The sequence below is a fragment of the Chlamydotis macqueenii genome, chromosome 3, assembly GCF_036417535.1.
Source record: "Chlamydotis macqueenii isolate bChlMac1 chromosome 3, bChlMac1.mat, whole genome shotgun sequence".
In the NCBI taxonomy this organism is placed as follows: Eukaryota; Metazoa; Chordata; class Aves; order Otidiformes; family Otididae; genus Chlamydotis; species Chlamydotis macqueenii.
Window position 1 is genome coordinate 104,806,864 of NC_141558.1, and position 576,716 is coordinate 105,383,579.

The 576,716-nt window shown below is 39.2% G+C and overlaps 1 protein-coding gene across 1 annotated transcript; it reads left to right on the forward strand.

Moving 5' to 3' along the window:
- Nucleotides 1–28,434: 28,434 nt before the first annotated feature.
- On the forward strand, nt 28,435–385,023 carry UTRN (utrophin). Its single transcript, XM_086743718.1, has 75 exons — nt 28,435–28,551; nt 52,171–52,232; nt 65,902–65,994; nt 67,408–67,485; nt 70,963–71,055; nt 71,958–72,130; nt 75,802–75,917; nt 76,986–77,149; nt 77,689–77,892; nt 79,153–79,334; nt 80,044–80,194; nt 81,542–81,661; nt 82,628–82,729; nt 85,697–85,804; nt 86,383–86,562; nt 87,878–88,047; nt 90,418–90,541; nt 92,309–92,396; nt 94,901–95,136; nt 95,407–95,587; nt 100,163–100,308; nt 102,682–102,894; nt 108,438–108,551; nt 109,397–109,552; nt 110,502–110,672; nt 112,898–113,077; nt 113,758–113,892; nt 114,404–114,553; nt 115,939–116,100; nt 116,461–116,589; nt 117,068–117,241; nt 117,830–117,985; nt 119,552–119,722; nt 121,193–121,372; nt 124,624–124,752; nt 124,873–125,043; nt 125,618–125,767; nt 127,027–127,164; nt 127,975–128,127; nt 135,020–135,211; nt 137,046–137,218; nt 141,448–141,598; nt 143,037–143,212; nt 144,395–144,530; nt 144,655–144,804; nt 146,031–146,115; nt 147,908–148,113; nt 149,276–149,393; nt 152,850–153,055; nt 154,543–154,697; nt 160,203–160,392; nt 245,843–246,015; nt 251,629–251,785; nt 279,503–279,632; nt 296,873–297,141; nt 299,535–299,681; nt 301,096–301,174; nt 307,273–307,333; nt 317,554–317,615; nt 318,674–318,748; nt 324,958–325,159; nt 333,622–333,707; nt 340,693–340,850; nt 343,224–343,390; nt 345,853–345,964; nt 355,369–355,505; nt 357,121–357,159; nt 357,412–357,477; nt 360,644–360,709; nt 369,423–369,581; nt 369,987–370,230; nt 376,645–376,753; nt 378,279–378,365; nt 381,171–381,193; nt 382,818–385,023. Exons 1-75 carry the CDS (start codon nt 28,458–28,460, stop codon nt 382,824–382,826), a joined length of 10,452 nt encoding a protein of 3,483 aa, XP_086599844.1. The 5' UTR covers nt 28,435–28,457; the 3' UTR covers nt 382,827–385,023.
- The last annotated feature ends 191,693 nt before the right edge of the window (nt 385,024–576,716 follow it).

Below are 576,716 nucleotides of genomic sequence, written 5' to 3' on the forward strand. Positions count from 1 at the left end.
AACCACCTGATACTGCCTTTGGAAAGAGTAGAAAGAAAAGCTTACTTTGATTATTGGAACTGACTTGGGCTCAGCCCTGAGTAGAACCAAAAAAAAAAACCAGGAACAAAAATGAGAACGTTTGCAATTATCTCTTGTAGTCACTTATCTGTGGGGCGAGCAGTTGGGGCTGGTACAGTCGCTGGTGGTGACTCCAGGTGCATGGCCGAGCATCCAGACAACTCCGATGTGACTCTGGACGGTGCCTGGGGAGGCTGGGGCCGGGCTGGGTGCTGGTCGTCCATGGGGGAGGCTGCCAGAAGATGGTCAGCTGTAAGGGGGAGGGTGCGGGCAGTTGCGGTTCCTTCTGCTGAGGGCAGGGTTGAGTCTGGGTGCGTTATGGGCTGTGTCTTCCCTCTGACCGTGGGATCAGCTCTGGATGTGAGGCCCAGCAATGCAGGGGAGGCTGGTTATCAATGGGGACCCATCTACAACCGTGGCATCAGCCTCCTTGTGAAGGTTGCTTATGCTCAGAAATGTGTTAATTCTTTAAGAACTTGCATTTTTAGATGTTCATTAATCTGTTGAGTGCATGGGACAGATGCATTAAACATGCTGAGATGCTGGAGAGGCGTAATGTGAGCATTGCCTAGCTTCATCAATAGTTTCTCTTGTAACGATGCAGCCCCTGTGCTGGGGAAATGTTCTCTAGTAGCCTGACCCCTTTCGGTGTGGGTGTGGAAGAAGTGGTGAAGAGCTGTTGAGTCTTTAGCTGGAGATTGACTGTGTGTTTTGGTAAAAGACCAGCTTCTATCTCAAAAACACTGGATTCGTGCTGGTAGGAAAGGTTATGGCTGCACGACAGATTAGATATGTGTTCTTAAGGTTACTTTCCTGATCAGTATAGGGAATGTGCAGCAATACTTTGCAGCCATAAATTATTGGTAATGAAAGTCGTTTTTGGACTTCAATACCTTTTCCCCTCACCTTGTGGAAAACCAGGAGGACTCGCCATCCAAAAACTCTGAGAGATTAGGTCCAATTAGGCAAACATATAAGGACAGCCACTGGCTTATGTGTGTAGCTGTGAGGAAACATGCACTTAAGCCATGAAACAACAGGCTTTGGGTCTACGTAATTCATTCCACAAATAACTTCAGTTAGTTCCTTTGTACTCTGCTTTTATTGCCTAGCATGAAATGTGGGTTTTGCTCCCCTCCTAATTTAGATCATGGCAGAGGACCAAAGGTGGAATAGGCTTCTAAAATGTTATGTTACAAATTATTGATCAGGGAAGAGTGGTGTGATGGATAAGTTCTGAAATGTTTTGCTAGGTTTTTTTTATTGTTGTTAATTTACCACACTGTCCTGGATGAGCAAAGAAGAGTAGTCTGTGCATGAATGACAAATGGAGGAGATTTATTTGAACATTTTGCAGGAGCATGCTGGGTACAGGGTGAAGCTTTTTGGTTTCTATGTTATTTTAATAGTTATTTTATAAAATATGATTGTATTAAATGAAGAGAATAAGTAAAGTAGTATTTAAAAGCCAGCAGACCAAGACCTTTCTATTCCCTTTTTCTAGGCTTTTACTTCTGTTATAACTTACTAATGAACAACAGCTATGGTCAGCATAAATTATTTCCAGAGAGAGTTCATTGCTCTCTTTTTCTGGTTTCTACACATACATCTTGTTCTTGGATGAGGGTTCTTGTGGAAATTCACGGGAACACATTGCGTTAACACCGTGCCTCTTTCTTGAGAAAAGATTTTGTGGAAGTTGAAAGTCTGGTAGTGTCCTTCTGAATATAGTTTTGGTCTTTCTGGGATGGTAGTGCGAAATCTTTCTGCTCTGAATACTTTTCCTCTGTGCTCAGGAATTTTTCTATTGGACCTGGCTATAGTGCCCAATTTAGAGCTGGCTGGTTTGATTTACTAAGCTTTTTTTAAAAAAAAAAAAATCAATTTTTAGCTAATTTAACACACCGTTCATTCAGAATAGAGTTTATTAAGTTTAATCTAAGAGTTGTTAAAGGTCACGGTGCAGATATGAAGTATTTGCTCTGGTCTTCCTACTCAAAAATTACATTTGCACACTCTATAATCTGCGCAGAGGAATAGTCTGTCTGGCAGAGTGTCGGACTCATGCAGCGCCCAGGTACTTGCGAGCGAGGATGCCGTTTCTCTCTGGCATGAGAGAGGATGGGAGCAAACACTCCAGTCTACTGCAGGTTCATGTCAGACTGTGGACCGTGAGCCCTGTTGCATCCTTGGGACTCTGTGCTTCTGCCTCTGACTGTTGCCTGGGAGCCTCAGGAAAGGCTTTTTTTGTTTGGTTGGTTTTTTTCCCTTTCCCGCCTCTTCCTCCCCCACCTCCAATTAAGCATTAGTGTTTGAATATTGAGATAATTCGGGACAAAAGGACACTTTTTAAAAAAACATCCCAAATCTCATTCCAACCCCTCCCCCTGCCCCCACTCTTCTGGTTTCACTGGACATTTGGGAATTTATTAAAGCCATGAAAAATACTTTTGGATGATTATGTCACTACCTTGATATGTCAGATGTTAACCATTGCATTAATGTGGAACTGAGTTTTATACTGAAGTTTGCAACCAGCATGTCTAAAACTGAAAGAGGAAGGAAGAGTTCAAATGGGGTTGTGCCTGTTGTCACAGATGTCATACTACTCTGTGTGTGCCTTTTTTTTTTTTTTTTAAGGCTATTGAAACCCTATTCAAGTTCATTATTTGCCCTCTGAATATTAACAGGAAGTTCCTTCTTGATTACTGGAGAAACAGTATTAAAGGAAAGGAGAGTGCAAGCTCTCTCGGCTATCTGTAATTTTAGTGACGTGCTTTACAGAGTCTCTGTAGATGCCAGGCTCCTCACCTGGTGTTCTCACTGCTGCCTCACCAGATCTTTCTTTCCCCTCTTCCTTTCTCCTCTGGTGAAGAGCAACACACAAAAAACATGGAGTAGTGCAATTTTGGCAAATATACTCCAGCTCTAGCAAGAAGCTTCAAGTGCATCACACCACTACTGGGAAAACTTTTTTATTCTCTTTGTGTATGTTGGGAAACTGATGGCATCAGTTTGTGGCGTGTTTCTAGATAGATGCTTTTCTTGGTCCTTGCTGATCCAAAGAAAACTAGATCAGTTGATGCTCACAGAGCTGTTGAGATGCAGGGGAGGAGTACGTGCTGCTCAGCTGCGGTGGTGCATGTTACTTCTCAGTCCTCCCGGAGAGCCTCTCGTTGAATGATAGCGCTTGAGAGCTTGGAGGAATGCCTTTTTATGCCGAAGGGATTGTCGTACTGCCTGTGTTCTTTCTTACACATTCATGTGTGTGGCAGGAGGGCGCTTGAGAACCCGCTATGAGGTATCAGGACTGACTTCTTGGGGTCTTCATGTAGACCCTCCTCTAGAGAAGTGAGGCATGGACCTGAGAAGAACCAAATTCTAGCTTTTATTTTTTTTTTTAATAATCTAAAGCAGCTGTTTAGAAAGGTTTGAATTTAGCCGGTAATGAAGTAAGTGGTTCCTAAAACTTAGGAAACTTGAAATTAATGAATTTCATGTAAATTGTATCTTGTTGTTCATGTTTGTTTTAAGAGGGGAAATCATTCCCGTACTAGGTCATGAAGGCTATTTGTCTTTTCAAACCTTTCCCAGCTAAAAATTTCCTGACTTCTTTGAGGCCGCCTCCTCTACCTGTAATCTGGGAGCAGGTTGTCTGTCACTATATGGTAATAACCTCCTCTTCTCAGCAGGCAGTGTTAAATATTTCATCATTGTTTAAGGATAGTAGTTACTGTGCTTACACAGTGACTAACAATATTTGGGTGTGTTCATCTCCATGAAGAAAATGCAGAAACAGAACCCACTTTTTTTTTTTTTTTAAAAAAACCCAAACAACAAACAAACTCAAACAAACAACATCTTAATTGAAAGTCCTCAAATTCTCTCTAGTTTAAAAGATCAGTTAATTTTGAGCGAGGCACACAACACGGTTGTGGTGTGTGTCGTAGGGTACCACATCTGTAAAGAAAGGAAATTGCATACATGTAAACATTTTTCCTTCCCTTAAGTGAGGGAGTGCAATGGGAGGAAAGAACAGTAGCTGGTCTCACGAAATGGGTTACTTCTGGGAGGTGATCACCCCTTGATTGCTAATTTGGGAGTTGTATTCCCTCTCAAAGAAACAGTGAAGTTAATGCCAGGAGTGCGGTGGGGAAGGTGAGGTCCCGTGGTCTGGCCTGCCTGAGGCATCAGGTGGGACAGGGTCTCAGTGGTAAGAAGTGCTATTTTCATGTGTCACGCAGTATAAACCAAGCCATCCTCAGAACAGAAGGACCAAACTGGAAGAGCATGTATTGGACAGAAGCAAACTCTCTCCTCATCCATCTACTACTGGCACTAATGCTGGTCTACTATCAGTTATGAAACTGGGATGTTTATACTTCTCAATTTGAGCTTCCATGTTATAAATATAAAATATGACAGCTTGCTCTCTGCCTGAGTGTAAAAACTTTGCCTGGTTGGGCTGGCAGAATTCGGGGTTGAAAGAAGATGCAAAAATGCTTTGGAGTCACTGGAGTTAAAATGTGGGATCTTGAGTCCAATGAGATGTAGTCTGTTTCACACAGGAAAGGTGTTGTGGCACATAAAAACCAGGGATTCATGTAAAATGTGATAACAATATTGAAGGGCCACCTAGCTAATTTACAGCAAGGGCAATTTTGTAATTGTTTGTGGCATTGATTTACTATCGTTTGTCTTGTCTCTGGGGATGATTTGTGACGGAATGAATAATAGTTAAAAACAGATGTCCTATTCAATTCCAAGCACGAGGATAATAATTTTGGAACATGATATGCTTTTAAAAATAATTACCCAAAATAAACTAAAAACCCCCAAATCTTGCTTTTTGAAAAACATCCTCTCTTCCCAGCAATTGCTTTTTTTTTTTTTTTTTCTTGGTATGTGTCTGCTCTGTTCCTCCTCTACCTTGTTCAGCTTCGTGGCTTTTCTCCCAGGTGGGGGAAGACTGCAGTGACTGTCTCGGCGTTTGCTGTACGACGTGTGTGGGGAAGAGGAAAAAGGCCTCCCTAGCTCTTTTGCTTCCCGCTCCCATCCCGGTATGAGGGAAGGGTGGAAGGACTGCTGTGGCAGTGCTGGCTCCCACTGCCCTGGGACGTGTCCCGGCGCTTGGTGGGTCTGTGTGCCAACACCTGGGGACCCCTGTGCTCCTGTTTTTCAGGCAGCATCTCCTCTGCGCTGTGCACAGAAGGCAGTTTGATGAGATATTCTAAAAATCTAGGGGAACGGGTGGAAAAATGTTGTAATACGTTTGTCCTGCTGAACTCTTTTGCCTCTCTGGCTTCACCTCCCTGGCCTGGCAGGCATTTGCAGGGAGGGGAAAAAGGCGTTCCTCGAGGATTTAGCTGCTGCTCTAGATTATCTTCACAGAAGATAACTCCAAAAGACAGAGTTGTTTGCAGAGGTGCTTGTATGAATATTTGTGCAGAGAAGACTTAGTGAAAAATGCTCTGAGGGCAGTTACTACTGGGGTCTAGATCAGAACAAGTTTTGGGTGCTTGATGAGAAACTCAGGGGCCTGGTGCTGCCAGAGCAGTTGGGTAGGGGAAGAGACCCTTAGCAAAGGGTCTAGATGTTTTAAGGCATCTTCCTCAAAATTTAGTTGAACAGCTATAGTTTGCCGCTAAGGCTGGTGAGCGGTTTGCAAGAGCATTGACACGCTGCCTGGATGGAGGGAGCCGCCAGGCCTCTCTCCAGCTGAAGCCTGTGCAGCGCCCTGGTCCCATGCTGTGCCTGGGCCCTCGGATGTCGAGTGCCACAAAAAACGTGCAGGACTCACTTTTTCCAAAGCACAGTCATGAGAGTGGGGGAGGGGAGGGGGATTTGGGGTGCTCATCTTTCCTGTAATTGCCTCTTAATTAGAGCCCTCATGCTGACTTGTCACTCTTGAAGTGCCAGTTCCAATTTTTAAAGGGTTCAAACCACTGACCATTACCCTAAGCACCAGGCTGCAGTGTAGGGCGAGATGTGGCCATGTGGCCTTGTCCTGGTTCTGGCTAGGATAGAGTTAATATTCACCTGAGCTGGGTGGAGAACTGGAGCTGGTAGCCCCTATGGCGGGGGCACCCAGCTGGGATATTGCATGGTGACAAAATGTGCCAGGAGGAGTGTGAGGGGCCAGAGAACATTGAGGGCATTTCATAATAAGTCAGGCAAATCCCAACATGTTTCTGGGGGACAGAGTGTTTGTAAGCATTTTGCATTAGAGATGTACTGCTTGATGACCATATCTAAGGCTTAAGGCCAAAAAAAAAGGAGTTAAGATGCTTGTCCATCTGCTGAAGCTGACACTGAGACATCAGTACCAAAACCTGGTGCTGAAAGACACTGGTCTAAGCTGAAGAGCAGACTTGCGGTGATCCTTGATATTTTTCTCAGGAGAAAGACATTATAAGGTCATCAATCAAGAGCTGGGGAAAAGGAGTGTTGCTCTCCCTTTTCCCCCCAAAAAATAAAACAATCAAAACAAATCCTTGTGTTGCTGGTATTAGCAACCATCCAGCCATCAGCCCTGTCAATGGTTGCGAGAACATAGCGTTATCAGGATTAACTGTGGTGTTGCAAGGGGCGCTTACCAGTGCACAGGGACAGTTCTGATAAATTTTTAAACAAAAACCCACAGCAGGAAAAAGAGGAATTTCGTTGCTGTAATCATTTACCCCAGATGAGATAACGATCCTGAAGTTTATGTCAGTGTCACAGTCCAAATAATTGAGCTGTCCAGAAAGAAGGGGAGCTTAAGACTGTATATGGAGGGGAATTATGTCACCATGTAGATAATGAGATTCAGACTGGATATAAGGAAAAAGTTTTTTACAATGAAGGTGGTGGAACACTGGAACAGGTTGCCCAGAGAGGTGGTGGATGCCCCATCCCTCGAAACATTCAAGGCCAGGTTGGATGAGGCTCTGTGCAACCCAATCTTGTTGGAGATGTCTCTGGTCCTTGCAGGGGTGTTGGACTAGATGACCTTTAAAGTTCCCTTCCAACTCTAACTATTCTATGATTCCTTTTGGAGAGTGGCTTCGTCGATTTGCGTGGTGCTGTCAGCAGGTGCTAAGCGCTGATGCAGGGTACGTGCAGTACAGGGTGTGGCCCTTAGCTTGGGCATGGCGGTGCTCTGGCATCTGGCATTGAGTTGGCGAGTGTGCTCGCAGGGACGTTATGCAGGGTTATCCTGGTCAAATGCCTCCTAGCTTTATGATCTCTTCTTTGCATTCATTTATATGCCGTAGTCAATGACATGAAATGAACGATGGGGCATGCTGTAGTTGGAGCAATGGAGGTCTGATTCTTGGTGACTTCCTGGGTGAGGCTGGTGTCATTTGGGGCTCCTAAATTCCCACAGGAACTGCATGTGGTGTGCATTGTGTCAGTCAGTGCAGCTGAGGAAGGTACCTGCCCCACAGAGGAATGTGAGTGTGGTACTTCTGCTCCAGGGCACTTTCACATTGCAGTAGCTCCTGCTTCTTGCAGATACTTTAATGTTGCTCTTGAAACTGTCTCTCTCTGGCTCACTTGATGCTACACCTAAATTAGGGGTTACTGGGTTAGGTCAGGGATCACTCTAGCATGTAATGCCCACTTCTGAGGCAGAATAAATTTTCTTCAACAGGAACTGTGGTAGAAGAGGAAGAGGAGCACGTACTACCTGGAGGATCGCATAGTTTCTGGCTTTATGACAGGGGATCATAATTCAACACCAATGTATTTGTGGTGTTCTGGGCAAAATACCACATGTGATGTAGTGGTTTCTTTGTCTCTTTACTGGCAGGGTGCCTTTAGCATTGAGGAAACTGGCATGAAAGCAGTGAAGGGTCCCAGAAACCCTGACGTGTTGTAGGCATGTCAAATTTACTTTTACTCTGCCTCTTTCCAATGCGATGTTGAAGAGGTCTTGGGCTGTTGTATTCATTCTTAAAGGATTCAGTGGCCTTAGCTTAGGTGATTAAATTTTGATTCAGAATGAAGACTGTGGTTGATAGTGATGTTCCCTCTGGAGTAGTCCAAATGTATTGAAGAGCCTTTGGAGAAAATGGGACCTACTGCAAATCTCACCGCTGGAACTGGCTAGGAAGAAGTAATTCATGTTGGGTCATGTACTTGCATGGAAGTTTTGGTTCTACTGTGATCTGAGCAGAAAAAATGAAAGCTTGGAATTTGCTGCTGATTGTTGCCTTGGAAGTCCTAATGTGTCCTTTCCTCCACAGCACTACTCTGCTGCTGTTGGGCAGGGGGAGCTGGGATGGAGCAGAAACCATTATCCAGGTGGTAAAAATGGACTGAGAAGAAACGAAGACTGCTTAGAAATGTTTTGCTGATTTATTTATTTTCCACGCTAGTTCTTACCACCTTTTGTTATAGCTTCTTATTTTGGCCCTGCAGTCTCTGGTTTTAACTTACTCTTGTTTCCCGTATAATAAAAACAGATGAAAACGTAATGTTCAATTCAACTCTGTTTTGCTGCCTGGGGAAAGAAAGAAGGGGTTAAAGAATATGAGTTCTGCTGAGCACTGTTGAAAGATGCTAACGTATTGTAGCAGTCATCTGAAACAAAACTGTGTGGCCTAGGACTCGCGCAACCTGATTATGAAAGTGTTCTGCCTAATTTGTGTGGGTATGGGAAGGAGCAGAGAAATTGTGAAATAAATTGTAAGTTTTTAGGTTTGTTTCTTACAGTTTGAAAAGTCTGTCCTCTTATGGATTTGAGTCCTTATGTGCACAAAACTGACACTTCTTCTGCCCTTTATATCGAATGCACACAATTGTTTTTCTCTTCCTAGTGATTTGAGGACAGAAGGCAGAAAAAGGGTTTTTGTTCCTCATAAGATATTATGTCTGCCTGGTGTTCTCATTTGCAGTAAGGCTCCTTTCATACTATTCCAGCACTTGAAAAGGACCTTAACTTGCTCTCTTATTGAGAACCTCTTGTGCCGCCAGAAAAAATGTAAAGAGGTTGTAGACATTTGGGGCTCAACTCTCATCTACAGCACAATGAAGAAAAGGAAATAATACATTCTTGGCTCTCCTGAATTTAGCAGAGCCAAAAGGTTATCAGCTGATAAAGTAGATGAGTTGTAATTATGTTAACTACTGTTACTGGAAGTCTTTAAAAAGCAATTGAATTAATTATGTTTGATCTTGGTGAGAATCTGTGGCTGTTGGGATGGATTTTGATCTGGATCTATTAGCTGGGATGCAGTGTGGTGTAAGTGGGGGAAAAATAATGTATGAATTGTGTGGGACTCGTCTTTTTATCTGCTTTGTATCTGTATTGTGGCATACTTAGAAAATATATTTTTTTTTTTCCCCTTTTTTTTAATTCCTCTCCTTTTGGATGAATGAATTGAACTCTGCTACAGTTTGGAACCTGCAAGGTATCACGGAAGCCTTCTTTGAAAGTCTGGCAAATTGTACAATCTAATTTCAGTGAGGATTAGTGTATGATACAGAGTTTGCCCCTTCTGTGTAAGGTGGATATAGTTAAGCGTTACCAAACCTATTTTGCAGACTGTTATTTTTAGACATAAGTATTCAATTAATGTACAAAACAGGAATGAAAGAGAATTTCTGGTTAAATGACTATATTTTAACTAAGGTGTCCTTTGACTATCTTAATCAAGGGGGACAAGATAAAGTTTTTATTATGTACAGAATTCCTTCCTTAACAGTCTTTAGACATTTTTTTCTACTCCTTCTGCATGACTTGGAATGATGAGAGTACAGCTGAGGAGTGGGTGGGTCAGCCAGCTCACGTCTTCCAGAGTCATCCAGCTCCTTAAAAATAATCATCTGCTGTTTATTTAAATATCAGTAGCATAAATAGGTAACCTGCTGCTCTACCATTGCAGTGCAAAAATGAGGCTCTGCGTTTTTTGCAAAGTAAGAGCCAGCAGGTTTAATTATATCTCGGTAATGAAGGGTGGTGTATTAATATAAGGTGAGTGGATTTTTCTGTGCTAAAAAACTTATCAAGAGCTGATCTAATGATTATAGTTTGTCTTTTTTCATAATAAGTGGAACTAGTTAAACAAGTCCTCTCAGCTTTAAGTAATTTCCTAAAGTCCTATTTCAAATTTCCTTCTGTAGGATAACTAACTAAATTAAATACGAATAACCACGTATTTAATTTTGAAAAAGATGATTTATTTTAAATTCCTGTTGAAGTAAGAAAATATATGCAAAGGAGACTACTTTAAAAATGACATTGTAAAGGAAAATATACTTATCTAATGTAAAGCTAGATGAAATAATGGTGCAAAATACCACCTTGGCATTGAGTTCTTTGGTTTTTAATTTCTCAAATGAGAAGATTTGCCTCTTGACAACAAATGAAAAATGTGAACAAAATGGCATCTGATCTTTTTTTTTTCCGTCTTGCCTACTCCTATCTTCCAGACCCTCTGTGTTTAGTGTAAAACAAGCCTGTCCATTCCCAAACTTATTTTAGCTTTGAGCTGATGTGTATATAGTGCTTGACCTGGTCATCAGCTGTGGAAGATGTGGATGGCTACCTTTAGCCTTGTTTAGCTTCCCTGCTTAGCTGGGATGTCATGTCGTAAGCTCTTGCGATGGTCTTTTATTGTTTTTGTCAGTATTTGAGGGATTCTTGAAGTATAGGGTGATCGCCTTTCCATCTGTCCCCTTGCAACTATTCATACAGAAACTCATCCTGACATGAACTTTTCAGCTCTGTGTTTGGATTGTTGAGTAAAAAACCAAAAGCAAAGGGAGCTTTATGCTCCATCTCAAGAAAATTTTGGGGTTCCTGCTTTACTGTGGGCAGCTAAATAACAAGGGATAAAAGTGTCCTGAGGTGACCAGCATCACTTGCTTTTTCTTTGTTTTTCTTTTTTTTTTTTTTCTTCTTTTTTTTGCCTTAGTAGAACTTTGTTGAATTTCAGAAAAAATTGTAGAACCTGACCTTGCATTTCTATCCTAAGGCAGAGCGTTAGCACAGTGAGCTAAGCATGGATGTGGCCATGTAGCTACAGAAGAGAGTGTTCCCTTATGGCAGCTACTCAAGAATATCTTTGAATATTTATATGGTGAATTAACACTATAGTGTAGAGGAGGTCTGGCAGAAAATCTCTCAGGATCTTGCAAGCTGCTCCATGCAAAGTTAGTAGTTTCTCTGCAAAAGCACATATTAAAAAAAAAAAAGGCACATATAAAATGTGCTGAATAAGGATGTTGAGAGTTGAATCTGGCAATGTGTGATTCTGCAAAGGCATCTTGTGCTATAGATTGTCATTTTTTCGATCAGACCTTTATTTTAAAAACTGCTTACAAAGGGGAAAAGCTTTATACCTCCTCCAGTAGATATCTATGTTTCACTGAAACTGAAGTAGCTGTATTTTGTAAACCTTATTAAAGGTTTTCTATAAATTGAAAATTGACCTCAGCTTTGATAAATCTGTTGGTCTCTTCTGAGTTGTTATTGGCATTAATGTGCTGTAGAAGGAAAGGTTCTCACTTTCCAGTTGAAGTGAAATTCTTTGTTTCATGGAGAGATTTGAAGAGCGCTCACTTCCTTCCTTTATTTTTTTTCCAAGCTGACCTTCTTCTTAGAGTGGCCTTGTTCTCCTGTGGCAACCTACCTGGGCAGAGGGGGGAGCCTGTGTTGGGGATGAGGAGTAATTCACTTTGAAGAACAAAGTCTGACAAATCTAAATCTAAACAAAGTGTGATGGAGATTGCAAAAGTCAGAGCAACAGGACTGGCTGCTAGAAATGACTTGATTTACAGCAGCTGTGGCATTGCCAGGTGGAATTCTTCAATGGGGTAAGGGCAAAGTAATTCCAGCTTAGCACCCACCTTGGCTGCTGTGTGCGTGGGTCACACCTGACCCACTGCTCCACTCACCACAGGATGCATGGTGAGTAACTCACAGCAATGGGCTAAATGAAATGCCAGCTGCACTATGTAAGGTTGAGGGAGAAATTATCCATGCAGATCTTTTCAGGTGGGAAGGCAGGGCTAAGCTTAACCATCTGTAGGCAATTAAAATTCATGACAGCAGGTCAGGATATTATACCCTCCACCAGTCATTTCTTCATTAACCAGGCCTATGCAAATATAACATGGTCTGTTAAAATTTAACCCCAATAGCTGACTTCTCAGCAAGTTTTCTAGCCCACGAGAATCAGTGTTGATGCATAAAAATGGGTAGTAGGTGGAAATGCTTGAAATGCCTTAGAAGCCTCTTTGAACTTGATATAAAAGCACCATGGCTGAAGGAAAAAAAAAAACCAACCAAAAAGGCATTTTCTATACGTAACATAGGAAATGTTCAGTAAGCAATTGTGTCTAGCAGGTACCGGGCGATGGAACTGGCTGATAGAAGCTGTGTGCTTGTAGTGTGTTTAAAATACATGCTAATCAATTTGGATCCACTTTATTATTTAAGAATCACTTTGATTTGTTTAGTTAAATCTAATCTAGGTACTGAATTTCAGTATGGCTAGGTGGTGTGGTGTCGTGTGGTCCCCCCCCCACCCCCGAGTGTCGTGGTGTTCTTCCATCCCTCTACTACTTTGTCCTTGTCCTCCCCTGTTACTTCTGCTAGTTATTTCTGCTAAGAGATGGTAAGAGTAAAGAAGCAGCTGTAACTTACCATATGTTTAGTTCTCCTGAACTTGGCTCCCAGTTGGTAGAATTTCTTGGACCACTGGATGGCTTTAAGAACCTCCTTCCTTCAGTTGGGTGCAATCTGTCAGTACTATTGCACTAAGCCGACTGCTTGCAATAGTTCATCTCTCATGTTACCAGTCTGAGTGCTGTGTCTTAGGTTCCTTCAGCGAATGACCCTGCATATTTAAAAAATCTTAACATTTTTTCTTGACTGTGTTTTTCAAGCTATGCAGCCTAACATCAGAGCTGTCTTATTAAACAAATCTTTTATCCTGTTAAGGAAGGGTGTTCTTTAGGATACACATCCAGCTGAAATTTGAAGTGCTGAAGACTCTTTATGCTATAATTTTGGGTCACCATATCACAATGGTAGCTATGATTTTTAAGGAATTGTTTTCTCTGCAGATAAGGCCTGTTTATACGGCATAGTAGTTTTTTATTTTTCTTCTATCTTAATCAGAGGTGAAAACTGTAACATCGGTGTCGTCTTTACCTCTCTTCAGCATTATTGATTGTCACAGACCTTGGGCTTGACAGATGCATGCAATGTTCTGGTTATCCATAACTCAGATCTGTGCCTTTGTCAGGGGAAATATCAAGAACATCCAGGGAGATCAGCCTTGATCTTTAGCACTATAGCCTAGTCATCTTCAAGAAAACAAACAAATCATAAAAGAAAACAAACAAAAAAAGCTTACCCTGACTTCCTGCTCCTTTCTCAGTTTTCTCACTGCAGATGTGGACTGATGCCTTCGATGCTGAAATGAGGTAGAGCTTTTGAAGATCAGTATATTCCTAAAACTTGGGTTTTGTTATAACTAGTAACTGGGTAGGTAGGTGTCACCTGTGACTAACTTTTTCTCAAAGGCAACAAGATTTCTGTTAAGTGGCAAAAATGGTTCAAATAAAATACTGAATATTACATATGTTAGTCCAGGATAAGCAAGGTAATGGGTTGTACCCACTGAAGTTATTGTAAGGGTCAGGGAACGGAAGTAAAGAGAGTTCTAGAGAAGGAAAGACTGTTTCTGAAAAAACGTGTTTCATGAGTTTCAGCCCCCAGGGAATGACATAGTTTAAAAAATGCTCGTGTTTCTACCCCTCCTCCTCATAAAATGAATGGTAAAGTAAATACAAGTGTAATTACTCACCTCTAGCTTGGGTGTTTCTTCCTGATGTACAAAAGCACAGCCACAAAATAAGGCAGTGTTTTGTAAGTGATGGAACAAGATGCAATGGGGTTGGGGTTTTGTCATCTTTGTTGTGTATGCTTAACGATAAGAGAGATAGAGCTGTATGTAAATGTATATGCTTGTGCACACATATATATACATAGACCTATATATATATATTCCCTTCTGGGACTTCCATTTGGAAATGATGAAATTCCTGAGAAATTATGCAGCCCTTTCAAGTTGAGAATAATTATACAGCAGTATGCGGATCTGAGATTGTTAGAAGTCTGTCTTTAATGAGGTGTTTCCGGTTGGTTTCCTGGGAGGATGGTAAATCCTCAGTTTGTACTAAGGTGTACGTCTGTGCTTCTCCCATCTGGTGGCAGAGGCAGTTTTTCCACCTCCAGCCCAAGTTGTCCCCAGCTGGCAAGGGTGACTTGGAAGCAGCTAGCAACAAGTGCGTGTGTGCAGACTCGGGAGTGCGTCATTGACACAGCTGGATCAGTCCTAGGGAATGGATTTACCTCCTCGTCATATCCAGACTGTGCAGCGAGCTCCTGGGCTTTGGTGATATAGGAGATGTGTGAACAGAAGTGGCAGGCAGAGGACATTCTTGCTGCTTCAATTCATTCTTGCTACCTACCTAGTAGGTACAGATGAGAAAGAGTGCATCTCAGGCAAACAATTGAGGGAATTCAGATATCCAGCCTCTGTGGGATAATATTTATTGCCACTTCTTTCCTGCTTCCCCTCCACTCCCAACCCACTCCCCTTTCCTGGCCACCTCTGATACCTCAAATGAAAAACAATCTCAAAGACTTCTCATAGCTATTTATGGATGTTCAGTTCAGCTACTCTGTGTGCTCGCTAAGCTTAATTCCCAAGGTTTCTCATGGGTGTCTTCATTTTCTGACATCCATCACTTTCTCTTTTATATGTGCAATGTCTGGACATTGGCATCTGGACTCTGGAGATGCAGATAGATTCACCGCTTCCTTCTGACTCTGCTGGAGAAAAGCTGGTAATAGGTTTTTCTACTTGGTCCAAGATATACTGCGTCTCTTCTGATGGTCAGGATCTGAATTTGGAATTTCGTAGCTATATTTTCCTGTCTGTCTGTATGTTTCTGTCTCCTTCCTTGTCTGTGTACTTTCTTACTTGTGTATGCGAGTGTGAAAGTTGTTTGAATTGCTCGACTGAATGAGCAGGGATAGTGGTGATTTCATGAGCTTTCTGGAAAATCTTAGCTTCACTCTCAGCAAGAGGTCTCCACCCAGCTGGGGAGGCTTGTGCAGTTCTGCGCCGGTGGCTGCGCTGGGCTTGCTCCTGTGAGCTTGGCTTTGTTGAAATAAAAATTTAACTCAGCCTTTAAGTGTCATATATATGGTTTCCTTGTGGCTTCTGTTTGTACCATGTTGTAAACTCACTGCCATGTGCCCAGCTTTGTAGACGAGATAATTGCTTTATGATTTTTTTAAATTCCATTTCCTGCTAGGAAATCCTAGGATTTCATAAATCCTAGTCAAAGGTCTGGCAATAACTTGTTAGTGCAAACATGAGACACACAGTTGTTCTAGTCTGCCTAGCTTCCACTTTCATAATGGATTTTGTATATAGACACAGAGGACGTATATGTGTGGTGATCCATCCCTCCCCCTCCTTCCTTGTCTATCATTTGCTGCTCTTTGCGTTGTTCCAGTGCCAGGAAGGGAGGAGAGGCCGACTCTGGAGGGCTGAACTCTCTGCAGTGCTTAGTTGGCAGGTACTTGGATATTACAGTGATGCTGTCTAGAAGATCTTTTGATGAAGTTCTTGGCAATGCATGTTTTCTAACCTGGGTTATGTTAAAAAGACACTTGGCTTATTTCAAAATAACTTTGGAGAACTTCTGTTCAGGCTGACAGTGCTGAAACACTGCTGCTGCGTTTCTGTGAAGCTGTTGTGGATGAGATGGCTGTTTTGTACTTGCAATGCTTACCACGCCTTTCTAACATCATCCTGATATGTGCTGGTTTGTGGTTTTTTTTGTTTTTTTTTTTTTTTTTTTCTTAGATGATGCAGCACTCTTCAGAGTGGAATTTAGTATCTGTTGAACTTTTTACAGGTAGTGAAGAAAGTCTGTTGCAGCTGGCTGTGATTATAGACTACTGCTAGCATATTGGAATGGGAACTTCTAGGGTAGAGCAAGTTCAAGCAAATGTAATGGAAACTTCTTCATTTTTATAGCGTTATTAGCCATGAAGCTTAATAATTAAGTCTGACCTTTTTACCTTCAGAAAAAAGCCTGGCTGAGTCTGTGAAGCTTTGGATTCCAGCAGGAGCCCTGTCTAATTTCTCACCTTCTCCTCCATTTCCACCTCCCAAGCCCTGTGTGGTATAGTAATTGCTGCTGCTTGAACCTTCCTTCAGCTGAACCTGACCATGCCTTGTATTCTCCCAAATCATGACAAATCTTTCGGGTCTTCTGTTGTGTATCAGAAGATGGGACTTAGGGGAGGGGAAAACATACAAATAACCTCTGTTATCTGCTCCCTGCGTCTGTGATCCATCGTTTGGCTTTGAGGGACAGGTGGGCTGTAGGATCGGTTGTGGCCGGATGCCGTGGCTCAGAGGTGAGATGTGAGGAATTCCCTCCTGTCGTCACCGCTGCGCTGGCACGGCTTCCCAGCAGACTTCCTGGTTGGGGCAGTGGTTTGAGTTTGGAAGCAGGCTGCTGTTGAGACTGGTTGTCTGAAGCAGTGGAATAAACAGCAAACCAACTACATCATTAGCGTGCCCTCGGTGTTTTTGGCTGGAACTGGCTGTTGAGAGTGTGGGGAATTGAATGAATCGTCATGATAGTAACCGAGAGGAGCTCTGGCAGTTCCTGTAGTCACAAAGTTCTTGCTCTCTACAGCTGGACACATATCCTTGTACTGTCCTCCTCCTTCTCTACAAAATACTGAAATAGAGTTGGAAATGTGTTGGAGCAGTTCCACCTGGTTCTCAAGTGGGGCAGCAAGGACTGGGACAGGCCCTGAATGCTCCTCTGGGCTTGTTTGTCAGATGGAGCTGGCAAAGCTCTCTGTGGCTGAGCTGGGCTTAGCCGGAAACCTTGTGTTGGGGTTGGCGATGAGTCATGGTCTAGCTGGCTGCTGAAACGCCATTGTAGGGACACGTACAAGTTAGATTTATTGTGACAACGTTCTCCCCCATCACGTTTGCCTGTACGTGTTTTTGTGTTCTGGTGGGAGGACTTCAGTGGTCACACCTGGTGCTGACCCCAGGTGTGTCCTGTTCTCTGCTGCTCCATCCCAGTGGCCTGATCTTGCCTGCAAGAGACAAAGTGGGGGGGGGGGCACATGTGATTTATTTTCTGTATTGGTAGAGATTTATTCTCACTTCACTGGGATGCAATCAACTGGCCTGCCTCATTTGATTTTGACCCTCCTGATCAAGGGTCAAAAAACTGATTAGCAGCTCTTACAGCTCAGGGTGTAGAACAAGGCAAGGAGGATGAAGTTAATTATGGCACAGTGGGAGGTACAAGATTGTTAGTGTGACAGCACCTGATGATCATGTGGGAGTGAGAAAACTGAATAAACTGTCTTGTGATTTGCTTTGAGAGCTGATTATTTATTTTTTTTTCTTTCCCTAACAGCAGTGAGCGTTTTGTTGTTTGCCAGAGGAGTAATTGAGTATATGGTGGCAAGTGGGGAGAAAAGAGATGGTGGAAAACAGCAGGGCTACGGGCAGTTAGTTGGATGTAGAGGATTTAGGGTCAAAGTAGATTTCTGAAAACTGCTGGATAATGTAGCTTCTTGACTATTTGTGGTCATCTGGATGCATCTGCACCAGGGCTATTTCTCAATGACTCAGGGCCTCGCATGCACTCAGTAGCACAAGTTTTACCAAAGGTAGATAGTTGGGGGTTTTTTTATGTTATTAAGAACGTTACAAACAATTTAATTGCATCTGTATGAAGTTCTGTTTCTGAACCTTGCCACCCTTCTCCTGAACTGCCTTGTTTATGTTGCAGTCTAAGCTGTAAAGGCCTTTATTGTGGGGATCCCCGTTTTTTCCAAATATGTTTATGAAGGTAATAGGTAATGGGCTTCGACTCTTTTCTGTGGCTGACTTGAAGTACTTTTGTGATTAGAAAGTGAATTTTTGAGATGAACTTTCTTACAGGGAGTAGGATGTGTCAGAGCTCAAACTGATTTTAAAATCAAACAAACAAAAGTGCACTTACAAGCAGATTAAAGAAAACAAACAAGATTAATTCTATGATTGTGGTACAAAGTATAAAAAAAAAAAGGCAAAACAAAAACAGAAAACCAAACCAAAACAAAAAACCCAAAAAACCAAGCAGCAATGAAGCTGTTACAATGTTTCATCCGTGCAGCTGTCTTAAAATTAGTTAGAATAAGGGAACTGTGCACAAATAACACAAAAGTTTATATGACAGTGTAACTGTCTGTGGGCATACTACAGTTAGATCTTAATTTATTGGTAACGAACACAATCTGATGTTGTGTTGAATACAGGTGTTCTAGAGAACTGCTCAAATTAGGGTGAGCTGAAGGCAGAGCTACAAGGAGCCTGGAGGGCTGCAGACTCGAGTTCGAGTGAATTACAGCTTGCATACAACTTGTTTCTGTGTTTTGTTGTTCTCCTCCTCCTCCTTTATTTGTATTGGAGTTTTACCAACCTATAAAGACTTTTTTTTTTTTTTTTTTTAAAGTACACCTCTAAACAACCTTAATACAACTTGCCTCAGTATTAGCTTTGTGATGTTAAAGTGGCTTTTGCCTGTGTGTGGACAGGCGCAGAGAGAAAGGAGGCACCATTTTCAGTAGCACCCTGTTGCCACTTCAGAATGAGAAGTTAAGCTAGTAAGAAAATAAATAATGAAGAAAAACCTACTCAATGCTTGGTAGCAGCAACAAAAGTGATGGCAACTGTGGTGTGCCATTCGGAGCCCTTTGCTTCACGTGCTAGGGAGGTTGTGGGGTTATGAAAGCCCATCCGCTGAATGGAGCGGAACGAGGGTCCCGAACACACAGGATGGGGTGTGGTGTTTCAGAATGTCAGTCTGTCCACTTTGGTGTAAAACCTTTTTTCCAAAGTTACTCATGTTTCATACTTATGTTCTCATAATCGTGAGTGTGGTCACTATATACATATTTTTAAAATACATGAAAGCAGTTTTTGTTTAGTCAAATGGGGGAGGGCTAAAACACTTAAGAATTTGCTTTTTTTCCCTTTGAATTTAAAGGCTTCAGTTTTTAATTTTTTTTTTTTTTTTTTGTAAAAGTAATGTGAAATTTTATTGAGCCTGTTGTAAGGTTGTTGCAGTGTATATCAGATGGCTTCATAACTGCCAGTACAAAATGGGTGAGTGAGGGGAAAGAATAGCAGAAAAGCTGCTGTTTTGACTGTGGATGAGACTGTACGCCTGCTCACACTTCAAGTTTAAGGTGTGATGCTTCAGTAAGATTACCAATAATATTGTTAGTATAGTGTATGCATCTGTTTTTTAACCCTCAGGTTGCTTTAAAATCAGCTAGTAAACATGTATAGCATTGACATTAAATATTTATGTGGGAACGCTGTTGCATCACAGTCATTGTGAAGCAAGAATTGTATTTTGGGACTTCATTCTTCTGGCTTGGCAATGTGTGTGATTTGCCAGTCAGTCTTGCACAGGAACACTCCTTGGAACTTACTGTACCTGTGGCCTCTATCTAACCTTCACATGATTTAAACTTTAAATTCAACTAATACTTGGTTAAGTTGATGAAAAAGCCATACTGGTGGTGGCAGCAGTAGCAGAGTTCATTATTACACCATAGTACTTCGAGAGGTGCAGATGGAGTTTTTGGGATGGGTACTGCGTGATTGCAGGCTAACTTCTGCACAGTGTATGCTGGCTTTGCTGAGAAGGTTTCTGGGAGTTTTATTATGATATCTTAGTGGGTGGTGGCATTTGAAGAATAAAAGAATGCAATCCTTCTGTCCAGTGGAGCTTTGGTAATTACTCCTCCGCACACTTGAGCTTAAATAACTGAGCCCAGTGTTTTCCATTTGAGTTGGCAGAAGCCTGCAAAGAATATGCACTGAAAGCTTGCTGAAAATTTCTTGAAAACAAGCGAGGGTGTGAACGTGCAACCTTTTGCTGGCTTGCCAAACTGAATCAGTTACTGCCTCTCAGCTGCTTGCCGCTGCCTGGTCCTCTTTCCACCACATCTCCATGATGGCACGCACTGGTGTGAGCTTTCCTTAGCTAGCGTGGAGCTGAGTGAGGTGCTTGCTGAGCCAGCTGTTACTCAATCTCTTTGGCTGACCCGTGGGCTGGGCTGGTCCCCAGCCTCTGCTTGGGAACCTGGACGGGTGGCTCGAGATGGTGCACTTTATTTGGGAAAGGATGTGCACCTATTTCTTCACTGCTGTTGGATCTCTGCTTATGAGTATGTGTGTGTACCATTACTTTTAGAGAGGATTGGGGCTTTTTTTTTGGGGGGGGTGTGTGTGTGTGTCTTTTCTCCCTCTAAGTAACAATTCAGTAGTGCCATGTGCTTTGTCTCTCTTCCACACTCTTCTTCCCCAGTCCCTCGATACACAGAAATGCTGTGCTAAGCTGAAGAGCCCTCCCTCCGACAGCTTTAATTCTGCTTCTCTGGCCCTAAGAAAGCAGGTTGATGCCCTTTGTTGCTTTGCTCTTTGTTCCTATCTGATTCCCACTGCTAGTTGGCAGTGCAGCGTGGTGGCTCTGTGTTGGCATAGCTGCTGCATGATGGTCCTCTGTGAACTGGCCTCAGCCTCAGACTAGTTTAATAATCATTTTTTTGCAGGTTTCAGTAGGTTCAATATTTAACAAAGGACAAGGTTTTACCTCATGCTTTTTCTAGCCATGCTAATTGGTGACAAAGGGGAGAAAGAAGGCCATTAATTTTAACAATAGTTTTAATGATGCACTTCTAGCATCTAGCAACTAAGGTGCAATGATTTTTTTTTTTATATGGTCTTTGTAGAGTGTTAAACCTACCAAAACATCTGATGTTGGATTATCTAGTGAAATATCTGCTCTAGCCTTCTTGCAGTGTTGGCAACCTTAAACAAACACAACAATGATTTGCAATTTGTAGCTGTTAAAAGGAGATCAGTGGCTAAAGGTTGTGAACTGGTGTGGAAGCTTTTAGCAGTGAGTGCAGTTTTAACTATTGGGATAAATTAACCAGAGGTATAGTAAGTCCACAGTTAGCTGGAGGCTTTAAAGAGGGTTGAGCTGGAGCGTGTGTTTTGTGTGGCCTCTTTTTTTTTTTGTTTTTTTTTTCTTTTGGTAATGGAGCCTTTCATGAAAGTAAGGCCTCATACAGTGGCAGCAGAGTAGGTCATTTTAAGATGGGTTTTCTGTAGTTTGAAAATGTTGAGGTGTGGCTCTGGCATTGTGCAGGAGAAGGAACAGTGCGGCACCTGCCCTCATCATGCTGGGCAGCGCGTGGTCCCCAGGGGCTGTGTGCTGCTCCAGGACCCTGGGCTGGGTCCATGCCCCTGGGCTCTCTGCTGCATCGCTGTGCTGCATCCTGCACAGCTTTCCTGTACTGAGCTGAGTAGGTATGTTTTGGTGGGTCTTTTTTGTTGGGGTTGTTTTTTTTTTTTTTGGGTTGACTCTGATAATAGCAATGCTATTTAAGAAGAGGGATGCTTGCTTTGAGTCCTAGGCAGAAGACAAGCTTTCTCTCTGGGAGTGGAGTTTAACTGGAGATGTGTTTGTGTAACTCTGTCTTCTCTCTGTAGTTGCTATATTATTCTTAAAAGAATAACTCCAGTCAGCACAAACGTACTGAACTTCTCGTATGTATTTGTCAAAATGTGCTAATGGACAAGAGGCTCCTTGCAGGAAGGCTGCCCCTGAGCTGCCTGCAGTCAGCTATATAACCATAGAGAGCAGACTTTTTTTTTTCTTCGCTTAGATTTGGGGTACCTCTGGTAGTTTCTTTAGGACTTTTAGCTTTCTGGGCTAGGAAAAGACTGCTTTATTTAGCTTAGGGAGCTCTCTACAGTAGTACTCTTGCTGTTTGAGGAAGAAATGGGGAGTTCTGGGGCTCCTAATGCAGGCTTTCTGCAGATCCCTCTTTTTCTGGTGAGCGAAATTCCCTATCTGCAGTGAGGAGACTGTGGGAAGTCCAAAGGACCTCGGTAATGGTTTCTTCAGAAGGGAGGGCAGCTCTGCACAGTGCTCTCCCTCTCTTTGCCCTCTGTGGCTTTTTGTTTTGGGAAAAGATGAATAAATAAATTGTTGCAAACAGGAAGGGAAGTAGACTGTCTGGGTGGGAGAAATTTAATGTTAATTTTAAAAACACTAGTAAGAAATATGTATACTTGTGACAGCTTAGTGGCAGTACACAAATAAACAACGTGCTTTAAGTGGTACAGCTGAAGAGATGATGTTGATCTGATTGCCCATACGTTGTCACAGGGCATTAAAAAAGAAAAGCAGACTTGTAGACGTTAGAAGCTGCAGTTGTTGGTGGCACTCTGCAAAGTGCTAACTCCTCGGTCATCGCTCTGCCTGAACTGCAGAAGTGTGCCTGTGATCAATTTAACTGTGACTTATCTCTCCTCCTTCTCCCCCAGCACCAGGAGATGGGGGAGCGTGGTTTTAGCTTTCAGGATCAAGGCCGTGGTTGCAGCATTAGCTGGTAGAGGTGTCCTTGGCAAAGACCCGGAGGCTTTGGCAAGCAGAGGGCTGCGTGGTTGCTCTGGAGCTGCTCTCCTGGCTTCCTTGTGTCCTTCACCTCTGGCCAGCCCGAGGCAAACCCCAACACCTCTGTACATCCCTGCTTGGTCTGCATGGGGAGAGCTGGTAGGATTAGCTGCTTCTCTTGGCTTAGTAAGGTCTGTTGTTGTTTGGAGTGTGCATATATTGTGTGTGTGTGTGTATAAATATATGTATAGGGAGTGGATAGGAGGGTTGCATCTGGAGCTTTTAGCTCCTTATTGTTCTGATTTTGTGGTACCTGCAGTTAGAAGGTGGTTAGTACTTAGCTGCTGTAGCTGTTGGACAGGGAGGAAGAGACTCTTTCCACACGGGAGCTGCCTCCTGGGAGGCTCTGAGTATTTGACAGATCAACATACAGGCTTTGGAGTACTCCAAGTTGCCCTTGACGGAACTGTTCTTATGTGAGTATTCTTTCTAGGAATGTACCTTGACCAAGGTTTGTTAGCAGAAGTACGTTTAACTAACGTAAGCCAGAATGGTTACGTATGGAAGTGTGCTCAAAATGAAATCAACCTACATAACTGTAGTTAAGAATGAAATCCTATAGGTTTCCCATTCCTCCAGCCTACTCCTTCTAGTTTGAAAAGAATGTATCAGAAGACCTTCTAAGGAAAAATCCTGCCAAGTTCAGAAGGAAGCTTTGAGATGTTTCTATTACTGGAGACACAAACTGACATTTACAAAATGAGCCATGGGAAAAGGTACAAGTCAATTGTTTTACTCATATTCTTGTCTAAGTCATTGCTTCCCAAGCTTTGGGTTACATCCTGGCACATGGAGAATGGGGGAGCCAGAGGTGTTTTGGAGGCAGTGCCTCCTCCCACAGTGGTTCTTGATGCTACGGAGTGTGCTGAGGGCAGGGCTCCGTCCTGGATGGAGTTGCCCACCTCAGCTCTCGCAGCTGCTTGGCCACCGAGCTGAGATGGCTGCCTGGAAGGGCTGAGGCAGCAGAAGTGATGGTCCCTCTCCTGTGCCTGGGCTTGCACACTGATGCTTGGGGCTCAGCGGGGGCACTGGATTTCCGCCAAAATACAAGTTACACCCCAGCATGCAAGCACACAAGTGCTGAGTTGTGTATCTGTCAGAGATTGATCATGATTTGTTTTGTAAAGGTGCCCACGAATGGGCAGGAACCTTTTTTCAGAAGATGTGCTCAGCATCTTAAACAGGAAGCAAATGCAGAAGGCTCCTGTGCCGCCTGTGGACCTGCTGTCACCCCTCTGGGCTGCTGGAGCAGAGGTGGCCCAGGGTGTTTTGTGGAAGAGGGGTGCTGGTTGTGTGTTGTGGCTGGGCTTTACAGGTACAACTGTAATGTAAACAACGCCACTGGAAGAGTAATGTGCTCCACAGGTCTTCTCAGTAATTCAATTAGAAATATTCCCTTCAGTACCCATACAACAGATGGACTCCCCACTTTGAAGATAGAAGAGGAACTTTGAAAAAAGAGTAATTAAAATTGTGGAAATTCTTGAAAGGTGCCACAATTTGTTATCCATAGCTGCTGCTGCTACCGTTACTTCTTTTGCAGGACGAGCCAGGTGGTTAGTTGCAGCAGCAATGTGCTGTTTCACAAGAGCCATGTGTGTCAAGTAGCAGCATGGCTGAAGTGCTGTGTGCTGGCAGGGTTTGGTGTTGGAGCCACCTCTGTGAGCACTGAGAGAGTGTCTGCGTGTTATCGATACTGCTGTGCTCCAGCAACTGCCGTACTCAAAACTATGTTCCTCTTCGACAGTAGTGAGGGCAGTTACTGTACTGCTAATTCCCTTTTCAGGAAAAAGCTTTATGCTGACATAAACCTGCTGTGGGAAAGGAGGTTTCAATAGAAATGCTAAAAACTCTTTGTTATCCATCTGAAGTTGGCGTTGCTGTGGGTTTCGTGGAAGTAGGCATTACACTTATGACCATTTCTTGTCAAAATGCAACAGGCATTTGAAACATTACTTTCTGGTTAAGTTCTTGTGATGGCCTTTTCAGGATCCTTCTCTTTACCATTGCCCTCTAAGCTCTCTTGTTTGCTTGCTCAAGCAAGTGTTGTGTGGTCTGCTAATTCAAAACATGTTTGTCAGGCCAGTGAAAAAAAAGTACTGTTATGTTGTTGAGGTGAAATAAGACATCCAAAATAAAATTATGGAGTGTTAACGCCCCACAGCATGAGAAGTGCTTAACTAGAAGCTCATTATGGCAGTGTTTATAAAGGGTAAGCCTTTGAGGTGCAGTAGGAAACTTGCAGAAGAGTGCGCTCCACCTCTAGGAAGGAGAAGGTTCTTGGCTTGTGTGTGATGAAGAAGGAAGACCAAGGGGGAACTCTCTCTCCTTGATCCAATAAGAAATCCTCTAGGTTTTTTTTTTTCTTTTTTTCCCTGCTCCATTAAACAAGCCTTTCTTTGCAGGCTTGTCTGGAAGGTTGGAAGTTCAGAGCAGGGTTAACTAGGGCCTGCTTGGAACAAAGCTAGAAGGAGGGAGGCTGTGAAAAAGAAGCCAGTTTCCTCTTCTCAGAGTCAAGGCATTCAAGGCTTTTGGAAGGCTCCCAGAAGGCAAAAAAGAAATGGAAACCGATCTCATTCTAGACTGCTTGGCTTACAGGGGATTTTTATAATTAAAGGATGTTGCCCTCCACTCCCATTGTTGTTTGCCTCTGTGAACTTTAATTTTACTTTGAACAATGGTGCTGACTTCATATGTGCTGAGACTGTGATGGAGAAGTGGTCTTAAGTATTTAGGAGCTCATCTTCAGGCAAACAGATACAATCCTATGGGGTTTTTTCCCCCTCTCTTCTTCCCCCCACCCCCTTTTCCCCTACCTCTATGATTTTTCATTTTCCCATTTCTTGCTGTGTGGACTGAGCTGTTGATGGGTAGTGTTTCACATATGAAGTGTGGCATTCAGACCTCCTCTGCTACAAAGGACTGAGTTGTCAGCTAAGCTCCAGTTCTTCTCAAAACTGTTGAAATAAGCTGGTTTTGTGTTGAGCCTAGCCTTGTTCTTCTCTATGCTTTGCGATATATGGGCAAGCACAGAAATCACGCGATTCCTACTTACTAGACCTCTGCTTAGGCGTCACTCTACTTCTCCCACTGTAGTTTCAGCTGGTCTGTTTGGTCTTTTTTATTGTACGTGACGATAAGAAGGCTAGGCAGCCAGCCAGCTCCTGTTGAACTATAATAGAACTGGTGGTATGTACAAAATTTGATTACTGCTGTCAACACCAGAGTGAATAAAAGAGAGTATATACTCCAGTCAGAGAGCTGTTAAATAAATGGCCTATTGAATTCAGTGTAGTAGGAATAAGACCATCATCTTCTCCTAATGAGTGAAGTGGTTTATGGATAAAGAATGTGCTACTGTGTTGAACCTCTCGAGTTTAAAAAAAGCAAAATCCTCTTTCGCCTTCTTTGAAGATTACTTTCCCCAAAAGCTGCCATTTCTCTCTTGCTTATCAGCTCTTGTGGTTAACGGATTGATTTAGCACCCAATGCTTTAGACTTTGGCAGAGGCTGTAGCTTTACAATTTAATATTCAGCTTAAAAAAAAAAATCTTCTCATTCTAGAGCTAGCTTCTTTGCAGATAGGTTCTGATGTGAAATTAATTAATGTTAATAGGTCTATCTCCATTTATGCAAGAGATGCCCTTTGCTTAAAGTAAAAACAAACAAAACCTCCCTTTTTATTACGTTAATAAATATTCTTAGTGTATTTTCTTATTGTAATATTGGCTTTTCGAAGTAAAACTTGGTGTTAGATAAAAGCTGCTTCTTTAATGCACATGATGTAGTTGCTGATGGCAGGCCAAGCTTGAGAGCAGAGGTTCTCTGGAAGCTCTCTGGAGAATGAATGGTTTCCCTCAGCTGCTCCGATATCTTTGTGCTGATGCTCAAAAGAGTGATGCAGGCTGAGAGACTTTGGTGTTGCTCTAAATGCTCTCACTGACAGCACACCCTTTCTTTACTGATTAGTGGGAAATCCAGAAGCATTGTAACAAACTAGCTAACTCCTCAAACTTGTACATATCCTTCAGTCTTGGCAAGTGTCTGATGGAGAGTCCCAATTAATTTGCTTGTGGGCCTTATCTTGGAGCGGCAGGGACAGTCTGCTGTAGCTGAGATGAGGAATTGGATTGACAAGAGGGTGGTCTTAGGGAATGCAGACCAGTCTCATCAAGACCTGGAAAAAGGGAGTTTGGGTGCTGTCGGTGAGACTTCTGGCATATGTGCGTGACTGCCCGCTAATTGTCATCGTATGCTTGGTAGAGTTGGCAGCATCTTTTTGTTTGGTGCTTGTGAAGTGCTTGGCACAGTAAGGTTTATATTTGTATTTGCTATGGCAAAATACATCATTGTTGTTTGTTTCTAAAATAGGAATCCTAGCTTTAAAACTTTATTACCATTTCATGTCACTCTTGTTTGCGTGGTCCACAGAAATGTCTGGATAGAAGTGTCTGATTTAGCCCCCTGAATGTATGGGTGTCTTTATTCATAGAAACAAAACTCCTTTTGTGTACACTTTTCAGGCTTCAGCTTTGAGGAATTCTTAAAGTTAGAAGAAAACCAACCCAAAACCACCCCACACAACAAAGTAAGACCAACTCCTGCCCCCAATAAAAGTTAAAGAACAATCTTATCTTGATTTCTCCCCTGCCCCCAGTAGTGTCTGTCTGGTATGTGACACCGTAAACTCTCCCAGCTAAATATTAATGGCGAGATAAAAGCTGTATTTAGAACAGTTGTCTGATAGCATAATTAATACAGGACGGACAGGTCAAATAGCATCTGTCTTTCTGCTTTTGAAACCAATTCTCTTGTATGCAGCTCCTCTCTGATTGTAGTGCCTGTACTTCTGTGTTACAGTTAATTTCCTCTTGTGTTACTGGTTTGTGACTCTTGGAATTCTGTACAGTTCCGTCTCCTGAAGCATGTAATCTGGACTCACACGTCTTTCATAACGACAGAATTCGAAGCCCTTGCAATTTCATTATAAAGTTGGCAACAGGATGTTGAAGGTTGAGGGATCAGATTCCCCTTCTGTATTGGTGGTAAACACAGTTTGAAGGCCTGTTTATAAAATAACTCTGGTGTTATTTCATATGGTTATCATAGCCATATATTATTAACCTTCTGCTTTACTGGACGGTGGTCTGTCTCATTTGGAATTACTGCATGGTGGAAATGGCACACCTAACCAGAGTTTGACTTTTGACATGGAGGTTTGCTTGGAAAACTTCATTTTTTTTTTTATGCTCAAATCTTGCATTAAAATTTTCTTGTGCTCTTTTGAAACACCATTAAAAGATGTGGATGCTCACCTTGCAGAGTTGTTCTGGTTTCACATTCTAGTGAATGTGTGGAAAAAGTATTATGGTGGTGTGTGGCAAGCTTTTTGCAAAGTAAACACCAAAATATTTAGGATTTTTAAAATGAGTGTGGTATTTGACTGGAGAGGTTAATTTGAACAGAAAAGGAAAATTGCCACCTTCTTTCCTGTTTGCTGTATATAGAATTTAACTTGCTGGTGCTTTGAAAGATGTTTTCATAGGCATAGCAAAGCAGTATATTCAGCTGTTTTTAAAGAGGGGGAAAAAAAAAGTTTCAATTAGCTTGAAGCCTGTTACTTGTTTACATGCAGCCTTTTAAAAGGTTTGTTTCCTGAATGATTTTATCGGTCACTGCGTGGCTGAATACGTCGAACCCTCTGAGGAAAACCAGCGCTTCCCTCCCCCTCGAATCCCGGCATGCAGTTCTTGCACGGGTAGTAGCGTGTACTTCCTCTGCATCTTCACTTTCCTGTTTTTCAAAGAGTGAGCTTGATCATGAGTGTTCAAACAGGCAAAAAAGTTTTGTGGAAAAAGTACAAGGTCGCTGCACCTCGGGATACTGACAGGCAGACCTCTTACCCTCTGCTGGGTGAGTACGTGCTTACCTATATTTTTCCACGCTATGGCGGATAAAAGGATCTGGCCATGTGGGTCGATTTTTAGCTTCTACATCTGATGCAAGCTGGTTCTCTTAAATTTGTTCAAGTTTGCTGACTCTAACAGGAGCAGGTTGCGGAAGGCATGGCAGGAAAGAGTCCAGGGAAAGGCTGTGTTTCGTGGCTCTGCTCCATCACAAGTGCTGTGCGAGCTCTGGCTGCGTCACACCTGCAGCTGCAGGATCCTCTTGGTAGCACCGGTGTCGCGGGCTTCCCTTTCGCTGATAACATCTTAACTTTTTCATGGTGTAACTTTTATTGCTGTTCTGTCTGATTTAAAGTCTTAACGCCCTCAATTTTCTTAAACTATGAATTAAGTCACAGTGACTTCAGGATTTAGTTGTGTTTTGATTCCCTACAGTTCTGCTTACTGTGTCTTCTTGGACTTTTGAATGTACGGACTTAGAGCAGAGGCTTCACCCCTTGTACTTTTTTTTTTCCCATTTTGGTAGTATCTTCAGGGAGGACTATTTCCTGAAATTTGGAGATATGTTTTGGGGAGGGTGCTTTGGAGGAGGAGAAATTGGAGATGTTTTTCTTTCCTGTTCCCTTTGCTATCCTTTCCCACCCGTCCCAACTGAGATTTCATGGATCAACTATTCTGCTGTTTTGTGACCAGGCCCAAATAATATAGGCTAGGTTGTTCACAGCCCCATCCAACCTGGCCTTGAACATTTCCAGGGATGGGGAGAATTTGTTCGAGGCCAGATTGGATGGGATTTTGAGTGACCTGCTGTAGTGGAAGGTGTCCCTGGCCAGGGCAGGGGGGTTGGAACTGGATGATCTTTGAAGTCCATTCCAGCCTAAACCCTTCTATGAATATAGATAGACATGAAAAAGGCAATTTGAGGATTCCTAATACCTGTGAATTTGCTGTTTAGATACAGTAGTTGACAGACGTGGGCTGATTATTTTGTGAATTGGTGTCAGAACTTCAATGGAGAATTTGGTCCATTTGACTTGACTTTTGATGTAGTTTTTTTTGGTACAAAGATGAAATCTGAATATGAGTTTTTAGAAAGAGAAACCAAAATCCTCTTAAGATGTAGCAACGTAGTGGCTAACTTTAGAATAAAATGATGGGCTGGGACTCTGGTCTCACGTATGTTTGCTTCTAGAACAATGAGGTGGATTTGGATATACGCCAGTTCAGCTGAGAGCAGAAACTTTTCCTTTGTGGCCCAGTCTGAACTCTGTTAAAACTGACAAAAATGTCAAGAAAACCCGGTAATGTAAGTGGAGTTGCTTTCAGCTGACTCTGGAAAGCTCACTAAATTACAGGTTGGAGAGATCTGGTGTTCTTAAAAATCTGTGTATATTCAACCTGCTAATGAGGTTACAGCTGCAGTTGATCACTCTTGGAAAGTTAGAAGTAGGAGAAAATAGGTTTGCTTGGTTTTTAACCTGGGCCATTGTTCAGGGAAAATGTTTATTCTGGTTCTGTGTGTATTGGTGTGGGGTTTTTAGGACTATTTATCAGATTTTTTTTTTTTTCCTAATCCTTTCTTCTCTTATCGTTGTGTTTTTAGAAGCACATGCACTTGGAGCAAGTGTTATAACCAGCCATGCAGTTAACTGATGTACACTGCGGTTGTGAAACCCCTAGATGAACTTTTTAGAGGATAATAGGGGGCTTAATCTCTTTGAGATTTTCTGTCTCAGGCCTTCAGGTATTTTTAATGTGTAAGTACCAGTGTGTGTACACAGATAGTATCTGGTGATGTTTATGTCTATGGGTGGTATCTCTGGTGGTGCCTGCCCTAACTGGGGCTAGGCTAAGGTGTGAATCTCCTAGTTGAGTAGCAGCTACTTGGTTGCTCAAGTGCTTTATATGATTAAGCAGAATGTGCCTAGTGACTGTTTCTTAAGGCTTGTTTAACTCCCTATGAGCTGAGAGCCTTCTGTTTTTAAAAGCATGTCTGTTATGGCTGGTATATTGCAGTTACAATTGTTCTTAATCAAGCAGCAGGATTTTTCCAGGAAATTCCTTGCATTATAATGTTTCTAACGCCTCACAAAGTGTAGGACTGTAGATTTGCTTTCCAGGAGAGTGACAGTCTGAAATTCACTGTCATCTGTTCACTCCTTCAGATTTTTGAGGAGTTTAGGAAGCAGCCTGTGTGCAGCGCTCTGGCTAGAAGGCTTAGGGGTGATTTATTCGCCTGTAAATGCGGCAGTGTCGGCAGAGGTGCGGCTTTGGTTTTGTTGGTCAGCTCTTTGTGGTGAGAACTGGTGGGAGCTGGAGGAAGGGAAGTTGAAGCTCACATCTGATAAAGTATGTGGATGTGGATGGATTTAGTTTACGTGAAGCCTAAATGGATAAGACTCTTCTGTCCTCTGAAGCCTAAACAACGTGAGCATGGTTAGTCAGAGATTGGTTTATAGCCTAAAACACAGGAAATAACAATTTAGCTTTTCTAGTTGGATGTCCTTCTGCATAAATGTCCAATCTCTCTTAATAAGCTTTTAATCTCTCAAGTCAGTGATAGGTGCTGGGAGTGGGGTGGCACTGGTAGGCTGTGTGGTGCCTTGACTGGAGCTGAAGCTGGATCACTGTCTGTAAGGGGAAAAAAAGAAGGGATCTCATGCTTTCTTCACCTGTTCAAACGAACGTGCTCTCTTGTTCATTGCTGTTCCATGTCATGGGAGATAATTTATATTCTTCCAGGAAAACTTCTGAAACTGTTCCAGAAAAATCTATTGGGCTATTTCGTATTTATATATACACATACTCTACCAGTGTAGCAGCATTTGATGCGAGTATTTTTTAAATTATTTTTTCTACCTCAATTACTTCATTACGCAGATGGATGTCACCCTGTCTTTTGATGGGAGGCTGCTTACCCTATATTAAGGAGGTAGAAAAAGATGCTGGTTCTGTGAAACCTTCTGAAAGGGGTTGCCCTCTGGCACTGTCTGTAAAATGTCAACTCTTGAAGCCAATAAAGCACTCTACAGTAATTGAATAATCTATATTAGCTTCTTAGCTAACACTACATATTATTTTGTGTTTTTTTTTTTTTCATGCAGTTGTCAACAGAAGCAAGAGAGATCTTTTTTTTTTTTGTTGTGTGAGCTAATTGTTGTGCAGCCCCAACGCCAGTGATTAAAAGGAGTGGGATTTTTTTATAGAAGCAGGGAATAATGGCAATGACATGACCAAGGCGTTTTACAAACTGATAGTTTCTGTTCCCGTTTGGATCTCCCTTCTTGCTCCCATAGCCTCCCTTTGGAAATCCCAGGAGCACTCACCTATAAATGAAGTTTCCTTTCGGGTGGGAAGGAATTCATCTGTGTTCCTGCAAGATATATGCACTCATAGCAGCTTGAAATTATTTTATCATGAGACCACAAGCTGTTACAATAGTAAGAAAAAAAAATTTACTGTGTTATTCGTGTTACTGTAAGTGTTTGTGAAGCCCTGGATTGGTTAGTTTGCTTGGTGGAGCTGTGCTGGAGCTCAAATCTTTTTGATTTGAAACAGCTCTGGCTTTTAAACACATGAAAATGGTGTATTTTGTTTTTTGGCAGCAGGTGATGGCGGATGTTCTGAGACACAGCATAGCTGTAGATGAAATGCATAAGAACAGATTACATAGCAATTGCATTGTATTACATAGTCATCTTTTGAATCTCCACATGCACTGGTTTTTTTTGGGTTCTGAAGGACTTTTTTTTTTTTTTTATACTCTTCCTATATATATTAAACTATAAACTATACTGAGAAAGTGGAAAAATATTTTTCTTTTCTCTTGTAGCACAGTCTCTTTTGTAAACGGCAGGGGAGTTCTTTGCTGCTGGGTGCAGGCTGTGCCCCTCCACGTTGTCGGACGGAGCGGTGCCCGTGACTCATTTCTGCCATAGGGAGAAACCACCTTCCCTCTGGCTGGTGAATAATCTGCCGCTGGTTCACTTTTACATTTTCACTGAAATGTTCTGACCCTTAACTGGAGGGTTCCATATGCTTCCTGCCCTCGTCCCTGATGAATAGGGCAGGAATTGGCAGCGATATGATCTGCTGTGTGACCTAATTTGTGTGGCGTCTGGGTGGAGCGCGCTCTAATCTTCGCTAAGCGAGTGGCTGAGAAAGCGAATTGCAGTAATTCCCGGGCTGATCCTTCCAGCGGGTAAAAAAAGTGTGCTTGTGCTGCAGGCAAAGGAGATGCCTTGTGCTCTGACACTTGTTACGTGCGGAGATTAATTTTTTATCTAAGTGCTCAAAAAGGCAGGGAACAAACGGTTCAAGGGTTCTCCGCAGAAATTTGGAAATGTGGTGGCTGACTTCTGCGCTGCGTGGAAGGGGTGGCAGTCAACAGCTTTCCCCTTGTGTCTGCCCAGATCAAACCTGGCAGGCAGCAGTTCACTGACAGCTTTCTGTAATATTTGACAGTTAAAAAAGCATTTAGTATTGCTTGTGCAGATGGAAGCAGGATGGTTGTATCTGTCTTGCTGGATTTCACTGAAGTGTGGATTTCATACTGCAGTTATGAAGTTTCTCCTTTTGATTAAGATAAAATATTGTTCAGGCTTGCTTAGCAGTTCTGGGTCTGATTAACTTGAAATTAGGGCATGAGATCTACTAACTTACAGTGTATGGATTCAGTGTTCAGTTGTATGCAAAGAGGGTTGGGCAGATACTGGAACCATGACCATGTCAAAGATCACGTATTTCCCATTGTTCTGGCAAACTGGCTAACAGGGAGAGTCCAAGTTTTTTAGCTACAAGGCTAACGTCTTAAAAGAAATAGCCTGTGAGGACCAGGCAGGTCCTGTCCCTCCCCATCCCCTTTTATGCTGGTGACTGGTTCCAGCCCAGTGCTTCTGTGGGGTTGCCCCTGAGCTGTCCCCCAACACCAGGGCTTCAGGACTGCCTGTCCTGGGTCGAGAGAGAGTATCCTGCTGGGCTTCCTGAGCTGGTGAAGTCCAGCCTTTACTATCACTTTTTTTTTTTTTTTTCCCCTGTCAGATACAGTTTTCCCCTGCTAGAATTGTACAACTCAATCATTTTAAGCTTCAGATTATTTTAAAAGGTCCTTAGCTGGTTTAATACCTTGTAATATGACATATTTTTAAAGCAATTCATAAAACACTCTGTGCAGACCATTGAAATTAACTTCTGCTCCCAGCTCGGCTGTAGTAAAATCAATATTTACTTGGCCTGTGTGACCTAAGTCTTTTTATATATAAAGGAAAACATTTATTTCCACTGCTGCTTTTAAGGTAGCAGAGAGATAGTAAAATTGATGCTTTCTGAAAGTAGAACAATAGATCCCCTCTAAATAAAGCTGCTTTATCTCTCATACATACCATGCATATACAGATTTTTGTCGAATTTCTGTCAGGCATACCTCTTCATAAAAAAACTAGTTCTTATTTCTTCACTGCTAATGCAGAAAGCAAATCAATAAGATTATGATTTTTTTTAGTTCCTGAAATAAGTATGAACTTGGAATTGAATATTTGAAAACTAATCTGTATAAACTAAATAACATCTGTTTTCTTTTCTCTGATATTTTTATAATGTAGGTCTTGCATTATATTTTTCGACCAAATAATTTGTTACTAATTCTTGCTGTAGTTTTCCTTTCAGTTAATAACTTGTAAGCCTCAGCTTCATCTGAACGATAAATTGAGATTGAAGGTTATACACTGGGAACCTTGGTGTTCTGTGTAAGAAAGGCAGAAAATGCTATCACCTGATGTCTCACCATCATTCCTGTATCTGTTGCCGTGAAATCTCATGCGAACATTCCTTATCTAATCTACAAGAAGTAACTCCAGTAGCTTTAAAAAAAAGATTCCAAGTATGGGTTACATAGATAACTTTCCTGTGGAGACATGCCCCCAACCTTTTGTTCAGCATTCTTGAATGCATGTATTCTCCCCCAATGATCAAGCTCATTTCTCAGTTTAATAAAGATGAGAGAAAATGTTGTTGATGAACTTCAGTATCAAATTATGACTTACTGATAGTGTACACTGCTGTAGTAAGCAAGCAGTAAATGTGCTGGGCAGTTAAATGGAAGCAAGTATTTTATGCTTTCTGGTTTTGACCTGTGGACAGAACTGATTATACGAAAGTTCATTTTAGCAGCAAGAGTTGAAAGTGCTAACGCCTCAACAGGATTAAACCAATTGAAATATGCATCTTGTGGTTTTAGTTAATTCTGATGTAGTTTCATTCTTACTTTTAATATAGTCAAGTAGTATATTCTTGAAAATAATAAAATAGTCTGTTATTCTCACTTTAATGCACACTGCCGGCCTTCTATTGGAGGTGCTTTCGGTTTTGAGTAATTTATCTATCAGTGACTAAGGGGAAAAAAAAAAGTGCTTGTTTTAACAAGTCATTTTATTGGTTTTGTAATTGAAAGAGAGACCAAGATATTGCTGACAACGGAAGATATGTTATCCTTCTGAGATATTTAATTTTGTCAATGGATTCATATCCGAAAAAGGTGCTGTTTAGTTCATTGTTAGAATTAAATGATTTATGAGTGATAGCGTGCCACACTTTAACTCACTTTTCTTGTATGTAGAATATCCATCTTGTTTCTCTGGGTTGTTTTTTTTTTTTTTTTCTTTTTTTTAATGTATTTGGTGGTTTGTTTGGGTTGTTTTGTGGTTGTTTTATTTTTTTTTAATAGCAATAAAAATATCTTCAAGAGTGTTGCCCTCAGGAGTTGAGCTGGAATTATTTTATGGCCAGGTAAACTAGTTTGTTATCTTATCTGACGTTCTTCCCTGAGCTAAGCGGCAACATTTTTCTGTACAAATTGCAGTAAGTATGCCTTATTGCAGTTAATATTGTCCTTAACTCTGCAAAAGAAGTTTGCTGTTTAACTCCAGTGGTGGCTTGACCTTGGTGGCTGCCTGATGCCCACCCAGCTGCTCCCACCTCAACAGAACAGAGGGAGAAAAGAAGATGGAAAAGCTCGTGGGTTGAGATAAGGACAGGGATATCACTTGCCAGTTTCAATCGTGGGCAAAGCAGACTTGACAAGGGGAAAGTTCATTTAATTTATAGAGAATTAAAATAAAATAGGATGGTGAGAAACAAAGACAAAAACTAAAACACCTTCTCCCTTCCTCTCCCCACCGTCTCAGGCTCAACTTCACTCCTTCATTCCTGAATCCTTGCCGCCCTCCCTCAGTGGGAATGAAAAAGCCTGCTTACTTAAATTATATAATCAAATAGAATTCCTTTTTTTATTTGTGAGGAAAGCCGGCTATTCTTAGCAGACATGTGCAGTCAACCCTCAGTAAGAGCATGCGCTTAAAAACCTATGGCCCAAAAATTTCCAGATGATAAAAATGGATTCTTGGTCTGAAAAAAAACCCCTTAAGTATATCTGAAAATAATTCAAAATATGATTTAGCAAATACACTAGTGCTTGTGCGAGCAACAAGCTTGTGGTTTGGCTGACAGTTTCCTTGTGCCTTTGTTTATGGTGTGTGACTGTAAAACCAGCACAAACGAGACCCATGGTGAGGCAAGCAGCCTTACATTAAATATTTGCAGCGTTTTGGAAACAGTCCTGATCAACTACTAAGCAAGTGCAATGTTCTGCTGTTCCGTGTGTAAACGCTACGCTTGTTTTTAATGGCATCAACTGAAGTAGCCTGCAGGAACTTTAAGACTGGTTTACAGCCAGCATAAGCAGAAGTAGTGGATGTCTTCTTGCCCCTTTTGCTGGAGTTCTGGCATGGTGTTCCTTATTCCTGCACACTGCCCCGTCTCCCATCCGCTCTGCAGCAGAGACGAAACTGCGTGCCTTGCAATTGTCACTTACCAGAGTGGTAGAGTGTGAGTCAAGTCACAGTGACACAACTTACCTGGTTTAATAACATTGTCCTAGTGAGTATCCTTGAACACAGCAGTCATGGTCACAGGTAAATAATTAGCAGTCATATTTACCAGTCACAGGTAAATAATTAGCTGTTGTTTTGACAGTGTTAAGATGCTCTTTATCTGTAAGGTAGGAAAGTATTTGGCTAGCCTAAAAATATTCACTCTAGCCATCTGGGGAAAAAAAAACAAACAACCAAACAAAAACAAACAACCAAGCAAACAAAAAAAAAAAACCCCAAAAAAACCCAACCCAAAACCAAACTCACAAACAAAAAATAATGAAAACCCACCAAAACCAAACAGCACGAAACACCTGAGTGTGTACACAAATTATGAGGATCTGGAAGGATTTAGAAAAATAAGTGTTGTTCATCAGTTCAGTAGTTTAGTATGCTGTCCTGCCACAGCCACTGCTCCCAGTTCAGTTAAAAAATGAATGTGGTACTATGAATAAATCTGTAGCCATTTTATTTTCCATAGTGTAGTCCATGGGAGCAGAGGAAAGTCGCTGCTAGAGTCAGTAGAGATTCCTGTAAAATGGCTCAGGCTGTGAAGCAACAGGTGTTGTAGGAAATGCTTTACTGGCTTAGCAGTCACTGTTGAAGACTTTTGAGGCACCTAGATCATCTTTGATTTATTTGTTATTGACTGTTTTGCAGTGGAAGAGTACTCTTCTGTGTTTAATAATAATTTAATTTTTTAGTTATTTCTGTGTCTTTGTATATTCATTCTCCTGTCATGTTCCTGTGGCGGCGTGAGTGAATGATTGAGTCTTCACCTTTGCAAGAAACAAACCAAATGTGCAGTTGAGAGAGTTAAAACAAAGTTCCAAAATGGTAACTTATGTTGTCAATTAAATGTTTGCTTTTGTGGGGAAAGCTGTGGTAAGTGATGTGGTGTGTGTTTCCAACTTTGCACAAGTGTGATTTGCTAATACTGTGGTGTTTCTTGGGTGTGACCTTCATCTTTCCTCCTTTTCTGTAATACTTAAATACCTCTTTAAAGTTCTTTGATAAAGATCTTCCACTTCTCAGGCTCTTGTTTCATCCAGTCCTTTCTAATGTTACTAAGTATGACATTTCTGTATTTATCTCTTAACTCTAAGATTTTTGTGTCTTAACTGATACCTGCTTTCTGTCTCATTCTTTCCCCCCCCTGCCCCCCCTTCAAATTCTTTTCTGCTGTCCCGTGATTTGGAGATTGACATGATCCAGATGATGAACTTGTGTCATAGAGTTGGAGACAAGATGATAAATACAAACATCCATGTTTCATTCTTGCTCACTCTTAATCTTTTGTAATGCTTCTTCCTCTCCCAAGAATGAGTGTACTCACATACTACGTTCTTGTATGGCTTTTTCCACTCTGATAAAGGTAGAGAATAAAAGGTAGAAATTCATTATTTTCTAGAAGATCTCCAGTTTTTTTTTTTTTTTTTCCATAATGTTCAAGTCCAGGGGGTGCAGGTAGTAAAGCTTGGCAACTGGAGGTCTGGTTCATCTTCTAATGCTCCCTTACTGAGCCCAAATTACATTTGGCGTTTGAAGGGTGAGAAAGCTGGTAGGCAGCCTTCATTGCCGTACCTTTTTGTAGCTACGTAAAGACGTGAGGAATAATAGTGAAGCATTGTGCCTTGAATAGAAAGAGTGGAAGAATGTGACTCTGATTATAGACAAGACTAAAGCTTCTGAGGTTATTTGTTTTAGTTTTTGGCAAGTTGTTATTTTTTTTTTTTTTCATCTCTGCAAGACTGGAGACAAGCCTCTTGCATGTACAGGGTTGTACTTAAATGCACCAAAATTCAAACTAGCATAATAGTTTGCTAAGTCAGCTCTTAGTCACACTAATTCTTTTGAGAGAAAATATATTCATGTATATTCCTTTTTTTAGCTTTCTAAGAAGTCCTCTTTCTGACACTGATGATTCTTCCTTCACACTCTCCTCTCGCTCAGTTTTCACTTGCCATCTACAAAATCCAGAGATTCTGTTTCTGAATAAACAGAACTCATCAAAAATCTTCTTGTGAAGACAGTTGTGCCAGTTCATCATTGGACTGAAAAGATGCTGCAGGATAAAGCCATTATTCTGGTCCATGCTGCCTTTTTAGCACTTCTAGAGCCCTTGTTAGCTGGACTGTGTAACTTTGAGGGATGACAGCAATATTTAGTAGAATAACTGTATAAGAAAGGGGATACTGTAGCTTCTAGCCCCTTGAGTTACCCTTCAAACATGAATTTTCACTTCCAAACCTATTGGACAGTGAGAATGTTTCTTGTGCTGTTTGAGCAAGTAGCAGGTACATAGGTGACTGATATTCAAAATGTGTTTGGTCCTGCTATGCCAGCTGAGACGTGTGTGCGGTTGCAGGAATTCTTTCCTTGTGACTTTGATGTGGTAGACTTCATGAATACTTGAGTTTTGTAAATGATCCTACTTCTCCGTGGTCATATGCGTCAGCAGTGGACAATCTGAAATATGAACAGTGTATTGCAGCTTGCTCTGGGATGCTTCAGACAGCAGTGTGTTATGAGTGCATATACTCTTCCGTGCATCGTTACTACTGTTTCCTATTTCCTTGCTCCTTTGCAGCTTGATAAATTTTATTACCTGTTCTGTACTGCTGCTTTGCTTGTGTGTTCTGGTTAACACAATATTCTAACTTTAAAGAGTAGCCTTAATATAGCAGTAGTGTGGAAAATATAAGTGGTAGGAGACATCAAAATAAATTAGACATTTTTAGATATGAATCATAAAATCATAGAACAGTTAGGGTTGGAAGGGACCTGTAGAGGTCATCTAGTCCAACCCCCCTGCAAGGAGCAGGGACATCTCCAACCAGATCAGGTTGCTCAGAGCCTCATCCAGCCTGGCCTTGAATGTTTCCAAGGATGTGCCATCTACTACCACTCTGGGCAACCTGATTTTAACATCTAGTTCATATGGGAATTAAACTTCTTATGTCATTGTATTTCAATGAAAATATGTTTGTGGTGTTTCTTAAAAATCTAAGTGGTTTTGTGATTTAGTTTTTGCAATTCTTGTCCAAAGTAATAAACAACTGAAGAAAAATCTTGGAATAGCTGTTTAATATTGAGCCATTCAAGATTTTCAATTGTTGTCATATTACAATGGTTTAAAGTGGAACAACTTGAAGATCTATGTAGGTGGGAAATGCAATCTGACTAAACTGCAGGCATGATAACGTTAAGCGTTATAAGTATTTGGCAGTTACGAAGCAGCCAGAAACTAGCTGACTTTTTGAACATCTCATATGCCATATCCTCCTCTCTGCTTGTCTTTGAAGGCAAAACTACTGTCTGTCCCCAGCCAGTTTAATTCACCTGATTTTTCCCAATGTGTATGTCTGTATATCGCTGCGAATTCACATTGCTGTGAACTTGAGTAGGATTAAGAAAAAATGCCTGCCAATGAACTGAAGAAGTGGCAGAGTATTCCAGATTCATTGTGCCGCCCTTCTGAGTTTAGGTGGAGGGAGAAACCTTGGTGAAAGGCTGATTCAGGGCTGATATATATTTGGTCAAGGTTCTCTGACCTCTTTCTACAATAAGACCATCTGGAGAATGTTCAGAGCTGCTATCAGTCATCTTTATTTTTATAAAAACAAGATGACAACATTTGATGCTCTTGGAATTGATCAGGCACTAACTCAGTATATCTGCAAAATAAAAAGTTAAATGTCACAGCTTCTAGCAAATTTTATCGATTGCTCTTAGTTTTGCCTTGTGTGATGCAGGTAAGACTGACAGAAGTACTGAAGTTGCTTGTGATAGTTAAGAATGAAGAATGTTGGAACTAAACTTTTCCTGCTTTTACATTTGTAGAAAATGATATAAAATTGAGTTAAAAGTCATTTTTAGGTGCCTTCTCTGCTTTCTCCCCACACCTAATTTGTAGTATACTACACTGAAGATTCAAAGGCAAGTCATGTGAGGACTGCAGTGTCCCTAGGAGATTACTTGTGACTTCTGTTTTGTAGTTGCATTTCACCCTGCTCGTACCACTTGTTCTTTCTGCGATAGTAATGTTATTTTAATGTTTCAGAAAGAATAATCTTCCTTTTATTACCTCTGTTAGGGTGTAACTTCTATTTGCATAACCAGAGGAGGGTGAAATGTGTTGCTGGGTTTTTTGGTGTGTGGGTTTTTTTTGTTGTGTTGGTTTTTTTTTTGTTTGTGCTTTTTTTTTTTCTTTGTTTTTGTTTTGTTTTTTTACTTCTGAGCTTTGTAGTTTACTGTAAGTTAACTGCATCATTTTTTGTGGACTTTGAAATTTGAAATTCTTGTAAATGTCTATCAAGTTAATTTGTTATAGTCGCTTTCTCACTCTGCAAGGTGCGAATACATGTTAAATGGAAAGCAAGTTTCTCTTAATCCCATTGGGGAACCACATAAAAGTGTTTTGTTTTTCTTTGATAAAGAGCCAGTCTTTTTGCACGTTTCTAGGATTGCATTCCTGCCTTATCCCCGTGTCCTTTCTCTCCTTTATTTGACCCTTCACCTCTGAGCAATTACACATTAATCAAGACCCTTCGCAACCTGCCCAAATGTGTTGGAGCAATTGGGCTTTGCTTCACCATTGCTGGCTGGTACTTGGGAGCATTTACATGGGCAAGGCTGAAGAAACTGATGTGTGGCTGGCTCCTGGGAGAGCTGGGGATGTGCTAACAGCCAGCCTCAGACTGGGATGTCATACTGAACCTTGCCTTTAAGCACAGCTTTTGTTCTAGCTGTGCTGATCTCATGTATTTATTTTGGGAGATTTGGGAAATACTGACTCAGTACTAATTGCTTATAGTAAGAAACATTATTTGATGCTACTTGTGAATAATTTTTTCTCTCTGGGGTCGAGTGAGGGTGTGGATGTGCAAGCCTTGGAAGGAAATTCACCCTTGCATTATGTGACCCAGCAATGGTGATACTGGCCTGACTTTCTGGGGTGAGGGTTAAGTGCTGATCTTACTTTTAATCCAGTGTGACACTGGAAAGGCGTAAGTACTTTTATTGATGAAAATATATCAGATCAAATGCTCTGAGTCTCAAGATAAACCTTTGAATTGAGGAAATGATCATTTTGTATTGCGTCAAATGCTTTTGTCTGCTACAGAGGTTGTACTTTGTATTTTGCTTTGCTCTGCTATGTAACTTCCCTTTCTTACTGTCAGAGAGAGTTGATCTGCCACATAGTTGTACTCTTACTGAAAATTAGTGAATTAAACCAGCAAACGCTTTGACTGGTTTTTTCTTTGACACAGCTTTGGCTGTGCAAGAGGAGCTTTTGTTGTTAGTGATGTCCATGTGTGTTTTTTGTATAGCAAGCCAACATAGTTGTACCAGCAAAACTCAATAGTGCATGGCTGTGTTTAGATGCTGACTTACACCCATTGGTGGTAAGAGCTTTTTTTCAGACTAAACCAGATACTTTCTTCCTGTGTTGCAAGCTAGTTTTCATTTTAGAGGCCATTCAAAGATAAAAAGGCCTTCTGTATGGGGAGGAAATTCCTAAGCACTTGTGTTTAAAACATTGCTGTCTAGTCAAGTCAAAGTTGCATTGCAGGTCTGGTTTCAAAAGATCTTGAACGCTGTTACCGAACTAATCTATTAATAATCTTCTGTATTGGCTGTTTCAACATTGAAATTGGTCTGATGAACTGGTTTACGCTACTTACATCTCTTCAACCTGGGTGCTTGGATTCACAGTTTCTGTTGGATTTAGCAGTGATTGCTCAGGGGAGTGGGTTACTGTGAGGAGGGCTGTGCTGGGTTTAGCCTGGCATGTACCTGTAGTGGTGTCCACAGCTAGACACCATGTGCTTGTACTTCTTCCATAAGCACATCTTCAGTGGTGCTTCCTCTAGTATACCTTAGTGTCGAGTGCTCTGCAGTTCAGGGATTTCTTCAGCCATAAATTATATCCATCTTTTTGTGGACTTTAAATTCAATAAGCTTGTCTTTGCTTTTTTAGTCCATTTATGCTAGTGCCCTCATTTGTCTTACTTTCACTGGTGGTTACCGTTGTTAATTTGGTACTCAAGCTAGCAATATTCAGACCTCACTGAGGCATAGACACCACCTGCTCTGCTGCAGGGCGATTGACCTTCAGTGAAACAGAAAGTCGGGGGAACTGTAAGGTCTTGAGCTGCCTGCTGGGTAAGAGCTGTGTATCCTGAGCCATCCTGATGCCTGAATCCTCAGCACTAGGAAGGAGTGTAAGAGCCGTTTCAGAAAATGCCCCCAGGACAGGATTACACCCGTGAGTATGACTGATGTACTGGAGTTGCTGTCGGAGACACCAGTAATAGCCTGACTTGTAATTATCTGCTTTCTTTAGGTGATCTTTCTTTTTGTACAGCCAGTTTCTAGGAAGGTAAAGGTGACGTGTCTGTTCTGAATTTCACATGCCCTCCCAAAACCATTTGATGTGTTAGAGTGGCAGTACTCAAACCCCACATTTGCACAGGTTTCATCACAGTCCTCCTAAAAGTTGATAATTAAATAATAAAAGGGTGAGGATTGAGATGTGTATATGTAATCCATTGCCTGAACAGTTGGGTGGTGAATTCCTTTGGCTCAGGTTCTTCCAAAGTCTTGACGGGCTTTGAACTTTGGTTACTCTCCTTTTGACTGGTCTGTTCCTGTGTTTTCTCCAGTTTTGGTCACACTGTTTGGAGTGGTATGTCCTGAAGGAGCTTTCTGTACTGAAGTGGGAAGTCTTCTGTGGGCTCACAAGATTGGTCATCAGTGGCTTGTTTGATTGCATAAATACCTATTTTAATGCATTCCAGACATTTATCCTGCAATTGTCAAACAGAATTTATGTACTTCCAGAGCAGTTAATCAGAGAGGAGGTTCAGCTTTAGGGCCTAATTAATGACTAAGCCAGGGAAGGAAAAGTGAGTTTAATTAGGATATAGGACTAGCAGTGCCTCGACCTACTGCTGTTCTGATCAAATGACAAAAGAAAATTCCTGTGTTTGCCAGAAGCCATAAGAAGGTACTATTCATGGTACTTTACTCCAATTTCTCTTTTATTCTTTCCTCATTAAGGTGTCTCACTAAATACAAAAATTAAATAAGACATCTTTATGACTGCATTTTTCTTGCCTTTAGAGAAAGAATAGTAGTTTCTTCATAGACAGAGTGCTTAAAGCTTTGCTTAGCATCACGTTTTTCTGCACAAAGGTTCCCCCTTCCCCAGTGGTGCAATATTTCTTTTCCTTGCCCAGCAAAGGAATGTGGCTGGGAAATGAAATATTCAATTTATCTCAAGAAATGGACTTGCCTTTTGCTTAATCTTCCTTGCTAGGGATGAGTGACAGTACAACACACTTAACATACTTTGGGTAGGTCATGTGAAACAAAGAGCAGGTTAACTTATGGTGGTTGTTTCTATAGTGGACTTGCTGTGATATTTTAGGGATAAAAATTAGAGTATTTAATATGGTTTGCACTAACAGATATTTTGGATTTAAATTCTTTGGTCATCCTATTCATTCGTTTTGCTTCCTTTTCCTTTATGTTTAGAGCACCAAGTGAATTTTAGGGGCTTTCTTTAAACCTTCTGCACTTCAGATTTCATCTTAATAATTACAAAGGTTAATAGACTGAGGTAAATAATTTACAGGCATCAACATGACTCTCATCCTTGACAAAATAATGAAATAGCTAATGAAGCTCAGACTTCGCCTGTATGGAAACAAAATAAACAATTTATGCTTTTTAAAACCTTATTTGCCTATTTGATTTTTGTAAAGACTGGGCTGGACTTTGGTGCTGATGTCAGTATGCAGCAGCTTGAGTTAAGGAATACTTTGTATTTGGGGTTTGCTTCCCCCCTGCTTCTCTCTTCCAAGCATTGACTGCCCAGGAGTTCATAAGAGTAACATGACTTGATGTCAGTCTTGTTTGTGAAGAACTGAAATGTGTTAGTCTGTGGTTATAAATTGGCCACAGAAGAGTGTAGAGGCTTTCCAGTACATAGTGTGTTAAGTGAAATTGTGTCAGTGAGCAGCTTTGCAGCAAATGACTTGATCAGCTTTACATACTGGCAAGTTTGTGAAACAGGAGCTTCCCTCCTTTCTCTTCCATTCCTTTTCTTTGCCATGAGCATGCTGCATGTTCTCGGATGTGCTCCCCTCTACTCAGCTCTGATGAGGCCACACCTGGAGTACTTGATCCAGTTCTGGCCTCTCCCATATAAGAGACACGTGAACATTCTGGAGTGAGGCCAGTGTAGGGCCACTGCGATGATGAAGGAACTGGAGCATCTCTCCTATGAGGAAAGGCTGAGAGAGCTGGGACTGGTCAGCCTGGAGAAGAAAAGGATCAGGATCAGGAGGATGCCACCAAAGTTTATAAATACCTAAAGGAAGGGTGCCAAATCTCCTTCCCCACCGCCATGGGGAGAGGTGGATGGAGGAGCCTAGGAAAAAAATGTGGAGCTCTGAAGGGATGGATCAGGAAAGGTTTTAATATTTGGGAGTGAAAAGAAAGAGTAGGGGATGAGGAGGATTTGGGATTACAGCCTTTGGGTTTTTGGAAAAGGAAGATAGGAAAATCTCTGGCTGAACAGAGTTGGGATAAGAAACTCTGGATTTGAGGGAACAGAAGTTGCAGTGTTGTGAATAAGAACTTCACAGAGTGCTACTGTCTTTACCTGCCTGTCACAGAGGACAAAATAATCTCTCCAATCTGGTGGTTTTTAATTATCTGAAATATGGCCATGTGTCCTTATTGCTTATAACAAGTCAGCCTTCTCAGTCTGACACAAAATTGGAGCTCTGGCCAGAGCAGCACATGGAATATGTTGCATCTCTAACAGTACCTGTGAAAAGTTCTCTGGGATGTTACTGTGTTTCCTTCTGCCACATTGGGTCTGCTTTTCCAGACAATTATAAAAACTTTTGAAAAAGTTTACTCGTGTGTGAGACTTTTTTTTTTTTTTTTTTTTTTTTTTTTTAAAGGAAGTTTGCCACAGAATATGACATAATCATATGTGGAAAACAATGTTACATCTTTTGTCCCATGGACGTGGTTTCCTGAAGATGTTCAAACAATGTTGTTTGTGATGTCTGCCTGATTTGAAACGCTGCCATAACTAGCCGAGAGAGATACTTGCATATATACAGTTTACGGCTTGGCTTCCTTCTCTACCCGAACAATACAGCTTACTTGTGCCTGCACGGGGTCTCTGGCATCTGTTGTGTGTCTGCTTCCTGCTGGCATGCAGATGGGCTTTTTGTAGGGATCTGTTATGCAGGAGATTATGCTAGATGATCACAATGATCCCTCTGACCTTATATCCCGTGAATCACCTCCATGAATGCAAGTGAGCCTAATAAGAGTTCTAATTTGGGCAGGGAAAAAAAGAGCAGATGGCTAACACCAACTTGTGGAAAGCAATTCTGTTTTATTTGTAACCACTCAGAAATGCAAAGACCTAAACTATGTTCATAACAAAATGAGCTGTAGCACATCTGGTTTGTGATTCCTACCTTTTATTTTTGTGTATAAAGTTACTCTGTCTCTTTTGTAAGTGCCCTCCTGTTTACTTACTGACGAACATCTTAATCACCAGATTTTGGGCACGAATTATCCACCTTTCTCTTCTCTTTCCACGTGCCTATCGTGTTGGTTGGGAGCTCAGGGAGATGGCGAGGGCAACTTCCTCTCCCTGTGGGTGAAGCTTCTCCTTCGATATCTACGGGGTGCATGTAATCCAATCCGCTCTCTATCATCATATTTGTGATACCTTTATTTCAGTTATTTGAATTTTTTTTTTTCCCCACAGTGCACTTGCTGATAACTGAAACCCTTTGCTCTAACCAAAGATTTTGGCAGAAACTTTTCCAGTCTCAAACCTTTCAGTTTGTGAAATATGTGCCCAAATGTATTTGTATGGCACGCAAAGGCTTCCTGGGGCTGGGAGCTGATGCTGCCTGATGAGACCGAAGGTTAGGGAGCCTTTGCAGGGTATTGGAGTGAAACGTGGGCTTTGCTGGGCCCTGGCAACCCTCCAGAGCAGCCCCGTGTGGGTGTCGGGACACTTTGTCTCCAGTTCTTGGTTTTGCATTGTTGTCCAGTGAAAATAGCAGGGTTGCTGGCTGACCAGCGTGGGTCTTCAGGCGCAGTGTGTCGTGCCACAGCATTATTTCTGTCTCCCGAGAGCCTGCTGTTCTCTCTGGCTTCTTTTTAAGCATCATTCCAATGCACGGAGACCGACAGTGTGGCATGTTAGATTGCTTTTGCTTGGAAGTCTGGAACCAGCTATTTTAGCATTGGTTCAGCTGTGAGGATGCCTTCTTCGAAGTTATCAGTTGCTGGGGAATTTTTTTATTGTGAAGTAAATACAATTTACCTTAGGCTCACAGCACACTTCAGTACAAACTGGGAGGTGGTCCGCACTACTTGTTTGTGGTGTCTTGTTTTTGATGGTATCTGCTGTTTGGAAACACCATGGAGTGAGCTGCTGCTTAGTTTTGTGGGGTTTTTTTGTTTTTTTTTTTGTTTTTTTTTTTTTTTTAATAGTTTGGTCTATACAGAGAATTTACAATTTCTGCAACTGCATTTTGTGTGGCGAATGCTATAGGCAGTACTTTTTTTTTTTTTTTTTTTTTTTTTTTGGTTAGAGGCACTATTAATATAACTGTGGTTTTACCCAACTGCTGAAGTTTCATGGAGAGGGAAGGAGAAGGAATGAAGGAAATCTTTGTGCTCACCACTGATTGCAGAAATTAAAATTGCAGTGCAAAGGTGGAAGCTTACAAGCGATTTACTTGTTGCTGAAGCCATTTATTCTACCATGGTGTTGCAAGAGAAGGGAGGATCTGCAGAACAATCTTAATTTTTGCTTTCTATTTCTTTAATAAAACCAAACACCCTCCCTCCAAAAAAGCCCAATCCAAAACCTCAGAGCTGATAAAGATTATTCTGTGTTAATGAAGTCAGGGCCCAGTAGCCCTGATGAGCATCAGAAGTTCTTCTGTGCGCTCGGAGGTCACAAACTCTGGTGCTTTGTGGCTTGCTTGGCTTTTTGCCTCTTGCTAGCGGGGATAAAAAACACTCTGGTTTCCATCCTCAAATTTTAGATGCTTATTTTGTGTCTTTTTATACGTGAATTAGTCTGAGTGAGTTTGACAAAAAGATAGTTGCTTTTGAAATGTCTTTTCTTACTGGAAAATCCTGGACCCAAGAAGACAAAACTATTTCCCATCATGTTTCTGTCAAAGTTGTCAGGGTTTCAGACGCTCGCTAGTCCTGGGTGGGGCGGTATCTGTGATAAATACTCTTGCTTGCCTAAAGGCTTAGGCAAAGGGATGTTTCTGACTTTGTTACATTCCAAGTGTCTTAATTGGAACCCACAGGCTAATTCCTTCTTTTATTTCTAAATTCCTTTGCTGAGAACTTAAATGAGAACTTCAATAATGAGGTGGGGAAGGCAGATTTAAGTTTTTAAAATGTGAGATGACCCTTGGTAACTTGTGCTGGAATAGTTGGGCAATTTCTGCGCTTTGTTTGCCAGTCTAGACTGAACGCTTCTCCAGGGCACTTTGATTGTAGTGCTGCTCTGCCAGCTGGTTTGGGTGTGATAACTTTTGTCTTTCAAAGACTACATAACACTGCTCTGTCATGTAAGCATGTAATGCGTTTTGGGGAAATAAGAAGGCTGGCTCTCCCTACAAAGCAGAGGTTGAATAAAGGGCAAACTGCAATCCAGTGAGGCTTTTGTTATTACCTCTATTTTTAGATCATTTAGATTCCTTTCCGCTCCTGAACATGATATTCACAAGGTAATAGATTGGACTTGAGCTGCTGTTTCAAAGTACCCCAATACAATTAGGGGACAGTGCTGAGGTGGAGGAGGTACGTGCGGCTGTAAAAGCGGCTGCTGGGGGCGACTGAATGCCCAGGCGCAGGCTGGCATCCAATCACAAGAGCCGGTTGTTTTGAGCGTACTCCAGTTGTGCGGGCATCCATCATGTTGTATAACAGAAGCCGGCTTCAGCAAACAAGCATCCAGGATAGGAGGCTTTTCTTCTCTCTGTTGTCATCACAAGAGTTTAATTCTCTGTGTGTGTGTGTGTGTTTAGGTTTCTTTTTATTTCCTCTTAAAGGAACAAACTGTTCTGACGTTGGCCATTACAAGTCCATTCAGTGACTGGAGGGCCGGCAGAGCCGCGTTGCCCAGCGGAAACAGTCGGTAGGTGATGAAGCAGAATTTGGCCCCCAGTCAGTCCTTGGCTTTTGTTGTCAGGCTGTGGCAGTGTGAAAGGAAACACAAATGTTTTAGCGGCTTGGTGAATTTGTTTCTCGCTGGGCTGTGAGTTGCTGACATTTTTAATGTCTGGTGTGAGAAGTTGACTGGCTGGAGTACCGCGTGCTTTGCTGAATGGTAATATTGTTTCTTTGACGGGATGTGGCTAATTTGTTATCCAAATCATAATGACAGCCTCCAGGGGTTAGCTTTACAGACTTGTAGAAATCTAAAGAAAATTAATTTGAGGGATAAAATAACTTGTAACTGTTGTTAACAAAGCACCAGCATTTCAGTTATAAACTTCTTTCTGGAGATTTATAGCTGAAACCCCTAGCTATAATGGTCAATTACAAAAATCCTAGTTTCAGAGGCTTTTATAAAGCAAACATGAAAAGAAAGTGTGGCTGGGCAAGTGTCATCTATGGGTTTTGTAACTGAGCAGGATGTTTTGAGAAGATGGGGGTTGTGGGGGTTCTGGTTCCTTGCTTAACTAAAATAGAAAGGATGCTCAGAATGAAGAACTAGGAGGGGTATATACATTAATATTATTTCTTTCACCATTGAAGTGGGGTGTGTAGAGCTCCTAGCGCATAGGATTTATAAATCCATGACCCTTTTCATAACTGTTATCCTTTTTCACAATTTATACAACTATCTTTGGCCTCTGTTTGTGTTTTGCCTTTATCATCTTAAGGAGTAAGCATGCTAAAAGAATGGGAGACCTTGAACTTTTGGGAGTTACTCTTGATTCTCACAGAAGCTTAAGGAAGGAAAAAGGCAAGACTGAGCCTTAGGAAAGCATCCTGGTACATAGGTGTGTACTTTGGGATGTTGGAAGAAAAGGAATGGAAGTTACTGAATAATACTTAGAGAAGGGTGTTTAAATCCTAATACATTCAGTACAAATAGTATTTGCAATTAATGTAAAATTAATGTAAAAAAAAAACATTATCAAGAGTTGGACAGAATCTGGGACCGAGTTTTGCACAAAGCTAGCTTTTTGGTCCAACAGTGGCAGTTAATAATCTAGTCTCGTCCTGTTTCCTTAAAAAAAAAAAACAAAAACAAAAACAAACCAAAAACCAAACCAAAACAAAAAACCCCCAAAAAACAGACTTGGAGGGGAAAAAATGGATTAAATATATTCAGTGTATTTGGAGTTTAAGTCTTGACCCTGTCAGCCTCCTGTGAGATGGGTACTTGGCACAGAGTATCCTGCTGGTAGATCCTATCTGTCTTTGGCAAGGAGCTATCTTTCACTGAGGGAAGGGAGTGGGGTTAATGAGATCTTTTAGGTAATTATATTCCTGCAGAATAACACCTTGAATTTCAAAGAGCTGTTTTAAGCATGGCCTGCTGTGCACGCACTGTAGGTATCTTGAAGCTCTTTCAGAAAAAAATCTTTTTCTGCATTGAGCTATCTTTGATTTCTGGTTGAGCTCAAGGTGCATCTGATGAGTAGGCTGTGTTGGATCAGCTTTAGATGGCAAAGAGGAGAAGCACAGAACGGTGAAAGGGCGGCTGCTGGCTGCCACATTGCAGCAGATGTGCACTCTTTGGTGTGTTGAAAGCGGGTTTTTCAGCCATAGCCTAAAAGAACTGAGGTTTTATTTTACATTAACATGAATGTTTTCATAAAGCTTAAGTTTTTCAACTGTTGTGACAATCTCATTGGTGTCTTACTAATGACACCTCTTCTTTGGACTGAGCCTTAGCTGCTGCTCCTTGTTCGATTCTGTTATGTAAAAAACACCTGGTCACTTGTTTCACTGCCCCAGTAGCCCGTGTGTATCAGATCCGTGGCTAGGTATTAGACATGAATGGCAACACTTTCAGATGCATGTTGGGCAAGAAAGAGGAAATTTTGAGGTCATCTACCGAAGGGATTTTCTGTTAGTGTTCTGTGACTTTCTTTTTAATTAACATCTGGGTTTTGTAGGCAGAACTTAATGTACAACAGTCTCAGTTGTTGCTGTCTGAGGCATAGGATCTTTTAATCATGATCTGATTTACCTTCAGATTGTGTATATATATTTTTTTTTTTCCCGTTTTCATGATTTCATTAAATGGAACATCTGAATTTCAATCCACTTTTCTTCATGGCTTCATCCCAGTGCAGGGACAGATGGTCTGAATACCATGGTGGTATGCTTTGCTGTGGTAAGGGGCTTGGAAAAATTGGTAGCAGCTGGCACCAGGAGGTTTTGCAAGAGAGCATCCAGGGCAGCAGTCTGCTGTGGGTGCCTGAAATACATCTCCAGGCTGGTCTGTCAAAAAGCGCGTTGGAGTCCTGAAGGCCTTTTGGTGGTTATGATCCAGGCTGCAGCTGACAAACTGAGTTTGCCCAGTGGAAGGCACTGCCTACCGTGGCTGTGGTCTGCTGCATGGATTTGGAGGTTAAAGCCTTTTACAAGCTGTATGCATATCTTTTCTTCTTGGCCACAGCAAGCAGGCCTGAAAATCCATGGCGGGACAACTTCCTTTGCCTAGTCTATTGTCAGCAGGTAACTCAGTGTCATTTAAGTGCAGGTGATGAGACATGGTCTTGTCCTTACTACTGCTCAGTGCATTTTACCCAAGAGGCGTCCTGTGATATGGGCAGAGCTGTGCTGGAGGTGACTCAGCCTGGTTTAGTGGGACACTCTATAAAATTGTAGATGACTCCCAAATGGCTTCCTTCAACAACCTGGGAAGCAATCTTCCTTCTGTGCATCTGGAGGCCACTGCTCCTCACTCTGCTTTGGGCTGTAGATGCTCTCCTGTCCTTCCTCCTTGTCCTGCTGGGTCCTTTCAGCTGTCTCCTAGGCTGTAGATGGTGGTACTTCCAAGCCACACTGGTAGATGCCTGCCTGGCTGTTGAGCTCTTCCTACATGCTCGCTGAACTGGACTGCAACTGATCACTAATGCAGTTCCTAACCCAGATGTGAAACCAGGCTGAGGGTGGGTAAGGGTGCAAGTTCTTCAAGGGTTGTCTGAGCAGCTTTGCTAGCAGCAGTTGCTGGGCTGTGTGCTAAAGGAGGCTATTTTCTGCATCAGAAGCTTGAAAAAGGACCTCCAGCAGCTTTTGAAGTCATGCATCTGGGCAAAAGAGTGTTGACAAAGTCTGATTAAAAGCCCATGGTTTCATAGGTTGCTCTTCACCAGCTGGGAAGCCTGTGAATTTAATGCATCATTATCCTGCCCGGGAAGTGCTGAGAGACTGATTCTAATGCAAAGGAGATGTTGAGGTGGCTAGCAAAATTGAAACATTTCTGTGGCTCTGCGAGTACCAAAGTTTTGTAGGGGTTTGAACAGCTTTATTAACAGATTAGACAAAAAAATTGCCCACTGAGTCAGGATAGTGTTTAATATGGCCTGTTTTGAGCAATCTAGGATTAAGAAAAATGCATTTTCACTCATTGTTTTCTTCTTACTTTCTCTCTTCAGATGAACACAATGATGTACAGAAAAAGACCTTTACAAAATGGATAAATGCTCGGTTTTCCAAGGTAATGTTGGGTTGAAAGTGCTTCTTTATTTCGTTTGATTCACTGTTTAGAACAATATTGGTTAAATATATGTTGCTCTTACTCTTGTGGAATACTCCTAGTAAAATATGTCAATGTGTAATGAAAACAGATAAAATACTGTGATGTTTGTTTCCTCTCTGTTTCCCTGTGCACATAAACGTTTTGATAAACATGTCTTGTTTAAGAAATAATAAAAGATTCTATTTGTTAATATATTAAAATAGTTATTTGCATGATGATGTGTGTTTGTGTGTTAGTCCTCTTACTTTGTGCAGTTTATTTCTGCATGCAGTTTTCTGAGTGCATTGAGCAGATTTTGAACCCTGGTCACTGTGTTTGCTCTCAGTGCTGCTGTGTCAGCTTTACTCGTCCAAAATACTCTGCAAACCCCCAGTTGAAGCCACCTGGTGTTGCTACTTGAGTTTTGACTGTGAAGTTTTGTATAATTGCTTGCTCATTTTGAATTTTCCTTTGTTTTTATGCTGTATATTTCTTGTTTTAATTCTCTTTACTGGCTTGAAACTTACTGAGGATCTTGCTTAGGAATGAGAAAGGAAGTGGTGGTTGCTTTGGGACGCTATTTAAAGCCTGCTTTTTATGCTGTTCGGCTGATAGTGAAAAACATTACTTGGCCCAGGAGTACGGTGACCGTGTGGGAAGTTTCTCTAGTTTGTATTTTGAATGTGTGAAGGAACCTGGGCTATTATCAGAGAAAACTGATGGGTTTTTTTTTTCTGCCAAGTATGGTGCTGCAAGTGGGATAACTACTAGTTTGCACCTTGTTGGTGAAAAGGAGCACGCATGTGAAATCCTGAAAGAAGGTATGAATACAGAAGAAAGAATATGTGTGTGGAGTTTCTTTTTTAAATAAAGCAAAGCAGTGCTATAGCAATGAATGGCTGCCTCTGGAGCGCTGCCCTTCCGAAGTTCTTTGCCTTCCTTCCCTTCCTGTGCAACAAGACACTGGGCAATGCGAGGCTTGTGGCCTTGGTTGATTCACTTTGGCTTAGGTTTGTTTTGGCTGAAAGCTGATATCCGGCACTCTTCATCCACTACATACTTGGCTAGTTTGCTCTTCAGGGGAGGAGTGTGTGTGCATAACTGGCTGCTCCACGCTCTGCTTTTGACCGCCGCTGCGAGGAAGGATGGTCTCGCAGGAGGAGGGTTAGGCAGGGCAGGATCACATAGGGAGTGAAAAACATGGCAAGGAGGGAAGGCCTGTTTGTAGAGACTTACTCTGGCATAACCACAGAAATGACAGTGATACTGAGAATGTGCTGTGTGACTGGTTTGTACATGTTATGAACACTGTATTGAAATAGATAACATTGTTTTCAGTCTTTATACTTGTACACCCATGGATATATTTTATGAAGTGGCTTTTCCTTTTGTTATGGTCAGATACTTGTTGGATTTGAACTAACTCTGTAACTTCACGGCCCATTAAACCACCTGAAGCTGTGAGAGCCATGCTAATGATAAGAGACTTGTATAAAAGGACATACTCCCAACTGCTGCACATGCAATTCATGATCGTGGCTACTTTGCCATGACACGATGCAGCTTTATGAAGACTGACATGTTCAGATTGCAAGGAAATTGCTGGTGTTAAGTAGAAATCACCTTGTGTAACAAAGCCTAGTTTCAACTCTGCCTTGAAAATGTAAAGAGTCTGATTTCAGTCTCATTGAAGTTTTTACATTTACCAAGTCATTTGGATTGTTTAAAATTCCTTTTCTGTGAACTAGATTGATTCAGCTGCTTAGTGGGATAGAGAGGTTTTTAGAGGCTGAGTAAATGTAATCTGACTTACATGGCAGATTACAAAATGGTAACTGGAGAATTTTGTATGGAATTGCAAAGTTGACTCCAAGAATTGTACTTGTCCTTCCACGTTAATTATGTTGTAGTTGCCCTTCATTTAAACACATAAAGAGAAAGTAAGCAGCTGAGCCTCAGTAAACTAGTTTGGCATACAAAAATCCTAAAATGGCAATTGCATAATGTACTGAAGTGTGCTGTGAGGTACCCGTATCTGCTTTGGGCACCTACTGAGTGAGATGTAAGTTCTTGCTCTAGTTCACAATATGGTAACTTGTGTTTGTGCTCTTCATTTGAACTTGTGCTAGAACAAAATGCATCTTATTTGCATCTGTTTTTTTTTTTTTTTGCAATGAAGGCACAAGCGTATTTAAAGGAGATTTAGTCTGAAGGTCAGTAAATGTACTCAGCCAAGCCTCAGTGCTCACTGTAGAAATCTTTACCTTAGCAGAGCCATATGTGCTTCAACTCACAAGCCTATGGTGGTTCTGTAGTAAGGATATTATTTTAAAATTAAAGGGAAATTTTTTTAGATAAACAGTTTATTTTACCAAGCTTTAATCAATAGGGAAGTTTGCATTCAAATAAATATTGATAGACAGCATTTCCATTACTTTATATTAAGCCATGTGATGTTTTTCCTTATTGTATGTTTTTCCATTTCTCTGTCTGGTCTAATTTCAAGAGTCAGATTTAGCTGATTTCCTGTGGTATAGCCCCCCAGTTAAGGCATCTAGTTGTATGGATAGTTAATGTATGCTCATCAAACACTGTAAAACTGTGCTTTATATTCCTTTTTTCTATTCCTTTATCCTTTTCTATATTTTTTTCATTAATACTTAGTAGCTTGCAAATATTAATAGATATAATTTCAGAACACCTTTCTGCAGCACGAGAGTACTATCTTCTGTGTTTACAGCCACTGCAAATAAAGGTAAATATCAGAAGTAGCTACTAATTTTGAGTGCCCCATCTGAGACTGTGGTTAAATTATCCAGAGGATTTGACATTGCTGTAGTATCTTCATATAAACCAGAGTTCTTGTTGAGTCTTATGACAGAGCTCAGAGGGTTCATCTCTTCTGTATACTCAAGCAAACCATCTGAAATACGTAGTTGATTTTCAGATGGAGCTTGATCAGCACAGAGAAGGGACTTCAAGATGATGATGCCTGTGTCAGCTTAATGATCTAGGGAAGTCTCTTAATCTGGCATACAGTTAGTTATTACCTGTAAAATTGTGCTTTAAATTATTCCCATAAGTTGCAGGGGAACTCTTGGCTAAAACTAGAGTTTGAATTCAGGTCCACAGGATAACTTACCATTCCATTAACCATCCACTATTTGTTACACACAGGTAAAAGGGGAGTGAACAAAGTTTTTGCAATCAGCTCTGGTTTTGACTTTTCCAGGCTTCTAGATCGTTTCAATCTGTATCTATTTGCATGGTGTATCAGCAGACCTGGGGCTTTTAGATCCATCGTACAGACACTTCAGCTGATAATTCCATAGCATAGTGGCTGGATAGTTGCACTCGCAACTCTGGAAGGTTTCCAGAAGACTTGATAGGCATATTGAGGGATTCAGGAGTCTTGTGTCCCACTTTAGACCCTGCAAGTACAGTTTTTTTCTGCCCTGTTTTCTTTACTTTCTTTACTCCTACTTTATGACCCTATTTTAATTTTTTTTTTTTTTTTTTTCCTACTCCCTCACTTACTATTATGTGACACTTACTTTTGTGTCAGAAAGCTTGCCTGCCCAGCAAATCCTGGCAAATCTGGAGTTTTGGTCACTTTGTTTAATTCCCACTTCTGTCCTTGTCACTTAGTTGCTTATCCAACAAGACCCAGTTTTTCTTGTTAAAGCTCCAGACCTGCTCTATCTGTCCTTTCTTTCCCCTTCTGCCACTCCACATCTCCTTACCTTCCCAGCCCTTACAGGATTTGATGCATGTGTGGTTGGTCCTATTTTTGCATCTCTCTTTGTCTAAGCAGTCCTAGCCTTGCTCTCTCTTTATCTCCTTGCAGGAGTTGCATCTCCTTTGCTGGCTTTGATGTTCCCATTTTCCACAGTTTGCTTTCAGGTTGGTTCCTCTCCTCTTCCGCTGTTCCTGAACTTGGCAGGTAGGACTGAGAGTCAGCACAAGAAACATGATGCCCTAACTCTTAATTTAGAGCCATGGAGTCAGATTTGTCACAGCCTGTCGGAGCTTAGTGCTGTCACTCTAGAAGTAGTTCACAGATCCAGCATGGGCTAACGGAGACTCTTCCTTTTTCTGCAAAGAATTGTGTCTTTTTGTGAAGTTTTCCCACAGGGATGGCAGAAACGCTTGATTGCTAGGAAAGTTGTGCTCTGCAAAAAGAACATAAACCCCTGGAGATCTGGTGGAAAGGACACTGGATTTCCCTCCCTCCCCCCATCAGGTCGTAAGTTGTGGGTATGGATGGCTGTTGAACAGGAGCCAGCTGAGGGCATTGTTCCAAGATGCTGGGATCCACATTCAAAACCCTTGCGTGCCTCAGAGCTATGCCTCCCTCCGCTTTTTGTCATGTACTCCCATCTCTTTCCAATTCAAGCTCTCCATTTCATTCTTCTTATATAGGAAAGACTGTATGTCTCTTTGTTTGTTTCAGCATTTGCAGCATTCTTGTTGTGTATTTCTGTGATCCTGATCCTCCATGTCCTGTGTTGGTGCCCTGACATCTGCATTGGCCAGCAACTGCAGCACTGGCAGGGCTTGGAGCTAGAACCAAGCTCCTGGGGTAAAGCCAGACCTCTCATACTTTTACTGCATCTTAAGCTTGCTCCTGCTTTGCAGTCTTCCCAAATGGGTTTCAGTTTAGGGTTAAAGAGCAAAGAAGAGGCTGAGGTGCAGCTTGGGAGCAGACTGGTCCTCCAGGGCTGAGCTACAAAGCCTGTAAGAAGGGCGGGGGGAAGGAGAATTACGGAGTTGAATGTATGAGTCATGCAAGAAGAGAGACCAGAAAGATTGATTAGGCAATTTTATCTGTCCAAGGAGACATCACTGAAGATGGCCTGTAGTCCTTTTTCTCATTTAGTTTTTGTGATGTGGAAAAGGAAATACTTAACCACTGGTATTATCCAGTCTAATTGCTCTGCTGTTTTCCACTGTTGAATTAAACTGTAAAATGTAACCTCACTCAAAGATAGCCAAAGCATTTAAAAAATTTGGGCTTAACCTGAGGAACAACCTGAATGGAAAAGAATTAGTGTTTGTATGAACTGGCCTTGCAAAAATACAATTTTTAGTTTACTTTTTTTTTATAACTGGATTACTTAGTCCCTCCTTCTGAGAAGTTGTCAGACAAGATGTGAATTGAACAAGATGCAGGGAAATAAAACTTTTCTTCTCTAATGGGTATGATAGATGGTAAAGATGACTCATTTATAGCATAAAAACAATAATAGGAAGCAGTTCACGGTCTCTCCCAGATTTAGCTGCAGCATGAGAATTGCCATTTTTCTTGCCCTCTTCTCAACTACTGCTGTTTTCTGCTCCAAGAACAGGGTGCAGGCAGCATTTCCCTTGCTGGACTTCAATGCTTGGTGTAGTAACACAGACTGTAATTACTGCTGATTTTGGCTAATGCTCTGGGCTTTGGGTTAGAGTTTGACTCTGATTCATGGTCTCAGTTATCCCAGTTGTTGCAGTGTTTGTGTATTTGTGTTTGTGTGACCTTCTCAGGCACTACAGCTGAACCTGGTAAAGGCACTGAAGCAAATCTGTCCCTTTACCTGTTAGTTGCTAATGAGAACAGTAGTCAACCTGGTCAGCAGGAATTGTTTTTTTTGAAGCAACCAAGTTACAATCTGAAGTTAGCTGGCTTTAAAAAAAAAAAGTTGGGGGCGGGGGGAGGGTGGAAAATATAACCTTCCAGTCCTACAGGAGAAATAACTGACAGTGATAAGAAGTATGGTCCCAACTGCCACTGCTGGTAATTATACATAACAGGGCTTAATTGGAAGCTGGGATTAGTACTGTTACATTAAACATATTATCATAACGTAAGCTTATGTGAATGTGTTAACAGATACACTGGGGAGGAAAAAAAAAGATGCACAGAGAGTTGCTGATGCCTTGTGTCTGTTTTGCTACCTTGCTATGTCTAATATTTGCTTTTATCTGTTTTTCCCTCCTTCCATCATGTCAGTTAAGTATTTCAGGTCTTCTGTAGCTTTAACTTTTCAGCTTTGCTGCTCCTTAAACTCATGTCCGTCACCTAGTAGAAGCAAACTTTCTAGTGTATCTCAGTGATGAGTCTTACTTTTTTTTTTTTTTGCCTATTAGTCTGGAGTTTTAAATAGCTATTTAGTTGCTTGTAATTATTTTCTTTTTAAGCATCAGTAGTGATATTTAATTTGGTCTGTAAGGTGGTTTTCCTGCTGTGATTGTAACTTTTTATTAATTTCTTAATTGATACTTGAATTCATAGTTTTGCTACTTGTGTCTGGTAGAGATGCCACAACTACTCAGACATATTCAGCATAGAGTAGAGCGTACTCAACTAAAATACATCGGTCACAGTAGAGCTAGTAGTTACATATGCTGTCCTACAACTCCTGGATGTCAGTGGAAGGAGAATGGAAAAAAAAGTATCATGTTTTAATAAAAAGTCTTCTGTAAACAATGACTATAGTCTTAAATTAGAAATTGGCAAGATTATTTGTTGATGTGGTTGTTTACTTTTTGCGATGACCTTTTTGTTTTCTGAATTGTTTCCCACATTGAGTTCCCATGTACTGGCCTCCTGATGTAGCAGCACTTGGCATGTTTCTTACTCTGTAATTGGTCGTGATAAAGTGCAGTTCTTACTCCTTATGTTGTTTGTAGTCTAGTTTAAACTAAGTAGGTGATTACCATGAGTTCCCTAGGAATGTACTTGAACTTTATGAATGCTTCCTGTTCTAGTTTAAGTGCCCAACCTGTTCAATATTTTCCCCCTTCTCAAGAAAAAGGGGAGAAGGGGACTTTGCACCTCTATTACTGTTTTGAGCTATTTACTGAGCATCTTATTAGACATTAAAGTAGTCATCTGTTGGTTAAACATAATTAACAAAAGACGACTCTGACCTTCATACAAGTGACACTGGAAGATCAGAAGAATCTGATGGAAGATACTGCTTCCGATACCCTTTCCGGGTGTTTTGGTGTTTCTGAAGTGGCAGATGATCCAAGTGGCAACTAGGGCTTTTCCCAGCACTGCTCTGAGCAGCCAGAACTCGTCTACCGCATTCCCTTGGTGGCTGGTGAAGGTCATACGTATGCTTTTACAGTCTGCATTCCTTCCCTGGTGACAGCCAGCGTGCGTTACTGTGAAAGGGAGAGGACCTTTCATCCTGGTTTGAATGCTGTCACTAGGAGGACTGAATTGGTGTCACTGAGGAGGGTGCGAAATAGAGGTGACTGATCTCTTGCTCTCAAATATCTTGGGCATTCATTTATTGGAAAAGGTTTAATAACATACCTTCAGTAATTACTGATTTAAAGAATATGTAAGCTCTCTACTGCAAGTAACTATGATGACATAAAAGAAAACTGCACGTTTCTAGTTAAACAACTAGATAGGTGTTAAAATTTCTTTCTACAGTTAATGATTAACTTTGTATATAATCTCATGCTCAAGAAAAATATACAAAAAGCTAACTAGTTGTGATAAAATGATAAATAATACAAATAATATAAAAATATTGTATTAAAAAAGGAGGCTCTATCTTATTGAGAATTTGTGATTCCCTTTAATTCCCTGTAACTTGGCTCAGTTTGATACAGTTCCCCATTACTAATAAAGGAAAAGTTCAGAATGTTCTCCTGTAAAATGTATTCAAGGAAGACTGCTGCCTTGCAGCTGCCTGTGGCTTCAGTAGAACAAACTGTAAATGTTGATGGCTGATCTTTCTACTGTCAGTAGCGTTGGATGACTTTTAAAAAAATCTGGTCTGGATTTTGTTTATATCTTCCTCTATTTCCTGGGAACGCTTCCTGGCAAAGAGAAGGAATACTTTCTGCAGAGTCATATTGGCTGGCCTGGATGACCCTTCTTCTCAAGTAATCCTAGATGCACACGAGGAAGTGTGAGTCATCCTCTTAAACCTGATCAGGTAGAGGGGCTGAAAGACAGCCAGCGGGCACGCGGGGGCAGCTGCGGCTGCTGCGAGATCGCTGTGCGTGGGCTTTCCTTCCCAAATGGTGCTGGTGTCCTGCTGGAACATGCAAAGCTGATGCCTGTAGTAACCAGTCTAGCCACAGATACGCGGCTAGCATCTGCTCTTCAGCTCAAAGATCGTTCAGAAGGCACCACTGCTACTGCCCCATGGGGGATGAATCAACAGAAAAAGTGTTTTCTGCTATGGATAACTAGCAGAAGTTCGTTCTTTTTCTCCCCTCTGCCTCATGTTAGTGCAAAGGCTAGCACCAAAATGTTTGTTGGAATAAACTGAACAAGGTGGATTGGTTCTGATCCTTGTGCGTGAGTCCTGTGAATGTGTCACCATGCAAAGTTTGTAAGAGTACAAGCAGGACTGACCCCAGATTGCCTGCTGACTCCAGCTTTTATTTCTCTTGCTTTCCTCTCTCTTGCTCTACTTTCCTTTCCCTTTCCTCTTCCTTCTTGCTCTTTCCCTGATGCCTGTTTAAATTAATTGACTCCTTTCCTGCTGTCAGTGCTGGTTTAAAGCATTTGAGAACCAATGTGGCCTCTTTCTAAGTCTTTTAAGTTCTTTCATCTGTCTTGACAAGCCCTTGTCTCTACTACAGCAACTCTGTGTGTAGCTCTGTTGGCAAAGCCTTCTTGGGCAGGCTGAGGGAAAGAGGTCTCTGCTAGGTTGTGGTTTGTGTTTTTTTTTTTTTTTTTTTTTATCCCTGTCACAGCAAACATAAGCCAAGCGAGAAAAACTACCTTCTGTTAACTGATAAGTGCTCAGTGAGGAGGATCTGAATGTTTTACACCCTGAACTGGCACTGTTCTCCTGGTACGTGGTGTGTCCCTGTCTGTCCTTTATGCTATCTTTGTAGTACAAACCGGACCCTTTTTTATCTTTGAGAAAGGACCCATTATCTGCTTCGTATTTGTACAGTGCTTAGCACAATGTAGGCTGCTCCTTGAGCACTCACCAACACAACCATGAGTAGCAATTTGCCCTTGCTGAAGGGCTCGGTATGGTTTGTCCCTGTCACTCTTACACGGCAAACACTTACATTGCTTGATCCATTATGCCCAGTGATGGACTGTTTCTCCTTACGGGGTGCTGGTGGAGGCTGAACTGCTCCGTACTTGCGTAGTCTTTAAGTATGTAGAAAGTGAGTAAAATATTGCCAGTTCTGAAAAAGACAGATACATATGCTTTATATACAGTAGATATGTGTATTTTTGTGTGTGTGTATATCTGTGGGTGCAGACTTTTTTTTTTCAGAAGGCCAGATGGCTTTCTGGAGGCTAGGAGTGAGCAGTATGGGTGTGGGCAGGAATGGTGAGGGACTCAATCTGCAGAGCCCCATGCCTTACCCTGTAGGGTGGGAGAGGACTTCTGCCCCACCCCAGTGTGGCTGGGGGCAGTGCTGTCTCCATGGGGCAGCTCGAGTCCATGGTGGGAGCTGGGGTGGTGGGTCAGAGCCAGGGCTCAGAGTGTTCCTGGCTCCACTGGAACTTGGTTTGGATTAGGCTCCCTGACTAGAAGCACCGGTCCCGCCTTAGTGATTGTGCATTGCGGTTCCCAGATTGTTCCCAGATTGCCTCTGTGCTGCTACAGCAGCCTCCCCCAGTAGCCTCAGGGGTGGGTCGACGTGTGAAGAGATGGGGCTCTACATGTGTTTTCTCACAAGGACACGGTGGTGATGGCAGCAGCCTGGCCTGGCTCTGGGCTGGCCTGGGCCTGGTGCAGGAGGACATGCGTAACCGTTCTGCCAGCATTGCCCTAGAACTTTTCCTTGTCTTCTCTTGGGAAAGGGATGTATGGGACCATCCGTTGGGCTGACATTTTATAAAATTATTTTCCAGCTCCTTTCTAAGCTTAATCAACTTTGAGTCATACAGCTGTCAGAAGCTGGGATACACAGCTGTTTTGTCTGGAAAAGGAAGGTAAAAGACTTCCTGAAGCACAGCAGGTTGCTATCTCACTGCGTCCCAGGAAAGCTGGGTGGCATCCAGCTGCGCTGTGCACTGGAGGATGGAGCGGTGATGGTTCCTGACTGCAGACCCCGTGGCTCAGATAGCAGATCCTGGGTGGAAATGTGTGTCCAGGTGTGAGGAAAACACATGGGTGGGAGGGGACAGTGCGAGCAGAAGAGAGCGCAATGCATGTGAGGTCTCCGCTCCCATTGCGACAGCAGTGCTGTGGGCTGGCTCTGTGCCCTGATGGGACAGCTGGGGCTGCCTGGGTGGTTGCTGCCACCAGTACCTGCATGTCCCTCAGGTGGGTGTGTGGGAAGCAGGTGGAGCAGGTTTGCTGCAGTGGAGGGTGGTGATGGGTTTGGTGGGGTGGGTGCTGTAGCCCTTTCTTAGCCAACTTCAGTCACCTTGTGCTTGTAGAAGTGCTTTTTGTGAACTGACTTCCTTCCCATAGAGAGTGTTTTGCTAGGCTTCACTAAATACAGAGGCTTGGCGTGTTGCTGTGTCTCTGTTTTGTGGATAGTGGATACTTTAATAAACCAGGAAGGTGTAGCTTAGATTGCAGAAATAATTTAATACTCTTCTGCTGACTCTTTAAACTGACAGCAAGATGTGGGGCTCTGATGGCCAGTGAAATGGAAAAACTCTTCTCCTGAGAAAGTGCATCTGAATTACTTCCACCATCACAGCGGGGCATGTTGTGTAGGGCTGGAATGTACCATGACCTGCCAAAATGAATGACTGAAAGCAGGAAGTCATTCAGCTTGTTTTCATGCATGTGGAGTGAGGGGATGGGAAACGAAGAAAGAAGGCTGTATGCTCTTAATGCCCTTGTTGCACTGCATGAAACAAGGCGTCTTTCTGCTTTTGAGCAAATCCTTTTTCTTTTTCTTTTTCTTTTTCTTTTTTTTTTTTTTTTTTTTAATTTGTTGACTTAGGTCCAGAAGTTTTATTGAGGATATATAGCTATAGCATTCTCAGTTCTGGTGTTATCAGTCTGTTATACATGTGTGCATTGTTTTAATTATATAATTATAATTAATTATACAATTATAAAGGCCTTACTTCTGTAAGGCCTTTGACACTGTCTACCACGAGGTCCTTGTCACTAAATTGGAGAGATACAGGTTTGATGAATGAACTGTCAGAAGGAAAAGGAATTGGTGTCATGGCTACATCCAAAGAGTTGCAGTCAACTGCTCAATGTCCAAATGAAGATCAGTAACAAGTGGTGTCTCTCAGGGGTCCATATTGTGACCTGTAGTGTTCAATATCTTCATCAATGATGTGCAGTGGGTTCAAGTGTGCCCTCAGCAAGTTTGCATATGACACCGTGCTGGGCAGTGCTTTATGATTCACAAGAGGGAAGGGATGCCATCCAGAAGGACCTTGACAAGCTTGAGGAGTGGGCCCATGTGAACCTCATGAAGTTCAGCAAGGCCAAGTACAAGGTCCTGCACTTGGGTCAGAGCGATCCCCAATACCAGTACAGACTGGGGGATGAATGCATTGAGAGTAGCCCTGAGGAGAAGGACTTGGCTGTGCTAGTGGACAAGAAGCTCAACATGAGCCATGAATGTGTGCTTGCAGCCCAGAAAGCCAACTGCATCCTGGGCTGCATCCGAGGAAGTGTGGCCAGCAGGTCAAGGGAGGCAATTCTGCCCCTCTACTCTGCCCTGGTGAGACCCCACACTTTGACAGCTAACAAGTATTTGCTTTCACAGTGAGCATTTGAGTCATACTGCATCCAGTGAGAGCTCTGTTAGCTCCTCCTGTCTGCTTTCCTGGACATATGAACAATTTCCTCAGGCCCTTACCAACCTACTTTTAGTATCTTCCATGTGGTGATGCAAACCAAATTTTGATGGCATCTGGGGTAATTGCAGTGTGGATCGTCTCCTCCCATTATACACCATAAGCCGTACAAGAGGCTCCCTTGCATTTGCTCTTAGGTTTTGCTGTTCTCCTGCTCCAGCACGCTTTAACGGTTTGGTTCAGTTGTTACGCAGCAGCGACGCATCTGAATGATGTGTGGAAAGTGCATGCTCTGGGAGGAAAGCCTTGTCCCGCACTGTGCTGGAAAGGGTACAGCTGAGCTCGGGAAGTGGCAGTACATAATGGCAGAATGTTATCAAATGCTGATATTTAATGAGTTAATCCTGTTTGGGATTGGTCTGACAGCTTTCCGCACCCTTTACCTAAGTATGTGTCAACATGTGTATGTACACATTTTTGAGCACGACTTGTGTAAGTAATTGGAGAATAAATTTGTCAGGAAAAATTATTTGCCAGACTAATTTGGTATCAGACACTGGGGCTAGCATCTGTGTTTGAAGAAGTGACCTTAGTTTTATCATCACTCTCACTGCTGTTAGTTTAGCTGGATGATACACTATGAGTTACATTTGGGTATGTTTCTATACAGGAGATTTAAAATATGGCTCGGCAGCTATTCAACTCTAATTTCTTGTGAATACTTTTATTCGTATCAAACCTAATTAAAGTGGACAGTTAAGAAAAAACATTATGAATTTTGGGGAAGGACAGATATTTGCCAGAAAACGGGGTTCAGTGTTGAGTTCAGCTCTCTTTTTCTGATTTGTTACCTAGCATTTGGCAATGACTAGCAGCTGTCAGAGCAGGAGGAGGTAAGTGAAGGTAGAGGAGATCTGTGTCAGCTAATGCACGTCATGGAAGACGGGCTTTGACAGCCTTCTTTCTAAAGAGCAATGTTATAAAGCCAAGGTGTTAGAAAAAGGCAATACTGGAGTTTTAGGTACTTTTAAAAAAATATTTTTCTTCTAAAATTGGCACTTCAAAGGGACACCGAAAGCAGTAGCTTAATTGATCTTCTGGCAGCCAACAGATGAGTATTACAAAGCAAATGCACTTAGTTACTGGCTGCCTGGGTCTTCTGTAACACTTCGGCCCTGTAACACTTTCCCACATTAATTTTCTTAGGGTCTGAAAAGCAATAAGATTAAAAGGAAGCGTGGAAAAGGTTAATGTCATAACATCGTTCTGCTACGTGTACCACCATTCTTGTATAGGGTCCCTAAACCCCCCAAGAAAATGAATGTTAGAAATGTGTGATTTAAAGTAGCGCCTAGTTTCACATTTTGCTTCTTTTTCCAGGGTAGAGAAAATTATTAATTTGTTTCAAATATATTACACCTTTTGATCTACTAGTCTGTGTAGAAGAGCGGCAGGTCCTTACACAGGGCTCAATTCCAAGTCCTTTTTTGCCTTTTGTTTAAATCTAAGAGAGTATGTCCCAATAGTTTCTTCCTGAAAAGCCCCAGTTTCTTCCTCCTTTAGATGCAGCCAGATCAAAGCATTCTTCCTCAAATGACTCCTCAAACTTGCCAAGTTCTGTTCTTTTGCATCTTTGTGTGTTAAGATATCTACCCCAACGTGAGCCAGGATGTGCTTATTCTGTTTCTCTGGACCAGGCTGCTGATGCAGAGACATAGAGATGGAGAAAAAAAAAATGCTGAAGAAGGGAAGGATGCCTTGCTGATCACTGTCACAGTGTTCTGGCTCCCATTGCTGTGTTTAGTACTAAATAAGAATCAACTGAAAGATGAAAAGGAAAAAGTGCCTTTTCCAGGGAGGATTTACTTAAACACTATTTTTATTACCACTTTTCGTTCGTAATTTATTTGTTTGTTTGTTTATTTATTTATTTATTTTTACCTGCAGAGTGGGAAGCCCCTGGTTAAGGACATGTTCACAGATCTGAAAGATGGAAGGAAACTTTTGGACCTTTTGGAAGGTCTGACAGGGAAACCTCTGGTAAGAGAAATGTGTATGAGTCATTCACATTATTAAAAAAAAACCCAAATAAACAAAACACACAAAACCCAAAGAGTGGCATGTGATTTTTGATTTTAATTTATTTTAAAACCTATTTTGCATGTAATATGTACTTGCTCTCTACAGTTCTCGTGAAATTCCCATGAACTACACTCATGGGATACAGGGTCAGGCTGAAGTTAGGTATCTAACCCTTTCTTGAGGGTTAATATGCTGTTTAGCAAAACATGTAAAACCAGTGGTATTATTCACATAGTGTATGTTTTTAATAGAGATCTTTTAAAAGCCTGCTTCTGGATGATCTGGAAGAGCAGCCTTTAGCTAGATACCTGTGAACTTTTCCTAATAAGCTCATGAAAGATCCTTTAAAAAAACAGAAAAGAAAGAACGAATCATAACAACTAGTAGGCAATACCAAAATCTACATCTCCATTGAAAAATCCTTTGTGATCTACAGATAGAAGAGGGCCAAAATCTATTCAATTCTTGTTTGGGTGCGTGGGGCTGAAAACTCTTCCTCTGCTAACATTGAAGCCTCTTCAGAAACAGATGGGGCATGGTGAAACCTGTGCCATCCCGTGGGATTAAATTCTTGATTTCACTGTTTATAATAAATTTCAAATTTGTTTGACCTTGTAGAGAATCTTCAGCCTTTTGTGAGTTCCCCTTGCAAGCCTGCCTTGTTTTTTAAACAGATATATTTCACTAGTACCTCTAATAATTTGTGGTCTGATTTGTCTGAACACAATAGAGGTAATTTTGTTTCTAATTTTGTTGATTACCATGTTCCAAGCTCAACTCGATGCTCTTGCAGTACGATCATGTTCTGCCACAGGAGTTAAATTGCAATGACTAAAAGCAAATGGAGTGGCAGGTATTGTCAGGAGTTGCAGTGTTTTTTTCCCTCCTGATATTAAAAGGAAAGGAAAGTCAGGAAGCATAACTTCTTCCCACTATGCAAAGATTTAGCAGGCATTCAGTGCCAGAAAAACAAATTGCTGCTTGTTCCCTCTTGGGAGCCAAAAAATTTCAACTACTCTGGCAAATGTTCAAAATGCTCAGATTTTCCCCGGGAACTCCCACTTTGTTGTTGTATTGCCAGTTAATAATTTTGCAGATGCTGGGAATAAAAATTCTGGACTTGCTGAAGATGAACTGAAACATATTTTGAATCTAAGGCTTGTCCTATGCCTTGAATTGAGGAATATTTTTCTGGCCAGTTTTCATTTTGAAATTGTTGTGGATGTCTTATTTGTGGGGGTTTTTTTTCCTATTTAAAAAATAAATATGGGGAAAATTAAGACAAATTTCCTGTTGTTTGCTCTATCATTTATTTTGTTTAGTCTGTCAAGTTAATTCTGATGTGAACAGACTGTAACTTTTTATTTTCAGCCTAAAGAACGAGGTTCCACACGAGTACATGCCTTAAATAATGTCAACAGAGTACTGCAAGTCCTGCATCAGAACAATGTAAGCATGTTTTTCCACAACCTTTTGATAGACTGTAATTAATTCCTGTGTGTAAATGAGTTCAAAATGTAGAGAATAAAGGGGGTTTTGGTACCTGAAATAAGCATTCAGCAAGATGGCTAAACTGTTCTCAGTTTTCCTTAGCTGATGTAGAATTTCAGCGTCTGGCAGTTTTGTGAAATCTTAAAATGCTGACTTAATACTGCTATTAACTAAACAGTGTTTTGTTGAGAAGTATTCAGCTCTCAAACTCTGCTAGGCATAGCTCATGAACCTGGCAGGACAAAGAGCTAATTTCCAGTGAAGATGCGTAACTTGTGCAAAAATCTGTAAGGGTATGATGGGTTTTATGTCTCTCTGTGTTTTTCATGTCTCAAAATCCAGGAGGATCTTTCTGTTGACATCTGTCAGCTCTGTGTCAGATCTGCACTGAGCGTTCCTAATTTGGAGCTTTGGTAACTTCTCAGAAGAACAAACAAACAAACCCCAGTCCTTCTTAAGAAAAAATGAGAATAATTGCTTGTTTTATTTTGATTTTTGTACTGTTGTGGACTGGAAGCCAGTAGTGGTGTAGTAAAATGACTGTTTTCCCCTGAAGAACAATTTCTGATAAGTGTACTCTCTATAGTTAGAATTTCTATTTGTGAATGTCAGGGCACTAAAATAACTTAATAAGAGCATTCTGGCAATAAAATGCATCTAATGTAAAAAGGCACTGACATATTTAAACATGTAAACATGTAAACTTGTGATTGAAGAGTGATACGAACATGCTGTATAATACTGCAGTTTCCCCTCTGTTGGTGGACTAGTGTCATATTTCTAGGAAGCAGACAAAGTTACTGGTGAGGTGTTTGTTTTTTTTTTTCTTCTTTGAGGTACTGTAAATATTTATCAATTTTTTTTTTTCCTAAGGATAAGTAATGAGTCTTTACAGCTTGAAATTGATTTATTTTATGAAGATAATAAATGAAATAATATTGAATGACAAGAATTAATTAGTTCTTCCTTAAGCTGGCAAGATCTAGGTTTCTAGAAGTGAACAGATGGTGTTAGTTAGCTGAAGGTTGTTAAGGTTGTGTACATGATCTATACCTACTGCTGACCTTCCTTAGAAAGTGTATGTGTGTGTTAAGATGAAGGGAAAAAGCATCCACTGAGAAGCAGTTGTGTTCTGTTGCCTGAAAATCTGTGAGCTATACAATATTCGTAACTTGTAAAATAATTTATAGAAGTATCTAAATATATGTTGCAAAGATCAGACGAGCCTGAGGTGTAGATGTTCAACTGAACCTCATCAGAGGTGAGCAGAATTATTCTATGTAATAAATTTCAACTTTTCTGACTTGTAGATCAAGTTTTTAAAAATAATAATAAAAAATAATCCACTGGAAATCATTCCATATACCATATAGCCAGTATCAGTCTATGGTCAGTAGTACCGACTACTGTCAGCTTTCTTTTATGGATTATCTTCGCTTCAGTCTCAGTAGCCCACTCACCATCCTAGTGGATTCCTGTGTGCATTCTGCAGAGCACTGGTTTAGTTCAGAATCATTAAAATACAAAAATGGGCATGTGGAGTATTTCCTTTGATGTGTGGTGTAGATAGCAAGAGGAATGTGGTGGTGGTGGTGTTGTTACTGAGGTGCAATTAAAAACGTGAAGTGGTTTTTTTTTTTTAATAGCCATTCTCAGGAGTGTTTCTCTTCTATTACAGGAGAAAAAAGCTCTTGCAATGTAATAGTTTTGTTTTTGTACCCCTGACCTTTAGTCTTGCTTTCTACTCCTTGTGTTCTAGAGTGCTTTCCAGTGCACTGTTTGATGATCCACGCTGGTCATTCTTTTGGCTTGTTTTTGCCTATTTAATTCACAGTTATCTTACAGTATATGCCCAATATTTGCAAAAAGTATTGGAGTAAGATTCTGTTCCAGCTGCTGTAAAAATTGGGAGAGGACAATCTACAAATCCACAAGCTTCCTTAGTACTTTGAAGTATAATTTGTGGTTCTGTGTTGATCTCTCAACGTGGTTTTGATTTGATTCTCCTAACCAAGAGAGCTATGGGGAACTGAAAATTGTCAAGATGATATCTGGAAGCAGTGAGGTTACAAGTACATTTTGCAGAGTTGGAGCTGTTTCTGATTGTGTGATAAAAGGAAAAATATTCATGGAATAACATTTTATTCTTATGTATCAGCAATATCCTCTAAAACAAAATAAAACTTTGTTCTTGTTTATTTTGTCATTCTAGGACACGTTCACTGAGAGCCAGAGCATGGCCTCGGTTACTGTCCTGTGGTTGTCCATATTGTTCAATTGCTAGCCAACTCCTGGGTGCAGGTTCTGTCTCTATGACCAGTTCTCATCCCAAACAATGCTCAGATAGTCGTTGGGGTTAGCGTAAGCTGGGAGGTGCTTCTGGTAGGCACTGTGGATAACGCTACTTTGTTTTGGAGCAGAGGTGAGAAAGGCAGAAAGAAGCTTCACCGCCGAGGTGAAATGTATTGTGCCGCTTGCCCCTGGGGCTGGAGGATGCTCCTGGCTCAGGTTATTTACAAGAATGAAGCCCCACCATCTGCCTTGTGTGGGAGTGCATTGCAGCATCTGCTGTACGTGTAGGTACACCCAGGGGTGTATTTATCTCATCTGCCGTAGGCAGCTGCTCCTAGCCCAATTCCCACAGGTGTGGTGGTGACTAATGCAGTGTGCTACTGTTGGTTCTCTCCAAAAAGTGGTTCAGAGTTAGTGCTGCTTTCTCTGCGTTGCCTGAATGGAGACTTGATGCCCCAATTCGGGTCAGACTCTGAAGTAGCATCAAGTGAGTATCTGGTGGAGCGCTCGAAGATTTGCTGCTTCTGAGGGCTGAATACTTGACGCACGAGCGGGTAGCCTCTCTTGCCTTCTCACTTACTAAAGTAATCTCCTTGTCTCTGTGGTTTTATCTTTTTAATGATGTCAGTTAGAGTGGTGACCTTATGTGGGGTCCTATGCATATAGGAAACTTGAAACTTTTATTTTTCCCTTGAGCTTTTTGTCTCCTTGTAAAAACTTGTGCCATTTGGATGCTGGTTCATGCAGAGGACAAACCTGTTCTTAATTACAGAGTTTTCATGGCTCTGTCATATCTCTGAGTGTGTTTAGGAACAGGACTGTTTAACTTCCTTCTTTAAAATATTGGCTCCTTCGTGTTTGCATTTCTGTTGGTCAGTTTTGTCTGTTGGTATGTCTGTATATTAGAGGAGAGGATAAAACTGTCCAAGTGAAGCATCTTCTTTGGTGCCATCTTTTATTGTGTTGGAGCTGTTGTGACAAATGCAGATAGACAGTACCCTGTCATCTCCACTTCTCTCTTTCTAACTACTTTTTATTTCAGAGCACTTGATAATACATGGCTGGACAGCCAGGAATATGGGGTGGGCTTGCAACTTGAAGCTGTGATAAGTGTTTAATATTGAGTTGATCCAACTGCTGCAGGTGGAGCTGGTGAATATTGGAGGAACCGACATCGTTGATGGCAATCACAAGCTGACGCTGGGGCTGCTGTGGAGCATTATCTTGCACTGGCAGGTGAGAGGCTGTTGTGAGATCTCTTCCTTTCCAGGAACTGCATGCATCGGTCTACTGGGATTCTCACAAACCTTCCTGAGGTTTTGGTGGCGGAAAATATTGCTTCTATTTTGAGCTGGTAAATAAAGGCAGGCCAGTGTTTGGTTTCTGATCTCTGTCTATTGGCTGCCTCCTGTGAGATGTGTTCTCGTATGTAGCCAGTTGTACTCGGTCTTTCAGTTTCGTTCCTGCTGGTGTTAATTGCAGAGGCTTGTCAGGCTGAAGCATTGTATTTATATTCCTTCCTCAAGGCTTATATGCACTTCTACTAGCAGATGGTTTGGGGTTTTTTTTGGTGTGGGTTTTTTTTTTTTTTTTTTTTAGGTAGCTGTATTGGGCTTGCATCTTATATGCTGCTCTGTGGTTTTGTTTCACAGTCTCATAGATTGAATTGCTCTTGGTTTATCCAGGTGCCTGGGAGGATCAATGAATTAACTTAGTGGGACTTTGGCATACGCTTATGCATGGTATCCAAACAACAAACTAATTTTGTTGGCTGAGCAGGTATCCTCTTCTTGTGGAAAACCTGTGCAAGCTGTGATTTTGGGGTTTGCTTACTGGTGGAACTGCAGCACCAGTATTATACCCCACAATTAGTAAAGGCAGCACAAAGGACAGGAGGAGGATCATAAGAAAAGAGTAACATGTCATTCTTACGTGATGCATTACTGATTCTTCTAATCAGCAGAGTGCAAAGATGGCCTAACGACTCTTATTCCTGAATTTCATGTGAGGAGTTAGTTTGATTCATAGCTTTTCATGAAAGACCCTTTAATGATTTGTGAAATAGCTTGATTGAAAGGTTTAGTAAGTATGAAAAGTGGAGAACATGTCCGTAAGGTGTAGTTGCTGCTGTCTTACAGGTGAAGGATGTCATGAAGAACATCATGTCAGATTTGCAGCAGACCAACAGTGAGAAGATCCTGCTGAGCTGGGTTCGGCAGTCCACGAGACCTTACAGTCAGGTCAATGTTCTGAACTTCACCACAAGCTGGGCTGACGGACTCGCCTTTAATGCTGTCATCCACAGACACAAGTAAGTAGCAAATAGCTTATCTTAGACCGAGTGAAGTAAGCAGCTTTTTTTCCTCTCATGTCTTCAAGCTTGAGCATTTGACAGCTGCTGGCTTGTTTTGGTGATTCATTGTTTGTTTTTTTTTTTTGTTTTTTGTTGTGGTGGCAATAACAGCGGAGAGATACTGCCAGAGCCTTGTAAAGGATGGAGCCAAGGCAGCGGTGTAATGCTCTCAGTTCCTGCATATGCATGCACACTTTCTAATTGCAGTGGATTTACATCCCACTTAGTATGCGTTACACAGCCAATATGCTGAACAGGTCTCTGCAGGGAGGGGTTGACCACTTCCTTCCCCTGTCCTTCTTTCCTCCTGCCCTCCCTGCTCTGCAGAGGGAAACATTTCTTCAGTTGGAGTTTGCCATATCATTTTAGTAGGAAGATGCAAAACCTTCAAAGTGAAGGAATAAGGACAGACTCTGTAGCTTTTCTCAGTTTTTGAATGTATCTTGCTTGAAAGACAATTTATGCAGTTCTTTCAGGAGAACTGTTGAGCAGAAGACTCAAAGGGCAATAGAATGCTTCAGGTATCTGTAGAGTATTCATTAGTTTGTTCATTATACTTTGTAAGGAATGGTGTTAAAGCTTCTTTGCACAGATCTTTTGTGTTCTTTCTGATTTTTGGAGAACTCTTCGGTAGTTTAAAGAAATCATCGTTACAGACTCCTATGAAACTTGCATACAATTGTTTTACTATCTTTTTAAAAAAATTTTCTTTGAGATCTACTTCTGGGCAATCTATTCTAATCCAGCATACCTTAAATGAAGTCAGCTCATTGCTTTGCAAAGGCTGACTGTTCTGAGCCATAAATAACTGTTTTAACATGGTAATGGTATGGTAATTTCTAGAATTTAACCAGACGTCCTGGCCATCAGGTATCTGGCATAGCAAATGCTTTACAAACACCCAGAATATTTATACCCAGCAGATACAAAGTGTTCACAAAAGCGTATGTTCACTTTGAGCCTGCTGTTCTCTGCTCTTAAGTGTACATTTGGCCTGTGCTGACTGAAATAAAAGGCTGTCACAGGAGCATCAGGGCAGACCTGTCCTGAAGCCAGTGAGCCTGTGTGCTGTGAAGACCAGAGCCAGCCTGTATTCAGCCTGCACGGGTGTATGGGGAGTGTCTGCACCACGCTGAGGGCTCCTGAAAGTTTGGAAGGACTGCTCTGCAAAGGCAGAGCAATACTAGCAAAGGTCTCTCTGGAATTTATCAGAAGTATTACAGAGTCCCTTCTCTGGATGGTGTGAGGTGGTGGTTTTCATATCAACATGATTGCCTGTAGTGGTGTAGCTCTGCTGCTGGACATGTGAAGCTTTGTGATGGAGAGGGTGCCAGCTTTAGATACAAGTGAGACCTAGGTGACCTGAGGGAAGCAGGAGAGAGGTAGCAAAATTGTCTTCAGACTGTCTGTTGTCCTTACTCTTTGTGACTCTGTGCTTAAGCTTTGTGGGATCTGAAGTCTGTGAGTGTTGCCTTTTTCAGAGCACTGTTAAGGAGCAAAAGCCACTGCTGAAAACTTTAGCAAAGTAACTGTGCTTTCCTCTGGTTTCCTAAAATTTTTCAGTTACCCAGCTCTGCTGATCTCTGAGCCTTTTATTCCCTCTTCCTGGGACCCTGACAGCTGCCAGCGCCTCAGAATTCAGTTTTGCTGTCTCTGAGCACCAATCCTTTAGCCAGGGAAGCACCGTTTTCCCCACACTTCCAAAAAATCTTGAGCTGGGTTTGAATTTAGGTCGACTTTGAAAGAGAAACTTCAAAAGGGGCTTGCAAGGAACAAGGGAATTTGAGCATGTTGCAGAAGTGGTAGGACAACAAAGATGTTTGGCTTACCCAGAAAGTAATGCTTCCCTGCCTAAGGGGCATTTCCGATATTGCTTTTTTTTAATTTAGCTTAATATGACACTTAATATAGGAGAATTTTTGTGGATCCCATTAAGGGGTTTAGTAGCTTGCTCATCTCTTTATGTATTTATCAACAATTGTTACGAGTGCTCTTTTGGCTGTGGTATCTAGTAACTCTGTAACACTTGCAGTACTTAATTATATGAGGTAATAGGACATTTAACATTTTACTGTGCTGATCTCTTTCATTTCCTAATATCAGTTTAGTTCCTCTTTGAATTGAATTTTGCTCTTTGCTACGATTTTCCTGCTCATAGGCAAATACTTAGATTGCATTTTATTAAAATTTTTGTTACCACGGCAGAATGCAGGTGGTGCATATGCAATATACTCACTGCAATGTGTTTTTCAAAGTAAGAGTCTCTGTTAAAGCTTCATGTAAATCTGTGTGGTTGTCCTTGATGCTTCTTGCATGGAGGTACTGTATTCCACTAGCTTCTAGCAGGGTCTTCGCGTATATCTGTTCCGTGCTCACCCCACCTTCCTCTGGCTTTTTGCTTCTCAGACCCTGCTGGCTTATGGCCTGCCTGTTTCACAAAGTGTAATGACTCCACGGATGTTAAAAGGATGCTCTCAGGTCAATTTACAACTGAATGAAGTATTAAAAGAATTAAAGGCAAGCCCATCTCTTCCTCCCCGAGTTCTATAAAGCACAGAATCAATAGCAGTGTTTTAATGAGAAGCTGCTATTACAGGAGAAGGGAAAGTATTTTAGTGGCTCTGTGGTCTCGCGGCTGTGCTGCTGCAGCGCTGGTCGTGCCTCGTTGGTGTAGGTACCACTAGGAGGGGACCCCGTTTGCTGACCCCCCCCCCTTCCTGCTCCGTGCTCTGCTCTTTCCTGCTGGAACCTGCCGGTGTGTTTTGGGTGCACAGCTATGATTATATGTATCTGTATGTTTATATTACTTAGGTAGCTACCCTAACTTCGTATTCTGCGTAGAATGGAGTTCTTTCCTCAGATAAAGATGCGAGGTTTGGTTTGGTTAACGCCAATGTGAGATGAAGGCTGCTGGCACTGTAAATAAGTCAACTTGATCTGATTTGCATTGTGACTCTCATGAGTACTTGTGTTGGGGTGGTTTTTTGTAGTTGTTTTCTTTGTTTGGTTGGTTGTTTTGTTTTGTTTTGTTTTTTAATGGAGGAAAAAGGCCGTGGGGCAGGGTGAGTGAGCAGGGGTGGAGACTGCTGCTGCTCCTAGCTGTGGTGGTCTGGAGTGGTCACTGAGCCACATCACAAGTTTGGAATGAAGCTCTCCAGGAACAGCATGACTCTTGATTACGCACCAAACCTGATGCAGAAAACATGTAGTAATAGTAATGCTGTGGAAGAAACAGTTGAAGAAACCTGGTTCTGGAATAAATTTTAAACACAGATTTTATTTTCTTGTTAGTAGTTTTTAATCTCCTGTTGCAGTCGATGAGTGTATATATAGAATATATAGAATACATAGAATGGAATGTGGATGTTGCTTTGAATGTGCAATCAGTTAATTGATTTGTGATTGCTAGATTCTCGCTAATAAAAAGAAAGCACACATTTGTATTTATGCATTTGTATATATGCACTTATGTGTGCATGTATTTTGTGTATAAATATGTACGTATATATCCGTATGTTTATTACTTAGATAGCTTCCTTTATATCCATAACTTCATATTCTGCATGGAATGGAATTCTTTCCTCAGATAAATTTTACTGCTTGCTTTCCTGTTTTGTCTTGACTTTTAGACCTGAGCTTTTCAGCTGGGATAAAGTTCTAATGATGTCCCCAGTTGAGAGGCTGGAACATGCTTTCAGCACAGCCAAGAACCACTTGGGAATTGAGAAACTGTTGGATCCTGAAGGTAGGATACAGTTATTTTACTTGAAGCTTTTTGAGCTCTCTTGAAAGAAATTTCTTCTATTGACATTTACTATGAATACAAATTCCAGCAGTTTTGTGCCGTCATATTTTGTTTCAAGCCCTTAAATTTGTGTTTAAAAGAATGTAATTTGTAGGGTGAGGGTATGTCTGTGCGTGCATACACTTTGACTTCTTGAATGTTCAGGTTCACATTGACTTACCGTTCAGAGACAGTATACAGAAGGTAAAGTTAATACCCAGGCTTTGTTTTACTTTAGGCAGAAGTTCTACCACAAGAGTCTGTGCTTTTCAGATGAAGCAGAGCATTATTGTACAATGGGATAGTTTAAGAGCTCGTGATTCTTTCTTCTTTATGTATACACTGAGTAGCAGTAGCTGCCAGTGCTGTGAGTATTTACCCTGTAGGAATGCTTTCCAGGAAACTTTTATGACTCCTTTTTAAAATCCTGAGCTGTCGCTGTGCTTTGAAGTGAGCCTCCAAAGATTCATTCTGTAAGACAAGCTCTCAAACTTTATAGGCTCAATCGCCACCTTCTTAAAAAAACCCTGAAGTGTTAACTGAATGGATAGCACTCATAAACTGACAGATAAGCGAACCTGAGTTGGTGAAACTCTTTTCCACATGAAAAGTAAGAAAATGTACTACGACACCAGTGCTGGGAGTGGGGATAGATCCTAAGTGGAAGTGTTCGTTTATGCAGGATACTGTCCCTGAACTGCCTTTCTGCTTGGGAGATGCTCCAGAAGAATTCTCCCCAGACAGTTTTTATTCCTTAGTAACTTGAGGGTTGGGCTGTTTCTTCAAAAAGATCATGCCTTCTAATGTGAATTCACTTCTAAATGTAGAAAAGTTATTTTTAATATTTTTTTCTCCTTCATACTGCTTTCAACTTAGTCGGACCTGGCCTTTTAACTTAAAGCTTGCTAAAAGCTACTTAACAGGAGAACTTGTGATTTACACTATATGTAAAGTCTTAACTATATTCTAAGTAATGATTTAAAAAAGAACTTCATTTATTTTTCCTCATATCTTATCTTTTTGATGCAGATGTTGCTGTACAGCTTCCCGACAAAAAGTCTATTATTATGTATTTAACCTCTTTGTTTGAGGTTCTTCCTAAGCAAGTCACTATGGAAGACATCCGGGAAGTGGAGACACTTCCAAGGAGGTATAAGCAGGAATGTGAGGATGGAGAGTTCAACATGCAGCAGGTGGGTTGGTTGTCAAAGTCTGCCTGGCTTTTATTGAGTTGTAATTTTAGTTGATCTTCAGGCTTGTCAGTTATCTCTGGAACATGGGCAATCCAGTTGGGAAAATATGAAAAGTTGTAGCATCTTCTTTGTGATTGACTTCAGTTATTCTATCTTTCTTTTGTCTTCCTTTCTGATTCATGTACAAAATCCTGTGTGTTGAGGTATAAAGTTCCACCTGTGTTATGTTTTTTTCTGCTGCTTCTCTTTCTCCTTTGTTTTGGCAAGCTGGATAGGGTGGCCCAAAGTCTTTAACTGAGTTTGCCACAGGACTTGTGGTGCTAATGGGTTTTTATTTGTGTGTGTTATCCACTGTTAAATGAGCAAGATTAAATTGTCTTTTCTATCCAAGTTCTTTATTTTAAAATGGAAGTTCATTAGTGTCAATTGTAGCCCTTCTAATTAAAATGTACCCAAGGAATCTTATTCTATTTTTAGTATCTTTTGGGAAGACATCTTCTGTGCACTTCTAAGACATCACTTTTCTCTTGGCTGCCTAGGCTGTAGCACTTGAAGAAGAGCAGGGCGGTTCTAGAGCAGAGACTCCCAGCACGGTGACAGAGGTGGATATGGACTTGGATAGCTACCAAGTTGCTCTGGAAGAAGTTCTTACATGGTTGCTGTCAGCTGAAGATGCATTTCGGGAACAGGAGGAAATATCTGGTGATGTTGAGGAAGTGAAAGAGCAATTTTCCACCCATGAAGTAAGCATCTCTTGAAAACTTATTTGTTGGGTTGTTGGGTTTTTGTATATGTGCATGTAGCGGGGGGGGGGGGGGGCTGGAAGGGAAGCTGCAGAACTTCAATTTCCTAGTCCTTATCCAAAACCTGCTATTCCATTTCTTTTTTTTTGCTTTTGCTAAATTGAAAGCACCTCTAACTGAATATGATGAGTATGGGGTTTTTTTCTTTTTTTTTTTTTCTGTTGACAAATAAAATAGTTTCTTGAAGGTGAAATAGATCTTTCTAGGAGAACTTACAGTGGAACATGCTTTGAAACTTTAATGTTTGGGGGTTTTTTTTGGTGTGGTTTTTTTTTTTTTTTTTTTTTAATCAGCTTTCGGTGGCTGGCTTACTGGTGTGTACAATACAAAGACAGTCTGATCCAGGCTGATTTGTGCTTCGCTGCTGCCAACTACTAAAAAGCCTGGTCAGCCTTATGTCACTTGCTGTTAAATGAGGGCAATGCTGAAATTCGTAATTATGTTGATTTAATTCAGTGGTCTCCCTGTCATTATTAGCATAGTTTGTTGCAGAAACATGTGTGGGTGCTTCCAAATTACTGTTATTTCCAAATTATTTTGTTTTGGTTCTGTTCTAAGTCTGAACAAATGTTCTAATGTTGCTAAAAGTTTCAAGTGTCATGTTAGATGTTTTAGATTTCTCCTCTGTCAGCTTAATTTATATAATTGAATTTGAAATCTGAATCAATATGAAGAATTTTTTTTTTGTTGTGCTGCGGTTTTGAAGCCAAAGGAAGAGGTGTTCTGGATTTGTAGTAAATATGTGAATTTTTAATGTTGTTAACTCATAGGGTTCTATTTATTTTCCAATGATACATTTCAGATCTTGTTTTATGTTCTGTTGGCCATAGGTAAGTTTCTGTTTTATTTTCTAGGTGCCTTTGTTCAAAGACTGTCTTCTTACAAATAGCTTTTTCTCTGAGGTGGACAACTTTTTTTCCTCAATTAGGAGGCTCCAGCTCATGGAGAATCTTGTATCATAGAGAGGAACAGGTCTGCCTGTTTTTTACTGGCTATTTTACTGGCTCCAGAGTTTTTGTAGCTCGTGGAGAACCTTATATCATAGAGAGGAACAAGTCTGCCATGCTTATATATTTGATGGTGTCAGCTCATTCTGCATCACTGTTTCAAACATGACAATTTATTAGGACATTTACAAGTTTATAAACTCTTGTAGAAGCTCACAGATCACAGTGACATGGCTGGTTGTACTGTTTCCAGGGTTTTATGATGGAACTGACTGCGCACCAGAGCAGTGTGGGCAGCGTTCTGCAGGCTGGAAACCAACTGGTGGCTCAGGGGAATCTTTCGCCTGAAGAGGAGTTTGAGATCCAGGAGCAAATGCTACTGCTGAACTCCCGCTGGGAGGAGCTCAGGGTGGAGAGCATGGACAGGCAGTCCCGGTGAGTCATGCCGCACAACCTGTCCTAGAGCTGCAGGACTGACCTCTGTACTTACTGCGTCTTGGAGGAGTTGGTTTGCATCCTTTTGTAAGGTTGTTTGTTTTTTTTTTTTTTTTAAAGAATTAACTCTTCAGCTTGTGACATGAAATCCACCTTTTTCATACTTTCCAAGGTGAAACAAAATAAATGAATGTAACTGTGGTTTTTTTGATTCTTATATGAAAGTATTTTGTGACTATTATGTTATATAAATGTGCCAGACTAAATAAATAGTATCTACATGCAGTAGTATATAAATGTGTTTTAAATATTGTTTCAGTAGTTTAGGTTCCTCAATAAAGCATACAGTAGACATGGATTGCTATGTGTGTTTACACAACTTAAAAGCACTTGGAAGAATTTTTTCCTGCCTGTGGGATATCAAGCTAAGAGCTGCATTTTGTTGCAGCTCTCAGCAGAGGCTCTGTTAGCGGCAAATCCCTGTTGCAAGAAACAATCCCTAATATAAATTGCATAATTCACTTACTTTTTTGTTGAGAAACACACACAGTTAAGTATCCTAGTTACTTAACTTAATGGTGAAAACTTTATCTGATGCTAGCTAACTGGTTTATGAATGGCCTCCTTCCTTCCTGTAGGAACTAGAACTTAGTCTCTTTCCCTGGGAAAACTGTTTCTGAAATAACTCTGCCTGTGCTTCCCCCTGCAGCCTGCATGACATGCTGATGGAGCTCCAGAAGCAGCAGTTGCAGCAGCTGTCCGACTGGCTGACAGTCACAGAAGAGCGCATTCGAAAGATGGAATCTCAGCTCTTAGCAGAAGATTTGGAGTCCCTTCAAAAACAGCTGGAAGAACATAAAGTAAACCTTTTTGTCTGTTATGTAATACGTATGGAAGAAGTAGCTGAAAGATGTGTATGTTGGTGGGTTCCTTAGCTGAGAAACTTAATTGTGTCAGAAGCCATGTGTGGCTGTATGCTGAAGGGCTGCATTTGGTATTTGGAAAAGGGTGATGATTGGAAGTTTCTGGAAGCGCTTTCTTAACTGAACACTTGAGCACTTATTGCTATAGCAGAAACTGTTATCTTCGCTTCTTGCAGGAAGCGAGATCTGTAGGGGAAGTTATGGTATGCTCACTTTGTGCAGGAAATGAGGACTCTCCAAGTCATGCTTGAGACTTGCAGATTAAAATAATGCAGGAGTTAAAACTATCAGGCAGGGCCTCCCAAGTCACTGATTCCAGTCCCTACGTTTAGAGGGATTGTATCCTAAGCGGGTGCATAGACGCTGCTCGCTAATGTGTGCAGTGTTTTGGAGGTGGCTTGTCTCTCAATTAAGTTTCTGGATGGGAGTCCAGCCTTTCTAGCCTGCAGTGGTTTTTTGAAGGAGAAAGATGACCTTTTGATACTTGTCATGGTTGCAGCTTTGGTTTTCGTACTCAGTACTGAGGCTTGGCCTCCTCCCCAGCATGGGACATACCTCACAGGGCAAGAACTGCAGAGTATTTTTAGTCTGTGTGTAATTTCCTGTCCCACATTTGGATTCTTTCCTCTGTCTTTGAAGTCTGGGGAGTTTGAGGTGTGTTGTTCACGGAGCTGCTTAGGATGTTCTGGGATGAAAAGTGATATTTACAGTACTGTAAAGGTATATTGATCTTGCAGAGATATTTCAGAGGTAGGTTTAACCATGGAGTCTGTTCTTCTAAAAGTTGTACGAATATTTGAATGTACTGTTTATTTTCAAACGAATTGGAACTGTATACTGTCTGCAATTTTTGACTACTGCCTTTGAACATCATGGTCGATTGTGGCACTGTTGATACTTAGAAGAATTGTCAGCTATTAGAAGACAAATGTTCTTAGTGGTTTGGCATGCCTTATGATACTTGCTTATTAGCAGTAATAGCTTTTTATAGAAACACATAAGCTTTCTTACCTATAAGAGTAGACATATAGAAAGTCAATGCAGTTATCGTATGATTCTCCTAGTAAAGTATGGTGCATACAGCTTAAAGTGCTCCTTCATGTTTTCCACCACTTTAACAGAATGGTGCATTTATTTAAACTGCACGGTGATTCCCAGTGGTAAAACCTATGCTTAACTGTTGAATCTGAAGTACTTTCCACAGCAGTTTTGTAAGTCACTATGGCCAAATTAGCAGATTAGCAAATGTTTTCAAAGTTGGTAACCTTTGATTTGTTCCTCTAGAACCTGCAGGGTGACCTGGAGACAGAACAGGTGAAGGTAAACTCCCTGACGCACATGGTGGTCATTGTTGATGAAAGTAATGGGGAAAGTGCAACAGCTGTTCTGGAGGAACAGTTGCAGGTAAAATGTGAAAGCTCTTTTTTAACTGTAGTAGCAGGCACTTAAAACTTTTGCATATAATTGTTAATCAGCATTTTTTTTTAAAGACAATTTATGCTAGACAGTGATTTAAAGTAATATTTTTAATAGTATTTTTTTAGATATTAGGAAGAAATTTTTTTTACAATGAGGGTGGTAGAACACTGTAACAGGTTGCCCAGAGAGGTGGTGGTGCCCCATCCCTGGAAACATTCAAGGCCAGGTTGGATGAGGCTCTGAGCAACCTGATGTGGTTGGAGATGTCCTTGCGCCTTGCAGGGGGGTTGGACTAGATGACCTTTAAAGGTCCCTTCCAACCATAATGATTCTATGATAAGTAATATTAACATAAAGAATTATTAATAAAGAATTATTAAATTTGCTTAGGGTAAAACCTGCAAAGCTCAATTCCTGATAAGTAAAGTTATCCACATTCCCAGTGAATTAGACACTTTTGTAGTGTATCCTTTCAGCAGTTTCATTAAAACAGGATGATGCACAGCATACCTCTTATTTCACATAAGTAATTTTCATTGGGAAGCTAAAATATGATGGGAGAAATATTTAAGGACATGAGCGTAATTTATCTAGGGAATATAGTGTGGAGTATTTTCCCACTTTTGTCAGAAGTTAGACTCTAACCTAAAGTACAGAGAGTGTGAAGTAGAGTTTACTGAAACAGAATTCATGCTACTTTGTTTGCTCCTTTTGAAGTCAATCAGATAGCTCACTGACTTCAGCAAGAGCAGGGATAAGGCCATAGGTGAATGCTCTTGCAAGTTTTAACCTCCAGCTTTGTGCAATACAACAATGACAATTACTGGCAAGGAGGTAGCTATAATGTAGAAAGAGGTTACTATGAAGTAGAAATTATACTTTTGAGTATCTGATTTTTGAGTTTGCCTGTGCGGCTCATGAATATTCATGAGTGTTTCATGCTTTTTGTAGAGGCTTGGCGAGCGATGGACAGCAGTTTGTCGTTGGACTGAGGAACGACGGGTCAAGTTGCAAGAAATTCAGCTTTTATGGCAGGAGCTGTTGGAAGAGCAGGTTAGTAGCTCTTCAGTTGCCAAGAGTGACCAGTTGATTTGTGGAGGGAAAGAACCAAACAAAAACCCTCAAACCCCTTAGTAGGGTTTAACAATTCTCAGAAAAAGCCTTGAAAAACTAGATTTTGTGTTACTATTTGAGTTCCAGCATTTCTTGAGGATTAGAGTAGCTGTGCAGCACAGGAGAAGAGTTTTTGAAAGTTTAAGAAAGAAAATTTTGTGACTCCTTATAAGATAATTTCCAAGGTAGCTTGCAAAATAGCCAAGAAGTAGTAATGTCCATGATGGCGAAATGACAATGAATCACTAAGTATTTGGTGGCTTGGTAAATTACAGAAATTTTTCTAATTAAGATATGTGTGCACAGTACACATGTACACACAGATACATGTACACAGTTGTACAATCAACTAGTCAATAGATGTTGTTTTCAAAATCAGTAACATAAAACATTTGATCAATAAAGTGAAGCATGCAGCTTATCTCATTTTGCTAGGCAAACATTTGAATTGTGAAGATGGCATTATGACTTTTTCCTTGCTTTGATATCACACATTTTATGTACATATTTAAATACACTGCTCAAACACAAATTAACCGATGGCATAAAAAAAGAGTAACACAACTACATGTGTTAGGTTTACATGCCTGGTGGTAGAGCTTGTTTTGTGTCTCAGTTTAAAATATTTGATGGCTTTTCCTTTGAAGGTTTTACTGAAATTGTTTCGTTTTCTTAAATGATGGCATTTATCACTGTAAGCTATTGTTTAAACTATGCAGTACATGCAGATTGTTTAGACATTTGAAAGAAGTAGAACAGTGCTGATATAGCTGTTGCTGTAAGTTACAGCATGGTTTCTTTGATAGGAATGTTTTGTCTGCATTTTAGGGGGTTGCATATGTGTTTGTCCCTGACCCCTCCCATATCTATTTGCAGTATATTGATAAGTTGAACTTGCAGCTCATGTAACCTTGTTGTTAATATGGACTCAAGGTTCAGATTCTGGTTTATCCAATGCCAAGTATCTCTCTCTCTCTCTATATGTATTTCTTTAAAATGCTGCGTTGGCATATGTCTCTGAGTTGAGAAATGAGGATTCCTCAAAAATCTTTACTCTGTGTGTCAAGGTACAGACTTCAAGTGCTGTCAGTTTTGATGATCCTATGTGAATATGTTTCTGTTCTCTTCCACCCTCATTATTTGTCTGGGGAAAAGTGACCACTCATTGACTACTGTTAAGAGTGTCATCTTCTGTTGGAGTTTCTTTGTGTTCCACTTTTTTTGATTTGTATGTAATTATGTTGCTCTGTAAAGGTGAAAAAAAAAAGAGTGTTTATTTAATGTACAATGTCAGATAGCAGGTAATGAGGAAACAGAAGTTTATTTTAGGTGGTTTAGGTCAGCCTATGTTTGCATTCATTATTCGGCTCTGAACAATGCACTTATTACTAACGGGTTTGAATTACAATTCTCTGTCCTCAAAAATTATCAAGTGACCTACAAAAATTGCAGTTTGAAACTAATTAAAAACTTTAATACAAACACTTTGTTAACACAAAAGTAACTAAAACATTTAGGTACTATCACTTTCCATTTCATCCAACCAGATGGAGAGATGAGCAATAGCGATGCATCAGCCTTTTTGTGGCTGCCTAGAAAACATTTGGAAACCACACTGCCAAGTCGACACAATTCTTACCACTCAGGAAACAAATTCCTTAATCAGTGCCAGATATTTCTTAGCACTGTGATAATTATGTTTCAGTTTTCTAGGGAGAGTTATCTGACTGCTGATTTAGCAGAAATTAATTGAATACATTGAAGGGTTTTTAAGCTCATCTTACGCATAAAATATGTTGGCTGGGATGCCAGCATGATCTTTCCAGAGAGTATGTGGTGGTATAATTTTGTTTCTCACAGCCTTATGGCATTTCCACCACCATTGTATTAGCTGCCTGTACGTTTTGCGTGTTGGTTTACATTGGCAATGTAAACTGCCTTAACCCTTTGGCCCAAATGTTGCTGTAGTCGGTTCTGGGACAATGCCAAAAATATACAGCTAGACTGAGGAACCTAGTGGCTGTTGTAAAGTGTGTTATTCAAAGAACAAAAAAGCCTGCCTTTCTTTTCTTTTATTTATTTTTTTTTAAACACAGAGGGGTAGCAGTGTGTCAGTGGCTATGCAACAGAGCTTGACAGAGCTGGGTGTTCTAGTCAATGGAAATGGCTGTGCAGCAGCAGCAATATGTTGCAGTGTAATATAATGTATAAAATTCTTCCTGATACTCGATGCCAGTTATTGCTGGAGTTTCCATAGGAGTGCTGTGTGACTGAAGAGAAGTGAGACCCGGGACAAGTGGAAAAAGTTCAAGATCCCTGAGTTAGTACTATCCAGAGCAGAACACTCCAGCTTTCAGTAGTTAATGAGATAGTATTTGCTGAAGTTATTTGCAATTGGACGTGGGTGCAGTAAACAGAGAAGTGACTAATTAATATCAGAGTCTTTAACTGACTGCCTGGACTAAAAGAGCTCTGAATTACCAGTGCTGTAGCTTCTGAGAGAAAACGTTTGTAATGGCTGGTTTTGGGTCACAAAGAAGAGTGGAGAATAGAAGAAAGTGTAAATACTTTTCTGATATATTTAATACTAATATAATTTATAGGTCCTACATCAGCTTTATGGTGGATATCTAGTTGCTATAAATAGCTTTGGGGGGAAGTGTGCTGTGATATATTGAGAAATGGTTTTGTTGAAATTGTTTTGCTGGAAAGTATTGCTTAGTTCTCTGATCTGATTTTTTTTTTTTCCCCTTTTATGTACTATTTTTGTTAATGCCAACTGAAATGCCTGCATTGTAAAGACTGCAGAACTGTGCTTTGCGAACGCAAAGGACTTAAAGAAGGAATTGTCAATAGCTGTTTGACAAACGTGGTGTTTTCTTCTGCTATTTTTCTTATGATCTGCAGTGCTTATTGAAAGCTTGGTTAACTGAGAAAGAAGAGGCTTTGAGTAAGGTGCAGACAAGCAACTTTAAAGATCAAACAGACCTGAGTGTGAATGTTCGAAAACTGGCAGTGAGTATCACTACCCTGCTCTATCGTGTTCAAATCTCTAAGACTAAGTGAATGGCAAATTACCAGTTTGACCCCAGTAGGAGCTGTGAATGCATGATACTTTGGAATCCAGGCCAATATTATCTCCTTGCCAGATTCTTTCACTTGAATTTTAAGAATGTGTACAGCTTACGCCATGGCCTTTCCAGGTTGGTGTGCCAAACTTTGGAACAGCTATCCTGGGTTTTTGGCAGGGTTTGGAGTTTATTGCAAGGCACTGGTCAGCTGTGTTTTGTGAAGTGTGAAAGTGTGGGTTTATGGTTTTGGTACTATTTTTCAGTTGTTGGTGTTTAGTTTTGGGTTGTTGTTGTTTTTTTTTTTTTTAAATACATTGGATGCTACTGATTACTCTAGGAGCTGTTTCAGGGATGTGCTCTTTTTAAGAGTGTCTGTTAGTGCTTTGTTACGTAAGAGAACTATTTTGAAACTTGTCATGTATCTGACTCAATACATTTCTCACCCTCCCCTCTAATGGCATTAAAAGCCAAGGGGTAGCAGAATACTTGATGTTGTCTTTTAATGTTGTCTTTGAACTCCAGATTTTGAAAGAAGACATGGGTATGAAACGGCAAACACTAGACCAGCTGAATGAGCTAGGTCAGGATGTGGCCCAAATCCTTGGGAATGGCAGAGCGTCCAGTAAAATTGATCAGGATCAAGAAGAACTAACTCAGAGGTGGGACAGTTTGGTTCAGAAGCTAGAGGACTACTCTAACCAGGTACGTAACAAGGCTTTATTTCTAGATTACTATTATTAGATGTGTGCAATGTGTGCAAACCTCATTGATATAGTCAGCAAAATTGCCCAGACAAGTTCTTGGCATCAGACTAGAGAGTTAGGTGAGTGCTCTTTCACATGGGGCTGATTTTTTCTGCTGACAAAGCTATCTGTGTTTTTTGGTCTTCAAAACTCCAAGTTGTTAACTTGACAAGTACTATTACTCCTTTCTCACACAGACTAAGCTTCATTTTCTGATGAGTAAAGCAGGCTTGCCATGTATTATCAATCAATGCAAATGCTTTTAAACATTTTAAGTGTGCTGGCACTGGATTAAATCTGATACTAAAAGAAAACACAGACAAAACCCAAAAGCCAGAGTAGATAAATAAATGGGAGTCATACAAGCATTTATGCTCTGTGAGTATGATTTCTCATCTGTTGAAAATAGAGTAGTTATTTGTTTGATATATGACAGTGATAGCCAAGCTGGATTGTTAAATGTTTATTTTAGTATTTTAAGTGCTTGGTAATGTTTCTGTTTAGACAGAACTCCCATTGGCTTTTGTGAGAATTTTGTTTGACAGTTTTATGACTCATATGTCCCTTTTTTGTGATAATAAAATGTTATTATGGTGAAGGCTGTTGCACTGATTCACGATCCATTTAGCGTATAGTGAATGAGTTGTGCAGTCTGAGTAGGGGTCCGTTTCAGACATGTGGCTTTGATTTCTTTTTGCACTTGAGTCAAAGCAGTGGAGAATGCCAAATCCTGTCTTCATCTTTTCACTCCCCCTAAATATCAAGCACATACTTAGCACTTAGGGGTTGATTCCCATGGGACTCACTTTATAACCCATTAAAGAGTGTGGAAGATTTCTATTGACTTGAGTGGGTTTTTTAGGTCAAATCCACTGTGTATCAGCTCTTTCTGAGATCTAGGCTTGGTTTTATGGGGTATGAGTACAAAATATAGAGGTATGTGTTAATAAACCCAAAAGACCTTGGTTCTTTCTGTAAAACAAGCAATTATGAAAGAAAATAGATATAATGATTATGTTGTTGATTTAGATTCATTTGGACTGGCGTGAAATTCCCGTTGAACTGAGAATTTTGATGCTTGGTTCCCATCTGTAAAAAGAGAATAACGAAGTTTTTCTCTGGAGTGCATCTATGATAAAGGTGCTTCGGTGTGGTCATTTGTAAGACTGAATGAATGGGCTTTTATGATTGATTGAATAAAAGGAACTAAGCAAAAGCAACTCGGTTTGTGTTAAAAATGACATTTAACCCTTTTGCTAAATTGTTTTATATAGGTAACTCAAGCTGTAGGAAGTATAGGGATGTCACAGGTTTCACAGAAGGCTGCTGCAGAAACAATGCCATTGAAGGAACAGGTAGCAGTTAAACAGTCCAGACAGGAGTTGCCCCCACCACCACCCCCAAAGAAAAGGCAAATCCCAGGCGACAGTGAAGCAAAGAAAAAGTAAGTAGAGGTCACTGCCATTTTCCCTTGCTCACTAGGTACTACACAGACTAACGTCTCCTGGTCTTTGCTTTTATTCTTCTTTTATGCAAGTGAGGAATACTGAAGTTGTAGTTGTGAGGCTGGGTTTGGGGAATGAGAGGGGAATGTTATGTACAGTCTTGATTTCAAGAGCAACAGAAAGCCTGCAGCTTCCATTAATTTCGGTGGGGAATGGGAGGGTTTTAGTTCTCAAAAAAGCAGATCTTCAGTCGTTTGTACCTCGGCTCTTTTGCTGAAAAAGAGAATTCATTATATTTACTTTCTTTTGGAAAAACATTTTCTCATCTTTGGTTAAAAAGTGTTGCAAAAGTGACAAGTATTTTGATTTATTTATTATTTATTTCTAAACTGTATAAAATACATGGGAAAAATGGGACAAAGTGCACAAAAAAAAAAGGCTCAGAAATCTATTCCATCTCCCTGGTATTTAGTAATAAGAACAATATTACTCCTTTCAAAGTTATATCTGGAGTGTTTGACTGATTTGCATGTATAGAATCTTAGAATGGTTTGGGTTGGAAAGGACCTTAAAGATCATCCAGTTCCAACCCCCCTGCCATGGGCAGGGACACCTTCCACTAAACCATGTTGCCCAAAGCTCTATCCAACCTGGCCTTGAGCACTTCCAGGGATGGGGCATCCACAACTTCTCCAAGCAACCTGTTCCAATGCCTCACCACCCTCTTACTGAAGAATTTCTTCCTTATGTCTAATCTAAATCTACCCTCTTTCAATTTAAAGCCATTACCCCTTCTCCTACCACTACATGCCCTTGTCAAAAGTCCCTCTCCAGCTTTCCTGTAGGCCCTCTTTAGGTACTGGAAGGCTGATGTAAGATCTCCCTGGACCCTTCTCTTCTCCAGGCTAAACAGTATTTAATAACATGTGTTGCATTGCCTTTATTAAATAGCATACCTAAAAATAAAATATTTGTTTCAAGATAAATTAAGAAAGTAAATGCTGTTTACTCATAATTTTGCTTTTTGTGCTTGCCTGAGAAAATGAGCATTTATTCGAGGTGTCACTAGTTTAAACCTTTGGCAGGTCATTTAGGGAGAGGATAGAGGGCTGTGTCAAGAGCAGGGAGTCGCTGTGCTAGGTGCTGTCTATTTGCACAATGAAGAAGATTTGTTCTCTTCACGTTTCTGGAGGAGTAATGGAGGTTTGAAGGGATGAGGAACTTACCCAAACCCTCTTGAGGGCCCTGGTCAGACCATTCAAGCCCTGGTGTGGGTGGTGTGTGCATGTGGGTGTTCCAGAGCGATGAAGCAGTCAGCAACCCATCTGTCCCTTCTCTTTGTCTCACAAGTCATAGAAACTATTTCAGACTTTGAAAGCAAAAGTGATTTGATCTATTATCTTTTTTTCATAGAGTTCAAACTCTACTAAGGACAGGGTCAGTTAAAATAGGTTAAACTTTCCAATGCTTTTTCCTGATCCCAGTTACTTATGTTGAAACCAGCAAATGACCAGTAACTAGAATTTTGCAGGTTTTCCCATGAAAACTTTGAGTGACTAGCAGTGACTTCTGCATTTGTTGATAGGCTGTTATTCCATGTTAAGATTACGTAGAATTAAGTAGTATAATTGTAGTATGACCTGACTTGTGGTCTGTACAGTATATCTGTCCTTCTCTCCAGTTCTGTGCAGTATTGGTTAAGTTGGGAGGAGTTTGGTTTTTTTTGTCTGTTTATTTTTGGTTGTTGGTGGTGGTGGGTTGTAGCTTAGAGGCTTTAGGCATAAGAAAGTTATGTTAGTATAGACATGTCCACTATAGCCAAAAATATTAAGCTATAAGTTAATTTTTACTCAACTAAACATTCAAAAAGGTTTGTCCACTGTTGCCACCATGAGTGGCTTAAGCTGCTTGCTTTTTCTTCAGACTAAATAGTGTTGAAGACTTCTATGAAATCTAGAACTGTAGTTCTTATTTGTCTTGTTTCTGAGGTTTAGTTTATTACTTCCAAAATACTCAGCATTGAGAGGTATCTTTTGTAACATATTAGAAGAAACAGTAATAGTTTGCATGAAGATGTGTGTAAAAGAATTAGGAAATAAATTGCACCATGCATTCTCAGTTTGCTCCCACAGGCTAATACCTCTTTACTAATTTTACTAATACATAATTTTTACTATGGCAGGTTTTTGTAAGTCTGTCTCTGTCCTATTGCCTCTGAGTAGTAATATGAGAAACATGAATCTTGTGTGCAGCCTTGCTGTTTTGGGATGGAATGATGTGCTGAACTGCAAGATTTCTGATTTTTAAGACAGAGTGACTGAATAGGGAAAAATGACCAAAAAACCCAATTGTCTGACCTTTTAAACCAGGTTTGATGCTGAAAGTGCTGAGCTCTTGAACTGGATTTCAAAATCAAAATCTGCCATTCAGGCCACAGACATTAAAGAGTACAAGAAGATGAGAGAGACTTTGAACATGAAAGAAAAGTTGAAGGTAAAATGGGGAGAGCGAGAGTGTTCCAGTGAATAGTGTGTTTTGTCTCTCTGGCTGTCAGCTGGAGCTGTGGGCTGATCCACATGCTTTGTGGGGATTAAGTCCTTTAGTTAAATCATTTCGGAACTGGACATACATGGAAATCTCTTGCCAGCTGGACACGAATTTTTGCTGGTGTTGGGTTGCACAATCCACAGGAAAACTTAAAAACTATGTATTACTGATTATATCCTTTGGAGTTCTGATAAATGTCTGTCTTCAGTATTAATATCTTTTCCACTAAGCAGCATATTTTGGCTTCATGTTTCACAGTTGGAGATGGACTTGATTGACACCACTTTTATAATTTTAACATGATGGGCCAGTGGGCTGCTCAGAGATGCCTTGAATCATGCTGTGACATTCTGCACACATCATACCTCTCAGGGTCCTAAGTGGTTCATTGTTGTAATGTTCAGGCATGTTGTTTGCTCTATTAATTTTTAGAGAAAACCTGATAGTTACAACTCATGTACAATATTACTGACCTGCAAGACAGAATACATGATTTTACAGGATCTGGTGTAAGCCATGAAATAGCCATTTTGTCTTCTGTTCCTTCGGTTTCAGGAATGTGTTCTTGCTTTTTTTGGTCCATGAGCGTACTTTGTTAATGAAGGCTTACTGGAGCATTAGCAGGACCTGTGAACCTGCTTTCGGAATCAAAGACAATACTTAGAAGGAGTCTACTTATAGATATTTTTAAGTGCTGTAGTGCAAAATGGTGCCAGTAGGAATGTTTGGAATGTCAGTACTGTTGGAAATAAAACCCAAACAACCCTCCCAATAATTTATTTATAGAATTTAGGCATGTTTGTAGCCCTTTATAAAATAGGCTCCAAGATGAACACCAGGTTCCCATGGACAGCACTGTTTTTAAATGATTGGGCTCTAAGGGGATAGGACAGTGTTTGTTCTTCCCAACTGTTCAAATAAATGCATGCTTCTTCCAAATTCACTGTAGCAAGTCTAAACCAAAATCATGACCTTGGACATCAGTTTTGAAAACATTTTAATTTGGAGATAGTTTGTTGTGATCACAGAGGACACTGAAGTTGTGGTCTTGTGGCCAAGGAACTAATCTTTCCTCTGTGGATGTATTCTACCTATTGGCTGACATTGGTACATTCACCAATACGTGTAACTTGAGGAAGGAACTGGTTCCTCTAAAAATCTTGGTAGTCACATAGGATTTCCCTCACCATTTCTTTATGAGGGAGAGTGAAGCACTAGATCTTATGAGTGGAATACTACCGTGCTATAGATCTTGCTATTTGGACTTCTAGGGAACAGGTTGTTGTTCCCTTCTACTGGAAATCTCAATAGAGAGTGTAGAGATGAAGGGGCTATTTAAAAAAGGTCTTTTCTCCACTGGTTCACATTAAATAATTACAATTTTTGATCACAAGTGACTTGTTTTAGCTAGTGTCCCAATATCTAATTTCACAGAACAGGATCACATAGCAGGATAATCAGCCCTTTTAACAATATTTTATTCCTGATGTTGTTGTACTAGTCTCTTGTTTCCCCGGTACTTGTGTGAGCTAACTCTTTTTGCATTTGTTCTCCGAACAAACAGAACTAACATGCATCTTAGAAGGTGCTGTATCCAAGAAAACTGGAATATGTTTTGACTAGTAGTGGGAAAATACATGTTAGGACACAGAGGCGGGAGTCAAGAAAAATTACCCTCTCTGAAACTGTGTTCTCTTGGGGTTCACTTTGTAGGTGATTGAAAAAGAAAAAGTTGAAAAAGGCCAGAAGTTAGATGAACTGAAACGAAGTGGACATATTCTTTTGGAGCAAATGGGAAAGGGTAAGCAACTTGAAGGTTTTTTCTGTTTTGTGATTTATTCAGATGAGTTGCTGGGAAATAATACTGAAATACGCTATCTCCAGTTAAGCATAGCAATATATTCCTTCCCTCTCCCTCCATTTTCTTTGCTTCAGAGACACCAGTCATTGTTACCATTACTAATTATTGATATGTGTTTTGTTTTTATTAAAGCTTATAGAAAAGCAATATTAATATTCTTTGTTTACTGTGTGTGTTCATTTGAAACATTTTAAGGGTTATTTTTATAGAAATAAAAATAATTTCTTAAAATGGCAGTAACATGCGTTTGGGGGGAAGAATTTAAAAATTGATTTAATTTTAAACTGTGTGGAGATTTTAAGTATAAAATTTTAAAATATAACTGTCTTAAACAAGTGGAAATTTTGAAACCAAATTTAGGCTGTGTGTATATCTCTTTATTCATAGTTTTCTCTATTTTTGTAAAAACAGTATGTTTTGATGATACACTCACATTTTATAGCTCAAAAGCAAGAGAAAAGCCTACATTCTTGAGAAAATGATTGATTATCAATTAAAACACTTATCCCTGGAAACTTATAATTAACATCAGTGAAAGTTGGATCTTTAAGCATTGCCAAAACCTTGTTTCATAACATGTCAAAACTCCATCAGTGAAACATGAGTTGCTCCATAAAAGAGCTGTTCGTATCATCCAGAGACACTCTTTGAGATCTGCTATGCACTTGGCTTCTGGTGAAGTTGCTGTGACTGGTAGCATTCAGACAGGTGACAGGATGTTATCACTCTCCAGCATACTGACCAGCATTTCTTTTGGAAAATGTTGATTTCCATTGAATTTTCCAATTGTCACATTTTTTTTCCAGCCAGTCCTTTTGCCTGGCTGCCACAATTTGCTAAGCATTTTGAATCCTCCCCTCCTGGCCTACCACAGCTGGAGCTTTTTACAGTGGGTGCCATTACCCTGAAGCTGATGGCTGGAAGCCACTGATTGACCTGAAGTCTGGATTATAGAAATTTGTAGCGGTTCCTTGTCTTCAAACCTGGACATAAATCCTCCCTCCCTCCCTCTCTCTCTTTTATAAACCTTTCCAGCTCTGATGGGTCATGGCTGTGAAAGCAGTATCTGTTGATCATTAATGAGAAATGCATAGTCCAAAACCTGCTTTGTATCAGCAAAAAATAAGATACAGAATTTGCTTTCTTACTGTTTGACATCTTGAAGGTTGAGATCTGTAGAAAATAAGCAATCTACAGCCCCTGGCTGCTAGTATGTTTTGTCCAGCTCAGAATGACAGCCCTTTTCTCCAAAACTAGACCCAGCTACGCCTGTGTGGAATAGCGCACAGCACTGGCATGCATGTGTATACATCCATGTCTGTCTTGGGGCGTGCACAGGCCATGCCGTAATGGCAGTGACAGATCGTTGCGTGCACTCTCCTCTTGTGGGGCTGGTTGCAGCTGCTGTGCTTCTGTGTTGCAGGTGTGCCAGGTGTATGGCCAGTGTGTGAAACACAGGGAGGATCTATGGAGCGGAGACTCCAAGTGCCCTTGTAGAAGCTGTCTGGCTGCCCTGACCAGGGTACTGGGCTTCACTGATGCTAAAGCAATGCAGCAAAAAACCCCTCCGAGTGAACCCCTCCTTATACTCCGATCTAAGTTACAGAACTGTTCAGTTGAAATGCCCCAAATATGCCTTATATAAAGGCATGAAAGAGAATCTGCATCAGAATCTTGTAATGGCAAGAATGCATTTTGAATACACAATGCACTGAAGCTTCTTCATATATAGCAAAATCATCAGTTACTTCTGGCACTTGAGGAAATAAAAGAACAGGAGGAATGGGGGGGAGGTCTGTTCGATTCTGCTGGTGCCTCTTCAAGTAATGCATAGATTTGTCAAAAAGATGATTTAGCAAGTGCTTCATGTAGTCAGTGTGAGTGGGAAATAACCTCATGTTTTGCTGGGTTGCTTTTGTAACTAGTTGTATTATCTAGTTATTAACCATGTCTGCATGCTCCCTCTCTCTCCCAGGCCCACAAGATTTCCCTCTATCTTTCCAAAGAATTTAATACTGCCTTCCTACTTGCTGCTTCCCTTTTTTTTTCTGTGGAGTCTAGAATCATGAAAAAAAAAAAAATCACTGAAAGCTTGCTTAAATACAGCTTATTTGACTTAAAGCTACATATCAACATTTAGACACAAATCATGATGGTGAAGAGAGTCATGATGGTCAAGAGTCATTCTTATAAATTCAAAAGTTGTCAAAGGGAAAGAATGGAAGTGGAATATCTCACTCTTCATTTTACTATTAATTTGGAAATAAAAAGTTGAAATACTGTTAGCAGTAAGTACAGTTTTATGGATGGTGGACTTGGAATCAAAGCATTTTGCATGTTACTGCAAACGTGCACCGCCTTTATGTGAAGAGAGGAAAGGTTGAATGCCTGTTAATTAAAATGTGTTGCAGTTAATATAACAATAACTTATATAATCTTTTTAGAAGGACTTTCTACAGTGGATATAAAAGCTGTGATGGAGAAAATATTGTCGGGGTGGAAAGATGTTGTTCAACATCTGGAAGAAGCGACCAGAAAGATAAAGTATCAGGAAGATATAAATGCTTATTTTAAGGAAATGAATGAGCTTGAGAAGGTTGTAATTGAGAAGGATGGCTGGCTTAAAAATGATGCTGCTTCAGCATCCCAGCCCTCAGCAGTCCTGAAAGACTTATGTCAGGTAAGTCTGGCAAAACTTGTTAATTTTGGTTGGAAGCTGTTAGGAGCACAGAATAGCCCAGAGGAGCTTAGCTTAGTCAGTAAGGTAACTTAAAATTTCTGAGGTATCCAGGGCACCCAGTTTAACTGGAAGATTTTGGTACCTGTGTCACAGGAGTACTTTAATGTCGTTGCCCTAGTAATGTGGAGGAGCTCTACTGCATAAGCTTACTAAAATCTGTGTGTTAGCAAGGCAAGTGTGAGATTTGGTTTTGTTTCTGATTTTTCACAGCGGGAGTTAACTCATCTTGTAAGCCTGAGTCCACGGTTGGAACACCTGAAAGCCACCTGCAAGGCACTCACCACTCAGCCCATGCCTCCAAACTTCATTCAGGAGAGCTTGAATGGTTTTCTTGATCGCTTCAAGTTGACTCATCAGAAACTAGAGGAACGTCATCAGCAGCTGAAGAAAGGTAAGAATATATACATTTGTTTGTTTTTTTTTTTTAAACATAAGCCTTCCTGATACTTGTGTTGTGACTTTTTTAGTTTTTTGAGCTGATTGAAAACTCACTGAATTCTGGTAGAGTTTTCCTACTGATTCTGGAAGGCTTTGGGTCAGGATGACAAAAATCTTTTTGTTCACCTGAAAGAATATTCATATGACCTCCTTTGTGCATACTACAAAATATACCATTCCATGGTGTTAAAAGTGGTTATGCAAGGATGCAACATTCCTGGAGCTACGTTTAAGGAATTAGCAAAACATATTTAAGGTGAATAATAGAGTTTGAAAAGCTGCGTGTCTCTAATATGTACAGAAATAAATAATAATACTAGAAATGAAAAACGGAAGATTAGGAGAACCTTGTAAAATTGAAGTATGCATGTGAAATTTATTCTTTTTCGTAGCTGCTTTGAGCACATTAGTCATACATAATTCCTTTTGGAAATTTCATCTTTGAAGTGATTTGGAATCTGGCTTACTTTTCAGGCACTCTCTACTTGGGTTTTTGTTGCGTTAAAAATTCCATTATGAGCATTCAAACCAGTCATGCTGGCTTCTAAAGGATTTTAAATGTAGTGCACAAAATATGTAGCTCTGTTAATATTTTGCAGCTGAATAGCAAGAGCACAGATTTTTTCCTTAGTTTTCATTTTATATCTGAGGAACTCAAGGAAACATTTTGCTAATGACCCCAAATGGAAAAGCATTAACACTTCATTCTGTGTGTAATAAAAATAGGCTCAATTAATAAATTGTTAGGCCATCTATATAATGTGTTGCACCAGGCCTACATGCTTCAATTATATCCGTACAGAAAACTTTATGGATAACGTATGTGTCTGCCATGCTTAAATTACATTTATTGTAAACTGTGAGGAAGATTGTTTTGACTGTTCTGAGTTCACGTACTTTTGAATTATTTTATTGGCATTGTGTATTTTAGTAGTTATTACATGATATGTCAAATGCTTTGCACAAGTCATCTACCTGGACATATGCATTCTGAGTTCACGTACTTTTGAATTATTTTATTGGCATTGTGTATTTTAGTAGTTATTACATGATATGTCAAATGCTTTGCACAAGTCATCTACCTGGACATATGCAAAGCATTTGACATTGTCCTGCATGACATCCTTGTCTCTAAACTGGAGAGACATGAATTTGACAGATGGACTACTTGGTGGATAAGGAGTTGGCTGTATGACTGCACTCAGAGTTGTGGTCCATCCAATGGCTTGATGTCCAAATGGAGACCAGTGATGAGTAGTGTTCCTCAGGGGTCCATGTTGGGACCAGCCCTGTTCAACATCTGTGTTAGCGACATGGACAGTGGGATACAGTGCACCCTCAACAAGTTCACCGATGACACCAAGCTGTGTGGTGTGGTCATGCAGGAGGGGAGGGATGCCATCCAGAGGGACCTTGACAGGCTGGAGAGGTGGGCCTGTGAGAACCTGAGGAAGTTCAACCAGGCCAAGTGCAAGATCCTGCACCTGGGTCATGGCAATCCCAAGCACAAATACAGGCTGGGCGGGGAATGGATCGAGAGCAGCCCTGAGGAGAAGGGCTTGAGTATGCTAGTGAACAAGAAGCTCAACATGAGCTGACAATGTGCACTTGCAGGCCAGAAAGCCAACCACATCCTGGGCTGCATCAAGAGGAGTGTGCCCAGCAGGTCGAGGGAGGTGATTCTTCCCCTCTACTCTGCCCTGCTGAGACCCCACCTCGAGTACTGCATCCAACTCTGAAGCCCCCAACATAAGAAGGACATGGACCAGTTGGAGCAAGTCCAGAGGAGGGCTATGAAGATGATCAGAGGGCTGGAGCACCTCTCCTATGAAGACAGGCTGAGGAAGTTGGGGCTGTTCAGCCTGGAGAAGAGAAGGCTCTGGGGAGACATTATAGCGGCCTTCCAATAGCTAAAGGGGGGGCCTACAAGAAAGACGGGGAGAAACTCTTTAGAGCCTGTTGCGATACAACAAGGGGTAATGGTTTTAAAATAGAGGGAGGTAGATTTAGATTAAACATAAGGAAGAAATTTTTTTACACTGAGGGTAGTGGAACACTGGCACAGGTTGCCGAGAGAGGTGGTGGATGCCCCATCCCTGGAAACATTCAAGGCCAGGTTGGACAGGGCTCTGAGCAACCTGATCTGGTTGGAGATGCCCCTGCTCCTTGCAGGGGGGTTGGACTAGATGACCTTTAAAGGTCCCTTCCAACCCAAACTATTCTGTGATTCTATGATTCTATTGTTCTATGACAAAAATACTCCTTAATTTTTCATGCTACACATCACTTGAGGCATTATTACTATATTTGAACCAGTTATTACTTAGTAAAATCACCTTATGTATTGTAGTATGTTAAACTTGTATTTGTGTGTTTTTTGAATGACAATTTGTCTGCAGATTGTGTATTGCTGAAGAACAGAGGGAAATGTCAGTTCAGGATTTCAGTTGTTGTCTTGGTTTTGGCAGGGGTGGAGTTAATTTTCCTCTCAGTAGCTGGTGTGTTTTGGATTTTGTGTATGAAGAATGTTGATAAAGACACTCTGATGATATGAGTTGTTACGATTGAGATCAAGGACACCATCCTGCTTTCCAAGTGTTACTAATTTGCAGACACAGGAAGCTGGGAGAAAGACAGACAGATTAACAGACCCAAACGGGCCAAAGAGAGTATTCCATGCCATAAACATCATGCTCAGTATGTAAGTGGGGGTTGGCGAGGGCGGGTATCTGCCTTCCTGACATCCATCGTTCCCTCTACCTTCCTGCCTCCCTTTTGCTCCTTTGCTTGCCACTCGGTTTCGTTTGTGTGATCGCTACTCGGGACGGGCTTTATCAGTCATTGGGACATCGGGTGTGAGAAAACATATATTGTTCACTTTGTATATTTTAATATCCTTATATTCTGTTATTATTGTAGTTTTCCCTTGTTAGTTTAGTAAATTGTCTTCATCTCAACCCATGAGTTTTCCTTCCTTCCCAATTCTCTCTCCCATCCACCTGGGGAGGGTAAGCGAGAAACTGTGTGGTAATTTGGGTTAAACCATCCCAGTTGTTTGTTTAGAACATAGTTCAAATTGCTATAAGGTAAAAGAATATCCAGAGCCATGTAACTGGGAGAAACAGCTGGTGGTGGCACTTGAGCATTTGTGAACTTGGCAGGCTTTGACTGACAGAAGTCCAACTCCTCTCATAGCTCTTCTATGAGCCTCTGAAAAGTTCCCTCAGTGAAGGCTACTCAGTCTCATCTCTATGGGCATTTTTAATGGGAATTGTGATTTAGTTTTTGTGTCAATGGGAGGCCATTTTAGCTATTTTCTTCTCCTTCAGGTTTTGCTGTAGTTTAGTGACAGTGCACTTATTTGATTTTTACTGAATTCTTTTTCTTTCACCTTTAAGCTGATCCTGGCTTTTTCAGAAGAGGAAACTAGATAACTCTAGATTCTCTCTAGAAATGTTGACTCATTCCTTAGTTATAAATGGTATGACAGTTCTGACAGTAAGCTGTTGAAAAGCTACCTGGTGAGTCAGAACAAGGCTTAGATTAGTTTTCACTTGTGGCAATAAGGAAATTGCTTAGGAATCAAAGGCCAGCGAATGTGCATGCCACAGTATGGGTCCTACAGCCAAAATCCTGTTTGCTGCAGTTTTCTACATCTGACGTTTTCATTCTGAAATGCCAGAGTGAGGTGCTGCCTCCTGCCTGCGGTTCCACAGAGGGCTGGCTGAGATGCAGTCAAAGATTGCAAGCAGATACTCCATCCAAACTTTAATTATCTTTTCAGTCTCCCCAGGTAGTGTCTCTGTTCTGGCAACAGGCTGAAAGCTGCTGTTTTCATATATTTGTATGTGTATATATATATAGATATATATTTAAAAATGAAAAAAAACCACAAACCCTACCACTACACTAATACATATTTTATGTACGTGTGTGTATATATATATAAATACTATAATATATAGTTACTCTACATAGTGTGTGTATATTTAACTTTACATGTAATATGGCTATTATAGATGCTATACTTTATATTCTTTATGTAGTAGATATCTGTGTGTGTTTGTGTATGAATAGTAGATAAAGTATAAAACTTTTTAAAAAGAAAAATGCTGAATTGTGGGGATCTAGGCATGCAAAAGTTCGAGTTCTAGTGATTCCACCGCCCTGCTCACGCCAAGAGATTTAGGTACTTAGGTGTATAAGAAAATTCTAAAAATGGGATTGAGTTTTTAATATATTTTTTTTATTTTGGGGGGGGGGAAGATTGTCATTGTATATTTCTTATTATATTCTATATAATACTTAGTATATATATTTTTAAAGGTATAAACATTGCTGTCAGCAGAAGAGGTTTTTAGCTCTTGGAAGGTCTTAGGAGGATTCAATGTACCAGTATCTCATACATCATTTCTTGTTTCTGAACGATTCTGATACCTTTGATTATGTTTGTGTCTCTTATAATTCGGGTCTTTTGTCTATTTCCTTACCTTGTATTTTGTTCCGTTACTGTTTTTAATGATACCAGAGGCAGAAAGCCAGCCGAGCCAGGACTACGTGGACTCCCTGCAGCGGCTGAAGAACGTGCTGAGCGAGCTGGAGTGCCAGCAGCAGTCCATTGCCAGCGGACTGAGTGAACCCAGTAAGGTTGAGAAGGCCCTGCAGCAGGCAAAGGTAACCTTACCTTGGCACTGAAGCCAGGAGTTTGCTTATTCAGCTACCGTCATCCTCCTTTCTCCTGCCTTGTTTTCAGCAGGGTAACTAAGACATTCCTCAGATGGAAGGTGACCAGGGAGTGGTGTGTGGAAGCAGGCTCTGGGGGTTGCTTGCTGAAAGCTGGGTCACTGCAGGCTGCTGAGGGACGTGGCTGGGCGAGGGCTGGGTATCTCTGAGCCTGGAGACTTGACAGCTTCTCTTGCTGCCTGTGCCAGGAGACGAGGCCGAGAGAGCTGAGACTGCTTGGCCAGGCTCTTGAGGGATCTTCTCTGAAGTGCTGCTCAGATGACCTTGGTGGCCTCCCCAGGCTCTCTCCAGCGTGCCCGTGTCTCTCTTGTGTTGAGGAGCCCCCAAATGGATGTCAGGGCTACAAGAGCATTCCCCTCCTAGGAACTTGGTTGGATCAGGTTGGTGACCCAATCCAAGGTCTGCTCCTTTGCCGCTGAGTGCGGTTGTGAGGAAAGCCAGGAGCCGGGACCTGCCTTTCCCTCCCTTGGGAGCTGCCTTTCAGCTCTCCCTGCCCGAGCTGTACCGCAGCTGCCTGGCAGCTGTGCCCGTGCCCGGCCTTGCTGTCCTGGGGAGGCCAGGTCCCAGCCATAATTATCAGTTACTGGGGCAGAGCTGGGGTGAGGGGAGAGAATTGTGCATCTCTGGTACTTTTTCTTTTCTTTTTCTGCTTTAAAAAACAGTAGACAAATATTCCCTGCCACCTCCACTGTCCCCCACTATTTTGTGGAATCATGCTTAATTCAGAAAGGTGTATTTTTCCCTGTGTGGTGGTATAAGAGAGCTGCAGGTGACTCTGCAGGAGCTCTTGAGCTGGGTAGGGAGAGGCTGTGTATGTCTATATCCTTCCCTATTCAGTAGAGAGTGATCAAATAGGTATTTTTAAAAGCCCAGTAAACAGGGGTGTTACTGCTTTGGTTTTGTTTTTTTTTTTTGAACGAGCAGATTTAAAAAAAAAAAAAAGTCCTGAGTTCTTTGATTTTCTCTTCTAACATTGCTTCTATATTGTTTAAAGTTGTCAGATTTTCTGGTCCGTAGGCTGGCTGGATTGCAATGGCATTTAGTCTTTGGAGGCTTATCTTCTACTTCTACCTGAATCCCTCTTTCGCCTTTTCTTCAGAGACTAATGAACCTGAAAGGATATGCTATGCCAGTGTGGGAGCTTTAAACAGTGTGACAGGAGGTGGGAACAAACTGGAGATGATGAACTGCTTGTGGACCTGGGATTGTCCAGCTCCTTCTGCACTGCCAGGCACTTATCAGTGCTTCAGATAAGTGCTTCAGACCCAAGCCAGGGATTGACTCCGTCTGTGCCCACTGCACAGAAAATTCTTGTTTGCAGAAACATACATCCCTCTTCCCAGTCTCATTGCTACCTCGCTACCTGTCTTTTTAGAGGAAATAGTACACTTTATCCTGTTTCTTTCCTGTAAATACAAAGTAAAATTGAGAACATAAACGTATCAAAAAGATTCTTTCTCAGTAAAGTACAGTGAAATATATGTGCACACATCCCATGTGTACACGTTAAATGTATGTATTAGCAAAGTTAAATTAATAAAATTAGTAATAGCTTCAAGTGTTCATTCCAAATTTCTCTTTTAAACAAATTTTAAGCAGGATAACCAAAATGACCAGTTTATTGAAGTGGCCGTGTTTTTTCGTGTCTTGGCTTATACCTTCAGCTGTTATTTTTCCTTAATTTTAGGAGATGGGCTATTTCAGCTCAAATGAGTCTTCAAATCAGCAATGCCACAGTGAATATATTCAGAAGGTATCCTCCCTGTATTCCAGCTGGAAGAGTAGCTTTCAAAACTCAAGTATCCAGAGCTTTCCTTGCAGCTAGATGTTATAATAATTTTACTTTACAAAACTCAGAAGGATACACTCAGCCTGTTTGTGTGGGCTTTAAAGAAAAAAAACAAACTGTAGAGGGAATGAAAAAACTGAGGTCCTGGTATGTCTACATTGCAGTTTAGCAATGTAGCTAAAGTGTAGCCATTTCTTTGCTAATTTAGGTGTCAGTAGGGCACAGCACAGGAGAGGTGTAAGTGCCTAGGTGTGTTTAACTACCTGGGAAAGCTTTACAGTCCACTCTGTCCTATCTGCTACTGCACCAGTAGAGCAGCTGGAGGTTTTGCTCCTTAAAAGGTTGTTTGGACATCTCTGCTGCAACAACTGCAGTAACTGGAATATCGCTATTCACTGAATCCGTGCTCTGCAAAACAAAACCTTTGACATGCTTGCACTTGTACGTAAGTGTGTACCTGTTGTATGGCTAATACTGGGAACAGACATAATTTTTTGTTGTTATTGTTGTTGCAGACTGCTTGTGGGACACTAGAAGCCCAGAAGCCCGGGATAGATAAACTTGCTGAAGAAACAAAGGCTTTGGAGAGACGTGCTTCTTCGGATATTAAAAAGGTCTACGCACAAGAGTTCAAGCAGGTGGAGGAGCACTGGGACAAGTTAAAGCTCAAGTTTTGCAAGGATGTTAAACTACTCGAGGAAGTTAAATCCAAGTTGAGAGTATTTGAGGTAAAATGAAAGAATATTTTTGTTGCATAACTCAGTTGTTTTAGAGCCCTTTCTTTCACTGTGTTCCTGCAGGAGTCCAGATGATACTGATAGGGAAGTGAAATGTTGATGAGCCACTGGCAGAGGCTGGAAGCGTATATAGTGTATTTGTAGCAGGGTAGCAGAGGACTTTTAACACACCCAGGATATTATTTTATCTTCTAATAGAGTTGCTTTTCACTTAAAATTAACATTCCTCCTCTTTCAATACCAGAAGCAAAGGTTACAGTAAAGTCAAGTCTGTGTCAGCTGTGCTGTTGAAGGCTTGATCCCACCAGGGGCAGAGTGCCATCTCTTGCGGTTGGTGTCAGATGCTCAATGCCTTGCTAGTTTGACATCTAAAATTGGAATTCCGTACCTGCTACAGAAAACCTGCTCCTTCAAGTGGGATTTCTGTCAACAATAATAAAGAATTAATACAGCCCATTAAAAAAAAAAAAAGTAAAGAAAATGTTTAGGTATAGTGAGTTTTTCAGTTCCAACAGATGACCTCTGAAGTGTCAGGAAGGAAGAGTTAAAGAATTAAGATTAATCAGCACTCTTATATTTTATCTTTTATATGTATATATATATATACACACACACACACACACACATATATATATAAACACACATGTCAAATCCTGTATGACAGAAAATCCCAGTGCTTTAAAAATGAAGGAATGAAAAGCAAGGGTATTTAAAGGATATTTAGATGTTTAACCCATTGATAAAGAGGAGAGAGATAAGTGCTTAAGTAACTTAGACGAGGTTGACTCAGCGTTTACTGGTTAGATGGATTTCTTTGTATTTACTTTAAATCCCTTCTGTAAACTATTTATAATCCTCTGGGTAGAAAAAAAACCCACCACAACTAAATATATAATGATTTAACCCATGGCAATATTATTGTGACCCAGAATTTAAATAGGCACTAACCATTTTTTCAGTGTCAACTTAAAAACAGAAGCTGCTCAGAGCAGTATAAAAGCCCAGATATAGTGCCATTATTTTTTCTTAGAGTAGTGTTTAACTAGTCTTTAAGTCTTATATTATTTTTGTATTCATGTTATATTTTTAAACTTCGAAAAGCAAGAAGGTACTTTTAGAGATTCTCTGTCTTTCAGGATGAATGCACATGTGCATTAGCTAACAGAAACCTGTATTTTCACATATGTTAAATACATTTTAATGCATGGAATTCTTAACATTCTTTTCTATAACGTAAGCAACTTGCTACGTGCACCCTCTTCAGGACACTGGTGCCATGCATGCACACCACCACTTTTTCCCAAGTTTATTTTAATTATGCTATCTCCTCCCTCTGAAGAAGAAAATTGTTACTTTATTTGATAGTGGATTCAGACTTCAAACTCAGTATGTTTTGGTGGTTTTATTTGTATTTTAAGCCAGACAGGATCTTTAATGACTACTCAATACTCAACAGATGTGTGTTTAAACTGAAGTTTATATTAGTAAGGCCAGGTAATTGACTTGCATGATGTTGCAGTGAAAGTTGGACAAGCTGTTGCTGATTATGGTTCAGAACTAGTAAAAGCCTCAGGTCTGTCTTTTTTTCCTTTTTTTTTTTTTTTTTTTTTTTCTTTAAAAAAAAAAAAAAAAAAACAAACCAAAGAAGTCGTAGTAGGCGTAACAGATTGTAGCTAAATGACAATTAAGCTCAGAGTGCACACCCATGCTCCCGTGAAAAGTTTTACTTGGGGAAAAAGACTGGAGGGGGAAAACTTGCTCCTGCTCATAAAGTGTTATTTACTGATTATTTGTTTCAGGACTTGAGCTGCTCCTAGTCGTGTGTGTGTGTGATGTTTGTGTATGAATAGCATAGGTATGGTAGTCCAGTCTAGGCTGGTGAACCTGTAAACGGAAACCACAAACCAACCCATGAATAAGAGGAGGAATTGCAGGTTTTTGGAGGAAAAATGTGTATTTCTTTTATATAAAACTTTTTTGTGTAATATTGTTAGGCTGTATTACCTGAAGCATAAAGATAAAAGCTGTCCCTGCCTGTGCCCCTCTCCTGGCCCCTCAAAAAAAAAAAAAATTCCTCATGTTCAGGAACATGTGTAGTTGTGCACCTACACTTGAAAGAACTCCTGTTTTTAGTCTGGTTCCTTCAGACCCATCCTTCTGTAGCTGCTTGCAGCAGCTTGTGGGATGGTGTGGGGCTGCAGAGCAGCTGATGCTACTGGTCGGCAGGAGCCGACTGGCCAAAGTGAGCTGGCTTGTACACGACCTTAATTTCCTGTAAGTGCAGAACTCTTCTTTTTCTGCACTTGAATGACGTTCAGTTGAGTGGTCTGCACATGCACCTGCTTTCCTAAATCACAACTTTAACTGGGTGAAGAATGAATCCTGACAACTGAAATTCTCTCTCATGTTTAACACATGGCAGGTTTTTATTTAGTAATCAATGTTTCAGTTTTTGCAGCCAAAACTGAAGCACCCTGTTCTCCACCACTGTCCAAAATGGTGTTGGTACCACCATGTGTGTGAAGCACTCACTGGTGAAAGATGTGGATCTTTATGCTCATGGGAGTTTTGAAGAGCCATGGACAGCAGAGCATTGAAGCCATGCGCTCTTATGTAGATCTGAGAACAGAACTTTGTCCTGAGCAAAATGTTAAATACTTTCCTGTTAGCTTAAAAGAAGTACAGAAGCCGAAAAAGAAATTAAAGCAGAAGAAACAATGCAAGTAATTATTAAAGAATTGAAAATGGAAGAAATAAGTAGTGGTGCTATCTGTAGAAATATGGGGCTTACAGTGGGGGTATTTTCTCATGAACAGAATTTTTAAGTGCGTAGCTCCTGTGTTTTTTAAATATTTCATAAAGCTTTCAGTGAATGGCCAGTCATATATTATTGGATTTTTCCTTTTGAAGGAGTGGTACTAATCTATACAGATATTTTTGTAATCTAGCCCTGTATGAATAAAAAGGAGAATGTGGAGCAAGTTGAATAAAAATGTTATGGATGGCGTTGGACAGGTCAGGATGGAATTTACGCTACAAGAAAGATTGATATAGGAGACTGGGTATACGGTCCTGGTGCAGACACTGAATGGGTCAGTACTGGAGATGTGATACTGGAGGCACAAGATTAGTTGGGAGAATGGCTGGGCAGTATCTCCTTGGTTAAGACAGGAGATGAAGCATCTGGCAATTAAAGGAAAAAATAATTTAAAAGTAGGAGAGAAAAGGAAAAATAAAAAGTAAATAAGTGGCAGCCCTTGGAGAACATGTGGTCATGTGCAACTATGCACAAGTGTTGGTTTGTTTTTAATGTTTCTTTTTTTTTTTTTTTTCTAATTCACATTTAAAAACTGACATTTCCCAAAACAGAACTCCTCACATTTAGATTTTTGAAAAGAAACTGAACATAAGTATTTTCATTTTAACAGTGAGCAGACAGGTGAACAGTGCTTAAAATGTCCTTGTTAGTCTGATCAGCAAATAAGTGGCAGATCTGCCTGTGGGTCCTGCTGCTTGGGTGGCCCTTCTGTGATTTGTGATGTGACAGAGGCTCCCCCAAGCTGACAACACATGCATTAGTGACGTGATCTGCATTTTACTGTGAGTCTGTCTGTAATAGCCATGTGATGGGAAAAGTAGACAGGGCTCATTTTACCAGTTTTGCATCTTGTATTTTCTAGAGGAAAATTTCTGTATCTTGTATCCTCAGTTATTGTACCTCTAATGATGCGTGGCTTGCCATGTCTTTGATTATGTATCACCTTCAGTGCTTTCAAATCTACTGCATGGCTGTAGATCATGTGGTTTTTCTAGGAGTGAACAAGTTAAAATTCAGCACATTTGATCTCTGGAATAAATTTTAGAAAATGATCCAATGTTTTAGTTAATGTCTAAAAATTTTGAGCTCTTGTACATAAACAACCTGCACTGGGTATTTGACCATTGGTAATTATTTACCTGCGCAGTGCAGGAGCATTTACTTCATAAAACTTTTGTAGACTTGGCAGTGATTCAGCAAGTTATTTAAATCCGTGCCTAACTTTGTGAGTAATCCTGTTTAATTCACTTCAGCTACTTAGGCAAGTAGCTTACTGTAAGCAAGCTAAATTAGGTATATGCTAAAATGCCTTGTCAAATGGCAGCCTTTATAAATATGTATTTTTTTTACCCTAAGCCATGGTTAAGCCTCCTGGGGTCTGTTTTCTGGAAAATAATTTTCAGGCTAATCAGCTGCAGGAAATTCCCCCCAGATGGAAAAGGAATGAAGAAAATGTCATGACTTTGACCTCTAATGGTAGCATTGGCCTAAAAATAAATATGATCTTAGTCTAATGGGTTTTCATTACTGCAGACACTTTTTTGAGAAGTCTATAATATTTTGATCTTGAAAGAACTGTTATTGCAAGATTTTAAGGAAATGAAGTGTGCGCTTTCCTCCTCAGTGACATGCAGAGTAGAAGGTGAAGCTGATGAGCTTTGACTCGACTTCTCAATAACAGTACTCTGTGATGATGATTGCATCAGAATAAAAAGATGCTACCTATTAAAAAACCCAACCAAACAGTCCAAAAGTGTTGATTAATAAAAGGCCAACTACGTTATTAAAAAATGACTATCGCATAACTCAGTTGAAGCAGGACAAGTAAAAACTTTTTCCCTGCTCTAAGTTTGTGGTGGTTTTGTTTGTCAGAGTGATGGGGAACATCCACAATGGCATGGGAAGATGATGTGACAACCCTCCTGTCTCCTTCCCCACGCCCCTCACTCCACGATATGAGGCCAAATGTTAGGTCAGATGAGTATATGCATTTGTGTGTGTATTTATTTTTTTTTTTCCCTGTGCATTGCTCTAGTGAGTACAGTAGCTGCTATTGCCCTGAAACAGCTAGATTTTTTTTTTGTGATTAGTCTAATCCTCAGTGATATTTTCCTTTTATGCCTGTGTTTCCCTGTAGAATGAGTGGCTTTCCCAGCATAGCTTCTACCTGTCAAGTATGTTTACCATTACCCATTCCTCTTCTCTGCATATATATTCCTATAGGACCCTCTCTTTACCTTGGAGTGCAATATATCTCTTGAATGAATGTGATGGAAGCAGTTGTACATGGTTTCTGTCATCAGGAAAATGCTATTCCCAGCCTTCAGCCACATCCCTCTTGTGAAGGATGACCACACACTTATTGAAGCCATACTTACCTCCTTACTTGATCCTGTGTTTCTCTGTGATAGCTTGGAGCAGTGCAGTGTAATTAAAACATGCTGTGGCATGGATGTAAGAGTATCACTGTTGTGAGTTTAATTTTTCTTATAAATTTGAGAACAGATAAATTGGGAGGGGAAAAAAACCTAACCCCAAATGAAAAATGGAAACAAAGGTGATCCGATACAAAACCAAGGCAATGCTTGTAGAATATTCTACAACCAAGGCTTGTAGAATATTCTTTGAACATTGCTAGAAGCTGTTGAAATGCAACAGCTATACACTCTTCATTTCACAGCATTGTATCAAGTCTTCATTGTTATGTTTGATTTAGACTGATTTGAAAGTCGTTCAGAAGTGGATGGATGGTGTGAAAGACTTCTTAATGACAGAAAAGGCTGTTCAAGGAGATACTGAAGGACTTCAAAGACAACTTGACCAGTGCACAGTGAGTTTTACTCTTTTAAGGAATCTTCTGAAATAAATAAATACTAGCATCTCTTCTTTATTATTTTGCTTCTATGATTAAAATAGTGTCCACGGCATGTTCCGTAAAACCTGCCAGAAAAATCGTGTTATGTTTCTTCAGGGCACGCTTTAATTGGTTCCTTGTGTGCAGCCATAACACTTTGTACTTTCAAAGGTCTTTACTGTATTTACAAATACTCATCTACAAATTGACATTAGTTTCTCTGTGTTTATATGTTTCTCACAATTCTGTGGTTAGGAGATTGAATCTGTGAGTGAAAAGTGCTTTCCACATTGAACTTCCAAGGGCAATAAAAATAACAAGCAAATAACACTGTTGAAACTCCTAGGGTTTAGCAGTTGTACATGCCTTACAAGTAAGATTCCTTCCTAGCTAGTGGCACGTAATGGTCACAAATAGGTAGAATTTCATCTTACAGTAAGTGATTACGGTGTACCTTCACATGTTTGTTTCTGGGAGAATAATACGAGTCTGAAGTATGCCAGAAACATCAGGGCGTGTAGTGCGCATCATCTCAAACTTACATTGTTCCAGTGTTGATGTTCAGTATGTGAGAATGTTTGCACTGTGTATGGCAAGCTGGCAAGCTGTATTTTTTTTTTTTTTTTTTTAGTTGTATAGTTATGATGTTTTGGGCCATTGAAGGATTGTTTTAAGTGGTCTGGTATTGAACACAGCATCAGTCTGCTTTTATTATTAAAGTTTATCTGGAATAATTAAAAATTGCAAAATAAGTGGTATCCTATAAACTTCTGTAATGTCTTGCTAAACAAGAACATTCATTTTCTCTGCTGTGTGCTCAGATGTTTGTCAATGAAATGGAGAAAATTGAACCATCACTGAAAGAGATGAAAGAAGTAGAGTCTGCTTTGAGAGCTCAGCCTATCGTAGGCGTAAATACTTGGGCAAAGTCTAGGCTGGTAGACTGCCAGACTCAATGGGAGAAGCTGAGCAAACAGGTGAGTTCTCCATACTTTGCTAGTGCTTGCTTGATACTGCAGCTGTTTCTTCAGTTGTGTGGCACTGGTAGGATGATGAAGAGGTAAAGCAGTGAAACAGCAAGCTGAGTGTGTTTTACTTGAGTTAAATTGTCTGAAATCCAGCTTGGCCCAGTGAATCCTTCAGAAGTGCAAATATGTTAGGGGATACCTGTGCAACAGTATTGTTTGAATATACGCACTTCTTGACGCCTCAGAGATCACTGTTTTTCTTCCAGTTTAGTTGTTTGTAACTAAAACCTAATTGATTCACTTTGCCTCATGCTGCTCTTTCTGGGGTGGGTGGGAGGAAAGTCTGACCTTTTTGTTCTGTTGTTCCTGAAATCTGGAATATTCTTCTGGCCCTGTGTAATTTCTGCCTGTTTCCAAGCAGCTTTGAGAAATAAATGACTATAAATACACTACCACTTCAGTGGTAGTTTGCTTGTTTCTTTTGGGTGGAAGCTTTCTGCTCTCTGTAGAAGCATACTTCTTTAGTTGCAATGCCTGGCAAGGAGAACTTTGCTGTTGATATAGAATCCAGATTTCCTGGCAGTGGGAAGAAGTGAGGCCCAAAGGGGTTTTTAGTGCCACGCATAAGGCTATATCTAACTATATGATACTTGTGATCAGAAGAGATTTTTTTTTTTTCTGTCTGACTTTTTCCACGGACTGTTACTGGTTTACATATAATGAAAAAAAAAAAAGGCTATTTTCCTCCTTCCCTCACCTCTAGATATTGTTGATCTGCTAAAAAGGGATCATGAGTTCATGTGCGTGTGTGTAAAAGTAAAAGTCTCTTCTTAATTAAAAAGGCCTGAAAATGTTTTGGTAGAATTTTTTTTTTTTTAACAAAGACTTGTAGTTCTTCACATATACAAGGACATTTAAGCAATAAAACTTTTGTCTCTTTCTCCACCTTGGATTCTAGATTATTAGTCAGAAAAATCGCTTGTCTGAAAGTCAGGAAAAAGCTGTAAATCTGAAGAAGGATTTGGCAGAGATGCAAGAATGGATGACCCAAGCTGAAGAAGAATATTTGGAGAAAGATTTTGAATACAAGTCCCCTGAAGAGCTTGAGAATGCGGTGGAGGAAATGAAGGTCAGGAAATCCAGGTCATTGTGGAGACCTGATTAAAGAGAAATAAAACTTAACGGCTTTAAGGGTTGACCTGTTGTGGAATTATTATCTATCTGGAAAGGAGCTCAGGTCATGACAAGATTAGTGGTATTTTTCAGCTTTACTTTGTGGAATTTTTATTTTAAAGCACAAACTATAAAAGCAGATGTTCTATTTGGCCACGAGGGGTAGGGATTTCATAATGAATAGCAGCTTGCCCAGCTGTTGAGGTAGGCTTGCTATGTATAGCGTATTAAACACTAAGAATATGGAAACTTATTGCAGGAGATGAAACTTGAGAAAGAAAGAAAAGGTAATATACCTGTCTAAATTAATGATTGTGAAAACATTCTTCTGCTTCTAGCCGTTGGGCTTCTGTTTCTTGTCCCCTAGATATAGTAACTCCACGTTGAGAAAAGCAGTTTAAAACAATTCTGTTGTAAGGTTATCTTCTGTTCCTCATCTGTTGCACATAGTGATGCTGGTCCCTACTTCTCTAATTTGGGGACTGGTGGTCAAAAAAATTGAGAGGAAAGGAGCTATTTTTGTCTCATTATAAATTACCAGTTGAATAGGTAATTTTCTTGGATGTGTGTACAGAGTAAACAATAATTGTCTCTGCTTTTAAATCTGAGAGTTCAGGCATATCTTCACAAATGTTTTGACTTGTATTCACGTTATTTAAATGAACATCCATTACACTGTTACTCAGTGGAGCATAAAATAAAAGATTTTTTTTTTCTCCCTTACAAGTGCTTTGACAAATCCATTTGAAGTTTTGAATTGTTCTTTTTGAAGGGGCTTTCTGAAACAGTCTTTAACAAGTGTTTTAATATATTCATGTTTTGAAGCCATTTGAGATTACATACATAGTCTGACAGCCTGCTAACACAAGCCAATAAAAGAAAGAACCCTCTTTTCATTGGCAAACCTGGGAGACTTTGAGCACTTTACCTTTGTCACATCTGGATTATATTCTGTACTTTTAAATTTGGCAGATATGTCTGTGAGCCATTAAGCTTATTGTAGTACTTTCATATCCTCTTGCATTTGCAGTAAGAATATTATGCTGGAACTACTTTTAGGACTGGAAAAGAACACTCTGTATATTTGACCAGAAGCATTTTTGCATAAGGTTTTGAAAAACATTTGAGCTTGCTGAATTCTGCTCTCATTTGAACAGAGGGCGGAACTCCTGCTGATGTTTGAAGGAGTAGGTTTAAGATGAGGCTAGGTCATTTTTTATAATCCTGCCATAAAATAATATGTTCCCCAGTTTTTCTATTCTTTGCCCTTCCATTAACTGGCATTTTTTTTTAATTTTGGATTTCTATACACTTAGAAAACCACTTGAACAATATGTGTGACAATAATGCTGTCATGTACTACATTCTACCATAAAGTGCAGTGCCTTATATATCAGAGGTACTTCAACTTCATAAAACTGTCCTTGAAACCTGAAAAGAAAGAGATATGGGACAGTCTCTATTTCTTGAGCCCTCTAGTTGTCTCAACAGACTCAGGCTGGTCTGCGTGATCTGTTTTTCAGCTATCTTGCTGCCTGAGTTCTGGTTAGGGCAAAATTTGACAACTAATAATGTTATTTCTCCAGACCTGTGTGTTGGGAGTTGTACCGTGCTTATCCTGTATATTTGTTACCAAGCTCCTCTGAGTGCAACTGGGTTGTCCTTTTTGCATGTTCCTCTAATGCACCCAATGGCCGTGGGAGAGGTCCCCACTTTGTGGTTGCACGTGTCCTGGATAGTTATGTCATCTTTCCTGGATAACTTTGGGAGGTAGTTACTGAGCTCTGAGGCTCGTAACTTCTGTAAATTCACCCTACTTTTTTCTCCCCGACATGCTTTTTTTTGGCAAACTTATTTTTTTTTTCTGGTTCATTTCTCTTTTTCATATCTGTATGCTAGCATCTAAATAGCACTGAACTTAATCTCTTTTGCTTTGAGTCATGGATTTTTAATGAACAAACCATAAATGGTAAATATATCTGTATGTTTAATCAAATAGAATTTTTCAATGCTTGCTAACGTAATCTGAATTCCATGCAAGTTAGTGCCATATTTTGTGCTCAGACCCAAGAATGCTTTGGCAGTAACCCTTTCAAGGTTGAACTGCCCATCTTTGGTTTGACTGAATAGCTGACCATATGGCAATTGAGGGCTGAGCGTGTAATATATTTCTTCGGGCAGAGAGCGAAGGAGGATGTGTTGCAGAAAGAGGTGCGGGTGAAGATTCTCAAAGACAACATCAAGATGTTGGCTGCCAAAGTGCCGTCTAGCGGTCAGGACCTGGCGACTGAGCTGAACGTTGTGCTGGAGAACTACCAGTTACTGTGCAATCGGATCCGGGGGAAATGCCACACTTTGGAGGTAAGAAGGATGGCTCTCAGCTTTTAATAGAACAGAGACAGGTGGCACAAGAGGAATGTTAAAGGATGTGGAAAATGTCCAATTTTGTCACGGGATCCAGAGGCTTCAGCGTATATGCATTTTGCTGTAGCTCCTTTCCAAGATTACTTTCCCTTCAGGTGGCATCTTTGGAATCTATGATACACCAGCTCACTTTGCTTTAATAATCTGTATTGTAATCAACACTTGTGCAAATAAGTAACCTTGTCTCACAGCTCTGTTATCCATCTGTGCATCTTCCAAAAAGACAAAAAGAAACTTCTCCAAGATTAAAGGTTGAAATAGGATGATAATTAGAACATGTTGATTATAGTTTGGGGTAGGTTGTGTATGTCCTATCTTTCAAGAGAACTGGATGCATTTTGTTGCTTTCTTAAATCATTATAAGAATCTGGATATCAGTGATCATTTTAGCATGAGTTTAGAGACTTCTATGTGTATTTTTGCATATTTCCTTTTATCATGCTCCTATAGTTGCAGATTTTTCTGTCTAGAACTTACTGTGCCATGGCATGTGTTTTTGAATATTTTCTACTTGCCAATTTAGGTGAATGTCTCAAGCATATGTTTAAGATGTTCATAGAGTATATGAGCTATGCCTGGCATTTTAGGCTAATTTATGTTTTTTCTATTGCTCCTAGGAGGTGTGGTCCTGTTGGATTGAGCTGCTTCAGTATCTTGACTTAGAAACAGCTTGGCTAAACAATCTGGAAGAAAGGGTGCAAATGACGGAAAATCTGCCTGATAAGTTGGATACTGTCAGTGACGCTCTTGAGGTATTGTAGTCATTCTTTTGGACTGGTAACTTTTCAGATAGCTCTGTTTAACAAAAACCCATAAATTGTATACTTCAGTAGAATATTGAACTATGTGTTGAATATTCTGATTCTTCAGGTTAAATGAACATATTGCTCTGAATCTGGAATGGATATTTGTAAGATCCTCCACTAAAAGTTGAATTTTGCTGTACATGATTGTGCCACATTTAGTACCATGATAAAATTATATGTTGTCTCCTGTCTTGTGTAAATTGATTAATTTCTTCCAGCACTATAGTATGAAATGATGTGAATAGGCAAGAAGTGCTGTGAAATTTAATTGTCTAAAGCACAATGACAACTGTATTCACCTTGTGCCATCAGAGATTAAGCTATCACTAATTCATGCTTTCAGAGCACTCTAAAGACATTTGAAGTGTAAAACTTCTGTGCATGCAGCCACATTTCCACCTCTAAAAATGTAGTAATATTCAGCGTCCTGACCTTTAAAACTTTCTCTGCTAATTAGTCTCTGGAATCAGTCCTGCGTCATCCAGCTGATAATCGAACCCAGATTCGGGAACTTGGGCAGACACTGATTGATGGAGGGATTCTTGATGATATCATCAGTGAAAAATTGGAGGCTTTCAATGCCCGCTATGAGGAATTGAGTCACTTGGTAAGAATTTGGGGGCAGGGTTGAAGTAGACTGGATTTTTCAACTCAGTGGTCTGAAATGATTCCTGTTAGCAGAATTCATAGATGCAGGACTGCAATAAGGAAAAGAGGAAAAGCGTTCACAATGGTGTCAACTGTTTTCAATTTGGAGTAATACTCTAAAAGCAAGATTCACACATGTGCACACCCTTGCGCTGTGGGGACCCCCTGGTATTTTTCCAGGTAACTTCAACAAAAAGACAATTCCAATCTCAAGGGGGACAGCTCAATAATTGAGGTTAATACTCCTTTCCTACTGCCATAAATACTGGTGTGCTGCTCACTAATTGTAAAAATGAGGAACGTGAATAAATGACATTTGCAATCTTTGAAATAGCAAGGAAGAAGTCACACTAAAATAAGGAACAGAAGGAAAACATTCTTATTGCCCATCTATTTTGTTGTTCCCTTCCTCTTCTCATATTTTAGCTTAAGCTTTTCTCTTTTCTAGATTTAGTTAGTAAAGGAAGACTAGCTGTATTTCATGTTACATAAATTATAACTTCTGTTCTCTATTCTGGTGATACAGGCCCCTGCCAAATTGTGGGATGGGAGGTTTTTTCCTGTAACTGTCGAAGTGCAGTCATAGAAGGAATTCAGTTCATCCTCGTTACAGTGAGCAACATGAATTCGTTGCCCTCAGCTGGGGCCTACATGCTGTCATTTAAGTTAGCATTCGCTATTGTTTTTCTAGTTACAACAGTACTTCATTGCCATGTAAAAACTGTCTGCTTTGGCAGCTGCAGTGGTGACCCACTGGGCTGTTGACAACTTTCCCCACAGCTCTGTGTGTGTATGTATACACCCACTGGTCTCTGCATGTGTCGGTAGTGGGGAATTTGTGTTCCCGTGCAAGTAGTGACATTTCAGATGAAGTTAAGTTTTGCTGTTGGAGGGAGAGACAACAGAGGGAGGGAACTGTGAACCTCTTTTCATACTGTAACCGAAAGACAGAGTTTATTGTTTTGAAAGAACAAGTGCAAGTTTACAATCAAACAGTATTGATCTGTAGTATATTACAAAGTCTCTGATTCCCATTGAATAGCTAGTTTTTTAAACAGGTATGTTTTTAACAGAATACTTTATTCCTGAGGTGACAGGAGAGACCTGTTTTCTCTATCCTGTATGTTTCGCAGCAGAACTCTCCTTCTATGTCACTGTTTATCAGTTACCAGAGACTCACAGCAGGCTTCAAAAATTGCTGCCTTTTAGGGCCACTTCTGCTCTTTTTAGACAGTTGTCCTGGAATAAAATTTGTTGGGTCTCCCCCACCTTGTTTTGGGAAAGTTTAATATAATTTGTGTTGAATTACTGCTCCATCTTGTCTTACCTTTTTGTCCCACTCAGGCGGTGAGCCGGCAGATCGCCTTGGAACAGCAGCTTCAGACCATGCGAGAAACCGACCACATGTTGCAGGTCTTGCAGGAAAACTTAACGGAGCTGGATAAACAGCTGACATCTTACCTGACTGATAGGGTAGATGCCTTTCAGATGCCCCAGGAGGCCCAGGTATTCCAGTATAGTTTTTCACTACAGAACATTTTGAAATCTCTCATGATAGTGCTCAACCTAGACCTAGTGATTCATGAAGGCTTCGTTTCAGTCCTGTGCTGATGTACTAGGTGATACCTTTTGTAGTCCGGATTGTTCTTCTGTTTTAAGAAGGTTGTATTGAATAGCAATCTTAATAGCTTTCAATTTAGCAAGCTGTCACCAGAGCCAGAATATTTAAAATAAACCTGATAAGTGTTTAACTTTTACATTGTGGATTTGCTTCTGGTAGGTAATAGGTGGTAAGCAAGTTCCTCTTCCTCTCTCTGCAAGCAATTTTGTAACATATTTTTTTTTCCTGTTTCTATGATGTGACAGAAAATTCAAGCTGAGATTGCAGCTCATGAATCCACAATAGAGGAGCTCAGGAAAAGTGCTCGCTCTTTCCCTCCTGCTTCTCCCGAATGTAGGTCTCCCCGTGGTGGAACTCAGCTGGATGCTTTGCAGGTAAAAATATGAGAGTTGCACTAAGGATTTAAATGTGTAGAGCTTCTGGTTTTCAGTTACACACTGCTGTTGTCAGCCTATAAATTGCTTAGTGTGGTCAAACAAACCTTAGAATTAAATAGTATATGCTTTTACATGCTTTCATTGGGAAGCAAGCAGCACTAGATGAATTGAATAAGGAAGTTGAAATTTCATAAGTATCATGGGATAAATGCTGAAAGTCAGAAAGTCTCTGTATTTTAGTAGAATGTATATTTTGAAAGGATATGATACAGAATTATAGCTCTCTTGCACCTCAGGTGGAGATTAGGAATAGGGGATGGAATTTGGCATGGCAAATAGTGTTACCATGTATACTGAGTTGTGGTGGCAGGAAAGGTGAGTTAGAATCTGTGTGGAGAGATTCTGTGAATGTTATTTTTTGGAAGTGCAGATGTTAATTTAAAACAATCTTTTAACATAATGTTTATTAAAACAGAGAAAACTCCGTGAAGTATCTACAAAGTATCAGCTTTTCCAGAAACCAGCCAATTTTGAGCAGCGCATGTTGGATTGCAAGCGAGTGCTGGATGGTGTAAAAGCAGAACTTCATGTCTTGGATGTGAAGGATACTGACCCAGATGTAATCCAAGCTCATCTGGACAGGTGCATGGTAAGTATGCAGTGTTCTTAACTCATGCTTGCGGTTTTTCTTTCTTGTGTGATTCTTCTTGCCTAAACTCTCTCCTGAGGAAATTTTGCGGATAGTCGTGATGGCAAAATGCCAGCAGAACAACTGATAACTAAAACGCTCTAATTCTTCTGGGTGAGAATGTGGACATAAGTGGATTGTTGATCATAGATGTGGTGTAACAGCTGAGTTTATAAAAACTCCCTTCCCTGGCTTATCCTCCTGTTACGGAGAAACATCATTCCAGGAGCAAGTTTGCTTGGTTCTTAGTATTTGAACAAAATAAATACTATACATAAAATCAAGTACAGGTCACAATGTTAGCCTTGCCACATGTGGTGATGTTATGGAGTAAACTGCTAAATTATTGGGATAATTATTTTTGGGGGGTGAAAATTAAAATCAGAATAAAATATGGAGCATCAGAAGTATGAAATCTTCTTAGCAGACATTGCTCTTAATCCATAGCTCAGAGTTTAATTGCTATCAGAAGGTCAAGTCCCCAAATGAAGCAAATTCTGAAAATCTGCAGTACAAATTGATCACCAATATACATATTTGTGTTTTTAGAAACTCTATAAGACCCTCAGTGAGGTGAAATTGGAGATTGAAACTGTTATCAAGACAGGAAGGCAAATTGTACAGAAACAACAGACAGATAATCCCAAAGGGATGGATGAACAACTGACAGCATTGAAATTTCTTTACAATGACTTGGGGGCACAGGTAAGAAAAATGAATGTGCATATGAATATTTTTTTTATGCATATAAATTCCCTTCTCTGTTGTTTTGATGTCAAATGCTGTTTTAAAGTTTGAGTCTGAAGCTGGTACTGTATAGGCTAGTTGCTACATCCAGCAGCAATCAGTTGAGAGATTAAAGATTACACATAACAATCCTGTAATTGTGCAAGACCCCTGTGCTAACAGAGTGTTCCTGAAGAGGAGATAGCCTTGAAGAAAGGAAGATTCACAGAGCTTTCATCATTCTGGCAAAGCTGGCCTGCTATTCGTTTAAGTTTTTGAGCACTGTTGTACCTTCTCTTGTTTGTAAACCAGCCTGCAAGATAATTTACTATCAGATTGTTGTATGAGAAGTTTGAGTCAATGAAAATATTTTTTAGGAGATGTCATGATGGTTTCTAATTGTAATCCATCTAAAGGGTTGCTCTCAGTCTGAAATAGAAAATGCAGGCAAACATGGATTTCCCATGAACTCCATTAAATATTGATTTGATTAATTTTCTTGGTGATTGAATAGTTATTTATCCAAGTGAAGTGTTTAAAACTGATTAAGCTCTTACGGAGCAGAGGGGAAATAGGGGATTCTTTTCAACCATAAATTAAGGTAGAAGTCCAAGCAGACTCATGCCTTTTCAGTGCTCTGTGAATGAAGCTGTGGGTAAGTGGTCAGATTACATTGCTGGAATATCTTGAAATGGGCCCGAGGAAAAGTTTTATTGTTGTAAAGTGGAGAATGCTCATGAAGGTGTGGATTGTAGTGGAACTTGTACATCTATAGCTCAGAAAGCATGTAGACAAGAAATCAGGAAAGGGGAGAAAGGCAGAGTTATTTACAGGATAATGTTATGATTTTGTTTGTATCTGAATTTATTTTTTTTAGATCTTCAAAGAATGCATTATTTTGAATAAATACATACAAACACTAAGCTGAGACAGAGAACAACTTTTCAAAATGTCAATTGATTCTGACTGTTATGGTTAGATTTATTCTGAAGTCTCTGTTAAAGTTTGAGCAGACTAATTGTGTAGCAAGTGTGAAATAGAATTGATTATACTGCAGCAAACATCAGATTTCATATTCACTTTCCTGAGATGTTTTCAAGGGCAGACTAGATTTTCAGTGATTTTTTTTCTTTGCAGCTTTCTCCTAGCAGGTCTATCAAAATACAAAAAAGGAACTGAATTTTACCTGAGTGACTGACTGACTGGATTCTATATTCCCTTGAGTTTCAGTTAAAGGGTTATAATAAACAAAGATTAAACATCAATTTTGTGGTTACTGGTTATAAATAAGTTGGTACGCAGGTTTCTTTGTCTCCTTTAAGTTTATCTTAATTTAAAAATTATTCTAGTTTTATATATTCTACTTTGTATAGAAATATGCAGATGTTTATAAAAGATTTTTCTTTTCAGGGTTCTTCCCTAATGCAAGACAGTCATAAGATGCAAGGATTTTATATATTTGGGTGGATATTTTATCTGACTAGCACTTTAATTTTTGCTATCTTTTAAAATCTATTTTTGTTTTTTCCTTTTTTTTTTTTGTAGGTGACAGAAGGAAAACAAGACCTCGAAAGAGCATCCCAGCTGGCACGCAAAATGAGGAAAGAGGCTACATCTTTGTCAGAGTGGCTAGCTACCACTGAGGCTGAGCTTGTGCAGAAGTCCACTTCAGAGAGCTTGCTTTCTGATCTAGATTCAGAAATCGCCTGGGCCAAAGTAAGCATGCTCTAAATATCTGCAGAATAAATTTTCAACATTATGGCAATACTATGTAGAAGTGGCTGTGAATTTAAATCCCTGTAACTTGTTCCTAAATCTCTAACATAATGGAATTTTACTAGATTCAATAGATGATATTCAGTGCCTTACTGAGTCTGATCTGTTTCATCTCGGGCATCTTGCCTCAAAATGAAATGGCCAGGAAAAGAGTAAAGATATTACTACGTATTAGATATTAATAGGTATTTAAGTGACTTACTGTATCTCTAACACAGTTCTTAAGTATAATCTTAATTATCAGTAAATATAATTTTGGGCTAGGTCAAATATTTTACTGGTAGAGCAAACTGAAGGTTCACTGACATTTTAAATGAAAAATTGAGTTTGTAATCTTTTCATTGTGACTTTGCAAAAAAATAAAAGCTCTTGTAATTCCTTGTTTTCTTTGATCTATAAATTGGAACTTTTCATGGACACATGCAAATGTGTTATTCTGAAGCAAAGTATCTATTTTCTTACACCGTAGAAACTTGTATGTGTAATATTGGAGTTAGGAAGTGTCAGTTGATACAGTTCAGCAATACTGATCTTTCCAGCCATTTTCTGTCACATTCTGCTTTTGGAATAGGTCTGTGTACAATCTTAAAAAGTGAAAGCTTACAAAATTGCAAAACCATCCAATTATAATCTGTTCTCACCCATTTCACTCAGGATTAGCAATTATTAGCACTACACTTCTGCTGTGGCAGTATCCCTAAGATTTCTTTCCAAACAAGCTTGTAAATACTTGTTGAAGTACACTTACTCTGCATTTGTAAGCAACACAAATAGTTCATGAACTGTTATGCTGCACCACCAACAGGACAAGCCCTTTATGTTGCATGCAAAGTTGTCCTTCCTGCCTTAAGGTTTTCTAGAGGCAATTTTAAAATATGGTAACTCGAGCGTTTGTTTCTATCTCTAAGTTAATAAGTTCTGATAAAATAATGAATTAATTACTTCACAGATAATAAGATGTTCAAGGAGCTCCAGACACTAGTTGTGATTAACTGCATTCTTCCACATGCTGTACACTGAGATCAAAGAGCTCTCTAAATAGCCAGATGATATCATTACTAATTGGTGATCTTGTATGGCAAGAGGTGCTATTTTCCACATGGAAACCATATACTGATATTCAGGCAATGACATACTAATTACTTTGTATGTCAGTATGCCTTCTTTCAAAGAAGGTGATTTTTTTTTTTTCAATAAAAAACCCTATTTCAAATCAGAGATGACTTTGAAAAAATACTATGTGCGTTGTACTCTTGCTTGTGCTCTCAAAAAAAAAAAAAGAGATCACTATCTACAGAGAGAAACAGAAAGTGATTCTACTTGATTTGTTTCCTGTGGAGATAAAAATCTGGCTCCCTTACCCTTGTGGTTGGGAGCAATGTGCAGTGTTAATGGCTCCTCTTGTTTCAGAATGTGCTCAGAGAGCTGGAGAGGAGGAAAGGTGATCTGAAGAGCATCACGGAAAGCTGCACCGCACTCCAAGCTCTGGTAGAAGGGAGCGAGACTTCCCTGGAGGAGAAGCTGTGTGTCCTTAATGCTGGCTGGAGTAGAGTTCGGACCTGGACTGAGGACTGGTGTGACACCTTGTTGGTAAGTTACATGTGTGAGAAATAATCAGGGTGGTTCTCCCTCCGTACCCTTGGAACAGTTGTATTTTTTACTTCTCTCACTTTGCTGTGATGTGAAGCTGCTATGGTGCCTCATGGACTTAAAGGAATGGCTATCTGGTTACTCTGTAGATGGAGAGATGAGTCATGAGGTTACATACAATGAGGAAGGTCAGAAACCGCTTTGCAAGTGTTTTGGATGTGCTGATAGGCATTGGTGCCATGTGCTTGGTAATAGTGGCTATTGCTCAGTGGGTGGGAGATAAAAATGCAGAATCTGGATGTGAGAGTGATGAAACTGTGTAAATGTCCCAGGCAGACAGTTAACTGGACCCTAGTGGGAATAACCTGCTTAGGAATAACCTGTAGAAAATAAAACTAGGTTTATTATTTTTTTTCCTTTTGCCTTTTTCATTCTCCTGGCTTTGGTGCTAGGACTCTTCTGTGTTCTTGCTCTGCCTAGATTTTGTGGTGTAATTCCTTTTTTTTCTATAGAAAATCCAGCATATGCTTAGTGAACGCCTTTCACACATCTGTTGTTTTGATCTCTTTATCTTTCCTTTCTCCCTTCCGCTTTTATTTGTGTTGTGGCTTAGTCCTGGTCACCGCACAGTTGCTCACTCTCCCTAACCCTCCCCAGCGAGGTGCAGGAGAGGACTGGGAAGAAAGGAAAACTCGTGGGTTAAGATAAAGATCGTTTACTAGAATAGCAAAGGAAAATGACAAAACCAAAAAATATAGGGATACTAAAATATACAAAATGAATGATGTACAATTTCTCACTGGCTGACATCCCAATGACCGATACAGCCCATCCCAAGCACTGATCATGGAAACAAAACCGAGCAGCAAGCAAAGGAGCAAGAGAGACAGATGCTTCCCTCCCCCCACCCCCAGGCAACTCACACTGATATACTGAGCATGACGTTTATGGCATGGAATACTCTTTTTGGCCAGTTTGGATCAATTATTCTGTCTGTATACCTCCCAGCTTCCTGCACCTGCATGTTAGTAAGACCTGGGAAGCTGTACAGTGTCCTTGGTGACGTTAGCAAGAACTCGTATCATCAGTGTGTTTGTCAACATTCTTCGCATGCTAAATCCCATACTAAATCCAAGCCACATCAGCTACTGAGAGGAAAATTAACTCATTCCAGCCAAAACCAGGACAATGTGCCATCACGTTACATTTTAAATTTTTTTTTACCTTATTTACAAATTTATCTCCTTGTACATCTTATCTGTTAACTTTTTATCATTTTCTCTTTTTCTACACCAACAGTGCTAGGCTTTTGTGTCCACTTGTTATTTAGCTCTTAATACAGTTCTTGCTACCCTAGTGCATGGAAATAACTTTTTAAACTATTCTGAAAGGGGGTATCTACCATCTCACATAGACTGAGTAGGTTATGAGGTATACAAGCATTCATACAACTGTTAGTGGGTCTACTCATTACTCATTTACTCATTAACTGGTAGCAGCTGATTCTGCCAGCTTAGGGGAAAAAAAAACAAGTTATGGAAGCGGTGTTTTTTTCACAACATGTTAATTAGATCCCAGAGGTTGGATCTTGTGTTTTCTGTGTAACTTTCTGTGAGCTCATGAATTTATTAATGTAAGTAGAGAACAAAAGGAATTAGCCCAAAAGGATTGGTTTCCATGAGGCTGCTGTGTGTGCTGCTCTTTATTCAGCCTGAAAGAAACCTCTGTGCCAGCTCCAGCATGAACAGAGCATTCTTGTAGTGACAGATTTCCCCGAGACTCAGATGATGGCTGTTTAATGGACAACTGGTAACTCCCTGGTGGTGTTCAGCTAAGCTCCTGGGACCCTCTGTCAGCCTATTGCTCTTTTGGACAGCCTGTCACTGCAAGTGTTTAAGAGTGTGCCAACTCAGAGTTGAGGCCAACAGCATCTGTTTGGCTGAGTAACTGGAAAACTAAGCATATTATAAAGCCTAAAGCTGCAGATTTTACTAAATGGACAGGAAACAGTCTACAATTGATGCTAGTATCAGATTGATATTTTCAGATAGTTAAGGTATTTCTGTGTTGCTCAGCTACTTATGACAATCCACCTTCAGAAGGCCCTGATATGGGCTGAAATTGTGGAATCTTTGGTGTATACCTGGGTGGCGAACCTTGTGCATCCTGTCCAGTCGCTGTTGCAGGTTGTACTGTTTGTTTAGTAATCCAGTAATGTCCGTTTTAGGAGTAGTCAGGTAGTTTACCCTTATTTGTAAATGCTGTGAGGATGATCCACAATTAAAAATCTTCTAAACGATGTTCGTGTCTGGTGATGAGTATTGTCATTGTGCTGACTTCGTTAGGTTAGATCTTTCTTCCACTAGGTCAAGATCCCTGCTCCTCGAAGGGGAGGTGGACTAGATGACCTTTAAAGGTTCCTTCCAACCCAAACCATTGTATGACTTTATCTAAGTTTCTTGATATTGATATAAAGAGGCTGTCTCTCTCTTCCCCTCCCTTTTTTTTGATAGTCTATAAGATCAAAGCTTAGCTACCCTTTTTTTGGGTGAGAAGCTCCGTGCTTAAGCAGGATGGTACGTCTCTGAATCTGATAGCTTTGTTTTGTCACATAGAATTATATGTTTCTGCCTGCGGCACCTAATGTTAAAATTTCTGACTGCATATGAAAGCAGACTTAATTAACATGTCTGTAACATAGTGACTTTTCTTACAAGGAAGAAATATTTTAGTGTAATCACTAAAATATCAGAACTTGACTATTATAATTTGTAGATTTTTCTGTAATCCCCTTTCAATTAAAAAATTCCGACAACAACCACACGTAATACGTACTGTTGTATCTGCTAGTCATAACTGAAAAAAATTGTGGGTTTTTTAGTCGACTGAGATGTTATGATCTGGCTGTAATGTTGTAATACGTAGTTTGTCCAACTAAATAAAGACAATCTCAGCTATTTCTGTTTCTCTTTCTATGCATTAGGAACAATAATATTAAAAGGTCTAGAATTAAAATTGAATTCTTGTAAATACTTATTGAAGGTGAAAGGTACCATCAAATTTTCAGTGTTCCTTTCCAAGGTATATTGATAATGCTTTATACTATTTATCTGCTTTTTATTCATAATGGTGGTTTTGGTAGGGGTTTTTTGTTACTGTGTAGGTGTTTCTGAGTTTTGTGTTGGGGATTTTTGTGGAATTTTTTTTTTAAGTTTCTCACGCTGATATGCTTTTTAAAAATGTTTTTCCAGAATCATCAGAGCCAGCTGGAGATTTTTGATGAAAATGTTGCCCACATAAGTACTTGGTTGTATCAGGCTGAAGCCTTGCTGGATGAGATTGAGAAAAAGTCAGCAAGCAAAAAGGAGGAAACTGTGATGGTAGGAAATGTTGCTGTCAAGTAGCAAATGCTGAAGTCAAGTCAGGTTTGCTGCCTGTTTGGGTTTTTTAGTATTTTTCCCTTCCCTAGGGTAACCATTTAATTTTCTTTCACTTCTTAGCGCTTAACGTCCGAATTAGATGATGTTAGTCTTCGAGTGGATAATGTGCGTGATCAGGCTATCATCCTAATGAATGGTCGAGGGGTATCGTGCCGTGAACTTGTTGAACCCAAACTGGCAGAACTGAACCGTAACTTTGAGAAGGTCTCTCAGCACATCAAAAGTGCCAAGGTGAGAATAAGCGAGCCCCAAAACATGCTTGGGGGTCTATGACAAAATGATGGCAAACAACTTTAGGGGACAGATCTTTATGTATTAAAACAGCACTTTGCTGCCTTTGATTCTCTTTTAAGTGTAGCTAATTATATGTGAAAAGTGGACAGACTGATTTTAGACCAACTGCTTTTTTTCACCTGAGTAGCAAGTGATGACTTTGAGTTGCAAGGGAAGATTTACAAATAACTGTGTGTTATGAAGATTCAGAAAAATGTATGTGTTGCAGGACATATTTATATGGACTACAGAACAACACTGTAAGCTAATGTGACTGGAGATTTTTTGCTTGTTTTGAGACCAAAATGCTCATATTGAAGTTTAAAGGTAGAAGCTTGGTGTAATACCTATCAACACTGTGTCCAACAGTTAGATTAGGCAACTCTTGCAGTTTTTTTTTTAATGCTGATTGATCTCTGATAGTCCTACATACTGGTATGCCTGTTCATGGAGAATTGGTTTAAATCATTAAACTGTGTGTGATAACTCAGACTAAATTTTCAGCTTGAACAAAGTTTTATTTTGCTTATAGATGCTTGTTGGACAAGAACGACTTCCTGTCATGTCAGAGCCCCGTGAAGTCAGAGTAACTTTTCCAGACATTGAAAAATTTGAGAGTGACATACAGAATATGTTAAAAGTTGTGGAAAAGCATCCGGAGCTGAGTGGGGAAGATGAAAAGGTTTGTGAGCAATGAAAAAATTAAATAACTGGCTCCCTTTCTATTTTATCCATGTATTACATTCCTCCAGACTTTGTGGGGGAGGAGTTCTGAGAAAATCTTCTTAAGACAGGAGTAGAAAATTAAGGGAATTACTAGGTTGTTGGAAATGCTGCACAATTTTCCCATACTTTTCCCATAGCTGCTTCCTCTTGGCCGGCGCATTGAGAATAAGTAGTCATACATCAGTCTCTATTTTCTTCATGGCTTTATATAATTCAGGTAGTAAACTTTGATTTTCATTTATCTTCTCTTCTATTCAAAGTAGCTGTTTATAAGGAATCTTTCCTGTAAAAGCAATAGGGTGCAAAACTTTTTTTTTTTTAATTTTTTCATATCTAACTCTCTGAACTTATGTTGAAACGATGACTTAATGCAGCTGAGACTCTTACTATGTATTTGTAAATATAATACTTTTTTCACTTTAAATTTAAGCTGGTATGATAGATTGAATCACAGTGCATAGGTCAGGTCAGTGGATGCTTGTGAGATGAGGTGCAAATAAGAGTGTTGTAATGTGGCTTATAGCAATTCCAAATAAGAATATCAAACAAAATTTATCTTTTCCTGGGTTTTTATCTAGACTCTGCTGTTCATCTGTACAAAACTGTCATATTTTTTTTTTTTCCTTCTCTCCCCACATCTTGTCTAGAAATAGCCTTGTTGGCTATTGGGGTAAAATCTTGCCAGGCCACCCTATCTGCCTTCCTTTTAAACACACAAAATATTATAAAATGAGCTGGAAAGCTGAATGTAAGTCTGTGGAAAATGACATATATACTACAGAAAATAAATTTTAAAAGGCCTCTATGGAAGAATCTATTGTTATATAACATATGCTTCCCTTTGTGCTGTTTTAATATTTATTATGTTTTCATCTTCTTGCTATTCTGCTTTGAGCTTGCTTATTATTGTCAAGGAGTATTTAGAATAGGAATGGAACTGAAGTCATAGCACGCTCTTGCTGTGGCTGCCTATTGCTGGCTCATTGAGTGAGCTTCCTGCATGGCCTCTCCTTATGAAGTTTATGGAATGACCAAGTTGGACTTTAGGATTTGGTAGTTGTGGAGGAGAATCTCTGCTTTGATTTGTTTGGTTCACATTTGGGTAATAAAACAACAGTTTGGTACCATTACTGTTAATATCTAAGCAGGTAATAAATTAGTTTTTGAAACCGTACCTGAGGTTTCTGTAGATAATACAGACTTGTGTGATTTTAGCTGGATCAAGAAAGAGCTCAGATTGAAGAAGTTTTACAGAGAGGAGGACAGTTGTTACAGCAGCCTATGGAGGACCATAAGAGAGAGAAGATCCGCATACAGCTGTTGCTTCTGCAGAAAAAGTACAACAGTGTACAGGTATGATTATGATAGTTACTGTAGTCAAAGGTCATTTATGCAGTCTTCCATTTGGTATCTCACAACCTGGTTATGACTTTTTTATTGTGTAAGATTCTCTGGAGAAGAGCTAAATGTGTACACATGCAGTCTGACTCTCTGAGTCTTTGCAATTCCAAAATATTAGTTTCATCATTCCAAAGTTTTGAGGGAGTGGTTTTGATTTTTTGAAGTCCTTTTCACAGCTTCACAGAGGGCCACCCTGTATGTATTTACACAGGCGGGGGCAGACAGTTGGGTATTTGCTTCACTTGTCTTTGGCCCTCCAGCAGAGGTTTGTCTCCACCACCAGGCTGTGGGAAGACACATGAACACAAGCATGTTCATTGAGTTCTCACCTGAAGAGGTTTGAATATGAGTCTGCTCCTGAATTCCTCTTGCTTCCTCTAGAGGGTATTATCAGCAATTTCAGAGTCTAGTATGTTGCAGTGCTTTCATACACACACCGTAGGAAAAATGCTTTTGGGTAGAACAAAGGGGATCTGTATTCTTACACTCCTTTTAGCTCGCCTGTTTGGGTCATATTAGAGTCAGTAAGGTGAGGTGTAGCTCAAAGGCAGGGTAGGGCCCTCAGGCTGGCTTTGATTACATATCTGCACAGATAAATAGAATATAGCTGTTTAAAAAAAATAAATGGTTACTATTGTGTATTTTGGAATTTACTTCTTCAAATGAATCCATCAAGTATTTTGTTTTTCAAATAAAGAAGATCTATTTTGTTCACTACTTCCCTCTTCTTATAGCGTATTTTCCTAATACACTGAATTGTAGGAGTGCAGGTCATTTCAAAGGAGGCAGGTGGTGGAACTCTCTCCAGTGTTTTCCCAGTATAAGAAGGAACATGACAGTCTAATGAAGTGGCTAGATGAGGCTGAGCACCGTCTGTCAGGGCTGCAAGGAGTGGAAGATGAACAGAAAATACAGGTAAATGAGACTTCTTTTTCTTAGAGCAAACAGAGTGAATGTTATGAGCTATATAGATTCGTATATTAGGGTTTTGTGGCTGTTCTTTTGACACCTTCTTGGAAAGAAATGTTTTCAAAATGACAGCATTCATTTTTCATTAGGAAATTACTTGCATATACTAGTTTGGGTTTTCTACAGAGTCATCATAGGTCCAAAACATCCCAGCCATTAGGCTCAAGTCTTAGAGCATGATCTGGCCAGTTTGATTGAATTGGGACAGGTTTTTTTTTGCCAGTCTTACTCACAGTGATTATGCTTAACTCTTTCTAACACTCTGGCTCAAACAGCCTGATTCAGTGTTTGGCTGGTACAGGTATGGGTCAGGGTAATCCCAAGCACAAATACAGGCTGGGCAGAGAATGGATGGAGAAGCAGCTCTGAGGAAAAGGACTTGAGTGTGCTGGTGGACGAGAAGCTCAACATGAGCCAGCAATGCGCGCTTGGAGCCCAGAAAGCCAACCGCATCCTGGGCTGCATCAAAAGAAGTGTGGCCAGCAGGTCAAGGGAGGTGATTCTGCCCCTCTACTCTGCCCTGGTGAGACCCCACCTGGAGTACTGCATCCAACTCTGAAGCCCCCAGCATAAGAAGGACGTGGACCTGTTGGAGAGGGTCCAGAGGAGGGCCTTGATTAGATGATAAGAGGGCTGGAGCACCTCTCCTATGAGGACAGGCTGAGAGAGTTGGGGCTGTTCAGCCTGAAGAAGAGGAGGCTCTGGGGAGACCTTATAGTGGTCTTCCAGTACCTGAAGGGGGCCTACAAGAAAGATGGGTGGAGAGTGTTCAGTAGGGCCCATTGTTATAGGAAAATCGGTAATGATTTTAAAATAGAGGGAAGCAGATTCAGACTTGATATAAGGAAGAAATTTTTTGCAATGAGGGTGGTGGAACACTGGAACAGGTTTCCCAGAGGGGTGGTAGATGCCCCATCCCTAGAAACATTCAAGGCCAGGTTGGACGGAGCTCTGAGCAACCTGATCTGGTTGGAGATGTCCCTGCTTCTTGCAGGGGGGTTGGACTAGATGGCCTTTAAAGGTCCCTTTCAACCCAAACCATTCTATGATTCTATGACTTAAAGTCAGTGCCTCTGCATCCTGTGGTCAGGATGTTGTAATTACTCTGACACTGCCTTTCAGTGTTTCAAGTGCTTAGGGAGTGATAACTCTCCTCATGTGATGATATTACTTTACACAATGAAGATTAATAAAAAGGGCAAAGGTTGAAGTATTTCTGATAAGAATTATGTGTGGTAATATGTGTGTGTGGGTCTTGACAAACAATTTCATAACTGATTTAATGGGATGTCAGGGTCTGATTTATTTGAAGGAAATGGGGATCTGTACGCATTTAAAGTAAAACAACATTATTAACTTTTTCTGTTTGACCAATAGCTGCTTTGAGTGAATCAATTACGGGATTGAAAAGGGAAAAACGTGCACCTGGATGGTTCTTTTCTAATGGCAGCAGTCCAGTTGTGCCACAGACTGGTCCTCCTTATTGCTGTTGGTCTCACTGCAGATTGACTGATCTTGTCTAAGGAAGATCCTTTACCTTCTCTAAAGCCCTTTTCTTTAGCAGTATACTGCAGCTAATCCTTGGCACTGCTGGATCCATTCCTGGATTACTGCATCTTGATATCTGGGTGCTGAAAGCAGAATATAATGTAAATGGGGATTACCATGGCAATTACAATAGACTATTGATGGAGAAACATTATCTTTGCTCAGAATTAGTTAAGTTGTGCAAAAATATCCTTATACTTCCAGATGTAGTTTCTAGTCTGGCTGAGTCGGCTAGGCTTTCCAAAAGGGACTGCAGCAGTTCTCATTAGCACTGTGAAACTCAGGAACTGCTGCTTTTGCTTCATGTGCCCGTGCCTCTAGCTTTCTGATATTTGAGTGGTAAGCCAGCCATTCTCGAGTGACTTTATTTTACTTTTATAGTTTGTTCATTCATCTGCTTTACTAATTGATCTTGAACACCAGAAATGGTATGATGATGTTTTTAAAGGGAGAAATAATGTTCCCAAATATCACAATAATTTTAGATCAACACAGTTGCTCCAGAATTTTCTTGGAGCCACCAGACCTGACTTACCCTGAGGACCTCGGGGATCCTAATGCTAAAATTCTGCAATAGAAACTGTCCTTCCCCAATTTTTTACCATGTGTTCTGTTACTGAGCACCCTCCCTCCCCCTTCTTTAGTCAGTAGGGATGTCTGATGAAGGTGGGGAAATGGAAACCCTGTGTGTATCCATAGGGCCCTCAGATTACCAAATAGTAAATTGCAGTGTTTTTTTTTCTCAGAACTGAGAAGCACTAAATGAATTCTTGACCCACTGGTGCGCAGCTGGCTCAACCCCTCACCTTGGCTTAAGGAAGGTGCACTGAGCAGGGGAAGAGAAATTAGTGTTTGAAATGAAGAAAAAGGGAGGGAAAGATAGATTTCAGCTGCCAAGCTGGGGAGTAGACTCCAATTAAGGTTTTATGTAATACATTATTTACGTTTTTGTAATTGAGTGTGGAGGAGAGGACTTATTTATGGTGCTTGCAGGTCATATATATCTATATATTGATTTGCTAGAAGTAGCTGGATCATAAATATTCCTCATCACGTATGCTTCTAGGGATTATGGAGTTAAGTGTCTCTGAAATATTGGTAACCCTTCTGCATAGCAGGTGCTTCTGAATAACCCTTGTTTTGCCGTTAGCAAGAGAAGCCTACATCAGAAGTTTGTATCTCCTTGAGTTCCTTGTTTCCTAACCTTGCTTTAGTATTTATTTAAATTGCTCTATTCTGACTTGGCTCAGAATGAGGGAAAGGAAAAATTAAACTTGAAATTGCAGAGGTAATTAGTTGTCTAAAGTTCCTGAGAGATTTTTCCAGGTTTTAGAAAACTGTTTTGAAGTGAAAAGGATAATTTTGCAGATGGTAAGTGAATTTGCTGTTGCAGGCACAGTGCAGTTTCTCCTGTAAACTGAAACACAGACACCATCTTGAAGGCTCTTGAAGTATTATTTCTGCAATAAAGAAAACGTGTTTGCCTATTGTGCTGTTTATAGAGAAGGTTCTAGGTTACTTAAATATGAACCATTAGCTACATTGCCCACAAATGTTGCTTACTGACTGCATAATTAACCCAGAAGAACAAATAAAATGGACATGAGATTTTAACTTTGGAAAACCTTTTCCTCGAAAACTGGTTATGAAATATTTTAGGTGTTAAGAGAAGGGGCAAAGAATAGTTGAAAAGTGAGCATTTCTAATCAAAAGGGTATTTATTTGTGAAGATGATAAGTAATGTGTGGTGATCACAGATTAGACTAGGTAAACACTTTTTGTTAAAATGTTTATGTAGTTAAATATACAATGTAAATGATTTAATTTTATATCAGTTTCTTGGGCAGTATTTTTCCAAAATCCACTTGGAAGCAAGTAAGAGTATCTCCTTGAGTTGAATCTTTGGTAGACTTTATTTCAAAATGTATTTAACTGTAAAAGGAGAAAAGGGAAGAAAATCTGAAACCAAATTCTGAATTGCAGATCAAACTAGATGCTATGTATACGAGGAAACAAATTTTTATTTGACCACAGAATTAAAATTCTTTTTACCAGCTCTCATTGAGAGGCCTTATTTATAGAATGTACACTAGTAACTGAGTATTCCCCTTTTTTCCTCATCTTACATTTTTCCTAGTATTTAAAGAGAGATGAAATCTAATAAACATGCTCTGTCACCATAGAAATTAAAGTAGAAAAGGGCTATGAAGTCATCCAGTCAGATTCCCTCCTAAATAACCTTTGATTAACTTTTTATTTTAACTTTTGCTTAAGAAAAGAGTTTGCTTGCCTGTTTTTTAAAGCTAAACAAACAATCAAAACCCTAAACCCCAGCTTCTGTGACATTTAGATGTTTGATTTGTGTGAGACAGTTATGTCAAATGTCTGCTCTTCTATTTTTGTAGTACATTATGCTGCATTTTAGAAGCTGCTAGTCTGCAATGCAAGGTAGAGAACAGCTGAACAATTAAAACTTGGCTGTAGTAAAGCACTAATGTGTTTGATACTTACATATGTTCACCTTTAAGAAGGAGGGTTGTGAAAGGAGGAAGCGTCATCTTAGTGATGGGAGGCAGCTGGAGGAGATTAGCAGTGAGGTGTGCTCTGCAGGAACAGCACCAGGAGGAATTCCCTGCTTTGGGGAAGAGCAGAAACCTGACTCAGGATGGCACTACTGGGAAGAAGCAGAAAGTTTCTCTATATGTCAGTGTTGGCAACAAGTGGACAAGTTTGCTGCATGCCAACAGATGCTGTTTTAAATCATGTGCAAGTTTTTTTTTTTTTTTCTAATGGGAGATAAAGCAATGTGTGTGAAGTAGAAAGATAAAGACAAGACCAGTGACCTGTTAGTTTGGGTGAAGTCTAGATTCTGGACTGCTGCCTGTGTGAGAATAGGACTCGTGGGACGATGGAGAGTTAGAGAAAACACCTTGTGAAGATGTTGCAGGCATCTGTGCAGCAGCTGGCATCCTAGTGTTTGTTCAAACCCGGGCTTGCTCCACATTTCTGGGATGTCCTGGTTCTGGCTAGGATAATGTTAATTTTCACCTGAACTGGGAGAGGAACTGGAGCTGGTGGCCCCTGGGGCTGGGGGACACAGCTGGGACAGGTTACCCAAATTGGCCCAAAGGCTGTTCCATCCCATGTGACACCACACTCTGTGTGTCAGTGAGGAGGGGGTTGAGGGGAGCCTCTCGCTACTTGGGAGGGAGCTGAGCATCAGGATCCACTGTGAGCTACTGTACTGTAAGTTATGTGCTTCAGTGTTTACTGTTATTGGGTTTTGTTTGTTGGTTTTCCATCTCTGTTTTCTTTTCTTCTGTTGTTCTCTTAATTTTTCTTTTTTTTTTTTATCTCAACCCATGAGTTTTGCCTTCTTTGCTTTACCAATTCTCCTCCCCATCCCACTGGAGAGTGGGGGGAGCGAGTGAGAGACTGCATAGCTTGGTCCTGAGTGGGGCTAAACTACGACATGGGAAAAGGTATTTTGAGTTGCACGAGCTTTATCTGATTTCTTTGGAGCTGGGGCCTCTCATTCCACAGGAAGTCTTACCACTGTCTAAGCCTTGGGCTTTTGCTCCAAAATTCAGTGATGGAAGCTAACAAAACATACATAGCACCTCAAGAAAATAAGTTTGGGGAGCATCAGAGACCAAGTGGCTGGGTTTGTAGCTAAAGGATGTGGAGCAGTTTATGGTTTTTACTGTGGTACTTTCTTACTGTATTGTTACTGAGACAAAAGCAATGCTGAGTATTTTATGATGCTTGTCTGTAATACATGTTTTCAGTAGACTTAATTAATGCTTATGTGCCTGTACATCCTATTTCTTTGGTGTGCAGTGAATGACTGAAAGCATACCATGTTTGGTGTTAAAGGTCTTTTGGAAGTACAACTGTGTCCTCAGTTTTAATACTGAGATGACTGTCTACTTTAAAAAAACAAAACAAAACCAAACCAACACAAAACAAAGAAAATCCTTAGGAGTGTTTAGTGTGTGAGATGAAATCCTGAATGGTGAATACATGAACATATCTTTCCTGCTGTGGTCCTTTTTTCTTTTGCAGTATGCATGCTGCACTTGTTAAATTCCAGTTAATTTGAGTGACATATTTGAAATACTCAGAAGCATGTGGAGGAGGAAGCTACAGACAGGTGTTTGCAAACAACTTTGTTAGTGGGGCTTAATATTTTACTGGCTGTCAGCTGTGCTAGCAATTTTGCATGTGTGCACCCAGCTCAGACTAATTGCAAAGTAAAAATCTGTGGCTGAAATTGCTGTGAACATACGTTTATTCTTCACATTCTAGTGTATTCTCAGCTGTTAGTAAATCATACAGTTGTGTGCCTCTGTCTTGGTTGACTCAAATTCACGGAGTATAGGTTGGTGACTTAGAAGCTGCTTGAATTCTTCAGTATTTGGAGGTGGTTTGCTCTTTTTAAAGAATAGGACTGTTCTCCGAGGTAGTAGCAGAATCTTGTTGGAGGAGCAACTGCTTCAGCAAAAAACTGCTTTGAGTCTTTGGAGTATTTAATTCGTCTTCCTTTGCTACCTTTGCCAGGCATGACAGAGTATAGCTTCTTGCAGCTGGCTTCCTAATACCTCTGGGCCGTCATTTATGATACAAGAAAAAGCTGCATTAAATTACTGTTGTTGCTTTCTTATATGCCAGCATGGTGCTTGGCTAGATAGCCTGGTCTTACAGCCAGAGCAGATAACAATTGCCAGGCTCTTGAGGAGTTAGTGTCTCTTGTTGCTGCAAAAAGCAGATTGCGGTACTGGTAGAGTACCACACTACTAATTTACTCTTTAAATGGTTGGGAAATGTGAGTGGAGATGCTTATTGAAAATAATGTGGAGAGGAAAACAAGGTCTGCTTCAGTAAATTGGTAACTTCTGAGAATCCTTGATGGTTAAGGAAGCAGACAATGGATTGTAATCCCAACTAGATACGGGCCTGATCAAGAAGTGTAATTTCTGGAAACGGTAAGGATCAAGGTGAGAGAAACAGCAGTGCTCTTCCAGCTCCCCAGAGTTTCAATAAAGAATATTACAAAGGGTCATTGTGAAGCGTAGTATCTACTGTTTTCTAATCTTTTTAAAAAAATAAATATAGAAACAGTTCTCTGCAGGACTTGTGGCTTTCTGAAGCTATGTAACTTTGCTAGAAAGGCCTTTATTTTGTCTTTTAGCATAGAAAATTACTTACTCTGAATGTAGCCTACTGATTTAGGATCTTTTAACAAATTTGCTTGTTCTTTGAAACATAAAGTGAACCTCTGTGTTTTTAGGCAATCCCTGTCCAGCAGAGGTTAAAAGGCCACTTTGCCGCAGGGGTTAGGACCTTGCCTTTTTCAGCTGAGTACTTGGTTGAAATCAACAAAGTGTTGCTGGCCATGGCTGACGTTGAACTGCTGCTGAATGCACCGGAGCTAAATACTGGCATCTATGAGGATTTTTCAACTCAGGAGGATGCACTGAAGGTACTGTATGTCTAAGCATTATATTCAGAGGGAATAACAGGAGGAGGGAATAGCAGAAGAAAAAAAAAAACAAACAAACCCACACCTTAGAGACTGTGTAGTTGTGTATTTGTATTTTTGCTCGGTATATACTGGATCAATATGCACTGAAAATTAATGACGTAGGTTTGTGGCTAATTTTTCTTTTATGCAGAATCTGGATACAAAGTGGAGCAGCACAGAAGCTGAGCAGGAGGTTGTGGGAGAAGGATTTGGCTTCTTTTCTTGGAGTAACTGTTGTGATTTTCATCACATAGTCTACTTAATATGTCGAGAAACGCTAAACCCAAATCTCCTTTTGTTCCTGCTTGATCTCCTTAATACAGCTGCTGTTCTGTGTGATGTGAAAACAATTGCTCATGTGGGAAGAGGGAGAAAGGGAGATTCTTGACTTTTGTATGAAGCTATATATGAGGCCACAAGACAACTATACCTGTTCTGATTAGCAAAGGATCAATATGAGCTCAATTTTAAGCTCCCAGTTTTCATTACCAGCTGGTGGATTTACCTGTATATTAATGATGAGGAAATAGTTAAGGATTTACCTTTCTTCAAAAGGGGCTGAAGAATGTATGTTTGAAAATATTGAATCCTGCTATCACATGTGACTTAAGTACATAGAAGTCTGAGTCCTGGTTAATTTTGAGCATGTAAAGGAGCACAGTACAGATATTCTCACAGAAAACATCCCTTGGAGTTGGGAGTTGCACATGGTGTGGTGCAGTGTAGATGTACCTCAGTAAGCTGGGAAGCAGTAGGGTCCATGTGTCCTTGTGTTTGAGGTAGTCAGGCTTTGTCTCTCACCTAGAGCTAGATCAGCTGTTTCTGCAGCTGTTATACAGGTCCTTTAAAAACTTTTCAGAATTTCAGTCCACTTTTCCGACCTGATTTTCTTTATGCTGTGTACGTGCTTTCATTTTTGTGTTTGGTATAGTTTTCAAAAGCGAGTAGAATAATGATGCCAAAGTGGGTGACTTTTCTGCTTTATTGATGAGATTCTTTTATCCCTGTTTACTGTCCTTCTGTGCTCCCTTAAGTACAATTAGGAATGTTTATGGGTTTAAAATACTTCATTTTGGTGCAAGTCTTTTGTCTGATTATAAAATGTTGGTATATTCTAAGAATGTTTTCAGAAGAAGCAAATAGCAGAGCATAGAATTTTTAGAAGTGTTCCTGTTTTAAGTTTAAAAAGATAAGTAAATTCCATTGTTTGCATGGACTGTTTGTCCTCTGAATACCCAGGCAGTCTTACGACAGCATCTGGTTTAAAGGTATCTTCACATCATAGGTCAATGGTATTTGAGATAGATTGCTTTAACTTTGTCATTTAAACCTAAAACTTTTATGTAGCTTATGCTTTTGCAGTTCTGTGCATATGGGAGGTTACCTGAAGCATAATAAAATCACATTGTGATTTATTTTTTACATGAGGAAGGAATATGTACAGTATCTTCAGGACACAGGAGCAGATTTGTTTAATAATGAAGATACTGCTGTTTTGAGAAGCATAGGTATGAACCTTTACCATGGAAACAGATTGGGCATATAAAATATTTCATCCTCTTCATAGAAAAACTGAGGACAACACATGCTTAAAAAGGTGTGGGCTATTCAGTTCAGTTGTTAAAACTGATTTGATCTGTAAGCTGCTGATGGTCATGGTCTTATTGTAGGTACTGATTTTTTGAACAGTATTTTGAAAATATTACCTTTTTTTAAAAAAAAAAAAATTTTTTTTTTAATTTCCTGCTAGTGTTGACTTTACTAATGACTTGTGTCATTATTGTGCCTGCAGAACATAAAAGATATTTTGGATAAACTTGGCGATCAAATTGCGGTCATACATGAGAAGCAGCCTGATGTTATATTAGAAGCGTCTGGACCTGAGGCGATACAAATAGGAGATGCACTAACTCAGCTGAATGCAGAGTGGGATAGAATTAATAGAATGTACAGTGATCGTAAGTGGTAAGTCAAGGATGTTTGGTTTCTGAGACCACGTGGTAAATATTTTATGTACTTTGAACATAAGCATTTTACAAATGTACTCTAATGATGAAGGTAAAGAGTTTGGGAGTAATCAGGTTTAATATGTTAGTATTACACAATAATTGCTAGAGTCATTGAATGTTGAAACAGTTAATATGCAAATTGTAGTTTGGCTGCTTTTATGAAGCTGATTGTTTTTACTTTGTAAGACATAAAATTTTTGTTTTGTAAAGGTATTGCAAAGTAAAGTTCTAGAAGAAAAATGTTGAGTAGGACATCTTTAAACAGAGAATTCAAGGCCTAAATTTAAAGGAGGGAAAGGAGTTTGAAAGGATGGGATCTTTAAAATACAGCACGTATGATAGTTGTCAGTAATCTTTGTTGGAAGTAACTGAAGATGAGAGATGACCATATTAGAAAACTTTGTGGTTGAGGGAACAAGAGAATATTTAAATCAGTGCTCAAGAAAAATGTATTCCCTATTTCTTTTCCACAAAGATTAAATACCTGTAAGTTCACTTATGCAGGAAAAAAAAAAAAGTTAAGCTGTGATTTCTCCCCAACCATTACAGAAGATACTCTAAACTGAAAATGCCTTATTATCTGAAACATCTTTAAATGTTTAAAAAGAAACTCGGTATCACTTAGTCAAACTTGGAAAAGTGTGTCAGAAAGGCATTTTAAGTTGGAATTGGTGAAAATATGAAAGTATGTGTTCAGGAAGTTACCACTAAGCTGAAGGTGCTCACACTGCAAACAGCAGTAGACACTGAGATTGCTGCTATACAAAAAAAAACCCTTAATGACTGAAAATGATTTGATAAAACTTAAATGCAAAGGCTCATACTGTTGTGAATTTGGTTTTAGAACATTTGCTTTTAAATAGTGATATAAGGTAATGGTTAATGCAGAAATTCTGTGGAGCATAAAGTAATGTCTAGCCATGTTCACTTGCTTTGTAGCACTAGAAATTTGATATCAAACACATTTGGTAGTGTATTTTGAACAGATGGTTTTAGGAAGTGTGTGTTATATAAGCTGATGTTTTCAGCTCTTTCTCAGAGCACTGATGTACATGTAAGAACGTAAAAATCGGTTGTGTGGTATTGTCTAAGCAGAGACTTCCAGAAATTCTGAGCCACTGGATCAATGAGGCATCAAGATTTCTAATAACTCAGCAGGCAATGTTGTTTCACTTGGCTTTTTTTTTTTTATTATTTTTTTATTTTTTTTATTTGAAAACAAATAGTGGTGCCAGCTGGGGAGCACTTTCTGTGCTCTTGCTGGCTGCCTGTGGTCACCTTCCGTGTTTGGAGACAACTGCTCCAGAATCTGGTGCCCATCTGTATTTATATGCCTGCAGCTACTTTCTTGTCTTTGTAGGTATGACACGCACTAAGCTTTAGTTATGCCTTCTTTTTTCCTGCCTGTAACTTAATTGAAAACCTTTAACTAATATTATCCTTTTGTAAGCATGAGTACAATTTAATTTACTTCTAAAATTTTATTTCATTACATATCCAGGGTTAACCAGAAACCTAGTTTTCCCATTGAAAAAGATAAGTGTATCAAAGAGTAAGCTCAATGTTTATGATTAGCTGGCAAAATGCAAGGGATTACCTCCTCAGTTAGTTCACTGAATACAAATTAATCTTGAACTTCATAAAGTCTGTAAAGCTCTGCATCTTAATGGGAATAATATTGAGCATGATTTTCATACAAAAGGGACTACTGGACTAGCAATTTAAGATAAATTGATATGTAGCTTCCTGAATATATTAAGGGCTATGATTTTAATAGAAGGATGTACTTTGATTAATGAAGACAATGTTAATATCAATATTACAATGGTAATAGTATTTTTATACCCTTTATACCCTTTCTATTACTAAGAAGAATTTTTAACCGAGTTTATTCCTGCTTTTCCAGTGTTGCCCTAAGTATAAGCAAGAAGGCTAGAAGACTCTATCTCCTTAATAATTTCTGGCTTTTTTTTTTGTTTCTGGACTGAGTGGAGATTTTAAGAGAATTAGTAGAAATAGCTTCTGAAGTCTGTGGCAAAAGATTGATGTAGTTTTTGGAGTCAGTAATGATTTTGTGATTGAGTGCCAGCTAAGAAGTTAAACCTTTCGTAAAAGCTCTGATGTAGCCAAGCACAAGTTGAATCAAACTGTACTTAGCAAAGCTTTTAAGTGCTCAACTAAATCCAGTTGGCTTCTGTTTAACTTGAACTTGAATATGGGTAAAGTAAAATTTGTATGTGTTGTATGTATGTATGCGCTTAATGCTTTCAGCTGTTTGTAACGGTGCTGGTTTGCTAGTTCTACTCCTTCTGCCATGAACTTTCCACCAGTGCTAAAAGCGATGGTGACTTGGGAATGAGCTGTGGTTTGGAAGCAAGTAGATTCCTGCAGAGGAGGCAAGGAGTAGACAAGTCTCTGCTGTAGTGACAGCACTTTGGTACTTTTGTCTTTCAGCTGAGGCAGTCCGTAGTGAAACAGCAGCATGTGCATCTGGCTCAAAACTGGAGTGAAACTTCATCTCGCTCAAAATACTGATGAAACTGTAGGCTCACAACAGAAACAGCAGGAGTTAAAGCTTTGTATGTCAAAGTGTTCTCCTCTAAAGTTTTAAAATTCTGGATTCTGAAAAAGTCAGGTGTTCAAAACTCCTCCAGAAACTTTCATTTTGAATGAAGCCCGTAAAATATTATTTTAGACTATTTTAAGTGCTTAGAATATCTCTTCTCATTGAACGTGGAGTAAGATACTATCATGAGACAATATGCTTGGTTTGACTAAAATGTACCTGAGAAATAAAAGGAGACTGAGATTTGGGGTCAGTCTATGGGTTGGTCTAGTGTATTCAGTTGAGATGTATGCAGGAAAGTGAAACAGTAGAACTAGGAGGAATGGTCAGAAAACATTTAAGCAGAGATTTTTAAAGCTTTCATCTTTATTAGTATTGGCCCACATAATAATAATAACAAAAGTGCCTTGTGTGCACCAAGAAATATGGCTATCTTGATAAAAATGAGATATAAATTTGATGAAAATAATCTCACTAGAAAGTCTGGGATTTGATTCGATTAGTTGAATTGGATTAGTGAAGAAAATAGAGGCAATGGTAACTCTTTAAAGTTTGACTTTGGATATCTCATGTTATGCTACTGATTTCAGATTGCATCTGTATATAAGCTGTAACCCTGGAGTCTTTGCTGTTGGAATTGTGTAAGTTAAAAATGATGGGCTGCAGGTGAGATCTTTCCTCTGTCACGTTAGAGAGTCCTCTGATGAGCAGCAGACCTGGCCTCCTATGTCTTTAAAGAAAATGATTTTTGTTAGTTTGGAATGGGATACTCTCCAGTCTGTTGGCATTGCTGTAGATTTCATGTTTGTCTCAAGTCCTGTGTCCTTTGAGATATGTCCTATTTGCTTTACAGAGCTAGCATAGAGTTAGCAACTAACAAATAGAAAGCAAGCCACTCTCTCTGTACCTTTCTGACACGGTTTTCTTATTTAACATTCATGGTTTTTGTTAGTTTGCTAACATAGGAGAACTCTCATTTTAGTTTAAAACAACCTTCTGACTGTGATATTTCATCCTGTTCCATGCTAGAAAATGTTCCCTTCAAGTTGAGCTACATGTTAATTTGAGGCTGCAAAGATGGTAATAATAATGAAATTCCTGGTAAATTATTCTGTGATTAAATTGTGTAAGACCTACTTATGCGGGCCCACTGGTAATACCCGCATAAGTCAGTTCTATATAATCAAAATCACCTTCACTTGTTTAATTCCAGGCGCCACCACCTCATGGCTTATGAATTAAAAAAAGAAAAAATAAATCTGGGCAATTAATCATATTTCATGTTCCACACTGATAGCTGAATTGTTTTATAATAAAGGAAAAAGAGTACTGCAGACCAATTTGATGCCGCTAATCAATCTTTATTTTTTAAGTGATAGGAACAAAAGTTTGCCTCGGACTGCCTTTTTTTCCTTCAGCTAGAAGTTAATGACAGTCTGTGCTGTTGACTTTTACCAGCCGCTACTAGGTCAGGAAGCCTTCAGTACTGGGGCTTTGTTAACCGGACTATATGCTGGCCTTTCTGTTTCACAAGGAAAGTTTCTACTCACTGGAATAAGAATCATAGCTTTTCCATGGAAATGGTTTGGAAAATTTTTCAATGCTTTCTTTTCCAACAGTTGCTTTGATAGAGCGATTGAGGTGTGGAGGCAGTTCCACTGTGATCTCAATGACCTCTCTCACTGGATCATGGAAGCTGAAGTGTTATTAGCCGATGCCCGTGGTCCAGATGGCAGCCTGGAGCTGCAGACAGCTGGGCTGCATCAGCAGGTATGTATGATTTGTGCAGAAAATAAGCAAGATGGAAAAAGTCTGTGTTTTTGCCTAAAATTGTAGGCAAAATCTGGACATATAGATTTGAAACGAGGCTGTGCAATTACACTTTAAAAAGTGGAAACTCTTAAAATTTCTTTTCCAATTGCAGTGTAAAATGATTCTGGGGGAAGATCTCAACTCCTGCTTGTAGTATGGGATTTTATGATCACTCTTAGTATGGATGAGTTTGAGATAATTTGGTAATTAAAATGTTGGCATAATTTTTGCTGTTTTATAAGTTTTGTTACACCTCTAAATGTATGTTAATCAGTTAAGAAATCCAGTGTATTATTTAACTTATGTTCTACTCATAATTAAAAAAATGGACCCCAACAATGGTTAGTTATATAACTTAGCAAATTATTTTTTTTAAACTGATAACTTTGCAAGATTCTGCCTTGTATAAGCAACCTAGAAGGAGAAAGGATTCCAATTATAGATGTCTTCTGATTGTTTCAGAATTCAGTTCTGGAATTTAATTCCCTGATGTCTTTCTAGCTCATCATTATGGAAGAGCAGACTTTTCTGTTTGGCTTTACCTCCTACTTTACCTCCTTTTAGTTAGGAAGAAAACATAACTTTAAGGATCAAGGGGTTTTTTTTTTTTTGTTGTTTTTTTTTTGTTTGTTTGGTTGGTTTTTTTGTTTTTTTTTTTTTGTTTTTGTTTTTTTTTCTTTTAGAAATGATGATTGGTTAGGAGTGTTGCTGAAGAAATGTGTGTTCTACTGAACATACAGTTTCTATTTTATTATTCTTGCTGCTTGGAGTTTTCTTCTAGGGCATTTCTCTTCTCTTTCGTGAATCATCTTATTCCTGATCTAGTTGCAAAGACATTTTTACTAACAATGTGAAGTTTTTGTAGTGGTTGTGGATACTTGAAGGCTTGCTCTTCTGACTTCCTTTAGTTTTATGGCTTTTCTGTGGTATCTGGTGACCATGGCAGCTCAGCCATAATTATCCTAGCTAAAATACTGTTAGGTTACAGAAGTGGTCAGGGGCATAGGTTATGAAAAGAGCTGGTTAAAAAAAAAAAAAAATCATACCATCTTTTAGCACTACTAAAAACTGGTGTACGTTAAGAGGAAAGGAATAAAATGTGAAAGTGGATTCCAGCACTGATGGCTTATATGAATTCATGTAATCCTAAGTAGTATTCGGCAGCCTATTCTGTGTCATTATCCTTTTATGACACTCATTAGAAAATTGAACAAGATTCTACCACAAACTCTTAATAACTTAAATCAACAGCATCAAATTTTAAGTAAGATGACTTTAAGTGCCTGTTTTAGTAAAATAATATGCACCCAGGATTCATCCTGCATATTATGAGCGACAGATCAAAGTCACTTTAGGTCAGTAATAAAATTCTGTGTGGCTTTTATGTTTCTGACAGGAACTTGAAGAGGGAGTCAGCAGCCATCAGACCAGTGTTTCAGCATTGAACAGAACTGGGGAAGGGATCATACAGAAACTGTCTGCTACAGATGGGAGCTTCCTGCAGGAGAAGCTGGCAGGATTGAATAGACGCTGGAAAGCAATCACCACGGAGGTCATGGATAGACAACAGAGGTAATAAGTTAATAGGAAATTTGGATATCTGACCAGATACGATGAGGAGAATCTCATTTAGAATACTCTGGGAGAGATAGTGCGTTCTGTTGCACGCTGTCATTAATCTGAATTTTCCTGACATTCAGACCTTTGTGTTTTGAACTGTCTTCTAGAATCGGTTTCTCTAAATGACCTGCAATTGACTGCTTAGTGAGTTTGCGTTTAACACAATCCACCAAATGACAACCAGAAAACGTACTTTCTTACAATTTTCCTTTGTTTTAAAATTAATCTCATTGCTAAACTAGACTTTTTTAGGAAGGAATACTCAGCTACTTTATCTGAAACTGAACTGTAAGTATATTACCTTGGTTTCTATTTTTGCGTTGTCAAAGATACACTAATTGAAACACTTGTTCTTCAATTTTCACAATACTGTAAAATAAGATCTTTAGGTCTGTGTTTGCAATGATTTAATCCATCTGACTAGATATTTTCTGAACAAAATGAAAATCTGTTTTGAAGTAGCCTTAAGTTTACTTCAAAAGATCAAAGAGCAAGTTTGTCTGAGATAAATGTACGAATTTTAAGGGTATCTGAGAATATGAAGTCCCCTCTCTGTTCTTATTGCTAAAAATGTATAAGGATAAATCCATGGAATGAATAGTTATTTTTGGAGCAATTTATATAATTATGTGTTTTAACATCTCCTGATACATTTAGAAATGTGATAAGATTTTTCTTAATTATTTAGTTTGTGAAGTTCCATTAAAGCTTTGTGTGATTTAGGGGATTTTTCCCTTGGAGGGTTTAGGGGCATTTCTAATACTTTCACTAACCGTGGCCTTATAGTGGCTTACAATGATGAGGCCTGAAGGTGTTGTCATTACTGTCACTTATGTTTAATGTTTTCTGCAGACTTTTAAAAGTCTATTTGGTGACTTTGGAACTGGAATTTATCTACTTTTAAGGTGGTAGTGTTAATTTGCAAATATCTTGTGGGGTTTTTTGTTTTTTGTTTGTTTGTTTTTTTTTTTCTGATGGGGATAGAATCCTTTGAATACCAAAACGAATCCTTTAAAATGCTCCAACCGTTGAAAAACACATGACTTTGCTGCATCAGAAGTAATGCAGGATTGGTGTGCTGTGTTCACTGCAGAAATGCACGTGGATTTTTTTTTCTTTGTTTTCCTTTTTAAGGCTAAAAGGAGAGAATCGGCAGCTGATAGAGTACAGGAAGAAACTTGAGGAGCTGCGTTGCTGGCTGGAAAATGTAGAAAATGCTCTGGACACAAGACTTACATACAACCATGAAGAAAACTTGCGAAAATTACAGGCAAGATTGATTAGTGTATATATGTACACATATGTCTTGCACAAAGTATCAGGACATGATGTTTCTGTTTTACTTAAGCATGTATGCATTCTGCTTCAGTCTAAAATTCTTCTGTCCCTTTTAGGTCTTAAGTGAAGAGATGGAAGCACAGAGAGAGAGACTAGAATGGCTGAACAGAACTGAACCTGAAGTGCTTTTGGGTAAAAATGTTGATCTTCAGGAAAAAGACAAACTTTCCAATTGCCTGCAGTCCCTCAATGTGAGGTGGAATAAGGTGTGCGTTTCTTCAGCATTGGGTACCTGAAGTTGAAAATATAGTAGTGTATTCAGAATGGTGGTTTTTCTTTCCATGTATCTGTGACACATACATAAAACGTCTTGAAAGCCACACAAGCATGTTCAGGAAATGTGCCCCAATCCATGTCTGCTTGAAAACGCTGGTGGATATTTTTCCATCAGAATGAGTTCGTTTAGCTTAGGTTTTTTGTTGCTTTTTTTTTTTTTTTGTATTGACTTTCTTTTAAACAAAAAATATTTCACTGATTTGGTACAAAGAGAAAAGCATTAATCTGAAATTGAGAGAGTCACAATAAACCTTTGCTATATAGGAAACTTGGATATTTGCAGGAGTTAAGAAGAAAACAAATGAAGCTTTAGTAAAGCTTAGTGAGGAAATCTTACCAAGTGTGTCTGAGATTCTTCTTGAGGATAACTCTATAAATTAGAAACTCTAGTGTTCACGCCCATTGGTAAGTATATGAGAATAAAAGAACTCACGGCTTGGAGTAGAACCAGATTTTTCTCAGGCAGAGCCTGGAGATCCAAATGAAAAAGGAACAGAATTATAGAATTATTTAGGATTATATTATGAATCAGGGAAGAAAGAATTTATTGGGAAAAGGAGCTTTTTTTGCTAGTTCAGGGAAAGAAAAAATATCTACCTTTACCTACTTAGCCATGAAAATGGGGATTTTTTTTTTTTTTTAATTCCCCCCCCCCCCCCCCCATGTGTTACACTTCTGTCACTGTCTTTTAAAAACTTTTTAAAAGCAAAGTAGGCAAATTTGTCTTCACTACAATAGAGCTTAGTGATAAGTGGGGTTTGTTTTTTTTGTTTTTTTTTTGTTTATAAATTAATTCCCTGTTTCTCTACTTCCCTGTCACTGATGACCACAAATCATGCTTTGCATTGTCTTTCCCTCAAAGTATACTCAAATAATGAGTTATAGCTTTGATGCTTAGACAGTAAAAAACCATGTAAACAATCTGTCTACAACAGTCGTTTAAGATTCAGGTAAGACATTGGAATGTATTGAAATAACACTCTTGAGTACCTCTTGGCATTTTTATTGTTTTTAAATGATACCTTGAAAAAATTCATTGAGGCATGCCATTGTAGCAAGCATGGTGTAGAATGCTTTGTCTTCTAGTAAGTGATTACCTATTTTGCTGTTAATATAGGTTGTCTTACACCTTTTATTCCTCTCTGCTGGCCTGTAGGTCTTCAGAAAAGTGCCTGACAGAATGAGAGAACTAGAGGCATTTGTTGGGCAGTCTCATGTTGTTACACAGACAAAGCCTTCCGGTGAGTGAGTAGTCCTTCTGTTGAGCTTAATTGTATTGGGTTTAGTCCTATTTGCAGTCAAAAATAATCCAAAAAGGAAAGCCTTCCCTTATGAATTTAGACAAGTAAGAAATGTTGTCTATTACTGTACTTGGGGCTACCTTGATCTTGCTATGGGAGAGAGGGGGAATGTTTGGTTAGGGAAAAAGTCCCTCTGCAGTTCAAGATTGAGTGAATCCTTTGGGGTATCCCCTAAGAGTTTTGAAATAGAGGAATGTTTTAGTAAAGCTTAGGTCTCCTCATCAGGAGCCAGTGTGCTAGATACAGGATGAAAACTGATACAGCTATGTTCATGACAGCCTGGTTTCCTGTGGATTTTGTGCCTTGTGGTAGTGCTTTTTAGTAATAAAGGTCATAGAATGATTTGGGTTGGCAAGGACCGTAATGATCATCTAGCTCCAACCCCCCTGCCCTGGCCCAGGACACCTTCCGCTAGACCAGATTGCTCAAAGCCCCATCCAGCCTGGCCTTGAACACTTCCAGGGATGGTGCATCCATCAGGGCTCTCTGAGCAACCTGTTTAAGTGCCTCACCACCTTCCTAGTGAAGAAAGATCCACTGGAAGGTTTCTCTACGGCTAATTATTTGTAAAGTATCTCCTGCATGCAGATTCTCTGCAGTCCTAGGAATAAAGGCAATTCTGCATATTTCAGCTCAGCAGGGACACGGATAGGTCTTTCTCATCTGCTAGATACTTATCTTCCTGAATTTTGTATGGGAAACTGTCTAAATATGATACATTCTTGCAGGCACTGACACTGCCTGTCTTTTCAAGTTGTTGGAGCAGATACCTGGGCGTCTTGTTCACACTCTGTCTCCTTTTTAGAAAACTAGGTAAAAAAGACAGCTCTTGCCTGAAAAAATCTGCAGCTTCAACTTCATTAAATGAACTTCTTCCACCCCGCCCCCCCCCCGCAATTCAGCATCAGTAAACAATTTAAAGGAGGAAAACCAACTTTAATTTAAGCCTTTCAAAACCTCAATTCAGCTTGTTTTCTTTTCAATACAGAGAGTATTTAAGTAAAGCTCCTGTATTTCATTGCTTGAGGCAAATGTGTAATATTCATGCTCCAGCTTGATTTAACTTAGTGTTTTCTTGGAACTAGAACGCAACTGAACACAGCTTCTAGAGTGAATCTTACTGTTCAGCTCTTTCCTCGCTTCTTTGCAGTGTCAGGTTAAAATGGTAGAAAGGGTGGGGCTGAACTAGTGGGCATCTCTCCCTTCTTAGCACAGTTGTGTATTGCCAAGTCCAGCAGTAGCTCAACTTACTTGTGCTTAAGAGAATTCTGAGCAAAGAGTGGGGAAAACCTTTCTGCCACATAATACAAAAATGAGGAAGACAATTTCAGACATCAATCTTCCACTAAAGGATTGGGTTTTATGCTTTGTAAGGGTCAATTCCCTTTCATGTCCAAGAGTGTTTAGCTTCATTCCGTTAGATTTAATTTCATTTTGCCTTTGCACATTTTGTTCTTGTCTTGTATTTATGCTGAATCATTTAGGTGAGTCTTTGGCATCTGATGAAATAATTAATAGCCTTTAAAAGGAAAAAAAAAAGCAGAAGGAATTTCTGATTACTTAGTTTCTGGTGGTTAAAATGCCTCAAATACATATTTTGCTATGCTTTCTCTGTAGATGCTGTTAGTACATTTATAGGACTTGTAGAAAAACCATGTAATTCCCACAGTTGTCTATGTAGCCATGACTTTTTTTTTTCTCCCTGTAACAAAACCCCCAAACTCTGTTTCAGATGTCCAAAAGGTGGTGCTAGTGTCTTCTTCATTGGAAATTCCTGTTCAGACTCAGCAGGCTTTGGAACTTTCTACACCTGCTGATCTGGATAAAACTACAACTGAGCTGGCTGACTGGTTGGTATTGATTGACCAGGTGCTGAAGTCAAACATAGTCACCGTGGGAAATACTGAAGAGATCAGTCGGACCATTGCACAAATGAAAGTATGTGTTTTTGTGAAGGCTAGTGGATTGGAAAATTGGCTTACAGTTTAATAGCTTGTACATTGGGTAAAGAAATTACATGTGTGTGTTTAAGAAAAAAAAACAAAACAAAACACCATCACCAAGACTGACTACAGTAAATGCAAAACTTGAAAATTACACTTCAAATGCTGTTGTTACACTCCTCTCCTCTCTACTATTTCCTCTTAATTTTTGTGTCCCTATGTGAGGTATGCACTGCTGGGTTTGGTTTTTTTTTTTTTTTTTTTTGTTTTAAACGAAACATATAGAGAATATCTCCTGAAAATGACATATTTTTGAGAATGTATAGATAGCTTACGCTGAAGACTTTGGAGCAGCTTTTTATTTGCTTGGAGGGTGACCTTTATGATCCACTCTCTGGTGGTTTCTAATTAAGTTTTGTTGTGTTGTAGTTAGACTAAACCAATTTCCAGAGACATGCTAAAATGATTAAAAGTTGTAACATAAATGCTTATGGTGTAAATGTTTTTCTGCTGATAGCTCATGCTATCAGTCATGAGCCATGACTAAGGGCAGTGTTTGAGATGTATGCTGCCATTGAGGTTCATTTTATTTGACTTGATATCAATTAACATGAGTAACTGTAGAGTAAAAGCTACAGGCTAAACTAGTGCTAAACTGTTTCTGAGGTGTCTAATGTAATCTGGATTTTGAAAGAATAATGTGGTGTATAGTAACTTTAGAAACACTTTATTTTTACTGTGTAGTACTTGTAATATCAGCTTCTGGTATGTTGCCATAGTGAAATAACTAGGTTTTTTATACAATATATAGTCTGATTGTTACTCTCTGTTCTTTTCCTTTTCCATCTCTTTCTTTCCTCACCTGCTCCCCTCCCTACCCCCCAATAGATATTGGAAAATATTGCTCAATGACTGTGGTAACTGTGTGGTTTGTACAGGTCAACATTCACCTCTGGTTTTTCAGTAACTGTAATTCAGAATATTTTTGCTTTTTACAGCAGTGCTATAATACTGTGACAGTTCAAGGATTGCGATAATGATGGGAACAGCCATCTACTTGTGGTGACACATACATGTTTTGTTTTATCTATAAATACAGATGATAATAACTAAATTCTGCTTTTTGGGCTTAAAAATCATATCCTAATTCTCAACAGATAACAAAGGCAGATTTGGACCAGCGGCATCCTCAGCTTGATTCTGTTTTCACATTGGCTCAGAATTTGAAAAATAAAACTTCCAGTTCAGACATCAGGACAGTGATCACAGAAAAATGTAAGTTTCTCCATTCTGTTTGCAAATACAATGTTTCCATCGCAGTAAAGAAGTCTTTGTATCTTTCCCTTAAGTTCTTGATTTTGAGCCTAGCTGAAGTTGCCTTCCTTGAACAAACTGAAAACTTAGCGGTTAAGTGGCTTTCACTCTAACAGTCTAATGAAAATTCCTGGGACAAGAATTGCCACTTCTTTTCTTGATTGACCATTATTTCAAGTACAAAGGTAAGTATATTTGGTGGGATTTCAAAATATCTTATGAAGAATGAGAGTTACTTGACAGCCACAGACTCAGGGATGGGGATTTTTTATTTATTCATAAACAATCATTATTTTGATTGAGCTATGATGCACTAGACAGTGGAAAACATTAATATATTAGACTTAGAACAATAATATTGGGAATGTACATGTGAAATTGTTAACTGAGAATTAGTAGACCTTTTAAGTGGCTGATATGTACTTTAAACTCGAGTTTCCAGTCCCAAAACGCCCTTTGAAAATTTATTTTAGTGATACTTACAGAAAGAAAACATACAACTGACACAATTAGAAACAAAGGGACAATGTATTCTTTAAACTCTTAAGCTTTGCTGGTTGCTAAGATTAGAAAATTCATGCAGCAGTAAATATCGCAGTCAGAAGTAAAAATACAAAGATGTATTTCCTTATGTTCTCCTCTGCAATGTAGTTTTCCTTTCCTTACACCTACATTAATTTCTTTTGGTGTCCATAAGAGTTACTGGAGGTAATAACAGGGTCAGAAAGAAAGCCCATAGGTATGTTAAAGGATCTGATGAGATGGTGTTTGCTGCCTAAGATTCACAGGAGTTATGTGTTGGTAGGTGAGCAAGATCCAAAGAAGCTAAAGCAACTTGTAGGGCCTGAGTTTTGCAGCCACTCGGAACTAGTGGTCAGGTTGAAACTTGGGGGAGAATAGTAACTATGTAGTCCATGGGAGTCAGTCAACAAGGGGAACTCCGGTCAGTCACAAAAAGTTCTTTATTCTTCAAAAAAAGGTGAACAAGGCATAAAGGAATTCTGTGTTGAATATTTGAGTTCCCCTATAGTCATGTTCATCCAAAGTGGGAACAGAGCTGCATATGCTTCCATGGATGAAGTTTCCAGTAGATACCTTAGATGTGTGTGAAGATTTTTCTACCTGTCATGAAACATGAAAAAAAACCTGTAGGTTTTGTTGCTACTGACATTTGTAAAGAAAAGTTTGCTTTTTGAAGAAAAGTGAAGCTCAGGTCTGCTTTATGCACCTCATTGTTTAAACACTGAGGGGAATGCACCAATGCCCTGCAAACTCCTGTGAGCCTGCTGTATGTTGTTAGCTGAAACCTAATTACTCAAATAGCTAGGAGCACAGAGATGGAGAAAAGCTTCCTTCTGTGGAAGTTCCTTCCCAATTACTGCAAGGACATTGGGAGTCTCATGAGGAATTCTTTCCAGTCCTTCTGCCTTTTATATCAGACTGATGCTCCTGACAACTTTTTCTGGGAATGTACCTATTGAACCCACTGAACGCTGAAACTACCAAGAATTTCACTGTTTTTCTGTCATTTTTTGTCGGAGACTGAAGAGAAGGGAAATATGTCAACAGTGCAGAGAGTAAGGCTAAGTTGGCCATTAATAGGGAAAAATATATCAAGAAATATTATTTCTATGCTAATAACAGTACTATGTAAACATCAAATATCTATCCATTTCGACCAAGTCGCGATTGTAGGCAACTGTTTCTCAGGGATATTTTTTCCTTTCAGCTTTGTGGGAAGAGCCTAAAGACTTAAGAGATTTTTTTTCTCTGCAGCTCATTAGCCAACACACAGGATTATAGCCTTCTTTTCACTCCTGCTGTTTTTGCTTTTGCTGTTTTGGTGAAACCACTGATCTCTCCCAGCAGCTGCTGATTTCCTTTGAACATACGCTTTGTCCAATATAGTAATGTATCTTTTTTTTTTTTTTTAAATAAAAAACCATATTATTATTCTTCCAAGTTCTCATTCAGCCTGACCTGCGTCATGCCTGAAAATTAATCCAAAAGTTGCCTGTGGGTTGAAATTGATGAATCTGTAGTCCACAGAGTATTGAATTTGTCCACCAGTAATACAGTTACTCTGGCAAGTGGGCTTCGCTGCCACAGTCTTTGAGAGCTTTGTGAAACTAAACAGAGTATTGTTGAATGTATTAGTGAAGAGGTCTTCCCAAGCAGATCAAGCATAATGGCTTTGTATTATTGTAAAACTTTTTTTTTAAGAAAAAAAAGTATGAAAAGGGTAAAGTTTGTGTAAGTGGTTTTACCTTAAGCACAGCCTTTGGCATTTTTACTTCATGGAAGATTGAAGTGACCTGAGTATCAAATGTGCTAGTTTTCTCATAAAATTGCTTACTTACTGGTGAGATAAATATATAGTGGATGTGTTAAATACTGCCTACCTGTTGCTGCTCAGAGTGCAGATATACTCAAGTTATCCAGCTTAGGTTTTTTGTTTTGTTTGCTTTTTTACTCTTTAGTTCCAGGGATATAATGTGTTCCTAATAACTGTCGTGACAGGGAAACCTGTTTTCACCTCTATAGACTTAAAAGTAATATGCTTTTTTATGGTCTCCTAAATATTAAAAAGAAGCTGTGATGCTGTGCATTTCTCTCTGAAGGCAGACTTACTCCTTTCCCTGACACACTACTTTTTGTCCTAGGCTCTTGTCATGTCTTTTTCATCTTTTGTTTATTAAAGATTAAAGCCTGTTTATTGATCATCTAATGTAACTCTACTTACTGAGAAAGGAACAGGACGGTGAAGGAAATGAGGTGTGATCAATAACTTCTCTGTTCTGCTGTGTAATTTGCATAAGCCTGTAGAAACCTGTGGTGGAGTAAAAGCACCAACGTAGGTTGTTACTGGAGTGTTTCCACCTTGGCCAAAATTGTAGTACAGGTACCACTAGACTGCCTTCAACACAGTGGTGTGGAAAGCTTAGTTCACTTTGTATAAGCTGTTCAGATCTAAACAGTATTTATTTGTTTGTTTGTTTATTTGTACTGATTTAAGTTGTAGATGTGCAAAGATAACTTGCTGGTGTAGCCATCACCCTAAAATTGTGCTCCTTGGAGCTCAGCTGCTGGCATATCACTACAGTGCAGCTGTGGCAGACTTGCCTCCCACATGTGTGTACTTAAAAAGTAAATTAATGCCTTTGAAGTATTCCAGAAATAATAGTTGTTACCTGTATGCTGACCTGCTTAAACAAGAGGTAGCCAAACACCTGCGTTTTTTTGTTTGCCTGTGTGAATGTGTAAATTACACGGGGAACTACAATACTGAATATGGAAACTACTGTACTTGAGAATGAATTAGGTTATTGCCTCTTGTCCTGAGAATTAAGTGATAGTTATGGCTACTTGTTTGTTTGCCTCCCTCAGATTTTTCATATTCTGTATTGTCCTCCACAGTGGAGAAAGTGAAGAACCAGTGGGACAATACCCAGCATGGCGTGGAGGAGCGGCAGCAGCAGCTGAAGTACATGCTGACAGACAGCATGCAGTGGGATGAGCAGAGGCAAGAAATGGAGCACCTCATGGAGCAGTGCGAGATCCGTCTGCGTATGCTCCTGCAGGCCCCAAAAGAGATGCTTGTCAAACAGATTTCAGACAACAAGGTAAGACCATCTACACTGTTTTTTCCCTACCAGACTCCTCAGTCTATGTAGCACTACTGGAGTCAATTGATGTGTGAATATACAATTTAATTGTAGGACTGATTTGGCAATTTTACCTCTTCTGGGGCATGATATATTCTAATTTGACTCTATTTTTTTTATATATCTGACTTCCTGAGAATCACTTTCTGGGAGCAGTTAAGTGGCATGTGTGTCTTCTTGCAAGTGTAGTTGAAATGAGTAAAGTGTAATATCAAATAAATGATATTATGCAGAAAGCTTGAACCTCAGGCCAATAAAAGTTTAATCATACAGCCACAGAGTGCAGTATGTATTACTTCATAGAAACCTATTAACAATAGTTAAGTAAATCCAGGAATGGACCAAGTTAAAGTTATCCTGAATTTCACTTCTGATGGATGCCAAGTATATTCACCACTTTTTTTTTTTTTTTTTCTTTCTCCCCAGTCCCATGCAATCTTCACTGCTTTTCATACCACAGCAAACCTGCTGTGATAAATCAATAAGTCTGATGTTCTTTGTCCTGGTGACTGCTGGAAAAAGGGCAGGCAGTAGATCGCACAGGATGAGAACTAAAGAGACAAATCAAGGAGGAGGGGCTCTTATCAGTGCAGTATTTAGAACAGGGCTATAATAGACTTTTAAGAAGTGTGTATGTGTATACATAGACACACACATATATATATATATAAAAAAAATAAAATGAAAGGACAATGTAAGGGTGCAGCTGCATATGGATGGAGTCTGATTGTGAGAATTCCTCACTAATCCATAGCTATTTCAGTAAACAGTAAAACTGCATGTTTTTCATCGAGGGGATTGGAAATGGACTATTAGGTCTGCTTTGCTTTCTTAAGTGAAAGTAGGCCTGTGCCCAAACAGATACTGCAGAGATTGTAAGATACAACTGGACACACACACGCACACATATATATATATGCAAATATATTATTTTGTTTAGAAGTAATCTTGAGTTCTGGATTCTGTAAAGTCAAGGCACCTTATGAATATCCTGCCACAGTAAGCAAACACATCTAATGTATTTTGTTCATTTAAAAACAAAAAAAATCCTGCAAACCAATGGAATCTAGTTGTCATGCTGTGCACTTAATTTACGCCACTTTTAGCTGCCGCTTATATCACTATTATCATAATTTAAACTTATTCATGCTACTAAATATATGGAACTATTTTTACTTCTGTTGCCAATAAAACACAGAAGAGGATAGCCTCTGGCAGTTCTGGCAAATATCATTTTCCTCACCTATTTGTGTTTTGATTGGTTTGTTGTCAGGATACTTGGTATCTGTAAATTATCTTTTTAAGATTTTTCTTTAGATTTAAAAATATGCACATTTTTTCTTTAAAAAGAAAAGAGAAAAAGGAGTCATTTATAATATAAAATGCATAATATGAAAAATAGTCTTTTTTCTTTTACTCTGTCTCATTCTGGAATTGCTTTTTAGCTGTTAGTACAGGATTTGCATAGAGGTGACATCACGGTAGCTGCATTCAATGATCTCTCTAATAAACTTCTTCGAGAGTATCGTGATGATGACACAAGGAGGGTGAAGGAAACCACTGACCAACTGAACACTTGTTGGGTTAATCTGAACCAAAGGTAACTACAAGGTTTTGCTCTATATTTAGCTATTTGTGTCTTAAACTTGTGTCCTATGTATACATGTGTATTGCGGTCTCTTTTCTGTCTGCTTTACTGTGGCATTTAGGGCTACTGTGGATAATTAGTTGATTACAGTGAAGCTGTTTTGAGTTTTGATAATGGAACTTCCCACAGTTCACCATGGAAGGCTTCTATATGACTTCCTATTTATATGGTGGATTTTTTTAAAGGGAAAAATTAAAAAAAAAAGTATTTATCTCATGTTTGGTCTCAGGTTTGCTTGTGGCTATTATTCTTTAAGTGCCTTTTGAGCAGTTCCTCTCCTGTTCCCTGATGCTGGTACGCTTTATGTATTTGTAGTTTGTTGCTGTGCTTTCTTTTCATAGGGATGTAAGTATTCAGCTTGGTCTCCCAATGCATTAATTCATTATATCCTTTCATCTAACAGAAATGTTCCCTGAATGGGGCTGTGCTTTGGGTTCCTGAGTGCGATGCTTCTAGCACTCCCATCTAGAAAGAACTTGAGCTGTAGGAACACTTACTTGAAACTTACTTCTTTCTATTCATCCTCTATTAGGACATATTTGCAAATACATCTTAATGAAAAGATATTTGCTTATGCATAATATTTTTTTCCTGCTTGGTAATCTAACCTCTTGTTGTAGTTCAGCCCCAATCGGGACCAGACTACTCAGTCTCTCTCTCACTCCCCCCCACCCTCTGAGAGAACAGGGGGAGAATTGGTAAACAAAAGAAAACCAGGAAAAAAAAATGTGGGTTGAGATTGAACAAAAAGTAACTTTAACAGTAATGACAGAAGAAAACAAAACAGTGATGGAATACAAATACAGTATAATGCCTTACAACAAATCTCCACACCTAGTTTCTTCCAAGTAGCAGGAGACTCCCCTCAGCACCCTCCTCACTTATATACTGAGCATGATGGCAGATGGGATGGAATAGCCCTTTGGCTAATTTGGGTAAATTAACCCCAGCTGTTAGCTAATTAGTTAACTATCCCAGCCATAGGGGCTACCAGCTTCAGTTCTTTATCCAGCTCAAGTGAATATTAACTCTATCCTAGCCAGAAGCAGGACACCTCTGCAGAAGTTCTTTTTAGTACTTGGTAGACAACATTTAGAATAGTGTCTGACTCAGTGCCTGCAGCTTACAGGGTGGTATGCTTTGTGGCTAGAGGGACAGAAGAAAAAATTGATCCTGTGTATATGAGAGTAGCGGAGATGACAGCCAAAGCCTGTATGTATGTGTGCATGTATGTGCATGTAAAAAGGGCAGCTGCTTTTGTAATGAGATGTCAGTTAAGGGAATAAAAATCCTAGGTAATAAAACCTCTGAAGTTGATGTTATATTCTGGGGGATTGAGAGGAGGAGAACTTCACAGTGGCAAGAAGTAGGTAATGAAGGAAGCAGAGTACAATGTTGTCTTATCCTTCTTTGGATGCAAAGGGTACTTGTGTCATTCTGTGCTTTTGCTGTGGCAGCTTGTTTTCTGGTTATGGCCATTGAGACATGAGGTACCAAATAGGCGAAACTTTGTGTGGCTCATTCCATGTGATCATTTGAGAGAATAAAAATTTGTTAATCTCTGAATGTTTTGAGACATAAGACAGGATTTTTCAAGTGAGTAAAACACTTAGTGGTTATTGTATATGATGCAGACAACTTCTTTTCATGGGTCTTCAGAAAACATCCAGTAGACTATGGGGGAAGGCTTTGGTATATGACAAAACTTCCTTGGCTTTTTTACTTTTTTTTTTTTTCTGAACTAGGTCATAGTGATGAGGTCCTCTCTGGAAATGACCTTTTCTGACCATTCATTTACATTAAGATTAGGGACTGCAACGATTTCACCATCAGATTGTCCTTTCTTTCCTCATAGTAAAGTAATAATTTATTTTCAAAAATGTCATTCACTTAATCTGAATATAATGATATCTGGGGATGAAGGTGAGGGGAAACAGCCCCTTGTTGGATTAGCAGTAATGGTAGACTATAACTCTGTAGCAGTCTCGTTCACATTCAGACTTGGCAGTGTTTTGGCTAGAACCGGTGTAAACTGCCCACCGCTCAGAGCAGGTGACCAGAAAGATGAGCTTCTATCTGGAAGCCTCTTACTTTTGAATCTACTTAAAGTCTGGAATAACAAGCAGTTGCATTCTGTTGTGTATAACTGAAGCTCTTCAGTTATCACTAGGGCTACTCCTTTGCAGTCTGCAGCCTTAGAAGATACTCATATCTGCTTTGTTTTTTAACTAGGGACAAAACGCAAAGGAGAACTCCAAGAGTCGGTGGGTAGCCAGACCGTAGAGCTGCTCAGTGTAACTCGTTGGAGCAGCAGAGTAGAACAAAAAGGGGAGAACGGGCACTGAAGGCAGCTTTTCAGGGGCAATGAAGGCTTTCATACTTGCTTTAAATGCAATAAATAGAAATATTAATGAACCCTGAGTGACAAGGCTTACTTCATGAGGCAGATCTTGGGATGTGCAGAGGTTTTACGTGGAGCACATGTATCACCCTATAACTTCTGTGAGCACAAATCTATATGTGTAGTGTAATGCTTTAAAATAGCAGTTTGTTCCCATGCTTGGAGGTTGTGGAATGGATCCTTAATAACATCACCTGGGAAAATCATAGTCCTGAATAGCGCAGGAACACTACCAGGGAGACTGTAGCTATTGCATGTAAAGTTAACGGAGCTTACTTAAAACTGTTGGCATTAAGAGATTGAAGCTCCCTAGCTTGACATTTTGTAAATTGGATACTCTGCTCAGTGGGTCTTTATGTTCTATTTTTATACTTTAGGGTGAAACTGCAGTAATTCTGTGTGGTTTTGCTGCCTTGGTAATGGATTACAGTTGCTGTCTGTACTGTCTCAGATGTTATTGTCTGACTTTCTTTTGATCACACTGTTGTATGCATTGCAGATTTTTAGTTTAAATCTGAAAGAATAATTGGGTGGAACAGAAATCTGGAACAGTGCCATGAAAACTTAAATAGTAGAATTACAATTTTATTTTTCTTGGATGCGTCTTTGCTAATAGAATCTGCTTAGACCTTCTCCACTGTCACTGTATTAAGTGTAGTTAGTTGCATTTGTAAAGGATTCTCCAGGTTCTCCTTACATTTCATTGTTACATCCTGGAAGGACCCTCTGTCTTTTCAGGCCGTTCTAATTGTATTAGAATTCTTTGAAAATAGGAGTCATCTTTTTACAGCATGGAGTAGTCATTAATCTGCGGTACAGAATTCTCTGTCACTTTCTATTTTACATTTGTGGCCCTTACTAGAAAGCAATGAAAGTATTTGCATCTACTCTGTAAAAGCGTTGCTTGCTACTGCTATACAGGTTCTCTTTAAAGCACCCATGTCATCTTAGAACATTAGTTGTAAATCTGTTAATTTATGCTGCTGGAGTACGTATTTAATGAAAGGAATTATTTTTGGCTTTAATTCAAATATCACAACAGTGGGACTGCAATAGGATTTCATTCTTTCCTTTAATTTCAAACAAGCAGAAAGTTTGAGAAATTAAAACTTCAGGCTGAAGAAGACATTCTTCAATGAATGTTATTAGCTACAAAGTTCAGGTTGTCTCAGTTCCCATCTAGTGCATCAGTACTTAGAACTAGAGATGTAGGTCACTTAGTGTTTCATCCTTCGGGACTTTTCTTTTTCTTTGAAGGTCACCTTTATTACCAGTCTGTTCTTCCTGTTGTCACTCCTGTTCTTCCACCTTTGGCCTTGGCCCCCTGCTAGGGAAGAAAATCCCTGCAGAGGCAGAGGATTTTGAAGACAGAGCTCATAACTGCTTTTACTTTACATTTTTCTCGCAATTCCTTGGTGTGCTCTAATTTTTGAGCTGATGCCTGTTATCTTTTCTAGGCAATATCTATCAAACCATTTGTAATCCCTAGCATGCTCTTTATAATTTTTTTTCTCAAGAGTGGGTGACGCATTCCAGAGCTTCAAGTGAGAAGCAAGAATGAAGGCTTCTTGCCTTGCTAGTCATTTTCTAGTAGCCAAAACTTGGACAAGCATGAAATCAGGAATGATTCACACAGTCTTATTTTGGGATAAAAGAATTGTTAACAAGTGATATAAGGCCTAAGCTTCTGAAGTGGAGGTGGCAACACTATCTTTTTCCAAGTAGTTTCTAGAAAATTCAGTTGGTTATGCTAATATTTAGGAACGTAAGCCTGGCAGAATTGGAGTTGCATGAGATTTTCTTACTGCCATTGAAGGAAAATAACTTTTCCTTTATACATCTTTTCTGTTGTGCTACTAAACCTGAATACCTGCTTTGAAACTTCATCCTGAATAGTACTAAACACCTATCGCTTCTTTTCTAAAATAGAATATTTCAAACACTTTTGAAATTTGTGATTGTATACGCAACAATTCCCTGATACTGCTGAGCAGTACTGTTGCCACAGCATGGCAAGGAGGAAAGAAAGCCAAAGTAGAATAGGAGGAGGCAGAAGATACAAGGCTTGATGGGCCTGTCTGGAGAAACATGTTGAATTCATGTGAAAATATCAAATGCTGATTGTTTTCTCTTTCCAGGGCTAAAGTTTTATATTTAATTTCAAGAATCTTAAAATACTACAATATGATCTTACAAGCTTCTCTTATGAGAAGCTCAACATGAGCCAACAATGGGTGCTTGCAGCCCAGAAAGCCAACCACATCCTGGGCTGCATCAAAAGAATTATGGCCAGCAGGTCGAGGGAGGTGATTCTGCCCCTTTACTGTGCTCTGGTGAGACCTCACCTGGAGTACTGTGTCCAGTTCTGGAGCCCCCAATATAAGTAGGATGTGGACTTGTTGGAGCAAGTCCAGAGGAGGGCCTTGATTAGATGATAAGAGGGCTGGAGCACCTCTCCTATGAGGACAGGCTGAGAGAGTTGGGGCTGTTCAGCCTGGAGAAGAGGAGGCTCTGGGGAGACCTTATAGCAGCCTTCCAGTACCTAAATGGGGGCTTATAGGAAAGATGGGGAGAAACTCTTCGGCAGGGCCTGTTGTGATAGGATGAGGGATCCCATTTAGGGAAATGTTTCTATTCACTGTGAAAGAGGAAGAGAAAATCCCCCAGACCCTCAGTGCTTCTACTCAGTATGATTTTTGTTGATGAGGAAAAGCATTCACACTTTTCACACATAGCAATAACACTTCTGCCATTTGGGGTAGCGTAAGTCCGTGATGGTAATACCCAAAAAGGAAAAGCTAGGTTTTTAATAACTTTTTCTTTCGCATGCCTTTTTAAAAAGGGCTGTGACGTATATAACCAGTACAAAACATCTGTAGGTAGCTATAGATATAATAACCAGAGAAACAATGATATAAATAATGATAAAACAAGCTGTGACAGATGTATAGTTTCTTCATAGAGGTAACTTTCAGATTTCCTTTTAGTAGTTTCATTATGATGTAGATAATGCTGTATGTTATGGGGGAATATTCTGACACTTGTCTTGTTTTCAGAGCTGTTGATAGGCAGAATTTCTTGGAGACAGAGCTGAGGACAGTACAGGCATCACACAAGGATCTGGAGAGCTTCCTCAAGTGGCTTCAAGAGGCAGAGACAACAGTTAATGTTCTAGCAGATGCATCCCAGCGTGAGAACACTGCTCAGGACAGTGCCTGCATAAGGGAACTCAGAAAGCAGATGCAGGTGAGAAACTAAATAATACTGCTGTTATTCATGTTTTGTCTCAATGGCAAATGTTATAAAGGAAAGCTCTCTACTGGAGTGGGGAAATCTGTATCCTATTGGAAGGTGTTTAAAAAACAGTATTTTGGAAGTTAGGTGTGTGAAGAAAGCAGATTTTTTTTCCTAAGGTCTGAAATACATGCTTTGTGGGCATCTGTGGCACTGAGGGCTTCTAAATGTCCATGGAGGATGACTGTATTCAGGAAGTGTATACTTGATTAAACCAAGGCATCTTCTGTGATTGTCCAACCAAACAATTTAATCTGCTTCCCTCCAAGTAAAGCCCTCCTGGGCTGCACTGTCTCCTGTCCTTGCCTGCCACCTTCCTCCTGCTTTTTGAGCAATCCAAGAAGTTGTTGTGCTTGGATCACCTCTTCTCCCTCTCCTGCAGCACAGCAGCTCCCCAGCTGGCCTTCCTTCCTGTACACGCCACAGACTGGAAGCCTGAGAAGTAACTGAGGAGACTGACACCACTTACAGTCTTTTTTAATATATGGACACCTTAGCTTGCCTAAAATCTAGAAAGGACATCCCTTCTCCCTGTCTAAGAATCTTGGACTAGTTGAGTACCACATTGTCTGGCTGTTTCTGCCTTTGTGTATCCCATGCATCTCGTTCAGGGAAGTAAGAGGGAGAGAGGAGCTTGGTTCAGTCTGGGTTTAAGGGTACAGTGTATTAGAGGAAAGCAGGAGTAAAGAGTGTGAAGACCTGACAGGTCTTTTAAAAATTAATATCTTTAAGTCTGTAGCAGTAAAAGATTGAACATGACTGGCTAAAGTGTGTTTCTATGATATATAAACTTCATTTGTCCTGTTTCTCTGATGTAAATGCTGTTCATGTGTCATCTTTCTCCTGGACGTTTTAATTTTTTTTTTTTTCCTTCAAGTAGATTGCCTCATTTAGCATAGTTATTTTTATATGGACAGAACTGAGTGGCTAAATCAGTTATTAACTGCTGCTCTCTAGGTTTGGTATAATGTTTTCTGTGGTCTAAGTTCATGGGATTTGAACAGCTTATGATGACAAAAATGCTGCTTTCAGTAGTGCTGTTAATCTGAACATATTTACATTGAATTTAAATGAAACAAGACAGTTTAAAGTATCTGATAGCAAGCAACTCACTGTAATCATAAGGAAGAGAACAGTATATTGTGGAAGCTTGTGGCTGTTCAAGATAACATGTCACTCACCAATGTTTATATGATTCTGGTCAGTCGAGAAACTCATCTGTAGAGATATGTGGCTCTTTGTGAAATGCTGAGACTAGTCTGTAATGGCAACACCTAGAAGTTAATATTATACTTTCTTTTGGCAAAAGCCCCTGAGCAACTAGTGTAGTGGAAATGGAAGAACTAAAACGGGGCCACAGGAGGATAACAACATGAGGTTGTGCGATGTGTAAATAGATTTATTTCTGCGTTACCTTGCATTCTCTGTAGTCAATCACACCAAGACAAAGCTATTATTTCACAAATTGCTTTGTTGGCTCTGTGGAGCTGTGAAGCATCATGGTTGTCATCATGGAAGATTGTCTACGCTTCTTCATTGTGCTGCAGTCTGGTTAAAATTGCCAGAGTTGTGCTGTATGAGGGGAGAACTGCTGGGCAAGACTGCCCACTGTGTGAAGAAGGTCTGTAACCAGCTCTTGCTCGTGTCCATTGTCCTGGCCTGTAACCATTAAGAAGGCAGATGTACGTGCTTAGGTACGGCCTCCCCCTGTTCAGCATTGTGATACCTGATATCTTCCATCTTTTTCTCTGATTGTGTGCTGCTACACACTGTGCACGTGAAGCGTAAACTTACTCATGGCTTAACATAATACTGTGAGCTTTTTTTCAGCTACCAAAGGAAGTTAAGTAGAGCATGTCAAAGACTGTTATAGTGTAATGGCTTCCAAAATGAACTTTCCCCCTTACTATCTTTCTATCTCACTTTAAATATAACTGAAGAAATTCATATCATGAGAGTGGCAAACACTCCAAAATCAACATTTCTGCTTTCAAATATTTGTTGAAATGAACTTTTGAAAACAAAATGAAGCTCTAATGTCTTGCTGTACCTTAATCAACCCCTCTCCCTTACAAGTTCTTAAGTTTAATATCTGATTAAACAAAGATAATTTCCTGTTCTTCCCTTCTTCAGTGGTATAAAATAAAAATGTTCTTCTCTTTGTGCTTTGTTGAATATGTGAAGAAGTATTTCTTATAAACAGTTGTTAGAAAAATCCAGGGCTTGTGACTTTCTCCACTCTGGGTGAAAATGCCTCTGCCCCGAGGCCTGTGCATTGAGTAAAACTTTACTATGAGTTTAAGGTGTAATAACTTCTAGGTCAAATATGTGCTGAACATAGACAACAGATGATTATTTTTTTTCTTGTTGTTGTTATATGTCATGGGTTTTCAAAATAGGATCATCTGTTAAACTGACATCTCTGTGTGTGAATGGGAGGACTATCCTCCATTACATTTTAAGGCTAAATTGTTTGGCTGCAGTTCAAGCCACTCCACAGTGGCTCTGTTGAAGCCTTGTTTTTGCCTTCTGTTGTGACATTTGAGGCTAGCACAGTACTATGAAAATAATGCAAACTTTGAGTGTGGTAACGATTTCTTTTTGAAAAGGAGGAAATTCACAATTATAGCATCAGTCTCTTTAATTCATTCTCTCAGTATCTAAATATTGTGGAAGATGTTCCGTTCAGGTTAGTGCCAAAACACTCCAGTCTGTGTTGCAAAAAGTATAGCAGCCACCTGAAAGAGGTTAAAACCTAATTTGAAGAAAGATGCAGAAAATGAGCTAGGAAACAGTAAGAAGCAATGCCAGGTCAATGTGTGTGAATTCCTGCACCTGCAGATGTTAAGATGGTCAAAATAATTTGAAAGTTTTTCTTTATTGTAAATGAAAATCAACATGTCTAGTGGTGGGCTGTTTGTTTCACTGCTTGATTCAAACTTCTATATTAACTGAGAAGGAAAAAAGCAGAACTGAAAAAAAGGCAGGTGTGGACTGTGGGTTTGATCTTACACAGAAGAGGTTGGAGCTTTTGCATAGTTATTTCTGAATGCCTCAGTGGTTTTGGACTTTTCCTGCTTCACAGGTTTCCTCAAAAGATGTTTGGTAATGGCGTATCAGGTAATGATGGTAGGCTTGAGCTGGTAGGCTAAAGGAACAGACTTGGGGTGGGAGAGAAGAGTAGATACAAGCCAGGAGCAATGGAATACAGGGGAATGGTTCAAATGAGTGGTGGAGAGGAGGAAGGTGAGTCTGGCAAGGTACAGAATACAGGTGCTAAGATTTCTATGTACAGAGTGGAATGAAGGCTCTGTTTCCTCAGAATGATGATGTCCTTGGCGCTGGACAGATCAGGAACAAAACAGAGTACAGGTAAAAGAGGTTTGTCTGAGGACTGGTAGAAGTATTGATTCAGTTCTAAAAATAAGGATGAAAAGGTTGTGTTAGCAGAGTTGGATGGGAAGAGTTTTTTTAAATGTCCTGTATGAAGAACCTGCACCTAGCATTCATCACCTCAAATGGAAAGTGCCCGAGAAGAGGCAAACTGGTGTATAATGCAGTGGCATCTAAGCTATGAACTTGTCATGCTACATGTAGTTGGTGCCTCCATACTGTGCTGGCTGACATGCTTGAAATGTGTATGTAACCTGTTCATGTGCCAATATGCACGTTAAATACTACGACTGCTTGTAGTGGTATCTACCACCTACTGTGTTGATCATGGCCTCCCTGAACCTTTGCTACAGCAGCCCCTCTAATACAGGTTTAAGGAGATGCATCGTAGCAACTTTGGAAGTAATAAAAAATAGCTGTCTTGGGAGTGCCCCGCTGGTAGCAAAAGACATTCATGCTCTTGAATGTCCTACTGCCATCCTTAGAGGGCTTAAATAATTCTGCTTTGTCATGGGGAAAAAACATCAAAATGATGTTAGGTGTTTGGATTCAAGGATGGCTGGAAAAAGGGGTGATGGCACAACTGTATGCTTTTAATTTGTCAAAATTCTATTCTTTCTTGTCCTAATGAGTCATTCAGGAAAAGATTTTAATTTGAAATGGCTCCAGAAAAACATTCCTGCTTTCTGGCGCAAGTGAGAATCCTTTGAGATCCCTTTGACTAAATTAGCTTTAAGAGAGTTTTCATAGCAGAGAGGCTGACCCCCCGCAGTTTTTCCTTTTGTATTGAGTAATCTAGTTTTGAGAAGCGCCCGTGTGATTTATTAGCCTTTAACGTACGGCTGATATAATTAGGGCAGGTATCCCTCTGCTCCTCTCTCAAGATTTATAACACAGTCTGTTATTCACTCACTCTACGGCTCTGCCAGAGCTGCTTTTAGTCTGAAAGCGAGAGCATCCTTTCCAGAGTGAGGGAGCAAAGGCTCGGTCTGCTGACAGAAAGCAGCTACTAGAGGAGAAGAACTGTTGTGATACACTGGAGCCGTGGTCCTGAAGGAATTTCTTGTTTTGTTCCTGACGCTTTCGGGCTTAAATTAATAACCTTTCCTGCCTATTTAGAGCACTCCTGAACGGTGGCAGACGCTCGGCTGCTCAACAACTTCATTTACCCTCTGCACAAGCAGAGCTGAGCAGTACCGGTTAGAAGACTCTGTGAAGGCTGTTATTTGTTTGTTTTTTTTTTTTTTGCATTTGTTTCCTGGGGTTATTTTGGGAGAGAAACTTATGCTATATCAACCTCCTTTGCCTGTGAAACGTATAAAGCCTGTGGCTTGCAAAAGCAGTCTTGGAAGAGAGCATGCTCAGAAAGCTGGCAAATCATGGTCCAGTGACCGGGAGGAAATGATAGTTGCTCTTCATTTATAATGCAAATTCTGAGGTGTCTTCAGAAGTGTGGCAAACTTAAAATGATGGCTGTGGTGAGAACGTCTCTGCAGAAAGTTGTGGTGTTGTTGCATCGTTTACAGAGGATGGCAGTTTCTTCTCCCCGTTACCAGAAGCTTTGTAAGGTAAGAAATGTAAGCCCTAAATCTTGAGTGTCTAATGCTAACTCTGTTGTCTTTCTGAGATAAAAAGAAAAGAAAGTAAGGATGTGATGAGTGTCAAAAGTATCTAGGCTATCTAGTATGTTTTTAAAGCCTGCCATGCTCTCCTGTGCATGTTTTGTTAAAGAATACAATACAAAAAACCCCTCTTGTTTGTCAGTGTGATACATTTTTTTTTTTTTTTTTTTTAAAAAAAAAAGTGCTCTCTTGCCTACCCTTTAAGTGTCTGGAAGGAAACTGTTAATGTTCAATGATCTTTTCTAAAATACTAATACATCTCCTTTTCCAAAGGCATTGCTTAATTCTTGGTAATTGCAGTACTTTAACTCCTGGGTACCCATTATGTGGACTGCGTTCTTCCATGCCTGCTGTTTTTGCTTTTGAACTTTATGAAACTTTTAATTAGGAATTAGTAGAGCAGACTAATACACAGCTATGAAATCTTGACTTCACCTGCTTCACCTGACAGTTCTTTCAGAGAAAAAAAAAATAAGGAAAAATTGGAGGAAAAGCATGTAGACATAGACTACCACTCATTGGTATTTTTGCTGTTACCTGTTTCGGTGGCTGACTATTTCTGCTTCCACAGAGATTGTTTACTTTTTTTTTTTTTTTTTTTTTTTTTTTTTTTTTTTTTTTTTGGCACAAGTTCAGTAGTCCAAAACTTTAATACTGTGGTAATGATCTAAGCTATCTAGTAAAATTCTTTTTTTTTAGTAGGTTGATCGCTCACCACATAAAAATAATAATTTAAAAAAAAAGAAAAAAAAATTCAAACTGGTCTGTAAAGTCCACGAATTAATATTGCCGCAGTGTTGGTGCCTGTATGGAATGTTCATATTGTGGTGTGTTATTGGACTTATATATAAGGATTTTGCTTCACAACTTTGCAAAACTATAAAGTTGGAGGGGTCTTCAAGTATATGCTGACATAATCTTATAGAAATTCTGTTTGACTGTCTTTGAACTTGTTTTCTTACTCTTGCTGCTTGTGATACTTTAAAACTACCAGTGTGTTTTGGTGAAAATATGGCTGAGTTTTGTGTACAAGATATGTGAAAACCGAAGTGTATGACCATGTCTTGTTCTGATGATAAAGGAAAGCCACTGTAACTCATGATACTTGCTTCAATCTGAAATGTGTTTTCTATTATCAGAAATACAAAAATGACATCAAGTAAAAGAGATCTCACCTCTATAGCAGAGTTTGGAAGTAAGAAAAGGGTATAATGCCGTATCTGGTTCATAACAGCGAAGCTTGTAGAGGAAGTTCTGGCATATGCGGAAAATCACATTGTTTTCAAATAGATGTCTGTTTACAAAGCTGTACTGAGGAGTGTATCTTTATTATGAAAAATGATAGACGTTTGTGTACCTACAAGCTATTTTTACAAGCATGCCTCAGTTATTCTTGTCTCTATCAGTTCTACAGCCCTGTTTGCTTTTGTGAGTAAGGCAAATCTTTTTTCATTAGTGTAGAGACATGGTTTTTAATTGCCTTTCCAGAAGCACTAGGAAATTAAAAGTGCTTTAAAACCTGTTTAGTCACTTTTTTTGTATATTAGCTTGTCTATAACAATGTTTGTCAAACAAGAGCTATTTAGTGACTCTTGCAGTAATAATTATTTGCTAATTAGCCTGAGAGCCTAGTAAATGGTTCTGTACTTAATTTGTTGAGTTTAAATCTACCCAAGGGGTAGTAAAAAAAGTCTTCACAAAGGCTGTTATTAAAATATATTTTCTGATTGAAAATCTATGCAGTGATAGCCTTGGGAATTTTTGAGTAGCTTAAAATTATGCGTTGTGTGTTTTAATTTTTGTTAAGAAGTCATGCAGCTTAGTTTTTTGTCTGTGCTTAATTTACTGAAAGTAGAATTGCTGGTCTGCCTATAGAGTTAAATCAGACACTGATTGAGGGGGGGGGGAAGATAGGTTTACAATCCCAGTCACTTCCAGCAGGTGTCAATGTAAGGCAATGATATATGGGAGTCTGGAGATGGAAATGTTAATACTTAGATAAGAAAATGGTATGGAAATTACAAATTATAAGCAACTATGACAGCACGTCAGGAAGGATTTCTTATAGTGCTCGGTATGCTTCTGTCTTCAGAATTTCTCAAGTTTGTACATGTCTTGTGAACTCTGATACACTAACATAGTTCAGTTCTACCAAAGAAAAGTTATTTACTGTAGATTATATTAATTACTGCATTGTGTACAGGTAGTTGCTTCAGGAAGTAGCATCTAAATGTTTCATGCGAAGTGTCCTCTGAAGCATCACAGAGTACCAATGGAATAAACATTTTTAAAAAGTGAAAATGAAATAATTAAGACAAATTCTTTAATTCAGTGCTTGTCTGTTATAAACTGCGCTGTTTATAAAAGAATAAACAAGGCTGTATTATTGAACTGGGCTGGAGAAAGTCATAATTGTTCCTCTTATTTAGCAGCTTCATGTAATAGTAGTGCTCAGCATTCATAGTCTTCACTTTGCGTATTTCTTAAAAGCAGAAACAAAAATAAACACTTTGACATATTACAGCATTGCTGAAAAACAAGAAATCTAGGGTTTTAGGATACTTCTTCTTTTGCTGCTTTTGCTTTCACTAGTTCCTTTATACCAAGGTGTGTTTTGCCAAATGTAACTTTTCAGTAGTATTGCTATTTGATTCTTTTATCCTGAAATTAGTGGCATACCAGGGCAAAATGTGTTCACTTAGCATTGTGTTGTCAGGACAATGTGTAATAAGTTTTTCTCTATTGTTGTTAGCTGCTTTGTTTCATAACTCTTCTGTAATGTTTTGACACTGAAAGTGAACAACCAGAAAAATGTTTTATAGGGGCTGTCATCTGCTCTGTGTTCTTGCTAATATGTGATTGTTCCTTAAAGAAGGTCTTCTGTTAGGTACATCCAGCTAGCTCAGACAAGAATGAATTTAAATTTTTATTGGGAACATCAAAAATCATGGTAAAAGGCACAAATTGATAGATCTCTTCTGAGAGACCAGAACCACAATATTACTTATGAAAATGAAGTAGAAAATTGGGAAGCTTTCTCTAACTTCCCTGACAGAAGTGAAAGAGCAGTGCATCTCTGTCAGGTAGATAAATGATTACCTTGAAATGTGTATCCTACTTGTGGAGCTGGACTGTGCTGTTTATGAAACGTGTTGCTAGTATTCAGGGACTGGAGCATTCATCCACTGAAGACAGACTGAGGAACATAGCTAGTAGCTGAGAGAGTATTTTCTCATTTCTTTTGTGATGACTTTTTGAGAAGAAACGTATTTAAAAAAAAAAATAAAAAAAAAATCAACCCACTCTGTATACCATACTTGAAATTGCAAATCTGATCCAACATGAGTCTTCGCTCTTGAAGTGATACATGGTAACTTAGGTGAGTTCCTAACTTCCTCATCTGCAAAGAGAAATGATGCATCAAAAACTTGTACCTTGTGATTCTTTTCTATGAATACATAACTTAAAATGCAATTCTCTTGTTTTCTGCTCTTTCACTTTTATGACTAGTGTTAAATTTATAAAACCACAGGAAATTAAAAGCACAGTGAATGCTGTGGTCAACCAAAATCCTCTTTTACTGTGACACTGGTGATTACATTCCAGAGGACATTTATATTTTGTTAAATTTTGAGAGTAGCAGCAAAGGCTTCGTTCCTGTGAAATTTTGAAAAAATGTGAAGGACATGGGATAGGGAAAAAAAAAGCATGAAAAACTGTTGAGAAATGGGTAGGTTAATTCTGGTTACAATGAATTCAACAAAGATGAGTTTTCTGATGTTTACATGGCTTCAAGTTGATTAGAAAATAAGTCATTGGCACTTAATCACAAGTGTGGATGAAGAGGAGGCATTACAGCAGTGATGCAGTACATACTTATTGGACAGCAGATGTGAGAACAGGAGTTAATTTTGAAAGCATGTCCTGAAGGAGGCCACTGTATTAAGCTAGTTGTTGGTTCGAAAATGAAGCAATGCCTCTCTTATCAAAAGTATTGCTAAATTATGCAGACAGTTTTTTTTTTTGAGAAAGTGAAGTCTGGATTGCTCAATATTGTTTTAGTAGTATAAGGGACATTCTAATTAGATCTAGATCTACCGTAAAGCTTTATAGAAGGGAAGGGAGGCTAGAATTAATGGGAACCTTGGGTATAATGGCTGTTATCCACTGAAATGATGAGAATAAGAGTGCACTGGTGGAAAAAAAAAGGACTTTTAATATAGGAGATTTAGTAAATAATATCTAATTATAAGCATCTGAGTTCAGGATTTACCTTTTTAGAAAACAACTGAGAAGTGTAAATAATAACCACCCGACCTCCAAACACACACGCCACGTTTGTGCTGAAAATGACTGTGTAGAGAAACTTGCATCCGTTGTGATTTCATGAGATAGCGTATGTGGAGGGGTGGGGTGAAACATGAGTTGGGTGTGTGCTAAGCAGAACATGGTTAACGTACAGCTAATGAAGACTTAGAGAGCTTAAAGTGCAACAAGATAGCATGATGGTGTTTAGTGACTGAAAGGTCAAGAAAACCTTATCATTTGGAGAAATGTGAATAGACTAAGAATGCACGTAAGTCAATGATCATTTAAAATGAATGAGATGGACATAATTTCTTTTTGGATATGGATCAAAAGTTGGAAAACTGAAAACTGGTGGGAGAATACTTGAACTGATAGACATCTTGGAAGCAGTAGAAGGCTGAAGGCAGAAAGTTTGTTATGGCTTTAAAAATTGAGGTAGATCAAGACTGGAAATGCCTATCCAGTAAGTCAAATATGGACAACAGATTAAATTCAACTTGGAAATATAATAGCTATAATGGAGTTTAGTTCTCCATTGGTATAAAATTGCACCTTCATATGCAGTTTGTCAGTGACATATGAGGACAGTTAGGGGGTTTAGTATGTAGGTAAGATGTCAGTTGTAACTGTTAGCATGTTATGGATTGATTCCCTTTGGAATTTTGGACGGATCTAGTGGAAAAAAAAAAAAAAGTGGGATATTGGAGGGATATTTTTCTTTTTTGCTAAACTAGAGAGATGAGATCCTGAGAACTCCTCTTTCTGAAGACAGGATAGGCTGGTTCATGAAGACAAGTGACTGCTACAGGTGCAGAATCTGGTTACGACTGGGGATGGAGCTGAGAGAAATGGGCAGAATTTCAAGGAGAAACTTGTAGGTAAAGTATTAGGAAGACATTTTGATAGTGAGATTTAGGAGCTCACTAAGTCTTTCTTCCCAAGAACTCATGTGTCCTCAGTCCTTAAAGAAAATGTTTTAGTAAATGCCCAAGCAATATTTTAGTGTAGTAAGCTGTTTCCAAGCATAAAAGAACAAGAAGGCAATTGTGAAGAGCCAGCATGGATTTTAAGAAGATGTTCAACCTGATTGCGTTCTGTGAGAAAGTTGTTGCTGTCTCTTTGAATGAAGGGAAAACAGATATTTGATACAATCTCTGATAGTCAAATTAGGGAGATACGAACAGGATAGTTGAGCAAAAATTTGGGAAGAAAACTGGCTGGACCGTTGGTGTTCCTCCAGGATTGGGACTGAGACCGGTACTTGTTAGCACTGTTATGAATCTGAACAGTGGGACAGGGTGCACCTTCAGCAGGTTTGTGAATAATATCAGATTTTGGAGGATTAGACAATATTTTCCCATTCACTGGGGCCTCAAATGGGAGGGATGGGCTGACAGGAACTACGTAAAGGTTTTAAAAAGCAAAAAAAAAAAAAAGACCCCAAAGCAAATTCTTGCACCTGAGAAGGGACAACCCAGTGCATTGATACAGATTATGTGAGCAAGTTCATAGCCATCAGACAGGGAGAAGTGATTCTTCCTGCCTGCTTTAGCTCTCATGAGGTCATGTCTGGAATACCGTGGTTGGTTTCAGGCCCCCAGTTTGAGAGATACTGAGGTACGTGGGAGGGTACTGTGCTTTGGGGCTGGAGCACATGACATAAGAGTAAAGGTGGAGGGAGCTGGCTTCATTTAATTTGGAGGGGAGAAGGCTCCAGGGATTTCCAAATGCTGTCACTGCCTACCTGATGGGTTATTATTTGAGAAGATGGAGCCAGGGTCTTCTCAGAGGTGCCCTGTGAAAGGAAAACAGGCAGTGGGAACAAGCTGCAGCAGGGGAATTGGGTGTAAGGGCAACAATTCTGCACAGCAAGTCCAGCTGAATGTTGGAGTGGGCTGCCCAAAGAGGCTGTTGTATTTCCATCTCCAGAGGTATTAAAAACTGTAGTGGATAAGGTCCTTAGCAGCCAGGCCTCGCTTTGAAATTGGCTCCTGAAATTGGCAGGAGATTTTACTGTGTGATCTCCAGAGATTTTCCAACCTGCGATTTTCTATGATTCTCTGTGCTAGTGCCCTATTAGCTTGTGAGTGAAGACTAAAATAGTCAAAATTGTAGTGCAGCAGTTTTAAGGTGTGACTGTGTTGCCTACTTCCTATCAAAAGGAGCTTCAGGTTTTTACTCCATGTGAAAAATTCTTACTACTTTGCTGAATTTTGATCTAAATCTGGGCCTGCTATGAGTCTGCTGAACAGCCGTAACGCATGTTCATGTGCGAATCCTTTTGCTGTGTGTAACTTCAATGGTAACAATGCGGTACAGTCAGGCATTTGGTGCATATCTGAATTTTGTGGCTGTGATGAGAAGGCACTTAAATATAGTGTAAACCTTCCTGTCATCTAACCTGCCCCCGCTGCCCCTTTTACTTTTGCATTTTCAGATGATGTTTTCAAAACTCAAAGAAGAACATGCTAATAACCCCTTTCAGAGAAGGGTTGTGCACATCTTGAGGGATGAGGCTGACCTAAATGTAATGGTTTTGGCTTGCTGTTTGTCTAATTATGATCAGTGCCAAAAGAAACTGTGTCATAAATGGGTACTTTATTGTCAATCCTTTTTTACAGAAGACTGTGCTCCCTAGTGCTCTGTGTGTGTATCGGGCTTCTCTAGAAATAAAATTGTTTCTTTAAGGGGAGAGAACAAGGAGAAACAAAATGGGAGAGGATGTAAAGGTTCATAAATTTGGTGTTTTTAACTGCTACACCAATCATTCCTGTTTGCAAGCAGAATGCATATTAACAGGAGAGGAGATGGGTTCTACGATATAACTTTAGTAGTGTTTCAGTAGTATTTTGGAAGGGAGGAAAGAGGAGATAAGTGAAATATTTCAGGACATGATTTTAGAATCCTCTTACATTTAAAGTCAAGTCTGATTTCTGAGCTGAAAATATTTTTGTTATTGCAGCAAGAATGAAAATGGATATAAATTATGGGGTAGTTGTGTTAAGGCATGAATGTAGGATTAATGGAAAATTGACTTCCATGAACTTCACATGTTTACAGGAGCTGGAGCAATATTTGATATGCGAGACCATCTACCATGGTATTTTACTACAGTGCTTGTTGATTGCTGCCATTTTTCAGGGAGCATTTTTTTTTTCTCTTTCCCTTAGGGCTCAATTACCCTGCCTAAATTAGTGAAGTCCTGAAGCAGTAGGTGCCTAAAACAGAATAGTGCCTCACCAGTTCCCATCTTGAGAACTGACCATCTTTCTTGTCTTCTGCCTCATGCAGATCATTTGAGCTTATTTTTAAGAAACCTGCACTTGCTATGTAGCCTGTAAAATAGTGCTGTTTGAAGCTGCACTGTTGCTGCTAGTCATCAGGGACTCTGGAAGAGTTCTGCCCTCTTTTGCCTTCCCCTCTGTTTTTAATCAAGACAAACTGCTATGAAACTTCATGTTCCGAAGTTGCTCTGCAAGCTTCCTATTTTCATATCCACTGGTTGCAGACCTGTGCGGCTCTCCGGCTGCCCCGAGACGTTTTCATGCTGGGCATTCGATATGCTTTGCTGCAAAGCATTTTGCTTCAAAGCAGAAGTAACTTACGCAGTCCTGCATAGATGAGTAATTGAACGTGGGTGGAAGATGTCAATGGCGTTCTTGATAATTGATGTCCTGTGTTGCACTACAGAAAGCAATTCTTTGTAGTCATAGTGGAACTATATTTACTGGTGGTTTCTGGTGTGTGGTAAATACAGCAGACGTTGCAAGTGAAGAAAAATCGAAATGCTGCTGATGCTGTAGATGCTCCTCAGTTGCTGATGAGCCCTTTTTTTTTTTATCTGCCCAGCATTGTGCTAACAGGGGAAGTGCTGGCCTCTCTGCACCGGTGTTTCAAATTTCTGACCTGAAGAAAGCATCCTTCCCAGGGAGAGGTGGAGACTTTGGTTTTCAATGCTTGCTCAATTCTTGGCATTTCTGCTGAGACTGCTGACCAATTAGTGCTTAATTGTGCTGGGTTTTGGGATGTGGTCCTAGAACAGTTATCTGAGGTCACTGCTTTCTGTCACCTGCCATCTTTGGACTCAGTTTGAACTATACTTTTTTCTGTGTGGTGCTCTTGTTGTGGTGTTTTTTTTTGGTTTTTTTTGTTTTTTTTTTTTTGTTTCTTTTCAAGGAAGAATACATTATTAACCCTGAACTAATCAGTCATCTTTCATGTTTAATTTTGAATGCTCCATATCAAATACTGTGACTCTCTTGGTTAATATTCTCTATTATTGTTCACTACAAAGAGAAGTATTCATTTGCTGCAAGTTCCAACACTGCAAACTAGTTGAAACAAGTGTCTTTCTCCTCTTTCTTCCTATTATTGAAAGCAAATTTTAAACTACAGAGTTTAAGTGAAAGTTACCTACTTAATCTTCCTCTGAGGTTAGGATGGAGGCATAATAAAAATTACAGGTTACACAAAATAATTCCCCCGTCCCAACTATTTTTTTATTAGCAAGCACAACACTTTCCCCTTTTGGAAGAGGGGAAAAATGGGGCTGGAAAGAAAAAAGAAAAGCCTCTACATGGAATTTCACTTCTTTACTATGTGTTTGCATTAGGAGCTAACAGCAGTCCCTCAGCTATTTTCACTGAAATAGCTATATATCTATTTGCAGGCTGTTGTCTTTCACTTCTTATAGCCCAGTAGTGCAATGATAAATTAGCTCTGGAATTTCTTCCTGTAGCCCTCAGTAAGAAGAATATAGTCTTAAACAATTTAGGTGGTATCTCTAAGCAGATCGTTTAGCCAAATACCCAGGTTGTGGAAGACCCTCATCCCTTATACTGGAGAAACAAATCCTTGTTTCCTCTGTATAAGGGTACTTCTAAATGAAAATACAGGAGGTAATTGAGAGGTTTTTGTTGAAGAATTTGGATCTGGACATGACCTTCCATGAGCCCTGTCTCTTTTCAGACTGATGGGATAAGGCCCTTGCCTAGGCTTCGTTGCAATTGTTTGGAGTTAGAAAACAAGCAGTTTCTATGACTTTTGGACTACGTTAATTTTTTTTTTAAAAGTTCATTTTGTCTAAACATTTTTGCTAGAGAACAGAGTTCTGTCTTATTGTTGCAATGATAAACTTCAAGATTTCAGGCTGTTCAGGTGCTATGGGATGAGGAGAGCACAGCAGTTTTGTGTTAGAGGAAAACAAGGGTATTTACTCTCCTTTTTCCCTTTCCAGAGATGTGCTGATGTCCCCTTTCATAAGGAGAAACTAGCCCTCTGCCTGCAAAACCTGAATATACATTTTGCAAGTGTTTCTCACTGTTGTGTGACTGTAACTGTAGTGATTCTTAACAAACAACATTAAAAATATGGAACTTCTTTGAAATATGGTGCCAATTATTGTTATTTTAAATTGGAAAAGAATAGTAATAATAATAAAAACCCGGAACAACCAGAACACCATGGATTTTGCCATTGTGGAGAAATCTTTGAAAGTTGTGATCAAGTTCTGAAGACTAGCAAGCCTTATCCTATGGAAAAGCCTTCTGTTTAAACTACCACTCAATAATATCTGAGTGGAAAAGTCTAAAATACAGACTAGCTTTCTATACTTCAGGAGTGCTTTTAGTAAGGGACTGTAACAGGAGGGCAGAACTGTAGGCTGCTTGTGTAATACAACAGCTAATTGAGTTTCTCTGTTGCTACTAACCTGTTCCTGTGGTGTAAAAGATAATATTCATTTGGGAACATGAGTACTTGTTGGTACACATGCTGATCTGCAGATGGTAGCAGTGATCAGTAGAGTGTTTCAGTGGAATGATCCTATGTGGCTGAAGACAACTTTTTTCCATACATCTGTAACGAACCTCTGGTTTTAGGTTAACGGGGAATCTGTTAATACTAGAAGAAACATGAAAGAACAGTTGCATGGAGATTATATGCAACAAGTAAACAATGGAAAACCTGAAAACTGAATGAAAGATGGCTTTGACTAGTGTGTGGTTAGTATTTTAAAAAGATAGTTAACAGTAATAAGCCAAGGTTATGCTTCAGTCTAAGATGACTGTAGGATGCACTGGGTTGAGTGTGCTAATCTTTAGTAGTCGAGGTTCCTAATAAAAATTTAAGGAGGTAACAAAGATTTTGTTAGTGAGGAAATACAGACTTTAACATTATTGAGGTCTGGTGCGTTGTTAAGAAGGTGTATGTTTCCTGGAGGTTCAGGTTGGTTCTGCTTGAAGCTTAATGAGCATTGCTCTAGAAAAAGAGAGGAATTATAGGCTGAACAAAAAATAAACAGCTGCAAACCAGAAGAAATGAAGCCCTCAAACTGTGTTACTTTTGCATATTTAATAAACTTGGCTGCCTTCATACTCACTATAACTCTCTTGTGCCAAGGTAAGAGCTGCTAGAAATTATGCCAGTCTATGGGTAAACAATCTACAGATGTTCTTTGTGGTGGTGATTCAAGGGCCAGTTTAAAAAAAAAAAAAAGTGCTTGAATGTTACAGAATTTTTAGGTTACAAAAGGAGGGGAAACATGATCACAAAAAATATAGAATCAAAACAAAAAAAAAGCAAGCCACAGCCCAAAATAAAGCTACTGAAAAAAGTAGAATTTCCACCCAAGTGGTATGTGCATCGTAATGTGAGTATTATATATGATTATGTTCAAACTTTTTTGAAACAAAGGAAGGCTGTATATGCATAGAGTATATCTATTTTTTCTTGTATGAAATCAAGAGAAATGAAACTTAATTGGTGGTTATTATGTGATACTCTCTCAATGTCAGATCTAGAACAGAATACAAGAGCTTTTTAAACTGAAACTGAAGAAGGTACAGGAAGGCTCTAAAGTGTACCTTTTTCAGGCTTCAGTTGAATTCCATAGGACGTGTGAAAGGCAACTGTGATTTAGATCATCTTAGAAAGCCCAGGGCATAAAGCTAAGTATAATAATTTGTCTTGTTTAGCATTGTTTAATTTAATTATAAAGTATGTTTAGATTTTATGGCTGTTTTGGTACTGTCCTGGCATCTTTGCAAGAGATAAGTCTTTTGGCAATGAGATTTGTGTACTGACTTAAGGAAAAATAAAATTAAATTAGAGACACTTCAGAAAGAAAAACAGCTGGCTTACAGTTTATAATGATGGCATTAATTTCATGGTCTTGTTATCTCACCTAGAGTCAACATACTGTTAAATTGAGAGCTGGCAGTTGGTCATTACCGTACTTGGAGTATTGAGGCTTCCGTCCATAAGGGAGCCTGGAACTTTTACAGACAAGAGTCAATCAACCAGAGTAAATCAATCTTTTGGAAAGACAAAAAGACACACAAAATAGCATGACTAGGCACAGAGCTACAGAAAACACACATCTGCCCAGTTGCTGTAGCACTGTCTGTTTTGTTCTTGTGATGCGATGTTTTAGTAGATGCTTTAAGGTGAAAAACAGTAGTTTGCTTTTCTTCTGAACAAACCTGCAGAGAATAGAGTTGCTCTCTGCTGTAGAAATACATTAGTGTCGCTGCAGAAGAGCGAGAGACCGGACTGCGTGAAGTAACTGCTCTGGAGAATTTCTCTCTTCAGAGAGCAAATGAACTGATCACTAATCAAATGTTGACATTTGTGTTGAACTTATTTTAACTTTCCTCCCCCTCTCTCAGACCCCTAAAAGTTCCACTAACAGAAAATGAACACTTTTCCTTGTTTCTGAGACAGCCCCTTTTCAGATTATTATAATTTTTTTTTAATTTCTGTGATTTGACCGTTTCAAGCAGCAAGGCTGTCAAGGTTTGCACAAAGTACTGACAGATAAAAGATGCTACATTTCTCTTTTGTTCGCTTTTGTGCTGTAAATCTGTGCAGATACACAGGCCATTGCTGCCTGTGGCTTTTTTGTAAAAAGAAATGACACTTTAATTTCTCTCAGTGGAAGAAAGCAGAACAAAGGAAAGTAAATAAAAGTTCCATTCCATTTGATATTCTCTGGCTAATTTTATTCTTTATAATTTCATCACAGCCATAGGAATTCTGAATGCTGATTTCCCCTGTTACTGTAACAAGTTCCTGGCAACTTCCTCAGTGTGATCATCTGAAATTGATGTTCATACATGCTTCAAGGGAAAGTAGTGATTCCCCCTTTTCTCACCTTTTCCTTCTCCTGTCACCTTTGGCTTGCCTTCAAAGTGTTCCAGTTCCAGGTCTGCCAGCCCTTGCTTTTAGGCTTTGTGGTACTGGCTTCATTGATTTTTACAGATTTTTATTTGTTTCTTAGTCTAGAAAGGAAGGAGAGTGGCAAATCAAGTTCAGTGGCTGCAGTGAAAGTCTTTCAGGGACCACCTATGGCATAATATTTGGCATATTGGGGGCAGGGGGGGGTTGGCTGAGGGGAAGCTGAAGTGATGCTGTAGTACTTCCAGCAGGCTCCCATTTTTGGGACAAGCATTGTTACCTGCACACAGCTGTTGAAATGATGAAGGATGATGAAATGATGGCAGCAGTGAGATGAGGTGTAAGTCCAAAGTAAAGACCTATACCTGGCAATGGTCAAACTTTCAGGAAAAACTCCCGGTTTATCCACGAGCTTCTCCCTGAGGGAGAGTTAAAAAGCAAATTAAAAAGTTGTGGGTTTTTTTTTTGTTTGTTTGTTTTTCTACTGCCTTCTTTAAGTGCAAATGTTGAACACTTATTCAAGAGCAAGCCAATATTTCAAGTAAAAATGTTAAAGGTGTAATTCAGGGGCAAGCCCATCTTTTAACACCTGTTGCTACAAAGCTCGGGTGCAGTTTTCACAGTGCCCATCTGCCTTCTGGTCTGCTTACCTGAACCAGCATCTACTGCCTGCTCCAGTCTCTTGGGCCTCTTGCAGAAAAGCTCAATGGATTCTGTTAAAAATATGCCATGCTTTTTATAATGTGCAGAAGAGAAGGGATGCTACATGAGATGAAACAGCGTAAGTTGAAGTAAAATGCTGGACTGTTAAGCTGCTTGTGATAACTGGTTGTAAGTTGGTTTTATGCCAGATTTCATGTAATCCAGAGGTTGGGGTTGTGGAGCTGGATTTTTTTTTTTCGCCTATAAAGATAAAGCCAAAAGGAAAAAAAGTTGCAGTGATAGTGACCAGGCAGATAGTCTATTTGTTTCTGTAAAAATATCACTATAACTAAATTACTTGTTCTGCCTTGATGAGCAGAGAAAGGAAAAAGGCAAGAATACCAGTTATTTCACATAACTTGCAGAGAAGAGATTTGGTATCTTAAACTGATGTATTTGGTGTCGGTGATTACCCTTCACCCCCTTCCCCCTCAATCTTTCTTTGTGATTCCCAGATCTTCTGGTTAGTCACCAGAGTGATAAATCTTATTTCACATGAAGAGAGAAGTTTACTTTGAAATTTAATATCAGCTTTCAAATGCTCCCTGGCTAAGGCTGTGTGCCATATTGGGAAGTGCTGTTCTGTAATCTCAGTCATTGGCCTTTCTAATAACGGGAGTAGGCATCACACTCTGGGGCAGAGTTTTTTCTAAACGTACACTTACTGTTACTCTTTGTGGTTATTTCATTGAATGGTTTCCCACATTTAAAAGACCAAGTTGTCAGTGAATAAACTTTTCAAAATTCTTCAACTTAAAATGTTCTTTGTCACTACTTCTAGTTGCACACCATTCCTTATCTCCCATCTGAAAAAGAAAAAAAAAATATTTTCCCAACAGGAACTGGTGGTGCTTGTGTTGCAATACAAATGTCTCTAAAATTCGGGTCACTTCCCAAATCTTTCCTTCAGCTTTTCCCCTGCTGTACAGAAACCAAATCCTTAAAATCTGTCCTAGATAAGTTCATAAACTGTTTTAAAGAAAACCTACTGTGTCTACTAAGATGGATGTCTTAGTAGTTACGTTGTATTGCTATCAATAATTTTTTTATTATTTTCAGTATATCTTGAAATGTAATATTTGCAACTGTGAATATCTACAAAATAGTCACCTGACAGTTAACAGTAAGTGTGTTGAAATGCTACGTACTGATTACTCTGCAGGAGGCAGTGCAAACGCTTTAGGGTTCAGTTTTTGAGAGAGGAGGAAACCCTCTTCCCTCTCCTCCATCAGCACTTTCCCAGTTGATGCAAGGTAGGGCAAGATGTAATTGTAAACATAAAGTAGAATGAAACATTTTGTCACTGTGTATTTTGCAGAAACCTATTTCTAATTTTTTTTTTTAATGAAGAAAATACCATGGCTTCAAAGTAGCATTATCCTATATTTTATCCACTGTTACACTTGCTACTGTCATCTGGTTTCACTAAGAATTATTCTGAGACTCTGCAAAGTGAGTATAGCAAAAGGTTTTCCTGTGGCACCAGTGAATGTAAGTTCTTTTAGGGCTTGACTGTATATAAAAATATTATATTGCACCATGCCTATGTAATTGCAATGAAGCTGTGTGTAGAAAGCAAAGCTGCTTCCTTATCCAGTCTTGTCTGTCTAAGCTACGTATTTCAGTCTGAGTGATAAAATGGATTTGATTTAAAATGAGATGCACAGTGCTATGGAGGTATATGATATGACTGCATCCAAAAGGGCCTTCAAAATTTCAAATAGAATTTACTAAGAAACCTTCCTAAGAACATCTGCTCCTGATTATAGGCAAATACATGCTAAATTTGCTACTGGAGTTCAGAAAAAAGTATAGCAAGTTGTGCACTTGTGATTCTGCCTCAGCATTTCCTTTTGACTTTTTAATGTGACAAAGATTATTCTTTTTGTTGAGGTAGAACCCCTAGTTTTTTTAGCTTGCATATAGAAAGATAAATGATCTATGTATGTATATAAGTGTTGCGTGATTTTATGAATAGCTTTGGAGATGCACAAATTCAGATTTGGAATAAGTGAGTGACTCTGACAGCTACTTCCCCTGTATTTGGGGAATTCACAGTTGTTCATATGAGTTCACTACAGAAAGATCAAGTAGACATTTGAGGTGATATTGTATGTTCGTGTTTTTCATACATAAAGAAATAATGTGAATGGTAAGAAACAGTGCAGATAAAAGAGCACAGAGGGACTACTCTGTCACCCAGTCTTAGCCCAGTGAGATCTTCTGTAGCTATGTGGCTTCTTAAGGATATCTGTCTGGTCTGTTGTTAAAAATAGTTTTTACAACTGCTTTAAAGACAAATTAATTTAGCTTTTTCAGGTCTTTACTGTTAAAGCATTTTGTTGGTATTTAATTCTGATGTGTAAACAAAATTTTCTTCTTTGTACTTGAGAGAAGTATATAGTAGGGTCCTTCAGCTCATCAAGTACTTGAATTTACAGTTGGGGAGTGTATTCCCATGGCAGTTGACATGTATATAATGGAAGACTATTGTGATTTCTGCCTTCTCATTGCTTTTTAGAAAAATTATAATTTACTCTGCTCTTCCCTGGGTAATTTGCTATTCATTTAAATTTTCCTCAAGGCTCCATGCCAAAAACTTGATGCAGTTTGTCCGCTCAGACCTTGCTAGAGCTTAGCAGAATGAAAGATGGTGTTGCTCTTCCACACATTTCTGGTTAACCTTGTTGGATCACATTCAGTGTGGGACCCAATGGTGCAGCACCCAGATCGTTCTTTGCAATGCCACCCTCTTGGTCGTTGCTTTTCAGTTACAGCACGGGACATTTGTATTAGAGGTGTGTTGCCATTCTTTTTTTTCCTAGAATAGTTCTCAAAATTGCCAAGATTTGTTGCTAATTCTTACCTTTTTCCCACCATTTTTGTAGCTGCTCCTGTCTCAGTCATCTTTGTAAAAATCAATAAGTTGGCTTTTTTCTGTTATGGTTTTTTTTTTTAATGGAAATATTCAAAAGTACTGGACTCAAGACAAATCCCTGTGCAATCTCTCTTTATATGAACCTTGACAGTGAAATGTTTGCTACTAAACATAGTTTTTCAGCTGTGTATGCTTGCATCTGGGACTGTCTGTGTAAGGCTTTTGACAATTACTGAAGTCAAGATAAATGACACTTACTACCACTCCCATATTCCCAAGGCTTGTTACCCTGTCACTGAAGGAAATTAAGTTAGTCTGACATGATTGACTCTTGACAAATTGTGTTGGCTCTTACTAATTTTCTTGTTAGGTTTAAGGTGCTTACAGTGTGCTTACTGTTTGGGTTTTTTTTTCACAGGAATTGAAGTAAGGCTTATGGACGGTGAGATCTTTAGCTCCTCCTTTAATCCCTAATTTAAAGAGAAGAATTATATTTGCATATTTCTGCTGTCTTCTGTTGGTACCCAGAGATAACTGCTAATAGCTCGTAGAAACTTACAGCCTATTATTTAAGTATTCTTTGGCAAATTTCTTAAGATTCACCCAATTTGAAAAAGTCAAACTTACCTAATTACCCTTTGGCCTCTTCTTGCCAGTTGAAGCTCAGGTTTTTGCTACTTCATCTCTGTGGTTTAATAATTATTTGAACTACAGTATTCCTCATTAGAGAGATTGGAAGCAAAGGAAAGTATTGAACATTCCTTACTTCTCAGCATAGTTTTTAATAGCTTCCCTTTCCAGTCTTGTTACTGATTTGAATGTGAAATGACTGTTTTCAAAAAGTAACATAATAGATAAATATAGGAATTAAGATTTAATTTATTGGCTTTGTATCTATAGAGAAAATTAACCATTTCCTTAGTGGGATGTTTAATTTAAAAAAATGATGTAATAAAACTTTTTTTTTTGGTGATGAAAATAGTAGCTAATCTTTGTATTGTTAAGAAGGTGCATCTGCAGACAGTGAAGCAAAATTTGCTAGGGCAGTATGGAACTGAGTCTAGAAATATCCATGCAAACAGTCTGATCTGAGCCTTGAACATGAATCGTGTTACATGATATTTTGAATATTCGAACTTCTCATTGTTTTTGAAAGGTATGAGAGGTGCAATTTTGTCTTCTAGAAAAAAAAAAGTAAGAAAAGTAAGCAGAATAACTACTTCAAAGTTGTCGTTACTTCGTAATTTTTCTTCCTGTTGTTCTTGCATTAGATATTTAGAACCTGCATTTAGTTTTTTTAAATGCATTACTGTTTTGTACGTACACTGTGTACCTAGCAGATGTGGGTACTTGTCCTTGTTGTGTCCCCCTCTCTGGTTTTCTTGTGGGTTGGTTGTTTTTTTTTTTGTTTGTTTTTGTTTTTTTTCTGAGACAGAAAAAAAAGTGGATGTTGTGTTTTCCTGGTTGGTATATTTTTTTTTTTTATTTTTTTTTTATATGTAGACTTACCCATGTTACATATTCTAGGAAAATATCTTGTTGGGTTTGTCATAGTCAAGTGGAGACCTCAGTACTATCACTTGAAGTTGTTTGGATAGGCTTTTCTGTCCCAGTGAGACAGTGGCTTAGGTGCATGACTGGGCTCAGCAAGCTGCTTCTAATTCAGCCAACTGAAGAGTGAGGACCTGCAGTAATTGCCGTATGACTGTAGCACTTATCTGAGAAGTCTGTTAGAATTTTTATATTTAGAGGTCAGAAAATATCCAGGTAACATTTTACTCCTAGGAAGGAGCAGAAATACGTAATGATGGTTTTTTAAAGCCCTTTTGGTTGTCTTCTGATTTCTCTGTGAAAGGAAGAAGAATGGAAAGTGGATGAGCATTGGAAAAAAAAAATTGGAGCAGGATAGTTCTCTCTTTGGATAACTTAAAAACCAAATTATAATGAATAAGAGTGTTGCTTGGTTTAAATTTATACATGTCATATATGTTTATTTTCTTCAGTGTATTTTTAATTTAACTGTATAAACCCCCAAATAACTTAATTTTATTTAGTTGCTAGGTAGTAGTGCATATCCCTGCTGTCCTGTTCTAACATACTCAGATTTTACTTTCCTTAAGTGTAAGCAACGGAACTAGTGTGTATGTGAGACACCTTTTATCAGTTGTTGAAGTATCCACTTTGAAAAGAACTGATTTTGTGATGTTGGAAAGCAGAGACCTATTTGGAACAAAGTCCACCTGTCTCTTAGGTTAAGGATTTGGCAATGTCTTCATCCATAAAGGTAAATGTGGACATGAAAGATGTCTAGTAGCAGTGAGACCTACCTATTGCTCTTCCAAGAAGGGCGAGTGGTATAAGGGTCTCTGTGTAGACCTTGCTGAAATTATAATGCAGTGGCCAATTGGCACTGAAAAGTAGGCAGGGATTGTGCCTCTATTGCATCCACAGTGGGAAAGATGGCACTTCTGGAGCATTTTTAGCTAATTGGAAGCAGAGCACATCATGGAACGAATGTGTTGACAGTGAACAGTATATGGAAAATAGGCATAAAGGGAAAAAACCCACAACAAACACTCTGTTCTGATCACTTTAAGCATGGAAAATTGAAGTGGAGAGAGTTAAAAAGGATTATGAAATTGTACATTTTTTCTTTAAAGACTGTGAAAGGCTTAGTAGTAAGTAGCAAATTGTTTAAGCAGATGATAAATGTTTGAAGGCACTGTATCTTCTTTTAGATATGTTTAAAAAATTTAAAATAAAAAGCTACATGATAGTTTCACAAACTGGATTTTTCTGGAATACATAATACAAACTTGATGGGCACAACCGTTTAAGAAATTACGAAAAGAAAAACTAAGGCAAATGCTGTTTCAATACAGAAACCTAATGATAATGAAAACAATTGAAGTCTGGTTTAACGTTCTTTCAAACCGGAAATCCACTTGCAGATGTGCAGAGCATACGTGCTTCTTCTGAGGTGGGCAATCTATCTTTGGTTTGTAACTTGTTAGCTGTAATGGAAACTTTGTTTAAATTCAGTCAAGCGGTGAAACTAAGGGAAGATTACAGGAAAATTTATTTATCAGAAGTAAACAGCAAAAAGACCCAAAAGATTTAAGTCATTAACCTGACTATGCAAATAATTATAAAAATGCTTTGCTGTTCTTATACCTTCTTGCTGGGTGTTTTCTGCTTTTATCTGTTTTCTGCTTCACAAGCTGGAAGACAAAAATTGGTGCATCTCAGAGGAGGGTAGTCTTTGGTTTTGTTTTCAACAGGTATCCTTTTTATAAAGGACTTTAGTACTTTGGCAAAGCTGTTCTGCTAAAATATGATTGCCGCTGCTTACTGGCACCTCTCATGCTGACTCATATGGATGGTCTCTTACTCGCCCTGTTGTCTGTAGCTGCGTTTAACTTTCTGCTTGGGCTGTCACCTGCCGTCAGCCTCCGTGCTTGCTTTGGTCTGTGCTTGTGGAGAACTGGGATTGTTGATGTTCTCGGCTATGGAGCTCCTGGGTGTAAGGGTGACACACACTGATTAATCGTAGAAAGCTGATCATGCTTCGCTGAAGTCTTAGGCTTAAAACATGGAGCATGGGTAGGTGCTTTCTGTCTGGCCAGGTTTAAGGCAGTGGTTTTGTGCTTTTGTTTTCTGTGCTTTCCTTCCTACATACTCACGTATCCCTTTTATAGTGCACTCATTTGTGTTTTCTGCATTGTCAGTGGGAGATGACATTTACCAGACTTGAGAGAAATACTTTTTTTTTTTTTTTTTTTTTTCTTCTTTTCCAACCTGAGGTGGTCATCATTTTCTACTTAACTTACTAATTAGCCTTGTTGAATTTTTGGCATCTCCTGTTGGTCTGTGAACTCACCATTAAAAAGCTCAGCATGCAGCAGTAACAATCCAATATGAAAATCTTAAGAACGATTTAGCTCTCTTCTCAATTTAAGTTTTAGTTTATGCACTAAGAGTTAATTCATTGTTTGGCTGGTTTTAAATAACAGTATTTGTAGTTAGCAATTATCTGAACTTGTTGAAAATAAAAATAAGAAAGAAAATAAAGTCTTAAGCATGTGTATCTTAAATCAGCTCCATGATAAATGCATGGGGTGTTTGCTGTCCAAACAGATGTAGGTTACTTCTGTTTGAGGTGTCACTGGAGGTCGCTATTTAGCATCTGATTAATAAAATTTACCTTTTTAATAATAATTCTGTCTCCTTTGGGATAGAGATTTATATTTTTAATAGCCTCAATAAAGAATGATAAATTATTCAAGTCTTTCAGAAATTAGGGTTGAGTTGTTCTGTAAATGAAAAACTTTTCCAAAACAAATAAACAAGTCACTTAAAAACATTAATCTAAGCTAACTTTGCCTCCTCTCACTCCCCTTCTATAAATTTTAGCTGTAATGAGGCAGGGCTTTTTGCTAAGATGGAGTAGGCTAGCGGTTGCCAAATGTTGTTTGTCATGTCTACATGTGTTAGAATACTCCTTCCTACTGTACCGTGAAACATGATGATTTAATACCAGCGTAGAGCTGTGATACTGCTGTGGATTGAATTGTTTGTTAAAGAAACCTCACACAAAAGGAAAACTAGTGCCCCAAAGGTATTGATAATGTTTAAATAGTGAAAACTTTTTTATTTTAGATATGAAAATTACCAGTTCTTCATTTGGAGCTATAGCTATAGTTCCTATCAACGTGTGACATAAATACTCAGTCACGAGATCTTAAAGGATATGAGTTACGAATACATGTGCTTTCAGATCCTTACTTTTCCACATGTTTTTCTGGCCCACTGCTTCTTCCTGCTGCTTTCTCATTTCTTAAGACCTTTCTTGTATGCATTCAGCATCATCAGACTTGTCAAAATGGGAAAACTCACTACTTGGGCTGTTGTGTGAGTTTCATACATAATAGGTCACCTGCAAAAGAACAGGAGTTAGGTAGTGGTCGTTCCATAGTAGGTGACCTACTAGCCCCCATATTGTTGATGGCAGAGTCACTTAGAAGAATTTAAGTCTAGGGATTTCTAGAATTTCCTTCCAGTCATAAAATAGTGATAGTGGCATTCTGTTGGAGGAAGTAGATGTTAAATGGAAAGACTTCTGATGGAAATTATTTTCCCTAAAATTCCCATAAAATTAAAGTTTAGGTCTTTTTTTTTTTTTTAAAAAAAAAAGTGTACGCACACAGAATGTATCTTAATATACAAAGCTTAGCTTAGCAAGATATAACAGTAAAGAACAAAAGAAGGGAGATCTAATACCTAACTATTATAAAGCCCCTCTGTTCTATATTGTTTAAAGTGTAACTGTACACAAGATTAAACAATTCCAAAGAGTTACTGAACTCTGGTTTTGGTATTTAAATATTTTAATTTTTCTTACGTTCTTGATATTTGAAAATAAAAGCCTCAGCAATATATTTAAAAAAAAAAACGGAAAAAAATTGAAAGGAAAAGGAAATATGATACAAATACCAGTTTGTCTTGATCAGCGTTGCCTTTCATCTCATGGTCTGCTTGCCTCTTCAGGGTATTTGAATGCAGGAAAATCTGTGGGTGAGGGACTGAAATGATAAAGATCAGATGTGAAGGTGTGTTGCACAGGAGGCCTGAGTGTGGGTAGAGGCAGTAAGCAGAAGAGACAGACACTTATTAATGATGACCACGTTAATGCCTTGAAGTCGACTTGATTCAAAATCTCTTTAGATCATTTTAGGTTCAGAACAGCCAAAGGGCTCCTGAAGCAAGTGTATAAGCAAGTATTCTCCTGCTTGTCCTGGGCATTAAATGAGCAATGATTTTTGTCCTAGATTTTAATTTAGTCTCAGATTGTGTTATGTGCACTGAAAAGACTTTTTTTTTTTTTTTTTTATTCTCCTTCTCTCTGCTTGTTCTGTATTTCCTAATAGTCTAGCATTTTTAATGTATTGCTGTAGATCCAAGGTTGTGTTTGTGCCACTGTGTGATGAAAAAGGGTGGGAGGAAATGTTTCCATTTGATAAGTAATTGTTGTGGTTTGACCCCAGCTGGCAACTAAGCACCACACAGCCACTTGCTTGCTCTCCTCTGATGGGATGAGGGAGAAAACTGGAAGAGTAAAAGTAAGAAAACTCGGGGGTTGAGGTAAAGAAGTTTAATAGGTAAAGCAAAAGCTGCACATGCAAGCAAAGCAAAACAAGGAATTAATTCACTACTTCCCATCAGCAGGCAGGTGCTTGGCCATCTCCAGGAAAGCAGGGCTCCGTCACATATAATGGTTACTTAGGAAGACAAATGCCATCACTCGGAATGTCCCCACCCTTCCTTTTCTTCCCCCAGCTTTATGTGCTGAGCATGACATCATATGGCATGGGATATCCCTTTGGTCAGTCGGGGTCAGCTGTCCCAGCTGTGTCCACTCCCAGCTCTTGTGCACCCCCAGCCTCCTCACTGGTGGGGTGGTGTGAGAGGCAGAAAAGCCCTTGACTCTGTGTAAGCACTGCTCTGCGGTAACTAAAACATCCCTCTATTACTGTCGTAGACAGAATTAGCAACGCTATTTTCAGCACAAGTCCAAAACATAGCCCCATACTAGCTACTATGAAGATAATTAGCTGTATCCCAGTCAAAACCAGCACAGTGATGAAGAGAGTAGCTCTTTCAGACCTCTACATTCTTGTATTTAGTTCGTGAAACCATAATGTGAAGTTTGCCACTATCACCTCTATCTGACTAGACCGGGAAATAATTTTGATCCTGCTTGTTACTGAATTATTTTAGTTTACTGATGAGTGATCCACACATGGCATCTTGCCATGTCTTTATTGAGTAGTACTTATTTGTGTTTGTCATAAGCTAGGAATTAAAAGTAGGCTGTTAGAAGACTCAGGGGGGAGAAAAAAAATCATGATCGTGCCTACCAAGCAGTGAAGTTAAGTAGCGTCAGCAAGCCCTGATCCCTAGAGCTACTTGGCGCTGCTCTTGCAGTGAGGATGGAGTTGGGAACCGGGATCTGTGATGCTCTCAGGGCTTGGGAAGAATGTGAGGTGGTAGCTGGTAGTCTCCTTCATATTCTAATTACTTCTTATATGATGAAAGCTAATCTGTGAGTATAGCAGCTTTTAAAACATGTTTATTTCTGGTGGAGGAAAGAGTTTCACTGTGAAACACAGACTCCTCTAAAGAAAATGAAGATGCTTGTAAGACTTTAAATGCTTTATAGTTCACATACATATTTGTTTAGGTAAGTACTTAGCCATTAGCAAATGTGTGCTAGTGGCTTTAAGGGAGTCAGAAGACCATTTCTGCCTAGAGGTCTTTATTCAGTGAATGATATATTTGGAAATAAAAGTAATTGATTTTTGTTTTCCCCCTCCCCCTGGCCTCCCTGTTAAAAATCAAATTTATAAACCAGTCCAATAGTCATTTGAATCACAGCATTTACTTTCATAAAGTGAATGGAGGAAATGTCCTCTCTGTCAGTACAGGTTAATGAACCATTGATTGAGAATCTGACAGCTTCCAATTGAAACTTTATTGCTCCTTTATTATATCTTAAGTTTAATCACTAACTAAATAGTAAGATTTTATCTCTTTGCCTGTTTCTTAGAGTAAATAGCATACAAGTTTTAAATACTATCTTTAACTTAAAAAAAAATCTCCTAGAATGGTATCAGAAAGCAATATTTGTACTTTTAATATGGAGTTGCTGTTCAGGAAATTTTTTTGTTGCAGTGACCCAAGTAAAACTGCAGTTCACCTGATTTGTTTTAGCTGTGTCGGTGTTTACAGAAATGTCAGGTCTTCATGACTGCCCTCATTTCTGATTGAAAGTTTGTAGCCTGCTGTCAGAGAAGTTAATTGAACAACATAAGAAATTAAGTGCTGTCTGTTCTAAGACAGGTACGCATAGGGCTGGAGCGCCTCTCCCATGAGGAGAGCCTGTGAGAGAGTTGGGGCTGTTGAGCCTGGAGAAGAGAAGGTTCTGGGGAGACCTTGTAGCGGTCTTCCAGTACCTCTAGGGGGCCTACAGGAAAGATGGGGAGAAACTCTTCAGCCTGGCCTGTTATGCTAGGTTAAGGGGTAGTGGTTTTAAAATAGAGGGAGATAGATTCAGACTGGACATAAGGAAATTTTTTTTTTTGCACTGAGGGTGGTGGAACACTGGCACAGGTTGCCGAGAGAGGTGGTGGATGCCCCATCCCTGGAAACATCCAAGGCCAGGTTGGACAGGGCTCTGAGCAACCTCATCTGGTTGGAGATGTCCCTGCTCCTTGCAGGGTGGTTGGACTGGATGACCTTTAAAGGTCCCTTCCAACCCAAACTGTTCTATGATTCCAAAGGCGAGAGCTATATCAAAGTGATGTAATGCGTACTGTCATGGTGCCCAAAATGTACATCACTAGATTCAACACTTTTGTCTGCAAGGCAGTGTAGATCAGCATTGCAGAGCAAGTAATGTCAGTTTATACGTTCTGATCTCTTCCAAGGAAGTAAGAATAACTTTTGGTCTTTTCATGTCTATTACATGGCAGTGTTTAAAAAATAAAATAATAAAAATAATAATTTATCTGTACTCTCAGCCAATGAGTTAGTTTTTTGTTAGGGCCTCCTTAAAGCTTTAGTGGCTTCTTTGTTTTTAGAAGTTTTGAGTAGCAGAGATGTCTTCAAAATTCCGTTTGCTGTCAGTGCAATGGCATTACATTTTTAAAAGGAAGGTGTTGCCAAATCTATTTCTCCTGTTCTCTACTGTCTACTTGTTAAATTTCATCCATTAATTCTGGATTTGGATACCACCTATTCTAACTGCAGAATTGCTGTGTCAAAGAATTGTAGAAGGTAAGGAGCTGAGAGCATTTGGGTGGATTTTTCTACATGTTTTGTTAATGTATTAGAAAAACTTATTCCTAAATTGTGTGTTTTTCCTCCTACATAGTGTTAACGCCTCAGTTTGAGTCTGTTTGTCATTGTGTTTCTTCCTTGATTCTTTACTTTGCTGGGCCACCCCACAGCTGCTGCTTGCTACTTCAGTTTGCTTTGGAAGCTGAGACTGGTGCAAGAATCCTGTCTGTCTTTCACACCATCCCAGTGATCTGGATTGTGAAGTGGTTGTAGACACCCTCTTTCTTGCAGTTTTTCCTTTCTATGTGAATCCAGTGTTGGCTGCTTGAGTTTCTTGCCATTTCATTACAGATCAGCTGACAAATCAAGGACTGTCAGCGACCTTTTTATCTTGAGATCTGTGTTACAAACCGCAATACTTGGAGTTTCTGCAGTAAGTTAAAGGCCACAGACATGCTATAGGATGCTCTTCAAGGAAGGTCCTGATCTCTGTGGGCAGTAGACACATGGAAGAAGCCATGATGCTCGTCAAGAAAGTGTGAATCATAGAACAGAATCATAGAAAGGTTTGGGTTGGAAGGGACCTTTGAAGGTCATCTAGTCCAGCCTCCCCACAAAGAGCGATGGGCTTACAAAAACAAAATCGTTGTTTTAAATATACTTTTAATTCATCTGTGTTTGTGGATATATGTTTATTTCAAGTGTGGGAGAATACCGACTTTTTATGCAAGGCAGTCACTTTCATCTAGTTCAGCCCCCTGTCTTGATAGCAACCTCTCTCGTTGATTTAACACCACCTCAAGAGTTCCTGTGCCATACCCTCAGGGAGTTGTTTATCCCAATATGTGCTCCGCAAGGCAGCCATGCGGTAATGCTTGAGAAGCCTCCAGTTAGCAGCAAGCTGCTTGGCAATGAGCAGGTGCTACAAATTCTTGCATTAAGTTTTGATGTTCCTGGGGACCACATTTCGTGACACCCCAGCCAGTTGTCTGTGGTGTGGCCTGAATCACGAGTCTTCTACACTGAGATTCTAAAGGCTGGGAGGTCTGATAATGGTGAGCTCTCCATTGGCTGTAAGCGATATAATTTTTTTCATCACTGTAAAACATTATTGCAGAGTGCAATGGGCTTATTTTCTGGCAACTCTGTTCTTTTAAGCCTTGGTGATCAGTTGAATTAAATATACAATTAGAATACAGTTCTGTATGTACCATTGCGTAAGACAAGGTGGTAAACCTCAGGTACGTGTTGAAACAAAGATAAACAATAAGGGCAAAGTGTCTCAAGCACATCTGAGAACCAGAAAATTTAGTGCTCAAGCTGTCCAACTGTTTATTAAAATCCTTTTCTGCCTAATTAGTATTTGGTAGTTTATCACTGAATAGCTTGAAAGCATTCTGTACAAAAAGTGACAGTCTAAAGGAAAAGTGACTGGAGAAGAGTCTGCCTTGAAGTTCATTGTAAAAGGTGTGATAAGCTGGCAGCCGCAACTAAACATGAGTTTGTGGGCTGTCTTCTGTGTGTGCACTTCACTGTTGACAGCTTTTCCTTGAGATTTAGCCAAAGCCCTATGGTGTGCTTTGGTGGCTTCCACGCTGGCACCAGCATGGGCTGAGACTTGCTCGCCTTTTTGAACCTGAACAAGACCTGATTTAAAATCAATTTAGAAGCTTATTTTTTCTTGTTGTTCTTTCATCGGTGTTTTAATGAGGCTTTTGAAACAGGCATTTGCAAAAATATTTTTCTGCTCGAGAACGTTAATGGCACTGTTGTATTTGCAGACACTTGTGACTAATCTGTGCATGGGGATATCTTAACGCTGGGCAGCTGTACCAAAAGATCCTTGTGTATTTTGGCTGATGCCACCATGCCTCTCTGGAAGGTGGCACAGATAAGTTCACTGTTGCTGAAGGTGTAACACTTAATCTGTTGGAAAAGCTGATCTGTCATAAAACTGAGTTCTTGTAAATGTTTATTCTTTACAGAAAAGAAGAAAGTACTAAACTGTAGGAGTTAATCTGTGCGATAAGGAGAAATAAAAAAAATAATCTAGAAATACAGCAGGCATCCTAGGTATTATTTTCCCACCAAATCAAAAGACTGTCATGTTTAGAACAAATTGATCTACTTTAATCCAGTTGCAGTTTTCTGTTGGCAGTAGATTAATGGTTTTAATTATCGTTATGTAGCATTTATACTGCATGATAAGCATGACACTTTACAGAAGTAGAAATTAAACCTGAAGAACTTGCAGTCTTAATCAAAGGCAGTGATAAATGTAGTAAAATATGATGAGAATGGGTTTTAAACAAGCAGTGTATGATCCTTTACTAGGTTCCAATGCATTGTTGGCAGATTTTTTTATTGTTTCTTTTAGCAAGAGAACAAAAATAGATGATGCTAGTAGTAGAAAGTAACAAGTTGTAAGAAAGCAAGCTTAGTGCACTGGAAGAGGAATCTTATCTAGGTATCCATGCAGCAGGTGGATGTAACGCATAAATTGGAGATTGAAGAGAGTCTCCAAACAGTATATTCCCTGCTCCTTGCAGGGGGGTTAGACTAGATGACCTTTGAAGGTCCCTTCCAACCCTAACCATTCTATGATTCCATTCTAGGATTCTATATGAACATGCTTTGAGAAGAAAATTTAGACATTTGATGGCCATGTTAGTTTGAGCACTAGAAGAATGAAACTGTTTTCTGCCAGGCCTATTGATTAGATTGAGTTGCAATAGAATGGCCAAAAGGAAGAAGTATTGCCGCGAAGACAAGAACGAAGCATGATGTAGGATTGTTTTCTAGCAGCTGATGCAGAATATATACACTTCATAAGTAGCCTACCGGGATGGAACACTATTGATTTAAAACAAGTCATGCTGTATCACAGATAACTGAGAGGATAACGAGATCATTTTTTATGGAGCTGCTGGGTGGAAATAAGGCGGTCAGTCCTGCATAGTGCTGCTGAAACAGCTTTTAGCCACAGCTTTGACCTCTGTAGTAACTAGAAAATACAAAAGTATTAACAATTTAAACTGCACCGCTTCTTAAGAGAATCAAAATGAGTCTTATCAAATATATTTTTGTTATGGAATATGATTCTTAAGCCTTTTGTGCTGGAGAACAGAAATTCAACCAGGCAGTACCTGCCTTTTAGTCCCATCGCAAGTATTGTACATCTTGCAACCCCATATGGCGCTGCTACTTTTCACTCATTTTATGTGAAGAATAGTTTCTCAGTAAATTACAAGCTATTATCCCTTATCCAAATAGTTCCAAATGCTGCATGTACAAAGGAATTATGTTGTGCTATAAATTCATGCATTTTGTTTATCTCGCTCACAGCCTCTAGAAGTAATTACTTCCAGCCCTGGTCAGCTACATATCGAATTCAGACCCAGTCTGGGAGTAAACAACTTCTTAAAATTTAGGATAGTGTAATTGCTATAGAAGTAAAACCTTTGCTTTTAAAATATGCCCATAAAGTTAATGTCTCCATTTTTGTTGCACCAAAATAGTTTGGCTTTTTTTTTTTAAGCTCCTGTCTGTTTCTGTAAGTAAACCCACAACTCTTTCAACATTATCTCTGTTTTTCTTTCCACTTTTTTTTTTTTTGTAATAAAGCACCATCTGTTCAGTTGGCAAAAAAAAAATTGAGGATTGCATATTAACATCCATGAGGAAATTTGGGATGTAGGCAGTTATAAAGATAGCAAGAACTATTGTTAGTGCAATTTTATTCATTATTAACTCAATACCTTTTTCCCCATTTAAAAATGACTCTGGCATTCAAATGGCTAATTTGACAAGTACTGCAAAACCCACATGAAAATTAATGAGTTGTATATAATTACTGCATATGCAAAGAGTAACTGTTTGGATGCGTGTGGGTTTTTTTTCTGTAGGTGATTGTACAACATTTAAATTCAGCAACAGAATTTACTGAGTTTCATCTTCTGTACAAAGGACTCTATACTTTACCTGCTTTATGAGCAGAGCAGCAGAATCTTTGAAAAGTTCCACTAAGGGAGGGAATGATCCTGAAAACTGTGGGAAGTTGGAGTGAGGCAGAAGGCTGGAGCTGGTAGCCGCTGGTGAGTGCCAGTCTGATGTGGCCATCTGTATCAACAGTTCTGTTCAGATCGAATATAGTCACTTGGGGAAAATCTCTGAAAGCGGGCTTGTTCCTGCTTTTTGGTTCGTATCATCCAGTGAACTTGGAGTGCAGAAACAAGATACTGTTCTGGGTGAAACTGTACTAGAAGATGAAGTCTCAAGGCACACCTAGTGTGCTCCAGGCACTGGTAGATGTTCTCCTTTAACAGGTATGCAGCCTGTAGGTTGAAAGGAAGAAGACTACAGAGGTCAAGGAACAGACTCTGTTTTTTTCTTACTGATTGTGAACTTTTATTTCACACAAAATATTCGGGAAACATTAGTATTTACCATGACAATATTAATAAATTTAGGAGGTGCTACAACTAAGGTAACTTTTGTAACCTTAACTTGCCTCCCCTGTGTGTATGGATTATGATTCAGTCCTTAATTACATGTTTCTGGTATCTTTCTACTCTTTCCTCTTGGTTCGTTTAGTGTGTGAAAGCCGGTACTTGCTTAATGAACACCTGCTCAGTGTGTTTTCTTCCTTGTTGTTCAACACGTGGCCCCATTCCCTTTTTAGATCACACTATTTGAACTCTGTTCTGTAAGCAGTATTAATTGTTAAATGCTTTTTTAACAAAGCTGTAGAACTTTCTATATGGCTCTATAGTACCCAAGTGTTTCATACGTACTAGGGAATTTGTCTACTAAGTTGAGTGGTGTGGCCTTGCCTTCATTTTGCAATTAGAAACAGAGAAATAAGGTAGAGAAACTGTCCGATAACTTTTGGAAACTTGAAATGTTCAAGATGTTTTTTTTTCTTGCTTATTTTTGTTGTAAGTGCTTGCACTTACTAAATATTTCTTTTGTTCACAAAATGACTTTCTTTCATTTCATCTACGACTGCAAGCTCTTGACAGTCTTCAGACTGGTGCTTGGGGTCTGAATTCTGGCATCAGAACATGAGGAACATGGCTGTGCTTCTTTTGAAAAAAAAATGGCGTAAGATGGTTTTGACAAACATCCAGCAGAATTTTGGGGACAGGGGTGAAACTAGATATAGATAAGAAATCTTATTATTTAGGATCTAGTCCAGTTGTTTTAGAGTAACTCTCCTTTCTTTTGGTTACAAGAGAGTGAGTGAGAGGTGGAGTGCCGAATCTGTTTTTTTTTCTTGCAGGCTTTGCCCAGCGTTTCTTGTTGGTTTGATTCTGCAAATGTTGATCCTTCCAACCATAACCCTGCCGTTACCATTTCTGCCTTCTCTTTACTCTGCTTGATTCCCATTGCAGCCATCTTCCTCTGTACGTCCAAGTCTTGCTGCTGTGGATTCCTTGTTCAGTCTATTTCTCTTTCTCTTCCAGTCCTGCTTCTCTCTTCCCTCTGTTTCTCCTTAGCTCCTGGGTTTAGGTCCTGGTTTTGATCCAGGTTCCTTACTCAGTTTCTATTCTCCCTACCTGCTCTTTCTGGTGGTTTTTTTTGTTGTTGTTGTTCTTGTTGTGTTTTTTTGTTTTGTTTTTGTTTGGGTTTTTTTGTTTTGTTTTTTCCTGTTGCAGTTGTTACCACAGCGTGGTCCAACCTTTCTTAGTGCTGGTGTTCGTTTTAGCCCTCTCCTGACTCTCGCCTTCATGCAGTTTCACGTGGAAAGCCTGTGCCCAGCTTGAAACACATACAGAATGGAAATAAATTTTGGTGAATTTAGGCTGCTAAAGCTTTAGTTTTCTCCTGGCCAGGTACAAACTGGCTTTTACGAATTCATTTATTTATACATACATTTATTTAAATCATCAGGGAAATAATAAAATTTTTGTGTGTTTTAATGGTGATAGTGATTTGGTGATGTCAAAATGGAGAGAGGAGACAACCCCCGCTTCTGAAGCATGCTGCTGTATTTATTTTAAGTACTATTTTAAAAATAGCATGAAAACACTTTTTCATGTTTCTTTATTAGGAGAAAGGAAAAAACAAGTACAAAAATAGATAATTTTACCTTGAATGGTGAAAGTTTGGTAAAATGATGGGCAAAAGTAAAGGGTTTATAGTTACTGCAGGTAATGTTAAGGACTATGCTGGTTTTATGGAGATGTCTTACATGAAAATATTGTTGAATAACTCTTCAGATAGCAAATGTGGAATCAGCTGCGCTGTGTCAGGCTTCCAGAGCTGGGAGCTTTGTTCCAAAATGTATGTGAGAAGAAAATATGTAATTTTAAGAGCAAAGAAGGTATAGTTATTTCACGAATACTTTCTATTTTATGTTATTTTTGTACACTACAGTTTTAATCTGTGTATACAGTTTCTCTGATCTGATGTTTTCTTTGAACATGCATACCTTTTAGTGAAATAGTAGGGCTATTACAGCTCTATAAAATACTGATGTTGTTCTTTAAAATAAACTTTTCCAGTACTAGAATGTCATTTGGCAGGCCATATTACTTCCCTGCTGTTTATTATGGCTTTCTACTTGGTCAATTCATTTGATCTGAGCTTTAATGGACATTAGCTTTTATTTGCACGTAGCTATGTGAAGCTAAATGACTAAATCAAGCATTGGAAAGATGAACTATATTATGAATACAGTTATATATCAAATGTTCCCCTATGAAAGTGTTTTTCTTTACTGAAGATTATACTGTGCTTTTTAAGTGGGTGTTTTCTAGAAGAGGGGTAAGAGAGCTTGAAGATGATGACATACTCTAACGCTTCTGTTAAAATAACAAATACATTTATCACTATAGAATACGAAGTCCTTGAGGGAAGTGTCTGATTTACTACTCAGTTTTAGTAAAGCTTAAAGAAAATGCTTGTTAAATTTTGTCCACCAGTTGGTCCCTTTTGTGTGGGTAATATACTGATGCTCTTGTTACTATAGTTGTTAATATTAATCTTGATTATTAAGTTGAGTTTTTATTTCTATTGAAGCGTGAAGCCTTTCCATAGTTGTATGCTCTTAGTGCAAACATAATTCTCCTTGCCCTGTTCTTGCTAGATAAAACTTGCGGCAATTGTTCTAGGTATCTTTTTGAGAAATGTAATTTCTGCATACCTGATAATGTTTCTGTTGAATAATTACTATTCTCAGTAAAGAAAGTGTGCTCATCTGTCCTTTGAAAGGATTGCTGGGGGTGACTTGGGGAGAGGAATAATTTGTTATTTTTGGTATCAAACCTATTTTCACTGGAAAATGCACCTGCACCAAAGATCCCACAATCTGATTCTGCCATAGCTCAATACTGGAGATAGAGAAAAAGTTTGCAAGAAGATATGTGTTTATAGTGCCACATAATAAAGCATCTTAATGAATTGGTTTATTTTTTTACTGTAGGGTTTTTGTTAAATTTTATAAGACAAAACAAATGGTGTATTTTTGTTTAACTTAAACTGACGTACAGACATTATTGGCCTCCTGTCAGCACAGCTCTTCTTCTTTCATCCACATAAGTGACATTTGCATAGCAATAATTCATATGGCGCTCACTCTAGTGGCAATTAACTGTTTTAACCACTTCAACAAGAAAATGCAAGAGCAGATTATGCAGGTTTACCCCACTAGACCCTAGAGGTTTTATCCTCCTGTAGCTTATTATTTACCACTCTTAGTATTTAGGAGACCCAGGCATAGAGTTAAGACCCTAGGGTACAAAGTTTGAAGGAAAATGGATCCTCTTCTCATGCGCTTTTGATGTAACAGCAAACTTGTGAAAGAAACTTTTATTTTGTTATTAAGTACTTTATAAGTAAATTAGGCAAAAATAAGACCTCCAAAGGAAACAACATAAAACCAAAAGGCCAATCTATTTTAGCGTTTGAGTTTTATTTTGGAGCAAATAAATTGTGTGTGTGCATGACCATGTATAGGTTAGGTCACTGATGATATTTAGAAGTTGTGATGCTTTACTGCTGTAATTATACCCAAGGACATTGTGGTGGTGTTAATGAGAACCAGACCATATATAGGTATAAACTATGCTTAAGAACTTCTAGCTGTGTTAAAATACGATTTTTTTTTTTTTTTTTTTTTAGTTATACATGAATACATAGGGGAGGTAGGTAAACCTTTGTACGCATTTAACACTGTATTTGTTTCCTCATATGACTGAAGTGTTAGTGAAAATAGAAGGAAATTATTAATGGGAATTAGTACCAGAAGTCTGAGCCTGGAATAGACCCAAATGCAGCAAAATAAGCTAGACTGTCTGCCAAGTCAGCTAGAAGCATCTTGATTCTGTTCTGAAGAAATACCCTATGGAAAGAATTTGGAAAAGATGTGGAAAATATTTTTTTTTTTTTTTGGAGGCACTGATTCTTTGTGTAAGCATAAGAGGTGAAAAAGAAGTGAATACCCCTCCTCTTGACACAGACACGTTGAAATCAATGCTGTGCTTGTACCTGTTGGTCCATATTTCAGAAACAAATCTGCATTCAGCCTGACCCTATTATGAGTCGCTAATTAAGAAATTAGTTCAGGTACTTCTGCCTTGGGGGCATGTGGGCAAGAGTGCTGGCTGGGAAGGCATCCAAGAATGCAGCTGGTCTGGGAGGCTGGGGAACAGCATCGCTACCTGCGGCACAGTTGCCTTGCAGCTGCTGCTAGCTCTACTCCAGAGTAAACAAGCCAAGAGGAATGAGCAGAAGAGGATGGGTCTATCTGCTGTGTTGCAAATACTTCTTCCCTTTGAAATGAGTTCAGTCTGAGTTTTATTTTCTAGGTGCAATGCTGTCCCATGGACTATTTTTGTTTAATTTCAGGTGGTTCTTCTCTCCTCCAAAATTTGATGTTGGCAAGTAAAAATTATATGTTTAAAACTCTTTTCTTTTCTTCATTCTGAGGAAACCTTAGGGGCTCTCTCAAACTGAAATATGAATAGAAGCAGTTTCAGTAAGTAGCTGCTATACATTAAAATATGTAGTAACCAGACTACTATAATGAGATATCTAGCCAAGTAATTTCATGCAAATCTTAAAGGGCATTGCTGAACTGGTATTTGTGGTGTATGACGCTTATCCTTTATTGGTCTGCATATCCAGCTACGGAGAGGTAGCAAATGTTATGATACCTTTTAAAAAAACGACTGCAGTGTCCTGGAAATTACAGACCAGCAAGTCTGATTTCCCTGCTAATAATGCTGCTGAAAAACATAGAAAGGAACAGAATTAGTAGATCTTAAATAACAGTAATATATTGAGAAACAGAAATAAGCTTTTGAAGAGATGCCATACCACAAAAATCTGTCAAGATTCTTTAAAGAGTCAGAAGGGGCCACTGTATAGATTGGTTCAGTCAGCACAGTATGTGTACATTACCAAAAACTATTGATGGGTCCCTATATTTAAAAAAAAAAAAAAAAAGGAGAGGGAAGCCACTGTGGTTAATATTTTTATATTTAAAAAAAAAAAAACCAACAAACAACCCCCTCAAACTTACAACCCCCTCAAACTTTCATGGAATAAGAAGGAATGGTTGGTTTTGGTTTGGGTTTTTTTTTAATTAGATTTCTAGATGAACTTTTACATTTCAATCTATTAGTAAACGATTTGTGAGAAGAGGATGAATAGTGGGATGTTGAAGTGTACTGCTGGCACATAAATATTAAAGGCAGCAAAACTAAAATGGGCCATGAAGAGTTGTAATGCTTTCTAAGGTGATTAAAATGGCATATGAAAGACTGTCAGAAGAAACAATCCTAATTATACATGAAGGATAATTGGTTCTTAATTGGCTACACTTGAAACAAGATATTTAGGCTAACTCTGAGTTTGAGTTTAGTGTCAGTTCAGATATTGAGTTGTCTAAACAGAAAAAAAAGCAAAGACAATTTCAGGAATTATAAGTAATTAATAATTTCTAATAAAAGAAGGGAGAACAAAATGGAAAGCATTATTTATGCTAATACATGCCCTTGGTAAATCTTGTTACTGGATATTTTGTGACTTTTCTTTTTGCTTTATCCTCAGAAGGATATAGTTCAGCTACAGAAGATACTGAGAAAGGCAAGCAGAGCAATCAGATGTTCTGGGTGGTTTTCGAATGGAATGACTGTAAATAAATTATGATTTTTCAATATGGAAACCTACACATCCTTACTCATCTCATTGAAGTCTATAAACTTTTTTGATAGCAGGGAGAAGATGAAGAGGGAATGATTTGTTCCTTATGTCTCCTAACATGAGAATGAGGAGGTATCTAATGAGGCAGCAAGTTATTAAATAAAAGGAAGTACTTTGTCATATGGCAGATGGTTAAATTGTAGAACTCGTTTCTGCAGGACGATATAGTGACCAAATGTAAAAATGAACTTAGTGTTTGGACAAAATAATTGCAAAAAAGTAGTCCATCAGGATTATTAAGCATAATATTTGGATAGTGTCTGAACCATGAAGCCCCCAGCACAATAATAGTTGGAGATGGGGAGAGTGTATCAAAGGAAGGATTCCTGCTATTGCATACAGTCTTGCACTCTTTACCTTGAACTCTTGCAGCTGCTCTTAAGTTACATTCTTGGCTGTGTATCCTCCTCTTCGTCTTGAACCAGTAGACAGAAGCATCCATTCACCTGTTCTGCCTTTATTTAGAAGCAGAAGTAAAAAGCAGCGTCCTTCCCAGCAAAGAAGCTGAATACTTAGTTTTTAAACTATTTGGTTGACCTTTTCAGGTTTCTCATTGTTTGTTTTAATTACTTTTAATTTATAGTATAGCACTATTTTCAGAATGTCCTGTTTTGATCCTCTTAAAATACAAGCTGTGCTGCTCAAAACTACATTCTGCCTTGAAATAGTAATTGGTGAAATTGAATTCTTTTAGATTTAAGGGTTGTTTTTTTTTTTTTTTTGCCATGCTTTAGGCTAGAAGCTATTTTTGTCCTCTGAAGATATAAGATGTTTCTATTTACATCTGTGAGTTAACCACCTGAAAAATGGTTTGTGAGGCAGAAAAGAAGGAGAAAAAGGGGTTTGCAAGGATCTAGAAATGCGTTTATGACACAGATGTATAAAATGCTTGCACTAGCAAATATAGATAAATAATAAATCGTTGACTTGGTAGAGCTTGCCCCATTTGTTGTTAGTTACACACTGACTTAATGCTTTAAATGAAGTTAAACAGAAAAGCTAACAAAACTTGTTTGAAATTCCTCAGTTGTTTGCTTTAGCTGGGGTATTGTTTGTTTGTACCTTTTCCTATTCCTTCTACACCATATCAAGCAAAGAAATTTCTAAACCCTCAGTTGCTAGGTGGAAGTTAGCCCAGTGTCTGTAGATCTCGGAGGACTGTTTGGCACAGAGGGGAACGTGTGGATGCGTGCACGCACGGCTATTTTCAGTTAATCTCTTCCTAATTGGGTTACTGCTGAGCTCCGCACTGCTAGCACCATCGTGAGTTTCAGAACATTTGCACTTTTCTTCTGGGAGCATGTTATTAGGTGATAATCTCGGGGTTTTTTATTTAAAAACTGTTAAGGAAAAAAAATTGTAAAGGGAACAAAGTGCATCCTAAAAGCCCTCAAAAAAGAAGACTGTTTGGCTTTTATGTTTGACTTGTGGGTTTTGAGTCTTTAGTAGTACTTGACATTTGCAACCCGATAGAATAACTTCTTTCATTAAATTGCTGGAAATCAAAACTGAAATTGTGGCTGTTAAAAGGGATATTTAAGACTGAGTTCTGGAAGTGCCAGTGCCCTCTTAGGCATAATTTAGCCTTATACAGATTGTATTCCCTGTCTTTCGTGTTTTCAGTAAGATATCTACTGACTCCTCTGAGAAAGGCAAAACAGTGATTACCAGCATGGGAATTTCTAGCTATTGTTTTCTTTATCTCAGTAGTTCAGACCCAGAAACTCATGTTTAATGAACAAAAATTCCTCTAGTAATCCTCCTATTACAGTTCAGTGCACAGAGAACACAGATTTTTTTTTTTTTAAACTCCTCCTTTTTCTGAATGACAGCTGTTTAGTATTTGGCTAAGATACTACATAGGAAAGGAATAATGCAAATTAAGTAGATAATTTAAATAGAAATTTCGCCCTGGCAAGTACTAGCATGTAAATAGTCTGTTTTGTTTTGACTTTATGATGAAACACATTAACATTTTTTAATGTATCCTCAACTATAGACTGAAGTCAGAGATTCTACATCGCACAAGAAACGGTTCCCCAATTCTGATATTTTTTTTTAAATAGGAATATTTTGTTGAGATTTGTGCATATGAGCTACTAAGAAAGGGAAAAATAAACTGACATATAGTAGAGGCTTTCTTTTGATTTGCTAGAAAAGCCTGTTGGTGAAATAGTAGCACTTTTTCTCAACACAGCTTGCTCAATTGTTTTTTCCTACCACACCTATCAGAAGACTATGCTAGAACCTCATTCTTCTGATGTTTAGAAACCTGAATGATCTATAAAGCATAGTCTCTCCTATGTAGTTAATGGAGAGGAGCAAGCACCAGGACAGAATAATTCATATTCAGTATTTAGGAACCCAACTTAATTGTTCTGGGTTGCCTTTTGAGTGATTATTTGTGTTTCCATTGATTAATGTTTTAGGTTTTCAGCATAAATCCTTTTGTTCTAGCCCAAATGTATTCATGGCCATTTTGTGGAATTACGGAAAACAGAGCATGGTTTCATCAGACACGTTTGTTGTTGTTTTTTTGGTTTGGTTTTTTCTTTTTTTTGTTTTGTTTTTTTTTAAATGGCAAGATTTGAACTTGGGGAATGTGATAAGTTTTCACCTACATATACTTACATACAACAGTGAAAATATCAGAATACATTGCTAACACCCATTCATTGTTTTAGAATAATAAAATATCTTAAGGTAGTAAGGAATGACTCAAAATATAATGATGAAGAGTTCTGCCAGAGAGGAAATTATGTGAGTTGTTGATGGTAATTTGGGAGATTCATCCAGGGCACAGTACTGGGACAGTATAAGGAAATGTTTTAATTCAGAATACAACAAGAAAAAGTGTCCACTGATTAAATTTGGTGATGAGACAATGCTAAGAGGTGTTATGAATACAAAGAAGAGTTGGAAAATTATCCATGAAAAACTAGATGAATTGAAAACTGGAGCAGTGCGTTGACATTTCATTACACCACATAGTGCAAGTTTTGTGTACTGACAGACCAATAGTAACTTGTGTTATGAACTGGAGATGTCAGGTGAAGACGATCGGGATGTTTTACGATCGTGTGGCGGTATGCCACCAATGTGGTGCAGCAAAGATGACTGCGCTTTTTAGGTGAATCAATGAGTTAGAAATAGGAATGGTTTAATGTTGCTATACTAGGCACTCGTGTGACTTACTCTGTTGTTTTACAGATAATTTTGATCTTCCATGTTAAAGAAAAATAATCATTCTAGTAGTAACGTAGAGAAGAGTTACTAAGTGAGTGAGAGAAAAGACAACTTGCCTTACAAACCCATGCTTATATGTAATGTTGTAAACAGAACAAAGTTGAGGTAAAAACATTAGAAATAATAATGTTATTGGGTTTTTTTAAACAATCAATCAAAAAACCCTATCAAAATTTTGCCCTTATTAAATAAAGATGACCAGTCTACCTCAAAAGCTTGAAATCCGAGACTCTAACCAAAGTAGCATGTATGAAGCTGAAGTTCTAATGGATGTTTCTGATGAAAGGTGGAGACTGATACGATGTGTACTCATATTTCACCTGTTGAAGATCTGATTCTGACTTTGAATATGAGCATGGACTCCTTCAAATAAAAGTAATGCTTATGCTAGCTTTGTTACTTATAGCAGAATCTCATCCTTTCATTGCTAACAACTTTCTCAGGAGCAGTGGTGGGAGAAATGTTATGAAAAAGGGTGTCAAGGTGTTGAACTATGAGCAGAAAAGAGATTGCGTACCAATAAGATTTGTATTAATTTGTAAATATTCTGCACATTAGTGTTAGACTAAGTAAGTGTTTTAACAGGGTGAAATCTTGTCACTTTAGACAACCTCTTCTAAGCAAGCAGTACATTGTTTGATGTTTTTTGAGTCTAAGTTCTGTGGTGATGTGAAACCAATTAAGGAAACGCAAAATTCTGTTGCATTAAGTTCAGAGAAACCCGGACACATTTCATCTTTTGCTGATATGAATGTGTGAAATGTATTAAGTGATAATATGAAATATTCTAATTTAAGAATAATGTAATAGCCTGATTTTGTCAATACATGTATAAGCAACATAAAAAAAAAAGTGAAATTGAATTAAATATGGGAATTTATGAACAGCTTGATATCTTACTTACTTTTAAACATATATGTGCTGCTATTAGTTATACACATTATCATACTCTGTATTTTCTTAGAGACATGCATTTTATAAACTACAAATACTTCTAATACAAAAATACCAGAAATGTGGTAAACATTGTTTTTCTGGAGTACTTTCTGTCCCCATCTAACTTCATATCAACTTCCACAAATTCCTCTAGTGCAATAGGTACTTCAAACTGGTGGGACACATAGCCCAGAAAAGATCTCCCTGGAGGAATGAAGCACCTACAATTGCAGCACACAGTTCATTTGCTGTGTTTAGCAAGAAGAATATTAATGTTATGAGTCCAGGTGCAGTGATAATAGTACTTCTGGTTGGCAGTGCAATGAAGATTTGTCCTTCAAACTGTGCAAGGGAGTCACATAGACGCAACGAAAAAGGGAGTTGAATGCTTAATTACTGCTGTAAGAAATTGCATATCTTGCACTGAAGACTCCCAAATTATTAAATAACTTCAGCTGACATTAATCATCCCTGCTAGACTGTGACAATCATTATAAATAGACTCTTGGTCCCTCTAGAGTTTTCTTCTAATTTTATTGCTGACTATATATGGGACTAGTGAGGAAAAGGCTATCTGCTTCAGGGGGAGTAACGAAACCTTAGTTTTTACACATTGGCTTGAGTGCTTTGCAAGTATTGAACATATGGATGGAGTGTATATATATTTCTTTTTCTCAATTGTTATTTTGCAAATTATTTTAAAATGTATTTAGTTTCAAATCCTGACGTATGGAAACTGAGGGTTCACAAAAAACTGTGTCACAACAATGTATCTCTTCAAATCACACAAAAGCATTAGCAACATGAGTAAAGTCAACTGTTTCTGGATTGGCATAGGTATCTTTTAAATGTGGGCTTTTATAGAAAGCTTCCCCTAATGCAAGACTGTTGTGAAAGTGTGTCAAGGGTTGATATATATAAAAGGATGCTCCGGTTGACTGGGTTTAAAAGTAAAGAAAGCTCTATAAGATAATGAATTTCTCTTCCTATTTTCCTTTCTGCTGCCTTGTACGTAATGGAGCCCACCATCTATTAACGCTTGTTGTCCTGTTCATGGAAGACTTACTCCATAGAAATACTTTGTCTATTATCTTCTGGTCTATTTCTTTAGTATTGATTGTGGTTTTCAATGTTTAGATAGATCTTTGAAATATTTGATAAATGGAATGAGTTTTCACTTATTACTAATAATGATTTTTAAAAATCTTGGCTTGGATAATTGATCAGCTTTTTTTTCTAGTATGAAACCATAGACTGTAGAAGATCCGTTATTGACTGCAAAGGAGGAAGAGATGCAAGTCTTTGTAATAAGTTACTGAAACAGTAAGCTAACGGTGAAAAACAAATAGAGGTATATTTTTACCAGTTAGAGATTTTTGTTATAATTACCATTTTTCTCTAGCAAAACTACGGCCAGGCTTCCTAAGATTGTGAAAAGTGAACTGTGACTCAAAAGACTGCTTAGGAAGTGAACAAATACAGGTGCAGGTAATGTAGATGAAGTGCTGTTAACTCCAGTTCTTTGCTGTGGTAGTTGCCTTCTCAGCATTCTTCCAAGGAAGACAGTGCTTGCATTTGTTTGAAGCCATGGCAGCTGTTTAAGTGTATTTCCACCAAGGAATTTATTTGAGAATAAACCTTCTCATCAGGGAGTAATTTGAATGAGTAGTAATGAGATGACTGCTAGGGACTAGGCTCCCTTCATGCCTCTCTTCAAGTCTCTCTCATACTGCGTCTCTTGTCACGTCTGTGAGCTTCACTGGGAGGTTGGGGACCGGAGGAAAACCCTCCATTGGTCAGTGACGTTCCCAATCCAGCTTTGCGTGGGCTGGAGAGAAAAGCAGCAGATGTAGCATGTTTGCTTACAGAAAGATGCTCTGCTGTTTCGTTCTGTGCCGAGCCTTCTCCTGTGACCTGCGCTGCTTTCACGGGGTGCCGTCGTCTTCTAGAGTGAGCGGTTTATGAACACAAGCACGTGGCGGCTGGAGCTAACCTGATCAACAGGTCTTGATCAACCAGAAGTGCTCAAGGACTCTCTTGACTCTCTCTTTTGACTGCCTTGTAATACTCCAAATTTTTACTTTTAAAATAAAAACCACATTAATTTCCCAAAGAAAGCATTAGCTGCCTGTGAGTTAGCATAGGTAAAAGAACAATTTTAAAGAAATAGCCAATCCTGCGTTACTTTCAATGCATCTAAATTGAAATAATACTGAGTAGGAAGTGCCAAGGTTTTTAAGTCATCAGTGATAGATTGGGATGTTTATTCAAATCTAAATCTTTTGCCAAATTGAATTTGCTTTTATGTGATGGTAAAGGCCAAATGAATCACTGAGGGTTGCACTGTGCATAGTGGTTTCATTACAGAAACTCATGTAAATGTCTCAGTCTGTAGACAGTTATTAATGCTGCTATAATCTAGAGGTCTGCATCGTGTAATGAAACAGATGCGTAATGGATGGTGTATTAATCGAAACTCTCCAAGGGCTAGTTTGGATCTTAGTCTCATTTGTTTTGATTTTCATTAGGAAGCTGATTGTATGCGTGTGTGTCAGCATTGTGAAACATTGTTGTAAATCTCATGTAGGGAAAGCAGCAAATAAACATTTTTAGAAATGTAATATGCAAGGACGGGAATTTTCCATGTTCTAGAGTATTTTACACCTTCTGAAAACTGATTTTTGGGGACAACATTGATCAGCCTAATTAAGGGAAATAAAACTCCTGACATGACAGTGGAGAGGTCATGTCTGTGTAAACCTTCTTTTTAACTAAGCTAGTTCTGATATTTGATTTAGAATTTTTGTTTAATGTCTGAAGGAACTGAGAGGAAAATTAAAGTGTCTGCTGGTATAACAGACAATATATCTATTAATTCATTAAAGCAGACTTACCAGACTTACTGCTCATGTATTTTTTTTTAATTAAAATGTCTTCACTTCTTTATCTGACATAGAAAATTAATAACTGGCAAAGAATATGAAGTTAATTCATTTTGCCCTCTTAAGTGTAGGTCTCTTCTATATGAACCAAAAGAAAATAAGCTATTGGATGGCTCAATTGAGTTGATTATTTAATTTAGTATTTGTAATTTTCTTGTAATATTCTTGCAATTACTGGAGTTTGTACCGGGTGGAAACTACTGCTGGACTGTCTGAGAGGTTCAGGTGGTGAGTAGGTGAAGCGAGCTGCCTTCCCTTCTCCTTGTTTCCTATCAGTGAACTGGCTCTGGCCTTAACTTGAACAAGGATGGAAGCTGACAGTGTCCTTCATTGCTGTTTTGAAAGGAGAGGGGTGGATTTGTATTTTTAGGAAGAAACTTTAAGCAGCTGTCTTCTCTTCCACATGGCCATGTTTTTTTGAAAGAATTGAGCACAGCAGTGAAATATGCCAGAAATCCTCTGTCCTGGTTTTGGGGCTAAACCATCACATCTTCTGTGAGAGAAAGGGAACTAATAAGAGACATAGCACATTGCTTGGCTCATTCATGTTGCCTTCAGTTGATTCTTCCTTCTAGTCTTGTGTGTATTCTTTGGCTAATAATTTATTCAGGAACTAATTTCTGGTACTATATTTGTGATGCCGCATGTAAATTACTTACTATATTTATACCTCAAAAGATTTTGATATGCTGAAGGCTCTCATTCTAAAGCTTCCAGTTCTTAGCTGATATAGAACTGGATCACGGTTATGTTTTCTTGCAGAGTAAATGAGATAATTTTGTAAGAATAAATTTATTTTTTCCCTAGAAGATTTGTCTAAAGAAATACAAGTTTTTAAATATAAACTTAAGCATTTTGTACCTGAGTGTTCAACTGCTTTCCCTTGATTCTGTTTCTCAAAGAGCCAATGAAGGTTTAATTTCTTTTTTTCAAACAGTATGAGTTTTAGTTATATACGCCATACGGATATGTTAATTGCTGCTAGTTTTAATTTCTGCTAGCATTGTCTTACCAGCTAATTTTGAAAGGAACATCATGTAAAATAGTTTCTGTTCATGTTCACTGCAAGTATTTTTTAAGTGCCAAAATCCTATGTCTGCATACTGTCTTGTTCTGTGAAATGAGAAACTACACTTAATGTAGATTTGGTGAATTGTTTTCTCCAAAATTAAACTATAATTATGTTTTTGTATAGTGAACTGGTTCTTAATTAATTAGTAATGCTAGATTGTTGCAAATACAAGTTGTTTGCAAAATGAATGGTAAAAGTAGCAAGGCAACTAATTTACAGTCAAATAAGCTGTTACTCCATGTTTTTGCAAAGATGATTTTTATATAGCTTGAAATTTCACACATTCATATGCAACGCACTGATTTCACAAAATGCACTTTTTCTCCTCATGTCTTCATCATCGAAAGAACGACGATCTTACTGCAGATTTGCCAAGATTTTGGTACTGTTCTTTTTAATTACCTTATAGGATGCTGCTTTGCAAAAGATCATATCTTTCAAATGGCATTTTCCACAATACTTCTTTTGTTAACTGCTTCTGTGTGCATACTTATAATCTTTTAAGTCCAGTGTTTCTGTAACAAGGATTTCTACAGTAGTTCATAGGAATGTTTGCAAAGAGGGGAATTTGACAGCAAATGGCATTTAAAACACTGCTGCCTTAATTTTTTTTTTTATAGAAGTTATCTTCAATGTGTGGTATAGTTAATGAGCATTGGTAAAAGTCTTTGCATAAAATGCAGAATACAAAGTGATGCAGGAAAACTTCTCTTACTTGGAGTCATCATAAACTGCAAGTTGGAAGTAGTACAGCATCGAGAGAAAAAAATGGACTGTGCAGTGGTCTGAGCAGCGTAACCTAGCTTTGAAATCAGCCCTGCCTTGAGCTGCTGACCTGCAGAGCTCCTTCCACCCTAAACAGTTGTGCCATCCTATAAAAGCTGAATTTACGTTCACTTCTCCCAAGTACTGCAAGTACTGTCCCTATTGTAACTCTGCTGATGAAACTGTTTAATAAATCTGTATCCAGCTGATTGGTAAGTGAATAGTAATGGTCACCTAGCTAGGTGTTAGCCATGAATTCGTCAGCAGAAATTTATGTGGAAGAAACACGTTCCACGTGTATTGTGTGTGGGCTTTTGCTTTAACAGTGTGCTAACTTGGTTGAAAAGGATACCTGCTCCTCTTGGTACAACTTCCATGCAATTCTGCTTCCCAGCAGGCAGATGCTGTAAACCCAGTACAGCAGAAGGAATGAAGAAACTTAAAACCAGGGTACATTAATACAAAAAGCAACTTGGGTTGGTTTTTTTTTTTTTGCATCAAAATAATGATACAGCAGAAAATTGCTCGCATGATTATTTTTAGTCTGTGTTCACTCCTGCCATTTTTACTATTAACATCCTTGTTGTAGAAAGTGAATACTATTTCCAAATGTTTGTCCACACTTTTTCAAGAACACCTTCAGAGATGTTTCTAAAAATTGAAGGATGATCAATTAGGAATCATTGTGGTGGTTCAATACGAGTGCTTTTAAGTATCACAGTTATGAAATAGTTTTCTAGATTTTTTTTTTTGTGGGTTGTTTTTTTTTTTTTTTTTTTATAACTGCTTTCCCCTCCTTTCAGTGTACATGACACCATCACTTTGTCTCCGGATGTATATAGGCAACCTTACCAAGGAAGGTTTTAAAATTATCTTGTAGAGAGAACAGAGAGATTTCTCTCTCCAAAATGGAGAGAACTGTGGATAGTGCTATTATTTTAAAATAATGACTTGGACAAGTTGACATTTTAACCTTTTACTTCTAGTAAAAAAGCTGAAAGAAATATGAGAATAACAGTCTCTTGCTGCCCATTAACAGAAAAATTCACAAGGTTGAGTTTTTCTGGAACATTCTTCTTGTTAAATGGAAGGAAAACATAGCTATTTATGATGGAGAAGGTGTTTTTCAACCATAATCCTCTTCTGCTTGTTGTGTGAGTGCCCAGCTGAACTCAGGTTTTAAGTAAAGTTGCAATAGAAGTAAAGTTGGTCTTGCTTAGTTTCTGGGGTATGTCTCTTATTCCAGTAGTCCACTGCTTGCCACAAAATAGACTGGAGTAGTTCACTGGTTTGAGTCTGCTCCAGCACTTGAGAACTTACTTTTCTCTTCTCCTGCCTGGAGACTGATTCTTGTCTGTATTTCAATGTTACTTGTTTGCAAACAGTGCATGCAGCCTAGTAGATGTATTTTAAACAAATAGGTAACCCTCCAGACAGTGATTGAAGTCTCTCAAAGATAAGTCAGTCATGATCTTGAAAGTCATTGATCATTGAAAGTCTTCAGATCAAATGTCAACCTAAAGGTGTTCAAAATAACAGTCAAAGAAAACATCAACAAGAATAATAAGAGTGCACCAATAGATTTTGATCGTGAATATATTGTTAGAGTTGTAGCATGATCAGACTTGAGGCTCTGACTTACTGTCTGTGGATGTAAATTGAAAAGTAAATCTGTCCCTGAAAATGATCTTCCTAGCTTTATGAGAATTTTTCTCCTACAAAAGAATTAAGAGACATTTTTGTTGCCTTCTAAATCTGAAAAGGTAAGAAGTAGCCATATATCTCATGAACGCCTCTTGCAATTAGGGCTTGAAGATAATGGTGAAAAACTGAAATCCGGGTGTGCAGACGAAGAGTGTAGCTCGACATTGTCCTGTTGATGAAAGATGTTTAAAAATACTGAAGTCAAAAATTTTCTGTATATAAATTCATATGTATGACACGCCGCCCCCGCCACTGGTGTAGACGCTAGTCTTGATATCAAGCAGATTCCAAGAGCTTCGTGGTACTTCAAAGCCAGAGCTCATGAACAGCCTTCCTTACTGCTGAGACCTGAGGTTGTTTCCAGCCTAGGGTGAGGGACAAATTGTGTTCATTCGTATTAGAAAGGTCAGCTTTTGAGCTTTTGCTGTTCCACCCACTATGCCTCACTCTGTCAACTTTGGATACTCATTGAGTGGAGACGTCTGTGTGTGACATTTCAGAAATATTGGTTGTTAGATGCTACTTCAGAGAGAGAATGAGGAATGAAAGCTCAAGCTTACGCTGCTTTGATTTATGACTTATTAACAGTGTAGTAGTGTAGTGTAGAATACTCTAGCTGTCTGCCCTCTGTCTTTTCCCCTCTTCTTTAAAATATGATTGTTTTCTGAAGTGCTGGTTGAAAAGATACTTGTAGACAGATGCAAAGAGCAGTGAAAGGTTGGATCTGTTAATGAAAGCAATTTTGAAATCTAGTTTCTTCTGTAGAATTTTTTTCTGTTCAAGAGAGCAGCAGTCTTCTATTAGCGTGATCGATGGTGCTTCACAAGGCCCAGCAGAGAAGCAGGGTGAATTTTATGTCATTCTGAATAAGACAAGAGACATGTGACTGAAATGCTGATATGCTCCTTTCCACAACTGCTTGTTTGCTGCTTGTGGGTGTCCCAACAACCCATCATGCTTCTAATAAAAATGTATGATCTGTAAATCTTTTTTTTGGTACAGTATATAATACAGAAACAAGCCTCACTTGAGAAGAATGGAGTAGGTCTCTGTAGTACTGGAATTAGATGTAGGGCTGCCCAATGGCTGAAAACAACCTCTTCTCTAGGTGGCAAGCAACTCTTAGAATGTATTGAATGCTCACAGAGAAAGCTTGAACAAAAATAAGAGCAGGTATATAACTTATCCTGAAGTTTCTACAACTTTCTTTTTGATAATTCACTTCAATTAATATTATTTTCTGGAGTAAAACATTAGGCAGTGCTTATTAAGTAGGTATGGTTCATAGTTCAGAATAGAGGAGCAGCGTATTACCGGTTCAGATGTATGTAAGGCAGTCTTTCTTCTGTGTGAGATGCATAGGTTCTTTTTAAATTTGAAGAAGAAAATCGAAGAGTCAATGTGATTATTGAAATCGTAGCTTCTGTTTAAGGTCATGGTGCATCTCTGATGTGGTGAACACACTTTTTCTGCCTCTGCCCTGCTTGCAGGGGAGTGTTAATGTAACATTTTAAAAGCATAAAAATACCAGAAAAAAAAATACCTGTCTGGCACTGGTGTCACTAATGAAAGAGAAGACCAGCCATGCTGCCTGAGCCTGTACCGTTGAACAAATGGGCCTAGAAGATGGAAGGACTTTCTCCCTAAGCTGTTGTACAGGGTGTTTGGGATTCTCTCTACTGGATTGTTGGATGCTACAATTGGGTGCATGTACTAAGGAGTTTATTGTTGGAAACAAACTGATGCAGAGAATGGGGAGCCAGAACTAAAGGTTGAGAAGCAGGAAGAAACCAACTGAACAGAGAATATTGTGCTGAAAATCATTAATACTTTCCCATGAAGAGGACAACCACTGAATAAATACTGTATTAGTCAGGAAACATCAGAGACATGGTGCATTGACGATGGTGTTTCAAGTTGGGAAGCCTTATATTGGTACTTTGGGGATTTTATGGATTAAGAATATTTCATGATCAAAATATTTCTGTAATAATATTGTGATTTCAGCCCCTCATTGGAATGTATGTCATGATCTGAAATAGTAGAAATAATTTATTTTTTTTAAAGATAGTAGGAGGAGAAGCAGCAACAATAGGAATCCTTATGTTTAGTACATAAAGCATTTATTTTATAAATGGATAAAAAACTGAACAGTTTAAATACTGTGTTCATTTAGCTGCACGCTCACATGTGTGGAAGGTGAATTTTGGGGATGGTACATGGTAAGTAGCTTATGAGCTTCAGAAGATATGAAACATTTCAAACAATACGTATTCTGTAGAATAATCTTCTAAAGCAGAAAATATTTTTTGTGTCAGTGGTGGTGGAGACTGTTTTATGTTCTAAAAGAAGTATTTTCATTTTAACATTATTCATAAGCTCACACATGGGATTTCTGCGGTGACAAGGAACAATTGTTTCTATTCACTTTTTCCAGATTTATATTAAATGCATTAGAAGCATTCAGAATGTTCTTTTTTTCTTTCTCATCTGCGATACCAGCTTTGTTTTGTAAGTGTTGTGTTCCTGCTCAGGCTCTTGACTTTGCTTGATCCCTGGCATGACTGTCTGGGGCTGCCTTTGTACATGCTTGTTGCGTCCACTCTACATCTTGCATGAGCAGCAATATTTTTTTTTTCTTAATTGACAAAGTAATTATAACTCCAAATGGCATTCCCCTCAATTAGTGATATATAGGAATGCAAAATATTTACTCTTTACTTTACTTTTACTCTTTCCTCTTAACTTTAGCAACTTTTTTTTTGCTGTAGGCATCACTCCGTAGGGTCATTCAGCTCCTCATGACTGTTTTTAACTTTCCTACCCTCTGTCAGCCAGTGCTGAAGGCAGAGGGAGGGCAGGAAAAGGGTGTCTGGAGTGGGGCAGGGGTGCTCCTGGGCTGGCAGTGCCCCATATCCTGATGTGAAAGGAACCAAGTGCTGGTGGGGTGAGGAAGGGGCCAAGACAGAGTTGAGATTTGGTTATATTAAGTTTGATGATGTTAAAAGTAAATAAAGAGGGAGGCTATTTTTTTTTAAGCTGCTGTAATTAACATCCCTCCTCCCTCCACAAAAACCAGAGCTGTTTTTGTGTTCCTGTGCTTTGTGCAGTTTTGATTTCTGTTGAAACTGCTTATTTCAGCAAGCAGCTAATGTGCACAGACTCCAGAAATTACTTGATACCTGATTTTACCTTGCTGCAGTGAGCCATCTTTGAGGATGTGTTGTAAATTTATACATTTCTTAGAGATGCTGATGTATGATCAGATGATTTGGCAGTGGGCTTATGGCATTGGCAAATTCACTGCTTCAAACCAGGCTATATAACAAAATTTTTCAGTAATAAGTGTAATAAAAAACATACTACAGCAGGAACGTATTTTTTCTTTGTGTTTTCAGTCATTTCTATAATTCATTTTTATAACCTCCCCTGACGCAATAACTTGGTTTATAACAGTTTACAGTGTAGCATTTTATAAAGGCTTGTATTTTTTAAAAAATGTTAACCAAGTAGAAAATAGTAAAAAAACACCCTCCTCCACTACTTCTTGCCTTTTCTTTTCTCTTTTGGATTTCTTCCTTCTTTGCCATTTGTCTTTAATTCGTACATCAGTATGCTAACTGTTTCTACTGTTTCATTTGTTTTAAGTGTATTTTGTATTATTTCCATTTTGCTCATCTGTCTTTTAATTGTCACAGCGCTCTGCTGGTCCTTCAGAAAATAACTTATCAATATGTGAAGATGATGCTTTCCTCTGTACTTCTCTGTTACACACAGAAGACGCTTTAGATGTCAGTGCCCTGTGTAGCCCAGTTTTCATGTCAGTTGTTTGGTTGTAGCATGTAGCTTAGTAAATAATTTGTTGGGGTTTTTTGGTGTTTTTTTTTCTTTTTTTTTAATGTTATGGATTACTTTAATTGGTTTTGAGTAATATGCTACAATAAATAGACTTTTAAAAAATGTGCATGTATATGTGTGTGTATGTGTGTATATTTAGACCAGGTGGTTAAGAAGAAGAATCCAAACTGACACTATCATTGTAATCTCCTTGTCTCATTTAATACTTGCATTTTAGGTCTTTTAGTTGCAAAAAGCTTTATAAAATAAATCCTTTTTTTTAAATGAAGATGCTAAACATCACAGCTCTCCTTTGAATTGTTAAATTTACTGATGCACTCATGATGAACATCAGTTAGGTGCAGAGGCTCATCTGTAAAAGCAAACAACTGTATTTTCTGTAGTCCTCGTTTAATTAGAGAACTTTGAAGTTGCTGCTGTTGCTTTTCTCTGCAATCTGTTTCAAAGAAAAATTTTTTCTGAAGACGATTTGCATCACAAGATCGTGCAGTACTACAGGACTGATAAGAAAACTCCCAGGGATTCTCAGTGTTGTGAATGAATGTAGTGCTGTAATAACTTGCAGAGTGTGGAGACAGACTGCAGGGTTTTTTTTTCCCCTTTTCAGTGGAAAATATAGATCTGGAATTTATATTAAAGAACAAATTGTTGGTAAGTCACTCTTTATATTGCTTAAACTGAACAGAGGCTGTTATTGTAAGACTGAGAACTATTAAGTGGAAATGCTTTTCTTTGAATTAACTTACATTATCATCATCCTCTTTGCCTTGATGTGCTCCCAAACTATACTGCTCCATCAGCGAGAAACAGATTTCGATGCCCAAGTCTGCTGTATCTCTTATATCTGCAGTAATCAAAAGAGTGCAAAGTATCTTTGTTGCATTGAGATTGGAGGAGTAACGTGCCTTTCTAAAACTCCTTTGAAAAGCTGGTTACTTGCTTAACATGAGTAATTCCTTCTCCTCATTTCAGTACTGCAGGATTTCTTTCCTTAATTTCCAGCTGGAGTCATTGACTGATGGCTGGCTGATGCCTTGGACTCCTGCCATTTTGTACTTTTCCTTCCCCATTATAACTCTTCTTTAAATATCAGATCACACTTCTTTTTTTTTTTTTTTTCTGGAGAAGTGGAACACCATTCTCCAGAAACAGTCTTCCTATTAGCAATACTGGGTCCTTGGCATGGATTCTGTTGCATCTTTTCTTCCTATTAATTGATCTCACTTCATCCCCATTGTGTCTTGTACGTCATAAAGCTTTTAGCCACTCTTTTGGCCCGAACTTGCCAAATGGCACTGCAAGGAATCACTGTAGGTGTATTCCATGCAGTCTTCCCAGTTTTGACCCAAACGTGACTTCTATAATTCATTTCTAAAGAGGCATTTGTATTCCAGCCTGAGGTCAGTAATGTTCACCAAATTTTGCAGGATCTCTCTTCCAGGGTGATCAATCACTGTGGTTAAACGAGGAAAAGGACGGCCAAGAAAACTGCTCGGTGGACATTATACATAACAATTATGTCAGAGCAATTGAGACTTAAAAAAAATAAAGCCTTAAGCAGAAGCCAGTAAGAAAGGCATTTCATTAGGAATTCAAAGCTTAAGTGAACTAATTTGTATGTGCCACTTAATCATCTCTGTGTCCATCTGTCAATACCCATTCTGTTGTCAAGAGACCGTGCTTCCTGAACCTTCTCTCCCTTGCTTAATTCTCGAATATAGCTCTGATTTCATGTGCTGCATGGCTGACAGTATCCTTACTGTGCTAAGCCCAAAAATTTGCCCACTACTGAAAGAAATTTGAAAGTATTTTGAAGCTTGTCAGTGTTAAATAACATTTTTTCCTTTGCTTCAAATATTTCCTTTTTTTTTCAGCTGTAATTTATTATGTTTTAGAGTTTAATATTTTACAGTTTTCACTTCAAAAAGTAAGTGAAAGACTGCAGAGAATACCACATTACCTTTAAAAAACATAAACCAAAGCCACTTTTAAGAAGTACATTTGCAACATTGCTGCTGTTTGCATACCAGAGTGGATCTCAGATTGAACATTTTACTTAAGATTAACTTCTTGCTCTCCAAAATACACCATTCTTGTTCTAGAGTTTTGAAAGCTCATGTGTTCAGTTAATACTTCAAACTGGGAAGTTAATATTTGAAAAGCAAGTCAAATATAGCATCTGGCATGATTTTTCTTTTTTTTTTTTTTTTTTTTCCAAATAATTTTGATAGACTGTTATTTAAATACAGTAAGCAACTGTAAATTGAAAGACTATTTTTTTTTTAATTAGGTTTAATGTTTCTCATACTCTTCCAGTCATTCTTCACTCTAGAGAATTTCTACAGATATTTCCAGTAAGAACTTCCCTCTTCCAGTGTGTCTGGCAGCTTCTGTTGTCTCAGAAGGGAATGCTTGCTGGAGGCTGCTCAAAGTGATCACTGTAAGAAAAGAGTTTTTCCCCATCTTTCATGAGATTAACTCCTCATCTGTGCGTTCTGATAGCATGAGTCAGCCTTCATCCCTCCTCCTCTCTTGTTAGAAACAATGGGAACTGGTGGCTGCTTCAGACAGGACATTTCTGTCTGATTAACTGAATGGAATTGGATTGAGTAGGTTTTGGCAATTTAAGTGTTGAAAGTTAAGTTTTGTGGGAAGATGGAGGCTTAAAAAAAAATTATTAGTTCAGTCTGCAGCCATTAATAAAGAAGTATTCTTGATGTCGTAGGATATACTTTCTACGTGGTAAATGCTTAATTTAGACTGTTTTTAGCATCCCTAATGTGTACTTTAAATTATATGGATTTTCAAGTGGATTTTTCTTGATAACTTTACTAAAGGAAAGATCAAATGGGGAGATTCTGTTGAGAAGACAACCTAAAGCTGCAGTCTACAGTCTTCCAGCATGCAGCATGTTACTGGCGTTAGCTTAATAGGTGCAGGTACCCATAAATGATTTACTAAAATTCTGTCTGTTACTGAAAATAGTCTCATTAACTGGTTCTATGGGAAGATAGCTATGAACATAGTGAAGCCTGTTGCAAGTAATTTAGAAGGCACAATTTATATTCTTTCATTTCTTTCTTTCATTTATTACGAAACCTTAGTATATGCACATATGAGTGCTATTCTTGCCAAAATTGAAAAATAGTTGTTAAATAAAAGCTGCTGTGGAGGAGAAGGGAAGACCCCTTTCCCAATGTAAAAATATGAACACCACCCACCCCCTCGCTTCCATCCCATTTGAACTGTGCTTTCCTGCTTCTGTATTGGTCTAAGACTGTAGGTCAAGTCAGTAATTTTGAGCAAGTACCAAATGATGAATATTGCATCAAGATGATGTGTAAAAAAAAAAAAAAGTTTGGCATGATTAACTCAAATACAATTTTTATGTTTTGGATTTCACAACCATGCAACCCTTTCAGATTAGGAGTGTCCTCTATATTTGAGATTTATATATTAAAATAGCAAGCAGCCTACAGCAATGAAAAGTTCTGTATTCAAAATGCATCTTTGCTGCAAGTGTGATGTTCTATAGGACCAACGTAGATCTATTGTGACTATACTAAAATGTGCACAAATATGGTGATGATTATTAGTATTTTTAATTAAAAGAGAAAAAATCTAGAGATGTTCAGAAAAATAGTTGTAAGTTCTTAGAACGAAAGTGTCCATTTCAGTGATCACCTTTATCAGCTACTGATGCTACTCCGTGTTAGCATGTGCTGCTTCCCGTTGATTGCTAGTGTGCCGTAAAGGATATTTTATTTCTTTTCAGAGCAGTAGAGTACAGTTATGGTACAGCTCATTGCAGATTAGTTTCTGCATGATATATTCAATTTTTCCATTTCAAATGTTAAAGAGGATTTTTTTTTTTTTTTTTCCAAAATGAGCAAAAGTACTTTATAGGAACACAGTAGTTCTAAATGTTAAAAGTTCAACTCTTAGCTCCAGCAGCAAAATTCTTTAATCATTTTTTTCTGTTATCTGTCTGGAAAACTGCACTGTTTCAGTTTGTAATTTTAAAATGAATTTAATTGAACAAATGCATACTAGGTAAAAACTTTTTAAAATAGTGAAACTAAGCTTAATCTGGTTAGACTGTTAATTACTAGCAGGATTAACTTCAGCTAAAATAAGGTACCTTTAAGCAGAGACATGATAATGAAACCAGTAATGACAAAGTCTCGGGAATGACTGGAAGGATATTTCATAAACAAGGTGGTGGTTTAACTTGAAATAAATTTTTGGGGTGTAGTATCTAGAATGGATAAAGGACTTTGTAAGAGAGATCCCTTTAATTCTCTTCAGAATCTGTAGGTTGTTACAATAGATTGAAAGAGTGTGTTATTCAAAAATAGCAATAATTACTTGATATTTTGTATATTCAGTAATATTGTGTGGATAAAAATCCTCACAACTTCTGTTAGTCACATGTCTAATAATATTGTGGTTGATGTCTACTTTTGATTCACTGTGGATATTTGCTAGATTGATGTACTTTTCAACAAGAATTAGCTTTTAAATTTGAAATACTGGAAGTTAGCCAGACAAGTTAGCCCACAGACCATACCCAACAGAGGTTGTTTGGTCACTCTTGTTATGAAGAATAGCATAGATTCTATCAATACAGTGGTTTTGTTCATAAGTTGAAGGTCTGCCAACTGAATTCTATTATTTTAATGTCTAACTCTTGGTGGATCTGATCTGCTTTTCCAGTCATTGTGTTGTGTACTTACCTTTGATACCTTAAAAACACTGGGTTGCAGTTTTTGGGGGGTTCAGTGTACCTACTTTAGTCATTAATTTACAGTACCTCAGTTCTTCTAATACAGTAGTAAGTGGGAGGTTTCTTGTTGCAGTTGTTTCAGCAGTTTTTTCCACAGAGGATCCTCATTTTTATTAAAGCTGCAATACCATGGATTGTTTTAGCTGAATCTGTTAAAAACGAAGAATAGCTTAGGTTGATTTTTGATGTTTCTAAGCATGCTCATACCTTGGTCCACGTGGGCGTTCATTTAGAAAGCAGTACCAGTTTTGCGTTTTTTGGCTGATTTTTGAAGGATTATTTTTGGTGTTGCTGTTTTTGTTCCCATGGATTTTTGCAAGTGGGTATTTTGAGAGCCATTTGAAAAAAAAATCAAAATAAAAAATCGTAGTGGTGTTTTAGACAAGGCCAGGTGCTTATCTAGGCATCCAGAACATCAGCAGATGGTGACATGGGAAACATAGTGTTCATTGACTGAGGTTTATGCGGCATCAGTGTGATGTTTGGATGTTTTATTTTTGTTGATATGCAGGACAGCTGCATATCAGCATAATCATCTTTTCTGTCCTGAAAAAATGAAAGCAACAGTCAAAAGTGTCATGTGTGTTTAGTAGGTGTTGACTTTTGGCAAATTAACAGTTACTACAATGTCATGCAATACTTAAAAAAGTATAAAAATGTAGATTAAATGCAGGAAGAAATCACCACAAACAGTAAACCTTCTGGTTTTCTAAGAGTCAGGGTAATAAATGTTTGATTTTCATGGGGTTTTTTTTTTGTTCAGAATGTTATTGTTGAAAGGTATAAAATTTAATAAAATACATTCTTGTTTGGTAGGTTTTGCTAGTCTCTTCTTTTGGAGGCCTTTGTTCTTGATATTAGAAAATCTTTGGACTAATTTTGATTTATTTTTGTAAGTCTTTTATTGTAACAGCAGCCTCTTCAGACATACTGAAAATGTAGCATATAAACCTACATTGGGTACCTGAGCCTTCATGAGTGTCTTACTCCCTCATCTTCTTATTGATATAAAGTAGCAGTAGTGGTGATTCTTACATCCACAGGTGTCAAAGTACTTTGCAAGTGGTAGTTAATTGTGGTAACCAAATTATACTTGGTTGATATAGCTAAGTCTTGAGGATCAGGGTCTCACCTGAGATATGACAAGATCTCACAACAAAATTATGTCAGACACTGAAAAAGCAACAGGTGTAAGTCATACTTCTGTCACCTCTCTTCTTCATTTCTCTTCTACATACCTTCACCTAGGGCCTTGTTTAACTGTCTGACAAACTGGTATGGTTGTGTGTTGTTTGGATTTATTTTTTTGTTTGGTTGTTTTGTTTTTTTTTTTGTTTTGAAAATGTAGAGACGTAAATTGTCAGATGAGACTGTCAGGTGGACTTTCATCCTGGTGCCCTCATTGTCACTGACCTTTACCTTTCATTGCTAATTGTAGACTTAAAAATTGCGTGTTTTTCAGACATTATTGCTTTCTAGCACAAAAGCTGACGTAAACACTGTTTGGTTTGTTTTTTTTTCTGCACAACTGGAAATCCTTTTTTTTTGTTATTACTACTCAAACTCATCTGAGATCAGTAAGATCAATACAGCTTTCCTCCACTTTTTTTTTTTTAAGAGATATTAAGAAGTAGCAGCTAAAACAGGTATAAAATCTTCTGAAATCACAAAACATCCCTAAGCGTGCTTCACAAAATAATAATGGTCCTCTATTTTTTTCCCTAAAAACGATTCTGATTCTCCCTTCATTCCATTTAGCAGTTTCACTTATACTGTTATATTAGCAACAAATCCAAACTGAGTTTGGATGTATGAGTCCTTGATTTGCCGTTTTCTTTACTAGCAAAATTATGTACCTAATGAGGAAAAGAAGTTTTGAACTTTCATTAAGATCACCAAAGCAGTTACTTTTTTAAAAATAAAAAAAAAAAGTGGAGCTGTAGTAACTCTTATTAAGTGAATGGCCCCTTTGTGAAAGACTGACCTATGTAGGTTTGCTAAGATTCCTCTTGCTTAGACTCAGCTGTAGGAAATACAAGTGTTAAGTTCCAACTCTTTCTGTAGAAATAGTTCTAAGCTATTTAGTGTAAGTTTAAAGACTAATTTATCATTGTACAAAACTTGAGATACCAGATTTGGTTGAAGAAAAGGTGGCTGGAAGTCTGTAGGTGCTCAAAATCACAAAGCTAATTTGAGAGAAATGTATCGGGAGCCACGCGTCACTGAGTCTGCTGGTCACAGATCACCTTTGCTTCAAATAAGCAAGTCTGCAGATTAAATGAAAGTTCATAAATTCCATTTTTTTTTTTTTTGGGCAGAATTAAGAGCCCATTGACCTTGTCAGAACATGGAATTTCAAACCTACTGCTTAGACCACCAAACTCTTTTTCCCCTTTCACTGGAAGATGATTGTGTGGTTGCAGGTGACATTGTAGAATAGAGCTTAATGAAGGAGAAGAACTGTCCAAGCTTCGCTTCCCTTTCTCCTTTTCTCTCTGCTCAAGGTGATTTTAAATGCCTTTTTGAGTACACTGTGTAATGGACAAGGCAGCAATTATTCCTTGTCACATTTATTGTTACTTGATTATTTACATCAGCTGAAAGAGGCCAAAATCAATAGGAGCTCTTCGGTGTTAACAATGGAACTTCATTTTATCCCTGTCAGAGACCTAATTTTCCTCAGCAACTGCTGTTGTCAGAGTAGGATAGAGCCTCTTTCCCTGAAGACCTTGGACCAAAATTGCTAACACTGCTCCTCCTCTCTGCTGTCCTGGACAGATAGAAAACAGTCATATAAAGAAAACTGACTTTAAGAATTTACTGCTCATGAATGGTGTCTTTTATTTTCTGGTCCTTTAAGATAGCTCCATCTCCACACAAGTGTATGGGTTCTGAAGTTGAACACTTAAACTTCATTGTCTCTCCTGATTTCCACTTCTGAGAAATTAGTCACTTTTGTGTTTCCATCATCGATCTCTTTTCCTGCTACTCTGTAGAAGTCTGTGGTATGTGTTAAGCATTATAGACAAAAGATCTATCTTAAAGGTATTTTGCTATCCCTAAGGAGGCTGTTTTCTATTTTGTTTAGTGAATGTGTATGGAAATACTGCAACTCACCAGTACTGTTACTCTGAATTTGTGAGCATATCTGATGCTCGCATACTATGTGAGCATACTCTGAGTGTTTGTGAGCATATCTGATGATGTAGCCTACGTACTAATTCAAGTTATTATATTTTAAAATGACTAACCGTGGCGCTAGGTTTTTTTTCTGTGGTGTGGTTTTTTTGTTTGTTTGTTTGGTTTTTTTTTAGCAGTGCTCAAACAACCCCATGTTGATATAGTTTCAGTAGGACCCTGATATGAGCTTAGAACTTCATTCAAATTCAGATTCATATGTTCCTTAAGCTGTGATGACTGGAGCAACCACAGTGCTCACTCTCTGAGGGAACTGTGGGATCAGAAAATATGGCTTTTATCAAATACCAGTGGAAAATACACAGCCCATTACAGGGGGGAAATTTCTTCAGTAGTTGTTAGGTTGCAGTAATAACAATGAAGGTGGCTTTGTTTTTGGAAGTGTCTGACACAATAGAAAGAAGCATTTGTAATTTACAGTGACTTTTTGGAGCTATAGAATATCTTTCTTTGATGGACTTCATTTCCTTGTGGGCAGGCTTTCACTCATGTTTACTTTAGATTTAGTTATATCAATGCCAAGTGTAAGGTCCTGCACGTGGGTCAGGGCAATCCCAGGCACAAATACAGGCTGAGGGCAGGGAATGAATTGAAAGCAGCCCTCAGGAGAAAGACTTGAGAGTGCTGGTGAACAAGAAGCTTAACAGGAGCCAGCAGTATGTGCTTGCAGCCCAGAAAGCCAACTGCATCCTGGGCTGCATCAAGAGGAGCGTGGCCAGCAGGTCGAGGGAGGTGATTCTCCCCCTCTACCCAACTCTCACGAGACCCCACCTGCAGTTCTGCGTCTGGCTCTGGAGCCTCCAACATAAGAAGGATGTGGACTTGTTGGAGAGGGTCCAGAGCAGGGCCATGAAGATGGTAAGAGGGATGGAGCACCTCTCCTGTGAGGACAGGCTGAGAGAATTGGGGCTGTTCAGCCTGGAGAAGAGGAGGCTCTGAGGAGACCTTATAGCGGCCTTCCAGTGCCTAAAGGGGGCCTACAGGAAAGAGGGGGAGAGACTTTTGAAAAGGGCATGTAGTGATAAAACAAGGGGTAATGCCTTTATTTGAAAGAGAGTGGATTTAGATTAGATATAAGGAAGAAACTCTTTATTAAAGAATTATAAATTATTTTAAAAAATTATAAAATAAAAGACATTTACTGTGGGGGTGTTGAGGCACTGGAACAGGTTGCCCAGAGAAGTTGTGGATGCCCCATCCCTGAAAGTGTTCCAGGCCAGATTGGATGGGACTTTGAGTGACCTGGTCTAGTGGAAGATGTCCCTGCCCAGGGCAGGGGGGTTGGAACTGGATGATCTTTAAGGTCCCTTGCAGCCAAAACCATTCTATGAAAAACACGAGGCTTTGCAGAGATGTTTTTACCTTTAAAGTACGCTGTCTCAAAGGGAGTTGCAAGTACTCAGCACCCTTGATAGATGATCCCAGGTTACTTTTTAACAAATCTGCTCCTTTACAAATCTGTTTGCTCTTTGCACACTCTTTTCATGTATGGGTGAGAATCACGTTAAGGAAGAAAAACCATGCATGGACAAACATATGGATATTTTTTATTCCTTGGTAGTTATTGAGGAGTGTTGGGGAGCAATTTGGAGTTGGTTTGTGATGCCATTTATGGAAAATGCCAGTGATCTGAAGAAACCTGTTCAAGGCTGGTATGTCTGAATATCCCTTGCTTGCTTTTCAAGGAAACAATGACTAAGTGTGAAATGTCATAATTTTAATCTTGCACTAGTAACAGCAAAAAAAGCAAATTGACTATATGTTTGTTTTTCTTAAAATAACCAGAGGACAGTAATATAGCTTTGAGTTGGACAAGTCACTTCCATTAACAGAGTATATTTTTATGGGTGATTGCAGGACAAGCAAAGTGCGATAAAGAAGAGTTTTAGAGAGAAATGCAGCTTCCATATTTGCCTTGTTCTTTCTGCCTTGAAATTTATATAGCTTGGTTTTACTCAATATACCTAAAACACAGGTCTTTTCTTCAGCTGAATAGGCTTTGGGTTTTTGCATTTTCTCCTTCCTAGTGTTTCTTTGTTTTGTGTATTTTACAGTGAATTGCCTTTTCCCATGTTGAACCTTTTTCACGTTATCACTGAACAGCTGATTAGGCACAAACTTCTCAAGTGGAAACTCTAGTACCAGAAGAGGCCTGTTCTGGGAATATGTAGGGCTCTCAGCCTTCTTCCAGCTGTGCGTCACAGGTGGGGGAAATGCAAGAGGCAAGCGCCGCTGCCCTTCACAGCTGTTTGGATCAGTGCATTTGAAATGTGTGTGCTCACCATGGGTGCTACCTACCATGCTTTACTGGTCCTCTCACTCTTGCTCTTCTGTGTTGGTCTTCTGTAGAAAGTCAATTTTAGTACTTATTTATTCCACACAGAGATTAATATGCAGTGGGTTCTTCCACTCCGACAACTTAATAGAAATTCTTGTTCTGTTATGTTTTTCTTGTGTGCTTCCTTTCCCCCTTCTCCCCTCACTGGGACTTTAAACAAGCAGAAAGGCCAACGAGATTTTATCCTACATGGATCAAACACTAGCACCTGTATAATGGCCAAGTGGATTTCTTGTTTAGCAGCATGACTGCCAAGTGGATTTTTTCTTATTCATATTTACACTTAAACAGTTTTTATGTGAATCCTCAGTAAGTGCAAATCTTTCTCTGAGTTTTCAGAGTTCCAGCTTTTTTAAAAACACAATATGAATGGATGCGAAACAGTGGATATTTTTAAAATTCTTTTTTCCTCAATTTTTCCTTTATGCTGGACAAAACTTTCCATTTCAGCCAATTTTTTTGTGAAGCTCTGACTAACTTCCAGAAGTGACTACCTGATTAAAAGCCAACGTGGACTGAGTCACAAATACTGCTAGGGGACCCAGTGCTCTTGTGTCCTTGTAAAGCTGACTCTAACCTTCATTCTATCCTTTTGCGTGCAGATCTTCAGCTTCCTTCCCTCCAGCACAAACTCAAGACCTTCTAAAAAGTGAGTGGAGCCCTTGACTTTAAATGAGAGTTAAATGAGAATAAAAGCATACAATAATTCAGTGAAAATGGAGATTCTGACAAATATTAATAAAAGCTCTGCCTGAATGAATCTGGAAAACCTATTTGTTTCTTGTAAAGTAACTAGTAATAAAACGGGGCTAGAGAAGCCTTAGGCACATTGTGTTTAAATAAGCTTCTTGTTCAAGCCAGAGCTAAAGCTGCAGTTATGGATAACGCAGCTTACATTTTATTTCAAGAGTAAAGATTATATTATCATAATTTCAATTGTGAATGCTCTTTACTTTTGTCAACAGGCCACTGATAAGATCTCCGTGTGAGCCTCTTGCTTGGCAAAATGACACAGCATGCGGAAAGATAATAAACCTTCTGTGAGGAAATTTAGTTCATTGCTTAGTAACTGTGGTCAGATGGGGTATTTCAGAAGAAAAGCGTGCTTACAACAGTAGTACTGAGAAATCCAGCAGCAAGTTCTAAGTCCCTCTGTGATTGTGCTAACAGCCCTTGGCAGGCTCCCTGCTTGCATGGACGTCTGTTCTCCTGAGCACCTCGATTCCTGGGCTTGGCTTACCTCACGCCAAGGGGTGACGGTCACCTGTGAGAGCAAGGCAGCAGCATGTGTTGCACAAGACCGACCTTGGTGCCGGCGGAGTTGCTACAGAGTCTGTTTTGGCCTTTGCTTTTTGCTTTGGGTTTGAGTGTATAAAAGAGCATGACTAAGGCTTTCCCATTCCCTCTCTTCCTTCTCTCTTCTCCCAAATAAAATGGATTTACTCAAGTTCCTAAGCCTTTTGTGGGTGTACCCTTTGAAACATCAGTTACTGCTAACAACTTGAGTTTGAGAACATATTGAGAATATACATTCTAGTTCTCCTCCTTCATCCTGCAGCAGGTTTGGAGTTCCTGAAACACAGCTTTTCCAAGTAACACACCTAGCGGAAGCTTGCTTGCTTGTTAGTTTGTTTTAAATATTTGCGGGGGCTGACTTCAGACGTGCTACAGATGCCAAAGATGAAGTCTACAGATGCCACAGACTTAATCCTTGGCATCCATCTGCTTTTCTGGGTTTTGTACTGAGCAGGCTTTATCCAGAAAATGTGTCTGGTAAACTGAATGTGGTTATTGGAGTAAGTTATCAAATAGAAAGCATTATTATAAACCAGGCATTAGGGCAAATTTTGTTTTTTTTGTCGTGTGCATGTAACCCTGCTGAGCTCAGAGTTATCTCATGAAAGTAACTAAGGGTAGAGTTTGGCTAAGCACCTCCCTGTCTGACCTTCAGGCACCACTGAAAAAAAAAATTAAACTGAAGGGCTACACAATATATTGAAAGGTTAAAAAAAAAATATATATATATATATAAACCAAACCCCCTTTTTTTTTTTTTTTTTTGCTAGTTTGATGCTTAAGTAAGCAAACACGAATTTGCTACTAGGAAACGCATATAGCAATCTTAAAATAGATAGGAGCTGTATGGTATGGTTTTGGAGGATGCGACTGAACAGATGCTTCTTACTGAGACTTTACATTAATTTCTCGCTCTAGTAAATGCAGGGAATAATTTTCGGAGACTGAATTCTTGAACAATTCAAAAAACCAAAATGGGAGGAGATGGAGAGCAAAACAACGTATCTAAAGCAAAGATGATAGGCCAGACATTCAGGCACTGCAGTGGAGGATGCTTCTTGCTGTGGGAGATGGCAGAAAAATCAGCAGCATGACACAAAAGACTGCTGTCAACCGTGCTATTGCTAAAGAGCATATGGTATTCCCTTGGAAGCTCTTAGATAACGGTTGTTGGAAGCTTTAAGGTAGGGATAAGATTTAAAAGCCAGCAACTAGAAAACATAGTGACTGATTCCCTTAATGTCTTCTGAAAAGTGAACCCTTTTATTTACTATTCTTAAATTTTAAGACCTTTGGATGAGACTTGTCTCTGCTTTCTGTAGCGCTTTATAACTACCTTGGAAGCTTATTTTCAGTCAGAAACAAAGGCATTTTTAATGAGATCTGTGCAATTTGTACTTTACGTTTATTCTTTAACCTGAGGTGTTGCATTACATTTTTTTTCATTTTTGCCTCCCTCACTGATTAAAGCAGTGCTAATTAATTTCTGATTACATGCACATATAAAAAGATATGAATAGCAGAACTGTCACTCCTGCGCGTGGAGATCTCTCTCATGTTCCTTCCATGGACTTGAGTTCTAGGCAATGAACATGAGAATGATGCTTCCTGTTTTTGTGTCAGCTACAAAATAAAATAATTTAATCTCTTAACAGCATTGAGCATTTGTGATCCTTGGTCAGAACTTAGATTTTTTTTTTTTTTTTAAGACTTTTTATGTTATCTGTAATGCTTACTAATTTTTTAAGTATTTATGTAACTTAATTTCTTCAGTTAAAAAAAAAAAGAAAAATTTGTTCTATTTGTGTTCAGTGGAAACAGAGGTAAATGAAACAGGTATGACATAAAAGAGAAACTAAATAAGAAAAATGTGATTATTTTAAAAGTTCAGAAACTGAAAACCCAGTGAACCCAAAAGCCTCTAATTTTCCTTCTCCTTCTGATGCACAAAATAGTTGTTCTGCTAGATAGCCCTTGAACTCACAAAAATTTAGTCATGTTCATTTGCATGTTAGCTACATTTCAAAAAGTTAAAATGAAGTGTAGCTTGCATTATCTGACAGTTTTAAAAGCTGTTTGTGCTGCCTAACAACTAATATTAGGATGCATTCACTTAGTCATCAGCAGTTGTCAGGAGTCGACCATAATGTGTATTTATGACTATAGACTTTAAAGCTAATAAACCTATCCGTTTCATGAATCTTCTAATTATTTACTAACATAGATTATTATTGAGATTGTCATCTATTCCCTTACTTTTCTACTTGGCTTTTGAGATTCTGACTCTGGGGAAGATGACAAGTGAAAAAATGAAGAGATAACAGATGACCCACATGTCTTGCAGTTAGAAAGTATTAATGTATTGAGGGTTATGAGCTTTTTTAGACTACAAGATCACCTTCATGTTTATGAGGTAGTGTACGAGCTTTTGTGACCAAAGATCAAGTGTGAATTTCCTAGAAATAGTGAAATGTGTATTTCTTGCACAGTCTTTTTAATTCTGATAGACTGTTTGAAGCACTGTCATGATTTTGTGCATTGTGTCTCGACAGCCAAGTGTTGCTGCTGTGTGCGCTGTATTTACAGTTTCAGATCCAACTTCAACAGTGGTTTGGAGTGAAGGCGCATGAGGTAGTTTTGCTCCTGCGAAATAACTTTTTGCAGGAAGAATGAAACAAAGTTCCCAAGGAGATGCAAAGCTCTTTTCTGACTAGTCACAGGTCTGCTGTGATTTCATTTTCTGGCCCAGGATGATGCAGGAGTTTTAGGTCCTAACTGCTTGGTAGTAACATGTTTAATGGGATTAACTGTTTTCCTTGTCAGCGAAGCATTTATTGAATTTGGTAATAAACAGATGAGTGGCTTCCTCTTTATAGGGTTTAATCTTGAAAAGAGATTCCTTTGAGATAAATATTATTGAGAGCATTCTTTCAGCTGTATAGTGGACAAATGCCGATCAAAAAATAAACAGAGACATAGATACATGCTACAAAACTAAATGGAACACCGTCAAGTTAGTTGGCTTAAAATGCTTGAGATTTCAATTTCCTCTCCTTAGTTTTCTAACTGTATTTCTCTATAATCCTTGATAGCTATGCAAACTTATTACTGCATCCAAATTCTTTCCAGGGCAAAGTAGAGATGATGGGTGTCAACTGCCAGAGCAGTCGCTAGGACCTTACTCCAGGGAAAAGATATGCCAAATATGCTTAATAGGATAAAGTTCAAAAAGCAGAAAAATAGCAGGTGTGAGCATACTGGGCTCAATTATGCCTCTCCTGTAGCAGAACTGTCGTAGGTGTAGGGAAGTAATATGCTGTGGAGCATACTGTATGTGGCTGGAGGCAATTATAAACTTGGAAATTGTTAACGCCTGCCAGGTACCAGGGGACAGGCAACTTAGCAGAGAAAAGGATTTGTTGTAACTTTTGAAAGCCACAGTAAATGTTCTGCCTTACTTGTCCTGTGCATGGGAGGAAGGTGGTTTCTTACCTTTTCAGTCCCTCTTTAGAAGTGCTTGCTGTGAACATATGAGGGTTTTCAGCAGCACCTACAGCACTATGTGACTTGCATGCAGGAGTTGTGAAAATTCATTTCTGTGTGCTCTTGTCCCTCTTCTCCAGTCTTTGTGGTACTCTCTCCCATTGATACTACTTTTCTTTATCGACTCTCAGCAAAAAGTATAGTTCAGTTTGGTTGCTGAGGCATTGTGGGCTGCTGCTTTGACGCAGGATCCTACAGCATGAAAAGATTTAGATTAAATGTTAAACATCTCTGTATTCCAGTGTAATTGATCTTTTAGTGAACTTTAAAACAAACAAAACCTCCACCTTTTTGATAAAATAGTATGGTATACTTTTGTATTTCTTGCCAGATTAGGAGATTGACCTCCTGTGGTTTGATGGAATTATTTAGTAGATGTCCATTTACTATATTAAAAAGAGTAATTTTCTTATGGCTGTTCCACTATGGCATGTTAAAGTTGATATAAATATTATAAGGATTCTGACTTCATAGATGAAAAGTTACTTCAAATAATACAAATTACTGTATACTCTTTTTAAATACAGAAGATCATCTTGCTAATGGTTATGCTGGAAATTCAACGTGCATTTGTTTTTACATAGCAAATGCCTGGCCAGTGTTCAAATGTAGAATTAAAAGTTTATGGCTGAAAAGCTTACAGCTGAAGGAAGTTTTTATGGCTGAGATTAGAGTTTGCCTTGGATGAGGAGAGTCCAGTTCCCAGTGCCTTTCAAAAAACCAAAACAAAAACCAACCAAACACACACAAAACAAAACAAAAAAAAAAACACCCAAAACCAACTGGATTCTCATTTCTGCAATATAAGGCCACTTAGTTAACTGAGAATGTAAGACAAGGTAGAGCATAAAATGATAGACAGATAGACTGAGTCAAAAGGCTGTGTTTGGGTACTTATCCTTGGAGTGTGGCAAAATTATAAACTATGGAGTATAACTGTAATGGCACTCTATCTTTGTTAGGTACTTGAGTCTAATGCCATTGCTTAGAATTAAAGTAGGAAGAGACAGCAATAAATTATCTGAATGAGATTTTAATCCACAGATACTGAGTTCGTGCTGTAGAATTTAAGATTCCCTGTCAATTATTTATGATAAACTCTGAAATTAAAATATGATTGTCATGGTTTTTTCACTATTTGGATTGAGCACTTGTCTTAAAACTACTAAATTAATCAGCTTTTCATTGGTCAGTTTTAGTATCTTGAAAGATGGGTACCCTTACCAAGTAATAAATATACAAAAAGCCACCCTTCTTGTAGGAAATGATTTTAAACATGTGTATTTAATTGTCCTATGCATGGATTTGATTAGGCTATTCTTGGACTAAGCTGTCAGGGAGCTAGAGAACTTCTCGCAGTCAAGAAAGGAAAGTTAAGGAAAACTCCATTTTCAGATTGAGCTGAAATATTGAAAGTCTGATGTTTGTAACTTGGGATGCATACTCTGGGTATGGATGAATGCAGCCTCCAGAGTCTTTTTCTTGGTTGTGCTGCTTTGTCTGTCGTGTTATTTCACCACTAGGGTATCACCCCATTTTAAGTTTCAACCTTTTAATAAAAATGTTAATAAGTACCTCCAAGACAACTTGTTTTGTTTCTGTGCAAAGAGAGTTAAAGATGCTATTAAAAGCAGAATGGCCATGAAGTGCCTCATGGCTTGATGATTTCCATGGTGATTATTGGAAGCAAGTGCTGATAACTTACACCTGAAGAGGGAAAACCAAGGAGTGAGCTCTTTCTAGACTGCCAATCAATAGGAACATTTTATTTAGTCACCAATAATAACTATGAAGTAACAACCTGATGATGAGATTCCTGCCTGGCATAAAAGCCACTTTTCCTCCATGCTCCCTGCTGCCTCCCTACTTCTGTCAGTTAGGGTCAGGATTAAAACCTTCGTGTTCTGGCCAGTCCCAAAAGTGGAATTTAAGTCATACAGTAAATTTCTTAATAGCACCATGCCCGAGAGGGATGCCATGGTGATACTTCCCTGCATACTTCCCTTTGACAACTAATCTCTTAGATATACTCCAAGTATGAGACACTTCTTTTAGTGGTTTTGTGTTCTGAGTACAGTTGAGAAGTTCTGCTTTTAGGGTTGTGTCCTTCTGGGAAATTGAAAGAAATTAAAACTCACAAGTTATATTCAGATCCAAAACATTAGAAAAACATGGTTGATTCATAAAGCTAAAAGCCATGTGTTGTCCAGACAAGTTAAAAATAAGAAGAGGAAAAAACCCACCAACAAACCACCCAGTGCTTTACTAATCTTTGATGGCAATGCAACATTGCCTGTCACCAAGACTGTATTATCTCATCTGGAATCCTAACAAATTTTATTCTTGAGATTTAAAGTTTTGTCTCATACTTCATTTTTTGAGGAAGGCTACACACAATCTAGCTGTGCTTACTCTGTAATTGAATGTGGCAGACATTGCACAGGACAGACCACTGCATGTGACTGGCTGATCCATATAAAACTGCCTTCCCAAGAGAAAGTTATACCCTTTAGTCTTAAAGAAAGAAATTAAGAAAAATATCAAACCAGCACAGTGCCTTGGCTCTGAGCTCTAGGAACTCTGCAAACCCTTTCAAGTAATTCATAATCTGCATTGCGGTCACCACTGTAATAGATACATAAATACAATTGCTCAAATTACCAGTTAGGTGACTTTTGTCTTGTCCTGCTGCTTGTTTATTTTAAGCACTTGATTTGTCCATCTGTCTTGATGACTTCTTGGTCCCTGGGGTACTATGTCTCTTGAGTGATTTGGCTTCTGGCAGCGGTTATCAGTCAGGCTGTGCTGGAAGAGCTCTCCGTAGTGAAACCCGGGTGTTGGTTTCAACGGATAGCGAGCCTCAGCGCAGGAACGACCTTGGTGGAGCTGTGTGTTAGCTCTGTGTTGTAAACGCTGACCTGCTGTAGTAGGAGGGCAGCTTTCCCTCCTGATCTGATCAGGTTAACACCAGGTATTTTGCAAGGCAGTATAAAATACCACGGTGCTTTTGAACAAGTGAATTTTTTTTTTGTGTTGTGTTCTGGCCTGAAGCTGCACGTCTTGAGTTAAAACCAGGATGTATTGATTTGTGTAACCACCTATTGACCTCTGCATCCTTTACATCTGAGCCGCGCAAGGGAACACTAGTCTTTTTATCTTTTTGTTGTTGTTACTCGTTGTTGTGAGTCACATAAGATATATTGCTGCTCTGTGTATAAACAACCTGGTTCATTCATTCTTAAGGTTCCTGCTCCTGTTTATTTTTCCATTTTTCTTCTTGAAAAAACAACCCTATTTGCTCCTTTCTTTAGTTTGTATTCCAAGGCAAATTGTGTTTAGTGTGACAATTTTCTTGCGTTTTTTGCACATCATCTCAAGTATGAAGCAAATTCTTGATAGTGTCTTTGCACGTACTTAATCTTGTTTTGCAGATTGAAGTCTGAAAGACCTTTATCTTTTCTGAAATTGAACTTCAGAGGTGTGTGTAACATCAGCTCCAAGTTGATCAGATATTTTTCTTTACAGAGGCAGTAGAATTTTTTTTTTCCTCACCTAGTTTTGGTTTCATTGATTCTGATGGTTCACTTGTTTGCGGTAGCCTAACATTCAGTTACTTCTGGATTTGTACTTAATAAAAAATAGGGGGTTTTAATTGATTCTTTACAGTACTAAGTTTTAGATGTACAATTCTGCTGTTAGTTTTACGATCCCTTCATTAAGTGTCTTGCTAAATGATGAGGCTCTTAAGCCTGGGTTTGCGGGGTGTTGCTAAAAAAAGTTGCGAGTGAATATGATCATAGTTGTGTGTCACGGGCTGCTGCACTGACCTTCCTTTCTTTTACCATTGATAAAAGTGCTTTTCTGTTGATGCTCCTCACATTTTGCAGGCTGCTGTAAGTAGCGTTATCAATGACTATAAAGTGCTGTTAGCTGGTTATATTATTTTTATCCAGTTTTATGTTAATATTTAAGATGTGAGAAAATGCACCAAACTCCTCTAATTCCAAAATGTAACAAGAAGTTTGATTGCAAGGGGTCATCTGCAGCAGTGCCTTGAACGCATCTGCAGGACATTGCTCTCCAGTGTTTTCAGCTCCCATTTGTGGATCTTAGTATCTACGAGAGTATTTTGGAAGGAGGCTCTGTTACAGCACTGTTGGTGTTCTCATTTTCAGCTGAAGATCTTGTATTTGCATGAGGACTTCCACTGTCAGAATGTGGATTTCTTTGGACTCTAGCATTCAAATATTTCATCTGTTTGTGATCTGTAGTTTTCATTACGAATTTCCATTTTCATTGCCAACAATGGATGTAGAGTTATTTTTATGGATAATTATGACACAGTGATCAGGAAAATTTTAGTAGTAATAACTGATGTAAGGCTCTCTTAAAATGTGTTGTTTTTCTGGATCTTACAATCCAATATTGTCATGTCTATAGAACTGCTGCCTTTGTAGAGGCTATATTAAATACATGTTAATGTAGAGCTTGTTTCATTGCGTTTATTTTTCTTCTAAAAAATCAGAATTTCCAAAATACTGCAATGTGCTTTCAAGTGAAAGGGCTACTGAAAAAGTTGTTATACAGTACAATTTTCAAAGCCATTTTACTGGAAGGACTGGTTGAACGTTGTGTGCAGATGCATATATTTGATTACTTCTTACAGAATTCTGCAAAATGGTACCCATCCACCTCAGAGCATTTACATTTGCATCTAATAGTATTGAAACATCTAGAATGTATGATTTTTTTTTGATGACAACAGAAAATTGGGAAACAAGTTATCTGGGTATGGAGCCTGAGAATAAACATAAAATTAATGTTGTATGTTTGGATGCAGTCCTGGAGTTATGAAGCCTCATTATAATCCAGGCTGACACCCATTTTCATTTTATATGCACTAGCACCTCTGAAGTGGATTTAATGTTGTTTTCTTCCTGTTCTGCAAGGGTTTTTTTTCTGCAAGAGCAGCAAAAAGGCAGCTTAGTGTGTATGGGAAGCAGGATCCAAACTCGATGTCTGTCTTGCAGGAGAAGAAAAGATAAATTCTCATAGAGGTTGCAGTTAAATCTCTTGCAGGGTGGTTTTATTTTCTCATGCTAATGTGTTTTGGTTTTTTTTTTTTTTTTTTTTTCCTTCTGTAAGTGATTAATTTAGGAAAAAAAAACAGTATTTGAACATGATTTTATATACTGTCGCATTAATAATTGGGCTTTTTGCATCCATAAACAGTGGATAAAATTCGAACAGTTTGTGCTTACCTGTCAGTTGTGCAGTAAAGCTGATCTAGTTCTGCTGCCTTTGTTTGGAAAACTTTTCTCAGTTTATTTTGCTAGCTTGCTAGCACTTCTGCAGTTTGTGTAATATGCCCACATAAAACATACAGACAGGCAGCAAAATGCGAATAAAATAAGCAAAAATCCTACTACTGCCAATTTTTTTTTTTCTTTTCTACCCCATGCAGAGTTTATTTTTAAAATCCCGACCGGTACTGGCTATGTCAGTATAACCCACTAGCTGAGAATAATTTTAAAGACAGTTTTGCCACTGGTTTGTACTTGGTATGATAGGTGAAATAAAAAGAGAGTAAAAGTAACGTGTGATTCCTAACTTGGTTGTAGGAGATGTAGTTGTAACGAGTTTTGCAAGTGATGGGTTGTTGGTTTGGTTTTAATTACACCTTTTCTGACTTGTTGGCAACCATTACTGAAGCTGGTTTTGACGGGTGAGTAATGTGTGGTTGTACAGAAAGCATTAATAGCGATTTAAATAGGCCTTCGCATGCACGCAGGGTTTCCAGTGGGAATGGTTTGAAATGGAGCGATTTCCGAGTAGCCACCCTTGGGGTGTCCGGTTTCCTGCGGGCGGGCGAGTGAAAGCTCGTAGGAAAACAATCTGCCTGCACCGCGGCCGCCCTCGCGAGCAGCACCGCTTGCTTTCACAGCTCCAAAACCTGTTCAGTGACTAAAGAGCCGCCCTTCCTTTCCAGGGGAAGGGAAAGGGAGCGAGTGAGGGTTTTTGATCTGGGGTTTCTACAGCTTTAGGGGTGGTGGTGGTTTTCCAGCGGGGAGGCCTCCAGGAAGAGGGGGAGTGTGCTTGGCTTCAGAGCAGCGCCAGGGCTGCGGGAAGGGAGGATGCTGATTACAATAATAAACAAATGCTGGGGATAGATTACTGCATGGCTGTCAGAGCAGACAGGACCGAAGGAGGAGATCCCCAGCAAAGGCTTCAGAGGTTGCAGCACGATCCTTTCCTGGAGATTTTTTTTTTTTTTCTTTACCTAAACAAAGAAAGTGACTTTTTAGATTTCCTTTAATGGGCCTTGGCTGTTGTGTGGTGCAGCATCCCCTGGGCGAAGCGAAGAAGGCTGGAGGTGGCTTGGTTACTGCCATAGCAACACCAGCCTGCTGGTGGCCAGCTGCGAGGAGGGCAGGGAGAGGAGAGGTGGTCCCCTGTGCAGCCACGCTGCTGTGTTTCCTAGGCTGAAGCGTGTCTCGTCCCATTTTGACTTCTCTGAAAAGTTGACTTTTGGTGCTTTCTATAAACAGAAGTTTCTCTGGGGATTTTTTTTCTTCCTCTTTTTTTTTTTTCTTAATTTTTTTTTTTTTTCCCCCTTGAATGGAGCAACATGGAAGGACTTGCTCCTCCTCCCCACCCTCTGCATCTACCGCACAGCAGCGGAGCATACTTGCTTGGGGTAATTGAGACCAAACATTGAGCTTGAGGCCTGCAAGAAGCACTTGGAGCCTGCAGGCCATTGCTGAGGTGAGCTGGAGGCAGTCCTGGCCAGGTGTGGAGACTTGGAGATCTCCACAGTTCCATGGGGCCAGGTTAACTCTGGAAGAAGCATCACCCAGCATCAGCGGCTCACCCCCAGGTGCCCAGCCTGTGGGAAGGAGCGAGGACAGGGAGGCTGCGACGATGCTGCTGTGTGAACTGCCCACGGGAGAACACAGCCCGGGAGAGGGGCAGGCGCAGGATCTCTCGAAGAGTTCTGAGGCAGTATAGGTGCAAAAAGAGAGAAACCTTTTGAAGGTTACAGACCTGACTTGAAGGACGTACCAGGAAAATGTAGGCTTCGGGGGACGCTTAATGATGATTGGCCTGAACTTCAGCTTGCGTGAGTTGCTGACAAAGTTTGAAAAGGTATGATAAGCACAATTTTGTATACTTACGCCTTTGAAAAATATATGATAAAAAGGGCAGGTTGATGTTCAACTTAAGAGGTTTTCTGTGTTGCTGTTAAACATCCTTATGTGACCTCTGTTTGACTGTGTCACAAACATGGAGGTCTACTGCTTCTTCCCATCTGCATTTCAGGTCCTACAAGTTTAGTTTTAGAGCATGTGCTCTGATGGTGATCATCTTCTCTTTTTTTTTTTTTTTTTTTTGTCAAAGGAAATGAGAGAAGTTTGGACTTTCCTAAGACAAGAGCATTGAAGGGACTTTCCAGGATGCCTGTGACATTACTTCACAGTTGACATGAAGGAAGTGCTCTGCAGTTTGCTGTTAAATTTAGTTGAATGTTATCTCAGTCAAATTAGAAGATGAGATGATCTTAGAAGATAATCTTCAGATTAGAAGATTAGATTATGGCTTTTATAAGTAGAATTACTTCCTATGAATGCACTGCTTTTCCCATCATTTCATCTGTTCTTAGAATCATAGAATAGTTTGGGTTGGAAGGGACCTTTAAAGGCCATCTAGCCCAACCCACCTGCAAGGAACAGGGACATCTCCAACCAAATCGGGTTGCTCAGAGCCCCATCCTTGAATGTTTCCAGGAATGGGGCAAATGGGGCAAATTCTTCATTTAATCAAGCTAGTTACTCTTTCTCTTAGCAGGACATTTGGTAACAGTAATGCTGAGAGGCAGGAGGCTTGACTTTGCAGTGATGCCATTGATTAGCAAGAGATATGAAACTGTTCAAAACCAGATTGTTTTAATATAATCATCAACGCTTCTAATGAAATCCAGATTGTATGTTTGTAACCGTCATTAGTTTGACATTGCGTACTATATTTTTTTTTTTTTGTAACACTTCTCCATACAAACTTCCTGTGCCCTGCAAGACTAGAGTCTGTAACAAAATATATGGTAGTTTATTTACACATTAAGATAAAAAACATTAATACTGTGGTCACAAAGCAGGAGAGCAGATTGTAAAGCCTGATTCTGTGATTTTTCTGTCTTAAATCTCTCAATTTCAGTATGCCTTCTTTGATTTTTTTAAATGCAGATCAGCACTGGTCACTGGACAGTAGTATGAGTATTACTAAGTGAACCTAGAAGTCTCATAAAATAAAATTACTTTTGTTTTCGGTTTGTATAATGATTTTGCTTAATTAAAAAGTCATAGCAAGCCCAGGTCCTCAGAAGACTGTTGTAAACTGGTTTGGATTTGTTGAATTTTAAAAACACTTTTATTTTTACTTTCCTACAGTAGCAAACTTTAGAGCTAATGGGGCAGATACTGTTCAGTATTCCGTCTAGCTTGACTCTTAACAGTGAAAGCGTTTGTGACATGATTTCTTCACTTTGTCCTCTCTTGCTCCCAGTCTGTCAGCTGGGTTTCACTCTTCTCTTGTAGTTGCTGCTGCTAGCCTTTGAAGAGTAGGACACATGCTGGAGTCTGAGATGCTTCATGATGTTTTTAAGACACAAGTTTTGAAAACAGTGTTTCTAATATTTCTTGTATTGTACGAGCCTTGGCATTCGCAAAATCCATGCTCTCCCCTGTGATTTTGAATATTCCAGTGTCTTATTTCATCTCAAAGGAGTTGATCATAGCAACAAAAGCAAAACTTACGGGTCTCTCAGCTCTGCTTTATTTTTTAATTTGGAGCTTACTTGTGTCATTTTGTTGTCTATTGTGCTGAAATTTGTAACACAGTGTAGGAGGATGCTATGGTACTGGACAAGAAAGTTAGCATTTTAGTTGATGAACTTTGACCATAAATTCTTATTTGTGCTTATTGAGCAAGTTTTCTTTTTGTTTCTTTTTTTTTTTTTTTTTTTTTTTTTTTTTTGAGCAAGTTCCCCTCCTCCCCTCTCATGATTCCCCATACGCCCATCCTGTTCTTCCTAACTGAGGACTTTGCCAGGAGAAACAGCGTTATGACAGTGATGTTGGCTTGCAAGCTACTCTGAGCTTTCTGGATTCATGAATATATGTTGTAAGGAGAGAACCACAAGTGCTGTTACTGTGGTTATAATGCAGAAGCCAGATGGCATTTGCAGAAGCTTGCACGGCCCTCCTTCCCTATGCAAAAGCAGAGTCATGTTATATTGGAGGGGGCAGGGTCACTTTGGCTTTGTTCAGTTGCAATTATGTGACTGCTGGAATTAGTATTAACAGATTTATGATGCCCCTCAGATGCTGAGTCAATGCCATGTGATGGAGCTGCAGAGGCTGTCAAAGGCAGGATGGCATTCTCAACCTTCCTAAGTGCATAATCATTCTTGCGATGAAATGAATCCTTACCCACACCATATGTCACCTGTTAAGGTACTATCCGTTAGGTTTAAGTGCAAGAGAAGACAGCTTTTTGGAAGCTTGAAGTGTCAGTGCAAGGCTTTCAGTAGTAAAAGCGTTTGAAAATTAGGTGTGAAAAATAGCCCAAGGTGGTTTTTCCTCAAAAAACTTGTGGTTTTTTTTCTTCCTGAAATATCTGACAGCTTAACTAGTAATTAAATTTCTGTCATATCTAAAGCCAATTGCTTCTGTGAACTGCTTTGATCTTACACTGTAGTCACAGGGGCTGCAGCGATACCCGGTGTGGTTGCCGTATGACACTTTAGAGAGGCTTTAATGTCTGTCTTTATAGACAGACCTGCCACTGGTGGGTTTATGATAATGGTAATTCTGCCCAAGGGTTTTTGCATATGTACTGCTCTTCTGAATGTGAGTTCATTGAAACTGGTTGCTTAACAGCACTGCCACTGCAGGCCTCTGATACAGCAGATGGGATGTGCTTTTCTTAAGTTATGACTGTCCTGTGACACCGGAGGAGAGACTCCTTGGATGAGTACCTGGATTCTTCAGAGACTTTTCTTTTTTTAACCATCTATTTTTGCAACAGCATCCCACTTTCCCTGTCACCCCCAGCATCTGTAAGAAAAAGAGCAATAATAGTCCTGTTTCCCTTTCACAATGGCTGCTTTCATACGCCTGTATCATGCCCTAATTCTTACTCCCTCCTTAAGAGTCATCAAAAAGTGAAAAGCTCTGAGTGAAGCGGAAGCTAAAGGGAACATCTGATGCAGCAGTGTTTCCAGAGGCAGCTGGCAGCAGCAGGTAACTTGTATCTGGTTCAATACAGACTAAACGATCTGCTCTTAAAAAAAAAAAATACAAAAGAAATTCCTTTCCTTGCTACCTGCTGTGAGACCTCAAAAGAAGATGTTCTAGCTGATGACTGTGGCATACAGTAATGTCCTTTGGTTGGCACTGATGCTTTTGTTCCAGCTGTTGCAGCTGGAAGAGTTTTCTGCAGATACTTTGGTGAGCAGCCATCACCTTTATTCCTGACCTCTAAAAGGCATTTCTGTAACTCTGTCTCTGCTGACTTGAACGTTGTCACTGAAGGCAATGGCCAGTCATTTTTGTGGGACTTGGAATTCCCTGTACCTGCACCAAGTCTGTTGTCCTATTTCAGCCACAGGCATGATTTGTACTGAGTGGAAGAAGTACAAAGCTGTCCTGGCAAAATAGGCCAGGGATAACCTTTGCTGGGGAAAGTGCAATTTTTCAAGCAATTTTTTGTTCATGAGGAGTCAACTGCAACCCTGCTAAGATATGATCCTCTTAAGATCTTCACGTGGTTCAAAAGCCACAACAGTTTGGCTGTTCTGTGGCTTGTACCAGGGGATTAAAATTGCATAGCAGTCTGTGTGCCAACACAAAATGCTACCAGTCTTGTGGTACAGCATCAACATTGGACCTGCATGTCCATTTCCTAAAAGCCATGTGTAGGTTGTGTGCCATAACTTGGCATCCCTACTCTGCGGTTAGATCTTTATAGAAATTCAGTGGTATTCTGTTTCCTAATAAACATAAAAATGGTTAAAAATTAGGCCATAATACAGAATTTTGCTGTGTATGGTGGGTTTAAAAAACATTGGAGTAAAACGTTGATAAGCCCGATATGTAAGTGTTTTAAAAACCCCCATGAAGCTATGACTTGGTATAGAATGCTGTTGACCTTTTTTGTAAGAGGGGAAGTTTTGTGTCATATCATACGTAGTAAAAACTTGATTAAGGGATCTTGATAACAGAATCTGTAATGTTATAGGAACTTCTGTTTATTTATCTTACAGAAGAAACTAAATTCTCTTAGATCTTTGTATTGTAAAGCTCAAATACTGTGGTTTTCTTAATAGACAGAATGGAATAGAGTAAGATCTTGTGTGCTATAAAATGCATTGTTTCTACCACTTTAATTTTGTCTTCAAAATGTGGAGTTTTCTTTCACCAGTCATGTTTTTATCTTCACCAGAAGGGCTCCGGCCCTTAAAGAGGAAAAGATTTTGCCTGTGTTGTTAGCAATGTACCAATGGAGATGGTATAAACAAACAAAATCTGAAAAAACATGAATGGAAGTGAATACACTAAGAGCTTAGGGAGTTGCAGAGTGAATTAGAGACCCCCAGGACTCATAATTCAGAAAAAAAGGCAGTAGAATGCCCATTGTCATGGGAATGCTGTTGGTTTGGGTTTGGTTTTGGGTTGTTTGGGTTTTTTCAGTCTTTTAAAGGGATTTTGTTTGTTTGTTTGTTTTTATAAAGGATTAATAGTTTACAAAGGACAATTATGTCTACTGTTGTAATGGTTTAAAATATCCTAGCAGTCTGTAAGGAGGAAAAAAAGAAAAAAGTTTGATGGGTGTTTGACCTTGGAGTTGGAGTCACAAAGTTCAGTTCCGTTCAAGTCTTTGTCCTGTATTTTCCTTTGCCCTTGGCAAGTCACTCTCATCTGCCTTTGGGCTGTTCAAACAGCAACTCCAACTAGAGTCAGCTATGTTTTTGGGTCCTTTTCAGAATGGCCATCTATAGCGTTATTTAGTGTCACATACCAAATTTATACATTCTTCAGTTGTCATCATATGAAAATTTAATATTTTATTTGATTGAAATTAAAGCAAGAAGTAGGCTTCTTATTATGGAGATAAGATTTAAAATCAGATCCAAGCATAAAATAAAGGATTGAATTCTGCAGGTAAGCATCCACCGTGAGAGGGATAAAGAGGGAGAGAAGCAAAGAAGTCTAAGGTTCAGAACGGAAATAAGGTCACCAGATCAAAGTGGAACAGATAGGCAGTGGTTGATCTTAATTCTTAAAAGTAATTTAAGGAAAGTGGCAATCTTCTAATAGGCTGGCTAGGGTGAAGTAGATATATAAATGTCAGTCTAGTTATTTCTTCTCTTTTCTATCCTTCAAAACTTTGAAACTTGCACCTTAGCTTATATATAGGATGAACTCTTTCCTCAAGGAGCATTCTTTTAATTTAGGACCTTAATGCTGCAAGCACTTGGGCATGTAAACCTTATAGCAATAAATCATCGATCCAGTTTAACGGATATGCGCACATAAATATTTGCAAAATTAGCAAAATATGTCACGTTTATAGTAATGCCTTCAAAAATTAAGTTAGTAAAACTGTGTAACTACAGTTTAAGAACTATGAATTTCTTCTAATAAGAAGTCCTTCTCTGTTTGTAGTGTATTTCTTTAGGTTTCTTTTTCCTTTGGGTTTTTTTTCCTTTTTTTTTCTTTGTTTTTTTTTTTCTTTGCTTTGTTTTGCATGCACTGGGAGAGTGCTCTGACCTATTGCATTGTGCTAAGAAGAATGGCAGTATTTCTCAGAGTAACTCCTCTTTATGTGGCAAAAGCAACAGAATTTTTTTTTTCCCCTCTTCTACTGCATCTTCCAGTGTTTTGCTCTGGTGAGTCTGGATATAGGAGCTTCCTTGTGATAACAGGAAAGTGTTTATAATTGCTTTTAAAGTACTGAAAAATTGAAATTGGACTAACTCTTATTAGAGCTAATCCTAGTTTGAGCCTGAGCAGGAATAATCAACTTTTTTCATCCCTTTTTGCGACATGGACAATGGAGAAGAATATGGAGAGTCAATGACCAAGAAAAGGCAGGAGAAAGAGAAATAATTGATCAGGATGAACGTGAATTGAGATGTGTACAGAATGCATAGAGTTCTTTGAAGTAAGAAATTCTAAGGGGGGACAGCCACAACGTGTTTACAAATCTCGTAAGAATTGAAAGATTACGATAACACAGTGAGTAAAGGACATTATTACCAATCGTTACCAGTTACAACAATCTTAGGACAGAATGGGAGCCCATCATCCTTGTTAGCCTTCCAACAGAGGAGAATACCTGAATAAAAATGCTCAAGATCTTTTGGGGAATAACTAACTTAATATGTCTTCTGTTGCTGTTAGCCATCTTTCACATGCCACCATCCTGCTGCACTACTTTTATGTGTATGTTGATGTGGGACATGTTATTTGGATTTCTCTTCCTCTTTTTTTTTTTTTTTTTGAGACCTGTGATGCATTAGCATTTGGTAACTTTAATATCAGTCCTGTTCTTGGAAAATGGAAATCAGAAAAAAGAAAGATACGTTAATTAGGAAAATTGATTCTTTGAACTGAGCTGTCACAACATGCCCATCACAGATGGGTCACAAGAATACAAACAGCAGATTTACTGTGCCTTAATCACTGTAACATGATAACTGGCAAATGCAAGAATCAAACCCATTTTGAATGAAACATTTTAAGTGTGCATGCTTAAGTGTCCTCTCAAATGTAGTCAAAGTTAGAATGCTTTATGAAGGTTCTCGATAGCTTTAGAATGAATGTCATGACTGTAGAATGGAAGATTAGAGATCAGTTTGTTTTCAATGAAGTTTTCTTTTGTAACTTTAAAGAGACATAGAAATGGATTTGACATGACCAGGCTTTTGTAGCACTAATTAGTGTGCAACTGAAACTGCAGCTGCTGTACGTGGTTGTATTTCCTGCTGTGTGAACTTGAGCTGGTTTTCACTGGGTCTACTGGCATACTGGAGTCATAAGGACAGGAGCTGCAAATATTTTCAGATAAGCATCTGTTTTTTTTTTTTTTTTTTTAACTGATGACTATGCTGTCTTATTTGGGTTTATTGATCATCAGACACTTCCATTTTGGTTTTTCATTTTAAATGCCATTGCTTGTACCTATTTTCAGAATGGTGATTTTTATCAGGATGGTTTAAAGACAGCCAAAGTGTCTTTTTACCTGTTTTAAAGTAGTGAAACTCAGGGCAAAGAATAGGTAGTTGTTCAAAGTCACATAATAGCTCAGCTGGAGAACCACACCTTCACTGTTGCCTGCTCCCTCTTTTGCCTGCCCTTCCCTCCCCATTTTTCCCTCTCTGTCTCTCCTCCTCCACTTCTCCAGCTGTGTCTTTTTTTTTTTTTTTTTAATTCTTTCATAACTGAAGTAACCTTTCTTGCAGTCTCAAATTCATAGCTAATTTTCCACTGTTTCCAACTGTCATTTGTAGATGTGCAAGGAGCCATTCTAAGATGCGAGACTATATCTTGGGGATGGGGAAGTACAAGAGCCCCCTCCTTTCCTGCTCCTGGGAACAGGTGGAGATTACTAAGGAGCTGTCTGAAGAATGAAAACCTTTAAGGGATTTCAGTTATTTAATTTCTTCCTTTGCAAAAGAAGTGTACTTATATCTGCATGAAGTTCCTGTCGCAATCTTCGCTGATTAATCTTATTGAGACAGCCAGGACACCTCCTGGGTCTCTACACATTTACATTGCTCTGTTAGAGTATACATCAATGTATGGATGCTAGAAAGCATTGGCGGTGATGAAGGAAGTTTTATTTGCTCTTACCATGTGTTTTAAAAATAATACTGTGCTCGGCTAGATGAAGACAGCATCTGTAATGTGCTTCTTGAGGCAGATGGTAGATCAGAGAATAAAGTATCTTTAATTTCTAAGGGGAGGAAAAGTGAGTAAGCTGGATTGAAATCACAAGCACTTCCTCTTCTTTTCAGTATTTACTATGAAATTCAGATTATAGTACATCCTGCTGTTTTATGTTTACCTCTGCATATATTGCAGGCTGTGGTGTACAGGAGTTTCATTGTAAAGATGAGCTTGTGGTAGCTGTCGTTTAAGGACATAGGTTTTAGTTAAAAGATTTAATTGCACATGACCTAAAGCTCTGTGTAGACTTTGAATTTCGCTGGGCTGTCTAAAGTTTCTGCAGTGTTTGGACAGCACCTTCAGTGCTACAAAAACATGCAGGGAACTTCATGTTTATAGTTGTAAGTCCTGTTTCACAGTCAAGGATGACTTTCCAACTTCTTTTCTCACACTTAAGAAAGGTAGACCTTTTATAATGATGTGAATAGGGTTGCAGGTTTTCCCCTCTGCATCTCTTTTCAGAGTTACTCAAGAAAGTCAGGCTATGTGCTCTCTCCTAGTGCTTAGGAGTACTTATGAGAATAAAATCTCTCTTCCTTTATTAAGAGAACTAAGACGTTTGGACTTTACTTGTTGATATTTCAGGACATACAAGCTGAGATTGATGCCCACAATGACATCTTTAAAAGCATTGATGGAAACAGACAGAAGATGGTAAAAGCCTTAGGAAACTCTGAGGAAGCTGCACTGCTCCAGCACCGGCTTGATGACATGAACCAACGCTGGAATGACCTGAAAGCGAAGTCAGCTAACATCAGGTAAGTAATGAAAATGTCAAGACATGAATGTAGCTCAGTTGCTGTCTTCTAAAGGGTTTGAGAAATATGACCACGGCATTGAAGAGAAATCTCTATTTCCTTCCATAAAGGACCCCTGAGCACAAATATCGAACCTTAGTGCACTCACCATACAGACTTAACTACTTCTCTCTCCAGAGCTGTGCAGTTGTAATTTGTCAATCTGTACTAAATTTTCCAGAAAGTATGTTGAAATTTTCCTTATTGTAAATCAACAGCAATGTCAATTAAGTAATTCGTGAAATCTACCGTTATTGGGAGGAGAAATAAGGAGTTTGTTGTTGGTTTTGTTTTTACCACTAAAATGAATAATCTGATAGAACTTGCTTCTTAAGTGTCTTGATCCATATTGGTAGTATTTTTTTTTAATTGCAGCTATTCAACTAAGAAATGATTTAAAATACATATTAATGAAGGAGTGCACTTTACAATTTTTTGACCCTACCAGTGCCAAGCTCACTGACTATCCAAGTGTAGTCAATGTTAAAATCTTTGTCATGTCATTGGGGAAGTAGATATTGCCATATTCATTTATGTGAATAAAATTCCGCATTAAAAAGAATTACATAGAAAAGAATTTCTAGAGCTTTTAATTGCAGCTGCTTGCTTGTTGATTAAAGGACACTATTCTTTTAATAAAACAGAACACTGTTAAGCATTCATATGAATTTTTCAAAGGCCAGAAAAATGAGTTGAGCTTAGAATTGAGGCCCAAGAGTTTGAAAGAGTGAGATAGAGGGGAAGGTGTGACGTTTACTTTTCATCTCTGCTTATGCCATCACCAACTTGATAAACAGTTAAGTGAAACAGGTAAATCAGCTCCATGAAAGCCCACAGGCAGAGCTTGAACCAGAGGAACCAAGCAGCTTGGTGTGGGGGCTTGCAGAGACTGACCCCAGCACACAACCATTTAATACAAGAGCTATTAAACTTGGGCTGTTACGAACTCTACTCACAAATAAGTCAATGTGAGAGAAAGATGAAACTGTGCTGCTAAGGTAATAATTTAGCAACTGCGGAGTTCTAGCAAGAACAATTCTGTTGCTTGGCCTTTCCTGAGGTTGATCACATTTAGGAGAAATTGATGGCCAGAAAAAGGGGCCTTCAAGCTATTTACCCTGGCTAGCTGTGAGTTCCAAGGCAGTCATACAGAGACAGTGATTGTGCAGTGAATACTGCAGAGCTACATGTCACTGAGCTGCAAGTAGTAGACAGACAGGAAAGAGAATACAGGAGCAAATATGAGGTAAATTAACCTCTCAAATCTCAGTCGCCACTGAAAGGAGCGTAGCATTTCTGAGTTCATGTATTTTGCTCTGTTCTTTGATTGCAGTTAACTTTTCTAACTCACGCAAGAGTGATGAAAGCCTTCACAGGGAAATAACAAAGCATAGAACTGATATGAAGTTGTGTGTTGATGTAGTTCTTTGTCTTCAATTTTTGCTTTCTTGCTGTACCTTATTTCAAGGATGAATTGGAAAGCAAAATTGTATGGATGAGTCTTGTGAGAGCAGCCTGTAACTGTGTTAGATACTAACTGTATGATGATTGAAAAATCTGATTGTTTTGTTATGGGTTTTAGTTTGGGATAGTGCTTCTAAATTAAGGTTTCTTAAAGTTTGGGTTTTTTTTTTTATATTTTCAGCTATGTGTACATTCTGATTAGGTTGATTTTTCATTGCTGAAAGTACGGCTCTCCCTTAGAGATAGTATGAGCTTTTCTTCATTTCTTCGTTCCTCGGAGCTGATGATAGTAGTCACTGCGTTGGCTTTACTTCCTTGCTGTTGTAACTAAAGAGAGTTCCAAACTGAAAAAGCAGCACTCTTGTGCCATATTTTTAAATACATGGAAACTACCTAAACCTGTACTTGTAAGTGACTATGACACCATCTGAGAGGACTGTACCTCTCCTTGAAATTACTCGTAGGCTTTTTCACAGTTCTTTCTTTTTCTCTATTATCTTATTCCCAGGAAGAAAACAAAGCTGCAGATTTGTGTGGGTCTGCCCTTTAAAGCCAAATGTTTAGGAGAGATTCTTCTCTCCTGGAGCAGAATGTGCAAAGGTGATAGTGCTTGGGGGAGGGTAGAGGTAAAAGTATGGGAGAAACAGAGAAGGAATCTCTATATTTAGACCACCCACCAGTCTCTTTATTCCATGTGTTCCCTTGTCACTCAGCAGGGAAAGTGTTACCTCTGGGACAGAAACAAAAGCTGAGGTCTCCAGCTGTGAAGAGATCCTCTCCGGGTCAACAAAAGGGGAGTTATGTCAGAGTTGCTGCTCTTCTGGATGATTTTATTCAGCCTGGGTGGAAGAGAGGGGCACTCAGTCTGGTCAGCTGGATGGGAGCATGTGTTTCTTGGGCTAATCCAGGATTCCCTTAGGACTGCTTCTGAATACCAGGTGGTTGATGCTGGGGAATATTGCTCCAACCAGTGCTCCAACCTGAACAATCATCTGTAACTCACCTGTATTTTTATCAGAGCAGATTCTTAAACTACCACCTGACCTGGCAAATCCCTGGAGATTGCAAATTCATTTGTCACATGAGCACAAATACATGAAGCTTTGCTTGCAGGTTGTGTATTGGTAGAAGTACTAATTCCAAAACAAATGCCAGAAATCATGTATTTGAAAGCAAAGAAGCCCAAGGAACATTTAAGAATTCCAACACAGTTTATTGACTCTTTTTGATAATGTCTGTATGACAAATGTAAATGTGACACCAGCGCTTCACACTGAAATGCAAATTGGACCATATCTTGCTTCCCTTGCTCCTATTTGCTTTGCAGAGGGTTTACTGAATGCATGTGTCTCTGGTCCCCAGGAGAAATTAATGCTTGAGTCCACTCTTCAGCTACTGCTGCATCTCCCTTTTATTTTCAGTATTGTTTCTGATAAGATTAGAAGGGTAACATTCAGGAAAAATCCAGGCTGATGTTTTCCTGTGTGCGTTTTTTTTTTCCCCCTTAATGTCTTTCTGACCTTTCTAGAGAAAAGTTAGCGCACTTTGTGTTCAGAGAAGAATTTTAAAGTCCCTGTTAGTGTAGTCCGTTTCCTCCCCACCTCTTACTGCTCTACCCCCACAAGTTTAGCTTGCACTGGACTTTGAAACCAACTGCTAGTGATATTTTGCTACTTTCATTAATCTGACATGCACATGGCTACTCATTAGTGGTAAATTACAGTGCACTTAATCTAGTATCATATGCCACATAATTCACATTAATATCAAATTAGATATTTTCAGTATTAATGTTATTGCACTGAATGTTAAATTAACAGTGAATACCCTTAAATTGCCCTTTAACTAGTTGCAGGGTTTTTTTCCTCCCTTACAAAACTCCAATTCATTTTGTGTAGAAGGATTCCGCTAAATAATTAGAGCAGAATCTTGAAGTTTCAAAGAGTGCCAGTTTTTAGAAGTGAGAGCTGCTTAAATGTGCTAGATATAGTAATAAATCATGACAAATAGAGATTTCGCTGTCAAATGTAATTGAAAACTGCAGATCTGAACATTTTAATTGTGGTTGCTTCTAGAAAATCATAAAGGTGCTTTATTTTTGTAACAATTTGTGAGTCTAACAGCAAAGCTATCAATTCAAATGTGGGCTCTGTTGGCTTAGATGAGAGAGCAGTGTCCTCTGCCTGATTAATAGAGTGTATAACTTGGTTTTCACTTCCAGAAAGGAGGGCTGGTTCTGAGTGCCTAGCACCTGAGGGTAACATACATGCAATACTTTGCAGCTTGGTATTTCTGAGGGCATTTTTGATGGAACATCAAGCTAGTTGTGAAAAGGAGAAGGTAAACATCGTGTGTGTACCACCCTATGCTGTTGGAAGTGTGCCCCTGTGCATGGCTGGGGGCTTCAGGGGCCAACTGTGGTGAATGCTCCAGCTGTGAAGCAGCAGGTACCTTGTGCACTGGCTTGCTGTAGAGTTAATACCATCCATACGGGAAGAACATTGATTGCCTTGAGAGTAGTTCTGGTTAAAGAACTGAAAACAGGCCAGGAGATCCGAGACACTATGTTTCATTCAGGAGCTGCTGGTCTGCAGGCCAAGGCCTGCAGGATGCTCTTCCCCTGTACTGGTATAACCACAAATGCAGTAGCTTGGTTGTAATTCAGTGCAAGGCAGGATGCTGACTCAGCTGTTTGGGCCTGGGCTATGAGCAGCTGGCTTGAATTCAGTGTCGATAGAAAGGTATCAGTGAGAGCAATAAGGGACAGTAGAAACCGAGATGCACAAAACTGTAAGCAGTAAAATGTCACTTCTAGCAAGTACTTTAATTTTTTTTTCCCCAAGTGATTACCTAAGCACTTTCCTCAATAGAGTGAAGAAGAATAGGTTCCTCCTCCTAAAGTTAGTTTATCCTTTTTAGAAATGTGATTTTTTTTTTTTCTACGATTTTTTTTCTTTGTGTCTTTTTCCCTCCCATGCACTCTTACTGACTACTTTTTTGATTCATCTAATCTAGTATGCGTGGGAGATCCCAGCATACCCAAACCCAAGCCTTTGCCTTGAAATTGCCCTTGAAGCACGTCACCCCTTCACTCCAACCATTGTCATATCAGTCCCAAACATTTACTCAAATGCCATTTAAGCCGATAATACAAGAGAAGACAGATGAAAGTTTTGAGATACAAGTTACAGTGAATCAGAAGAAAAGATAAAAAACCATGCGCAAAATGAAGGATAGGGAAAAGGTAGGAAACAGTAGTAAAGTTCAGTTCACTGATCTGTCAGAAGCGGGGCAGGAAGGTGCAGAGCTGGTGTCAGACTGCACTGAAAAGGACTTAGCTCTACTCCATCACCTGCATGGAGAAATCAGTTGTTGTTTACTGATATAAACTAAGTACATGCTGGTCTCAAATGAATCCATAACATAGAACGATGCCAGGAAAAGGGGGGCAAGTGGTCCCTGTCAAAGATTTCTCTGCAGCTGTGTAGGCACTGCAGGGAGAAGCCATCAAGTCAAGGCCTTTTTTGAAAATGATAGAAAGGGTATTGTGGAATCCAGGGTTTTTGTCAATTAAACTGAAGGGGAGAGAGTCACTGGGTTAATTCTCTAGTAACTCACCATTGACTAAAGGTCATGTATTAAATAATGTGTGACACTAGTATGTTCATCAGCACAGGCAATTTGCTGTTGGTCAATGCTCGAGGAACTTGCTTTTGCTGCTGGAAAGTCAAGGTCCTGGCATGAAAGAGTTGAGTTTTGCAGTGCTTTAGCTCACAAAGTGATGTTTGTACCTCACGCACTGCAGTGGTGGAGTCCCAACAAATCAAAACATTTGTTTTTGTTGCATAGACATGCAGTGTTCAAAGTTTTAGATAAGTTAAAACATCAGGTACATATTTGTCTGTGTTCCCCTATTTTTCCCCTGCTTATTTTGATTCTTGATTCACTGTGCAAAATGTTTTAAGTAGAGACTTTTAACATGAAGTTGCTTTGCAGTTAAACACTTGAAACACTCCTGTAGTAATGATGGAGAAAATTTATTTATTTATTGTATTCCCATGCTGGTTTTGCCATTCAGGGCTTTAAAGATGTTTTGATGTTGTTTCACAGGGCTCACTTGGAGGCCAGTGCAGAGAAATGGAACAGATTGCTGACATCCCTGGAAGAGTTAATCAAATGGCTGAATGCGAAAGATGAAGAACTGAAGAAGCAAATGCCCATTGGAGGGGATGTTCCAACCTTACAGCAACAGTATGACCACTGCAAAGTAAGTTGCTTAAATTGTATGGATAAGTATGCTACTCTGAATGATAGAATGAAGCAAATCTGAGTACAGGAGAAATTCTGAACACCTCCTAGTGACTGAGTTCTAGAAAAAAAGGTCTGGGTCTCTACCCCTTTTTCTTCCTCACCTTGCCCAATAAAGCACAACTAAGATACTCTGTATAAAACTTCATCTAAAGGATTTCTAATACATATATTCAGTCCAAACACTTTTTAAAAAAAAAAAATGTTTTGTGATGTTTTTTGATTCCTACCACATAGCACTGTTATTTTACTCTAAGTAAAGTTAAGGTAGGTGTACAAAAATAAGACCTGAACAAGAATTGTGGAAGCAATGTTGAATGTAAACTCAGTAAAATTATGTAAAGTGGGTTTCTACAGGTTACTAAATTGACCAGTAATAGCAGCCTCCCACCTCATGCAGCTTTATACTGCAAAGACGACTCAAAACTGGTTTTGAGAACTAGAACTTAACCTGTGCCTTGTACTGTTGTAACTATAACACACTACTCCAGCTCTCTCGTTTTGATTGTTCTGTTCTGGTTTTGTAGATAGTAGGTTGTTAATGCCTACCTATTTTTTGGCAATTAAAAACTGTTGCATCTACAACGTATCTTAATTCGTGTAAAATGTAGAGTCTGTCTCACTGACTCTGATCACTAATCGTTAGGATGTATTTGCCATTGGAGAAATTCATTCTAGTAAAGCTGGTTCCATCTTATCATACTTGTTTTTCTGTGTTGTATAAACAGGGACGGAGAACAAATGCAGCTTTATATAGCTAATTGCACGACGACTATGTTCCCCTTTGCCAGTACAATGCTGATGTCTTTTCTACTGTGGTGTTCAGTGAGGGCAAAAATTAAATTTGGGAAAACACTTAGTAATACAGAAATGCTTACTTAGAGTACTGTGAGGAACTACGGTAGAAGTAGCCTGACATGAGCAGCACTTACGAGACCTAGCTCCAAAATGGAAGAGCTTAAGGAAATGTGCGTATGTTTCTCCTAAATTTAGTATTCTAAAGTAAAGTTATTAGCATAAACTCAGCATCTTTGTTTCTTGAGAGTTCATCTCTTCCTGTTCTTATCCACTTAAGTCATCATGCTCTCTTTGTAGACACATCTGCTGTGAGTGTTTTATAATGATCAAATGGTGGATTACTAGTGCCAAAGAGCAATAAAAGACTGGAACAGATCCAAATATGTTTTGAAGGAGGTCAGTGGGAGGTGATAGATCTCTACAGGTCATTTTCTGAGGGCTTGTTTGTGTCTCATGCTAGATTATAGTATATGCATGTGTGATGTGTTGACCTAGGCTGGACACTAGGTCCCACCAAGCTGCACTATTACTTCCCTCCTCAGCAGGACAAGATGGGGGGAGAAAATAAGATGTAAAAAACCTCATGGGTTAAAATAAAGACAGTTTGATAAAGCAAAGGAAAACAAAAGATTTATTCTCTACTTAGAATCATAGAATAGTTTGGAGTGGAAGAGACCTTTAAAGATCATCTAGTCCAACCCCGCTGCAAGGAACAGGTACATCTCCAAACCAGATCGGGTTGGTCAGAGCCTCATCCGAGCTGGACTTGAATGTTTCCAGGGATATGAAGCATCTACCACCTTTCTGGACAACCTATTCCCATGTTCCACCACCCTCATTGTAAAAAATGTCGTCTTTGTATCCAGTCTGAATCTACCTCCCTCTGTTTTAAAACCATTACCCCTTGCTTCTACTTCCCATTAGCAGGCTATGTCCAGCCACTTCCCAGGAAGTAGTGGTTTCTCCAGAAGACAAGTGTCATAATGAAAATCCCCCCCGCCAAAGCAATAGCCAAAACAACTTTCTAGCTCCCAATACAAAGCACAGCACTGTGAGGGCTGCTGTGGGGAGAATTAACTCCATCTCAGCCAGACTCAGTACAACCTGATAATAACAAATGATACTTTGTGCCTCTTTTTTTGAAGATCTCAAATCAATTTATAAAAATTGTAGATTTTGTACATCATCCTGAAGCAGAAAAATTTAGGAGGAATGATGCTGAATGGCTCATTTGGGTCACTACTGACCTGCAGTAGTGTGGAGGAGAGAACACTTCTGGGTTGTTTAATCCTTGCCCTTATGTTTAAAAAAATAACTGATATTTTGTTATGTGCTGAGGTTAAGACTCTAATGTGTCTGTTTAGGAGCTTTTAGAGATTATTCTTTCGTTTTTCAAGCAGGCAATATTCTTGCAATGTCACTGTGAATATTGGATATAGATGTCCCAGTTCAGTATTTAATATGAGCTATATTAATGGACTGCAACGGCACACAGTTAGAGTGACCCTGTACATCACTTTGGGTTTCGTATGCCTACACAAGCAAGAGCACAGTATTCAATGGTGGATATTTCTTAGATGATGGCTGAACGATTATTGTCTAACAATCTTAACAGGTGCCGTACCAAAGATGAGTTATTGACATGTGACATTTCACTTTCTGTTGAAGTGTTACTTATTATTCTTGCTCCTTATCTTTCTGGGTCCTCAATCTTTCTTGCTTGCTTTGCTTTTTGCCTCTAGTTATTAATTCTCTTTATTAAATTACTTTTTTCCCCCTTGATGAATTGCTTACTTCAGCTTAATGACACTAATGTTAGTGCTCTTTCCCTCTCTGAGTATCTCCCCTGCTCAGTGCTTTGCTTCAGCGGTGCTGGGTAAATACATACAGTATTATATGACAGTTTGGGTTAGCTCACATTGTTTGTGTGCTACTGAGGTCTGTTTGGACAGGAGGAAGTAAATGGTTTGCAATTTGACTTTTAAACATGTTTTCGTTTTAAATATCAATCATTGCCCTGTGCTTTAAAAACAAACATTACCCACAGAAATGTTAGTCACCTGAATCAGAGCTACAGGGCTACAGATTTAGCCTATATTTTCCAGATTAACAGAATCTTTCAGGATGTAGCAGATACTTATAAATTTTGCACTGATTTTTGTGTTGTTCAGCCAAACTTCCATCATCTGTAGTAGTTCATAGTCGTATCACATTAAATGCTAAGCACAGTCGAACAGTGAGCACATCCTGTCTGGAGGCTGAATTGTGCTCTGTGTCTTGCAGGGGACAGGGCATGAGGAAACTTAAGTAAGGGAGCATGAATTTCCTGTTTTAATTATTCTCAAAATGTCTTTGAACATGGTCTGTGGTGGCAGTCCCAAGAATATTGGAAAATTCATAAATGCTTTGGGACACTGAGAGGAAGTTTAACAGTATGTGAGTTAAAAAGTCATCTGTATGAAGTGAACCTATAGCTGAGGCGACATTAACACTCTGAAGTGTAGAAAACTCATTTCGAAGGTACTGACACAAGGAGTGGCTTTAGGGGGAAAAAAAGGTGAAGGCAGCTGCCTCTTCAGAGTTTATTCCCAGTATTTTTCCCATCATTCCAGCTTCTCACTGTTCCTTGTCCTTACCAGCTCAGATTTTCCCTTTCATTCTGTTCTTTCCTAGTCTTCCTTATGAATGTTAATTTAGGATTTTAAAGTGTGTTATGCAAATTTTGGTCAGCTGCATAGAACATGAAAAAAAACCCCAAAAAACAAACAAAAAAACCCTCCAACAACAGCAAGGAAAACAGCACCCTGCTCCCCAAGACCTCAAAAGGCTGCCCTTATGTGGATATCTTATTCTGACAAAAAAGAAAAGTCACAAAAGTACCATGAATGATCAGTGGGCTGGTTTTGTGCATATGGAAATACCTGGAGTCACACCTGTGTACAGAAGGAGGCAATGCGGATGCTGACACCTTGTTCTTTGGAGACGGACTGAGAGCTTTGCGTCTCGCTTTTCCGCTGGAAGAGTTCCTGAGTAGCTTTTTGAAAATGTGCTTGTGCTGAAATTCAAAGACTGCCTAAATGATATAAATCACTGTGGTTTAGCTTTCAGAGAGAGAGAAGAGGACATTTCAAATTAAGCAGAAATGGGTACCGTCTCACATAAATCCTGTTGGCATCCGTCTGCATAAATGAAGAAATGTCTAGCTAATACTAAATAATGCATGCGTCTTGGATCACAGAGAGGCTTAACTTAGCTTCGTCTGAGCTCAGAATGAATTGGCCAAGGACCTGTGAATGTCTGATTGGTAATTTTATGTCTATGGATGGGTCATTAATATTTCATTTACTCTTCAGACTTTTTTGGGTTGTTGTCTATGTATTTCATATTTCAGATTTGGTTTGTTAAAGTAATCAAATGCTGAAAGTTGCAAGTATTTTTTTCTGTTTTACTTTGCCACTTTAGCAAAAAAAGTTTTTTTTTTTTCTGTTTTACTTTGCCGCTTTAGAGTTTTCCTCTGTGGGAACAATTCCTGTCAGCCTGTTCCTTTTACTAGTTCCCTGAAGATTCTGGTTCTATGAGAAAGTTTGCTACCTAGTTCTTCCTCCTTTCTCAAATCTCAAAAAAAAAAGACTTGCTTTTTTATATTAAAAGAAAAAAAAAAGGGATCGACTATTGTAAGATGCATTGTGGCAGCTGTGATCACTGGCTGGTCTTCAGTCTCCTGGTTGAGACAGCTTCAAAGTCTCCTTACTGAGGTCTGATGTGCATCTCCCCATTGCCGTTGCCACTTTAGCCAACTGGAAACTGCTTTCTACTTGTTGTTATCCTTTCAGGGTGCCTGTAATTCCACTGTTCTCTTTACCAGCAGGAAAAGTCTGTGAGGAAAAAACATTTTTCTAGCCTTAACTTTTCTGTGTTCTTTCAGTATACCTGCCTAATTTCAGGCAATGGGTTTATTCTTAAATTAATTCCTACTTAATTATTCTAGCTTTTTTTTTTTCTTGGATATTTTCTATATTAAAATCTACTTCCATGTTAGGAATTATTCACTATAAGAATCAAAAGATGAGTATTATGATATCAATGCTGCCTTAGTCTATGCTTTTAATTATAATCTAGAAAGGGCTTTATTAATTTGTTGTATATCTCATGACATAAGATATGAAGCATGCAGAAAATCTGTTCTGCATTGAGGTGGTCAGCTGCGTTGCTGAAATATTAATTTTGACTGAGACGTGAACTGAGAGGGGATGAGAAAGGAGAATTAAACAGTCTGTGGTTGGAAGAGGAGGATCGATAGAGCCTTTTGCTTAAAGGAAGACCTGCAACCTGGTCAGGATGTGATTGAAGCAGGACCTTGAGGGTTCTATATCATGCTGCTGTGAAGTGGCTCTTCGAAGTAAGGATGTGTTTTCAGAAATGATGTGCTCTATCAAGAGGAGACATAGCCTCCCCACCAGTCAGTTGGCGTTATTGAACAGTTTGAGAGCTGCTTGAGTAAACTTGTTAATGGTTAGGAGTTTTTTAAGGACTCTTGAAATTTTAAGTGCTCTGCGTATTTGAGAAATCTGAATGTTGATTATTGGTGAAAAAGAGAGATTGTACTTTACAAAAAAAATATACTGTACAATGACAATACATTTCATTAAGCTTTAACTGAGAGTCTTTTCTTTGAGGTGTGTTTAGGAGGAAGGGGTGAAAATTGTGGGTGGGAATATTTTGTTACAGGAAAGACTGTAGTTAATGCCTGAAGTTAAATGATGATTCTCAAGTGAACCAGTCTGACTTAAAGCCATTGCTCAGTAAGGATTTACTCAAAGTGATTTGTGTGTTACATGAATGATTCAGGCGTGTATCATTCCTGGGCTATTTCTATAAAAGAAGGATGTGTAAACAAAAGTATGGCACAAAGAATGAAGTGTTAAATTAGGATGCCAGTGCAGTGTATATTTAACTTCAACCAAAAAATGTTGCTTCTGGCTGTACTTCAGCTTGTTCCTAGAGGCGTGATTGTCTTGTGATAAGTAAAGAAAGTTGCAATGGATCAGTACTTAAAATAATAAATAACTCAGGTAATGAAAGAACAAAATATTCTGTCACTCATGCAGAGTAAAACAAGTTGTCTTACTGTGGAAAAAACAAACGATAAGCAGTTTTTTCAGTACAATAAATAAAATATTTCTGTGGGGTTGCCTTTTCAATGCTATCATTTTGATATAGGTATTTATCAGTATATACATCTCATGTTGCTCTTTTCTGAGGATCCAGCATCTTGTTTGTTTTAATCAAAGACTCCTATATAGACTTTTAAGACCTCACTGGGTCTTTTTCAAACCTCTGAATACAGCTCATTCTTCTTGAAGGTTTATAGTTACCCTCAAATATCTAAGAGGACATTCTGACATTGCTGTGGAGGGAAATGTGTGTGACAGAAATCAGGCTTACGCTGCAGAACCAGTACTGTGATCAGCATTTCTCTCTGTCCCTTAAAAGGCTGTTGTGAGTCCAGTGCCTCTTTCTCTGGTATCTTCTTGCCTCACATACCAAAAGAGCACTCTGGTTCCATCATTAGTAGTAGCAGCTCATCTTCTACTAATGAAATCTCACAACACCTTGATGCATTAGGATGTACCAGACCATCTGTTTGCACTCCTGTGTCTTGAACTTGAAGACCATGACTGGCTGTGGCCTGACCTTCAAGGGTGAACCATGTGCATAGTCAGTGAAGGTGATGGAGCACAAGCATATTGGTGACCCATCTTTAATCTCTACCCATGAGACAGCTACTATATTCCCTTAAGCACCTCTGTTCTTCATCTCTCTGCATTCTTCTGACACCCTATATCCTTATGGAGGTGTAGTTACTGGTATTGCATGTAATACTTAGGATGAAATTGCATCAATGTTGTATAGTGTAGTAAAAGAATGGCTTTTTTCTTGTACTTTCTGAAGATGCTCAACATTTTATTGGCTTTTTTTTTTTTTGTTGCAGCTGCACATTGAGCAAATTATTTCAGAGACCTATCAATGAAACTCCCAAGACATTTTTTTCTAAGCTGTAAGTGCCTAGAAAAGTGTTCAGGGATTTCAGTCTGGTGTATGCTTTTATGAGATCAGATGGTGTTTCAATTGCATTAAAAAATGCTGGGTATTACCTGAAACCTAAGGACAGTACATCGACAAATGAGCTCCCACAGTGGATCACAGAAATGGATTGGCAGAAGGAAATGAGAGAGGACATTTCTCTCAATGCAAATATTTTTTTGCTGAGGTCTGTTTTTCCAAAGGCAGAGAGCCAGGAAAAAAAACCCACCAGCACAGCAGCAACAAATCTGTTTTTCCAACTGCAGAGAGCTGCTAGAGAGCCACAATAATACAGTGGCCATTGCCATACGTTTTTCAGGAGCTTTTGTAGTCTGTATGAGGTTAATGTGAAAACTATTTGTCGTGCTCATACCTTTCTCCTTCTGAAACCAGTCTGAGATGCATTCTGTACAATCACACAAACTTCTCAGGTCTCCTTGATTTCTCTGTGATCTGTTTTGATAAATTGGACCAGTAAGAAGTAACATACTGTGTTTAGCAAAGCTGTCCACTTGTCATTCAAGGTGTGGAATGGAGCTTGCAGGGGTTACACCAAATCTTTTAAGAACGTCTTTACATAACTGACACTTTTCCATATAAATTTTGTGCAAGTGCTGGAGAGTTTTATCTTCTTTCATTGTATGTTCTCAAAGGGCAGAGTCCCCTCTGCATCATGGTTTTGGAGAAAACCAAATCGGAGCATTAGTTTATGATGCATTCCATATTCTTAAATATACAGTAGGAGAGAGACTGCTGTCAGTTTAAAGTCCTTCTGAAACTTTGTCTGCCTTTGCAGACATTGGCTGCCAAAGAATCCATTTTATTTTCTGTTAAGGATATCTTCATCTAGATCCTGCTTCTTGTTGCTGCAGGAAGAGTCTTTAGGGGAGAAGAATATTTATTCCAGCGAACTCCTGAACTAACTCCTCAATCCCTTGTTATTACAGCCAGTAATCCACCCTAGGAACATCAGCAATAAATTGGAAAAATTGTGTTGCCATGGCAGCCACCCACTCCTGTTTTCATGCAGATTCTTGAGATTAAAGGCTAGGCTTCAAAATGTACGTACAAAATAGGAGAGGGAAAGGGATTCCACTTTTTTTTTTTTTTTTTTGTATTTTTGCTAGTTTTCAGGTTTTTGTTTTGTAACTTTTTAGAATGCGAAAGAAATGAAAGGGCAGATATTGGTTTAATGGACAAGGTAACCTTGCAGGGGATGTTTTGGGTTTTTTGTTTGTTTGCAAGAACTTTTAGGCTTAGCTATTAGGTATTCTAGAAAGTTACCAATCATCTGTATCTTCTGACCTGGGTTTCAGCGAGTTTCTCTCATCCAGGGTGGTTAGTCTGCAGGGCTGGGAAACTGCTAGGAATGTTACAAGAAGCAGCTTTGTTTTCTGAAGTAGTGGTCTTTCAACTTTAGCACCTTAAATGGTGCTTAAAGATTTGGAGCTTTCTTTTTAGGAAAACTGCTGGAGGTTATGTTTGTGCTACCATATGTTTCCTGCAAAGCAGGCTCAGTGTTGTGCTTCAGAAAGGGGTCATACTGGGTTTAGGAGTCCCACTCCCTACACTTTCAGCTGCTAGAGGTCCTTACGTACTACGTACAGATTTGTCTAGACTGATTGGTTGTTATGGGGAAAAGAAGATCAGGTTTGTTTGGTTTTTTTTTTTTTTCTTTTAATCAGATTTGGAACCCGAATCCTCATCTTGTGAGGCCAGTAACATGACTCCTTTTCTAGCATCACTTAAAGTATCGTCAGTGGTTGTCCACACCAGAAGACTCAGGGTACTCTGAGTATCAATAGTAAGGTACAAGTACAATTCCTCTACGTGGTGCGGTGCTGGATAGGCCTGCAGTGTCTGCAGTCGTTCCTCATAGACTTACTGAGATCACTTTGTTTTAATCAACAGTTTACTGAATTCTATTGAGCACGGTGTAATTTAGATAAAAGGACTTGGTTGTGCAAGGTGGCTGTTGCTTGTGGGGTTTGGAGGTTTTTTTTGTTTGTTATCTTGGTTTTGGGGTGGTTTTTTTTAGGCACCTCTTTCTGAAAGGAATGCAATGTTGTCTTCACAATCACCCGTTTATTACTAACAAGCTATTTTACATGCTTGGTTGCTCATCTTCTAATTTAATCCCCTGTAATGCGTGAGGACACTTTAAAAGGATCCTGTACCAAACCAGAGATTTGGTCTTTTTTAAGGTCTTTTCTATCTTGTTGTTTAATGATGATATAACATTAAGTCAGAGTAACAGAGAACTGACTGTTTTCTAATGTGATTGCCAGCACTGTGTATTAACTGGCTGGGATGCTTTGTAGCCTGGTCTGCCAAATGGAGAATAAGCATACAGTAACTTCTGTGCCATGAGCAACCTCTTCTGGTTCTGCAGTGAATGAAGATCAGCCTTAACTCTAGTTTTTGATTGTTAGAGGCGCCGTACTGTTGCTGACCTGTGACTGTGCTAGTGCCAGAGGTCTGTTGCTTGAGTATCCTGATTCCCTGTTTCTCTGCAGGGCAGATTTCAGGGGCACATGGGAAGCTGTGTAGTTCTGCTGAACTTCTGGCCCATGTAGACTGTTACTTACATGAACAGGCAGAGCCTGTAGTGAGAAAGAACATTTTAAAGGTCTTCTAAAAGAACTTAATAGCTGCTGCTGCTAGTAATTTTATTTTACGGAACAATTTTCATCTTTTAGACCTTTCTTGTTAAATGAATGTGTAAATGGAGAGAATACATTTGTGCCAATGTTTGGAGGTATAACACAATAAAACAATATTTCCCAGTTAGTTTCATAACATTGCCATTGGCAATTTTGTTTTTTGTGAACAAGTATTTATATGCTTTAGAGAGAGTATTAAACTAAAGCCATAAATCATTAAGTAAATGTTCTGATACATTTATTTTCATTTCTATCTGAAGTTGGAGGGAGTTTATATATTCCTTCTATTTTACTAAGGTTTTTTTAGTCTAAAAGTCCTAATATAGGTAATACAATAGATTAAAAAAGCCACAGAAGATGACTTCTCCCTTGAAGCAGCTGGTTTGCAAACTTAGATGCTTGAAGAGTTTCTAAAATCTAAAGTAAAATCTCTTGATCAATGAAAGGACTATGCTTATGATTTTAAAAACAGTCATAAAAATGCATACTCTCATAAAAGTGTGATTCACTTGGGTGTAAATTAAAATTTTCATTACCAACAGAGACTTCAGTGATTGAATCAAATCATTACTTTTAATGGTACATTTTTCATAAAGTCAGTGAAATAAGTCAGCAAGAATTTAGGATTAGCAGCAATAGAAGAAAGAATATTAAATGAGATAGTTTTAAAGAAATTACTGGAACAAATACATCATTTTCCAGTTAAATATTACTTCGGGTTGTCTTCTAAAAATTTTCTTTTTCTTTCCACCTTGCTCTAGGTTTTAGACAGTCTATATTAATTCGCCTTGGAATCAACTTGATAGAATCAACCTGATATGAAGTCTTTTTTTTTTTTTTTTTTCTTCTTCTTCTTCTTTTTTTTTTTAAGTAATAGCAATTTGTGCATTTTCTCCTTTGTGGTTCCATCTCCTTTTTGAGTGATGAACTTGCCTCCGTGGAGATAGGCTAGAAGTTTGCATAAGCATTAACTACTTTAAAGGGATCGGAATCAACCCAGTGAAGAAACCCTCCAACTGTAACAAAATGCTAGCAATACAACATTTTTATGCTCTGAAAGAAAAGAGGGAAGACTGATATGAAAATATTTTTATCATCAAATAAATGCAAGGGAGAGGAGAGGATAATTTTTGGATAATTATCGATGGTGTCTGACAGTTGTGCCCTGTCGCGTTCTCTGCACAGGGTTTTGAAGAGTTTGGGAGCAGAGAAACACTGTGCAATGCTGGATGCGGACATCAGTGCTGTGATTAGCATATGCCATCACGCTGGGGATGGACACTTTCAGGAGCCTAAGTGCCTGATATAGAAACAAGCGCCCAGGCTCTGACTAAAAAGTAGACTCTGATTATAATTCCACCCCCCCTGATCCCTACCCTCCCCACCCCCCCTCCCCACTGCAGTGGTGGCTCAGAACCCTCCAAGCTGGGAGTAAAAATTATTACTGAACAGTTGTAACCCAAGTGCTGTATCTGAGAACTAGTGATTTCTGAGTTTATTAGACTTTTTCTAGAGCTAAGTACTTAGTAATCCTGGCAAACTTTTGGTACGAATAAAAATAAATGAGAAGTTGGGATGATACGTATTTCTTTTAATTGTGAGGGTTTAGAAAGTTTCTAGGCTTTAGTCAGTAAAACAGGCAGTGCTTAGCTTTCTTGTGCAGAGGGTTATTGATCTGTTGATTTATCTTCAACAGCACTTCTAACATATGTAGAAATCTACATATTTCTCTACTTAATACACAGAGAAAGGAGATGTATATTCATCATAAAGATTGGAGAGTTCTATTTCAATATTTTGTTATGCTTTTGACAGAGAATTTAGCTCCAAATGCTAATGATTTTAAGGCTGAGGCAAAAAAAAAATGTAGCTGAGAGAAGCACTGTTTGGTCACTTTTCAAAAGTGCCTTGAGCTGGTTTACTCCTGTGAAGTTGACAGAAAATACTATTTTAATTTTTTTTTTCTTTGACTTTGTGAAGCCTGTTGATGCTCTTTTGAGCTGTTAGAAGAAAAAGAGAGCTGATGGAGGCTGCTCTGAGTGCTACACGGGTAGCTAGAGGGGAAATTGCAAAAGCATGTGTAGGATTTTTTTTTTCTGAAGTCTTACTTGAGTGGCACAAACTGGAATGTGTTGAAAGTGTGCACTTGTTTGTAAATATAAGGCTGTATTTGCAAATTATAATAAGGTCTGGAATTAATAAAAACTGAGGGAAAAGGGAGAAAAACAAAAAGCTAAGAATAGCTGCACATAGGGATGAAATCCCTTATGTAGACCTCCGCTCTCAGAATAATGAGTATGCTCATAGTATCCTTGCTAAGTGAGCTTAAACTGGTGTTTGGGTCCAGGTTGGTTTAGTTGAACGATGTGCCTTTTCTTCTACTGCAATTCTAGACAGGAAAGTACATAATCAATTTCTTTGTGTATTTTGGCATGTTTTCCCATAGTTGAATTCCTGATGTCTCTGAGGTTTGACATGTGTCTGTTAGTTAGCATTGCTTTAACCTGCAGTTAAGAAACTTCAAATCTTGCTTCTCCCCGAAGGAAATATCTGAGTACTCTTATTCACCTTTGGCCAGCAGGCATCATGCTGTTGCCGTCCTCTGTGTGTTAGGGACTTGCCTACATCCACAAACTGCCTCTGCTCCTGACACTCCTCTTATGGATTGAGCGGAAAGGTGTAAAGGTTGGATTCCGCATGTGAGGCCTTCAGGGGCTTCTAGAAGTTGTACAGAGTCATATACAGCCTTATACAGTAGTTTCATGTAGAGCATGATCAGTGTCTGCATGTTCTGCTTTGCTTCTGCATCTGTTCCCAGAGCCACCGAGCAGCCGTGCCATCAGCTGGGTACGTGCACACCGGCCCCACACGGCAGGTTGCTTCCCCCAGGAAGAAGGAGGAAGTGTAGGAAACACTGAAAATCTGACAGACTTCCAGTGACAAGGCAAATCTGTAAAGCTCCATACAGCTGAGGTTTTAAAAAGTCAAGAGGTCCTGAATCCAGCCTGAAGAGTGAACAGCATCTTCATGGCAGAAGTATTTTCCCTTGCTGAGGAGTGTTTAAAAAGTCTGTCTGTGTTAGTTCTCCATTCTCTGAGTTCCTGATGATAAAACTATTTCCATTTTTGCTTTCATACATAACAGATAGGCCAGGTCTATTCAGCAGTGCAGCACAGATCCCTATGCTAGTAACAAATGAGTTTTTGAGTAAGTGAAATTAGCCTATGTAGAGATCTAGCTGACAGCAGTTGTAGTGCTCTTGCAGCGTGCACAAACTTGCACTTCCACACTACATTACTTGGTTCTGTTTAGATATTCTCAGTTTAGTTAATTTTTTTTTTTTTTTTTTTTTTGATAGGAGGAGGATGATGTCTCCCATACAGAATTTGAAATTCAGTGTTCCTGTGTCTGAGTTAGTTACAGTCCTGGTTGTGGAAAACTGAGAGTGAAAACTGAAGGTGTTTGAGCCCAGGTTCAGACATGTGCTGGGATTTTTTTTTTTTTCCTTCCCTAATTCAGAAACTTCCTTTATGGCATTGGTATTTCGTTGTTTCTCATTTTAGTGCCACGTTCATAGATGTAGAATAACTTTTTTTTTTTTTATTTCCTGAACTTGGAAAACAGTGTTTTAGAACAAGCACATCTTTAATGCTTAAAAGTTAGACAGTAAATAGATGATTCTATAAAATTGAAAAGCTACAATAATTTTCACCCTTTCTGTCTTATGGATGTGTTGCTTGACTTGTTCTCTGAATAATGAGGAAGTAAAGGAAATACAGAAGAAACCTTTCTGTTTGTTGCATTTGACTGATGTTAGTAATTCAAAGTATGAAGGATGTTGGGGGGAAGAGTACACAAGCTTGTGATCAGGCTGCCACTATCACTGCAGCAAAGCTGTTGTAACACCTTGACGTTAACTCGATTTGCATCCTTAATATTATGTGTACTTTAAATGAAACTATTACTTTGGTAGTGACAAGATGATCAGTGCTGGACATACACAAATATAAGCTAGCTGAAAAGATGCTTGTAGAGTTGTGCATACCTCATTTGTATCCAGTCTCTGATGTCAAAGGGCTGCACTGAGAAACTGAGGTAAAAGATGAACTACTATTTGCAATAATAAATATCCAAGCCCAACTCACACTGCTTATTAAAGAAGAGTCCTAAACTCTACTACAGCTTTTCTTCTGTAAGCATTGGTAGAGGTGCCTAGTGATGTGCTGTGATGGTACCAGCCTTTCTTGGAGAAAGGAGCCTAATGAAAAGTTCCTTAAAAACTGTATCTCTGGTATTCAGCACTTAGTTTTCTCTTGGCATTCTGCAAACATCAATTCATTCTGCATTGGTGCTTGATGTCCGCACGCAGGTATGTATGGGAACTGACCACACAGCAGCTTCTCCAACACCAATGATATGCAAGTGATGAGCATTTTTCTCTATCATACTGTATTCGTGGTGCTTGGAGGTGGCTCAGAGCTCTGATGCAGTGAAGAGTGCTGAGCAGAGAGGAGGTGATGTATATGGGCAGAGAGAAACATGCCAAGGAGTCTGAAGCTGCAAGGCAGTCGTGCTTGGTTGAAATTGCTCATTTTCAATAGGTCAGCCTCATTTGGTATGATTTTCTGGTGATCTTGTACTCTTCTGTATGAACACGCTGATAATGCCTTCTGACATTTCTGGCTGCTAAGAGACCCTTAGTCCAGTGAGCACAGTTGCTTAGCTGCAGTTATTCAAACCCTTTTTTTCACCCACGTCTTTCTACTTATGATTTTTATGATGGTGGTGCAGCAGCACTGGAAGAAGAGGAAGAAGTTAATTATCTTAACACTGGATCTAAAGTTATGGAGTAAACTTACATGAAGGAATAACAACACAGCAGGGTATATAAAGCAAACAAACAAAACCCCTGGTATGTAAAAACCAAGGTGTTTTTCTCACTGGAGAGAAAATGAAAGAACAAACGTAGGGCAGATGTGAATCACATTGCTTAATGCTAGTGTGGAAAATGTTTGGGTACTAAGGTGTGATGTGTGTGGTCTAAGAATCTCTCTATATAGCAAATAAACATGCATACTACGTTTTGATTATACTTGTAGATGAATGTGGAGAGATTTCTAAGAAATCAGTGATTTGTTTCCTGACTTAGAAGCACTGAAACTAGAGCACCCCATTACTAAAGACAGTATACATGAACTGAAGTGAATTTTCTTTACCGTTTTTAAAACTTGTACTTATGGTGTACACTTTTCATTAAGGGTTTTTGGAGTAAGGGACCAGTGTATAGGTGTTTTACTGCACCATGTTTGCATGTTTTCACTGTTTTTTAAAAATGACTTTGATATTGGCATTTATAGCAAATAGTGTTATAGATATGACAAAATATTCTTTGTTGTTTTGTCAGTAAAGCCAATTCTAGGTTTTGGTTTCAAGACGAGTCCCTGCTTTAGTTCTTAATGTTATTGTTTATACCTTCAGCAATTTACTTATTGCTTCTGTTTCTCTCCATATCTTTACTCGGTAACTTTGCCATGGAATACAGATTGTTTCTAGGTATTGAGGGGTAAAAATAACAATTTGATTTTATGCTTTTTTTTTTTTTGCTTCTTAATGAGAAATTGTTTGTGGTTGCAAATTCTTAATTTAGTAGACGCTAGTTTTACTATGTGTAAAATATTCCAATTCTTTGCCTGAAGAGCTTTAAAAAAAAAGTTTTTCATACTGGAGAAACAGAAGAAACAAAGAGAAAGGAAATGAAATGAGTGAACATAAGACTTGTGATCTGTCTGATGTGTCTACCTCCTGTGATAAAATATTTGTTGAGCTGAGTTATCTATGCCTTGCTTCATAGAAGTATGCTTATAAGTATTAGTCTCATTCACTCATTGACCCGAAATTAGTGTTAGTTATATTAAATGACTTCTTTCTCATAGATGGAAAACCACTTGTAGTCCTCGAAAAAAATGATTAATGACAAAATTTGCAATAAGTTGTTGTGTTGGTTTTTTTTTTTTTTTTTTTTCCAAATTGACAATTAATCATTCTTACAGAATTATTTTAACCATGGAGTATGGTTTATGTGAACAGCTATTATAAGAACTTATAATGGTGAAAAATAAGGCAAAGATTTCTCTTAGTGTCCATGGATATTTGGAATAACTTTCACTGGATTATTTGAATTTCATTTTTTTTTCTACTGAAGGAAAAAAAAAAACAAAAACCAAAACCCCAAACCAGATTAAGTTAAAATCAAATAACAAACCCAGCTGGATAGTAGGAGGGCATGAGCGCGTAGCTAAATGATTTAACACAATTTGAAAACTATTGACAATTTTCAAGCAGGCTTACCCGGTGTTTTTTATTAATACTTTATACTGAATGCTCAGCAGTGTTTTAATCCTAATTTCTTACAGGTAGGGTTGACTGAAAGCAGCCATATTTTTTTGCTTAATTGCTTAGTTTTGTTTTGTTTTGTTTTTTTAATGCCATTGCCTTGTACGGACATGGCACAGGTCTCAAATTCTGCTTTTTTATGTTCCTGTAACTTCTGATGGCAAGTAGAACTAGCTGAAAGAGGAGAGCAACCAGAAATAAACAGTCTTGTTGCCCTTAAGGTGTGCCTTCCTCAAGTCTCTCGCCTGGAGAATTGTCTGGAGCAGAATATTTCCCATCTCAAATACTGCTTATTTTTTTTTGCAGTGGTAGTTTTACAGTAATTTTTTCCTACTGAGCAGATGTTGGAAATACTATCAAGTAATCCAGAGACATGAAATTTTGGAGAAGTAACGCAAACCAGGTATCCGGTATAATGTGTCTTATCACAGTAACCAACTGTGTGGTATAAGCTTTACAAAGTCTCTGTCAGCTTAGATAGCAAAAAGAGACAAGAGTGCAGGGGAAGTAGATCTTGGTGATATAAAATAACCAAGAGAGAAATGGTTAGGGAATTAGGGAGAGGGGAGCATGTAACACAAACCATGAGATAGATCATGGTGCAAGCATAGTAATGAATTGTAGTTTGACAGAGGAAAACCTTCTGGGTTGAGCTCTGGCTTTTTGAGTCATTTTTTCCCCTACTTTGAGCATCGAGTGACGTGACTTTTGCAGCTGTTCCTGAGCCAGTGTAGCTGCTCTTCTGCTGCCTTTCCCCAGCTCTCTGGTGTTCTGCTGCATAGGGAGAATCCATCAGTAGAGAACAGTTTGTTTACTGGTTAGTAATTATTCAGTTGTCTCTCTAGACTGTTTGTTTCTGAAGCGAAATCAAAGTGACTGTTTCTAAGAAAGGGTAGTGATTAGCTTTGACAGGATTTCTGCTTCTGAAAGGATTTCCAGTAGCAATCCTCTGTCATGTATGCTTACACACACAACTGAACCCAAAAACCAGAACAGGAGCACTAGAGGTAGTCTCAAATTGCAACTGATCTCTAACTTTTTGCTGTTTTAGCATTCAGCTGAGTTCTGATGCCTATGCTTCCTCCTGTAAAAGGGAAATATTCCTCCCCTTACGCAACTGTCAGACAGGAGATGCTCCTCCGAGACTTTTGCAGTGATCTCACTTTTCAGATTATTTATAATTCATAGATGATGTCATGCATTGCAACTCATTTTTTTCGATGATAGCAATTTGTCAGCGAGGACCTTGATGCACACTTGCACTGAGGAGTCTGATGTTACAGAAAACCTTTCTTGTAAGTGAGACATGGGCATGCTCGCGCAGTGCATCCTCTCTCCTTGTATTGAGTGAATATTCATAGTGCTGCGTACCCTGAAGTTGCTCTTGAGTGTCTGGAGTTTGAACTGCAATTAAAAATCTTTCTCAAGACCTCTGCAGTAATATGGTAGGTACCATTTAATAGTAAAAGTAGCTTATGAGACCAAACATGTTAGACTTGTCCCATTGATGTTTGTTTGAAGAAATGCAGAGGAAGTTTTCATTGCCCAAAAGGAGCAAAAGGTGACCCGAGTTTAACTGCTCTTAACAACAACAGTGCAGCACCCAACTTCTTAATGGTTTTGGCATCTCAGTTTGAAGCAAGAATCTTATGGCCTGTTAAGGCTGACGGTTCCTCTGTGCTCAGTGATAATACAGGCAAAACAAACACAAGCTGGTCTGTTGCTGGCAAGCAAAGAAAGAGGAATTTCTTTCTTATTTTGAAGACGTAGATGGTTACTATTGCATGATGCAGGTAAATAGTGCAAGACGCTGCAGATACATGTATTTACAAGTGCTAATAGAATATTTGAGTGTTCTGCTGATTTAAGTAATAAGCCATGTAATATGCAGCAGATGTTTTCTGTGTCTTGTGTCAGGCTAGAGGCATTGAATGTTTAGGATGCATAGAAAAAATAATGCTATAATGCTTTTTTTTTTTTTTTTGTTCTTTATCCCTCCAGCACCTTTCCCTGTGACTATTTTCTGATATAAAAAGCAGACATTATACCAGTTGCTACCCATGAAGAAGAGATGCAAATTTGACACTCTGACAGTGTTTCCACCATAACCTCATTTGTTGGGGTTTATGTAACTAAGTACTAAAACTTGTCCAAAGCTATATTGTTATATGCTATGCACTGCACAGTTTCACAGTTTGAAGCTAATTAAAGTTAGCATTAAGGACACAAATTTTCTTTGCTTCTTCAAAGGAGGTAAAACTGATGAAAACTGTGGAAGAAATGTAACTTCTGTTCTGTAGGTACCTCTGCAAAACAGTTTCATCTGAAATTGAAAGGTCCTTATTTTGATGATGTATTACCTTATCTTGAAGGTTGATTTTTAAAGACTATAATCTCTTTAAATGCCTTTGAAATAGACTCACTGCAGTGCTTTATGTGTCATTGTACAGTGATGTTTTCCTATGGGGTTGTTTGGGGTTTTTTTTTTTGGCAGATAATTTAAAATGGCATTGTATCTTTGCTGATTTCTTAGTGTCAGTTCCCTTTGTCTGGACACCAGTTCTTGTCCATGTTAGAATAAAGGTTCTGGTTTGTCCTTAAGTTTCATATAAGCTGTTGTCCTGTTTCTGACAGGAGCCAGTAGCAGAGGTTGGGGAGACAGGCAAAAGAAAATGGAGCAAGTAGAGAGGACTACTTCTCTTCTCACTTCCTGTCAATCAGAGATGTACATTGAATGTGCATGATACTTCCATTGGATTACAGAATCCTCAGAGACTGTCTTCAAGAATTTGAAGCTGGATTCTTCATGAAAATCTGTAATGTGTTTTTCCCACAGTTGCATATATAATGGAGTTTATTCTAATTCCATATACTTAGAGAATGGAGAATTGTCTTTTAAAATACTAACAATTCATTTTTGTGCTAATTCTACAGAGACTACAAAATCACTTTTGTTTTCTTCTATGTAAGAAGATGCCTTCAGTTTGTATATGCTGCCAATATTCAACATTAAACAAATCCTTTGCACCAACAGGAATTATAGAAGTTTTTCACATATTTCACATAAAATAGCAGAAGGTCTCTCGTTATTTCTTTTGGCATACATATATAAAGCATCATGGTTGGTGAACTTTTTTTTATTTTAAAACAACATTTTAATTTAAAAAAATATTCAGTGCAGTTCACATATATTAAAAGTTTGCTACTCTTGCATTGTTGTAATAAATAAAGAAAATTGTGGTAACAATGGAAGCCAACAAATTTTCCTAAAAAGAAGAGGTTGCTTTTGAAGATGGAGGAACGAGGAGACTATTGGGGTGTCCTGCATATACTGCTTCCATTTGGTTGTTATCTATTTTGGGGTTTTTTTTTAAGTGTAGTCCAGAGTTTTTAGAGCACACGTTACTGTTGAAAGTCTAATAGTTATTAGAAGGTCGAGCTTTTTAAAGCCTTTGAGTATCATGTCAGATTTTCAAATCACTTCTGCCATCTAGACACTTGTACAGGAGAAGCCCTTATTAAAGTAGGCTCCATGTCCTGCTCAAGTGATTGAGACAGGAGAGGTGGTATAAATTGATTTTGCTCTAGATCTGGTTCTGTTCTTTCCATTAGCTGTAATATATGGATTACAAAATAATTGTGAAGTGATTGCTACATCACAACCTGTCATCTTTATAGTCTGCTAGTATTAGTCAATGACAAAACAATACCCAAATGTCTGAAAGGAATTACTGGAAATGCATTATTTGTTAAACTGTTCATTTTTAAGTTGTTGGGTACTTGTGGGAATGTATCTCATCAGTAGCATTTCTAAAATCAGTAATGAAGTCAAGAATAAAATGGGAAGCTTCAAATTGCTGTTCAGTTGTCCTTACCGATGGGTTGGTGCTTAGGTGTGCATTTCCTGAGGTAAGGAGCCCATCAGTACTATGTAACGTTCATCGGTGATGCAGAGCCATTGCTGCCTGTCTGGCCTTAAATGTGTTTGCAGAGTGGTAACTGTAGGACTCCAGTGGCTTCATTGAGCATATTACTTTTTTATAATTAAGTGGGGCACGTTGAACTGTTTTACAGTTGCATGTACGTGTGTTTGTGTCTTACCAAAAAAAAAAAAAAATATATATATCTATTTCTGTGGACTGCATAGATGATATGTAGATGGCATTGTCTTCTCCAGTTTGTTTTGAACCTTGGTCTACTGTTCAAAGGTATTTCACTTTTGAAGTTCAGATCTAAAATGGAATGTTTGATCGTCTGTAATTGTTAAACACAAGCATGTCTGTTAACATCGCAACTTCCTGGTTAATCCTTTCAGTATGAACTGTGCAATCTTCTTCAGCAGGAAAAATCCAAGCCAGAAGTTGCATGTTCATTTCTCTTTCTCACCTACAAACCTAGTTATGACTTTCCTCAGAGTAGTTTGGTTTGGTTTTTTTTTGTAAAAAAAAAAAAAAGTCTAGTATTTTGAGGTCATTGATAAGGATGATTGTCATGTTTCCACAGCAAAGGTTGGTGGGATTAATTTTCCTTCATTAAAAGCACATTGTAGTCCTTTGATATATAACTGAATGTGTATTTACCAGCAGTTTGGCATTTGCAAATTGGTTCCACTGCTAGCAGGATGATTATTGCTGTTGTGTAAAAGTAAATACTTTTTTTTCCATCAGCCAAAGAGTGGAGAACTTTAAAAGCTTGTCTCTCTGTCAGACTCTGCACTCTGACTCACACATTTTTGCGGTCTCTGGGGTGCAACCTGTGTGAATTCTTTTATTAAATCCTCTTTAGGTATGTTAAACAGATTTTTTTTTCTTTTTTTTTTTTTTTCCCTAAAAGCACTGTTAAAAACATTAGTTTTTTTCCCTGTATATAGCAATGTAAAACAAGCGTGTTTTAATCTACTTCTTTTGTGTAGTTTCATTCAAGCCATCAAATTTAATGATTCTCATGCCCTGTTTTAGCTGTGAGATTGTAACAGCTTTATACAAAATTATACTCAGCTTGGTAACTGGCTGGATGAGCAAAAGAAGCATTGTATTCTAGCAGGTTTCTTTGTTTATATGATACCTTTATTTATTTTTTCTCATTAAAAAAGTAGAGCACATAAAACCAAAATAAAACCAGATTACTGTTCTTTAACAGTCCTGGTCAGTATTGTCATTGTTAAGAGAGAAAGCTTTGCCGCAGAAAGGAGAGCCCTCTCTTGGTACAGCGAAATGCAAAGTGAAAGTTGAATACTCAAAAAATGGCTTTGTTGAAGAACGGAAGACCCAACAAAGCAAGTTCAGTGGATATATGCTACGCGTGTAGCAAACCATCACAACAGGGTTCCACTAACATTTTTGGAGAAATCCAGAATGGCTATAATTCTGAGGATTTCAGTAGTTCATTCAGTGGGGAACTTGTGGTAATGCACCGAGATCTGTGTTTTCTGATTACTTTTGTGTAAAGAACAATAGTCATATATTTTTAGAAAACTGTTTTGAAGATAATGTCTTTGACAGTAACTCAGGGATGCACAGTGTCCGCTTGGGTTTTTTAGCATAGCTCAAAATCATATTAAAAAAAAAAAAAGCTGCAAACATTCCACACTTTCCAGTGCTGAAGAGTACCCTCTATCAAGCCCTCCAAACTTCTCAGGGCAGCCAGGGCTTGGTTATCATTGACCTAGAAACACAAATAAGAGTCTCCTTTCAGTTGGCTAGGAAATACGAAATCCAGTTACATAAGATTATTTGTGCTGGAAGACATATTAATGAGCCTCATTATGCCTCATTTTTTTGTAACCTTTGCTCAATTAAGCAGTGTCTCCCTTCATCCCTAGCTGGACTTAGATCCTGTAGTATCTCTAGGGAATGCAGGACTTGTAGCGATTCTTCCTTCAGAAAAGACTAGAAACATTCTTTCCTGGCAAGTCGTTAACTGTGTGAAAAACAATTTTTATTTTAATTTTTAAAAAAAAGTGTAGCCTTGTACTCTTTAATTCAAGAATAGTTTTTTAATGTGTTTTTTAATGCAATCTGTATGAAAATTAAGCTTATCTCTGCCATTATGATGTAGTATTGGATTCTTTTCTAGTGCACAAAGGAGTCCTTTCAAAGTGTCTGCAAGGTTATTGTAAGTGAAAACTTTCCAAACAAGCTTCAAAACATCTTTTTTTTCTGATTTTTAAAATGCTATTAAAAAAAAATACCCTTGCCGTTTTTGAACTACTTTAACAAATTCAGAAGGAAGCCAGTAACTCTTTCTTAATTAAAGCATCACCACGTAAATACATAGGTGCAGTTTCAGATTGTCAGTTTATTAGTTTTTACAATGTTAGTAACAACTTCGTACGTCGTGTCTCTAAGTCTGAACAGTAGCTGATAAAGCATAGTTTCCACCTTCTATCTCTTTGGCTGTACTACTCTGACACACTTTAAGAATTACAGATGCACATTTCATGTGAAGCATGAAATCTATTAGTGCATACGCAGAGGTGGATGATATTTTTTGTCTCTCTGTATCTCCAGGTATTACTGGTCGTATATTAGGCACCATTTTTCTCCTTTATTATTTCTCTTGCCACATAGATTGAGTCTGAAGTAATAAAAGGTAAATGCATGGTGAGATGCACCATCTCAAATTAAACATTGGTCTTTATTTGAATGTGTTCTGTATCAGCTGGGGTAGATATGTTATAAAACTGACACTCACATAGAGATGAGTCCAGAGACCAAAATACTTACTTTTGAAGTTTTAAGTATACGTGTTATAGTAAATAGTGTCTGTCATGAAGGAGTAGCTTTTAAACATGCTACACTTTCTAGCTGATTCTTTAATGATGTGGAGAGCTGGCAGAGACTTGGTCACAACCTTGGTCTCTGTATGATTGTTATAAACAATTCCTCTTTCCATTCTTCAAGTATTCTCAATCATCCTGCTTATTCTCCTCATTCTATTTTATGCCACAGATGATTTTTTTTCCATTTCATTTTAGTGTATAAAAGTAACAGGAGTTTTTCAAGCACCGAGTACAAAATAAAGATGACGAAGTAATTAAATGCTACAGGAGCTGCTGATTGGCACATAAAGTTGCAATGTGATAAACTGATATGAGTTACAATAATATGCATCTTTACTTCCTTGAAAGAGTGCATAATGAGACCTGATTTAAATATGGTCTGTTCTTAAGAACATCCCATGTGTTTTCTTTGAAATTAGATTTGCCTTCATCTGTTGGAACTATTAAGCTGATCTGCTCCTTGAATTCTCCTATACAAGCCTGTACCATTCAAAAGAGGAAAAAAAAGACTGTAAATCAACAGTGCATAATTTTGGAAGCCCACTTCCTATGCTTGAAAAATAATTTTAAGATGCAATTGAAGGACATAGGTACTTACAGGGTATACTAAACAGTATAAAAATTCATAAATAGCAAAAGTCTTTCTAGCTTTATAATTTTTCAAGAGTGGAAAAGGCTTTAGCTACGATGCATTCCCAACAGAAATTTTCTAAGGCCTTGGTTTAGGCAAATTCCTTGTCTATAAATTCAGACAGTAAGTTAAAAAATGTTGGCTTGTCAGAAGAGTTAGTTTTTGTATTAGAAATCATAAGCATCTCTAATGAAGAGAGGGCAAATGGGTTAGCTTATCTTAGTGTAACAGAGAAATGGTATATAATTTTCAAAGTTATGTTGGGAAAAACGTATGTTTAACAGTTACTGAAAAAGGAACAAATCAAAATGGAGAGTAAATCATTGGCCAGTGGTTGTAAATCAGAGAGCTAACACTTCCTTGTTCTCTTCCCTGAGAGGAGGACTGTGCCAGTGCCGTCCTGGATTACTCTAACGTAGTCGAGTAACTTGAAGGATATCCCTCATACCTACAAAATGAATGCCACGAATGCTGTTCTTAGTTGTTGTTTTGTGTGATGCTGCATAAAACATTTCAAGAATATGTTTTTGTGAGCCCCTGTCCATCTGCCAGTGGAAGATTTCTTTCCAGTCTCAAAGGAGAATTTTTTAAAATTATTCTTGGCTAGTATTATTTAAGGTCAGCTGTGAAAACTGGTTGTGTTGACACTGCATCAGGACACCAGATTTCACATTTCCAGGGTTTTTTTCCCCTTCTTTTATAAGAATCAAGAATGTCTAAAACGAGTAGTAATTTCTCCAAGAATATTTTAAAATCCCTATCCTGGTTTATGTAGGAAATAAGAATGAATTTGCAAATGCAATAAAACTGTTGGAAGCGTAAACGTTGGATTTGGTAGTCTGTCACCTGTCAGATTACAGAGGAAAGTGGAGCTTGAATTTTAAACCATTAACTAAAGTATACAGTAATTGCACAATTTAGAATTGTAGTATGTAATATAGTGGTATGAATTACTACCAAAGTTGCATACAGCCCCTTTTTGTATGACCAATATAGCTTTAAAATGTGGTTATACTCTTATAAATATAAAGGAGCATCATGTGGGGAAAAAATCATTGGGCTATCTGTGCTCAGCATTCACATTTTGATTTTACATTCAAATGTACATACCCAATGGGACTCAAAAAATGCTTACATCCATGTCTTTACCTTATTAATGGACAGTTTCAGTGACAAGCTTTGAGATGCCTCTCAAGTCTTTTGCCATGCCTTCACTTATTATTTATTTAATCTGTATCAAAACTCTAGTATTAATTTTCTACTAATTTTCTCTCTCAGACGTGTACCTAGCTATAGGGAAAGAATTCTCTCTCTCTCTACCAAGATCTGTGTTACGCTCAGAGCTGTACGAATGCTTTAACTGTTTTAGTCCTGCATGACAAACAAGGAGTGAAGTGACACAGTAATATACTTCTCTGCTGAAAGAGTTGTGTCCATTTTGAGTAGCCACTGGGGAGTATCTTTTGCAAAACTAAATAAAACACCAAAATACATGATTGCACTTCTTATTATATAAAATCTTTAATACAATAATCAAATTCAATACTGCAGGTTTTATTTTCCTTGCTGGGCTTTTTATGGCTTGCTTTTACTCTGTAGTGTTCTTGTAGGTGTGATTTTTTTTATTTTTTTTTTCCCATGAAATCTTTCTTCAGTCCACTCAAGACAGATGATATTTGACCTTGAGATTAGATTTATAAGTGGGTGTCTTTTTTTATTCTGTTGCAGAGAGGTTTGTCTGGAAGGACAAGAGGGTATTATTATTTATATATTTGGTTATTCTTGCGTCATGTACTCTTATTGCTGTTCTTACTGGCAGAAAAAGAGACAGGGAATTATATTGAGTATTACTAAGAAACAAGGGATAAAGTTATGCAAGTCTGAGGGGCTGTTCCAAAAATTATTTTTGCATCGGTGGCATAAGAAAAAAAAAAAAAAAAAAGAAGTTTAAACCATAATGTAAGAAGCCTGTGGTGTGCTCAAGATACTCGTCTTCACTGCTAAGTTGTTCCAATGTTATTATTTCACGTGCAAGGTTTCTTTCATGCCAAATGATTTCTTTGTCAAGATATATTAATAAGGAATGCCATGGATGACTTGGAGTTGATGGACCAAAATCTTAAAATCTTTGTGTTGTCAACCTCAATTTGAACAGCTTCGGTGGCAGGGGTGGTGGAGGAGGATAGAGAATTAAATCCAAGGTCTCTTAAGTCAAACTTGATTGAAGTTTTATTGAGGGTGATAATGAGAAATTGATGAACACAATATGTGAAGGTAAACAGGAGAGACACAGCAAAAGAGATCCATCTAGATTATTTCTAACTGCTGAAATCTCTTACTAGACTCAAAATCTGTCATAGCCTCCTTTTTCTTATATGCTTTGGAAATATTTTTGGAAATTGCATGGAGGGAAAAAAAGTAATTCTAGAAAGATTACCTACTTCACACTGAAGTAGTCACCCCACTGTTTCTGACAAAATCTTTTAAATTAAAAGTTAAGATTGTATTCTAATGATGCATCCACTCAGGCTGTAATAACCAAAAGTTTTTTAAATGGGTAATTTTTGAGCCTGAATTGCACAGTAGTGATAATGACTTCCTGTCTTCCTTTTTTTCCCAAAACAAATTCCTGTATAGAGAGTGTTTTCAGGATTTGCAGAATATGGATGGTTTTGAAGAGTGTTATTCTAATGTATGTTATGTAAAATTAAATTATTGATACATACTGTGCTGATTTGAAGGGATTCTTCAGGAATGTTGCTTTTAAAATACTTTAGTTTTTGTAGAAAAAAAAAAATTAACAAATTAGGACTTGGTTCTTAAATTACAATTTTTATTTCTTATTAAACATAGTATATGCTGAATCCTACAAATCATAGTGTTTATTCTTATTGTTATTATTGCTGTACAAAAGGATGTAGAAGTAACAGTGTTCTGAAGAGGTTTTTTTGTATAAAGACAATGGTTACGCAAGTTCCTAAATGTAATGGAGGTTAGCCTATTTTCAGTGATTATTTTTGTTGGGTTTGGGGTTTTTTTTGCTTAATTTGGAGCAGCACTAGAGAGTGAGAAGGAATTGAAGGATTTGGGAAGATGATGAGGATAAAGGAATAAAGTGGGAGAGAAGGGGGGGGAAATAGCATCTTACCTCCTGCTAACCTAAAGTCAAGAGGTAGGTGTTTTTTCTGTTTGTGGCATCAAGGGACTGACTGATGAGATGGATAAGGTAGCATTTGTGAGACTTTTATGGTAACCATTTTTCACGATTTTCTGTAGTGGAAAGCACTTGTTTTGTTATGTCATGTTGTGAGCACTGACTAACTGCTTTTCTTGAGCTGCAGTGGAGCCTGAGCAGATTGCATCAGCAAAATAAGCCTTGATTTTGTAATTAGAGTTAAAAAATATATTGGAATAATCAAGCACAGCATTTTAATAATCTTTAAAGTATCTTATTTTGTGTTTCTCTTGTTGGAAAGTAATAAAAATAAAACAGGCAAAGCATTTTCCTTCTAGGTGGGGCAGATTTACACTTAGAAAATTGAGTGGAAGAAAATGCTTTATAGGAAACATTACATCTGAATGCTTATGAATGCTTTTTTTCAAAAAGAGTAGTTATACTTAACCCTCTAAAAAAAGGTCATAATTACTGGAGAACAAAATACCCTGAAATTCATTTCTTTTAGCATTAAAACGTCTTAAAGAAAAAATGACCTTTTTTTCTGTGTATAAGGCTTAATTGTTCCTGCATAACAAGGCTCAAAATATTTTTGGCTAATTTGAAGGATGTTATTTTAGAATGTATTCTCATCATGAAAGTTCTAGTTACATATCTTTTAAGTTTTAAAAATATCAATAAATAGGAGACAAAAATAACAGTTGTGAAATTATCTTCTGAAGTTTTAGTAGATGCAATTTTCTGTTATTCCAGCTACCAAAGAAGAAAAAATAGTCTATTGTAGTAATCTACTATATATTAGCAATCCTGTTAATAGCAATAAACCCTTTAATTTTTCTTTCATTTTTTTTTAGAAGTTTAATGTAGTAGTTTCAGTTTCTGTTAGGTGAGTGTTTTGAAAACATATAATCATAATCTTTTTTGTGTTCAATTCTTCAAGTCACTTCTATAAAAATTACCCTTCTAGCCTTAATTAATCTCTTGCCATTTCTGTTTTGTAAAATTTACATTTTATCTTGCAGTCTGAATGACATGTCATTTATTCACTCGCTAGACAGGTCTGGTCAGAGAGGTGAAAACAGAAAATGACATAGTGTCTGTTGCTCACAAGATCAAGTTACAAATGGCATTCTTCTTTCCCTTCCCAAAAGGCACTGAGGCGTGAACTGAAGGATAAAGAGCAAGCCATTCTTAATGCTGTGGACCAGGCACGAGTTTTCCTTGCTGACCAACCCATTGAGGGGCCTGAGGAACCAAGAAGGAGCTTGCATTCAAAAACAGGTCAGAAAATACTCTCTTTGGGGAATGGTTAAAAGGAAAGAAAAAGGACTTGCATGTCTCTAGTATGTATTTTGTATCTCGATTACTTGGTTAGACTTCACAATTTTCCAAACTACATCCTGATTGCTTCTATTTCAATGATTTAGTCTCAAAGTATTACTACTCTGCTTTGTAAGTACTAACGTTTTAATGGGAGAAGTACGAAAAAAAAAAAATCTATTTCCTGTTCCAGTTTTTTATTCAAAACACTCTTAAGTCATCAATTCTGTTCTTTTCTCTTTTCTTAACACAACAACATATGCATCTTAAATGTAGTCAGAATAGTAGTTCAAGTATTTGGTGGTGTACCCCATTAAAACTAAAAGGAATCAGCTTTAGGAAGGCAATCAGTACAGAATCTTAAAGATTTGAATGTTAGATGAATTATTACTAAGGAATAAACCACAACTATCCTAGAAATTATATTTGCATAGTATTTTTGAGATATTTGTCTCTATCAGAAACCAACAAGGAACCCTCAACCCTATCCCCCATAATCGCAAACAGAAAAATATACCAAATAGCTGTGTAACTGAGTCCTAGAATTATGTTTCTTCTATAAGCTACAATGTTATAAAATCTTACTTTTAATTACCTAAGAATTGTTCTTGGAAAAGGTAGTAATCTGCTTTTACAGAAGTATCAGTTGCTGTAAGATGTGAATAATTTACTGTTCTGTATAATTTACAAAGTTACAGTATAGATGTTTGTGTCGGGAGTTAGTCTTCTTCCCATACATCTCCATAGCAAACTTCTTAAGTTTGTTCAATGGAAACAACTAATCTTTCCTGCATCCATATTTTGCAAAATTTGCAAATTTTTATACAATTTCCTATTCCCTGATTCAACTTTGTGATGAAGTTTGAATAGCTGGTGATTAAAGCCAATGAACCATTTTTCCCTGTGATTAGTTCTGGTGCCTTAGCTGCTGTAATGTATCTGACTACTTCCTTTTTGAACTCTTGACTCCTGAAAACATTCTGTTTGTCTTTACTCTCAAACTTATTTGATATTTTACATATCTAATGGTTTAGCCGCTCTAAATCACAAGCAGGTCTGCAATTGAAAAAGAGGGAATGCTCGCTTTATATTTGCTCATTCTTTCACACAAAAATTTGAAGTCCCAGACTCTTCTCTCCAAAGCCGTAGAACCACCCAGCACAAATGGTGCCAATGCATAAAATATTACCAGTGTAAAAAGTTCATTTTCTAGCAGGGATTGATATCAATGTTCTAGTGTTCACTGAAAGTGCAATAGCAAACTTCAGGTGATGAGCTGCATCATAAATTCTTGTTGTGCAATCTATTATTATTATTATTGATGATGATGTTATTGTGCTATACGGATGGCAGTGATAACAGAATAGCAGGGAATTTGTGACCATGGTATAAACTGCATAACAATAATGCCCAGGCAGATGGTCTACAGGTGCTGTATGAGTCTCTCTTGTCTAGTCATCATATTTGATCTGATCAAATATGCTCAGACTGGGAAGCTTCATAGGTGTGCATTAAACTTATTTTCCTCTTCCTTCTTCACACTCAGTAGTTCTATAGACTTTCTTTTTTTTTTGGGAATGTGGTGGGTTAGTCTTGGCTGCCAGTCAGACTCCCACCCATCTGCTTGCTTATTGTCTCCACCTCAATGGGGTGGAGACAGAAGACAGGAAAACAGGAGTGAGAAAACTCATGGGTCAAGATGGGGACAAATGCAGGTCCCTTACAAACTACTGATATGGGGCAAACAGATTTAGCTTGAGCAAAATAAACTATTTCTTGTCATTTAAAATAAATATTTGATTTTTGATTTGGTAGTGGTAAACAAGACGACAGACATGAAAAGCACAGCTTTCCTCCAACTTAGCTCCTTCATTCCTGTCTCCTTCCCCTATTGTTATGGCTGCAGGTCATGCTCACCCTCTTCAACAAGGCAATGAGTGGTGTGAGAGAGTGAGAAGGTGATGGATCCGCAGTCAGCCTGGCAGTTTCTCTCTGCTACTCCTTTCTTCTCACATCTTTCCTCTGGCCCAGCATGGGCTCTCCATGGGGAGTATCTGCCTCACCGTGGAGCTGCACCTCCTCCTCTGACCTTGGTGTTCCCTCTGCTCTTTCTCCTTTTTGTTCCCTCCTCCTTCTCTGGTGTGTTTTCTGCTGTTTCTTAAAAATGCTTTCCCTGAGGTGCCACCAGTGTGGCTGAGGGCCTCAGCTGTGCCCTGTCATGGGTCTTCTGGAGCTGGCTGACCCTGGCACGGGGCAGCCCCGACCTCTTCTCACAAAGGTCCCTGTGCAGCCCTCACTGCCAGCAGTGGGCATCTGCACCCTGCACAGAGCAGTGTTGCACTTTCTGTAGATTAATAGACTTTGAGGCCAAAAGGCATCTTTGAATCATCTGCTCTGAGCTCTTGTATATCATAAGCTGTTAAATTCCACGGAGGACTGAGTCTAGTAAATTTTTTCTGACAAGTAATGCCATCGATCTTTGGACAGCTGCATCTCTGGATTTGAAGACATCCAGATACACACTATTTTTCTTCTGATTAACTATTTTCAAATGTTTATTTTTGAAATTTTCTGTCAGCTTCTCAGTCACTGGTATTCTCTGCAGTAGATTAAAGTTAATTCAATAACTTCAGTGAAGTACACTTCATGTTGCTAAAGGAGGAGGAGTGTGGTTTTAGATCGTAAGCTGACTGTCTTTAAAAAAATATTGATGAGCAGTACACAGCACTGTACAGTCATGATTTGAACATGTTTTTGGCTGCTTCTATAATATAAATAGCAAAAAATTTTTTATTTTTAAATCATTGTTGTGGTTTAAACCCAGTCAGCAATCAAGTACCACACAGCTGCTCACTCACCCTCGCCCTTGGACGGGGGAAGGAATCAGGAAGAAAAGAAAAGTCATAGGTTGACATAAAGGCAGTTTACTAGGATAGCAAAGGAAAAGAAAATAATATATATGTTTTTAAAAGTGCAATAAAAGGAATAATAATAGGAATAATATTGTCGCTGAAGCAGCAGCTTCGGAGTTGGCATGATCCTCAGCAGCGCAGCGCAGCGGGGGGATTCGCGAACCAGGGAAGCTCAGGGGGGAGTGGAGAGAGGTGCCAGGAGGCAGCAGCTCGCGCATGATGAGATGTGGGCGGAGCGATGGGGCACCAGCGGTCCAGCCCTTCTCCCCGTATAAAGCAGGCCCTAGGGAGCGCCAGCGAGCCCGAGCGCAGCGAACAGGACGTGGTGCATCAGCAAGGGCGTGGCACGGCAATTCGCGAGGGTGTGTCAGGGAGGGTGCCAACCCGGGGCATTTGCTGTTCCCGACTCTCAGGGCAACATGGCCAACACCCGCCTGAGAGCAAAGGCTGTAGCTCCATCCGGGAGGCCTGCACTGGCTCCCCCTGCGGCGATCGATGCCTCCATGCAGACGGAGCAGCTGAAGGGAGAGGCTGCGGTGCAGAACTCAGGCTGCAGGCAGTGCCTGGACCCTACTCCTGGGGCAGGGGCAGGCGGCAGCCCTGATTGCAGAAGGTGTGCCCGGGTGGAGGAGCTCCTGCGGCAGGTGGCTGAGCTGCAGGAGGTGGTCAGGAGGCTGCGGGACATCAGGGAGGCAGAGAGAGGGAGCTGGATGCTTGGTTCCAGGCACAGTCTGCACTGGAACAGCAGCATCTGGTCAACTAATCAAACACCGCCCCCCCCACCACTGACACACAAGGTGAGCAAGCAGGCAGAAGATGCCAATGAATGGAAAGTTGCAAGGGCAAGGCGCAGCAGGAGGAAGAAGAAGCTTCCCCGGAACCACGAGGTGCCCCTGCAGAACCGTTTTGCCACTCTGTAGATCTAGAAGTAAGACCCAGCACCTCGGGGAAGGTACTGGAGCCGTGCAAGGTAGCCCGACCGGCTTGTGTGATAACTAGCGCTACCAAGAAAAAGAAACGCATGGTGGTAGTGGGTGACTCCCTCCTGAGGGGTACGGAGGCACCCATCTGCCAACCCGATGTGCTCTCTCGGGAGGTATGCTGTCTCCCGGGGTCTCGTATCAGGGATGTCGCCCAGAGAGTACCTAGCCTCATACGGCCCACAGACTATTATCCACTGCTGGTGTTTCATGTGGGGGCCAGTGACACAGCCGGCAGCAGCCTGAGAAACATCAAAAGGGATTTCAGGGCCCCAGGTTCAACAGTCAAAGACTCTGGGGCGCAGGTGGAATTCTCGTCAATCCTCCCGTCGAACGGCAGGGACCTGAAAGGCAGGTCTGTATCTGGCAGTATCTGGCAGGTTAACTCGTGGCTCAGGGAGTGGTGCTACAGCCAGGGCTTTGGGTATCTAGATCACGGGGCGTGCTTTGAGAAGCCCGGGCTGCTAGGGGCGGATGATGTGCACCTAACTGAGAAGGGGAAGAGTGTGCTTGGACAAAGGCTTGCCAGACTCGTCCGGAGGGCTTTAAACTAGTGTTGCTGGGGGAGGAGGAGCACAGTTCAGCCCACTGCTGTCAGCATGGCGCCAGTGCCAGCACCGAGGGTCCAGAAGCTGAGGAAGGATCTCAGGTATGTGCCAATGAACTTAAACTGCAGTCGAAAAGAACTCCTGTCACTCCAGCCAGCAAGTCAGCTTTGTCGGGGACCCAGCTGAAGTGTCTCTATACCAATGCACGCAGCATGGGAAATAAACAGGAAGAGCTGGAGATGCGTGCACACGAGCAAGGCTACAACTTAGTTGGCATCACGGAGACATGGTGGGATGACTCGTATGACTGGAGCATCAACATGGAGGGATATAGGATATTTAGAAAGGACAGGAAGGGGAGACGAGGAGGGGGTGTCGCTCTCTACGTCAGCAACCGGCTGGAGTGTGCATGGAGCTCTGCCTGGAGATGGAGGAGGAACTGACAGCGAGCTTATGGGTCAAGATTAGAGGATGGGGACGGACAGGGGACGTCACAGTAGGGGTCTGTTACAGGCTGCCTGGCCAGGAGGACAGAGCGAATGAGGCGCTCTATAGCCAGATAGGAGCAGCCTCACGGTCACAAGCCCTGGTCCTCATGGGGGACTTCAACCACCCTGACATCTGTTGGAGAGACAACACGGCAGGGCACAGGCAGTCCAGGAGATTCCTGGAATGTGTGGATGACAACTTACTCCTGCAGGCGATAGAGGAGCCGACAAGGAGGGGTGCCATGCTCGACCTTGAGCTCACCAACAGGAAGGGACTGGTGGGGGATGTGAAACTGAAGGACAGCCTTGGCTGCAGCGACCACAACACGGTGGAGTTCAAGATCCACGGGACAGTGAGGAAACTACATGGCAAGCTCTCTGTCCTAGACTTCAGGAAGGCGGACTTCGGCCTCTTCAGGGACCTGATGGGCCAAGTGCCATGGGAGGCATCCCTGGAGGGAAGAAGGGCCCAGGAAAGTTGGTCCATATTCAAGGAACACCTCCTCCAAGCTCAGCAGAAGTGCATCCCAATGAAGAACAAGTCGGGCAAAAAGGCCAGGAGGCCGGCGTGGATGAGCAAGGAGTTCCTGGACCAACTGAAAGTGAAGAGGAAAGCCTATAGAAGGTGGAAGCGGAGACAGGTAGCCTGGGAGGACTACAAAGAGGCTGTGCGAGTGGCCAGGGATCGGGTGAGGAAGGCTAAAGCCCTGACGGAATTTAATCTGGTCAGGGATATAAAATGCAACAAGAAAAGCTTTTATAGGTATGTAGGGGACAAAAGAAAGTCCAAGGAGAATGTAGGCCCCCTCCGGAAGAAAACCAGTGTCCTGGTTGCCCGGGACATGGAGAAGGCTGAGGTACTCAGTGACTTTTTTGCCTCAGTCTTCACCAATAAAGGGCTCTTGTCTCACCACCCAAGCTGTAGAAGGTGCAAGCAGGGACTGCAAGGATGAAGAACTGTACTCAAAGAGCAGGTTTAGGAACATCTGAGGAACCTAAAGGTGCACAAGTCCACGGGACCTGATGAGATCCATCCGCGGGTCCTGAGGGAACTGGCGGATGGAGTTGCCAAGCCACTGGCCATTGTATTTGAGAAGTCGTGGCGGTCTGGTGACATCCCCAATGACTGGAAGAGAGGGAACATAACCCCCATTTTTAAAAAGGGGAACAAGGAGGACCTGGGCAACTACAGGCCAGTCAGCCTCACCTCTGTGCCTGACAAGGTCATGGAGCAGATTCTCCTGGAAACCATGCTGAGGCACATGGAGACCAAGGAGGTGGTTGGTGACAGCCAACATGACTTCACCAAGGGCAGATCGTGCTTGACCAATTTGGTGGCTTTCTATGACAGGGTGACAGCATCGGTGGACAAGGGACAAGCAATGGATGTCATCTACCTGGACTTGTGCAAAGCTTTTGACACTGTCCTGCACAACATCCTTCTCTCTAAACTAGAGAGGCATGGGTTTGATGGACGGACCACTCGGTGGATAAGGAGTTGGTTGGATGGCCAAACTCAGAGGGTGGTGGTCAACAGCTCGATGTCCAAGTGGAGACCGGTCACGAGTGGTGTCCCTCAGGGGTCCGTGTTGGGCCTGGCCCTGTTCAACATCTTTGTCGGTGACATGGACAGTGGAATAGAGTGCACCCTCAGCAAGTTCGCCGATGACGCCAAGCTGTGTGATCCCGTCGACACACTGGAAGGGAGGGATGCCATCCAGAGGGACCTTGACAGGCTGGAGAGGTGGGCCCGTGCCAACCTCATGAAGTTCAACCAGGCCAAGTGCAAGGCCCTGCACCTGAGTCGTAGCAGTCCCAGGCACAAATACAGGCTTGGCAGGGAATGGATTGAGAGCAGCCCTGAGGAGAAGGACTTGGGAGTGCTGGTAGACGAGAAGCTCAACATGAGCAGGCAATGCGCCCTTGCGGCCCAGAAGGCCGACCGCATCCTGGGCTGCATCAAGAGGAGCGTGGCCAGCAGGTCGAGGGAGGTGATTCTCCCCCTCTACTCTGCCCTGGTGAGACCCCACCTGGAGTACTGTGTCCAGTTCTGGAGCCCCCAGCACAAGAAGGACATGGACCAGTTGGAGAAGGTCCAGAGGGGGGCCACAAAGATGATCAGAGGGCTGGAGCACCTCTCTTATGAGGACAGGCTGAGAGAGTTGGGGCTGTTCAGCCTGGAGAAGAGGAGGCTCTGGGGAGACCTGATAGCGGTCTTCCAGTACCTCAAGGGGGCCTACAAGAAAGATGGGGAAAGGCTGTTCAGTAGGGCCTGTTATGACAGGACTAGGGGTAATGGTTTTAAAATAGAGGGAGGTAGATTTAGATTGGATATTAGGAAAAAAATTTTTACAATGCGAGTTGTGGAACACTGGCACAGGTTGCCCAGAAAGGTGGTGGAAGCCCCATCCCTGGAAACATTCAAGGCCAGGCTGGACGGGGCTCTGAGCAACCTGATCTAGTCGGGGATGTCCCTGCTCCTTGCAGGGGAGTTGGACTAGATGACCTTTGAGGGTCCCTTCCAACTCTAACCATTCTATGATTCTAATAATTTTTGAAAGAGAAAAAAATTACAAAACAAATTATGCATAATTTCTTGCCACTTGGTGACCTGATGACCGATATAGCCCATCCCAATCAGCAATCACAGAATGAAAAAAAACTGCAAACGATCATGGAATGATTCCAAACAGCGAGAGAAAAGCGAGAGCTCACTGGCCCACCTCCACTTAAATATTGAGCATGACATTTATGGCATGGAATACTCTCTTTGTCCAGTTGGGGGTCAGTTATTCTGTCTCTATCCCTCCCAGTTTCCTGCACCTGCACATTAGTGAAACCTGGGAAGTCAGACAGTGGCCTTGGTCTCTTTAGCAAGAGCTCCTAACATCGTTGTGTTTATCAACTTTCTTCCGAAAACCAAAACCTACCAGCTACTGAGAGGAAAATTAACTCCACCCCAGCCGAAACCAACACAATCATAATCTCATTAATTGGAAAAGCACTGTTTCTTGAGATTAGTTCTTACCTCTGCCTTAATGGCAGAGATGTTTAGGGGAGAGAGTTAGCTAACCCAAAGAGGATAAATGTTTTAAAATCACTTTCTGTTTTCTTCAGCTTCTCCCTTTCCCTCCACTTCTCCTTCCTCCCCTGCTGCCCTAGATCTTTTCATGCCAGGGAGGGCATTGTTGCAAGGACAAGGAATGAGAGAGATTTAGGAGAAGACTGACAAGAATTGGTTTTGAACTTGACTGGCCAAGACTTATTTTAAGGACCTGTTCATACATACGTTCATTGCTCCAGAATATTTTTTTTAGGATGCCTTATGATAATCCGTTTTTGTCTGTGATGATGTGGTTGATTTCAAATATATCACAGGAATGTAAAATCAGGTTATGAGCAAGCCTTGGTTTCTTCTTTCCCACGTTGGCCTTATGCTTCCCATGTTGGCTTTCTATACTTTCCATATAGTAACTGGCACACTTAAACACAGTTTCCAGGAAACTTCCTTATAAGTTAATTTTATCTCCCATCAGTCTTTTCTTCTGATTTTGTTTTGCCATGTTTCCGTAGGGAGGCCCCATCACAAACCAGCAAGCTTCACATTCTTCTTGTCTTTGAGCTGCTTCAGCGTCTGAGTGGAGCTGAATGATGAAGCAGCAGACTAGCTGTAGATGGATGGGATAAGGAAATTGTAAACACTCATATTTTTAGCTTTGTTGTCACATGTCCATGGTATAGGACAAAACTTAGATCTAAAAATATTAATTACAATTCTGTATGACTTCTTCGATCCTTGTACTGTTATTAAGGTTGCAGACCATGGAAAACACAAAGGAAAGCAGAAATAATATTTTGTGTCCTCAGGCTTCTATGAATTGATAATAGAACTCCACTGAAATTCTATCCTTAAAATTCCACTGATGCAGTGAAGGAGTGGAGATAATTTTTTTAGAAGATAACATAGACTAACATCCTAGCAGATTACCACAGGCTACTACAGTGATTCTCACTCCAATATTGAATGTTTCCAGGAGACTACAGTGATTGTCGAAATACCAGTAGCTTCTAGTTGCCTTATGGCAATCAGATTCCTAGCTTTGACATCTGTTATTCTGTAGCAAAGATTGTTGTGATAAAAACATCATTTAAAATTCGGTATTTACTATCTGATATCTCCTCTTAATTGCAAGTGTAGGAAACCCCATAAATCACATCTGTGTTAAAGGAGAAATATATTAATAGATATCAGTGAATTACATGCATATACTTTATTTAAACTTGTCGACACATGACATATTCACCTGTTTCAGACGTTAAAAAAGTAGAACTTCTTTGCTTCATACCACTGAACACATCCTGATAAATTCTCTGCCATATTTTATCCTCCTAGCCAGGAAGATCTCACTGCGAATAGGCAATTTATTGTTTTCTAATTTGTCTAGCCGGCAGCCTTTCTATTCCTAACCACTTGTGCCTGTCCACTAGGTATTACGCACCACTGGAATAGTTTTTTCTTCTCTGTTATGCAGCTGAGTTGAGTATTGAGTGTGAAAATTAGAAGTAGTGCTTAGGAGAACAAAGAGGGTATGGCGCACTGGAGGTCAGTGGAATCATACCTGGAAATTATTTACGCTGTTGTGAGCATTACTGCTTCTGTTTTAGTTGGAGCCCATTCACTTGTGACCTCTGAGAGTTTGTTTGTGAAATTAGAGAAATGTGTAGTTACCCATGAGAGAATCTGAAACTAAGTATCTGTTTCCTTTTCAAATAGATCTATTAGTCACCCTGCAAGTTTAGTCCTCCTGAGTAGAGCCTTGAATTTCTTCTTCTAGAGCCTTCCTGGTTGCCTGCTCGGAGTCATATTAGTGAAGTTCAAGGAAGTTGTTTCTGTTTGCTGAGTGATTTGGAGTGCAAACTTACAGGAGTTTTAAGCCTGAGTTTTTATCAGCTGAGTGTTGCAAACAGGCTGACCTGAGGCAATGCTGGTTACTTTTGTTATGATTTTAGTTTTAACCGTGAGGACCTCAGGATATAAGCAGAGTTATAGTCATTCTTGACCTGTATGCTGTGTTATGGCCTGATTTTAGCTGAAACATGGACTGCTTCCAAGGCAGAAGCCATGCTCTTAAAGTTTAGCTGTTGCCTTGTTTTACCGACTTCAAAAACCAGTAAAGCTTTCTCTGCTAAAGAATTCTCAGTTATGCTACTAGCAGCATGGATGACTGATGGATGTCAAAAGTTAAGGACGTTGTTTGAAAGAAAATTCCTTTCTTACACTCTAGAGCAAGCATAGCTCAAAAACATTGTAAACGAGCCTCAGGAAGGCAATTTGGAAATTGCAGAATATTAAGCAAAAAGTGTCTAATGGAGAAAACAGGCTGAGGAAACTTACTTAGAAGTTTCAAAAAACTTCAGAACATCGTTGTTTTAAAGTCTTGTGTTGTTGCTATAGGATGCCATCAAGGTAGGGAGCTGTATCTTGTGTGCTGCCTGACTTGTCTTTATTTGCTGGTTTTGTATTGTTTTGGAATACAATAGATGCCTTTGTTTTGTTTTGAAATGCTGTTAAGGGATGTTTATCTGTCTCCTGCAGCCTTGCTGAGGAGCTACCTACCATATGTGCTGTGCCAGAAAAAAAAATCTTTATTGATCTTTGGAAGAAATAAAAGGCCTATAACAATCTGCACTCGTGGTGCTTTGGAAAGAAACTCTTGTGGCTCAGCCCTGGTCACCACGCAGTTTCTCACTCACCCTCTGGCTCCCCAGCGGGATGGGGGAGAGAATTGGGAAGAGAGGAAAACTCACAGGTTGAGCTGAAGACAGTTTACAAGAATAGCAAAGGAAAATGGCAATAACAACAAAATATAAGGATACTAAAATATACAAAATGAACAATGTATGATTTCTCACCTGTCCCAAGCAGTAATCATGGAAATGAAACCAAGCGGCAAACAAAGGAGTGAGAGGGAGAAGAAGGGATGCCAGAGGTGTCCCCAGCCCCAGGCAACTCACACTGATATACTGAGCATGACGTTGATGGCATGGAATACACTTTCTGGCCAGTTTGGGTCAGTTATTCTGTCTGTATCCCTCCCAGCTTCCTGCACCCACACATTAGCGAGACCTGGAAAGCTGAACAGTGTCCTTGGTCTCATTAGCAACAACTCAAAACATCAGTGTGCTTGTCAACATTCTTCACATAGAAAACCCAAAACACATCAGCTGCTGAGAGGAATATTAACTCCATCCCTGCTGAAAACAGGACAGAAACATAGGATTAATTCCTTGCTTACCTAGAGTAACTGGAGTACAGTGGTGATAGCCTTGTCTCTCCCTTCAACAGGAATTGGAAAAAGACACAGTAGCTTGGTGATGTTGTGACAGTGCTGTTATATTTGGATTTTTCTGGGTTTGTCGCGAGAGTAGACTAAAACTGAATTCATACCTGGTTTATGTTCCTGGAGCAACACAAACTTTGGGCTTCCACTGTGCAAAAGTATTGTGAGCTTACATTTGTTACAAATGGTGACTTGTTTTTAGTGAAAAGTGTTATGTGTTTGGGTTTGTTTTTTTTTTTTTATATTGACCAATTACACTGATTATGCTGGATAAATGCATAGGTCTTAGCACTGCTGTAATCTACTTTAGTTTTCTGGAGACAGATGTTATGGGACAATTTAATTATGTCTTTTAACTAGAAGCTATTTTCTCTTTGTTCCGTCCTTCTGTGCCTTCTCCACCAGCACCCGCTGGGAAATACCAACAACCATTATTAGAGGGTATGTATATTTGCCAGCATTGTTCTCATTTGTCTCTATCTGGAGCCCATACTCTGGGCCCTTTCCAGGAGTGTTCGTCATACATGGGGTTAACAGCTTTCATTTTCTCTGCTTCTGCAGTTCTGTCTTCTGCAGACTAAAGGTAATTTGTCTTTTATCCTGCAGAGACTTTCTTCGTCGCCTCTTTATTTAGTTATATTTCTTTGGTTTGAAGAACTTTCAGTTTTGATAGAAGAAAACCTAAATGGGCTAAGATGAAAATGACTGTGCTTTTTCTTTGTTGTAACTACATATGCAATAGATACTTGAATAGGAGAAAAAGGCAACGTACTGGGTTATGCTTGCATGATTGAGTGCTTGGAGTCTGACTACTTGCTACGTTTCCACATTAACAAGTTGTTGCTTATTCTTTAAAATTCCTGTTCTCGTCCCATCAGCACTAAATTTTCTGTCCAGATAGAAACGCAGAAAATGCTTTCACTGGAGCGATGTTAAAGACTTCATCGTGCAACGCTAGCACTGCTTTTGGTTCTTCTGCTTAGGAGTTTGACACTATGCCATTGTGTCCGTTTAAATGCTTTGAAAGTGTTCGTAATGATTACAGTGCTGTGTCACCCATTGGTTTTTGCTGCAAAGATTGATTGAACCAAGAGACAATGTTTGACATAATGGGAGGGAGAGGGGGTGGGAAGTCAGCCCCAGTTCTAGTATATTTTATTAAGAATATAGCAAAGGTGAAAGGAAATTAATGTAATTGTGGCAACATGGAAAGGGTTCACTAGTTCAAGTCCACATAATAAGGGTCAAGCAAAATTGCTTAGAATCAAAACTGATAGAGCCAGGAATAGTTTAAGAGATGTAAAATAATTCTTAAGTAAGAATTTTCCATGTATGTAAGCACGTAAGGAGTCTATATGCTGTAAAGTTCAGGCTTGAAAGTTTTCCTTCCATGGCACTGTCTCTGATGGAGACACAGAAAAGCTGTTGGTGCTTTCATTGCTTTGTCTATGACAAAAAATGCTTATTAAAATCAAGGGGTTTTTTCACTATAGAAGCAGATTTTTTTTTTTCCCTGACTGCAAGGTCAGTTAATATCTTTCCTCTCTGGTAAACACATGGTCCAGTAAATATAGGCTTTTCTTACTCTCTGAGCAGCTGCTGAAGTGGGGATAATGCAATAAGTACTATTTAAAAAATTTTAAAAAAAAAAAAAGATGGAGGGGGAAGCTGATCATTGAGAAGACTTTATATTAAGTGAAGACAAAAAAGCAACAACCACTGTGTAGCGTTTTTCACAGCAGAAAGGAACTCCTGTCTGCCAGTGTGTGTAATGACAGACTGGTGAAATGACTTCGAAACTCATAGAAGAAAGTTCTCACTGTTAAGACATTTTACAATTCTATGCTATGCAACTAGTGTCTTGGAGAATGTGTTATCTGCTTGAAAAAAGGTAATGTGTTGCTCATTAATAAGTTGCGTTTTCGTGATGGAAGACATGAAGTTATACAAGATGTATTTCTCTCTTAAATGAAGAGATGCTGAATGGTTTTATAGCTCATAAAAGTATGTGTTTTGCTTTATTTCCCTAGTAAATGTCTTTTTAGGGAAATTTACAAGCACCTTCAAGGCTTTTGTAAAATGAAGAAGTCTTTCAATGAATTAATATTTTTCAGATAAATATGCAGCTGCTACCCTTGCCCAGTGACACTGATTTGAGAAGCAGTCTTAAAAGATGTTTCAGTTTTCAGTTCTGTTGGGATACTTGTATCACCCCAGTCAATCTGGAATTTTTTTTGCTCCCAAAATATGTGACTAGTCTGTCATGAGTAAAACTGCCTTGTTTTAGCTGTCCAAACAAATGAAGTCAGGCTGTTGTTCCCCTCTTCTATTCCCATTTATTGCTACACCCGCTTTTTTCCTTAATGCTTCTACTGGAGCGAGAAGCGCTCATTGAATCAGTTGTGTCAGTACCTTCAGGGACAACGAAAAAGTTTTGCAAGATAATCAGCTCTTACTGAAGTTTTCAGCATGTTCCTTGTCAAGTGACTGATCATTTGAAATGACCTACTAATAATCTAGTTCAGAACTGTTAAGCCCTTCCAACTTTCTGGCAGAACTGGTAAGTTTTGGCTCTGATAGCAGGTAAAGGATGATGCAAGCGCATGATGTTGGATAAAAATTACAGATTGCAGCCTTGCAAATATGTAACTTGTACTTAGTCCAGTTTCTGGGCATCATGTCCCTTATATTGACGCGTTCAAGATGCCAATAAAGGAGGCTTCCTCCACTGAGTCTGCTATTTTCTATCCCCTTACAACGAAGCTCAGTATTCCCTTTCCTTGTGTGAAGTGTTCCAACTCTAGGTGCTCCCTTAATCTTCGTTTAAAGTCCTGCAGCTTTTACTCCTGAGGCTTGGTTTTCCTCAACCTATAGTTGTGTCATAGAATGTTTCAGCCAGTGAGGTATCCTGTGATACCTCAGATACTGAATTTTGACACTAGGCGCAGCTTGCCTGCCTGCTGTGATTTAGTTTGGCTTCTAGATTGGTTACAGTCCCTTTCTCATTGGAATATAGTGGGTTCTCATACATTCGTCAATGGTCTATTATTCTTAACAGTGGATGGTTCAAAAATAACTTCCAGTGACAACTTCTTTGATATCTTTATGTAAGCAATTTGTAACTGTTGTTTTTTTTGCTTAAAACAACAGTTTTTATCTGAAAGGGGTTTTTGTTTAGAACTTAAACTTTGTTTCTTTTCCTTTTTTCTAAAATCTGTTGCAAAGCTTGGGGTAAAAATCACTCCAGAGCTGTGTTGTCCTATGGTGTAGCTTATTCTACTGTAAATTGCTGGAATTCCAGAGACAAGGTACGATTTATCACAGCCTGTCTTTGGTCTTCATCTTTATTCTGGTCTGTCAGTATTGCAAATTGTGGGTTACTGCCATGTCTCTATATCCCAGAGCTACATACATAATTTATATCCTTTTGCATCTAGTAAAGCATTGCAGATTTTTGTCACAGCCGTTCGTCCCCATATTCCTCTTCTCAAATACCCTCTTGCCGTTGTGGTATCCCTAAGCCTGGCTAGCCTCTACCTTTGCAGGCAGAACGCACATGAGCAGTGCTCTAAGGTGATAGCTTATGACACCCAGCAAGTCAGTGAAATATTTTAGTCAGCTCAAAATTTATTTTGTCTCGCTCAGCTCCGCTCTTTCTTCAAATGGCTGTCTGATTTTTAAAAGAGCTTTTCTAATTCTAGACATCAAAACATGCTCTGTGACCTACAGCCTAGGAGTTCATCTCTCTTCCTTTGATGATACTGGCTCTTGTTGATTGTCCATGCCTCCCACTCTCCTCTGGTTATTGTTGGTGGTACTTCTTTCTTCTATGTAACAATTTCTTAGCAAGATTAAAGATCCCTTCCAACCCAAACTATTCTGATTCTATAAGATGCCATGTGCTTTGGAGCAACACTTGGTCATTTGGCAACATCCTCTCTTCCCATGCACCATCAATTAAAATGCAAAAAGTACACTGTGGGTTGTTGTAGTTTTTTGTTTGGTTGGGTTTTTTACATTTTTTTATTTCTCAGATAGTGTCTGGATTGTGTTGCTGAGACTCTTCTAGTACTTGTAGTCTAGCGTGTATCAAGACTGATAAGGGCTATCAAGATTTGAAAAAAACTTTTAAGAAAATTAAACAAATACATGGAATTGGTGGTAGAAACTCTATTTTTGATCCAAACAAATCCCTGTTACTTTTACATCTGGGAAAAATGTGCCTACCCTTCTCAGCAAAAAACTGAATGTATTCTAATGATTTATTTTGTATTAATTACTTGCAGTGTGTTCTCCTGTATTGGGTGGTATGGAACAATAGTTCCATCACCACAGGCGTAGTAAGAGAACTTTTGCAACCATAACAGTGCATTTAATTTGACAATCATCTAGCCTTTGAAAAGCAAAAAGCTTCCTCCCCTTAATTTTTTTGTGTGTTCCCCCTCAGCCTCCTCCCCCAAGTTAGCAACTCCAAGCTGAGTCGGTTTTAATGATTTTAAAGACAGTATATCAGTAAATGGAGGATTGTAAGACTCATTTCACTTCTGACAAAAATGGTGTGTTCATCTTTGCATGATTGTGTATAATTTATTCACAGACAACACTTGAATTTTCATCACAAGCATACTGTGATGAACCTTTTCCAAGGGTTTTATATATGAGTGAATAGGAGACCAGCTGGCTTAGTTTCAATGTATGCCACATGTCTCCTTGTTCTTCTGTTCTCTGGTTTCTGCACATATCAAGTTTCCTATACTTTGCCTGCGTAAACTGCAAGATTGTTCTGTAGAAGGGGAATCCTCTGAGACTGGCTTTGTTTGTTTGTCATTACTGACGCAACTCTTCCCTAGTGAAGGAAGCTACTCGTGACTTTTTTTCAGTCTTAGAGTTATCTTTTTGATAACTGACTGTCTGAGTCTTGCTCAGTCTCAAATTGAAGACCCAGGAAAGGCAGCATGTTCTCTTATTGATAGACTACCCGACTGGTTTGCAGAAGTCATCTGTTGTGGAGAAGAGATAAGCCACCAGCCAACTCAGTTCTTCTTGTCAAAGAGGGCTGAAACATGTCTGTGGTGTGGAGTTTGTCCAATGTCCTGCAGACTTACCAGGGACTGGGGATTTAAATATAAGCAATTTACTGAAATAATCAGTATCATCTCCTGTGACTATGTCCTGAGGTTGTGTGTGTGCCCAGTTTGGCTTTGCTTTTTCAGTGGCAGCTGGTCTTTGCTAACGTGAATGGATTTTCCATGGTTGCTGAGTTGCATGGGATTAGACATGTAAGCCTGAAGTTTGAAAGGAATAGTGCACCATAAGCTTGGCCCCCTTTCAGTCAACAAATTCACTTAACATTTTTAGATTTGCAAAACCTACTTAAACCAGTGTTTTAGGACTCTGGTGTTAACACAGAAAAATGGATGTAGAGCTGTAGAACCACTGACCACATGGTACTCAGTACACCTCGGTTTTGGCTAGTGAATAGGAAGAGAAGAGACATCCTGGTGCTAGGGTGAAAGGTGATGGTAAGTGGTTCAGGAACAAAGCACTGTTATTGTTCTTTCTATGTGAAATGGTCCTTAGATACGATATTGTGATTGCCGGTAAGGAAGAATGATCTTTTATTTCCTCCCCCTGTGCCTCCAAAAGTGACAAAGAGCAGTAAGCTGCCTTTGCTTTGTGGATATCGTAATACATGGAAATTAGTAATAGTTTCCTGTCTTCTGATCAAGCTTTATTTTTCATTAGGAGTGAATAATGATTATTTCTGTTACAGCAAGGTGGACTTTCTTCTACCTTGTATCTGCTGAAATAAATAATCAGTTGACTCTGAACTTACCGACTGTCTTGAACGTATGACTGAGAAGCACTGTCTCTTTAATTAGACATGAATAAGACAAGAAATAAGTGGTGTAACTTTTCTTTCCCTCTGCAGAGTTAACCCCTGAGGAGAAAGCCATGAGGATTGCCAAAGCTATGCGTAAGCAGTCGTCAGAGGTAAAAGAGAAATGGGAGAACCTAAATGCCAGTGCCAGTATGTGGCAGAAGCAAGTGGACAAAGCATTAGAAAAACTGAAAGACTTGCAGTGTGCCATGGATGACCTCGATGCTGACTTGAAGGAGGCTGAAAACGTGAAGAATGGCTGGAAACCTGTGGGAGACTTGCTTATAGATTCATTACCAGATCACATTGAGAAAACTTCAGTAAGTGTGGAGCTCCTGGGAAATGTTTAACCTGTGTGGGAGTCAGACCCCTCTATTCTACTGCCCCGGTCACATTAGATATGTATACACTGTATATTTAAATTCTCATATACAGTATACAATTTAAAGTGCTCTTTAAAGACTAGATCTGAGGTCTCAAAGAAAGTCCAGTGCTATGCAACATTCGCTGTGTCAACTCTGATTGCATCAGCACATGTGATCAGCAAGCTACAGACGTGTACAGAGTATAACATTCATTAAATGAAAAAAAAAAGTGTTCTAGGATTTAAATATTTTCCTTCTAGAAATACTGTCTAATCCATAGTTAGGCCATGGGTGTGTTCGGAGCTTTGCCCAGGCCCTGGAGTATGAGTGACTTGCATCAGTTACCCCAGCAGTTGACAGTAGGCTCCCCTCCTTTTTGTAGTGGTGAGCTGTCAGATCTGTTTGGCCGTCATGTACAGCTCTCTTCTTAGAAAAACATTTAGAGCTCTTTCAGTCATACAGAAGTACATATGTAGCTTTAATTTCTGTTCCTTAACTCACAAACTTGACATGTCTATTGTCTCTTTTAGCTTGTATGAGTGAAAGTTTGTATTTACTTTTACTTTAGCCTGACTTCTCTTTGGGATTATTTCAAAGTGACAAACACATACTACTGTCCAATGTTGTCATGGACATACCAGTTCTTGCCGCCAGGGTTCCAGGCCACCCATGCAGTGATCAGCATCTCAAGGCATGACTGCTCATGATGGGTAGTAGTTGTCCCCTGCTTAGCTGCGTGGGTTGGATAGGGACCCAGTAATGCAGAGCTCCCAGAAGAAGGAATACCTTCTGATAATTAACATTGCCCAGGAAAGCTGACTGGAAACAGCACAATGCTTGGGGGAGTGCCTGAATATCAGGGATTCCAGGAGAGCATGTGAGTATGTACATGCAGGTAGAGAAAATTGCAGTTTCAGTCAGATTTAGAGGTTGTCACTAAGCTTGTGTTTCACAAACACAACTTTTCAGTTTTTAAGCTCAAGAATGAAGAGGACCCTGGGATTATGTACTTGACCCTTCATGTCCTCAGCATGGGACACTGGTGTTAGAAGAATGAAGAGCCATGGGCTGCAACCAGTTTTCTGTAAATACTCTTTCCATATATACACAACCCGTGGACTCATATAAAACTAACACAGTGCAGCATTATTTTACACGTATCAATGTAAGCATCTTCATTCTCCAAATTTTGTTGTTACTTTCATGTTTAATGGAGCCAAAATCTTTAAAACAAAGGCAGTCAAATCTGATTTATTTTCAGACTGCTGTTGATTTGAGAAGAGTAATGCATCTCCTCCTCCCTCTTTTACTTTTTAATATAGATACTAAAGCAAGCAATAAGATGCCGATACTGAATAGCTCTTCATTCTCCTGTTACGAAGCAATTTCTCATGTCTTGATGCCTTGTTCTGTAAAGAAGAGTAAATCAAAGTCTTTTATGTTTTCATTGCTGTGGAAAAAGTGAAACATCTGCTGAAGCAATAGGGGCCTGCTGGCTGTCCAGAAATCAAACACTTCTTTCTTGCCAGTAGGTTCCTTCTCTTCCTGGGCCTGATGAGAGAGGTTTTTGAAGGGAGGTTAAATAATTGAATTGTCCAAAGTAAAATATTTTTTTCCAGTTGTTTTTGGCTTGTTTCGTGATGTTTAATCAAACCATTTGTAGGATTGAGCAATTAACTGCTCACAGCAAGGAAGACATTTGATGCATCTTTTCAACTGTAACTAAAGCTTGCATCAATTTTATCTTAATACTGTATTGAGTTCCATTTGATTCAATGAACCTTTTTCTTTTTAATCATTGTAATAGTTTTACTCTACAGTTCTAATCAGGTAAAATATTGTACGCCTTTTCCTTAGAAGATACATTCCTTCATGCTTTGCTAGTTCAATAATAGTTTTTGAATTGAATTTTTGTCAGCTGCTTAATATTGGAAAACTGTAGTTACCGAACATGTTTTTTTTTTTCTTAAGACCACTTGACAGGCTGTATACTGCTAAAGCTCCTGATAGAGCATTGCGGGTTTTTTTTGTTTTGTTTTGTTTTTTTTTTTAAGGAAAAGCTATGAAGCCACATGGCACCACTAAAACATTTGTTTAAATTGTTGTAGGGGCGCAATTTAGGTATGGACATTTGAGTAAATTTCACATTGTTTTTCTCTAAAGATAGATATGAAGGAGTTAATAAGAATATTGAAGTGAGTGAACTTTCTTTGCTGGAAAACTGAGTTGCATACAGTTGTTTAGCGAAGGTGCCACGTTGGGCAAGTCAGCACCATGTTGAGTTTATGGTGGCTGTTGTGCTGCTCAGATGTCTGTTGAACATAAATGTATGCTTCTTAATCTTTTAGGCTTTTAGAGAAGAAATTGCTCCCATCAACCTGAAAGTTAAAACAGTGAATGATTTGTCCAGCCAACTGTCTCCACTTGATCTTTATCCATCATTAAAGATGTCTCGTCAACTAGATGATCTTAATATGCGGTGGAAACTCTTACAGGTATTCTTCTCAATCTGTACAGTAGGTGGGCGGGGGGAAGGATGCCTCTCACTCTCTTCTGTTCTCTTAAAAGATGCCTTATTACCATTTTTTTCATTATTTCTATCTTTAAGGTGTTACTTCAGTGGTACCAAAGCAACAAAGGGAGCTGTCTTTCCTTCTGTGGCTTGACCAAAAGCTTTTCCTTTCAATCTGTCTCAGCAGTGTATTCAGGAGACTGCATTAATCCCTGGAGACTAGTGGGAACTATTGCTTTTTTGTATGTCTTATAGCAGTATTTTTACTACATAAACCATTGCTACTGAAAACTGCTGTACATATTTTTGTTGTGTTTCCAACTCCTGTGACGGCTGTTTTATTTTGGTTTTGAATGTTCAATTTCTGCAGGCAATTTCACTTAAAGTGACTTAAGTCTTAGTAGAGCTAGAACAGCATGTGAATAATAACACATTTAGCATTATACAACAGAAGAAGTTATGCTGTGAGAGAGGTTCATATTGCTTAGTTATGATTATTGTGCTGAAATGGTCTGAGGTAAATCAGTGTGCCTGATTACAGTTCAAACTCATGCACAGTTTCACAGGGAATGGTTTAATGAAGTTTCTTACATCAGTTTAAGTTCATTTATCAATTTTTGTACTTTGTCACTTTTTTTTTGGTAGCAAATACTTATTGTGAGTTAGCTGCTGTTTATTTCTTTACCTAGTTTCTAAAGGTGATATTAACTGTCTAGAAGAATTGGGGAAAGAGTGGAAGATCTGTCACCTTTCTAGCTGAGGGTAATGGGACTGAATTTTCAAAACCTAGGCATCAGCTTCTGGGCTAGTAGTTTTGAATGAATCGCTCCTTAGAGGCAGAACTGTTAATGTGTGGCATCAGTCCTTTCTTTTCCTAATGTTATTTGATGGTGGCTTGGTGGGTTTTGTTTTTATTTATTTTGGTATCCTCTCAAATTGAGTTAACTAAGCAGCCAAACTGCTGCTGGGTGTGCAATTTCAATTAATAAACCGGGGGCAGTTGTGTCAGTTGTGTCATCTTCCAAAATGGTTCTGTGCTGGAAAGGCAGCTGTGAGATCAATACAATCAAACTTGAGACCTGCTGACTGTGGAAATTTGGACAACGGAAGGGTTGGGAGGAGGTCAGAAACTTCAGCAGTTGGCTATAGTCCCCATGAAACTACTATTGTTCATTATTGATCTGCAGGATGACAACATTGCAAGATATTAACATGACTTTCGTCAAGCAAATGAAAGAAAAAAGTAGCCTTGTATAGCTGGGTGTCAAATAAGAGCTATGACACGCAGACAACTTAAATTTATTTAACTAAAAATGAATGTAAACAAGTGTCTTTATTATCATGATCTTGGTGTTCACGAAGTAAATGCAGTGTAAATTCTGTGTGCTTATGTGTAGGTGTCTGTAGAGGATCGCCGTAAACAGTTACAGGAGGCACACCGAGATTTTGGGCCTGCATCGCAACACTTTCTTTCCAGTAAGTTCTTTGAATTAATAGATGCATGCGAGGTATGATGGCTTTCTCAAACACTAACTGCTCTTTACTCTGGGTTTCCCTATGGCTTGAGGAACAGAAAGCTCCTCTTCCATGTTCTTATCTACCTCCCTGTTTTCGTAGGAGTGTTTCACCTTGGTGACTCCACTGACATTCTCACTGGCATGCTTCTCTTGGGAATCACTGCAGTCACAGAATCATAGAATAGTTTAGGTTGGAAAATACTTTTAAGATCATCAAGTCCAACTGTTAACCTAATACTGCCAACTCCAGCACTAAACCATGTCCCTGAGCACCACGTGTGCAGGTCTTTTAAACACCTCCAGGGATGGTGACTCCACCACGTCCCTGGGCAGCCTGTTCCAATGCTTGACAACCCTTTTGCTGAAGAAATTTTTCCTAATATCCAATCTAAACCTCCCCTGACACAACTTGAGGCTGTTTTTTCTCATCCTATCGATTGTTACTTGGGAGAAGAGACCAACACCCACCTTCCTACAGCCTCCTTTCAGGTAGTTATAGAGAGCAATAAGGTTTCACCTCAGCCTCCTCTTCTCCAGGCTGAACAACCTCCATTCCTTCAGCTGTCCCTCCTAAGGCTTGTGCTGTACACCCTTCACGAGCTTCGTTGCTCTCCTTTGGACATGCTTCAACACCTCAATGTCTTTCTTGTAGCGAGGGGCCCAAAGCTGAGCACAATACTAGAGGTGCAGCCTCACCAGTGGCAAGTACAGGGGGGCAATTGCCTCCCTGCTGCTGCTGGCCACATCGTTCCCGATACAAGCCAGGATGCTGTTGGCCTTTTTGGCCACCCAGGCACACTGCTGACTCATATTCAGCTGGCTATCAATACCCCCAGATCCTTTTCTGCTAAGCAGCTTTCCAGCTACTGTTCTTGAAGCCTATGGCATTGCCCAGGTTGTTGTGACCCAGGGCAGGACCCAGCATTTAGCCTTGTTGAACTTCATACAATTGCCCTTGGTCCATCGATACCCTTGCTGAGTTATGATTGTGCCCCTGTTGCTTTTTTCTTTGTCCTTTGTTTGCTGCAATGTCTGACCTGTGGCTATTCCAGAATCTTTGTGTTCATAACCACATCTTCTCATCCCCTGCTACCTCTTTGCTCAGTTTCCTTTCGCTTCCACGCTTGCTGGGATGACATAAAGGAAGAGCTGGCTGTCTGGATTTATTTTATTATTAAAGGCTTCGTGTCATACATTCCTGGGAATTCAGATAATGAGATGGGGAAAGCAAACCTGCATCACTTCCTCTTGAGACATATTCTTGTATCTTTTTCTGTTTAGTGAAAATTTTAGAGATGTAAGGCTACAATCTCCCATACACTAAGAGGGCAAAAGCAGATTCCTTTGTTCCCTCATTCTCATTATTCCTTACAGATAGATAGGTTGTGATATCAAGATCCATGTTGATTTTCTGACATTCTAGCCTATCTGCTATAATCAGAGCTAATGATACAAAGTGTTAACCCAATCAGCTCTCTGGTTTTAACTGAGGCCTTCAATAACTCAGGTGACTGATTTATGGGGGAGGGAGGGCAATCAGTGAAAAAGTCCACATGTAAAACAAGGAAGCCTGTCAGGCAAGGTTGGCCGGTTTTGTTTGTCATGACGTGGATCACTTCCTTGATTTTGACAGCATGCCACAACAAATAATTGCATTCACAAGCGTGAGTGATGAAATGGCTTTGTTGCTGGATAAAACATTCATAGAATTATGTCCAAGGAGACTACGTAGTGCCTTATCAGCATGCCTCAGCCTTGCTGAAGGCATCTTCTGCAGGCTTAAAGGGGACATTTGGTTTACATTACGTACAAAAGTCAAGAAGGGAAAGTTTCCAGAATGCTTGTTGGTAGATACCACAAAGAGCTATAGCCAAGTGCCACAGTCCTGCAAAACTAAATAATGTGCAGTTATCCATTTAAATTGTTTGTTAAATACAACTTTCCTTCCTCATGCAAACTACAGCAAAAACCTCTTTAAAAAATCTATTTCAAGAGCTTAAACTAGACATAGTTACAGAACTTAATACCTACAACTTTATATAAAGTCTACTAAATGAAAGTCAAGGACAGTAACTTCAAAAGGAAAGTAATAAAAAAAATCATTAAATCTGGAAAAATGAAGATTTTATCCTGACAGGTTGAAATAGTGCATATTATAAATCAAATTTTTCAAACCTTTTTAGCAGCCATAAATTACTTCTAACTGTGAAGAACAAGTAGAGCAGAAGGCTGAATAAAATAACCTCAACTTCCTAAAACTCAGATTATGACATTTATGTCTTGTGCAAATCTTAATCTCCAAAGCTCTTCTGAATTAGACGTGAGGTTTCTATCTGTGCTCATTTGACAGCAACTATTTTACATTTACCTTGCCTACCTGTTACTCTTCCTCCAAATCTTATCAATAGACGGTAGCTTGCCATCACAGCATTTTCAACTGACTTGCTCCCAGCTGTCATTTGTTCAGTATTTTGTGCTAGTAAAACACCTGTTTCTAGCTGTTCATCAGATTCACAGAATCATAGAACAGCCCAGGTTTGAAGGGACCTCAAAAGATCATCCGTTCCAATGTTTCATGGGAAAGGGAGCCTAGATGAGATTATCTAGCACTCTGACTCCAGCCCCCTTAATTCAGTGATTTCACCTCTGCAGTGGCTAGTAATGTTTCTCTACTAAAAAGACACACTGAAGCATTTAATACTGCTGATGGAGCTCTTGGAACACCAGTTATATGAATTCATCCAGACCATCACTAAGAAAGTGCTCCAGAATATATATGTTCAGAATAGCAAACAATATGACACTGGCCCTTCCTAAAATGTCCTGCAGTAGGAGACTGAGGTAAAGCAGTATTAGTAGACCACTACAATCTATGATCCTTCTCTTTGCTGAGCTACTTTTTCCATTGCATCAGTGTTAGGCAGAATCTGATTCTCTTTTTTTTCCAGTGTTTTTGAGATAGAAAGTAAGCTCCTTGCAAGTTAGTTACTGATCAGTAAATTTTACATATCGCTAATCATAGAGTCATAGAATAGTTTGGATTGGAAGGGACCTTTAAAGGCCATCTAGTCCAACCCCTCTGCAAGGAGCAGGGACATCTCCAACCAGATCAGGTTGCTCAGAGCCTCATCCAACCTGGCCTTGAATGTTTCCAGGGATGGGGCATCCACTACCTCTCTGGGCAACCGGTGCCGGTGTTCCATCACCCTCAGTATAAAAATTGTTTTCTTACGTCCAATCTGAATCTACCTCCCTCTATTTTAAAACCATTACCCCTCGTCCTATCACAACAGGCCCTGCTAAAGAGTTTCTCCTCATCTTTCCTATAAGCTCTCTTTAGGTATTGGAAGGCCCCTATAAGGTCTCCCCAGAGCCTTCTCTTCTCCAGGCTGAACAGCCCCTACTGTCTCAGCCTGTCCTCATGGGAGAGGTGCTCCAGCCCTCTGATCACTTTTCTGGCCCTCCTCTCGACTCACTCCAACAGGTCCATGTTTTTCCTGTGCTGAGGGCTCCAGACCTGGATGCAGTACTCCAGCTGAGCTCTCATGAGGGCAGAGTATATGAGCAGAATCCCCACCTTTGACCTGCTGCCCACACTTCTTCTGATGCAGCCCAGGATACAATTGGCCTTCTGGGCTGTGAGTGCACATTGTTGGCTCATGTCCAGCTTTTCATCCACCAGTACACCCAAGTCTTTCTCGGCAGGGCTGCAGTTAATCCCTTGATCCCCCAGCCTGTATTGATAACTGGGGTTTGCCCTGACCCATGTGCAGGACCTTGCGCTTGGTCTTACTGAACCTCATGAGGTTCACATGTGCCCACTTCTCAAGCTTGTCCGGCTCAATAATGCAGATGAAGATGAAGAATCCTCATAATCTGTTATTCTTTACAAAAAGATTATTTTGCAGACTCCTGCTTTCAGAAACAATAACATGGTTTTTTCTGTTATTCATTTATTTTCTAAGGCCCAAGATCCACTGTTCTCTATTGTGTTTCTTATTTGCTTTCTTAGAAGAATCCGTGAATATCCATGGAGCACTGAGTCCACATGTTCCTTAGCAAATAGCCTAGGTCTTCAAGTGGCCTACTCAAAGCATCTGAGCGGTGTCCAGCCTTACTAATATCTGCAGGCCTGCTAATGAGTGCTAGAATCAATAACTACTCTATTCAGTTTTCATTAAGAAACTGATTTTAAAAAAAGAATGGGAATTTAATTTTCCAGAGTTTCATGCAGCAGAGAATTGGCACTTTTTAGAAAGATTGTTCCCAAATAAATAGAGTATGACTTGGTCTGTAATAATTAACTATTTAATTTATTATGTTGTTTAGTCCATGTCTGTGTCAGTGTGAAATATCTATAGTCTGTTCATAGCACATAAATCATACCTAAGCAAACTGTGGCCAAATTTTTCTTCTTAGTTAGCTGGCATAATTAGTGTAGTAGTACTGGAGCTACCGTACGTATGAAATTGCAGCACTGAAGAATGAAAGTCTAAAGCTAACGGCTGCCTTCACCTATATGGTTGACTTTTTTTCCTTTTTTTTTTTTTTTGAGTTATGAATGCTTAAGGGTTATTTTTTAGTTCATTACGTCTATTTGAGCATTTAGCCTTTACTATGTTTTTTATTTACAGGATAACTATCTACCTCTATTGAAAATGCTGTTTTCTTCTTTAAATAGTGATCTGTAATTTTCTTATTTTTTCCATGTGGTTTACTTGGTTCCTGTAGTTTCCCAAGTATTTTTCCCAGTTAATCTGTCTTTCAGTACCTGAATGTTTCTTAAATTATAAACCATGAAATTTTGTGTGGTCCAAGAAGAGGTCACAACCATTAAACTGTTCAGGGAATAGCCAGCTGGAAGCGGAGAGAGACCTGCCCCTCTCTTCAGCATCACCAGCCTACGGGGCCAACATGGCTTGGAGGTCTTCACTGCAGCCTTGGGAGATTTTAGGGGAAGCGCAGAGAGTTACTTTCAAATGGATTTTTTTTTTTTTCCCAGAGATGGATGAGCTCTGAAGTGGGACATGTTTGCAGAAAATTATATTAATTTAGAGTTTAATTACTAGAGATCCAGTGTGCATCCAAGCTGTGTCTCATTTTTACCAGGTTTTTAAACAGGGATGTTAGCGCCTAAGAGTAGGCACTCTGTCTTGGAAGTGTTGGCGTGTTTATGGTATAAATTAATGCCATTGCAGTTATTCCTACCTACTCTTTCAGTCTCTGCTTCTGGGTGAATCTAGTGAAGCAAATTTCTTCGATGATAAAACTCGAATTAACCAGGCACTAGTCTGGTAATTTCTGGTCGGACATATATGTACCTATGGTTCTTCAGTAGATAGCTACTTTTAAGTAGGGCAGCAGTCCTGTTGACCGGAATGATTTTTCCCGTTTTATCTCCTGGAATCTTTAGATAAGCAGAGTTGTAGTGTCATGTATGACTTCATGCTTTTGTAACTCAGTGTCTAGAAAGCTTCTTGATGTTGTGCATGGTATCTGTTGATGTATCAGACTTGCATAAATTCTGCAAAGGCTACTGCTGTTCAGTAAGGAGTGTAAAGACAGGTTTTAATGCCCTTTTTGTTGATCATACAGTGTCAATATTAATTTGAGTTGCAAATAGGGGCTACAAGTTAGAACTAATAAAAATAAGGTTCTCCTTTTTGTTCTGTTGCAGAGCATTAATTAGAGTAGTGGAAGCATTTATTTTCAAAGCTTAAACTGATAATAGTTCTATGGAGGTAGAAAAAACAATGTCTCCCTTTTCCCTGGATGGATAGATTACTTGCTCAGAATTTATTATCCTCCTTTGAAGTGGGATCACCACATTTTTTTTTTATTTTTAGCTTGGCACTAAATAGATGCCAAGAGTTGTCTTGATAGATTGCTGTTGTTTTCTCTAGCTGATTTTCTAATTAGTGAAAGTTGTCAGGGAAATTTTAATTGTTCCCATTTAATTTATTATAACTGTTTTAATCATTAAATAAATAAAATATAGATGGCTCTTTTTTATTTGAGAGGTGCTTCCTAATAATTACCTTCTCTTTATTTCCTCAGCCTCAGTACAGTTTCCATGGCAGAGATCTGTTTCACATAACAAAGTGCCGTATTATATCAAGTAAGTTTGCCTTGATTCTTTTTTGCTTAAGTGTAACAAGGGGTCTTACCATCATAACCTGGCAGAAAAGTGTAGGTACTAAGTAGTAACTAGAAATATTACCAAGAGTTTTTCTACGTCATGTTATACTGCATATACTATATATTTTCATGTTTCTTGCTTTGCATACTGTATAATTTAGAAACATGTAAAAAGAGATGAATGACAAACCCTAACTAAAAACCCCAGTCAAATAGATAGGAAACAACAGAGGCACTCCAGTGTAACAGAGTATTGGTATTCAAATTAGGCTTGTTCTTATGGATGTGACTCATCCGGAGTATAAACTGTACAGTGAAGGGAAAAAAAGCTGAATACATAATATATTTAAAAATGCAAAGTTTATAACCTATAGCAGAACAGTAGTGAGTAATATCTGTAGAGCCTATTCATCATTTTGTGCAAAATTCCTTTGCAAATAGATATTTGTTGATTATACTTTTGTCATTTTCTTTGTTTTATGGAAGTTTTTATAGTGCTCGATATTAATGTTAAGTGTAAAATTAACATAAACATCAACAGAAATTGTACAAATGCCTTGGTTACCAAGAGGAATAGTTGAGATACTTATTTTGAGAATAATAAGAAATAATTAGTTATGGAGGTATGGAGATTTTGGTATGTTCTGCTCAAAGCAATCCTTAACTTGAGTTTTCTTGTTCCATCAGCATTTGTTTATGTACTGTTTGGCAGTGCTTTAAAGGTCAAAGATTGCAGCTTTGAGAGAAGGATACCTTTTTGACAGAGATGTAAATGAAATTTTAAGAAGGTACAGTGTATAGTAAGGCAGACCCAGAGTAGTTAATTTTAGGCTGAAGGAAATCTGTGTTAAAATGTTATCTGTTTGAATTTAAAAAAAAAAAAAAAAATTTTTTTTTTTTTAAAGTCTGAGGGATGATTATGAATTGGAGCTGCAGATAATTCATTCTAAAAGAACATCAGTGAGGACTTCATACTATTGCGTATTACTCTGTCGTAAATCTGAGAGCCGTATTTTGTGCTTCAAACAATTTATGATTGCTGGAGAGCTTTGAAAAGCAGGTAGCGGTAAATCTATGTCCATCAAACCTGTTGTCGTCATTCCTGAGGCGTGACGGTTGTTTTTAAACTGCGATATGAAGGTTAATTTTTTTAAAGAGTCTGTGTAGGTAACTAGAAAAAGGAAAAACCTACTGTGAAGATCATAGAATTCTCTATAGAAGCATTTCTGCCTCTTCTAAAACGTTTTGCAGGCGGCAAAAGAAAGCCGTGACACACCAGAGGAGTGATTTCTCTCTCAGTCCAGAGTGGAAGAGGAGAGGGCAGAGGCTGGATGTGGAGGCACACTGACTGCCCAGACTTGGGCAGCAGTGCAATTAAAATAATCACATCTGCAGCAGTAATTCAGAGAAAACACTGAAGTACAAAACTACAGAGAGCAAGAGGAAAACTACCCTGAAACAGTTTGGGGTTTTGTTTTTGGTTTTTTTTTTTTGGTGTTTTTTTTTGTTTTTTTTTTCTTGTGGGCATGTCCTTAGTGGGTGTTGGAAGATGGCAATTCTTGTTCCTGCTCTACTTGATCGGACCTGGTGGCTGAAGTTGGGAATGTTTGCTGGGTGCACATTGGCCTGCAGAGGGGTCTGTGCGGTTCCCAGGTACATTCAGAGTTGGAGGATAGAGATAAGATGGATAGTCCTACCACCACAACAGATGGAACAGACTAAGATTAAAGCAAAGATTTTTAGCTTATTTCATATACATATTCTTTTTTCATACTTAGCTTTTTTTTTTTAGTTTCTGGGCATGTCCCATGCCCTACCTCAGCCAGAGTTCAGTTTTTGAGAATTTTTTTTTTTATCATGACTAGTTTAGAGGAAAGTAAGTCTTTCCAGTATGTGCACTAAGTGCAAACCCGCAAGCACACAACTTGGTGGCAAAGTGTCCACTGAGGCTGTGGGCTTGCTCTGACAAGTAGTCTGTTGACTGGCCTGGAGCTAGATTGGGGAATGAAGCCAGTCTGGGCTGAGAAAGAAACCCCAGCATCTCTCAGAAATTGGTTTAGTGTTCTTGCACAGGAAGTTTGATAAAAGGGCAGAAGTGTAGGACAAGTTCCCTGAGGGTCGATCGAGCTCTTTATAGAAGCAGAGACCAATGGTTTGTTTTGAGGATGGCTCTAATGAAGTTGACAGAATTAACTACTGCATCTCAAAGAAGAATTTTCTGGTAATCCTTCTGTACTTTCAACATGATATGTGCTACCGAAGCAATATCTTGATTCTTGTGTCTTGAATTAGAAGAATGATGTTACATGTAACCAGTAGGATTTATTTGTTTTTAAAAGCTTGAGGAAGAAGGCTGAGTTTCAGTAGCTCCACAGTCTGACAAGCAGATTGACCTTGGCAGTCAAGTTCATTTCTTCTTCATTTCTTATTGCTTCCTGATCTAAACTTCAGTGTTGGCAGCAGCAGCTAGATAAAACACAGAGCTGTGGAAAATAAAGCAGAGAAGAGCTGATTCTGAACTTCATTTGCTTTCATGTGATCAGGCTGGAGAGTACTCTTGGCTGTAAATATTCTTTAGAATGTTTGTCTATTTCGTAATTTCAGTTATAGTTTAAAGAAGAGACGAAAACAATGCTGAACCAAAACCTTATTTGATTGGAGTGATAAAATGAGCTTTTGTAATACAATTCAAAAGAACAGCCAACAGGATTTAATGGTGGTTGTTTAAATAGAAATAAATTCTGGGAAAGAGGAAAAGATTAAGTTAATTTTCTTACTTTTTTTTTGTTTAATTGTACTAAACTCTTTGAACGAGGTGCCTTTGATGTAAAACACAAGATGAGTAGAAAGAACAGTTACGATGAGTTTCAATAACTCTATCATTCAAGAGCAATTATATTTACTATTTTTGCAGCAAGACTTGTATGTTCAGAGAGAAAGTTTAAGGTACCAGTTGTTTGTTTTATGAGATAAGGAAGAAAACCAGCAGAAGGTGGAAAATAAAAGTGTGATTCAATGATTCGTGGCTGAAAAAAAAACTAGAATTTTAAAAGATTAATTTTGAAAGAGAAATAAATGCTGATTGAAATCAGACTACTTTAATTCTGAAGAAGAACATACACTTTTTTTAGACAACCATAGATTTGTGCATTTACTTCATTTCAGTTACTTTTTGTGAGTGTCCTTGAATGAGAAATGTAAAATATTCAGAAGTGACATAGCTGTAGATGATGATGTACTTGTACATCTGTTAAGATGAGTATTTAACAAAAAAAAACTTGGAACTGCTGCACTCTTTGCAGTTTTATTGCACACGGAGAATTGACTTTAAAAAAAAAAAAAAGGAACCGCATCTGAGACGGCAGGAGGAAGCACTTTAGGTAGCAACGAGTCTGTAAGGAGAATATCACAATTATGCAAGATGTCTATATTTTCAGATGAGCAGCATTTATTCTGTTTGTTTCCTGATGCCAGAAGTAACTTGCATTTACATGCGTAGAGAAGTGTTTCAGAGAAAGCGGTCCTTAATGTGCCTGCATACCATGGTGGCTTTGGAGTGCAGTTTGTTCTCGCCACCCTGTTTATTAACAGTTGGCATGTCCACCCTTTTCTGGGGTTGTAACAGAAGCAGGTGAAAGATAAAAGCCAATGTACAAACTCCTCTGCCCCATAATTCAGACAGAGGCAGTCTGGGTTTGGGGCATTTGGGAAAGGAGTGACTATGCTGCTTGGTTGGAAGGATTTATAGTTTGTTGAGCCCAGGTTTTATCAAGGTGTGTGCACCGTGGGCCACAGCAGATATTTGAACTGAACTTACACACATGGTTTAGCCTCTCTCTTTTCTTCTCTAGAATTGTCTTGCTATGTAAACCAAATTTGCCAAATTCCTTTGCTTCTGTGGATGTGATTTCATTTAGTCCTTTTTTGCCTCCTGTTTGATTTTTTTTTTTTTTCTTAACGACTATTGACAGAAATTTTTGTATTTCTATAGTCTGTCTTCTCTGTTGCTGTAGAATTCAATCACTGAAAACCTGAATCTGTAAAATCTCAATGGTCTTAAAAAAAATAAAAAAGCTTAGTCTTTCATACTTTATAAAAGAGAATGGGACTAATGAGCAATATGGAGAACGATACAGCACAGCAGGCAGAGTATTTACTAATGCACCTTTGATTATAAAAGTGTGAAGTTTGGACAAAAGGTTTGGCAAACTTGCCATTGAGTGTATATTTCATAGGTTGGTTTGCAAAGGTTTGAGGTTTAGTAAGGAGCCTTTTCTGCTGTTGTTCATTTATGACTGTTTGAATCACACAAATAAGATATGCTTGGCCTCTATAACAGAAATTGAAAAAAAACAACCCTATATTACATAGCACTCCAATAAAAATGTTCTGAAGAGAAACTGAAGAATAAAGAAGACACTATGTATGATCATTAAACATCTTTGAGGAATAAACATTCAACTGAAAGGAATGTGCAGAAAACATAATTACCCTGGCATTTCCGACTGTTGTTCTTTGAACTGTAATTTAAGTGTTCGTCATCTGTGTAACTTTCAGTGCTATAAATTATTAGATATCTGTACTGTGCAGAAGAAACAAAAGGTTAATACAGAAAGGGTCACAGTGAGTTTAATCTCATGCAGGGTATTACACAGGGAGAACAATTTCTTCGTGTAATCATTAAATTGATCAATATCAAACTCCATGGTCACTCTGGTTACTTTTCTGTAATGCTGCAAAGAGACTGATGTCACCAACATCTTAAAAATTCCGTTTTGTCACCTCCTATATAATTTTCAGCTTTATAGGGAATGGGAATAAAATGCTTTCTACTTCTCCTTCCCCCCCCCCCCCCCCCCCCCCAGACTCTAGTCTTATGTCTGTATAGGAGAGAGGGGGACAACTAATGGAACTGGGAAACTTAACTTTTTCTCTTATTCTAGTTATATCCATAATCCCCTTCTTAGAAGTATTAAGAAGTATTTCCCTTAGAAGGGAAAATAAAATGTAATTTCCAGAAAGAGATAATACAGGTTTCAGTTTTTCAGAGTTTCTTCAATTACCAATTCCTATGTTGGTCTTTGTTTTCAGTTAAAGAAATGTAGTAGCACATTTTCTCTGGAGGGATTTTGAAATATCTGCATATAAATTGCTCCACCAGCCTCTAATATACATTACCCGTGCAATGCATTATGCCAAGTCTTTTCACTACAAAACAGTATTTTCTAATAGGCTTAAAAAAAAAAAAAGAAAATAGATGGTATCTCTATAAAACACCATGACATTTATAAAGTGGGGATGTTGTTACACCATTTGAAATTTGACAAGGGCAGCAAAGTCGAAGTTCTGAGTGCTGTTGATTCATTAGTGATCAGTAAAGATCCCGATTTCAGTTAATGTTTTGTGCAAATGACCACAGGAACAGAAAGCTACTTAACATAATGTCAGAGTACTCTTTCGGTGTCTGGTCTTGTGGTATTTGTCAGTGATTATCAACGCAGACGTAGGCCTTGTACGTGCTAAGAAATGATAAAAAGGAACTTTTTTTTTTTTTTTCTTTCACAACTCTATGGGCAGCTTGAAACACCTGGAGATGTACAGCTTACCCCATTCATTTCAACAGGACTGCTCTCTTATTTCTAGAGATCATAAGTTAAATGAGAAGCTAACTGTTTCTGAGTTCTTTATTTACAACTAGGAAATGGTTTTAACAAGGATTATCTTTGCCAATTATAATTAGAAAGCTACCAGCAAACATAATGGATAAGAAACAGATTGTAAGGGTAAATGTTTGTCATTTAAGCTTTAAAGTGCTTTATTAATACATAGTTTTTAAAATTTGGAGTATTTTATGGTTATAATGTTTATTTTTAGTTAGTGAAATTTACACAAATGCATTTAGACTTTTAAAATTACACTGTTTTGTCGTATAATCTATTCATGTATGTTCTGCTTCATGGCTTATGTTGTGTCAGTAAGTTTTGGCAGAAGACAGCTGGTAGGCTCTTACTCTGAATAAGTCAGCTTTTTGATACTAACAAAAAAACCCCAAACACTGAATGAATTCTCTTGTGGCTCAGTCAGTGAAACACTTTTAATTCTTCCCCGACTGATCGATGTGGGAAGATGTAACATGTTCACATCACTTGTGTTGCTGTCCTGTAGACCGGATCATTTCTGTCATAGCAGAAATCCCTTCTTACGCTACCCACAGTGCAGGATGAAATGTTGTAACTTCAGCTCTTGTAGACGTTGAAAAGGTCTTTTTCTTCAGTGTCACCACATGCAAGATGAATAATGAGCCAAACAGCTAACTTTTACTGCAAGTAACTATCACCGCGCTCTACAAGTAGTTCTTCCTGAAGCTAGGAGAGTGCTTGTGAGAGGAGGTGCTCTTTGGCGCCAGTGTCACTGCAGCCTGGGACAGAGCTGCCACTGTAGCTGTAACAGAGAGGGAAGGCTGGAGATTTGTCTGCTCTTAGTTAAATGCTTGTTTTAAGTCTTCTCAGAAGTTCAATAAGATGACTAAAAATTATAAACTTCTCACGTATTTTCACAAGTTATCATGTAAAATTCTTTTTTATTTTTTCCATTTGACTTCAGCATCATTCCAAATTTAGGTTTCCATTAGCTTCTCTGTAGGCTTAGTTTTCCATCATTGGGGGTTACAGATTATTTTCTGTAGAAAAACAGAGAAAGTGGCATTTCTCCACATTCTTAGCAGATAGTTGCTAGCAGGGCTGAATTTTCTGAAGACCTCATGTTGTCTTTTTGTGATAAAAACAATCCGTTCAATTCTACCTAATTTCCTTCTGGGACTTACCAGAAGTTGTGGCCTCCAGAGGAATCAAGTTGGAGCTGCCTTTGTAATGCAGTAAAATCATTTTGCCTGGAAATCATCAGGGAATGACTGAAGCACTTCTGTGAGTGAATATTGTACTGCTTTAGTTGCTTACCTTGTTTTAACAACTCTGGTAATTAGCAATTTAGCAATTTCCAGTCCTTTGCTCTAAGGATGACATCTTTAGCATATACATATCAAATACGCACCAAAAAAAAAGTGTTTAATCTTTTGTTTATCAGTTTCCTTGTTCTTGTATGTCTGATGTCTTGTTATTTGTGTTTACTGAGCAAGCAGGGGAACATCCAAGTCTGCTTTTACTCTCTGGGTAATAACTGGCAAGCAATTTTAACTACTGCGGTGTGTATTTTAGAATAGGTTGCTATATCATGAACTTGCATAAAAAGGAACTACAAGATCCTGCTCAGAAAGATCTCCCACAATTTCGTCAAGTCTGTCTCACCTGTTACAGACCATCCAGTACTGTAATATTTCCAGGTGCGTTTTTTAGTGCTTGATCTGTTTGCATTTGCCTTGCATCAGTAACACAGAAGCTACTGTAGCTACAGCAGAGAAAGATGGATCTTATTTCAAAGAGCTGCTTTGCAAACTGAATCACCAGAAAGCACTTTGTCTTGCATGCGTCCTGTTTGGAGCGCCTGATGGAATGACTCCTTTCTCTGACAGTTTTATTTGTAGCGTAAGAAGGTTATCAGCACACTCATTCTTTTTCTTCCTGTGAAAATCAATTTTTCTCTGTATAAAAGTTCTTGCATATCACGAAATTCTTATCAAACAAAACTTTGCATTAAGAAATGTTACTGTTGAGACTGACTCCTCCCCTCCTCACCAGTTTTTAACATTTTTTTCCTCAACTGTGTCCAGTGTAATCTGTAATGAAGACTATCCATGGAATGTATTTGGTGGTGGTAGCAGCACTGCCAGTGGCAGTGGAGTTGCTGCCTCCTTTGACTGGAGTAGGCTGTTGGGCTGGTGATTCACTCACTCGAAGTCCACCCCTCTTCTCTGCTGGGTCTGTGTACAGGATTGCGTACCTGTTATGGACAGTTTCCTGCTAGGTGTTTTGAGATGAGGCTGGCACAATCATGTTTGCCTTGTCTAGTCATTTAGCAACTGTCAAGTAGTACTGACTTTTAGATAATTATGGACAAGCCTGAATGAAGGGATTCTCTTGCCTTTTTTTTCAGTTCCACCAGATGATGTTCATTGGGCATCCTTTCTCACATAATTTGTATCGCAAACAAGAGAACTGAGTGATAAGTTTTAAAAACCATTATATTACTTTTTCTGTCCTTATTTACTGAAGCTGTATATGTTGTTGTTCTTTCTAATACGATGTAGGGGTTTTTTTGAACCAGGGTTTTTGAGAATGCTGGGCAGTCAGTTGCCTTTACCTTGGCACAGCACTAAAACCAGATACATCCTTTGTTGTTGTTGTTGGCTTCATGATGATCAATTTGTGTGCCCCTTACAGGGAAGTAATTGTCAAGCTACTTGGTTTTGAAATTACTTTTCTGGACAAGGATGAGTGTCTTTCTAGAAACTGCAAAAACACTGATTTAGAAACTGGTAACCTTGGCTTTGGAGTTCAGCATATGAGAGCCTTGACCACCTCATTTGGAATTTGAAACATTAATGCAATTAATGTGATATTATTATCAAACTGAAACCAAATAAAAGTTTCACTTCAGAAAAAAAATGTGTTCAGATGTAAAGATGTACTTCATTGTTCTTCTGCATAGGGGAGCATTTACTACAGTATTTCTGAGTCAATCAAGGTCTAACAGATGATGTTGTTTAACGGTAATCATGTGCAGGGCTTCTCACTCCCTTCAGTCATCTACTAGGGAGTAATCACAAAGAGGGCAAAGATTTATACCCACTGTATTAATAGGAAATACATGTTTTGTCTGTGAACTTCCATGAAAAATGCCTCTCAAAGTTATGATGGTGCCAGATACACAAATGAGACCCATGGCGGGGAGGTAAGCCTAGTGACAGGGAGAAGCTGACTATGGAGACCTAGACCAGACTCAAAGCTGGAAGGGTGAAACTGGTGAAATGTAAAGTGAGGATCATATATCCTGTGCAGAGACTCAATGCTTGCACTTTCCACTAGTGTATCTCAAAGGGTAGCGTGAAGAAGGGCCCTCAGTGCTTAATTTGGAGCCTACCTCCCTTGTGTAGTACTTGTCACTGCAGCTCTTTGGAGCAGGGACCTTCTGTCCCATTTTTTAGTACCAATTAACGTAAGAGTTCACTCTTGGTTAGTTTCTCAATTAAAAAAAAATCACTGATGATAAATTATTGTGCACCCACTGAGGTACAGCCATTTATAGGTACCAACTGAAGATACACTCCACTACGTTTAATGGCAAGGTGCCATTTATAGTCATTATTTACAACCAAGTATACCTGTATGTGGGGGAAAAAAATGCGCACATGAACAAATTTTAAATAGAAACAAAGGTGAAAGAAGTGATGTTCTCTGCTCATTACTGTTAGATTTGCTAGTCTAGCATAATTTCATTTTCATTATTAACTTTTAAAGGGAATGCTATGATCTTTTTAACACAACTTATCTAATTAATTTTCTTACAAATCTAATTCAAATGTAAATACTTTGTGAGGCAAGAATATGCAGTAATTCCAGCAATTAATATTGATAAATACAAGTAAAATGTGACTTGTAGAAGGGAATTGGAGATTTCAGTAGACCTGTCGTAATACGCATTTTGACCTCTATGACTGCATACTTGAAGCCTTGATGAATTGAAACAGCAGTGCTAAACTGGGTTAAGTGGTGCTGCCTATTGAATCTGTGAGTGCTAGTGTAGCACACACCCACTAAACGAAGATGCATATTGGTCGGGTGTGCGAGCAGTGGTCTGACTTTCCATTAAATGTGTTAGGGGTAAAGATGAAAATAATTGTATGTGTTCTGATACATGTGTTCGGGTATGCAATGAAGTCTGAAATAAAACTTCAATGCTTTTTGTTTTTAAAGTGTTTTTACAAATATTTTTATAGTGCTTCAGCAGCAGGAAATTGTACATTTTTGCCTTGTTAGTGTGCCTCAGCTGCAGGATCAGAGTTCAACTGATACAGTCACACTTAGAATCAAAAGTAAATTTTGTTAAATACAAGCGGGCTATTGTCTGTCTACATTTGTGATTAAAAAATCAAGGAGCTGAGTGGCATGGATCATGCATTTTAATTAAAGAGCTGAGGGATTTATTGACACTTAAACACAGGAAATCAGAATGTCTTTGGTTTTTTGTTCTTTGGAAGTGTGTATGTGTGTTGCCTGAAACTTTGATTACCTTATTCCTTTGTAGTCATGAGACACAGACAACCTGTTGGGATCATCCTAAAATGACTGATCTCTTCCAGTCCTTAGGTGAGTGCATTTCTTAAAATAAACCATTGTGTGATGATCATTCCGTGAGTAAAAGCTGCATTTGTATACTGACTACGTCCGAGTTGCCATGAACAGTGGGTAACAGACCATTTCCCAGTTTGTGATGTGACACATTTTGCACGAAACCTACTCCCTTGATCACGTTGTGTATTGCCTTTCAGTAGTATCGATTCTGAACAATCTGTTCTGACTCTATGCTTTAATGCAGTGCCTTGTTTCTTTCTTTCAAATCCACGAAGGATTGTCCAGTGATGCAGGCTGTCTGCGTGCTTAAAGCAGTGTCGTAGTTCAGCCCCGATCGGGACCAGACTACACAGTCTCTCTCTCACTCCCCCCACCCTCTGAGAGAATAGGGAGAGATAATATAAGGAAAAACGGCTCTAGGTTTGAGATAAGGACGGGGAGAAAATCCTTAAAGTTACCGTTACGGGCAAAACAGACTCGACTTGGGGAAAACTATTCATTTATTACTACAAACAGCAGGATAATGAGACAGAGAACAAGATAACCTCCCCCCACCCCTCCCTCTTCCCAAGGTTAACATTATCTCTGCTACATTCCCCACTTCGAGCGGCACAGGGAGCCATCAGTTTCTGAAATAGAGCTTATGGCTATCTGACTGTCCCTTTCAAAGCACTGTTTACAAAGTCACGACATAGAAATTATAACTTAAAAGCCATTTTTTGTGACCTTTGCTGCCCTCTGTTTCCTGTATGTTGTCTGATGGAGTTGTAAATTATTTGAGAAACATACTGTATTTGAGCATAATACTACTATTTCAGAAAACTATTTAACACTGCATGATATATATGTAAAACTCTATTATATGTATATATATTACATGTGTCAAGACAGTGTCAGGATTTCTGGTATGGCAATCTCTGAAAGCCTTGGACTGTTAAGAGTCAGGAGGCTTTCCCTGCCAGTGGATTGGACTGAGGTCTCAAGACTTCTTCCAAAATATGAAAATTTATATGAAAAATAAACTTATGGACTCTCTTTCTAGGACTACTTATAGTTCTGTTTTGCTGTTTCAGCTGACTTGAACAACGTACGCTTCTCTGCCTACCGTACAGCCATCAAAATCCGAAGACTGCAGAAAGCACTGTGCTGTGAGTTCAACCTTTGAGACAAACTGTTTCTCTGCAGTACTTGGGAAGGGGAGGGTCAGCTTAAGTATGACAACATTCATGTTGAACAAGGGACCAGACACATCCTTGACAGATTGTCAACCAATAAAATTACAGGAAGAATTGGTAATAGAAGGTGTCATTATTGCAAATAGATAAAATCAATTAATGAAAAAAGAGGTGCAGCAGGTAAGTTGAAATTATATAGCCACCTCCCCCCAGTTTGTATACTGAGCATGACATCATACGATATGAAATATCCCTTTGGCCAGTTGGAGTCAACTGTCCTGGCTCTGCCCTCTCCCAGGCTCTTGTGTACCTCCAGCCTTTGCATTGGCAGGGCATGAGAAGCTGAAAAATCCTTGGCTTAGTGTAAGCACTACTTAGCAACAAGTAAAATGTCAGCGTGTTGTAATATTATTCTCATACTAAATCTAAACCTTAGCACTGTACCAGCTACTAGGAAGAAAATTAACTCTGTTCCAGCTGAAACCAGGACACCTGAGTCTCCTGTGCAAAGCAAACTCTGAGTACTCTCTGGAGTCATCCTGCCACTGGTACTTCTGCATTTTCCTTGAGAATCAGGGTGAGAAGAAGAAAGGTGGTACTTTCTTCGGGAAGCTGAGCTAGCTTGTAACTACTTAATGTTTATTTTAGAGAAATGAGATTGAACTAATAGTTTGAGGTAATATAGAAAGGTATTACACATTTCTGTATTACATCAGAATACAGAATACCTTATAGAGCAAACAGAATACATTATAGAGAGAGGCAAGACAGGAAGACAAGGAAGTTAATTGAAAGGGCAAAAAGCTTAGAAGGAAGTGAGATTTTGTGAGAAGGAAGAGAAGAGAGGGTGTGTGGAAGAAAACTATCTGGAACATAGAACTGTGGAGATTAAGGTGTACAAAAAGAAAGGAGTGCAGAAAATTCTTTTGTAGAGGTGATGAGAATATTAATTTTAAAAATTATTAGGATTATGAGTAGAAGAGAAAATATGTAAAACCATACATCTACCAGAAAGAAAATACAGTGAAGTAGAAAAAAAAAAAAATGGAAACTGATCAGTTTTGGAAGGAGATGTGGCTTGTGAATGAGTGTTAAGTTTGCAGATTTTAGACCTTTCAAAAGGTCTTGGCAACAGCTGGTATAAAAATGTTGTACAACATTATAAATTTATTTTTTTTTTAAACTCAAGAGTCCTTGCTGTGGAAGGACTTTCTGTCCTTCCCTGAAGGGTGTACAGTACTGCAGTCTGAGTAGGAATGCAAGAAGGGCAAAGCCATCGTAAAGGTGCAGGCAGGGAAGGAGTTGCACAAAGATGGGTCCCTTCCCTCCCTCCAGGTGGTTAGTGTTCCTTCCAGCCTAGAAGACAGCAGTCTGATCATGGCAGTAGCTACTTGGCTGGACTTCAAATGTGCATTATACCAAAAGAAGCTGTGCCTGAGATGGTAGCTAGCTACTCCAGAAAGTGCATCAGTGCAAGGCTGATGGGCTCTCGGGACAGCACAGGCTCTCGGGAGTACCCCTTGCCACTTCTTCATGTGCTGTGCTGGTTTCTCACAGAATTTCAAATCAAGTTTGAGATCTTGAGTTCAAGGTCTTGCATTTGGGAAAAGCAGAATCTGTCCTTTGAAAGATTGTCTGATGATATTGAAAGAAAAACTGTATTTCTCTGGCACAGCCTAGAACTTCTCTGTGCAAGAGATATGGTCACACCCAAGGCTATAGTTTCGGCTCCCAGCAAGACTAAAGAGCATTATGAGCTTTTCTGCTTATCAGTGCACAGGGTATAAAGTATGCATAAACATGTACCTAAAAACCAAAAGCAAAGCAAGAAACCAGAAGGCAAAGTAAAATTCGTGCTGCTCCCCAGGGAAGAGTTTAAAAACAGGCTCCACATGAGGGATGCTAATCTTGCTGCCTGTTTCTGACAGGCATACAGATTGTCCAGCAACCTGTGTAGAACAAACTTCACTTTCATTACTTCTAATAAGCTTTGAGGAGGAACAAACTCCCTTACTTTTACTGCAAAATCTATCAATTTCTGTAATAACTGCGATGGTTGGCTCTCCTCATTCACAGATTTCATAAGTGCCCTCCTATCAAAGTGAATATTGTCTCCAGTTTCAGGGGAGGGAGATGGAAGGAGGACAGAGGGAAGTAGTAAGAAGTAAAGAGAATATTCCAGTTTCAAAGAGCCAAGAGTGAAACTGTCATCTCTGCAGATCCAATCTGTCTTGTTATTTGTGTGTTTACTTGCTCCTTTTCTCTGCTTCATGGGAGGAGACAACAGCCAAAAAATATTTGTCTTTAGTACACACACATTTTAACCAAGGATCTGTTTAATTTGTGAGAACACAACACTCTGGGTTTTTTAAAAAGACATTGCAGATTATCTGCAAAGCTAAATGCGACAAGAATTTTCTGTCTCTGAACAGGAACTCATTATGATCTGGCACAATTTTAAGACCACCTTCAGAAATATAATCAGTGCTGTTCCTTTTGTCATTGTTTGCTTGGCTGATTCTCCCTTGGCAGGGAACAGGTCAAATTCCCTTTGACTGTGATTATGCTCAGCCTGATTCTGTCCCATGAATGGCTTCTGAGGTAGCCAAAACACAGCATGTGTTAGCAGCTCCTTTCTGAGGAAGAGGAGGGTGGTTAAGCCCTACCTAGAATTCTTTTATTCACCTTTATTTGTTGGTGATTTTGTTTAAAGGTCGGGAAAAAGTCATCTTCTGTGCCCCTGCCATTCATTCTCTGGTGTGGGTTACTTTAGTCTACTGTTGTATTTCCTGTAATTATAACTGTGGATGGTTTTTTAAAGGTATTTGGATGCAGGATGCTTCAGAAAGGCTTGCGTGCTAAGGAAAGAAAATGTCAAAACAAATCACTAGAAAATGAGGTCATTGTAAACTGTAAAATGTGACAAATTGCTGTCACAGACGCATCTTTTTGATGAGAACTCCAAGGGCACAGCTGGAGCAGGATGCACGGTCCCACTTGCACCTGATAAATTTTGACATTGACTGGAGGACTGGTGACACAGTATTAGTACTATACAAGCAGGTTCAGGAGTGTGTAATTTGGGAATGGTACTTCAGAAAACTTTGCTGATGCCACATCTGTTTTCTGAGTCTTTGGTCTCGGTAAGTGTCAAAAACGCATGGTTCTGGGGAAGTTACTCCCTCCCACTGCCCTCACCCTTCTTTAGAAGCAGGAAAGTAGAGTGATGTTTCATCTTGTGCTGTTTTTCTGGAAGGTAGGTTCCTACAGAGACTAATATAAGTATGTATGTATGTACCTACATGTATTTATTTGACAGGAAGCTGAGGAAGGTTGCAGGTTGGAGAGAACAAATTCTTAGCTTCTCTGTCTCAGATTATGTGGAGCAGACATGCTGAGAGCACTTTCCCACTGCAGGAGAAGAATGGGGCCAGAGAGAGTATCCTTGCTGCAGCTATGCATCACCAGGCCCTGACTGTAATATTTTATTCTTGTGCAGCATACTTTAGCTTATTTTCAAGAAATGATATTGCCCCAGATACTGAAGTATACTTTATACTAAGTATAAAGTTCCCCCCAGTAATGGCAGGGAAAAAGGACACAAACCCACCATTTATAGTCAGAATTCTATCACTGAGCTCCTCTAGGTGATTTAAAATTTAAGAGTGCTAATAGAAATATCAACTGCATAAGGCTAAGGAATGATCATTAAGGCACACTGGTCTAAAAACAAAAGCCATGTAGACTTCTCTCAGCCATGCTATCATTCACAAGGTCTTTCTAATACAAAAACTCCATAGCAATGCCTGCCTGTTTGCTGTGGGATTACAGCAACCTCAAATTTGCCATTAGCAGCTGCATGTCGTTGCTTGCTCCTGAGTCAGTCAGTCACATCTGCTTGAACCGTGCTGAATGACGTGGTTTCTATTTATAGTTTTCCTTTGGGAAAGTGTCCTTGCTGCAGAAAGGAAAGAAATGACCCTTGTGTCTGTTTGTTGGATAACAGCAGGATTGGTTGTTCAGCACGTTTGAGCAGATGCAGAATGGTGCTGCAAAAATGCACTAAAAGCTGTGTACAGTAGGCTTCATGCCAGCAATGGCTTCTGAGTCTCAGGTTAGCTTTTCCCCGTCTGCACAAACACAGTTTATTTAAAACCTTTCAGAAATGGAAATGTATTGAGAAAATAATCCCTCTTTATGTCAGCCCAATCTAGGAGTCCTGCTAGTGGGTGCACCTTACCATGGCAGGATAACTGCCTGGACCAAAAGTTTGTTCAGGCAGATGAGCGCTGAAGCAAGCAGGGATGGAAGTAGTTTCCTCTGGTTGTTCTCCATGAATGGTGCTATGCAAAAGTGTAAGCTTTGCTTAATTTGCATTAGTACAGCAGCAGAGGTTAATTTTAGTATGAAAATACTGAAAGTACTTCTCCCAGTTCCCTCTAGAATCCCTTGGCAGAAGGGTGAATGTGAGGTCTTAATGCCAGCAGATCAAGACGCGAAGTTAGCAGGCTTGCTCCAGTGTCTGTTGAATTGCCTCTGTCTGTGGTTATGCTAAGCCAAGCCAGCTACAACTTTCTGACATTCCAAAGTATTCCAGGTTTTCACTGGCTTTAAAAAAGGGTGGGTTTTCAGTGCTCCTTACCTGTTTATGCTATAGTGTACTGGAAAATACTTTGGCTACTTCAGGTCCAACTAGCGGCAAGGTGTTTTGCCGCAATTATCAGTCTGCCTGCTTGGTAAATGCGTGTCTGGCATTTGTTTGCAAGCCCAAGAGATGGAATTTTAGGAAAAAAAAATAAAAAGCAATAAAAAGCAAAAAAATGTAAACACCCTGCAAGTCTGATGCTGTAAGTTAGAACCGAATATACAGATGTAGAGGGAGAGAAAAATACGGGCTGTGAGGTGCTGTTCCTCATTTACAGTGATGTTAGGAAGGGTGGACTGAGGAAACGGAATTGGGAATGTAACCTTTTGGCCCATAAACCTTTTCTTTTGGTAGATCCTCACTGAGTTCTTGATGGAATTGCTCGCAGTGGTTAGTGTTGTCTTGCTCCTTCTTTTTTCTGCTGTACTTATTTTCCAGCCCAAGCTAGGCTTACCTGATTTGCAGAGACTGCTCTTCTGGGGTTCTTATTTGACATTATTGGTGCAGAGTAATTTACAACACATCTGAGATTGTCATGTTTCATTTCCTTTGAGAGATGACATTTATGGTGTAAATGTGTTACTGGCTTTCCAGAAACAGCTCCGTTTGAGTGCAGGAGATACTTCAACTTCATGCTACATGCAGTGTAGCAAGCATACTGATATATTGCAACTTTTTTTTTTTACTGAAGTCCTCGCTTCTGTCAAAAAATGTCACTGAGGATTATACAACACTTTGACTTGTATTATTCTTCCTTCTTCTACACCAAAATAAGTTTCCTCTTTTCCACTTCGTGTTACAAGAGGAATTAGAAGAGCTCATTGACAGCTTTTTATTTTCACCATGCAAAACCCAGATTTTCATAATCGCGATCATGTTTGTGTGGTTTTGGGGGCAAAACCCTTGTCACCTCTAGGGTATCCATAGCATCACCAGCTGCTTATCGGAAGCATACTGTAACAAAGGAGATAAAAATATTTTTCATGAAAGTGTAGCATTGTGTGTTCTGGAAAACAACTAATAATTTCCCCATGTCCCTCGCTGCTTTCTTTTAAGCCTTAACTTAGCAACTGCTGTTCAGGTAATCAGGCCTCAGTACATTCCTACTGCATTTCAGAGAACATTGTTATCTAAGAATTTGCTTTGCTTTACATTTAATCAAAAGTGATAGTCATTTAATGGGATTCTGCTTTACGGTAAATGCGGAGAACCCTCTAAGCCGAGTGGACTCCCTGTGTGCATAGGATTCTCTAATTACACAGACTACTTCAGCGGCTTTTTTAACGCTCTTCTAAGCAGTGCAGTGACATTATGGTGTTCTTGTTGATTCATTTTTTAAAATGTACTAAATGCTGTGGACTTCTAACAGAGAACAGTTTTTCCCTGTAATATTACTAAATGAAAGCTACTTCTTGGCTAATTATCCGCAGTGTTTGCTACAATACGCACATGAACAACTGTTGTGAATACTGTGCTTGAGCATCTACATTCATATCTTTTTCCTTTTTATTTTTTTTTTTTTATCACCTGTTGTTAGTGGACCTGTTGGACCTAAACACAACAAGTGAAGTTTTCAGGCAGCACAAGTTGAGTCAAAATGACCAACTGATTGGTGTTCAGGATGTGATCAGCTGTCTCACTACCATCTACAGTGGACTTGAAGAGAAACACAAAGATATGGTGAATGTTCCTCTCTGTGTAGACATGTGTCTTAACTGGCTACTCAATGTGTATGACAGGTAAGTAAAAAAAAAAAAAATGTATTCACAGTGTGTACCCTAGTACTGTTAACAAAGTATAAACCACGGAGACAGAATTGGTGAGATTTGCACGTGATGTAACAAAAATGCTAGACTTACAGGACTATTGTATATTTTTTCTGAATTACTTTCTTGAGGAAACATTCACTATAATAGAAAAATGATAAGTCCTTAATAAGTTCTTTGTTAAAAAGTCGTATCTGTTGATATTTTTTACTCAGTAATGAAAGTGCAGTTGCTTGAAATGACGTGTTTGTTGTGCTGTTCTGCTCAGAGACATTGAATTAACATTACACTGCTTACAAAAAAAAACATTGAAAGAGTTTCAGGAAGTGTATATGTGAGGAGAGAACGGAATATGCTGTTTTATGTTCCAAACTGCCCAAATTGTTTGCTATTTGTACCAGATCCTATTTCTGCCACAGATGGGGACACTTTTGTTGTTTACTTTACACTTAGTTACTTGCATGCCATAATCCTGGCTGAGCTCTCTGTCCTGAATCCTCTGTCGAGTGGTGGTTGTTTTGATCTTGGGACTAAAGCCTCTCTGATTCTGGAGGCTCAGCGGTGTCCTGGGAGAATGCACTTCCAACGCACGTAGCTCCTGCCTCGTATCACTTCTGAGTGCTGGTGCTATGTGATCTCCCGGCCCTGGTCCTGGCGGCAAAGTTGTATTTCCCCAGTGGATTTTGAGTTTGCCTCAAGAATGTTTCAGGATGCTTACAGCAAGAACTTGTGGGTTTATTTAAATGCACACCCACTGTTTCCAGAGAGAGCACTGAGTCTCAGAGGACATTAAAAAGTCCACTCCGGCAGCCCACTGTAGTTTTGACCAGTTCTTTCTGAGCCCCCAGTCACTTCTTTCTTCTGCTAAATGTCAAACTCTGATCTCTCTGCCCTGGCCCGTGCTACATCAGCCTGCATGACATACAATCAGTATGTTTTTATTTAGTTGTGCTTTTGAGTTGTGAGTTGGTTGTGCATTTTTCTTAGTGATGTTTGCTATTTTCATCTCCCTCCTCAAGTAAAAACTGGGAAGAGACTTGGTTTCCATCAGCTCCTCCATTCCTCATAATATATCTCCTTACATTGCTTGAGCAAAGGCATTTCAGGACTCTTCTGGAGCTGAATAAAGTGCAATACAGGGGGTGGTCACTTCAGTATGTCTAATTGAATATATGCTTTAGTTCAGAGTTATACACAGAATTACAAATCAGAATTTCAAAGCTGCATGAGATTGGTTAACAAATTTCTTTCCTTTCTCACCATTTGAAGACTGAAAGAGCGAAAGTATTTCTTGAGTAATTATACAAATTCTTATACCTGGCTTTGCTGTTACTTCTCGATGTATGCATTATCTTCACTGTGTTCACTTAACTGATGCCAAATTTTAACAGTTCATAGCTTTTTGCCTTTTTTCCCCAGAGGATTACATGCCAATAGTCCTAGACTTTCTGGATATTTTATTTTAAATATTGTTGTAAGGCAGAGGGAAGGAGGGAACAGAGTACATACGACCATTTATCATGTCTGTGCTGACTGCCTCTTATGCTTTGGCATTCGAATATTGCTGTTTAATATTGTGACATCTCTGTTAGTTGGACTTCTCATCTTTACTCCTGGAAAATTGGAGAGCTCATCGAATAATAACTGGGACTTCTTGCAATTATTTTTATTTCTCAGAGCTCTGTATTGTGGGTGAATAAACACATCACTTGTAAATAAAGCAGTAGATCAAGTGGGTTCCTTGACTTAAATGTTATTGGTTATTTAGAATAAAAGACTTAATAACATCAGAGATTTTTTTGTAGTTACTGGTTGGAGTTTTTTTCAGTTTCCTCACAAATCCACTATATTTTCTTCAGCTTACCTTTTTCTTCCTAACTTCAGTTAGAAGTTAGTTTTTAATCTGTTCATATTTAAAATACACGTAGGAAGCAACAAACCTTTCTTTCAGTAATGTTTCCTGTTGCTTCTGTTTCCCCTTGGTTGTTACGGTGAAAGCTTTAGTGTAGATAATTCTTCAAGCTGATGAAAGACTTCAGTCTTCAGTCAAACTTCGAAAAATGGGGGATGAAGGTTTTCTGAGGTAAAATTACATTTTTACAGTATGTTTTCTTGCTCCCCTTTCAAATCCACTCCAGGAAAATAAAAAGCTGAAAGAACAGGCACCAATTTTGAGCTACCTTCTTGGGGTTTTCTTGGTTTTTTTTTTTTCTAAATTGGCCTTTAGGAAAGAACTAATTTGTGTCTTGACATTTCCATTGTTTATTGCACTGGTGTTACAAGTAAACAATGTTTCAAATTGTTAAACTGCCTACAAAAAAGCATCTGTTAGTTGAATGCTATTAACCTAAGATTTAATTACTGATTCACAGATTGATGGCAAACTAGGTAGTACTTCAGACTTACCTACAGATGTCTTTGGTCCTTAAAAAGAACCAATTTATTTTTAGAAATAGTAGGCAGTGTTCTGGTATTTTCTGACACATCAGGAGTGATTCATTCTTCAGGCTGAGTAGAGGAGAGAAACATTAAATTTACTTGGTGACTTTTACTTCTTCAAGGACTCAAAGTTTATTCCAGGCAGCAACATCTGCCCTGTAAACATTTTCCACAGTTAAAGTTCCTTGGTTTTGTTAGTCCAGAGATTTTTTTTAAAAAATGAGTTATAAATAAACATGTTGCATTTTACAATGAGACCTGTGAAGGAAGTTGTTTGCTCCATGAAATGGTTTGGCCAGGCCTGTGTTTAAGCCGTCCAAAAGCAGTAGTTAGTGGTTATTGACTATATACTGTCAAAGTGCTAGAATCTCCAAAGGTCATTTATATGAAGTCTGATTAGCTTTCTGTACTCACAGAATAACTCAACACACCTTGAAATGAGTTGGTTTAGGTATTTTAAAGTCTGTCATACATAATATAGAAGACGTGTACTGTTTGTGGCTGATGACTCATTATTTCAATCAAAATTACCCAATGTCCATAAAGAAACTTTTACATGCCCTGTTTTTAAAGTCTTGCCATGTTTATCTGGCTTCTTGTATTTCAACTTTTAAATTTCCTTGATTTTTGTGATGTTAGGATACTTTTGATAATGCATTCTTTTAACTTTAATTTCTTTGGTGCATTAGTCTAGGAAGGGTATCTCTGGTATGGCACGCATGCTAACCATTTCCATATGATCAAAGCTATCATTCAGGATTATTTTCTATGGCCCAGGCTCCCCCTGAAGAATTACAACTGTTCGTTATTGTTGCACATATACACTCAGCAAATTCTAACACCAGGTTGAGTTGATATCCCAGACCTTGCCAGCACGTTAAGTTCAGCAAAATCTGAACTTCTGAGGAATGAAAAGGGTGAGAGACCTGCTCAGTCAGCCTTAACTTTATGCCTTGGTTTTGATGTTAGCTGATGGAAATTTTCTTCATGCACTCCAGTTGTATTCATGTTGATAATAGCTGTCTGGATTCATAGAAGGCTCTGTGGGAGCAGCTTGGCAGGCTATGATAGTAGTAAGCAGTGCTCTAGGAAGAACATGGGCCTCTGTAGGGCAGGAAAATGAGCTCCTTTGACTCCTCTGTGGTTGATCAAGGGGAGGCATCTGTGGATACCTTTAGAGGTCTACCAGGCTGCCTCCTGTTGCTGGATTATGAGTGTCATCATTGACCAGGCTTGAGAGCTCTTTGGCAGAAATCAGAATTGAAGGGGGATCATCTTCTTACTTCTCCAGTTTTCCTTGCCTAGTCCCTGATGTTTTCATGCTGTTGCCCCTCAACCTCAGCGGACAGGTTTTTTCTGGACTTGATATTGCTTGTCTTGTTTTCTTTTGATTTGCTAGTCATCCTTATTGTGTATTCCTCTTTGCAGTCTCTTGTACTTAACAAAAAGTTGCCAGACAGAGGACAAGATTATCTGGCTAACTCCTGTGTGCAGCAATGCCCATCACTGTTTGCCCCGTTGGTGTTCACATTGTTTGCTTACTTAGGTAAAATGCTTATATATTATGTCATCATGGTGCTACAAAATACTTGCATACCATTGTTGGTAACAATAGTTTTATACTGTTATATTCAGCAATCTAATGTTAATTATATTGAGATTAGTACATTTATAATTTATAGGTGTCACAGGCCTCTGTTTTGACTATGGTGTAGACTTTGTTTGCCTGTCAAAGGAATTTTGGCTCCTAACTCTGTATTAGGATGTTACTTAAAAAAAAAAGGAATAAAGTTTGTGTATGACAGTTGCATGATTGTATAACATTTTCTGAAAGTTTGCTAAACTCATTTTCCTGGAAAGACATACCTTCAGATAATTTTAATCCTGCTTTAATGTCTGTCCTTGAGTTTCCCTGGTGTTTGAGCAGGAAGAGAAAATGTTAAGTTTACAATTTAGCATGCTGTTTTGCAGCTGAGATGTTCCTGTGGCTGAGTAGTGCTAAGCTATGTTCTGTGATTCCCAGGTGCTCCACACAGCTTGCATCTGGTGTAATGAGGTTGGAAACATGGTTGTTTCATTTGTTTGGAGTTCAGCTGTTAGGGGATTAGGAAGGGAACTCACGAGATGTGGCTCATATCTATTGCCCCTGTTATCTGTTTGTTACCTGTTCTTCCCTCCCTCTCCTGCATTCAGGAGAATATCTCCTGTAGTATCCATTCCAGTGTCTCCTACAGTAAGGTGGAGGATAAAAGCATTCTCCCTTTTTCTTCCGATACTACAGCCATTTCTAGCTCACCCTTTTTCCTCTCATTTGCTTATGTTATTGTACAGTAGTGACAGTCATCAGTTTTCATATAAAGTAGCTCTTTGATGTTCTCTGCAGCTGCGTTGGATCTCTGAAGCAGCTGAATGGTTGCTCTTTGCTTGCAGAGTCCAAACTATGCAACAAAGTTGTACATGCTCCAGTCGCAATCCACCCTCTCTACCTGTGCAGCATGATACCCTCCCATGCCCTTGACCAAATGATCTACTTAGCTGCTTTCCCTCTAAGCACTCTCCTACCATGCCTGGAAATGATGTGTACCTTTTTTTTTTTTAGTGCCTATTTTGACAGGTTTAGAAGTTGCATTACTTCTAGGTTTTGTGCCACCTCCTGACTGGCACTGGATTAAAGTACAACGAGGGGATCATACCCGAGGCATATTGGCCAGAGCTTGGTGACAGAATCAGCTACAAAACCAAGGATTTATTTGTTTCCTTATGCCCCTCACCTCCCTTTACTCTCCCCTTCCCCACTAAAGCAATAAAATTCCAGTTTGCTTGTGGGAGGAGAAGAATGTCAGCATCACACTATGAAGGCAGTGGATCCTTAGACTTTGTATTGCCATAAGGAAAGAGGGCTCGGATAGATCCAGAGGGACAAATGGACTTTAGTAAACAAGAACAGTGCTTCTAACAAGCAGCTATTGTGGTTCTGCCATTTTTCACTTGACGATAGATCAGAGGTGTGCCATTTTTAGACTGCCTTTCACTGCTGTGTGAATGACAATGGGTGACTTTACTCTAAATCAGTTAATAGAGGCATAATGGTTCAGATTTCCCTTCATCAAGATCAGAGCAAAAAAATATTTGAGCTGCTTAAAGAGGTGTTATCAATTGATTTTGAAATGACAAGTGTACTTGTATTGCTATAAAGTGATCAGAATAGTGTATTGGCACTTAATTCCAAATACTTCACCCATAAATTCTGCATGAATTCAAGCATTTAAAAGTTCCTTGAACCTTCTTGCTGCAAGACTTTAATTTTTAGATGTTTGTTCCTACAGCACAATTAGATTGTTGTGCTGCCATTCGGAGGGACCGTGACAGGCTGGAGAAAGGGGACAACAGGAACCTCATGAAGTTCAATGAAGGGAAAATGCCACATCCTCCGCCTAAGGAGGAAAATGCCTCCCACTGAGGAGGAGTAACACCATAAACCAGTACAGGCAGCTTTGCAGAAAAGGCTGTGGGGATCCTGGTGGACACCAAGTTGAACATGAGCCAGCAACATGTGCTTGTGGTGAAGTAGGCCAACAGTCTCCTGGGCTGCATTACAAAGAGCATTCTCAGCAGGTTGAGGGAGATGATCCTGCCCCTCTGCTCAGCACTGATGAGACACATCTGGAGTGCTGGGTCCAGTTCTGGGCTCCCCAGGACAAGAGTTGTGGACAAATTCGGTGAAGTACCATGAAGACAATTAAGGACTTGGAGTATCTGATGTATATCAGGAGAGGCTGAGACTCTTCAACCTGGATAAGAGAAGTCTCAGGGAGTACCTTATCAATGTGCATAAATATCTGATGGGAGCAGCGGAGAAGATGGAGCCAGGCTTTTCTCAGTGGTGCCCAGTGACAAGACAAGAGGCAGTGAGCACAAACTGCAAAATGAAACACAGGAAATTCTGCTTAAATATATAAGATTTTTTTTTTTTCTTTTGGGCACAGCTTGCCCAGAGAAGCTATGCTATCTCCATCCTTGAATATATTTAAAACTTGACTGGATACGATCCCAGGCAACCTTCTGTACCTGACTGAGCAGGGGCACTGGTCTACATGATCTCCAGAGGTCCCTTGCATCCTCGGTGGTTTTGTGACTTTAAGCTGGGAAAACTTAAACCATTGAATTGGAAGTGTCAATGCTGCAAAGTCTGTAGATTTGGTGGGGACTTCTTGTTGGTTTTGGTTTGGGGTTTTTTACTTGTATATATAATTTCAGTGCTAATATTTAGCTATTTTCAAGGAAAAGGCCAAGGAAAAATATGTTGCTCTTTAGAAAAAAAAATAGTAATTTTTAATTCTTTTTTATAATTTATTGAGGAAATGCTTTTTGTGCAAAGAAGTTTTTCACAGTCTGCTGAAATGTGGAGAAGTTTGAAGCCTCCACGTATATGCCCTGACCTTTTAGCTGTGAAGTCTTTCTGAGTTTCTGCCTTTAATAAACAAATACTTTAGTCAGTCCTGAGTTAAATCAAACCCAAATGAATGTTCTGCTTTGTTTTTCTGTTGAATACAAAGTTAAAATGCAGACAACCCTATGTAGGAGAAAATGGTGAAAGAACTTTATCAAGGGAGCAAAATGAGCCATTTGCATGTGAAGGTATGCCAGAATGATGTAGTATCTGTGACTGAAAGAGGTAATTTGAAGCTAAGCTTGAATGTATAAAATAGGTGGCACTTTTATAACATTCTGGAAAATTGGGTCCTGATTTTCAAACTAGGCAGTAAAGTAATGAGTGTTTTTGATTAATTTGACAATAATTTCTCTGTACCTCGGTTCCAGCTTGTGGAATAGAGAAGATAATACTGTCAGTCTCACTAGATAAGGTGATGGTTGTGAAGACGAATGCATTAATATTTGTAAGGCGCTTAGCTAATTTACTGAAAGCCCAGGAGTAAATTAATAATTTTCTATTCAGCACAACATTTGTGAAGTAAATCAGACAGCAGACCATATGTTGAATGGATAGGAAGAGGTATCTAATAACCACTCCAGAAGTAATTAAAGGATGTATCACTTCTGCATGACTGAATGGTCCAAAGTAATGTTTGAGATGATATTAATTTTAGTACTGTCTTACTTGCTGGTGAAGGACCCAGCTAACCTTAAATGCAGGGGTTTATGTATTATATATACAATTTAACTACTATTCTCATTATTTGTTTGCTATGTCTCATCTAAAGACAAATTGTGTAGTGGTTTTTTTGGTCTTTGAAAGAAGATATCATCAGATCTTTTAAGAATGTGTTTCTGCACTGCCCTTTTGAACTTTAAAATTATCCTTTTCCATGTACCCTAGTTTATTGCTTTGGGTTTAACTTTTTGAACAGTATTTGTCCTGCAGTGTTAAAATAACTTGATTTGGTACCCACTTATCTGTTCTCAAGTTGCTTAAGGTTTGGTATGTGGTTTCTGGGGTTTGGATTTTTTTTTTGTGTGTGTATGTGTTGGACAAGATGAGCCTGAAGTCACATTGCTTAAAAAGAACATCTCCACATAATATGATTACTACATGTGGCTGGCTGTTGATGTCCTGGTACATATGTATATCAGAGTATTTCAAACATCAAAGGAAAAAATGAAGTGAAAAAAATGAATGAATTACTGTGATAACTTCATTTTATTTTACAGTCCTTGTGTTTCATACTGGGTAATAGGCTTTCCTGCTGTGTGCTCATGTATTTTTTTTCTGTGTATATCACATTATTAAATCATGTTGAGAGCTTTACAGAGCTAAATGTCTGCCCTTTTGGAGTAATACGAACTGTTTTGACATGTAAACCACTTAGAAGGCGAGCTGAGGTTTTGTAAGGGAAGCATTCTTAATGTGATTTATAGTGTTAATTTGTGTTGAGATTTGAAGTAGAACTCACCAATGCCTTTGTATTTTGAATAGACTTGAGTTGGAATGAAATAAAATTAAATTGCATTAAATTGTCTTATCTTTATAATTTCAGTGGCCGAACAGGAAAAATTCGAGTGCAGTCCCTGAAAATTGGCTTGATGTCTCTTTCTAAGGGTCTTCTGGAAGAGAAGTACAGATGTAAGGAAGAATGTGTTTTATAAAATGCTTACATAATATAATAACTCACGTACAATAACAACACAGATTGTAGCAAAATTTGTAGTAAAATATTTGTCACACGTGTAGCAAGAAAGTTGGCTTGTAAGTAAAATAGAATTGTTTTTGTTATCGTCAGTGATAATGGAGAAAGTAGGCTTTAATATCCTGACTGGAAAGTATTGATGTCAATTATGCATCATCGTAATGCACAGTATTGCACTCTCCAAACCAGAATGTAGCCATGTGGAAGCTAGAGAAGTATTCTGTTTGATTGAAATGCAGCAATTTTATTTTGTGATCTATAAGAAAGTTGATCTGAACTCTGAAAATAGTTTTCAAGTATGTGTGATTCCTGCTAGAAATGAAAGTTTAAATTATGTTGATTTAAGAAATCTCACAAGATTGAGAAATACTTAGTATAAAAATAGTTCACTAAAATAATTGCAGGAGCAGAAGAGAATTAAGTAACTTTGTAGCAAAACCCCCTGACAAATACAGAACAAGAGATTAAGCACTGTATAAGAGCATGCTAGCTGATGGACAGTTATGTATTATGAACATTGTCTTATTTGCTGTGTACCACTGGAGCTCTGCAACCGTTTCTGCTTTCCTTAGAAGCATTTGTAGGTAGTTTTGGTTATTAACATTGAGCAAAAGTACAGGTATCTTATGCATTGGAGCATATATTGGCATCTGAACTTGAGCCCATACTGAGACTGTTGGGTTTTTTTTAAGTTTTCCATGTGTCATTTCACATATCTATAAATTTGTCCATAGCTGTAAAAGAGCTTGGCAGCCAAACCTTTGTTCAGTAATGACAATTCAGGAGGTAATCTGCCATTTGGCGTGAAATTAAATACTTTCATAAAATATAGGAGTGAGTTAGGCTGTGGATAACAGAATGATAACCCTACAAAAAGATGGTTTAAAAAAACCCAAAACCTCGGAATAAGCTCACATTTCAGTGCTGTCAGTAATTAATTAGTATACTTCAGTTAGTGAATACAGACACTGAAGCAGAATGAGGAAATTACTAGGCCGGATTCATTTTTATGTTGTTGCTTTGTGACTGGTAGTAAAATAAAAATGGCGGCTGATGGTGGTTGCAGATTTGCAAAACCAAAGTTAAAAGGGTGGGCTTTTTCCTGAAGATTGCTGTGAAAAGTCCTAAAACATTAGTGCAGACAAAGTCTCAGGAGACTTTTGTGCCGAGTGATCATAACTTCAACCTGAAATACATCTGAAACTGAAATAGTTACTCAGCTTCTCAAAGCAGAGAATTAGATAGCACAATCTTTTTGTTTTTGTTGTTACTCCAGTTCTGATCAGTGGGCCAGGCTTTGATATCTTTATTGTCAGGTATATTGTCCTTATGAGCCATAAAATTGTCACAAAAAAAAAGCTTCTTCATTCTGAAAGAAATTTCGCGGAAGGAGGAAGGAAATAACCGAGTCAGGTACTGGTTGGTGGCCTGCAGTGGTTGTGCAGTCAGCACTTTGGGGTCTTCTGGCACCAGCTGTATGGCAGACTGATCTTTTGTACGAGCTGTCTTGCTATTGGAACTCACTGGCACAGTTTGCCCAGAGAGTGGTGGATGCCCCATCCCTGGAAACATTCAAGGCCAGGTTGGATGGGGCTCTGAGTAACCTGATCTGGTTGGAGATGTCCCTGCTCCTTGAAAGGGAGAGCAGTACCCCCAAACATGGATGCTTAATACAAATTACCTGCCTTCTGATTTTTCTCTTTCTCAGACCAGCTCCTGACATTTGATTCTCCTTTAGGCTATATTTTTTTCTAAGCATTTCTGTGGCATTGTCAATCCCAGGCTTCTCTGAGCATAACAGTCATCCTACAGTTGCATCTGGAGCCATTAGCAGAGCACAGACCATACCTTAAATGTTGTAGTCTTAGAGAGGTATACTCTTCTCAGAGTAGCTGGCTGTAAAATAGGCAAGTTTCTTGTTTTAAAAACTTTTGGATGAACCCTTCAATCTTTTTTAAAATGCTTGACCAGACTCTCTGCTCTAGTATTTTCTACCTCAGCCTTCCCAGAGACCAGCCCTTCAGGGATCAACTTGAAAAACTTAATTTCTGGGCTGCTGAGACATTGGGTTTATGAAATAGTAAACTGACAGTTTACCAGAACAATTGACCTTCATCTTTCTCTCTTACCTCTTTGGGGAAACCAAGCTTTTGTTCTTTTTTCATTCTTTAATGCGAAGCCTTTTCATACTTTAAAAATTTTTATTTGGTCTTAACAGCCACCTTTAATCACATTCAATTCCAGTAAAAATAAGAATTTTGTTAACTGTATATTCATTTCCAGTGTAGGTAGGATCTTTTCACTTGACACATTTTTAAAATATGTTTTACCAGAGGAATTTCTGTCAGACTTCAGGATTGACATGAAAATGAATATTTAATTTAAAAAGTCCCAATTACTTTAGAAGAAACATTGAAGCCTAAATTAAAGAATGCCTATTCTTGAAAATGTTTAAAGACATGCCTAACTTAGCACAGGCCCGGATGCTCCTGTGAATAATAATGGACCTGGAAATGTAATTGAGTTGCTGTGAGATGGTTATTTCTGTGCTTGTAGAGCAAATAGTCCAGGGCCTCTTTTTGTTGGTGAGGCCAATGACCCTGTCTGGCTATATCCATATTATAGAATTGTAGAATGGTTAGGGTTGGAAGTGACCTTTAAAGGTCATCTAGTCCAACCCCCCTGCAAGGAGCAGGGACATCTCCAACCACATCAGGTTGTTCAGAGCCCTGTCCAACCTGGCCTTGAATGTTTCCAGGAATGGGGCATCCACCACCTCTCTGGTCAACCTGTGCCAGGGTCCCACCACCTTCATTGTAAATTTTTTTTTCCTGATATCTAATCTAAATCTACCTCCCTCTCTTTTGAAACCATTACCCCTGTCGCAACAGGCCCTGTCACAACAGGCCCTGCTGAAGAGTTTCTCCCTGTCTTTCCTCTAGGCCTCCTTTAGGTATTAGGTATGTTCTCCTTACTCCCCAAAACTGGATGGGGCACATATGAGCTACCGATTGGAAATGATCACAGACCCTACCTTACTCTCACATCTTTCCTGTCTATTCTGGGTGGGAGAGTTTGTTGACCTTGATCCAAAAGCATGAAAGAAACACTTTTAGCAGCTTAGTGATATGGACGACAACGTTCCAGTGCCTGGAACTGCGCCTGCGTGCACTGCACAGTTCATGGGAACAGAAGTAGCCTTAAAAAATGGAAAAGAAAAGAAAAAAAAAAAAGAGAGTGGATGTGACAGAAGATAATAGTAGCTTAGTTCTAACGTACTCAGAATACAAAAAAAAAACCCAAAACACTGCTCCCTTTTTACCACTAATTGTTCATATATTATTACCGGACTTCTGAATACTGTGGAAAAAATGTTATTGGAAGGTAAATTTCAATCACGTCAGCAAGCATTTGTAACAGTAAAAATTTTAATTTGCATGTGTGATTATTCATGACATGTTTTATGCCTGGTCATGCAATCAGGAGACAAATGATGTCTCAGAATGCAGGGATTTCCTGCAGGACAGCAGGAATTTTATCTTCACTCTATTTTATTCAGTTTTAGAGGTAGAGAAGAGTCATAGCACTGTGTAATAACTAGGAGTACATTAGTGTGCATTTCATTCTTACCTGGGCTCATTTTTAACATAGAAAGCCCAGACTGGCAAAGGAAACAGAAAACACCCACAGAGCTTTATTTAGTGTGTAGGTTTGTAGATTTTGTGTGGTATCATTTAATACATTAAAAACTGTAGGATTTGGGGTGGAAAAAAAGGGCTACTTGAAAAATCTCAGCTGGTGAAGCAACTCAATTTTCAAGTGATGTACAACATCCTTGGAAGTGTTTTTTTTAATGTTATGTTCATGTTGTTAATTTTCAAACCATTTGGAACTAACACTGATAGTTAAAAAAAAAAAAAAAGGAGGGAAGAAAAAAGAATGTGCATCCTGTTTTTAACAATGCACATGAGCAGATGATGGCACATTTTCAATTTTGCATATTTTTAATTATATTTTGGTGTAACTAGATTCCTTGGAGCTGCTTGGATGGTTCAGGTTTGACAGTGCTAGGTTTGTGATTTGATGTCTTGTCAGCTTCAGCAAAGATATAAAATGTGTGTCGTGGGCATCTTACTACTAGCCACCTTATTTTGGTAGGAATTTGATAAACTTTTCAAAATGTTCAAGTATCGTCTTTTATACCAGCCAGTAAGTACATTTTTTCAGGTTGACTAGCTGAGTTGCAGTTTGAGTGCCGCTGGTTGTGACCCTCAAAATACAAGTGTAAGGCTGAATAGGATTTAAGATTAACTGGTTGGTTTTTTTTTTCTTGTTTGTTTTTCCCGTGTGACTCAGATCTGATTAATCTTTTCTTTTGCTTCCATGATCATTCTTCTTGTCCTTTTGGTAGAGTCCCTTTGGTAGAGTCCTAGTTTAGCCTTTATAAAAATGTATTTTATGTATAAACTCATATAATATGGATGTACATATTAACAAACTCCATTGATAAGAGTTTGTGGCTTCTGACATTGCTGGTGGGAGATGTACACAGTCACTTTTCCCACTGGTGAGTATGGTGTTTGGCTGCACCCTGTCAGACCTAAAATGAGCCCTCCGGCTGTATGTCTACCGGTTGAGCTGCTCTTGCCATGCCTCCTTTGCTAGGGAATAGCTCATGACTTACATTAAAGAGGTTGGCAAGATAGCAAGAACATTTTGGTTCTCCATTCCTTTAGTTGAGGTGCTTCTCCTCCTGCATGTTGCACTGGAGGCTTTGAGGGTTTTGAGGAAAGAGGAGGTCATCCATGACCTTCATTGCACTTAGATATTCATTGGTTATGGCACAGCTGCCAGTGATAAGTTTTATTTGTTTTTGGGGAGTTTGAGCTCTTCAAAGGTACTTGCTGATTTCCTACTTGGATCAACTCTAGCTTTTCGTCCTCCCTATTTCCTCTCCTGTCACATCGGTTTTCCTCTGTTTACTAGCTCCCCAATCAACTGAAGGTTTAGGGCTTGTGAAATTACTTCATCTTCCTCCCAGCTACAGCAATTAATGAATTGTTCTTCTTTTAGTGCCTGTTTCCACTGTAGACTGATGCAAATAGAAAGAATAAAAGAGCCTTTTTTTTTTTTTTTTTTTTTTTAAATCCTATCAGATTTTTTAAACTGACTGTTACAAACTGGAAGACTATCCCAACGGCAGCTGAAGAAGCTAGCCAGGATCTGGGGTTGCCAAAATGAGCCTGCATCCGTGCAGTAATAGTTCTGTCACTGCTTTTGTCCATGGGGTATTTACTCACCACTGAGCACTGAAGCTGCTGTAGCATTTGTTTGATTAGGCAAGAAAGGGGCAAGAAAAATACAAGGAACTCTAAAAATGAATTCAGTCATCTGGATTTCTGTTTTGTGAAAAGCCTTTCTTCTGCCTCAACCCACTTTGCCAAAAAAAAAAAGTATGACCAGACTTTCAGAAGCACACTGACAAAGCTTGACAGTTGCTCCAAATGAAGGGCAAAACAATTTACAGGATGTAATAAAAGAGTTTCTCTTGAGTGTTTCTGAACAAAGCTTGTCTGTTTCTCAATCAGAAGTGCAGTCAGACTGAATTTTCAAATTTCATTTATTTCTAATCTATTAATGGTTGTTCTAGTGGGAAACATGAAAAGTAGGGAAATTGTATAAATTGACTTTTTTTTCTTCCTTTTTTTTTTTTTTTTTTTTTTTTTTTTTTTTTTTTAAAGATTACTTGGAGCTTTAATCCAAGTCAGCCACTGAGTGCAAAAGGAGCATGTAAAAACCAGCTGGAATGAACATAAAGAGTTCACTTCCATTTCTTCTGTAATTTATACCACTCACAGAATTTAAAAATATTTCTGAGATTAACTCAGTGTTTAAGATATTTTCAGGAGAGATTCATCTTGTGACTAAATATTAATGTACACAGCTTCAAAGTTCATAAATAAAGGATTATTGGCAGAAACATGTTAAAATTGTAGCTGAAAGTTTTAACAATTAAAAATAACTAAAGAAATGTGTTAAGAAAGCACTTAAGAAATATTATCTATACTGCAGACTGGCCTGTGGATTCAGTGCTTTTCTATGACTCTTAAGTAGGTACAAGCAATATCTTTTTTTCTCAGTAAGTGTCTGTATCTGGAACAATTTTTTTTTGATCCCTTTCAACCTCAATTTTTTCTGTCATTACAGTCATTGCCACACATCCACTTAACACTGCAGGGCTTGACACCTACCTTAGGAAAAGGGAATCAGTAAAGGGGAAGTACGTGGAAACAGATACGGTTATTCGGGAAGCAAATGTGATTAATGTTAAGCTTGAGTTGTCTTGCTGGCTGCTGCTCTTGCTTTAAGCTGTTTCACATGTTTCACAAGCTGTGACTTGTGCTAATTTCTAGTCTCAGTTCAAAGCAAACGTGTTTCTCTCCCCAACAAGCCAAAGGATGGCATAGACTTTAGCATAAGTTATGGATGTCTGAAATGCTATTTCCTTCTTCCCTAGTGATAATGTAGAAAACTTAGTAAATATTAGGGAGGCACATTATATTATGTGGTAATGATGGATAAGAAGCTGTTCAGATTTTGTTATGTCTGTCTTTCTTTTTGTCACACGGCTGCTCCTGGGTAAAACAGGAGTTGCAATGTACGGTTTTATCAAGAGATGCTGTAAGAAGCTGTATAGATTCATTCATTTGGCCTTACTTTTGTAATTTTATGGTTACGAATCAAGAAAACGTAGTCAAAGTAATCAAGATTAGATGAGGGTAAACTACTGTAAATGGGACAGAGGCCATCTGTAATCATGTCTAGAGTATAAAAATTATAAAGCTCAAGCTGCAGCATTACTGAATAAAAGGGAGTGTACATGGAAATTAAATGAACTGGTGCCTCTTGTCGGTGTTGCAGATCTCTTCAAGGAGGTGGCAGGCCCCACAGAAATGTGCGACCAGAGGCAGCTGGGCCTGCTGCTTCACGATGCTATCCAGATCCCGCGGCAGCTTGGGGAGGTGGCAGCCTTTGGTGGCAGCAACATTGAACCCAGCGTGCGCAGCTGCTTCCAGCAGGTAAGATAACAAAGACCTCCATCTGAAAAAAACATCCTCTCTGAAGTCTTAAGATTCACTTTTACATGATGTAGAAAGAAGAAAAGAATTCAAAAATATCCATTGAGTTTTTGAACAGAAATGAATATGTTCCTGCAACTGAATGTGGGAAGTTATTGTGAAAATGCAGCTGTAAAAGATGGTTTATGGTTTAAGAGAGGATCAAACAAAATTACTTTTTAGCAAAAAGAATATATAAATCTTTGTGGTTTTGACAATATTGGCGGCTCTAAAGCTGTTAAAAAATCGTGTGGCAGCCAATTATCCTGCTTTGCATCGTTCAAAGCAACCTGATACTGTGAGAACAAGGTGCTTCTCCCTGCTTGAACAAGACATGATCTCAACGGAACAAGAGAATGATGTTGATAGTAATTTTTGACCTTGTGCATCAGGAAATTATTTAGCATTATTTTGCTGACAGAAGAGCTTGCAGTTGCATGAAACTTCAAGCATAATCATTTATATATCATGAGCCTTTATGCAGCAGATCAGAATTTGGAATAAAGCTGTCTCACAGCCTGCTGTTCAGCTCCACGCTACATGCAGGGGGTTAATGAGGCTGCAAGGAGTGTCTGTTTAAAGAAGATGAGAATTTAAAAGAGGATGTTGTAATGGAACACCACCTAACTCAGAATTTGTCAAGGATGCCTAAGGCTCTGACTGTTTGCTACTGATAACCCTACTGCTTGAGTGTATTATTTCTCTGAAAGTGGCTGCTTTGAGCATTGTCAGAAATTATATATGGGTTAAAAATTCACTGTGGCATATGTAAAACTACTGACTTTAATATTTCTGGTTTTATTGAATTGAACACTAATGTTATAGTGACGTTTTAGAGCATTTTTCTTTTGCCTTTCTTTCATAGACTTTTCTACATTTAATCCACTGCTTTGACGAATTCAGATGTGCTAACTTTTTTCAGAATTATTAGATTAGTTTCTGGACTCTGAGATGATCAGAATTGGAACTTGTTTGTCCAGGTCATGAATAATTTGGTAGATACTTATAGAAATTGGTTTAACCAATTAACCCTGTAAAACTTCCATTGAAGTTTTAACCTTGCTGCTTCAGACAATAAGGGATGGTGCTTGACATATCTGTCACTGGCCTCGAGTGGTTCAAGTCATACTGAAATAAATTATTCGTTTGTTAGGGGCAGACTTTTTCTGTCACAGAGGAATGATCTTTATGTCCCTCAAGGATCTGCCCCATTTCCCAGGGCTAATAGCAAGGTAGTGTTTAAATACTTGCTGTGATATTATGATTATACAGATGATGAGGTTGCATCCCTTGTCTCACATGAATAGCTCAACTTCAGTCCCTGGTTGTTAAGAGAGCCTAGAGAACGTGTGCAGCTGCACAACAGAGTTATCTCAGTCTTGTGAAAACAAGTATTTTGCTGGGGGGCGGGGGGGAGCACATAATTTTTTTTTTTTTTTTATGTTTTTTATGCTGCTCCCTCTTACTGGCAAAAGTCAACGTGGATAATGAATAGGTTAAGAAGCCTAGTGTTGCTTCTCATCATATGTTATCATTTAAGAATAACTTTCATTTAGTTTGTGTTCTGTTACTTCCACTGAGCTCAGAAGGATGACCTCTGTTCTTATTGCTGACAAAGTTGATGAATACAATACCTTTACAGCTAGACTCCTCTGGTGGTTACATCTTAAAAAGGACATGGAAGTATGTTTGCTTCTTAAAACAATCATACTAATACTTTAGGTCTGCTGTATTCTTGCAGTGATTGCCTGTAAGTGGCAGATTTCTTTCTCTCTCATTATTTATTTATGTACCTCTTTATTTATTTGTGTGTTTATTTAATGTGCTAACTTGAAAGAATACCGTGGGCTTGGAATACAATGAAAAAAATCTCATGAGTCTCATGGCAATTAGTAGACACACGCAAGCATAACTGACTTTTAGCAAGCTGTCATTGATCTTAATTCAAAAGACAACCATATCTTTGGTATGTCCGAAATGCAGAACGTGCTTCCCTTTGATGCTCCCTTACTTCTTTTTCAAATCCTTTCGCTTCAAAGATGGCTTTACTATGGACTCCATTACTCCTTTACTATGTACTCCATCTTTGTTACCATCTGTCCCATCTATCACAGCTGTTTAGTCCTCTATACTCTTACTAACTTGTTTTCTTTATTTGCATTTTAGTCAAGGTTGTTTCTTGTATCCTGTAGCTGGTTTTACATTAACTTGGCATGGAAAGGATTGACACGGGTTGTTTTTTTAAATTGAATTCTAAGGAAAATCTACTTTTGTGTGCATTGTTTGTTTGTTTTTTTTTAATTTGGGGTGTGTTTTTTTTTTTTCTCTCCACAGAACCACAATAAACCAGAAATAACTGTAAAGCAATTTATAGATTGGATGCGCTTAGAGCCACAGTCTATGGTATGGCTACCAGTTCTACACCGCGTGGCAGCTGCAGAAACGGCAAAACATCAGGCCAAGTGCAACATCTGTAAAGAGTGCCCAATTGTTGGCTTTAGGTAAGAGGAGGGGAGTTGGGTGCCAAGTTTCTCTGAAAAGATCCACTCTTTTACATCTTCCAACAAGTATAGCTTTTTCTGTTTGTTTTTCCACCGTTTTCGTGCTTTAGGATGGGATCTGCTGCTCTGGTGAGGCCACAGTGTGGCCTGAGCCAGTGAGTTTCTGGGTGCTGGAGAAGTGCTGTTAGACACTCGGTGGTGTATCTAAGAGCAGGGCTGGCTGTCATTGGGCATTTTGGCATTGGTAGATCCCATAGGTAGCAAATGAAGTATAAATGTACTCCGTGTGTTCTCTAAGCACAAGACCAAAAGGAGTCAGTAAGAAAAAATGTGGGCGGGCTGCCTGCTCTCCTGCATAAGACTTGGGAAACTCATGCCAGGCAATATTAAACACCCTTCAGCAGCAATCTTTCCTCGCTCAGCACAAACATTGATAAGTTACTGTGATGAGACTTGCACAGTTCCTGCCTAAAGTGTCGAGCATAACCTAACTTCCGTCTGTTAAAAGGAAGTTGTGAATTTTAAAAGCAAAAATGTCACCAGGGGTATTCTCCGTATTATCCTCCTAAACTGTATTATTTTACTATGAATTGTCATAATGGGGCATGAGACAGTTGGTACCCTTAGTGAGTACTGTTACATCTAACATGCATTTATGAATTGATTGCTCCGGTGTATAAAAAGATGGAAAAAAAAAAAAAAAAGTAGGAACTACAGCTAAGCAAAACTGGCTTTTTCCTCAGCTGTGGTAATGAAGTGTATTATTTAGGAATGATATAAAGCAGTCATTCTTGTAAATGATTCTAAGTCTTTTCTTCAGATATCTGGGCAGATGAGTAGTTTTTGTTCCCCATACTTTATTTTTCTCCTTCTTTCTGTTGTTTTGAAGGATGATAACTAGTGTCCTGAGGTCAGATTTGTCTTACCTAGCTTTAGACTTGCTGGGTTTGGTCTTATAAGATTGAGATAGCAACCCTCTTCTGTTACTGCAAATGCAGATACTGCCAAAAGTAATTAAACTGATCAAACTTTGTTGCCTGTCTTAAGAGGAGATGAAATTCCTTTCAGTGTTCCTATTTTTCTTAATTAATGCTTGAGGGAGCATAGGATGACAAAGCTGCAGCTCAGATATCTTTTAGATGCTTAAGCTGGGGCTGTTGAATCTTGTCCCTACTGAAATACTTTGTGTGGAGAAGGGCATAGAGGTAGAAAAGAAGAGAAAGGAAGACAAAAGAATTGCTCTTTCTAAAAAACTCCTACAATGAAGTTAGAGATCTGCAACAACAAAAGCATCTAGCATCTTAGCAGAAGGTAGATGTGGCCATTTAATACACAGGCTCTGCGTAAAGATTATAAACAGTTGCATCGGCATCCTTAAAAGTGAACCTTTACATTTATAGACACATATTGTCTTGCAAAACAAAACATAAAACTCAGCAGGGGAAAAATGTGGATTGGTACTGAATGCTGCTCTCAGGAAGCAATTTAATTTAAACTTTAACTATTCAGTAGCTATTCAATTTGGTTCAGTTAGCTCATTTTAGTTTCATACAAATGATATAACCTCATCCAGTCAGAACAACCATGCTATAAAAAACAGTGGGCGGAATGTGGAGTTGAATTGTTGCTTTAGTCAGCTTTAGTTAAAAAAAAAAAAAAAATCATACTCTTGGTAGCTGCATTTAATACAAAGGATACTGTATAAGTTTGTTACCTTGTTTATACATATACATACTCTTATAAAAACCCAACAGTAAATAAATCAATGTGATTTTTAAAGTTAATTTTCTGTTATTTTTATAATTACTTAATTCTCAATAAGTTGGGTTTTTTTTGACACAGGTTTAGAATTTCTGAGCATCAAAATGATGTAAAAACATTTGAACTAACTGGTAAATGTAAAAACATATAAAAGTAAACCAGTCTGGTTTATAAGTATGTTTTCTGAGATACCATCTGAATACTAAAGAGAAGAAAAGACAAACTAAAGCAAGATAAGTCAGTTTGAACTTCAAAATTATAAACTCTCACACTCCCTCTATGAACCTAATGTCTGTAAGATTTTCTACTTCAAAGCAACTTGGGCAACTGATGATTGACATTGACTCTATATGGCTTTAGGAGGCAGGAATTTCATTTAAATACTCAATGAGGTGACCTGTGAAGTGTCGGAAGGTTGTGTGAAGTGGACTAAGAGGGCTATAGGTTTGCGGTGGCACCAGTGCCCCTGGGTCTGCAGCTGTGATGAGCGTTGATTGTTCCGTGTCCCGGTCACACATACCCATGCACTTCAAGGTGCTTTCTAAGATAATCCCAGCAAACTTGCTATGTCCTTGTGTCGCTGCTGCTGAAAAGCACATGATGCTATTTCAGAGAATAATTTGCCTTGTGAGGCTTAATAACAAGTAAATACCAGAACTAAACCTAGGAAGCTCTAATCACTTTGTTTTATGTCCCCATAGGTACCGGAGCTTAAAACATTTCAACTACGATGTATGTCAGAGCTGTTTCTTTTCTGGCCGTACAGCAAAGGGACATAAATTGCATTACCCAATGGTGGAGTATTGTATACCTGTGAGTACCAATTTACTGACTGTACCTAAGAGATTGGTTTTGTATTATTTGAGGTCTAAATTTTTTTTCATAATCTTTTGTCAACTAGGTATTCTGTCAGGATTTCTTTTTCATATGTTTCAGATGTAGGGCCTGTCTTTCTCTTTGGAAGTCATCAAGGACTTTGCAATTGCTGCTGACTTTATGTGGACAGTGTCTGGATTCTGTAGAAATGGGTAGAAGTATCCACCACCTCTGAGACAACTGAACTTCACTTTGTTTTGCAAAAACAAAGCTGAAAGATTAAATATAATTGCAGTACTTGTACACTTGCACAGGCGCACACACACCATAAGGGTGAGAACACATCAGAGAAAAGGGACTCGTTTTATTATTGCTATACCATAGTAAAGAATATATAATAGTCTAGTAATGCACTTTAATGTTTTTGAAGGTGCATGATCTTTGCTTTCAGGTCCAACATTTTGCTTGCTTCATGAAAAAGTGGTTGGAAATATGTCGTGTTTTATTCCCCTAGGTAATTACTGTTTACTGGGATAGTTAAAAATTGGTGTGTATCTGGAAAAAAAAAAACCCAAAACAGAATTGACAGTTTCTAACCAAAAATAGTGTGAAAGGTTTGCCTGCAATAGCTAACAAAAATTAATTTTACAACACAATATTTTCGTAATGAACTTTCAAACATGATTTTTCTAAGGAAGTTTCTAGGAGACTTTAAGGGGAGGAGTGGGTAACTTCCTTCACACAAATACCACTTTCACTTTTAAAAAAATCTGATAGTTGTTTACATTCTTAAGAATTTTAACTCAGTCACAAGTAGATTAATAGGATAATTAGTATGTAATTTAAACAGTGATGAAAGGTTGTATGCTCAAAAAAAAAAATTCAGATGAGAGTGTAAGTAGAGCTGATGAAATAGAGCTGATTTCCATGAGTGTTGCAAGGTTCTCGGAGTTCTTTTATTAGCAAAAAATCATTGAGTTATTCAATCGTCTTTTGCTGTAGTAGTTGGGCCTATAAGCTGTGTTTTCCCACTCTTTTTCATCCAGTATGTCTTCTGTAACAGAATTCAAATTCTGTTAAGTAGTGTTTTCACTTCATTATTATCAGAAGAAATCATGAGTGATGTTAATTTATTTTCATTAATTCTATAACCTAATGTTAGGATTTGATTGATAAATTGGCATGCCAGGCTACCTGCTTAAGAAATTTTTGGAAGTAGATGTGTTGTTTCTCAGCCAATTCTAATGTTTGTTATATTCTGTCACTAGATTTCTCTTTCTGCCTCCTCTTTTCCCTTCTCACCTTCTTAAGACACTTATTTTCTGTTTAAGGACTATGTTTTGAAATTATAGCAGATATTGAGACGGGGAACGATGTTTCCTGTGCAAAATACATAATTTTATGTAACAGAGGAATAACATTTCTCTGCAATACAGATCTTTTACCTACACATTTGATATGTTTCTTGACATACAGTCTAATATTTTCTTATTGCAACTGAAGATGTACAAAAAGATGTTCCATCTGTACTACTGCCTGGGCATAGAAATGTTCTTGGCATAATTCAGAGAATTATCTGGCCTGTAACTTTATTTATTCACAGGAATTTTTTTTGATCATCAGAAAGTCTCTATTTTTATTTGTGTGGCTTTCTGTGGTTTTGATTTCTTCTATTTGAAATTATTTGATTAGTGGTGGGGTTTTTTTTCTGCATCAGGTAACTAGAAGCCCAATTTAGCAATTTTGTTGACCGTCAACCTTAGGATATCTATCTATAACACGATATAGATGATGCTCATTTTGCCTAAAAACCATTAACACTGTTGTTTAACAAATGCATGCCTGATTTGTAGGCCAGTCACAAATATTAAGAAAAAGAAAACTAAAATCAATCAGTCTTTAATAATTACAATTTTTTAATAGTTGCATCTGCGGAGTCTATATAAAACAGACATCAGGTCAGGATTTAGTCCAGACTCTGCAGGTCAGGGATTTGGACATTTTTAGATGTCAGATTTCTCTCTGGGCATGATTAGATGTCAGATTTCAAGGTACAGTGAAGCCTGTGCTAACATTTCATATTTTGAATGAGAGTGTAGAAGTAATAAGCAGTCTTAGTACATTAGCAGCTGTGGGATGGATTTGTAAAAGTACCTGGTAAGAAAAAGTTCTGTATTTTCCTGAATCCTAATATTTATTCTTAGAATTTGTAATGTTTAAAATTGCTTTGGGTTGAAGTTTGACTCCTTTTTAAAATACTTTTTCACACAACTAGCTCATTTTCTGGTTTTATATCATGGTCATGGAACAGAAATATTCTCTGTTGATGCCTATAATATCCAGAAAATTCTGAAATGAAGATGTAAGATGTGTTAAAATAGATGATGCTACCAGTCCACAGAATAAGACACCCTTCCTATTCCATTAGTCAAATACAGATTACATCTGATATGGGGTGTGGTACTGTCCCTGTAGCAGAAAGGTACATTTTTTATGACTTCTGGGTTTTGCCTGCAGGAGCAGATTTGATATCTGAGAGAAATCTTCAGTTCTTGTTAAACATGTTCACATTATGTAACTATCAGCCATTTCATTTACAAGTAAAGACTGTTGTGCAGAAAAATGTATTCTGGAAATGACTGGAATCCCCGCTAACCCTGGGACTAGGGATGGCTTGTATTATAATGAAGATTTCTGTTCCCGCTGCAAAAAGAATATAGTTTTAAAGCAATATTAAGTACAAAATAAGGTAACTTAAGGCAACAGTCCCTTCTTTCCATGAAATATGGGGGGAACAAGGTGAATCCCCTGTGGGATAATAGGAGGAATAAGATGACGTTCTTGATTAAAGTGAGTGAAGGCAGGCAAGTGTACAGGAGGTAAAGGAAGGAAACTGGGGCAGTTTAAAGTCAAGCAGAATAAAAGAGATGACATATAATTTAGGTGACGTATGAAATTAGGGGTCCAGCACAGACCCCCATTAATTTGGAAGCTGAGTATGGGAGCTGGAATTTTTCTTGGGTCCTGCTGTATAAGTCCATTTCTGTAAAAAGAAATGAACTATTATATGAACGGACTTCTTCTATGCGTGTTTAACTTCCATAATCAGTACCTACCTGTAATCCGTTTTAACTGATGTCATCTGAATTAGCTCAGGAATAAAGAAATTATTTCACAAAAAGAATCTAGTGTTATTTTGTATTACTGTTTGTAACAATGCACTATAGTTGATGCACTAATGTGTTGCTAAACCTCTCTACGTATTGAACTCATTTAATGCAAAATAATAGTCAAGAATTGCAAAATTCTTTGCAGTAAGTTAGAATAGCTTATATGTTTAAATGGAATAATGCCCAAAAAAGAGCATACATCTGGGTCTATGAAATTAAAAAAAAATAAATAAATAAAAAGAATGTACCAAAGGCCAATGAATTGTTCCTTAGAATCCATTGTATTACAGTATGGATAGTCTGAATAGGAACAGTGCATCTACTCTACCTTTTCAACCAAATTCAAAGGCTGCTGGTGTTAAAATGGTCCTTTTGTGGCCTGTGTTGCAAAGCAGATTACAATTATGTGTGATCATCAAACTGCCTTAATAAAATCTAGCTTCTCTCTCTTACTGATGCATTAATATCAAGAATACTAGCAGTAATTAGGAAAACGAATACTTCCCTGGTTAATAAGTCTGACATATAGAAATGGAGCTTAGATGCAGATGGAGGGGAGACCCTTTATTTGTCTTCAGATAAGCAGTTTAGTCTAGGGTTTGAAGAAGTTTCTCAGAAGCTCAGCTACTTCTCCTTAAATTTAAAAAGATTTGGAGAATGGCTAAAGGAATCTTTTTAAAATTAAATTTGCAAGGGGATGATTCTCTGTTTTGAGTTTTGTAATATTTTCAGCTGGTGAGAATTGCTTCAGAATTTCAGAATAGGGCTGTTTATACCAGATAGTTATGTGTAGTCATTGCATCCTAATCTGTAATGCCATTTAGCATTCATTGTAGCTGACAATTTAGTTTTCTTGATGCTGGAAATGCAAAAATTCATGACAATTGCTTTAGCAATGTCTTTTTTTTTCTTTCATTCAGGATTTAGAGATGGGTGGGGTAAGGAACTGAAAACATTACTGTCTCTAAGTAGTAGGAATGCAAAGTTACTGTAATTGTTGTTTTCAACTTTAAATAGTCTTTCTCTGAAAAGATGAAGAAATAGGATTTTTAAGGTAGAATTTTACACAGAGATGTGTAAAAATTTTGTAAGATTTTCCTAGTATCTAATTCAGGAATACTCTTAAATAAGTACCTACATGATTTAATTTTAGCTTTTCTTGGAATGAAAATTCCCTCAATAGTGGTACTTGTGTTATATTTATGTGACTTTCTATACCAACAGATCCTTTGAATTTCAGATGGAAATGATTACTGCATCTGTTTTCTTTCTCCTAACTGTTTCCACTTTGCAATTTCTATATTCCACAGTAAAACCTTAAAAGCAGCTTTTCTGAGGTAATGTATAAATATTAAATCAGCAGTTCTGAAATTTTTCTCATTGTAAGTAGTATTACTTTGTGACCTCAATGAAAGTATAATTGATTCTTGCAGTTCTGTGCTACTACACTCCCCTGGCACTGTCCCCTATTTTGGGAACTGTGGTTTTTTGGGTTTTTTTGGAGCCTTTCTGTACAAAATGATGGCAGCAAAGGTTAGCCCCTTCATCTTCCAGGTGACTAGAATTTTATTTTTCTGAAAGAGCTCAGAAAATGATAGGCAAGACATCAGAAATTATTGGTCGAATCATAGTTCATGCTAGACTGAAAATTTTTTCAAGGCACAATAAAACTTATCTGCAGTAGTGCCTGTTAGAATTCTTCTCTAGGTAAGTTATCTGAAAATTTAATTGCTATTGACATACAGAGAAGATAGAAACATTCCTGAACATGAAGCAGCTTCAGTGTTTTATAAGCAACGAACTGACATAAGTCAGTGTTTTCATCTCGACATGCTTATCAATGCACCAAGCATGACACTTCACTGTTAATCAAACCGAGATTGTTCTGTGGCAAAGATGAAAGAAAGCAGCAAGAATGGTTGAATCTGGCTATTTCACATGCAGAACACGATTTCCAGCTGTGGAGGTCAGAGATTACTCTTTGCCTTGAGAAGAATAGCTATCTGGTCAGGATAGTCTTTGGTATCTAGCAGCTGGGCAATGTGCTTTCCTCTAGGTCTCACTCTTACAGTTGCTCAAGTAGCTGGCTTCTGTGATCTGCTGCTACCCTTTTGCAACTTACTTTGTTAAATTCTGTTAAATTCTGAGGTAAGTTAGTTAATTTTGAAATTACAACTTACACACATAATTCATAATCAGTCTCTCCTCTTGGAGAGAAATTGCTATGAAATGCCCTCATTTGAAAGTGGTCACAGAAGGGTAATCTTCACAATGTTACGCAATGCAAAGATCACTAATGAGGCAGTGACAGCCATAAATACAGTTGTTATACCTTTAATAACCAAATTTTTGTGGTATCCTGTCTCATGCCTCTATTGAGGGATGAGAGATGCTTTACAAAAGTGTGAGTGCTTTGCTGAGTGAGAATGAACGTATGCACTTAAACATGTGCTTAAGTTATAGGTGAATTGCATTCTTAAGTGTCAATTTTAAAAAAAATAATTAGAAGAATGAAGTATCTGTCTCTTTACCCCACATCCTATACTGGGGAGTTTCCCAGCCTCTCAGTGGCACCCATCTGACAGCTGCTTTAACAAATGCAGCTATCATCATACATGCACATATCATAGCTGTTACAATAAGTTAGGTCTAAGAATTTTGTTTTCCATCAAGAACAGTCAGGCTCATGGTATAGATTCTACCAAATTATACAGATAAATAAAATGTCAAGAAATAAAAGTATGGAGATGTAAAAAAGTGTTTCTTTTAAAACTACAATCCTTAAAATAAACTAAAGCATTTGAAGAGTATCAAGTGACATCAAATTCAGGTATCTCTACTAGGGCTTCTATTAAAGAATAAACTAGACTCCTTTTAAACAACATAGATTTTCTTTTATACTCTAAGTTTTACATCGCTGAGCATGTCTTACAAAAATGTTTTCTTGGAACTTACTTGATTATTATGTGTATTAAATGTCTGCATACATTTCTCTTCAGCTTCCTTGTAATCCGTGAATATCTGGCTGGGGTTAGTGACAGCGTTTGTTAGTGAGGTTCACATCTCTTCTGGAAATCAGTTTCTATGTGTGTATTAGAACAGCTCTTTAGTTTTGTGTTAAACAAAATATAAGAAATGTAATTAAGAGAATGATGACTTAGGTGCAGACTAGTCCTTTTACATAGGTAGGTGCAGTGAAGGAATTGAAAATTGTTTGGGCTTTCATTATAACTATATTTTTTTCTTTGAAAAAAGAGAATACTGAGAAATAAATATAAATAAATGCATGTATTACAAGCATTATGTAATATTTATTAATCTTTTATATGTTATATATATATGTTTATTTATTTTTATATTATATATTATTTAATTGTAGAGGTCTCCAATTGGTTTATTACATTCTTCGTAATACTTTTTCCCAATGAAGACGTGTTCTATTTTTTAATATATTAAAAATATATACCAACTGGTTTTTTTAACATATATATGAAAACCATGTCTCAGCATATTCTATTTTTTCCACTTCCTTCCATGTGAATCTGAGTTTCTTAAATTTGTATTGGTCTACAAGGAATTTTATCTGGTTTGAGTTTGTGACTTATGACTCCATTTATGCCTGGCTGGTATACTGAAGAGTGCTAATGCCAGTTTGTCAGTTGTTAAAGATTTTCCCCTTGAGACCTTCTGCTACATGTATTTTTTCAGTTATGTGTACCAGCCGTGGATCTTAGTCTTTCCTTCCTGAACTTTGTGTTGTTCTAAGACCTGAGATTTTAAGTTGAGTTTGAAAGCAGGGTCTTTTGGCTGAAATTTTCAGTAAAGGAAGTGATTTTTTTTTTCTCTTGCTTTTGAAGTAGTTCTGTAACTGTGGTCATATTTGTGCTGTTGACTTGTGTGGAAATAGCCAAGATGTCATAATGTAAGAAAGCGTTGGCATGATTTTGTCTTGGATTGTGTAGCGTGATTATATGCAAAAAAAAACCATAGAAGAAATACTTCTAAGAGTAGCATCTTGCGTGTAAATTAAAAAAGTTATTCCAAATCTGCTCCAATTTCACTGGTTAGTATTTATTGTCCTCAGTCAGTACACAGTCATATTAGTCTTGCCGAGGAACGAGGTCAGGCTGTCGTACCAAATAAAGAACACACCAGAGGAAAAGTTTGGCATCTCCGTAGACATTTATTTCTGCAATGCATAGGTACTAAAACTTTCATTCTTTGGCCTTGGGACAGAGTTCCATCTGCTGGAGTCACTGTTGCGTGAGAACAAGCAGCCCTTTGGGTTGCCTCACGTTCCTTGTCTGGATAAGCAGTGATTGGAGCAGATGCTTTCTGAGAATGATTTTGTGAGCCCTCCCTGAATTTACTTGTATTAAAATTCAAACACCTTTTAATCCCAAATTTGCTCAATTTGTTGTTGCTTGTTAAAGCCTCATACAAGACACTTACCAACATCAACTTGAGTATCTACAATTTTTATTGCTCATCTGATCTGTGTTACAGAGTTTGTAACCATGTATGTTATATATACATTAAAATACATAGGTGACTAGGGAAGTATTTTTATGTTTTGACAATAGAGACTAAAATCACAGAACAGTTTCCCTGACCTGCTTCTAGGCCTCTTTGTAGTAGGTAATGGAAAAAAATTGACAAAACTGAAAAGTCTTTCACTCTGTTTTTCCTATGGATATCCATCCGCTTTGGCATCCTTCTATGTTAACAGGCTTCTCCCAAGGCAGAAGGTACAGAAATACAATCTGTAGTTTGTTACATGGTTTGGGCTGGAAATCTGTAGAAGCTGTTGCAAGTCTTCAGCTAATGCAGGAGGTGAATTGGCTACTTTTTCTTTACTGCGGTTGCAAGAGGAAATGCTTACTAGTAACTGCTACATGTGATGGGGACTATTGTCTTTAAGTACTCAGTACAGTCTGTAAGCACATATACTTTAAAGGCATACCATATACTATTTTTTCTTCCTGCACACCTCCCTGTTGCCATTTTCACCTTATATTTTATGCCTGCATGTTTTGCTCGTATCCCTGCTTTTGTAGCAGAATTTAACTGAATAATATTACCAAAGCAGTGCTACTATTATTACTGTGATTATTTCCAGTTAAACTGATTTTTAAAAGCAGTTGCATCAATTTTAATTCTGTTCTAAGGAACACAATTAATTTCCTGTGGAGGTGAGGGATGGAGTGAAGCACTTGTTAGTTTTAGAAGAGGCTGTATTAGTGGGGACCAGTAAACAAAGCTGCTGGGACAGGGTGGGAGTTGCTGATTGAAACTTATAAATTTAGACATGCAAAATCTTGAAGCTAATTTTTGTACTGGTCTTGTCTGCAGTAGTAAGGAGGCAAGAGAATCAGTCTGTGAGTTCGTTACTTCAGGCACTGATTGTTCTTATCAGGCGTGCCTCTGACTGTGCCTTTGAGCAGTGCCTGTAGAATGGCTGTCACTTCATCTCTGGGGCTTTTTTGACTCTAAAATGGTAGCAATAGTGGCAGAAACCTGTAGGGAGAGATCTGGTAACTTGAGAAAATGCTTGTGAAAAACTTGGCCACTGCAGCAGAGAATGGTTTAGCACATACTGCTCCCATCTTGGGATAAAGTTCTTCAGTTTAGGTATAGAATGGGAGGCAGTGAGTATTTTGTGGCAATTTATGAACATACAGGTCTATGTTAGCTTTTCTTTTTTTTTAATTTTTTTTTTTTTTTTTTTTTGGTAAACAAAGCCATTACTGTTAGCTGTATTTTTTCAGCAGAGCCATTACAAGGTTTTTCTGTCTGTGGGCTAAGTCACAAGCTTCATGTGTATAAGTACACTGTCAAGATTGCTTTCAGTGGCTAAGAGTATCCCCTTCCATCTGGCAAACTTATTTGTCTTTTTTTTTCCTGAAAAATTAAATTTTTGCATTTTGTAAGACTAGTTATAAATATTTAGCTTAAGACTTGAACCTGTTTGAGTTGTTGTCTAGTTTATAAAGTAATTGGTAAATCAAATTATTGCTGGAAATTTGAACCCTTGGTATTTTTTTCAAATACAAGTGAATCTGTAGATGCATTACCGTTACTATTGTACCATATTTCAGAACACTAAAAAGGCAATTTTAACATCATTAACATTTTTAAGTTCTTCCCTGTGTCCTTTTTCAGGACAGTAGCAGCACTATTATTTCAATGCTATTTAGCAACATTCAATTTAATTTCTTCTGACTTTTTAAGACAACATCTGGGGAAGATGTACGGGATTTCACGAAGGTGCTGAAGAATAAGTTCCGGTCAAAGAAGTATTTTGCAAAGCATCCTCGACTTGGCTACCTGCCTGTGCAAACAGTATTGGAGGGTGACAACCTGGAAACGTAAGCTTGATTATAGAGTAATTGCTCCTGGGGTCATTACCTCATTCCATTAAAACCAAGAAAGTGAAACTCAAGAGATAACAGAAGTCGTAGAGCCTTGTGCTGTATTACTTTCTATGAATTGTTTTGCGTTATTTGCACATCTTGTATGTTTTTGAAAAAGTAACGTACTCCATACTTTGATTTTTGTAAGCATTTTGTCATAAAGCCATGGACTTTAGCAGGTAATTTTGGAGGGAGCTGAATGGCTGTTTACAGAGAACACTTTTATAGCTTTGGGGAGACTGGAATCGCACTGCTTATTTGATTATCTCAGTGTCCCTGGAGATAGAAATCTCTGAGCTAATTAGATTCCTACAGGCTTCAGAAATACAGGTGGCCTAATAAAAGAGAGCAATCCGAGCATCTCCGCAGTATTACTTATGGTGCTGGCAGAAAAAGTCCGCTTTATTTACTTACTTGGTAGTTGTCAGCAAAGAACATTCTTGAAAGAACCAAATTAAGATGTGTTGACAGGGCGCTAGAAGTAGTTTCATGGATTGACTCTCCGTGACATCCTGGAGTCTGCAGTGCTGCTGTGTCGTCTGAACACAGCATCACTTAGCCAGCAGCAGGGAACGTGAAGCTTCAACATACGTGCTCTGCTTGCATGCAACAGCCCAGTGCCATTGTCTATGCTCTGTTTGAATGACCAGAGGACCATGCGTTTTATTTACAATAAATAATTGAGACTTGCTCATTAGCGGTTTAAGAAACAGGAGGAAATGATCTGAAAACTGGAATGATTGGTAGCCTGGCTTCTAAGGAAGCAACGCACATTCCGATATTAAAAGTTTACTCACGGGGCAGTCTTCAGCTGCCACCAACACAAGAAAGCAAAGCTGCTTTGATATGATGAAAGTTTGCCAATGGTGCCAGAAATTGGAATGTCAAAACTGTAATCACAGGTGGGGATAAAACTCTCTTGGTCCAGTCATGTGGGAAATACACAGATAAACTGACAGCATCATGCTGAGGAAACTGCTGGCATTGATTCTCTCCTCTGTAGGTGGCAAAACTCAGTAATACATTCCCTTAAATTAAAAAAAAAATAAAATTATAAATAGTTACTCAACTGTCAGAATGTAATACGTATGTATTTCCCTCTGATTATTTTTATGCAGTGGGAAAATAAGCATTGACAACTTTGACTTATAGTGTTTTTGTTGGTGGTGGTGGTGGGTTTTTTTCCCCAAAATTTTTTTTTGTAAGTATATTTTTTTTAGTTAGTTTAAAATGAAAGCTCCAGTACTTCAGCAGAATTTGAATAAACTGATTAGGGTTTATGAATTGCAGTTCAATCAGTAACACTGATTTGGTAATTTTTTTTTAATTTATTTTTTATTTAAACAAATGAATTACGTAAGTCAGTCTCCTGTCTCTCCATGATACAAGACAGTATCTGTTGCTATCTCAGTTCTACATCAATTATTATTGACTCAAATAATCTGGGTAGGTTGCTGGTTAAAATATTTTGTGTTTCTCCAGCTTGCTCCTGCTTAAAGTTTTTGTTTCATAGTTTCTTTCTTTCTTTCTCTCTTTTTTCCCTATTTTTTTTTTTTTGTCTTCCTTACAGTCCTATCACTCTCATCAGTATGTGGCCAGAGCAATATGAGTGAGTATGCAGAACCCCTTTGTCTGGAAAGCTTAGTATACTGGTTGTTTTCTTTTAGCTCAGTTGCTGCTAATCTGATGTGCATGAGCTGTAGGGCATGGCTAACCCAAAGCAATAACCCTCTCGGCAATAATGTGAATTTATTTATTTGTCATCAGTCTAACTTACTTTTAAAATAATGTTGTCTATATCATGAATTGCTTCAGACACCACTAACTTTTTTTTTCTTTTTTTTTTTTAAAAAAAAACTAGTCCTTCCCAGTCTCCACAGCTGTTTCATGATGACACACACTCCAGGATAGAGCAGTATGCTACTAGGTAAGAGATGCACAGTTTCTCACCACTACACTACATTTTGAGATTGATGCCTGCAGTTTTTAATATACTCTACTGGCTGGACATTATTTATCAAAAAGATACAGTTCTCTGTACTCAGAAGTAAGTCAAGTGTTTTTAAATCATCAGCTTCTGAATATAGTCATATTAAATATAAAACAGATGCGTTAAATCTATCATCTGTCATACAGAATGGAAACTGTTGCAGAGGTACTGTGCGTTATTTCTAAAATGTGCTATTTTCCTTTTGTTTCCTCATTTTTAACCTTTGAAATAAACTGATATTGTTGAATATATGATTTTTTTTCATGGTAGGATTTTAGATTCAGGTTTTCATTTTCTTGTATAATAGCTTGACATTATCCATTACCATTGACTTTAAGCAGAGCATATAGTAATTACAGATGTTTTATGTTCTGGCTTCTATGGGATCACCCTTGTCCTTTCATGATAAAATGTCTGTTATGCCAAGTCCATCTCAATGCTTTTGGGTTTTGTTGAACTCCTCTGTACGTTCAGAGCTGGTGACAGTGAAGCACTAACAAGAAGTATCCTCTCAAAAATAAGTAACACCATCCAACTTTTAGGCAACAAAGATATTAATCCATATTGTCATGGGAAGTGACTTGGTTTTGCTTTTGATGTTTTTTGTTGTTGTATGTAATCTCCACAACTAATAAACAGTGTTAACTTTTTCAGCTTTTTGAATCAAAATTCAGAGCTTATATTTAAGTTAACTGAATTCTTATTTGTGGGTACCACAAGAAAGTTTCAAAGCAGTTTGTTAAATACCTACAATACCAAACACATGATCTTTGCAACAAAGGAAACATAGGGCAGAAACTAATGCTGAAGAGCTGCCTATCAGCCTCAACATTTTAGTTCTTTTTTTCCAACAGTGAATATTTTTATCCTTCATTAGTAGCATAGTACATTGTCAAAGGCAAAGTTGGCGTGCTTTTCAATTATTTGGGACGTGTCATTCATATAAATCACCCAGCATTTCTTTGAATCTATAACTTAGGCCATGCTGTCATCAGTTAAAACCCATGGAGCAAATAAATTAGACTTCTAGAAAGATGCAAGGGTTTTCTGTCTCCCTATGTCTTTTTCTCAGCCTGTGGTGTCATAATACTGTGGCTTTCTGTGCCCAAATGAAGCTCAAACTCTGGGCTTGTGTTAAGGATCAAGGGAGATCCTAGGTGCAATATCTGTTTTCCCTCTCCTCTCCCTCAGCTCTTACCAGTTTTACTCTGGGTTCAACTTGCTGAAGGTGGACCATCTGCTCAGAGCTCTTTTAGGATACAAAGCTAAAGCTGTACCTGCTATAAGCAAATATTTGTTAGCAAAATCACAAACTTAAAAAAATACTAATTACTACGGAAGTAAGCTGTCTAAAACTACTCAAGATGTTTTTTCTTCTGGTAGTAAAATTTAAAATATGAAGTCATAATTCTGTATCTTGCATGTAATTTTTATTGTGTACTTTCTAGTTGGATCTGTTATTATGCATATTTCACATATAAACTAATAAGTATGTTTTATTGTCTTGACCTTTTCAGCTAAGCTTTTTTCAAGAAATATTAGCAGGGTTTCCCTAATAAGACTGTGCCCAGCAGAAACAGTATATTAGGACTTAAAAACCATTATTGTCTCTGATTGAAGAACATTCAGCTCTCAGTTTTCTGTTAACAACGTCCACTACCTGCAATCAAGTGCCATCTCCCTGTTCTGTTTTGCTATGTCACCTCGGAGTTGCTTCTAATTCCCTTCCTCAGCTTGCAGTTTGTGTCCTGTCTTGAAGGCACTTTGCATCTCTAGGGTCCCTTCCCTTTTTCCCTCTGCTCCCTGATCAAGGCCGTCTCCTGGTTCCACATGCTATTCCAAGCAAAAGGTCACTAAATGATGGATATTGAAAACATAACAATAATGGTAGAATCTGCATTTGTGAGTTGGAATATCTATTACTCTCTAGCAGATTCAGAGTGGGCTCTCCTCTCTGAAAAATACTGGAGATGGTACTATTCCCTATGTGAGAAAGCGGCTATGAAGATTAATTTCAAAAATTATGTTTCATCAGTCTTAAAGATGCTGAGCTAAGCAGCATCACAAAGGTGACTTGTAAGCATGTTACCCACCATGTACTAGATCTGTTTGAGGTGCACCGAAACAGAGATGATCTGAATGTCTTTAGTCACGTAGGAGGCTTGTCCTTCCCTTCAGGGGAGATATTGGAGCACAATGTCCCACCCCAGCCATAGTGGGACAAGGCAATCAAGACAGCTTCATGCTGTGTCTGCTTTCATTTATCCTCCTTCAACCCTGAGGAATGTTAACAAGTGTACAGATGGGGAAGCTTGCTCTATGCTAAAAGAAGACGGTGCTTTCAAAAATAAGTTTGAAGATGTCTATAATAATGCATAACACACTTGCAAATATATGTGTGAAACTAAGATATCTTTATAGTAAAGGAAAAAGCTGTATTTGGTGCAATCCAATATATATATGCACAGCATTAAGCGTTCCTAGATTTTTATGTACGTCTTACGTACATAAGGTGTATCGTTCCTCGAAAATTGAATAGACAGAAAATTTCTGCTGCCATTTTAAAGAACTATATGGCCTTATATAGAAAGTATAATAATCCAGTCCTTTTAGATTAATTCTTTCCAAAACAAGGAGCCATAGACTGGTTTTTGAGTTGTTTTCCAGGACTTGTCTGTCCACAGTGTGATGTTATTTGCCAGGCATAATTTCAGATGTTGCATGTGCGACATTTAAAAAGTATTCATTCTCTTTTGTTAGTCCAGCTTTATAAAATTCAAAAAGAAAACCATCTGCAAAAACATCCCTTTAACTAATTTTACTATGAGAGTTCTGGTGATGCTAACGATAATTTTACTAGAGATAGAAAGTATACTTTTACTCTGTTGTTTTGCAAGTACAATTAGTTAATCATAGCACAAGTTTCTCATAAAAGGCCTCTGGATTATAGGGTTTTGTTACAAAATCTATGAGTTTGTTTCTATTCATGTATGTCAAGATTGCCATATCTGAGCTGTTTCTAAGTAGAATTGATTTTCACGGTGCCTCTGTTTAAGTTGTGGGGTGTATTCTCTGAAAGCCATGGTTTTTCCCTGCCTTTCAGGCTGGCGCAGATGGAAAGGACCAATGGCTCGTTCCTCACGGACAGCAGCTCCACCACAGGAAGCGTGTAAGTAACACATTAAGGCTGGTTATAGCTGCACGGTATAATCTTTGTAAGTTGTAACGCAGGAATTAGTCCCAGTGAAAATAGCTAACAAGTGTCACGTCAAGGATGGCTGCATAAATTTCAGTATTCCAAGCACCAGTTGTAGAAATTGGTGATGTTCATTTGATAATGTAAGGGAATTCTATGTTTGTCAGCCATTCTGCTTCAAAAGTGAGGATATTTCATATGACTGAAAAAAATTCACAGCTCTGTAAGTTCTAGTTTGTATTAGTTTTCTGCTTTTCTTGTAGTATAAAAGAAAATAAATCCTTTATGTCAGAACAGACAATGGAGTGGGTCAATAACTTATGTAACTCCCAGGGCAATTTTCTTGTTTGGAGAAAAAAAAATTAAAAATCTATATATGCAGAAACAGAACACTGTTGCTGCTACTTCCTTAGATTTCTGTTTGCCAACTGCTGATCCATCTGTTTGCACTTGGGGATATAAACATAGTCTCACATTAATTTTACCAATGTCATTTTCTTTTTTGAATGATGTGTCAGTTTTGTTGTAAAAGCCTTCATTAAAATGTATTGATGAACCTGGAAAGCACAGAACTCCTAGAATTCCTGATTAATTAAATATTTTTTTTCAATGTAAAAATGAATGTATGTTTTAACCTCACTGCATCATCAATTCTGTTAATTAAATCAGTATAGTAGGACTCTGCCTAAGTTTTTAATGAATGTCATCAGCTTTTTTAAAGAGGAAACAGCAATCGTTCTTGTTCAGCTTTAGTTAGAAAATGCTATTGTTCTCAGTAATACTTGCACTTAGTGTTTTAAAACACTAATAATGACATTATTCTACCTATGAATGTACTAACAATTTGAGATTCAAAATATATTGCTTCAGAGAAGCACTCGTGATCACCTTCAAATATTTCTTCTTTCCTGCTTAATTAACTCTACGTAACTAATAAAACTTTTTTCATGCGTAACTGTTTTCATGTGTTTCTGCCATTGGTAGGCTCACCAATAACAGAAATTCAGACAAACTATTCCCTTTGGATTTCTCTTCCAAAAAAAAAAAAAAAAAGAGCAAACATACTGTGATTTGGCAGGGAAAGCTGAAAACTTGAAGCAGCTAAATGCTCGTACACTTGATTGAGCTGTTTATTTTGCAATTACTGAGTCTACTCATATACAAAGACCAAACAACCATGCATCCCAGTGGTAAAAGGGGATGTATACACTTCATTTTTACCGGCAAATTAGCTGTTGATTTTTATGCAATTTCCCTTCTCATTATACAAATGACCTTTATTTAATGGGAAAGAAGGAACATGGTGAACTTCTGTACCAACATGTGAGGGGGACTTCTGGAATTGAGTCTCGGTCCTGTTTTCTGAAGGGGACTGTTATACAAACAAAATATGCAGTGATTTAGATGCTGGGGAGGACAAGAAAGTAACTTTTTTGCCCGGTGGTGCCTTTCATTTTATTTGCAGATAGTATTGCATGTTTTCATTAAAGTACATAGTGAAGTGCTGAAATAATCACAAAATTATGAAGAATTGCGGTTTAAAGTTCAGGCTTAAACTATTGCAGAGAATCACCTACAAGCTGGAAGATTGAGAATTTAGGATTATAGTTCACGTTAATTCTTATTGTTTAAGTGCAGTTCCACATAAAAATGAGCATGGTGTAATCATTCTGTATAGACTGAATTTGAAGGAGCAATTTGAAATCTGGATGCACATTGTTTCCGCTCAGATGAACCTGCTGTAAACCTATCTGAACAAAATCTCATTTTCTTACAGTATTCTTTCGAATCCTCTTACAGGTTCAGAAATCAAATTCTCTGCTTCTCATAATTGGAGTTCTGTTTTGTGATCTTATTTTTATCAGTCCTCAAGAGTCCTTGAGTCTACTGTGAACATATAACAGAAGCATAGTTGCACTTAATTTTTGAAAGTTGCTGCTTTGTCTTGTCGGTTAACAAATTCATCAACAATAAGGTTAACACACTTCATGCTCAAAAAAGTATGTGTGAGAAATCTTCTGCATTTTAATGACAATAAGGAAAATGTCTTGGTTTTTAACTAACCTATTATCTTGGATATCATTATGACTTCCTTTATCTCCCTAGCTAGGCTTTTCTAACTGTCTTTTGCCCTAAGGTTTGTGAATTCCATGAAAAAAAATTCTTCAACTGGTAAAATATTTGTAGATAGCAAAAAAAAAAAAAGTCTCTGGTGTAGTATGTCCAGCTTCTTAACAAATGTTCTAATCCTCCCATGCATGAGTTTTCTCGTATAAATACATTGAATAAAAAATGCTTTTCCTTCATATAGTCTTCTCCATACATTACAGAGTTGTAAATATTCAGGCTAGACTGTTGTGATGAATTTTCTTTGGCTTTTATTCATATGAAAACATCTATATCTTGAAAGCAGACTGGCCTTTTCACAAGTGAAGGTGAGCATAAGGAAAAATGAAGTCTTTGCAAGAGAGAATGATAAATAGTGTCCCTAACAGAAAGCTATGCCTCACACTTTGGTGTAGTAGAATGAAGAGACAAAAAACATTGTTAGGAAAAATATAGGACAAGAATGTAACTCTCTTATTTCTGTAATGTAGTTACTGTCTTATCTAGCCCATGCTGAAGGTAATTGGACTCGACATTGTGTAAATATTTCCTGTATAAATATGAATGTTTAATAGGTGTTTTCTGATTAATGCCTTTACTACCAGTCATCTTCATGTCTACAGCACTGTTGATGCCACTTCACATACAGCTGAAGGCAGAGTTGGAACTTATCTGAAATTTTATTTATTAAGGAGCTGTGCACTCAGGTGCAGGAGTAGGAACAAGTAGTGAAGGCCAGCAATACTTTTAGCTGGCAGTACCACTCAATGGGTCAAACTGGAGCCCCAGTATGTAGTACCTGAATACTTTGACATCATGTAAGAGGCATCTTGTCACAATGAGAAATTAGTTCCACATGATGATAAAATTAGGAGAACACCAAGTATGTTAAAGACAAAGCATTTTGGAGTATATTTTGGAATACCTTCTTGAACCATTCTAATATTTCTCGTAGCATCAGTAGGTTAAAGTAGACTTTGGTCTAGAATGCATGGTGCTTTGCCAAGTGCAAGGTCCTGCATGTATGTTGGGGCAATCCCAAGCACAAATACAGGCTGGGTGGAGAATGGATTGAGAGCAGCCCTGAGGAGAAGGACTTGGGAGTGCTGGTGGATGAGAAGCTTAACATGAGGTGGCAATGCACGCTTGCAGCCCAACAAGCCAACTGCATTCTGGGCTGCATCAAGAGGAGTGTGGCCAGCAGGTCAAGGGAGGTGATTCTGCCCCTCTACTCTACCCTGGTGAGACCCCACCTGGAGTGCTGCTTCCAGTTCTGGAGCCCCCAAAACAAGAAGGACATGGACCAGTTGGAGAAGGTCCAGAGGGGGGCCACAAAGATGATCAGAGGGCTGGAGCACCTCTTCCATGAGGACAAGCTGAGAGAGTTGGGGCTGTTCAGCCTGGAGAAGAGAAGGCTCTGGGGAGACCTTATAGAGGTCTTCCAGTACCTAAAGGGGGCTTATAGGAATGGTGGGCAGAAGGGGTCATGGTTTTAAACTAGACGGAGGTAGATTTAAACTAAATATGAGGAATAAGTTGTTTACAATGAGGGTGGTGGAACATTGGCACAGGTTGCCCAGAGAGGTGGTAGATGCCCCATCGAGACCAGGTTGGATGGGGCTCTGAGCAACCTGATGTGGTTGGAGATGCCCCTGCTTCTTTCTGGAGGATGGGACTAGATGACCTTTGAAGGTCTCTTCTAAGCCAAACTATTTAATGATTCTGTTCTATGATTGGTATAAGAGCCACAGGAAAAATGAAAATTATTAATGAAGAATCACAAATACCCACATCTTACTATCTTAAATCTAATTTAACAACCAGTTTTCTTAATCAGATAAAATAATACACTGATGAAAAGTGACTGTCAGGAAATCTGAATTTTTGTTTCCATAGCATAGTCTTGAGGCAAAGGAAGTTACATGCAACATTATTTGCCTCTTGCGTCCTCCATGCATAATGCATGTTTTGGAATAGACTTCTTGAAAATATATATCCACAAAGAGTATAGGATATTTCAAAGGCCGTTTTCCCTGGGTTTCCTTGTTGGGATGTTCTTTTCCTTTGAGACATACTACTTTCAAGTCTGACCTCCTGGGATGTCATTTTTACTGCTTTGTACTATGGTGAAATGCTGAAAAAGAACTGCAGCCTCTGCTGTTGAAGGACTTTGTGTACTTTTAGTTTTTTCTCGAAGCGTGCAGGGTCTTCAGGAGAATAACCACGAAGAAAGGACGAGGAATTTATTTTGATGTTGTGCTTTTCTTTTGGTTACTGATTGCCATCTGCAACCAATTCTGCAGAAGAGAGTCCCGGATTCTCAAAATGAAAGTTTACGTGACATAGAGCACGTGTCACTCCCTTATATTTTACGTCATTGTGAAGCCTGCCCTGGGACTCCCGTGCTTCTAACAAATCTATCGTAATTACAGTCGTGAGCTTTGTTGAGTTTTGTTGTCAAAGTTTCTGGGTTTTTTGAGCTAGTAATTTTGCAAGACAGACTGGAGGTGGAAAACGTGGTAAAAATACGCCTTTCCTTCAGAAGACTTCTTTTATCAGGCACTTTCTCCAGCAAGTGAAAAAGCCTGCTGTCAGTTGCAAGGTGTGATGCCTAAAAAAAGACCGGTCAATATTCACAGTCTGTCCTGTACAGTTCCTGACACTCTGAACCAGTGGGAGAGAAGGGAAATGAAATTTTCTCTGGATGCAATAACAGTGAGTCCAAAGTACAAAATTATCTGTATTTAGCTGCGTAGGTTTCACATACTGGACCACAATACAGTCAAAAGTCTCTAAGCATTTACAGTTTAAACTCTTTCTTTAATAGGTATATAAGCTTCATTTAAAAATTAGGTTACACCTAGTGCAAAATCATGACAAAACCTTAGTTTTTACAAATTCAGATAAATGTAGTAAATCTAGCTTTAGAGAGCCCTATTTAAAAAACAAAAAAAATCAATTTTAGATGACCTACATAGCTACTTATAAACTTATTCATCCTCTTAAAATGTAGACAGCAGCTTTTTGATGCCTGATTGAAATAACCAGACTAAACTGCTTGATCACATGAACTTCTCCTGACATCAGCACCCTTGCACAAGAGAACGCTCTATGTCTAGTTACACTGTATCATTTAAATTAATATATAAACAATATTTTGAAACGGGGGTGATAAAACTGTGTTGTCTCTCTCTAGTCTACCTTCACACTCTGTTTCTGTGCTTGCAGAAGATGTGACATTGAATTGCTAGCACTTCCTGGCTTAGCGCAGCCGTTTTGGTCATGGTGAGGGGATTCTGCCTGTTTTGCAGGGCTGTAGAAACCCTGCTATGTACCGCAGAGTTTGAAGCCCCAAAAGGTGTTATATCACTTTGGCAAATAATTAGTTACAAGGGCTGGGTATTTTTATCAAGATGGTTAAAGGATGGAGAAGTACCATGAGGTTTTCATTTCACATCAGGACCCCATGCAAACTCTGTTAACTGCACTAGCATTTGTTTTAGTTTTAACTAGACTAATGCAAAATAACAAAGCAAGTGATTATGAATTTCCCTGAGATCACTTAAGTGGTGGAGAAGAGAAAGCAATTACAGGCTTTGCTTCTGTATGTAAGGGAAAAAAAAAGGAAGCACTGTTCTGTTTCCAACAGTGTTAGCTAAAAAGGGTTTTCCCTGTTTTTTAGGGAACTTAAAGGAACGTATAACCCAAATTATATTTTAATTATATAGCTGTATTGAAGGAAAGAGGGGGAGAGGCTGTTCAGTAGGGCCTGTTGCAATAGGACAAGGAGTAATGGTTTTAAAATAGAGGGGGGTAGATTTAGATTGGAAATTAGGAAAAAAATTTTTACAATGTGATTTATAGAACATTGGAACAGGTTGCCCAGAAAGGTGGTAGAAGCCCCATCCCTGGAAACGTTCAAGGCCAGGCTGGATGAGGCTCTGAGCAACCTGATCTAGTCAGGGATGTCCCTGCTCCTTGCAGGGGGGTTGGACTAGATGACCTTTGAAGTTCCCTTCCAACCCTAACCATTCTATGATTCTATGAAAAGTTAATTACATTTATTCATTTACATGGAAGATCATATTGTCATTTCTTCTCATGAGTATAGTACTGACTACAGCCAAGACAGATGAGAAATAAGTGAACGTATTATTTCCTTTAAACTTTTCAACTCATCGTTGAAAGTGGAAGAACCCACTAAATGGATTTCTTTTTCAATTTTACATGTAACTTTCTGAAAACCAGCTAATCACAAAAGATAGGATGAAGAAAAGTGATATGCAACTAGAGCTCTGTGGAAGGATCTCTTCATACCTGGCTGTTTTTAACCTTTATACCCTAAAAGAACTTAAGTGGACTAGAATGCCGTGAACTTTAAAAGTGAATACAACTGTCACAGGCTATACATTTATTTTTGTTTGTTTGTTTTTACATTTAGTGCTACTTGATGCAGATTGGTTTCATTGTAATAGTCTAGATTTTCAAATCTCATTGACAAGTTGGAAAGTTGCAGACCACGTGATAGCTTTGGGTGATAGTGAATGGTTATCCTTGAGAAGAAATAGTTCAGTGGTAGAACCACAGGATTAGTCTTCAGTAAAAAGTTTGTCTTAAGCAGTACTATGAAGAACCAAATCACTTTGCTATATGATAGTAAGAGAGAGACACCAGGAATCAGAATTTGATACATCTGTGGATATTTTGACTTGCTCCTAAGACTGGTGATTTTTTTAAATGGGTTTTGATTTACTGAGCTACCAAAAAAATCTTAGTTCAGCAGGATAAAATAGGGTCTTCTGTTAAGCAAACAGTACACTTGTAACTCTCGTTTGTCTGAAGCATTTACTCCCTTTACCCTAGGGTTTAATTTACTTTTTGTAAAACCCCCAGTTTGTGTGCATGGCCTGTAAAAGACTTGTACGTGTGTTTATTTATAGGTTATTTGTCACCATGGAAAGAATTTCTGTTTCTTCTAAGGTATACATTTCTAAATAACTGGTTTTACTATTCATTCAAATGAGACTGTACGTTTGGATCTTTTGTGATGAAAGATGTTGAATTGACTGACAGGAAATTTTTAAAAGCCTCTTGAAAAGCTCCATCACACTTTTACTTGGAAGAGAAATACTTTATATGTAACACTTTGCATATAATGAACTTCCTATTTTTCGTATGTGCTTTCAAAAGCAGTCCTTGAGGGTTCTTTTCTTTATGTCAGACCACAATCAGCTAAATAGCAGAATTCATAGCTACTTCATTTCAGTAATAGTAGGAAAATGGTCAGCGCAAGAAAAATTTTAATGTGAAAAGTCTCTTTTCTAAATGATATCTGAGTATGTGTATATGTACTGCTCTTATGGGTTTTTTTTCTGTGTTGTTGACCATGCTTTAACTGTAGAAGATCTTTATGATGAAGTTTATAGGGACAATACTTCAGAGTATCATGAGATATGCAATCCCTGTTTTGCAGTCAAGCAAAGAAGAGAATTTAAGGAGAGTTCATCCTGCTGCAGCAATTTCTCTCTTAAAAACACGATCAGTATATGTTTCTCTGCTCCTGATTTATCCTCCTTGAGTAAGCAAGTAAGCAGCAAACCAGTTTTAGGAGATGGTATCCTTCACTTTCTGTCCATCTGACTTTAGTATGGAGAAAAGGCAGCAACTGGGGAAGGCACACCTATAAACAAGCACACCCATTTGGACTTTACACCATAGTTGAAAGTGTCAGGACTTCTGTATCTCCTCACTAGTCGGTAATTTCTATGCGAGTCAGAAGGAGGACAGTTTATTTCCATCCCTAAATCTCTAAGGAGGAGGATATCTGCTACCCTTGAAGACTTTCAAGGTATTGCATGTGTATATGCAATATAGCATAACAGGATATATAATATATATCAATATATGCAATATATAACAGGAAAAAAATCTGGAAATACAATGCTAATTAAAACATTATAGCATTATTTTTGCAGCATTATCGGTCCCTTTGTGCATGGCACAGTGTTAGCTACATGCTTGATGATTCATTACTTTGTGACTTCTTGGAGAATTCTGCAGGGATTTTTTTCTCTCTAGTTTTATTAGGTAAATTGAGCACACCAAAATTATCTCCTAAAGAATATTGAAAATGTCAACTATGGTAAAAAAAAAGAGTAAATACTAGATAGCTTGTTTGGTTTTATTTATATTTAAGGCATTTCAAATTAGACTTTGGCTTATTTCATCTCACATTCTTACTGTCACTGTTTCTTTTTGAGTCACCAGTAGCATTTGTTCTTTATGCATACATTAAAGTAAACTGGTCTTTTACACTGCTAAAGATCAATCTTCTTTTTCCTGTTCATTGCATGTTTATATGTTTTTCTGCAGTATATTTTTTGGAAACAACTCATACAAGTTCTAATAGAATTTTCTGAGACACACATCTGACACTTTTATACTAGATTCTTGCAAGCTTATTTCCAGCTCTCTTAGTCCTTTTTCATAAACAACCAACCTCTCAACCTGACAAAGATGTTTGCACACGTAATAAATGTGTTACTGCTCTGTCTTTATCTGTGTTGTTTTATTGCTCTAGAGAGGACGAGCATGCCCTTATCCAGCAGTATTGCCAGACGCTGGGAGGAGAGTCGCCTGTGAGTCAGCCACAGAGTCCTGCTCAGATACTCAAATCAGTGGAAAAGGAAGAGCGAGGAGAGTTGGAGCGCATCATTGCTGACCTTGAGGAAGAGCAAAGGTCTCTTAATTATCCTAGCTGGTGTCTGAATTGTCATCTTGTTTGAGCCATGCTATGTATAGTTGTTGGAGATGAGATGAGATGGACCTAGGAGTCATGATTTTAGCACCAAAAAAACCAAACCAAAACAAAACAAAAAAAAAAACCCAAAAAAAAACCAACCCAATCAAGGCGTATGTTGTGCACAGCCTGAAGTATAAGTAGAAGAGGGTGGCTCTGAGATAAAGAACCTTAGTTTCACCTCTACTTTACTGTGTAATTGTTTTCCCCATAAACTGCAAGTTAAGACATTGTCTTTGTATGAGCTACTTGTGTTCTGTAGTTGAGGGTGATGATAACATTTGCTCTAAGGAGCTTTTTTATAATTTGCTTAAGTCATTAATTCTCTTCTTTTCAATACACCAGGAGTCTGCAGATAGAATATGAGCAACTAAAGGAGCAACATCTTCGGAGAGGAATAAACCCTCTTGCATCACCTCCTGACTCCGTTGTGTCACCTCAGCATGCTTCTGAGGATGCTGAGCTCATAGCTGAAGCTAAACTCCTGAGACAACATAAAGGTCGCCTGGAAGCAAGGATGCAAATATTGGAAGATCACAATAAACAATTGGAGTCTCAGCTTCACCGGCTACGGCAGCTACTTGAGCAGGTAGATGTACACTGATGTCTTTCCCCCATATTTTTTCTGTATGATGGATTTCTTGGTGGAACAAGACATTAGAATTTTAATGTAGGTATTTTCACCACAGAGGCTTGGTCCTTTGCGCTCAGTCATTTATAGGATGAAGAGATATTTTTTCCTACCCTCTGTTATAAGCCATGGTGAAAGTCAAATGAGCACAAGATGATTACAAGGGCTGGAGTGATCATGGTAACTTATGAAATGCTGGGAATAACACAAACAAGTGCAATAGTTTTTAATTAGTTAAAAAGCAGAAGAAAGAAAATACATAGCCTATTCCAAGTAGTGGTGCCAGTCACATCCTGTATTTTACTTCAGTTTTTCAATCTTTCCTTACATAATTTGTTCATTTGTTGTCACAGTCACCAAAACCTTTCTTAGCATGTCAAAGACAGATGGCAAAAGATGTGTCTAACATGCAAAGGAGCAATTCATGCCATTAAAAATCCAGTTCTTCTTTAGTAGCATATTTAGACCAATAAGCTACAGCAAAGTGGTCTGCACACAAGTAAATGCTGAAGGCAAGAGCCTTTTAGCAAATGTCAGTAGCTAGAGATTGCAGGGTTTCTTTTCTGGGAGAAGAAATGTTGATTGGTTTTGAAGTCAGCATATGCATATCTAGATTATAAAAATAACAATAGCAACATCTGCAAGGTGCTGATAGACGTGATATCATGTGTGGAAGCTTGAATTACAAAGATAAAATTGTATGAAAGTTTTCTCCTAAGTAATCGTTACACTTGGGTCAGAGTACAGGAGCGAAATAATTCCTGCCTTCCACGAGTCAGGTGACTGGCTGTATGTAGTAGAGGATTTCACTAAGCCAAGAAACAGACCCTGTAAATCAGGTGTCAGAATGGCGTAAGCCTCTGCTGTAGATTATACTCTCATTACAGTGATAAAGATATTTTTTGTTTGTTTGTTTCACTGTCTGGCTTTGTCATTTTTCTGGGCACTTTTGGTTGAATAGTATTAAGATGCATTTGTTCCAATGGCTTCCCAGCCCCTCTAGCAGGGTGTATTTGTTGTTACTGTCATTCTAGCATCTTTAATCAGTATTTGAATATCTTAAATATTTAATAAGGAAGATGACAACTGATTCATGAAGTGAATATCTTGAGAACTGTGGCCAATACTAGCTGTTTCGGATAAGGGTTTAAAATCTGCAAAGAAACAGCTGTAGAAACACAGAAGTTCTGCCAAAGCCAGTCACTTGCAGCTTAGTGCTTGAAGCAGGAATGCATTAACTTTTTAAAATGTTACTTTTTTCTAATGTAGCTGTGGATAATCTTATAATTGTGTAATCTTTTTAGTATCCTTATGACATTCTTAGTAAGATCTTTGGGGTATACATGTGTGTTGCACAGAGACAGTAGTTTCTTCTTACAAGTTCGGCCTTTGCATTCTGCAGCTTGTAGTTTCTGATAGGGTAAGGTAGAACCAAGCTGACCTTTTTCAATATTTCTGATCATTTACACCTCAATTACTATATACTGTTGCTCTTTTGCTGCCTGCTTAATCTTCTGTCTATATGGGAGCCATGCTGTGCTTCTGGTTGTTCCAAGTGCCATTGCCAAAGCTGTTCCTCTGTCTCCTCAGTCTTTCAATGGAGGGGCTGGTACGAAGTCAAGTATATGAGAAGATCTGCATTATTGGTTTTATAATATATCCATGACTTTTCAATATGCCTTTGTATCCTTTCTTTATTTAACGGGGGTTTTTTGACCTGCCACTAAGCAGATTTTGGCAAGCTACTTCAAGGATGCTGAAGCTACTCCCCTGAAGGGGATTCAGAAATTATAAAAAATTAAATTTTGTAGTATATGTTCTCTGGAACTTCTTTATTTTGACATGAATAGAATAATGAAGCAGCACTGAATTCCATTACTGCTCACTTAACTTTCTGAAAAAATGACCGCTCTTTAGCATGTTTGTTTTTCTGTCACCTAGACCATTCATAGTCTATGAAAGTCTTTACTTCTTTGACTGCTTGGGGAAGGACTTTATCAGATGACAGCTGAAGATCTAAGTATATTTATTTGCTTCTTTTGCTTTTATTGGCTATCCCAATTTCTTTTTTTTTTTTTTTTGTCAGTGGATATAAGGAATACCTTTTTTCATTAATAAAATGGATTATTTGCATGAAAGATTCTCACAAGTCCAAATGTCAAAATAGGTAGCAACTCTAATTCCTGTAATAATAATTACTGATATTAAAGTACACAACTGTCTTACAGCAATTTCTTTACCATGACTGGCATTTTCTGCCATCTCTGTTTGTCTCTTCTGTCAACAGGAAATCTCTCTTTCTTTTCTCTGCTCGACTTCCTGACTGTTGTTTGGGTTAATAACTTGCCACTGAATCTAAAATACTAGGACTTTTTTTTTTCTTTAAAAGCTATGGGCTGGGTCTCTCTACACACAGATATTTGGGCAGAAAATTAATGAAACTTGGGAACTTCCTGTAGTGACTCTTTAATCTAGATAAGAGTATGCAAAGACATTCTTTAGGGGACACCTTTAGCAGAAATATGCATGCGTCCTCACTGCCCATTTGTCTATTCAGGTCACAATTCTGAGGTTACCGTACTATTTTTATTTTAGCAAGCCCAAAGGATTGGTAGCTGTCACACGATGTTGTCATTTTTTTTCTGCCTGATTGATTATAGTGCCAAAGAAGAAGGTGAAACAGAACTGGTGTGTGACAACTTTGATACCGTCTTAATCATATTGGGGAAAAAAAAAAAAGAATCCTTTTTCACTTTTTTTTTCTTCAACTCTTTTAGATACTGCATGTGTGAAGTAGAAGACAGACCTGTTATGAAGGGCATTTAAAGTCTGTTTGGATTTTTCTCTGCTTGTCTGAGCTACAGAATATAGGTTTCATACTGAATTTGATGTTGGAAGTTAATGGGAGCTAAAATAATCTGTCAATGGCTATAGGATCAGATTCTTAAGAGTAAATAGGGACTGCAATTCCTTCTCCAACTGAGCACAGAGGAGCTTTATCAAAAGACTGGAAGAATAAGTCTGAAACAAGAAGAAACATCTGTAATGGATGTGGAAAGGGAATTGGGCTTTTTGAGGTTTCCTGTGATTCAGAGGTTGGAAGAGAGGGGACGGGGCGCATTTTTTGTTTTGGTTTTTGCCAAAAGCAGCAGAAGTCAAGGGAGGAATGAGTATGTCTTCTCTATCCATTCAGCCATGGAACAATTCAGGCTCTTCTTTGGGAGAGACACCAGCAAGAGGCACAGTGAAATAAGGCACTGTAGATCAAAATTGGTTAAAATAAGTATCTCATGTGAAATACTTTTAAAATGGCTGTAATATAGAAAAAACCCTCAATTTCAGCATTTTCTGTGTAAGAACTTATCTGTCCCTTTTAATCTTTATTTGATTTTGCATAAACTCTGGGAGTTTGAAAACTCCCAGAAACTGGAGTTAGAAACTTCCCCCTCATCCCTATAAAGGCATGCTCAGTCTCGCTGTTTTTATTTATTCAGGAAGAAAAAGCAGGCATGTAGTAACATCTAGGGCTATTTTCTTATGGTTTCTGGCTGAAGGGTTGTCTGCTGGGTTGTTTTGAACAAGAAGACATGAACTTCCTGGTGCCTGCAGGGGGTTGATGATGGAAGTGATTAGATTTTGTAGGTGTTATGCAACTGGGGTCAAGTAGAACATGATTTTCTACAGTTTTTTCTCAGAATCTCTCCCAGTAAAACTGTTAAATTGTGTAAATACATGCAGCTATATCCTCAACTATTTTGCATTTAACATTTTTCAGTATCTGATTATTATATTAAGGCATTTATGCCACTAGCTTATACCACTGCCCTTCCCTTTCTGCTGCAAACCCCACTCTTCGCCTGCTTAACTGTGTTGTCCTGACTTTGGAAGGAGAGAGTTTTGGTTTGTTTTGGCTTTTCTTGTTATTGCAGTCACTGGAACTATGTAGCATAACATTTATCAGTGTACTTAAATTAAAATGAAGTCATCAGACATTGTCCTCTGATTAGAAGGGGATGTGGTTTGGGGTTTTTTTTTTTGTTTGCTTGTGTTTGTTCTTTTTAAAATTCAACTGCAATATTTCATTCTGTCTTCTGCAGCAATATATAGTATATAAACATAAAGTATTTCAAATATGTTTTGTTTCCTCTCACTTTTTCTGCTGTTAGAGTCCTCATGCTCTGCAGGGTAGTTTTTGTCATTTGCAATAGCACTCCTAAGTGGTACTAAATAACCTTCACTACTAACTCATCATTTCAGTTTGTAGACATCTCCTTCCTATCCTAATTAATCTTGACTTTGCGGTGCCTTGCTATCTTTCATCTGCGCTATGTGTTGCTGTACTGCTGTTTTGTATCAAATCCATCACCAATCTTCCTTCCTCGGTCATCTCTGCACCATTTGTCCGTGGTTACTGCTTGCAGAGGGACAGAGGTCCAGTCCGGGTGCAAGTATGTATTTTGAATAATTCAAATTATCTCTGTCCATCTGTTTGTGGAGTGGGCAAGCAACCGCTCTGCCGCTGGAGTTAGCCTTGTTGTTCTGTGCTGAAGGAACTCTTAACCCTGGAAGAGTTTGCTTCATCTCTTTACCACTATAGCTCTAAACTCTTCTTGAACAGAGGTTCCTGGCTATACAGAATTACCTGGGGTTAATTAACCCAAGCTTGGCTTATTTAAAATCACCACACTCATGTTACCTATACCCTGTAGCTGGGTTGAGGCCTGATACTGAATAGCAAATTACTTAACTACTTGATTGGCATTCACTGTTCATAGGAGCGTCCTGACGGTAAAATCCTTGGCTGGATTGAAAACATTTCCATTTCTTTTTGTCTTCTAAATGCAGAGCAATGTTTCTTGATTTATTCTTTTAGTCGAAGCTAGAAGTTGCTATTGTCATGCTGAAAGAGAGATGAGATTTGGAGAAGAAAAAAAAGATTTGCTGTGTGCTCAAGGGAGCACTTCCTTCTATTTCTCACCACTGTGTATGGAAGAAAAAGTATATTTCATTGTTCAACAACCTTCAATTTTGTTGAAGATTTTTTTTTTTTTAAACTGGAGGTTGTCTCAAACAATTGAATGTTGCACTTAAGGCTGTGAGCTGCAAAAGAGAAAACCTGTGCACAAATTAACTGCCATTATGTGTATTACCTCAGTGCATCGAGTGTCATAGATGTTCTACGTACTTCTTCAGTCTCGGTTTCAAAAATATCTTAAAAGTAATGGTACTGTTTTGTTAATTCTGTATCTGCTTTTGACAGTTACTTAAATAATCTGTTCTTTAAGCTGTTTGGAAGTAATTTGATGATTTGCAATCAGAAAGAAAAATGATAGTGGTAACGGTTTCAGCTAAGATCCTGTAACTGCCTCAGGTGTAAGTACTTTTTCACATGCTTCTGTTCTTTCAGAACAATCACTTCAGGAGCTCAAATACTGTATTAGTACTCTCTTCCTCAAAGGATTTCTTACAAGAAAAAAAAAGGAAAATAGGAAAAAAATGCCTAAATGAGATCCATTTCAATATTTCTGAGTTGTTATAGTGAAGAAGTCTTATGGTCTTTTCTTATTTTGTGTCCATGTATGTATACATAATCTCAAGCACATACATGGCTAGAATTAAGTGCAATATAAAACTTATGTGTTTGATTCTTCAAGTGAATTTAAGAGCCCAGGAAGGCTTCCCTACAACACAGTTTTTAAAGTATTTGGGTTTTTTTCTTGTAATTTTCTGGAGATTACATAGTACATAGTTTTCCCGAGGAGCAGCATCAGCAAGAGTGATGGCTAGATACCACTTTTTAGATTTGACAAAGTTCTCTTGAATCGTATGTCTTCAGCTTGATTGTGAAAGAGTTTTGCAAAACTGTTCATGATTGAACAGTTGTTTCTAGGCATGATCAGTCATTCTGGTAAAGCTTCTTAGGGGACCTTAGCTGAGTGTCCTCTATGTGTGTGTATATGTATGTATGTGTCCATATGTATCCATATATACATACACAGCCCCAGTAATACCATTGTGTAGTCTTTCTGCGTAGCAGGACTGAGAGCCTTGGCAGACTGTTTGGGTTGCACATAACATTGTGTTTCTATGGTGCATGCTCACAATGGAACTTTTTTTTTTTAACAATATCATCAACTAGAGTCTCATAAGAATTATGCTTAAATTTAAATTTTCTTTCAACAAGTTGTTTGGTTGGTTTTTTTCCCGCCTAACCATTGTATAGACCTAAGCAAACTTCCAATAGTTTGCAGAGCAAACAAGAAAGAGCACATAAAAAAGGAAAGGAGTGCGGGGGATGACTGCATACAAGCACACACTTAAATTCTTTAGATACAATTTATCTAAATTTGGGTGTTGTTGTCTTTAACATAGCCCGAGTCAGACCCCCGGGTCAATGGCGCCTCCCCCTGTGCTTCGCCCCAGCACTCTGCCCTCGGCTACGCGCTAGAGCAAGAGGCAAGCTCACAGTTCCATCAGACAGGTAAGTGTTTTTATCAGAAAATATGCTGCCTGGGTCTGTGGGGGACTACTGAATAGGTTTTTTAGCATCTTTCCGTAAATAAAAAGGAACTGATCTTTGTGATGCTACTGGGACCAAGACTTAGTGCAGCTGGAGCTGTTGCTTCCCCACACTTGCAAACAGCTGCAGTGTCACAGGAATCCATGTGACTCTGAATTATGGATTTCTGTCAATAGACTCCTTGGTCCCATCCATCTTGAGCAAGTGAATTTACTGGGCAAATCCATCCTCACTGAAGGAAGAACGAGATACCATTGGACTGAAACAACCAGCAACTTCTTGTCCTACAATACATGTGTGCACCCAAGTAATCTGTCAGACAAAAGCAAACGTCCAAAACATGTAGTCAAAGCTGCCTGAAGACTGCTTAAAAAAATTCTTGTCTATCATCTCTTATCCTGGTATTTCAATGACTCTACCCCTCAAAAACTTCACATCTTTAGGAATTGTTGTGTATTTAAGTGTACAGGCTATAGATAAGAGGAGATTTCTCTCTTGAAAGCTTATTTTAAATTCTCTAATAGCAGAACTCACTAATTTCACTATGAATTATCAGAAATAACTATAGACCATTGAATGTTTGAAATTAGGGGGAAAATAAAAGATTTTTCTCAAATTATCTTAAGTGCTATTTTCTCCCTATTTTTAAGCCTTTCTGTTATAGATTTAAAAAAAAATATTTCATTTCTGTGGAAAACAGGAGAAATATTGCCTTGCATACTGAAAAAGTTTTCATTCAGCATTGACATATGGGTTTACTTTAATTTATCTAGAAAAATATGGAACGTCTTCAAGTCTGATTTAATGCAATGATAGATTTATGAGAAATGCTGTCTAATAACACTGCCAGGAACAGAGCCAGTTGTATTCCCTAAACATTTCCTTGGCTTAATTTTAAGCAGCATTTAAAAAAAAAATGGCAAGGAGAGTTTTAACACTAGTGAAATTGCTGGTGCATATTGAATAAAGGCCATCTAAAAGATAAATGTTTTGTTTTGTTTGTTTGTTTTTTTTAAAAAAAAAGAATGGTGTATTCACTCTGGAATTACATGACAAATCATCTGAAAATGGAACAGAATATTAATTGAGCAGCTACCGAGTATAATTCCCTCATCTTGTAAACCTTTTATTTATTTTAACTCTTAATTCTTATATACTGCTCCTTGTTGGCAGTTTCTTCTAGTTTAAATCTTGGGTACAAGGATTAAGCTTTAATAAAAGAGAAATGAGTTCTGCTGCAAATCAGTAATGTAACTTTAAACTTCCTCTCCCAAGGCTGGCAATTATCAATGACTCTTCCAACACATTAAGTTATAAAGGCTTCAGGTAGTGTTTTCCCTTGAAATATAATGGAGTATTTAACTGGAAGGTTAGATGAGAATGCCTTTCAGAATGCTGTTGTCCTTTTTTTTTTTTTTTTTTTTTTTCTTTTTTTCCTCCTCTCCTTACTAAATTCATTGCTCTTTTTTTGTTGTCATATCTGCAGATGACTTATTAGTTCCACCTCATGATACCAACACAGATCTAACAGATGTTATGGAGCAAATCAACAGCACGTTTCCAGCTTGCTGCTGTAAGTGTAACAAAATATGTCTCTGAGGATAATATTGCATTTGAGGTGGTCTTTCGAAGAAAAAAGTCACTCTTGTGATATTGACTGTGCCAGCTACATAATTCTATTCTTTAAAGTTTCTCAATAGACATTATTTGTGAAGGAGAATGAATATTCTCACATTTTAAATGGAAGTCATTCACTGTAAGAAAAGCCTATTGCTCCATATGGAATTTTCATTTGTGTTCACAAAGGGAAAAGAGTCCTAGAATCCCATTTGTTGCTGATGTAAACCCTATGTATAACTGAAGTGAATGTAGATACAGAAATTCTGAATGCTGTTTCTCTAACGAAACTTGAAAAAAAGGCCTTAGGCTACAGGAGGGACCATAGCCTGATCCTGACTACCTGAACTAATTATTAAACTAGTTATTAAACTAATTGACCAGAGGAAATAATTGTTAACAACACACGTAACAGCTTCCTCTGCTTAAATGCATTAAATTTGATATTTTATTCAGTGTCTATTAAAGAGAGATCAAAAGGAAAACCACTTAGCTTCATATATGTGGCTTCTATCAGCTGACATACATTTCCACTACTCCTGTTCCTTTCAGCATCACTGCACTTACAAGAGTGAGAAGCTATCTCTCTGGTTCCAGCAGTTTTTCATATGGATTTTTGGTTTTGGCAGGGAGGTGAATTGGCAACTTTGTTATTCAATGTATTTTTTTTAAAAAATACATATATACACACATACATATATATATTTCTTCACCTTTAGCTCTTTTGCCTTAGAAAAACAGTAGTGAAAACTTTGATATATTCTTAAACTTTGAACAGTTCTTTCAAATTAAATGTAATAATGGTGGTCAGTTATAAATTGCACAAGTGAGGGGGAGGTATTTCTGCCCAGTCCTTTTGGAAGCATGGAGATTGAACCCTATTCTATTTTGTAAACTTGTAAAAGACCCCTTTTATCTCTTGTACATACATTGCTTGGCTGTGAAGAGCTGCATCACAGAAGATGCACTTTGCACATTTTGAGAAAGTGAATTAGGATCTAGCAAAAAAAAGTTTTGTTTCACCTGTCCTTTGAGATTTTCAGCGAGTTCAATAGTTCAGAGCCAATTACTTTGCAAATCAAAGATTTTATTCTAAGGAACATCTCCTGTTGAAGTCAACAGCTAGTGGACCTACTTAGCACAACTCAAGGGTGGTGGTGGGGTGTATACAAATCAGTAGAAATCACAAGTCAAATATCAAATCTTGGTTTTGCAAATTCCTGTATTGCATGCTTAAGGAGTATAACAGCTACTGAACATTTGGCCCAAATAAATTTGCAGCAAATATGCAGACATACTCCCTTGTATTCCTGTGTTAGGGCAAGCTTGATAATGATGGCTGTTCTCCACAACCAGGAAACATGAGAAAAAAAAAACATCCATGAAACAATACCCTGAGTGAGGCAAGAGGGGGACTGCAAGTGAAAACCATAGCCTCACATTTTTTTCATATTGTGAAGCATATCTGAGCATTTAAGATTAAAACAAGTCACAGTTCCAAATTTCATGTGCTCTTTCCCTTTGTCATTGACATGCTGCTGCAGAAATCAAACCAAACAAGCGTGCCCCAGTCAGTAGGTACTACTTATGTTTGCTCTTCTTCAGTCATTTTGTAATATCTCTTACTTGAGAGATTTACTAGGAGTATTTTTTTTTTTAACCATGTAAGATTCATATACTGTTTTAGAAGCCTGGAATTAGGATTATTAGTCTGCCCTTCCCAACAGAATGTATTAAATTCTGAGTTTTGCTAGGGGAAGCCCATGGTAGACCAACTAGTTCATCATCTTTCTCTGTGGCTGGTTGAGATGGATCTGTCTTTCTGGGCAGACAATTATCTAACCTATTCTGTAAGACTTCCAATGACAGACTCCACGGACTCCCTAGGCAATCTGTTTTAAGAGTATTGCTATATTCCTAACCTTAAAAAAATAATATCCTTACCCTTCTTTTAATTAAACTCAAGCTAAGTTTTACTAGAACAGCCTTCATGTTGAACATACCATGTCCATTTATTTAAAAAATAAAACAAAACTAGCTGTTTTTTTCACAACCTTATCACTACTGCTTTCTCCTACCTTGACCGCAGCTTTCATTAAGGACAGTTACTAGCATCTGACCCTTACAGAGATTGTTTTTGTCCCATCCTGACTGTATAATAGAGCCAGTCATCTTATTTGCTATATTTGTTTTTATGGGTTTCAAGTAATAATTCATCTTGAATCAGTATTTCTACCTATTCCAGGTATCCCTTATGAAGCAGTTATTCATATAGTATTACCAGCACAGCTCTTAATGGTGAGGTTGGGTTTTTTTGCTCCCTAGATCCTTTGATTATGGATATAATGCCTCTTTTCTGTCCTTCTTTATAAGGTTGGTTCTCAGAACTAGGCAAGTGTGCAGCATTGTGCAGCAGTCTTGCATTTGTGTCTGAATGAGTTCCAGAACAGTGCATTTTGAACAGATGGTTTTATAATACAGCACTCATAGGTCTATGGGGTTGCAAGTGGTGAAAAATAAACAATTAGTTTCATCTATATATTCATAATGCTATAAATTTGTTACAAGAAAAGTGAATTTGTGAAGAAAGTTGTGTATAGACCATTACAATACATTTCTAGTTAAATTTTTGTTGTTTTTTTTTACTATAGGAGTCTTTCTGTTCTTTTGTAGTACATATTTTCCTGACACTGGCTTTGTTTTTAAACTGCCAAGATGCAGAATTGTGTAGATTCTAACTTTTGTTTTTTTCTATTTGCAGCAAGTTTCACTGGCAGACCACAGGTATGAGACATGTTTATACACTTGCATAGTCATTGGGAGCAAAGTAAAGCAAGTGGAAAAGTTCAATTAAAGCAAAGTGGCTGGGTTTTTTTTCCTAAATTTTTCCCTAGAGGTCTATTTGGAAGCCAGACCAATGTAACAGGAAGAATAAATTCTGGAATATCCCATTTAACAGAAAATTCCTGCTAGGTCAGGCATTACCAAAGGTACTGGCTGTGCAGTTTTGGGATGCTGACCAGAGGGAATCAGGTCAAATCTATCAGGGACAATTAGTTTCAAGCCAGCATCAGCTCTGCAAGATCAAAGCTGGTTCTTGTGAAGATGTCCTTACGCCCTGGTGCCTGTAGCTCCAGTTCCAGGAGCTATGGGCATCAGGGCAGAAGGATCAAGAGCCACACAGCTTCTTAGGGATTAGATTAAGCTGCCTTCTCCCAACAGGCAACCAGTGTACAAACACAAAGTAGAAATTTGGCTATTTTCAGAGTTCACAAAAATGTGGAAAACAATCTGGTATGTAGATACTTGTTGAAAATCTAACTGGTATGAATGATCAGTTAAATTTCTCATATAAGAAGTAGGAGAAACAGTTGTTATAGGTTTAGGTTGATATTAGAGCACATATATGACAACTAAGAAAATACATGATCTTGTGTCATTGAAGAGGTTTCCAAAGTTTAATTGTTAAATAAGTCTTAAATAACCACAAATTGCTGTGTGAGGCTTCAGAAGAATTAAGTGGTAGGGAAAGAGTCTATTTACTCCCTCAAGTTGCTTTACCTTATCCTTGTTTGCAAGGTCAGACCTCCTAAAATGAATATCTAAAAATAAAGTTCAGAAATACTGCTCTGCAAATGCTTTCTTGGATTGTAATCTCTGAGATAGTAGGATTGCCCTCCAAAACATGAATTTCTGAAGAGAATCATTCCCTGTGCTCAGTTAACTCAGACTTTGTGTTTTAGTCTCTTGATAAATTAGTGAATTGAACAGACATTTTCTCAGAAATCCTTCCTCTTAGCAGGCATAGAGATAGCTTTCAGTGAATACTACTAATCTTCCTGAAAAAGCTTCTTTTTTTTTTTTTTTTTTTTTTTTTTTGATACAAGATGATTTGCAAATAGTCTCACACTGCAAATCTACCATTCCGGAACCTTAAGAGAAGGCACGGGGTTTTTTTTTTTTATTTGTTTTGCCGAGAACAGAATCCTGAAACAGGAGCCTGGAAATAAGCATCGTATTTTAAGAGGCTGAGTCCAAATCCAAACTCTATATACTCTCCATTTTTACCACTTAGGCTTCAGTTAGGACTTCAGTTTACTTTTTTTTTTTTTTCTCTATGGGTGCAGAACACGGAGAGTCTATAAATTATATTTACTGCTCTGTAGATATAACATCCCTTGGGCTTTACTCAACAAGAATTTTAAACACTGCAATATAGTAAAATTAAGTTTCTCTGAACTACATTTTTCAGTGATTTCCTGAGTCTTGGGCCAATAGATCTAAACTTTTAAAATACAGAGTTTTTGTAAAATGACATCAGAGTCCTTAACTGAACCTAGCTTAGAGTCTTTAGGGCTTTCTGTGGATGTTAATGTGGTACTGACATGGTTATTTCTCATCATGACAGGCAATGTGAAGTGTTCATTTGAATGTCGACCAGTGCTTCCTGACGTGCAGTACAGTCCTTTTCTACAAACCACCGGTCACGAGTTTCCACTTCATCAGAAGGCTGCATGGGACCCTGGAACATGCTGTTCGCTCTGCGTGTTCTACTTGAAATAGTAAAACACTGAATACCCAAAGACGAGGATGTTGTTTTTATAGTATTGGGTTTTGGTTTTTTTTTTTTCTTCTTCTTCTTCTTCCCTTTCTATGCAACTGTAAATTAATGAGCAGTGGAGTATTTGTCACTGATTTGTATAAATATACAGCCGCGGGAAAAGGGGCAGGGGCTTTATATATGTTCTTTTTGATAATCGTAAAGAGAACTGCATAAGGAGTTTGGAGCAAAATGTTACATTTATACATTCCTTTCAGCTCTTTGCTTTTACATTGTAAAATACCCTTAGTTATATTCTCACACATTTAATATTCTGTACTGATTATTTATGTGCTAACCATCTGATCACACAGATTTCAGATTACCCTAGAATTGTTTTCAGGACTGGCATATGAAATTCCCATAATCTGCATTGTTGTTACTGGGTTAACAAAAATTGCCATTGAGTGCAAGCTACAGTATTTTAACTCTATTAAACAAGGTAAACTCTTATTTTGAGTTGTAATCATAATCCTCATGCACCAAGATGGTATTTTTAACTTTCTTTTAGTTATTTCCAGCCAACACACTCCATTTGGAGGATTATTTTTTTAAGCCTTACTTTATTTTGAATCAGGAGATAGCTAAAAAGAGGACTTAGATGATAGTTTAAGTTGTTTTTAGTAAGGTCTAAGTTAGTGTAATCTTTCCCAACTTTGCTCAGAGACAAAGCTTTGCCATTCCTTGCTGTGCCAAAATTGCTTCAAGTTTTGGAATTTATAGTCTGTGAAGTAAAGCTCATTTCCGTGAGATCCCCTTCGGATGATCTAAGCACACCAGTCTTTTGTCTGCCTCTTGGAAATGAACAGACAATTAGAAAGCCTTTTCCAATACTATTAGCGATGGAGCATTTTCTTCAAAACTGCAATGCACTTAGATTTTATCCTTTGGCATTGTAATCTTGCAACTCATCTTTATCTTTGAAATCATTTATTTATGTACTTCAAGTAGGGATAATTCTGGGAAAGTTATGTCACTGATCAGCTGATCTGTAGTTTTAAAATTATAAGATATTTTAATGCCTTCACAGAGTTTACAATGCTGCATGGACACTTGCTTTACTTTCAGGACATACCTTTAGTTGGTAAAACTGCATGCAATATGTTTCATGTATAGTGGAGAGAAACTAAACTGTGTTGTTCTTAATTATTACTGAAGAAAAAACAAATCTCAAAATGGTATTGGAACAGTTGTAAATTATCTACTGCTACTGAAAAATGCTAGAGAACATTAAGACAGCAGGGCAAGGTTTTCTAGTGTTTTTGTGAAGTGGTGCCAGCTGGAGTGTCCTGCACCCACAGTCCTCACTTCTGGACTCCTGCTGCTCAAGGAGTGATTTGGGCACGGCATTGACCATACTCTGGTGTTGGCTCTGGTGCCAGTTCTTTCTGAACCCTTTGGCAAGTTATTTAACCACTCTGCCTCTGTTTTCCCATCTGTAAAATGGGGATGATAGTGCTTACCTCTCAAAGGTGTTGTAGGGCTTGCTTAGTTCATATCTGAAAAGCTCTATAGAAATGCTAAGTATTATTTCTGAGTGAGTGGAGGAAAATTGTCAAGGTAGGAAGAGAAGATGCTGGCTCATATAAATGCTTAATCTATTAAGAAAAAAAAAGTAGTATAGTTATTTTGAGAAGAAAAAACCCCACATTTTACAGAAGAGGAAAGCCATGACCACCTTTCTACCTCAGACCTATCTTCATGAGTAGTATTGGAAATAGCTTTATATTCTGTTCTCTGCAAAGTACTTTGCTTTTATCAAGCTACATCATTCTCTAGGCAAAGAATCCTTAGAAATACCCCCCTACATTAGTAAAAAGAGGTCTCAGTAGTGAATTTGGTGGCTTTTATTTTTGTTCTGAATATGAGGTTATGTATAAAGTTGTTTTTCTGCCTGTGTTTGTATGCATCCTTTGTCCTCTGCTGCCAAGTAAATGCTACTTCAAACACTACATTGTTACATTCTTCCTCTGAGATGATAATAAATAAAAGGAATATATTGCAGTAATACGAGTTTTCTGGTCTTCAAGGGTGACACTTGTTGCTAAATGCTGAAAACTTCATTCTGAAGAAGATTAATTATAACACAGGAGTGCTGTGATAGTCCATTTCTATGTGCTAACATTTTTGGAGTGTGGTTTGTGTTTATATAAGTGAGGTTAAGCAGTGTTTTCTCCCTGTAAATCTGCATATTTTCTCCAGTTTTCTGTCTTCAGTGCTTTAGTCTGCAATCCTTCTCAGTTTCATGACAGATTTTTAAATTTGATCACTCTGCTTTTATTTAAAAACTGCTATATATACATATTACAGAACAGCAATAATGCATGAAGCCCAGTCAAATATTAGAACTGTAAATTAATCTTTGAGTTTTGGTGGCATTCAGTCAACATGCTCAGCTGAAACACAACATGAGGTATTTGATCAGGAAATAACATACTTTCTAGCCCTACCGTGTGCTGATTTTAGATATTTGCATTAAGCTAATGCAAATTGTGTTAGTGATTGTGTTAGAACTACTGTGCTTAAAGGAGGAAAAAAGTCCACAAGCTTAACAATTCTGTTTCCTTATAGTAATAATTGGCACTGTTTTAATGTTTAGCATTTATTAAAATATTATTTTTCTTCAAACTCTAACACATGTAAAATGTGTCAAAGTAATGGCAGTTTCCTTCATTTTGTAAAAGGATGCTTAACAAATAAGTTGTAAGAAAAAATCAGGGGTTTTTGTGTGGCATTTCAGTGATTCAGCAGTTAATTAGGAATTTAATTATAGAAATAGCAATATATTGAGTCAGATTAAGTTCTGCATTTAGAATAATAAATGTGTCAAAGAGGAGGAGGCTAGTAGATTAAAGAATCTATTAAACCACAAAATATTTCTTTTTAAAAAGTGCATCTTTTAATTCTATGTTTCTAGAGCTGAAGGCAGCAGAAGAGAGGTGTGGATCAGTACAAGGACCTGGCACTGAGAACAATTTATCAATTGTTCTCTACCGCTGTCACCTGTGAGGGAGGTACGCTCAGCTTGAAATCACGCTCCAGCACTGTGCTGTGAAGGGTCCTGGCTCTTGTCAGCGGGAACAGAGTGGCACCTACTTCTCACCAGCTTGTGTGGGGCTTTTCTTGAGGGGATTGGGGAAGGCCAGTGGTGCAGGGCATGGCAACCTCCGCTCCTCAGTGAACAATGCACTGCTCTGCACAAGCCATTCCTTTGAGCACTAACCAGCCTCTTCTGCTGTTATATTGTCAGGCTAAATAAAGCTAACGTGACACTTCTCAGGAGAAGAATTAGAAGCTCTGAGTCCAAAATGCATGCCTATCAATCTCAGTGGGAGAGAGACCATCCCACACAGCCCAGAATGGATGGGGGGAGTTGATAGCATGTTTAACATTTTATTGCAAAACACCATTGAGCTGAAAGATGACGATCACATCAGTTCCTTTCCTCAGAGAAGATGTGAGATTGATACATCTGATTAAATCAGAGTGCACTAGTTCCTCTGCTATTGGGGCTTCATCTTCAGGGGAATTTCCACTATCAAACAACTCTTCTTGCGTGGTGGTGGTGCTGCTATTTATTTTTGGACAAAGACAAGGCTCTAGATGTGTCCAAATCTCAGTATATGAGATAGTTAAATTGTGAAGCACTAGGTCAGAGATACTGGACCCAGACACAAACTGTAAGTATGCCCATGACAATTCCCATCACCTGAGTGTCAGGTGTTTAGTCCTCTCTTCTGTTATTTCTGCAGTTGAGAAGGAATGAGAAGGAAAAGGAGAGCTGAATTCAGCCATATTACTGTAAGGGGCAAGCTTTGGATTTATCAAAAGACCAAAACATTCTTTTAAACATTTACAGTACAAATTGCCCTTTGGGAGGGAGTTTGCTCATTATATGTATTTTTTGTTCTCTACTTTAATACAGAGTTGCCCTAAGAAAAAAAACTTTCCTGAAGGTAAACATTTGCACCACTGCAATTCTGAGTAATGGATCCTGTTTACTGTCATGCAGAAATGAAGATGTCGTGCCATATGGCTGAGAATTCTGTTCCCACAGCAGCAGCAACAAAATCAGTCTTACAAATCCTGACGAGGTGTAAATTAGTAACAGTGGGGTATTAAAAAAAAAAAAAAAAAAAAAACCCGAAAAAAACCCCAAAAACAGAACAAAAAACTTCTAGTGGAAAAAATATATTTTATTAGGAACAGATCTGTTCCGTCTTAGAAGCAAAAAAGCTCTCAGTAATCATCAGCTATATGCTACGTTCCTCACAAAATGTTGTTCCTGTGGCCAGCAAAATTGAAATCTTCCTTGGCTCACCTGTCTTTGGGAGCCTGCCTTCTGTCTTTAGTGCCACTTAAATTTTCATGATGTGTCAGCAAAAATTACACTCTTTGCAACTTAAACCTATGCATTAAAAAGAGCAGCTGCCTGCAAGCAGGCAGCCGCCTTCAGCAGGGGAAGATTGTGTTTTCATCAACTGCTTTTCTAAGGCCCTCTCTCTGAGATACCAGTAGTGGAGCTGCCAGGAATGGGTGGATTGAGCTCGGTTTCCCAGGCATCCCAGTGCTGCAAACTTGCAGCCAACACAAAGGGATCTTTTAAACTGAAAACTACTCTATGTTAGTATGCTTATTAAAAATGATAAACCAAGAGAGCTGAGTAAAATTCCTAGGTGCCAGTCTGAAAGGTAAGTGCATTCACAGGAAGGAAAAAAAAAAAAAAAAGTTACAGAACATAGACACTATCCTATCACTGTCATCTCTAAAATATAGTATTTACATGCTCTTGTTAGTGACTTATACAGTCAGATAAGCACTTCAAAAATGTCTCTTTTTCTGACCTCTGATAACTAGTATTTACTTTGGAGATACTGTAGTTCTGAAATACTTACTTCCTGACTACGGAAAGAGAGCCTGCGGTTACTAGCTCAGAGGAGGACATCTGCAGCTTAAAAATCTGATTTCTGGGGATAGATTCCACCTTGATATTAAACAAAACAATGCATAATATAAAGATTTTTTAGTTTGGTGCTTTTACAGCTAGAAAAATTTATCTGGTTATTAAAACAAAAAAAAAAAAAAGGAAAAAACACATAGCAGCTTTGCAGCAATACGTCATCTGCACATGATGAAATTCCTTTTGCCCCCACAGTAAGTGATACCTCTTTTGACTGTGATTTAAGTCTTTCTTTGGAAAATGAGAAGAAAGATAGAGGAAGGGACAGCATCCCTTACCAACAATTTGAGTTTCATAGGCTAGATTTAATGGAGTTAGGAAAAAAAGCCACATGAATGAAAAACTGTGATTAGTAACCTGAATTTTGTGTGGAAATAGGCAACCATTTGATCAAATACAGTCATCTTTCTGAATCCCAGCCCAGGTGAAAGGGAAGTCCATTGGATAGCTCACATGACTACAAGCCAAAATAGTCAGGGTGTAACCCTGGCCTTGTAAAAACAGGTAGCAAATCCATTAATTTTTCTTCACTAGAGTGACATTTTGCATGTTGAAGGATTATTTTTATCATGAGTAATTCAGGACCATTATGCTTCTCTGTATGTATTTGCCATGTGTGACTGCTGCCTAACCCACAAATGAAGTTTGATGCATTAATAAATAAGAGAACAGCCAGAAGATACAATAGCAACTGCCACTGATAATCCACATGCCTCATTTGAATGCAAACAAGAGGAGAGAAAGTTAAGGGTTACCCAGATCCTCCTTCCTGAAGATTGGAATGACATTTACTTTCTTCCAGTCCTCAGGATCATTTCTGATTTCCATGACCTTCCGAAAATAGTTGAGACTGGCCTTGCAGTGACATCAGCCAGCTCCCACAGCACTTCCCCTCTGGTCTCAGGGACCTGGCCTTCCTGAAGGCTGGTCTTAACAGTATAGACTGGTCCTTGGTCATCAGGTCCTCTTCAGCAGTGGGCCCATGTTTTCCCCAGTCTGCCTTTTGCTACTGATGTACTTGTTGAAATCCTTTCTTGACGTCTTTCATATCCCTCACGAGGCTTGGGCTTTCCTGCACAGTAAGACAGTATCTCTACCTTCTTCCTGGTCCACGAACAGGCCAAAGTCTTCTCTCCTGAAGCCCAGGGATGCAATCCTGCTTTTTGCTTTGCTGCTGTGCTCTTGGGATCCTGAGCTCCACCATCTCATGGTGACCGCAGCCACAGCAGCTCCCAACCTTCACATCCCTTACTCTTTCTTCCTTCTTTATGAGTAGGAGGTCCAGCAGGGTCTCTGCTTCTCTGTCACCCATGGTAGGAAATAGTCACCAGTGCACCCCAAGAAATTCTCCCTCCACGGCATAACTTTGAGCCAAGATGTTACCTTGCATGATGCCAAGAGAAGTGTGACAGATGAGTAGGGACCTTTTAACACAGATGCTGTGGCTGATTTTGTGTAATACCTCTTAAAGTGTTTTGGTGAGCAGTTGTGAGGAGTCTTATGAATGGCTGTGATGCACAAACAGCCACACAGGAAGAAAAGCTGTCCAGATGTATTTCTGTGTCTCTGGTCCCAGCAGTCCCTCTGGAATGGGAAGCGTAGCTCTGACCTAGTTGCTTTCAGCAGGCTGTAATTACAGCGTCTATCAATTTTCTATAAAAATACAGATGTGAACAAATGGAAAACCTGAGTAGAATGGAAAACATGAGCAGAATAAGAATGTTACTTCATCCTCTAAATCGCAGTTCCTATAAAGATGGTTCTTGCAGGCTGGAAAGTAAAACTAGTTGAAACAGCAGTAAAACATCAAAATAACTGTAGACTTTTTTTATGAAATATGAGTCAGGCTTTGTACACAAACAAGATATACCATGGCTTCCATCTGCTGCCAAAACTTGCATTTTTTTTTCCTCCCCAAAATGTCTGCTTGCTTGCTGAGGAAGGAAAATTAATGGCAGCCTTAGTGAAAGAGAATTATTTTTTTGGCTTTAAACTCCTATTTGGTTTCTCACAGCGCAGCTTGTGCTACCCAGCTGGTAGCAAAGGGCTGAGCCAGGTGTCCAATACTGAACACAGCACCCCATCCCCAGTCTCCTCAAATAAAAGTTAAGAGTCACTCCCTGTGAATTACAGTTTTGCTAGGACATCCCTGTTTGGCTGCCAAAGCACACTGCCTCAGGACAACAAGCCAGCCTCCATGGAAAAAGTGGAGATGAGACTGCTGCCTTCCAGGTTAACCCACTTAATATAGGTTGGGTTTGGCAAAGAAATTCTTCCAACAGCTATTTGCATTCTTGTTATTGCAGACACTTCTTTGGATTTGTTTTCCTGAGAATCACAGTACTTGTAGCATTCTTTAGAAAACTGAGATTAGGAGATGATAAGTATTTTCTAAAATGCCACTTCTATTTGTCTACTTTTCTTCTAGACTTGCTTTCCCAGGCATAGACTCACATACGCATACATTCGTTTCTTAGCTTTTGGTTGGCTTCTTCTGTTCAAATGTTCAGAGATCATCAGCATTTGAACATAAAAAAAAAACCCAAACCACACCTAGCTTTTTTTTTAATGGAAAATTCCATAAGCTTGTCAATGCTGTTGCTCACTTTACTCTTTATGACATCTCCCATGCCTTAGAAATTACTACCAACTGGACAAAACTGGTACAGTTTCCATTTCTTTGCCCAAAGCAATGTTCCCGTTAAAAGCTTCTTGGAAAGTTTGAATTAAAATAACAACTTTATGAATTGTACAATGTCATTATACGCAACAAAGTTACATTTCTTAAAGGCTGATTACAAACACTCTGAAATGAGATCTCTTCCTGACACAGCTGATTTTAGGGCTCTTTATGGTTCAGGAACCAGGAAGGCTAATGACTGCTTGCAATGCTATCTGAAAAATATATTAGCATACCTACTGCGGCTTAAGCCTGTCAGCTTTGTCTGCGGTTGCTGCATTTACTTGTTATTTTTTTAACCCAGTTGCAAAGGAAAGACAAGTGATAAATGAAGATTATAGCACATCTGTTTGCACAGAGATTGGATAAAATATGGCAGTTTAGTTAATGCAGTAAACATCTTAAATGGCGAAAGCGATTTTTCCACAATATATTTTGCCCGAATAGCGCGTATAGACAGATGCTTCAGAATATCAGTTGGTTTTTTTTTTCCAGTTTCTGACAGTAGTAGTTATACCTCTTTCAAATAATATGCACCTAGTGAAAGAATTAGATAAAGCGGTGGGATCAAAACCAAGATAGTCCACACCCATCTACCCTCCCCTCCTAGACTGGCATAACTGACAAGGCAAAATCAGAAATATTAATACTATAATGAAGCACATCTAAAAGTTCAGTTCTGTGGAAGTGCCAGTAAGAAGTGCCTTAAGAAGAAATACAGATGGTATTATTTCACTTATTTGATATATATACTGGAGACAACTGTATATAACAGGACAGGGTTATGCCAACCATAGTTTAACAGACATTTATTTCTGATAATGTAATACTAATTTTTTAAGAAGTAAAATCACAGCTAGTTTCTAAGCCAGCTGCCTGGGCACCTCTGTGGAGCTTGCTCCCCATCATGGCCCATCTCTCCTCACGGGAGAGGCACCACCAGCCCCTCAAGGCTCCCACCCAGGGAAAGGGGACGTCCCAATTCGGGCTCCCCCAGCCCCAATACAGGACCACTTAATATTCTTGTTCAGCAACACTTGAAAAAGAAAGCTGTGTTTATCTGGTGGGTATTAGCAGCATAATTTAGGGAATTAAGTAATAATCACCTTAGAAATGTGTCCTTAGAGCAGGAGAAAAAGCAGAGACTGAAGGCTGGGGCAATTATCTCATCCTTTAGCTCCAGGGAACCAAGCACCAAATAAGCATTCATATCAAAGTCAGTAAATAATTTGGCCAATTACCTATTCCCACACCCCCCACTGAAGTTTCTTGACTGAAGATTGCAAACATTTATGTTTAACCTTCAGCTTAGTATTTAGAGTGCCACACAGGAACTGACTCTGCATTAAAAATTTGTCTGTGAGCTACTGCTTAATGTCAATACAATCTGCATTCACATATCTGTGAGTCTGGACCATGAGAAACACTGTTTTTCTGTCATCACAAATCATCTTTTATGCATATAAGCACAAGGTCTGTCATGGACTGAATTGCCCTTTCGTTTCCCAACATCTCTTGATTTGATGGGGTTAGGTAGGTAAATCTAACATAGATGTTAGTACAGCATCCTGATAAACTATTCACTTCAGAATTAGAGCAAGTAGTTTCAATATGCACTAAGGAAGTGTTTTTTGCTGGAAGTTTCCTTACTGCTGTTCTCCTTCTCCCCAAGGAAGCCCTAGAAGTGTTTTGGGAATAACTGGATGTCTCCTTGCTCCCACAACTCACAAGAGGCTGAACACAGCCACTCTGCAAGTTTGAGAAGGACCCCCTCCTTTCCCCTGGTATTTGACCAGTACTATATTATACTACACATACTTTCAGTAAGAGTCAAGGAATAAATTTGCAAACCCACTCTCTCCTTGTCATATCTTCAGCAGGCTTAAGCAGATTTAAAATTAATGTAGCTGCAAAGGTGTCAGTGAATGCCAAATTTCAAGAAAATGAGGTTGTCAGTGAGTAATTAAGGACACTCTAGGCCAGATTTTTGCCTTTGTTATTGGCAGCACAGAAGAAAATAACATAATCTCTAAATCTCTAAATTCAATCTGAGGTTTTTTTTTCTTTTTGAGTAAATCAAGTATTTCTTGATATGGCATCAGAGGGACAAACTTTTCAGAGATGCTCTTTTTACAAGGACTCTAAAGAACAGAGCTACACTTCAGCCATGGGCCCTGACTATGCACTTGTAGGCATTAAGAACTTGCCGTCTGTGGCTACTGATTTCCTATAACCCACTGACCTAAGGGCACTGGACTTCATAATGATGGATTAATTTCTGATATATTTACTACTCCACTACAAAACTTTACGTAGAAAAATTAAAACACACCCTAACACTAAGAGCTATACTGACAAGATTACTTAATCAGCACTGTAGGACACAGAGTTTAAAACCACAGTTCTCAAAGACTCCACCAATGCCAGAAAGCAGCCAGCATCTAGAAATTAAGAGTCACTACAAAGTTCCCCACCTGCTTTGAATTCCACCTTTGGACCTGGACAAGAGTTTTTCCCAATACCAATGAATAGGCAGAAATCTCATATTTGGACTTGCAGTGGCCAACAAGAAAGCCAGCTCGTCTCATTTGTAGGCCAGACTCCATAAGCACTTCAAGAGCTTTGCCATCACATCTGAGTCTTTACAAAAACACCTTCCTTCCTGGCTCAGGCACATCTAACTCCAGACAGCCAACAGAAGCCAAAGGCAACATCAACTTTTTGTTTGGTTTCTCAAGCAATGCAGGTACTGAAGCTCTCTGAAAGGTGACAGCTGAAGTTTCACTTCATTTTCCGTCCAGAGGAGTTAAGCCCACATAGATTTCACGCATGCATTTTATAGTCATGGTGTATTTTTTTCAGCAGGACTTTATATTACAGTATCAACATATTTGTTTAAGAAGAAAAGAAAAAAAAAAAAAAAGAAAGAAGAAACTAAACAACTTAATACTAATCCTACTTCCAGTGTGCTTTAATCTCCCAGCTTTTTACACAACTTATCCTGTCTTTAGTAGAAACACTGTACCGTGCCTGTCGATGTTTATACCTGTTAATGATCCCTTCCATTCACTGGGAGTGCATGCGCACCGGTAACTCCCAGTTTCAGGGAGAAAACCGATAGTTGTGGTTTAGCCCCAATCAGCAGCTAAAATACCATGCAATCGCTCATTCACTCCCCCCTCTCACCACCTCCCACTCTCAATGTGATGGAGAGGAGAATCAGGAAAGAAAGAAAGGCAGAATTCATGGGCTGGAATAAAAACAGTTTAACAGAACAGCAGAGGAAGAGAAAACAGAGATGGAAAACAAAAACAATAACAGAAAATACTTAAGCAGGTAATTTCCAAAACAATAGCTCCCAGTGGATCCTGATGCCCACCTCCTCCCCAGGTAGCAAAAACCTGCCCCTTAGCACCATCCCCACTTTATATACTGAGCATGAGGTCAGATGGTATGGAAAGCTCTTTGGCTAGTGGTAAGCTATCCCAGCTGTGTGCCCCAGCCATAGGTGCCACCACTGCAGCTCCTCTCCCAGCTCTGGTGAAAATTAACTATGTCCGGGCCAGAACCAGGATACTAGTGCTACCTAAAAGCTTAAATTCTGTTAAGGAATTATTCTCAGAGGCTTTATATTTCCAGTTTTTCCTCTTATGCTGCAAATACTAAAGGGTAGAAGTATGACAGTAATTATGACCTCTGGCCATCTGAGATATTTTTAGTCTTATCACAATGACCTACTGAGTCCAGGGTTAGCAATATATGTCAAAATATTTACAGGATATTTCATAGGTCAGCACTTAATCACTCTGCAACCAACTAGGTGGAGGATTAACCAGGTAATTTAAATAAATGAATGACAAAAGTTTAAGACAGAATTGATTTAATTTAGCACAATTTTCTACTATTTATACAGCCCATTTTATCAAACTCCCTTATTACATTAAAAAAAAAAAAATATAAATAGAAAGTACATTTAAATGACCAAACAATCCTCACTGTAAACATCAACAACTGCCAGGGATGCTCCCCTAACAGAAACAACTGCTGGGAAGAAAGAGATCAGCTTGTTTCATTTAGAAAACAAGACCTAAAAAAATCCTTATATCAGCTGTGCAGACTGAAGAGTCCAGGCGTTCCACAGAAACAAATTAATTCTGTTTCAGCCAGGAGTCTACTACTATCCACAAAACAGTCACTTCTTATCTGCATTTATTTAATGGTTCTGAACATTAGAAGTTAATGCTCGTTAGTTTGTATGTCTCACGTATACAACCTCAATCAGGTGCTTGGGTTGCCGTCCATGCTGGCTTTTGTAACTGTGGCCTACCAAGGGGACACTAAGATGATTATGGGACTGGAGCATCTCTCCTGTGAGGAAAGGTTGAGACAGCTGGGGCTGGTTGCACTGGAGAAGAGGTGGCCTAAGGGGCATCTTGTCAGTGTAGATAAAGTACCTGAAGGGAGGATGGAAAGAAGATGGAGCCAGGCTCCTTTCAGTGGTGCTCAGTGACAGCACAAGAGGCAATAGGCACGAAATGAAACACAGGAGGTTCCCTCTGAACATCAGGAAACATTTTTTTTTCACTGTGGGAGTGGCCAAGCACTGGCAGAGGTTGCACACAGAGGTTGTGGGGTCTCTATCCTTGAAGATATTTAAAAGCTGTCTGCCCACAGTCCTGGCTCTGGGTGGTTCTGCTTCAGCGGGGGATGTTGGACAAGATGACATCCAGAGGTCCAACCTCAACCACTGTGAGTCTGTGGAAGCATCTTAAGATTAAAGGGCTTCTTGTTTAGACTATGAGAAGGCTTTTTGCTACAAATAAACAAGTTAAAAATTAATGAAATATGAAATCACATTGTTCAATGAAGTGCTTCCTAGAAACAGAGGCAGCCCTTTCTCCAGTTATTGGAATCATTGCACCAGCTTTATACGGCATATCTTTCACTCTACCTATCTGCCTTCATAATGCAGGAAACACAGCAGCTTTTCAGCCCTTGCCTTCCTTGCTCTTTACTCATGGAAGGACTTTGCCTTCTTCTTCACCAGAGAGGAAGCTCCTGAACATCAATATATGGTGGAAAGGTGGCATAATCCAAGAGTGCTGATTGCCCAAGTTACAAAATTACTGGTATAATTGTCATATACCCATTCATATTTGGTATAGAGCACTAAATCAGATTTATTTTTACCTTTGTACTTGAGAGCTGCACTGCTAACCAACTGGAGGCATGCTATATCACACATCCGCAACTTCACCACTAATGACAGCGAGGCGCACTCTTCCAGCTGCCTGTCCCTCAACCATTTAGGTGCAATAATGGCACAGGTGTAAGTGAACCCAGTCACTCCTCTGGAAATGAGTCAGGAGTATGTAAGAGAAAGATAATATAAAAAAAAGCTATAATGCTTTCAGATTTTGAGAAAATATAAACGGGATAATAAAATTATAAAAACGGAATAAACACCCCAATTCCTACTGCAAACTATACATTAGCAATTTTGGGTCCCAGTATTAAACTGATTGACATAAGCTGTGCTAATATGGAATGAAAGAAAGATTATTTCTCAGTCTAGCACCCACCTCAGGCACTTTAGCTTCCAGAAAGCGAAATTATTTTCATGTGAACCCTTCTACAAGGGAGGGAGGCAAGCAAAGGCTAGGCGTGAGGCAACCAAGACAGCCTTCTGCTGCCTTCAAGTCCAAAGCAGTACCAGGGCAAAAGCCTGGGAAAGCCAGCTGTACAATACCCAGCTACACAAAACTTACTCATTTCAGGGTCTTCTTTTCACCTGGGCCCCACAGCCTCAAAAAACTACCAGGCTGAAAAAGTTCCTTCGCAAATCTCCCCCAGGGACCCTGCCAGAACTTGACATCCCAACTCCAACTCATCACCAAGATGCAGCTTGAAATACCTTTCATTGAAACAGCAAGGGGAATATAACAGCAACGTGCACACAGAGCTGGTATTTTTCAAAAGTGTTACAAATTCAAGGATTCCATTTTAAGTGACAAGCACCTCTACAGCTCCTCCTGCTTTCCCCCTGGCCGCCCAACAGCAAGCCAAGTCTTTGAAGTCTACTCAGAAAAAAAAAAATTGTGAGAAAAGGTTCATCAGATTGCACTTCTGCTTTGCTCTTGAGAAATGCAGTATCAGCTTAGCCTCACAGGTTGCCAGGTACGCCGGCTGTGAGCTGCAGATCTCATTTAAATAGAGAAAGATTCCAAATTTGTAAAAGAGTCAACAGAAAAGGCAACTTCCCATTCACTTTGGCACAAACTGGGAGGCTTTACTGGAGTATCGGGACTGCAAATATCCATGTTTAATACGGAAAGGCACCAAAAATTGGAACATTTATTTTAAACAGAACTAACTCTTTGACTGTCAGGGGAGGTTTAAGAGGGATCAGGCCTGATTGCTACAGCACTGTAAGTTAGATTCAGAGGCAGTCTTCTGGCTTACGTGCCACCTGAAGTTCACAGCTATGAGTACTCCCAGGTGGCTTCAGTTTAAGAACATCAAACTCAAAAGAGGGGGGCTATTCTTACCAGCCTCTTATTTCAAGCTAGAGAGCTTTTTTTCTTTTGAGAAAAAAAATGCAATATTCCTAAACCACATGATTTGTTATTAAATCCCAACTCCTACCTATAAATCCAACATGATTTGATCTTAGTGCAGTCTATTTATTTTGTCTCTATTACTGGTAAAGCCTGAAGGGAATTAGTTTTTTTTCCCAGCAGCAGTAGATAATCTCTGGAGGCCCTAACGGTATATCATCTACTTCTGTAACTTCATCCTACAAGAGGCCAGGCAGCTACCAAAACCAGAGCCTCTCAGCCCTCTTGTATGTTAGTGAAACCTTACAAATCATTAGTGCTGGCATCTGAAGCTACGAAGTACCCCAAACTGTAGTGACAAACAACACGAATTTACTGCAGTTGGAGCAGATTATTTTCAGCTTTGACTCTAGTGTTTCAGATAAGGGACATATCAGCAGATGTCGCTTCCTCACCTTCTCTCTCCTGAAGATAAAGGGGAGGATCGCTGCCGCACATACACAACTAACCTTCCAGCCATGGTGCCAAGCAATACACTCTTACCCTTCCAGCCAGGTGTCCCCCGAGCCTCTTCAGCAGCCACGGTGGTGGGTTTTCCCTCTCGACCCCCTTCCCCTCCCAGCTCAGGTGGCTCCCCTCTGCCTTCCTCAGCCCCTCAGGTCCCAAGGCTGTCACCCTCCCCACCCCAAGGCAAGACACTGGCCCATCTTACCACCGCCCTGTCAGCCCCATCCCCATGGAGAGCTGCTCACAGACAAATCAGAGCACACCTCAGAGCAAAGAAAGAGCAAAATGAGCCAGCGAGAGGCTGATGGCTGCTGCATCAGGCATGGCTGAGAGGTGGCTGAGCCCTTGCGACTCGTCTCAGGCCCACAGCCCCCGCTCTGGGGCAGCTCCACACAGGGCTTGTAGGAGCCATAGCAGATCTTGTCTGCTCACGGTACTGGCCTCATCTTTGCTCTTCCCTACCAAATTTTTCTCTCCTGTGTGTTGCTGGCACATCTTCGCTGTTTTCTGGGGAAAGTTAGAAGCAAACCGCGAAGAACAAAGCGCAGCAGAGGCTGTGAATGGCAGGACCTTAAAAAGAGACTTGCTGCTGCCGGATCCACAGTGCCAGTGCTACCAGGGATGCCAGTAGTCCCCGGCAGCTGAGCAACAGTCTATTAGTCAGTTAGTCACATTCTGGTTAGATGATCTCGGAGGTCCCAGCATCCCTGCTCCTTGCTCTCACAGTGCCTGCTGTGCCCGGACAGGCGTACTACTTCTCTGCAAGGCTCTGGGAGGGAAGTGGGAGGCGGGTCACCTCTTGTATTCCCTTAACTCAGCAGTCCAAAAATGCCAGAGAGCAGTAATTAGTCACACTGCTGGCAGAAGTCAGCTGGGTTATAATACTTAATGCCTTGCATTTTTAATTTTGAGGTTTTTTCTACCATTATGAGTATAGGCAAGAGTCCCACGGTACTTTTAAAAATTATTTTGAAGTCTGCAAGCCTTGTGCACCCCATTCCTTATGGCTTTGCCCTTCTGGGAGGTATCAGAAAAATGACACATAACCAAACTAAAGTAACAGGTGAAGCAGTAGCTGCATGTTACCTGGAGTCCTCAAGTGCTCCTGTTTTATTGCTGACATTGCCTCCACCAGGAAGCCAGATGTAGCATTCTCTGATGCAACCCAAATGCCAGCTAGACATCCCAGGATTTTCCTATGGTTTCATGATACACATGTGAATAAATGGTTTGAGCAAAGTCCTTGTTTTTACTGTCTGGCTAGTGCTGGCTCTACTTAATAACAGTGATTGAAGTCCCGGGACCACTGGTAATGCTCTGAATAAGAGTTGTGCTTGCTCAGTGAGCATCAGAGCTAAGCTAGGATCCTGCTTGGAGAAGCTATGTCTTCATTTGGCTCCCTGCTGATAAGATGTGTAACATGTACTCCGCTTACTCAAGATGCTTGCTGACCCCTGCCAATAAGCTGTTGTAAACAGGATAAGAGTATTGCTGTTTCTGCAGTGAAACGACTAACACAGTGGTAGCATTTGGAACGAATATTTGTCTGCAATGGCTACAGAGAGAGGACTCCTGTTACTCCTGGTTTTTGGTTAACGGATACTGCAGTTGGGTAGCAGAGTGTTTTCAGCGCTTCTTTGGAAACTGTTTTGCCATTCCCTAGGAACCCTTGGCCATGAAACTGTACGAATATTTATGAGGTATCAGCAATAGCTCTGCTGATGCTAACGGGATTGTTAGAGAGCCGCTGTGCCTGCCAGTGACCTCACTCTTCTCTATATTTTTATACTGATGGGAGTGCAACACGTCGTACAAATAAATGGTGTCTCTCTTTGGCTGGCCCGACCAGTAACAATGCCAATACAGAAGGAGTTGTGAGAAAAAAACCCTTTAAATTCAGATATAGTTGAAGGTTATCTTGATTGTCAATTACTTTATCTATGCTTCTGTGGGAGTCACTGCTATGTGCAGGGGCAGTAGCCATGGGGAATGGGGTGAATGAGCAGAACATGAGCTACAAAAATTAGGAAGCTGTTCAAGCCACCATTGTTGCCGTGTCAGGCTGAAGTAGTAAAGAGTCTGATGCAAATGAGCACCTGGGTATGATAAAGTTCTGAATTCTGGGTTTTCTAAAAAAGAGACTGCAAATTAGATCTGCAGGTTAACAGAACTATAAATGTTTCTTCTTTAAATAATGCTCACTTAGAGATTATTTGGACGGAACTTGATAGCTACAAAGACTTGCATAATTATCATAAAAAGTAAAAAAAAAGTAATTGTTCTTAAAGCAAGTCAAGCCTGCAAAAAATATCAAACGTAAGCTTAATTTCAGACAATTTTGTTCCAATTACTGGTATGTATTTAGAAAATATCTCCTCAAACTAGAATTACTTTAGCCTCTCAGTTCAACTCTAAAACATTTACCATAATAGCTTCTTTTCATATTTTAATTGATTGGTAAATTAACGCACGCTGTAACTGAGATAACAGTGCAAAGCAATGAAATCAGGAGAATTAAAATCTCAGAGCAAACATGTCAAGTTTACTGAATTTTGAAGCTTGCCTTCTTACTTTTAGTACATCTGGCATCAAAGATTCTCTGTGCTCTTCTCATGGAGGGGTTTAGGAGCAGACCTGAAGGAAGGGTCTCTGGGGCTCCATTTTGGAGCACATCAAAATTTGTAACGCAGATTTGTTTCTCTTGAACGTGGAAGTGGACATGCTCTCCAAGGTATGCAGAAGATACTTGACAAAACCAGATTAAATCAGAAATTTTGAATAGGCAGTTTGCTGGATAGCACAGTAATGTGTACTGCAGTATTTCACTGAGAAACTCAAGGAAAGGCAGATAGAATTGGTTTCCCTTTTTTTGCCTATAATTTATTCTGTGTATCATTGATGTTCATATGGGCTGGTATGGTTTTGTATTATTTCTTATTACAGTACCTCACGTTACTGATTATTTCTGTAACTTGAAGATAATTGCACTTCGTACCACAGTATGATCTTCCCTCAGCTGATAGATATGTTGGATATGAAACTTATAACAGTTGTTTTTAGCTTTTATTCACTTGACTTTACAGGTATCAGTTGTTTAGGAAGCAGCTTCCACCTTTTGCTTCATATGGGAATATCGTTACTACCATGGCACTAGGGAAAAAGTCCGAGTTTAGGCTCTGGCTCCGGTTCCATAATTTAATAAAACCAGTCCTAGCTGCAAATCCCCCTCCCACCTTTCTTACCTCTGTAAATGGGATGTAGGCAACAATGAGGTTTAAGCTGTGTTACCTCTTTGAAGGCAAGGAGTAAATGAGGGAGGTTCCTTTTCGCAAAGGTGATTGATCATTAACTTGGGTTTGGATACTGGTGCTTTTGCAGCTGCTCTGAGCAAATGATGGTGACAAATAAACACGTAGATATGAGTGCACCATGTTGTGTCCTTTAGAACCTAGTTATAGCTACACATCAAAACTGTCTCACCTGTAAACCTGGTCTGTAACCTGCTTGGCTGTGGAAGGACCACAAAAGGTGTCCATATATGTCTTGGTACCAGCAGTAATGCTCTGCTGGTTTTGTTTGCCACAAACAAGAAAGCCACCAGACATAAGTGTTGGAGAGACAGTTACGCTTGGATTGTGTTCCCAGAGACTAGTTATTAATTTTTTTACCATACTACTGTTTCCTGAACAACAAAAGAAAATCCAAGCCTCAGCCCCAAATCCTGCTTTTATTTTCTGTCTGTTTTCTCATGAAAGAGGGATAAACAAGGCCTGCTTGCTGGATTGGTTTTGACAGGACTGACTAGGTCCAAACCTTGCACATAACAGACTAGGCTTGTGTCTTGAGCTATAAGCCACCTACACATTTCCAGAAATCTGGTTATGGCATAGGGTAAAAAATACAGCTAGAGGGAAAAAAAACCAGCAACTTATCAACTAAGTGACAAAGTGCTTAATGCAACGTGCAGAGAAGTGACTCCTTACTCAGGCAGCTGACTGTGTGCAAGAAAAGAGAAGAGGAGGAAGTTCTGGCTTCGTAGGAAGTGTTTGGAAGAGGAGAAGGAAGAGGTGGAAGAGGAGGAGGACTTCAGGTCCAGGCCTGCTGCTGCTGAAGGTGCTTGGTAAAACCCAGATGTAGAATCCCAGTACACAACCATGTGCTGCTCCTCAGTGGTTGTATGTCAGTGATGGTGCGAAAAGCAGGGGGACGTGGGCGTCTCGTACACTCAGCACACACTGACTTGCTGGCACTTGTCTTCAAGCAAAATCTGCACATCTACTCTGGGACCTTTTCAAAATTAAAACATAAAATCCTCTTGCTTTCCAACAGCACATTTAGTGCAACAAGGAAGGGAACTTCCTTGTATCTACTCAGGGCATTAATGTAGGCAGCCATTTGCCTACATTTTAATGCCAACAGCCAGAGCTGCCAATCTCCCCTGAGACAGAGGAACACATCATTCTCTCAGTCCTGTTTTGCAATTCAGGCAGCTTCTTCCCACACCGCTATCTCACTGCACTGCCAGAGCACAGGACATCTGAGATACCACAGTCAAGTCTCACAAGTCAAAATGCATCATTAATGATACAGACCATTTTGAGAAGAGACCTAATCCACTGCAACGATAAGAGGGAATAAGATGTGGGAATGCAGATCTAAGGCAATCAAATATCCTTGGATCTTTACAACAAGGTTACTGTGATGAAGGGAGAAAATTAATTTTTTTTTTCAATCAAAACAGGTACTGCAAATATTTGCAGTGAATTATTCATAATCACATAACACTGCATGGTCTCACAACAGTTCTTCAAGCAGGCATCTTTTCCCATTGTCCTGCTAATGGAGCAGATTTCCAGAAGGCTGCAATTCTGAATTGCTCTGAATTACCTGAAGTGATAGCTCTTTCCTTAGGTTATGAACTCAGTTTGATCACCAACCCAATTTATAACTTCTAACTTCTGCTCCATCTTCTTGTTCCACAATTCATTCCCCACAGTGATCAGTGAGCATACTTAATAAGTGACTTGGAACCAGTGTAATGTAGGATGAATTTGGGCCTCTTAGCAGCAGTGATAAAATAATAATTTTGTTTTATTAAGTGGAGTGTGATTTTTTATTTGTATAACAGGTCTTTAATGAGTAAACTTCAAAAGTATTCCTGAATCCAGTAGCACTGAAACAGCTGATATCTCTGTTTACTGTAATTACCCAGAAAGACAAAGCTTTTGATCACCACCCGTCGACCTGGCGACTGTTAGCTGCTCTGCCACATGCAGAGTCTCACCAGAGATTTATCCTGGCGTTTGTCAAATTGACCTGGATTTTCATATCCATAAATAACTGCAAGCACAGACATTAATATGAAGGAGCTGGAGCACATTTTAATCAGTTCAGATCTCTAATTGCTGGGCTTACCACTGCCACATTTATTGTTGAGAATACACTTACGAGTTGTATAGAATACATTCAGTTAACAGTTGTTTGTTCCAGAAAATTGGTACAAAATTGGCACACGGCTTTAAAAATCTCTCAAACTCTAGACCTGATTTAATTTCTCTACTTACTCTGAAGATCTTTCTAAACCCTGACAATACCTGCCATAGAATTAAAGGTTGCAGTAAAGTTATTTTGTAACTATCAATTTTGCTTTTTCTGCTCCATCTCTTCAGGGAGAGTTTCATTTTCCTCTCAAAAATGTTCTGTAACTCTTGGAATCTAATAATTTTTTTTTTAAATGTATTGTTTTGTATAACAGTTTCTAAACAATGCTAAACCATATTGAAATGCTTTCATGGCTGCATGTCACAAAGCATATATGGTGGGGGCAAAACTTTCTTGAAGTAGCTCTTTGTAGCCTGTGTTGAGCCTAGGATGGACTGCAAAAAGTGAGTTGGACCCATTTTTATCAGAAGAAGCGATTAACCACTGAAATAAATTACAATAGCAGATGCTCTGTTTTCTTAAGTCCTCAAGTTAAAACTGGTAATATACATGGAAGGAGGTTAGATGGTCTAATGGCCCTTCCTAATATTAAACTGAGAGGCAGCCTCTCTGTGATGGCTCTATCCCATTTATCCTTTGGAGTACCCTAAAAGCAAAATGCTGTTTGATCTCCCAGTTGACTTTCATTGCACTGAGTAGATTCAGCAGCCAGCAAACCGTGATTTACACGCTGAGAAACCTAGGAAAAAAAATCTAAGTACAGACACATTAATTCTGTGTAATACATGGCTTCAAATTAAACACACAGCAGTGCTTGGAAAGTATAAGATTAATTCAGGCTTAGCGTACGAGTGGAGAAATTTCAGGTGAGTTTAAAAAGTCATTCAAACTAACGCAGTTAGTAATTGATCTAAATTACCTCTAATGATTTACTGTTAATCTGCCCTGGCCAGAACCAATTTTTGTTGCAAAGGGTTTCTTTGCTGAAGGAAGCTTTTCTGCAGGACAGATGGAGACTTTTCTAGATCCCTCCTCTCCTTGTTTTTTTTTCTTGTCCACTCCTCAACTTGTTTGAGAATTCTGGATTTTGCTTTTTGCTAATAGGTCCTCCAGCGAGGCTGGTGTGATAGCAGTTTGAAGCTGCTGACTGTTAACTAAGAAATCATTAACACAGGGATTCATGGTATCTCAGCTACTTTAACAGACTCCCTGCTTGATCCTGGGCAAATATCGCCTCTCAGCTTCCTTCTTGGAAGATTGCAGGGGAAGCGCCTACGCAGCTGTAATTGAACTTTCATTTTTGCACTGGTGTCTGGGATGTTAGTGTTTGATCATGGATGGGCAGAGGGAAGTTGTCGATGGAAAAGTTGACAGCTGTTTACAGCAAATCCTGGTGGTGTGTCCTAAATTAGCAGAAAGGCTTGACACATGGATGTTTAAGTCTTTTCTCATGAATGTTTAATCACTAGCAGTAATAAGTCTTTGTGGGTCAATAATTTTCTACTTGACTGTTCTGATTTTCTTCCAAATTAAGTCATATTCTCACTTGGACTATTACCTAAATGCCAGATGCACAAAGCCCTTTAGGCATATGCAGGCTGACTGTCACACCATTGGCTTTTAAGGCACCCAGGTCTTGCAGCAGAACTCATTAATACACACTAGGCAAATGGGCTCCAGCAGAGACGAGCAGGCGCACAGGAAAGCAGTACACAGCACCTGGTGTGGTGAGCATCGAGGATGTCCAAGTGACTCTACAGAGCAGATGCAGGAGGGGCACAAGTGACAAAAGCCTCACTGGGCTGCTTGACTCACTGATGAGTACCAACGTGAGCCTGGCATCCAGAGATCAGATGTCTTTTATCTGAGAAGCTGACACCCTCTCTTTGGTTGTGGGCAATCACCTCACCTTTTTTCTTGTATGGCTGAGCTACGTGCCAGGGTGCAGCGAGGACCGGCTGCTCCCGAAGGGCAGGTGGAACAGGAAACCGAGGTGCCCAGGCGGTGAGGTGCCAGGGTTGTCCTCACACAGAAAGGAATCAAGCCCCTGTCATAACACAAACCTGGAGGCACCCCCTGCACCTCCCCTGGCTGAGATCTGACAGTTCATAGCAGAGGAGACAGGGCAAACAAGAGAGACCGTGCCTCTTCTCCAGTGAAGCTCCTGGTTGTTCATTATGCTCCAGCAAGTCCCTGATGAACACAGAGCATGTTGGGGGACTGGATCTCCACCTGCCTTAAAAGCACTTCTGAGGTTTTTTTGCTGACTTTAAAATTGTGGTACTTTTCTCCTGGCAGCACCACTTCTGTAGCAGGGCAGAGGAGCCTTTCTCCATGCTGTTACTGTGGTGTTTTCCATGGCAGTGCATGAAGTTTAAGGTATTGGACCCAGTGAACAAAAGAACTGCAGCTGGGTCCCTAACCAGAGTGTGTTAAGCATTCATTTATTTTTTTTTTCAGTATCAGTTTCCTCATCTCACCCCCAGGTTCACAAAAAGAGTCTTATTTTTCAGATAGCATCCACTCTTATGTAACTAAGCTGTCCTGTAGTTACAGGTCACCTTGTGAATTTGTTAGGCATGAATCAATTAATTGTATCTTTGGGGGGAAAGCTGGCATAGAAATGAGGTAAGAGGGCAGATAGCTGTAGTGGTGAATACCACAGTAGAGAAATTTATTCTTTCTCCCCCGTCAGAGTTCCCATGTAAGCTGACAATGTGTGTGTCCAACTGCCTGCAGGTAAGTATATCTCTATTCCTTAGGCTGATATGTAAGTGAAAAATATGATAATAAAATGGTAAGTTTCAGTAACTTTCGTCATTACAAAGACTGCAAACGAAAGCCATAAATTAGCCCCCACCACGCAGCCCTGCTCACATCACCTCCGTTTGTCCATCACCGACCGTGACCATGTATACCAGCTCTTCACGTGGGATGCACACCCTTGGTGCTCTGTCCCGACCGGCCAGGCTACAGCCCAGCTCTGCGGAGTGAGACCCCTGCTCTAGCTCAGGCTTTTGAGAACTGAGAAGGAGTATTCCTACTGTTCTCTGCCTTCTGGCTGTTAGAGCTGCAGGTAAGAAAATGCACTTTTTGGGGATTTTCTTATGCAGGGGACCTGGTAGCCAACCCAGCCCATAGGGAGGAAGAAGCGGCCATTCAGAGTAATGAAAAAACAGAGGGAAAACCAAGAAAGATTTGGGGAGCCTGAAAGGAAAGGGTGGCAGGTTTCTGCCATAAGGACAACAAGTGGGGGTGGGAGTGAGGATGAGGGAAACAGGGAAGAAGTGGGAAGAAGCGTGATGACCCATTCAGGGATCGCCACCCCTGCTTGCACTCCACATGCCCTGTGTAAAAAGCAGTGTGTGATCGTGTGTTTCCTCAGTTAATTGTACAAACTATACAAAGGCCACTAGGCAGCCCTAAGTAAGATATTTATCAGTTCTTGAGGGCCTGATCGTCATAACTGAGCTGGAAGTCTATGAAAATCAAACCTATTATTTACTGTACAAATTGACGTAAAATAGGTACATGTATGTTCTCAGGAGGAGCCTTGGCCCAGTAATGACTCTGCCAGCTGTGTTACATAGTATTTCCTTAATATAACTTAATAATAGCACATTAGGGATGAAAGTGATCTTGTGTAATTACAGACACAAGAACGAAGCCTACACTTGTGATTTTACCTTCCCTTCTGGGTCCTACAGGTACACGAACTATTCCCAGAGTCTCTTTTAGTTCAAAATGACCTACTTATCTGCAGACAGCTTTGGCTGAAATGACTCAGACAAAATTAGGATGGATTTAATTACTGACTTAATTTTTAAATTAAATTTTATGAACTTTAAAAAAAGAAAATATTTATAAGTGTCTGTACTTTTGGACATCTAGAAATGAATTAAATTTTGGCAAAATCATATTTCTGTATATAAAAGTGTATTTCTGTTTTATTTTAGATTCAGATGGAATAAAGATACACAAGCTGTCTTGATTATAGGTCCATCTGTATAATTTTTCCTGGCAAAAATCATTAGAGACAAGCACTGCATATATTAACTCCAAAGAAATAAAGAAAACAATTTACAGGTATTTAAAACCAAAAAGTGGAAATGTTTAGTTGCTGCAAGATTCATTCCAGGGGTCATGACTGTATTTCCATACCATTTATGCCTAAGTTGTCAAAACAAAATTCTCTTCAAAGTGTCAATGTTCTAATGGATAGAGTGGAGTTTTTCCAATGGAAAACACTTTCTTAGCCTTTCTGGTTAATAACTTGTTGCAGGTGAAGCAATAGTCTTCATTTTTAAAAAACCAACAAAGCAACAAAATTTATTTTTCTTCCCATTTCATCTTTTTGTGACAAATACGTGTGATGCCTCCGGCTACTGCTATCCGTGTGACAAGATGCCTATGTCGCTTTGTCTGAGCTGCACCTGATTTCACTTTGGTGTTTCACAGAGCCTGGAAGCAATGTTGTTCATGAAACAGAATAGCAAATGGGAAGGACCACTGAGGATAGCTTACCTGCTCTAATCTACAGGTAAGAATGTGTGTGCAGCCTGGTCCTGATGTCAGTTGGTCAAGTTTTGTGCTGGCATACCTTTTTCCCTTCAGGAGTGTTTTTTTAATTGGTCTAGGTCACAAAAAAAAAAAAATGGAGTGAGCTTTGCTAACTCTGTGAGGGATGTAAAGTCACCCAGTAATTTAGCTTTCTTATGGAGCCCAGAAATTACCTCTAAATGGCTTCCATGAGATTGGAAGTAGGAGAAAAATTAAAAAAAAAATAAAAGTCATGAAATGCCAAAAGGGAGACTATACAATTGGCTGCCCTGGTGAATAAATATTGCTATTCTATGTCATGAGCACAGATTTCTCATAATTTTAGGAAAATGGATTGTCCTGGTTCTGGCCAGGACAGAGTTAATTTTCACCTGAGCTGGGAGAGGAACTGGAGCTGGTGGCCCCTGTGGCTGGGGGACACAGCTGGGATAGGTTACCAGTTAGCCAACAGCTGCGACAGTTTACCCAAATTGGCCCAAGGGCTGTTGTACCCCACAGAACACCATGCTCAGTGTGTCAGTAAGGAAGGGGCTGAGGGGAAGCTGCTGCTGCTACGTGAGGGGAGCTGGGTATCAGGATCCTCTGTGAGCTACTGTATTGTAAGTTACATGCTTAAATGATTTCTTGTTATTGGCTGTTTGTTTTCTTCTGTTGTTCTCTTAAACTTGTTTTTTAATCTTAACCCATGAGTTTTGCCTTCTTTTCATTACAAATTCTCCTCCCCATCCCACTGGAGGGTGGGGGTAGTGAGTGAGAGACTGTGCAGCTTGGTCCTGAGCAGGGATAAACTACAACATGTATCTTGAATAGAAGTAAGATGGCTCAGGAGTGATTTTCACTTTTGCAAGTGACACCTTGTCATTTCCTTGAAGGTCAGGACTCTGCCAGCAGATGTAGTTTGTGCTGGATCTACAACAGATCTGGGGATCTTTCCATTGACTGCACTAGGAATGTTTGAAGACTTTTGCTCTCAAATCAGTTTTGTCCAAAACAATGTAAGATATTCTCCTACTGTAGAGGCTGTGATTCTGTATGCTATGTTTTTATAAAACTCATCTGTGAGGCTGCAAAACCAATATTTATGATGAAGTGGAAAAAGCAGTTATGTAGGCTTTCATTTTTTTTCAACTTGAAAACTTGTTACTATTTGTTACTGAACAGATATAACTGAAGTTGTCAGGAACTCACTTTTACAGTGCCACAATTCTCAGCTAGCTAACTTGAAAATTTTAATTAGGTTTTCTCTAGCATTTTAATTACTGAAGCCAAGGGAATGCCCGTGTTCCAAAAGAGAGATGCAGTAAAAGTCATGTTATTTGCACAATTTAACTTCAGATTCTAAAAAGCGATGGAAAAACTTCTCCTCTAGTTTAGTAGAGTCTGCTCAACATACAGGGTTCAGTCCTGCTGCTTCATGGCTGGTACAGAACCAACTCCCTGCACTGATCAGAAATTACAAGTGCCTCAAGGAATTCAGAGCAAGCACTGGTCTGACCCATCCAAAGGATGAAAGAGCGATACTGTGATCCTGTTTATGAATAAAAACACCTTTGCTACTGTTAGAAAGTTTTGTTTTGCAATAAATGGGGTTTCTTTATCTGTGAAAAGCTGGATGGTTCAAAATATGTTGTTTCTACCTCAGTTCCTCGCACTTAATTCTCTGTCTACCACCTGACTGTGTCTCGTGGAAACCAGGAGTCCTTTGACATTAGAACCATATTCAAAATGGGGGTAATGACTCCTCCATCAGATCCAATCAGAGGCATTTCATATAATGGTTTATTTTGTAAAAGCAACAGTAAATATGAACACCTGCCTCATAGCTCCCAGGAGACCCTTTTCAAAATAAACCTTCCTAATAATTGAGATGAGAAGCCATTAGCACCTCTCCAAAATTGCCCTTTAAAGAGTACAAAGACCTTTGCAAAGCTCTGCATTATCTCTCACCCTTGCACATCCATTATGATTTTAGCACAATGTCCCCTCAGTGCGGCTCTGCCAGATGGACAGCCGTAAATCTGTCCTGTTCCATTGCAGCCCAGGGTGCTCCTGGGTCCCCTGTCGCTGTGCAGTGCTGTGCTGGTGGGCTTGCTGCTTCATGTCAGGTCCTGTGTGACATACGCTTTGGTCCATGCCTGGGTTCTACCCTTGTGTAAAGAAAGTGCTGCTTCATCTGGGAAAATCTGGGTGAGGACCAGAATGTGAGGTATGCTGAGGTCTAGACCATGAATACAATATAGATGCAACTTTTCCAAGGTCTGACTGTGCCCTGATGTTCCAAGTCCTCCGAAGATGGTCAAGTAGGTCTTCCGTGTCCCATGCAACACCCCATATGCCAGTGTGCCTCAGCCTCACACCACTGAAAACTGGCCCTGGTGGGCTTTGAGAAATGCTGTCTCTAGCAGGATCCTGTAAGGAGATGTGATGTGTGGAGAGAGTTAGTGGCACTGATTGGTATCTGCAAGGCCAGTGCCTTCTTTGCAGACTATATAACGTTTTTCTCTCTGTCACATCTTAAAGAAATCCAAGAAGAATCAGCTACACAAGGGCAGCCCTCTGGCATGAATCAGGAATTCAGCTTTAGGAAGTGTTTTGAGATAATCATGGCAGAGACAGAGAGGATCCAGGACATGCAGACTGTATGGGGGGCTCTTAAGCTGGATAAGTAAGCAGCCTTTAGCAGTGAGGGAACATTGCACCTCAACGTGGAGAGAGATTTCAAAAAACACCCCATGCCTTCCTGCCCTACTCCAGTGTTGGGAATGGAGAATTATGGGTTCTGCAGAGATCATAGTCTTTTTTCTAGCCGCTTTGCAGAGGAGCGGAGTCTCGGTGACGTTTCCACACACCACTAAACGGGAGCCCAGCTAGGTTTGCTGAGAGTCTGTCAAACAAGCTGTCCTCTACCAGGTAGTGTGCTCACACCTTCCAGTGCACCAAACACGGGAACAGGTTGCCCAGAGAGGTGGTGAATGCCCCATCCCTGGAAACATCCAAGGCCAGGTTGGATGGGGCTCTGAGCAACCTGGTCTGGCTGGAGACATCCCTGCTCCTTGCAGGGGCCTTGGACTGGATGACCTTTGAAGGTCCCTTCCAACCCAAACAATTCTGTGATTCTGTAAACACACACCAAACACGCACAGGGCTAGTGTGGAGCCGGCAGAGAAGGCAGGGCGTGTTCCTCCCGCCCTGTTCCGCTCGCCAGCATTTGTTGGATCCCCAAGTGCTGCCACCAGTCCTCAGCACAAAGCCAGCAGGTTATATGTTCAACCAACAGACTGCTGGGAGACTGCTACAAGGGATGCCTGTGGCCTAAGCAGAGCTTACAAGGACAGGCAGTCACCATGTTGAAGCCTGACAAGTAGGAACGTAGGGATTTGATGAGCATCTTTCTTAACTCAATGAGGCAGGATGCCTGGAAGAAGAAGCTGGTGATGACAACCCACAAGGGAACCATTTTAGGAGCAACAACTTCTAAGTCAGTGCCCATCAGTACTCCCAATGCAATTTTTTTGGTCACACTCACCCACTTTCTGTGCGTGTTGATTAACTTTGAGAGGTCAGGGTGTCACAGATTTTGTTAGGGGAGTTTCAAGCTCTTTTCTGGATATGGCAAAAAGTAACCTACAAAAGTAGTTTGTGTCTATGTCTCAGATGCTGCAAATCGTCACCTCACTGTGACTGTTAGGTAACAGCCACTGACACCTGTTCTGCATCCCTGGTTCTCATAAGAGCTATGGGATGCGTATAAGAGCTTCAGAGCTGCCCGTTGTTCCATCACCTATGCTGGTAGTTTTTCAAGTGTTTAGGTATGCGCGGTGTGAACTAGAGGCTTCTGAAGATATGCATCTTCATTAAAGTGCTCTGATATTTAAGTCACATACCGTGTGTTGCAGTAATAGAGCTTGCAGCTGTTTGTAAAGAGAGAGAGTTATTGTTCTTACTTTAAATGTGGGAGTTGAAGTGATTTTTCTCGTGGTCTCCCAGAAGAAAAAGTTGAAAATAGGATACTTTTCTCTTGATCTTAAATACTAGGATTTGTAATTAAAAAAAAAATACTGCCTCTGAGTGCTCTGATTTTTTTTTTTTTTTGTTTGTTTGTTTTGTTTTCTCCACAAATACCTGCATACTCCAGGGCAGAACCTCACTTATATTTTAAGCACACTCACTACTCTGTGTGTAAACAGGTTATGTAGAACTGGTCAGGATTTTTTTATAAAGTAAATTTCAGGAAGAGCCAATTTCTTGTAGCCAAAAATTTTGTGTAAAAATCTGGGAATTCACTGGGAATGCTTAATGTCCAGATGGAATTTGATGACTATAAACACAGAATTCCTATATTTTTAAAGAGGGATGTGGAAATCACAATAAATCATAAAAACTACTTGGTTTTGCTCTTGTGCTTTTTCCGGTTGAATGAAAGCACAACAAAATACGTTTGCCTCGTTTATATACCAGACTGCAAAACTTCTGACATTGCCTTAGTAGTGAGAACATAATGGCCTTAATATCCCATTCATTTGAAAAACCTTTGTTTGCATAGTGCTCATTGTTATTGTGATGGAATTACTCGATATCATGAATGTATTGGGACAATGAGCAGAGCTACTGTGGGTTATGCTGCTTCTGTAGAAGTGCAGTGTTACCTTGTAGGGTGTCAGGAAAGATTCCACTTGGGAATATACACTGTACTGGCCCCAATATAGACCCCTGAAGGACACCACTCATCACTGATCTCCATCCAAACATAGCAAATTAAGTCCTGAGTCAATACTGCAACATTTGAATGTTTGATACTTTATGAATGTTCTGATGTTTTCGCCCTTCAATGAAGGTAATTTTGAGATGCCTTGGGTTAGAGGAAAGGTTTAATTCTACCATTGAGGAGCTTTGATAAATGTCATTAAGATTGAAGGGATTTAGTCATGGTTTTTGAGAAAAAAAAAAATCTACTTATGATATCATACCCTCTGAAAAAAAAAAATTACAGCAAGTGGGAAGTCTATGTGATTCAATTTTAAGGTATCAGGATAGCTATGAAAACACTAAATGCTTTGCAGCCCCAGGATAGCTATGAAAACACAAAATGCTTTGCAGCCCTCTGAGCGGGAAGCCATTCAGCTAGAGACATGTTTTTGATCCTACATATGTGCACAGGGATGCACTCCTCCTCTAGACTTGTTTTCATCTTTCCTGGAAAGACACGATGGGTCTGTAACAGAAATCTGTCATAAATTTCTGGAGTCCTGCTTACATGAACCTGTGGGAGCTCCCCAAAACAGTGTGGAAGAAGCAGTCCTTCCCCAGTGTGGGGAAGGCTCTGTGGACATCTTCTTTTGGGTGTATAGAATATTAAAACCCAGGGTGAAATCCTAGCTCTGTGGATGTCAATGCCAAAACCTCATTGATGGGAGCTGGGCTGGGGTTCCCGCTTTTCTTGGCTTACATTAACTTTGGCCCAGCTTCCCCCCACAGAAGCCTGAGCCTGTTTGGAGACCAGCTTTGAGGAAAGCATGGTGCCTGGGCAGGGTGAGGGCTGGCTGCTGCTGGAGGGCATGCCGGCCGTGGTGACCCCAGCACAGGCCATTGTCCCCTCAGGCACTGGGTATAGGGGCCAGAGCTGGAGGAGACCCCCCTGAGGAGGCTGGGCAGGGCCCTTGCAGCCTGGTAGTGCCCTCGGGACACTGACAAGCAGAATGAAATCAATTTATGGATAGGAGAAGTCAGGACAGTAATTTAAATCATGCATTGTTATGACCTCTCACACAATACTATGCAGGATTATGCCTCTCTCTAAAAAGGTTTTAAATCCTATTTAGTCTGTTGTTTGCATGTGAAATGACACAGTGTCCAGCCGTGGCTCCTTCTACTCCCTTCTTCACCTAGGAATAATTCTTTTCCTGCCTTTATGTTAGCTCAGAGGAGATGCTAGGCTATTTTGAAGTTCCCTCCTGAGTGGTTTATGCAGTTATGCAAATCTGCCTCCTTCCCTCTTTCCTCCTGCGCTTTTGCCTGATGTGAAATTATTTCTTGGCCTTTCAATTCTATGTAATTTTTCATATTTCTTTTAAATTACAAAGGTTAAAATTGCCCACAGAAGTCATCAGTATAAGCCACAGTGGTGCAATTGCTGCTAAGGATAATGAACCTCCTACTACTCAGGATGATTTTGAAATTTCTGCATTATCTAGGATTTCTATATTATCTAGGATTTGCAAAAATTGCGCTGGAAATCTCATGAGGCTTTTTCTCTTTGTGTTTTATAGTGGTTCTCCTATTTCCACATGGAAGTTCTATGAGGACAATCTGCTCTGTTCTGGCTCTACCAATTTCATTATACTGTCAAACTCTTCTTTTCCCAGAACCGTGTATTTCTTAGATATGTTTCACTGGCTTCATTAGAGCTAGGACATTTTCCCTGTCTTTGGAGCAAACATTAACTTTCCCATAGATTTATTTATTAACACCAGAGTTTACCTCTATTTTTACTCTTAGGCATTAGAAATGCTGGGTTCTGTAACAGACATCAGTGCTAGAGAAATGAGAGTGTAATATTGTACATTTTTTTTTTCCTCTGTAAAAAAGGTTCTGTTTGCAAGTGAAAATACATTCTTCTTTGTTAATGGGGAGTGCATGAGCAGAAACTTAGAGAGCTCATCCTTAAAGCCTATAGAGGTAAATATGTAGTGGAAGTTACTTAATGACTACTTTCATGACGGATATCAAGTATAGTCTGCTCCTGTTTCAGTGTAATGGAAAATTTGAAAAGGAAAACCTGTTAAGTCTTTGATATTTGTTTCTACCGTATCAGATTTCATAAATTTTCACCAAATCTAAGTCAGGGTATCTGGCAGCATGGAGAACAGTCTGTATAGTAGGCCTGTTGTTGAAGTATGGATATTACCAGCTCAACAGCTTTTTGCACAGTGGATTTGCTTGCTGAAATATTTCTTCCCTTATTTCTGAGGGCAAAAAATGCTTATCTAGGTGACAGTAGTGTAAAAATAGTTTTGATAGCTTCATTTTTAAAGCTACAAAGTTCAGAAATTTCCCACGAATTAGAAACCTTTTGTTTCAGTCTTGCAAAGCTGTATGAATTTTCTAGGCCAAAGCAAACGATAGTAAATACTTGTTCATATTTTCAGCCTATTAAGGTGACATGTCTGGAGGGCATATTTTGAGTAAGCAAAAGACATATTTTAAGATCCTTTACTGACCTTATCAAGATTTTAATACAGCATTTTGAAAAGGCCTACGTTACTATCAAAAGAGCCTTAAATATCTCTTTAGTTAATTCTGAGAGAATATCTTAAGAATATCTACCAAAAGTGAACTGAACTGTTTAGCAATCTTTTTTTTTTTAAAGATAAGCCTAATGACATACATAAAACTTACAGAAAGCATCTGCTAAATATTTCATATAAATTACAGTTCCATGAGATTTTAAAATCAATTACTTTGAACTATAATGTTGGTATTTTATTTAATAATTGAAAAAGTCTCTGATAAGAAAATATGCAGACATGTATAGATGTTAAATTATATACTGGAAAGACCCTATATTGTTCTCTAATGCAATGAGAATTGTAAGAATAATACAAATCTGTAACTGTGAAAGCCATAGAACAGAGGTTATTTTCTTTTTATGTCTGTAGTGACTTTATGAGAAATTTGAATGGAAATTTATATGATTCATATTCTTTGTGTGTGATAGAACAAAAAGCCTTTTATAACAATTGATTTAAAAGGCAGAAGATTTTTATTTGCAAAGAATATTCACTATATCACAGGAATAGTTCCTCTATTTCAGGACTGAACAAAGAACTTTATGGCTTCAGTATATCTGTAGTTTTCTCTCCCATTTTCCTTAGAAAAAGTAAATAGATAAAAGTGTTTCCTTTTCACATTTCTACTTTACCAGATTTTCCTAACTTCAGTAAATTATACAAAAGAAAAAATATTTTAAAAATTTGAAAATAAATCCCCTCAAAACAATCTTCAATTGTATCTTGTTACAAAACTTGGGAAAATATTTTAAAAAAACAAAACTTCAAAATAATTAAAAATCATTTTACATCACGAAAATATTTTAAAAAATAAATTGAAGAGGCATAGAAAACTCTAAACAAGCTGATTATTTATTTAAAATTTCTATAGCTGTCTGCTTTTTCCATTTTTAGACATAAAAAATCATCTCTGTCTACCTCCTTCTCTGAAGCAAACTCCTCTTTTCATGACTTTATATTACAAAAAAAAAAGCTATCCCATCAACTTACCACTTTATCTGCATTGTCTGCTTTCTGTACTACACATTTAAAAATAAAAAAAATAATAGATGCACGTAAATCTTTGGTTTTGAACCTGATATAAGTTTGGTCATCTGGCTTTTGAAGACATTTTTGTCTATTCTATCCACAAGTGGTTATCAGTGCCCTGAGCTCCTACTCAAACGGAGAACCTATTTTTCACTAAGTATAATTTCTCTTTGCTAAGGCTCTGAATGCCATTAGCAGTAGGGTGTTGCTGTAAATAATTTGGATCTGAAGTTCTCTTTTGTGTTGAACGCCATGATCGATCTTACCATACAAAGACCCTGGGGACATTGATATCTGATGGCAGTGCTCAGTACTTGCTGCTGTTCAGCTTTAGCCTTGGGCAGACCTAGGAGTTGGACTTTGGTAGGCTTAAATCTGAATTCTGAGGCTTAAAAAAAAACAAACCTGGAGCTCTTAGAACTAGTGTCCTTCAGCCTAATGTCTTCAGGCAACTGAATTGCTCTTTCTTAAAGTTATTGAGAACAAAGTTTTACCTGTAAGACTGACAGCATTTTCTCATCAATCAGCCCATGAGACACTCAGCTGAGCTTGCCGTAGTGACTGATCTGAAGACAATCTTGTAGCTTAGCGGCAACGTGTCATCACACAAGTCTCTTGATAGTTGCTCTTGTATTTTACAACTATACAGTCCTCCAACAGGAGGAGGAAATGAAGTTGAAATTACAAAGTATTTCGTTGTCAAAACTATCTTTCTTCTATGCTATTGTGGTAGGGGAAAATGTATTTACGTTGCTGTTTGGCTTGTTTTTTGTTTTTTGTTGTTTTTTTTTTTTTTTCAAAGGCCTGCTTTGTTTACCCCCAGATAATAGCTGGGAACAAAGAATTCTAGAATGTGGAATTTTATAACAAGAAAAGAATTTTAGATAATGCTTTGAAACACTCAGTAAACTGAGAAGATAAAAACCTGTGCCATTTAAACAAGACATTGAATATCTTGGGTAGTTCAGCTGTCATAGTATGTTTCAACTCTAGGAACATGTGTCAAATGTGAAAGAAATAGAATATATGTTTAGATGAAAAGAAAAAATATTAGCTTAAAGATTGCTAGGAGATACCCATCCCCTCGAGGAAGAAATCTGAAGCCTTCTTTTTTAAATTTTTTTTCCATACTTTATTTAGAGTAGTTGAATATTGCTACCAATATGTAGTCTTATTTTATATAAAAATTGTCTTCTATATAAGGTACATTGTATTTTGTTTCAGAATATAATGTTGAAGTGAATTCCCTGATTTCAGTTCAGTTTGCAGAACAATTTTGATGCATATGAAATAGAGCCATTTTGGAGGAAACTAACTGGAAGCTTCACTCCAGATATACACCAAGTGCACTCCAACTCCAATGGTGGCAAAGTGGTGCAAAACAGTATTCGGTCCTTTGGTCAGCTTCAAACTATCTGTGCGATGGGGACATTCAGAGCAGGCTCCATATAGCAAAAATAAAACATCTGAACTGTCTACAGAGTTGATGTAGAAGAATCAACACTTTCCTATCTACTGAGTATTATTTCTATCTACTGATCTACTCTTAAAGCAACAAATTAACTGCTAATGTAACTAGTAAATAATTGTGTCTATTCCTAGTCCAGTGTAATCTTATACCACATAAGTTAAATCCACGCTCTGCTCATTCTGCTTGAACAGACTTTCTGACTATGGAAAGGCCCAGCTTGATTCTTGCTTCTTATCTCTGTGGGTTTCTAATCACATGCTCATTAGCAAGGTTAAAACAAAACCAGGCATATGCAGACTGCCTGCACTTCTTAATATTGTTTTGCTAAGCTACATCTGTATTATTTTACAACATCTCTTAATATTCTCAGCGGTATTTTAACCATTTCTTAATACCATTCAATTCTTAATTTCTTGATAATAATTCAATAATTTATTTTATACCGCTTCCTTGTATTATCTTGCTGTTATATGATATCATAGGCTAAGTTTAATAAATCTACAACTGAGAGTCTGAACTCCTAAAGATCTATGTAAAGTAGTCAGTGATTACCAGATAAGTGAACTTTTTCCTTACATAAATCTAGAGATACTGTCTCTTATAATCTAATGCTTTAAATGGAGTTTGCTCGCAGACCTGACTGCTGTTTGTTATTCTCCCTGACTGATGTATCAACTTGGAAGATGATGTCAGGCTGACATAGCTCATGCTTCAAACCCAGTTAAACTTCTTCATTTTAACACAGGCCACAGGCAACACGCATTATCTCTTAGATAGCTGGGCCATCAATGCTTTAAAATGTGATATATTTTTCAGGTTTTTATTACCTCTAGTTGCTGGTTTTCATCCTGCCTTCTCTTCCTCGTACATCCTTGCGGAGTCTTTTACCTGCTAATCTTCAAGGTCTTTCTCAGGACTCATCACTTGCAGAAAGACTTACTCTATAAAACAGTTCAAGAAATGCATGCAACAGAGACATCTTTCATGATATCTAAGTGTAGTGTCCCTCTTCCACATGTATGTCTTTGTAAATCGTTCTTCTTGGCCTAGAGATAAGGAAAATAAGAGAGTGAGGTGAATGATACCTCTGGTGAGCAGTAGGAGTCCTTAGTATTATCAACTTGAATGGTAATTGGCAAGGTACAATCTCTGAGCACTCCTCACAGTCTGGCTGGGGTTTCTTTCATCTTTGTCATCCTTGGCTTTACTTTTGTGTTTGGTAGGGCTTTTCTTCTTCCTTTTAAGTAAGCAAAAATTATTCTCAAGAACCTTCCCTTCCCTTTTCTCCCTTACCCAGTTTTGTCTCTTTAACCACTTTTACCCTTCTGATTATTTCTCTTCTGAACCATGCAGGAAGATTTCCAGAGGCCTTTAGGGAGGCTCTGCCTTCCATCTGAAGGTGGTTTTACTTGATGCTACAGGAACAGCAATTGTAGGAATGGCTTGCAGGTTATTTTTCCAGACTTTCATTTCTAGAGATAATGATATGTGAACATTCATTAATTTTAAAACGTTTTGGGGTATGTATTTAGTACCTGTTAAAAGCCAGAGTCTGGCAGCTCTTGAGAGAGAAATAATTTATGAAAAGTATAACAGACTGCTAACCAAACCTATCAAAAGAAACAACAGAAAAATGACTTAATGAACCATGATTTTGGAGAAACTACTACTCACAGTCTAGATTAGTTAAGTCTATGACATTTCTGCTGAGAATAGCAATGTAGCTCTCAGCTACAGTAGTAGATTTTTGTTAATGCTGGGCAAACAAATAAAAATTTTTACATGACTGACTACTTTTCACAGAATACAAAACATATTATGCATGTGTACTCAATGTATGTACATACTATATCCATAACCTTTGTCTGGGACAAGAGAAGGTGGGCTTCTCAGCCTATTAGTGTTTGTACTATCTTTGTCATTCAAGCAAAATTAATCTGGCTCATTTGAGTTCACTTATCTACAATCTAGGAAATAATGCATTTCTAAATTGGTTGCTGATTGCTAAATTGAATGATACTTGCAAATATGACCTTAGTTAAATCCTGCTTAGACATGAAAATTAATTCAATTAATAGAATCCGTTATGAAAACAATTTAGCTGCACTCCAGATGCAGACATCTTGCTGCTCTTGATTGACTAAGCTCCATTAATACAGGCTTCTTATCTCGTTTGTACTAATGTTGAGTAAGATCCTTCAGTGGAGTTCCTCTGATGTAAAATCAAGTGAAAACATGTCAGACCAAGACATCTTGCATGCTAGTTCATCTGGAATCACTGGTGTCTGCTGTCAAATGCACAGTGTAAGCAATTTCCAAAACTTGGTTTGCTAAACTGAAGTTAAAAATGCTTTCTTGCACTTTGTTTTTCATGGAAAGCACAATACTCTCTCTCTAGCTTCCACAGTGAGAGGACAGCATTGTAAAAGCACTTAGAAAACTGGGAAAAATGCAATATTCATTAAAATTCATAAGGTATTTACCAACAGTGTGATTTGCTGGAAACTGTAAAAGTATCACTCTGATCTCTTCTTAACCCCGTGCCTGTTAGCTATCTGATAGATTGAGATTAGAGAAGACTTCATTTATATTTGTTAGTTTTATTAGTTTCAAAACTGAGTAGATGTACTAAGGTTATTACAAGAAGTTATATGCTTACTTAAGCAGAAATCAAGAGCCATAATGTTCTTGGTTAATTCAAAGAAGTGTTCGTAAAAAGCAAAACTTTGACAGCAATTTGTTATCCTTTTCCCGCTTGTACTTTATACGTCTTGGCAGAAGATGGCCAACTGATGTAAAATGTACTGCTATTTTGGAGGAAGTGCTGGAGAATTTGGTCCTAGTTATGCTTTTTAGGACCCATATTATCTAATGGATAAATTTATGCACAAGTATTTCATATGACATTTGGGATACTTATCTACTGGTTAAACACAATTTCTTTAATACTTGACTCATCTTGACGCTTGTAACAACCTTAGGGCACAATAACCATGCACATCATCTTCTGAGAACAATTTGTAACTGATGTAAATCAGTGCAATGGAGTCAAGAAGTCATGGTAGCTTACGTATCACAGTTGATTTTCTCTGAGACAAGGATTCCCATTGCAGATGTATCTATGACAGGGCAGTCGTGTACCTTCTCAAGCAGGTACGCCTTTCCCTTGCAAATTCTTGTGATAAGCTATTAAGTCTTCTGGGATGAGCTTTGTTTCTTGTAATTCCTATTCACTTTATTAATTATTTTGTGTAATATAAAAAAGAAAAAACTGCACACAGATGGCTGAGGACACCTTTTCTCAGTGTGCATAAGAGCATATCTTGAGACACTTCTCAGTTCAAGGTTCAGACAATACTATATGAGATAATGATCTGAACTTGTGCAGATAATCAGAAGAAAACTCCCTGCTTTTTTGAGGACTGTTGACATTGCTGTTACAACACAGTGCGGGAAACATTTGTCTTCTGAATTACAAATTAGAATTATAATGTACTTCCAGCCACTAACCTATGTAAAGTGTTTCCAAGCAGTGTTTCCTTACACTTAATGTTTACTTGCTGCAGTGACGCTTAGGAATGAAGATGAGCTTCTGATTTTAAACATAAGTTGTTCCTTCAAATAGGATGCATGATGGTAACCATGAATCCTTCAGGAACTTTATTGCTGATGCATAGAAGCATGACCAGGTTCTTGTTAAGATCAGAGAAGGGAAAGTCTTTTAAATTATCCCTGGGTTGATAAGCTCCAACTCTACCTCCTGTCTGAGTGAAACATTGATTTTAAACAGTAGCAGAGGAGCTCTGATGTTTTCCTGGCCTGTTCTTTTTTAGAGATATGAGAGTTTTTTCTTCTTCATTTTGAAAATTTGTCAGTGATTTTTCCAGTGAAAAAGAGGGATTTTGAGAGCTCTGGGTGGCATGATCCATTCACAAGGTAGGCAACTAGGGCATGAAGGTTGCTACTGTACGTGCTGCTCACAGTAGTGTGCTACAAGCTTGGCAAGCATCCACTTTTTCAGTGCTTCAGCTCACTGGAATATCATCACCTACAAACGTTATCTACAAAGTGGAAAAACCTAAAACTTCTCCAGTGAACTTTTGCGAACAAGTGACTTGAGTCTCGGGAGAAGTTATAGTCTGATATTCTCGCATGTACAGTTTGCTTTTTCAGGTAGTCTCAATTCTCTTACATTTCAGTCTTTCAAAATACATGATCTAAAAATAAAACCGATAAAACTAAAAATAAGTAAGTTTTTAAAGCTTCACATACTAAGCATTTATGCCTAACTAGAATCTGCTAATGAGGGACGCATTAACTGGCTTCTTGGAATCAAGTAGAAAGACACAATCTGCAAAAATACAAGTATCTTGTTCCAACTTTTCCAAAGATTGCAGTGTTCTAATTTCAGCAACTCCAGTGAGGAGTCAGTGTCAAAGTCACCCCCCAAAAAATCCCATTTTTATATGGTATCTGGAGCTTTTGGGACTCATACTAATTTTGAATTACAGACAAAATATTTCTTTGGTAAATGTTCCCTGATACACTTGGCATTAAAAAGAAGTATAGTAAACTCCAATTCTCCTTAAACATACTTCCTCCAGAAGTATATTCACTTCTGTGCATGAATACATATGAGTGTTTGTTTTGGATAAAATTGATAACATGGTGAGAGCAATGAAAGAGAAAATCGAATACAATAACTGATCAGTTCAAAGATAGCATTTTTCTCATGTCTTCATTTTTTTCCATAAAAGGATAAGCTTGAGACAGACTTGCAAATGGGAGCTATGTATTCTAGAGAACATAGTCCCTGGTCCTTGCAGGGGGGTTGGACTTGATGACCTTTAAAGGTCCCTTCCAACCCAAACTATCCTATGATTCTATATCACAGTCACCATAATGCTGTGGAAGCAGATCCCAGGAGCTTGTTCAGAATCAGCTTCTCCTCTCTGGAAGACCATCTGAGAAGGGAACCAGTGTAAAAACAAGCTGTCAGCAAACAAAAGCCAATAACTACTTATAAAAATGACAGGGAACACTTTATTGAATGATTAGAAGATTAAAGCATACTCATGGTGGTAACTTACTACTTAAAATGCTGAAAAGCAACTCAAAACTTTATTCAAGGCCCAGGATCTTAACAGAAGATTAATTTTAATGCTTAGACAACTTGCTGTTTCTGGAGATTTGGACCCTGTTTTCCAGATTTGCAATGTGTGAATCCCTTTGAGGGTGAGACCGGGGCCAGGGTAGGACTTTAAAATAGAGAGCAAAGACCGATTTCTGCCTGAAACTATTTTTTGGACCAGGGGTGAAGAGACAACATGCTTTGCTCAGCAGAGCCTTCAAGATGTGTAACTGCTTCAACATGAATGCCTGAAAAAATAGCACCAAAGGCACATCCAATGCAACACTATTGATGCACAACCCCAACGGGCAGAAGCTGCTGGACAGCCATGAAACACATTCTGATATTTATAATTTTTTAAGCCGTCTGCTTATCTCTCTACACAGTGTTTCTTAATTCTCGATATAGCCTACAAAACAAACTGGGCTGGTCAGAGTGGTCTCAGTGTCTGTAGAGTGTCAGGAATATACAACTGGACCTTACTTATGGCTATTTTTTAAAACACAAGAGAAATAAACAAAAGGTAGCTGCAGAATGTGGTTCAAGATTCATAAAGAGAAAAGTGTGTTCCATTGACCAGAGACTGAGCTCAACCAGAGTAAATTCTGAAGCATTTGAAAACATTTCTGAAAGGGGAAAACCTGTGTTAACTTCGGCTGCAATGGAAACATAGCTACGTACTGGAGTGTATGCTGATGAAACTCCAGCTAGCAGAGTTAAAACATTGAATGTGTTATGTAGAAACAAGAATAAAAAGCAGACTAAGTAGCTTATTTAATGTAAGTAATGTCTGTGAGTTCATATACTCCCAGGTAGAGTCTGTTATTAGTTTCTGAGTTGCCTTTAACACACAGAATCTATAGAGAAAAGCAAGAGAGAATGAAAGTTTCTAACGCTATTTCTGCAAAAAGATTTTGTGCAACACATTGAGGGAGATAACTTCAGGTGTTAAAGGTATAGGCTAAGGAGAGGAAGCATTCGGGGAAAACACTCTGATAACAGACACCTTTGATCTGCAGCAGTGCCAGTGGCAGCAGCTCCAGCTAGAGCAGGCTCTGGTGGGAAGTCACAGATTCCTGTGTGAGAGCTTAGAAACTGCTATCTCAGTTATTTTTGATCAAGGGACTTAAGTAGCTGCTTAACTATACCTTGAATTACTTTAGTGAATTAAATTCCTAAGTTCTGATGCGTGAAATAAAGCTGGAGACACATAGACCCAGTGGACAAAAGGGCAAAGGACATGCAGGTGTTTTCCATAGGGAATGATGAGGGCTTGATTTGTGTGCAGACAACCTGTTCCCAAAGTCCTTTGTGCTGATCACATTTTTGTGTGGAACTGGCATCAGGAATGCCTGAGTGCTCTGGGAGGTTGCCTAAGGAGAAAAATTTAGGCATTTCAATGAGAGAACCTAATTGATTACAGTTATGGGGTTTTTAGGCTTTTAGGAGCTACAAATCTTAATATCTCTGCACAGGCCTGTTTGCAGTAAACTTGAAGATGAAATGATAAATGGTATCAGAAGCATCCATAATATTGTACACGTTAGTAATGGCAAGCTTTTTCAGGCACTTCAGAAACAGCAGTTTTTAAGTCTTGATTTTTAATGGCTTAAAGGCAAACAGATCAGTTTACTGGGGGCGGGGGGGGGGGAATGCAAGCTACAGAAACATTAATTTTGCAGGTAAATATACTTGTATATTTTAATGTTAATCCAATTGCCAAAGGCAGTAAGTCTGAACATCAACAGACAGGTATGTCAAAAATAGAAATTGTACTGCAACCTAAGTAATCTTGACATTTCATTTTTTTTCCCTAGTAGAATATTAAATCCATTTTTACTTACAGTTGTTGACTTATGTTTTGATGTTCAATGTTGTTTGCATAGTCTTTTTAACTTCTGTAGAGTGCAGAGGTGGATAATAGCAGAGGGAGGAGACCCTTTTCTTCCCACCCTAAGTAGCAACATTCAAAATGGCAGATCTTCCCCGGTGCTTGACAGAGCAGTGCCAGAACTCCTTTCTTATTTCCTCCACAAGCTACATCAGGCACAAAGGTAGGCAAAATACTGCCAAGCCATAATCCTGCATTCACTCATGCTGTTAGTACTTTCCAGCCAGACTGCGTAGATGTAAATGGCTATTAGAGTGCAGGGCAGCAGTGAATTAGACAGTAGCTATTTGGTGGAAGAGAGGATTGGAGCAGAAGCCACCCAAGAATCACTGCCCAGGGATGCAGGTGTTGCCTATCATCACAGCATTTTTGCTCTAGTGTGAAAAATTACCACGGAAAATAGACAATGGAGAGCAACAGGACAAACTTTTCTTAGTAGAACTGTGGGCTTTCTGTCTTCTCAGATATATTTTTTTTTTCTTTAACAGTGCTCTGAATTCACCTGTATTTAAGGAAGCACACATCTGAACTTAACTGCAGATTAGACACTTCAGATGTACAACAAAGTTAATGTAGTTAGTACATTCTACATTGTAATAGATGACCTATGTCTCCAGCAGTATTTTTTTCCCATCTTTGATTTTTTTTTTGTCCTCTAACCATTTTATGCTGAGAGAGACTGTGTTACCACCTTGTAATTTCCAATAATTGCATTGTGCTGGAGAGGAAAAAAATCAATTAGTCATTAACAGTGAGGAACATGTCTTCGCTGGAAAATGAACATGCTCTTCATATTTTTCCCATATTTTTAGCATGCAGTTATTTGAATGCACAGATAAATAAAGTAGAGTTCATGCATGCAAATGCCATTTCTTCTTGTCAGTCAGGTAGACTTATTATTTGTTTATATGTATAACAGACCCATATGTGAAACTGCTGTATATTTTCTACATACAGAACAAAGTGTTGTAAGTTGTATTTGCACTCCTGATTTCTTAGTTTAGCCCTTGGTCATCTGGAAGCACCCTGGGGTTATTTTTGCATTACAGTTGGTTTCAGTATCATGTGTTGGGGCACTTATCAGCTGTGAATGGCTCATACAATGTGAATTTCACTTTCCTCAGTGGCACTGCTGTCTCTGCATCCAGTGACGGGACTGTGAAGGAGACAGTGAAGGAACTATGTCCAACTTTGTCCGCCAGTTACCGAATAGTCTTCATTATTACTGTAAATTACTGCTAGCAATTTCTTTTAGTTATCGATAAATAAAAGATCATTTGGCAACCGCTTCACACATCCTCTAAAAGCTACTTTCTTTACATCATACATTCTTTTAAACATTCTTTGATGGACTTGGCAGTGTTAGGTTTATGATTGGCCTTGATGATCTTAAAGGTCTTTTTCCACCTACATGATTCTATGAACTTAATTTACTTCTGTGGTTATTAGAAAGACAGGATAATAGGAAACAGCCCTCAATATAATAGTAAATATTAATTAAAATATAAATATTTTCATTAAATTAATATTAATAATAAGTATTAATATGAAATTCTAGCAGTTATTTACAGATATCCATTGTTGTCGTTCACCTTAGGTCAGCCCCCTCACTAAACAAAACCACAACACCGTGTAACTCCAAATTTGGAGAGCTGACTACCCCCCTATAGATTTATTTTTAGAGTTGCTCTTTCAAGCAACATCATCCATTTCCTGGGAACAAACTCCTAATGTTGCTTCACAAGGCAACTATGTTTCTCTTCAGCTTTTCCTGACAGTTTTTATTTTCTTCTTGTAAGTCAATAACTTAATGGAGAAGAGTCACAAGCCAACAGGAAAGAGTTTAGACGAAGCTGTTAAAAGAAAACACCATTGATGCTTTTTTATTCTTGCTATTGACTAAAATACTTGGTCACCCTGAAGCATTTGCTCTTCTCTTTTCACTTGCAAGCTTCCTAGTGTGCAAGTGTGAAGTTCCCCACTTATTAAGGAAAATGTGTGTTATAAGATTTCTGTCATTTTCTTTGAGAAGCAATATGATACATTCTACTTTGGATGAAGAAGGTTTGCAAGCCATTACATTTGATTGCTTGATGCCTACTCCAGATGTGAAGAGGCAGTTCTTGCAGTGGGATGATTCCCAGGATCTGGGCATTGCTGTGGGGTTGGTAACTGTCAAAGAGGGCGTTGCCTCTAAGCAGTCTGCAGAGCGCACATCGGGGTCCACTCAGGTGGGAACTGGGGTTTTGTGTTACTGATTTTTCCTTTGGGCTACAAAATCTTTAAATCCACTAGTAAAAGGGGGAACGCTTGTGTCTGGAGCAATGAAGAATGATGATCTATTTAGGAAGCCTCTGCTTGTAGAATAGAATGTGAAGAGCTATCTATGCAAGTACAGGAGATCACAAGTGTTCTCAGAGCTGACCTTGAAAACCTGTCAAGTAAGTGAGAATATCAAGCTTTCTTTTATTCTGTCTACTCCTTTACCTCTTGACAGTGAGCCATGGCAACACTATATAAATATTTTCACTAAAACCTTTCTCTAATGTGATTGTAATTATGCTTATTTTTTCCACCTGGGGTGTCTCTGAGGCTCTCAGGATCAGAGACAAACTGAAGTTGGCTTCTGTCTTCTTTCATAAGATAATCAGGCAGCATTGTTTAAGAGCTAGCTCATAAAACTCATGGCAAGTTAAAAGCGCTCAACCAAAGTGATAGCAACTTGAGTTTGTTAGTAGCCAAATTAAAAAAAAAAAAAATAGAGTCTTATGAAAGCACTAGAGGTAGAAATCCTAACAGGAAAAAAATATCTCTTTCTCCACTGTGTGGGAAAGAAGAAGCCATGAGCTCCAGAAGGCTTGTTTTAAGCAGTTTCTGAATCCAATCCAGGGCACTCATCCTAATGTCAGGCTGTATTGTCAGAATTTGGGGTTTTTTTTTCTGATTCTAGAAGCAGGACGCTTGTATCTCTTCTTCATGAACCAGCTAGGAGGGGCTGTAGACTGGCATAGACCCCATTTGAGTAAGACACACAAGTAGAAGAATACAAGCCCACATGAAAGCGCTGGTGACGTTTCACCTTAGGAAGCGTGACTGGGTCTTATAGAATCATAGAGTGGTTAGGGTTGGAAGGGACCTTCAAAGGTCATCTAGTCCAACCCCCCTGCAAGGAGCAGGGACATCCCTGACTAGATCAGGTTGCTCAGAGCCTCATCCAGCCTGGCCTGGAACGTTTCCAGGGATGGGGCTTCCACCACCTTTCTGGGCAACCTGTTCCAGTGTTCTAGAACTTGCATTGTAAAAATTTTTTTCCTAATTTCCAATCTAAATCTAGCCCCCTCTATTTTAAAACCATTACCCCTTGTCCTATTGCAACAGGCCCTACTAAACAGCCTTTCCCCATCTTTCTTGTAGGCCCCCTTGAGGTACTGGAAGACAGCTATCAGGTCTCCCCGGAGCCTTCTCTTCTCCAGGCTGAACAGCCCCAACTCTCTCAGCCTGTCCTCATAGGAGAGGTGCTCCAGCCCTTTTATCATCTTCATGGCCCTCCTCTGGACCTTCTCCAACTGGTCCATGTCCTTCTTGTGCTGGGAGCTCCAGAACTGGACACAGTACTCCAGGTGGGGTCTCACCAGGGCAGAGTAGAGGGGGAGAATCACCTCGACCTGCTGGCCACGCTTCTCTTGATGCAGCCCAGGATGCGGTTGGCCTTCTGGGCCGCAAGGGCGCATTGGCCGGCTCATGTTGAACTTCTCATCCACCAGCACTCCCAAGTCCTTCTCCTCAGGGCTGCTCTCAATCCATTCCCCGCCCAGCCTGTATTTGTGCCTGGGATTGCCATGACCCAGGTGCAGGACCTTGCACTTGGCCTGATTGAACTTCATGAGGTTGGCACGGGCCCACCTCTCCAGCCTGTCAAGGTCCTTCTGGATGGCATCCCTCCCTTCCAGCGTGTTGACGGCACCACACAACTTGGTGTCATCGGCGAACTTGCTGAGGGTGCACTCTATCCCACTGTCCATGTCGCCGACAAAGATGTTGAACAGGGCCAGGCCCAGCACGGACCCCTGAGGGACGCCACTCGTGGCCGGTCTCCACATGGACATTGAGCCGTTGACCACCACTCTCTGAGTGCGGCCATCCAGCCAGCTCCTTACCCATCGAGTGGTCCGTCCATCAAACCCATGCCTCTCTAGTTTAGAGAGAAGGATGTTGTGCGGTACAGTGTCAAAAGCTTTGCACAAGTCCAGGTAGATGATGTCAGTTGCTTGTCCCTTGTCCACCAATGCCATCACCCTGTCATAGAAGGCTAGTCAGCAGAGTGTCTCTTCAACAAGAAGCTACCCTCGCCATGCCCCAAGACTGCAGGGAGTTGCTGGGCAGTTGACAAGGAATACGAAGATAGTCTCCTGGGTTTCAGACCCATTTTGTGTTGATTTCCCCCAAATCCAAGGCTGCCACTTGAAGAGTGATGCTTAACCAATATAGTACTTGCCTGATCTTTTGTTTCTTATTCAGGGCCTGAAAACAACAACACAAACATCGACGCTCAGTGGAAGGGATTTCACGTATCAGCTTTCATTGCTTATGGTTTTTAGGGCCATTAGTATCTATTAGCAGCTAGTTTTAAAAAGCATTATTTTCATAATATTATTAAGTGGCAGGTCTGTCCTTTAACTGTTCTTTTTCTACTCTCTTCTCAGTTGGTTTTTTTTTTTTTTGGTTGTTTACAAATGTATTGGGGAAAATGGCATTTGCTTTAAAAGGCAGACATTCACGTAAGAATATTAACTTGAAAATTGGAAGTTTTAGAGCTCTTAATGGAAATTTCACTTTAAAATCTTCATATTCATTTTCAAGTCAGACATTTTAAAGTCTGTGGAGCTTGAATGACTTGAAGCTTTTTCAAGCAAGAACTAAGTTTTGGATCTTCTAGAGAAATGCGAGGGGAGCCAGGCATTTAAAATGCTGAGCAGGGCAGACTTAGAATATGACTCATGCTTTCCTAGAAAAATTAACTCCTCCTGCAGTTCTCTGCTAGAGAGACAAAGTGATTGTAATTAGAGTGAATTAGTTTTTGTTTGTTCTAATTCATGCTTATTTTTGTTGCCCTTTGATCTTTCTTGATCTAATTGTGGGGTTAAAAATACTTTTGTATGCAGACAAGGATGCTTGGATCCAGACTCTAAGTTGCTAGCTTGCTTTCTGAGTCACAGGATTTCTTGAGGCAAGCAGCATCCTTTCATGACAGAGCACAGGAAACAACTCTTAGTAATATGGTTTACAGAGACCTTCATCATAGAACTGTTTGGGTTGGAACAGACCTTAAAGATCACCCAGTTCCAACCCCCTGCAATGGGCAGGGACACCTTCCACTAGACTATGTTGTTCAAATTCAAAGAACCATCCAGCCTGGCCTTGAACACTTCCAGGGATGGGGCTTGAACACTTCCAGGGATCCAGGGATCCACAACTCCTCAGGGCTTCTGTTCCAGTGCCTTACCAGCCTCATAGCAAATAATTTCTTCTTTTTATCTAACCTAAATCTATCCTCTTTCAGCTTAAGGCCATTACCCCTTGTCCTATCCCTACATGCCCTTAAAAAGTCCCCTTCCAGTTTTCCTGTAAGCCCCCTTTTTTCCTTCACACATCTTGTTTAGTCACTTAAAGATAACATTATGTGGCATTTCAGAACCTTTGTGTATTTATACCTTTCCTCTTTCCCTTTGTGTTCCTGTGCATTAATTAAATGCACATTAACTGGAAGAGAATTTTCATGTTGCTATTGCAATGTTCTTGCTTGGAACAGCTTCAATTAGTGAAAAATAAGAACATGACAACCTTTTTCTGAGATCTAATTTGATTTCTGGTTTTAATTGCCTAAGGTGCAGAAATGTCTGCTGAGCAGAACACTTACAAAGGGAAGACCTAATTTCTGAGCCCTGAAAACTTTGTTTACCTTCTCACACTATTCCATCTTAAGTTTCCATAAAAGATACTTCCCACTACTTCTCCCTACAAGCTTTACTTGTTTTATATATCAGAAAAGCACTGTTACAACTACAAAATTCAAAGGATGGTTTGGCATCATTAGCTGAAATGAACACTTACTTTTGTTCGGGATGTTTTGAAAGAGAAAGTAAGGCTATTTTGCAGAGAATTTCTGTAGGTTGCTACAAATATTTCCATGTTCTGACTCCTTTTTAGTTGCAACTGACAGATTACCTCTGTGAGAAATAACTTCTTCCTCTCTTTCTCTTTCTTTGGAAAGATCTTTTTTGTGCAACTCTCTTCTAATAGGTAGGATATACTGTATAACAGAAAGCAACCTTCAGGATGTACTGCAATGAAATCAAAGACTTTTAAGTACTTTGTTGTTGAGGAAAGGAAAGAATTTGTTGAAAAAAAGAGATCCTCTGATGAAATACCTAAACATAATGAGCAAAACCTTGTTAAGGTCCTCTAGTGACTCCAGAAAGACAGAACAGGTAATCATGGACAGATTTTTTTAAAAGATAGGAAAAAAAACTCTCCTGAAAAAAAAAAGTACCTACACAGGTAGTCCAGGAGGTTCCTGAAATGCGTGAACAACAACTTCCTCCTGCAGGCGATAGAGGAGCCGACAAGGAGGGGTGCCATGCTTGACCTTGTGCTCACCAACAGGGAGGGGCTGGTGGGGGATGTGAAACTAAAGGACAGCCTTGGCTGCAGCGACCATGACGTGGTGGAGTTCAAGATCCGTGGGGCAGCAAGGAAACTACATGGCAAGCTCTCTGCCCTAGACCTCAGGAAGGCTGACTTCAGCCTCTTCAGGGACCTGATGGGCCAAGTGCCATGGGAGGCAGCCCTGGAGGGAAGAGGGGCCCAGGAAAGTTGGTTTATATTCAATGAGCACCTCCTCCAAGCTCAGCAGAAGTGCATCCCAATGAAAAACAAGTCGGGCAAAAAGGCCAGGAGGCCTGTGTGGATGAGCAAGGAGCTCCTGGACCAACTGAAAGTGAAAAAGGAAGCCTATAGAGGGTGGCAGCAGGGACAGGTAGCCTGGGAGGACTACAAAGAGGCTGCGCAAGTGGCCAGGGATAAGGTAAGGAAGGCCAAAGCCCCGGCAGAACTGAATCTGGCCAGGGATATAAAATGCAACAAGAAGAGCTTTTATAGGTACGTAGGGGACAAAAAGTCCAGGGAAAATGTAGGCCCCCTCCAGAAAGGAACTGGTGTCCTGGTTACCCAGGACATGGAGAAGGCTGAGGTTCTCAATGACTTTTTTGCCTCAGTCTTCACCGACAAGAGTTCCTGTCCCACCACCCAAGCTGTAGAAGGTGCAAGCAGGGACTGCGAGAATGAAGAACCGCCCATTGTACTCGAAGAACAGGTTTGGGATCATCTGAGGAACCTAAAGGTGCACAAGTTCATGGGTCCTGATGAGATCCATCCGCGGGTCCTGAGGGAACTGGCGGATGAAGTTGCCAAGCCACTGGCTATCGTATTTGAGAAGTCGTGGCGGTCTGGTGAGGTCCCCGATGACTGGAAGAGAGGGAACATAACCCCAATTTTTAAAAAGGGGAATAAGGAAGACCCGGGTAACTACAGCCCGGTCAGCCTCACCTCTGTGCCTGGCAAGGTCATGGAGCAGATTCTCCTGGAAACCATGCTGAGGCACATGGAGAGCAAGGAGGTGGTTGGTGACAGCCAACATGACTTCACCAAGGGCAGATCGTGCCTGACCAATTTGGTGGCCTTCTATGATGGTGTGACGGCATCGGTAGACGAGGGATGATCAACTGACATCATCTACCTGGACTTGTGCAAAGCTTTTGACACTGTCCCGCACAACATCCTTCTCTCTAAACTAGAGAGACATGGGTTTGATGGATGGACCACTCGATGGGTAAGGAGTTGGCTGGATGGCCGCACTCAGAGAGTGGTGGTCAACGGCTCAATGTCCATGTGGAGACCGGCCACGAGTGGCGTCCTTCAGGGGTCCGTGCTGGGCCTGGCCCTGTTCAACATCTTTGTCGGCGACATGGACAGTGGGATAGAGTGCACCCTCAGCAAGTTCACCGACGACACCAAGTTGTGTGGTGCCGTCAACACGCTGGAAGGGAGGGATGCCATCCAGAAGGACCTTGACAGGCTGGAGAGGTGGGCCCGTGCCAACCTCATGAAGTTCAACCAGGCCAAGTGCAAGGTCCTGCACCTGGGTCATGGCAATCCCAGGCACAAATACAGGCTGGGCGGGGAATGGATTGAGAGCAGCCCTGAGGAGAAGGACTTGGGAGTGCTGGTGGATGAGAAGCTCAACATGAGCCGGCCAATGCGCCCTTGCGGCCCAGAAGGCCAACCGCATCCTGGGCTGCATCAAGAGGAGCGTGGCCAGCAGGTCGAGGGAGGTGATTCTGCCCTCTACTCTGCCCTGGTGAGACCCCACCTGGAGTACTGTGTCCAGTTCTGGAGCCCCCAGCACAAGAAGGACATGGACCAGTTGGAGAAGGTCCAGAGGAAGGCCACAAAGATGATCAGAGGGCTGGAGCACCTCTCTTATGAGGACAGGCTGAGAGAGTTGGGGCTGTTCAGCCTGGAGAAGAGAAGGCTCCGGGGAGACCTGATAGCGGTCTTCCAGTACCTCAAGGGAGCCTACAGGAAAGATGGGGAAAGGCTGTTTGGTAGGGCCTGTTGCAATAGGACAAGGGGTAATGGTTTTAAAATAGAGGGGGCTAGATTTAGATTGGAAATTAGGAAAAAATTTTTTACAATGCGAGTTACAGAACACTGGCACAGGTTGCCCAGAAAGGTGGTGGAGGCTCCATCCCTGGAAACGTTCAAGGCCAGGCTGGATGAGGCTCTGAGCAACCTGATCTAGTCAGGGATGTCCCTGCTTCTTGCGGGGCGGTTGGACTAGATGACCTTTGAAGGTCCCTTCCAACCCTAACCATTCTATGATTCTATTTGATTTTCTGTAGAAGCCCATAAGGAGAATTACACAAATTGTAAATTTCAAGACTAGTCTTGATGGTCAGATTGCGCTAAAATTTTTTTATACTAAAAAAAAAAGTAACACTATGATAGACAAGAATTTTCATATACTCTGTATATGAAAACATACTCTATGATCCTATGATAAGTCATCCCAAGCTTCTTTAAATAGATGCTGTATGACTTGTCAATGCTATATTAAATGGTATTGTCTTCTAACAACTGGGGCTGGTAGAACTGCCTTTTTTTCTGTTTGCAAATGGTTGGATTTTGGATTCTGCAAGTGTTTTTATTTGTAAGTATCCATTGGGCAGCGTGGATAGGTTATTCATAGGCTTTTTAATGTAACTGGTTAGTAAGCATTAGAAATCATATGTATCTGGTCGTGAAAATCATACAATGTATTTTCTCTCCCATCATTAGATGAATGAAACCTTAAAATAAAATGAATTAAAATAATCCAAAAAATAAACATGAAAAATATGACAACAATTTCATATTTTTCTTTTTTATTTAAATGGATTTGCATATTTTTAGGAAATATTCCTTTTTTAAAATAAAATTCAATATCAGCATTAAATAAGTGTATTAGTGAGAACATAAGTTTAGATTGTAGGAAGAACAATTTATATTTAAAATGCAAGATGCCAACTATGCCTGTCAATATGTTTTGGCACTATCCTTCACAAAAGTGGGGAGTTCTTCAATAGCTACATTGTGTTGATTTTTTTCCAGAGCTTCAGGGATATACAGTAGAAGACATAACATCAATCTCCCTGTTGAGCTTTTACTGAGCCATACCTTCCTGATGGGGAGATTTTCATGGTGCAGCCAGATTTAAAATGAGGCGCACTCTTAATGTGTTCAAATAGAATGCTAGAATATAAGCCCAAATATTTCTATGTCCATTGACTCAAGGATGCCAAGTGCAATGTTCTGTGTTACTGAATAATCTGAATATTTTTTCCTTTCATCAGTTAAGTCAATTTTGGGAGAGGAATTAGTCGCAAGCAGAATTCTTAGAGGACAGCAGAACAGAATAATCTGGAACCTAGCCAACTCTTCCTTTTCTCTAGTTATTTAAACTTTAGGAAGTGCTCTGTTTATTTGCAATTTGACCACAATGTGTCCTTTAAAATTAATCCTCATTTAATAAGTGACTTACTGTGCCACTCTTATGGTATGAGAAGTATTAGTATCAAACTGCTGACAATTATTATGAAAGAAATGGTGGAAACCACTGTGTCTTCCACTTGTCATGAACAGTTGATTATTCCAAAGATAATTGTTAATGTTAATTAACCACAGGCCTTAACTGAAACGTAACAAAATGTAATAACTGCAATCTTTTATTAATAAAGCCACTTAGCATGACCTGAAGGGAAAAATAGCACTGTAACACAATTAAAGTACACTCCATTAAGTTTTTTGGGACTTTCCAATCTTTGTGCGTGGAAATACATAAAGCTGCTTAGATGTATTACGCAAGATATGCAAATTCCATGCCTGTTTCTTAATGGATTCAGTTCTGTTGGTGACTTTCCAAAGATACATCCTGTGGGGTTTTTTTTTTGTTTTTCTTTTTTTTTTTTTTTTTGATTGGTTTGTACAAGAAGAGATTTGTTCAAATGATAATGATATTTTTTCCATTCCCTGAATATGTGATATGGAGGGAAAACTCAAGGTTTTTGGAATGCAGCTGACATAAATGCAATTTCAACCTGAGAGAAATAAGAGAAAGGTAAATATAGTGAAAATGCTGGAGAAGGAAAGAAGGTTTATAGGAAGATCCTCAACACTTGCTAGCAATATTATGTTTTCATATGGAAGGGGTGAGACTAGCTGTGCAACTGGTTTCAATTACTGGTATCCTGTGACGATCCTTATATACTAGACATGCTTGCTATACCATGATCTCAGTCTTTTTATGCTCCATTTGTTAAATCCTTGATATATGCTCCTGGAATGATCCATCCAACACCAAACAGAACTAAGCAGCAGCTTATCAGTTCCAAACCATCCCAAATTGCAATTTGCAGTGGATTGAGGAAGACAGCATTGGTGACTTAAGACTGGAAGAGTCATGTAGAGGGTTACGGTACTGATCTTAGACAAAAGTCAGTGGTGCTAAAGAACAGCAATGCTGTAAGAAGGTATTAACCATGCAGAAAGCACATGCATGGGTAAAAGCATGTAACTGTTGCTTTGTTCAGTATGTACAGCTGTAGTATGCTAAGAGAAAATAAATAAGAACAGTTTCTAAAACATTTACTTACAGAAAGAGTGCAGACAGGAAGACTTTCATTCTTATTGCTCTGTGTTCTGTATTTGATGCTATTTTACTTTCTTTACACATAATATTTACACCAGTTTTAATTTGCTTTCTTTTGTGTTTTTTCCTTTCTTTTTAAACCATTTTATCCGTGACCAATAAACTGTCTCTTTTCTTGACCTCTCTTTCTATGACTTTATGTTTGTGGTTTTTTTTTTTTTGGTTTTTTTTGTTGTTTTTTTTTCCCACATCTAGCTGTGTTACTGAGGCTCTGGTAGCTCTGCCATTTAAACAGCAATGTATGACCCCACTATATTTCAAGGATTCTTTGACTTCACTTCTGTTAATGAGATAAAGTTAAAGAAAATGTTGCTGGCTCTCCAGTGAATAAAATCGCAGCTTATAGGAAGTCTTGAAAAAGACTAAACTTGTAGAAGGTCATGTATTACTGAAGCCTTTAGGACTGCTTGTTACTTATACTCCTACTTAGTAAAACTAGACTCATAATTCAGATTTCCAAAACTACCATTAAAAAAAGTCTTTGTTCTGAATGAAGCTGAGAAATTCACCTCTTCATTTGCCACTAGTAATTAACGGTAGTCCTTCAGGAACAGAATGAGAGAACCCCCCCCACCACCACCTCTCCTAGAAATATCCCAATTAGTTTGAAGAAGTAGCATGAACATCACAGCTAGAATTAGAGACAAGATATACGCACCTTGAGCTTTGATGCAGCATCATTCATGTTGCTAAAAACTTGTTTGTCTCCCTGTTATTCAAGCAACAAATTTTAGCCAGGAAGGGTGAGAACTCTGCAAAGCAAACCTCCTGTAAATGTGCTTGAAGCCTTGACATTTCTTCTAAACAGCATTCAGCACCGAGACAGCAGGTCAGGTAGATCTTCACTGTAAAAAGCTGCAGTGGCAAGCCCTGGATAAGAATTAATAGCTTTCAAGGTACTCTACTGAGGCTCTGCTAACAACAATCTTAGAAAAGAGGTTGATAGATCTCCTTAGCTCTGCCTTTGTGCACAGGTAGTAGTTCTGAGTATCAGCACATGCTTCACAATCTGTGCTAGAATGGATTACCAAGAAGCTCCCAGAACCTGTCCTCAGGCATTTGTGTTATCATTTATTGCTGGATGTAAGAATTTTTTTGTGCAGCTGTCTTGTTAATGCCATGGTTGATGTTAGCACTATGAGAGCCAGCATTATTGCCTAGAGGTATGTTTAGTATCACACACTCCGTGACCTTCACACTGTGAGCTCCCTCCCCACCAATGTCAACATTTTTTCAGGGGATTTACAATGTTCTTATTTGTCATTGTTTGAACATTTCCAGTCACTTAAGAGAAGAGGTCAAAGAACAGAGTGAGTGAGGCCGTTGCTTGGACACAAATGGCTGTTGCTTGGACACTGACAGCTCTTCTAAGGATAGCTTTCCTAACTGCAGAAGAGTACCAACCCTAAGACTCTCACCTTTTCTCATTTATTGAAAAAAAAATCCCAGTGCATACTTCAAACTAGTCCAGAAATCATCCAAAGGCTACGTTTGAGATAAACAAGGCAAATAGTGCTGCCATTTCTTTTTATCTTCAATTTGGAGAAGTCATCAACAAGAAAGGACCACTCCTGAGGTTAACGGAAAATAGCCTGTTCTGAGAACGCCACTTAACAACTTTTTCTTCAAAACAACAGAATGGGAGGAAGTCAAATTAGAGCAAAGTATGATCACACCAACAGCACTGTGCTTCAGAAGCCTGCATTTTAGATTTATTTGAATTAAGAGGTTTTTCCACCCATAGATACCATAGCTACAAAAGGTAGGGAGTAGATTTGTGACTGAGACCCCTAAAAGTGTCTACTTATTGGGAGGGTCTACATACAAGTTAACTAAACTCTTAAGGTTTCAAATGATTTAGCAGCTTTGTCTGTGACCTTCACAGGAAGACGACCTTTCATCTCACGCATTCTTAGCCAATAGCTCATCAGTATTACCAGACTGAAAGGGTTAGCCTTGGTGAAAAGGATGCTTAAAAAAAATTTTTTTTTTGGAAAGCACAAAGTTCCAAACTATTTCTTTCACCTTGATATAGCGCCGAAGTAATTTGCTGAAAGTTATATGTGCATAATGACCTGAGATATTGGGTTTCATGCTAGACTAAGAAGATCAGGTGATGTTTTTATGGCAGGCTGCTCCAGTAACTGTAACAAAGGAAATGCGTCATTACTGGCGTAACTGTTCCACTTCTTGAACTGAAAGGGTCAACATGCCGTTCCCCAAGGCTGCAGAATAATTATAATACTCTGAACTCTTTTTTACTGTTTCAGTGTACAGCTGGAAGAGAGAAAATTTACAGCTGGAAGAGGAATCCAAGCTCACTCTTTCTCATTTTCTGCAGGAGTAAATATCCTCAGAAAGAATACTTCATACATTACTGACATAAATCTGAAAGATTTCTGCTAAAGAGACTGGACTGTACAAGCAAAATAGTTGTTTTAGAAATGTCTCTGCTTTTGTGCTTCATGTTTTAGGATAATGGAGTATATAACATAGCCATCTGTAATATAGCCAATAGAAGGGTATAATGTGATATAGTTCCGGTTAGCCTAGTATGTTATGTATGTTATAATAGGAAATAGAAAAAAGCCCACATATAAAAGTAACTCAGGTACCTCACATAACATTGTAATCATAGAATGGTTTGGGTTGGAAGGGATCTTTAAAGGCCCTCTAGTCCAACACCCCTGCAAGGAGCAGGGACATCTCCAACCAGATCAGGTTGTTCAGAGCCCCATCCAACCTGGCCTTCAATGTTTCCAAGGATCTGGCATCAACCACCTCTCTGGGCAACCTGTTCCTAATGTCTAATCTGAATCTACCTCCTTCTATTTTAAAACCATTACCCCTTGTTCTGTCACAACAGGCCCTGCTGAAGAGTTTCTCCCCATCTTTCTCGTAGGCCCCCTTTAAGTACTGAAAGGTCACAACAAGGTGTCCTCAGAGCCTCCTCTTCTCCAGGCTGAACAGTCCCAACTCTCTCAGCCTGTCCTCATAGGAGAGGTGCTCCAGCCTTCTGATCATCTTCATAGCCTTCTCTGGACTCGCTCCAACAGGTCCATGTCTGTCTTGTACTGAGGTCTTCGGAGCCGGACGCAGTACTCCAGGTGGGGTAGAGGGGGAGAATCACCTCCCTCAATCTGCCCAGGATGTAATGGTACACAATAGTAATGCAGTATTACCTGTGTTATTTTATGGAAGTAAACATATAATACCCTAGTTATTTCCATACCATAGACAATTTTAGCAGCAGACATTTTTTAAGGACTTAAATCCTTTCTGAGGATTTTAAAAAGCAATCTTTTTGAAGGCATGTAGTTCCACAATCTCTTCAGTTTGTCTCTGTCTTCACTATGCAGTGACTATCTGAGAGTGCTGTACTCCAAACAAGCCCTTGTGTCTGAACAGAAGTTTTCCTTCATGTTAACATTTCATTTCCTTCCCCTCCACCAAGCCTTAGACAAGGCAGTAGCTGCTCTCTCTTGCCATGGTACTGTAAACCATGATGAAGTATAGTCATTCATGTGACACAATATAGTAATCAGAAGTAAATTACACCCTTTAAAATTACCATCCCCAATCACAATACCTAAAACAATGTGCTAATTACTGTCACAGCAATGTGAGAAAAAAATAGAAAACTAGTCATTAAACAAATGCTATAATCATTAATAAGAAATGCCATGTGAAATAACAATTTTCTACTAATCGCTATCCTAGAGCTGTCATGCAAACTGCAGATTCTCTTTCATAAAGTGAGCTGGCTGCATACACCTAAAAAAAAAGCATAAACTTGCCACAATATTTTGTCCATTAACAGATTTTGTGTTGTGTTTTGTACACTATAAGATTCCTCACATAAATATGGGTTTCTACATGCAGCAGGTATACAGCCACACTTGAATTTCTCCTTTGGTTTCTGGCCTCAAGCAAACCATCAAACTCAAGCTGCTAGGCTTTATAACACCATTCCTCCTGTATCTCTGTTTGTGGCTAGTTTTGCATTTCACCTCTCACCACCTCTCATGACCTCTTTACCGCTTGTGTCACTCCTTGCTGTGTTTTACACCATGAAGTGTATTCAAAGCTGACATCCTTTCTCCTGCTGGCCTTATTTCCCTTTCCTCTTCATGTACGCCCACGTATTCTTTTCCAGAGGCAGCAATCACCACATTATCTCTCTGAAGAAACCTTCTTTTCTGCCTGAAGTTTTTCACCTGAGAACATATCTCAGCTTATTTGTATTTCTTTCCTGTGAGTATTCAAAAGAAGGCCAAAGAGCATCCATGAGCAAGGAAAACTGTATGAATGTGTGAGTCTATTGGACCTTGGAAGATTTTTCTTTCTTTTCTGAATGTTCAGCACTTCAATTAGTCATTTCACTTATCATTTCATATGAACTGTCTTTTTTTTTTTTTTTAAGACTTTTTTTTTCTATTTAGTGATATATATTGCTTAGCTCTTAGCACAGAGCTGTATTTAAACTAGTCTTTAAACAATTCATCCACTTTTCTGAGAATCAAATATGATTCTCATACATAAGTTGATTCTTCTAAGGTAAATTGCCATTTTTGTGTGTGCTCATTTTACAAAAGCAGAATAACCACAAGCCAAGAATTAATTCAATCCCATTGCAGTGAATCCCTTTGTCTTATGCCTATCACATTTTGAGGAAAAAACCCACACATTCGGAGGCTGGTCACTTGCATTGTCAAGCCTTTCATTTTGAAAAAGGAAACTCACACAGGAAAACAATATTATACTAGAAACAAAAGATGCTAGAGCCGCCTTTTTTTCATATTGCTCACAAATTGTTTAGATAGAGAGCAGGAAATGAAGGAGGGCAGTGGACAGAGGAAAAAAAAAAGTTACCAGTTAGTTTGGCTTGAGCTTAGAAGGGTTTTTCTCTGATGGACAAGGCCAGGATATAAAGAAATCATGGAGCCTTTGTGCCTACTTTTTCTGTGTTAGAGATGCTTAACCAGAATATCAGGAATCTGAATATCTGAAATCTTGTTGTCAGTGCGGATAGGGAGAGAGCAAGGCAGAGCTGGGCAGCTGTATGCCTGTTTCAGATGTCAACAGATGTTGCTGTTTAGAGCCTTAAATCCCACAGTTATCAGAAAATTATACTTCCTTGCATAAGTAGTGAGGAAACTTCTAGTTAACGCCTAGCTGGCTACCTTCTCTGAGTAAGAGGATGTGGTTCTTCATTCATATTAGAGCATAAATTTAAAAATAAAGACACTTCTCCTCCTCCTTACAGATAACCAAGTCAGCTAATCAAGGTAACAGATACAAATGCCAAATAGAAATCTCTATCTCCTACTCAGGAGAAGGTGAACCAGAGTCTTTGTAGCATTCATGAGAAGCATTGCTGTGACTTTTAATTCTGCATGAACTATGAGTCTAAGTATCAATTTGTCCCTCTAAAAACCAGAAAATACTCTTCAGATCTTTCCTTTTAGTTGGTTTGCTCATTGAGAAAGAATGTTTACCCTAGAAAAGAAGTTAGAAAAATTCTGGTTTAGACATTACCAGAGTATTCTTTGAAGGAGAGTAGTAAAAAAACTACAGTGCAATTAAACTGGGAAATGAGTATTTTTATTTTTGGGAGCCTATGCCAATGAAGACAAAAGGCTGGAGCGTTCTTACCACAGCCTCTTTGCAGGCATTGAGCTCATGTGAATCTGTGGGAAAAAGGGTTAGAGCGTCAGAAGTCTATCATCCAGCTCACTATTTGCAGGTTGGTTATTACCTTCAAATGCGTAAAGAATCAAAATGTGCTATCTGCACTTTAATTTCCATCCAAAGGAAAATTGGAAAGTTGGGATGAATTTTATCCCCTTATTTATCTCTCCATATCTTTGCATTTTTTTCTGATAAGATCCCCTTCCTTTGAAAACAGTCCAGTTGCAAACCAAGCAAAAATTTTCATCTTTGCCTCTGCTGCAACACATGTGGCTCTTGCTCTCTGTACCAGTACTGCCTAGGCAGCAAACCCACCCCAAAGCAGTAGGTCTGCTGGGCAGGTAGCACGTATGGCCCATATCTCCCTGCCCTGGTGGGTCTGGTCTGTAGAGTCAGGCTGTGGGAGGCTGTTAGGAGGACCCAGTGCCTTCTGCAGATTCCTGACCTGCTTTTACCTGTGCCTTGATTGAGAAGAAGATGGAGGAGGCAATAATGCCTTTTTGGGGGGGGCTTTTTTGAAGATTTTCTAAGCCACCAATGCTTGCTAGTCAGCTGTCGTAAAGAGGGCTGAGACAATTCAGTTCTCCAAAATCCTTTGAAAGCAAATGGCATTAGCTTGTTGGGATCCCATTCAGGTGGGCAGGCACGGGCAGGTGAATGACCATGGGAAAATATGACCTGCGTGAATATCTCTGTTATTTCCACAAGTTAATTATGACGTTGTGCCAAATAAAGCTGTGACCGAGGTACCTACTTCAGAAGTGAGAGCGCTTTTTTTCCCAGTCTTCCTCATCTACAGACTTCACCAGGACAAATGGATTTTTGTTCAAGTACACCAAGAAGTGACTCCTGTTATTTTACCTGATAAGTAAAAAAAAAAAACCATACCAAATGTTTATTAACCTGTTATACCAATGACCCGTGTAAGTTCTATGCCTCCGACTAATTTTTTGTGCACTATAAACAAGTCCTCATTTGTTTCCAGTTATTTCTATTTCTTCTTTTTACTGATGGTTTCCCAAGTTAAAACCAAGCCTCATAGCTACCTCTAATCTTTATAGCAATGGCTTTTAAAATATTCAAACTGAATAATTTATTTTTAATGATCTGTAACTCTGAAACAGTTCAGGCACTGTGCTTTATACTCTGCAGAAAAATTCTCCTTGGTCCTGAGGGCAAATTTGTGTGTTTTTCAGGCCAAGACAATTTTGACAACCAAAATGTTTATTAAAGAGAGAGAGCGCGAGTGAGAGACAGAGAGGGTAGGGGAACCAGTGTCAAAAGCAGTGACTGAAAAGGTCCCTGGTGACATTTTAAATAAGAGTACTATTGCGGCTTCTTTTTAATTGCTTTGAAACCTCTCCGATCATTTGTACCTGGGAAAGGTTGGTATGAAATGTTCTCAAACAAGAATTTCCTTCATCATTTACACAAATGGGCACTTAGCACACTGTGCTCACATATAAATAAAGTATTCAGAAGTTATTTGAGAACTAGACCTCTTACATAGACTATTATCAAGTGCATCTTCTGCAATACAGAAACTCCTGTTCTAAAAGAACCTACATCGCACGACATCTTTGATAAAGATTTTGCAGTGAGAGGAAGGTTAGATGAAAGACTCAAGTGTTAAAACAACTTTTTGAAGGCTCAGTGAGGTCTAAGCAATGCCACCCAGGAAAGGCATTTATTGATTATGAAGCTCCTGAGTGGAGACCGGTTTAGCTTCTCCCCAAAAGATCCCCCAGCCTCCCCTGTAGTTTTCCAGTTTATGTTGCTTACGTGTCATTTACCTTACACACTGAGACGGATCACTGGACTTGATACCTCTAGTTAGTTCCAATTAAGTGCGAGCACTGCCTTACATGCTTATGGTTTGTGTACCAGATCAATATGTTTTTCACCGTGTTTCTGTGCTTGAACATTACCGTGCTTGAACATTACCATTCTCTCCCTTAGCTGCTTGGTTACAGATCTGTGGCCTTGTGGTTTTGGGAGCAGAGGCACTCTCCAGCTGGAGGCTGCTACGCAGCACTGCTCTGTTCCTGCCTTTGCGGAAGGATTACACTTACTGATGCTAAAAATGTCCTTCCTTACCTGCAGCCTAGGTTTATTAAGACTTTTTCAATATTCTCAACATTAATTAGATAATCTGGGTTGGTTGTGAGATAAGAGGTCAAATTTAATTTGGTACATTACTGATTCTATATCCTTTTCCCTGCTGTCACAGTTTGATATTAAAGCATCAGGTTGGATACTGCTCGCCACTGATTCAAAACTCAGAAGGGATTGCTAAACTCTCTGTCCTTCTGTAGGACATAAATTTAATTCCATGTAGTCATTTGTGGTGAACTTCCCCTCTTTCTTTAGTCTGGAAGAGATTTTTGAAACAAAGAACCTGTATCTCTGCTCTGTTTGGAAAATAAGGGCTATTTTTTTCAGTCAGATTGAGAAACACCTTGCTGCCTGTGGCACAGCAACTTCAAACTGGACTCAGGGAAGCTGTGTTACCCTTTTTCCTTTAGAGTTGGCCTCTGCACCACAGAAAATGGCCAAGATTACCAAGCCCAGGCACAGGGGTGACAGGATGGTATTACACAGGCAAATGCGCTTTCCAAGCATTCCAAACAAACCAGACTTGCAGTGCAAGACGTCTGAAGATATACGCAGAATTCTTCAAAATATAAAATTCTGGAAGCTATCTCAGAAGCAAGACAAATAATACAGATTATTTTTTTTCATTTTATTCCTCTACTACTAAGTTCTTTTGCTACCCTCATCAACTTTACTGTCTCTAGCAGTCTTGGTTTGTACATCCTGTACATTATGAATAGAACTGCTGTGTTGTGAGATTGTATTTTCTTGAAGTTATAAGAAGTGAATCATGCCAATTTCTTATACAGAGAACAAAACAGAACTTGGGATATTTAGATAAATTCAAATAGACTAAAGGATTACAGTATCTCACCACCTGTTTGGCTTTTCAAAATCTTTTCATTTCAAGATTCACAGAGATAGTAATGGATATCATTCATGAGCTGAATAAAGAATCAAGCACCAGTAGCGCAAAATATTTACATAAATATTATAAAAAATAAACAGATTATTTTAATGTTGAGATCACAGTAGTGATAGCTGTGGAAAAAAAAAAAAGCAGGAAGTGAGTCAGGAAATCTCCATGTAAATTTTTGTTTGGGATGATGTTAATATTTTCACTAAATGAATGGAAGAAAAGCACAGTAAGAATTCCAAACATGAAGAAATAATTTCTAAATTCCCATTCATTTATTTAATCAGTATTATAATTAAAACTACTCAATGGCTTCAAGACAAAGCACTGCTCTTTATGAGAAAAAAGGTTCTGTGAAAATGCTTTTCATGAGAAGAATGGTATTTTAAAACTTTAAATTTCTAAAACCAAATCTTCTCAATTTTTTTTTCTGTTTAACACAGAATTTCCTTTTGAAACTATTTTATGCATATAAAAATAAATTTAAATTACTTTCAGTTCCTAATAATTTATAGGCCTGTTAGAGTTCATTTTTTACTAAAGTCAATGTATGATTGCCCTCCCCTCCCTTACTGCTTGTCTTAAGTGTCTAAACCATAATTTTGAATGTCATTTTTTATAGAGGCGTAAATTTGCAGTTGTCAATGGCTGCTCTCTGATGACAACAGGAAAATGCTGTAGAACACCTGAAGTTCTTTAATTAGCTAGTCAGTGCATTTTTAAGCCCACAAAGAATTGTTTATTCCTTGGATGAAGAACACAGAAAATTTTTGAATTAGTAGAATGAAAAACATGTGACTGTCATCCCTTGAGTGTGAGAGAATATATTTATTTTCTTGGAGCAGAGGGAAAACAATGAATTGATGATCTGGATTTGTGTCATGCAAACCTAGCAGGAATAGAGAGAACATGAAGAGCCCATCAGAACTGTCAAAATGTGGATGGCATTTGTTACCATCAAGGACCAGTAACAGATAAATTACATTGACACTGAGGCATAGAAAGCGATATGCAAAAATAGCATAATTGAGAGAGATAGCATAAGTGAGAGAGAGAGAGCTGGTATAAATGGACAGACATCCTTCTCCACTGCAAGAGACATGCTGACTCTTGCCTCTTTACAGTGTGTGCTCATGTGTCCACTGATTACATTCTCTGCTTTGGCTTCTGTCATTTTGCCAAGCAGCAACCTCAAACTTACTGGTTTGAGATTTCTCCTGGGCCCCTTTATAAAGATTGGTGTCAAATTTGTGACACTTCATTCTTCCAGCACCAAGCTTAGCTGAAGTGATACATCGCACACAGCAATTAGTTTAGCAATCATATATTCTAATTTCTTCAGACTTTCCATAAAAAAAAAGCATAGTTTGATGTTAGCACAAATGCAAACCACTTTCCCTGTATTGCTGCAACCTTACCTTTACACTACTTTTTCTACAAACTGGTCATCTATCACCCCATCATCTTTTTGGTAGACCTCTGGCCACCACCTGTAGTGGGTTTTTTTTTTTTCAGCTCCAATAAGCTGATCTTCAAAGTATTTCAGTTAGCCAGATCCTGGGACATAGGACTCTCAGCTTTCTCTGCTTGGACATTGCTTTTTTTTTTTCTCTAGTAAGTCTCTGATTCTTCTGTTTAACCAGAGCAGTGCAGGAGAACAGGGAAAGGGAATCCCTTCTGTAGTGGGTTTTTTAATAGTTGGAACATATTTGTTGTAAAACTCAATAAAAACCAAAATGCCCTGTTGGGTATTTTACCCATTTAACTACTACTTTTCAATATCCTTCTGACCAGCTTTATCTAGCTTCAATTTCTGAAGTAAAGCACTTCCACAGTGGATGTTTTTGGTGTAGCTGTTCCTGTCAGGACACCGACCGTGGATGCCTTATGGTCACTTCTGTGTCACTGCAAGCAGGTTTTGGAAAGGATTGATCTCCAACATCAGGTCAGTATTTTTTTGCACAAAAATATGATGTTGCCAAGGGCAGAGGATCAACAGTAGTATGATCTTCTCTGTGATAAAGGGGAGAGTCAGAGCCTAGAGCTAAGTAAATATATTTCCAGATTGCTTTAGCAGTGGAGGGAAAACGTGCTGCGTGACAGTAGCATAATGGGACGCTTGCTCATCGTATGTCAATGTCCCACAGTTGTGTATGAAAAAAGCACTTTTTTTGCAGATAGTTATCTGTTGCAGCACACAGATACTGTACGTAGACATAAACCGTAGTTCCATTTTACATCAGTATGTTAATGTTTTACCAAACATAATAATAGAGTACATACTTTTCTTATAATAATTAATCACTGAGTAACTACACAAATTTAAAAGCCTGTCGTACTGAAAGAGACATTGTTTTAAATGGGATAGTTGCTTAGAGAAATTACAAAATTTAACACATAATATTTACACAGGCAAAGAGGAGTTGAGTGATAAAACACCTTTTTATCAGTGAATAAAAAAATCAAGGGCATGAAAGTAACAGGAAACTCAGGTGACCACTTCAGATGTTACTATTTCATGGCAGACACGTACGATTGTGTGATGTGAGGGTTTACTGTAGGCAAGCTGATCCAGCTGGCATCAAGCCGTGGTCCTGAGCAGTTGTGAGCACTTGTGTACATGCTAGTGACAGGACTAATAATAAAGAAATTTTACGAGTTTAATCTTGAACAGTGCTTACAGATGAAATAATTTATTATTGTCTAATTTGCTCTCTGGGGTTAATTCCGAGAACATTCTAATGCTACATGTGATAGCAGTCTGTTTTTAAGTTATGTTAGAACTAATAGAAAAATTCTATTAATTTCATACTTTGACATAAAGTGATTTCTTTTGACAAATCATAGAAAAAAAAAATGATCTCTTCATGGCAGCTTCATAAAAGTGACTTCAGATTGTATTTTCCCAGGAGACAATGTAATCCTCACCTTGTAAACGTAAGCAATCCCTCCTGGGAAAAACATAGTGAGGAGGCAACTTGCTCTGTAAAGGAAAATGAAGGCTTTGAGGAGCCAGGCTACACCTCTGCGGGGGACCACAATCATATTTTAGGCTTTTGCTCATATATTTTGTCATTCTCTTTTTTATTTTTTTTTTGAGATTTCTCCCATATCCCAGGTTTTTTTTTTGTTGGACATTGGAAAGCAAAAACGCAACTGCAGTTCATGTATCTTCTGTTGTCTCTGTGGAAAGCTGTACCATATTCCTGGTTCAGTTTTCAGTTCTCTGGCTTATTTTTACCTGACTTGAGGAACTGGGCTTCTCTGTTCTGTAGCTAAGATGTATTATACCAAGTTGAGTCAACCACCTCTTATTTACCTATGTAAACAAGACCATACTTGTGTTGCCAGCCACTTGGCCTGGCTGAACACCGAGCAAGTGCTTTAATGCATTTGAAAAAATGTGATCAATTTTTGTTCCTTCTAGTTATTTTCTTTCTGTGAAGATCTCTGTTTCTACTCAGGACATGGGACAAAAATAAGTGAATATCAGGAAGTGACAGAATTTATTAGGAAAAAAAAAAAATCTTCATCTGAGTCTCCTAGGTGAGTTTTTCAGACCTGGAAGATTCAGAAAAGAGATGCATCCAAACCTTGTATGCTAAGCAAAATTTTTCATTGAGATTTACTAAGCTGTTACGGTGAGAATATTTCAGATATTCTGTTCTTAATTAAGAGTGATATTAGCACTCATGTTGATAAAATGTGATTAAATAATTTTGAAGTCATATTAGTTAAAATATACAGAATACAAAGAATGATAAATGCTATTTGTTTGACAGAGTTAAAGAAATAGCTAAGTTTGTAAAAATGATACTTGAGGGCTTGAGATGTGTCTAACCTATTTACAACCCTTTCTTCTCCTCTTAAAAGCAAATCTTTACTGAGAAAATAATATAATGAAATTCAGCCTGCTGTGGAGAGGTCAGTTTCAGGGACTCTTGTCCCTGCTGGCAAGTGACTCAGATGATAAATTGCCAGTACAAATCATCAGACTGGTGCCTGGCAAGAACTAGAGCTGTCCTTGTTCAGTACTTTTTAATTAAAACAAAAAAAGAAATTTCTTTTTATTTATTTCTGATGGCAGAGTGCTGCAAAAGGAAGTAGGCAGAGGGCACAAGGAAAAGGGGAAAATGCTATAAAGGACTCCTTTGCACCTCAGCCAAAACCAAGAGTCCTAATGGTAATGAGCTTGGGGATGAGAGGGGAGAGAAGAGAATGACCCTGCTCGTTCATCAGCCTGATCATTTTAGTACAAGCTTCTAGATTGCTTTTATATGGCATTTCCCAGATCTTTGTGTGGTTCTTGTAACAACACCGAGGATAGACTCCACTGCCTCCTGTTAGAGAAGGATGAGGAGTACAATCTAAGACTACTTGGAAAAGGAATATTTTTAGTTCAAAGATCTGAATTTAACTCAGGCGAGCAAGTGCATGAACTTCTTGGGAAAGAGCCAAGGGTTTTGATCCAGCAAAATGGCATCCATATCAAAGGAAACTGGAAACCCTCCAGAGCTACAGGGAAATCCTACAGTCTGTTAAAGCAGAAATGTTTTGTAAACATCTTGGCTTTGAGAAATGCCAGTGGTGACACAGCCAAAGACCTCTGCCAGCTTTTCTAGAAGGCTGTGCTGCCCGGTGGGCCTCCAGGGTCTACAGCCATGGGTCCTCCTGTACAGAGATACAAGCCTGAAGATGCCAGGGACCCCAGGCAGGAAAAATGGGGAAAGAAAAAAGTTAAAGAAAATACAGGACACAATACAAACAATGCGATTCCCCGTAGCTATTGAAAATTTCACAGTTAGATTGCACTTTTTAGAATATGTCTTGCTTGTAAGGGGAGGAAAATGCTTGATTCTCCAATTCAGTGCTCATTTAGATGGAAATAGTCCTGTCCTAGTCAATAACAAACAAGCACAAGAGCTTTATCTGGGCAAAATAATTGCAAGAAGGGTCCTGTCTTTTGCTCCTAATAAATAAAGAATATCCTAAACAGTTCACCAATAAAGGACAATGGTCTTACCTAGGTTCTGTGAAACTGAAGAAAACCAATAAACTATTTAGGTGAAATAAGGAATTCAGGCAGCTTTCTTGAGACAAGCAAATCAATAAATATTCAAGAAGGTTAAACTTCCAGTGAAGTTCATATTTAATTTCACCACTTCCCTGTTAATGCAGGCTGTCTTACCTTCTGGAGTACATAACCTGTCACATACCTGGCCAAACCATTAATGTTTGAAGCTACAACAGCCTGTCAGTCTCTTTTCACAGAAAAATGAAAATAAAAATGCAATTCTTTGGTAGTGTTTTGGACAATTTCTTCAGGCACTGGATGATTAAATGCATTTTATTTTATTCTATTAATTCAAGCTTATACACAGCAAGATAGTTTTTCTCTCTTTCTTTGGTAACTATATTTCTTCATTTTTTTCCCTGGAAGATCCCAGGAGATCTTCAATGTTAATTTTTTAACTTTTTCTTTTGTTCTGTCCTTTTTCCAATATGTCCTTTGAGCTCCATCAGTGTTTAAAAGGAGTGAGAATTCTGCCTCAAATGTGTCCATTAAGAAAGTCTTCCAGTCTTTCATGTGATTTATTTAGAATATATAATTAATCCTTAAAGAGAACATTCAACCTTGATTTGTCACTGTTCTTTTTAAAATATTGTGAAGATCAAGCTTACATCCTTTCAAAGTCAGAACTTAAAAGTTGTATCAAAAATATTATTTTATTTTTAAAGTAAAAGATGCTATTCACACCAAACTGGTGTTTCATCTTATAATGAACTCAATTTGTCAAAAACAGAATGTGAGATATTTGTAAATGAGGAAGGGAAGATACGCCTGGTCTAAACACTGTAAGGGGTGCAGGGGGGAGGGAGGAGGGAGAGACTAAAAGAAGAAATATCAGCTTCTTCAGGACAACATACTACTGCTAACAAGGAAAATACGTCTGATAACAGAAATCATCTGAGAGTCCTTTGGGAAATGTCAGGAGTCAGAGTGCTCTTACCAGGCCTGAGAAGACTCTGGCTTGACCATGAAGGCTGCAACACGACCTAGTGCTAGCTGATGGTGGGTAGAGATTCACAGCTACTGTTCTCTTTTAGGATTTTAAAAAATTCCCTCTTACAGACTCTCTGTGGCAAATAGTGTTATAGCACTGGCTGGCAACTTCTATCAGCTTTTGCTATTTAATAATATCCAAGTGATGAGAATCAGTGATGAGTCCACACGTTAAAGAACACAAAGAAATACGTTTGAAATGAGTGGATAAAAATTCTTGCAGTGCCAGAGGGATGTAAATCCCCATAGGTGAACTGAATAACTAAATTGTGTTTCTCTGTGCATGCCTATGCAAATGTCCCTTTTACACCTCCTCCTCTGAAGGGTTTCAGAGGTCTCATCCAATCTACACTGGCTGCCAGAAGAAAGAGGACAAAAGTACTTGTAACGTAATTATGTTGTACGGCGTGACATTACTTTATATGGTATTAATAATACTTTATATGGTATTAAATGCCAAAACTATAGTGAGGCTAAGGGAATGAACCAATACAGTCTCCTTTTTATAATTCCTCCTACTTTTGTTGCCAGCAGCACTGGTATGTTCAGGGTAGGTCTATGTTGGGCCACTTCTGCTCTTTTATATTCAACTCCACCCAGGTACTACTAGGATAAAAGGCAGTATCTTGCTAGACCCTAACATCAGGTACCCATCTTGGGTATCTCTTTGAGGAGATTGGAGTTTGTAGGTTCTACTAGTGTCTTGTAAAAAGAAGCCACAGTAGACAGTGGGTGCTACTACAGGTGCATCTCGCCTCTTGTTAGTGTCCAGTGAACACTACTCTTCGGAAGCACAGAAGTGCCCCCAGACCAGAAATTTCAAATTATTCTCAGAGCATCCAAGGTAGATTCCTATTGTCACTTGCTGGTGTAGCAGGTGGAACAAATATCTACAGCTGGGGAAAAGATTTGTAGAAAAAAAGATACAGCCTCATGATGAAAGTAGCCAAATGTCAAACTGGAGAACTGTTTTCTTTCTCATCCTTGGCCATGGAGTTCATGTGTTGACACCTATGGCATAAGCGGTTTCTAATGATATATCCCTCAGTTTTTCAAGCACCCTAAGAGAGATCTCTGAGACCAGATTAAGTGGAAGTGCTGACATCTCACAAACACAACGGACTTCAGTGGGAGCATGTTTCATACCTAGAAATAATGGAGGAAAAAAAAAAAAAAAGAAAAAATTAAGTGCTCTGGAAAATTAAGACTGGGCTTGCAAACTTAAAGGGCACTTTCAATAATTTGAGGAGTTTAAAAGCCATCTCTCTGCATTTCACTTCCTTGGCTATGGAATGGGGTGACTCATCCTGCCTAGTTTCACAAGACAAATTCATTCATATTTATGAAGCACTTCAGATATCTTCATGAGCGCACCACCCTGCTACCATTAGCAAATATACGTTCAAAGTCCTCGTAGAGAAGTTTGTCAGCTCCCTCTAATATAGGTGCATGCAGATAAAGATAACTCGCTGTTCTTATAAGATACTCTGTTAGCTCAAGAGGCACTCTGTTAGCTCAGGAGGCACAAGACTGTGAGGCAGATCCGATGTGTCCAGTCTTGCTGATGATATACGCAGATTTCAGTGTGATATCATATCATAACTGTTCTGATTTTTTTCTTGCAGTTCTTTTATATGGAAAATTATGCACAAGACATATAGTGCTAATGGAATTTTAACACTCCAAAAAGAAATATTTGCAAGAGATTAAGAACTAGAATTAAAGTTTCTATTAAAAATAGAGAAAATAATTTGATTTTAATGGATTCATATTGAATATACTGGTAAAGCAAGGTGTAGTTGGGCACTAAAAATCAATGAGCACATTGAGTCACTTGAGTGTTAATTTCTTTATGGCTCCTTTACCTACCTGTAAAATTGATACGTTGCCTACTCTCACAAACACAATATTTATGGATGATTGTGATATATTTTAAACAGCCTGTTTAAATTGCAAAAGGCATCCATACAGAAATCAATCATTTTTCTAGTCAGTCTAGACTTAACTGATGTGTGGAGAATATGACCAGAGGCTATACCATGAATAGCAAGATTAAGTGCAGATTGAGTAACTCCTTGTTCATTGAATCAGACAGGAAACAATAAAATATGATAATTTAATTAAAGCTACATCACAGTGCAAATACACAAGGGATGAAAAGTTCTGCATAGTCTAGCTTAACTTCCAAAACTTCCTGCTTTTGATTTTGCAAGCTGAATATTCTTCTGACATTATGGGGACTTTTATTGTGCCTTTTTTTGTTCATGTTATTATTAGTTATTGATCCCTAGTTCATGTCTTGTGCTTATCAGATTGTCCTCAGCAGCAATCCCTGAGGCTTGCAGTTCCAGGAATTTCACAGCTAAAATGATAGCTTCTGACAAAAGACAGGTATGACTCTGCCCACAGCCCTCTTCATGGGCTGAAGCTGGGTGGTAAATGCCCTTATAGATAACCCAAGGCAGTGAAATACAAGATAGTCAATGGAGCTGTACTCAAAAAAAAGCACTATAGCAACAGAACTGGGGTACTGTCAATTGTGTGAGTCTATCTTACTAGACAATAGTTTTTTTTCTTAAAGAAGCTATCAACACTAGCCAGCGATTGTGCCTCCCCACTGCTATTTAGTCTTGACTACACTGGTGAATTGATGGGTGTGATTACTCACAGTAAAAAAGTAAGCTAACAAAAAACCAAAAAAGCCAAACCCCAAGAACAAGAGTTAGGTCACAGCAACAGTTAGTGGTAAAAAGGAAGGCAGAAATAGCCCCTGTGTCTTCTCTTTGGATCACAAATTTATCCAAACCATGGAAATTACATAATCAAGCCTTATGGGAAATTTTATTTCACTGAAGCTTAAATTTATAAAAGCAAACTCTTTCAGGATTGTACGTTAATATTTCTTGCCCTGAACAAAATCAGGTTGAGCCAGATTGTCTATCTACCTTAAATATACTCAATGCCTAATGAGAAGGGGCAATACAGCTCGGTTTATTTGGGGAATGTTTAGAAATGGAGCAATATAAAAGAACTCAAACCCTAGAAATTAGAAATAATGTGACAAAAGAACAGTGACCAGGTAGGCAGAGAAAAAGGAAAAAGGCGAGAAAGAGACCAAACCACCTCTTCTCTGTGCTCCTTAGAGATTGCTCTGAGGTGTTAGCTTCAGAAAAGGCAGACAAGGTAGGTGTACAAAGTGTAACTATGAGTCAAATACACAGCTGAGGTTTTCCTCCATTTTGTAAACAAGCTACAGAGAAACTTGTCTGAGGTTCCCAGCTGTGACATTAATCTGCCCCAGTGTCAGACTGGCTGAAACAAGCTGAATTCTACTCTCTGCTGCTGGTGTGACCCCTGTGTGAGTGTGAGAAACGATGTTGGTCTGTCTGCGCATCACCATGCTGATGGCAGAACAACAGCTGCTTGACCTTCTTGTCAAAAATGTACAACCCTCTCCGGTTGCCTTTTCTTTACATCTTAATGAAACTTGAAATGGGCATTCCTGGAGCATCCCGTGGGCATTAACTTCCGTTCCAGCCAAGGCCAGGCTGGATGAAGCTCTGAGCAACCTGACCTAGTTGGGGATGTCCCTGCTCCTTGCAGGGGTGTTGGACTAGATGACCTTTGAAGGTCCCTTCCAACTGTAACCATTCTATGATTCACAACAGCAATATTGTTGTGGATCGAGCATCAAAGGTTAAGATTTACTGGGAAACTTCATCTCTGAGCTTTTAGGTGACATTTATTTGTGTTAAAAGGCTGTTTATGTAAGAGGCAGCATTTACCATCATGAAGATATTTGACATATTATAGGACTCACTGGACTCCATATATCTCCTTGCCACCTGCTTTAAATTGAAAGTAAGACTGATTTAGAACTTAAGAATGTTTCATGTTTATTTGTGGAGAATCCATGGTATATTATTTTTATCACTGGTTAATCACCTGTCACTTTAAATCCTAGTGAAAATTAAAAAAAAAATTAACCACTTGTGATTGAATGGGACTTCTCCACAGTAATTATTATTATTTTTTTTAATACTGAAAGATGTCAAAGATGAAGGTATCTTTGAAACACAAATTGAAAGTTTTAGAATCCCAATAGGTCTTGTAAAAACATGATAGGAATTGAGGCAAGGTTACCAGTACTAACACTGTAGGACAATGATATTCTGAAATACCTTAAGGGGACAGAGAGAGAGGAAGATACAAGAATATTTAAATATGTATATCTCTCAGAAAGCATAGCTCCCTATAAGTAGCGCACCACTCTCTACTTCGGCAACCTGCTGAATACAGAATTCAATCTCACGTTTTGGTACCCCTGCCCCTCAGCGGAATATGCTCCAGCATCCCGGGGAATCAGGCTAGCACAGAGGAAAAGAAACGTGGTTTAGCACGACTGCCACCCCCTCCCCTAAGCTCCCAGCTACCTCAGGAACTCAAGCTGAGCTCAAAAGAAATGGTTCTTGCTGAGAAACTTGCTTGTTTTAGCAGTTATGTCTAACTCGTTACATATTGATTCCACCTCTTGTTTTCTGGTGAGGCCACCCAGAAGTGTAAATTTGTTTCCTGTCAGGTGCTTGTAGGGATCCAAGGGACTGCTGGAGCAGCAAAGGATGTCTCATTTGGCCAGTTCTTGGTTATTGGAAACTGCCTCTTCCCAAGGTTAGAGCTTTTTGTCTTCATTCTAGTTTTACTTGAAATCTAATCCCTGTTCATATTCTGTTTGTGATTTATCACATCAGAGCTGAGTGAGGACGAACAGCAGACGAATTATTTTTTGTACAGTAATCATTCATAGGCGTACAACTGCCATTAAATTCCCCAAGCATAACAATTTTGACAGCAGTCCTATCAGACTTACACTGGTTCCTAGGTCTGATAGGTAACTGATTATGTTATTTCTAACTTCTATTCTATTTAGCCATCCTACTGTAAGCAGCCTTTGCAATCCTGCTGGCAGGAATCCCATCCGTCTTGAACTCATTTCTCACTTTGTCATGCCATTTATCCATATCAACATTCCACAATACTAAAGAGTTGAGATGTTATTTGAATATTTAATCTTTAGATTTTGGAAAACTCTATCCTAGCTGTAGCCGAAATGGATCTTCATAGGACATTTAAATGTCTCAGTGTGCTTTTGATTGATACGAAGTGGGGAAAAAAGTCTATTCATGAAGACTGTTGGTAGGTTGTTGTTGTGGTTTTGTTTAGTGAGGAGGGCCTAAGGTGGTAGCTTCTGTAGGAAACTGCTAGAAGTCGCTCCCCTTTGTTCAGTGGACTCGGCCGGGCCTAGGGCGGACCCGCTGCTGGCCAAGGCCGAGCCGATTGGTAGCAGAATGTTCTGTGATAACGCCTCTGTGATAACGTACTTAAGAAGGGGAAAACAGAAAAAAAAAAGGAGAAGAGAAGATGTGAAGAAGCTGAGCGGGGGCAGAGGCGCAGAGGGGGAGGCACAGGCCTCGTGGGCCTTGCAGGCCTCACTCTCTGGCCTCTCGCCAGGCGGCCAATTGGGCCTGACTCGGCCCAGCCTGGGTGCAAGAAGTGGAGAGGAGATGAACTGGATGATTTGAAGAGATTCTGAGAGGCGTCTGCCAGCCTGTTGTGAAGAACTTTTCTTGTGAGAGGAACAGCTGCAGACGCCAAGGTCAGTGAAGAAGGAGGGGGAGGAGTAATGCGGCTCCTGGCCAAGATTCCCCTGCAGCCTGTGGTGACGACCATGGTGGAGCAGGTTGTCCCCCTGCAGCCCATGGAGGTCCATGGAGGAGCAGAGATCCCCCTGGAGCCCATGAAGCACCCCACACTGGGGGAGGTGGATGCCTGAAGGCAGCTGTGGCCCATGGAGGGCCCACTGGGGCAGCTGTTCCGGAGAGACTGCACCCCACGTAAGAGATGACCCACGCTGGAGCAGTTTCATGAAGGACTGTGGCGTATGGGTGGGACCCCACAACGGAGCAGGGGAGGAATGTGAGGAGTTCTTCCCCCAACTATGAAGCAGCGGTGTAAAACAACGCGTGATGAACTGACGGCAACCCCCATTCCCTCTTCCCCCCTGTGCCCTGTGCCGCTCGGGGGGGGAAGGTAGTAGAGATAATGTTAAACTTGGGAAGAGGGAGGGGGGAGGTTATCTTGTTCTCTGTCTCATCATCCTGCTGTTTGTAGTAATAAATGAACAGTTTTCCCCAAGTTAAGTCTGTTTTGCCTGTAACGGTAACTTTAAGGATTTTCTCCCTGTCCTTATCTCAAACCTCAAGCCGTTTTTCCTTATATTATCTCTCCCTATTCTCTTGGGGGGAGAAGGGGAGGGTGGGGGGAGTGAGAGAGAGACTGGACTGTGTAGTCTGGTCCTGATCAGGGCTGAACTACGACAGTTGTGAATTCTGCCGAATGTTTTCTTCCTTACGTGTACTCTGCAGGCAGATCCCAGCTTCGTCTGGTATTGGCAAAGAATGTCTAAAACTGGATTCCATGAAGAACATAAACTGTAAGCATGAAGAAATGGCAGTCACACACTCTCAAGAAATAGTATGCTGTCAGCAAGCAAATACTTAATTGTTACACTATTGAACAGAGTATTAAGGAAGAAATCCGAAAACAGATATTTAAAATGTACGTATGGGACACAGGGATTCACTTCTGAATTCAGTCTCTGAATTTTTGACTATAACTGTGTAACTGAGCAACTCAAACTCTTCATTACAACGTCACCCCCCTAGCACTAGCTAGCACTTCTTGTAATGCCAGTAACTGACTGAATGACTTGCATGCACATTATTATCCCTGCTCATGCTTGTGGAAGGATTTGTGTTTGTTGACAGAAATAAGATTTATCTGTAATTTGCACTATATCATATATATATATATATAAAATTATTTTTCTCTGAAATTAATCTCCCTGTCACAAAACCTCTCATGTGTCCCAGTTTCTTCAGGATGACTCTTGCCAGAATCTTATCCACATCTGTCCCTGTCAGTGACATTATTCAGCTCTTGTGCACACAGGAGGCCATGCTTCCAACGTTGTTTAAGTGCACAAGTTATTAGAGCATTCCTTATCTTATAAAACAAGTCACTTGAAAAGAGCACTTAGTTTCACAAGTGCTGCTGAAAAAGTTTAATGCTCTCTTGGTATGCGTTGTAATGTTTGCTGCAACACAGTCTCCAATGGGACTTCTCCTTTTGCTGGCTTTTAGCTATTGCTTTCCATTCTTATTCCCCCTATGGCAACATTAATAAATTGTTTCATAACATAAAAGCTGTGCTAAGGGGACACCTTCCATGGATTTTGATCCTCCTGTACTGAAAATAGTAGAACGCAGAAGCTGAGGGCATAAATAGTCATTGAGACAAAATTTAGAAATTCTGTATTTGTACCAGTTATTATTTCTTTAGGAGCCATCTTTATGAAGGCTGAATAATTACTTCCTTTAGCAGCTTCTTTGTTGTTTTGCAGTTAATACCTTTTCATCCTTAGTCCCTCGTTTGCACTATGCAAAGTCTCTTTTCTTATTGTATAATTTGTCCTTACAGGTTAGTTGGCAAATTTTGGTTAGATTTTAGATGACTGATGTCTTTAATGTTCCATTTCAGAGCTTCCTAATTGACACTCAGGTTTTCATTTCCATCTATGCAACCATAACTTTTTTTTTTTTTTTTGCAGGTGCACTGTTTATGACCCAGTAACTCACTGTGGTTTTGAAAAAGGCCACAACATTCATTTTGGTATGATCAGAGTTGATGTTGTGTCAAAAACACTTTGGAAATCCTAAATATATATATATATATATATATATATATATATGAAAATGAGAAATGTATTATATGGGAAGTGCTGTATAATCATATATGATCAGTGACATCTGATCTGGTGTTTCAATATGATTGTCTTAAAAAGAAATCTCTAGCCTGAGATGTGTGCTATATCTCACTGTAGGTTGGGATTATGTACAGTATATTAAATTTAATATGTATGTAAAATGTTTGCAGAAGTATCCACCTAATCCAAGTCAAAGGTATTTAAATATTAAACTTCCACGGAAAAGATATTATCGGTCCTGATTTTCAAAGCATTCATTATAGTGGCAATTAGAACAGTTAATTCCAGTACTCCTGGTAATTCATCTCTAGTCTAAACTCCTTCTCTTGGAAGTTAATTGTGTGTCTTGATTCATTTCCCAAATAAGCAGAATTGTGTGAGAATATGGCAACTTCTATCCCAGGCTGCAAACTGCTGAGCATGCCAGGAGATGATGCCTATGATAATTGACAGAAATGCAGTCTGGGAGACTGACACAGCTGGTTCACCTAGAAGCAGGCTTATTTTTCATGATGGAACTGCATGGTTATACTTAAAGTATTATAGGCATTTGCTTTCACATAATGATGGTTAACAGAGAGAAGTTTTAACTGTTAGGGCTAGTCGTTATTTGCTCCATTTAATATACAACTCTCTTTTATTACAATTATTTCTTAATTTCAAATTAGGCTACAGCTATGATTCATGAGAAAACAACTCAGCTTGATTTTTTGCTGTGTCTCTTTTCATTGAGAAGGAGTGATGTGAAGCTATTTTTACAGAATACTGCAAAGCCTTTGGAAGTCTTTCCACTGCAATAGGACACTTGTCTGCCCCTCTGCTTTTAAGCCAATGAGCCACAAAATGTTAATCCCTGAGAAGCTTGACTTTGACAGTATGTAAGTATGAGAGACTTCAGTAGGCCTATTAGAAATTTCACCATTGCTTTAGAATCTCTGTGGAAATTGATTCCATGATATGTGGATGGCATATTGAAGCTTTTGGGGCAAAAAAAGGATACAAGGCAAGGTTTGTAGAGTGGCAATATCCCTTATTAAACTAGATTACTCTTTAGATCAGAAAGACCTCATTCTCATATACCTTTTTTCCTGCCTATTATCAACTTGCTTAATTAAAATGTATTTTCTTTATACAAATCTTGCCTCGTTACTTTAATAGGAGGCAGTACAAAATCATCACGCAGTTGGAAGAGTGCTCCTTATGCGTTTTTTCTTAAATCCAGTACTAGTAATATTTCTTTGTATCCCTGAAGAGTGAAACAGTTTTCTTATCAATGAGAAGCAGTTTATACTTCAACGTACCCTTCCTGGCTAACACATCTCAGTGTGGAACAGAAGAGTTTGCTTAATTGGACAAAATGAGAAGATGGGTCTGAGATTAGTTCCAAGAAAAGCTGTTTCTGTTGGTGTGGACACCTGTGCACTAGGAACTGAACAGGAGAAATAATTTCCTTTCTTACCAGTTCTGTGGCAGCATTTTCCTTCCTTAGAGGAAGATAATCTCTTTGACTTCAAGGTATTCTAATATTAATCTCCAGAGGCACTGTTGTCATTGGTTATGCAGTATAAAACTGCTCTTCTTCTTTCCTTTCACTCACTATGGAAGTGGAGCACGAAGCAGTCACTTTGATTTCTTCATCAGCATTTTGAAATGCCTGATCGAACTGAAGAGATACGGGACAGTCTTTTATCTACATCCTGGCAGTTGTGTCGGTGCTGTGCTGGTCTGTAAGCCTTCTTAGCAATTTCTTTCCAAGTCTGTCTACAAAAATTGTGTGCTACGTTTCCAACAATGCAGTATATACAATTTCAAGGATGGTATGAATATGGATATGTTATATACAAACCAATTTCTACACGCAGTAGGGAAAGTTCATCATTCAAGTATGTAAGCAAAAAATTTCAAACAGGAGAAAGGGAGAAAGCAAGAAAATGTGAGAGGAAACAAATATTTTTTCTGTTCATGTATGACACAATGATTCCTCCACAGAAGAAAAATAACTTTCTTTGACACCTAATTTTCCATTTCTGCCTTTGTTATAACATGGAAATGATTAAAAGCAATACAAAATATTTCAAAAAATGTCTATCCAGGCAAGAAATGATTCCCTGTCTCAAATGTATTAAATAAAATTTAGGAGAGTGAGACTAATTTTTACACATGTACACAGGCACAATCATTGTATATGGGAAATGGAAGTATGCTTTTCTCTTTATAGGAGAAATGCTCATGTTTTCTAAGAAATTTAGGATGCCATCAGTAAAGGGGACCATATCTTGGAATACAGTTAACCTTGAAAAGAATTCAAGCATTGTCATAGGGAAGCATATCAACCCAAGCCCTTGTCCAGTGCTGTGGAAAATGTGAATGAGAACCTTGGCCATGTAAAGAGGAGAATAATGGATAGCAGGAGGCAGGCAGTTTTCCTTTGGCATCTGTCGCTAGCAGGAACGGTACTCTTACACTACCTTCACCTCCTGAGCTCATATTTGAAGAGGGATTTTGAAAAATTGGAGATGGGAAGTATGAAGAAAAAGTGAATGATAAGCTGAACAGAGTGCCTTATCTCACAGCTGCATCAGATGTCAAGCTGGCATAAACCAGAGAGCTGGCTGAAAAGGGCAAGCCCTACCCATTCCTGACTTGTAGTCTCTATGTTGTTTCCTCACATGATTCTTCTCTTTCTTTTGGACCAGGCTGTTTTCAGATTGATTCACCACCCAGCTACGCAAATACCATGTAGACAGAAAAGAGGAGGCAGCTGAGGGACAGAGAGTGGCCAGAACAGTCAGTCTGCTTGCTTTTGCTGGCTTTGCACTTTTAGGAGGCTAAGGCAGGAGAAGGGAAGGGCTGGATGCTTGAATTTGCTAGTTTATCAATAAAGCTCAATTAATTTGATTAAGTATCACCAAATAGACACTGAGTATCAAGAGGTTCTTCAGTGTCTACAAAGAAACAGCATAGCTAAGAGCTGGTCCTTGGCTCCTGTTCAGAAATGACGATAGAAAAAAAAAAGTAATGGTGAGGATGCTTAAGAATTAGAAGGAAAAAAAAAAAAGAGGCTGCTAGATGGTCTCTTTTATGTTTTCAAATCAACAGTAATTGCTTTTCTGGAATACATAAAAATACACACTCCAAGACACAAAGTGCAAGGTTCAATGGAGGGAGAAATGGATGAAATGTAGTGGCCTGAGATATATTAGAGGCTATGCTAGATCATCTAAGACCCCCTTCTGACCTTAAGCTCAGTGAAATAAGACTCTGGCATGCTATGCAATTTTGTTTAAAAATATATGCAGTGTTGCAAAAATCTTTTACTTTCTTAGTTTACCAATGGCTGGTGCAAAAATAATTTGATTCTTATTTAAAATTGTTTACAAGCTTTCTCTGGGCAAACCAAAATGAAAATACTATGAGTAGAGCTGCTATAAAGCTACTGAAGAGATAATGGATACCGGAGAGTGATGGGAAGGCTTTTCCGTGGATACTGCAGTAACTGTGGATGGCATGTTTCACTCTCTTTGATGAAGTTTGATTTGTTAGTACTCAATACTCTGGTGATAATTCCCTGGTCTGCTCCTCCTTTAATTCACCCATATTTTTAACATTGATTTTGTTATATCTTGGGCAGGTAGGCAGCAGAAGACCACACCAGCCCAGCCCTGAAATAGAAGGCATCTATTTGAGGAAAGGAGCAAATGCCTTTCCACAAATGTCTCCACTCACTTAGTTTTTGTTTATTAGTCACTTATTTTTTGTTAATAGTGTCAATATTGGTGATTTTGTGGCAAAAAAAAAATGCAATATGACCTGTGTACTACTATTTCCCACAGCACAGCAAATTGTGGGTTTTACTCGGTGCCCGATATTATGATCGTTAAGGCCATGGCTGGAAAATCATTACCATTATTTGAGGCTTTAAGCTACTGCTATTGCAGCACCATCTAATGCAGTGGAGTTTGATTTACAGCTGTCGATGTATTTCCATTTGACTTAGGGAATGTTGTACAGAGAGCATATGGATCTTGTGAAAGAAGCTCATGGAGCTCCCAGGGGTTCCAAGAGCGTAGATTGAAAACTATCGGTCTGTGTGACGGTGCAGCCAAGTATAAGTCAATGAAACTAATTTTGTTACAGTCTTCCTCTCTTCAATATCTGGTACCTAGGCATTTTATTATTTGATATATGGGAAGTCTTACTAATAACAGTATTATTTTAAAATCATTCACAGTTTTATCTTCTCTTTAATAAAAATAAAGCACTAACAAGTTTCCAATGGCAATGATAAAAATTTTATTAACTACTGCAGTAGTAAGAAAACTAATGGCACCAGATTCAAAGTGCAAGTGAATTACATGAGCTTTATAGCCATTTTACAAAATAAGCTGAAAAATTTTGAAAGGGTAGACTTTATAATCCCCTTTAAAAATCCCTCTGTACTTTTAGTGAGGGTCTGCCCTCTGGTCCTGCAGTATACTGTGGGGCAACTGCGAGGAGGCATCAGTCAACCCCTACCAATGGCATCCATCTGAAAAAAGTGTCTGTATCTGCATCTGCCATTTGTCCATAAAGTCAATGTGGAGGTCTTCTCTTAAACATTATATCCTTCTGTTTTCTTGAGTGGATAGAGAGTCTTGCAACAGGGAGATGGGAACAAATGTTTTTCAAAATGGGCAAATCTGTCTTTTCTGTTATTAAACATTTGTTCCTCAAATCTTTTATCACTCAGGTTCAACAGATTTTTGCCACTGGCTCAGGTGGAGTCAACATATAACATAAAAGAGAACCATTTCCCTGCCTGTATGATCTAGAAATTACTTTAGTGTAACTTATGGGTCTAGGCACTCGCTAGTCAATTAAGAGAGAGGAACAACTCCAGGAATCCATTTATCCTTTCCCCACACAAAAGATACACAAGTCAATGCCTGGAGATGCTTTTTTTCCTCTCTTTTGCCTATGAAGACAGCCTGGCAATGTCACCTAAATTTTATATGTTTAAAGTCACCCAAGGCAAACGCCCCCTTGAAAGTACTTTTTTCGCACAGGAGATAGAGGAGCACAGAGGATCCCATCAGGTCTCCAGATTTCCCCTTGGTACAAACAATGCATCATATAACTGCTTAGGTTTTGCACTGACATCTGAAGTCCTAGCACACAGAAAAGAAGGTGAATGCAAATGTTCCCTAAGACTACAATGATGCGACAATGCTCATGCATCCATATACACTCTCTATCAGTTACAGGCTTGTAACGCTGTCTGTGGTTGTACTTGCTTTTCTGATAAGAAGAAATACCTTTGCTATCTGGACTCCATCCTCAATACTAGGCTGTTTTTAATGAAAACACTTTTATTAATGGGAAATAAGATTAGATGAAATAAAAATTGATTTTTAACTGAACCTGTATGTCAGAATTTCACAACTGGTTTTTATTTTTTAGTAATCAATTTTTCCAATTATATTTCCATTTCTCTTTGTTCTAGTCTTTGTACTTACCTCAAACTTTGCTTCAGTGAGTTTATCCTGAGCTCACGTTATCAAAACTGGATGAGATTAAGGCTTATAGTCTAAGTGAGAATGAAGCTTTTTAAAATACCAGCTTATAGACTGGAAATTAACAAGTGTTCTGGTTTTGTTAGTGAGGGGGGGCCTAAGGTGGTAGCTTCTGTAGGAAACTGCTAGAAGTCGCTCCCCTTTGTTCAGTGGACTCGGCCGGGCCTAGGGCGGACCCGCTGCTGGCCAAGGCCGAGCCAATTGGTAGCAGAATGTCCCGTGATAATGCCTCTGCGATAACGTATTTAAGTAGGGGAAAACAGGAAAAAGAGGGAAGAGAAGATGTGAAGCAGCTGAGCGGGGGGCAGAGAGGGGGAGGCGCGAGCCTCATGGGCCTTGCAGGCCTCACCCTCTGGCCTCCCGCCGGGCAGCCGACTGGGCCCAACTCGGCCCGGCCCGGCTGCAAGAAGTGGAGAGGAGATGAGAAGTGAATAAGATGTAAAAAGGATCCTGAGAGGCGTCTGCCAGCCTGTTGTGAGGAACGGCTGCAGACGCCAAGGTCAGTGAGGAAGGAGGGGGAGGAGTAATGTGGCTCCTGGCCAAGATTCCTCTGCAGCTCGTGGTGAAGACCATGGTGGAGCGGGTTGTCCCCCTGCAGCCCATGGAGGTCCACGGAGGGGCAGAGATCCACCTGCAGCCCGTGGAGGACCCCACGCCAGAGCAGGTGGAGGCCTGAAGGAGGCTGTGGCCCGTGGAGGGCCCGCTGGGACAGCTGTTCTAGAGGGACTGCACCCCGTGAAAGAGATGACCCATGCCGGAGCAGTTTCACAGAGGACTGTGGCCCGTGGGAGGGACCCCACGCTGGAGCAGAGGAGGAATGCGAGGAGTTCTTCCCCCGACGATGATACAGCGGCGTAAAACAACGCGTGATGAACTGACCGCGACCCCCATTCCCTTTTCCCCCCCGTGCCGCTCGGGAGGGGAAGGTAGTAGAGATAATGTTAAGCCCGGGAAGAGGGAGGGGTGGGGGGGAGGTTATCTTGTTCCCTGTCTCATTCTCCTGCTAATTTTAGAAATAAATGAATAGTTTTCCCCAAGTCGAGTCTGTTTTGCCCGTGACGGTAACTTTAAGGATTTCTCCCTGTCCTTATCTCAAACCTTGAGCCGTTTTTCTTATATCATCTCCCCCTATTCTCTCGGAGGGTGGGGGGAGCGAGAGAGAGACTGCGTAGTCTGGTCCTGATCGGGGCTGAACTACAACAACAAGTCAAATTAGCCAGTGCAGAAGGAATGCCTACACTTGGAGAAATCCAGTAAAATCCTAGATCAGTGCCCATAATTTTTGGCTTATTCAAAAGAGATTACAGACATTTTTTAAGCTGACTTTCCACATAATTTACAAGTCTTGATAGCACATGCTCTTCTGAACTGCAGAGTGGATTTGAGTCACAAGCCACAGAGCTAGCACAGGGAGCATGTGGGATGTGCTCAATACTGCCATTCACAGCACACTTATCTTTTCAGGCATTATCACTCCCATTGGATCTTGACCACTCCTGAGTATCAAAATGGATGAAGACAGATCGTGGCTGTGCCACCAACCCTACTGCACATGGCCCAGCTGTGAGTAGACATGCAAAAAATCTGCCTGTAGTTGGGAGATGCTGTTGGAGCATTGGAAAGGAAGGTCACGTGTTGAATGAAACAGCCTGGACATCAGCTCAAATCTCAGCACGCTAATGAAGTGTCTATATACACCACTGACCTAATCCATGGGGACCACTTAAGAGCGTGCTGTCACTTACACAGGAGTAGGGTGCTTTTGACATGGGTCTTTTGTCTCAGCTGAGCTAAACGCAGTGATATATCAGATAGATGTTTGTCTGTGATGTCTGGGATGCACATTTTAATTGTTGGAGTCTAAAGCTAATATAAATTGTTTGTTTGCCACCTGATTATCCACTTCAGTAACTTGATTTATTGTAATAAGGAGAACAAGTATTCAAGCAGCCAGAAGCTGGTGGAGCAGAGTGGTACCAGCTGAGGACCATCGTACAGGGTTTGCTTGTGCATAGAGAATTACCTTTGGATGAATAAAGCTTTATTGAGCCTTTTAGCAGGCAAATTCTTGGTCCAAAATAAGTAATGACCTCTAGCTGCTTTCCACAGGTTCAGCTACTTCTTGTGCTCACTGTTGCAGGTGTTCAAGGCAAAAGGTTGCTGTTCTGATTTTTCCTTTTCTCAATTTTTGACTCGTTAAAAAATCCCTTTTTTTTTTCTCTCTTTTGCTGTGCTAGATGAGCATTTGGCAAGGAAAATCCTGGAGTTTAGCGTATGTAGTTAATGAGAGAGGAATGTCCCAGCCCAAGAGGACAGGAACAAAGCCAGTAGAGTCTCTGGTACCTGTTTGTTCAGAGAAGCCTGACAGTGGCCGTGCTCCACTGATACAGTGAGTGAAGGGAACCAAGAAGGGCTGCTTAACGATACACAACCAGCGACAGATGTGCACTTCGATTAACGTTAGAAACACTTTGAATCAAAATGTTTTAGTTCTCCCTTCATTGATTTTGTAATCTCTCTGTGAAATCACTGGTTCCTCTAATTGTCTGATGAAATAATTAGTTGATTCTGACATTCATTTAGACTTCTTCTAGTCAGAAATCCTGTTCCATCAGATGTCATGTCAAATCAGGTTTCCATCTGAGAATTTTCAGGAGTCGTTTTTTTCCTGCGTGAATTTTTGGAGTACTGTCTTTCTTTGTTCATAAAGGATTATCTAACTTTTTTCCTTTTTAACTTTACTATTAGCAATTAACTGCTGAAGATTTGGGTTTTGTTGAATACAATTCAGTATTATTTTATTTAGATTTGTACCCAAAATATTGTAAATCAACACTTAAAGCGTGTTCATCTTGTCCAAAAATAGAAAAAAAAGAATTTTAATTAACATCTAAATAGCTTTCAAACAGCTAAGATTAATCTGCTATAAAACTATGATTTCCTTATTAAAATATCTCAAAAAAAAAGTTAAAATTTCCTCCTATTAACAATAATTTAAAAAATCACTTCTGCAGTACAACATCCAATAACATCTTTCAGAAATCTTTCTCGGAAAAGAACCCCAACCTTTTGGTGCTAAACTCTTTAAAGATCATCACCATTAGTATCTTGTAACTTGTAATATATCTAGTAATACTTTTCCACACGAACACTGAAATGTACTTCACAAAACCCAATTTATTAAGGTAAATGAGCTGCATTCATTTTAGTTCTGCATAAATGTACATCCTTCCACCTGTGGAACAGTAGGAAAATGTCACCAAAAAAGTTATTTTTAGGTAGTTTATGTGAATGAAGTTGCTTGCCCATGAGTGAAGCGTTTCTGAAATAATTCTTATGCGAGCTATCTACTTCCCAACTGGAGCCCAGGGAGAGCAATGCATTTTACTGCTTTACTGCTCATGGAAGGTTGTTCCACAGAAGGGCTCTGAAAGCAATGTTGGCTGCTCGTCAACCACAGTGATAACTTAATTGTATCACTAAAAATATAGGAGTCTAGGCTCTTCAGAGCTTTGTAAGCTTGTATCTTGCTGAAGTTATGCTCCTAAACTAATTTTATCATGCAATATAACACTTTGGTTTTGGTTTTGGTTTTTTTTTAATAACGCAGCAGTGAAAGAAAATTACTACAGGTAGCCTGCCTAACACATTTGGTTAATGGTCTTAACAACAGGAAAAAATGCCTGATCTGTATATTTCTGCACATTTTGCCAAGATGTGTGAAGCAGGCAAATATACCTTGAACAGTACAAACAATATTAGAAAAAAAAAAATACAGGGAGTATATATATGTAATTTTGTCTATTTTACTGTTTCTGGCTGCTAAGAAATAAAAATGTGATAACATAGGATGATCCTCTCAAGGGGACAGAGTCTTTCAAACAACTCCTCTTGTGATACCATTTCTTTGCAAGCCCATTTCACGCATGGGAAAATCCCTCATGGAGATTGCTTTTGTCCCCTGGGAAACAGAACTGCATGATAGCACGGTAGAAATAAAAATCCTGTATTTTTCTCGGGCTTCTGTTCCTACCTGATGTTTGTGCATGTGAGAAGGATAGAGGGAAATAAATACTGCTTGAAATGAAGCTACTGTGGAAAGACTGAAAGATACTTTATGATACTGCTTTCCTTATTTTTTTACCTCTCTTTCTAGTTCTTTTGCACACAGCTCTCCTCCTCCACTTCTGCCCTGATCTGTCTTTTATGTCCTGGCTTTTTAAGGCATTGGTTCTATCTTTACTGTGGGCTTATGACCCACGAGTGCTATAAGGCTTTGCTTGCTTTCTTTGCATATATTTTGGCTTTGTCTGTCCATGAAAGAGAGCCAGATCTCGCCACTGTGGTGGAGGTTTGCTCTGCAGAGTGCTGCAGAATGGCTTTTCTAGTCTCTCAGAAGCTCTGGGATGAGGCACTATGGGCCAGGGAGATCCATTCTGGGCAGAATTGAAGTCTGTATCTGATCTACTGTTAATTTTTAGCCCTGGTTATTTTGATACCTGGCACCAACAGCTGCTGAGTTGGGACTTTAAGAGGGGGAAACAGTTGGCTGGTTTGTTTGTTGTAGTATTACTCTAGCCTGTCAGTGCACCCAAGGAATTTTTCCAGTTATAACTTTTTTTTTTCCCCAGCCCTCCAGTTGGTACTTGAATAATTTTGCACTGTAGACCTTGCCTTTGCTGGAAACAAGCTCAAGTTGGCTTTGCATGATTAAAAGCTTGTGTAGACAGAGCACTGCTGCCTCTTTCTCACGATACACTTTATACATGAGTTCATCATTCGTGTTTGTGTACCTATCTTTCTTCATTAATTTTTTTTTACCTCTGGCTCAACCATGCAGTTGTAAGACTGATACTTAGATTCCTCCTACAATTTGTGTCCTTACTTCAGGTACCTGCAACCATTACATGATTTTTCTTCATAAGAGGGGACTTTGTGTGTATAGCTCTCTCTCTCACTTCAGCAGGTGTGGTAAGCACACTTGATCTTTTTTCATTAATGTTTCTGTCTCAAGGATGACTGTGAAGCAGTTGATCTTTCTTTATTACTGTCTCTCTTCTCAGTGTCCAGCATCTGAATACTGTAACTTCAGTGGACTGCACTTTTTTTTTTTAATTCAGTCTGGGTACAGGTGTCATCTCTTGGGCAGAGCTGGATTGAACCAGAGCAGCTGGAGATGTGACAATTTCAAGCTGTCCAACCGCCCTCCTGGAGCCTGCACCATGTAAGATGTGGGTTCTGCACCATTGCTGCCTGCAGCCCGGCATATGAAGATGGCTACAGATGAGGGCTGGCTTGGCTTGGACATGCTGACAAACGAGCTGTAACAATTCTAGAATCACCCTCTGTGTCCTTTGGCTTTCCTTGCTGCAAGGACAGAAATTGAGGGTAGACGTAGAGGGTTGGAAGTCATTGCAGCTGTTTCTGTTCAATGCTCCATTATTCATATGCACATATGGTGTGCTCTTGGTTTACTTTTAAACATTGCTTATTTTATATTTTTTTTAACTGATGGTACCTTTGCCTACACTAGTATTTCCTTGACCATGATACAGGTGAGCCAACAGTAGTACCACTAATAAATTTTAAGAATAAGTGTACCGTGGACAAAGCCTTGTGGGGCTAGATGTCGTATTTTGCTTTTAGGGGCTTATTTAGGAGTATATTTATATAATTCTTTATTTTTTTAAGTTGGAAAGAATGGACCGTGCTAGTACCATGTGCAATGTTCTAATAACACATGCATTGAGTGTCTTCTTTTAGAAGTGGATGAGACAAGCATAGGTTAATTAAATTTGACCAGAAAATCAACCATATAATGGGTGTGTATAAATCCTCTTAATGCAATAGTCACCTCTTTGCACAAAAGTGCTAACTATATAAAATCTGTCATAGAGGGGGGCTCAAATTGGTAGTTTAAGATGTCTACAGTAGTTTCTGATGAAAAATTCACTAGTTACATAAGATGCCCTGCTAGGAGAGCAGCAATTAATACCAACACTTTTCAGGAGCCTGAAGGACCTGTTTTGTGAAGATTACAGCCTGACTAATTATGGCACCTATTTCTGAGATATCATCGAGAGCAGTAACTTAGAGGGTACACTGGCAGGTACAACCTAATTAGAAGGTATGGTTATTGGGAGTCATTAATAAACTATATCTTCAAAGTCTTCTTCTGGTTTTAGGGTTTGATTTAATAGTCCCAGACCATCATAGTAAATTTAAGCATTCCCCTTTCAAAATAAAGGTTTCTGTTATCAGTGGATTTATGCAGTGAAAAAACGCAAATTGCAACCTACTGATTGTGGATTTGGTATTTCATTTGGTATTTCATTGGTCTCCAGATGTGTTCTTCCACAGCAATGTTAATTATTGACCTTGTTAGTGACAGTCACATGCAACACTCCAATGTAATTACATAGTAACTGACAAGAGATAAAAATATGACTAGGGGAATATTAAAAACAAAACAAAACAAAACTGGGGGAATTCGTATTACCTGAGTTCCCAGTCTGGGATGCAGGCATGCCATGTAGTTAAACCAGTCAAAATACAACTGCTTTTTGTAATCTGCTGCAGGATAGCTCGTGGTTCTCCAGCCTGACACACCACTTCAAGGTGACTTTGCCAAGCTGCCATCCTGGGGTGTTGTATCTGAGCTGGCTGGGAAAGAAGGAGGGTCAGCCACAAGCATCACAGACAGAAGCAAACAGAGTATTCCTGCCTACCTGCCTGTCGTCTCAGGGCAAGCACAGCCCTTCATGTACTAGACCCTATAATAGACAGGCACAGTGGGAAGTGCAAAGCGTAGCAAGATTTGAAATTTTAATTAAAAAAAATTCTCCTGCTGTTACTCATCTTCTTTGGGAATGAATGAGAGTGAAGAACGAGAGTGAGATGTAACCATTTATGTCATATTCTGCAGAAATATAAGTTTATTTAATTATTAATTACTTTAATTTTTTTTTTAGCACATCCTCTCAAATCTGAGTCACTGAACATTTTCAGTTTTTTTTCTCTTTTCTTGAGTTGGAATCATGTCATTGCAGCATGGTATCTGTGGCAATATCAACAGAGTATTTTTTTTTTTAATGAATAAATGTAGAAGGGGACAGAGGAGAGAAAGTGAAAGAAGGAATAAAGCACATGGTTGATATACCAGGTAGAATTCCCTTGCTTTTCAGATTGGTCTTTAAGAGGTGGGTCATAACTATTTATTTCTTTATCTCAGTATGTATTGCACAAATATTTGCAACCTTGCCACGGTTCACCTGAAAACCATGAGAGTTTCAGTCTCACTGGAGAGGACTGAATAATAACTCGTGGTAGCTGCTTTGTGGGTAATTGCATGAGAAATCATTCAAGCAAAGCTCTGCAACATGTTTCCCAAGTTGCCCTCATCCTGCTTCATTAGCAAACAAAATGAAAGCTGACACTTTATGACATTTGGGTGGGTGACTGTGTCCCCAAAGTGGCCTTGAAACTCCTGGGAGGACTTCAGGTAAAACTTCCACATTGCTCCAAAAGTGTCTCTCAGAGGACGCAACAAATGCAATGTAACTGGTATCACTATAAAGCTGACTGAGATTTTCCAGAAGAATCTACCCTGGGTGACGAGGTGGGAACAGCCCTCTTTCCCCTTCTAGAGAGCTGGGGCCGGGATTTTTGAATGAGAAACACAGGGAGGGATGAGTAGAGAAAGAAGCAACTTTTCACAGCTGGCTACTCTGCATGTGTGTCCCAGCAAACAAGGCCTAGAAAGGATCCAGGAAGATTTCCCCAGAAGCGGTATATTTCGGGAAGCGCAGATAACAGGAACAGCCAGGCCTGCATCATTTCACGGTAGGAGGATTTCAGTTTCCTCTGCACGATACCTGTGATTCATGTTCTTACCGAAGAGTGACAGGGTGATGCAGAGAGATACTGTTTTCATTCCTTCCCTGCGGTCTTTAGGTTCAGGAGTAGAGCAGTTCCCACTAATGTGAAAATATCTGACAAAACCAAAAGCATTAAAATGAAACTGTGACACAGGGCAGAGTGTTAGCCCCAAGTAGAGGCTTTGCTATAAGAAAATGTGTGCCTTCTCTCACAGAAGGGATTGTTGGAATTTCTTTCACTCTGGAAAAGAAGTGACAATTCAGGTTTTCACAAGGGTAAGTATTTTTAAGCAATTTCAAATTTCAGAAAGATTCTTATCAAAAGCTTAGCCTAGAATATTTTCGTGCCTGTTAAGTTATAAACACAACCATAAGAGTTTGCATTCTGAAATATTTTGGCCGCTTTACTGTACGTTGCTGGCTTACTTCCTTGTCCCTCAATAGAAATCACATTACCTAACTAAACAGAAAGAAGTCTGTCAGAGAGGCTCTGTGATGCCTCTTGGTGGGCTTTAGGTGTCGAACTACTTTTGGAAGAGTAAGCATAGCTTTTCCATTTTCTCACTTTGGACATGCAAACCCAAAGGCTCCCCTTGTTTCTAGGTCTAAAAACACATTGAAATTGCTACCTAGATGTTTGTTTGACTTAACAAAGGATCACGTTAACCTGTGAAGGTAGTCTATGCTAGAAAAATAAAGGCAACTTTTGGGGAAAAAAAGAAGGTAAATATTCCTGTTGGAATTCCAAGTTTTCCCACATCTAATACTTTATAATGTTGTTCTAAAATGTGCTATTTTATGGCATGGTAATACAAGTGCAGCCTGAAAGCAGTTAATGGAAATTAATGAAAAATGGCCATAGAATTATTAATGAAACCTTTTTTTCAGTGTTAGTCATATTCTGATTATTTACAAGTGAAAAATACTGGAGTCCTGGAGCAGGGAGTGCAGCAGCAGCATTTTTATACTAATAGTCCCTTCTGAATTCTTTTCATTCTTTTCATTAGTCATTGTTATTTAGATATTTTTCCCACATGCCCTTATGATCATCTTTTTGGGAAGAAAGTAAGCTAATGATGGTGTCAAAGCTGCAGTGGAAAGGAATTCTCATTTTCACTATCCTTTTTCTCTCAAAAAGGTTTTTTTTTTCACTATCTTTAACATATTCAGTAGATACAAAATAGACACCTAAATGAGACAAAAGGTTTTTTGCTGGTTATGAACCATATTTTCTCACACATTTTAATAATTAGCTACTGGATTAAGTAATTTTTATTTCTTTAAATGAGAGTGAAAATCATTAAATTCTGCAAAACAAACAATATAACTGAAATAGACTAATAAAATCACCACTATAAAAATCACTACTTTTGTATGTGTATGTAATAAATGATAATAGACAAAGAGAGAAACAATGTATTGGAAAATCAGATTTAACTGCCAGAAAACAATGGTTTATAATCACTAAGCATTATGGGAGAAGTTGCTATTACAGCTCACTGTTATCGTTCTATGCATGGAGCAGTTCTTATAAATTAAAATTGAAGATTTTTCTTCTTAGCCCAGTAAGATATTTCCTTCATGTTAAAATACATTTTTTTTCAGTTTGTTTAGAATTTTGCTCTTTTACTCTGTATTTCTTGCAAGCAGACATCCTTTCACTCCTCCATCCCGTATCATCTTTTATTCTGTGTAGAAGGCTGAACGTCTTATGGACTTATGGTTATGCAGCTACACAGATTTTGTCTGATGTATCTTTCTGAATACATCTTTCCAGATAACATTAAAAACCCCTCAAATCTGGCATAAATAGCACATAATTGATGGTTAGGTTTTTGATTAGAGGTTTCTTTCTCATCCTGAAGAATCCAGTTTCCTTGGTCACCAGCTTCTGATCCAGAAGTGCATACACGCACAAAGTAATCATTCCACGAGGGGTTGTTTTCTGAAGCTGAATTTTTTACTTATATTAATTGGATTGGGATGTGGACTTCTGGGATTTTGGATGTTTGGTGGGGTTTTTTTTTTTAAATTGTATCTGTGTCTCAAACTTACATATCTCGCTTTATTTATTTTCTTATTTTAATAGCAGTCTATAATTAAACTGTCTAGAGGACAGCCCTCTGCTTTCCCAAACAGTGGATAACTAGACTGGAGATGACACGGAATATATTTGCTTCAATATGTGTCTCTTTTTCTCCTACCAACTGTGTTGCCTTTTTATTTCTAGGATTATGATAAAGTGTGTCTAGTTCTGCACAACTCCTCCTAGTTGTTTCACTTCTGAAGAGCTAGTTCCTGATCTGAGTGTTTGCCTCTGAGCTGTTCATCAGTGGATGCCACAAGATGACTCAAGTCATGCTAGAATTTGGACCTCAGTAGTAGAGAAAGAGATGAGCATAAATCACGTGATCAAATGTTATATCAGCTTCTTAACATTTACTTATAAAAACACTGTCACCCCAATAAACAATGGATAAATAAAAGTAAAAAGAAACCCCTCCATTATTTGTCACATTTTTAGTATTAATTTGCCTCACCCATGTTTCAGTGTTTCACTTGCTGTCAATATTCTATCAAATTAATTCACTGAGCAGCAGGTCTATGGATTTTAGAAGACTGCAGGCTATCTACAGGGAATAAGAGCCTACATAAATTTAATTAAGGATCTGAAATAGCCCACTGTGTTCAATACACATAGTTCATATTTCAGACATTAAATATCCAAAAAACTGCCAGTATCAAATGTTCAAAACTTAGGACTTCAAAATATATGAAATCTAAAAAAAAAACAAAACAAAACAAAAAACCATCAAGTTACTTCTAAATTGTCCAAATGTTCAGCTTTGTTTGCAGCCAGGAGGTGCAGAGCTGCTATTGCTAACCTCCTGTTTTAGGTATTTGCATCAAATGTTTCACTGCTTAATGATGTGGCACCTGCCCCTGTGTGATGATCTACAGCATCCAGGTCAGGCACTTCAGTTTCTACAGAGGAGTGCTGTATGCAGCAGCACAGTGTTGGGTGCTTCTTGATGGAAACCTAGCTAGTGACATCCTGAGCAGTGTACCGGTGAGAAAGGCTACGTGCCAAGGTATGTTTGAACTCCTTCCCTTTCTAGCATGTAAGGACCTGAAACAAGATTAAATTCTGGTGCCACGCACCCAGTCGCCATTGAAAAGACCTTAATATTTTTATATAGGGCAAGCATTTTCTGAGCACAGAAGGGGCTGAATGACCTCCTGTTGTCCTAACTTGTGCAGTGTGCTGACAGAGGGTGGGTACCAGCTACTCCTCCTGCTGGAGTTTGAGCCATTCTGCATGGTGGGTTTCAGGTATCCTAAACCAGAAGGAGAGCTTCCTTTGGTTGTTGCAATGAAGTGAGACATTAAGATGTGCAGGACAACTAAATACAACTGTACAAAACATTAAAAAAATAAGGGAAAACCAGAATAGTGGTTTGGTCAGATATTCAGGTTTTGGAAATTGCTATGACTCTGTCTGAGCCCAAAGACAAATATGTTATTCTACCTGCTGAAGTTCTGCCTCATAAAGAAGAAAAAGGTTCTTCCATGTAGGCGGCAACATGTCCAGATACATCAGAATGTCACTTTGTCTCACAGCACGCTACCATAGCATGGGTTTTAGAGTAACACGTACATTCAGTGACACTGACGTAACACTCCAGACAGTACAGACCTGCTCGTCTTTATCCCTGTGTCTTTCACGGCCTTCCAGGAATGCCAATGTGTATGTTTGGCTGTAAGAATAAGTCACTGATTCAATTAGAGTGATAAGTAGCGGGTCTGCACTGGGGTAGAGAAAGTACATCGCACTATTTCAAACAAAGTGCCCTTGAAGACTTTGATCACTCATAACCTGCTGTTCCCACTGCCCTGCAAAAGGAGCTGCCTTTGTGGATGTCATTATTTGGGCAGGAAGGTCATATTTTTGTTGGTATGCTACTCAGGGCTTTCTCAGGGCTTTTCTACTTATTTTGGTAATACAAAAGTTATTGGAATTTTTTTCTTTTTTTTTTTCTTTTAGTTATATCACAATGAACATGAGCAGCTTTCTCTGCCCCTGGGTTAGGAAGAGAGATAGAGAGATTAGCAATATTGGCTGGCTGCGAAGTTAGTTTTGGGGATGAGAAATCAGGGTTAATTGCTTGAGATAACAGGGTCTGGTGGGTATCCCTGAGATCATTATGTAGTTGTGCAAGTCACAGTAGAGTTGGACAGAAAAAGGGAAGGATTTTTGCTTTAGCCCATGCATGGGGTCCAAAAAAGCCTAGTGCCAGCTCTGACTGACAGTGAAGGCTGGGAAAGTGCTTAGCATCTCCTGGCAGTGATTTCCAAATTTATGAGCATAAAGTCACATGTAGGCCCAAAACAGTAACCTAGACTCTGTTCTCAAGACACATAGCTGTAACCAGCAGGCTGAATTTGACCTTGTTCTAGTAGAGGTTTAATGTTCCTCATAAAAAGTTATGCATCTAATACCCACCACCCCCACATTTCCATGAACATCTCAGTGGGATGGCACTTCAACATTAGGAACCTGCTGTTGGCTGTTTGCTGTCAGTGAGGTCATGGCCGCTTGAAGAGAAAAGGAGTTTTAAATATCATCTTGCTTAGAACAGCTCCATGGGATCCATTTTGCACAGCTGTAAGGAACAACAAAAGGTGAATGTCGAAGCAGTAGGATACTGCTGCTGGGCTGAGTAAGCTCTGAACTACAGATTAGCAGCAAAATAAAGAAAAAGCTAATATAAATACAGGGAATATGTTGTTCAGTACTTGATCATCAGCTGTAACAGAAGAGAAATTATGCCGTTTTCCAGGGCTCAGGCCCACCTTTTATGGTGATTATACTAAAAGTCTGAGCTCAAACATGAGCAGACAGACTCCATAATTGGAAAGGCCAGACCTACAGTAGCTTCTCATATCCCATCACACGTGTGTATAAAAACAACGTATGTACTCAGATGTACCTTCCTGCTTTTGTGAAGGCCATGCAGCTGTGATGTTACCATTAAAACAGGCTCTCTATGTCATTCTTGCTCCAGAATTCACAGACTATGCTGTTCTTGGACTATCCTCTGGTCTGTGATAGAAAATCTTTAGGTAAAGGTAGATTTTTTTTTTCCCAGTTCCTCCAGATTGTCAGCATTAACAAAATCAAGAATGGTGAGATAATCGCATTATGATCAGCTAAACAGAAAACTTTATTCTTTGCATGATCTTCTGACTAGCCTCTGAGTACAGACCACTGATGTGAATAGTTGCACTGTCTGTAGTTTATTGTTGGCTTCTATTGCAGCTAAGTACTAGATCATAGCCTAAATAGCTGGCAACAGTAATGTGTATAGAACTGCACTCACAAAGATGCTTTTGTTGCTTGCTTCAGGGAGTATGGAGACTTTTTTTAATTATTAATTTTATATAATTACCCATTTTATCTCTGCTCCTATAGCACTTATATTCAGCCCTCTACTGACATCAATGCAGTGTATTCTATGTTTTAAAGGCCTGGAGACTCTGACAGTATGTGTTGCCCAGTGTTTACATTTATGTAGTTCATTAAAAAAAATCAAATAAAAGTGCACTTGCCTATTGTAGTTGCTCAACTGCACAGCAAACAGAATGATGTAACCATAATCTTTCCTTGACCCAGTGTAAAGGAATAACTTACAAAGCTAGTTTTCATACTTATTTAGAATTCTTACATTGTACACAGAAAGGCTAAATCCACAATCCTGCCAATTATTTGTTTTGGTAAATCCTAGGATGGGGCAGTTTTTCACCAGAGAATTCTCTTGTTGCTAACACTAATCAGTCAGAGGCTGGGAATCGACAGTCAGAATCACCCAGAGGCAACACGTCAGGGCCCCAGACAATAACAGGTGATGGAAGAGCAGAAGTAGCATTTGTAATGGTAATGTCAAGCCAAGAAAATGTGGATATTTTAAACTATAATTCAATTTTTTTTCTTTGGGTTCATAACCTATTATGTTCTCATTACCATTTGCTTTTCCTCCCTCTCTCTATTGCCTATTACCTGTTCCCTGTAACAGCTGAGTTTTGACTAATGATGTATTCTTTGTATCATTCTCCAGGGGAGGCTTTCTCAGCAGCAGTGCATTAAACAGGCTCTTAGTGTGGTTGAATTTTGTCTCTGGCACTGAGGAGCTAATTCTTTGCATTTCCTTAAACAGCCTCAGTCATTTGGCTCAGCAAAGACCCCTTTGATGCTCTCTTTCCATTCCTGCCTCTTTCAGGCTGCCAGTAATCACGGCAGGAACTTGATGGCACTGGGTTTCTCCAGCATAATTGTATTTAGCCGAGTATGTAGAAATACCATGTGGTGCTTTTTACGGTACCAGATCCGTTACCTTTAAATCTTCAGTGAATCAGCAGACTAATGTAGTGAAGTAAAGCAATTTGAGAGAAATGGGAGCCATCTACAGTACAGAATGTCATCTACTGGCAGGTGGGAATTTAGTTTCATGGGGAAGAATGGTTGTTGCTGGAGATCTTAATTCTTATCAGACAAATTTCACTGTATTTCTTTTGTTGGTGTTTTTAACCAAAGGGAAAAAAAGATTTAATGGAAGTTCTAATTCTCATTGATCAGTGCAATGCTGAGAAATAAGTCTTAAACTTTCTTGCAGCATAGGTCACTTTGTTAGGGAAATTGCTTTGTTGACCATCATCTTTTCTCATTTGCAATACATAGGTCGCTTTTTAAGCCATTCACATTTGTGAGGTCAGCTCATTCTACCTTTTGGGACATCCCGTGGCAACCATAGTACCTGCCTATCAGGAAAAGTAACAAATACTGATATATATTTTGCAAATCTTGTACTAATACATAACATTCAAACCCAGGAGAAGATAATATAGTGTGAGGAATAATTTCTTCCTTGTCCTCCAGGAAACTGTTTTGTGAATTACTGTTGTAAACAGAACTACTGCGGGAATGTCACTGCTGTAAAGGCCATCTCTCTAGACCATCCCTAAGACTGCCTCTTAGTCTTTCTCTGTAGAGGTAAATGCCCACCAGGGCTGGAAGAGTGACCTTGCTCAGCTCCGCAGTGACTCCAAATGCATCTGACTTGAAGTGTATGTTCACACTGCAGTTCCCTAAACAGCCTCTCCCATTCTCTCAGTTGTTGTTGTTATGTTTGTTGTTCAACTTAATTTGATTGATCTTCCATTCTGGCTTCTGTATATTCTTCAAATGATAACCTATTTCTTCATCTTATTTGCTTTCCTCTATGTCCTCTTATATTTCTAACAGATTGCTTCTTACAAAGCGGTATAATTTAACTCTATTATACAATTCCTTCTGTGATAGATGTTTAATTTTTCCTGTATCATGTTATTTTTAGCCTTTCTGCAAGTCTCCTCTGTAATATTTTTGTTTTGATATTTCACTTGTTTAAATCATAGTACAAAATACGCAAATCTTTCTTTGGCAATTCTCTTTCATTTACTGCAGTATTGCTGTTCTCCTGATGTTTCACACTTTGTTAGAAATAGGAGTGTTGCTGCTCCTTCCAAAGGGCATATTTTAAACATGCACTAATTTTTCTCACAAATAAATCCAATTATATTAAATATTCCAGCAATTTCTCACTTTGCTTTCCAGTGTTATTTAATCAGCTCTATTTATAACAGTACATTTTCCTTCTAACCGGTCTGTTCATGACAATACTTATTTCATCAACGCTATTCCAAACTAGACAAACCAGCTCAACCTTTACAACCTTTTTTTTTTCAGTGCATTTCATCTCATCTTTCCACAGGCTTCATTATTCTCATTCCTACCATGAGAGAACAGAAAGCAGAGTAAACCTCTAGAAGTGAAATATTTGCCCTTACAACCTTTCAGAGCAGAATCACATTACTCTGACAGTAATGATGGAAATTTAACAGGATTTAATTTCTACTACTGCGTCTTGAACTGCTGAGTGGGTTGACTATTTAATACATTTAACAGTTTTCATAGACTTGTAGCAATAACATGTAAATAAACAACTTACTCAATGTATTAGCTTGTATCAGCTCGATCAGTTAATGGTGACTCAGCGTGGGTTTTTGACATTGACAGCAAAAGCACTAAGTGGCCAAATTCTATGGCGGCTAATTTGATACTGCTTACAGCATCCTCCCATAAGCACTATTTGTTTGAAGATGTTGTGGTTTTCCAGCAGAACATTTTTGAAAAAGGTTAGAGGATGCAGGAAAATCTATTCTAAAAAGAGAAAAGTTACAGATTATGCATTTTCATAGCACTCTTCAGCAGAGGTTTAGACACACTTGCTTCTCTGCATTTACTAGTTTAAAACAAGATACGTTACGGATTATATAAACACATACTTTTCCTTGAACAAGCTATAAAATTATTATTTCAATTAAATGTGGGAATAGAGAGCTATTTACTTAACTAAAGGCCCGATCATGTAAATGCGTATTTGGGAGGTCTTTTGCCTTAAGTAGCCTGTTAGAGCTAAATTTTAGAATATATTTAGGTACCTAAAAAATTACACAGACAGTTGTGAAAGAATTTCAAAGTACTTATGTACGTAAATCACATTGTAATCTGCAGGTATTAAACACTGAGGCATCTTTGAATATTCCTGCAAGATATCTACCTAAATGTCTAGCCACCTTTATATTTCTTCCCTAATATCCTGACTATATTGTGGAGAACCTATACTGCACACACTTCAAAAATAACCTGTGAGACTCTACTCTCTACTGCTTGCATGGGCATTCTGATCAAAGACAGTAGAGTAGCTGACCTTGCAGCGCCTTCCTACTCTGAAACTCCATCTGTGGTTTGAAAGCAGTAGAAAGCTAGTGATCTACTGTAAAGAGCAAGGATTCAGATTCACCAGGAACATTTCCCAAATAAAAAAAAATTGTCTTTAGTTTCCTTCCTATCCTAGTGAGGTAAGCAGTCACACTGGAATTCTTCTACAAGCTTGTCTGCTACTCTTTCCCTAACCTTGTTTGGCCATAGCATCATACAGTTGAGGAGGATGTGTATTCTCTAAGTTTAGAGTGAAAAAAAAAAAGGTTGGGGATTTTTTTTCAAGTAGGTAGCCCTAGATGAAGGCTCTAAGAATAGGATTAAAATTATCTGAGTGGAGAACAAACTTCCTGCACAGATTTCACTAAGCAATAGTCTTCATTCTTTTTGTACATGTACATGTACATACTTTTGAATGTTTTATCTTCCCTTTTTACATGCTTCAACCTGCTTTTTGTGAGCTTGTTTCAGAGGAGAGCACCTACCATAGTGAAGCGTGGACAGGGAAAAGATTATGGATGTGGCTGTTCCTGACCTGTTGATGCCTTCTCATTATTGCCTAACTGGCAATACGAAGGATCTTCAAATGGTGACCCTGTTGAGGAGGGAGATGGGTGGTGAATGTCCTTGCAAGCCAAAAAGCCAGCAATTCTTCAACAGTCATCTGCAGTCAGAATGGGTTACAGCAAGGGCAGAAGAGGTATTAATAGCCAGTTAACAAGTTTCAACTACAATCTTTGGAGCTCAGTTATCAGAAACCTCTGCAACTTACCATTAATCAGTGTGTGATGCTTCCTGACCTTTCTGACAAAGATTAATAATCCTATATGAGCATACAGGATGCCAAAGATTACAGGAACAGGCAGACATTTCAGACTCATATCTCCACTGCCTTGCACCTGAAGTAATCATTTATAGCCGTAAAGCCTTACCAAATTAGCAGTCAGTAAATTTTTAATCAAGGAGCAATGTAAGGACTCAACCTTTCTTCCATTTATCTACTTCTCTGAAAACAATTGATCGGCTATACTTATAAAAGACAGATGTACAAGATTGCAGGAAGCTTTTAAAATTGTCCCTCAGCCTGCTCATGCAAGCGAAGGAGAGTCAAGACCCTGAGAAGGCCAGCTTTTGAGGTAACAAAACACTTCTTCCTTTAGCCAGGAACTTGAAAGAGCTTCTTGTGAAGCTGAAAGCTTCTTCTGTTTTCACTTACTCATCCTGACAGCTGAAATGAGCAATGTCCATCTTCTTGGATTAGCCTCTTCTCCCTCTCCACTTCGCTGTGACATGTTTTAGATTATCCACTCTGATTGCAGAGATCCTGCTCTGCTCCACTGAACACCCGATTTCCTGGCTTCATCCATTGACAATAAGCAGTGCAATTTATGATTCTCTCTCTGTGTTTGCATTAACATACTCTCTTAGCATTTGTTGCCTGCTCCAATCTATTTTTCTTTTCATCCTCGGATATTTTCTTTTACTGTATTTCACTCCTGGTACTGAATGGCATCCTGGGTAACAGCTTAGCTTCTTTATCCTTTGGTTCCTCTGGGTGGGACATCTGAAGTACCAAAGGACTATTTTAATCTCTCTTCTAAGGAGATAAAACCTGTACCATCATGCTATCCATCTACATAATATGCCTCTACCCAAAAACTTACAAATCCATTGGCCAGTTGTACTCAAATTTGTACCATACAGGTTCCATGCCAGTGTTTTGCAAATGGAGTGACAGAACTCAGAAAGAGATGACACCCATAACCAGCACCAACCTGCGTACTGCAAAGCTGGAGTAATACAGACCTTCAGTCAGGACAGAAGGGAGGCAGCCTGGATGCCAGCAGCCAACTCCTGAGACTGCAGCTGCCAGCTCAGGGCATCCCATGAAGAATGGTGAGTCACATGAGGGTAAGACTTTCAGAATTTCTTTAAAGATTGGCTTTGATACTTCTTTTACATAGTGACAGTAAAAAAGTAAGAGTAGGAAAGTTTAATTTAACTGAAAATGAGCCTGCAGGAAAGTCATAAAGAAAAGCAAGACAGGCTGCTGAGAATGGATCATTAGTGAGGTTGTCACAGAGATGGAAAGCCCTTTGAGAGCTTTGTTCTGTATAATAATTATTTTTTCTTTTTTTTTTCTTTTTTTTTTTTTTTTTTCCTGGAACCAGATTGGGATTTCAGGTTAGTGTAAAACTGCTGCTTTTTGATCTTCTGAAACAAAGCTTTGATATGAAGACTTTGGTTTCCTACCCTTTGGAAAAAAAGAATGGATTCGGTTTTCTCTTTGTAGTGGCCTGGCTGGTTGCTCTCAGTCTCCTTGGAGGGGAGGGTCTAAAGCTGTGGCTGGTCTAAAACTGCATTGAACACAAAAGTTGTGGGGAAGAAGAAATAACCTGTAAGAACCAGGCCAGTGAACCAAAGCTAACGTTTGATGCAAGATCTCCTTTGCTAGAGGTTGTGCAAGCTCAAAGGAAGACACAAATCTTGTTATCTTCTACTTAAGGCAAGGTAGAACAAGTGAGTTCAACTAGCAATAAAGTGTATAGATACGGCGAAGAGAAGACAAGAACAACTGTTTTGAGATTATTCTGACACATCGATTGGACATATGAAGAACTAAGACATTTTTAATAAAGAAAAAGGTAAGTTCAGTGTTGTAATTAAGTTTTATTTGCATTATTTAGATTATGGCATTGGCTAAAACTGTTAAAACTTCCAAAACAGGTACTAGATAGCTATTAGGGGAAAAAAAAAAAGAAAAATGGAAAAATCACCTGCAATGAATGAAAGTGTTAATGAATTATAATATCGTATCACGGCAGCACAGCTCATGATAGATTGTGTTTAAAGCATTCACACCTACTTTATGCTTTTGGTTTCCCTCAGGAACATTTGGCTTTTCTTAGACACAACCGAGAAATGGGATATTCCAGGCAGATGGAGTGAAAGACTCCCTCTCTCCTTTTGCATCATCTAGGCCAGTTTGCCACTTCATGTCATGCCTTTCTTTTCAATGAGAAGAGCAAGTTGTTATTGCATTTTATAAAAAGATTAAATTTATATGAGGATTTTTTCAAGATATCTGACAAAATAATGAATAATACAGGTTTTCTATCAGTACCTTACTTTTGGGAAGAAGGTACAATATCTAATGATCATTTATCAGAGGAATGTGTTTTTCCAGAGACCCACAGACTTACCCCAGTTTTGCAATTTTAATTTTAGATTTGAATTTTCATAGACATAGGGATCACATTGGAGAGTCCCACAGGAGAAAGGGATTCATAGAACTGGAAATTAATAAATTATTTGTTGCTTAGTCCTGAATATATCTGCAAGATTAGTTTGTTTGGTTTGTTCTTTTTACATTCTGATGTTCAGCAATGGCTTGACCATGATTAGTTTTACATTTCTTGTATTATTGAAAACATTAGTAAAATATTCATTAAAGGAACTTAAAAAACATCAGAAAGAAGTATGAATTTTTTCCATCTTAGTGTTCAGTTATCTTTATTTCTCTCTTTAAAATAATCTTTCTGAATATATCTAGAATGTTAAGTCTTTTTATCAGCGTGAGTTTCATTATTAGATATCAATATACATTACTAAATACCGTGGGAAATCAATATGCTGTTACACCAAAGTACTTTATTCTTTATAGTTCTGTAGTTGATTTCCCACTAACTCCAGAAGAAACTTTTTATCTTCAGCAAGTACTAGAGATCACCAATGTCATTTGCAGTTTTGCAGTTCCTTTTTTTTTCTGATCCTTAGAAGTACATTCCAGTTCATAGGGAAGCCTTAAAAGAAGTTTAAATATTGTAGCTGACAGTAGAAAATTTGCAAAGACTAAAATGACTTCACTGATAAATAAAAAAAAGGGGAGGGAGGGAGAATGAATTTCTAGTTTATGTCTTGAATAAAGCACTAGAAAACCAAGAGTATATTGTTACTAGCATAACTCAATACTCCAGGAAGGAGTGGCAATTGGATTTGAATCAAGTAATTCACAAGACATTAAACGAAACTAGATCTATACAAAACTGCATAAGATGAGAGGGCTGTTACTGGATCAGACCAGCTAAAAGACTTACATTGCTAGGTATTTACAGGGGAAAGAAAGCTAACTGCCACAGAAATGGCAGCCAGGTTCCTGGGGCAGACAAAATTTCCCCAAGTTCTGAGCAATTACAGTCGATAAGTGCTGTCTCCCTCCATCAGGGAATGCAAGGACACAGTAGCACTTCAGCTACTATAGCTTTTATGCCATGCTCTCCCAATCTCTGCGCATAAACCACCTTTACTTTGCCTGGGCTTAAACGTGCGAGGCAATTGAGGCAACAAGGTACATCAAATACGGCAATGGTGACTAAACCAGAAAGAGGAGATCAAAGCTAGTTTCTCCCAACTTCTAATTGTTTCTATCCTTCTTACAAAGGAAGAGGAGGAAAAATGGGATCAGTAATCTGAAAGGAAATCTCAAGGGAAAAAGGAAAAAGAGTAAAGTCTATATATCATCGTGCCTTAAGGCACAAGAAGAAGAAAAGGAGCAATATGCTGAAGAAGACAGAGCACAGAGGGCAGGAGGTAGGAGACAGGAGTAAAGGGAACAGGAAAGACAAACTGACTGATAGAAAAAACTGAAGATAAAAGAATGCAGCTATTTTGCAGAAATAAACAATCTTAAAGACAGACGGAAATGAAACCTTTATTTTTCAAGCTATTGCTGAAGTTATTATTCTTATGACACCCTACCTGGAGTACTGTGTCCAGCTCTGGAGCCCCCAGCATAAGAGTGATGTGGACCTGTTGGAAGGAGTCCAGAGGAGGGCCATGAAGAAGATTAAAGGGTAAATTTAGATTAGATATAAGGAAGAACTTTTTTTTGCAATGAGGGTGGTAGAACAGTGGAACAAGTTGCCCAGAGAGGTGGTGGATGCCCCGTCCGTGGAAACATTCAAGGCCAGGCTGGACGGGGCTCTGAGCAACCCGATCTGGTTGGAGATGTCCCTGCTTCTTGCAGGGGGGTTGGACTGGATGGCCTTTAAAGATCCCTTCCAACCCAAACTATTCTATGATTCTATTAAATGAAAAAGCTCCTTGACAATTCTAGGTAAACATGTGTGATGTGCTAAGTGAAGTGCTTTGAACCTTTTACGCCTAGAATTCAGATGTTCAGACGGGAGATGTTGGGTATAATGCCTTTATATAACAGCTAACACATCTTGTGAATATGGTGTGATTTCAGTTTCCTGCTGTTAGCTCACAGTACTCCCTCTACAGACTTGGCTTGAATGCATTCTGCTATCACATCATTTTGTGTTGCAACATCAGCACAGGCTTTGAATAGTTCTGTACTTGGCATTCTCAGAAGTTATCTCTCAACACATTTTATCAAGTATCTCTCCATCAAAATCAAACATACATAATTAGTTACTGGCATCCTTAGTTTGAGTATAAAAATAAATCTGCCATTTTAAGCAATTGTTTGAATATATAATCTCCAAATAGAATGCTCACTACAAGAAAAACATGCAGTCCCCGCACACTTGGTCCAAGCCATGATTCAGGGCAAGTGCCTTGTCCTTAGTGGATTTACCAAAAGCAGTTTTTAAACAAAGGCAAAAAAAGGTCCTATTAATTCAGTATGTCTCTTTCTATCATTTGAGACCAATCGCTGCAGCAAGGGCAGGAATACAGTGTTGGCAAATGTGGAGTGAAATCTTCTGTCTACATCATAACTCTTTCTCCAGCTCTTCCCACAGGTAATGTCTAGTTTGAGGGAAACTGAGAAGTCTGTAAATGTTGATCTGCAAAGGTCGGAAACTCTATGATGTATAGAATGTATATAGGTTTTACTTTATCACTTTAAAGGTGATAAAGCAAACAGGATATTTTACTGTATTAATTGCCCATATAAGGATAAATATGTTAAGCTCATAAAAAAAGAATTTGAATAGTATCTGCTAGAGGAAGGAAGTTTAAAGTTAGAGTAAAATTCTCTTTCTCTCTGCAACAATATCTCTGAGCACAGTTTTCGTCAGTATTTTAAATCTGTAACCTTCAAAGCCTTGCAATATATACCCTTTACAAACTCAAATAAGAGTGGAGTTTCAGAATTTACTTAGAATTTGTGGCTTGTTTAGGACACAGCTAAATGTTCAAAAGTTATTTACATTATTTATTTGGTGGAAAACGGGTGTAGAGAACTGAGCAGTAGCTCCTAAATTCAAATTTAATCTCTATTAAAAATGCCTATTCTGACCCTTTGTGATTCTCTTGCATTTCATCAGTCTTGGTTCCTCTAGAAAAACGAACAAAATGAGATGCTGCATCTCAAATGATAATCACTTGTATATATATCACAGAAGTGTTGTGATGTGGAGTTAGATTTTCAATAAAATCTGGGGTTTTTTTTAAAAAAAAACAAACGCTTACTTCTTGCATACTGCATACCAGATGTTGTCAATTAAGATGTCACCAAATAAAACAATAACTCATATTTTTTGCAAGAAAACGTCCTCAGTTTGTCTGTGCAATAAATAAAAGCAAATCAGTTATCTTACATTCAACAAATCATTTGTATTATTTTTTCTCCAGGACAGTTTTCCTATTTTTTTTTCATTTATTAATGTTTATGAGCTTATTGGATGTATCACATTTGTATGATTAAATTGTGATTTATTCTAATATTAAAGGCCAAACTTCTGCATAGTTTAGGGCTAATATTCAATTAGGATACTGTAATTAATAATGACCTCTGTTACCTTACTGTGAGGTCAATCTTTTTATCTAGCTCATTTTATGTGAGCTTTTTTTTGCTAAGGAAATGTGTGTACATTATTAATATGTGCAGATAGTATCTGTTGTAGCATAGCAATCCATGCCAGGAAGTGCCTGTCAAAGAGAGTCAAAAGCTGGTCTTGGATACAAACCAGTATTTAAATATACAGTATATTAATAGCTACATCTGACAACAATTCTCACGGAATTAGTGTCACTGTCAGCTGGGTGAGAACAAAACGCGAGTAAAGAGAGTGGTTCTGCTCCATCCAAGCTGCAACTTGATAGTGTTCCAGCAGGATGAGCGATATCATCAAAGTCAAACTTCACCCTTTTTTTGGGAAGGGACCTTCCTTTGGACCTTAGGATTTTATTTCATGCAACTTTGGGGTAGCAACTGAAGCTGTGCTTGTTAAAATGCAGCTCCAGAAGCCTGCTGATAGTGTCTCTGCTGGAAGTCTAAGCTCTGCTGAGAGATGCCTGGGCTTTACAAACGTGTTAGACTTCACAGATGGTCCAACTACCTGGAATGGCTTCAATCCCAAAGTGAGAGAGGAATACTTTAGAGAGGGCACAATACATCAGGTTCCCCACTCAGCTTAAGTACATGTTGTTGGGCTACGACATCACAGGCAAAAGTTGTGAGACCTTCAGACATGCTGTGTCTGAAGAAAGACATTAATCCAACTGTACAAGCAAGGTTTTTGTTTCTCAACAAAGTAGCTCTTCACATGCCCCACTGAATCACTGAGATCCAGATGGTTGTGAAGTGTGTTCAGATTCTACATTCTCATCCAGTGCCCAGGAATATTTAGTTACCTCTAACTGCATTTCCACATGTATACATTTTTTTCCAACCTGGAATAAGAGGAAGACTGTGATTATGTGAGTTCATGTATTGCTGGAAGATTTTAACAGAGTTTAACGAGGACCTTGCTATAAGGGCGACAACTTTGGTTCCTTTGTGAGGTGATCATTTAAGGTAAACACAAGTATTACTATTAAAGGGGCATAGAACACTAAGCTTTTTTTTAATTTCCTAATCTCAAAATCAATAGGAATTTGGTATTGAATGTTTATAATAATGCTATAGAATGCACCATTAGATGCCTGAAGGTGAGATTGAAAAGACTGCGGAGTACTTTCCTAAAGCAGCCTGGGACAAAATGAACTTTGCACAAAAAAAAATCCAAACAAACAAAAAACCAACCCAACTTGGAGAAAGAAAAGACTCCAAAGGGGGTGTTCCATAAGACTGACTTGAGGAGGGTTTCTCTAATGGGTTATGTGTAACAAGTTGTGAGGAACCACCTGTTTCATATGCTTGGCAGTTTGTGGAGGGAAGCGGGTACCACCTCTGCTTTCTTGCTGAACCCTTCCTCTCGCCACAAAGGCTAGGGGTTTCTTTGGGAGTGGATCTCTTGACTGGATTTTGTCCTTTTATAAGAACGATTGAGCGCCAGATCATATTCCACTTTTGCACAAGGAGTTGTATATATGGTCCACCATGGCAATCTTTCAGAAAAAGATCTTATAAAAAATAAACTCGTTTTTTGTTCTTTGCAGTAACACTGCCTGCTGTCTCACACTGACAGAATGGTCGTTGTCCTTAAACTGTCTTGTACTGACTTTCATTTCAAGTACTGAAGCATTATCTGTGAGACTATACTTTGAGCATGATGTATTCAGGAAAAATTGTCAGCAGGTTGTCCTGCTATAAGACCATAAGTTCTTCTGCTGACTTTTTCAAGGTGACTTTTCTCCTATTAATATACTTACTCCATCAGGCCTATGGACTCTTGCCTATCCTATTTCTGAAAGTAGTACACAGCTTGCTGAGTCAGGGAACGGAAAGAGGAGCTTTGCCTCCCTAGGATATTGGCAGCAAATTATGGAACACCAGGCTCTGGCGTAGTCAACCAGCCATGGCAAACACTTCTTGGCATTTGCCACTCCTTTTATTTTAAAGGTATGAATAGTTTTAAAGCAGACTTTTTTCCATGTGTGTATCTATGACCCTATGTTCCCGGTGCCTGTGCAGAATATTTAGCTGTGCACATAGCCATTGCATCAATAATCAATTGATAGATAAACAGCAGATAAAAATGTGTATACTTGTAAATGTGCAAAGGAAACTTTGAAAACTGAGTTTCTGTTCACTAGATGTCTAGACAGTGATGTAGTGAGCAAAGTAGGTTCAGAAACATAGGCACTAACTTGAGTCACACACGCACCTTATTTTGCAGACAGATAATACAAACGTATTTTCCATTTTCAGATTTCTATTACCACACAGACTGAAAAAAAAAAAAAAAAAAAGTAATGTCAAGACATGATGTGAAAAGGGCAATTCTTGTGGTATTCCTAATCAGGAGGGCACCAAACAACATCAGAAATCTAAAAATAAATCCTGTATTAATAACATTGCCAGCTCTTATGTCAAAGTTAAAGATGTTTGGATAAATTTCAAATAAACATTTGTGCGTTTCAATTTTGTTTGAGCTATTAAGTCAAACAAGGTTCACGGGCTGCTTTATAATAATTATAGCATTTTTGTGGCTCTGTATAGTCTTGTCAGATATGAGGCATAATTTGCCAGTGCAGTTTCTAGCAGCAAAGCTATTAACTTCTAAACTGAAATTAATATTATTATACTTCCCATATGTTTTAGATTTAATCTTCATCTTTTATTTTCCTCTCTTTTTTTTTATTTATTATTTGCAAATTAATATAGGCAAAAAAACCCCAGAAGAATGCAGACACCTAACTGCTTAAGCTATGTAGAAGTTGCAGGCTTGTGATAAAAGGAGGTCATCTGACATGTGTGCTTTTATACATTTCATTTTGTCCTGCAGTTATTTACACTTGTAACAGAGCCACAATGGATTTCAGAATAATGTGTGAATCTTGGAAACAGCTGACTTGACTAGTGTTTCATCTCCAGTCCACTTAGATCTCTCTTTTAATTATCTGGACACAGTTTAGGAACCACTTCAAAGCTTTTCAGCTGTCACAATTCATATTTTCAATTGGTAACAAACATCAATGCAGCTACATTATAGGATGAGTGGAAATGGCCTCAAGTTGTGGCAGGGGAGGTTTAGATTGGATATTAGGAAAAATTTCTTTACTGAAAGAGTGGTCAGGCACTGGAACAGGCTGCCCAAGGAAGTGGTGGAGTCATCATCCCTGGAGGTGTTCAAAGAACATGTAGAAGTGGCATTTCCAGACATGATTTAGTGGACACGGTGTTGTCAGGCTGATGGATGGACTTGATGATCTTGGCAGTCTCTTCCAACCTTAAAGATTCTATAATTCTATGATTCTATAGCACAGCATGGCTCTGAGACTTTTTGGTTTCTTTTGAGCTAGCTGTTTTTCCTCCTCCATTGTTTCATGCAGATAAAGGCTGTGATAGCTCCATGGCACAGCAAGGGGCTCTGAGTCTGTGGTGGAGCCTAGAAGTCCCGCATGACATCCTTCTCTCTAAACTAGAGAGGCATGGGTTTGATGGACGGACCACTCGGTGGATAAGGAGCTGGCTGGATGGCCGCACTCAGAGAGTGGTGGTCAACGGCTCAATGTCCATGTGGAGACCGGTCACAAGTGGCGTCCCTCAGGGGTCCGTGTTGGGCCCGGCCCTGTTCAACATCTTTGTCGGCGACATGGACAGTGGGATGGAGTGCACCCTCAGCAAGTTTGCCGATGACACCAAGTTGTGTGGTGCCGTCGACACGCTGGAAGGGAGGGATGCCATCCAGAGGGACCTTGACAGGCTGGAGAGGTGGGCCCGTGCCAACCTCATGAAGTTCAACCAGGCCAAGTGCAAGGTCCTGCACCTGGGTCGTGGCAATCCCAGGCACAAATACAGGCTGGGCGGGGAATGGATTGAGAGCAGCCCTGAGGAGAAGGACTTGGGAGTGCTGGTGGATGAGAAGCTCAACATGAGCCGGCCAATGCGCCCTTGTGGCCCAGAAGGCCAACCGCATCCTGGGCTGCATCAAGAGAAGCGTGGCCAGCAGGTCGAGGGAGGTGATTCTGCCCCTCTACTCTGCCCTGGTGAGACCCCACCTGGAGTACTGTGTCCAGTTCTGGAGCCCCCAACACAAGAAGGACATGGACCAGTTGGAGAAGGTCCAGAGGAGGGCCACAAAGACGATAAAAGGGCTGGAGCACCTCTCTTATGAGGACAGGCGGAGAGAGTTGGGGCTGTTCAGCCTGGAGAAGAGGAGGCTCCGGGGAGACCTGATAGCGGTCTTCCAGTACCTCATAGGGGGCCTACAAGAAAGATGGGGAGAGGCTGTTTAGTAGGGCCTGTTGCAATAGGACGAGGGGTAATGGTTTTAAAATAGAGGGGGGTAGATTTAGATTGGAAATTAGGAAAAAATTTTTTACGATGCTGGTTCTAGAACACTGGAACAGGTTGCCCAGAAAGGTGGTGGAAGCCCCATCCCTGGAAACGTTCAAGGCCAGGCTGGATAAGGCTCTGAGCAACCTGATCTAGTCAGGGATGTCCCTGCTTCTTGCAGGGGGGGTTGGACTAGATGACCTTTGAAGGTCCCTTCCAACCCAAACCATTCTATGATTCTATGATTCTAAGTACATCTGTGTGTAAAGTCTCACACCAGAATCCAGTGCACTCATTCAACTATACTTTCACAGCTTGCTGAAAAGTTAGTTTCCCAGGAGCTTTCTCCTAAGTTCTAAAGAAACAAGTAAGACTCTGCTGAATAATGTGTTACTGCTCAGAATTAAGCGAAAGATCTATTATTTATAGGCTTGGAGTATTTTTATAGAAACTTCAGAGATGTGCCCAAGATAATTGTTTGAAAACACGGTCAATAAAAACAGACTATAACCAAGAACCACCCCTCAAAATATGACTAATTAAACAGATGACACTATGCAGATGAAGAATCTGCCAAATGCACCGAACAGCCCCTTTCAAGTCATGGGTCTAATACAAAAAGCTTTCTGAAATGTGTATACATATACATATTTATATATGTACATAAAAAGACAATAATTAAGACATCAGCCATTAGCATTTAACCCCAAATCAGTAAGAAAAGCCTGTTTGCTACTGCTCCATTTCATAGCCTTTGTTGTTTTTTGCTGTCCTGTGATCCTTCAACCTGACACCTTGTGAAACAATCCTTCACACCGATCCTAAATTGATGTAAGATGTTACTAGTTCAGAGCAGTGACATTTTTCTTTAATGGAAATGAGTACATGAGGACAAGATCAAGGGCAAAGTTGTCCTAAGGACAGGGAGCATTCAAGAATAAAACCCACTCTGAAGCATTCCAGCATTATTTCTGCCTGTTTCCTCTTTAAGCAACCATCATGGAAACAGCCAGACGGCTTTTAGAAAGAGCATTTAAAATAAATCTTTTGTTGCCCCTGGAACTACTGAGGAACTATTAAATTACATTTCAAAACAGTTTAACATGTTTAGATTGTTTTACTTTTTTAAACATGCAGGGCTATTTCTGCTTGGAATGTAACGTCTCTTTCAAGCTAATGTGTTGTTCAGTTTCCTGACTGTGATGCTGAAAAATATGCTGCCTCTCCTTCTGACTCTCTGCAGACATTTATCTCAGTAATACTAGCTGGAGGTTTTATTTATTTCACCATGTCAAGAAACTTCTCCTTTTCCTCTATCAGAGCATTCATTTTTAAGGTGATTATTTTCCATTTGAATGATCTTGAAGCTCATCCTTTTGGGAAAGGCTAGCATGAAACTTTAGGTTTCCCTTAAACTTATTTTGAGAAAGTAATGGTACATTGACTTTCCACTGGCCTTTGGCAGATGGGTAAATTTTACCTTCTGCTTCAACTCTTGATTTATAAAACATATTTTTCAAATGTTGTAAGGCGCTCAGACCTAATAATGGATGTCTTATATTTTCTTTAAAACCCAGGTAGATCACTGAAGGATTACTAAATAATTCTGCAGTGGGTTGTATTTTCTTTGCAAGGCAATGAACAGGCACACTGCAGCAACCAGATGTGGCTGCAGCCGTCCCTACCCACAGGCACACACTCAGTCCCAAGGCATTTGGTGGAACAAACCCTTTTCACATCCCTTCCTTCCCCCTCCTGTCACTGTGCTCCAGGGCAGGGAGGACAGTTTCACTTACCCAGGGAATCTGAGGTGGAGATCCAGGTCTTTCTCATATTGGTTTCACCTTGCTCTAGATTGTCCTTTTTAAATTGGTAATCGATAGTCATGGATGCTTCTAGTTTTCGTCATTGAATCAATGGAGCTCCAGAATAACTTTCCGACTTCCTAAGGTTGCTCCAGATTTAACAAACGGCGTAACTGCTATCAGATTTGACATTAGTGGGATGTTACCTACGACCTACTAACTGCAGTTCACAAGGACCTCGCTACAAGCCAGCTCCCTCTAGCTGTGAAGATGGTGTCATCTTCAATACTGAGGAGGAAAACAGGGAATAAAAATAAAAAGGCTTGAAAAAGAAACATTCAGGGTATTTTAATCCTCTCAAAGCTCAGTCTGTAATGCAGTGCATGGGGACTTCTGTTCACAAATCCTGTTAGCAAACAACAGGATTTACGTATGTAGCTCCCAAGGCACCACTTTCAAAATTGTTCTCCTTATGATTTTACTCCAATGAAATCAGATCACAGTTCATAAAAATTACTCATGGAAAAAAAAATCTTTTGGGAATATCAGTAGTGCTTTGCCACTTTACGGTCTTTTTCAGATAGCTGTCTCAGAAGAGAGCTCTCCGACTTGTAAGACTCTCTGTCACTTGCATCTCTTTTTCTGAGTAAGAACTTTCCATTTAATTTCTCTGTGTTCACATGTTAGTTTCTGAATTTACCTTGTCCCTCTCCATTTCCTTGAATAAAAGATTTTTTTTTTCTACTTACACAAATGTTTTTTTAAATTCTAAATCCATTTTTCTTTTGTGTTTACAAGAACTGGTCAAAACCAAATTTTACCAAAAAAGTAACTCAGTTACGATAATGGGAATGTTTTGAAAAATAATGCTTATCTTTACTGATTAAGGGGAAAAAAGTAATCAATTTTTGACATCACAAAGATAAATTTCATTTTTAATTGCCAATAAATCAATCTTGATTTGGCATTTTTGTTTTCTTCAGTAAGAACCACTCCCTTTAAAATTTAAAAATATTTCAACATTGTAAACAATTCTTCTTTCTTTGAAATTTGTTTCTAGAATGCTCTGGAGTAGTTCTCTAAGTCAGTGCTTTCCTGTCAACTTAAAATATGCAGATAACTGTTTTTCTGACAAAGCCTCTTTTTCGTTTTATTTATTCATCTTTTCTACACATACCACTGTTCAATTCTTTCCAGTTCAACTTGTTCTGAAGACAGAGAGTACTGATACCAAAAAATTGCATTAAAAAGTGCTGCCTTTTATAGGTCATGAGTTTGCACTGAGCCAACAAGGCAGAATCTCTGAAGCTATAGGAACAGCTGAAGCACAGGAGCAGCAGAATTATTCCCTCATATCATACTAATATGGTCCATTGGAGTCAACATTTGCCAGTGGTTACTATTTGTCAGGCAATACATAAGAGGTGAATGATGTGAAGGACTGTTGCATCACAAGATCTCTGTTTGGCTACTGATCTAACCTGTTACATTTACTTCTGACTTATAAGTAGTCATATTAAGATACCATTGCTGACATCAGAGGTTTGCACTAGACAAGGAATAATTAATCAAGGTTTTCCAGAACTTTCAGCCCCTGAGCCACCATCCACGGGACCATGTGCCTACTCCAATACTGAGTGTCAAGGGCTGAAACTGCCCACGGCCAGCTTCCTGCTTCTTGCAAGGATGTGTTGTAATCCTGGCTACAAGTCCAGACAATGAGAGAAAAAAATTGGGTGACTTTAGTTACAGTGGTGACTTGATGCAGCTTTTGATTAATGGGGCCAAATAACGGATTGTACGCATATGAGTTTTATAGCTGTGTTGGGATGGCTCTAAGCCATGACTATTACTCGAGTTTTGCTACGGGGCACCCACTTTTGTACTTGAAAGTTACAGAGTAAGGGGCACCTTAAACAAATTAATGTTATAAGCATTATTGTGTATTTTAGCCGAAACAAACCCAAGGCAATTTTAGGAAAACAAGCTGGAGCAGTAAATTGTAGAGGATCTCACAAATGTAAATGCAATACCCAAGGCTTAACATTTACTTATTCTCTCTTCCCTTTTTTTTTTTTCCTTTTTTTTTTCCCCTCTTCTCCAAGCAAAACTTCATGTGAAGCTTCACAGCATATCATAAATTCTCTTCCAACTGATAATTAACTTACCTCTGGCTAATACATCTTGCAGAACGACAGCATGGAGCTGCTAAGAATACCTTAAGAGAACATAGTAACGGCATGGTGCTTGAGGTTGGGAATAAAGATTTTGAGTTTGACTGTCCCTCCAAATTAAGCACATTAAAGCTTGCTTGTAGGGTAACAGGTATGAATATTTAAACAATTAAATGTGTTACTGAATCTACTTAGAGATCTATTACAAAAACTAGGACATATATCAGATGTTCTATCATTGATCACAGTCTCTGAGCTCACAACTACCTGAGCTTGGTTGATCACGAGCCCTTAAAAAGACAATTTCAAGGCAGATGCAGAATATTTTTTTATTATCAAAAACCCCATAAAATAGTTATGTTTTTGTTGGCTGGATTTAGAAAGGCTTTTGTGGAGTAAGGAAAAGTCTCTGATAAAGAGAAGCAGCATTGAAGGTGGCACAATTTGACAATCAGACAGATTGATTCATATTGGAGCTGATGGTCTCAAATGATAAAAAGAGTTATTTTAAGACATAGAACACTTCCACTGTTCATTGTTTCTATAGAACAGAAAAAAAACCCAACTCATTCATGAGCGTCAGTTTGTCACAGAAAGCGTAAATAATAAGACTGAAAAGGAGGAACCTTGGAGTTACCATTTCTCTTCCAAGCACTGGAGCAGCATTAATAATCTCTTCACCTTATTCTCATGACTTCACATATATCTGATACCTTCTCTAGCTTCTTCAGAAGACCCTTTTCTTTGAAAGATTAGAAGTGGAGAGAAAGTCTGATATGCCAAAAAAATGCCTCAGAAAACTTCATCATATCTACAGCCCTTCTCATTATCCTTCCATTCACAGGCAATTAATTTCCAGTGTTGATTTTATTTTCCCTTCAGAATATGTTGTGAAGACAGATGGCTTCCTTAAACCTTCCTCTAAATTCTCAGGAGCAGATACCAACATAGTTTCCTATTTGAGGATGTTTTGGGTTGGTTAATGGTCCTCTGAAAGGACTCCTAAAAGACTCTCCATGTCTTCCATTCCCATCCCTGGTATCCCACTTCCTTCAAAGGTCCCTTCCAATCCAAACCATTCTATGATTCTATGATTCCCTCAGGACCCACAGATGTATCTCATAAGGTCCCATAGACTTGTGCACCTTCAGGTTCCTTAGATGGTCCTGAATCTGTGCTTCTGCTACAGTGGACTGTTCTCCATTCTCCCAGTCCCTGCTTTTGCCTTCTGCAACTTGGTGATGTGGCTAAAGCCCTCACCAGCAAAGACTGAGGCAAAAAAAGTCGTCGAGTACCACAGCCTTCTCCATGTCCTGGGTAACGAGGTCTTCCATTTCCTTCCAAAGAGGGCCCAACATTTTTCCTGGTCTTCCTTTTATCCCAGATGTATGTAAGAAGCTTTTCTTGTTCTTCTTGACATCCCTGGACAGATTTAATTCTGTCAGGGCTGTGTCTGTTGGGCAGACATGGCACTGTTGCTTTATTTCTAGCCTGTGGGTTCTGCCAGTCAGAAGTCAAATACTTATTTGATTGTGGTTTTTGTCTTCTGAAGAAAGTTTAAATCCTATCTGCTAAAAATGGGAGATAGACTTGACTTGATCACAAGCAGTTCCTGAGTGAAAGGAACTTTTGGAATGTTAACAACAAAAATGACACTTCAAGTAATATGTCTGGGGCGGAAGGTTCATGGGAACAGACAAAGTATACATGTGATGCAGTGATATGGTTTGCATTAACCCAGAAACATCCATACATTCTAGATATTGGAAAGTACCAGGATGCTTCAGGAATCTGGAAAAAAAACCAACCAACCAACCAACCAAAAACCAGCCCTTGTTATCCCACTGGTGATTATTCTGTTTTACTTATAATCTGATTAGATATGAGAAGAAGCAAAGAATTCCAGTCTATTTTTATGTCCTAATTTGTCCTACAGGTTAGTTAGTGAACTGTGTGAATATGTCAGCTCCAAGATCCCACTTGCATTCAGGACTGACGATCATTCTATCCCACCATGCCCAGAGGCATCATCAAGTCAAAAAAAAAAAAAAAAAAAAAAAAAATCTACGAGTGAGCATTAATCCTTCAGGAAAAAAGTTGAGCTCAGCAACCTAACTGTACTCATAGGACTCCTGCATGACAGCATGTATGCTGGAGAAATTTGAATCTTAGTGAACCCCTTGGAGAAGCTTGCGTACGTAAGTTAAATGGGCTCACAGACTACCACGATCTTCCCTAAAGGCAAACTGCAAGATGAAGAACTAGATTCCCCAGGAATAAGTTGAGAAATCTCCTTGGAAGATCGATAGCTGAGAGATGCTGAGGGAGAAATCACTTAGAATCCGTTCAGAGTAACAGTAGTTAAACATCAGTTATCTATAATTTTCTCTATGAGCCACTGAAAAATTGTAAAAATCTGTGTGTGTCTGGATTGTATTAATAAATTATTCTTTTTTACCTTTATCTGTACTTGCGCTAATGGTAATTTTAGGACATCTGGCAAACCCTGCAACATTCTGCTGCAGGCAAATAGGCACTGGAGTACTCTTACAGCATGTACTGCTGTAATACAGTACCACCAAATTCCTTGGATGAGTTGGTAGTTGTCTATGCAAAGTGTATGCGCAATGTTTTCCAGCGAGTTTTATGGTCCTTCGCAAGCAGCAGGACAGTGGAGATATTGTATGAGCCCAAGCATCTCCTGGAAAACTTGCAACACCTTGTTTTGTCCTCCCTTCTTTGCAAAGGTAATATCTGTTTTAGGCTGCACTAAAGATAAGCCTTAAAAATATATACTGAAATATACCATCAGAATAAATGGTAAGACATCAGCCTTTGCCTCTAACAGAATATCTGAAACATGTATTGTTCCCTAGGGTAGATCAGATATTTTTTTAAAAAATCTTTCATACATGAAAGCTATAGTTTTTCTATTGAGGCTCAGAGTCACTCCAAATTACATACAATACAGAAGGAAATATGCAGCTCCTGCAGGATTCTGGCAGAGACAGAAGCTGTCCACATGAGATGTTTTTAAGTCTGTTAAAGTTTTATGGAGAGAGGAAATCTAGACCAGACCTTTACTGTTGGAGTTCAAGTGAGAGAAATAAATTTCGATCCTTTCCCAGGTTACTTGTTACTACTTGGTGTTATAGGTATGATGGCAGCCACCTGCACAGGAAACTGTATGAACACTACATACTCAAAAGGGAGCGAGAGGATTTTACCCTAGGACATACATCTGTGATCTTGGTCACATCAAAATTTTTCTCCTTTCGATCCTGGAAAAAAATGAGTTCAGATGTGCTGTAGAACTCAAAGTTTTCCTTAAGACTCCAAATCTCTGTCTGGATTGGAAACAACATTCAAGCCAAAGAGTACTACTCTTCCTTTCCTTCTCTTGCTACTATGCAAATAAAACTGGGAAGCATAAAATTCACATGCAATTAGCTTTAATAGTTCATCACGTTCCAGGCAGCATTTCTGGTGCTTGTGTCTCTTGTTTCAGGAAAACAACTCCTAACCTTAAGTGTCATCTTCTTACCCTTACCGTAGATGGTAACTGCTCCAGTTTCATCCAGTTTATGTTCTTCATCCTAACCCTTCATCCTACTCACTTCGGTGATCCATTACGGGAATGCATGGACCTCTATGTCAGTGCCAGGCTCAGGAGGAGTCAGTAGGAAATTCACGGTTGCTGCTCTGTGAAAGCCAGCAACACCAGTCATAGGCCACTTAGTAATCACTTTTTTTTTTTTCCCAAAATCTGTAATACTCTTTTGTTTTCTTTCATTGTCCTACATGCCTAATATTGTATCATTTCCTGTGACATTGTGAACAAAGGGCCAAAAGCGTGGGGGTTTTTTTTGTTTTGTTGTTTTTTTTCTCCAGTGCACCATTGACCCACCACAGCAGATCTGACCCACTCATGTGATGTTTCTAGTAGAAGAACATTTATCTTCAGTAAGATGAGTCATTCTGCTGTTTGCTTTGCTTCTCTCTTTTTTTCATAATTATACTGAATCCAAACCCAAAGGAAAGGCTTACCCTTCACTCCCAATTACAGTCCTGGAAAGACAGTAGAAATGATAAATTTCTAGTATTGAAGAAACTCAGGGGATTAACAGATACAATAACATTAAAATTGGAAATGAAGAAAAATAAAGTTTGGTTTTTTTTCCCTCTAGATGAATATGGTGAGAAGAAATTACAATGAAAACCAATGGAAATCTAGCCCCAGTTGACCACAGAACTTATGTACCTATTAAAATGTCAGTTCTATGGAAATAAAGGTACACAAAACCAAATTAATGTTGTACCCTATTCTCATAAGACTTTTTATGGTTTGGTGAGGCAGAGAATTCTAATACAGTATATTTAGGATCTGCTGTTTCATATGTGGACATAATTAGACTAGGAATTTCAGGTTGCAGTTACTAAAATAATTACTAGAAGTAATAATAATATTTTTTACTTTTTTTTTTTACTGTTAATAATTAGTAGCATTCCTGAATTAATTTTCTGGGGTACACTATGTTATTCCCTGCAGAGTATCTATTATTTACCAAAGTATTTATGTGTCTACCTTCTACATAATAGCCAAACTCTGTAATCCTTACTTCTTCCTCACAAACTCACCCTAGTCTGCTCTGCACTTAAGCTCAGCAGGTTGCTTCTCATCAATTCATTCTGTTCCCAGAGCTTACAGGGCAGCTGGCAGGTAGTGCTTTTGGTGGCTTTTGCATTTCGTTCACAGCTGTTTTCTCCAAGCTACCAGTACCACAGCAGACGTTTCCTCGTTTGCTGGTTCAGTGCTTTCTCATGGGGTTTGCCAGCACGAAGGAACTGTGGAGCACTGGGAGAACCTACAGATGAGAGCCCTGAAGGTGGAGTAACAACAAACACCAGTGTTTTACCTGGAAAACTGAGTAATGGCACTCAGCGACTGTATCCTTGTCTTAGCAGAGAGTGTAATCTGGTACTTAGTAACTTTTCTTCACCTTATGAATGGCTCAAAGGAGCTGTGTAATTTTTGTGATAGGGGAAAAAAAAAGGCACATTACTCTATTTGGATCAACAAGAGTTTTAAAACTGATGTACTGTGCTTCTGCAAGGGTGAAAAAATTGGCATTTTAAGGTTAATGGTAACAAGAATCCCTTCACAGTAGGTACTTGTTCTCACATCTTATACCGAGATTTCCTATCTTAGATTTATTCCATAATTGTATAGAAAACAGAAATTTAGAGAATATTTTACCAGTTTCCAAACTTTAATAGTTATAATTATTCTTTCTCTCTCTTGAAGGCTGCTTCTGCTATCCTTGCAAACATTTCTCTTCCTGTCTTTCTATCTGTCTTTTGTTTTGAAATTACACTTTATTCTTTCCTTTTTGAGAATGCAAGTAGTATCATAGGCAGACAGCAGAAACAACTAAAGTCAAGATGATATATAGAAATATAAAGTGTGAGAAATGGACAGAACAATGGCAAAGTGCCCTGTAAATCTGTGTAGAATATCTGTCACAGACCTGGAAAAATCGCTGAAGCCATATAACATATATCTTGTCTTGCAACTTGACTAAACACTGATGGCAAAATTCTGCTCTCAGAGCTGAACAAGAAATTGCTTTGAGTTGGTGTTGAGTGTTCACTACACATCCAACCCTTCCACTGACATCAGTACAAGACCTGCACTCTGAGGGTTGCACATTGAACTTGAGGGTTGTGATGGCTTTGTGAGGAAGATGAAGATTCGTCTGTACAATAATGATGACTTCTTTGAAAGCACACGCAGACAAACCCAAGCTCCCCTCTTCCTGAAATGCAGCACTTTGTCAGAGCTGCCTATTTTCATTTCTGTTTCCCCTGGTTCTAGGTGCTTTCTTTTAACGCACTGGATATGCCGAAAGCACGTCTGATGAGTTACAGCGTGCTGTGTTACACTCCTGCTAAAGCGTGGCTGCCTGGGAGGGCTGAGGCATGCTATGGCATCCATGGAACTACAACAAAGTACCTCTCCTGTGGTTTAACCTTGAAAACCTTGCTGATATCCCTGTGCCCTCCTTTCCCTTTCTGCAGTATGAGTGTAATGATACAGACCATTTTTCAAATCAATGGCTGAAAAGTTTTATAAAAGAGCTCCTGTCTTTCCAGGTGAAGAATTCCTTGCTGTAAAGTACAACTATCCTAAGTGCTCTAACATCCCCTGGCTCTGACTTGAAACCAGCTGTGCCATTAAGCATGAAAGGTTCAATTTTTTTTAATTATTAGATGAAAAACTTTGTGAAATAACTGCTGACCCTTGGGATTAGTTTCCTTTCTTTTACAGCCTAATCCTTTAATCTTAAGCATGAAAAAAGTCCTTCCTCAAAACTGTCTGTGTGACTGAACAGCATTTCTGTGAGTGAGAGCCAAAGGATCCAGTCTGAAGCCCTTTGAAACAGTCGATCTGACTTGGCACTCAGCGATTGTATCCTTGTCCCAGCAGCAAGCACAGTTGCAAGCAAAGCCTTTCTGGGACGATATGACTCCATTGAGTGAGGAAAACAGCCAAATCTGTCTTACTGAAAGTAGAATGATATCCTTTAGAGATTACCAAACAACATCATTTTTCAAATGTCTAACTCTTCTCTTTTTCATGTAGGAAAGTAGCAACAAAAGCAAAAGCATCCAAAGCCAGGAAAGGATTTTTCACGAGGGATTGCAGAGGTTTTTTGCTTCTCACATTTCTTGTTTTTGCATATTAATCTCTATGATAAACTGTGTCTGATTCTGCTCCTGTTGATACCAGTGACAAACTCCCACGGATTTTAGCTGCAACAGCATCAAACCCTAATGGTTTAAAAGAAAAATAATATTTTATCATAAGTTTAATGTGTAATTTCTTAGCCCCTTTCCTTTACAGCCTCTGTCTATAGGCATGGAGACCTTGTGGGAGCTTCATTTATAACATCCCTGTTACTGTCATGGCAACAAATTACAATGTCAAAGTCCCAAGGACTCTATTGTTACAACTCACAAACAGCTCTCAGGAAAGAAGAATACTACTATTAAATTTCAGTGAAGGAAGGCATACGACAAGCCATTAGGAATGGCATCAAGAAAGAAGAGGTCTGAATTTCTGCCTTTGCATGTTTTTTCCACAACTCTTATCTCTTTGAGCAACCTTTGATCGTCACAAACCATTTAATTATTGTCCTGTGCCCAAAAATTCAATTGGCAAGATGTGCCAGAATACGGCACAATTCAAATCTCCCTTTTACCTAAATGTCAAATTGCATCTCCTATTGTCACACCTTTTTCTTTTTTCTTTTGTCATTCATTGTGGTTCCTGCAGGGAATCTAGCTTCAATCTTAGGTACTGTAAGGAACAGATGTAAGTGCTCCATCATAAAAAAGCCACTAGCCTGTAATTCACATTTGCAATGCAGGCAGCGTTCAGAAAGATCCCTGTACCCATTGCTGTGTTGACTGTACTTCAAAAATTCTTATGAAGCTAAAGACAAGGACATAAAATCATATATGTGCTATATATCCGAGTTATGGTAGCTTCATGTTTCTTCTGCAGAAACAGTTCCATGGGAACACCAAAACAACACCTTTAATTTTAAAACTAGACTCCCAAGCAAAATTCTTATTATATTATGAGCCCTATCAGCCTAAAAAGTGTGAATTTTATGTTCAAGTTTTTCCGTATAAAAAAATTCTTGTCAGGAGGTTACTGTAAGGAGAATAGGTTTTTCTCACTAACATGAACAGGGAAAGCTGACAATATGTGCCTTTATTTTACAGAACAGCTACAGCAATGAAGTTGAAGAGTGAACATAGTAATTTTCTGAGCAGCACTTGGAGAAGGACAGTTGCTAACTCTGTGTTTCAATGTTTTTATGCTAGAATAAAGTAAATTTTAAAATTACATTGGTCTAGTGTAATCAATGTAATGTATATTAATTTAACCTAATTTAAAATTAAATATCTAGACAATCTTTGTAAAGATGTTCATGCAGAAAGTTAATGAGAAACATCTGCTCCAGAAAAAAATTGCTGTGTAGATAAGCCGTTTGATACAGACAAGCGATCACAGAGTGACTGAGTGGCTGCAGCAAGTTAACTCTGCAATCGAAGACACGTATGTATGTTTATATCAGGCCTGCTGCAAGATTAAAAGTGTTGTCTTAGCTCATGGTAAAGGTGGTGTGAGGTCATGTATTTTAGCTGCAGTCAAGGTAGTGGGGAGACTGTGAGATGCACATGCTGTCTGGTAATGTGATTTGACTGAAGATCAGCTCAGTCCTAGCAAAAAAAATTGCTGGAGGTTGTCTGGCCACCACCCTGGCATCTGCAGTGCTATTACATTTTCTGTATTTACTTTCATTTTCCCTCTGAATTGAAAGGAACTGTAAAGGGTCAACAGCTCAAAAGATGGCCTCTGAAAGGTAGTAAACAGAAATTAAACTGAGTTCTTCTGGACTTTCCAATGAAGAAGTATTTTCTGGGGATTTTTGTAACTAGCCTTTTCCTCCAACTGTCTTAAGTAAAACTCAAAGTTGATATAGCTGGTGCCTTGGACGAAGTTACCAGAATAGACATGCTTCCAGCTATTTGGGTAGAAATTTCCTACTGCTGTTTTGATTGACATGTGAAGACACAAGTTAAAGCATTTATCGGATATTTTCTCCACCCTCCAGGAATAAAAAGAAATACACATTTGTTTTTATTTCAAGATTAGCATTTTCCACAACAGACCAAAATACATTCTCTCATCGTTATAGTCCAAGTGAGAACTGTAGCAACTAGGCTGAAGAACCTAGCAAAACTAACAAAAGCACGACAGACTGGTATTTAGCAAGAGATTTCAAATAATAGGGGCCATGGCCAGCAGCTAATCTTTTATTTAGTTAGAGATAATTTCCACCCTAGCTGGTTACAAAACCATTCTACTTTTTTAATCTATCTTGTCCAAGTGTTCTGAATTATGTCCAACAAGATTTTAGTGCTGTCTAGTCTTGTTTCTGGGTTGACCATGCAAGAATTAGAATGGGGTTCTGTAAAGAAAGCTGTTCATGTGAAGTGAAAAGAGTCAAGGCAAAAAAATGGATGCATTGCCCTACTGAGAATTGCTAGATTTTAGTCTAACAAGGCCAATTTCCTAAGGGTCCCAGTATGTTCAGTGAATAGGAATCGGCTACAATGGTAGATGGTTTGGAACAGTTAAATTACTCTTTGGCATCTGTCCTCTTGAAGCATCTCCACCGATTGCATTCACCCCATACTGCTTCATCATGGCTTCCTTATTCTGTGCCTGGGAACAACCTGTAACATTTTTAAAGCCATGAAAGTGTGCTTTTACACGAAGTGAGCACAGCCCTAGCCATGTGGCACTCAATAGATGAAGAGAAATGGAGAAGATGGAGACGCATGAAAAGAAATTCAGAGAGTTATTTCTGAATTGGGTGGGGGAGAAGTTAGGAGGGAAGGAAAAAGTGGGATTCTGTTTGCACATTGTTTTAGGCAGCAGAATTGCAGAAGGACTTAAAGTCTGTTTACACTCTGCAATCTAGTAACATTGAAAGACAGCCAAGTTAGTCATGGAGCTAAAAGTAGGAGTCAAAGCAGAGTGGTGCTGTGCCCAGGCTAAATTAAACTGTTAAGAAAATAACAAGCCCTGGTGGAACTCGGTGCTAATGTAGCTAAGCTTCCCCCAGGCCAGAGCTGGTATGTCTATGCAGCACTTCACTGAATATACTCTTATTAATCTCTAGGAGATCCTTAAATGTGGAGTTTGCTCAATGAACTGGAATAATTAGGAGAACAGATAACGAGAAAATTAATCTCTCTTGCTCTACAAAACAGAATGATTGTCTGGCTGATGCTGCACTTAAGTCCACCTTAAAGCTTTTTCATACGTGCCCTACACTAGCCAGCCACCCAGCAGATGTCATTCCTCACAGGGCTGTCTGATGTTCCCATACTGGTCCTTCTGATGTGGCTCCCAAATTAATATTCCTTTTCTGCAATCTGGTTAAATCCTTTGGGACCACTGTTACAGATAGGCATCTAGTATCATTTAGGTGAGCTGGAAAGCATGAAATGGAGGCAGTTAAATGAAATAAAGCACAGGTAGGGAAAGGGTGTTTTAAACCAGCCTGGTGCTTACATTGCAAAGGAATTGCGTAAATAGCGGGATCAGCAAACACAAGCCTTGGAATAGTATGATGATGTTAGAAGACTACAGAACACTGAATTATTCTGCTCAGATTTTAGTTTGGTTTAAAGTTCACTGGGATAATTATAGGCAATGAGAAGATAAGGCTTTTGTATCAGGATGTTAGGAGATACTGTTTAAAAAAAGAAAAAGTAATCCTGCAACAAAGATTTACCTTAGAATCTGGGACAGATTGTGTGAATGCAGAGTTAGAATTTGCATTAGGATTTATCTCTCCCTGCAGAATGTGTCACCCTTGTAATTATTCATTCCTCCAAAGCCTCATTAAATTAAACAGTTTATATGAATTGCCTCCGATGCAACATAAAAAGTGCTTGAAATTTGAAGGAAATTAGTTTGCAAACATAGGAAAATTGTAAGCTAACTGGATTGTCCAAAAAGATGTTTTTTAATTAAAAGCAAATTTCTACCCGAAAAGATGAGGTCCTACACCTGCCACCAACATGACAAACACAAAGATCAACTCTCTAGCAGCGAAAGAGAGTATTGGCAACACTGCTTCCCACTCTAAAGAGTCAAAGGGCTGCTTGACTCACTAGAGAGAAAGGAAAAGGCTTTTAAAAAACTTCTTGGTACGCATAATTCCTTCCTTTTCTTTATCTGCACGACAAGGTTTTAGAAAGCAAAACACATTCAGATGTGACAGTATTGTGATTAACTGCTTTGGTTTTTTGCTTTTACTGTCTCCCCTCTTATAAGCAGATAATCTCTGGAGTCTACTATATGATTATCTGGCTATATTTGAGAAATGTGTTCTAGTTTTGGAGGACTCATGTCCACACATCTGAGGAATGTGTGATATACTATGACCTTATCCATCCTAAGGACACAGTGGAAATACGGCATTTAGGGTTCAATGAACTTGCACTTCTGTAAAATCAGTTAACAGGGAAAACACAGCGCTTGGCAAAAAAAAAAAAAAAAAAAAAATCTGTTGAGGCACCAACAATACGATTGTGCCATAAATCAGTTTTTTGCCAGCTGTGCATCCCAGCTGTGAAATGGTTGAGTTCTAACTTCAGAGTTGCACTGTGGTTTCCATAACACATTCCATTTTACTTCTAATCCTGATCTGGCTTAAATTGTAACACTAACCGTGAGCTGTAAAGTAGTTGTGAAATTTTGTCCACAGGAAAGACTGAGTCATTCTGGTGGAAAAAAAGTGATTCCTAAATATCTGAGTCACCTTGAGAACTCAGGAGTCAAGTTCTCAGCTTGAGAGGAGAGCTGGAGAGATAATACAGCAGGAATAAGAAATCCAGGAGATTCCTGGAATGCGCGGATGATGTTTTCCTTCTCCAAGTGACAGAGGAGCCAACGAGGAGAGGTGCTATGCTGGATCTTGTTCTCACCAACAAGGAGGAGATGGTGGGGAATGTGAAGCTCAAAGGCAGCTTTAGTTGCAGTGATCATGAAATGGCGGAGTTCAAGGTCCTTAGGGCAGCAAGGAGAGCATGCAGCAAGGAGGGCATACAGCAAGCTCAATACCCTGGACTTCAGGAGAGCAGTCTTTGGCCTCCTCAGGGAACTGCTTGGTAGAGTACTGTAGGATAAAGCCCTGGAGGGAATAGGGGCCTAAAAAAACTGGTTAATATTCAAGGATCACCTCCTCCAAGCTCAGGAGCAAAGCATCCCAACAAAGAGGGAGTTAGGTAAAAACGCCAGGAGGCCTGCACAGATGAACAAGGAGCTCCTGGACAAACTAAAAGACAAAAAGGATGCCTAGAGAGGGTGGAAGCAAAGACAAGTAGCCCGAGAGGAATACAGATAAATTGTCTAAGCAGCCAGGGATCAGGTCAGGAAAGCTAAAGCCCTGACAGAATTAAATCTGGTCAGGGACATCAAGGACAACAAGAAAAGCTTCTATAGGTACGTCAAGAATAAAAGGAAGACTAGAGAAAACGTGAGCCCTCTCTGAAAGGAAACTGGAGACCTCGTTACCCAGGATGTGGAGAAGGCTGAGGTATCCAATGACTTTTTTTGTCTCAGTCTTCACCAGCAAGTGCTCTAGCCACACCACCCACGTCACAGAAGGCAAAAGCAGGGACTGGGAGAATGAAGAACTGCCTACAGTAGCAGAAGAGCAGGTTTGAAACCATCTAAGGAACCTGAAGGTGTGCAAGTCCATGGGACCTGATGAGATGCATCTGCAGGTCCTGAGGCAAGTGATTGAGGAAGTTGTCAAGCTACTGTCACTGAAGTCATGGCAGTCCATTGAGGTTTCCTCTGACTGGAAAACCTTTAACATAAGAAATTTTAACTGTGTTTCTGCTCATTTCTTTTTGTGATCATTCCCTTTCCAGTTTGGCACATAGGGTGTTTTGCTTCTCTGATTAGCTTTGTTACACTCCTATGTTTCCTGGGCTTTTTAGATTACAGTTAAAAATTAGTTCTTTCAATTGAATTGAACTAAAACATTTCCGGGCTTCAGCAGAGGAGCAGTTCCTTTCTCAGTTGTATGTTAGGAAGTATGCATGGTATGGGTTTCCCATGTACGCAGCTTACTCCTTTATCGTCTTCAGTGTAACAGCAGTAGACTATTTTTTTTTTTGTTATCAATGGTATTTTAGTCAAATTTTAAGTTCTCTTTGCTGTTACAGAAGTCTTTGAGATGGATCTTCATGCAGATATATTACTGAGATGCAAGCAGATCAATCTCAAAGCTTTGGCTATTTCTGCATCTTGATGTGAATCCGATGCTCCGCAACAAAACCCTATTATTCACTAGAGATATTAAAAAATGCTTTTTTTGGTAAGTACTTATGGCTTTTGAGGCATGTGTCCCATTTATCTTTAATGTGCCACAAGCAAGACTAGCTGTCACTCTTTCAGCATTCTGGGCAAAGTCTCTTCCAGATTCCCATAGTACATTGGTAGCTACAATGATCAGTTAGTATTTAGTGCCTAAATCACTTTAGAATCTGCCAACCAGATACAGTTTATTCAGAAGTTAGGTCAGTCTCAGGCTCTTAATCCTATAACTCACATCTTTCAAAAATAAATTATTCCCCTTCAGAGGCTCACTAATATTATTTATTAAGTATTTTTGAGCAGTAGGCACTTCTTAGCCTCGCACTAGAAAGAGGTGATTAAAATATGGGGACATTCTCCAGACAATGTATTGTAGCTCAATGAGAAAGTATAATGCTTGAGACAGGAATTTCTGGTTGAAATTCTATGGTCCCAATAGTGTGGGATGTCAGACTAGTTATTTGCTATGATCTTTCAAAATTTTGACTGTATGAACAATGCAATATTCACTGACCCAAATTTCAGCAGTAACAATAATCTTATTATACCCAGAAGAGAGTCTGTGTTACTGTGTCATAGTTATTAATTTTACATTAAACTTATGTAAAAGGAATAAAATATTTTATCATGAAAATTGTATTTCTGATCTAGTTTTCAGACAACTTTTTGTGCTGTGTAAACATAAGCTAATCTTCACAGTGCAAGAAAGGACAGAAAATTGCATAGGAACAGTGTTAAGTCTGCTATATGAATTTTAATACTATGATATAAAGCACCTCCTCACTTTATTCTTCCGTCTTGCAGTAGTGACGTCATGCACCATAAATCAGACTTACTGGCTCATGAATTAGCAGGCCTCCAAGCATATACTGACAGGACAATTAAATGGTCCAGAGAAAACTGCTTTCAGCCCTACATCGGCAGAGAAGGAAAGGAACACAAAGAATTTATGATTCCTGTGAAGAACATCTAGTTGACTCAAAGTGCCTTCTATCATACCTAATAATATCTCTGCATTCAGTGATGGAGACCATCACTTTTTCCTTTTAGCGATACGAATCTTTTTAACAAACCCTGGATATGTTAAGTTAGTTGTGTAGTAGGCTCAGAAGCAGGACTTCGAAACTGCAGTATCTGAAGTGAGCCAGTGCTTGTGCCAGATTTCAGCTTAGTTATGTATACCATGTTTGTATCTCCTGGATTTCAGCTGATTACTAGAAGTACAGTCACTGATGCAGGAGGTACCCCTTTTCTCTAAATTCCCTTTCCACCAAGCATCTCTTTCCAGGATTTTTTCTTTTGCCATTATTGCTCATCTTTTGAAGAGTATTACAGTGACAAAAGCAATCAAAACCATGGAGAGAGCTAAGAAAACTATTTAAATAAAATTTGACTATTGGATTTGAATAAAGATTGGGCTGAAACTGGGTCTTGAGTAACTACAGTACTAGCAAACATGAGAAGGTTTAAAATAGGATGTTATAAAGGAATTTAATGTAACAAACTGATTGCTAACTCCTCCAAATTACTACATCACCCAAAATATGAATGGACCCCTAACCACGCATATCAGACCCATGTTTAAAAATGCCTAAAAAGAGAACATGAGTAAAGAGTAAATATTAAAGGACAACAGCATAAACTCATAGAAAGGGCAAAAAGAGAGCCAGACCACTGCCTTATGGCTGAGAGTTGCACTGACTAAGCAATCGTACAATTGCTTGTATGTTAATGCTTTTATCAAAATCTCTCTCATATATTAATTATTTCTACAGGAAACAGAGTTGTAACAGTAGATCTCTTAATTACTGGATGAAAAATGGAAGAAACACTGTGGCTATTTATCTATGGACCAAACTTGAGTCAGATGTAAGTGATCACCAAATGAATATTTTTAAAAATGCCCAAGGTCCTTGTTTTTCAAAATCCCTAGGTAGCTACTCCCACTAAAAGTCAAAAAAGTTCTGATTAATAGTTTCACTTAATTGTTCAACCATTTCACCGATTAGAATGACCTTCTATCAATTTTCAGGCCTCTACTCAGAGCAAAACTCCTTGGTAGTTAAATCCTCACTAAAGCACGTTCCTTTCTGTCACCACAGCTTCCCCTGCGCTGTTCATGTCCCTGCTGCCCCAGCTCTGGCCTGGAGCCAGCCGCCTCTCAGGGCACACAGTCTCACTTCATCCCAGGGGCTCCCTGGCAAGATCACGGGCACATTTGCCATCCAATGCCACAGAGAGCAGAGGGGAGTCGTGTGCTTGGGACATTTTTTTGCCCACCCTCCCCATCCTACCCGAGTCCTGTCTACTAAAATGCTGAAAATGGTCAGCCACCCTAAAACAATTCCTATCCAGTTGCAATCACAAAGGTGGACATTTGAGTTCAATATCTGTTGTATTTTGTGAGAGGGAAAGGAAGATGTTTTTCCCCAGCAAACTTGAGCTGTGCCCAGAAAACACATTGAAAAAAATTACATATCTGCAGTATCACTTCATAAGTCAGACAAGGGATGTGGGATAATAAATACCTGCGCTCATCTTCTTTCACTGAAGTTGTTTTTCATTTTGATTAGTGATTTTTAAAGGCTCATTTCTTAGTTTTCTATTTTACCTCTAGGAAGGTTTTTCATTATACAGTTCCTATAAGTACATGAAAACAGAGACCACAATAAACCAATATATTTACTGAGACTAGAACTTACTTTCTTCTCAAACGAAATGATGCTGATACTATAAACAGCTGAAAATATTTTACCAAGTATTAACAGCCTCAGGATCTGTATTAATGAGAAGCTTGTTAGAGTTTGAAATGCCTCCTGGCTTTTCTCCAGGGTGTTTAAACTAATCAACTGCTAAGAATAAGGGAGTAATTTTCCTTCCACTCTCACTTTGAGGCTTTCAAATTTTCATTGACTGTACTGATATCTGTCCTACTTTACACTGGTGCAAGTGACAGAAGCATCAAGCCAAAGTCCACACACAGCAGCAGTTTTGAAGAATGAGCTGGAAGTAGACTAAACCCAATTTTTAAATGAAGGATAAGCCAACCTATAACACAATTACAAAAAATGCATACTAAGTATAAGTCTTTTCCCTTCATTTTTGGCACCCTTGTAAAATTAGTTCCTTCAAACTGATTAAAATTAAAATAAATTAAAATAAATTTAAAAAATAAAAACCAACAAACCAAAAGACAATCACTAACAAGTCACAAAATTTCTATATGTCTTTCCTTTTGTTCTGAGCTTGGTAACAATGATAAACATATTGCTCCAAATGCTGGTTGGTTTTGTGAGCTGTTTTAATTTTGGGAGGGCAAATCTGCCCAATTATTTTTTTTTTTTTATATTTTAGACAAGCTAAAGGACATAAGATACCCCCACAGTTTCAAAAGGAATGTGCTATTCAAAAGATAAAACAAGATATAATGGGTTTGAGCCAAGAAATAAATTTTAAAAATCATTCCATCAGAAATTAGATGGAATGCCTAAAGGAGGCCACAAAAGGTAGACATACCAGTTTTCTAACTCTAGTCCAGAATCTTAAATGGAAGATTTAAAAATTTGTTTTGGTATACGCATGATTGTGCCTCTGAAGTAACCAAAGATTGTTTTACAGGCAAATACACTGAGGGCTGCTGGGCGTGCAGTGGTTTTGGAAAGTGAAGCTATACAGCTGCTGAAGTACAGTATAATAGAATAAATAATAAAGAAATTAGTAATGAAAATAAGTTTGTAATCTAGTTTAACCCCTTGCTCAAATCAAGGCAAAGTTCAAATCAGGGCTAGGTTTTCTGTTTTTTTTTTTTTTTTTTTGGGAAGAATTTGGCTTGTCATTTGTCATTTTTTGACGGGCTTGGCAACGTATTTGCTGTTTACCATTTCTGTCAAGTCACTCTGTAATGTAGTTTGCACATTTATGAAAGGGATGCTAGCTAGATCTGTGAGGGAAAAGTATTGACCTGAAAGTAGTCTTCATATGGAACTTACTGATGTCCCCTCCTGCCGGAAGGAAGCTGATTACAGATGTCTACCAACAGATCACAGATGTGAAAGATCACATAAGGATTTTGGGTCTGACACTCAGGACTGAACTGGGAATCAGTATCCTGCCCTGTAACATCTCAGCCAAGATAATACTCTGAGGATTAACAGTGCCTTCAGAAGCAGTGCACTGCAATTGCTGCCAAGCTGTGTGATCCAAGTACATTACAGAAAAAGGAGTCCTAATTGCTCTTACTGGCAAGAACTAAAAATACACTGAAAGCCTAAGAAGGACAAACAAGGAAGGGAGAAACTCAAACCTGTATCACTGAACACTTGAACAATAATAGGAAAATATTGGAAGTTAATGCTACTAGTATATCAAACCTTTTAAGCCTTCAACTTTCTGTTCACTTGGTATTTTCAATGATATTTCACTGGCTAAAGGGTGAACATTATTGTAAATGCTCTGGAGTCATAAGTCATTCGAATAAATCCATTTTGGGCAATGTTTGTTAGTGATTAGTTTTAGAAAGATATGTGGAAGGAAATAATTTAAAATTGACACATGAAACATACTTTTGATAATCACATGTTCTCTCTAGTCATGCTTGAATTTATCTTCCCAATTATCTTTATCAACAAACATTTCCAGATTGCTTCTGACTTGCTGCTAATCAAAAATGTGTATAACCTACTAATCATGCTGTCAGCTGCTACGAGCTCTATGGAGATGGCAAGATTCAGGGAAAAATAGAATTTCAATTATATGGCTATGTAACCTGGTATTTGTTGCTGAGCTTACTATGTACATTCTAAAAGGGCAGGGAAAATAATAAACTTAGGAGATTTTGACGGAGGTTACCAGATACTCCAGAACTGTAGTCAGGTTTCTAAATTATTTGCACCTGAGAAAGGGTAAGCAAAGGCCCTGGCAAGACATATCCCACTGTGCTTTTCTAAGTAGGACTTAAGTAAGTAATTTCAATTCACACATAGCAAACAATTGCATGGAAATCAGAAAGCAGCAAACGTAGAATTGTTTTGCAGTGTGCTAAGCCGAAAAACCTTTATTACACTTGAAAATATTTCCTAGTGTTTTAAACCTGTTGGTTTTTTTTCACTGAATTATTTCATTATTAATTATTTCCCTGCCAGTAGCACCCACATGCTTAGAGAAGTCTCAAGCGGTGGTTTGTATATGTGATGATGCACACTCTCCAACGCATAATCTTGCCTGAGATGTTCCAGTGTCAGTCAACAGGGCAAGGAATACCACTATTATTTTTATTCCTCAGCCTGGAAATTAATACCTGGAGAGATCAGGGCTGTTAGGAGTTCTGCAATTCATGGTGTGCAGGTAAATTGTTCCAAGCACACAGAAGTATCCTGTTTTCAGAGGGACTTGCACGAACATAGCACAGGCCTGCATGGAACAGGCTCAAGGCCCGATACTACTTCAGAGACCTAGCTACGTACGCACAGCATAAGTCCAGCAATATTAACTGATTAATGTTGCTAAAGAAGCAATACACATTTTCAATGTTGGTTTTTTTCCATTTAGCAATGCATGGCTCACTAATTAAAATACTAAAATTCTGCAATAATTGCATAGTCTTTGTTAAATGCGTAACAAAATGGGAAAGCGATAGCTTTCAAAAAGTGGTCATCAATCTGCAGGGAAACAGCAGGGTGGTGGGGTGTAATACATTTTCTCAATAAATCCTCATGCCCAGGCACAGCTTGTGTTGGAATCAAAGATCAAATACCTTGTTCTTGTAATAATCATCAACTGCAGTGGAATCACAGAACAGAGGAATTTGTTCCTTAGATCCATATTTCTAAAGGCTCTCAAGCTGTTTCATAGCTGCTGCTGACCATTTGTGCACTCAGACTCTGGTTTGCTGCTGTTCACAGAGCGAATGGGAAACATGCAGAGGTAAGAACCTGCTTCAAACCAATTTACTGCCTTGTTAATGGGTGAGAAGGTGGGATTCTAGCAATGGTTAAAAATCGTAACTCTCAGATACTAGGTATAGCCACATGAAGTTAATCTCTGTTCTTGCCCTACAGTTAATGAAGAGGGTGACCTCCCTGGAAAGGAGCTCCCTTCTTTTTCCCACACATGCAGGCAGACAGTTCCATAGCTCTCGTGGATACATCTCTATGTGTTAAGGGAAAAGAATGGCCAATGTAAGATTTCTAGTTAAAGGTGTTCACTGGCATCTGTTTTGTTCATGACACTAAAGGTTTATAGAAGTGAGGCTAAAACTTCCACTTGTATGCATTAAGCAAATAAATACAAATTTCAGTGCAATTTGTACAACTATTTCTAGGAAATAGATCAGGTTTTTTTTTTTTTTTTTTTTTTTTTTTTTTACAGAAAGAGCTGAAAATTTAAGTAGTTTTCCTGAACAAAAACTGGGGAAGACACTAAAAAAAAAAAAAAAAAAAAGCAGAAGAGAGATACAGTCTCAATGTGGATGATGAGGAATACAGATAGAAAATACACATATCTAGTTTCCGTCAGTGCCAGTGCTATGCCCACAGCTGATCATGGTAAGACAATCATACTAAATACGTTCTGTTAGGTGCATATTGAATGTATGCTAATAATGCTGGTAGGAGAACTGCAGCGACCATACAGTTCTGAAGCTTGCTATAAGTATGATAGCTCACAAACCAATAAAAGTCACATTCTCTGTTTCCAAAATACGGACATACACCTCAGCAGGATGCATCTGTCAGGCTTAAATTAAGCCAAATCATAACACATGTGGGATTGTGAACAAGTACTGGAGGAAGAGGAGCAACAGCGCTTATAACCATAATTATGAAAGCGCTTCTAACAGTATTATGAAAGATATAGTTGCACACATGTTAAGGATTAACTTTACTTCTGCCATCCTTCATATACTACATGCAAATATATGCAAACGCAGAGGTACCAAAGACATTTGCTGTTCTACAAAGCTATTTTACAAATGGCTTTGTAAAATGAGAATATAGACTTTGAATGACATGAGATGAGCAAAATACATGATGTATGCAGTGGCTTAGGAAGAACTTAAGAAAGCTGAGATGTCTCCAAGTAATTGGGAAGGTAAAGATGTAATCTGGAATTTAACTGGAGGTGTCAGACAGAATCAACGAAAAAGAAGTCTTATTTGTACTATTGGAAATCTCATTAGACTATAATATAGTACGGGGGGGGGGGGGGGAGGGGGGGGGGAGAAGAGTAACAAGAATGCCAAATTAAGAAATTTGCTTAAAAGAGGGGAAGTGGCCAGTAAACAAAAAGTTGAAAAAAGAATCAGGGGAATGGAAGGAGAATATGGACAATATTGTGCCTGTAAAGCCTGAGGAGGAAGGATGTTTTAGATGCACTGAAGCTAAAGGATGAGAATGGAGATTCAGCCTTAGAGCTTGGAAATCAGTTTCGGGTTATTTTTGCACCAGACAGGCAGGAACATGCGGTAGGTGAGTTTGGGTTCTTCCAGGTCTGTGTGCAACAACAACTGGAAGGACTGGTGATGGGCAGCTGCAGCAGCTGTGCTGACAGGAAAAGGCAAAGAGCATCACAAATGTGCACATGTGTTTTCCATGCATCATACTGGGGGAATGAACATGATCTATTCCAAAAGCTGATCTCAGTGATGCTCTGGACAAGTTCCAGAGAGGAGATTTTGAGGAAGAGTCATTTGTCTTCTTCCTAGGTTTTCGTATTCCCTCCTCCCTTGCTCTGGAAGACCCCTTCCCCTACCCAATCTCCTACCATCAGAGGATTTTCCAATACCAACCTCCCCTTCTCCCATCATACACAGTGGGGGCTCTTCTGTTCATTAATAGCTGGACTAAGCCCAGAGGGCTCCTCTGCCTTGTGATATTTCCCTGCTCCTGACCTGAATGGTCTTCTTGCCTTCTCAAGTGTTTCCTTTGCATTGAACCATTTCTCTGCTGCTTGTCACTAGCTATTCTGCCTTTTTACCTTCCTGTTATTGGTCTGTTTTCTCCCAGTTTTGCTTAGTAGTCAAGTCCTTAAGCCTTTCACTCATATTCACATTTCTGTCTTTGAGCCTCAGCCGTTTGCACTCCATCTGCTCCTGCTGCCCTTCCTGCCACCCTTGCCAGCTATGTTTGGAAATGATGACACCCTAACAGGCTTGATTGATTGTTCTTGTACAGATGGATTGATCACCTAAGTTGCAAAAGACAAGAGGGACAGTATTTTCACCAACGCTAGTAGACAGTCCCAAAGGTTGCACAAGGTCCCAAAAATCTATAAGAAGCCTTGAGAATTTATAAAGAGTCCAATATCTCCATTTCATTGGTACATCCCCTGTGTACAGTCCTCTTTCTGTGCTTACATTACAGTATTACTGGTTGGAAAAAAAAAGTATATTTTTCTTGATAAGGCAGGAAATATGGGAAAGAAGTTAGGCTGACAACTCGGAATTTGAATATTTCAGTTCAAATCTTTTTGAGGAACAGGGTCCTCATGTGATTCTGAGCAAATAATTATGTTTCTCTGTCCTTTCATATGGCATGAAAGGAGTAAACATGTTTCCTTTCCTTGCCAAAGTGTTGTAAGGACAAATACATCGATGGTTTTGAAGTGCTCTCTCACTACATCAATGCAGCACTATAGGCGCCTAAGAAACAAAGGCAATTTATTGCGCTTACCCCAAATGCCTAAAAGCTTTCTGGTAGCATTAAGACGACATGTTTTCAATACCTTTGTTTAACATATATTCTCTTTTCTTTCACACAACAGTTGTATTTACATATTCCCCACGCGTAATTGCAGAAATACATTACAACATCTGATGCGATGGAAAAGGCCCGGGTTTGTTCAGCCCAAGAAAGGTCATTAGATGATTCAGATTTCTTTTGGCTTTAAATAAGGCTGTCAATTCTATAGCTGAACAGAACATTTTGTAAACATCATTCATATCCTGAATGAGTACACATATCGCACCTTTTAGTCTCCTGATTTTCTTTCCTCTCAAAAAAATGTGAAGAGTGTGGAATCCAGAAAAACAACTTGGGCATCACTTCAAGTCCTTACATACTTCATACGAATATTCGTTTTTACAACTGCTATTAGGACTTCATATAGATGAAGGAGCTTCAGGGCACTGATGGAGGTCACATTTTGGTGACAACTTCTTGTAAATGTTCCTAAGACTCTATTGGCATTAGTCCAATACCTTGATTAAGGGACTTCTCATTTGACTTCACAATATTATGAGGGATAAATTGCTGTCATAGAGAGGAGCAGACCAAGCTATGAACAATCTGAGTTCTCCGTCTCATTTATGAAGGCTTAAAAAACCAACACAAATACTGTTTAAAGCCTTGCTCCAACATGCAGAACTACGTGCATTTTCCCCTCAAGGAAAAAATGGAAGGGCTTCAGCATTTTTCCAAATTAAGTTAATGAAAACTTTGATTGCGATTTAATTCACTATGGGAGATTGCTATAAATTGCTACAGATTTAATTGGTCAAGGTGCCAGGCACTCATCTCATGTGCAGGATTATTAGACATTGGAAGTGATCAGAACTGTAAAGTCTATTTTATGTATGAAATCCAACAAAAAAAAAAAAACAACAGTGCACACCTCTAAACAAAAACCCCTCATATATCCACTTTCTTCAATGTAGGGATATTGATAAGGGCAGTTGAATTCCTTTTAAAAACCAAGAAAAATGAAAGAGGATGGGGTCTGTACTTTCCCAGAACTTTATAGTACTTTGTGTTTATGCTATTTTTCCCTGATGATTATATAAAAGACTAGTAATAAACTACAATTTCTTCATAAAACATTTCCCTCATCATGCACACATTGCTTGATTTTCAGAAGGACAGATGAAATAAAAAAGAACTGATTGTTCTTGATAAAAATCAATTAGTATAGCATGTTACAAGGACTTTGAAGTGCATTCAACACAGAAAATGTCATACTTTGGATCTGTCAGCCTTAAGAATATCTTTAATTTTTAGTCACAGATGTTTAAGTAACCTGAAAAATTAGCTTTGTAGAGAGCAACTCTAGGCCATTAATAATAATGAAAAATAAAGACAGCAACAACTTCCCCAAAATCTCTGTAGATGCTGGAGACTTGCACAATTTTGTGCATGTTTCATAATGCAAATCATCTGTCAGATTTTTGAGAAGCCTTCTCTACAGCTTGTCACGTGTCCCACAGCAGCAGAAGAGGCTGCATTGACTGTGGTGTGGGGGATGTGCTGTCAGTCAGGGCTGTCAATGGGAAATGGGGATGTTCTGGAGCATCCAAAGTGTCTGAAGCTGGAGCTTTTAGACTGTAAGGCTTGTCCCTGGATGTGCAATTTACTATTTAAATCCACCAAAGGGTCTTAATAAGAAGGTTTAATTGGATCAGTTGGAAAGACTCTTTATGACAAAAGATGAGTCTTTATAATGGCTTAGCTCAAAGATTTCCAGTTCATACAGTGCTTTGGGTACCTACAGTTTCATAATATAAATGTCACTGAAAATGAGGCAGGGACATCTTTCTGCCTTTCTCCCTTCCCTTCTCTTTTATTTGGCAATTTAGTCTAGGGACAGGAAGCTCAAGCTTCAGGCTTTATGCCCTTTAAGTTCTGCTGGCAGAAGTTGCTACATCTGGACACCCTCCTGCTGAACTCCCAGCTGCCCTTTGCTGCCTTTGATGGGACTCAGGCACCCAGCCATGGCAGCAGCTGGAAGGTGGGCAGGACAGATATAAGGCACAGGTTTGGCAAAACTTGGGGGGGGGGGGGGGCGGGGGGTGTGGAATTTTCCTGACTCCCACTGCTCAAATGACCTGTGCAGCTACTCCAACTCTTCCAGGTACCCCAGCACCACATAGAAAAGCAGGTCACAGCTAGAGCACTCTGCTTTACTCCCCGCTGCCTGTTAGCTATGCACACAAACCATAACACTCCTGCATCCTCTGCTGCTATCACAAACGCATCAGGTTCAGACACACCTTTCCTACCACCCCAGCCACAGCAGCCCTAGGCACCCTCGCTGACATACTCAGAACTGACAAAGTTTGTGCTTATCTGCGTCTCTCTAACACTGTTTGCGGAAGGGCAGATTAACCATAAACTGAAATTAATTGGCATGTAAAATTATTTGAGGAAATGCAAATTAGTCCATTAAATCATTTAAAATGTCATGCATAGCGCAGCACAAAATTTGGCAGGCAGAAGGGGTGATTATCACAGGTAGGCAAGCCAGCAGATGGCTGAGTGCTTGGGAACACTGGCTGCGAGAGAAAGGATGTTGTTCACAGCTCCTGGACTGCCTCTTTCCATGTTAATAAACAACTGCTAGTACAGTAATGGAAATGCCTATCGGCTCTTTTTGCTATGCTGCGGAGCCCATTAACATAACACTGATATTTGCATAACCACAATGATACCACATGCTTATCTCCGCAGGGTCAATTTAAACTTCAGTGTTTCCAAAGCTGGTAAACAGAAGCTGGTAAAATGAGCAGTGTTTTTAGTGGGGCAGTTATGATATCCCTTCAGTTTCCACATTTAAGCTCCTATGGAGTGTTTGCAAAAGTGTTAGGCTTAGCTAGATATCATGGTGAAAACTACTTTTGTACAGATGCAATTGCTCCTACACGTTGCACAGTAGTTCAGGTGGACTGTGAGATGTGGACATTCTACCAGTCTTTTGGTCGTACTGTTTGCTGTTCCTTGGTGATCCAGTGAATCAGGAAACATTTTAATTGCAATTAATGTTACAGTCACTAAGGGGATAGATTGTGCTGGTGTGGGAATGTGCACAGTGTCTGGTTAGAGAGCCAGGCAGCTCCTACAGTGCAAGAAAAGGAACTGTAGGCTATAATCGGATGGGTTGAACCTCAAAAGAAATTGGGGCATCAGGCAAGTGGCAGATGGAAACTGCCTGTGTAAGGAAGTCCAGATGGTCAGAGCTGCAAATACACTGTGCTGGAAAGGCTGGACCTTCATTCCAGGACCCCTGGCATCTATATTTCTTCTAACAGTCTGCCTGAATTCAGTCTTGGTTCAGGCTGCCTGCAAGACTCTGGTCCTCTTCCATCTCTCCTACAGTCTGAACCAGGAGGATTGGGAGATCTTCAAAAGGAGAATTCTGTGTCCTTGTGACTGCTTGAGGGAGTGACCTCAAAAACAGAGGTGAGAAAGCCTTCTTGGGAGGAGAACTAGGAAGGAAGGTTGCTGCAGTGCTGGCACTCATAACACCCTTCTTGCTAGGAGTGCAGACCAGAAGCAGGGTCAGGTTTGAAGGTGTCCCATGGATCAGTTCACACTCAGAATTCACCACTTAAAGAAACTTGCTGGAGCCATGCCTGATGCTGACAGGCTGCAGTTGCCTCTGAAGGAAAAAACAGTGCTGCTTGGTGGCAGGAGGATAAGTCAGAACCCAAAATGAGGCTTTTGTCCAAAAGGGATGGTACTTGAATTTCTTCTGATTATTGGAGCACACATCCCACAAGCCAGACACCCATTTGACAGCTACCATGATACTTGGAGTCACCTTCCCTGAAGCAGATGCAATAAGTAAAAGTATCTTCAGACACTCATATCCATTGGTATCTGTGGAGATACTCAAAACCAGACTGGATATGGACCTAGGCAACTTGCTCTCAGTGACCCTGCTTGAGCAGGGGAATTGGACTAAACAATATCTAACCTCAACATCATCTGCAACTTTTAAAGGCTTTGGAATATGCTACAAAAAAAAAAAAACAGAGTAGATTAAGTTCCAGGTGGTCAGCATTTTTCCACAAACTAGATTTATGGCATCATATATTTAAAACTAGACCTCTATGTCTGCCTGACTCAAAGTACCAGTTCTGCCATCAAGTGCTCTACAAAAAGACAAACTACTTTCTATGGCACAGAGCACATAATCTTCAAGTTCATTTCTAAAACTGGAATCTTGGGTCAAAGTGAGTATAAAACTCATTATTTCATCTTTTTCTCAATCTGAGCAAGAGAATATTGTCTAACATGCCATCACGTGAAGACTTTGAGAAGTCAAGATTGTACTGATCAGTATCTCTAAACAAGAAGGTGTTGTCAAAACAGTAGTAGATTATGGAGGTTACAGAAGATACGTCAATATACAATTAATGTTAAATATAATTTACACCTATATTTAGGATTTATCCTTTTACTGTGGAATATGCAATTAATATTTCTTTCTCTAACTTCCTCTGTGATATTCATCATGTCACAACTTCACAAATTAAGCAGACTTGTCCTTACTTCTGTCACAACTTCACAGAGGTGAAAGCAACCTAAGAGACTGTACATATTTCGAGTCAGTTTATGCATTGTTGCACTATTTTTTTACTGATGTCTAGTTTATAAGTTTATCTAGCTTCATAGGCCTTCTGTAAGTGTTCTTAGTTTTAATTATCAATACAAACAAAAAAATGACATTGGAGTCCTGTTTTTTTTTTTGTAGTAACCCATTGATAACAAATATTGTAAGCAGCATTACATGAGAAAGGTCAATCTGATCACTGATAGCTTCTAATTTTTTTTGCATGAAGTTAATCTTGGAAATCTTTGCACAACCTATCTGCATGCTATAAACTACTTAATATTCTCTAGCTCTTTTTTAAAGACTTCCTACATACTAGACCCAGAGGACTGTTTTTCAGATAATCAGACAATTTCCACTGAAACCTCAAAAAATATAGATAAGCAGTAAATGCAAGTGAGACACAAGAGTCTGAGGTAGCTCTCAAGTCTCATGGCATAACAGGTTTCTTTCCTACAAGTGACAATATTAATTATCAAGACTGCTTAACCCTGTGACTCAATTAAGGCTTTCAACATGCTTTTCAATTATTGATTGAAAGGCAGCAAGGAGCAACCAATGGTTGAATATGACTTTATACTCTAAAAGTAACAGTAATTTAAACTATAATCCACAAATGAATGTTTAAAAGAGAGTTCTATACTGTGCAAGTGCTTGTCAAATAAGGAGACAGCCCCCAGCCCTGCAAATAATTTTTATCTGAACTTAAACACTATGCCCCCATTGCTTAGAACCACACATATGATCATTGCTGTCAGGCAGTAATGAAGTTTCTGTTCAACACACTCTTTACCATGAGAACACAACATTTGTCAAAGGATAATGAGATGCTACAAAATCCTTCAAGGCAGCATTTGACCTCACCCAAAGAAGGTGAAAAAAGGAACCTGGTCTAAGGAAATTGGAGGAAGGCTGGTGCTGGTAAGGTCTAGCGTATACACAATTTTTAAAACCACCACTTCCTACTCTGGGTATGATTGCAGTTAGCATTACTTTGAGATCAAGGTTGGGAAATTCAGATCGTTGGGTGTTCTGTTTATTTCTGAATCCTGTAAGACATCTGATGATAAAAAGAAGGCTTGTGCATATCCAGGGAATTAAATTCTGTTCTCTTTTAAAGTGTGATTTCCCTAATTTCTTGATTCTGCATTGTCCTTTTAGGCAGGAGTAGTGTTTGTGACCAGTAACCAATATCTGCTGTTAATTCTTATTGTAGGTTTAGAACCAACATATAATTAAGATTAGGACTGTAGCTTAAGACCTTATGTTCTCTTTTATCATCAATATCAATGCAATGTCTATAACTAAACTTAGGTCTATGGGTTACAGTTAAGAAATCTGAAGTCTAAAAATCCTATTTTATTCTTGGATTGTTCCCAGCCTACAGAGTAAGAAGTGCTCATTTTGATTAAGACTTTTACTGTATTTTTATTCTAGTGATCCTCTGGCTATGACATGACAAGGATTATGGTCAGAAATATAGTTAATATTTGAAAAATCTAAATACACAAAAGCCGATTTTACTTCAAGACTCTACAGTTACCAGAGACAAATAGAAAAATTCTCACAGTTACTGTAAAGTCTCTTCTAGTAGAAGATTTTTACCCAAGGATACAAGTTAGAGTTGGGATTGTGGTTACATTTCAGCAATTTAAGAGTCCCATAAAGGTAAAAAAAATCATGAAAAGGACAAATTGGGATTGGGTATTTCTTCTGTTTTACAATAGGCTTTGATACTCTGAGGATGATAATGTTAGTGCCAAGGATGAAGTTTAGGGATTTTAAAATAGAAAACATCAACCAAATTTACAGAACGGTTCTACACATCCTGAAAAGAGAGAAAATAGGTATAAGATTAAGGCCAAGCCCTTAGTCATACACATTTACATGTAGCTTAAGTTCAGAGCTAGAGCCAGGGTTCAGGCTTTGCCGTATGCAGCATAAAAAGGTGTACTTGTTGCTGGGTTAGTTAAAGCTTTTGGCATTTGAAAGCAAGCTCATAAATGCCAGTAATATTTTTATATTATGTATTATTTGATTTCCTAGGCATCTTGGCTGACTACTAAATAAAAGATGACAAGAGAGTGAACTCAAGCATTGGTACCTGAATCATCCCTATGGCTTATCAGCAGATTGTTAACTCTTTCCTTGCCTGCTCCAAATAACACTCTGCAAGACAAATTTCACATGTGACTCTAGAGATGATTACTCCCATGGGCAATTCTGCAAAGGGCAGTATGAACAGAACTGCAGAGGACAAAGTTTATCTCTTTCTGCTCTGCTAGTCCTCCCAAACCATCTCCTTAGCCTTTGTACACATTCCTGCTTTCATTCCTGAGCAGGCAACATATGACTCGCACTGCTGCGATTAAAACACTCTAAACATTTCTACTGCTAGCCTAGAAAGTAACAGTTCTCAAGTGGAAGGCACATAGCCACATATAAGCTAATACTGATGAAACTTTGCCACTAAAATTAGGTCTGATGCCTTGAATCTCAGAGCCCTTGGAATCAAACATTTTGGAGGAAGAAACTTGGGGGAAAGTTCCTGAAAAGCCTGTCAAATTAATATGATGCCAAAAGCTGTGTGAAGATATGATAGTGTAAAGTAATTCAATGGAAAGCATGCCCTTAGAACAAGGACTGCTAAAATTACTCTCTTGGTTTAATAGCCTAGAGCACCTCAGAAATGCCCCAAAACTCAATTTCAGCAAAATCCCTCCTTGCCTCGACACATTCATTGTGAAATGTCCTGAAGGGCTGAGACAGCAAAGAGCACTGCACCAAATAAATATAAAGGGAAAAATAATAAAACCTGGACTCACACCTCCAATGCTTAATATAGATGGAAGACTGAGGTTACTCAGAAAAAGGCTAACCCAAAACCTGACCTTCATAACTGCCCTAAACACTTTCACCTGAGGAAAAAAAAATCTAGTACTTGTAATACTAAGGCCATTAAAAACAAGAGAAATTCAGATGGATGCCTAAGGTATTTTTCTGTGGCATTCCCCTTTCTGCTTTTCATGGCTGAATGAGATATTCAAATCAGAGGTACAGCTGCAAAGCTGCCCCAGTAACACTAGCTACAAAACCAACACTTTTTATAAATGTATTGTACCCATTATTGAAATCTCCCACACTGAAAGCAAAACTTAAGTATTTCAGGGTAACCAGTCCATGAAATATGTCCTCAAGTTGTTTCACCTGACTACAAGTTGTCTTCATTGTGCATATATGGAAATTAAGCAGACTTGTCCTTACTTCTGTGTGCTTGAAGAAAGAGATCCAGAAGTGTTTTCCAGGCAGCCACCCATTTCAGCACTCCACTGCCCTTTCTTATAGTGAAAATTCTTTTTCTGAGCCACAAGTACAGGCTATAGATCTAGTACCATACACCAAAACATCCTACAGTGGGAGAAACGTCTGATTTTGCCATGATGCCAGACAGCATCTCTAACACCATTTAGTAGTGGCAGTAGCAGTTGCTCAGAGGGTTGATAAATGGAACGTATTTTTCAGCCTCTTGGAAGTTAGTCTCAAAAGCTATATTTGCAAAGTGACAGAAATTCGTTATCATCAGATGACTCTAGGCTGTTGGTACCATATGTAACAAAGGTTGGTTTTAATCAGTTTCTGTCACACTGAATCCTCCGCTATGGTTTACACAGCAGCAGAAATGCCAAGGGCCAAAGAATTATTGAGGATGAAGTACTCACATGCCTACAACCCAGACTGTAGCTCTTCAGTATCAAAGCTGAGCTTCTTTGATGGAGCAAAATGAAAGCTCTTCCATTATCAAGTCCTGCAGGACAGAGGTTCTGTGACTCCATAGAGTATTATGATGGCCTAAGGCATTCATTTTAGCTCTTTGTACATGGATTTCACAATGTCCATGTTCACAAATATGAATACTCATCCTAGTTCTGTGAATAAGCTACCAGAGATGTCCCCTTTAAGCCCTCACTGCCCATATATGTGACTAGATGGCTACCTAGCTTTGTGAACAAGCAGGGCAGAAAAAAAGTCTCTGTGTATGAAGTCCATACTGAACAAGCAAAATAAGCACATTTCTATGACTTAGTAATAGGCTGAGCAGTCAGTTTTGTACTCATTTGAAACCTTCAGAAACGCTGAGCAAGATGTCTAGCTCTCTAGACCATTTTATGCATTATGAAAACAGCAAAACACCCACCTGCTTGCAGCTGTCTGCATGTCATTGTGGCAAGTTCACTTCTGTTGCAGAATCAATAAAGGCTTCAAGCACCTAGCTCAGGATTTTTGAGATACACTGGGAAGATTAAATCAGCAAAGCATATTTCTCCTCCTTTTGTATAAACCAAGGAGATATTTTACAGCCTTCATTACTGCAGCTGCACCACCGCCCACATATGGGGGCTGTAGTCACCTAATAGAGGATTCTCAGAGGAAACATTTCCATTGCCTTTGTGGGTAGCTCCCCTTTCATTCTGCATCACCGAGGTGGTACATATCTGTGAGGTTCCCCTGCATCACTCTCCAGTGTGCTACTTACTTGGGGCAACAGCTGCCTGGCACAGAGAGGAATTCTGAACAGCATTACAGCAGTCCTGAAATGGCTGGTAAATACCATATGGTCTCAATGTCAATGCATTTTCATATGCAGACCTAGAGTCTACTACAAATATCCATATTTACCTACTTAGGGCCATTTTTTCCTCAACTCTGCTTGCCCCTATTTTTCTTGCTTTTCCTCTTGCATGCTGTCCTCTTGCCTTACTCCACTTTTCCATCTCCTCTTCCCACTCTGTGGAGCATTTCTTTCTGTTCCCTCCACCACACTCTCCGTTACGAATGTCTCGAACTTAAGTCATTGTTGCAAACAACTAATTCATAAATTAAATTGTATTGACTGCTCTGAGAATTAAGTCAGCTCTCAAACTCTGTGCATAATTTCCAGCTTTGCTGTATTTAAATGTAATCATAATGTAAATGCTATTCTGACCATGTTATTTATTTAACATTCTTCCTTCCACCTTAAACTATTATTTTAAGAAGCAGAATACATACAACTTTAATAGAATTTATTCAAGAGCTAGCTTAATCTGACCTATTTCACTCATGAAAACCCTCAGTTTTCCAGCAAATTAATTACCAGCTACAAAATTCTCCATTAAATATTTTTCTTAATAATGCTAGGTAGCTCTCTTGAAGTTATTTCAATTCTGTCTCTATTCTCACTCTTTGCAGTTCAACTTTCTATGCTACTTATGAGCTATTTTTTTCTGTTACTGGTACTTTCTAGTGTAAGACAAGAGACTCATGGAAGAGAGATTGACCTTCTAAATATTACTGTTTGAATTACCTTTCTCTAAATTAACCATATTTTATCAAGGTTCAGTGGATGCCTTTGTCTCCCACTATTCTTCTGGCCATGGGAGAAGGGCAGAGAGCAAGACTTCCGTCTTCATGTGAGAGACACAGCGTTAGGTTAGTGGAAACTCCTATACTGCAGGCTTCTCCTCTCAGCTCCAAGCCCTGAAGTTTCCAGCCTAGCAACATGAGTGACCCAGCTTCAACCAGTTCGGCTAGTCCTGCTCTGGAGCAGGAGGCCATGAGACACTCCAGATAGACACAAGAAATGAACTTCAGACTCTTATTTCCCACAGAAAGTATTACTATCCTATTACATGCCAGTGGGGGGTTGAAAGTGGCTGTTTCTCTTCTTCCTGGTTATGTTTTGTAAGACAGCCTTGGCTGCTACTGGTTGCAGAGAGACTGCAGTCCTACCAATACGTTTCACATACTTTGAAGACACCTTGTGAGAATATGTTTCTCAGGAGATCGAAAATGACAATTTTTTTTTTTTTTTTTACTGTAGTCAGATATATCTGGAACCTTTAGAGATTAAAAAAACCCACCATAATCAGTTGTCTACAAGAGACTTAAATGCACAACACAGTTAAGCTGAGGTTCGGGAATAACTTGGGATGTTTCCAAAATTGTTCTCCAATGTTTGTTTCCATGCAGCAAAGGAAAAACTAACAGCAAATCCAAACCTCAGCTTTTTCCTTGTTATCAGCCTGTACTACTGTTCTAGGGTGCCTGCTTGCAGGAAATTTCCTTCTGTCCTTGTTCAATCTCTTCTCACTACAACGGACCATTGGTTTTGAGCATTATTCTGCAGAGTAATAAGAGTTTACAGGTATTTTTACAGCAGTCAAAACAAACAAAAGAAAATCCCTCTGAGATTTCTGCCTTAAACCAAAGAGATATCCCAGAAGTTTCTAACTTCTTCCTTTATTAAGAAAGAATAATATTTTACTATACAGGACAATGAGGAATGATGTAATTAATCATATTTATTTCAAATCAAAAGGAAAATAGTTTCATAATCATAGAGCAGGAAATAATTTGTAATTATAATTATTATAGAAGAAAGATGTCAAATTATAGACAAGTTTCCAGCAGTGCATAAACCCAGTAGGTTGGGAATTTACTAGTGCTATGGGAGACATTTGTTAAAACTTTCATATATTAGTATGATATACCATAATTACTTTGAGAAGAACAGTATCTCATTACAGATAATTACTCCCATTTCAAGTAGCTTTAGGCTATTGAAACTACCAAGGATAACTCTGTGGGTGCTGGGTGTAACCTGGTGATGTCAGGAGCTCCATGGGACAAACAAACTTATGGCCTTGGGTATTCACCACCCAAAGGAAACTGATGGCAGGGGTTTCAGTGAGCATCACTCACATACACCAGTTTCCAGCACATGCATTGGTGGCATGCAAACATCTGAGCTACCTGAACAGTAAGCTTTTTTTTTTGTGATATATGCATTGAATGTGTTGACTGAATGAATATTGAATGTCACAATATGTTTGTGACATCAGCATTGAATTATCTGTAAGCATTTTGTTCAACTGATTGTGTTCATAGGGAAAGTGAGTCTCCAGAAGCTGTTTTTCATTCATGTGCTATTAATAAGCTATATCTGGAAGTGCATTATTGGGTTTCACGCCGTGCACTTATCCAGAACATGGTCCACCAGTGTACTGATACTAGCAATTTGAGCCTTAATGCTTAATTACATCACAGCCATGGGACAGTGTCTGAAGTAACTGGATAGAGTTGTGGTAAAAATCTTGACTCAGCAATGTGAGGTTAATTAGGTAGGCCTATAAAAGAAATGAGTCTGATAAAGAAGTATCATAATTTAAATGCATGCTTTTTCTAAGTGGCAGTTCAATGAGGTTGGCTGCAATCACTTCTCTTGCCTCATTTCTGGAAAAAGGCTCAGGAGAGCTAGGCATTGTATCAGTTGAGTATCAGGCTACCTAAATCCTGCCTCAAACTCATTCAACCACAGAAGGAAAACATATGCATACAGTGCCAGATTTAACAATCTACGAAACTGTTACTGCAGAGAAGCAGGTGATGCACACTTGCTGTCACCCTTGGGAGCCCAACATCCCCTGCCACCAACATGGGCTGTGAGGGCTGCTGCCTACAAGAGCTCTTTCCAGAGATCAGTTTCTGTGAGACCTGCTACAGCATAAGTAAAGAAAATATTTAGATTTATATGTATGGCTACAGTACAAAGATCTATTCCTTTAGGAATCTTTATTTGTCTGTGTTTAGAAACTATCTGGAAATCCTCAGAGGAGAATTATAAGAAGCAGTGCAAGATAATCCTTGTATGCATCAACAGGGGGAAGGGGACTTGCATTGCCTTGGGCTCTGCTAGAGCCCAATAGATTCAGTTCACATGTTAGAATATTCCAAATACTCTCACTTAGTTCTTTGTTGTGTTATAACAACATAACATTTCAAATATTTCAGCTGTTTTCCCTCAGTGTATACCTAGACACATTTCAGCAGACTTAAATTCAATGCCTAGTTTCCTATCTCAAAAAGGAAAGCTTGCTGTATCTTTTAGTACATCTTCTACACTTACCTCAGTAATATGTCTAGGAAAGTCAAAGGGCAGAGGGGTGTCAGATTTATCAATGAAGGCAGCACTGGATTCAAGGACTCTTATCTTTAATACAATTATATTAAGAGTACAGAATAAATCACCTAGTGGAACAGCTGTCTCATACTGAGCTAAGGGAGGCTAAACAGGGTGTTGATAGGTAGTGATAAATTGGAACTTGATTTTGTGCTACTATTACAGGAAAAACCATCAGAAAAGTGAATCATTGGAACTTCTGAGTCTTGTTGCACTCATTTGCTAATCCTGGCTGCCTGTTTACCTGCAGTGAGAAATGTAATCCCTGGGGGGCAGGATTTTATCATTGTTCAAGTGCAGTACTATATATTCACTGTCTCTAGAATAAGAAGCACAAGTAACAGAATTACCCCAAAATGTGCTGACAGTGCTTCTGCAACAGGAGAATCACTAAGCATAGTTTAATTCTATTTCCCATCTGTTTCTACTTGCCATCCAATTCAGACCATGTATCCTGAGGGGAAAAAAACATGACTTCCCTGGCAGATCTGTTAGAATAGGACACCATTAGCGACCACTTCTTTCTCTACAGCTAACAAAAACCTAGTAATTTCTCTGAAGCCATAGAGCGTATCCTGCCCACCTGCCCCCAAAGGATAGGAAAACACATACAGAAAACCATAAAAGCACACTGTCACCTGAAATCTGATGTTTTAGATAATTCTACAGAATGTACATATTTGACAAACATATCCAAAAGTGACAAGTTTAACAAAAAAAAAAGCAAACAAACTGTGAAGGAAAGAGGCCCACTTTCATTTCTCTTTCTGAAGTACAAACAACTGAAGTTGTTTGTGATTGCACACAGGAGAATGTATTTGTTTCTTCTCCTACTACAATTAAAATTATCAAATTGCAAATAAGGCAAAAGTACTACTAAACAAATGGAAACCAGTACATTATATTTTAATAATCTAGGCAGTCTGTGTGCTTAGTATTTCTCTAGGGCAACTACATCACACTGAAATTGGCAGTGGAAGGATATCTTTGTAGGGAGCCTAAAATAATTGTTTGTCAAGGTAATCTTAGGTGAAGCCATTGTACTTTGAAGAGAAAATGTCACTCTTCAGGATTAATCAATGAATTCATAGAAAAAAAAAAAACCACTGTCAAGGAAAAAAGTCTGTACACAGAATCACAGAATAGTTTGGATTGGAAGGAACCTTTAAAGGTCGTCTAGCCCAACCCTGCTGCAGTGAGAAGGGACATCTCCAACCAGATCAGGTTGCTCAGAGCCCCATCCAATCTGGCCTTGAATGTTTCCAGAGGAGAATCAAATCAGATGAAGAGAAAAATGACCTTTGATTTATCCTTTAATTTGACCTCAGAATTCTGACAGAAAGTTCCCAAGAGCTGCAAAGAATATAGTTCACAGAGGAAATGAAAATACCTCCCTTTCTTCTAACTTAAGCTAATTGAAACAGCTTAAATAAAACAAAACTCAACACTTCCATTAAGATCAATTCAGCCAGAAAGCAACCATTTTTTGCTTTGCTAGCAAAATATTTGTGAATGGTTCAGCTGAAATAATAGACTCCCATGGAAAATTTCAGTAACTACAGATTCTGCCCCCCAAAAAACCCCAAAGCAGCAGCAATGTTTGGGCTTTGATCCTAAAGCACATTAGGTACCATTGCAACAATTTTATAATACAGATGATTGAATTACAGCCTCTAGGAATCTCCCTTTTTCAATTGCGGATATAGATACAGACAAAACATCCAAGGGTTGTTCACATCTAAGCTTAATGTTCTGGAAAGACAAGCTATGCTTATTACAAGACTGACCTGCTGTACTAGGATATTACTGTGAACCAATTCATGAGTTAAGCACATCTCTGTTTCTATTAGTAAACAGGCTCTACTAGTCCCATATAATCCCACCTATGACAAAAAAATTGATTTACTCAAAATTAAAGGTTCCCTGGCTTTCCGAGATACATACGTTGTTTTTAAAAACTATGAGTGTTTTTTTTTCCCAATCCTCTTTCAAATAGGGAGATGAGACTTGCTCTGGGTGATTTTTTCTGTAGTAACAGATTCTGACATTCTAATATCCTGAAAGTGTAAAATACTACTTTCTAACATTCACCTGAGTCTTTGCCGAGTTTCACCCCATTCATTTTAGATGGGCACCATTTTAATCACTTGACTTTTTCTTCCTGTTGTACAGCATTTACACTCTTTAAACACTTAGTCTTATTCCCTTCTAGTAACCAATTTCTTGGTGTTTTGTGTTGTAGTTTAGCCTCACTCAGGACCAAGCTGCGCAGTCTCTCACTCCCTCCACCCTCAAGCAGGACAGGGAAGAGAACTGGTGAAGAAAAGAAGGCAAAACTCACGGGTTGAGATAAAAGAAAAAAGTTTAAGAGAACAACAAAAGAAAAGAAAACAGACATAAAAAAAACCACAATCAAACTTACAATAGCTCAAAATGGATCCCAATGCTCATCTTCTTCTTGAGTAACAGGAAAAGAAGCCCCTTCATCTACCTCCTCACTTATGTACTGAGCATGATGTCATATGGGATGGAGCAGCACTTTGGCCTATTTGGGTAAACTATCCCAGCTGTTGACTAATTCGTAACCTATCCCAGCTGTGTCCCCATGTCCCACTGTACCACTGGCTCCAGTTCCTCTCCCAGGTCAGGTGAAAATTAGCTCTATCCTGGCCAGAACCAGGACTGTGATTATATTGAAGTCTCTTATCATGCCACTATAAAATAATTACTTTATTGCTCCTCTACAAAATTGGAATTCCTCCAACTTATTGAAATCTTTCTGGTGTTAATTTAATCAATACCGTTGTTTAGGGGGGAGCTAAACTTAGACATGTGAAAGAAAAAAAAAGTAATTTGCATGGTCAATGAAAAAAATGTTTCTGGGAATTCTGTTGAAAGTCATCAATTTTTCCTTGGCTGAAATTCTGATACATCATTTGATATCTTTCCTGGATCACCAAAGATATTTCCATTCTACAGAATGTTAAATTTTTCATAGTGACTTCACTGAAAGTATTCAGCAGAAGTGTTTTTCTAATTTTGTCACACTTTTGTCACACAAAAAATGTGTGACTTCTTGTCACACTAGGATCAGTAATGTGAAGAGTTTCCACGTGTTCCTTGGAAGATGTTATTTTACAATAAGGCAATGTATACAATGGTGACATATACACTGATATTATACAATTGTGGTTTGGATGAAGTTTAGTAAAATAGTTTTTTCTTATCTAGATTCATGTTTTCCTCTATTCTATTTCAGAAAACTGTTAATCTAAGCTTTAAAATAAAATCACAATTATCTGTAAAAGAGAAAAAGAAAAGGTAACAATACCCTTTTAGAACACTTTTTTTTTTCCTCCTTTTTCTTTATATGTGTGGGTTTTAGTGACAGGTTTCGTTTTCATTCCTGACTATTCCACAAGAAGGAACATCTCTGAGAACAGTAAATTAATTCTGCCAAGTGTCATCTGTAGCAGAAGAGCAGGTTCGGGAACATCTAAGGAACATGAAGGTGCACAAGTCCATGGGACCTTACGAGATGCATCTGTGGGTCCTGAGGGAACTGGCAGATTAAGTTGCCAAGCCACTGTTCATAATATTTGAGAAGTCATGGCAGTCTGCTGAGGTTCCTGATGACTGGAAAAGTGGGTAACATAACCCCCATTTTTTAAAGGGGAAACAAAGAAGACCTGGGGAACAGGTCAGTTCTGACAGACCAGACAGTCTCTCCTCTGTGCCTGGCAAGGTCATGGAGCAGATTCTCCTGGAAACCATGCTAAGGCACATGGAATATAAGGAGGTGATTGGTGACAGCCAACATGGCTTCACTAAGGGCAAATTGTGCCTGACCAATTTGGTGGCCTTCTGTGATGGGGTTACAGCATTGTTAGACAGGGATGACCAACTGACGTCATCTACCTGGACTTATTCAAGGCATTTGACACTGTCCCCCATGACATCCTTGTCTCTAAACTAGAAGACACGGATTTGACAGATCGACCACTTGGTGGATAAGGAATTGGCTGAATGGCTGCACCCTAGTCAACAGTTAAATGGCCAAGTGGAGACTAGTGATGAGTGCCGTTCTTCAGGGGTCAGTACTGGGCCCGGCCCTGTTTAACATCTTTGTTGGCGACATGGACAGTGGGATAGAGTGCACCCTCAGCAAGTTCACCGATGACACCAAGCTGTGTGGTGTGGTCAACAGTCTGGAGGGGAGGGATGCTATCCAGAGGGAGCTTAGCAGGCTGGAGAGGTGGGCCCTTAAGAACTTCATGAAGTTCAACAAGGCCAAGTGCAAGATCCTGCACCTGGGTCATGGCAATCCCAGGCACAAATACAGGCTGGGAGGAGAATGAATTGAGAGCAGCCCTGAGGAGAAGGACTTGGGTGTACTGGTAGATGAGAAGCTTAATGTGAGCCAGCAATGTGTGCTTGCAGCCCAGAAAGCCAACTGCATCCTGGGCTGCAGCCAAAGAAGTGTGGCCAGCAGATCGAGGGAGGTGATTCTCCCTCTACTCTGTTCTCGTGAGACCCCACCTGGAGTACTGAGTCCAGCTCTGGAGCCCCCAACATAAGGACGTAGACCTGTTGGAGAGGGTCCAGAGGAGGGCTACGAAGATGATCAGAGGGCTGGAACATCTCTCATATAAGGACAGGCTGAGAGACTTGGGGCTGTTCAGCCTGGAGAAGAGAAGGCTCTGGGGAGACCTTATAGCAGCCTTTCAGTACCTCAAGGAGGCCTACAGGAAAGACAGGGAGAAATTCTTTAGCAGGGATTGTTGTGATAGGGTGATGGTTAATGGCTTTAAAATAGAGAGAGGTAGATTCAGACTGGACATAAGGAAACAAATTTTTACACTGAGGGTGGTGGAACACTGGGACAGGTTGCCCAGAGAGGTGGTTGATGCCCCATCCCTGGAAACATTCAAGGCCCAGTTGTACAGGGCCCTGAGCACCCTGATCTGGTTGGAGATGTCCCTAGTCCTTGCAGGGACATTGGACTAGATGGCCTTTAAAGGTTCCTTCCAACCCAAACTATTCTGATTCTATGATCAGGCTCTTTCTATCAAAGATTGCAATTCACCCTATCTTAATTTCAGTGCTCAGCAGCCAGAACGCTGCTGGTCAATGGGAAGGTCCAGCCATTCCATTGTGTCTATGAAATGGAAGAGACTGGACTGATTTGTGCAATTAGACCAAAAAACTGGTGTGAAGGGCAGAGAGAACAAACAACAACAAACGCTCGTGCCATTCCCCGTTGTTGCAATTCCCCAACCCGTTCAAAGTTTCTCAGGATGTTCCAAAGAAGCAAATAAGAAGTAGCTGGCAACGCAGCTACAACATATCAAGTGGGGAGTGAGAAGACAGATGAGCTATCAGATATGTAAACCATGTGTTTATATTTCTTGAGATGTAAATATCATTTATAAAACTTGTTGTCCAGAAGTTCAAAACCTAGTAAAGGACAGTAATGAATATCTTCAACACTGAACCACTAAATTAAATATGACATTAGTGAGAACCACTTAATGCAGTTCAGCTCTGCTTTGATGGCCATTTTAATTAGATTGCTGCTGTGCTGAACTGAAAAGCTGCTGACAGCATCAGGAAACCATGGCTTGCAATACAGAACCACTGTAAAACATTGCCGGATCCCAATTTGCATCTATAATTAATGAGATACCCCTCTCTCTGGGCACTTCTTACAGGAGTGTAATTTAATTCAGATGTTGGGCAAACACATGGGTATTCACCAGCAACTCTCTGGCCTATGGTCTGAGTACAAGGGCCTTTTCCTCTGCTGGGCTCCAGCGCTGGCATGCTGCTTCTGCTGTGACAGCCTCTCCCTGATTATGGGGCTAATAGGTAACTGGTCTGCTGATTTAAAAGTCATATCTGTCACTGCATGTGTGGGCAAGAAGTTTAGATGAATTTTAATGGAAAGAAGGGGAAGGGTAACAAATACCTCTCAAAAGCAATAAAAATTCCAGCAGAACTAAAGCCTTCCATAGGAAATAGTATCCCACTCAATTTGTTTGATCTCATATATAGGACATCATTCCTTCTCTAGCTTTCTAGAGAACTAAGAAAGTTAAAGTCCAGCCTCCTTTGAACTCAAAAGGAAAAAAAGGAAGGAGAGTGACACTTCTGTGACTGCATTAGATGGATACTTTTGAATGGCTTTGAAATAGTAGGAAAAACAAAACTTAAAAGGCTTAATACCTCAAAAGGGAAAGAGTCTCATAACTTCATCGTTTCAAGTATATGCCTAGTCACCAATCCTTTAGAAGTACATACACATATTGCAATTTACCATGTAATATTTGAGTATCAAAAAGTTTTGAAGTCTGTTTGGCTCCAGAAGTTGAGGCATTAAACAAACAGAATTTGCTCCACCATCCTCTGTTAGCCAGAAAGTGCTGGTGTTGGCAGTCCACAGGCAATTGCTTTTACTGTAAAGCCCCTCTACTGCAATAAGCATGGCTTAAGCAACTCCATCTTCCTCCACAGACGCATAGGAAAGCAAAGATCAGCTCAGTAATAAATGAGACTGAAAATAAAATGAGTAATTTCAGAGGATCATTTATATCTCCAGGGCTGTGCCTTGTACTTGTCATCCAAAATCAGGAAGGGCTCAGTAGGAATTACGAGTAAAGACTTTTGGAGAATAAAGCTGGCTATGCAGTGGAAGTGTTAAAAAAATATCCTGACTGCTATTTCATTAAAAAGAATGATGGAAATAGTCTATTTCAAATGCAGTATAAATAGCAAGAGCTTCAAATTTCCCTTCAATATTGCCTTATGGAAGATACTGGATAAAATGTCCAAAATAAGCAGCAACATAGAGAAATTTGTCTGGAAAATTCCATTAAGGCTGTCTCATAAAACAGAAACAAAGGAAAGTGTCGTGAAATTGAGAAGCTGGAAATCAGAGACAATGCAAAGAAGTTGTTGACTTGCTTTTTAAATATAATGCTTAATGAAGTTTTGGAACTCCTTATCATAAGATACAAAGAGCTAGTTAGGATTCAGATAGAAGATTTGGGCTTTCATAGTTAAGTAGGTCCCTTGTCTCATGACATAAATCAGAATATCATGCTAGATGTAAGGAAAGAGGAAAAAGCATAATAACTACCCAATATGTATACTCAAACGTGGTCTGTACAATTTACTAGTCTGAGCAACTCATTGCTCCTTGCCCTTCAGTAAGGTCCATGGCCTGTAACAGTCTCTTTCTTTTACAAGCCTGCATTCAGTGAGTGCTTTTATGTTGTTTAGGATTTTGTTTCAGGCCAGGAAATGTTCCCATCATCTCTAGAACCCCACTACACACGTCCTTCCGTGACTAGTGACATTAAGGCCATCTACATTCCTATGGAGTGTACTTGAGAGCACTTGACTCTGCCCATGCTCCTATCATCTCAAGTTTCCCTACCATGTGAAGAGACTTCAGATGACAGGAAAAGACGTGATGAGAGAGGGTGTTCAGAGCAGATGGCAATGGGGGCCAACTGCTTGGGTGTGCTACAGGGAGCAGATTAAACATGTCTGTAGTGGGTTAAGGAAAATAGCGATCTTTTGGAGATGTATTGGGGCAGGAGTTCCAGCTTTTGCACATCCCACATCAAAGATCCTGTTTATAAAGAGCAACACTGTCATCCTGTAGCAACTTGCCAGGTACCACAAGTCTTGTTATTTGGCTTATCGGCCCCTCTCATCTACTTTTCTTTCTTCTCTCTCCCCATTCATTGCCTTTCTTCTTGTTCATTTGCACGTGCCTCTGCCAGAAGCCTCCCTGCTTTCTGGTTTTCTTGCATCTTTTCCACTCACTGTGCCTCTGCAGAGGATGCAGAGATGAAGGAAACGTGTGATTTACACAGGTCACTCTAATGTGACCCTCAGAAAGAAAGGGAAGGAAGTAGTTCTTCACTTCAAGGAGAGAGCAGTAATTATTGTGCTGTGAGTAAAACTGAAGTAAAGACTTGAATTGCCTTGTAATCTTTAAGATAAAAGAATTTGTGCACAGTAATTGATATTTTCCTTCAATAAACCCCTAGATCGTCCATTTATATATTTTTGCCTTATCTCTTCATCTTTCCAAAACCCTCCCATTTGAGTTCTCCTGGCTTCAGGTCTGTTGGATAAATAATAAAGCATTTACATGAAGTACATTATAAACTCAACCAAATATCTCCTGAATTACTGAAAGGAGTAAGATGTGTGTGATAATGAGACTAGCAGTTGAAATCACCATTCATTTAAAAGCTGTGTACATTATACCATTGATGTGGAGGGATTGCTAAGAGATGAACCAGCATGGAAGCATATCACATAAATCCTTACATTATTGAAATGAAATATTTTAGATTTGAAATAATCTTTCAGCATCATTAAAAAAAAAAGGCAGAGAAAAATGTAAACATCAGGTTGCAATACTTCAATTTTTTTTTTCTGTTCATAGCTTGGCTATATAAACTAAAACTTTGTCATTATTTAATCTACATTCTTTGATATAAATGTCAGTCTTTGCCTGTAAGAGGTAACTTAGATCTGTGTTTCAGGAGAAGATTTTTGCTCCTTTTGCATTTCTGTTTTCCAAAAGGATTTTTTTTCTGTAAGCTGTTTTACCTGGAGAAGCTATGTATCTTGGCAACTGAAGGGACAGGCGACAACAAGGCAAATTATGAGGCAAGTGCTCTTGACTGATGCTGAAGAAGGTCAGATAGTGTTAATCCAAATAAGTAAAATGCCTGACAATCTAGGGGACTAGAACAGGAGTGTTAATCCCAAAGAAAAGAATTTATGACCTTATACGATCATGTAGTTAGAAAACATAGATAAGTGCACTTTCCACGTCTGGAGGAGAACGAAGACTGACAGTGTGAATAAGTGGAACAGGTTTTTGTGGCTTGCTGATGCAAAACAAGATTTTCAGAGGAAGCAGGCTGTAAAACAGCATGGGTATGATCTGGGATACCCTCTGCAAAAAGCTCAGCAATCATCCCTGTCTGTGCCACTCATGTTTGCAGGTGGGCACTTTGGTAAAGAGAGCTGAAAATTCACCTACGTCAGAAGGTGACCTCCACCTCAGCTCCCTTTCTTGGCAAGTGCCGACTGTTGTAAACTATACCCCAGTAATGTTTCCTGAGGAAATACAGCAGTAGGTGGTAGTAGTTTGTGGAGTTTAGCACTTGTACATTTAGTTTAATTGGGTAAATTTTGGAGCATTTGCAAGAAATAAGGAAAACTATCTACATTTGGCATCTAGCATAGGATCTAATAATGTAACTACAAACTTCTGCCAGGAGATTAATACCTGTTGATCAATGTATACATATTCTATGCACTTCAAGGCATGTTTTAGTAAGCTGTTTTGTCACATTGACATAATTAGAGAAAGCTATGAAAGCCCTGAGCTAGGAATTGTCTATTTTCTGTAAATGCTGCAAACTTATGCAAAATTCAAGAAAATCATAGGCTTTCCAGTTAATTATGGTGAATTATGAGCCTTGCACATGTGGAAAATGCCCTTCAAGCTAAACTGTTATCTAACAATTTCATCCAAAATTAATTTTCTTTTCTTGTGACCAGGGTTAGCATATTGGTAAATGTAATGCCCAAGATGGCATGAAACAGAGAAATATAAACACATCTGTGTTTTCTGTTTGTGTGTGTGACCCCCAAAATATTTTTTTCAAGTAACAGCACTGTCATATTGTATTGGGTTTGTGTAGCAGAGGGGGATACAGTGTCAGCTTCTGTGAGAAGCTGCTAGAAGTTTCCCGTTTGTCTGGTGGACTTGGACAGGTCTATGGCAGACTGGCAGCTGGCCAGGGCTGAATCAATTGGTGACAGCAATAATACCTCTGTGATCACGTATTTAAGTAGGGGAAAAATTAAAAAAAAAAACAAGGAATGAGGGGGCTGAAGCAGGGGCAGAGAAGGGGAGGCGTGAGCCTTGTGGGCCTTGCAGCCCTCACCCTCTGGCCTCCCGCTGGGCCCTGTCTGGGCCCAACTCTGCCCAGCCCACAGAGAGAAGTGAAGAGGAGCTGTGAAGAGAACCTGAGAGGCATCTGACTGAGCCTGATTGTGAAGAATTTCTCGTGAGAGGAACAGCTGCAGATGCCAAGGTCAGTGAAGAAGGAGGGGGAGGAATAAAGTCCCTCCTGACAAGATTCCCCTGCAGCCCGTGGTGCAGCCCATGGTGACGCAGGTTGACCCCCTGCAGCCCATGGAGGTCCACGGAGAGGCAGAGATCCACTTGGAGCCCGTGGAGGACCCCACGCCGGGGCAGGCAGTTGCCTGAAGGAGGCTGTGGCCCATGGAGGGCCTGCTGGGACAGCTGGTTCCTGAGGGAGTGCACCCTGTAGAAAAGGACCTGCGCTGGAACAGTTCATGAAGGACTGTGGCCCATGGGAGGGACCTCACGCTGGAGCAGGGGAGGAATGCGAGGAGTTCTTCCCCCAAGGAGGAAGGAGCAGCAGAAGACAAGACATGAGGAATTGACCGCAACCCCCATTCCCTATTCCCCCCTGTGCGACTCAGGGGAGGTTGGGAAGGAGGTAGAGATAATCTGAAATTAAGCTGAGCCCAGGAAGAGAGAGGGGTGGGGGGAAGTTGTTTTTGTTCTCTCTCATTATACTGCTTTGATTTTATTCTTAATAAATTGAAATAGTTTTCCCCAAGTTGAGTCTGTTTTGCCCTTAACGGTAACTTGAATGATGTCTCCCTGTCCTTATCTCAAATCTCAGGCTTTTTGTTATATTATCTGTCCCCCATTGCCTCAAAGGGTGGGGAGAGTGAGTGAGAGGCTGCGTAGCTTGGTCCTGAGTGGGGCTAAACTATAACATATGTGAAATTTAACAATAAACAAATATATCCTTTTAATGTATCTTCAACACCAGTACCAATGGAATGTCATATTTTAAAGGCTTAAAAAAATTCCATTAGCGATGAACACCTATAAACCATTGTATATATGAGTATTGAGAGGTTTAGCAAAGGAGAAAGATTGAATAATGCTTGTCTTTGGTCACCCCACTGGCCTAGATAGTAGTGGTTCATTATGGCTAGTAAAGCACTCATGGCAAAAAAACATCCTTCAGTTGGATGCCTTTCTCCTGTTTCTTCATCTCTCCTTTACACCTTGCATTCACAGTGGGCTCCTGCCCATAGTGAGGGCATCCTAGTTTGAAGGGTTTTTTTTTTCCCTCACATTGTCTTGTACAAAACCAGTAAGAGAGAAGACAAATCACTATATTGGGTTGACAGCAGCTCAGCAAGCAATCAGCAAATCCCAGCTTTGGTGAAGTGGGCAGCCCAGTGGAGCCCTGAAATTCAATGTCAGATCATGCTTTCTTTACTGTTTGTATTTGCTTACAAAAGCAAATGAATGGGAAAAATTGGGCAGTAATTGTCTCTACTCATGCATGCAGTTGGTAGTAAGCAGAGAACAGTAAATTAAACAAAATATGTAGCAAATTATCTCTACTGTCTGCCTTAGGATAAAGCTTACAGAAGGTTTTTGTTGATAGAGTATATGTACACTGGGAGAAATTTTCCATTTTGGCAACACTTTTCCTTTGAGCATCTCAGAGAAGTGTACAGATATTGACTAAGCTTCATAATGCCCTCAAAGTATCTCAGATATCTGTTCTTATATAACAGATTAATAGCCTGAAGGTCAGCGAGAAGTTTTGCCCAAGGTCATAAAATGAGACATTGACAGGATTAGAAATAGGTCTCAGGAATCATGATATAAGTCCTTCTTAAATACACTCCCTTTCAAGAGCAAGAGTGCATATCCTGAAATCATACTTTAAATTTCTCAGAGCTTTCCTATAAGAAATCTACTATAACAACAGATAGAATGCAGAAGGAAATGTGCAGTATAATGCAGAGGCATTTTATGAGACTGTAAGAGGGTTTCCAGCCCAATTGTTTTTATTCTTTTTTAAAAGAGGGAAAGATCAGAAAAAAAAATAAAAAGAAAAGAAAAGAAAAACAATCAAGCAGTTCTGTTCCAGCTAATAAATGACAATAAGAATTGGGAAAGGACATGTCACTTTCATCTGCCACAATTTTCCTTTTATTTGCCAAACATCATACCTAGGGAAATGTGAATGATATGAGGCTATCTGTCTCCCTGTTTGTGACAGAATGGCCTTAGGCAATTTCCAACTAAATTGCTAGAGCTGGTTGAAATGTTTTTGAAAAAGAAATTGAAAATGTTTGCAGAATATTTTTATACCTGTATAGAAAATTAAAGTGGATGTACTGTTTTTAACTTATCCTCTATACCCTTTCCCCCTTCTCTCTCTCCTTTCTACTTGCAAGTTGGATGGGAAGATAAAAAGAATGAAGAAAGTGAGGAGAAAGCAAAAGAAGAAAATTTGGATAAAAAAGTGGCGCTGGATTTTGAATATTATAACAGGCAGTAAAAGAAAACCCTCCAGAAATGAAATATTCCAGAAATTAATGTATTGAAATCTTGATTTTCAATTACATTCATACCTTAACGTGGCAAAAAGTGTCAGGCTATCTTAATCTCAAGTCAAAAATGTTAATCAGTAATGTTACAAGTTTTCTTTTTCTTGCTAAACAACATATTCAGAAAAATTGTTTTCATAATACAATAATACAGTAAATATTTTGCTATTACCCCCTTTATTATGATTATTGGGTGTTACTCCCTTCTTAAATTTAGAAGTAGATTTTTATCCTAAAATGTACAAAATGTATATTAAAGCTTAGGAATTGAGAGAAGTTCTACTAATGCTTCCAAGTTTTTGAAAGCAATGAGTGTGTTCCTCCACTCTCGTAAATCACTGTAACAGAGTGATGAATCAGGTCCAGTGTATTAAATAAGTCTTTATTTCTGGAGACTACTAGCAACTTGTGCAGATCTGACTTAGAGTAAGTCCAGTAAGTGGTTTCCATTAGTTTTAGGATAGCCCAGCCTGCAGCCTCCTGTGGGGCTGGATGCTGCCTTTACAAGGGACTGAATCCCACTGGCTCTGCTTTAGGGTATTCCAAAGAAAGCAAGTTGCAATGAATCTGCAGTGCCGTATTAGGTTCATGGCTTCTCAGGGATAGTGCAGGGGAGCAGGACTTAAAGGCTAGTGGGACACAGTGACGCTCCTGCTCCCTCCTGCCCTTGTATTTCCATGCCCAGTTTCATTATTTGTGTTAATTTCCATTCAAGTTTGCACGAAAGCACTGTAAAAACAATTGCCTCTTTATTTTAATCCAACTGGAATAAGGAAATTCTTCTTCATATTACCCAGGTAACTTGCAAAAAAAAATTTGGCTTGCATTACTTATTTATTGTGTCACTTGTGATAAAGTTGTGAGGACCACCAAGAGGACTAGAGATTGGAGCACCTGATGTAGGAAAGACTGAGGCATCTGAGTTTGCTTAGAGAAGGTTAAGGGAGTTCTAATTGCTATCCTCAGCTCCCTAAATGGGAGGATATGGAGAGTCAGATTCTTCCTAGAAATACACAATGAAAAGACAAGAGGTGACAGTCAGAAATTGTAGGGAAATTTCAACTGGACACAAGGAAAAAATTCATAGTAAAGATGGTTCAATGAAGGAACAGATTGCCCAGAGAGTCTGGGTATATCCATCCTTGGAGGTTTTTGAAGCTTGACTGGAGATGACTGTTCAACCTGCTCTACTGTTAAATTAGCCCTGCTTTCAGCTGGGGCAGGAGAAGATGATCTCCAAAGATTTCCTTCAATGCAGATTATGCTGTATTCATTCTATAGAATGCACTTGAGCATCATTCTGAACCTGAAAATAAGTAAAGGTAAATACTCTTTTAAAGTCCCCTATGTTTTCTACTTATACCATCAATATAATTTCTTGCAAAGAGCACAGTAGTAGGTGAAGTTATATTGTAAAGTGTTAGAAGGAGCAATGAAGGTTTTATATCTTCTGCATTTACTAAGTTCAAGTGTTACCTACATGGCTTTCAAAATGGAGATTCACAAAGCAAAATTGTTGCCACTTTGAAGCTTCCCTTGACTACCATCACCTTTTATTTCTAATCAACATAAGAAGCTTATCAAAAATTATCAGTAAAACAGGTTATTAATCCCCATGCAAAGTATAATGCAAGCAGGGGTTAATTAGAAAAGGAAAAGGTGAACTTGCAAAGTTGCCTTATGGAAATCCTCATCCTGACTCTGTAAACGAGGCCTTCGGAAGCATCACCTGCAGTTTTGGCTATCACCTAAGCTGTATGCTGCTTTTCAGTTATTGCAAAATCTGTAGTGAGAAAGGTTTGGAAGGCAGTGCTCAGCAAGACTTTCTGAAGAAAGAATGTCCTGGAACTAAGCGGGGTAGGAGGAAAATTGGAATTTGGATAACTGAGCAACAATCTGCCCCAGGCAGTTAGAAAACACACCCCGGGGGGCACCCACCACATCTTTTATCTGGATGTTACTCCAAGTGCTCATAGGGAAGAATTTATTCTGCTCAAGGATTTATCATTTCTGTAGCTAGGAGGCGGCAGAAGATACAGGATATTGACAGGGAATAACTGGAATACACGGAAACTCAGGAAAAAATGGATATCATCTACGTGGACTTGTGCAAAGCTTTTGACACTGTCCCGCATGACATTCTTCTCTCTCAACTAGAGAGACATGGGTTTGATGGACGGACCACTCGGTGGATAAGGAGCTGGCTGGATGGCTGCACTCAGAGAGTGGTGGTCAACAGCTTGATGTCCAAGTGAAGACCGGTCACGAGTGGCATCCCTCAGGGGTCTGTGTTGGGCCCAGCCCTGTTCAACATCTTTGTCGGCGACATGGATAGTGGGATAGAGTGCACCCTCAGCAAGTTCACTGATGACACCAAGCTGTGGTGCTGTCGACAAGCTGGAAGGGAGGGATGCCATCCAGAGGGACCTTGACAGGCTGGAGAGGTGGGCCCGTGCCAACCTCATGAAGTTCAACCAGGCCAAGTGCAAGGTCCTGCACCTGGGTCGTGGCAATCCCAGGCACAAATACAGGCTGGGCGGGGAATGGATTGAGAGCAGCCCTGAGGAGAAGGACTTGGGAGTGCTGGTGGATGAGAAGCTCAACATGAGCAGGCAATGCTCCCTTGCGGCCCAGAAGGCCAACCGCATCCTGGGCTGCATCAAGAGAAGTGTGGCCAGCGGGTCGAGGGAGATGATTCTCCCCCTCTACTCTGTTCTCGTGAGACCCCACCTGGAGTACTGTGTCCAGTTCTGGAGCCCCCAACATAAGAAGGACATGGACCAGTTGGAGAAGGTCCAGAGGAGGGCCACAAAGATGATAAGAGGGCTGGAGCACCTTTCCTATGAGGACAGGCTGAGAGAGTTGGGGCTGTTCAGCCTGGAGAAGAGGAGGCTCCGGGGAGACCTGCTAGCGGTCTTCCAGGACCTCAAGGGGGCCTACAAGAAAGATGGGGAAAGGCTGTTCAGTAGGGCCTGTTGCAATAGGACAAGGGGTAATGGTTTTAAAATAGAGGGGGGTAGATTTAGATTGGACATTAGGAAAAAATTTTTTACAATGCGAGTTATAGAACACTGGCATAGGTTTCCCAGAAAGGTGGTGGAAGCCCCATCCCTGGAAACGTTCAAGGCCAGGCTGGATGAGGCTCTGAGCAACCTGATCTAGTCAGGGGGGGTTGGACTAGATGACCTTTGAAGGTCCCTTCCAACCCTAACCATTCTATGATTCTATGAAAATATGACATGAGCTGCAGGTGGGTAATGAGAATGAGATAAGACAAAATCTTTGGCAGGGAACTCTGGCAGAATTATTACTTTATATTATTCCTAATCTTAAATAACTTCCAAATTACAGCCACTGTAGTACAAACTATCCTTCCCTCATGTGACATGCTCTTAGACTCTAAATGCATGAGAAATTAAGATTTAGTAAGTTGTTTTCTGCTCTAACTGGAGGATTTGGACACTCCTTTCCTTCATTATACATTAAGCTCCTCTGTTGCACTAGCTAGGACATAAACAGAAATGTCAAGCCTAGCTCAGGGTTTTATGTAAAATGAAAACCAGGGTGGAATTGGTTAGGACCAATCAGAAGAAATCCCAGAGACCTGCTCATTCCCCCTAGAAATACCTAAAATTGGGTAGTCCTAAGGGTATACATAACCTTAAGTGACCTAGAGTCTGCAATGCTTCTCACTGACATTATCCTACACTGATGCAAATCCATGAACATGAATTCATGATGTGAATTCATTGGTGACATTATCACTGATTTATTGCTGCTTTATGAAAATAGGAAGATCCCCAGGTCGAATTAAAAGGCCTCTAGGAGCTCCTTCTTATGCCCTCTGCTAGAGGGCAACAGGGTGAGACTTCACAGCATCTGTATCACCCTCAGGGGTCGGCAAAAGTTGGGGCAATATATGAACTCACTTTGTTGTCCAAGTCCTTGTTGTTCTGAGTTGAGAACAGTAGACCATGGCAAGTAACTCTTTTAATCCCCTCTGAAGTTGCCTAGGGCTTACCATACCCATTCCAGCTGGAGGGAAGGTTTCAACATGGGGGTCATTTCAACAGGATGTTTCTTTACTTGCAGCAGCCCATACGAACTGGAATTAAATTGTGAGTCTTACCAGCAATTCTACTTACTCAAGTGTATTATCAACATTTATTGCTGGCCTCATTTCACACATAGCACACCAATAAGATGGGCTGTTGGCAAAAAAAAAAGTAGAAAAATAACCATTTGAGGAAGAACTCCATCTCAGAGATGTCACAATCTAAGGAATTATGATTGAAAATGAGTATTCTTATGCCATATAAATGGTTCTATTGCATATATTTGCATGTAAGTACATGAATGCGCAGGCATAAAGCTTGTTTGTCAAAATCACCCTCACTTAAAGTCCTAAATCCCTGTATAGCCCTGCCTCTATGCAGCTTTTCTCCATTTCAGTTCCTCCAGGTGAGAAAATAAATAGGATTTTTCTAGGCTGATATATGTCACTTCTCAATCTCCTGCACACAACCAGTTGTCTGCATTTTCACGGGAGGTAAATAAAGGACTTCAGACTTGTCTTAAGTATCCTCAATCACAGCTCTGTTTGATTCAGTGCTTTGCGCATCACAGCTCTTGCTCTTTCTGCTCCAGACTGTAAAATATTTCCTTTCTAAGGAAAAGCCAATGTTGCCTCAGGATGGGTGGACATAATGGAAAGATTTTGCAGAGAGTTTACAGCTTGCACTTTAGAGAAGTTTTCTCAGAGGATTTAATCTCTCTCCACGTACTTCGGGATGCCTTTTTTTCAGTAAACACCTGCTCAGTTTAACAATTTCCCATTGTTCTGATTTTAGGTGATTTCAAAGCAAAGGTGTCTGGGTAAGCCTCTGTAGTCAATATAAATAGCTACCATCTATGTTTAAAAAATTACAGCTGTCATTGGAAGTCCACCTCTCAATCAATGTTTGTCAGTATAATGTGACAGAACAACTCGGCAGACATTTATCATTTTAATTACTGATCAGTAGTACGTTATCCTCTGCTCAGTCCTTTAGTGCTAGGAAAAATAAGCATTATATAGTGTGCTTGTCCTTGGGAAGTTTAATATGATTGTTGATAGCATATTATTAAAATATGTTAATGTATTTTTCTTTTTTTCATATAAGTCTTGATTTTGAGTATAGATTTCCATAATGAGGTTTTCTGAAATCCCGTAGAGAGCAACAGACAATAAATAACAGTAATGTTTCTGCTACTATTTTCTACCTTATTTTTGTGACAAGACTATGAGGTTCCTTAGACTTTCTAGGCTAAACTTGCAGCAGCTTTCCTGAAACTGACTTTGTCGAGGTTCTGGGCTGATTTTAATCTAACATTCAACCATTCAGTTCTGGTGTCTGCAGTGGAGCTGCAGAAATTTCTACGGAGGATAGAAGACAGGTCTTTGGTCCAAATAACATTTGCAATTTAAAATATGGATATGTTAAACAACTACTAATAGGAGAAAAAAAAAAGAGAGACATATAAACATACAAATCATTGTGCTCGCATGGAGATTTTTGCTTGGACTCCCTCCCCCTTCAAGCCCTCAGTCTCTGCAGGATAACGACCTTTCAGAATAGTCTGTGCTTCTTTCGATACTGAGCGCACTTAGGGAAGCAATGTAATGCCTGTAATAAACCACAATGGTCTGCATTTGATTCTGCGGAGCGCATCCAGCAACGCCAAGACAGTAAGGGTTTTGTTTCCTTAAGTCTTCCCCCCTCTAAAGGCAGCATGAGATTTGCAGCACTTTCTGGGACTTTAATAACTATCAACAAAATCTATTATGAAGAAAGCTCACATTAAGTAATTTTCTTCTATTCAGTACTTCCTATTTTAAATAGGTTCATCTTTTCATGATGATTTTTGTTTCTTTATGGATGGAGGGGCTCTTGGCTTATTCCAGGGGGGACTGGATCTGTTTGCTTAATTTGCTGTTTGGAGAGGAATATCATATAATCTCTTTTTAGTATTCCAGGGAACATTTTTACTGTCTATCATCAAGGTATTCTCATGAGTTAAAAGGTCTCCCTTCTTTTCTCCTTTTGAATTAACATAACTAATGACAGGTAGCAGCAAAGCTTTGAAGATGGAAGTCACTTCAATCCTTTTAGCTAGCAGTAGCTCTCCCTTCATATGCTCATTCAGGAAGTTCAAATAAAATCACATCTAGGGAGGGTGTGATCTACTCCTAGCTCCTGCACTGATCAGCTGTCAGGCTCAGAAGATATTTGCAGCTGCGACTTGCAACACACAAATTAGCTGTAAAATCTTTACCAAAGACTCCCAGCCAAGAGGCCAGAGGGACAGAGGGGCTGGGCAGGGACCATGGAGCAAAAGATCTGGAGAGGCAGGGGAAACCCAGCGAGAGACTGGTGGCTTTTAAATAATGCAGCTGGTTGGGGGAAATAGTAGATAACAAATCACTTTTGATAATTCCACTGTTCTCTCCAACAAGTTATTGCTATTACTTTATCATAGTTTGAAAGGGTTGAAAAAAGTTCTTAAAACTTTGTATCTGCTGATGAACAATATCATAAATGTGTCTGAAGTTTGAACAGTTGTGCCAGATAGTCTCAACAGGAAAAGTTTCTTAGTGCCCGGTTTGTAATAAACATGAGTTATTGACACAAAGTATATCCAATATAGAAAGAGCTGCATAAATTGTCCTGGACAAAAAAAAAAAAGGAAGCTCATCTAAGAAATTTTAAGAAATAGTTGGGAGATGGACTCTGTAAGACAACGAATACCTAGATGTTGCCTCCATCCTCCTTTGCTGAAGTCTGTGGTGAGCTGGGGGCACTGGGCAAACCTCAGTTACTTGTTGCAGAAATGGCCTGTCACAACACTCCCTGGGACCCACCGTGCTGTGAGAAATCATCGTGCTGCAGCGCAGTGTATTGCCCGGGTAGGCAAGGCTCATAGATGCTTCAGCCGAGCAAAAGTGCTCTGTCGCTAGCTTCCTCATAGTGCATTCACCATTACTTCTCAATGCCCTTAGACACCCACCCTAAAAAGGTCCCTTACACTTCTTATCCATGTAGGCTGTTAATGTATAACAAAACACATGCCTACACAAGCAAAATAAATTATTTTGTCTTTTGTTTTTCCTCCTTTGTTCCTCCCCAGCTCATTTATCTCTTACTTACCCTCCAATTCTTTCTTTACCTCTTATTCTTTCCCCCCAGAATTCCCATTAAGCAAGTATTCAACATGTGGAAAGTATTACCCTGGAAATCCCAAACAGCCACACACCAGCAACCAGGTGAAATTAAATCAGGGCAGGTGAGAGAAATGATGGAAGTTTCAAACAGTGAATGCTGATGGGGAAGTTGCAGAGACCTGGGTACATTCAGTCTGAAGAAAAGATGAAAGAGAAAACACAGAGTTTACAAACAGGTAAAGGGATGTTGTGAAAGGAAGAAAAATCTATTCATCTGCCAAACCAGCAGAACTGAAGCTGCAACCTACATCATCACAAAGAAAATGGATGTTAAGTATTTCCTCAGAGGGAAAAAAAATATTCAGGAAAATCACATTCAGCGCAAATTACTTGTCAGAACCTGCCTTATGAACTCATTTTAAGGTAGTAATAGATTAAAATATTAAGTGGACAAATTACATATCTGTATCTCAGGCAGGTACTGGTGACAATGGTAGGAAAGCATCAGCCTTTTTTGCAGCGGGAGATGCCGTCAATTTTTTAGAATTATTTTTAGCATTTTCACTTAAAATATTTCCTTGCTACTGAAGGGGCTTAGGACATTGTCAACACACTCTTCAGCTATTCTGCTCTTTTCCTATGTGACGCAGAAACTTTTTATGTATGAATTGAGGTAGAGTGCAAAAAGTACTGTCTTCCTGGGTTTCTGAGAGTGAGCATGGACTCAGTGTTCTGTGGACTTGTCTGGACTAAACAGCTACGTACTCCATGGACATTTATAGTTGTGAGGGACAGGGCTGGATAATCCTTCCTGTTTGAAATCCACAGGAGAGAATCATGCATTAGTTTCGGAATTGAGTTTTCATCATCCTCCCCAAGGCTCCTAAATATGACACCACTGAACAGATCAACATCTAACTGACTTTGTAAAGAAGGTCTCTGACAAGAGAGAAAACAAAGACAAAGAACTAATGCACTACATAACTCTAAAAGCTGCTGCAATGGCTTTTAATGAAAGTTAGAGCTGAGATCCGTTGCACTCCCATGGATTAGCTCACAGGCACACCGGGAAGTACAAAAGTGGGAGCTGCAACTTGTGGCATCATTAAATTATCTATGCTTGTTCCTCTCACAAGCATCTTCAAGAAAGCAAGACTTCTAAAAGCAGCAAGCATTCACTGCAATTCCCATCTCTGATAAAGAACTCACAGAAGCTTTTATTAAGACTAGCATGCCATAGTTAAACAGACAGATATGGCAGTCTTGCTGCTTTCAGGGTCTGGAAGTCAACACCGAACAACTTGGGTCTCTACATATTTTAATCTATAAAAAGAGATATAATCCCCAAGACTGACTGGCAATCAAACATTTTGTGCCTGCTGTGCTGTTGTGGAGAAGGAGAGTCTCATGGCTACATCTCAATACATCAAGGACAGAATGCTAACTTCTTTTTATTTTAAAGCTGTAGAATCATTTGTAGAAGAATTCTTACATAGGGAAAGAAAACATAAAGGATTCACTATTGACTATAGTTGAGGTTTCATTCCATGAATGTTCAAAATCTGAAGAAAGCCACTAGAGGAAGATGTGCTTTCATTGATAGATGGGGAAACGGCTTAGAGACTCCCTGGACTTTAATATCAGCACATATGAAACTTGACATTCTTTGGACACTTTCCTTTTTTCACAAGCTGTCTGGAGAACTAATTAGATTTCTCTTTCATTGTTCTGGTACAGACACTTTAGGCTTCTGAAAATCAGTTAATGGCATAAAGCACTTTATTTTAAATTCTACCAGTTCAAATCACCATGGATGCATGCAGACAAAGGACAAGAGGCACAGAAGAGCTAGCACGCTGCACATTGTGAAAATTATTGTTAGGCAGTATCAACCTGTGGAAAGTGCCATTTTGTTCCACAGAGATACTTTAAAAAAAAAAATTGTTCTCTCTCTTTCTTTTTCTGAATAGGCTTTATTTCCCATGCACTGCTTATGATACACTGTTTCAAATTTATTCTCTCCCTTTTTCTCAACACTAACATGGTACTTGTTTTCTTCAAAAAACTTTTTTCCCTTGGATTAACTCATCCTCTTTCTTATCTATTAATGTCCACTGTAACAGGTTATTGAAATATTTAGTCTGATAAAAAAATAGAGTGTTACAGCCAGAGCTGGCCTGTGCTGCCCCTTTTAGTGCAACAATTCTTCGGTCCTGGGGTGAAAGGAGAGTTTTCATGGACTGGCAAGTTTTCCTGATATAACCCTGGAAGCTTGTAATGAGCTAGCATTGTGGGTACCACACTACTAAACTTCTGAAAGTGCTCTCTCTGCACTGTTGTCCTGTAATATGGGAGTTGTCAGAGCATCTTACAGAAGATGTAGTTGTGTCTTACTTTGTTGTTTCCCTTTATCTAAAATAAGCAAGTGCAAGATGAAATTATGTAATTGGTCTCCCTTCAAGAGAAGAAACTGCAAGGAAGAGAGAAGATGTTGTTGGGCACAGAAATTCACAAAGGGGAACTGCTGGAAACAGATGAGGGCACGAGGTTTTAGGAAAAAAAAAAAAAGGAAAAAAATGGTTTTGCTGGGTCTCTAAGTAGAGCAAGCAGCTGCAAAACTAGCCCTGGCTGAGGCTACACTGGGAAAATGTGTCAGACAAGACCCTGACCACCCACCATTCCATGCCACAGCACCAAAATTTGGGCGTGGGAATCTGAACAGTGCTTTCCCCTTCCCTGAAACATGGACTTTTACAACAGTTTATCCATGAAAGTTATATAGATGAATGAGCCACTAAACTCTTGACATGGAACTTTGAAGTGCGTGTGGGATGTGTGAGCGAACCTGGGATACACCCATGTGGCCAAATTACTAGAAGAGAAGGAAAAGGGTAGAAATATCTACATATCCACATTTTGTGGTTTAGGAGAAAAGGGTTGAGTTGTGGGTTTTTTCGACTCCAATTTATAAATCATCATAAAGAAAGACTGAGAAAATAGATTCAGCCTGAAAAGTAAAGAATATGTTACTGAGTAGCCAATCAGAGGGGCTGAGAAGTGACAGTTCTCAAACTCAAGGATTGAGGAACCCAGCAGCACATCACACTGAAGGCAGCAGCTTCCCTGGAGGAAAAAACTGGCCAGAGAGGAGAATGGGAAGAGTTGATAGAAAGCATTTAAAGGATTTTACAGATCACTCTATTCAGCAAAAGAAAATAAAAACAAAAACTTAGAGGCTTTCTGAAAGCTCCAGAATTAAGGACATTGCCCCAAGTATTTGACTTGTTATAATGGCATAAGACACAGAAACTCATTTTAATCACTTAAGAAAAAGCAGCTCTCAGGGATCCAGTGAAGAATTTGTGTATATATCTAAATGAGAGAAAGAGAGTGAGAGAAATAGACTATTTTTAAATCCTTTGAAGATCTACAAAGCAACTTTGGTTTTATTAAGAGCAATTTCTCCCAATGGGCCTGACATTTGAGCTTGCAGGTCTGACATCTCCTGACAACAGGTAGACCTGGCAACATAGTTAAAGGCAGGCAGAACAAGTACCCAGCACACAAAACAAAAGAACTTTTAAACTTAAATACCAGCTAAGCATCATGTTGGAGGAGAAAAATTAGTGCCAGGGGACATAAAAGTGGTTTTGTGTAACAACGTACCAGTTTCCTAACTGAAATTTCTCCATCATTTTCATGCTACAGGGATGGCTCATATTTTGCTCCATCTATATTGGCCCTTGGCACCAGGCTTGGTCAAAACTTTCACCCCTGTGCACTCAATGGATGATTCAATCTACAATACAACTGTTGAGTTATGATGCTGCTCTTGGGACCCACTGTGGCCCTGGTCTGGCTGGTGAGGGGAGGAGAGAGAAGGGGGGACTGCGTGGACATGCATGGCTGCTTTGTGTCACCGGGACCTCATGCACAGCAGCAAGCAGCCCTGGAAGGGAGGGGACTACAGCCTTCTGGGACCCACTTATATGGATGTTGATTGATGGTTTTGCGGTTTCCTTTCAAATGATTGGCTGAGTTGCAGCTGCACCAGTACCAGCAGCAGCCCCAGGACCTTAGCACAGACATGGCAGGCAGGGGCCATATTGGTGGCCCACAGTATGGTCCCTCTGCTCTTTGGTTGCAGAGCTCTTCTCCCTTGTATTCTGCATGGCTTGACTCCTAATGGGTTCCCACAGGCAGAGCATGTGATAAAGGACAGAGATTTCCACCACCACCAGGACCATCACACTTAAGGTATGCTGGCTTGGAGGTCTCAGCAGAGCTGTCCTCTGAAGTCAATCTCTCTTGAAAGAGTCTTGAAAAGATCTCTCACTCAAGGGTGCTACAATTATTTAGCCTGCAAAGATGCATGCCAGGGTGTAAGAAAGACCCCCAAGTGCAGCTGTTAGGGGGAGCACAGTGGGGTTGGGGCTGAAGAGCTGGAGAGCTGAAAGGATGCACTATGCTGAGAACCTTGGCAAAAGCATGCTTGGGACCATAGGCAAGGGATCACAGTGCTTGGTATGGCAGGTCTTGGCAGGAAAGGGCGAGGTGAGATCATGGACACAGGCAGGGGTATGAGGCCAGGGGGATCAAATCTGCCCAGGGGGAACTGGGCTCTGGGGCAGGTGGTGTCCAGCCCTGGGTGCATCCAGGGCCCCACTGTTCCTGGGGATGCAGCCAGCAGCTGTGGGCAAGTTGCCTTCCTTTCCTCCACCACCTTTGAGGGGGCAAGAGGAAAAGAGCTCAAGGTACCAGCAGAAGAGCAGGAACCATCATCCAAATTTTATTGTGCTTTCTTCAGAAAGCCACTCTGTTCCTCAGTATCCCGACCTGCAGGCTTGCAATGATACCACTTACCTTCTTCACTGGAGCACTGCAAAGCTTGATTCATTAGCGTTTGTAGCCTATTTTAAAGCCCTTAATTGAAATGTACTAAAGAAGTGAAACACATTAGGTACAAAGCATGTGGATAATATTGATGCTCATACAAAATATGCTTCAATAAAAGCCTAATAACTTACCAAGAGGCAATAAACCTAAGCATTACCTCAAATGCACTACACATGGCTAATTTACGATTCCTGGCATGTTTCTACCTTGGAGAGACAATCAGCACACACCATTTCAGAAAAGGGCTTTACAGATAAGCAAAATGAATATAATAGTCTCCTTAGCCAGTATAAATCAGCATCACTCCTGTGACCACTGAGCCAGTTTACACTAGCTGCATAGCTGGGCCAGTTTTGCTCAGTGTGATCAAAATGACCAAAATGAAGGATTTTGGTCACCTGCTGGAATCTTTTGGCATGTGGACTCAGAGAGGGAGCTGATGGAGGACTGCAGTTCCCCAGACAAATTTACATACTCAATTTCAGTCAGAAAGATTATGCCACGTTTGTAATCTTTTTCTGAATTAAAAGAAATTCTTTGGGAGCGCCCTTGGGAATTGAGGGCATGGTGGTATTGTGATCATTTGGAAAATTGCCATAATTACTTTTTCTATAAAAAGAATCTCCATATCATATGTTGTGGAGCATAGATTTTTTTAAAGAGGTGAGAAAAACTGACCTGAGTGGATTAAAGCTGAGGCGTAGATTTTTAACAGAATGAGGTAGAACTGAATCAAGTGTGTTTTCTTTTGTTGCACTAAAATATTCATTGTAGACAGCCCTTGTTCATGCAGTGAGTTGAAAACTCTAGGTCCTGCTTGTGGAGGTAGTTCCCTTCTCTCTAACTGCCTCTTAATGGGCATAAATGATGGAAATACTTTTCATCATTTCCTTGCATGTTGAGAGGTCATAAGTAATTACAAGCGTATTTTGTCAAGTATGTTCAACTAATCGGCAGGAAGATATCCTGAAATTTTTTTAGCCTGTTTGAGCCAAAAAAAAAAAAATCAAAACCTAAACAAAAAGAATTGTGCCAATTGCCTCTAAAGATTTTTTTTTATATACTCTGCAAAAACATGGAAAATTGCTATTTTCTAGGGTTTTTACATATTTTTTTCTTTACTTTATATTGTTTAAATTACTTTTAATCTACAATTGAAATAGAGTCAAGCAAAAATAGTTCAGAAAATTTTTCATCTGTCCTACACAGACTTTCATTTATGTTCTTAACTTTCTGTGCGCTGAGCAAGCCTCATGACCTGGCTGAAAGTTAAGCACATAGGTGTGCAAAAACTGAGAGCTGCCATCCCCCTTGTATTTCCCTCAGCCCGGCAAGAATTCCTTCCTATATCTTTATAGACCCTCTTTTGGATAGCTGCTTTTCTATCCACAAAACCTCCCCAAATTCCTCTACTACATGAACTTGCTTCAACATCCTTGTTTTTTTTGGAAGTCCTTCATCCTGGAGTCTTCTGTCCTGGCATCCTGCTCACTTTCAACTCCTAGCAGCTCCTTCTCATGCCCAGACCTTGCAGCAATTTGCAGTCACGGTGTGAAGTGTCTCTGAAAATGAACCTGGCTGGGAGCAAGCCATTTCTCAAGTCATTTTTCAGCCAGTTCAGTCCCATAGCTAGTTCACTGAATGACAGCACTAATGATTTGCCAACCCCAAAAGAAAGGGGTTTGGGAAGGGACGGAGTTGTACAACCTCTTCAGTAGCAGCATTGAGTTATGTAACCCTAACTGGTTTTCCCATTACCCATGATACAAGAAGTGAGATACTAGTGTCCAGCTGTTTTCATCCTGTCAGAGAGCCAAGTTTGCAAGAAGGAAGATGAGGTCTTATACAAATGTGTTTTTTTTTCATGCTTCTACATGCTTCTGCATGGCCCTGGCACATGCAGTGGGCTGCAGGGGAAAGGGGCCATCACCATATCTCATGCTGGGGTTCTCCTCCCCATTCCCAGCTTTCTATCAAATCTAGCAAATTGATATGCCACCTGATATCATAGAGACTTAATTTTTCAGTCAAAGCAGCAAACTATGTATACTGTGTGTTTTTACCAACTAAAGCTCAGAAATGGAAGGTCCGGACTCCCACTGCAGAAGAAAGTCTATAGAAGTCACTTTGGCAGCAACTCAATGTTTAAGCTGAACTGCATCAAGGCCATGAGCCAAGAATATCCAAATGACACATACTTCCCCCCAAATTCTTTCTAATATCAGCTGAACATTTTATGCTATTTAACAGAAAAACATATTTTAATCACCATAATTGATAAAATGCAGGAGCACCACAATAACGAAAAATATCATCCTCTGAATGTCACGGCGCAGCAGGCAAATGAGCAGGATGCTATTTAAGCTGTGAAGTAATGTGCACACCTACAGTACAAATGTTTTTTATCATATCATCGTGAAGTTGATGGCAGGCAAAACATGTTGTATAGTCTCTTGCAAGAAGTAAGACACAAATCCCAACATAAGGAAACAAAAGGATAAGAACCCGTCATTTTCCCTCAAGGTTGATTGGGTTTTTTTCCCAAATGGAGGAGGGGAGAGAGAAGTTCTTTCAAAGGATAAAGAAAATTTGTGGAAAGTCAGAATAAGTACCATCAAATTAAACAAGAAATTTAACTCAGTGACCTAATCAATTAATAAATGCAAATACTAGCAACAGATGCTGGAAAGCAGTAGCAAGCAGTTGCGTGGCAAGTTGTGTCCATTACAAAAGATACAAGGAAAAATAATGGGGATATCTTTAGTTTTCACATTGCTATAATTTTATTCAAGTCATTTATGTCAATTCATGGACAAGAAAGACCATAGGTAATATGACTGGTGACATTATTCAGCATTTTCCAGGTAAGAGGAGCTTTATTACTATCCTTATTACTATTACTGTTAATTACTATTGCTATTTATTACTGGCCACTGATGTGCCGGAAGAACAGGGGCCGTAATTGTATGTGTGCATATGTGTGTGTGTCCTCCTGAAAATAAAATCTTACTGCATTTGGGGTCATTTAGTAACATCAATAACTTCATACATGGTAACTAAGCATGTGAAAAAGACATAGAAAAGAATAAAAAGCAATTTTATGTGTTTTGTTGCAGATAAAAAAACAGTTATAAGAGTGACCCAAAAGTCAGTAAGTCAAAACAAAATCATCATGCAAATTCATCGCAGTATGACGTTCCACATGTCATTGGTAAGCAAACTCAATAACTTGTTTAATGAACTCAATCACAGATGGAGACTACACTGGAGACTTTTCAGAAGCAATTCTAAGTCCTTCTCACAAAGTAACTGTGCCAAGCATTTGGGGACTAAAATTCACATAAGAACCCACCTTGAGAGGACACGGAATTGATTGCACATATCCTTGCCTCATACGGCTGTTTGTAAAAGCAGAGAGAGCAGGGAGGGGAAACAATGGTTTGCACCTGAAGGGCACTGTTTGTTAATTCCTGCTGCTTTCATTCTGAGGGAGAAAAACAATCCCCTCACAGGGAACGTCCTAAACAGTGAGTCAAAACCAGCAGTAAGTAGACTGGGCTACAGTCCTTTTTTCCCAATAATTTAACATTTTTTCTCTATAATCCTCTCTCAAAACAGGCTTGCAGGGAGAGGCCCACGCTGAGCTCCCACCCCTCTGCCAGACACTCACCACCGGAATCTCTGCTTCCCACTTTATCTTAGCACAGACAGCATGCTGCTTGCGGTGGAGCAAATGTTTTCTGGACCCTTGGCTCTAATTCAGGTTTAAGATCCTCTGCCATCTGCAAGGCACTCGTCACTGGCTGGAAAAGGAGATGTCCCGGCCGGAGGAGGCATTGCTGGGTGAGAGCTCCCATCACTGGCTGAGTTACATGACAGACAGAGATGGAAACAAGCCATCTGCTGTGTTTTATGCAGGAGCTGGTCCCATGTGGGGATATGTTTTCAGTCACTTACCTCATGAGCTGCACCCTCAGGGGACTTCCACACCCCAGTTCCTGGTCCCGGTTCGCACAGAGGTTTGGACAGAAACCAGGCCAGCATCCTGCTGCAGCCAATGAGGAGCTGCTGCCATAATGGGGACTGCTTTAGGCAAGCTTGGTCGCAAACTTGGGTCTAAATACTCCAAATCTACTGAGATCTCATTTCAGGCTCTCCTGCCTGATATACTATTCAGAGCCCAAATTTCCTGACTCCTAGTTCAGCTGTCCTTTCTAATAAGTTTTAAAATAACATTTTTATTGTTGTTATTATTTAGAAGGTTTCACTTGATCCTCACAGTTCTCCTCAAAACTTTCACATCACTCAATCTTTGAACTCTTTTTGGCAGAGAAATTGCAGTTGCTGCTTTCTTTCTTTTTCTTCTTGAGTGAATGAGCTCTGCTCTTTTTTTTTAGTGATAAGGACATTTCACACATCACTGGTGATATAGGTTTGAAGCCCAGATCCAGTGCAGAGAAATGACTCCAATCCTTCATACAAGACGCAGCTTCGGGTTAAGGAACACTTCACCAAATCACAGTCACACCAGTAAAATTCCTTTCTCTGTGATTTTGCTGCAGTGAAATAATTTTCTCCTGTTAAGAAAATGTATGATGAATGATCGAGTTATTTTTATTCTGAATTGTATTTTATATGAGGCAGTCATCAGCAAAGTGAGGATCCAAGAGTTTCGATGTTTAAAGCCAGAAGGAATCATTAGATCATCTAGTCAGGCTTCTGAAATATCATAGGCCATTAAGTTTCATGCCAGTATCTTACATTAAATTCAAAGGCTTTAGAAAAACTAAAGAATTTCAGGCACTTGCATCTTCTGAGGAGATTAAACTGCATGTTGCAGGCAGAATACCAGAGAGACCAAGTCGGTGCCTGAGGAGTCAGGAATGGCAGAGAATTGATTAGGTGCAGGATGTTTTCAGAAAGTAAATAGTGCCCTCATCACTGAGGAAAGTAAAAAACATCTTTGTCAATCTTCCCTGGAAGTTATGCATTTCTGATCCTCAGTCTGAGCCTGTTGTGAGCAAAGTAAGCAACCGGTATCAGCAGGAAAAAACAAAAAAAAAAAAGGTTAACAGGTCAACCCAGTCCCAGTGACCAGAAATAAGGGAGGCCTCTGGCAGGGTCAGCCTAACTCTCCCACAGAGTCCGTAGCATTTCACTAAGACACAGCATTTAAACCTCCCTTTTGAGAAAGGTTTATAGACAATCCTTTTTCTGATGGGAAATCAAGTCTGTGTGAAGAAAGTCGATGGAAAGACTTGACCGCACTTCCCCGGGGTGGGCCAGCTCTGGAGTTGCCTAGTGCAACTGAATGAGTGCACAGCCCCACTGGCCAGGTCCTCCTCCTGCTACAGCTCTCCAAGAATGGTGAACTTACAGTTCAGATCATGTTTTAAAGAAAATATTGTTCATATTCACAGCTTTTATAATCTCTGGAATTTTTAAAGTTTAATTAAGAAATCTGAATATATTTGAGTCAGAAACTATGGGGTATGGAATAGCATAAATCAAGTGGAAAAATGTACAGAAGAATTACACCCGAGGGAAGGTGGCAGAGGAATGAGCATCTTCTTGAAGCATCTGAAACAGCTACCTATTAAAGTACACATTATCAAATATTCATCGACTCCATCCTGCTATAGGCTTCAAATATTTAATATGAAATTGTGCCCTACCTTTTAGAGATTCTGAAGGGGTTGAAAGATCCCCAAAGAAGAAGATAAGACATCAGAAAGGCAGATGCTAGCCAGATGGATATGGGCAAACCTTCATTATAATCATCTCACAGTGAGGGAGCTGCATTCACAAGAATTAATCAAGGGAAGAACTGTGAAGAGCTACTTTGTCATTTCACTGCATCAAGACCCATTTTCTTTGATTACAGCTAAAATCTATATGCTCTGCTGATTCAGGAACTCTCAATATATTTCTTAAGTGCTACTTTTTGATTATTGAGCAAAGATAAAGTAAACAGGGAATGTTCCTGGAGTACCGGAGACATCCTTCTGGATTATAATTGAACAGGAATCACCAAAGTCTGGCAGACACCCATGGGGTCCATAAAATGGAATATTCAATATTCTGTTGAATATCCTCTTGTCTTCCAGGGATTCTCCTGCACATTTGCAATGGCTCATCAGCCACTTTGCTGTAGAGTGATAACTCATACAAAACTAAATCACGGCAGGATTCAAGTTCCTGAAAGAACAGAGGAGCAAAGTTTCTACCTGATATATTGAATGTTGTGAGTCTTTACTTAATTAATTTCTCAGAGCTGGCAGGTCATAGTTTATGCTGGGGGAAAGTGACCTTAGCACCTCTTATCAATGTCTCTGCAGAGATCAGCCCTTGATTGGAACCTTTGGCTCATTTGTCAGCTTTGTACATGTTAGAGGAAATTACTCTGGGCAGCTACACCAGTGGGCTGTGGGATCATGTGAATTCCGTCTCCAGGCTCCCTGCCATGCAGTGCACTGAAACAAGGATGTGACTGGTATTTGGTTTAGCTCATAAACGAGTAAAAGCAGAGTGTTATCCAGTGCCTCAGAATGAAATAAAATAGTTCCTTTGGACAGATTGATCTAATTTTATCAGCATTGACTTAAGTGGCAGGTCAGAGTGAGTCTTTTAAAATTTCTGTGTTACAGCAGGAGAGATTTGCCAGTCAATACAGAAATAAACACTACCCAAGGTTTGTCTTCTCTGACAGATTATTAGGCAGTGAAATCCACTGGTGAAATTTCATGGCTTGTGGTATCCAGGAGGTCAGATTAGATGATAATTGTCTATTCTGAACCAAAAAAATATCTGTGGCTGTTATCATAGAGAACATACTATTTTAAAATTGATTTTAAAAATTGATTAATTTAGTGAAGGAAAGAATATCGCAGTAAGAGCAGAACAGATAATTTAATCTTTGTTAGTATTTCTCTGCTCTTACCAGATTTTGTCTCTGCTTTGCAAGAGAAGAGAACACCAGAGTCCTTTCCTTTCTCCCACATATGTTCTGTTTCATCATAAAGCAAAAAAAGAGTGACCTCAGCTCTGCACAGCTGCAGCCAAGGACTGGGACTGCAGGTTGAAAACTCATAAACCAGTACAGCTATTTTAGTTGTAATATATACCAAAAAGAACCCCTGATTTGAATAGCTGTTTACACTGTAAAACCTCTTGAAGCCTTGTTCTATTTTTTTTCCAGAGATTTGGTTAAATAAATAACATATTTGATAAATTTCCAGGAATCTTGTTCGTATTTTTTCTGCGCACAATGCAATCAAATATTATGGTTCATTTATTACTTGATGCTGTTTAGAAGCATCCGTAATGGGTCATTCTTGATATTTATGTGCATACAATTCATTTCAGGTCACACTCAGAAATATATATCAATTCTGAGAATTATTTCCCTCTCATATGTGATCAGGGAGTGACTGAACTCTTACTACTCTGCTATTGTGAAATGGAGTGAGCACTTGCCTCTGTTGCACAGCCAGTGAAGAATCCCAGTAGAGGAGTGCAGGGCCATTTCAGAGCTTCACACCAAAACCAAGTCCAGTGCTGCATATCTGACTTGCCAGGGATGAAACTCTCCATCCTCACTTACTGGCTCCAGCCACCCTCAAACACAATCCCTTAGCCTGGCGCATCGACAAAGCAGACTGCTACCTTAATAATAGACCTGGTGTAAAATATAGTTTTCTGCAAGTAAACTAGTTTTATACTAAGCTTTTAAGAGCTGCTATGTTATTAGCAACCTACCTAAAACTTGAAAACCAGCAATTTTTTGTGTGTGTTAAGAAGAAAAAAAATGGTTGTTTTCAGAGATCCATCCTTCATGTTCCCAGGTGGCAGAAAGAGCCAGGGGTATAACATAGCTTGGACTCACAGACTACCTCCTATTATACGGGTGAGGAGTGAAAAAATTGTTAGCAAAATTATAAGTGTAAAGAACTAGCGTATTTTCACCCCCTTCAAAGACAGGCAATAAGAACATAAGACCAATTCTTTGTCATTCCAGGCAACTGCACAAGACAGCTCCAGCTTACAATGGTCCACAGCATCCCTGTCCCACATTTATCACCCTAGGCACTGAGACGAACCTCAGCAAACTTTGGATCCATAAGAACAGATCAGAAGATACGAGGAGAGTGAATCACAGGAAATCAAACCATCTCCGCACTTTTATCTGCAAAAACAAGCAACACATCAAAGCACTCATCATTCCCTCCAGGTGACCAGCAGAAGCCTTGAAGCGATGGGAAAGGAAAGGCAGTTGTAACAGGACAGACACTCCCAGACCAGGGTTTGAGCCATCTATAGACTGAGGAACTCAAAGCCAATTCCGTGAGCACAGCTCAGAAATGATTGCAGTAAACTTAATGAGAGGCTTTTCTTGATGAAAATTGGCAGCTGGTGACAAGTTCAGTGACTTTGAAGGGATGCATTGTGAGGAAATATGCAAACAGCATTAACAAGGGCCTACTCAGTTTTTATGTGTGTCTCTGTCTACACAACAACCTTGATTAGGTAAGGATAATAATAGCTCTTTCTCTTTGAAGGTACACATCTCAGCTGGGAGTTTTACATCTTTGCAACAGCACAGAATAATTTCTTTTAAGAGGGTTAAGCATCAGTGCTTCCAAAACTGGAAGAGATAGCTATCTATTTACTCTTATGACACTAAAATCCTTATGATAACACAACCTTGGGCTCCCACTCATTTCAAAAGATCCATCTACTTCATAAAGTCTAAGAGAAACAAAAGTATGTTAACACACTTCATTTTAGCTAAAGTGGAAAAGCAGCTAAAAAAGTGACAAATATTGTGTTTCTAAAATTGGAAACTGAGTCACTTGGACAAGCTGTGCTACTCTTGTCTCTCTTCCTGGCAATCGGAAGATAAAATGTCAGCTATTTTTTCTAAAAAAAAAAGGAACGACAGGATAGATGTTAATTCTTGACCCCTGTGGCTCACCAGGGATTGTCTTTCTGCAGATGACTCACATGACAGACAACTTTTATCAGTGCAGACTCTAAGTTGTCTTTTAGCAGCATGTTGTCAAGGACCATGATGAAAATCACACCCTTGCTTTTTTTTTTTTTCTTTTCCCCACAAGTTATTATGCATTTGCAGTGTCCTTGGAACAGCCTGCCCATGCTCCAGAGTAAAGCTTCAAAACCATTCAAGCAGAGCTCCCAGACAGTTCATCTCACTTTTGCTGAACACAAGGCAAATGGATCCAATGTTGGTGTTAGTTCCAGCTGTGTGAGCCAGTGGATTGACCCTTGCCTGGCTGAGATCAGCATCTCTGTTTTATCAGAGCTGCAACCCTGTTTGCCACTGTTTCTCATAATGACCTCACTGTTTTTTCCTTCACCTGGTTATTTAGCATCTCTCATATCTTAAAAAGAGAGAATATTCCGCACTGCCTATAAAAATGTGCTACACTGTTCTGGTATATTTTACACGTAAACAATCTGGGAAGGAGAAAAACTTTGGTCAGCCTCTTTCTTCTCAGTTTAAACACCATGTCCCCAGTTATTACAGTGAGTAGTCAAGCATTGATGGAAACTTTTCACTTCAATTACATTCAATAACTCCTGTAATTTCAGCATTATTAATTTTCTTCCAGGCATTACTGGAAACCCAGATTTAGTATTGTGACAGAAGTGTGATGTGAATAAGCTGCACAGAAAGGCAAGACTGCAGGAAGCTAAAGAAAAGAAAGATTTTTTTTTTCATCTTTTGTCTGAGAAGTACAAGCCTTATGCAATTTTGTGATTTGCTCTTTGTTAAATTCATGTAATATCTCTGAACATGAACATCACTTATTTTCTGCTCACAAACCACAAACATTCCAACTTTCAAACCATAAGTTTCCTGGTCAAGACTGAAAACTTAATGCCTGGTTCTACCATGTAAAATACGCTGCCGGGGAAACATGGACAGACTCCCAACATCAAAACTTTATAAAGACAGAAGTGTGAAAGAAGAGCAACAGGGATTTTTGAGATAAAACTGGAAGCTGTTCGTATGGCCAAATTATTAAAATTGACATGCCATTAGAGAGGCACGTCCCTCAGACAGATCCCTAACTCAGGAAATTTCATAAACTCACACTTGAGCTTCCATATGCCCATAAGAGCCGTGGACGTCTACAAGGCTTGATCTAGGTTTTTTTTTCTGAAAATGAATGAGGTTTCTTCCAGACATTATGTAATAACATTTTAAAAACTTCTGGTGAAATCTGCTGAGTAATTGCATGACAGATGAGGTCCTGTTTGAGAAGGCAGTTGCCGTCTTTAGGAAGAAGGTCTCGAAGGAGTCCAGTGTTGTGACAACAGCAACCTAAATATTTACAGCAATGCCTGTGGCTGTACAGAGGGCAACAAGGAACAGTTATGTGTTGAAATGGGCCTCACATAAAATCAGTACAAGATTTGTGATCCAGGTTAAAGAAGTATATGATACTGCATAAACAAATCCTGTGGCTGACCGTATCCAAGAATTGCTTGATGTTTTGAATAAGGCTGTTCCTGTGCCTCAGAGGACCTCAGCAGCATGGATGAACTAGCAATGCTACTGATCTTCAGACAGTAAGTGAGTCGAAGGATGCAGAGGAGAAATAGGCAAAAATAGATTTTTGGGAGCAAAAGGGAATTCCAAAAGGGCAATATTAATAATATTTTTCAAAAAGAAGACATTTTTACATTATTACCCTTCGTTGACTGGATTCTTGTCAGTGACAGTGGACTTCCTATGTGTTTTCCTCTTGTGGGAACACAAACACTTTTCCTACTGCCTCTACCTACTGCACCAGCCAACAGAACCAAGAGCTGTTCAGGGCCAGATCTTGCTACAGAGGAAAACACATTTTTGTGGTTTCCAAAGGCCAGAATCCAGCCTCTGGGAAAATGACCTTGTGTTAAAAAGCATAGATTACCCTCTCTGAATGCTAGATTGCATCTTTGTCTTTCCTGAGAAAGTGCTGTTCTTTTAAGTATTGTTTTTGCGGAGTATTGAAGCAATCTCTGTGAAGTAATAAAGAAGGCCATGAAGAAGTTTCTAAGCTTGGGAAAGGTGAAATGCCAGAGACAGGAGAACCTCAGGCTCACATCTACTAAAGAGTCAGATTACAGCAGGTGGGTCATCAGTTGCAAGAACAGGTTTATCAATACGAAGATGTTTTGCCAACTAATCCTCTCTGAGCTTTACCTAAGAATAGAAAGTCTACAGAAACTTGGCAGAGACTAACAGGAAGAAAAGGAAAGCCTCTGAAACAAGCTAAGTATGTCACTGAAAAGCTGATAATCTTCTGACACACAGAAACTGAACAGATCAGCCTACCTCTTTCTACCCAAACTGGAGTTAGCTGAACTGACGTAAACCATAAACAATGTCACCCACATTGGCTTTTTGACTGGTTTTAACCACTTGCCTTAAGCAGTAGTCACTTGATACTGGGTTGCTATCTGTGAAATCAGACATCAAGATCACCAGTGCCACAGTATCCCATTTATAAAATGGATACTAGTGATGGATAAGACCTCAGGGATGATACAAATCATGCTCCTTCATCTGGTCAGATTGCTTCTGCATCACACCACTTTTGATACCCATCTTTCTGCTGGGGGAGTGCAAACAGTAGCACATGTGGAGCTGGACTTGCAGATGAAAAGGTAATATGAGATGCTGATGTGCCTTGGAATATTTGGGTGAAAGGCACTGTAGAAGTACAAGCAATTACTTTTACTGTAGAATCACAGAATCACAGAATGGTTTGGGTTGGAAGGGACATTTAAAGGTCATCCAGTCCAACCCCCTGCAAGAAGCAGGGACATCTCCAGCCACATCAGGTTGCTCAGAGCCCCGTCCAACCCGGCCTTTAATATTTCTAGGGATGTGGCATCAACCACCTCTCTGGGCAACCTGTTCCAGTGTTCCACCACTCTCATTGTAAACAATTTTTTCCTTATATCCAGTCTGAATCTACCTCCCTCTATTTTAAAACCATTACCCCTTGTCCTATCACAACACTGTATGTTAGCACTGTATATTACTGGCTTTTGATTCTAGCTATTAAGGTGTTTAGATGAAGTGTGTTCTTTGTTACTTGCTAGCTTGCTTTTCTAAAAAAATCAGCTGGCATAAGCACTCCCAGTCCAGATGTGTTTTCCTTCCTGTGTGGATAGTGCGTTGGTGTTTAGCTTTGCACTTGATAGGTATTTAGCTCCTATGTCTTCCTCACTCAGCAGCGTATCTGTGCTAATTGAGTATCAGGTGGTGAGCTGGTTATAAAACACTTATTGTCTCTTCCATAAGTATATATTGTATGTGTTCCCATGGCATTAAATTCAGAGGCTTTGGCATTTCCGCATCTGTATGCTAATGACTCATTTTAAGTAAGACTTTTTCCTCCTGTTTTCTTCCATTAGTCACTTTACAATGCTTTGAAAAGACAGGCTTTCAGTGAACTCCCACAGGCACAGGGAGAAGGGGGATGACAGGCACTAGATAATGGCTTTGACAGCTTTCAGACAGGAGTCACTCAGGAGTAACTAGTAAACCGGAATGTCCATGGCATGTCCCGCAGCACAAGATGTCACTACAGCTCTCCTGTGCTAAGCAGCTCCATTTGGTAATTCTCTTACTCATTCCCATCTTTCTACTGTGGAGTCATTATTTGGGATACTACTTGTCTCTTCTGTTGCAGTAAAAGTACGAGGTAAGACTTACTTTGTTTCAGATGTAAAATTACCCTCCACAAAAATCAGAAGAAAGTTTCAAAACGAGCAGGTGTGGGAACAGCACAGTGGATCTATAGACAGCTGAGTCACAGGAACTTTCCCCCAGAGCTTCTTACATGGATGCAAAGTTCCCCTGCAAGTTTCTTCTCCAGTGAACATAAATGCTCATGCAGAAAGGACTGGGCAAGAGATTAGTCTAGATAGAGGCATCCTGTCCACACCACAGATTTGCTGCTCTCATTAGTGGTACTGTACTGGTTCTATGACTGTGATGGGAAAGGGGAACACAAATGCAAGTGTAGGCAAGGAAAGCTTGATAAATTTGTGGTGACTCTGTGGTCTGAATTTTTTTTTTATGTTACAAGCCAACTGGAAAATGCTGATGAGAGAGAAGTCCTTTCTCTACTGTTGCAGCTACTTATAGTGTGTGTTTTAATTAATCTCTTCTCTCTATTACCCCTGCCTTTCATTGCAGAACTGACTTATTTTCTCATTTAACAAAATCCAGCCCTCTAGCAGCTCACTGACCTCTGGAAAAGGATTAACCCATTGAAATCAGCACTAGGGGCTTGAAGCAGGTGTCCAGAAGCTTGCGTGAACTGCTCTCAGTAATTACTTTCAGCTCTCAATTTGTTCTTTAATGTCTATTTGAAGTTTAACCTTAAAAGACTCAGATGGCACGTACCCTGTGTCACCTTCAAAACATGTCAGACTCAAAGCAGGAAAGGTTACAACACAATAACTCCTCCAACTTTTCTTTTCACTGAAAGCCCTTGCAGATGTTTCTGACATGTAAGAGATTAGGAAAGGTGGAGGTTTTACCTGAGGCATCAAAGTGCTCTTGACAGAGGCTACGACAAGAAAGATCCACTTCAGGACCACAGCTTAGGAGACTGTGCTTGGCCAGAACATGTGAACAAGGCAGCCAGTATCACCTGGCCACAGTAAGATCCAGAGGAAAAAGGCTTTCATGCAAACCATAATGAACCTGTATTTCCTTTCTGTCTCTAGTGGGAATATATCTCCAGTTACTGTATTTTAACAATAATACTGCTACTTGACAGTTACTTCACAATAGACTGTCACCTCAGACACATTTGCTTACTTTGGCAAATACATTCTCATAGTAAAAATTACAAGGGGAAAAAATAAACTACAGCTGTGAGCAAAGTGAGTACGGTAAAGACAGACAGGAATTAGACCATACAAAGAATTCAATTCTAAGCTTTTACAGGCTAGGTGTTGCAAAATGCCTATGACAGATGACGTTAACCAGGTCTTGCCTGCACACACAGAACAGCATTGTCTCATCCTCCTGGCCACAGCGAGGTTCTAATATTTTTCCCACATTAAGATGGCATATTTTTAAAGACACCTTGGTAACTGTAAAATGGTGTCTTGGGTTTGGATTTGCTTATTTAATACTTTTTTTTTAAAGCTTTTTTTTTTTTTTAAAGAAAATGACAAAATTCTGCCTGAGGACACAAAGCTAGAGTTTTACTGGGTTTCTACCATCCTGCTCCACAGTTTTGCAGCCTATTTGTCTCTTCTTACCTTGAAATGCATGAAGTCTGTTTAAAAATCTGTCTTTCACATATGAAAATGAGGCAGTCTTCATAAGCCTAAAAACACTTGACCAGGCTTTCTGACATTAGGCATCCTAATTTGTCACCTTAAAAAACCCCACAGGAACTCTGAAAATTGTGCTAAAAGGGGTTCTCAAAATTCTTTAAGTTTCTTTACAACCTGTGTACAATCCTAAAAAATATCCAGCAAGAATTGTCTTAAATCTAGGTGCATTAACCTGTCAAGTAACCTCTTTCTGTGCCCTTTTTCAATAGTTATGCTTTCTAAACACCAATGCAATTAATTGAGAAGTATTTGCTGAAAAATCCATCATTTGCTGTGCTGTTTTACCTTAAGTTGCCTATATAACTTCCAGTTCCATAATTAAATGCCCGTGGGGAAGTTAAACCAAGAAGGACATGAGCAATGTATCTGAGGTGAATGTGTGGCCACACATGTCCATGGCAATCCCCCACCACTGATGACCAAGGTCATGGTTCAGCCCAGGCCTGGGCTCCTCCTCCCAAATGACCCTCTGGAAATCTTTAATGTCTCTCTCTGACAGTGAGCAGCTTGCTTTAAGCCTACGGTGAATGGCAGCACCACCAGACTCACAAAGGGAACGACAATGATTGCTGTTGAGCAGCGTGCCTTTTCACAGTCACTAAGCACAGCACAATTTAGCGCATATGTTTCCATAATATCCACCCTAAAAAGGATATTTAAAAGATATATTATACCCTTATAAAATGATATAAGCAAAAGATTTAAGCAAAAAGCTTACAAGAGCTGGGAAAGCAAAAGGACAGATCAGAAAGTAAAGCTAGATTTCACAGGTTTAGACATATGAGGGTAAAAAAGAGGAACTGCCAAAAATCAATCTGAGCTAGATCCTGCAAGGGATACAAACCAGACAATAAAATGCCCTTTGGAAACATACAGCAGAAGGAAACAAGGAAAAAAGTTTGTCTGCTAGTCCTGATGATTGAGTAACCTGTAGATTAAAGATCATCTAGGTGTGCTCCCAGAAATAAAGGAACAGTTTACCCAGATTTTCATTAAGGATGGATGCACTGACTGCAAAGGCAATATACAGAATGGGAATGAGGATCCGGAAATTAAAGCTAGTCCCCTGGAGAAGAGTGCAAAACCTGAGGAGGGCTGCAAATGTGTATGGGAAGGGAGTAAGCAGGAGTAGTCTCCACGCCAGAAATAAGGTCTGGTACATGATGTAGGTGTATTTGTGAGCTCTTTTTAGGAACTCTCCAAAATCAAATGTGGTACTTTCTACATGGAAACTACTTACAAGGAGAAGGGAAGGGGGACACAAGATCAGAAAATTTCTCCAAAAATTACACAAAGAAATATCATTATTTGCCTTCAGTAGCATGGATTTACAATAGCTTTGGAAGAAAAGGAGAACAAAAGGCGTGGAGATAAATGCAAAGTGGATTGCTAATACCTGAATCTCAGTAGGAACTACCTACTGAGTGTCTCCCACTGTTTTTCTTGCTACTCTTGGCTCTGCTCAAATCTAGCTAGTTCTGTGAAATCACCAGAAACAAGGAGAGCACAGGAAGGAAAAGCCAGGAAGAAAATACATGTAAGTATATATTTTATGGTTGTATTTATACAATAAAAGCATACTCTACAATCATTTAGCCTTTATTTTTTCCTTTTCATTCACCATTTTCTATTCTCCTACAGACTGCCTCATTCTCTGACTAGCTGGACAGAATTTTTTAACTTCTTCTGGTTTCAGTTGATTTTTCTTGGAAACAGATGGCAAAATTCCTGAATGCTGTATTTCAGGGGAATGTTGTCCAGTGGTATTTAAACTTCCCTAGTTAGGAAATGTCTTTCCCAACAAATCCTAGGGGTATATTTTCCTATCTCTATCTTACTTACTTATGTCTTGTCATTGACCTCAGTCAGGTTTCCCTTATCAGCTTAAAGTGGAATTTTATATAAAAGACTTGTCCTAAAGGGTTTTTTAAGGTCCTGTAGTCAAATATTTTTCAGCCACATCCACCATCCTTCTTCCATCCTTTCCTGCCGATATTCTCGTACTGCTCTGTATGATTATGCTTCCCAATTCTGTCAGGGCTGCACTCGTCCTTCTTGTGTAAAGGTCATTAACAGAAACAGGGTCAGATCTTCTAGGAACCTCCTGCTACTTCATCTTTAGATCTAGCTATTTCCCCTGCGCCAGGTCCTGGCTCTGCTCTAGCTCCCTATAGTAATTTCCTTATCTTCAATCTATGATACTGAAATCTAAGATAAATGGCAATCAAAAGTGATATAGAACACCTAAACTCTTACTGAAACTGTCAGATGATTTCCAGCCTTTATCAGGATTTGTCTCCGTATCCGTTTCCAGCCCATGTGAAACGTCTATCATGTAAACTAATAAATGCTGTCATAGCCAGAGTGGGACTGAGGAAGATGTTTAAAATATAGATACCTGGCTGTTTTGTAAAGGAAGAAACAATCTTCGACTTCACTACACCAGAGCAGTACACCATGGTAAAGCTTGCAGAGATACAACAGAGCATATACAGACCAACTCTTAAAGAACAGGGGAAAAAAAATCAGGGTTTGTCACTAAATTATTTTTCTATTGTTTTTTATTACACAGTTTCCTGTGACATAAAAATATTCTGAAAATATTACTGCTTGCAGGAAACAAAACAGAAGTGCCTGGAGAAGAGTTACCTGTTTGTCACACATGACAAGAGTCTCTCTGGCAATATGCCTGGATAGAGGCCTGAGCATCCTGGTCCGACCTCAGCTGACCCTGCTTTGAGCATGCGAGTTGGACTAGATCCCTCCTGATGCCTTTTCCAATCGGAATTATGTGATGGTCCTGTGAGGCTGAGATGCCTCTGTGCTGCCCTGTAGCACAAGCAGGAAGGCTGAGTTTACGCAGCAAGGGTGTGCTGGCTGCCCAAGTGCACAAGGTGAGCCCTCTCTCAGGTACTCCTGTCTAATTTCTGTCCCACTTCTCCAGGGAAGGATGCCTACCAGGTTTTCAAGGAGCTCTATCACAGCCCTGTGAGACCCAACTATAGTGCTTTGCAGAGGCTTTAAGTTACACAAAGTGAGTGGCAAGAACCATGACACCAAATAGACCTGACCTCTATCAGACACCCACTCTCTGAGTACAGCACAGTATCCAAGAAAAAGCAACCTTCAGGCTGTTCTGACTACCGTGTAGTCCCCTAGCAGGACAAAAAACAGAGACATGTAAAAGTAACTTGCACTCATTCTTCTCACTGCAGACAAGTGCTCCCACCCCGAGCACAGAAAGGGAGGATGAGGAACAGTACACTGCCTGTCTCCTGCCCTGCCATCCCTGCTTTAGAAAGCAAGCAAAGCAAATAGAGAAATCAAATAAACTCCAGACCACAACCCTATTGACCTCCAAGGATAATGTGCCGCAACAGAATAAACCTGAAAGGATTGTTGCCAAAGTGTGGTTCCCTGCTAGCTGCTTCTCCAGCTGTGAGTGACCTGATGAGATGGTGAAGAGAGAAAACGCCACTGGGGTCCATGCAGCTCCCCCCTGGTGAGTAACTCTATGCCTGAAGCACCCTCTAACTTCTAACCCCCACTGGTGTACACTGCTAGACAGGTGCTGAAAGAAAGCTAAAGAAATACTATAATACACTAAAAAGTTTTTTAAAAACCCCAACATATTCTGAGACTAACAGTAAATTCTGCCTCTTGCCTTAGAGAAAACTTCAGTACGTGTATTCAACAAGAGCTTTCTTGGCCTCATTTGTAAGAGCTGATTGGTCTCCGACACTGATAAAGTCCCAAGGCTGCATCCAAAGAATCAGGAAAGAAACTAAGACCTTCCTAACAAAGAAAAAGAAAACCCTGACTGAGTGTTTGTTATGGGACCTGACCCCTGCCACAGCAAGTGTTTGTTCATTTCTTGGGGGTAGGCTGGAGCATGGGTAAGACTTGTCCTCCTGGAGGATGACAAAGGAAAAGGTAATGCTTCTTAACTGAACAGGAAAAAATATTAAAAGCCAAGCATTTTTCCAATGACACATAGCTTCCAGAGAGTTGAAAATTTCCTTAAGAAAGTTCTGATTTTGATTTACTCTTTTTATTTCTAAATAAAAGTAGCAAATTCTATTCTTCTTCAACCAGAAGACCTAAATAAACAACTTGTCTGCATGGCTTCAGCAATAATTTCTGTGTCTTTTTCCACTGTTCAGTGCTTCATGGGTGCTGCTGTTAGATACTTGATGACCCCATGGTCTCTGGACATACTGCCTAAACTGTATATCTGATGGCACACTGTGATAGCACAGCCAGAAGCACTCATTGCTCCAAAACTGTTTAGTTCAATTCAGGAACACCTTTATGACAAAAATTTCTGTTTCACCTTTTAATATGCTTGAAGGCAAAAACCAAACCCGAAAATATTGGAAATTCCCTCCAGGTAAATATTCTCTACCTTTAGTCAGATAAACAGAAAATTAAAATAAGAACATCTCTGCAAAGGCCTGTCACTTTAGCACAAAGGCAGGTTCATTTTGACCTTATTTTATTCTTTCACATGCAATACTCTGGAACCACCCACCCAAGACCCTCCAAGTTCCTTTACCCCGTGGGGCTTCTCACTGACCCAGTCAAGACAGCACCTGCACCCTTTGGGACAGCAAGGTCAGCCATGACTGGTGGCAGCTCTTGGGAAGTCTGAAAGCGTACAAGCTGCTTAACAAAGAAATATCAGGTTAAAAATCGAATTAGCTTGGGACCATGCCAGCAGCTCAGAGCATACCCTCGCCTCCTTTGATTAAACTGTCAAAATATGTTCTTTGAGGACGTAGTGTCCCGATACCACAGTGTTTGACTATGGCTCAGTGGCACTAGGAGGAAAGGATTTAGCTGTCTGCAAAACAAACACACAAGCAAAATCACAAAGCAATAACAGGTGAGAGCAAAGACACAAACCCCTCTTTTCCAGTCGGTAGCTGTACACTGCTCACAAATGTGTGCCAGGAACCAGGCTATGAAACAGACACCTGTGTTAGCGATGACACTTTAGGGATGAGAATGATTCCTCTCTTGTCAGCAATAGGGTAAATCCGCCCCACTGATTTCCACAGAGAGTTATTCCTATTTATCCCACTATTCATCAGAAGACACTTAGAATGTTGTTGTGCCCTTGACATCCTCTGTCCCCTGTCCTCCTCACTAAGTGTACCATGGGTGTTCTCACAGACAGAAGTTGTTTCTTGATGGCTAATGAAAAGAAATTGAGTTAGAAGTACCTTTCTGACCCTTCCCACACCCACACCCTTTCCCCAGCCAAGGAAGCACCCTAATCGTGGGGCTGGTGTTGAACGGCACAGCAGTGCCGTGGGCGGTCTCATTAAATCACAGAGCCACGGGGCTTGGGAAAGCAGCGGAAACTGCAGTTCAGTTTAGCTGAACTGGATTAGCTGAAGTGGAGCCCGGCCAGAACACAAAGGCTAAAACTAAGCTTGTAGGAATGATCGTCAGATCGTTAATTATTAAAGGTAGGCAGCACCTTGATCCCTTGCTGTGAAAGGCAGATTGTACACATGTATGCGGAGACGGCAGTTATACCTCTGTGCAAAGCTCACTTGCGCTCACAATACATTTTAAAACACTGTCAGCTACCGACTATCATTCCTCTCCTAGAGACCCTGATTGTGTTGTTATCAGATTTAGATAGCACATTTGGCAATTATATTCCAAATTCAATCCTTTTTTAAATTTACGAGTTTAACTTAACATAAAAATACTCCCTTTAGGGTTTTTTGCAGAATTAGAAACATAAAAAATTATTTTGTAGCTACAGGAAGGTATGTTTTCTGAGACAACACTGATTTATGTAAAGAGATTATTCAAATACAGTGGCAGTCACTTTGAAATAACTGGAAGGTTGCATTCAGGAAACAAGATCCTAAGATCGCTTAACTTCTCTGGAGTAAAGAGATATCACTACCTTCCTGAAACCCACTGCTCCCCCTCAGCCTTTTCCACAGCTTACCTGTTCTCTGAAATTTTCTGTAGGAAGGCAAACAATACCGTTGCCAAATGAAGTACATTGAGGTAAGCAGACTGCCATGGTCATTCCAAGCGAAAAGCAGCAATCCACCTACAGAGAGCTTTTGCCCCATTCCAACTGTTTGCTGAAACATTTCACATTAGCACAGCCATTTGCTGTTTCAGGCCTTGGGTTTGTTATCTGAGCTGGGAAATGGCAGAGAGGTAAATGTTTGCAGCATTTTCTGGTGCGAAAGGACTCAGCACAGTGGGAATATGTAGTTGAAAGGATGTATCATTTTCTGTTTGGTTTGGATTTTAATTGCTTGCAATCACTTATTTAAAAAAGAAAACTTAAAGATTTACCTCCTAGTGCACTTGCTGCCTCTGCTGAGAACTGGAGGATTCAAAGAAATTTTCTGGACACTAAGCTTTTTCCTTTAGTATTTTATCATATATCATATACAATAGAGCAATGCTTCCTTCTCCCCCTTCTTCTGTGGGGCTCACCCAGGCCAAAATGTTGCACTGAAACTAGGGAATGAGACACCATGAATGAGCTCTGTAACCCAGAAAAAGGAAAGCTTAGCTCTTTAGGCGGACAATTCAGAAGTTTTGTAGTACCTCCTAGGAGAGCCTCTGCTTCCTGACTTCAAACCTTCAGACTTCGAAACCTTCAAAACTGAACAGGGATTTTGGTGTGGAGCAGAAAGGGCACGTTGGCCTTGGGAGGAGAGCAAATTAGGTACAATTATTGATACCTGCTACCTGGGGTCTACAGTCTGGCATTTCCGTCAGCTGGGTTAAACAGCTAGAACCAGCAAAGAGGTGTTTGACCTTTTGTCGTCTCTGTCCATTACTGCCTCCTAGACTGGTATCATACTGGTGCTATACCACTAGCTGGAACGGTGGAAACCTGTTCACCCCAGTCCAAACTCAAGCAGTAGTAGAATAGTTAGGTGAGTTACAGATTTCACTTGTGGCCACACTGGAACCACAATATTGGGACACAAGAGAGGAAACAATTGGAAATTGCTCTCCGTTTTACTCTGTCAATACAAAGACTGAGTGAAACGTTAAGGTAAGGTTGTTATAGCAACAGGATAGTTATCGTAAAAAAACTCTGAAGTCTGGTTTCTGCACAGATTGCTTTAACAAGGCAAGGTTTGAGGGGCGAGGTAGTGTCTTTCAGTAAAATAACTAATATAATGGGAAAAATAAATCAAACAAGCTTTTGGATGTATCAGCCTTCATGAAGAACTGTTTATGCTCTTGAAATTTTGTCTGCTTTATCCAATTATTTCAGTTGCCCTTGGAAGAACTTCATGTCACACTCTTCTTACTCATGTCTCTAGTCTGTCCTGGCTACAATACTCCTGTGACAGACTACCACATTGACATACACAACCACTTTCAGAGGTGCTGTGTAGTGGGAGACCACAGTTAGTTATCAAAAAGAGCAGCTGGACAGAACTTACAAAAATAGTATCTGTCCCCCATACATACAAAGTCCAGCTCAATAGAAATACAATAACATTGTCACACTAGTTTCCATGATTAAAGTGATTCCAGAAAAAAAAACCAAACCAACAAACCTGTAAGTTACCAGAAAATATGTTTTTCTCCTTTGCTAGTTTATTTATGAAGTGGTGCTGAAAAATCCTGTAGCAGGAGCTTTAGGTGGGGAGAAGCTATAAGGACTGGAGGGAGG

Excerpts from the sequence above, each read along its gene's own strand:
- UTRN (XM_086743718.1), top strand. The coding sequence starts at position 28,458 with ATGAGTGTTCAAACAGGCAAAAAAGTTTTGTGGAAAAAGTACAAGGTC. Across the intron at positions 301,175-307,272 it reads ATCGCAACACTTTCTTTCCA|CCTCAGTACAGTTTCCATGG; the intron begins GTAAGTTCTTTG and ends TTATTTCCTCAG. Across the intron at positions 369,582-369,986 it reads GACCTTGAGGAAGAGCAAAG|GAGTCTGCAGATAGAATATG; the intron begins GTCTCTTAATTA and ends TCAATACACCAG.